The sequence below is a fragment of the Myodes glareolus genome, chromosome 14 (genome assembly GCF_982192425.1).
Source record: "Myodes glareolus chromosome 14, mMyoGla1.1, whole genome shotgun sequence".
In the NCBI taxonomy this organism is placed as follows: domain Eukaryota; kingdom Metazoa; phylum Chordata; class Mammalia; order Rodentia; family Cricetidae; genus Myodes; species Myodes glareolus.
Genome location: NC_142039.1, coordinates 29,479,020 through 29,975,727, shown reverse-complemented (window position 1 = coordinate 29,975,727; position 496,708 = coordinate 29,479,020). Strand labels below are relative to the sequence as shown.

Sequence of the window (496,708 nt, the reverse complement as noted above, 5' to 3'; positions counted from 1 at the left end):
TTGACAATCTAGAAGCACAAATACAGAAATAGATAGTAGGCTCAGATAAGGGTCAAAAATCTGGCTTGAACATAGCAGAAGGCAGTCATGACCACAGTAACAAACAGGTATTGTCACAGCTGTCTCCAGTGTCCCTATATAAATATAACTCTTAATTTAAACTGTTTTAGAACTGTTTGACTATTTAATTTTTAAATATAACTCCAGGGGCTAGACAGAAGACACAAATGTTAAGAACACTAGCTGCTCTTACAAAGGACCTGGATTCTTGTCTCAACATCCACATGGTGACTCACAACTATTTGTAACTCCAGGTCCATGAGATCTGAAACTCTCTTCTGGCCTCCATGGATACCAAGCATGTACATGGTACATAGACATACCTTCAGGCAAAACACCTATAAACATAAATTTAAATAAAAAGTGCATGCAACAATATTAGAAACTGTTATTACCTGAATTATTGCCTATTTGTGATAAATAAAAATTACAGATATCTGAAAAAGTGACCCTAGCTTGGCAGCACATGCCTGTGATATCAGCACATGGGAAGTGGAAGCAGGAGAAGCAGGAGGTCACCTTTGGCTATGAAGCAAGTTTGAAGCCAGGCTGAGCTATGGAAGAACCTGTCTTAAAGCGAGAGAGAGAGAAAGTGTGGACTGCTCACAATGTCACCTTGACTCAGGGACCAAACTCTCAGAGAAGGGAAACACACACTTCGACAAGTCTGGCAGAATGGACACTTTTCCTCTGGGGACGCATGATTTCACAGGTGAACAAGGCATTTTAACATGGTCCACATGATGCAAAGCTGTAAAGGCATTAGCCCATATATTTAATGACATGTAATTAGCTCTTAATGGTAACCATTAATAATTCATCAGGGAAGCAAGAGTAATGTATATGCCTACATGTGGTTGTTTAATTAATTATATAGTATTTTAACAAGGACATGCAATCTCTTTTTCTCTCTCCCTCCCTTCCCTTCTCTCTGTGCATGTGCAAGCATGCCTGCAGGGGCCAGAAAATGGTGCTGGATCACCTGAAACTGAAGTTGGCAATGACTGCTAGCCACCGCACAGGTGTGCTGGGGACTGAAGTCTGGTTCTCTGGATACATGGCAAAGTACTCTACTGCTGTGCCATCTCTCCAGCTCCTCAGCCCTGTTTAACATGGGCACAGGGGGAATCTAAACTCAAGCTTCCTTGTAGGAACATCTGGCGTTCTACCAAACAAGTCATCTCTCCGGCCCCCAATTTCTAAGCTAGCTATGTCCTACTTTGGCTTCTGTTGTGTTCGTTTCATGTGCCTTGCCTCCCCTGTTCGGGGGCATATAAATTTCTAATCTCCTGGGATGTCAAGAAAGCAATTCTAGAATTAAAATTTACACCACAGATAATTCAAGGTAGATGATACACATGCTTAAAAAGTGTTATGACAATAAGATTGATGCAAGGATAATAAAGAGGCTCTTCACTTATTTGGTCACCTAAGAATGACTGTCCCTATTGCTTGGATGGCTTTATTTCTAAGGAGAAATACCCACTATGTGGTTTCTAAGATTATGCAAAACTGAGTATGAATCTGCCCACTGCTGTGTCTTCTTGGCTGCCCATTCAACAAGATGTCCATGTTTTCTGTGGACTAGTTTTATCCCTTACAAGATGAGTTCCTAATGTCAGAGGTTAAAATAAACCTCTTGATGTGGCACAAGGAAGATAGGAAGGAAGGAAGGAAGGAAGGAAGGAAGGAAGGAAGGAAGGAAGGAAGGAGAGGGAAGGAAAGGAGGGAGAGAGGGAGGGAGGGAGTAAGGAAGGAAGGAGTATAATTTTTTTCAAATTTGAGTCATTCAGGACCTCTGAGTCTTCAAAGACAGCCACACCCTGTATTTTTGAGATCATGGGTATACCTGGAATCCCCCAGGTGGTACCTATTATTTAAAAAACTCCAATGAGTACTTTAAAAGGAGTAGATACAGGGCTTGAGATGAGGGCTCAGCACATGAAGCGCTTGCTATGAAAGCATGAGGGCCTGAGTTTAGATCCTTAACACCCGTACAAAACAATATTTGCTGTAGCACAAGCCTGTAATCCTTGTGGAAGATGGAAATGGAGATACCAAGGACTTGAATGGCAAGCCAGTATGGCCTAATAAGCGAGTTCCAGGGTAAGAAAGAGACCTATCTCAAAAAGTAAGGTGGAGAACAATAGCATAGACTTCTGACACTGACCTCTGACCTTGACATACACACACACACACACACACACACACACACACACACACACCATAAATAAAAAACAAATTTTATATAGAGAAGAAAATAAGTAAATACGCAAGAAAAAATGTAGAAAATAAATATATTGCCATTGTTCTGTTTAACTTCTCATCTTAAAGCCTGGCAATCTCACTTAGAAAAAGAGAACATTTTGTTGGGGATGGATATGTAAAAAATCACCTGCTAGAGACTGAAAGATGGCTCAGTGGCTGTGGGCACTGGCTGTTTTCACAGAGGACCTCCATGGTGGCCCACAACCATCTATACCTAGAATTCAGCAGAACACCGTGTTTATTTTGGTAAACACTCACATCAAGATGCATCCCATATGATCATCAATCCACCAGCTAGTTCCTGATGAGTAGTACATTAAACTCTAGACCAATGTGAGAAACATCCCTTGAAACATACCACATCGCATGGTAGGATTTTCACAGCCATTTGCTCAGAATTCTGTGTTTCTACTGAGACTGGACTCCATTCAAATGGTAACTGGTAAGGCACTCCCCTCTCTTGGATCATGTAGCCCAATCTATCATTACTTGATATGTAGCCAAGGATAACCTTCAAATTCTGTTCCTCCTGCTTTACTTCCTGATACACACCATATCCAGTTTGTAGAGTACTGGATTGGGAATGGAGCTCAGTGTTTTGTCTATGCTGGGAAAGATCTCTACCAAGTAAGCTACATCCCTAGTCCATAGCATCTCTTTTTGTCCTTTCAGTGAGCATGTTTATTTAATGTGATTAATAATGTAGCTGGGTTCTAGGTTAACATCTTATTAGTGTTTCCTATTTGCCCCACTTAAGCCTTTGGAGGGGGATTAAACTCAAGACCTCACACATACTAGGTAAACTTTCTCCTTTGGCATTTGATAACCTCCCAGTCCCAATAGGAAGACAGGGTCTCATTAAGTTAGCCAGCTAGGCCTAGAGCTCACTCTATAGCTCAGACTGATCTTGAATTCTCAATGATTCTGCCTGGGCTTCCAGAGCCGCTAGGATTACTGGTCTAGTCTCACGTCTTCTTTGTTCATAGATTCCCTCATTCTTGCCTTCTATGGCCAAGCACAGTTTACAGACATTACCATTTGTCTCTTGAATCTTACTGTACCGTTTGGTGTGATTTTTCCATAGATAATGTAAACAACAAACAAAACCTTAATTCTGCGTGTCTGAAAACATTTCAAATGCAAGGATTTTGTATTTACCCATTTTCACCATGTGACACTGTGGCTCCATATTTGATTCACATGCAAACAGTTCCACAAGCAGGTTGTAACATGTGTTTATGAGTGTGTGCGTGTTTGCAGTGCACGGGTATATGTCCACATGTGTGTGTAAAGGCCCGAGGTTCCATCTCAGCTGTCTTCCTCAATGACTCTTCACTTCATATCTTTAGATGAGGTCTCTCGCTGACCCTAAGATTGCCTATTGAGTTAGACTTCCTGGTCAGGGAGCTCTTGGGGTCTGCTTCCCTGCCAACTATTACTGAGAGATTATAGGTGTGAACCACTTTTAAGGGTGTACTGGGGATCACATTCACGTCTTCACTCTTTGGCCACAAGCACTTTACTAACTGAGTCATCTTCTGAGCCTCCAAGATACCCTTTTTATAGTCTTACATTTAGTTCTTTCTGAACCATCCACTATGGTTTACACTTCCATGGTTCAATCTCAGTCATTTTCTGTGACTTTGAGAAATGCACTTCACTTAATTGTATTGGTAGCTGTCGGCTGACATCACATTTTAGATTACCTCCAGTGGGCATTGGTTCTAGTTTGACAGTTTATGTTTGTTCATTTGATTTAGGACCTGAAATATGTCTGTCATTTTCTGCCTGGTGTGACTTTTTTGTTGAAGTCATTGTTCATTCATGCTGTTCTCTTCAATGCGATGTTTCTTTTGCTTGTGGCTGCTTTAAAACCTTTCTTAACTTTGGCTCTCAGCAATTCAGTTCTCAAGGACTCAGCAGTGATTTTCTTTGATTAAGGTCCACTGATCTTGAATTTTTTGGTTGGTATCTTTCATCAGATATGCGAAGTTCCTGGCCCTTATTTCGTCAAACATTACATCTGGTCCTCTCAATCTGTCCACTCTCTGCTCTCTGGATATTTTTGCATTGACTTTTATTTGAAACCATTAGTTTTATCTGCTATTGTTCCCTAGTATCAATTCAATAATATTTGATCTCTCGGGTTTTTTTTCACTGTAGCAGAAAGTACCCCCAGGATAATGGGCATTCCAGGTAAATATTCTGTCACTTACATGGAGACCGACATTCTCTTCCCCTCATTTCATTTATTTTAACATATCATGGAATGTTTTCTCATTTGCAGAACTATTGAAGTAACTATCAATTAAATTTATTTCAATGTACTTGTTTAGTAGTTCTAAAATGTAAATCATTCTTTGCCTTCATTTTTTACTAACTTTCCTGCATCTGCACACCTGGTAAAATTTTTTTAAGATTTATTTTCATTTATGTGTATGCTCCTGTGTTTGTGTGTTTATACATGAGTGTGGGCACCTATGAAGTCTAGAAGAGGGCATCAGATTCCCTGGAGCTGGAGTTACAGGCAGTTGTGAGGTGGCAAATGTAGGTGATAGAAGCCAATTTTGGATCTTCTGGAAGAGAAGAAAGTGTCCTTAACCTCCAAGCCAGTATAGCGGGCTGTATTTGTAGAGATTCCAGCTTGTAGATTCTTTTTCTTGTGAACTTTCAGAGTTGTAGTCTAGTCAGTGGTGAAATCATTGACAACAACTGTAACCTTCCTAAGACTTCCTAGATACGTCCAGATATCTTTAGACGTATCTCCTTCTTACCCTTTCTCTTTGATAGGCATCCACACATCTAGAAAGTTTCTTTTTCAGGGGCATCTTTAAGTGAATGCTCAAGGTAGTCACCAGGTCTTTTCACATTGGATGAGTCCACATTCTATTGTTCCCTTGAAATGTTTGACTTAAGGGGGCGCCTCACAGATCTCAGCATCTCAACCCTGAGCTCCTTCCACTCTCCAGAAACACATGTGTTGGTCCATGCCAAGAGTACCTCCCAGCTTAGATCTCAGCCACCTTGCCAGGGGCCAGCCCTCTGGTTGTGTGTCTTCTGCCCAGAAAATCTGCTGTTTCTGATGAACTTTCCACCTCTCAGTACTTCTTTTATTTTTTTTAAAAAAATATACTTCATAAAGAAAAATGAATGACATTATGTTGGTTGTGTTTTATGTTTAAAGGTATTATTCTGGAGGTATTGTTTTCCCAGAGTTTATAGTTATTTTTACAGTATGGAGGTAAGTGTACGATTAGCTACTTTTCTTATTTATAAACCAGAGAGCTCCCATTAGTAACTGAATGAATCTTACAGTTTTCTTGTATTGGTTTTGTTTTAGACAACAAATATCTAAGATGTATTTAATGCATGCAGAATATTGAAATGGATTCCAGCCCCATTTTATCTGCCTTGTTTCAGATCAGCATTTAAGGATAAACATTCATGGGAGTCTTGTTTTTGATGGATTGCAAATTAGCATTGACCTTGACTCAATTTATCTTCAAATCCAGTAAATATAACATATTCCTCTGACATGTCACTTGAACAGTGGGTCTCCTGAACAATAAGCAATCAAACTTAGAAACAAATTCCTTACTTTAATCAAATTTAATCTGTTCAGTAAGAAACTCAGGGCATTTCTACCTGAACTGTTAGTCCGTAGTTTGTTCATCACAAATATTAAATTTCCATTTGTCTTCTTCATAGAGACAAATGGGAAGATTGTTTGAATCAGGATAAGACACATGTCACTTATGCATGCATGTAAGCAAGGGTGAGTTTTACACAAACACAGAGACAGACAGACAGAGATGGAGAGACAGAGACAGAGAGACTAAGACAGAAGCACACACACAGGGAGGGCTCAAAATTGAAATTAATCTGGTAAGATATTTTTGCAAAATTATGAATAATTCCTTTCCTCTCCTGACTAGTCACAGCTGGTTTATTTCATGACTTCTTTGGAAAACTACTCAGAATTTCCCTCAAACAAAAAGACACATGTAGATGCTTTTTGAAAACCATGATGGACAGAGCCCTGTCTGTGGATACACCAAATATTATTGAAGGAAGGCACTTGTTCTCCTACCAGCAAATGGGCAATGTGACCATGTGAATCTATGTTCCTCCTCTTACATGTAAAATGCATACATTCCTTATCCTTTTAGCTTAGCTTTCCCTTGCTTTGGATTAAAGGCCTCTGAGGTCAAAAAAAAAAAAATAAGAAGTTCACATCCAACAGTATATAGTATACTCACAAATGTTAGTTTCTATTCTTATGATTAACCAGTTAATATGCCTTCCATCAATATCTTTGGCACACTGGTGTGAGACCTTTGCAGATTCCAAAAACCAAAATGTTCAAGACCGTTCCATAAATGTATCATTTACAAATCTATCCTTAAAACTTCTCTGATTACTTACAATACTAAGCACAGTGTAAATGCTCTATCAATAGCTACTATACTGCTTTGTTCAGGGAATAACAACAAGAGAAAGCCAAGTACATGATCAAAGCAATTCAACTGCTTTTTCCTCAGAGTCTCCTGTATCCTAGGTTGGTCTTTTTCTCCCTGTGCAGTCAAAGATGACCTTGAACACCTGATCCTCCTGACTCCACATCCCGAAGGTGATTATGGTTATGGGCCTCCATGCTTTTGGCAGTACTGGGGATCAAACTTAGGACATCAGGCATGCTCAACAGACACTCCACCAACCAAGCTGCCTCTTCATCCCTGATGTACTTAACACAAATGGTTTCGAAATGCAGTTTGAATTTTTGAAACTTTGAAACACACATGAAGGCAGTAATTGTCAGCAACGTTTAGTTGTATCTCCCCCAAAGACTGCTCCTCCCAGAAAAGATGGACTCAAAGGGAACCTTTGGGCTTACTGCCCTCTCTATTCCTTGGTAACTTTTCCACATCAAGTCTTTATCCTTTCTCTTTCCCTTCTAGCCCTAAATAGAATCAAACATTATTTTGCTTCTTCTAACATTGTGAAGTTTTGTTTCATATTGTGCCCACCTGCCCTCCCTCATCCTGTTTCTCTCTGCTCCTGCTTGGATCCCCCTCCTTATTCTTCCTTTGCCCTACTATTTTCAGCCTTACCCCTCTCCCTTCTTCCCCACTCCCCCACTCTTCAATATTACCTCTTTTCCTCTAGTTTTTCCTTCTTTCCTTTCCCCCTTGCTTCCTTTCTCTAAGAACACTGTTGCATTGGTCCTTTCTTAGGATTTTTTTCTTAATTTGTTTGTTTGTTTATTTTTCGGATAGACTCTATGTATCTATCTATCCCAAGCTAAATTTGAAATCAGGGCTCTCCTATCTCAGACTGCCAAGTTCTGGTGTTATAAAAGGCATGTGCTTTTATAAGAATGTTATATCATCTTTATATGCATTTAGGAAAAGCCACATAGCACTGTGGGGCAGCCTCCTTAGTATCTAGTACCTTGTTATAGCTCTCTATTTTGTCCTTATTTAGTTAGGTGACAGTAGTCTATAGTAAGTAATCCCCTCTCCTCCCAGCTTCACATTCCTCTTGAGTTGTATATGAATTTAAAAGCCTGGCTAGGCTGGCTAGGTGGTTTGCCAGAAATCCCACCACATGGGGGAGAAAGAAAGAACAAGGTGGGAACTCAAGGCTGACCAGGGAAGGGAAGGGCTAGAGAAGGGAGGAAAAGAAAGAGTAAGGGGGAGGGGGGGGAGGGAGGGAGGGAGGGAAGGAGAGACGGAGGGAGAGAGAGAGAGAGAGAGAGAGAGAGAGAGAGAGAGAGAGAGAGAGAGAGAGAGCGCAAGCCTATTTAGCGAGACTATGCGTTTTATTTTTCTGTTTTTTTTTAAGTATGTGCGCATGCGTATATGCACGCGGACGCGTCCTTTACGGTGCTTTGCTAAAGTGCTTTACCGGTGCTTTGCTAATTTCTCCTAAAGTGTAAACTTCTGGGGAGCAAAAAGCTGAGGCGTCCTTGGCTACTTCGCTCTAAACAGACTAAAGAGAGTCTAAACAGATTCTCGCTAAATCTCAAATCCTACACACACCATACTGTCCCCTCGAGAAAGGTTGCCAGCCAGGTCATGTATTTTTGCTCATCTGTAAGTTCAACCCAAGAAATCGCATTCTTCATACCCTTCGAAGCAACTGAAGGAAACCCATTTCAAATTCCAAAGGGAACATGAAACTGATCAAAGCCCGCCCTTTAAGTACCAGGGCTCAAAATTAGGGAGCACGTGAAGCCAACGCTGGGTCGGTGGACGCTCCTTGCCCGGGCTCAATGCCCAGCCTCTAGGAATCCCACCCCAAAGCCCCCAGAATCTCCCTCAACCCAGCTTCCCTCACCCCTGCCAAGCAGTTAAGCCTGCACGCGGGGAGCAGCTAGGCGCCCGCAGGGCCACTGGGCATGCTCAGAAGTAGAGCAGGTTTGGGGCTCCAGCAGGCAGCTAGTGCTTTATACCGAAAGAAGGAGGAGAAGGCGCTGGAGGAGCAGGAAGGGGAGGAGGACAGGGGCAGCAGTAGCCACGATCGCCACCACCAGGCAGAGAAAGAGTTCGTAGGGAGGGACAGATCTCCTCCCACTTGGAGCGCCTTCTGCCTTCTTTTGGAGAAAAAGAATAGAAGATAAAGAAAAGGAGAGAAAAGGAACGAGAAGGGGAAAGTAAGAGAGAGCCAGAGAGTAAAAAAAAAAAATTTTTTTAATAAATAAATAAGGCGAGATCAGAGAGGGCTGTGGCGCGCAGGGGCGCGCAGGACCCGGGGGCGGACCAGCAGAGCCCCAGTGCGGTCGCCCGGGCAGGTGCCACGGCTGCTGCCCGGAGGCGGCATGTGACGCGCGGCCGCAGCTGCCCGCGGGCGGAGCGCGCTCGGACCCGGGAGCGCAACGGCGGGCCAGGTCGGCTGCAGCCGAGAGCCCCGCGCTCTCCACCCGCCCGGAGGAGCCGCAGCTGCGCTTGCACCCAGAAGCCGGGCAATGCAGAGAAGGGCGGCTCCGGTGCGCGAGCGACCCTGAGGACAGTCGCCGTCTCGAAACGCCGTGTTGCGAGACGCCGGGGTTCGGTGGAGCTGACCGGACGGTCCGAGAGATTTCCGGAGGCGCGGAGGACCCGCGTGGGACAGCCACCTGGAACACGGCTGCCAGGTAAGGACACGCGGTGCTCGCCGCGGCTTAGGGCAGAACGGCTGGTGGCGACCGCTGACCCGGTTTCTTGCCTTATCTGGTGGTGAAAGAAGGGGGGAAAAGTTTTCCGTGGCCTTAGGAAATGTGTTTGCTGGCGGAGTTTAAAGGAAGGACTGGGGAGGGACGAAGGTGATTTTGTCTATCTGGGGGGACCGGACCTCGGGATCGATCTGATGAGGAGTTGGAGCGTGGGGACCCTGGGTGGAGAATGCGGAGGTGGCACCTCAGCGCCTGGGAAAGCACGGGTACGGGTGTTCGGACGCCGAGGGAGCGCCCCGGTCGGCCCACCCAGCTCCCTTGGTCTTCTTTTTCTCCCCCTTGAATGAGGAATCCAAATGAGAAGCAGGGGTGGTCCAGAGCGGTGTGAATGTGCGTCTCTGTGCCGCTGGGTTCTGTGTGTGCCTTTTAATGTCGTTTTTTAGGAGAGCTAAATCAGACCCCTGCCAACCTCGCGGCGAGGGACGACTGCTGGGGTTGCGTTTATGGAGCAAAGAGGTGATTTTTGCACTCCTGGTGTCCTGGGAGAGGGTACTGAGCCAGGGTGCGCGTCTACTCTGGCTCATTCGCGGCAACTAAACTACATTCAATATCCTGTGGCGCTCTCTCGCTCCCCGCACAACCTCCTTACAGAGCAGAGCTTGTTCATTTCTACGTGGTTTTAAACCGCTAGGGTTAGGGGGAATGGTTGACTCAAGGGGGTTAAAATTCATTTGTTCACTCCGCTCTGTGCGTGCTGGAATTGTGACCCTGCCCTGCCTGCTGGTTAGATTCTCCTTTGCAAGTAGGGTGGAAGCGAGCATTGGGAACTTGAATCCATATGGACGTATTTTTAAAATGCAGACTTTGATTTTAGTGTAAGTGTTTTGTGAACCTGTCCGAAGTCTGTCAGCATATCCCCCGCTCCCATCCACCGGGCCCCATTGATATTGTTGGCAGGGTTGTGAAAGGGTGGCAGACTCTGCTGTTTAGGGAGAGTGACCATTTCCCTGTGAGCTTTCAACAGATCTTTCCTTTTTCTCTTGGCCTCTGAGATTCAACAAAACAGAGAATGTACCATTCCCTAAGGCACACACACACGCGAACACACACACACACACACACACACACACACACTGCGGGGAGGGGGGAGAGAAAAAGAGAGAGCACTTTGCGCCCCCTTCCCCCACCCCAGCTTTCTGGATTACTGTTTGGAAACAGAACATAGTCTTAAAACCTGCTTAATAATTACAGAGTCCAGAGGGTTTCATATTAGGAAATCTTTCGTTCTGCAGGGACCATTCAACAGTTTCCTGTGTTTAAAACAATGCTAGTGGGTTTGTTGGGAGCTCTCTTACAGGAAGATATACCTTCCAAAAAGGAGCGAGGAGAGCCTGGAATAAATGCATACAGGGCTGCTGGGTGGCAGTGGATGGAGGTGAAAAGGAATGAGGTCTTTCTGCTTCAGTTGCAGTGTGCCTGCAGCTCCCTGCTGTGCCAGGTGTTGGGGAGCACACATGTGCTGCGATCATGCTTGCCTTTTCCATGTGTGTTCTCATGGGCCACAGCAGCGTAGTTTGAATCACACATCCACCACTGGATAACTCTGTCTTTAGGTTTTGTCTAAATCTAAGCGGTTTGTCTCAATTAGCATGCAGTTAGCTACTGTGATGATAGAAGGCATGTCGTTCCTGAAGTGGTTTCCATGGAACATAGACCTGTAACATAGATTTACTAAGTTAAATACAGTGGCTGCAGATCTGATGTGGACTGCTCCCTAGACTGAGGAATGGTGTGAGGTTCAATTAAACATGAAAGGGAGAGTGATGTAAGACTTTTAAAGACAGTAGTGAAGAATGGTTTAAATGAGTTCGATAGTTTAATAAGAAAACGAGGTAAAAGGCAGACCTTTTAAAAGGAACCTTTGAGTGTATGTCTTTTGTCATAGAAAATTATTGTTAGGCAAGAGTCTAATTTGAAGGAATAGACTGTCTGGAACTGGGTGGGATTTAGACAAAGACTACATATTACGATAAGAGTAGTTTTGTCTTAAACAGACACAAAAACTTATATAAGACACTCATAAGCTTTCGGGAAATCTGGAAGGGCCCGCTGCTTTTTCCTGAGAGAGGGATAGACAAATTTTGCTTCAAACGTATTTGTTTCTGGAGTTTACTGAGCAAGGATAAATATACTCTTTAAAATGCATCTTTTTCATCTTTCCTTATAAAAATAAATAGTTTACCTTATACAGAAAAGAAAAACTTGTCATTTTAAGCTATAATATATTAGAAGCAAGCTCTTTTTAATCATAGTTTCGTCTTTAGTAGCAGGCAACCTGTTGAGCATGGATTGTGGGGAGGGGGTAATGGGCATGGCTAGGATTTCTTGGATTCATGTTAATCAATGGGATAGAAACTACAAGGTTATGTTCCAAAGCTTTCAGAAGTAAAATTTTTTAGGTCTTCTTTTCTTCTTCTTCTTCTTCTTTTTTTTTTTTAACCTAAAACATCATCTCCTTTCTTGAGCCAACATACTGTTCTTGCCTAATAATGCTGTTAGCCTTGGCAGATTCAGTTGCTTACACCTACATGGCCTGGACATTGTCACTGTAACGATGAAGAGGCGAGGTCAGGTTTGCAGTGTGGGGACGTTTACGTGCAAAGCAGCTGTGTTGGCCCTTTACACCAGAGATGAATGAGGAGTTCTACAGAGATGGGGACCCAGCTCCTCTTCATGTATGAAACTTAATTTTATATCATGGTATTATTATGACTAATGCCATTACATTCTCAGCATGGTTTTGAAGAATGACTAATTGGAAATATTTTCTTTCACAGGGTATGCTTGTGAATTGAAAATATATCTTCCTCACAGAAAAATATTTTAAAAGGCATGTATAGTTCCAACAAAATAATTAACCAAGCCCCTTTACTATTTTTATATTTTAAGTGAATCAGCATACACAAATATGCCTGGTTGTTAAGAGCCGTGTATACATACTTTCCCAAAATGTGATATTTATGAGAGGCAATGCCAAACGTTTTTGTCTAGACAATTCGTTGAGTCTGGTGGAAGTTCTGTTCTGATTCTTACCCCTTTGGGTTGGACTTTCAAATTCAAAGGCAAGCCTTGGCTTCATGACAGGATCGTCTAATTAGTTTAACAGTAGGCAAATGCCAGTCAAAGTGGAGGTTAGACGTGAGTGTCCGACAGACTCTGCTCTCTGTTAAGAAAACTGCCTGGGCCTTGGATCAAGCACAAAACTGACTCCTGACTCCAGATCATTCAGTGTTCCGTGTGGCTCCTCTGCATGCTCCTTACAGACAGCATGCAAGAGCCAAAGCTATACCTTTTAGGGACCTAGCTGACTATTCTTTCAAGTGCTTTACACTGCTAAGTTCCTGGTCAGTGGAGACCTTCATTAACATTGGAAGTTGTTGGAAATTAGGAGGTACACAAGCCCTACATGAAGATTGCAAGCCCTCCCCGAGCCTGGTGTACGGAAATGGTCATGTTTGCCCATCCACAACTCAAAACTGGCACAAGGATGGAGTCCTACAGGAGCATAATTTTGTTTTGTAATACACATTCATGTAAGTGCAGATGCATGTGTTTGCAGTGTCAATGAAAATATTTGCACGTATTTGCAGCAACCAGAGAACAGCCTCATTCCTCTGGTGCTCTCTATCTGAGCTTTTGATAAAGGGTCTCTCATTGGCCTGGGACTCACCAGGTAGACTATGTTGAATGGCCAGCAAGCCCCAGAAATCCAGTTATCTATTTTTCTCCAGCACTGGCTGAGCTGACAAGTGCACGCTGCCATGCCTGACTTTAACAAACAAAAAACCATGGGTTCCAGGGTTCAACTCCAATTCCTCCTACTTGCAAGGCAAGTACTTTACCAATTGAGCTGTTCCCCAGCCCCACAAGTGTCTTTGAGCAAACTCAGAGGCACTGTGCAGTGGCACAAAATCAGAAACCATGACCCCTCAGTAGTTCCAGAGAGAGAACACGAAAAGCCACTGTGGGGTGGCTGCTAGTTCAGCCTTCAGCCACTGTGTGCCTTTCGCCCAGGAGTTTTGGCAGTGTGCACACTCTTCTGGCTGGCTCTCCCCTGCAGTTTGGCAATTTAAATTCTTCCACCTGTTAGAGCTTCCTGTCCCTACCCTCCTGAGACTGGAGGACTCTGACAGGCAGGCACCTTCTTAACTCTCCTCTACTAAGACTTCAACTTCCACCGACCATGATGACCACCTACAGTACATGCTGAGCTGTTGTCTTCCCCACAAATGTCCCCCAGCTCATCCCGAAACCACCCAAAATATGAAAATCTATAGTAAACCAGCCATACCATCAGACAAGAAGAAGCCAACAGATGCATGGAGGGACCCGAGCCCCTGTGGTTCCCTTGTGTTCTGCAAGTGCCTCCAGGACTAGCCAACTGTGCTTGTTCTTACCCGGTTCTCACTTCAGAAGGATCTTGTCTGAGTTCCATCTTCTTGCTCTAACCCTTGTGGTCTTCAGGGATTACTTGGGCCCCTAACCCTGAGCTCTTGTCTTACTGCTAGCTCATAGGGCTAGGCTTCTTTTGTGTTTTCAGTTCACCTTTTCAGCACTAGGCTTAATGTTTTGCCTGGAATAACTTTTAGCAATGACCTTGACAATCAGTCTTGCTCTTGCCAAGACTTCTCTCCAGGAGCAAGACTCCATTCTATTATTTTCAGTCTTCAATTCACCTCCAGGGTAGACAGAACCCTAGACTTAGGGCACAGTCCGAGTCCTGACAGTGTATCAGTCACTTTTGCCTAGAGACTCGTGTTGCCAAGTTCACTTAACAAATAAAATTGCCTTGTCTGTCATTGTTGGCAGGATCAAATCTCAGTCCTCCACAACGCTCCTGGCCGCTGTAATTTGAGTTGCTGACTAGCCACTGCTGAATTAATCCTCCATTAGGTCATTTGTTCAGGCCCAGCCTCAGCCTGTTTCCTGCCCCCAGTGTTCCCTTGAAATCTGGCACACCAGCTGAGCCGTGACATATTCTACCTTCGGTCACCTCTGACACAGGAAGTGACACCAGCAAAGGCTGCCTGGCTCAGGTCAGATATCTTCCAACCACTGAATTGCAGATACAATTCAGATGAGTCAAACCAGCATCAGATGTCAGTCTGTTTCAAAGACTGTGCCACCATTGGGAGACCACCCTGTACTTAAGGGTACGAAAAGTCTCAGTGATCTTCTACTGAGTCTGGTCATTCATCACAGCAGGATACGACTGTGGGCTTGGGTGCACTTTCCCTCTGACATATACCCTATTCCACAAGCTCAGATGGCAGAAACCTGGTCACCACTGCTCGTTGATACATTCGCTCACGGCTGTATGAAGTTTCATCAAGTCAGGGCTTGCCTCCGAAAGGCTGCCATGCAGCAGTACCTCACAGACCAACAGACTATCTTCCCAAAAACCGCTTGGGTTCTCTGTTTCAAATCAGTAGCAACTGTTGATTCAGTGTGTGTGTGCATGAGAGAGAGAGAGAGAGAGAGAGAGAGAGAGAGAGAGAGAGAGAGAGATCATTAGAAAAATGCTGTTGGATGCAGATACGTGTATGATATTCCATTTTTTTTAGTAGAGAGATAACCGAGAACACTATTTGTGTTCTGTGGACGCCCCTCAAACTGTAGCATTAGAAAAAATTGACCTCATAGATGGTGCCCTGTCCTCTTTGTCTCACAAAGTCACAGTGTAATATGTTTATAGAATGCTGTGGGGAGCATGGGGAGGCTGTGGAATTGCTTTATCTGGAGTTCTCCTTTCTTATCTCCGTGCCCATATGTCCTTCCCATCACACAGGACCACCAACCCTCTACAGCTTTCCCTGAGATCTTATATTATACTTTCCTTGTTATACATTATTATTTATCACTTAATTCATTAAATTATCAAGAGCTGGAAAACCTCTGCATAAGTCACTGCAAGTCATTTCTCTGTCCTCTGCATTCTATTTGGACTTCCTGTCGTTGGTATTACATTTGACATCAAGGATAACTCCAGGGATATTCATGTTGATTTTTTTCAGAGTTGACTGCATAAAGAGTACATAAGTAAAATTTAATGAGTAAAATGAATAAACCTACATACCCACCAGTCATCAATATCTGTTATTTGCCTATCCACTTAAAATTGATACCTGTTTATCATCTTCCATCACCGTCTAGCACCTGTTTATCATTGCTACCTCTTTGTCTTTATCCTTGCTCCCTACACCCCCTCTTATTGATCGGCACATCTCGCATGGCTCCAGGAATGCACCTGACTGGGTGGCAAGGGACAAACTGACACAAAGACAGGAAAACTGGAATCAGGTGGTCTGGTTTCTCTGCTGAACAAACCCCGCACCCCAGAAGCTTACTGTGTTTACTATATAGAATTGAATGGGGAAGCAAGGTTATTTCTTACAAATGAACAGGGAGTCAGAGTCATTCCATACAGATGGACAAGGAAGGAGGCAGAGCTTGTACTATACCGCTGGATCACGGAGACAGGTTTAACTACACCTAGTTATCAGTCTCTGTACGGGAAAGGCTGTCAGGCCATAAGTATCTGGAGAAGAAAGCGATGATGGACATTTTCTGCACACAATGTCAACATTCACACTCACACCAGTAAGGGAAGACTTTGCCATTTTCCCATGGGTCTGAGGATTTAGAGTCCTTGACCCTGTGCCCAAGTCAACAGTACACACTCACTTAGCTCCTCACTCACTCAAGCCTTCTTCTTCCCACAACTCCTACCACATACCCATCGTCAATTTCTATCCTCTGTCTGCCATTGATATCTATTCATATGCACATATATCATTTATCTATATAACTTTATATCACCTGTTTTTCACCATTGTCTATGCCTGTCTAGTGTGTGTATGCATATAATCTATCTTCATCTATTTATAAGTACCTACCTTTCATCTATCAAGCATTGATATATATCAAAGGTATCTATCTCTGCTTATCACTTATGTACATAGGATGCTACCTCTGTTGTAACACTCATGTCATTGTTTCTGATGTACCGGGCAGCACAGTTACCCTATTTTGAATACACAATTAGGGTACCTAACATCATATAATCCATATGAAGTGAGAGCTTTTCATCCCTCTCAGAGATGGAAGACAGTGTTAGATGTTGTACTTCAAGCTTAAAACAAGTGTATATTTCCTCACTTTCTGGAGGCCAGAAGTCTGAAATCAAGGTTATCAGCGGGAACATAATCCCTCTAAGACTCTAGAAAATGCACACCATCTGAATCTAACTTTCAAGCCCCTAACTCCCCCCCCATATGATCACGGTAGCTCCTCCTCTTTGTGTGTAGTCTCCTGCCCATGTGATTACATTAACAGCATACCCAGAAAAGTCCAAGGAAACCTTTTCTCCACAGATTCTTACCTTAACCACGTGTTCTACCGTAACAGGGAATCCCAGCCTCTGGGCATTAGGAAAGGAACGTATGTTTCAGAAAATGTCAGACAGCATCAATGAGTACTGTGTTAGTTGCTTCTGTTGCTGTGGTAAAAGCAACCCAACAAAAGCAACTCAAGGGAGAAGGGACTTACTAGGTTCATAGTCTCAGGGCAAGGAAGTCATGCGGCAGGAGCATGAAGGAACTGGCGCATGGCATCTGCAGTCAGGAAGCAGGGAACAATGAATGCCCATGCTGTTTTATTTCTCCTGCTCATTCAGTCTTGGACTTCAGCCAGTGGAATGGTGCCCTCTGCAGTAGGTCTTTCCACCTCACTTACTCTAATCTAGATAATCCCTCACAGCTATGCCTGTGTTATGCTAACCGAGTTTGCATAATCCCTCATGGGCACACCCAGAATGCTCTTTCACTGGGAGATTCTAGAGGCCATCAAGTTGACAATGAAGATTAACCACCACAAGTACCTTCTATGTGACTCTATAGGCAGACATCTCAAGAGCAACCTATGCCTTGAAAAATTAATTCTCCATGCTGGCTTGCTCTAGAGAGCAAAGAGAGACAGAACCAGACAGCATTCAGTCCTCTCTACATTTCACCATCACTTGACACAAAATTTCTGATGCCTGGCTTCCATCTTTACGAGAGTATAGAAAGTCCTTTTCCAAAAGTCACCTGTAACCCTCTGGGTCACAAACCAGTAGTCTTTCCTTGGCCTCGTAGTAACATTTAAACCCTAACTATCAGGACATTCCATTTCCTGGTCTCTTCTACCCTGGTTCTTCTTCCTCTGAGTGTTCCACTCTCACCTAAGTGTTCCACTCTTCTCCAACGCTGCTTCCTCAGTTTACACCATGTGCTTTCTCAATATAATTCATATTCATTGTTTCCAATACCCATTTAGCATGAATCACTCCTTCTCCCCAGACTGACTTAGCTCCCGAAGGGAGGACTGTCATGGCACACTTGCTCAGAGGCCTCTCTTTCCTCCCCCTCTTGCTTCTCTCCTGGGGCCTCCCATTTCTATGAACAGCGTGATCATCCTACATTTCCACAGAGTCTTGATTTATTTCCTCCCTTTTCCTCCCACATTGTGCCAGATACCGGATCTTAATACTCAACCAAGTCATAGCTCAAACTTCTTGGCTTCTCTCCTTTCCAGCCATCGGCATCTCAATTCACAAGCTCTCTAGCTTTAATGTACATTCAGCTACGTAAGGAACTTAGTAAAATGCAAACCTTGATGCATGAGGTCTGGGTAGAGGCTGAAAACTTGCATTTCCAATAGCTTTTCATGGGCAAGAGGGTCAGATGAGCTCAAATCACATTAAGGGAAAAAACCAGTTTTTAAGTCCAATGAACCTTCCTTTTAAGGTCTGAGTTCTATGAATCATCATTTTGACTACAGTTTTTCTTTCCGATTCGTTTGTGTAGATTTCTCCTACTGAAGTTGAATTTTATCATTTTTTTTGGTCCTGACTCCAATATCATCTTTGACATCCTGGCCAATTATACCAATGTCATAATCACTAAATGTCGTACGTCAGCCATCTTGATCCTGGAATGATTTACATTTTAGGTTCAGTCTCAAGTCTCAAGGCTTCCTTTCTCTTAACCTTCAATAATTACTGTACTTTCTTCTTTGCCATTATGCTCGGAAGGGTACCCTCTCATCCATAACTCCAGGTATCCAGATTTTATCAATTTATCAAGAATTATTTGAAATAACACTTTTTGTTAGCAATTATTTTCCTGGTACTTTGTCAGAATCTCAGTCTTATCATTGATCCAACACACTCTTGGTTTGCTTATGTGCGTCTATAAATTATTTCAGATATCAGGCCATAAAGTCCTTAAGTAAGATGACTCATTTGACATCACCTTTACCATATCCAAATACAGTCTTCCTCTTAGATGATTGATGTGTACATCTACATATAAAATATGTAACTACAGTGCTTTTATGGATGTCTCGTTATATAAATAAAACATAACACATAAAATTTGAATGCCATACTATGTAATTTTGAAAATAGCCATTTTTCTGTATCGCTTTGTCCCATGAGGCCCATCCATTAAAGGTTTAGTCCCTACTTCATGCAATCTAGAAAGGTGGAAACTATTAAAAGATAGATACTAAGGAGAGGATTTTAGGCGACTGCCAGTGTGTGACCACGGAGAATCTTCCCTCTCTCTCCCCTGGCTCTCTCTCCATAAGGTGAATAATTTCTACCACATAGTACCATTACCAGGCTCTGTCTCCAGATAGGCTGTGAGCAATCAGGCCAATAAACCATGAATAGGAACTGTGAGGAAAAAAACCAGAGCTTTTCTGTTCATAAATTGACTTATTTCACATATTTTCCATAGTGATGGAAGGCTGACTAACATCAATATGCTGTAGCGTTTACTCGCTACAAACCTTTGATAATAATAGAGTTTTGCCACTTGATTTGAAATGTAAATCTACATCCCTATTTTTAAAATCTGCAGTTCATTCCAAAACATTGACTGATTTAACTGCATAAAAATCCATCCACTTAAAATGGTCTCGAAGTATAGAAATGTGTTTTCCTCTGAATTTCTTATCAGTTAAGTGTGTCTTTTTTTTTTCCTGCAGTGTGTCTCTCCTCCCAGAATTACATAAGGCAGTTTTGGTTGGTGAAAATAAGGCACAAATACTGCCCTGGAAGGACAAAGCTAGTAGTATGCCTCTAGCAGAGCTGAGTGATGGATTTATGGAGAGAGTGATCGTTCATTTGATAACACATTAAAATCATGCTGTTAGGTGATAAACACACATATCGCTAACTTTATATGGATATGTAAATTTCTATATCTTGCAGATCTATGAAAAATGTAGCACATCCTGAATTATGAATGTGTAGATATTTGTCCAGGTTTTAAGATTTGTTTTTAATTTTTGTGCATGAGCATGCCTACACAAGTACGTATATACACCATATCCATGCAGCTCCCGCAGAGATGAGAGGAGGGTCTTAGTACCAGAGTCAAAGGCAGTTGTGGGTCACTGTGTCGGTGCTAGGAACTGAGCTCAGGTCCTCTGCAAAAGCAGCCAGTGTTCTTAACTTCTGACTCTTCTCTTCAGGCCCACATATTCAGCTATTGATCTAACACACCTGTGTATGTACATTTTTTTGTTTCAGAAATGACTACAAAGTTAAAATAAAACCAGAAAAAAATAACAAATATTTAACTGGGATTTTAACGTATTTAACAAAACCATGCAATTTAGAAAGAAACAAGGGGGAGATTAAAAAAACAACAATTAAAGTTCGGTGTGAGCAGTGTGTTCTGGTGTGATGTGGAAATAGTATTTATGGAAAAGAAAATTTATTGATTGATTGATTGATTGATTGATTCTATTGAGCTATACATTTTTCTCTGCTCCCTTCCCTTCCTCTCCCCTCCCTTTCAACCCTCTCCCATGGTCCTCATGCTCCCAATTTACTCAGGGGATCTAGTCTGGCAAAGAAAATTCTTATAGAACTCAAAAAATAAGTATGAGTGAAGAGAACTCATAATAACGATGAGTGATCCTCATTGCTATGTTAAAATCCGAATTAAAGCCAGGTAAGTGGCCCAAGTCTGTAGACTCCACTAGTCAGTAGCTGAAGCAGGAGCATCACTAGAGTCCCGCAGTTCCAGACCAGTCTATACAACATAGTTAAGACTTGTCTTTTTTAAACTAGCAAATCTGTTTTGTATTAGAGCTATGATAGATCATCTCCTTGGGTAGAGGGTGGCAGATGGATGGCTGAAGGACCTAAAGGTATCAGCAAACTGACGGAGATGACATGAAAGTGCAGACCGTAAATAAGATAATATAATTGGGGTTGCCGTTTTGAAATAGCATGAGATTGCTGCAGTCTGGATTAGCTAAATCATATAAAAACTATCTCTACATCTTTCAAACTCTAAAAGTACTTGGTTCTTTGGTCTCATTGATATCTCTTCCCTAAGACAGCACGTATTTCTTGTAGAACTTAGTACAAGAGAAAAAAATTGAACCTCTTTGGTGATAATGAAAGCTATTTTCTGAAAATGAAATTAAGCTATCTTTGTTTCTATTTTGCACTGACTGCTGGGAAATTCAGACCTAAAAATAACACACAATCATAGTGGCCATTTTTGTCTATTTTTCGATTTATCGCTTCTTATTTTTTTCTCTAATATTTTCAGTTTTCATTTTTAATGTAATCATTCTCATATTTGGGGAAAGTTAACAGGATATAATTTAGAGACATGCAGTGAAATAATGTCTATGGGCATATGACCAGATAGTAAGGATAGAAAAAATAGAGATAAGTAAATGCTTTGTAAGTGAAACAAAATAGAGAAAATGATACAGTGGCTACAAGATCTCTTTGGAATCCTCAAACCCCTGAAAACCACCATGGACAAAGTAACCAATGTCTAGATCAATGCAGAGGGACCAAGTAATGATGGTGCTGACAATGATGACGTCATAGAACCCATTTTATGGGGTTAGAATCTCACCAAGCACTCTTCTAGCACACAGTTAATTAAAGTTGGTGTCTCACATGATGACTTGATATATGCAAATGTTATAAAAACAGATCATGCTAATTATCATATTAGTCACTTGATATATTTAATGTTTTTGTAAGAACATTCACAACCTACTCTCCTGGTAATTTTCAAACTTATAATACATTGTCTATGCCCATTAACCAGACTCACTGTGCTGTGCTGTTGGATACATCCCTGGATATTACTCATTCTGACCACTGGAAATGCCGTACCCTTTGACCAAGATTTCCATCCATTCTTCACAACCCCTATCAACCACCATTCTACACCATGAGTTTGGCTTTCTTAGATTCCAGGTGGTGTTTGTCTTTCTGTGCCTGGCTTATTTCACTCAATCTGACATTCTACAGCTCATTCATGTAGCTGCAAGTGAAGGAATTTCTCCTTTTAAGGCTTTTAATGGCATTGTGCTCTCTCTCTCTCTCTCTCTCTCTCTCTCTCTCTCTCTCTCTCTCTCTCTCTGTGTGTGTGTGTGTGGTGTGTGAATACATTTCTGTGTGCACATGTACATTACAGGTGTGTGTGTGTGCTTGCATGTGTGTGCAAGCACAGCACAGTTTATTCACTGCAGAAAATTAGATTGTTGCAGTAATCTGTCTATTGTCGATCATGCAGTGATGAGCATAGGAGCTCATAAATCTCCTCAGCACGTCGATTTCATTTCCTTTGAATATAGAACTAATGGTTGGACCACTAGATAATGTAATAGTTCTGTTTCATTCTCTAGGACCCCATTTTTCCTTAATGGTTGTCTTAATTTATATTTCCACCAACAGTGTGTGAGGATTCACTTTTCTCTGTCTCCTCACAAACACCTTTCTTTGTTTTTTGGTAGCAACATTTGAACAGGTGTACAGTGAAATCTCACTATGTTTTAATACCCCCACCCCGTGGGTTTATTGTGTAACAATATTGTTCAAATGAAACAATAGCTTCATTTGTTGCATTTGCCATTTGTGTGTCTTCTTTTAAGGAATGCTTAGGTTTTTGAGGCTGATTTTAACTTGTACTGCAACCTTCCCATTGAGTTGCCTACATATTTTGGATATTAACAGATGTGTGGTTCGAAAACCACACATGGATCTGTAGGCTGTTTCTATACTATATGGATGTTTCATTTTCTATGCAGGAGTGTTTTTTCAGTTTGATGTAATCCCACATTTATCACTTAGGCTTTGAAGTCATGGCCCAAATATCAGGGCCAATGTCATAAAGCTTTCCCTTTATATTTTCTTCCAATACTGTGCTATAGGTCTCTTGTGTAAGTTTTTAATATTTTTTGAATTGAGTTTTGGATTTGGTATGGTACAAGGGTCCACTTACCCTCCTTTGTACATAGACATCATTTTTCTTAGACACCATTTACTGAATAAAATAATGCCCTTTCTCTGCTATATTATATTTTGCAAAATCAGTTGACTGTAAATGTTTGGGCTTATTTTTGGGTTTGTATTTTGCCCCAATGGTATCTTAGTTTTATGTCAGTACTATATAATTAATAGCCTTTAATAAAAAATACCTATATAATGTGTGTGTGTGTGTGTGTGTGTGTGTGTGTGTGTGTGTGTGTGTGTGGTTTTGTATTAAAGGTCAATTGTACAGTGTTTTCCTGTACACAAGATCATAATCTTGTTAAATCTCATGAAATTGAATGATGCTTTTGAAATCATAAACTTGTGTTTTATTCATGAATACAGCCCAAAGACTCAACCCTAATGAAGTGTCTGGTGTATTATAAACTTCCACTATGTACTGACTGAATTTCTGTTACTGTTATTTTTGGGTGGGGGAGAAGATGAAATTTGAGATGTGACAGATTTTCTGGTACCCTGGTATTAGCAAAATAGCTTATTTATTAGGAAATGGGAAGCAATCCCCACTGGTCCCAGTGACTTGTGTACAGAACATCCCAGAATTTCTCTAACTGAGCTTCCAAGCTTCACCAGCCTACTGCTTGGTCTGTGTAGTGACATTTTTCACTGGTGTCCCACACATGTTCAAGGTGTGGTTATTTCTGGCAGCATTCCTCAAATGACTCCTCTTGCCGACTGATTCCACTGGCCAGCATTCTTCAAGTCGTCATTTTGTTAATTGATTGTCAGCTGTTGCAAATAGCTGACAGCTGAAGGTCCCAGTAACAATAGAAAAGGTCTCCAACTCAGAGATGTGGGATTGGATGGGTTTCTTCTCTCTTTGCATCATTGGAATACCTGACAAATTCAACTTACGAAATTAAGAGTTGTATTTTGGCTCAGTTGGGGGACATAGTACTGTGTCCGATTGTGTGTAATGGCATTTCAATTGCGTTTTAATAAATAAAGACTGGCTGAAGATCTGAGAGTAAAACAGTCCCACTGGTCAGCCTTACAGACCAGGTTATTTTAACACACACTTTTAATCCCAGTAACCACAATGACACACACCTTTAATCCTAGTAGCCACACTAGTTGTCATAGAAATCGGGTGGTGCATGCCTTTAATCCCAGCCCTAGAGAGGAAAATAAAACAGGGGAAGACAGCTCTCAGACACAGTCTCATTCCAAGATTCTGGGAGGCAGGATTACCATTTTCAGACTAAGGTCAAGGTAAGAGCCAATGGCTGGTTATTTTGCTTTTCGGATCTTCAGGTTGAACCCCAATTTCTGACCCTGAGATTTTATTAATCGTGCTTCAGTTGTGGGTGAGTCGTTCCAATGCAGTCAAACCAATCTAGAAATTGTTTCACTGACATGCCCAGAGGTTTGGCTCCTACGTGATTTTAAATCCTGTGAAGCTGGCAATTAATATTAACTAACACAGGGGTGATGTTTCTAAAACTGGGTAGGCACCATATTTGGTGGCTAAGACTTGGGGGTTGAAGCCAAATTCCCAAAGCAGAATCACAACAGAGATGGGGGTTACACCTCTGAATTCTGCATAAACTTCCAGAATGATCCTCACTTTGCTAGGATCTCAGACTTCTGAGTTGAAGAGAGAGAAATGGTTTAGATTCTTTCATGAGTAGGTTAAGAGCTGGATTGGCAAAGGGTACATTAGCTTAGCGCCTCTCCTTGTTAAGATGAGTCATTCAGCTTAGAATGTGTCTCCGGCTTGTGAAGAGTGGAGAGCTCGCTCACAGAGGAATGTAAGCACAGAAAGCGAAAACGGATCTTAGGTGTAGAAATAAAAGGGAACTTCCTCCATCAGATGCACCCTGCGGTATCTGAAGATGTATATTTTGAGAAATCTGGCTAGTCTTTTTCAAAAGATGTTATAAACAGAAACTGCATTTCAGATGTAGGCGATTTTGACATTTTTATTAGCTTCTTTTGTTATGTCATGCAGCTATCATAAACAGATGGATGTGAGCGGCTGTGTGTTGCGGAGTACTGAACCTAGGGTCTCACATATGCCGGACAAGCACTCTAACTCTGACCCACGTCCCCAGTCCAACAGAACATATTCTTGTTGGCATACATTACTAAATTAGAGGCTTTGTGTTTCTGAGAAGGTATATAAAAATTACTTATGTGAACAGTGAGATTTCAAAAATTCAATGGTAAGATAGTCATTGCCTTATACACACACTAGTTTGGTTGACATGAAAACTCTGAAACATGATCATAGTTTGTTTTTTCTCAATGTTACAAGACATTTTATGTTGCACTGTCTTTTTTAAATCAATAAGTTTTAATAATCATGTACAGTAACTGCTTTCTCACGAATTTAATGTAAAGTTGTATATTGTTAACTTTTTTTTATTAAAAAGCCAATCATCAACCTGCTAAATCTAGCTAAATCAGACATTCATGTGGTAGTAAAGACCCTTGAGACAGGCTATCTACAGTCTGCTCTAATTCCAGTGTTCCTCCTGGCCATGCCTTTGTTCATTAAATTTATTAAGCCCTTGAATTATGTCAGATAGAGTCTTGAATGCGAAAGATGGGAGGCTAAATGAGAAAAAACAAGATGCCGACTTTGTGGGATTTATATTTTCCTGAAAATGCATAGGACCTACTCTAGCATCCACAAAGGATTTCTGAGGAATCCTCCTCTCGTTGGTGTCAAAACCAGAGAAGCATAGATGCACTAGAAAAGTGTGCCCCTTGAATGTGTGACCATCCCTAGCCTGTGTCCTCTTCCACACACCTCTTAACTATAGGGACTAGTTTAAAGTTTTCTGAAAATACGCTTTGACTGGTTTTGAAAAAAAGTTAGACAGACCATACTGATGGCTGCCACTAGATGGCAGACACATGCACTTTCATGTCCAACCAGAGGGCTGTTTTGAAAGGTTCAAAAGGAACTGCTTGACAGGATGAAACCTGAGTTCCACAGGAGTGACAGGTTTGAGTTGCTGCTATGCACCGCCTTCTATGGGTGTCGTGCACTACACGTGGCAGGTCTTCCACTGTGCAGGATTGAGTGACCTGATGCTTCATTGAAGGTAACATGGATTTCTCAAGTTCATAGACCATCTGTGTACTTTCACTTTTATGGTAAAATGGACTTTTCAAATGGTTGCTTTAGAGAGAAGGCTACATTTTCAGTCCCTTGAGAAACAACCATCTTATTCTATGATGACAGAAAATATGAACTAGATGGTGTCAATCTAACACCAGACACCTTCCCTTAATCTCCAACTAGCTACAGAATTCCAAGGAAAACAATGTCTGAACATGATGCTCTCCTAGACAAGACACATGTATGAAGCCAGCTTGGCGCTCAATGACAGAACAGAAAACTGACCCAAATTACAAATAATAAGGATGCCTTTCTTTACCCCAATACTTATTTCAACCAAGAAATAACTCCCTCCCACTACAGTTTGGAAAAGAGGATGCCACAGAATGTATTTCCTAAGCCCAGACCAAATGAATCTGTAGCACTGTATTACCCTGTCTTTTCATTTCTGAAAATTGCAGGCCTATTACAGATGCTGCTGTTCGGCTTCCTGAACAGTGTGGACAAGATGGTGATAAGGCAGCCGGGTTCAGGAGGGGCTAAAACAATTTGTGACAAAGTCTTGACCCTAGATGTGTGTTTATAATCTACAAGTATGTTCACTTGTAAAATGGAGCTGTCTGAGCCAAGTCCTTCATTGGATTCGGGGGTAAGAAGCCAAATCTTTTTGGAAGGATAACAGGAATTTATTCCTTTAAGGCATTTCACTACAGAGAGATTTTTAAAGGACCAGAAAGGTTTAAATAGATGGGGATCCAGAGTAGATAGATGGTTCAAGCAACAATTACCATATAAGAGAAAAGTCTCTGCAGGTTTGTGTCTCTCGCAAGAACAGAGACCGCTCTACCGCAGTGCATTTTCCTTTGGTGTTGTGTCTGTTTGGAGCATTCCCATTGTTCTGTTTTGTTTGAGACAGGGTCTTGTGTAACTCAGCCAAGACTTGAACTTGCTATGTAACTGGACTTGTGATCCTCCTGCCTCCACCTTTTGAATTCTGGAATCACAGGCCTGCATCAGGGCATGCACATCCAGTGTATACAGTACCAAGGATCCAACACAGGGTTTTGTATTTGCTGGGTAAGCAAGCATTCTACCCACTGGACTACACAACCAGCCTCACTTTGGAGCATTCTCTTCCTAGAAACCTGCACAAATTCTCAGATTTGTCCCTAGAAGTCACCTGACCTCACTGTGGGACCAGCTCATCTAAATACCGCACACCTTTCCCTCCCCACAGCATCTTCGTCGTCACCAGACATAAGTTTATTTTTAATTTTTTTTCTGAAACATCCACTGCAGTAGGAGCTCTATTAGAACAGACCTCATAATTTCTTCCTTAGAATACTGGCTGTCCTGGGATGGTATCTCTCTCCTCTTCCCTTCTTCACTCCTAGCCTCCCCTTGATTGAACCCAGGGCCTTGCTTATGCTAAGGAGTGCAATCAAGCAAATGGAGAAGCATGCCTAACTTTGTCTCCAATAATGTTCTGTTTTGTTTTTCTATTAGAAGTAAATAAAAGAAACCCTACTTATTAACTAATTTTTAAGGATTCCAATTTCTATAAACAGTCATTTAATGTGGGCCTGGTAGCCCAGATCTGTAACCCTTTCTACTCGGGAATCTGAGGCAGGAGATCATTTCAAGGTCTGCCTTGTCAATTTTGGTTTTTGTCTCCAAAAAGCAATGTTCTAAAGGGGCTAGAGATACAACTCTTTAGTAGAGAGCTTGTCTAGCATGTAATAGGTCTTAGGGTAAATTTCCAGTACAAAACAAATGAACAGACAGACAAATGCCCATTTTCACAATATGCATGTTGTAAGAAAAGTATGGAACAGGATAGTTCTGTGTTGTGGAATGTTATTTTAAATAGGCAAAGATGTGTTACATTTGTTTATGGTGCAGACTATCACTTTAACTGTGTAAAGGTGTGTTACTTTTGCTTTTTTGCTTTAATGATGTAAGGATGTGTGTTTAATATGTAAAGATATGTTGCATTTGTTTCACCTTATCTACCTAAGGCACCTGATTGGTGCAATAAAGAGCTGAATGTCCAATAGCTAGGCAGGAGACAGATAGGTGTGACTGACAGGCAGAGAGAATAAATAGGAGGAGAATTCTAAAGAGAGGAAAAAGATGTAGGAGGAGAGAATGAGTGAGACACCCAGATCGAGAAGCCAGGCAGCATCAGCCAGCAGACACAAGAAGCAGTAAAAATAAGATATACAGAGAGAAAGTAAAAAGTCCCAAGGCTAAAGGTAGATAAAGAGAAACAGGTTAATTTGAGTTAAAAGAGCTAGCCAGAAAAGAGCTAAGCTAAGACTGAGCATCCAAAACTAATAATAAGTCTCTGTGTCATAATTTGGGAGCTGGTTGGTGGCCTAAAAGAAAAGGCCTGATACAGTCTGATATCGGACATATCTGGGCAACTAGACAGTGTCACAGTAAGCTACTCAGTAGCTGTTGATCTCGTAATGTCATAAAATATCCAATATCAGCAGAAGGAAGCAGGAGCAAGTGTTCAAACTTAACTGACTTTGAGCAGTTCTTCCTTCCTTCCCTCCTTCCTTCCCTCCTTCCTTCCCTCCCTCCCTCCCTCCCTCCCTCCCTCCCTCCTTCCTTCCCTCCTTCCTTCCCTCCCTCCCTCCCTCCCTCCCTACCTCCCTCCCTCCTTCCTTCCTTCCTTCCCTCCTTCCTTATCATCCTATGCTTTCCTTATCTCTCTCACTCTATTCCTCCTTCCTTTCAGCCAGGCCTTTTTATGTAGTCCAGTCCTGTTTGAAACTCAAAATCTTCCTGTCTCAGTCTCTGGAGTCCTGGGATTATAGATGACATTTGGCTGATGAAGTGTGGTTTTTGCTCTTGTCCTTTGCCTCTTTCCCTCCAACTTTGAACCTGTGCTTGCCCCAGCAATTCTGCTGTGGGCTTCCAGGCCCTGGGCACCTGGAGCTGTGTCACTGGTTCATTTTGTTCCAAGCTTTCCAACTTCTTCGACTGAACATCCGTTTTCCACACCTAAACAACCTGAAGGATGCCTTTGTGAGTCCTGTAAATCAATCTAGTGACCCCTCATTTGACAAATGCATGTGCAATATGTATGTTCTGTGCCTCTGGAGAATCTTGAATGCTTAGAACCCCGACTAAGGGAATTTCTAGTGTTTCAGTTATTCTGCAGTACATTAAATTAACTAACTGATAGTTATAAAACAAAATAAGTTTTTCATATTTAAAATCTTGTGTCTTGAGGTTTTTCTAAACACAGTGAAAATAATTTTTGTGCTTGTCACATAGTTATCAAGTAGTTGTCTCTTTCTTGCTGGAAGAAATAGCCTTAAAGAATATGCTAGAATAAGGTTGGCTAAAAGGATGTTGATCTGGTTAAATCATGAACAGAGCAGTTTCGCTCTGATGTTAAGTCGAAACTGACTGGATAGAAGACAGTCTGAGGGCTGCAGTTTCTCTGGAACTTGCGGAATACCAATCCCAAGAGTTATGAGGTCTGTTCTGCCTAGGCATAGGACCTATGCTGGATGTGAGCTATCCCATCTCTCACATCTATAAGAAACTTACCTTGGTCTGGATTCCCAGTCAAACCAGAAACCATTTTTCATACAACTGTGGATTCCGAGCAGGTGATTAGGAAGCTGAAAGATCTTTTACCCAGAAAGCATGGAAGTTCCAGGCTAAATAACGTTTACAATCACCATGACCTCACAGCTCTCCTAAAGTCTGTAGTGTTTGGTGGTTGGTACCGAGGAATACACCAAGAAGAAATATTGAGTTTCTAGACACAGGAGCAATTTAATTTAGAATATTCAGTGCTCTTTTCATCAAAGAACAGTTTGATGTTGAATTTTGTCTGGTATTAATTTTAAAATTGGTTCTCAAAGACAAAATGTTCTGTACGCCTTGAATGTGAAGTCCTCAGTTTTTATCAGTTTACACACCTCAGTTCTCCAACTGGAAATCCCCTCTTATGGATCCCTGAAATCAAGTGTTCCTTGACTGGATTTGTCTCTCTTTTATTTCTATTGATTTTAGTTTTCTAAATACCCCCATCTGCCCCATCAAAAATTAATACCACGTGTACATTTGTATGCTGATATTATGTGGCTACTTAGAGGGTAGGAAGCCGCGGGTTTACTTAAGAAGTCCTTTGTTCACTAATAACCCACATCTACTCCTGAAGTGATGCCATTCCCACAGGACAAGTGCATCAGTCAGTTACTGGGGCTGAAGACACATCCTGGGCTCCAAAATCTTCCAGCCTAGAGGGGAGAGCCGCCTTCCCACAAGGCTCACACCTCATGACACTTCAGTTCCTAGCCCCAGGACATTCTGTGCCCTCCTATCAGTACATGGTGGCTTTTCTCCACCATGTTCCTGCAGTCTTCGTGTCCCTGCTGAGGTCCTCTGATCTTTCTGGACCTGACCCATGAGCGAAAGTACCTGCCATTCCTAAAGAAGGGTTTTCAGTCTGCTTCATTTTTCCCCAACACCTGGTTCTCAGTCATGGAAAACATCAGGACATTTCTCTGAGGCAAAATAAGAGATCTAGGGACAATTTCATTTGTCTTCCAGAGTCTTACTGCTTTCCTCAGTCTCAAGGCAGTGGGTGTCCTAAAGCTTATTTTGTTCCAATTGGGAAACTTGCCTGCAAAATTCATATAAAATATTCCCCAGCTATATCCATTGCAATTTTTCAAATGTGTTTTCAATTGCTCTGTTTTTTTTTTTGTAAACTAGAGAGAGAGAGAGAGAAAGAGAGCACTTGCAGTAGCTTTAGCATGTATATGCATACACATGTGGAAGCCAGTGAACAACCTTTGTGTTGTCATATTTAAGGCACCATCCACCTTGTTTTTTGAGATAAGGACTCTCATAACCTAGAATTTGTCCAAGAGGCTAGGGTAGCTATCTGGTGAGCCTCAGAGATCTTCTTGTCTTTGCTTCCCCAGTGCTGGGTTTTAAATTTCCTACCACCATACCATTATTTTTATGGTGGTTTTGGATATCAAACTCATGTCTTGATGCTTGCATGCCAAGCACTTTACTGACTGAGCTATCTGCCAATGATTTTTAAAAGTGTTTAACACATAAATGTTGGCTCATTACCAGACTTGGAACAAGAAGGAAACAAAATATACTGATCTCTTATACAGGCAAGGTACAAGATGACTTAGATTTTGGAGACTTATGGTAGATTCTTAAGTCCTTCTGGGCATTAGATTTGTGTTTGGCCCCTATCTAGATAGGGAGCCTGGATATAGCCCTTCCAATGTTGTGTGTTTTCTTTTATTATAATGGTTCATTTTAGTTGACATGTAACCGAGACAGCAAAGACCAGCAAGTCAGATGTAGTTTCTAACAAGTAACCTCCACAAAAGAAAAGCCAAAAGCAATGAACTGTATTTGAGCTTAATAATTTTATAGTGTTTATTCTATTAGCTTATTACTTATGTATCTTTTCATATGTAATCTTAATTTTATAAAGCTAATGAGTACAGGACATAATGTACATTACCACATAATTCCCAAGACTTATGATAAAAATATTAGCTGTCCTCTGTGGTCCCACTACTGATGTCCCAAGAGGCATCAGTTTTCCATGCTTTAGGTTGTAGACTTGTCATTGCTGTGTACTTCCATTTTTCTAAATAGCAGACTTGAATGGCTATGTTTCACTTTAGGGTTTTAGAGTTCATTTCCGACTGTAGAACACTGGCCCAATTGTAAATTTCCTTCTTAATACCTGAAGGGAATCATCTTTAAAACTTGGGTTATATCAAAATACAATATTAACATGCCTTGATGACATTAATAGGACTCAATGTTTAGCTTCATTATTTTAATATGGTTCTCTGGTGATCAGTATGTACCCTATGTTCTCCCATCCTTCCTCCTGCCTGGTTCTCCCCTATCTTTCTTTCTCTTTTCCTCTCTCTTGATCCTTTTCATTCCTTCTCTGCAGGATGCCGCCCTCCTCCTGTTCCAGAGACATCTGCTCTTTAGATTTTCCATACAGCTATAGTTTTGGAATTGTCTTCCCTGTAACCTGTTCTGCCATTGTCCATTTTCTTCACAGATTCAATTCCGTTGCTGGATTTTTTTTTTAGAGTGAGAAGTAAAATTATCATATCTGTCTCTGCTGGTTTCCTATATCATCACATATTTAAGCACATACAACTTGACACATAGCAAGCTCACCCCGGACGTTATCACTGTTTTCATTAAGATGTTTGGTTGGTTTTTTTTATAATTTTTATTTATTTTGCCTGCCTCATAGAAGTGGCTCTAGGAGATAATATGATTAGAGTCAATTACTACAGAGTAGAGTAAAAACTTATAGGGTAATTACATAGTCATAATTGCAAGAATTATTGTAAGTGGTCCACCATTCTCCACACTTAACATTTGTCTTCAATATGCACCAACAAGTTTATTAGCCAACTGAGTTATTGAATGCATTGCAAAGGGGTTTTATTTTTCATAGTCTTTACTAACAACTCTAACACACACACACACACGTACACAATTTGAGTGATTACTTAATCCACTAATATTAATTTTGAGAGAGAGTGAGTGAGTGAGTGAGTTCAAGGTATATGGATGCTAGAAAGGAATTAGTTACTGGCTTTCAGGAAGAAAAACAAGTCCTGACTCACAGCCTTTGCTGACAACCATAGTGAAAACTCTCCTGCAGTTGGAATTCTCAAGCTTTGAAAGTCTCTTCACCAGTTTAGAAGATTGAGGGACATAGGCACAAATGGCTCAGCTGAGCAGGAGCGAGCTGCCCAGTGCACTTGCTGTCAATGAAAGACACAGTTGCCACAGCTCAATGCCAGGGCTTACACAGATGTAAGTTGGGAAAGGTATTTTTAAAAATCATTCCATTCCCTGGAAATACTAGTAATAAAAAAGGAAGGGCTTCATCAGGATCTGATGATCATTTGAAGATAATTTTGTTTTAGTAAGTTTATCAACTTTATATTCTTTATCTTATTTTAACTCAACTGGATATCTGTTTTTCCTGTGCCTGTATTTTCTGGGTCTTTGTCTCACTGTGAAAAGTGAAATGAAGCCTTCCATTCAACAATCACCTATTAAGTAAAACCGTGGGTGTCCAGTGAAGGCTGCCCACTATACATGGGAAAGAAGGCTGGTTCTTCTCAAGACAGCTGGTTGGCTGGTTCATTGCTAACATCTGTCTACTCAGTACTCCTGAGAGAATAATCAAATTTCCTGTGAGGCTGTTAAGAGAAACTATGGCCAGACCCAGAAATACCATGAGTTCTCATCAGAGAGAGATGCAAATCCAGGGTGGAGAAGAATGGCCTCCATGGGCAGATAAAAGGTACAGAGTACATACCCGGCTGGTATTGCTAGGGGCTGTGTGATGGTTCCTTTTTCCCACAGACCAAACGACTCTAAGTGTCTTATGACCCAGTAAATTATTGATGCATCCTATGGGGATGACATCACTTCCACACACCCAGGGAGGTGAAAATGGGTTATTAGTAGCCAAAGGACATCTTTAGATAATGTAGTGGTTTCTGATCCTATCAGTGGCCCCATTAGATAAGTATATACAAATAGAATTATGATATTAACATTTGATTTAGAGGAGGGATGGTTAGGAAGCTAGAATCAAAATGGATATTGATGAGGAAATACCAGAAATTCACTCTAGATTTAAGTTGTACATTGATTCTTCCAATAGACTGCACATTTTTTGAGCTTAGTATACTAACTCCTTTAGTGTTGTCTTGAGCACAATTAAAGAACAGAAAGTAATGATTATATAGAGAACACTGTCTAGGTCACTTAGTGAGTTCAGTAGAAAGTTTCAAGGTCAAGTAAATTTAGTTACCATTTGGAAATGAGACTAGTTTGATGGTAGGCAGAACACACACGTGTGTGCATACTCATCTTCTGAGATAAAGAACTGGATGTCGCTTTATCTTTCATTGTCATTGTATGTATTTGTTTTGAATTTTCAAACAATGACAGTCACAATGGCAGGGCTGAAGACATAGCAACGTAGGTATATTGCTTTCCTAGCAAGATCAAAGCCCTGGTTGTTGTGGTAGATCCCTGGAATCCAGCACCCACGTGATAGATGCTTAGAAGTTCAAGGTTATCTTTGACTATATAATGAGTTTGAGACCAACTTGGGCCATGTGTGATAGTAAAACCTGCAAGCAATTAACAGTTGTTGAGGAAGAGAGAACCATTCTTCCCCAAGGATGAGTCCTCTTATTAGTTTTCAATACCAAGTGATCAGCCCTAAAAACATATGCACCAGGTTGTACTCATGTGCTTATTTGTTTCTGTGTATATGTAATAATATTGGTTGAAGAAGAGGAGGCCTTGAGAATTTAGAATGGAGGGAGGTATGTGGGATAGGTAGAATGGAGGGAAGGAAGGTCAAATGATTTAATTGCATTTTAAATTAAAAGACAGAAAATATTAAGTACAGCAAAAAGGAAGAGTAGACTTTATTTCATTTACCTTAAAACAAAATTAAATTGCCAATATGAGAATAACATAAACTCAAATGCAAGGTTGTTATTTAGCATAAACTGAAGTTTTTGATGAGAAAAAAAATGCACCTTAGGGTTTTCCAGGCATCTCCTTTTTTCTACAACTTTAATGGTAGTGTTTGGGACAACTGTGGTGTGTTGTGAAGAGCAGTTGCTTAGAGAGGTCTTGATGGGTAAGAGAGCTGGCTATTTTTCCAGGGGAATCAGGTTCAGTTCCCAGAACCATCTGCAACTTCAGTTCCAGGTGATCCAGTTCGTTTTCTGGCCTCCACAGGCACCAGGCATGTTAGTGATGTACAGACATATGTAGGTAAAATGCTAAGACATATTTAATAATAAGTACATAAGTAGATAAACATGGGACCTCTTTGTAGCTGAAGTATGAATACCCTTGAGGCAGAGCACTGGGGTATAGGCATGCTTCATTGCTGCTCTGTCGCTTGGTCATCTCTGTTTCCTCCCTATTCCCAAGTATCTGTGCTTGGCAAACACATTCTTTGTTGACAGTCTAATCTTTAACACGAGTGAAGAGAAAACTTCCATACTCAATACATACTCAATAACACAATTTGCCTCTGTTTTAGAAGGATGGTTAATCCCTTGCCTCATTCTGATTTCCGCCATTCCATGCTACTTTGAACATTTGAGTGGGCTGTGTGTCTCTGAAGCCAGTGTTTGTAGCAGTGGATGTGGTTTAGAGCCTGCTGTGTTGCAGCCCTCCCAATTTTCTATGTAGTGTGACTATAAACAAATATCAACCTCCTCCTTATGTTTGTTCCAAAGCAGGTACTAAGAAATCTGGAACAAACTGTTTTACACCAGATAAAATACATTTAGAAAAGCTGGTCTAACACAGGCAGTATGTTTAATTTCACACATTGCTTTAAATTAAATACAAGTGAGATTGAAGAGTCATTCAAAGAACATTTTATATATACATAATCTGTATATGTATACAAATATATATATATATGCATATGAAGTATGTTGGTTGATTTCTTGGAATGCTCTGCTAAAAGAATATGAAGCTGTTAGGGAAATATTGAAATATTACTGTTGTATAAAACCATAATTTGATTCTATCACCAAGAAAAATTCACAAGCAGAAACAACAAGGATGTTTACAAAAATATATATAAATCCTCTTTAAAAGCTATTATGTGGTTTTCCATGTCCAGGACAACCGTAAGTTATTTCTCTTGTGATCCCTCATTCAATCCGTACATCGGCACTGCAGGATGTGAGACTTTGGGGAGCCCAAAGGTTGATTATACTCTTTGCTAGTTGAACATCTTGAACCACAAATGGGTGGAATAATTTGTCCAAACCAGTTAACATTTGACTCTGACCCCAGCATTTTGGGGTTATTGGAGAAATATCTAGGCTTTATTTATTTACTTTTTACAGATATGTTTTTTAAGAAAGTTCTCCTCCTTGAGTCACTATACCAACTTACTAATTTAAGAAAAGTTAAGGCCAGAATAAAATGTAGATAATAGAGAATCAAAAGAAACCCAAGGAAAATATATTATAAAAGTTAGACTTAACAATATGATTCTAGTAGATCATTTTTTCTGATGTCAGTGTTCATCTATGAGGACTCACCTGGTGGACTGAGGATATTTGTTTATTCCTTTGTTTTGAAAAAATAATCTTGTTCACTATGAAATTTAGATCTTGATTTAGTGGCATGTAAATACCAAAGCCGGCAGGTAGACCTTAACTTGTCTGAGCTGAACCTTCCAAGCAGAAGGGAACCAAGGAAATTAGCCCTTGTGGGTGAGGGCTTGCTTCCTGCTCTGCTACTTTGCTGATTGGCTGCTGAGAGAGATGAAGGCTGGAATAGAATGAGGACTGTGATGAAACCGGCCTTCGTTTGAATTTCAGTATAAAATATAATTTGAGAGAGTGTATCTGGCAGGCCTCTCACCTTTGTACACTGATTACATTTTACTTAATGGTAACTTTGTTTGCGGATCCATTTCTGTCAGCTTTGACTGGTGACGTCCCTTGGGTTTAAATCCAAACAAATGGCATTACACTATGTTACCAATATAAGTCCTGAATATTACTAAGATGGCAGAGTAGAAATCTTTCTCACCCTGATATGAGAGAGAGAGAGTGCACACACATGCTATTAGCAAAAGAAAACAATAAAACTGTGAATGGAGAAATATGAAATTGTAATTCCTGGACTTCAAACTAGCCTAAAAAATACCCAAGCCTTCATATATTGTACGTGCATATGGAGGACCGAGGTCCAAAGGATGAGATTTGGTGACTTTCTCAGTTGCTGGACACCCTTTGTTTAAGGCAGAGTATCTCAATAAATCTGTAGCCCACCAATTTGGTAAGACTGGTTGGTCAGCAAATCCCAAGGATCTGCTGGTTTCCAACTCCATAATGCTGGGATTACAGGTATGTACCACGGTGTCCATGTTTATCTGAGTGCTGAGGATCAAATGTGTGTTCTCGTGCATACGTGGTAAGCACTTTACCAACTGTGCCATCCGTCCATCTCCATGTGCCTCTTTATGAAGACATAGACAGCTTTTCCTTCTGTCTGGAATCCAAGGTGCTGTGTCAATGAAGTTGTTTGTGTAACCTAATTGACTTTGCTCATTTTCCAGCTTTGACATTGTCTTTTCAATGCAGTCTGCTTCTTACAGTCAAGAAAAACATACCTCTAAGGATAATTGTAAAAGGGAGATGGTAATGTTTATAATTAAAATGTTGAATCTTGAAATCTAGTGGTCTGTTTTGTTCCTATATGCCAGTATTCAATAAAAACGTTAGGCATCATCTTTGTCCATGATGATATAAGAGGGAAACAGTTTATTACCACATAACAATCAAAATCAACACCTTCAGTTTTCTCACTGATATCTGCATTATTCATATTCAGGGTTCGATTGAATGGAATAAGTTCAATGAGTAGGAGGCCAGGGCAAACAATTTTATTGGTATCTCTCTCCCATTGGCTTTTGTGCTGGCTCAGTAATAGACTGATCATTTACATCACGTGTAAAATCTCAGCAGCTCAGTGACCCTCTGGTCCTACTGCTGTCTTTATAGATGTGTACAGTGACAGCAATGGGTTGGCATGCTGCACATGCCGGCCAAGTTCTTATGTGGTTTAAAGCTATAACCCCAAGGAAGTAAGGCTGTTTCTCTGATATGGAGATTTCTTCCTGGATCTCCGTCGTTTATGACTCCCTTCTCTATCACTCCATTGTTTGGTTTCTTTGTCTCTATTTTGACACTTCCAGGCTTTATTGCAACCAACTGTTTCTCTTCCTTAAAGATAAGGCTCTAAGGCTTTCTGCATGCTTCCTTTTTTTTTTCAGTAGTAGGCACCACAGTGTGTGGGAGACCTCTCAGAGCACACAAAGGATAAACACACTCCTCTGTGAGGGTCTCAAGTGTTTCGTGAAGCTTGAGCAAACTCAGGCCTTCTGGCTCAAATTCATATATCATTGAATATATGGGATAATTTGGATTCAAGGTACATGGAAGATCCCAGAAGGGATCTCGATTCAGAAATGATTGCTACTGAGCTGTGTGGGGTTCTGTTTATTTGTTTGTTTTGCTTTTCTTTGTTTATTGAAACCCAATAGTAGCTACACAATTTACTCACTCAAACTGAGAAATGGGTTGAGAGGAAGTATAGGAAAGGCCAGAAGAAGTGAACGAATGAAAGAGACAGGACAAAATTAGGGAAATATAATTTGAAGTTATTTTCAAATATTTAGAAGATGGTTGGGAATTCGTGTGTGAAAAATGAGGAAAGATTGGGGGATGGTAGTTTTAGAGTATTGGCAGGTGGTGGTCATGAATGCTGAGTGGAAAATAAGACAGTGTTGATCGGACCTCAGCAGGAAGTGGAGGCCACAGTCCTCCACTGTGGGATAATGAAAGATAATTTGTTATGAAAACTATTCATAAGTATTGTAGGCAGGATTAAGAAAGGGGACCTGAGTTTGATACCCATAGCACAGAAGTGGAAGAAGATAATTTACTTAAACTAAGTTGTTCTTCGAGCTCTGTATATCACAATATATGCACTGTAGCTGCCCCCTCACACACACACATACACACACATGATAATAAATCTAATGAAATTTTTTTTTTAAAACATAAGCACAAGATAAAGAAATGCACTGGGACTAATGTTGACTGAGGTTTCTGTCCTGTCTGGTTCCCACAGTCGTTAAGTCCCAAAGAAATCGCACAGAGGTCTACATTAGTTACAAATTGATTGGCCTATTAGCTCAGGCTTCTTATTAACTCTTATAACTTATATTAGCCCATTATTCTTGTTTATGCTAGCCATGTGGCTCTGTACCTTATTCAGCAAGGCAGTGACATCTTGCTTCTTCTGTGGCTGGGTCAGGATTGCCAAGACCAACCTTTCCTCTTCCCAGAATTCTCCTGTTCTTTTGCCCTGCCTCTACTTCCTGCCTGGTTGTCCTGCCTCTACTTCCTGCCTGGCTACTGGCCAATCAGCATTTTATTAAAATATAATTGACAGAATACAGACCATTGTCCCACACCAGATTAACACAGCAGAGAGCTGTTTCTGAACCAGAGGACCAAAGGGAAGAGATGTGTATAAGAACACGAAGCATCAGAAACTGAGTATGTGGAACTGGTTGCACTGACTCCATGGAGGAGCCTGGTCATGACTGGTACAAAGTCTGTCAAGAAAGGAGACTGGGTCTAATATCTCATGACTGCCTTCTTTTTCCACCTTCTGATAGCTAGCCTTTCACTGTCCTAAATGATCATGAGGCTGAAGAGCTCCAGAGCATGATCAAGAGGACTGGAGAGCATAATAATGAATTTGGATGGCAGGTGGGAAATAACCAATGGGATTACTGAGGCATGACAGAGTCATCAGCTCTTAGCAGACAAATAGAGGAGGAGCCCACAAAGTTACACCTGGAGAGCCTGGGTGACAACCACAAGGGAGCAGTTTTTCTGAAAGGACAGAAAAAGTTCTAAAAAAACAAGCAAACAAACAAACAAACAAAATACCAGGTGCAAAACTAAAATGTAGTAAGAAAATGGAGCTGGGGCTTAGAGCATTTGAAAACCCTGGTCTTGATGCCCTGAACTGCATTGATAATATTTTTCAGTTCAAATTTTTCCAGAAAATTATCCATTAGGCATGTAGGGTCCTTGGTGGCTATTCCTGATGACATTTTGTGAATTGCACACATAAGGTTATTAAATCTGTACAAGTTACAGGATCTGGTTTGTAAAATACAGTGGCAAGGTTCTGGTTTAGAAATTAAAAGACGACAGATAGTTGACTGCCCTCTGCAATGGATCCTCCTCACTCTCAATACTCCTCCCCCACCCACAATCCAGGCCTTTCCATCAGGTTCCCTGAAAGGTTTATAAGAGGATGTAGCTCTTCACCTTCAGTCCCCTTGCTCTTGAGCTCTAGAAGAATGCAGTGGATGTAGTTCTTTTATGCAACCACTTAGACTCTGTTAATCATAGACGCAAAGGTAATAGTTCAGTATTTTGTGTTTCCAAAATCAAATTATGTCATTGTAAATAAAGGGTCCATAGAACTAGCTTTAGTATGACATAGTTGGAAGCCTAGGTTTGGGATGCAAAACTTGGCTTGGCTATGAATGGACAATGAGACAAGAATCTCCACTCTAGGAACAGTTTAACAGGGGACCATCTTCATGTTTGTAGATGCCAGGAGAACATTGTATTAAGTTAGGAGTTGTATTAAGTTAATGTGTACACAAGGCAGGAGCAGTGCATAGCACATATTCATATGTACAAGTTGATTTAAAACAAGACTAAAGCTAAGAGCCAACAAAGTCAGACATGAGGGTAATTGAGAGAGTAATTGCTTTCACTACATCTTCCTGGCATCTTTTCCAAGGGTTTGTAAAAGTAACAGTTTCCCCATCTTTTCATTAACCAAACAACTTCACCAATGAAACAACAAGAATAAGTAGTTTTAACTTGTCAACATGAAGATTTTTATTTGTTTGATAAATTTTTTTTGCAGATTCTCACACTTTGTGCATTTTTTTCTACAGTGTGTGAGTCTCAGTCTCTCTCTCTCTTTCTCTCTCTCTCTCTCTCTCTCTCTCTCTCTCTCTGTGTGTGTGTGTGTGTGTGTGTGTGTGTGTGTGTGAGAGAGAGAGAGAGAGAGAGAGAGAGATTCCTTGTTAGCTTTCCATAATACCCATTTGTTCTAATTTGATTTCTGTTACTGTAAAAAATACCATGACCAAAGCACAGAACTCAAGCAGGACCTTGAAGAATAAACCATGGAGGAAAACTGCTTTACTGATTTCTGGCTCACTCTGAGTCATCTCACAGATTCATGCTCAGCTGGCACTCTTGTACAACCCAGAACCACCTGTCAAGGGAATGGAGCCACCCATGGTAGGAAGGACCCTTCTATATTGAGTAGTAATCAAGATAATTTTTCACAAGCACACCCACAGCTCATTCTAATGCAGGCAACCCCTCAGTGAAGGTGTTCTCTCAGCTAAATCTGGACTGTGTCAAGTTCAGAACTAAGTTAGTTGAGACATCACTTTTTTCTGTTTGTCTTCACCATTTCGCCTGCAGAATAACAGCCCACCTAGAAGACAGAAGATAGTCTTAGTGGTTGCTCTGTTCCTGGATATTTATCTTGATTTCATGTTTTTTATTCAATACTTCTTTGGATTCCTAATCTTTCTAACCTGAATTTGTAGTTATTTTCTCCAAAAATATTTTTAATTTCTTGCAGTTGAACTCTATACCCAACAGTGAAAGCTTTTGAATGGAACAATGTGTACGTTTGAGGTTGCTGAGTTTTGTGCTTGCTCTTGAGCAAGTGTAATTCTGATTTCTTGACCGTTTTACATGCCTGACCAGTCTTTTGATTAAGTTAACCTGGGGGTTTTGGTCCTCAAGTCTATCTAATGCAGAGTGATAGCCCTGGGTAAAGGGAAATTAATAACAGAACTTCAAAAACATTACTCTGCATGGAGAGATGGTTTTGTGGATAAAATGTTTGCTGTGCAAATATGAGAGCCTTCATTCAAATCTCCAGAACCCACATAACCCAGACGTGGTATCACATGTCTAAACTCCAATGCCTTTACCATGAGATAGGAGTTGGAAACAGGAGAGGCCCTGGAAGCTACAGCCCAGTGAGCAAGAGACCCTGTCTCAAAGAAGGTAGAAAGAGAGGACCAACACACACACACACACACACACACACACACACACACACACACACACACACCAATGCATTTCCCAAGTTCAAGGTTTAAGATGACAAACAATGGGTAACTCTGCCATCATGTTTGTTTTAATACTTGATTGTTAAACTGTCATCTGTGATTGATTTCTATCATATGATGGTTTACATGCTACTACACATCAGCTCAGAAAAGGCCAGCTGTGATTCAGCGGTCAGGCACAGTCTAACACATGCCACAAGACCAGAATGTGACTGTTGCTAAGCCACGTGTATGAGCGTGCTTTACTCTGCCCAGAATTCCACACTCTAGAGCTTGTTGTGCACATCCACTCTCTTTGCTTTGCTCTTTTGCACTGAGGGCAGTGGGTTGGTTTCTCAAATCTGCTAGGCGTATTTGGTTAGCTGGGTAACATGTGCCCTCCCTTCATTCACTCATTTTCTTCCTCGGCCAGGGCTTTCTAGCCATCCTCATTTGGGCCTTTCTGAAGTGTGTAAAATTATTTGACTTAAGAACACTAAGATATCTTAAAAGATTTTTGTACTGTATGAAAAAAGTGAGAGAAATTCACAATGTTATACGTTTTAAAGGTTTTGAATTTCATTCCTGATTAAGTATACACCCAAAATACACCTGTGAGTTTCTGCATTTATCCGAGGTAGGATTAAGTTTACAATTTAAGCCTATATTTTTCAGGCTTAAAGATAAAAATCTCATAGGTCTACATAAGCCAAAGATTAGTTAGACATGCCAAAAATCCAGAAATGAGCACTTCATTTAGTTAAAAGGCAAGCTAGGAGCCAGTAATAGCAAACATGCCTTAAGTATAGACTAGTGCCTGAATTTTGTGTGATCCATGAACACTTTTCCATTCACTACTCAAAGCAATCATACAATCACACCCACACCCAGGTGAATTGTGAGCAAATATTGATATAGATATTTGGCTAAGCCATTAAAACTTTGTACACTCAGTTTTTAAGAGAAGCAATTTTTATGACTGAAATTACAAGTCCCCCCATTGTTTTCACAGTGTGCATATGTGCACACACTCATACCACAGATGTATATCTATATTTCTATAAAAGCGCAATTGACTTTCAGCTTTGTTATTTTTGTTTTCAGTTCATGTTTTTGTTTTGGAATTGTGCCTGGACACTGATTTTTCTACAGTACCTAATCTTACTGTAAGCTAAAAGTTTTCAGAACAGGAAAAGGTAATATTAGGGAGGTCTTGGTTGCTTCAGCTATTCGGTGTTTAACATAGAAACATTTTCAAGATATTGACATTATATTGTAAATCCTAATGTCTTTATTTTTCTCCCACATCTGTGTTTCTTCCAAGTGCATCCTGCCTCTGACTCACATGGCATACTGTTGCGGCAGCAGAGTCTTTCCCCTAGGGATGGCAGAGGGTACCTTTAAAATCCTTATATATTGAAAAGTCTAACGAAATTCATTCACTTATCCACTTGCTTATGAAATATTAATAGGCTCATACTATTCCTTTAAAGTGCTCTGGAGTACACTGGAAGTAAAATTAATTTATAGAATAAATCTATGCAACCTACTTCATTTTCCCCATAAAATAAATTTACGAGGTCGATAAGGATCGCCTCATGGTTTATTCTTCTATCAGTCCCCAACAGAAGATCAAATAGATTTGATTGATTTTCATTTTCAGGAGAAAAGATTTTTTTAAGGGCTATAAAAAAGCAATTAAAATGTCTGTGGATATAACCAGGCATGCCAAATAATGAAATTAGTAAGGGTCAGTAGAGCTACGTGGCGGTGTCCTTTTTCCTAAGAAGGAAATAAGCCTGTCCCTTAAAACTACTGTGTGGACTTAAGTCAGAGCAAAAATAAACTCCAGATTCAAGGTCAGACTCTACTTTCTGATGAAACAGCCCAATGGCTCCTGTGAGCTCTGGGTTCTGTACTTTGCAGTGGGAGAGCAAGGACGAGCTCTGGAGTGTGCAGGGGCTGGTTGATGGCATTCGTTTTGTGGTTGTGAAGTGATAAGGAGAGATTCGAAGTGGTAGGGAATGACTTTCAAAAACCTTTGAAAGAATAGAGTTGACAGGGGTTCCTTTTTTCCTATTTTAGGGATTTTGAAATGTTAGCTAATTAGCTATACCCTAAACATGAGCAAATTTCCATGCTACTAGAGAAACAGGAGGTATCCAGATATCTCCCCCTGTGACTCAGGAATCTTCTGCCTATGACAACTGTTTGTTCAAATATTGGAGAAAGTGCCTGTGACTGGCAGTAAAATCCCAGCTAACACTTCTGTGGCGTTGCCTGGGGACCCTTTGTGGATGCTCAGCATGCTCTTGCCTGTGTACCCATCTCCCTGATCCTGGAAGACGTGCAAGAGAGGAGAGTAGTGACAAAGACCTAGCTTGTCACTCTAGAAAGCTTAAAGATCCTGACTGTCAAGTGGTGGCTAGTTGGGCAAAAGGAAATGGGTGTGGGGCACAGATGCAAAACCCACCCACTCTGCAACTGTGTTCTTACATCCGGGAAAAGTTCTGGGGATGTCTTGCTGTTTGTTGATAACTTCTCAGGGACAGGGACATGAAATCGCCCAGTTTCCATTCCTGCTAATTGATAGGTTTGAAAGTGAGTTCAGATTCTGTATTTATCTGGCGATACATTGGTCCTCATCGACACTCATGGGGCTTCACGTGTGTCAGTTGTACTGCATTAGATGTTGGGGAGCTGTGGCTGGTTTGTCCCTGGTGTAATCCCTGCATGTATAGGTTGTCAGCAGAGAGCTGCCGCAAAGGGACACTTGGGTTCACACTGGCTCCATGGCACATCGTGTGTGGGCTACAAACTGGCACATCCATGTCCTTTCCTTTGGAAAGTTAAGGCTTTCTTTTTATAGCACAAGGGTCTGAACTTTGGACCTGTGCGTGCTGAGCAAGTATTCACCGCACTGAGCTGCATTCCCAGTTCAAAAAGTTAATTTTCATATTCATCAGGCAGAACAGTGATAGGAAAACAGCAAGATAAAGCAATTTATGAAAATCAATTATGGTATCATTTTTAAAAATCTAATTTGAACAGATTGAGTTTTCTTTGGTCATCAAAAGTAAGGGAGAAAGTCAGATTCATTTACATAATATTTAGTACCCTTAGATGGTAATGCTCAACTCTAGCTTCCTAAACCGCTTCCATGGGCTCTTTTATCTGTTTAATAGCAGGGCTTTTCAGGGTCACTTCATTAGTGCGACAGTGATTGAGCTCTGTCTCTTCTTTATTCTTTCTCTTTTCTGTTTCTTTCTTCTTCCTTTAGTATTGGTAGTCTAACTTTTTCATTGTTTCTTCATTTCTTCTTATTTTTTCTTACTTTTCGTGTTTATAATCTAAGTAATGATTAATGAAAATTCTAAAACTCCTTCCATCGTGTGTTTGAAGATCTTCACAGTGCTCACGCCATAACAGTCTGCTGCTCTGATGGTGTCCAGGAATTCAGGAGTTGGCAGCCCTGTAAGCTCTACCTTTTGGTTAAGAGTCTATCACTGAAAGGAGGGAGGGAAAATCTGCCATATGCAAACAAGCAGCCAGATGGCTGTGCTACAACTCAGGAACTATGACTCAGAATATAGCATGGGGGGCCATGGGAAGGATATGCTAGGCAGTCCTAAAAACACAAACCACCTTCTTCTGGTTTTAAGACTCTTGTATTATAGATGTGCATTTCTAAGGCCTAAATCATGTTGCCAATGATTTGTTTGGTGGGTGGCTCTTCTTTACTGGGCTGACAGTTACAGGGAACAGATGACCCTCAGTGGTGACCGCCACATAGAATGAAGACGGATGCTGTAACTATAGTCCTTTAAGTTTGTGAATGATGTCATGTTCACTCTACTTTTCTCAACCACAACCACATTAAATTTTAAAAGATAATGAAAAAGCTAATGTTCTCTAATGAGTGATCGCTTGCCCTTCAAGCTCACCTGATTTATTTCTAACCTAGAGCGTTTTCTTGATGGTTAGGGACTGTTTTCTCCCAGGAACCACACTGAAAGTCCTAAGAGAGAGAGATTTATTTCTTTGCCAGAGTGACAATTCATATGATCAGGTCTAGGCCAGTGTTTGACTTCAAACCCAGGTCCAACTGAAAGTGAGAGCTATCATTCATCAAATAACCAAAAAGATTCTTCCTTGAACAAAGAGGGCTGAACAGGACATGGCTGTCCATCTGACAGTTTTCTGCATGATTTGGCAGGTTGGCCATGGTGGAGTCCATTGGACACACGGAAGCGTCTCTTCTCGTGTAGTGCGGATCATCATTGCACAGTGCTGGCTATTTTGCTCTTCTGCCCGTCAGGTTGAACCTCAATTTCTCTCTCTGAGTTTTTATTAATCGTGCTTCACTTGTGATTTTTGAGGAAGCAAGTGGTCTAAGAAAAGCAATTTATTTTCAGAGTGCCACTTCTCAGCACTGATTGATTTCCCTCCCTCTTTCTGTCTGTCTGTCTCTCTCTCCCCTGGTGCCCCTCGTGTGTGTGTGTGTGTGTGTGTGTGTGTGTGTGTGTGTGTGTGTGTACATGCAAGTTCATGCACACACATAAACCAGAGGTTAACTTTGGATGCAGTTCCTCAGTTGCCACCTACTTTTTTGTTGAGACAGGGTCTGTTACTGGCCCGGGACATGCTGATAAGGCTGGCTACTTGTCCAGGAAACCCTAGGGTTCCACTTGTGCCCATTCTCCCAGCCCTGGGATTATAAATTTGCAGGCCATTTGTGTGAGGGATGGGGGTGAGAAGTTCTAGGCATTTTACTTAGGTCCTTGTCTTTGCAAGGCAAGTGCTTTATCATCTTACTCAACCCTGGTCCTAATATCCTTCTGTAATCAAGTTAGGAATTCTTGTGTTGTTGACCAGGCATTAAAGAATAAAATAAAAACAAATGAAGATATCTTAGATACTGTGGAAGCGAAGATTGTTCTCCAGCAATCAAGTCACTAGACCTAAGGAGTTGGATGACTTGGTCTTGGATCCATGTCTGATTTATGAACATCTTGCTGTAGAATCTCCTCTGCTGTTATAGTACACAGACCTTCAGGCTCAGCTCTCTTAGTGACAGTACTGAAGAGGCAAACTGAGCAGGGTGTTCACTAACAATTCCACTGAAGTCCTCTAGATGAAGGCCTCTACTAACTCAGTTTTGAGTTGTAGTCTGTGTGTGCTGTATCTGTGTTCTCTCTCTGTGTGTCTCTCTCTGTGGTGTGTGTGTGTGTGTATTCTGCTTAGCAGAAATATTAGAATTAATTAGTTAGGACTCACTGTATTTAGACACTCGGTGGCTTCAGAGGGTCACAAGCACATTTATTATTAGAATGACATCTATTAGATGTTTCCTCTTGGTTGAAGTATTCCTGTTTCATAGTACATGCACATCATTTGTTGAATAAATTATGTATCAAACAACAGGTCTCAAATCTCTCTTGCTTCCAGCCCAAACAAATGTGAATCTTTTGTAACTGAGCAATAATTGCCCAACTCTCAATTCTATCAAATTAAATACTTTAACTCTCTGAAAACCTGTAATATTACCTCAAACATCTTGATATTTAAACTCCATAAATAGTTATACAGTGGTTAAATGTTTTGAGGAGATTGAATTTACTCTATGCTTTGAGAGATTGCCCAGTGGTTAGGAACACTACCTGTTCTCCCAAAGTTCCTGAGTTCAATTCCCAGCAACCATATGGTGGCTCACAACCATCTGTAATGAGATCTGGTGCCCTCATTGGGAAGAGATCTGGTCAGTCATCCTTATCAACTTAAACCATGAAATCCAATATGGACAAGTTCAACTGAAGCGCCATATATGGGTTGCCCATGTGTGCTTCAGCATTGCCAGGGCATACATTTCATTTTTTTCCATTTTTTGTTTAAGGTAGACATTATTCCAGTTGGAATCTTGCTTTGCTATGTTTTAATTTTATTTTATCTTGTTTACAGTACTAGGGGTTGAATCTGGGATCTCTTATTTGTCAAGCAAATGCTCTACTGCTCAGCCACTGCCCATTTTGCCAGATTTTGATTGTTGAGTATCTATAGTATTACAGTAAATTCATTAACTAGCAGATCCCCGAAAATCCTCATGGTAGTGATTATTAGTGGAAGGTTATAAAATTTCACATGCTTATTTTAAGTATGCATAATTAATTGCTGATGGATTTAAAGTAATGTGAAGAAACATTGATAATGAGAAAATTTATTTGAACTGCCAGTTGTAGATAAATTCATAAACAATAATACAACACTATTCAGAACAGCTAAGGTATGGAAAGAGCTATCATCAACAAATAAACAGTGCTGGGGATGTAACATAGTGGGACAGCCCTAGGGTATACCAAATTCAGGGATTGTATTTTAAAATATGACAGGTGAATGGATAAAGAATATGTGCATGGACACAATGGAATTTTATTATGCCATAAACAGGAATGTATGATATTCACAGGAAAAAAGATATAATTGGGTCCCACCATGTTAAATGAAATAAACAAGACTGAGAAAGACAGTTATCATATATTTTCTCTCATAGGAAATCTAGGTGTGTGTGTGTGTGTGTGTGTGTGTGTGTGTGTGTGTGTGTGCATTGCAACATGAAAGTAGAAAGGGCTTATGAGAATGGAGAAAGAAGTCTAGCAGAGCGGGGTTAGAGTGATCCTGGCATAGGTGGCAGAGGCTAAGGAAACAGTTGATAGGCAAGCACCATTCCTAAGGGACTGGTGATGGCCTCTGCTGTCCTCGGCCAATGGAAAGGGAGTGGGCTTAGATCCCCAAATCCAGAATGGGATGAGAGTGTTAGCCACGAATAAGCACACACACACACACACACACACACACACACATGCACAGAAGTGGGGTGGCAAGATGACAGCACTGGCTGCGAATAAGGGGGGCAGGTAGTGAAGGGGGCAGGACAGGAAAGTTGGCCATGAATAAGCAGAGAGACAGAGACAGAGAAAGACAGAGAGACAGAAGTTGGGCAGGACAAGAGCACTGGCTGTGAATAAGCAGAGAAAGAGAGAGATGGAAGTGGGGAGACTAAAAGGTGGCCTAAGGGCAATTTGGAATTGGCCTGGAATTGCAAGAAACCCATTTTAAGCGCATGTCTGTGTGACTCAAGCCTGTTGTGATGCGTCCGTCAGTGCCCTTGAGTCAAAAATGGGGGTGCATGAGAAATGAATGGGGGAAGTCTCCTCACACCCAAGTCCCATCTCAGTGAAAACCCCTGGCTTTCGCCATGTAGCTCAGGCTTCCAGCTCAGGCCCATGGCTTCAATGAAAGCCCCCAAAGCGAATGGGTCACCCCAAGACCCTAATGGCAATGCAGTTTAAGAGGAGAACTCACCGAGTAAAGCCGATGGTGCCTGGAGGAGGGTACACAGGAAGGGCATTTTCCAGCAGGCAGCCCTGGGCCCTGGGCCTGCAGGAAAAAACAGACCCTTTTTGGTGGAACCTCCATTAGTTTGGTTTAATCTTAATAAAACCTGCTGCACTGACACAAATGAACTCCAATCAAACCAGATTAGACCGAACTAAAATGCCTGAGTTTAATAAATGCTGCACTCTGATGCATGGTAAGTAAAGGAGCCCATGCAAACCTGAAACCAAGTGTTCCTTTTTCCACTGTGAGCCTAAATAGCCTGTGGGAGTGGTTCTGACCCTCCCTGGGGGAGGGGTCAACGCTTGGCAGGCTGGGAGTTGGAGTCCAGACAGGGGCAACTCCCAGGCCAGGGGCTTCCAATCAATCCTCTCATGATTTATTTTTGTTCTGATTAGAAAAAGGAAAAACCCTCAAGCAAGAGATTCAAAACTTGCATGAAATGCATGGCCCAGGTCGTCTTTAGGCTTGAAAGGGCTCTTGTGAGGGCAGTATTTTAAACATTCTCTGTAGTTCACAGACATGGTCGGATAAGCATGGCTTCTTTCATACTTCCAGCCTATGTTCACTCTGTCCTACAACATCCTCAGCATATCCTTCTCTCCTGGTAGTGGATGGAGCTCTTATTGACCTCTAGGGGCAGAAGGGATGATACCTACCCTTTAATCAAGTCTTAGGTATTAGAAATGGATTTACAATTTAGGATAAAATGGCAATTATGATAAAGCTTCCCACCCTTCAGATCTTTATTTGGTTTGTAAAACCTTAGGCTTGATGTTTGTATTCATTTTTTGTTGCTGTTTTGTTTTTGTTTTTCAATACAGATTTCTCTGTATAACCCTGGCTGTCCTGGAACTCACTCTGTAGACTAGGCTAGCCTTGAATTCACAGAGCTCTCCCTGACTCTGTCTCTCATGTACTGGGATTAAAGGCATGCACCACCACTGCCTGACTGCTTGTATGTATTTTATTGTGAGAAAACCAAGTTTATTTTGTTCTGTTTTATAGAATTGCCAAAGCATGCAGTAACTGTGCTCACATAAAAGCACTTCAAGTAGTTTTACAATATTTTCTCCTCTTATGTATGATTATAATTTTGGGGTGCTTAGAGAGCTTGGTAAGTCATTCATGAGATGCTCATGTGTTTGAGGGGTGCAGTGAGGATTGCATAATTTTTGCCTTTCTTCTCATAGTTTCTGACACAGTCTTACAACAAAACAGGTAGTTCTTATTCAAGGTCTCGACAGTTTGACCAGGAAGACTTTGTAGTGTTATAAATATGAAATTGATAGTGATTTCCTTGAAAAAATAATCATGGACATTGTGTCTGGAGAAAATAATTGCTATTTATGTAAGCACAGACAGAGTTGGGCCTGCAAAGATCATGTTAGAGTGTCTATGGAAGAAAGTGGCTGCGTCCCGGCAGGAGTGGATTTTTCCGACTGTTTGAGGACAATGAGGCAAACAAAGAGGTAAAAAAATAAATTGAGAATACTCAGCAAGAAGGTGCTTACTTTAATTCTGAAACAATGCCAAGAAAATGGACATGTGAGGGAAAGACTCCATGTTTAGCATTAGTCAATACAGAATGTGAACTCCCTCAGGTCCAGTAAAAGCCATAGCTATTTGAGTAGAGCCTCAGTGGTTTGCGAACTCAGCAAGCATTCATGATGGCCTCCCTCGCCTCATTCTTTGCGTTAAATATGGGCGCACTTTTTTTTCCAGATTTCATAGTCCTTCTGAATTTACTGTTAAAAGCTTGCCCTACCCCACCCTCATGGCTTGGGAGGTATCATTTGATTTGTTAACTATCGTCACAGCCTTTGACTGATAAGGCCACTTACCAGGCTGGGGCTGTCAGGGTTCCCTTTGCTTCTTCTCAAACTCTCTGGACTTTTTCTTTCTTTCTTTCTTTTTTTTTAACTTTTGAGACAGAATCTTAGTAGGTTTCCAGGCTAGTCTTGAATTCACTCTGTAGTCCAGGCAGGCCATGTTATTGCCTCAGCCTCCAGAGTAGGCCTGACTTGAAAGTCTATTGTACTTCAATGCCATGCATTTTAATTTACTTTCTTTTTTAAAGAAAGAACAGAAGGTCTAAAACAGTTAAATGACACACAGATATTCTGCTAGGTACAGTGGGTCACCCAAAGATAAACAAGACATTAGGCAAGACAGACATTTCATACACAACTGTAATAGAAGGAATGTTTTGAATAAATTGAGAAGTATATAAAATACTGGGGATTTATAAAAGAGGAAGCAATTAATTTGTGCTGGAACGGCTGGAGGGAACAGGAAAGACCATTTGAGGTCCTGCCGGAGGAACCACAGTTTGAAAGGTGGGTAGGATTTTGCCAAGAAAAAAAGGTCACACATGACAAAAGGAGAAGGATGGAGGGATGGAGGATTGGAAGGACAATTTAAGGGGTAAACTGAGATTGGATGCTGTAATCAGAGTGACCATCGAATGAAGAATATAACACATATGAATGAAGAGAAAAGTGTCCAGGGAAAAGTGTGTGCTCTCCAGTGATTCTGAGGAATGTTCTGAACTAAGAGAACTAGAGAGAAAAGAAGATCTTTCCTAAGCAGAAAGGTTGGGTTGTTGATTGTCATTGGTGGAGATGAAAAGAACAAGGACAATGTTCATGATCTCTGGTGGTGATGACAAGAAGGATGCAAAAGCCTCAACTGTAGGGAGACCCATGACGATTGTCTTTTGCGCTGTTGACCTTTGGGTTTTCCAATGATAACATCCATGATCTTGTAGGAATTATCTTAGTGTGCAATAATACAGTATAAACTAGAAGAATATTGGGAAATTTATCCATGTAGGTTTGGAACAAATTGTTTTCTAAAACATATCTGATTCCACAGAGGATAAATGGTGAATGAAATGATGAATACCTGATCAAGGCTAACTGGTCTAATAAAATGGTGCTGGTGTTAGTGGATAAGAGCTCCTCGAGCCAGCTACCCAGCTCTATCCTATTTACCCCTTGTAGGACCTTCATGAGGAAGGTCATACTTTCTTCCTGATAACAAAGGGAAGTGAACACAGGGAAGAAACTGGACCGTGATCACACAGCAGGACTGCTCAGATCTGGAGTAAGAAATGTCTTTTCACCAAGGTAGGGTTGACTGAGCAGTGTGCACAAATATCTGTCTTATGGTTGTTGGTGGGCAGTGCAGCCTTCATCTACAACATGGGGAGGAGGTAGAAGTTTGACAATTAACTTCTTGTATTTTTTATACTTTATTTTTTAATTTATTATTAATATTGCTTATTAACCACAGTTCTCTCTTATTCCCTCTTCTTCTCCACAATCCGCCCCTATCAACTCTTATCTATCCACCCCTATCAACACCCCTATCTATCAGAAAGTGTAAGGACTCCCATGGGGAGTCAACTAAACCTGGCACATTCAGCTGAAGCAGGACCAAGCCCCTGCCACACACACACACACACACACACACACACACACACACACACACACACACACATCAAGGTTGAACAAGGCATCCCACCATATGGAATGGGCTTCAAAAAGCCGGCTCAGGCACTAAGGATACAGCCTGGTCCCCACTGTCAGAGTGGTCCCACAAACAGACCAAGCTACAAAAACTGTTGCCCACATGCAGAGTGTCTGGTTCAGTCTCATGCAGGGTCCACAACTGTCAGTCCATGAACTCCCACAAATTAGAGTCAACTGTCTCTGTGGGATTCATCATCATGATCTTGCCCTTGCCCCTTGCTTATATAATTCCTCCTCCCTCTCTTTGACTGGATCCCCTTAGCTAGACCTTGTGCTTGGATGTAGATCTCTTCATCTGCTTCCATCAGTTACTGGATAAAGTTTCTGTGATAACAGTTAGGGTAGTCACCAATCTGATTACAAGAGAAGGCACCCTCTCCACTATTGCTAGGGATCTTAGCTGGGGTCATCCTTGTAGATTTCTGGGAATTTCAAAACCTGACACCTCTTATGTCTTAAGAGGTGGATTTCTGACCCTTATAAGTGTATAAATCTGGTTAGAAATAGGAAATGTCATAAATCAGAAAGTTAATATTTATGACAGTGATTGCACAGTACTTAATAAGTCAAATGCCATTAAGCCTGACTAGCAACACCAATGTCCATCCTTCTACTCATGTATCCAATCATCCATCCATTCACCCATTATTCCTTCCTTCCTTCCATCCATCTATCCATGGAGATAAGAATTACAGAATGTACTGCTCATAAAGAAGAGAAATTCAACCTGCCATTGAAGGGTATTCCAGTGGGAAATGAAGACAAAATAACCAATTACAGGGGACACAAGTCGGTTATCAAAAATAATGGGTTAGTTAGCTACCACCCATCTTAATCAAGGTTGGATTTCTAAGAACTCTTGCAGACATAGGAAATAACACAGATCCAAATTTGAATAAGTTATTATGCACAAATCCTGAGCCAAATTAGGGATTAAATTAGGAACTGGATTAAATGAGTATAGCTGGTAACCAAGAAAATGTAACCAATATGAACCGCACAGTTTAATGACCAATGTATTTGACCATTCATTTACTAAGTAGAAATAAAAATGTCTAAGCAAAAATAAAATACTACAATTAATATTAGAGAAGTAGTAGAACCGGCATAGTAAAATTTTGATACATTAATTTTTTAATTTTTTGAGAATTTCATATAATTTCTGTTGCCTCTCTCTTTCTCTCCAACTTCTCTTGTGTCACCACCCCTCTACTGCTATGTATGTATAAATTGTGTATCTAAGCATATATATTGTGTAATATGTACATATATGTATGCACACATACATAGCCTGATGACTGTTTGATGTTGTATTAGTCAGTAGTTGAGTTTATATCTTAACAGTCCCATTCTGCTTCTGGAGTCCAGGTCCTAGAGAGCTACTGGTTATCTGTCATTGTTGGAATCCAGAGAAGTAGGTCCTATCACAAGCAAAAAATGTTGCAGAACTGGCAAAGGAATGTTGCAGAAGCAGGACACATGAACTTGCCAGGAAGAGTGAGGGCAAGCAGGCAAACAGCAAGAACTTTCTTCTGTATCCTTTTATGTGAGTTGCCACAAAAATGTGTAGCCCAGATTTATGGTGGGTCCTCTCACCTCAAATGATCCAGTCAAGGAAATCCCTCACAAGTATGTCCAGCCACATGTGTCTTTGTTGATTACAGACACAGTCAAGTTGAAAACCAAGATGAACCACAACAGCATTGCTCAGATGTATTTCTGTTAGGGCTCATGGATAGAGACTGGAAAACTTGTAGTGAACAATGGACTTGTCCTTAGAGAAGACTAATTCTGCTTCTGTCAGCAACCATTAATTACCTGGAGCTCTTCATCTAGGGGTGGGGCTTTGTTTAAGATTTCTCCCATCCACGTTGACATGTCAACTTATGGTGTCCTTGTGCAGGTGTTGTATAGGTGACCACATAATTTTCATTTTTTGAAATTTCAAGGGTGCAGTTTCCTTGGCATATATATATACTTTATCTTATGAAAATTATTCATATCCTTTGCCCGTTTACTGGTTAGTTTGCTAGATAACTAATTTTAAAAGAAGACAGGATTGTTAGTGTTAGCTATTAACATAAAGTATCCCATCACTTGTATCATATTATGTGTGTATGTGTGTGTGCATGTGTATGTGTGTATTTTTGTAACTTTCTCACAGTGAAAAAAGTAATCCAGATCCAGAATGACATTTCAATGGCAGTCAAAATGCAATAGGAATGACCAGATATGGTGCTACAAAGATCACTACAATTGACAGAATTCCTGGGAAAACAGCTTGGTGATGTGGAAGTCCACCTCCGAGGACCCATCCTACTGAAATATTGCTTAGTGTGATTAAGGCCATGTGCACTTCCAGTATTGAATTATGATAAGTAGGGAAAATTGCAGCAATCACACTATCCATTTAGAAATGGGGAGTGGCTAGGTAAACAGTAGTTTTAAAAGGTGTTTAGCGAATGCCAGTATACTCAATTAGCAGCCTGGAAAGTGAAGAAACACAGTGTAAAGCAATGCTTGCAGCCATAGCTAAAACTACTCACTTTTGTTCTGGTGGTCAGCTGCGGTGAGGTTTCCCCCTTTTGATTACTATACATGCTGCATTTTACCAATGTTATTTAATGGAATGTAATCCGTGAGCCTGTATGCATGCAATCAATTTCATCAGCAACTTAAATTTAATTAACATTTAAAATATTCACAAAATGATTTCACATAATTTATTTATTTATTTTTCAGAATCATTTACAAGTTAAGTTGGAATCACAGGATATTTTTCTCTTAGTGAAAAGGAGAGAAACTCTTAGCAAATTTTTATATGTATGTCAAGTACCATACACAGAGATGATTGAAGAAAGGTAATTTTCTCTTGTTAGTTTTCATATATATTTTTCCTTACACTATCCCAGGAATTTTGGACACAAAGGATGGCAAAGTAAGAAAACTTGCTTTCATTTTTGCACGTTTTTTTTCTTGAAACACTTAAATAAAAGGTCCCCCACACACACACTAAGTAAAATCTTACCAATACTTACCCTGAATCTGAAATTTGGGGTCCAGATTGGAAAACAAGCCTAAAATTTGGACTCTATGAGGAAGATACTAGTGGATTGATAGATATCACAAATTAATGTGTTCTGAGTGTGCCCATCCCTTTTGGTATCTTCTTGAGCTTTGGCTGGGTTGATAGGTACAATAATGATTTAACCCAACCCAGCGTTTAGACCAAAAGTTCCCAACCTGTGGATTATGATCCCTTTGGGGCTCGAATGACCTTGTCACGGGTATTGCATATCAGATATTCTGCATTTCAGTTGTTTGCATTACACTTAATAACTGTAGCAAAATTATAATTATGAGGTAGCAACAAAGTAATTTTATGGTGTGTGGGGGGTGGGGAGTCACCACAATATGAGGAACTATGTTAAAGGGGCCCGGATTAAGAAGGTTGACACTCTCTTAGACCCTGATGAAATATGACTCTCCCATGGCCCTGTCTGTAGTCTGTGAGGAGGAGTCAATCACTCCTAGTGACAGGGCTGTTGTTTTAAACCAACAATTAACAACGCTTTGTGAAAGGATTCGAAGAGGTTAAATGAGACAACCCTGAAACAGAGCTAGCAAAGGGCCTGGCACATAAGAAATACATCTTTTCCACCTCAGACACAAGCACAGTGTCATCTACACCGCTTTGGGCCCAAAAAAGTACATGTGATGATCCTGTATAATTCACCTTTTACATTTGAGATATTAGACAGCTTGGTCATTGCTTAAGTTACCAACTTTAAAATGATAAAATGATGGGTTTTGTTGTAGTTTGTTAATTTTGTTTGTTTTTGTTTATGGAACCTCCATACTAACTTCCGTAGGGGCTGGAAGTTTGCATCCCCTCCAAGGGTGTATAAGGGTTTCTGTTTGTCCACAGCTCTGCCAGCCTTTGCCATTAGGAGTTTTCTTGATGACCAGCTTTTTGACTGGTGTGATCTGGAATTTCGGTGTAGCTTTTATTAACATGTAGCTCGTGGCTGGTATTGTTGGCAACTTTGTTACGTGTGTATTGGCCATCGTGCTTCATCCTATGAAAGCTGTTTATATCCTTGACCCGTTCATTGATTAGGCTGTTGGATAGTTAATTCTTAAAGAAGTCAGGACTATTAGTGTTAATTATTAACACAAAGCTCCCTAGCAGTTTTAGCCCAGCAAAATAGCTATTTCTTTGTGTGTGTGTGTGTGTGTGTGCATGTATGCATGTGTGTTTGTATGTGTGTGTGTGTGTGTGTGTGTGTGTTTCTTGTGTTTGTTCACATGGTATAGGTATGTATCTAAGTGTGGTTGTAAATGCGTGTGCTCGTTTGTAGACAGGATGACGTTGCTGCCCACTTCTGCATATGTCAGGCTAACTGGCCTTCAACCTTCCAGATTCTCCTGTCTCTTCCTCTCATCTCACAGCAGGAGCACTAAGATTGCAGATGTTCATCCTTCTTCATCTAAGTGCTGGGGATCCAAACTCAGGTCCTCATTCTTGCCCATCACTGAGCCATCATCCCAGCATGAAAATACCTTCTCATCCCATGTTGCTTATGATGAGAAAAACACAGAAAGGAGATACTGACAGTGTGGACTAGAGGTGAATTGTGTGGGTCAGAATCGATTCATAAATCAATATTGGGGATTGAGACTCTTTAATCAACAGTGTGGTCTGATAGTATCTAAGTATGGGACGAGAAATATCCTTTTTTTTTTAAACAGGAAGATGAATGCCTAACCTTCTATTTGATTTTAATATGACAGCTCTGCTTATTTTAACTGTTTGTTACCATAAAAGTATAAACTGAAAAGTAGCAATGATGGGCGAGTGTAATGCATTACATTAAATAAACTTGTTCTGCACGCAGCAGCACATGGAAAGACTATTTACATTGCAGTAAGCTGTTTTCTCGTGTGTTTACAATTCTGCTGTTCAAATAAATTTAAGAAACCTCTGACAGACAGCTCAATTTAGTGTACTTAGTCCAATCTCAAAGACAATGATTGCTGTAATTTTGGCATGGTGAACTCTTGGTACTCAAAACATAATAATCAGCTTAGTTTTTTTTTCAGAGAAAGTATGTTTTAATTTAAAAATGAAAAGAGGTATCAAAAAGCATACTAAACAATAAAACATATTAAATTAGCAAGGGAAAGTGACTGTGGAAGTCATTTTATGAGCATAAAAATGTTAAAAATGGAAAGATTGTTAGAATAAAACATTATTTTTCATGTTGCTTTTTATGAACTGGCCTATGTAGCAACTCTCATTGAGACTGAAAAAACATGTGAAGGAAAGGTTGTGGGATTTGCAGGGAGTTCTGAATTCTTTTCTGTATTAAGTCGAATTTGTGCCAGCAAGATAAGGCTTTCTGTTGACAATGTTATTAACTGGATGAGACTCCCCCTCTCATTTCCCTTGCCGCTGTGTGGTGCAGGTGTAGAGTTACTCACAGAGGGCAAGATGACAAAGGGACAGCAGAGTGGAGGGGAACAAGGTATGGCTTTAAGGAGGAAGACAAGTTTGAGTCCCTCCTTAGCCTTCTCTTAGATGGGTTGCTGCCTAAACAGCAAGATAACTGAGGCTTAGTTTCAGCTCCCAAATGCTGTTCTCTAGCTTAGAATCATGCAGGGAACCGGCTATCTTTCACTTGCTGTTGAAACAGGAACTGCATCAAGCTATGTCAGGCTGCAATCAGATGGACTTCACTTATCTTCAACACCTCATGCCTCTGATTTGGGCCTTCCATTTGTCAATATGGTTGTGGCCTCCTCCTCCATGGCCTCCCACCTCCATCTCACATGCTCCCCTCTTTCTTAAACTAATTACTCTTTCTCAATCTCTCTCCATCTTCCTCCTCTCTTTTCTTTCTCTCTCCTTCCCTCTCCAGTTTTTTTATCGTTGTTCAGAGGCCCCCTTTGCAGACCAGGTGGTGGTGGCACATACCTTTAATCCCAGCACTCAGAAGGCAGAGGCAGGAGGATCGCTGAGATTGAGGCCATTCTAGTCTATAGAGTGAGTTCCAGAACTGCACAGAGAAACCCTGTCTCAAAATAACAAAGGAAGAACAACAAAAGACCACTTTGCCTGAAAGTGTCTCTCTTCTTTTCCCACCCTCCACCTATCCTCCACATGCCACCTTTTCTATACCCACAGGCCTAGCTACAGGCCTATTATTCTGGAGCCATTTTTGCCTAGGCCAGTCACAAAACACATACACCCACTTTACCTCGCCTGGATCCAGTCACTGGTTCAATCTTGGGGTAGGTAGGGGGATGAACAGACTCACGTCAGACACACAACAAAAGAAAGAAGTTCACATTACCATGTTATGTCACAAAAACCACACGAATGGCCAAGACAGAATGTCTTCCATCAATCCCAGGAGTCTTGTAGGAATGTTCTCTAGAAGAACCCTAGAACACAGAATTTAAAATAAAAAAATCATGAACTTTATCAAAGAATTCAAAGAGTTTAAAGAAGACACAAAAACTTGATTGACCACTAAGAGGACTGAAAGATAAAGCACAGAAATGAGACAACGCAGGCCAAGAATGTGGGAAGCATTAGAGCACTGGAAAGGAAGATGCAGGCAATGTGGGACACCGTGAAAAGACAAAATCTTCAAATTAAAGACATATAAGAAGATTAGGAATTCTAGGCCAATGGCATAGACCAGGTCTTCCAAAAGATGTAGAAGAAAACTTCCCCCAACTGAGGAAAGGCATACCAATACATATACAAGAGTCACACAGAAACCCAACTGAAGCCCAAAAAAGAAACTCCCCACAGCATATCACTAAATATACAGAACAAAGAAAAAGTACTGAAAACTTCAAGAGAAAAAGCAAGTTACATATATGCAAAAATTCATCAAAATATCACCCTGTTTCTCAATGAATATTTGTAACGCCAGAAGAGCTTGGAGCAATGCACTCCAATCTCTAAAAAACCGTGACCTCCAACCTAGACTACTGTACCACAGCGGAAAGAGAAAGAAACAGTTTCCATGATACAAACAGTGTAAACAAATTAATCTTCACCAAATAGCCCTAAAGACAACACTGGACATAATACTTCAGAGTGAAGAGAGGAATAAGCCCAGATGGGAGAATCTAGAAAGAGATCAAATCAGGCTATAATCAACAAAATGCAGCAAAACTAAAATGCAAACAACAAAGGAACCACAATAACACACACCTAGGCACTCTCTCCAAGACAGTACTTTGTTGTCACCAAATTCTGCTTTCAGATAGTTAATGACATAACATTACAAGTAAACAAACACAAATATTCAATTGCAACAAAGTAATACTATCAACTGCGGAAAGAGGGATAAATATTGTTAGCATTTTTGTATATTTACATTTAATTTTATAGTTTGCAAACCCCCAAGCAAGCATTAACAATAAGAAAACTAATTTAGTAAATGATTTATATGTTTTTATATTTTATTTTCCATTATTTATTAAATGATGTGAATTTTTCATAGCTTTTTATAAACACTATGCACTTGTGTGAAAGTGCGTGTGTGCGTGCATGTGTGTGTGTGTGTGTGTGTGTGTGTGTGTGTAGGCGGATGCACACACATGCATTCACATGCTGTGATGGCTAGAAGAAGATGCCAGACCTCCCGAAACTGGAGTTACAAGCAGTTGCCAGTCACTTAACATGAGCTGCCATCCTCTCTAAGAGCAATGAGTATTCTCAACCCCTGAGTGATCTCTGTATTCTCCTATAGTTTTTAATATTCATAGAAAAGTTTTCAAATTTTTGTAATAATCCATAAAACACGGAGCACAGTCCATATACTAGTTTCTCTCCGGTCGAGAGGAGCTGTTGAAAATATTTAACTCTTATAAGCATGACACAATGACAGTCTCATTAAAAATTCTCATGCTCATTCCATCCTAATTCAGCAGGACCCATTCTTAGAAAAATTCCTGGGTGTATGCATTTTTTAAAGCTCGAAAATAAACTGCCAAATGTTCTCCTGAACAGATTGCATCATTTTGCTCCTCTGCCAGCTCTGGCCAGAGGTACTGTCTTCATTGTGCTCCTCCTGCAAGGGCAAGACTCCTCACACTGAATTTTCCTAATTTGTTTACTTCTCACCATGCTAGCTTCAAATTCCTGGAAAGCAGAGGGTGTGCCCTAGTCCTTTCAGACCCTAGTCTCTAGGACAGAGCCTGCCGTGAAACATGAGAGGGGTATAATTCATAAGATGAATGATACAACAGTTTTCTAGTCTAATTCTCATAAGTTTCCGTTGTTGTTGCTAACTTATTGATGGTTTAAAACTATGGAATCCTGTCTTTCATATCACAACATTGTGGGAGCTTCTGATTTCAACACTGTTTATAGGAATGTCTTGGATCAGTTCTGGCAGGCTTCCTCTTTTACACAGTGATGGTTATAAATGAAATATGGTTATAAAAAGTGAGTCTATGGGGCAGAGAAATGTCTCCATGATAACAGAACTTGCAAAAGACCTGGTTCAGTTCCCAGAATCTATATAGTAGATTACAACCATCTGACCTCCTTACTGCTCATTGGTATACACACACACACACACACACACACACACACACAAATAAAATAAAAGTAATAGTTTGTATTAATTCCACCTTTGATTCTCCATATTGTAGAAAAACGTAGAAAAAAATCTTCCTTCATCATTTTGTACCCTAGGCTCTAGGGCAGAGCCTTCTGTGAAAAACAAAAGGAGATAGAGTGGCTCACAGGATGAAAGATGTACAGTTTCTAGTCTGATGCACACTCATACACATAAATACTTTACATTAATTCTGCCTTTGATTCTGAGTATTGCAGAAAAATTTAAAATGTAAAATATAAATTATATATCAATGTTATATCCTCTGTTGGCAATGAATGAGGCCCAGCACTGGTTAAAGTGCCTGTCTCAAACAACCCAGGCTCATCTGATGAATTCCTATATGCGACCTATCCCATTTGTGTCATGTAGAGTCACATGATACAGATAATTTATAAGTGGTGAGGCATGCCTCCTTAAATCTTCATGTCATTCAAGTCAGTATTGATATATTACTTATGAAATTGGATTTTATAGGTCTGATTCAAATAATGTTGAACAATAAAGCTGGGATTCATATAGCAGGGTCAGTTTTAAATCTGAAAGTTATCTATCGCAGACAAAATCAGTTCCGAGTAGTTCAAGGAAATGCACCACTGTTGTCTGTATTGGAAGCAAAATGAAGCCCCTGCCTGCTGCCCTTCTACAGAATTAACTCTGCAGTGATGTCAGACATGCAGGGTGTTGCCAAGGTTGAGTATTTAGCCCTGAGGAGAAACGGCTCAGGTCAAAAATGTAGAGAGCTGGTGTACTGAGTTCAGGGTGAAGGAGCTGGCAATAAGATTTCAAAACCCTGTCTGATGAAAAGCAGAGCCACTGCATCTGTGTTCCTCAGTTTCTCTATTGGGACTATCACTATGTTACAGAAAAGATAGGACTTACATCATAGATGTTTTAGGGGTGAAACTCATTCACACATGTATAGCACTGGAAAGGGGATCTGGTAATCTATTTTTAATTGAATTTTCTACTGGCTAAAGATTTCAAACTTCAAAAATGTTTATTAATATATTTAACCATAATATAATGGTTAATATATATATTACCATATATATAATGCCATTAATATAATGGTAGCTAATAGAAAACAGCCAACCAAGGAATGTAAAAATATGAGGAAAAATGTTGCATTTTTAATGTATTACTGCATACAAAAATACAGTAATAATAGTTTGAATTATGTGTATACATAAGATATTTAATATTTTCCTAAATGCTTTTACCATATCTAAGTTAAATATTTTAGTATACCTGTTTCATCATGTTTTTCAATAAAGGCACATTTAAATTGTAATAAAATGAAATCAATTAAAATATATGGAATTAAATATATATGGAATGTTGTATCTAGCTTTGTTTTTACCCAGCTTTCATGCTTAAGTAGTCTTTAGAAAAAAATGAATACATTCTCTAAAATGTTTACTGATTTCTTATAAATATGCTTTATAAAAAGATACCCAACTTGTGTGGTGCACATACTCCGTAGTCTGTTTTCCTTTAGGCCACATAAAGGAAAGAAACTCCATATTAAAATAACTGTGAATTTATGTGCTTCAATTATTTGCTAATAATTGGTTTGTTTCCAATAACATAAAGTTCATATATAGAAACAAATTACAAATTGTTTACTTAAAAATCTCATATTGATTATTGGAGAACAATTACCAAATATTCATGCTATCTTCTTATGAAAGAGAAAAGTTCTAGAAAGTTGGGGCCCTAAAACACCCCAAGAAGTCAATATTTCTCCATAAAGACCTTTTAAATGTCATTTCCTGTTTTTAAAAGTTCTCCCTGAAGGATACCAGCTACAAATTATGTTCCAGTCAACCCAGCAGCAATTCTCACTGAAGTCAATTGAGTCCACTAAGATTTAAGCTGAGCATCACACTGTAGCATTCACCAGAGACCACTGCTTGATGTCTGCAAAGAATGGATAAAGGTATCAAACTAATCCATAAAGGAATGTGAATGGAAACAGAATACCAGATTCATATCTGACAGATCTAAAATGAGTCTCATTTAAAAAGAGAGGGGCATGAAATGGATTCTTTATGTATTCAGGCCTGCTTTTAATTAAATACTGGGGAAAGCCAGAAGGAAAAGACCCAGCTCTAAACCCTTAGCACCTCAGGATTTAACGGGCTGTCCTGAAGAGAACGTCCCTTCTATACTGTAGTTCAACCCAACTTCCGTAAAATAACTTGCTTCCCTGGTCATCTTCAATTCCTACTTTGATGCTGATGAATGAGACATTGCAGCTAATTGAGAATAACAAATGGAAATGAATTTATTACTCCCCAGCCCCACCCCAGTGTCCTTCAAGCCAAAGCTAAGCTCAAATACTTATTTTTAGAAATGGGTGGATTTCCTTAATGTGATTTTCTAGATATGCACAAAGCCTGCAATAACATCTAAACTGTTATCTGAAATGACACAGCTACATCTTATATCCGTGACAGAATTGTGTGCACACATTTTATACCTCGCTGTCAACAAGGCATGCTTACTTATATTTCCACCTGACCAACAGGGGTGTTTCCCAAAGAGGCATGAACAAGCTTAGCTGCTAAAAATTAGAAGGATGCGTATAGAAATAAATGATACCTCTTGCTAGATAAGAAAGGAGTTGTGTGTGCTATTAAATAACCTCAGATGCCATGAACACTCTCCAAGAGCTAGCATTCTCCAGGGCCTTCTGACTATGGCAGCCTGATGGGGAGGATGTAGGTTTGTAAGAAAGAGGCAAGCGGGATAATGCCTATGAAGAAAATTGAGGAGTGAATGGTGGCAGGCAGGGGCAGCCTATAACCCAGGGCTCCCCCTTTTCACATACCCCATGCTGGTGAAAGATGGGGAAGGACTGATGGGCTTCCAGAACTGTCAGAGTGCGGTGCACCTCTGAACTGTTCTCAGCTATGCTGTATTAACAGGAAGTGAGAAACTATTTCCTGACTTTACTTCAGGTTATCAATACATGAGGATTTCCTTCATGAACCATGCAGTCCTTTGGAGGATGACACGTGGGTGCCCCACAACTCAGTTAATCTCTTAGAGATTGGATATTACCTGGGAGTCAGGTCCCATAGTGGAGGGTTCCGTGCCACATCCCGGACCCCCATTTCATTGCATACTCAAGCCACCTGAACGTCTGGCTGCTACAAGTCAAGGAACCCCACAGCCCCTCTCAAGAGACTGCTTATTGGCTGAACTGACTCCTAGAACTCTGACAAATACTTTACTTATATTTCCCTTTTGGTTCTAGAAGAAAAGAGATGGGAGTGAAGGGCAGAGAGGAGATAAAAGAGACAATGGGTCAAAGGACTGAACCACAGCACATATTTTATTTGGAAAAGGACCTGCCAAGGACAACTCTAATCCAAGCAAAAGGGTTTGAGGTCTACTTACAGATTAGGGTAATTATAATTCATATACTGGGAGTGTTGGTTCATGGTTGCTGGGGTAAGTTTCTGAGTTATGGGTTACAAAACATGATGTGTCAACTAGACTTTCTTTTGTGCCTCCCCCATTCAGGTAATGCAGCCTATTTATTTTTCTTAATAGAACTCTATTTTAATCATGTTGAATATCTTTGTGATGGTTAATTTTCACTCAACTTTATTAGAGTTGCAATTACTTGAGATACACATCTCTGGTGTAAATGTGAGGGTGCTCCCAAGAGCTTTGTCTGAGGAGGGAAACCCCACCCTGAATATGGGTTGCACCATCGCGTGGGCTGGGGTCTTGGGCTAAATGAAAAAGATGGAAAGGAGAGGAATGAGCTGCGCAGTAGCTTTTGACCCTCCCCAATTCCCTACTGTGGCGTCATGTGACCTGCTGCCTCCTGCTCTTGCTGCCAAGCCTTCTGAACCACAGAGGACTGTACTGTGAGCCAAAGCAAACCTTCCCTTCAGCAAGTTGGTTTTATCAGGAATTTTGTCACGGCAGCAAGAAAGGTCACTAACACAGTGTTTACCCATCATCCTCCGCTTCCTGTTCCCATACGACCAATGGACCAATGAGCTATGAAGTATTGACGATCTTTTCTGAAAAGTGCAAAGTGTATAAACCCTAGGCTTGTTAAATTGGTAAATTAGCTTTAGTGAAACATGTGAAATTTGAAAACTGGGGTTATAGTCATTTTACTTTCCCAAAGCAGTTTTATCTGAGCAGAAATGGTTGTTATAGCAGCTTGGCTGTGAGCGCTAGAACCAGGTGTTTTTAACCTAAAGTTGGTTTGTTTCCAAAGTTACGATTCTGAAATTTCATACTTAACAAAAGAAAAACTTAGTTGTCCTTATGTTCTTGTGCCAAACCATGAATTCTGCCTTTGTTTTATGTAATATGACGCATCTCGGGGATATTAAAGAAGTCAGCATTTCACTTGGTGTGTTCACACCTTCACAGCTGCCGCCAGCGTATGTGTGAAAATAACCTGACTGCAAGGCTGGGGAACGCAATGCTGAATTAGAATGCCTGCCTACAAGCCGCGGTCTGGGGTTCAATCCCCAGCACCACACAAAAACGACAGCAATAATAATATGATTAGAAATTCACTTTCCTGGTAGTTTAAGATATCAGAATTGCTTGAGCATGGTCGTATAAATCTTTAATCCTAGCACTCAGGAGACAGAAGTAGGCAGACCTCTTTGAGTTTGAGACCAGCCCTGTATGTCCAGTAGGTTTCAGGCAAGCCAGGGCTACACAGGGACCCTGTTTCAAAAATTAAAATATCTGTAGGAGCTGGAGATGGCCTAGTGGATATGAGCGCTTGATGCTCTGACAGAGGACTTGTTTTAGCGGTCAGTACTTATATGCTGGCTTATCTCTGTCTGTAACAATAGTTCCAGTAGATTTGACGTCCCCTTCTGGCTGCCAGGGCACCAGACATGCATGTGGTACTCATATACATTAAAAAAGAACACTCATATATTTTTGATAAGAATATATACAATTATGATATATATACATATATCAATTGATAGCTGATTAAACCACTCAGAAATCCTCCAGAAAGATACATTTAATTATAGTTTTTTTAAAGTCAGATGAAATTTTTGTACTTATATAATTCTTCAAGCTATCAATCATTATTTATAATTTAATTTAATTATGTTTTTTTGTTTTCTATACATCCAGACCACAGTTTCCCCTCTATACACTCTTCCCTATCCCCATCCCCTTTTCCCAAGATCCACTTTCCTCCTCTGTGTCCCTTCAGAAGAGAACAGGCCTTCCAGGGATAACTGAACATGGACTATCAAGTTACGGTAAGACTGTGCACAACTCCTCATAGCAAGGCTAGGCACAAGTTAGCATACGCAGTAGCAGCTTTCCACATATATGTGGAAAGTTTTACATATATGTAGTTTCATGCAGAGTTTTTCTTATAGGTTTGGATCTTTGTTTTCTACTTCTCTCCCTACATTACCACTTATACCACCCACCCCAACCTCATTCCTTCCAGTTTTATATCACACGTGTTCTTCCACTTCTTTCTGAAAAACAATAACCTTTGAGATTCTAGATTTGTGCCTCCAGTTGACTGAGAAACAGCCTCATTGTCGCTTACCTCACGTTAGCACTGAGTTCTAAAATCCCACTGTGAAATAGGCATATTCTCGTCTTCCAGTTTAGAAAACTACATTAGAATATTTTGAATGAATTTTTTTACTTCTATTGGACAAAATTAAATTGTTCAGTGACTGTCTAGCTAATTCATGGTGGTAAAATGTGTGTGTGTGTGTGTGTGTGTGTGTGTGTGTGTGTGTGTGCTGTGCAAAAGGCAGTTGACCTTCTGTAACTGAAATCAGATCCACTGTTGAATTTCGCTATTGGTTCATCACAATAAGCACAATAAAAATATCCTTTTACATTTATTTTTTTGTCAAGTGTGCACATGACAAGGCACACATGTGGAGGTCAGAGAACGCCATGTGAGAACATGTAACATGTGTTTCTCCTCTCAACCATATGGGTCCCAGGGACTGAACTCAGGTCACTTGGCAGAAGCACTTTTACCCACTGAGCCACCTGGCTGGCCCACCTATAACAGATTTGAAGAAGCAATGAGAAAATATACAGCTACCACAGAGTTTGACATGTACTAAATACTGATAGTAACTGGGTGACCAAATAACTAAACAATAGCTGATTGCTTTCTGATAATAACAAATTATATCAGTACTGAAATTATATAATGCCTTTATAGGGCATTGTTGTCCAACTAATGTTAGATTAATCTGTGGTTAGACCAGGACTACTTTTGCTGCCCTGTAAGAAAACACCTGATATGAGCAGTGTGAAGGGGGAAAGGCTCATTGCTCACAGTTTGGGGGATCAGTGCGTGTAGAACATCACAGAGGTAAAATATGTAGTAAAAGACATATTTGATTTTTTTTTAGTTATAAACTGATTGGCCTAGTATCTCAAGCTTCTTATTAACTCTTATAACTTATATTAACCCATTATTCTTGTCTATGTTAGCCACGTGGCTCGGTACCTTTTTCAGCGAGGCAGTCCATCTTGCTTGCTCTGTGTCTGGCTCACGACTGCAGACTGTGCTTTCCTCTTCCCGTATTCTCGTTGCCCCACCTCTACTTCCTGTCTGGTTGCCCTCTCTCTACTTCCTGCCTGGCTACTGGTCAATCAGCATTTTATTAAAAATAATACAAGTGACAGGATAAAAGACCATTGTTCCACAGCACCCCTTCCCCCCCTTTTAAACAAGAACTCTAAATCAAATCTCCTTTGTTTAGCTTTTCTACTGACCATTATCCATAACAATTTGTAACCAACATTCTAAAGAAAGGCAAACATTCATAATCCATTCTTTTTTGGGAAGTGGGTGTAGTTTTTTCCAGGCTACTTCCTGCTGATTGGGAGCACTGATAATCTTTTGGGGACCCAAAGAAAATTTTGAGTTATGATTAAGTCCTGACTGGAGTATCCTGTGAGGCTTGATCATCTCAGGCAGCAGTCTTGAATCTGTTCTGGATGTAGAACTCAGATATCTGGGCCATCTGCTCCTATCAGAGATTTCTCGGGGGCCTTCCTTGATCAAATCTGATTTTTCTTACCCCAGAATGAATCCACAGTCTCTCATTTCCTGTGGAAACAAAAACAAAACACATATCTTTAGAAGCTGATATGTCATCCATGCTGGCCCAGTCTAGACTTGATGGAGAGGAATTTTCAAACTTAAACTGGAAAGTCAACAAGACGTAGAGATGTGAATACAATGAAGAGTTAAAGGACATCATTAGGCAAGGTGTGTCAGACAAGCTAGGGAGGAACTGGAGAGAGAAGTGGAAGACTGACTTATACTGTCCCTGGGTAGCATCTTGCTTTGCTTTATCATTGGAGTCATTGTATCTGACTTCCCTTCTCTAGCCATGCCAGGCAGTATATGAGATAAGTCACGAGCCTCTGCAAGAGTGCATTCTCATAGCCACGCTGCCAAGCAGATAGCTGGTTGAGGCAGCATCCTATCTCGCTGCATAATTGCAGCCTTCAAACCGAGTGCTGAAAATATGCTACTGTGAAGGACTCTTCATTTACAATTAATCATGAAGTAGTACTTAATGTTCAAATTACAAATTAAGAATCTATTAAATTTATTTGCATTCATAAAAACCCCATGTTTGAGCAGGAGAAAGATCTTATCTGTACTGCCTGGCTGAGGAGAACTGGCTCAGAATTTTCAGTACATCTCCCATGGATGCTCATCTTGCTACATGGAGAGCTGAGAATAAAGTTCACATCTTTAGACTTTTACCCCTTCACTTTTCTGGTCAATTTTAAAGGAATTTTAAACCTGGAGAAAATAGATGGTATTTTAAAATGTATATTTTATCTATAATCTCCAAGTATTTATTTTTCCATTTACTTTTTAGTTATCATACAAAAGAAAGGTTTCATTGTATTTTATATAGATATATATATCCTTGTATTTTCTTATATTTGCTCCCCACTTCCCTCGACCCTCCCTCACCTCTCTAGCCAATCTCTTTTCTACCCTCAAATAGTGGCATTTCAGCTTTTATACCGTATCCATAAGTCCATGGGTTTCTTTTCCTGATGTTGGGATAAGATATGCTGACAAAAGCAACTTAAAGGAGCTAGGTTTTATTTTATTTGCAGAGAGATACAGTCCACCATGGTAGAGAAGACATGGCACCAGGCAGGAGCCCGGAGCCTGGCTGGTCACGTTGTAACCATACTCAGGAAGTAGAGTAGGATGGAGGTTAAAAATCCTCACCACACAGCCCCAGTGACCCATGTTCTCCAATGAGGCTTCACCCCCTAGAGGTTCCACAACCTTCCCTAACAGAGCTACCAACTGAGGGTCTAATATTCGAACACATGAGTTCAGGGGGAAATTTCATATTCAAACAACAGCAGTATATTTGTAAACTATATTATGCACGTGTGTATGTATATGTGTATGTGTGATTAAATTCAGATTGCCTGTATGAGAGAAACACACAATATTATTACAAAAAAGTAGCATTTTGTTATTGCCTTCTTTGAAAGAGTGATTAAATGCACTGAACTTTCCTCAATGAGTTAAATTTTTTTCTTCATTGTAAGACATAGAAATTAATTACATTAAGGAAATCCTTGTGGGGACTTCAAAGGCACGCACATGTACAACCTCAAAATGATTGATTTATTGGTTTTCCTTTTATTTTTAAATATTATACTTGTTTTAAATTACCTTTGGAGAGCTGGGTTTCACTGTGAATGAATGAGAAAAAAGTGTCTTTACCGCTCTCAGCAGCCATTAGTTGACTATTTGTGGATGAGCCCTCTGACCACGTGATCATCCCTCAACACATACACATGCAAGCAATATTAAATGGTCTCAGTAAGTGTGTGTGTGTGTGTGTAAAACAATAAAAATTAAAGAAGAGATCAATAATTTGAGATGGGATGAAGCAACATAAGAGAAGTTGGAAGGAAAAGGAGGGCTAGAAACGATGTACTGTATTCCTGTATAAAACTTTTAGAAACTCTTAGTAACACAAGCTCTCAGAACTGTCAACAAAATATAACTTCCTTATTTACACTTGGAAAAAATGTCTTTACATCTTAAGTAACAGGTGCACAACATAAAAACCAGATTCACTATTGCGGTGGTCATAAGTCCATCCTGTTAGCTCTGTTTTCTGTCTTTTCAGTACACAGCCCTAGTGTCGGCATGAGGTGGTACATGCATTTTGGACCAGATCTTGTGGACCTCGGGTTAAAGGATTCATAATTAAACCTGTTTCCTTTGGAGGATCACCTTTACTATCCGTATTTCCCAGAGGTTATCCTTTAATAAAACTCATGATTTTCTCCAAGAATTTTTTCTTCCTCCCCCACTTTTCTTCCCAGAGGAACAGATGACAAAATGTGGCCACTTGTCGTCTCAGAGACTGCGGGTGCTCACAGCCCTGAGTGGGAAAACAGATGGGATGTTGCTTCAAGCACATGGCCCCTTGTAATGTTTTCCTTAAAAAGCTCTCAAACCCAGGCTTAGTGATGAAAGGGGCTCGGATATTCTTGCAAAGGGAATAAAGAAATCTCTGCTTCTTTCCGCTGACTCACTCACTGCTCTTGTCCTAAGCTGTAAGATCACACGTGACATCAATATTGAGAAATGCTCAGTTGGTTCCCTGGGCCACTTTTGAGAAAAGTCACCACAGTTCCCAGCTCTATGGAGAAAGATGATGGGCTCTAGGAAGTTATCAAAGGACTTCTTCGAAGTTACCGAAAAGAGAGAAAGATAAAACCCTTCTCTGTTTTCACTCTTGAAATTTCATCACCAGGGGAATGTGTGTGTGTGTGTGTGTGTGTGTGTGTGTGTGTGTGTATTATATATATCTGTGAATAATAACTCAGTATGCATATATTTTAAACTATGATTCTTCTTCTTAGGGATATTAAATCTGCTGAAGTTTGGCTTTATGTTTCTGCTGAAAAAAAAGGGAGGGGGTAAAGTTCACCAGTTCTGTAAGAGCAAAACCAGCTAGTTCAGGAGGAACTTCCTGTTCTCCTAGAAATGACAACTGAGTGTTGTTTTGGTTTGGTTTGGTTTGGTATTTTCCAAGACAGGGTCTCTCTGTAGCATTGAAGCCTGTCCTGGAACTAGCTCTTTTAGACCAGATTGGCCTCAGACTCACAGAGATCCGCCTACCTCTGCCTCCCAAGTGCTAGGATTAAAGGCGTGCACCTCGACCGCTCGACTGACAACTGAGTCTTAATTCAATATTTTAGAGGGTGTGTTCCAGTGTTTAGAACCTTGCCACTGGGCTTTCACATTTTGAAATTAGAAACAGTGAAATCTGGGCATCATTCCAGGGGGTGGGGGGGTTTTGAGTTTCTCCTCCCAGTGTGATCTACATGGTAAGTTTGTAAGTGCTTCTCATCCCCTCATCCAAAACCACACCTGACAAGAGGCAGGATCACCGGAATGGGCCTTAAGGCATGCCTGTGCAGCTTTCCCTTGATTACCAGAAGTGAGCTGAGACGACTCACCATTACCATTGTCACCAACTCCTTGGCTGCGCTCATGGGCTCTATATAAGCAGGAGGCAGGCCGAATCCCGGAATCCATTGCTCTCGCCTTCATTCATGTGTGACTGTGAATGTCACATGACCAGTCATGTCAAGCTCCTGCTGCCATGACTTTTGGCCAATAAAGATTGTACTCTGAGGTCAAAATACATCCTTTTCCCACTAATGGAGCAGGTGGCGGGGCAGGGCTCGGATAATAACTTAGCGATTGAGGATAGAGGTGCCTTAAGCACTAACGCGTAGGTACATTGGTGGCTTGGATGGAGTTCTTCTGGTCAATATCCAAAGTGGTACATTTGGGCCATATGACAGTTCTTGATGGTTTTCTGTTTGTTTACTTATTTTGTTTTGCTTTTGTTTCATTTGGTTTTGCTTTCTGAAGACCACTGATTTCTGCAATGACTGACATCATTTATATCCCCACTAAGCCACCCGGTTTGTGGTAGTTTTCTATGTATCATAGCATTAGTAGACGAAGGCAGAGTCCTCCAGGACTAAGGGTACTAGATCTTGTGATGTAATTATCAGAGAACGCACGGAACTGTGGAGGTGTCAGCACCCTGCGTGTGAACTTTAACAACTGGAAAGAGAACAATGCTCTCCATTCTTCTTCCTTGTACTAGGCATGGTGTGAGCTCCCCTTGAAAGTGTCCCAGGAAAGCCTCAGTCAGAACCCTCCCCCCGTCACCCCCCCCCCCGAGGGAGGGCATTATTTCTTCACAGTGCACTGTGGGGTGGAGAGCAGCAGCATGGCCTTGTTTTGCGTCCTTTCTTTATCTTCCATCGCTGCTGTTGAGTTAGACTCCACAAATAAAGTGTCAGGATTATAGCCCTTGCTTCGGGCTGTGCTTTGTAAAGGACTTGGAAAACACATTAAATTCGAGAATGGGGTGGGGCTTTTAAAACTAAACCCATTTCCTGAAAAATTTCTGGCAAAATAAAATAGTTTCTATGAAAAAAACTATCTTCAGGTTGAGCCTGTTGTCAAATACAACATTTATACAAGATTGGTTATTTTATATACTATAAGTATGGATCATTCTAGTGTCTTAAATGTCTCTAAGAAATGGGCATAAATTTGCTAATTGGTTGAATTCATAATTCAATGAACCATTAATTGTACTTTGAAATTTTTCAGGATAGTGTATCAATTTATGCCAGTAAGTCTTTGTTAAATTGTTTATTATTATTAGGCCTTTTTCTATCTATGCATTAAGAGCTAAGCTAAAAGACAGGGAGAGAGAACAGAGCGAAGCTGGTAGGTGTCCCAGTGGACAGGAATGGCAGAATCACATCCTACTTTCTATAATGTTATAAATAAGAGACTAAAGTCTGAGATGGTGCTTATTCACTCTGGTCCATTTGGGATGATGCATGGGTTCAGAGTGAGCCAATCACAGTAGGTGTAGGACCTTGTCGTGGTTGAGAGAGCTATGAACTGAAGGCTTTGAGGACTCTGAGATCTGCAGCAGGTGAGAGGAAGGAATCGGGAGTGAACACAGGGATATATGCCTTACTGGATCCCGGGGGAAATTATCTTCAAGGCCCTCCACTCCACCTCCTTTAGGACACCTCTAATAAAGAGCCTTATGATTGAAGCTAGGAATGCTCACATAGTAAGAATCTGAGTAGCGAGGAGCAAAGACCTGGCTAGCAGCCCCCTGCAGAGTCAGCTCTGCACACTGGCAGGGCAGCTGGCCTAGATGAAGCAGAGCTTGTCTGGAGAATTTAACCAGAAAGCTCTTCTGTAGTGTCCTATGATTGAACTTCTGAAACCGGGTGTAGGTTTCTAACTAGACTAGAAGCTGAGTTCATCAAATGACATTTTTTTTTTTTGTTTCCAAATAGAAAGGAATCTCTGGGTAGCAGACAAATATTCTCCAATCTATGGATAGTAGACAAATATTTCCTAATCTATTGATAGTAAACAAATATTCAGCCTAAATATTTTTGGAATTCCATACATATATCATGCCATAGACAGGTGGATCAAAATGACTGTGAGCTCATGAAAACTCAGTACAGAGTCACATATGACATCATGCCATAGATGGATGGGCCAAAATGACTGTGAGCTCATGAAACCTCAGGGCTTTCCAGACAGAGGAAAATTTCTTAGGAGTCTCAGTAATTCTGGCTGTTTCTTTCCTGGCCCATCCCCCCGTGAAGACAGTCCTTATCATCTTGTGCTTAAGAATAGACATTGAGGAAAATATTATATAACTTATCTTAATTTATTTATAAACAAGTTTCAATTTCTTTCGAATTTGTTTGTTGTCGCGGTCTATTATGGTGCATTATGGAGTTTCTCTCCTCCCTTAGGCACCCTAGCTCCTCAGGAAGCTCTTTGGAGTAAGAAGCTATAGTATTGTTCTCAATTCTGTGCTCAATCCTAAGTAAATAATTAGTAATGTAGTTGAGTGTTTAAACAACATGTGCAGCCGTAATTGTAGAGACCAGACAGTGGTGTATGTATGTAGACTCGCTCTCTCTCTCTCTCTCTCTGTCTCTCTCTCTGTGGTGTGGGTATGATATATGATATATGTATGATTTCCCTAATTCCTTCATATCACCATGTTATCAGAAGGTGGTGTACACATCCCTGTCCAGTGCAAAGTAAATAATTTCAGGATGTTATATTATGGTAATACTCCCCTAAGAATCAAGATTTAATGTTATATTTGATAAGGGACATAAGTAGTTCTAAGTAAATAAATTCAGTATATTAAAATAAAACAATGTCAACTATTACTTTGGTAAATGAAATTTGCTGTAACTTAAGTGTGGTGCATTCAGAGAATGTAATATTTACATATAAAGGGTATCTCCCCTTCCAAAAATTATCTAAAACCATTTTAATTATATAGTGAACTTTTTGAAAGTCAATCTAATAGAACTTTATAATATTAGTCTGTATTTACTTCAGAGAAATTTGTGGCGCTGTGTGGTATTGGGGTTCTAAGCAAAGCCAGTAGCACTGTCTCTGCACAAGAAAAGAATATTAGGATACGTTTTTATGCCTGTAGTTTTTGAGGACACCAAAGTAGCAGACAGATATATATCTATAGATATATCTATAGATATATATCTATAGATATATATATATCTATAGATATATATTTAAGAGGAAGTTGTAAGAAGAACAAAAAACAATTAAGAACATAAGGTGATTTAATTTCTAAGTAAAATTAAGTTGACAAACTCACATGGAGTCTAGTTAAGAGAAAATTACATAAGGATAACCCTTCATACTTTTTGCATCTGTGGTTGATATAGGCAAATACAAATGGGACCTTCAGGTAAATTTCAAGGAGAAGTGAAATTTCTCTAAAGTGAAATCAAATGATGCCATTATTAGCTGAAAAAAATAAAACCGAAATGTGTAACAATCTAAAAATACTTTTGCAGGAAATGGGTATATAAAAGGCTGCTAAGAAGACAGGGTGAGCAATGTTGGTATTGGGGTGAGTGGGAATTAGATCCACATGCTGTCCAGAGGAGGCACTTGAGCTTCTAGGTACATTCAGAGGTGAAGCATTGTGCCTACTTCACAGAACTCTACAGTTTTGTTTACCTTAAGATAGGATTCCATTGTGTGTGTGCATTACATTTTCTTTGCTCATTCTTCTGTTGAAGAGCATCTAGGCTGTTTCCACTTTGTAGCTATTGTGAACAGAGCGGCACTAAATACACCTATTAGAAATTTGTAGAAAGTGTATAGTAACTAAGGCAACCCACTCACACAAATGAACACAGCATGCTCTTCCTCACATGAGGACCCTCTCTTGCAATGCAAACATGTGTGTATATAAATGGATGGAAATGTGGGTGGAGCCTAAAAGCTAAAAAGGTGACTCAAAGAAGATGGAAGAAGTGCTAAGGAAGGGATTGGAGGGGGCAAAAGAGCACATGTGATGTGAAGGTAAAAAGGAAAAACCCAGGCGTCGGTGCAGATGAAAGGAAGAGGAGAATCAACTAAAACAGCTTTTGTTTGAAGAGCTCATATGATATCTTATACTTCATGTGCTTATTAAAAATGCACAATGATTGCTACAGGCAAAATGACTGTATATTAGCTACGTGGACTGAACAAGTTCATTAATCTTTCTGTACCTCGGTTTGTTTCCTTCTCTAAAATTGAGGAAAAGCCATTGTTCACCCAAAGAAACTCTTTCTGAGTTCTTAGACAAGTGCATGTGGAAACTTCATGTTAAGAATAGGAATGTCTTGAGAGATTGCAGTTGCCGCCCTGGCAAGGAGAACAACCTAGGCATGACATGACATCATCAATTGTTAAATCCTCCCAAGACCAAAGTCAAGAGATATAAATAAAGTAGAAATCTAGAAAGTGAAGTACTCCCTCTACTCCTTTCAGGCTCAGAATAACACAATAAAAGAGGAGGCTCTGACTTTAGTGGAGTAAGAAGGGACCAGCCAAGGCTTAATAAACTTCTGATGTCTGAATAAGAACTCTGGCTAAAAATCCTTAGCACCCTCTCCAAGGACCTTCCCATGAACCTTCACTGTCTATGCAAGATGAGGGTGCAGCTAAAAAAGTGAGACATATCAGAGATAAAGAGAGATGACAGTTTTTTGGACCCTCAGGCCTCTAAGGACTGTAAGGAAAGAGATATACAAGGAGAAGGAAACGAGCCTTGATGTAAACTCACTGGACGGACTCCGGGCTTCCCCAAGTGCTGTGGCAGCTTGAGCAGTTTAACAGAGTGGGTTCTTTACAGCTCTGTTCTTCAGGCCTTAGAGAATGCGCAAGTGATGCCAAAGACATCGGAAGAGAGCCTCCAAGTGCATGAAGCCAGAAGTAGAACTAGAGAGAATGAACTTGGCATAATGAACTGACAGTAGGACCAAACACAAACAGAGAACTCACACCACATGGAATGCAGAGGCCAGAAGTATCTGAAAGCTTGCTAGAGCTGAGTTCCTAGTGCCCTGTAGATCAAAATACTGCTTCTATTCGCAGAGGTCAACAAGTGTGAAATGTTCAACACAGACTGGTGTGTTTTAATGTGCAGTCCGCATTGTGCTGTCTTAGGGGGCTGTGGTGGTTTAGGAGATGGGACTAAGCTAGAGAAAGTAAATTGCAGGCAAGGGACTGCAGTCTAGCACGCTTGCTTACTGATTTATTTCTTGACTGCTATGTGATATAACTAGTCACTCCATGTTCCCACCATCATGGAATCATCTACCACATTTTTCACACTCTGGTAGACTATTGCTTCTCAATCCATGAGCCAACGTAAGACCTTCCTGTCCTAAGTTGTTTTGTAAGGTATTTGGTCACAATGATGAGGAAAGCATATAATAATGTGGTCAACTGAGTCAAATATGTGAAAATCCCAAACAGAGGTCAGGTTTAGATAAGACCTCTGTACTGCATACACCCCAGTAGACAATGGATGGGAAACAAGGGGTATATCTGTTTCTGGGAGAGCATGTGGTTCATCTTTACACACAATATTTAGCAAAATGAGGCAAAAAACTAAAAAAGCAAGGAATGATATCTGATAGTCAAAAAGAGAGTTAGCATATATAAATAAAGAAATGGCACAGGTGTCTGCATTCTTACATGAAGAATTTATAATGCCCAAAGAAAACAAACCTAAAGATCTAGGGAGATACTGCGAGTGAGCACTTTGGAATTTTAGTACAACAGTAGAGACTGTGGACACGAAAGGAATTCTCTTCACTGAGCATAGAAGACATGAAAAATTGTCATGAATCCAACAGAAAGAGTGGACATAGAATAGAAAAAATAAAACCACTAGACTTTTTACCCAAGATCAAATTCATGTAGGAAATAAAAGAGTTGTCAAAAATAGAATAGAATGCCAAAGAACTATGGGAAAGATCATACATTAAGTATTAGTGCATTCTAGAATCGCTTTAGGAAAGAAGAATCATTTGAATTTCACAACGGCTATATTTCCATCGGTTAAGCAAGCGCTGCATCTGCAGCTGTGATACATCCAGGAAACCATAAACAAAGAAGACCATGTATATGTGTATTCCGTTCAAGTGGATTGAAGACGGGTAAGAATATCTTAGCTCTGCTGGGGAAGAGTGGTTAGAATGACAACTAACTTCACTTCTGACACTGTGGAGGCAAACTAATGAGGGAACCGCGTTTTCAGACAGCTGGGCATGTAAGGCAACCTTGATTCCTACATCTAGGAAACACACTCCTTGTAAGTAAATCAAACATTTTCAGAAAGGCCAAATCTCGGGTTTTTTTGGCAACCAGTTTATACTAAATGTAACAGGAAAAGAAATATTTTAGGCTAATGGGAAAGTAATCCTAGTTGTATAAAAAAGAAATTAAAAATGATAAAGAATTAAGAATATAGATAAAACCAAAGGGCTATTTTGGTTTGTATATGTACATGTGTTTTTATATAAAATATAAACATGTATGTTTACTTATATCTTTAATTTTACTGTCAAAACTTAAATATAATAGTGTACTTTAAGATTCAAAGTACATGAATGGTATCTGTCATAGAAAAATAAGAGAGAAATTTATTCAAAATTTGTTGCCAGTGAGCCAGCTAGCAAACTTTACCCATAGTAACAAGCAATCTTACAGTTTCTCAGATTGATTAAGAAAATAAAGATCTTATAAAGGAGGCTACATGCCAAGAGTCACTAAAATGCAAAACCAGAATGAAAGCTCTTGATCCTATGCATTGCACAATGCATGAAGAAGGTGTTCATTTCTTGTACAGAGGGTCTAATAAACTATGCTTGCTGTTTAATAAAATGAATAGGTCTAAGTGTGTTGCACTGAAATAATGTTCATCAGATTATAATTCTGAGTGGAAAGGAATAATAACAGTGTGTTACAATCTGTAGATGGTGACATATGTCTATAACTCTACACACTAATTTCAAATTTCACTCTTCCCTGGGCTACAGAGAGATTTCAAGACTTACCTGGGCAACCTGGTAAGCCCATTTCCCCCCCACACACACAAAAGACTGGGTATTTTGGCCAGGAGTGACGTACTTGCCAGGCATGCATAAGCTTCTAGGTTCAGTTCCCTGTGTCTGAAAATAGCAAACAAGAAAACAGCAAGATTGGTCTGGTGAGGTTTCTCTTTGAAGCAATTGTTGAAAGTAGGTCTGTAGTTCTGTTTCTCATTGCACAGACTGTTTTCATCTTCTGTTCTCAGCCAGCCCCCTTCTCTCTCTTTTTGCATTTCTGTTCCTGCGTGGGTAAGGCAGCATCCACCCAGTGACACCCACATGCTTTATGAGTCTGTCTGGTTACTCACAGGAAAAGCATTTTCTCAATCTACTGTTGAAGGTATCATTTTAGTTCCTTCTCCACTTTTTTTATAAGCCTATCTCCACATGGATGTGGACACCTGTGATGGGAAACTCTGGAATCCAAGAGGAAAAAGAGATGCCCTTAGGATGGACCCTCCCTGCTTTCTAATGTTTTCAAGTTCCTTCTCCATTGTGCTCAGAAGGCACAAACTCCCCCTGAACCACATGTAATTCCTTTAACTAGCAAAACCAAGTTTACCTTATTTCTAGAGCACCCTTCTCTTCTTCACTCTACCCTATCCACAATTCACCTGCTCAACCTGTTAACCTAGTGTGACCTGAGATTACCTGTCATTTTTTAACAAGAATCTCAGACATCATTACTGTGTTGGTTAGGTTTTTTTTTTTTATCAATTTGACACAAATCTAGACATGTCTGGGAAGAGTAAACCTCAACTAAGGCATTGTCTTCATCAGACTGGACTGTGGTCATCTGTGGTGGTATTTTCTTCAGTGCTAAATTGATATAGAAAGGCAAGAGCCAGCCTCCTGTGGGTAGTGCCATAATCCACCAAGTAGTACTGGATTCTATTAAATGATGCTGATCAAAGTATGGAAAACAAGCCGGTAAGCAACATTTCTCCATGATTCTGCTAAACTTCCTGCCTTGGGTCCCTTTGCTGACTTTCCTTGAAAGTGAAAAATAATCAGTAAGGCAAAATAAACCCTTTGATTCTCCAGGTTACTTTTGGTCTTGGCGTTTGTCACAGAAGCTGAAAGAAAACTAAAATATGTTCCTAGTTTCTCTGTGCACTCAGACTCGCTGGTACATCTGTCTATACACCTCTGTAGATTTCCAGTTGGATTATTTTGTCTCCTCCTCATCATTTCCACCTGTGGTGAGCCATGTCCGGCTTAACAGCTAGAAATGAGGGCATGCCCAGGAAATACCCAAGACCAATGAATACTGTGTTATAGGCATTTAAGGAGGGATTTTATGTTTCTTTCAGTGAAACTAAATTCCTCAAACTATTTGATGCCTTTGGCAATTTTTATACTCACAAGCATTCTACTCCTCCCCTCCCCACTGAAGTTCATTGTTGCTGGTTCCACGATCATGTTTTTAAATGACACTATTTGAATCAAATGGGTCTTTTTAGGGAACACTCTTGTTCAGTGCCCTCAGAAACTAAATTTGAGGGAGAAAGAATGATACTCTGAGGAGACTAGGGGTAAAGATGCCTGACTTACAGGTCTGATAAACAGAAAGAAATTGCTTTGGCAACAGGAGGGTATTACTTGCCTTACAGTCGGCTAGTGTCTTTTCTGTGCATTCTAACAGCCCCGACTTTCTCAGTGTCAACAGACAATAAAGATTTGCTGACTCTGTCAAGGCTCAGAAAAGTTACCCAGTAGAGCATTCCTCTCCAGAAGCACTTAAGGAGATGTTCTTAAAATTCTAAATTGCTCTAACAATTCTGCAAATTGGCTAATCCTCCTCTGTTGAGTTCCCATTTGGACTTCCCATTTGCTGTGCCCAGGTCTGAATGGGTCAGACGCGCACAGACTTCCAGCAAGATGGCACTCACCTAGCAGAAAGTACAGGCCCTCAGAAGAGAGGGTTCGTCAGAGCCTTTGGGAGAAGCTTTCCTTTGTGAAGCTTCTTCAACTATGAAATCATTTTGACAAGATACTTTGTCATTTGCTTGACACCTTTTTTTCTTTCTTTAATGAGGAAGTGACTGGAAGATAATTTGAACTGAAAGGCTGCCACCTACGTAGCTGTAGTTAGAGACAAATTGGATAGGGTCTGAAAAATTATTCAAGAACCTTGGTGAGACAAGGACCAAGTAAACAGAAGGTGATTTTAGCAATAAACATGTATTATAACTCTTCTATGCCCACTTAAACAGTAAACTATTACTATTGAGGTGGTTCAGGTTTGGCTAAAATGATAATTTGCTGTCATAACAAGTGTGGCTTATAAACAACTAGGATACTGTTGTCTCCTAACATAGTTACTGATTTATTTACATTCTTTTATTGGATGCTCATTTTCTACAGGAAGGAAACAGCAATTTAACAGCAATGGACTTTACTAAAATTATGTGAAATACATGTTTTTTAAAGTCAAAATATCCATCTTAATATGATCATCACATTTTTAATGGTTCTAATGTATAACTCCAACTTGAAATGCTGTGGTTATTAGCATAGAATAGTCAGATGTGGGGATAGGGCAGCGACAGCATCAGCTACGTGTCTTGAGCTATTATGTTGTGAGAAAGCAGGAGCCAGTGTGGAAATAATCTAGAGTGATACCATTCCCTATGTAACACATGTTACAAAAGTGAACTTTGTTTCCAATCCAGGAATTGCTTCTATACAGCTTTATTAAATAAAGAATATGTGTGTTACAACCATCTCAAAGCTAAATGTGTATGTGCAACTACGTTATATGTGTACATGTGTGTGAACATGTGCCTGCAGTGGCCATGCATGTGTGCACCTGTGGATGGAAGCCAGAAGATAACATCAGTTGTCTTCCTTGATTACTTTCTGCCATTTTTTTTTCAAGATAATCTCCAACTGAGCCCCGAGTTCATCCATTCAGCTAGAGTGGCTGCATAATGAGCTGTAGGAATCCCCCTGTCTCTGCCACTTGAGCAATTGGGTTACAGATGCACCCTGCCACTTGTGGGTGCTGGGGATCCAAAATCACACCTCCAGTCTTGGTCACAGGCATTTTACCTGCTGACCAGCCTCATTTGACTTTTGTAGAACATTTCTCTCATTCATTATCACTCATAGCCAGATGCCAGCCAACTATGCGTATTTTATTAATACTCTGAAAGATAATATTAATAATTTTTCTCTATCAAACTTATATGCTTTATCAAACTGTGAAAACATAACTTCGTAGGCTAATTTTTCTTTCTTTGAATCCCTCGGAATCTATCTGCTATCCATTGCTATAGTTGCATTCATATGACTGAAATGGAGAAACTTACTGAAGAGTTGCAAGTTACTATTCTATAGGTGTTAAGTCTCAAGGGCCTATGTTAACAGTCATTTTTAAAAAACTATATGACAACATATCTTCTCTTTTATCATTTGGTAAGATTCTTGTAAGTCATAAATTACTTCTCGACTAAGACAAAGTAAAGTCCCAGTTCAATGATAACCTGACAAATCACCACTGGCCTCCTTAGTTGGGATGGCATTGAAGAATTCTGGGGTCTATAGAGTGATGAGAACCTTTGCCACCCCAGTGGGGAGCTCCAACTCTGTTTCAGCTTGTCACCATCACATGTGAATAGGGGATAGGATAGCCTAGTCCCTGCCCAGTTCAAGATAAAAACAGGTATCATAATTTTAGATCTTTCATTTTATTTTTTAAAATATTCTCTTATTAATTTTGCACACACACACACACACATGTGTATGTATCCTCTCCAACACAAATACACATCAAAACATACCTATGGATGTCAGATAACAGCTTGGGGATATAGCTCTCCTCTTCCACCATGTGGCTGCTGGGAATCGAACTTGGGTTGTCAGCCTTGGTGACAAGCCCCTTTAGCTATTGACCTATCTTGCAGACCCAAAAGTTTTTCAATTTTAAAGGAGTGTCCCTGAAAACATGTTGTGACTGTCGTGAGAATGCCGTATTTATCCCCAGCTCTGCATTTGCCCCTATGCAACAGGCGTTTTCACTGGGACTTCTTAGCTCTTCCCTGTTGGTTTACTTTCTACCGACTAATTCCTATCACTCAACACTGCTGCTCGTCTCCTGAGTGCGCCCCCCATGGCCGAGACCCTTGTTAGTTCAGTTTATAAAGTTGTTGGCATCCTATCCGAGGTCTAGACTCTTCTCCATCATCCTCTCAAAGCGATCTTTCCCTATCTACCTCTGTGAAGCACCCACCTAGGGATCCTGTGATTAACTTCCTCTTTAAGGAACACATTAGTTCTCACTTAGTCAAAGAGAAATATCCAATGTGTCTACTGGGCACAAAAATCCTGTGGAGTGATTGGGGGCACAAAGGTGAAGGGGCCACGTTCCCAAACAGGCTCCCATTCAGCAATCTCTTTTCTGCACATTCTCCTGTTTGAATATCAGGTTTATTACTCCTGCACTGTATTGACCATGCCACAGCTCCTAATAGCATCTAAAATTGCATCTACTAGCAAATGAAATCTCAACTCTATAACTTGGTTAAGACTGTAGTCAGACTTACTGTGGTCAGCTTTCTATATCAACCCTCATTCCCCCACGGAGCCTACTGCAGCCAAGGCAGACATCACCCTTAGCTACAGCTTACACCTCCACAGATCGTCTATCCACTGCCAGTCCCTTTGGTTTCTACCCATCACCCCATGTCCTCCAGGAATAATAGAAAATTGCTTGTTGTTCTCTGCCTGTGGCGACATGATTTAGACCTGGTTGGAAAACACCTGTAAAGAACCATTTGGTGAATGTTTTCTGCTTTTTGGAAATGTGATCTTTGATGCAACTACTGGCCTATGTAGGAGGCCAGAGAAAACAAGCCAGCAGAAAGGTGTTTTTCTATAATCTCAGCACTCTGGAGACAAAGGCAGAGGATCAGGAGTTCAAGCTACACTGTGAGATATTGGCCACGAGGCGAGCTTGGGCTGCGTGAGACCTTGTCTCAAAATAAATAAATAAAATGAAATAAAGTAAATAATATAAACAGAAAATGAAGAGAAGAAAGTAGGAAGGGAAGGAAGGGAAAGAAAAAGACAGGGGGATTTGAAAGGGGAAAAAGGCAAAGGGAAGGAAAGAAGCTAATAAAGAATAAATTATACGAATGTGGCTGATTCTCAATAAAACTTCTTATACACAACAAGTGGCTCATATCTAGTAGTCCAGCTACCTCTGACCTGGAATACTTTCCCTCCTTGACCCATTTCCCCCTCAGCTTCCTGCTTTCTGCGGCCCCATCACCTAGACAAGCATTGCTTCTGCTTCCCTTCCGCTCCCACGTTTCTGCTGGGAGTGCCATGCAGGGCTGACCTGTAGAACACTAGGGCAGATTTCTGCAGTACAGAGCTAAACACTTCTTCTTCACGCCTGGTGGCATCCAGTGCTTGAAGCTTTGCAGAACGGTTAGCTGGGTGACCTTGAAACCTCTGGGTGTGGATGTTCACCCCATTCCCAATTCCTAGGTGGGACTTACTGAGAGGAACAATGAACACAGATGGTTCTCGCTGAGCTGTGTCCCTCTTTCTTCCTGTTGATTGCGAAAGCTTGTGAGGAAATTCTGAATTTTCTAGAGTCAATAGACTCAAGGCAGATGCGAGGAACAGGCTCTAGGTTATGACATTTAAGTTTGGCAGGAAAGGCAAAGCTGTTTCCTGTGACTTCTGTGCCTGATAGATTGTGGGGGAAAGAGCTAAGCTCAAAATAAGGATGCAGTTGTGTTGTTTTAGATGGTATTATTTTTGTTCAGCCTGAAAACTCCATGAAAAACAGCAGAAGGAAATGTAATAAAAGCATTTACCTAGAAACATATAGTGCCCTATCCTTATTACCTGTGGGAGATGTCACTCAAGACCCCAAGCAGATGCTTAAAAGTGAAAAAAGTATCAAATATAATATCAGTTACCACTTTCCACATATACACAGAACTAATAAAGTATCACTCTTCTTTGGAGATTTTCTTACCCCTCTGTTATGATCCTCTCTTCCCTGTAGAAGGCAGAATTTGGCATTGCAGACTACTTTTGGTGCCTCCATAGTATTTTATCTGAACTCCATGGATTATAGACAGCCATCAGAGAACAGGAAACTGTATGGCTCTCATGCAGAAGACGTCTTTCTTTAATTAGGATGTTACGCAAACATGGCACCTCCTTCCTCTAGTCCTAAAAAGGCAGTAGTTGATTTAATTTGTCAAAGGAAAATGTCTCTTCCCTTTTTATGATTTCTGGAAGGATGTCCTCAAACAATCCTGTCCCCATTTTACCTCCTCGTCCTATCCTTAAAGAAACAACCTTGCAGATAAGGCATATGTGGGAAGTGCTCTGGCCCACTGTGCTTAGCAAAACTCTTTTCTGTCCACAGAAAACAGGACCATTGCTACCGTTGAACGAACAATGAACTTCAAGGGAGACTGAGGGAAAAATAGGACCTAGTCGGTTCCTGGCTGCCCGCAGCAGGTAGAGAGGTCAGCTTCAGTCTGATTGTTCTCTAAGCCGACTTTTGTCAGCATTCAGAGTAGTCAAGACCTCCATAGCTCGGATCTGACTTTATGTCAGTTGTCAAAAATTTATCTGAGGAGTTTGCAGTATTTATTGGATCTCTTCTCAAAACTCCAGTAGTGCACTATTTAAGAAATGGTGTCTCAATAAAGGGGGAAATGTTAATAGAAAAAAAAAAGAGAAGAAAAAACAAAGTCCTAGGAAATTGCAAATTGAAGAAATGGAGGTTCACATTTATTAAGAAATGTGTACATTTGGCAATATCTGTTCTAAAAGTAGAACATGGCTTAGTATTTTTCCAATAAGAAAAGAGACTGCAAAGTAAAACGAATGTTGAAAGCAAAGCTCTATAGAATTGTGTCTTTTCACATAATTAAATAATGGAGGGCTGAGGAGGACATAGCTCTGTTGTTAGATTATCTGGCATGCAAGTTGCCCTGGGTGCTGTCCCCAGCATAAAGCCGGTATGGTGGCTGCACACTTATGATCCCAACATTCAGAAGACAAAGACAGGAAAATCACAAATTCCAGGCCACTCACAGCTACACAGACACTTTGAGGCCACCTGGGGTAGAGATGGTGTTTTTAAAAACGTTAGAAATACGCAATTTTAATGCACATCACTGATCTCTGAATACCTTTTATGTAGTTCACATAAGCAAATAAGTACTATTTCTTGGCCAGGTCTGCAAGAACCATCTGGAAACTTCCTATTGTCCATCTGGGTGGCTAGTGTTCTGATTCTAAAATTCTAAATGACATCTAAAAGGCTGGCTTTGTTGCACTTTTGTTTTTTGTTTGTTTTGTTTTGTTTTGTTTTGTTTTGTTTTTACAAGTTGCTGCCTTTTGTCTCAACTCTATCGGACACATGAGTTTTTAAAACTCTATCCATCTTGTCCTGAAAATATCTCCTCTAAATTAGTCTGTGGGAAATTTCTCTTATTACTTATTTATAAGATAGACATTTATTTATAGTTGAAGTTTCTTGAAAAGTTTGTTGCAAAGGAAAACTAGTTTCAAACCAGGGCCCAAGAGATGCCTCTGTGAGTAAAGTGGTTGAAACATGGAAGCATGAGGGTCAGAGTTCAGATCCCCAGAACTCAAGAAAACCAGACCTAGCAACACATACCTGTAATCTCGGAACTCCTACAGCAAGATAGGAGGTGGAGACAGGAGGATGCCTGGAAGATTGCAGACCAGATTTCCAGACTACCATCCAAGGATGTCCTCTGACCTCCATGTCTTCCCCCACCCCACCCTGTTGCTGCTAACAAAAGCACATGCAGTGTTGCCTGGGACACTCCTCTTTCCCTGTATTCTACAAAATACTTCCTGCCACTTACTTGCCAGAGTCTCTGATTTATTCCTCTTTTCCTTGGGTATACAGATGGAGACACCAGTTAATGGCAAATAAGAGACACAGCCTGAGATGTCATTGGAGGGTATGCTGGCAGGAGCTGACAACAAGATGGATATTGTTGTCTTTATTTTACATTTAAGAATCCTGAGCCTTATGACTCTCTGCAATGAACACTTGCAAGTAAAGATATATGGGCAAAAGGGTTTACTGCGTGACTCACTATGTCACAACACAGTTGCCATGGCGAGATTATTTTCCCCCTTTGTCTTTCTTTTTTCTTTTTTCTCTTAAATTTTATAAAGAGGGGCACAAGGGCAGAGGGCAGATATGCAGGGGCAGGAAATAAATGGGACTGAGATGCATGATGCGAAAGACATAAAGAATAAATAAAAAGAAAGCTTAAAATATTCTGGGCTTTGTAGAAGCTAAAACAATTGCCTGTACCAGATCCACAACACATAAGTGCTAAAGGTATATATAGCTAAGTCCTAAATTCCTCATTTGTTAAATTAACATCATTCCTACCTTGTAAATTAGCAACTGAAAAAGTTTATATATGATAACAAATATTGTAAAATATATAGTTATATTTAATATACCCACCAATATATTTAATATATAATGTTACTAATTTATCTACTATGTATATATATTTATATATTTGGTATATTCAGTTTTTATCATATATATTTTGTATATAAACCAATTTAAAGATGCAATAACTTCTCTGCAATAAATAACAATCCTTACCTTGTCCATTTCCATATATATTTATTTTCAGATATACTAGAAATTAATCGTATTTAGTTCCTCACACTATTATTAAGAAGTCTCCCTGTTTTAACATAACTTTGTGTGAGCTCTACAGTCTGTGCTTATAAATTTTTAACCTTCCTGTTTCCTCTTCTGCTATGTTCCTTGAGCCTTGTGGGGGGTGAGTGTGATATAGATGTCCTACTTAGCACTCCACAGTTAGTTACATAGTCTTAGAGTTTTTATCAGTTGTAGATCTCTGTCAATTGCCATCAACTGTGTAAAGAAGCTTTTCAGATGACGGCTTAGAGCTGCCCTAACCTATGGGTAGATTGATAAATATTTAGAAGGCAGTTTGACATTATATCCATTTAGAAGTAGATTCTCCCCCAGGACCTAGGTCCTCCCTCACCATGGATTCTTGCATACACCCATGCACATATGGGGAAAAACTAACTGAGTCCAACATATTATAAAATGAAAGCAAGGAGTGGGTAGGAGAATGTGGGGCAGTAGGAGACCTGGAAAAAGTCAGAGTGGATATGATCAAAGTACACTATATGCATTATGAAGCTCTCAAAGAATAAACATAAGTATATTAAAAAGTAAAACAATCTCCATGTGTAACCATCATTTCATGAATCTCCCAGCTCTCTGCTCTAGAGAATTTTGTGCTCAGTTCCAATCGCTTTTGAAAATCCCAGCTTTGAACCATCGTCTTATCTATACCCCATTTGCAGACGCCAAATTAGTCCTCTTATACTTTTAGTAAGGAGTATTTTGGGATGAGTGTGTGTTAAAATAACTCAAGAGACCAGAAAATACAGTTGCATGGAACTTCCCAAATATGGTCTATTGAAAACAGTCAGTAGAGTCATGCTTTGGGAGAGTAAATTTAGAGTGAAAGGCAGTCTCAAGGAATGGCAGGAAGGAGCGCATTTCTGGAAGGTTGTTAGTGATGAGGAGGAGAGTTCGCAATCAGTCTTGATTTTGCAATTACTTTCCATTTTGTTCATTGCAATCTAGACTGATTAAAAAGCACTCAAATGCAACTAACTTTTTGAAATATAAATGAATCAATGAATCCATTTGTCAGCAACTTCCTCGGAGGAATGGCAGGTAGACTTGGGTGGTTTGATACAAACAGCCTGGTGGGTGTCACCAAGCTTCACAACCAATTTCATGCCTGTTTGTGTGTCTTTCATTTCTCCTCTCTTGCTTGCACAAGCTATTCCCCCATCGCTTCCCTTCCAAGAAGTAAAAAGACCAGACCATTTCTTCTGAGTTCTTTCTTTCTTTATTTAGAAAGAAAGTGAGAGGCTGAAAAACATGTTAGAAATGGATTTTTTGGGTCTTCTTTTCTCTGTGTCAGGGAGTGGGGAGGCAGATGGAAGTCTGAAACCAGGAGTTTCAAAGCAATGGTGATGGTGATGACCTTTGGCAAGGAGACCATTGTCAATGTGAACCAGGGAGAGAAACAGCTTGAGCAGGAATATAGATTACGGTAAGCAACTAATACGGTACAGGCAACAGCCACTCCGTGCCGGGGTCATTCAGTAGTCTCAGAATAGGAGGAAGCCATCTGGGCAGCCTGGTCTTTGGGCTTCTGGGCTGCTCAAGCGACACAGTAGCTATTTGCTGATATAAAACCTTCATGGTCATTATTATTACTAACTAACTTAATAATTTATTGACTGAAAGGGCTAAACTCATGCATTCTAAATGAACGTCACTTCTAGGGTTATGCACAAAGCCAGACTGAGGTCCCAGCATTACTGATCTGAAGACTTAAGAATTTGACTTTTTTTTTGTTTTACTAGCCATATGCAAATTCTTATCCATGAACTTGCCTGATAAAATGAACAAAGAACCTTTCAGGTACAAATTTCTTTCCTTTCAAGTATTAAAACTCAATTTGTCGAGTTATTCAGTTTTAGAGACTCTAAATTAGTGAGCATTTTACACATACAATTAATCACATGCAGTTTTAGTTTTTATGGTCTTATCTTAAAAATAGAACAATCTAACAAATAATTAAATAATACAAATGTCTAACAAATAATTGTGGGGCTAGGGAGATGGTTCTGTGGATAAAGCCCTCATGGTGCTTTAAGAACTGGTATTCCGAGCCTGGATGAAAAGGTCGACAGGTATGATGCTGTAACCCACTTGGAAATAAAACCACTTGGAAAGCTGCAAGGCAATCTCACAAAGTCAGGCATTTCTGGCTTCAGTAAGAGACATGACCTCAATAGAGGAAGTGGTGAGCAATTGAGAAAGATGCAGTACTTAGACTCACACACACTTAGAGAAAGAGAGATAGATAGATAGATAGATAGATAGATAGATAGATAGATAGATAGATAGACAGATAGACAATAGATAGATGATTGGTAGATAGATAGATGATAGATAGATAGATAGATAGATAGATAGATAGATAGATAGATAGATAGATCGATAGATAGAGGGGGAGGAGAATTTACTCTCTAAAAACCTAAAAACTAATTTGATTTAATGATATTAAATTTTTACCTTATGGATCACATGTCTTTTTCACATAGAATTATAGCTTTCTAAAGGGCATTTGGACTAACAGATGATCACAATTTTTTTTATAAAAAAATAATAAATAGACCACTCTAGGAAACATAAACCACAAGCAAAGATTTTTCAGATTGCTTATGAGCAAACTTTCCGACTGCTTCCTAAATTATTAATCAAGGTGTAATTGATGTCACGTTAACATCAAGAAGTATAATGGCGGTATGTGCCAAAGCCTGATGTATTTTGTGAGCAAACCAGTTTCTTTGGGTTTCATGTAAACTGTGCCACTGCCCTCTTGTCCTTCTCAAGAGCAGACAACTGATAAAACTTTAATGAATGTTTCCAGGTTGTAGACGTTTACAAGCTTTTTTCTCTACGGTTGCACCTTTGGCAGTTTGTTTGATTTTTCCCTCCTCTGGGCTCCACTGCATCCACTTCATTTTTCACACTGTCTTAGATGCAGCTCCTGTATCTAAAGGTACAAAGGTACTTGTAACTCAGACTCTCATTTTGATAATCTCTTCAAGGCTAAGAAACGTGCAATAGGCTCTCTGCACGGCTTGAAAGGTCCAGGAGCAGATTGGAGAAAGACAAGGACATAGTGTTCCCATCCAGTTCAGTGTGCTGCCTCTGATGATCCTATGCAGAAGAAGAGATTTGACTTTTGGATTTAGAAATTCAGTTGGTGGTATGGTATGTCTTTAGAGACGTACAAAGGAAGGACTCCTGTGAATCTTACTGAAAACCTGTTTTCAGTAGGATCAGGATCCTGTCTTTCCATCGGAGATAGTATTCAAAATTGGGTTTTAAAAGTAGACATTTTAGGTAGAGGAAAGAGTTATTCACGCAGCGTGCACGCCTTAAATACATCCGTTAGGCAGAAAAGGAAGTTTGAGATCTGTCCAGATACAATGTGGAGTCTTTAATGGCTGAGAAGGTTGGAATTGCAGAAGTGCAGGTGGTTAGGATTGAATTGCACAGACCTCTATGACAGATTGTCTTTTTAAAGAGGTGTTGCAATGGCGTCACATGTCCTGTGCTCTCTTAGAGACTTGTGTGACTGCTTTGATCAGTCATTAAAGTGAAAACAACTTCTGACGCCACATCAGAGAAATATCACCTGTCTGTATTGAAATAGTCACTCTAGGAATCTAGCTACCTACTGTGCCATCATGGAACTCAAAACAGCGGTTCCTATGCAGACAGGAGCAAAGACCTTCTTTGCTCAGCCCCAGCAGGGCTCCCAGCTGGCGGCCAGACTGGTGCACCATCTTGAAAAGCAGGCTTCCTTTCCCCAGGAGAGCTATCTGAGAACACAGTGACTCCTTCCTGCAGTCCCTGCCCAAACTGCAGACCTATTATAAATAGAAAAGGATTATTAATCTTCACTAACTCTATATTTCGATGGTGCTTCATAACAACTAAGCTCTTTCTCGGCTTTACTATTACCTAATTATCTATATGTAGCCACAAATAGTCTATACAAAATTTTACACATAATTTTGAAATCAAAATATTATTTCTTGCGTATTTTATTACATTCTTTAACATGTTTAACACTCATCCTTCAGCATAACTGATCATGTGAATCATTAAATACTATTGTGATTAGGACTGAAATCATCATTGTATATCACTTGTATATTTTGAAAACAATATTGACCTCGACTAGCTTTGGTTGCTTAGCTTTAAAATTGAGATTATACTGATATTTGCATCATCGCGGTGTATGAAATAAAGGGAATTAGCATGTAGAAGTGTGCCAGAGGTCTGGTAAATAGTAAGCATGGTGGTGCCAGTGATGGCTGAGCTTGTGCTGCTGCTGCTGCTGCTATCCTTGACAATAATGGGGATGACAGAACACAGCTCACTTCTGTATGGGTGATGTCTTTACTGTGTGATATTGCCAATGTTGTATTTGTTTTCTTACTTATATAAATGGACTAACACTCAAGGAATCCAGGAAACTGCTTTCATTCTCTTTGTGTGCCAAGCACTGTTGTACTGATTAGGTGAAGAACAGCCGTTAAAATAAAAAGGGAGATTCTGTGGGGCTTTGTGCTGCATATTAGATATCCTGACAATGTATAAAGACATCCCTGAAGAAATGTGAACTCGCTGCTTATAAGAAATGAAGTAATTTGAGGGAAAACTGAAAGTATAGTTGGGAACAATCTTTGTGGTATATGCCTGCTAGAAATACAAGGGAGAATCCAGCAATTATTTCAAGCAAAATGTTGTGGGGCCCAAGTCGGAAAATATCAATTTTACTTCGTGTAACAAAAGAAGCATTAACAGATAAAGTGACATCCTATCATCAGATAGGCCTCTCTTTCAAATCCTTGTGTCTTAATTGAATTCAAATATATTTTCTAAAGAAAAAGCTCTAATCAAATTTGCAAAGTCAGTATTCAAAGAAAAATGAGAAGTGAGATTATAATTTTTCTATTCAAGAGAAGTTCATAGTTGAGTATGGAAAAGTAATTATGAAGTTGGGTTATTCCATACAATACAAGAGGACCCAAATGATGTGTCAAAAACTTTCCAAGATTTTCTGTGATTTGACTGAATTATCTTAAATGCCAGAAGCGCTCAGTAAGATGCATGTTTGTGCATCATATATAAGCACAGTGTCCTTTTCTTTAAATTACATTAGTAGTTCTATTTGGATCCCATTTCATTGGGTTTTGTTTATGTTGTTAGTAGCATACTACCTGCACTAACTCCTATTATATCTAAGATTTAGGATAGAACTGACTGTACCACTATAATCATTGTTCCCTTCCTTAACTCAGAAAACTCTGGTTTTCACTCTTACTCTTCTACCCAAAAGTCCCGAACTATAAATAGGGGATTTACTAAAATGTTCTATTGACTTGGTGAGCATTCAACATGTATTAATTGATTAATTGACCCAGAATCAGGGATTGAGTGAGTCACATTCTTATCTCATCTTTCTCTCTTCCTGGTTGTGTTGGAATACTGGACAAGTAAATATTCTGCCTCTAGAGTGAGAAAAACAGGCTCTATCTTACACCTTGTCCAGTGTTTCTAGCCCACATATACTCATTGGCAATCTGAACCAGCTATGACAGTGTTAAGGAATTTGTCACTTTGACACCAGAAACGGCATTCTGAGATCCTGACTAGTGAAAAAATTGCACAGGAAAAATGCATGGGAAGGGTAAATAAATTGAAGTAGATGTGTGGGCATGTGTGTGTGTGTGTGTATTTGTGTGTGTTATGTATGTGTGCATAAATGTGTTATTCTGTGTGTTCATGGAAGATAAAGGTCAATAAAAGGTCTTCTGAATAGGTCTCTACTTAATTTTTTGAGGTGGGGTCTCTCACTGAATGTGTAGCTCATCAGTTTGACTGGACTAGCTGACCAGCAAACTCCTGGGACCTTCCTTTCTTCACTTCCCCTATATTGAGATTATCAATGTACATGGGTGCTGAATAACTGAGCTCAAGTCCTCATTCTTACAAAGCAAACACTTTAATCATCTCCACAGCCCCTGGATTCCTGTTATTAGATGGGCAATATTTTTTTTTACCCTTCATTGTGATATGCCAGAAAGCGAGAACATTTTTTTTTGTTTACTCTTGAATAACTACTGATTTTATTATAGTCTTGAAATTACTTGAACCTTCCATCGGGGTGTTCCCCAAGGAAATGCTGTTTTCCTTCTACAAAGAGGAAATTAACCTTGAGTTTTCAACAGCATCCATGCTTCAACTCTGGATAATTGGAATTAAAATGCTTTCGAATTTTTTTTTTCAGGTTTACCTGGAGATGTTTTCTAAGTTCATTCTAGGCAGGAAGCTCATGGCTTCTGGAAGCATGAGGCATCATCCTGGGACATAGTCATGTTTATGCCGTAGGTTCTAGAAGCATGAGAAGCTATCCTGGAGCATAGAAATGTTTATGCCATAGGTGGCAGATAGAACCAAGCTTCCAGAAAGTTATGTTGCCCTGAGCACTACTTATTTATTCTATTATAATATCTATAAGAATAATGGGAATATGTTGTGTGTGAGACAATACTCAGTACATGAAATATTTATGTATCCATTTTACTTAGAAATTGTATGTGTTAGATTTTATTTCCTTCATCAATAATTGAGTAGTTTTAAGAAGTAAAAAACTGTTTATTCTGTAACCATTCTGAACTCTCCATAGGTGATGGAGCTGCCATTGACGCTGACGTTCCTCCTACCCAAATCTTCTAGATTATTAGATTATTAATATAATTAAAGACAACTTCATTTTTCATACCAAGTACTGATCTAGGAAAGAACACATGCATGATTCTAGGCCCATGTGATCGGAGCTGAACCAGCCTGAGACTTCTGCCCAATGTTCTTGACGGGGAGGGGAAATGTGTTAACATTTTTTTTTTTACTTTTCCCTCTTTCTCCTGATGTTGAGCCATGAAAATATCATAACCAGCTCATGACCAGCACAGAAAACCCAAAACCACAGCCAAGAGACCCAGAAAACCTGGATTTTAGTAGTCCCCTTGGATCACAATGTACGTAGAGTCTATGATAACAATGTAGATGTCCTGTAATGTGAAATAATAGGTGACTGCAGGAAAAAAACAGCCATACACACAAACACACACACACACACACACACACACATATATATATATATATATATATATATATATATATATAATAACAATATTTAATTGTTATATAATAACAATTAAAGGAGGAATCAATGATTTTTAAAGTTGGTTGCTGGACAAATGGTTCAAATGGTTGTACAGATGTGAGGACATTATGTGCCCTGTGTTGGCCACTGCCTCCAAACTTCTCTCACTTGTTTTACTTCAACTGTGTTTCAAGTCAAGACACAGAAAGGCTGAGTTAATTTGCTATTGCAGTTTTGTTACCACAGGGCTGAAAGCAAATCTTCCTTCCTTTTGTGGAGATTGCTTTCATGGCACTGGAGAAATGAAAATGTCAAGTTTGATTTTTATGATTATTTTTCTCCCTGAAAAACAGATTTCCAAAAGATTGAATATGTCTATTCCATTTTTGTCATTATTTCATGAAATGATTTCAGTGTTCTGATATTTAATAAATAAATCAGGCTCAATTAGTGCAAGATTGGGATCAAACTATATTAGGAGAAGTTTGGAAGATTTTTTTTTTCCTGGCATGAAACAAATTTAATCTTTAATTAAGTTTAAACCAATGAAGTACAACAAATAGTCTCAAATGTACTTGTGGATTGAAATGAAACATGTTACATGGGAAATAAAGAGGAGCAGGGCAAAAACGTTAGCCACTGCCAGATGAATAGATCCAGAAGGAGAAATAAGCTTTCTTAAAGTAATTGATGGTATAACAAATAAGCACTTCGAGTTTTATTGCATGGACACATTACTTCCACTTAAAGGTGGGAAGACTATAGGGTGCATTAAGCAGTTGGGGTGAATACAGGGATGGGAGAGATGGAGCCAAGAGGAGCAAAGATGTTTTGTTCTAAGGTCTTGGTCACAGGAAGACCCAGCAAGAGAAGTGGATTGACCTCGGGGGAGTGTGAGAGGAGAAATGGAGGGAGACACCAGAGTCCAGAAACAGTGTTTCAAGGGGAACCCACTTCGGTCGAAGCCTACTGCACGCTCAGGTTGCCAAGATTTCTGAAGAAGCAAGGGATAGCAAGCTTGGATTTTATTTCCTTTTAAAAACATTTTTTTCTCTTAAAAAATTGTTTACTTGGGGTTGTTTTGTTGTTGTTATTTTTCCTTCATCCTAATCAACATTTTCCCTCCATTCTCTTTTCCCAGTTCCTCTCCCTCACCTCCTCCCTTCTCTTCTCTTTATCTACTCCTCTTCCTCTTTTTCCCTTCAGAAATGGGAGAGAGCTTCCCATGGATATCAGCCAGCAGTTCATTTATTGTATAGAATTATTTTAGTTATCCTGGGTTTTTTGTTTGGTCTATGGGTATGATTCTCGCTAAGGGTATGAGAAATCCTGGGCTCAAATCCCAGTGAGCCCCACTTTTGAGTAGTAAATTCTGTCTGAAAAAGAAGAATCTGGATGAAAAACAGAATCTTGAAGCATGGGAAATCACTCAAAGTAGGATTAATTAAAAATCTTTTTTGTTCTTTGAGACTTTCACATATATACACACTGTATCTTGATAACATCACATCTGCCTTCTACTCTTCACTGCAAACTCTGCCCAAGTCTCCCCAGCACATCTCCCTGTCAACTCTATGACCTATTGCCCTGCCAATAGCCCCGAAGCTAGGATTGAGGCTTAGGAGCCCCTATCCACTGCCATCTTAACTGCCTTGATCTTGTGCTTAACCACAGCTACCATGAGTTCATGTGTGCAGCCATGTTGTGTCCAGAGGGCAGCATTTCAAAGCACTCCTCTCCATTCTCTGGCTTGTACATTCTTTCTGCTCCCTCTACCGTGATGCTTCCTGAGCCTTGAGGAGGCAGGAGTTACATGGATGTACCACCTAAGGATGAGCATTCATAATCACGTATTCTCAGCACTTTGAACAGTTAGGAACCGTTGCCTTTGCCACTACAAAAGGAACCTTCTCTGACCAAGGTTGAAAGCAACCCAAATCTGGTACCTGAGGTTGTACAAGTCAATATTTTATAGTTGCTGAAAGAATTTGATGGGACATCAGGCAGAGAGTGTGAACTGCCTGAGCTCCGGGGATAGCTCTTGGCTTTAAATTGCCAGCACTGCACCCATGCCTAGATCAGAGGCTTTGGGAAATGGCTGCACTGAAAGAGTCTGAGGAGCATCAAGGAGTCGGAGCTCAGAGCTCATGTTCTCATCTCTTCTGCACACACCAGCTCCATCACTATTTACCAAGAGCTACAGAACTCGACATGATTACGTTATGTGAAAGGCAGTTGTTAGTCCATCCCCACCCCGATCTCTGTGTCTTTCTTCATTCCTGCACCTCTCTCCACCCCTCTGTTGATGGACATTCTGTTTTCAGTGCCCAGTCTTAAAGGTATAACCCTTGAGTACTGCAGAGCCATGCACTATCTTTCAAATCCCTGTCATGCAGATCCAGGTGTGAAGAGCTATTAGAACCAAGCTTCCTGGATGAGCAGACAGATGCCTTAGGGAAGGCAGATTGAGGGGTTCTTAAACAACCTGCTTTTAGCTTCCCCTCCACAGTTAGGTCTGGTAGTCACCAGCAGACAGAAGTTTCTGTCCTGCCCAGTCCCAGAACCATTCAGTCCCAAACAAGTATACAGAAACTTATATTAATTATAAACTATTTGGCCTATTGCTCAGACTTATTACTAACTAGCTCTTATCAATTAAATATACCCATAAATCTTATCTTTGTTTAGTCATGTGGCTTGGTACCTTTTCTCAGGAAGGCATTTTCATCTTGCTTCCCCTGCATCTGGCCAGTGACTGACTCTCTGCCTTCTCTCTTCCACGAATTCTCCTAGTCTGGTTTCCCTGCCTATACTTCCTGCCTGGCTACTGGTAAATTAGCATTTTATTAGAGCAATATGAGTAACAAATCTTTATAGTGTACAAGAGCATTCTGCCCCAGCAGTGACCGTCCTTTACTTTGGGTAGACCTCAGAGGATTTTGGGAGATGAAGAACCTTATGTTCCATACCCATGCCCTCAGCATTAATGGATCTTTTGATATTGGGGGGATTTAACATTTTGAGTCATATTTCTGAAAGTTTTTGCTTTACAAAAAAAGTCAAGATTTGAGGAGCTAATCCAATACCAATGTGTTTTCTAATGATATATTTTTATATGTTTTCATGAAGATAATACAGATGTAAATGATAATGATAAAGGTACTATAAAATGTTTGCTATGATAACCTGATTCTATGCCCTACAGCACTTTATTCTGTAGCTTAATATGTGATTATAATTTAGATCTTTCTTTTTAAATTTTATCTTTTTCAAAATAGCACCTTTTATTGTTAATACTGTCATTTCCTGCTTTTCACCTACTTTCTAAGATTTTGAGCAATAAATATATAACTTTTTAAAGATTTATTTTTATTTAAGTGCATGTATGGGTGGTAGCAAGGAGGTATGCGTCGATGAGTTCAAGTGTCATCAGAGGCAAGAAGCATTGGATATTGGAGTCCTTTGAGATAGAGTTACTGGTAGTTGTGAGGTGACTGATGTTGGGGCTGGGATCTGAAATCAGGTCCTGTGATCGCAGTATGTGCTTTTAATTGCTGGTACATCTCTCTAAAGTGTGTGTGTGTGTGTGTGTGTTTATGATTATTATGAATATATGTTTATACGAATATGTGTGTGTCACTCTTAATAAATTGTTTTATGAAGTTATTTTTCTATGATTTATGATACAAATGAATCCAAGAAGTCATTTGTCACAAACACTGACAGCAGTGAGCAGACATTGTCCCAGGCCCTGGAGAGTCATTGTGAGCAAACTTCCTGTTATCAGAGTTCCAACAGTCCTTGTAGAGCTTTCATGTTATTTCCTCTTTCAACTAGAACTGGTTTGTGAACGGGAATGACACTGGCAACCACCCCTGAAAGAACAGCTCACTTATGACAGAACTTTGCAAAAGTAATCAGTCTTACTGTGGGAAGGAGTTTTAGGAAGGGTGGCAAGCACAGACCATTCCCATGTGGCGCCTGCCCCCGCATGCCCCCAAGCACACCCACCATCACCATCCCAAGCCACAGGGCTGTTTGTTACAACTGACAAGCCTTTGTCAACACACTGTCACTGCTCAAAATCCGTAGCTAACATTAGGGTTTGTTGAGTGTGCAGGGTGTGTGTGTGTGTGTGTGTGTGTGTGTGTGTGTGTGTGTGTGTAAATATGTACATATGCATGTGGAAGCCAGATGATTCAGTGTCATTCCTCAGGTGCTATCCACCTTGTTTGACAGGATTTCTTACTACACTGTGGATCACCAAGTAGGATAGACTGGCTAGCTAGGGACCCACCTATGTCTATCTCCCCAGCTCTGGGATTTCAAATGCTCACCAAGAAGCATGGCTTCCCCGTGCCACTCCCCCATTTGATTGTTACTCATACATACATACATACATCTGTACATACTACATACATACATATACACATATATGCCTGAACATAAATACTGCCTGCTCCCTCTGATTTGTGTTACTTGCATGAATATGAGTTTTGAGCTGACCACTTGGGATTGAATAAGTAATTAGGGGGGCTCATCCCTGAAGATGATCCTTTCACCCTCAGCATTCCTGTAGCTCTTTGTCTCGGGGTGAGGCCCCATAGAGTTCCCTCTTCCCTGTTAGCATGTCTATTGGTGTTGTCTTTGTTCATTCTGGTTTAGGCAGCCATATTGTTCCAGTAGCACAGATGAAGCTTCCCCACCATTCTTGGGAGGTTCATTCTCACAGAAGCTTTCTGTCCTCTGACTCTTATGGCCTTCCCAACTCCTCTTCTGTGATGCTTCTGAGCCCTAGGTGCAGGAGTTGATGACACCTGGATTTTTATATGAGTTTTGGGAGGTCAAACTCAGGTCCTTATATTTGCAAGACAAGCATTTTAACAGATGCTCTATCACTTCAGGCCAAGGCTCATTCTTTTGTTTGTTTGTTTTTGGTTTTGTTTTTCCCAGACAGGATGTCTCTGTGTAGTTCTGGCTGTCCTGGAATTCCCTTTGTAGACAAGGCTGGCGTCAAACTCAGAGATCTACTTGCCTCTGCCTCCCAAGTACTGGGATTAAAGGCCCGTGTCAATACTTCCTGGCTTAGGATTCATTCTTTAAGTTGTGGTCCTAAAGATTTTGGCAAAGGTCCAGTGACACCCAACATCACAGTGTCATACATAGTGGTGTTAGGGACCTAACAATCATATATGCTTTGCTTCCTTACTCCCCTCTCCTTTCCCTTCACCCTGGTTATGATTATCTTCTTACTGTCTCTAGATTCCCTTAGTTTCACCCCTCCCAGAATGCCACACAGGTGGAGTCCTATAACAAGCATCCTTTCAGATAGACACCTTTCACTTAGCAGTATGCATTGCTTTTTTTTTTTTACTTTCCTCAATAGCCATTTAATTTTAGAAAGGAACGAGATTCCATTGTCTAGAAGGTACCACATTCTATTTACCCATTAACCTACTGAAGAACATCTGTTGCTCCCAAGTTTTGGCAGATATGAATAAAACTGTTGTATACATACACACATATATATAAAAACATCTGTGTGCTGCTTCACAGGGACCTAAGTTTTTCCTGATTTGGGTAAGTGCCAAGGAGTCTGATTGCTAGATCATATGGTTAGGCTGTATTTAATTTTGTAAAACATTGTGAAGTTCTGTTCACCGTAAGCTGAGCAATTTGAATTTCCACCAGCAATTCTCCGGTGTTCCAGACTGCAATCGACATTTTGTGATGTTAGTGTTTTAGATGTGGGCTATCCTATTAGGTGTGTCTTCTGTTGTTTAATTTTTAAATTCTTTTTAAAATTTTATCTTATTTGTATATGTACTGGTGCTTGGGCTGAATGTACGTATTTCACCACCTGTGGTCAGAAGGAAGAGTCAAATTCCTCAGAAGTGAGATGTGAATGGTTGTGAGCCACTGTATGGCTGCTGGGAACCAAATCGCAGGCCATCTGTAATAGATAGAAGTGCTTTTAACCAATGAGCTCTCTCTCCAGCGCCTAAGTATTTCTTCCTTAATGTCATGTTATTTTGAATCTGTTTTCCTATTTTCCATTTGCACACCTTCTTGATTCAGGAGTCTTGTCAGCTATTTCTCCTGTTTTAACCAGATAATTTTTCTAAGTGTCTTCTTACAGTTGGGATTTCAGAGTGCTTTGCATAGTTTGAGTGACACCCCTGAATCAGGTATGTGCTCTGCAGCACATCCAGATCTGATCTTTCAACAATACATCGCCTTGATTGGTAGCTTTATAGCGTGGTTTGTGATCAGTTCTATTAATCCTCCAACCCCGTTCTCCAGAAGTTAGATAGTCTTAGTCTTTTACTTTTCCATATGATGAAATCAAGTTTCTCAATACCATAAAATAACCCTCTAAGATTCTGTTTGACATTGCATTGAGTGTATGCATGAAGGTGGTAAAAAAAAAAATAAGATGGCTGAACAATATCAAGTTGTCTCTCCATTCATTAGTTACTTTATTTTCTTTATTCGAATTTGTAGGTATTATATCTATTTTTCTAATTTTACCTTTTGTGATCCAACTGTTGTAAACAGCCATGTGTTTTTTGATGACAAATTCCTCCTGTTTATTGCTGGTGTACAGGAAAATGATTGACTTTGGCATATTCACCTCACACATTGTAACCTTGTTAATGTTCCAGGCGATCCAGGATCATTATTATTTGTATTGTCTACCTTAAATATGAAACTCATTATAAACGAACCCAGTTCCATGCCTCTCTCTCTATCTGTATATCCTTTATATCCTTTTCTCATACTCCCACACTAACTAAGACTTCTGATACAAAGCTGAAAAGGAGCAGTGAGCAGCCAGTCATCTTGCTTCAGCTCTCAGTGATGTAACTTCCTATTTTCATGAGATACCTATTTTGTCTAATTTAACCTTTTATTTATCTTTGTGGATTTTACATCACGTATCTCCATCTCACTCATCTCCCTGTCCCTTCATATTGCCCTTTGTCCTTACAACTGCCTCCTCGCCCCTCAAGATAAAACAAAATAAGATTTAAAAGAAAAGAAAAAGAAAGAAACTCATCCTGGAAGTTGCAGTGTGACACAGTGAGCCACACAGCACACCCTTTAGTCTATACATCTCTACTTGCAAGTATTCACTACAGCGAGTCATTGGTCTGATTTGAGACCTCCATTCCTGCTCCACTAGGGACACTGGGTTCTCACTGGGATGCTTCCTGCATATCCTGCTGCTGTCCTGTATCCTGGAGAGCTCTGAAGTCTTGGGTCTGCAGGATCAGATCCTTCATGTGCTCCAGCAGATCACAGAAATTGTGGATGTTGAGATAGGCCAACATGTCGCCTTGGTTCTGGGCATGGGTAGTTGCTGGGTTGGTCAGCCCACTCCCTCATCCTCACCACCAGGTGAGCTCTCCAGCACTGCCCTGAACTCTGACCTTAACTCTGGCTAGCTCACCCTATGTAGCAAGCAGCTCCTCCATACCTGTGGTACCAGGGCCAGCTTTACTGTGTTGCCCAGGTGAAGTGCAGAAGCCACTCTCCCTAGTGCTAGAGTTGGTGAGAGGCATGGCAGGCTCTTTGGCTCTTGTGACCCCAGGACCAACTCTCCCACATGCCACAGGCAGCAAAGGGTGGGGAGGGAGTCTTCTCTCTGCCTTGCTCTCGCTACCATATGGCAAAAGAGAGGGGTGGGACAAGATCTCCCACTTTCAAGCATTCAGGGCTGGCTCACCCGTGTACCAACAACAGGGTCAGCTCTCTTCTAGAGCCTAGAGGAGGTGCAGTGCATGCTCTTCCAAGCTCTGCAGCTGATGAGGGGTAGCGTTGGCTCTCTTGCCGGCCACAGGTGACAAGGGGCTAGGGAGGAGGACATCTTTCCCTCTTCACCACATTGACAGACAAGTGGTGTAGGGCCAGCTCTCCCACTCTTATGATCTCAGAACAAGCAGGCTCACCCTGTATGAGATACTTTTTTTTAAGGCTACAGACAGAGTGTCAGTGTTTTCCATGCACACAATTTAAGTATCTAATGTGTGTCACTTAATTCAGTTCTTCCACTTTGATTCCTGGCTACTGAACCTTGACCTGAAGTGTTAGAGGAGAGGACCCATTTGTTTGTCCCAGACGCCTGGCTAGCTTACATCCTAAATAATCACACAGAAACTGTATTAATTAAAACACTGCTTGACCCATTATCTCTAGCCTCTTATTGGCTAACTCTCACACCTTGATTTAACCCATTTCTATCAATCTGTTTATTACCACAAGGTCTTGGTCTACAAGAAAAGTTTCAGCATGTCTACCTCTGGCCATGGATCCATGGCGTTTCTCCTCACTCTGCTTTCTTCTTCCCAGAATTCAGTTCTGTCTTCTCTGCCTACCTAAGTTCTGCCCTATCAACTAGGTCAAGACAGGTTCTTTATTCATTAACCAATGAAAGCAACACATAAACAAAATGACCTCCTACACCACTGGAGGAAACAAGGCAAACAGAAATATGTTGTGACTTAGACCAGGCCAAAAATACAATTTTAAAATTTAAAGATTATCTTATTCTTCCATATAATCCCCTGTATGTTCACATGCAATACCCCTCAGAATAGTAAGTATATTGCTAAGTTGTACATTGAAACACTTGGACTTTTCCTTGACAGTATGTGATTCTAAGAGTCATCATGTCTAAAATTAGTATATCTTACTTGACTAGAGTGTATGTATGTATGTATGTATGTATTATTCTGTACCTGAACTAAATATTCAAATATTCATTTAAATATCCTTAAGCTATTCAAAATGATTTATAAGTTTTTAAACATTGTTGAAAATTTCAGGGACATTGATGTGGCTAATAACTAGTATATTGATGCCTTATGATTTTTGAACTTTAATTGAATATCTAAGATAGCAGTTGCTCATAGCTTTTAAAATATTCTGGAAGAATGATAGTGTTGAGATAATATTTTATATTGTAGCTTTGATTAAAGAATTCTGTAGTATTTGGTCTTCAAGAGAGAGATCTATTGAGTCTTGTGTCTCTGCCATAAGCCAAGGGGAAATTATTTCTCTGGACGTTAACTCATTTATTTTTCTAAATGCATGTTTTATATCCTCGAATGTGTTCTAGACAAACAATTACTGTGAAAAATAAAAAGTGACAGGCCTTTAACCATTTTCATCATTCTTTTATGCAGACATAAATCTCCATCTTAAATGAATGAAATTACATAGAAGTTGCTAGACTCTGTTTCTATTTTGCCAAAACCAAACAAAATATAAGTTATTCACTTCACCATAAATAAAAATTTTCTATCCTCAGTAGCATGCTAACTGTCTAAAATTTTACTATAATTTAAATTTATGGTTATTAATATCAAAACAAAGTAAAGACTTCGGAATTCCTTAGAAATATGAGTCATGAAATTCAGGTTCTGACAGCTTTGTTTGGTCTGTTTGTTGATTGGAATGATAAGACTATCACCCTGTTGATCTTACATTTTAAAATGTATTTGTAATGTTTTTCCATCTTTTTGTTTTGTTTTTTAAGACAGAGTTTCTCTTTTTAACAGCCCTGGGTGCCCTGTAACTTGCTTTGTAGACCAGGCTGGCCTCAATCTCACAGAGATCCACCTGCCTCTGCCTCCTGAGTGCTAGGATTAAAGTTGTGTGTCACCACACCTGAGTATTTTTATTTTTTTTAATTATGTGTATGCGTGCATCTGTGGGTAGGTATGTGCACATGAATGCAAGCTCCCGTGGAGTTCAGAAGGCATCTGATCCCCTGAAGCTGGAGTTACCATTGACTATGAGCCCCTTTGCATGAGAACTGGGAATCAAATTCAAGTATTTTTGGTTGTTGTTGTTGTTGTTGTTGTTTTTGAGACAGGGTTTCTCTGTAGCTTTTGGAGCCTGTCCTGGAACTAGCTCTTGTAGACCAGGCTGGCCTCCAACTCACAAAGATCCGCCTGCCTCTGTCTCCTGAGTGCTGGGATTAAAGGTGTGCGCCACATTTACTATTCTTAGCCTCTAAGCTGTCTCTCCAACTTCTTTAAAAGTACTTTTAATAGCTTTTAAGACCCAGATAAGACACTGCTGTCTTACCCCCATCTCCCACACCACTTTGGTCTAGGGTGCCAAAAAGCTGAGAGGCAGTTTCCATACTTATTTACAAGAACCGTGTGTAAACTCAACATGGAAAAGAATTTTCAAGGAAGTTCTGTAACTATGAAAATATGACCTAAAGCCTTAGACCTTCAACCTATTTGTAAAATGAGCATGAAATTACTTCTCAAGGCTATTATGAAAATTGTAGCACTGTTGTCTATGAATGTATCCAGCCCTGACCACATCCTTTGTAAATGCTAATGGCACTGCATAGGGCTTGGGGTACTTTTCAAGGTCTGACTTGCTTATCAAAGGTCCAGGATGCTCTCATATTTAAAAGTCTGGAAAAAAGTCTGATTGTTTTCCACCAGTTGGGTGGCATGGCAGAAGTTCTCTGGCTTCTTGAAACTGTTTTATATATATATATATATATATATATATATATATATATATATATATATAATCTCCAAAATGAAGAAAAAAAAAAACAATTGGCCCCACTCCACAGGACTCCAGGGAGAATTGAAGGAAGCAATACGTATAAACCTCTTCACAAATCAAGTTATTGCCAACTGTTATTTTGTTTTGTTGTCCCTTTTTTAGAACACTGACTCCAGTAATTTCATAAAGGCCACACCCACAGAAACCGGAAGAGACGCAGGTGAAGCATTTGCTAAAGTTTGTCCAGCTGATAAAGAGCTAAGCAAAAGCTAAAGTTCTCCTGGTTCCAGTGCAGAGCGTTCCTGTTTATTTTATATCAGCTGTTATTGCTGATTTTATTCAGACACTAGATGTATTATGGACATGAGCTTCTTAGCAACCTAATATACTTTAAAAATTAAATATGACAAACTAGGGATACATAATTGTGCATTTGAAGAGAAAAAGACAACTTCCACACATTTTAATTGCCTTTGAAAGTGCACAAAGGAAGAATACATAGCTAAATTTTGGAGGCTATCTGTATTAATCAAACATAATTAGTTTATTAAATATTGCATGAGAATAGTAAATACAGGTTGAAGACTTTTGCCCGTTTGTAAAAGAGAAACGGGTGAATGTGTTTAAACCAAAGTGCAATGTTCACATAATTATTTTACCTGATTTCCCCAAGTCATTCTCAACTTCTAAACAGATGGGTGCAAAAGTAAAGGCTCTTTTGATCAGTTATAGATTATTTTACTTTAAGGGCCCCCTTCCTATCCTGTGGCAAAATAAAAACTTGGGCCACAAGATGTTCCTAGAAAGAAATAGAAAATGCAAATGTAGCCTAATGTAGACAACTGGTCAACCAGGTGGAACATTGCTTCTTTCATTTTTTCTGTATATTGGATAAACCCTCTATGCTTACTCCTTCCTGTTTTTCCTTCTTCCTTCCTCTTCTTCCTCATCCTCCTCCTTCTCTATGCTCTTCCTCCTTGTTTTCATAATTCTAAAGTATTTAATTTACTTTGAGATGGAGTCTTGCACTATATCCCAGACTGAAGTAAAACATATCATATAACTTGATCTAGTATTTAATTTATGACAATTCTCCTGCATCAGCCTCCCAGTTGCTTGCCTTGGCTTATAGGTATAGCCCATATGTTCATATAAATTGAAAGTTTTGAGGAAAACCAGCAGAAGTTGTTGCTTGCTTTGATTTTTGATGTCTTAAAAGCAATGAAAGCATTACTACAGTTAGGAAAACAACATTGTGTGGGGTCATTACAGGAAAGCTTCTACATAGAGTTTATCAGGGGTCAGTTGATATGTACTCGTTTCAGGTAGATCTCCTCCCAAAGGCAGATGGTAGTATTTGGGATGCTCATGGACCAAGCACCTGTCTCACCCCATTAATTCTCCTGAATTTACTTCAGTGTTTTCATACAAAGGTGGGTATGACTGCAGAATAATGGACTAAGGGAATTTGCATTATAAAGACTTGCCTTTTAGTTTCAATTGCCACTTTTACTTGAAAGTTTGCAAAGCATCTGATGGTGAGATCAAAGAGAAAATCATCATTTTATTTTCACTTCCCAGGCAGTTATTTACAAGGAAAGTAGACCATTTTTTTCTTGGATTTACTTCTTTGATTGTTTTGAGTATAGCTATCTAACAATTAATAATAAGGCTAGTATTTGTTTACCACTAGACTCGGGATTAGCTGCTGAAAATAATATCCTCATATGCATTTACTTTAAGAATGCAAATGTATCTAACTTGAGCATTATCTGTTCTATATGAATATTATACAATTTAATATGCTATACATGCTTTTTCTATATAAGTAAAAAAAATAAACTATGTAGACTTTTCTCTCTAGGAAGCTAAATTAAAATTTCAAATTTATACTAAGATGCTGAAGTGGCATTAAAGTTGAAATAAAGCATCCTTTAAGAGATAATCATAATAAATATAGCTTCTTTATGTCTACTAAGACATGTCAAAATGAGCTTGCAAAGTTTTACTTCTTTATTTGATATTAGACATATGGCTTTCTTTTTTGACATTTATTTTTCTAATGATTCGTGTATTAAACAGTTCTTTACCTGGGTCAGGGCAGAAGTAAGCATTCTTTCATCGCCAAAAAACAGAACCTATTTTGGAATTAGTCAAACAACAGTGAGCTTGGAGATTTTTAACAGAGAATATTAAACATTGATCAAAATTAATTTGGCTTTCCTAATAGTTGCTGGTAACATACTGTTCTTTCAGTTTTATTGACATTTGAATGTACTTTCTCATTTCATGTGGATAAAACTTATTTTGAGTGATAGGGTACTTCCCTGCTATATGCAAGACACTGCATTCTATCCCCAGAATTAAAAAAAATTCACTTTTCTTACCTCTTGAGGCTCAAAATATATTGTCCCATGTGTAAAAAGCCAATTATTTATATTTGCCTAATGATTGTTGAGAAAATCTGTTTTTCTACAATGTAGTAATACTTTTGTATCAAAAAAAGAGAATACAAAACTTAAAAAACTTAAATAAAATTATATCAGGAATGGTTGGTAATGGAAATTTTTCACAACCCATAAGTAAACCAGTATTTAACAATAATAACAGGTGTGTCATAATTTAAGTCAAGCCAGTAACTCAAAGAGCTTTCACTCCAAGTTCTTCTAACCTTTGTGGCAGGAAGCTCCCTTGAGCAGATCTAATATTGACCTTGTTTTAGAGAGACTTTGATGTATTTGCTGAGGCATTTGTTGACATTCAAAAGGCAACTTCAATCCAAGGCATTTTGTACATATATGACATGCTGTTAGCACCAACTTGGGAAGGGTTTCAAATGGATCCTGTTAAAAAAAAATCCACTCTCTTTGGAGTTGCATAACTATGAAACATAGGAAAGAAAAGGGAAAAAAAGCACATTTGACCCAATATGAACTTAAAAGAGTGAGGATTGACAGAGAATATAAAAATAGACACAAGCAGGAAATCCTTCTGAATGTGTTGTATTATTCAGGGTTGTACTAAAACGAGCTAGATTAGCTGCTCCTCCCACATTTCTGTAGCAGCATCCAGGAGTCCCTTTTCAGGTCTCAGCAGCCAATCTAGATTGCAGCTTTCAGCTAGTGACTGATGATCTTCCTTTGTAGCCATTATCACATGAAACAGTCTTAGTCTCTGCAGCATGAACCAACGATAACTGTCAACCAGCCTTACCTTGTTCAGATCCTGCACTTTCAGAATTCTGGCCCCAGTGAAGTCAAGGGATTTCTTGAGGATAGGGGAAAGCAATAAAGAACTATGGGAATGTCTCAATCAAACCTGCTTGCCATAAAAATTACAAGAATCTGATTTTGGATCTCTAACACCAGTATGTTAAAGTGGCTGAGGGTGGTTGGATACAGGAAAGTCTCTGAAGCTCACCTGATAGTCAAGTAATTGATGAGCTCCAGGTTCAGTGGGAGACCCTGTCCCATAAAACCAAGCTGTAGAGTGGAGTTAGCAAGGAAGATAGATGAAACCAAACTCTGATCTTAACGTGAACATGGTCCAAGTGCATATATACCCACACACATCTACATACCCCCCCTCTCTCTCTCTCTCTCACACACACACACACACACACAAACTCGACGAAAGAGTGGGGAAGAGGAGGAAAATTAAGACAATTGGTTTCTCCACCTTCCAAGGATTCAGCTTCTTTCAGTCATTATTCACTGAAAAATTTCTGTACCAGAAAATTTTCTGCAACCCGCAAGTGTTAGCATGATAATAATAGTTTCCCATAAATAGGGAGAGTATAAATGTACATCTTTGTTATTCACTAAGTGTTTGAAGTGATTTCTGGTGCTGAAATACTATACCATATGAATCCCAGTAAGTTGTCAAAGGATTTCTTCGATGTATGTGTTTTGTAGAAGTTATGAAATTTCAGCCAGGCAGTGGTGGCTCACGCCTTTAATCCCAGCACTCAGGAGGAAGAGGCAGGGGGATCTCTGAGTTTGAAGTCAGCCTGGTCTACAAGAGCTGGTTCTAGGACAGACACCAAAGCTACAAAGAAACCTTGTCTCAAAAAAAAAAAAAAATATTGCGCTGTTGAGAATAGAAGGTACATATGGAAAAGTTGGATGCTGTTATATTCCCCGTAGTTATTTTGTGCATGAGTATATGTGTATGTAGTATGCATGTGTGTATGCACATGGGCACAGAGATGGGGGTAAATGAACATGTGTGCACATGTATGTGGAGGCCAAAGGTTTATATAGGGATCTTCCTTTATTGCTCTACCTTTTTTTCTTCCAAAACGGGGTTTTTCTGTAGAGCATTTGTTGTCCTCGAACTTGCTCTGTAGACTAGGCTGGCCTTGAACTTAGAGAGCTGCTTGCCTCCAGAGTGCTGAGATTCAAGGTGTGTACCACCACTACCCAGTGCTCGTCACCTTTTTATTGAAGCAAAATTTCTTGTTTGAACCCAAAGCTTACTAATTCTACTAGTTTATCTTAGCCAGATAACTCAGGGATCCATTGTCTCCACCAAGTGCTATCCTAAGCAGACCTCCGTGCACACCCAGCATTTACATGGGTGTTGATGATCCAATCTCCAGTCCTTATGATTTTGCAGGAAGAATTTTATCTTCTGAGATTCTCCCCAAAGTCATTATAGCTCTCTTCTCACAGTGACCACAGAAACACTTCTATGAAGAAAATAGACCAATGTTCTGATCCCTTTAACATGAGCACATTGTCTTATCTGAGCATGTATGACTTCAAAGCTGTGTCCCAAAAGGCTTTGCAGCATTTATCTTCCTTCGCTGGATTTCTTAACATTAAGGGAAACAGGCATTTTGTAACAAGACACCCAAAGCTTGAAGAAACTCCACTGAAAGGCAAGGCTATGTAAAAAAAAAGATGAAGCCTTTGGCTACCACCCGATACTCTTTTGCCAGCCTTGTAATTATCCTCTAAACAGCTGATGCAAGCCCCATCACCACCCTGCTAAACCCTTCTAATCTAGGCATGTGTATGCACCTGCTATCTACATTCTACAGGATTTCCTATGGATGTCTCTTTTTGTCCCCATTGTCCCCTCTCATGCCTTCAAGTTCTTATTTGGTCATTGGGACACCTGTCTGAAAGACCCTCAAGCAGCCACACCCCTCCGTCTTAAATTCTTATCCAAATGAACCCGTGAGTGGATAATGAATAACCATGTTTGGGGCTGGTTGTTTTGTGCATCAACAGAGAACAGACACAGACATGAGGAAATAAGAATTCTGGAGTGCTGAAAGCCAAAGTGTAGCGATGCCCCCAAAGAGACATTTAGGCTTTGAATTTCCTGACTTTACAGTGTAGAGAGTGAGCTTGGTTTTAGGGCAAGGGGCTCTCAGTGTTTGTGAGCATCACCGTATGAATCTGTGTAAGTTCTAGAAAGCAGCATTAAGTAATATTGTATATTGACTACTTGTAAAATACAAAGTAGTATTATTTTTAACATGTCTAGTCAGAGATTGCTATGCTGCCTCATGAAATTATCACAAAGATCTTAAGAACTGGAATGTGAGTATCCTGGACATGAAGACACTGAAGCTGAAGGACTTATTTGCACTAAGTCCATGCATGCCTTAACTAACAGCATCAGAGTGCAGGCTGGAAACAAACACGTCTTCACGTTCTTCCCACTGTGTGGAAAAGAAATGAATTATGCAGCATCCAGTGACAACGATGTTCATTAGCTGCTTCCATAGCTCTATAGTGGGATCAGTTTCCAAGGTATAAAAGGCATCCAAAGAACGCTTGCTAAGGGACTGGCCATGGCAAAAGGCTTGCCACATAAATATGAGAAATTCATTTCAGATCCCCAGCACCCCTGTTAAAAGCCAGTAACGGTGGAGTGTGATTGCAGTCTCACTGCAGGAAAGGTGAATCCCTGGGACTCAGCACCCAGCCAGCCAGGCCTCATGGATGAGTCCAAGTCCTAGTGAAAGATTCCGGCTCAAAAAATTAGGCAGCCTGCTCCTGAATGACACCATTTGAGGTTGACCTCTGACCTCTACATGTAAATGAGCCTACAGACACATGCACACACATGAACACACACACACACACACACACACACACACACACAAACACAGACTATATCTATACACTGCTATTCAATACAGTCTGCTGGCTTGCCGCAGCAATCTCCCATGCATTTCTTCTGTGGTGGAAGAAATGAGATGCTGTCAAAGGAAAATGTCAGGCTGGTTTCTGTCTCATGTCACCCTTTCTGGATCCCAGCATGGTGTCAGAACTGCCTTGGGCGCTTTCGGAGCCTGCCTTCCACAGATGTGTTGGAAGTAACTTTTAGAAAAGTCAAGCGCTACACATGACACCTCCATTTGGCACGTCTCGTTGTCTATAAATTCAGGATCTCAAAGCGAGACTAGCCAATTCTGCTAAAAATCTCAGAAAGTTGTCTTTTTTTTTTTTATTGCCTCCGTGTCTGAACCTTTCAGTCAATGGGCTTTTCTGAGAGCTGCTAGCTGGGTGGTGGTGGTAGGAATGGGCCCTTGGAGACGGACACGGGTGTGAGCACCTGTTCATATTCTGAATTCTTGGAGCACTCTGCCGCCACCTCTCCACACTCCGGCTGTCACCCCCTCAGAAAAGCCTTTCCCAGATATCTGCCCATGGCCATTCCACACACCAATGTTTATCAGACTTCCCTGGGTTTTTCTTCCCAGCAGCTGTTACAGTACTCTCACCTGTTGCTGCGCATGCTTGCTGGGTAGTGTCCATGCCATGATGTCTGTCATACAGCCCTAGGGACACATGTCTTATCCCACCCATGGAGTTCTGATTCCTATCATAGAACCCAATACCAAAAAAAAAAAATATTTGATGGATCAATGAGTATGTGATTTGAGTCTCTTTGCTTTATTGACTAATTGTCTTACAACATTCTATAATAAACCAAACATGTGTTGCTCTATATTGGTCCATTCTCTCTCATTAAGGAAGGAGTAACAGAATTAGAATCTAGAAACTGTAACATCCTGACCATGGAAGTAGCTTCCTGGCCACTTTCATCCTGATTTAATGTTAAAAAATCGGGGCAACTGAAGTCTAAAGATAAAATGACTGCCCAAATTAAAATAGCAATAGTAACTGAAGTAAGGTGATCAGTTCATAGACTACTTTATAAATTACCAGTGCAGGAGCAAACAAATTCACGGTAATGTTTTACAAATGAAAACGCAATTTAAATGTTAAAGGTAAATTAATGAATGCAAATAACCAGAGAGACAGTTGTGGTTTAAGGCAAAAATAAGGTCTGAATCCATTATCCTTGGTCTTTGAAAATCTGATATGTGTGTGTGATGTATACACACACACACACACACAGTGCCTATGTATATTCTCAATTCATGTCTCTTATCCTCTTATAAAACTAAAAGTCTTTCAGTCCATTTTCATGTTGGGAGCATGACCAGGAACAAGTAATATTGTATCTGTGAAGCAACTAGGAGCAGCTAATGGACACACACATGTTTGGAAGAACATAGATTTCAAAGAGGATGGAAGAGAAGTAGACAGTCAACACAGGACTCAGCAACGTGAGGATGCCCTACAAAACCCTTTCTTTTACAAGTCGGGACAAGTGAGCTCAGATGGATGTTAAAATGGAAAATGAGCAGTCAGGTGAGAAAACTGAACTTTTAGAAACAATTTAATAAATGAAAAAGAATTTTCTGTGAGACAAAGTTTCTCTTATGCAACATCCCTGAGTGTCTTAGAACTTATGTTATAGACCAGGCTGGCCTCAAACTCACAGAGATCCTTCTGCCTCTATCTCCCATGTGCTGAGATTAAAGTCATGCACCATTTCATCCCATAAATGAAAAATATGTAATGGTGCATGGAGTGTGTCCATCTTATAAAGCTTTGTAGAAAGTAGTTTCTTTGGGTGGGGCTGATAGATGAGATGCCCAGTTCCAGGTTTTCTTGCAAATTTATAGCAGATTGTCTTTTTGTCAGTTTGTTGTTATTTATTTTTACAGTATTTAGTGTGTGTGTGCACGCATGCACACACACACACAGGCACACAGACACACACACACGTACATGTGCACAGAGGACAGCTTGTAGATGTCAAGAAGTTCTCTGTTTCCATCATGTGGGTCATGGGGATAGAACTCTGGTCACCAGCCTTATCAGCAAGCACCTTTGCCCACTGAGCCATCTTGCCCATATATATAAATGTGCGCCAACCATATCCACTCCCACATCTGCCCACCCTCTCTTCTGCCCCTTCCTCACTCTCATTAGTCCACATGGTTCTGCCAGCGTCACTTCTACCTTCACATCATATATACCAATCTGATTTTATGTCTCTGCATGAGAACCAGGGACCACAAATCCAAGGAAACAGGTGTCTTGCTGAGATGGCTTAATTTGCTCCTTGGTTAACTCCAGGATGGTTTGCATCCATCTCCTGGAAATGCCACAACTTCATTTCTCTTTTTTGGATGAAAACGTCTGTTCTTTATATATAACTCATTCTCTTGTTCGTTATTCTGTTGTTGGACACCTAGGTTGGTTCTATAACTTAACTATTTTGAATACTAATATGATAAGTACTTTCTTAAATTCATCCAAACTAATGAACATATGACTCATCTGTTATCCCCTTGAAAGTCCAGTGAGCCCCTCTCTGTGTTCACTCTCGAGTCCTAGAGATTTAAAGGCTACATTTTAGGCATTATATATGCATGCTAAGTTCACATATTCCCCTCCGTCTCTGTCTCTTTAGAAATGAGCCTTCTGTGGTTTTCAAAATAAATATCAGTTTTACTGACAGCTTCTATATTTATCTCCTCCAGAAAACAGATTCCTGCCATTGTGCATTCCTGCAATCTGGCACTTGATTTAAAAAGGTCACCCTCCCCTATTCAGAACTTGAACCCCCCACACTAGAAAAATCGCTCTGCCTCTCCTAAGACTGGGGTATTTTGAACATATTGATAGAGTGTTCAGTGAGTTGTGGCCAAGTGCATTCTCAACCTTCATGAAGTACACACCAAAACTAGATAAATGTGTTTAAGAAAACTGTTATTATAGATGTTCTTTCCCTGAGGAAAGGCAGAGACAAGAACACAGCCCATGACTCTGTGCCCATCCCACTGCTCCTATATCTTGGCTACTTGGTTCCAACATCTCAAGGACTTTTTTCCCATGATTTCTTTTGCTATTTGGTAATTTCATACATGTAAACAAACCCTTCCTTCAGTGATATTGCAGAAGCCCTTGAGGCTCAGGACAGGCCAATTTCAACTGAGTCCCTGGGCTCAGACTTAGTAGGTCTCAAGACCTCTCAGGAGACTTCATTAGCTGGCAGGTTTGGAAACCCTGAGCTGAACTTATCTAAAGTCTTAGCTGGCTTTGAAGTGAAACGAAAAGAGACATGGTCTTTTTTCCAAAATAGGAAGAGGTTGAAATTGAGTTAAATTGCCAACCTTCCTTACAACCATACTAAAATAAATCCTACCCAAACCGATAACCTTTCTTCATCCCAACCTGTCTTTGTCTACATTGAAATAGTCCCTAAGAAAGAGCTGCTGACAAAGGTTACCCTGTAATCAACCTGATTTACATCTCCCCCTAATAGGATGCTTTTGTCCAGTTTTGTACAGCTGAATCTTGCATCTATACCTACAAAATCTGGCTAAGGCACCACACACAAAGCACTGGGTTTTAGTATTAGTATGAGCAATAACTACTTTTCAAATGATGTAACCAGGCATAATTGCACATCTACCCACTGGATGTGACCACTGTGAGTATGAGAGCTGGCCTTTCTAGAGGCTGTTATCTAATGTGATGTCCCTCTACCTTTAGTCAATAAAAACTCAAAACCACACTTGTGCCTTTGATGCTGTTAAATGCAAGTGTATGCTCCTCATGTCATGCCTATGTTGGATGAGACTAATTCCTGAACCAGGGACTGAACACTATCACTTATGAGACTTTTATTGTTACATTTTCTTTGCCACCCACTGTAAACCAAGTCTGTCTCATCCACTGTGAAGATCATAGTGGTGAAAATGGTTTTCACTGGTTTACTTTGAACATCTGTAAGCTGTAGTGAGTCTTTTATGAATGCAATTTCATTCCATGCTAACAACCTACAGAAGAATTCGTGTATTTATCCTGGCTTCTCAAATGAAAAACAAAACAAAAAATCAGTTGGATAAAGTTTGCCTGTCGAGGTAACACAGTTAATCAGTGACAGAACTAGAAGACACAAACCTAGAATGTTGAATTTTAAAATCTAAGCACAAGAGTTGTAGAGACTAGATTTCTTCTTCTTTTTTTTTAAAGCAATGCTTTACACATGAATCAAAGATTAGCATTCTTCTGCATCTCCCCATGTTTCCACTCACTGTATCTTCACCAGCCTTCTCCTCAGCCACCACTGGAACCACCACTTAGACTGCTGACGATCTAAGACAATTGTGTACCATGCCAAGTGCTCCTCTTGACGTCTAGGGTGTTTGCTCTCTACTTTAAGATGGACTGTCACCCTCAAGTTTTAGACTCTGTTCAAATGTCAAACAGTTCTCTGGGAAGCTTGAACTGAGTTCCCGTGTCTGTTAATTGGTCTGACCTCCGAGGTTTTAAAGCCCTTGGCCAGCACTCCATTACAGATCCATCACTTACTAGCTAATGGTTACTGGGGTTTTAATTAACCTATGCTAGCTTCAGTTTTCTCATCTATACACAGGATGACAAAGAACCCATTTTGGAAGTTTATGAGTGTGAAAAGATATAACTCCTCTGTGGTAGTTTGAATGACAATGGTTCCGTAGACTCATATGTGTGAACACTTGGTACCCAGTTTGTGGAACTGTTTGAGAAGAATTAGGAAGTGTTGGAGGAAGTGTGTTACTGGGGGTGGACTTGAGGTTTCAAAAACCTGGGCCATTCCCAGTTAGGTCTCTTTGTCTCCTGATACTGTGTTGAGATATAATCTCCTCACATACTGCTCCAGAACAGCCTGTCTGCTGCAGCGCTCTCTGCCATGATGGTCATGAACTCTAACCCTCTGGAATTATGAACCCCAAATTAAACACTTACTTTTTATAAGTTGCATGGGTCATGGTGTTTCATCATGGCAATAGAAAAGTAACTAATACAGAATACAAGGTACTTAACTTCATATTACAGCTTAAAAATTTATAAAATGTTAACCATGCCATTTTATTTCATCATACTATACTAGAGTTTGTGTGGCTGTAGGTTCACCTCTGAGGCCTGTGACCTTCCCAGCTCTGAGGCCTGGGCCAGTTTTGTGGTACAGACATGTGTTTTTTCCTCCTATGAGCAGATCTTTAATTCCAGCAGGATGTGGCTCATTGTCTGTACCGTTATTGCTTCCATGGCATATCTTGCCATGCATGTCATTACTGTAGCTTGCAGGGTTGATGACTTTTCTCCCTGAGCAGCCAGCCTAGCACCTTCTGGTACTATGAAAGCAAGCCAGCAGAGAAGAAGCTCCCTAGTCATGTTCTCAAACTTTTAAAAATATTTTCTCCTGCTATAAGATTGCTTTGTAGGAGGGTGAGCATGAGGATCTGTAATTTGTATGTCTAGGTTCTGCCAAGTGCTTAGCCCAGAATGGAAGCCCGTGAGCTCATACATGTTGCTCAACTCCTCCATCCCCAAAGCGAGGCCCCACGTAAGCCTGAAATGTGGCTTAAGAGAAAGGTGCCAAAACGGTTGATAAAGAGTCTTTAATAACGTTCATCCCCAGTTGTTATTTACTTTTGGAGATGAGATGGGTCCATTTAGGACACATTCAGGCATTTTAGCATGACATGTTTCTTTCTTTTACACTGAGACTATGGCAAGTCACTCCCACCCACATGCTGACTCATTGACCACAGGTAGCCCTCTGTGTAACGCCCTGATTCCTCCAGCTCTGTAAGAGTCAGACTCTCAGAGAGACCTGGGGATAAGGCCCCTGCCATGCTTCTCCGACAAGGGATGAACACTTCCCTGAGTTGGTTCTGTTCACCCTGGACTTTTGGTTGACCATCTATCTGTTTGAAGGCTCAGGACGTGGTGCTGACAGATGAATGAGGTACCTTCCTATATCAGTGAGCTAACGGCAGCAAATGCCAAAGCATGAGCGACGATGTGTCTTAGTAACCTTCATTACAAATAGAACCCACAGATCCTAGTGCAGCAGAGGTGAAGGAGGGAAATAAAAGAGCATTAATTTAATTTGAAATAGAGGCAAAGTCAAATACCTTATTTTTTTTTCTGGAAGAATCCAAGAACCCAACTTGGCTATTCCTCTGCTGATTCAGGCTTAAGGGGGGAACAATCTATACTTGGTCCACCCCCTCATCACCTCCCATTCACTTCTGAACTAGCTGATGTCTTTTTCGAGTATCTGATGGAATGATTTGGCAAAGGCTGCCTTTCAAGAAAGAAAAAAGATTAAGAAATCATTGCTGGGAAATATATGTAGTCTTACTTTGCCTGAAAAGGCAGTTCACCAGACTACAGCATGCTTTGTACTAAAGACTCACCAGCTACTTACAGATTCAGAAAAGGGGAAATAAAAAGTTCTGTCTTTTGTTTTAGGTGACATAACTCATGTATTTTATATGTCAACAATTATCTTTGACTTTGCTTGGATAATTGTATCTTTTTCTATCTTTCTCTACCAGCATTCATTGTTAGAATGCAACTGTCTGCAGATGTCAACAGATAAAAGTCAAAACTACTTCAGCACTTCCATTTAACATTTAGCTTCAAGGACCTTCATTTATTTGAAATTTTAATTATTTGTATATATGGGGAAGGTGTAAGAGATTTTTTTTAAAGGAGATCTTTAGGAAAATTTTTAAATAAATTAGCAGACAGATGCGAAAATGTATAACGGAATCTACAGCATGCAGAATGATCAACTAGTTGTATAGAAGAAAAGAGGCCTTTTGTTTCTTGATTTTAGAACCTAATGTAAAATGCAGCAGTTAAAGCCATGTGGTATTGGATCAGGGGAGAAGGGCGTGTAAACCAAAGGATGGGGAGTTTGGAGATAGAATTCTTTCAGTAGCTTGTGGTAATTTCATTTTCATAGGTTGAGTAAAGCAAGCCTGGCACAAAAGGATTCAATCTGTATGACGTCATTCTCAAGGCATTCTGGAAAAAAGTGCAAGTCCAGAAATAATCTGCCGGGGCTATGGTAGTGGGAGAGAGTTGACACAAAAGAACCCAGATAGCTTTCTAAGGTGGGGATTTCTTTTATATTTTAACTATATTTTTACACCCCTGTGTTTGTTGATAAGATTCCCATCAAACCTCACACCAAAAAAGACTGTTTCCATAAGTAAATTATTCCTAAAGGAACATTCTGAGTTTAATTATTTGATCAATACTACCAATATATGGAAGAGCCTCAGTTTACACACAGATGACTTGGCCTTTACTGCTGACAGACTGAGAAACATTTACCTGATCGGAAATGTTCTGGTGGATGACTTGATTGCACTCTCAAGTTCCACCTCTCCTAGCCTAATACATTGCATGCTAAATGTGTTGAACTGACTTCTCCGTCTACATGTAGTTCTCCTTGGGCTTATTATTTTATTTTACAACAAAGAGTCATGTATATTCAAGCCTTAATCTACTCACTGACTATGTGGCTATGAACCCCAGTTTCTCTGAAATACAGATAACCCCAAAGACACTAGAATATTGTGAGAATAAGAGCCATAAACATATAAAGCATTCACGCAAGTGCTGGGCATGGGCAGGCATATGAGCAGTATTAACTGTGTTCTTCCTTAGCAGAAGGGAAGGGAACGGAGTGAAGGGGAGGAGGAGACGGGGAGAAGCAGAAAAAGGAAAGGGAAGGAAACGAAAAGCAGAAGCATTCGGTGAAAATAATGAGCTTGTAGCTAAGCCTTTCAGGGTGATTTCCCAAGCATCTTTTCCTTTAATTTACCTAGTTCTTATCCTCAGTGCAATTAATGGCTATGATAGGTCTCAGTCTGAAAGTGACTTTTAATCCTTTCCTCCACCCCAAGGCAAATGCTCCGGAAGCCACTTCCTCTGTTATCTTTGCTGGCCCTTTGCTCAAACTTCTGACCTCTTTTCTGCATTAGCTAAACTCCTCCTCACCCCTTAACGAAAGGGCTTGACTGCCTCTGTACCTCCTCGACAGCTCTGATGCATAGAAGAGAGCCCTTTGTCCTCTGCCTGCCAAATGGATGTTTCAAGCCAATTAGATAATGTTGGAGCTCGATGTAAAATCCAAATAGACTACAGAGATGCTCTGTTTTGAAAGTTCTATATGAAAAATCCCCCTGCTTTTTCTCTAGTTATTTTAACTGTCCTTATTTCAACCCCATAGGCCACTGGAACAGCAGCCCAGAGGGAACAATATACACAGAAGTTACTTTTCAGTGTGGCTGATCTTTTAAAGTTTAAATGCCAATAAACACAAGCACAAAGAGGCAGCTGTGACATTACCAATGTAAACACACCCATAACCCTACCCAGGGGCAATTTTAAACAATCTCAGAAACACCCCCTACTTTCATTGTGCCTGGATCATTCTCGTGAAACTTAACCTTTCACTTGCGTTTAGCATCTCCTGTCTAGCCACCAGGGCCATCCAGGCAAGGTACTGAAACACTTCTTTCAAAAACCAGCAGGATGGCTCAGTGGGTAAATTTGCCTGCTGCCGAGCCTGATGCCTCGAGTTCAATCTCAATGACCCACATGCTGGAAGGAAAGACCTGAAATAGTTATCTCTAGTGAAACATGCTTTTAAAAGTTTAACAAAGAGAAGGAAAATATAACGTCCATATAACTTTCTGTGTAAGACAATCCAGCTCCAGCTAGCATTCTTTCTGTGTGCCATGAATCACCATTTTGCGTGGCCTCCTAAGCCCCAGATATGCTTGAACTATCCAGTGTGAGACTCTGGGCACGGGTAGTCCTGAGAGGAAGAGCCTGCCTCTCCCAGAGAAGAATAATATTCCACTCCCCAATGGTCCATTTCCCTCATCATACAGTCAGGTCACCTTTTGTGTTTTCTTAGTGACGCGGTGCTTTTGATGACATAGACTTCTGTCAGTTTGCTGTGCCTTTGTTCTGTGATAATGAGATAAGAATAAGAGAAGAATCACTTCCCTCATGAGTTAGCACCAGGTGGGCTAGAACTTCCTTCAGAAGAACGTCTGAAGTTCCAGATGAGTGCTGAGTGAGATGTCCTCTGGAAGGCCGACCTTCTGTGTCTCTCTGCTTACAGCACTTCTCTGCTCAAATACCTTTGCCCCCTTTTAGTAGAAACTTCAATATCCCTTCAGTAGGTTGAAATTTTGTTCGTGTGTGTGTGCTAGTGCACATGTTTGTGTGCGTGGACACACATGTGTGCATACCTATGGAGGTTGGAGGTCTACTTCAAGGCTTCATTCTTGAGCCCCAGAGATCTACCTCAAGGGTCCACCCCAGGATCCTTCCCCACCAACTAGGCTCCAATTTCTAAAATATCGACTCTCTTCTTTGTGCTCCATAAGCTGAGGACCAAATGTCACAAACACATGAGCCTGTGGGCACTTACCACATGAGAGCCATAGTGTGAAGTTTGGAGCCTAAGTATCTCTTACAACCCCAGATGCTGAGACTGATTCTGAAGCCTTGCACTACTGCAGGATGCGGGAGCCTTTCGTGGGCAGGACCCAGTGGAACCAGAGTCGCTGAGGGAACACCCTTGAATAGGACAGCAAGGCCGCAGTCGCTTTCTCTTTCTCACTTGACCACAGAAGCAGATTTTCTCTGCTATACCCTCGCACCATGATATGCTCAGAAACAACAAGGAAAACAGATTATCGGTTGATGCCACAGAACTGTGAGCCAGAGTAACCCTTTTTTTCTCTCCATAACTTATTTATCTCAAGTATTTGTTACGGTCAAAGAAATGTGAGCGACACAGAAAATGTTGGCATAATTCAACTTCTGCTTTCAGGAAGTTAGCATCCCAATGTGCTAATTGCTTATGATGATGGGAAGCTGTACGGCGAACTGTGTCTATTTTAAGTAAAGGAGGTGGTTTCATATAAAACTTCACTTCAGTAGTCTCTAAGTCTTTCTCTAAATGTTTCCATTGTGCTTGGTAAAATAGACTAATAAACAGCTCTTACAAAGGCTGGTCTTGCTCTGAGAAGAAATAAGAGTCCATACAGACGGTCTAGGGGGTTACTACTTACTTTCGAACTCTGTACGCATTATCTTCTTTGAAGTGTACATTTGAGCTCCCTCAGATTCTTCTTCTCTCAGAGAAACCGAGGAACTCAAAACAGCTTATCTACAGCCACACAGCCTTCCCACTAATCTATCAGCAAAAGACTGCCTTGCTATTCTAGATTCTGTGCTTTTATACACATCATCTCAATATAGCCTCAATATTTATTATGATATTGGGCCATCGTATACATCTAGCAGTTTAGATTACACAGTGCTAGATCTCTCCCTTATGTTGTTACAAATATCAAGCCCCCCCACCACATTTCAGTGGACGATCACACATCTGAGATTATTTGGGCAGCACAAATTGGTCTTGTTGGATTTTGAAAACAAAAGCAAAAAAAAAACCCCACAAAACTGGGTGTGTAATGGTGGGGACAGGGTCTAGGGAAAGTAGGCGAAGGGATAGTGAATATCATCAAGAATCTCAAAAAACTAATCAAAGTTTTTAATAACAGCTTCCGGTTATTGTTTACCCAGTAAATTATCTGTGCAAAGCAGCTTAGAACGAAAGTGGGAATAAGTTGAGTTTGTTGTCTGGAAGTGTCTAGACTTTAGGATTCCATATACTGTGCAGGTGAGGTGACTCAGTGGGTAAAGGCGCTTGCCAACAAGCCTGACGACTTCAGTTCAGTTCCCAGGATCCACATGGGGGAAGGAGAGAATCTGACTCCCACAGGTTGTCCTATTAGCATGCTATGGGTACATTCAGGTGCTCCCCCCCGCTCCCCCCGCACTCTCTTTCTCTCACCAGAGCTTCTCACTAGCCTGGAATTTACTGAGCAGACTAGCTGTTCAGTGAGCCCCACAAATCTCACCTTATCTGCTTCCCAAATGTTGTAATTACAATTGCATACCACCACACCTGGATTTTAACATATATTCTTGGATTTAACCGAGGTCTCCATGTTAGTCCACCTCTTGAGCTCCCACGTAGACAAAATATTATTGGACATAAAATGAGATGATATGAGATACAGTAATGATTTATGTACCAAGTGGATTTATATTTCCAAAGGAACACAATTTTATCAGCTACCTAAACAAAGCCAAAAATTAAAAGTGGTAGTCTGCTTAGAGAAGACACAAGGTGAAAGTTAGGAATGGGGCCCAGGAGAGGTCTATACGTTGGACAATCAAATCACCCGTAGTATGCAAAGCAGATGCATTAACAGTAGCAAAAGACAAGAAGAGCCTGGGCTAGAGCCAGAGCCAAGAGAGCAGAGCTAATGAAGATCACATGACACAAAGCACACTGTGTTTTTCCCTGCACACTCAGGCTGGAAGCACTCAGAGCAACCCTGTTCTAGAGGTGGTAGACGTTGGCTTTGGCAATGAAGTCAGTTATTCAAGACCCTAAAATAAAAAAAAAATATGCTGGAAATTTTGTTCAGGGTCAGATTTTTTCCACTCAAACCCAGGTTTCCTTTACTTGAAGTTATTATTGGATGGGGAGCCATCGGGTCATCTTCTCCATTATTTGTGCTTAGTTCATTTCTGTGAGTGAAGAAGAATCTTTGGGATTTGTTTTCAGTTTCTCACATTTGCTGAGAGCACAAAGCAGGAGCTCTGGTAACTGTTATCTTTTCGATGCCTTTTAATTGGAAAGACCGCTACACAGAAGACTGCATCCTGAGTCTGCTATACAACCCACCCTTGTGCACTCTCACCTCAGATTTTGTTTGCCTTTCTCTCATCTAGGCATCCCTGTTATGGTCCACTCTTTGCCCTTAAGTAAAGTCATATGGATGGAAATTTGTTCAACCCACTTGAGCACTGGGGGGATTGGGGAAATTCCCTAACGGTACCAAAGGATGTCTGCATGGATAGTTTAGTAAAGCAGACTGCATTTCACAAAGGCACAGTTCTCTCATGGAAGCATAAATGAAGCTAGAGTCTTTATGTGAATAAACATGTTCATGTCCCAGTAAAACTTCACACAGCCTGTTATTTGAAATAAAACAACTTATGCAATTCTTGTGACTTGTTTAAAGATGTAAAGCCATTCTTAATTCACGTGCTGTGCAGAAGCAGACAATGGGCTTGAGTTTTCTCCTCTCCTGCACTGGACCACACAGCACCGAGCTTTTCTCATGGGTGAATCGTTAGAGCTTCCAAGCCAGCTGTTTCCCTATGTTCCAGAATAACTGTTCCTAGCTCCTAATTTCCCAGCTCTCAACTGCCTATAGAAAGTCCTATACACTGTGATAATTTCAATTTTCCTTGCTTTCCTGCAGCCCTTCCCCTGGGCATCCCAGGAAGAGGGAAGGTGTCTCAGTCAATTAACAAGCTAGCGTCTAATCTAGAACAAGAGTGTATTGTTTCCTCTTGGTAAAATTTCATTGTTTAAATGCGTCAGTCTTTGAAGAGATTTGCTAATTAAACTAATTTAAACAACCAACATGTAATTGTTGAATAACGTATTTGAATTTCATTCAAATGATTTTTCAACTACCTTCATTCTATTTTTTCCTTCTTGGGCATGTGTTCAAACAAGAAGATAACATTGACCAGTAAATTACGAGATAGACAAAAGTGTAAATTCAAACCCTGACAGTTACACGCTAGTGCCTAGATTGTGGGTACCACACATTCTTTCTATTCACTCAGCAAATATGTACACATAGTAGGCACTATCCTGAAGTCAGAGCTTTGTTTGCATCTACATTAAGAAACAGCAAGGGATAGAACATTTTAAAGAGTCACAGGGTCAAACAGAGTTGTTTATTCCCTTGTATGTGATATTTTTGACATCTGCTACTTGTGCTTCCTGACCATGGAACACAAGCAAATAGGATGAAATGTGCTTTGCATGTTCTAAATGGTGTGGGATCCAATCTTTGGGATTTATAAAACAAGATGGTGATCCACAATGAAGTTTTGTTATCAAGACTAAATGAAATATCATATATAGGAATTAGCATAATTCCCAGAGCATAAATCCTTATCAGAGGATATGCTTGCTTTTTCTTCAATTCGTTTCTTACTGGTAAGTTTATGCCTCCTCAGAAACATTGTAGCAATTTTCTACTACAACATTTCTTAATCTTACTTAGCATTGCACTAAATTTATTTCTTAGTCATACTTTACACTGACTAAATAAACAGCATGTTCTCATGGCTGTACTTCACACTGTGGGCAAAACAGACGTGTATAAATGAAAGTCCTTCGTGTGACTTCTTTTTGATCAGACATCTTTTACTGCTATTATGATGCAGCTTGAAAAGGCGCTCTTATAAAAATGGTATTGCTGATGCCTGTTGGCTGATTTTGGAATTGTTTTTTGTGTTTAGGTATGACTGGTAATGGCATCTACTTCCGTTCTGCGTTGCTCAGTGGACTGTGGATTGAATGAACCATATCCTTTCCCATCATGATAGACAACATAAAGACTCTCCAGTTGTAGGTATTTTTATTCACCTTTATTTATGTGGCTATGTACTGAGATGTGTTCTTAAAGTATAATTTTATCATGAAAATTGTCCATAGTGTCGCTAATATGAAGTGTGATTAGGATTAGTCTCTCAGTTTCAATCCATTGTCAGATAAAGGCACACCCTAAAACAGACCGGCATTAAATGTGAGTGTCAGTAGGGTGCTGTGCTAACTGTTCGTGGTTATCAACCTGGCACATCTGGGGAGATGAACGCTCAGCTGAGGAACTGCCTCCATCACATTGGCCTGTGAGCATATCTGTGGGGTATTTTCATGATTAATATGATGGTCAGAGAATCTAGCCCACTGTGGGTGGTCCCATCCCTAGGCAGGCAGGATTAGGCTGTATTAAAAAACCAACAATCCAGTAAGCAGCATTCCTCCATGCTCTCTGCTTCAATTCCTGCCTCTAGGTTCCTGCCTTCTCTTCTTGCCCTGGATTCCCTAGATGATAGACTGTAACTTATAAGCCAGGTAAACACCTTTCTTCCTCAAACTGCCTTTAGTCAGCTTTTGTCATATTAACAGAGCCTCACACTAGGAAATTTAGCTCTCTGTTAATTAACTATAAAAAGCCATTGGAAGATTTCAGTGTCTTCTGGTTCTTTAGAACCATGTAACTACAACTTATCAATAGCCTCGGAGGCCTGCTCCACAAGACCATCTCCCAGTGTCTGGGTCAGAAGCCACAGAGCAGCGAAGGAAAATTTAGGATAGTTCTTAATCCGAGGGGAAAGACTCACATATGTGCTGTTCAGTCGTGTCTCTTTATTGTTCCGCTTCTGTTCTGATTCTCCTGCTAATTCCTCCTGGCTTCCTCATAGCCCATAAACTCTCTTCTTCCAGGAGGCTTGAAGCAATGAAAAAATTACAAGAGTTACCTCGCACTGATCAAAAGCACATCCCTAAGGTAAACAATAAGGAACTGAGCCATTTACCATTGCAGCATAAGGTTTCAGGAGTAAGACTGTGATCAGAGCCTGGTGGTGAAGTGCCCAGTGGGAAACTTTGAGACATAGGTTTTTTGTCAGCTAGACTTGGCAAGAAAAGAACTGACATGCTTTTCTTAGGGTGCTTTGGTGCAGTGACCCTGGTTAGACACCTGCAACGCTGACCCTATACACAGCTGTGAAGTTTTGAACTTATGATCTATGTACAAAAAGTCTCTAGTCTAGCTTGAACTTGATCTGAGGTGAAAGTGAGCTAATTGTATTCAGTTAGTCTGAGCAGAAGGAACAAAGCAAGTTTGAAGTCTCTACAGTTCTTGTGGGACAATAGATCTAGTTATGAAGTATATCCTAGTATATTTTCTACATATCAAAATTATACAGCTGAATAAAAAGTCATCTTTCGGATCCACTCACAGGTATCTGTGTCCATAATACTGAGATATAATCATGAGATTACATATTCACATCGCATGAAATTATGCACTACAGTGCATGTGTTAGGGAGACACAAGCTGCTTCAGCAAATGTGAGCAGCAGCCTTCAGTGTCAATAGTCCTGCAGGCTTTGCCTGGACAGGACTAGCTTCATCAGAGAATCATCCCTCTAGTGAGTTGACATCTGAACACTCGTTGTCACCTGCTGGGACTCTCATGGCCTCTGACAACAGCTGAGATAAGTCTGCATTTTAACTAGCTTAATACGTTGGAGGAGTTTGATTTTATTCCAACAAAACATTCATGTGCTTCCACTTACATCCTATTGATGACAGGTAGATTAGATCTATGTTGTATCTATGACTGGCGGACTGTAAATGTTGTGTTATGAGAGGGAAATTGTACCCTGAGGATGGTAATTGTAGCTTTGACTTCATTCATCATTCAATTAGTCTGCTACTTTCCAAGCCTTGGATATCTCTGAAAAGTGAGAGATCATAAAATATTAATTTCTGCTTCATCTACGTTCCTAAGATGACTCTGTCAAATGAAGGAATGAATGTGAAATTTTGATATAGCTGTAAGACTCGTGTTTTAGGGGCTGGAGATGTTGCCTAGTTAGTGGAGCGCTTACCTACAACAAACAAAGCCATGGGTACCATTCCCAGCACTGCCTAGACTGAGCATCACAGGACATGCCTGAAATTCCAGAACTATGGAGGTAGACGCAGAAGAATTATGAATTCAAAGTCATCCTACCCTACATTGTGAGTTCAGGACCACCTAAGACTACATGAGATCCAATCTCAAAAAAAAAAAACTAAGAAAGAGGGAAACATACAAAACAATGAAATGAGTTTTATCTACTGCTAATTTACAACTGGGGAGAGGGAAAGAGTTGTAACCACCATATTTTAAAATACTGGTTAATACAGCCTCACGTTTTACATATTACCCACCTAAAAGATATATTGCTAAAGGCATAATTAATTTATGGTCCATATTCATTTCATGTATATGAGAAAATACAAAAATGTGGGTTAGATTTTCAATGTCAAGGAAATGTCACAGAACTCAAAAAAGCAAAGATTTAGTTTTTCAATAATTTTGAGATTATAATGACATAATTTTCCCTTCCCTTTCTTCCCTCCAAATCCTCCCTGTACCCCCTGGCTCTCTTTCAATTCATGGCCTCTTTCTCTTTAACTGTTGCTATGTACATGTGGTGTGTGTGTGTATGTGTGTGTGTGTGTTCCTAGATATACAAATATCTCCTGCTCAGTTTGTGTTATGTTATTTGTGTGTATATGTTCAGGGATGGCCATTTGACTGAAAATCCGAGACGGCATTTAGCCCCATTGCTGTGAGTCTCTGAGGGGTTAGTCAAGCAAAGCTCCTGACCTTGTAGTGAATGAGAAAGCATCTAGCTTCACCAACCGTTAGTGTCCCTGGGTGTGTGATGGACCTGGTAATAAAATGCTTTAACTTATCACACTGTGAATTGTGGATGTTAATATGAACAAGCAGGTAACTCCCTGGATTCCTTAGAGAATGCTCAGTGCTCTTTCAGGGGAGTATGGTATCATAATGGAGAAGCAGGCCCTAATGTGTCTATTGACTGTAGAACCTAGAATGGTCATTGAATCTTTTGACATCTCCATTTCTGAGAAATAAAATGGAGATGATTACAGTCTACTCCATGCTGCTTTTGTTAAGATGGCTCAAACCAGCTTCTGAGGAATACTCCTAGCTATAACTTTTACTAGAAATTTTAAAGATATAATCAAAATTACAACATAGTAAGATTTTTTTCAAGTACAAATCAAATCTTCTGACTTTGAAAGTGTTCTGGTTATATACTATATTTAGGACATTTTAAGAAAGCTGTGACTGATTACATGATCCCTTCGATATGTAAATCTTAAATTTTATTATTTATTATAAATGTGGGGTCACAGGTACCATAGTGCCCTGTAGTGAAGTCAGTTTTCTCCTTCCGTCTGTGAGTTCACAGATCAAGATCATCATAATCTTGGTGAAATGCACCTTTACCTTCTGAGCCATCTCACCAGTCTGAAGTATTGAGGGTTTTTAAATTTTTTTATTGATTTTATTGAGTTATACATTTTTTTCTGCTCCCCTCCCTGCCTCTTCCCTCTCCTTCTACCTTCTACCATGATCCCCATGCTCCCAATTTACTCAGCGGATCTTGTCTTTTTCTACTTCCCATGTAGATTAGATTCATATATGTCTCTCATAGGGTCCTCATTGCTGTCTAGGTTCTCTGGGATTGTGAATTGTAGGCTAGTTTTATTTGCTTCATGACTAAAAGCCACTTATGAGTGAGTACATATGATATTTGTCTTTCTGAGTCTGAGTTACCTCCCTCAATATGATGTTTTCTCATCCATTTGCCTGCAAATTTAAAGATATCATTATATTTTCTGCTGTGTAGTTCTCCATTGTGCAAATGTACCACATTTTCCTTATTCATTCTTTGGTCAAGGGGCATTTAGGTTATTTCCAGGTTCTGGCTATGGCAAATAATGCTATGAAAATAGTTGGCTATGGCACAATTGAGCATCCTTTGGGTGTATACCCAAAAGTGAAGCTGCTGTGTCTTGAGGAAGGTTATTTCCTAATTTTCTGAGAAATTGTCATACTGACATCCAAAGGGGTGTACCAGCTTGCATTCCAAACAGCAGTGCAGAATTTCCCTTTACCCCACGGCCTCTTCAGCATAAGTTGTCATCAGTGTTTTTGATCTTGGTCATTCTTACATGTGTAAGATGGAATCTCAGAGTTGTTTTGATTTGCATTTTTCTGAAAGCAAAGGATGTTGAGCATTTTGTTAAGTGTCTCTCAGCCATTTTAGTTTCCTCTGTTGAGAGTTCTCTGTTTAGTTCTGTACCCCATTTTTTATTGGATTATTTCTTCTTTTGATGACCAATTTCTTGAGTTCTTTGTATATTTTGGAGATCAGCCCTCTGTCTGATGTGGGGTTGATGAGGTTTTTTAAAAGACAGCAAATAATTCAAATCAAGTTACAAATTACAAGCATACATTGAATATCCATCCTGTATAAAAAATAAAACTGAGCCGGACATGGTAATGCATGCCTGGAACTCCAGCATATTAGGGAGAATGAGATAGGGGGACTCCAGATCAACCTAGATTGCATAGAGAGTATCAGGATATCCAGGACTATATACAAAAATTGTCTCAGAAGACAGATAGATAGGTCTGGTGTGATCACTTATGAAAAGCACTTGTGACCAAATCATTGTGTTCATTCTCCAAAACCTACACACTGTCTTCTGACCTCTGTACACACGTTGAGGAATCTGGGACTGTACACATCTCTGTCTCTCTGTCTCTGTCTCTGTCTTCCCCCCCCCCCTCTCTCTCTCTCTCTCTCTCTCTCTCTCTCTCATGCATACACACACACACACACACACACATACACACACACATACGTTAGATAGACGTATGCCTATCAGAGTTTGTAAGCAGGAGACCCATAGTTTGGGCTGTTACCACACTTCTTTGTTACTTCATTTGCTTTGTTGTTCAGGAAAGGAAACGGGGAAGTAAGGAGGGAAAATATAGAGCACATCACAAAACTAAGGGGAAAGAGGGCTTTAGCTCTCACTCAGCCTTGGATCCTTAACATGTCCTGTTATGAATAAACATCCAAAATTGTCCTCGGGGCCTGTGTTGGATAAAATTCAGTGGTTCATAATGGGTGACATTTTCCAAATGAGTCATGATTTGTTCCCAAGGTGGGTAGTGCTGATAACGAGGGTGGTAACAGAGCCAAGCTCGTGAACCCACGCTTTGTCCATGTCTGTAGTTCAGCAGTTGCCAACCCCAAGGCTCTCGCTCACACCAGAAAGCCATGTCCTGTCCCCCGCACACGTTAATTATAAACCACCTGAAACAGCCAAGCCGTGTTTGGTTTAGCCGCTTCTCCAGCCACCCACGTTAGCAGCCAGAGAGTTTCACATGTAAATTCCATCTGACTTTTCATTCAGGTCATGATATTATCTGTGGCTCCTGTGTGTGCTCTGTCCTTCCTGTTTGTTTTCTCAGTGGGGTTTTCCATGAAGAGAGCTGTGGCGGTTGTGGAGGAGGCTGCTGAGAATAATGGCTCTGGGAGTACAGTTCTTTGTACCATGACCATAGTGTATGGCTACTGCTTCACGGTCCCTGAGGATAGGAACCTTGTAAAGAGATGCCACTGGTCTATTTTCCCTACCTGCTGTCCCTTTCCACACTTACAGTCTCTGAGTGTTCACAGTCTTCACATTTTACTGTCTCATTAGACATTAGGCTAGAATGAAAACATTAGGGTCATTAGCGTGGAATACCAGCCTTACTAAATAGAGCCTCATGGATTCCTACTTATTTGTACTGTTTTATTAGCCATTCTACTTGTGGCATTTTCCCTAAAATTTATTTGTAACTTTAGAAGTTTCCCTCTGTTGGAAGCCAATTAAATTGGGTTTCAATCTAATACTTTTTTTTAAATGCACCTCTAAACACACACAATCAAATCAATGGAGGCATGTACACAGCACAGAGAGGAAACACAGGAGAGAAGAACCAGGTTTAAAAGGAAGAGTAAGGCAGTTTCCCTAGATAACGAAGTATGCCATCTCTAAACACACACAGAAATCAGTGAGATGTGTTATTCAGCATAGAGATGGACAGAGTTCAGTGAAGACATGGGGCATTCAGACTTTGAACTTTTATGTAAATTGGAGACAGAAAATAAGTAATCTTTATCAGTAGGATTTAAATAATTGGTGGGTAAGATGCAGCCATAATTAAGAATAGTGTTATCATGGCAGAGACAAGAGAAGGTAAGAGGTGAGTCTCTTAATATGAGAACCTGCTAAGTGGCTGGGTATGAGGCTTAGATTGTAGAATACTCACCTAGCATATGTTACTCCTTGGGTTCAGTCCCCAGCATGGCATTGGAGCACCTGCAAAGTAGAAGCAGGAGGATAGAAAGGTCAAGATCATCCTCAATTTCTAGGCTGGTTTTCTTTGCTTTATGTTTAAAAACTACTTACGAGTGAGTACATGTGATAATTGTCTTTCTGGGTCAGGGTAACTGCACTCAATATGATGTTTTCTAGCTCCATCCATTTGCCTGCAAATTTCAAGATGTAGTTATTTTTTTCTGCTGTGTAGTACTCCGTTGTGTAAATATGCCACATTTTCCTTACCCATTCTTTGGTCAAAGGCATTTAGGTTGTTTCCAGGTTCTGACTATGACAAACAATGTTGGTATGAACAATCCCAGAGAACCTGGAAAACAATGAGGACCCTAAGAGAGACATACATGGATCTAATCTACATGGGAAGTAGAAAAAGTCAAGATCTCCTGAGTAAATTGGGAGCATGGAGACCATGGGAGAGGGTTGAAGGGGAGGGGAGAGACAGGAAGGGGAGCAGAGAAAAATGTAGAGCTCAATAATAAAATCAATAAAAAAAAAACAAGCTCAACCTCAATTTCATAGTCAGTTCTAGCACAACCTAAATGAACCTCCTGAGAATAGAACTGAGACGCTCTGTGTACCCTGAAAGGTATATGGGAGGCTGAAGTGTGAGCTGTCAATTGTTTCTGCTCCTTTGCTAGCTGAGTTCTGTTAGAGAGCACTCTAACCCATCACTGCACAAGTGGTGTGTCAATCAAACTCCTGTTCTCCCTTGCAAGCTCAGTTTACACTGTGTCATCTATGGAAACTGCCTTAGTCCTCCTCTTAAACCTGGCTCTTCCCTCCCGTGTTTCCCTCTCTGTGATGTGTGCATACCTCTTTTGTAGATCAGGCTCCATTATTTTGCAGTGATTGATCCACAAATCTATATGACCAGTTACACTGTTGGTTTATTGAAGGCAGTCTCCGTCTTAATTATTCTTGTTTCCCAATGTCTTTCAATGTGCATGTATTGATTAAATCCATGATGCCAGTGAACACCCTGTGACCTTAGATTGAACAGAAAATATCTGTGTTTGTTATGGTTCAAATATTTCTAGCAAAGTCTTTGATATGTATATTATATTAAAGATATTATTTATGTAACTCTAAACAGTTATAACCGAGAAATTAAAAAAAAAGCCACCTTCAGCATACTCCATGTTTATATCCTGTCAATTAATTTTAGCAAAAGATTTTAAGTGCCTTAAAAATGTTTAAGTCATCTTGGCTTCGTGATTTATACCTATAATCCTGTAACTTGAGAAGCAAAGGCAAGAGGATGAGTTCATGGGCATCCTTACCTACATAGCCAGTTCCAGGTCAGCCTGAGTGTCATGAGAGCCATCCCAAGAACTCACAAGAAAGGAGTCTGACAGCGATGACTCAGCAGTTATAAGGACAGGTTGCTCCCCTTGAGGATCCAAATTCAGTTCCAGCATCCACATCTCAGAGACTCACAAGCCCCTACACTTCCAGCTCCAGGCAGATGCTCTCTTCTGGCCTCCATGGGTACCTACATTCCCATGCACATGCTCCACATAGGCACATATGCATGATTAAAATAAAATGTTTTTAAAAAAATCAAAAGAAAGGTAAAAGAAAAATGGAGAACTGACTCTGCTACCTTCTCATTTTATCAGTAAGCATATTATTTTGGGGATCAGTCTCTCAGCAGTCATATGGTTTCCAACTTGGCATTAGCTTGGTATAGAATGATTACTTCAATACAAATTTCTAAGAAAATACGTTTAAAGTTTATTCTATCATAATAATTACTGTATTTGTTGTAATTACTTTTGCCCAACATTACTAAACTGAGATCATCATGAAGTAGGATTAGTCATTTAATTTATATGTATACACATGTGTATCTGAGTGTAGGTATGTGCACCATGTGTACAGTGCCCATGCAGATGAGAAGAAGGTACTAATATCCTGGACAGGAATTACAAATGGGTGTGAGCCATCATGTGAGTACTGAGAACTGAGTCCAGGTCCTCTTCAAGAGCTATATATACTCTTAATTGCTGAGCATTCTCTATAGCTACCCATAAAATATGAATACGCATATGAAAGCAGCTATATTTGTGCATATAAACATTCATTTGCTAGAGAGAAAACATGTGTGTGCTTTATATAAATACTTAAAATACATATTTCATATGTCCAAGAAAAAAATAATATTAATCTGACTTTGTAAGTGTAGACAATGTATATGTTAGGGATTTTTAAACATCCGTATATGCTTGAGCTATTTATTTTAAAAATAGAGTGAGATATAACAGAACTAAAACAGAAAGGACCCGACATCAATGAATAAGAAACTAAACACCACATAGCGAAGGACTTAAAATTATTCAATGCACATTTTCAAATTGTACCATTCTACAGTTTTGACAAGAAAGACCACTAATCCCATTAACATGTTTTTTCCTTTAAATGTTGGATAGAGGAGGGGGCATGTATGGATCATGGTGCACCTGTAAAGTTCAAGGGACATTTGGGTATCCATTCACTCCAAAAGATTTCTGGGGCTTGAACTCAGGTCCTTGGCCTAGTACAGTAAAGGTTTCCACATTGTGAGCCACCCCACCTGCCCTAAAACGGTCCTTTCAGGCTCAGGAAGGGCCCTGGCATCAGTCACCACAGTGTGTACACCAGTCACACACAGGGAGGCTCAACTGAGCTGATGGGTTCACATTATGAAGAAGCAAAAGTTATGTCGAGCATCTGAGCCACCATGCATGGCTATAGATGGGTACGTGGAAGCACTAAGTTAACACAGACATCTTTCAAGAAAGGAAATTGGCCTGACAGTGTCGCCAGTATTCAGTGTGTGAGCTATTTTAGATTGACATGCATCCAGTGCAAGGAGGTAATCTTTAAATGAATTATATGTAAAGAACATTCATCTGGTTATGTAAGCAGAAATAGAGCAGAGTCATGTAGTCATTAGCACAGTGCTGCAGCTTTACATGTTCAAGTAGTTTGAGGGGTATAGCAAGGATAAGGCAGTAATAAAAGGAGCTGTTTTTATTATCCCCAGTGGTGATACTTGGCAAGGTGATACTTGGTTGTTCCTAACAGTATTTTCAGTCTCTATTTAATGTGTTTGAAGTTAAGTGTTTTGTTGACTGCTTTTTAACTATATTTTAACTAAAGGACCTACAGATGTGTATTGAAATTGAATGATGTCCACCATCTATCAAGTTTGTGACAATTGGGATGTATGTTTAAAAACTTGTGACAAAGCAACAGTTCGCATGTTGGAGAAACAAGGTTTTAGCCCTGTTGCTCAACCAGGCCAGTTTTCTTACAGGAGGCTTAATCAATCCCTTTTAGTGATCCTGAGATAACTATCTAATAATGTCTTCATTAAGCTCAGCAAGTCAACACTGATTTGGCCCGTTGATCCCAAGGGAAATGGGAAGCATAACTATGCATGTGCTCGCAAGCAGTGTCTCCTCGGGGCTGGGCAGATGGCTCAGTGGGGAAGGGCACTTCCTGTGCAAGCATAAGGACCCGAGTTTGGATCCCCGCACCCATTAAAAGCTGAGTATGGCTCCAAGTGTGTCTGTAATTTCAGTGATGGGGGGGGGGGGGCAAAAATAGGAGGATGGCCGGGACTTGCTGACCTCTAACCTTGCTCAGACTTAATGAGTGACCCTGTCTCAAGGGAATAAGGTGGAGAGTGATGGAGCAGAATACCTGGGTCCTCCACTGACGTCTGAAGATGCACAGGTTCATGCTCCTATACACACATCTGAACATACACTATACTCATACTTCACAACCATACATGCACACACACGTACAACAAAGATTTTAAAGTACATATGATTTTGTCTCTCCATGAAGGATAGATTCACATCTGGAAGCTCAGCTACTTTCTAACTTCTCTGTATATATGATTTCAGTGGCTCTCTCAAATAGAGATTATTTGCCTTTCATGCTATTGATTAAAAAAAAACAAAACCCAATGCTCAATATATAAATAAGCCAGCCCCCCCCAAATTTTCTAAAATTAATAGCAAACCATCTGCTAATTTAACATTTTTTAAAAACTCAAATTTTTAGAATATAGACAAATGATGCTGTTAAGTAGCTTTTTGTCTATTTTGTCTATGGGGTAGTGTAGTGTGGAGGACACACACAAACTCTCCGTGTTAATTCTGCCTTTTCCTCCTGTGCTTCATGGAGGAAGCACATTTTAAATGATTTCTCCCAGAACAAGGATTTTAAAAAGACATTTGGACTCCCTGCCCAGAATGCCAAGCGCCTGCACAACCCAGCACTCAGAAGAGACCAAAGCTCCGTCTCAGGATCTACTAACACTAACAATGAGCCTGTCAGCATTCATTAGCCAGTCTCCTTTGGGAATATGCCTACAGCTTCCACATAGAGGAGGCATCTACTATAACATACAAAAATTAAAATGTTCATGGGGCTGGAAAAATGGCACAGTGGTTCAGAGTGTGTGTGCTGCTCTTCCAGATGACTGAAATTCTATTCCCAGAACCCACACTGAGTGGCTTATACTGTATGTAATTCCAGTTCTCAGGGATGCAACACCTTCCTCTGGCCTCCACAGGCACCCACATATACGCACACACACTAAACAAACAAACAAGCAAGCAAATTATACACACACACACACACACACACACACACAATATGTTGGTCACTTACAGCAAGGAAAACCAATTGCAAATGAAGCATTCGGAGTTGTTTGTTTACTCCAGGTTTGGTCTCACTTTCCTGGAGATGGTGGAAAGCAGAGGGTAGGAAAGGAGCATGAGTATTCAACAGGCTGAGTTGGATTGAATGCCCCTCTGCATTCTCGTCATCAAAAGATTGGTCACCATGCTAGGGTATGCTAATAAGAGATGGTTTTAATTTTAGGAAATAGATACATGATGAACTTTAATCCCATTCATTCTTCACACCTGGGCAAAGACCCCGTAAGACTAGTCAGAAGCCTTCTTTAGCAGAAGAAGCCACCTTTGTCTGTGCTCAGACTTAATTCTCTTCTCACCTGCTTATGTGATAAAGCCAACTGCTTCCTGGTGGATGTGGTTGTCCCCTACAACCCTACAGTGTAGGAGGTGAAGACAGAGCATCTCTAGGGACCAAGATGCCTAGCCAGCTAGCTGAAACACTGAGAAGTGAGCTCTGTGTTCAAGTAAGAGGCATTTCTTCAATATATAAGGTGGGGAATGAGCCAGGAAGACACCAGAGATCAGCCTTTGGTCAACATACATGTGAAAGGACATATATGTGAACGGACACATATGTGAGCCTACATATTCACACACACTATGTATACATGAAAAAAATGTTGCTGGTGCCTATACTCCTGTGTCTAGCTGACTGCTGAGAAAAATGTATCCTTTTATTTGAATTCTCCCATGATTCTATAAACTTCTAAAACTCCCCTCCTCTTTACCTTGTCTATTTGGCGCTGTGGTTTTTTAGCTTGACTATTGCAATGATGTGCTCAATACGACTCCAGCGACCCTTATAGTATTTCATTGCCCTTGACATCAGAGATCCTTTGTAACACATTTAGTCACTTTTTTATTGCTGTGATATGACACCCTGCCTTAGACAATTTACAGTAGAAAGAGTTTAATTTAGGGTTTATAGTTCTAGAAGGTTGGAGGCCATCATGGTAGTAATGTGGCAACAAGCAGTGAGGCTTGGCACTGGAGCAGGAACTGAAGACTTACATTTTGAGACACAGCCATGACGCAGAGAGAGATACACTAAGAATGGTGTGGGTGTTTGAAGCTTCATAGCCTGTCTCCAGTCACAAACCTCCAGCAAGGCCACATATCCTCTTCCTTCCCAAAGAGTTCAACCCACTGGGGACCAAGCATTCAAAGATATAAACTTCTGGGGACATTTATCATTCATCCACCACACAACATCTGATTGTTTTACTGTGTGTATATCTCCAATAGCTAAACCCCCTTTGAATGAAAAATCCTGACACATTTCTAGTGGGGTAAGAAGCCATATAATATGTACTTTCTCAGACCCATAACCAGCTAAACCTTATAGTCACCCAACCTGGGTCCTTGACCAGCACTCCACACAACATCCCAATATTTTCAGCTCTTTTCTGTCAGTAGGTTGTGGACTAACTAGTCCATGTCTCCTGACCTAGAAGACCCTTCCCTTTCTCTTCTGCCTAGATTATGTCTAATCACATTTAACATTCTGACCAAACTGCTTGCTTTGTGAAAGAGTTCCGAGTCTCCCGAGTCAGTTCCTTTGTTTATTTACTAAATGTCTAGAAGATAAAATGGAATAATTCACTTTTTACAAGTTTATCCCGCTGTCCTTGGCAAGCCTGGATAGACCCACTCACAGCGTAGGGCTCCTAGGTGTTCAATAAGGAGGAATTTCGTAGTTTTTCTGTCAAGAAACTTCAAAGACAGCCACCAGTGTTCCTTCACCAACACCACCCTTCTTTCTCCTTATGCTCACTGAACACTGATATAACTCCTCCAAGACTCTTAGTGACTGAATTTTTTTTTGTATAGCATCCATCTCTCATCACTTTTCCTTTAAACTCCTTCCTATAAGTCTATGACATTTATAGCCTGTGAAAATGTCTATTAGCGAATCAATCTAGCTCCATATTCATAGTCTAGTAGAAAATCATTAATAACCAGTCAAAGCTCTGGATCTTGGTTATGATTATAGAGCTTGGTTCTATTAGATGATGTCCATAGGGATCCCAAAGGACTTCCCAACAATCCCTTGAAAACTCCTGTTAATAACCATGATTAATAATGGCTCTCGAGTTTCTGTTAAATTTTACCACATGAAAAACAGACTTCCTAACTGCTTCATTATTAAATCAGAAATGTTTTTGTTGGATGCTGACAATGTACAGTTTAGCATCTGTAGCAGAGTTAACCTTGAGATTTCAGAAGCTGTGTTTAGAGTTTTCAAGAAAGGTTAGAGGTAATTTCAGAGGAGTACAATGGTTTTCCTTCAAAAGTAGAAGTTACTGCTGGTTGTAGGAAGATGACCATCCGTTCTTGATTGACTCAATTGTTAAAATATCATTAGAGAATTGGGAGAGCCTGCACCCATCAGGGTGACTTTTCCTAAAAATATTTCTGCAAGGGCAAAAGTGGGTAAAATCATGAAAACCACACTTGAATCCCTAGTGTCCACATATGAAGCCAGATGTGGTCACATATTTGCCGTGTAGGCTGTAACACCAGGCCTGCAGGTTCTGAGACAGCAAGATTTCTGAGGCTTGCTGGCAGCCAACGTAGCTCCGGGTTCAGTGAGAGAACTGGTCTCGGGGAACAATGTAGAGAGTGACGGAACAGAGCACCCAAAGTCCTCTCTGGCTCTGCCAGTGCACCACAGGATACACATCTGTACACGGGTATAGACAGCACATTTTCACAACACACAAATACACACACACACAACTGTGTTTACAACTTTGGTTAAATAGAGGTTGTAGCAACGTACTGGGGCTCTTTACTTGTGGTAACTAACTCTGTGGAGAACTAAGTAGACATCAGATGAGGCTATTTGTAGAAAGCTAATTTAAAGTAGAAACAAAAAATTGTGAGGAATGAGGAAATCCTGATTTTAAAAAAAGAAAAGGTGCTGCAGGATCCCATCAAATCAAAACGTTTGAGTAATTTACTATTCTGGGCCATTCGGCAGCTGGTTGAACCAAAGCATTCCTCTGCAGCGTGAGCATGGAATTAAGACAGGAAATGGTTCAAACACCATGCTAAGCTTCCTGGAACCCAGCTCTGCAAAGATGGGGGGGGGGCTGTGTTTTATGAGCTCAGTTCTTAGCGATCTTTAATATTTCTCACTTTAGGCACTGAGAAGTTATATTAGGATAAAGAAGTACAAATTGAATACAATTAAATAAGGATGCCAGGAAGTGAATCTCTGCCTGTGTTAGTCATAGCAGATAAAGGAAATTGAAATCAGAGTTTAAAATTAATTTTGCTAAATAATGACTATTTCAGTTAAATATTGAAAAGATAATCCAGAAATCTAATGTAAATAAAATAGGATATAAACCACATTTTATAATAATGCATATGATTGTCCTAAACAAGGAAAGAGTAGAATTGTGTGGACTAGGAGTTGGGAGTCTCCAAAATATGTAAGATGTGCAATGGGCAATATTATACAATGCAGAACTATTTATAGAGAAAGTATTTAATGCAATTACACATGAATGAGATTGCCTAAATCATATGATGCTAGAAGATATAAATGTTATCAAAAAAGATTTAGGTCTAATTCTTGAGAAAATACTTGTATTAATTCTTTGAAGATGTCTCATGTGTGGCGTTGATCATTTGCAGCAGCTAACCCTCTTCCTAACTCCCCCAGATTCACCCTGACCTCACTACTCTCCTCAACTTCATGTCTTCTGTTTAATCTTTAAGAACTACTCCAAAACATGTGGTTCCATGTGGATAACCACCCTCTAGCGCCAATGGGAGGCCCCACACCTGTAGTGATATTTTGTTTGTGTTTTAACAAATAAAACTTGCCTGAAGATCAGAGAAACAGGGCTGCCAGTCACTAGGGAGTTCTTTTTTTGTTTTGTTTTGTTTTGTTTTTTAATTTTTTATTTATCTATTTATTCATTTATTTATAAAAAATTTCCACTTCCTCCCCTCCTCCCAATACCCTCCCATTCCCCCCACTCCCTCTCCTCCTCCCTCTCCAGTCCCAAGAGCAGTCAGGTTTTCCTGCCCTGTGGGAAGTCCAAGTTCCTCCCCGCTACCTCCAGGTCCAGAAAGGTGAGCATCCAAACAGATCAGGATTCCAAAAAGCCAGTACATGCAGGCAAAACGAGACCCAGTGCCATCGTCAATAGCCTCTCAATCAGCCCCCATGTCAGCCACATTCAGAGAATCCGGTTTGATCACATGCTCGTTCAGTCCCAGTCCAGCTGGCCTTGGTGAGCTCTCATTAGATCAGTACCCCAGTATCAGTGGGTGAAGGCGCCCCTTGCGGTCCTGACTTCCTTTTTCATGTTCTCCCTCCTTCTGCTCCTCATTTGGACCTTGGGGGCTCAGTTCAGTGCTCCAATGTGGGTCTCCGTCTCTTTTATCTCTTCCACCAAATCTCAGACTGCACTGAGCTCCTGTCTCCTTCTGCCTTATACTCCTATCTCCACGTCCCTAGTGCTGGGATCACCTTTGTGTGAGCTCTGTTTCCCTTTCAGACAGATTCAATCTTGTGTGGCCCAGGGTGGCCTTGAACTAACAAAAATCCCTTTACCTCTGTCTTCTGAGTCCTGGCATTAAAAGTGTGTGCCACCACCTGCCTGGCCTCTAGTGGCTTAGCTGTACACTCTGATTTTCAGGCAAGTTTTATTTGTTAAAACATAAACAAAATATCCCTACATATACCTAGAAATATGCAAGCAGGAAAAATTGAGTTTCTGGATTATTTGCAATAAATTTTTATTCCATTCAAAATTTCAGATACATATTTAATACAGTTTTCTATTATCAGAGTTATTAACAGCACTATATATCCTAACCACTGCAATTTATCATATGTTTCTAGACAGCAAAATGCACTTTGCACAAAAGCATTTAGCTTTATCTTGCTCCAGTGCTGTTAAGGAGATACAGCTACACACACACACACACACACACACACACACACACACACACAAACACACACACACACGAGAGAGAGAGAGAGAGAGAGAGAGAGAGAGAGAGGCACATAAACGCACACAAGCACACACCCACAAAATTTTGTTAAAGGGTGTACTTCCATTCACATAAGCATCTCCTTAACTATTGCAATTTGAATTTCAAGGAAAAAATAATATAGTGAGTATTTTATTCTCTGTCGTAACTGAAAAGGTTTCCACAAAATTGGTGTCTTCAAATGGTGAAAATGTATTCTGTTTCTGGTTCTGAAGGACAGAATTTCCCAATTATGCCGCTAATATGGCTACGCTGGAGACTACAGGAGGAAAGCACGTACTTGTCTCTTCCAGTTCCTGGGGCTGCCAGCCCCCTCGGACTTAAGGGTGCATCATTTTCATCTATGCCACCATAGTTACATCCTCTGTGGAGGTCCCTGGTAGAACATGTGATTCAGTCTTACGAACCCACCGGGGTAAGAGGACAGTCTTCACATCTGAACACCCTTGGTGAAAGCCCCTTCGCAGATGATCTTTATCCAAATTAGGCAGCATTTCCTGGTGACAAGGGATTTGTACCTCAGAGATGTGCAAATCATTGGAGTCGTTGCTCATCTCAGTCTGTGCTGTGATCTGTAGTATCTTGTTCTCAAACAATTTTAAATCTAGTGCATTTTATAGACTATGTTGGAATGTGGGTGTTAGCTAGGGGTAGATAAAAACCAATCAAAGTCAGCCAAACTATGGTAGAACCAGACAGAAGGAATTTGGGGTTAAAAAAAGTATAGCTCAGATTACTTTTCAGACAAATTATTCATTTAATATCAGTTTCTGAGGCTGTATAAAGTGCTGCTATTTTGTGATAATCAAAAATAGTGGAAGTAAAAAAGGCATTTTGGTAAAATCCAATTTGATGAAAATGTATCTTTTAAGAGTTCTTAACATTTTGTCAAATGCTCCTGCAACATTTGTTGAAAGTAGAGTGGACTCTTTACTCTTTACTTTTAGACGTTTTGCAAGTCCAAGGTTGGGAGAGTAATTCTGTTTTTCTCTGGCAATATTTTCTGTGCATTAAAATAGCTGACTAACTGGGAAAAATATTAACAAGGACAGATAGCATCCTTGATCTGGTTTTGCTCTGGAGCGCTTCCGACTGACTCAATATGTGCGTGCTAAACCACCATGTAGCCCAAACACTGTTTTCATCGCAAGCGTCTTTAATCTTGATTCTGAAGCATCCTTCGTAGAGAGGATCAAGCAAAATACAGATATTATGGGGGCCTGGATGTATGTCACTGAGTCTGTTACTATGTCAGTGAGTTTAAATTCATTTCCCTTGTCCAGCAAGACGCCATTGACGTTGGAATGCGGTGCCCTAGCAGATTATCACAGTATTAGGACTCTCCAGGGCATCTTAGCCCCTCAGCTGGCAGCAATGTACATACTAATGGATGACAAGCTATAGCTATTCAAACACATTACGTCTTTTGTATGGAGTTACTGCTCTTAGACACCTCATTTTGGTTTCTTTTTACTCAAGTTCTTAGGTACATGCATGTTTTGCGTTCAAGAATCACGTATGTTGAGGTTATATTTACTTATTGAGAAATGTTTGCAGCTTGACACTGAGTTTTAGTTCTTCCAGAATGTTCTGATACATAGGTTTCTAGAACGTGCGGTCCAGTGGCAAAGTAATGGCCCCAATGTGATGCCTGGCAAAGTACTATTTTTTTTCTCATTACTAACGGTTCCCTTCATTGGCTACAACTACACAAGACGTGTCTAGTGCCGGTAATAAACTCATAAATTTAATGATAAACTCAACAAATTAAATGGTAAACTAAATGATAAACTCATCAGACCTCTACAGAATTTATAAAGTAAGCATGTAACTAAATAGACTGAATTGGCAGCCTGGCTCCAGAATGGCTGAAAGAGCATATAATCCTAGGAAATTGTCATTATTTTTAAATAACTGTACCAATTCACCAGAGATGTCATGAACTATTTTAAGAATATGAAAATATTAACCCTTTGCTAAAATTGTATGATTGTCCTCAAAACTAGCATGCCTGAACTATTGAAGCTTTCTGAAGCTTAATTGGAGTCAGCGCCTCTCAATACTTGCTTCTCAGCGGGGTAACTAGAACCGTGGCGCTGACTGTACCACGAGGAACAACCATCTGAACCTTGGATTCACTGGTACCTAGAAGATTAATCAACGGAATCACAGACAGCCCCAACCACACCTATTAGAGGAAAAGATGAGTAGAAAAGGGAAGAACACACGCAACACCACAAAGAGCAACACAACACCAGTAAAACCTAAAGACCCTACAAAAGCAATACTTGAACAAACAAATATAGATGAAGCAGAAGAAAATGACCTAAAAAAATAACTTCAGGAGAATGTTTGAAACTCTTAAAGAGGAAATGAGAAATCCCCTCAAAGAAATGGAGGAAAAGACAAAAAAAATTGGAAGACATCAGCAAATCCCTTAAAGAAAACCAAGAAAAAGCAATGAAACACATGAAAGAAGCTTTTCTCATTTTAAAAAGCATCCTGAGGCGGGGGAAAGTGAAGAGGATGAAGACAAGCTGAGTTCAGTTCCCAGCACTGACATGGCAGTTCATAACTGGCCTGAACGCCAGTTCCAGGAGATCTGATGCCCTTTTCTGAACTCTGGATACCTGCAAACACATGATACACACACGATACACACACACATACTTCTATTGCTGGCGTTAAAGGATAACCCTGAATTAGGTTTACTTGACTCTCCCTCTCTTTGCACCTGCTAGTAGGTTCTCGATAGGGCTCCCTGGAAGAGTGTTCATGCTCCCATCAGGGCTGTCTCTGCACCCATGCGCTCCGTTACCCTCTGAGATGGTCTCCTCTAACTGACCTGTAGGCAGCCCCTCAGCCAGGGATAAGCCTCTCACCACCTTCCAGGAACCAGAGGAAACCGAGGAAATATGAGCTGTGAATGTCTCTAATCCTAGTGTGCTACACAGCCAAGTTCTTTATATCTGTGACCCTGTACCCCAGTCTGGTGTGGAAAGCCAGCGTTCAGCATCCTAAATAGAACGGGAGGGCAGAAACTTGGTTTGTTGTTGGTGCCATTGTCTTTTCTCAACCTGTTCTCTTCCATTTCATGGACGGTGCGGACTGATAGAAGCATTCGAATGCATGCAAGGGATTCCTCCTTGCCTTGGCTTCCTCTCTTCCATTCTTGTTTCTCGGCCTCCTTTTTTCCTGTCACTCATTCCGCAAGAATCATAAAAGGTACTTTTCCCTAGATCTTATAATTCTCTGGATGCAACCCTGATATTTAATCCCCGAGTAAAGACCGAGGCAAGATTTCTCCTTGCCAGAAAACACTGAACACTGAGTGCCCTGCCTACTTAGGGCTTAATAAAGTAAACGATACTGACTGAGAAGTGCCAAGTTGTTACTAACAGAAACTTACTGGATCTGAACATCTCCTAATGTAAAAGACAATCAGAATTTTTTTCCCTCTGTTTCTTGCCATTAGGTGGGAAAAGAAAGTTTGCATCGGAAAATAATGATGAAAAAGTAGAATATATTGGATTAATATACACAATCATACTTAGTATTGAAGCATAAGTATAAACATACATATGTAAAAATAATAGTCCTACCACCAATTAACTATATGATAGTAAAGATCCTGCTTACCTAACTCTCTCTAAAGTGTGGATTTAAAAACATACAGCAGGCTGGGCACATAGCTAAGTGGTATATACTTGCCTAGAATGTGTGAAGTTCTAACTTCACTTTCCAGCACACACTTGCTAACAAAAGTAAGGACTTCAAACGACTGCTTTTAAGAGCCTGAACACATTTTACAGGATTGTAATGATGAAATACAGTCTTAAAATCATTGAAGACTAGATATTCTGATGACACTGTTCTGACATTGGGTGACTTGTTTCACAAACTGGCTAATTCATCATAGAAATGACTATTCCAAAGGCAGGCAAGGAAACCTGTTTCCTGCAAATGAGGGAGGCAAAAAACAAGATTTATTTTGAGTACTGGGTCGATGACTCAGGAGTTAAGAGCATTTGTTGCTCTTGCAGAGGATCTGAGTTCAGTTCCTAGCACCCAAGCCAGGCAGTTCACAACCGCCTGTAACTCCAGTTCCCAGGAATCTAATAACCTCTTCTGGTCTCTGCAGACACCAGCGCGCGCGCGCACACACACACACACACACACACACACACACACACACGGAAAATATTTTTTAGTTGTTTTAGTTGGCTACTTGCGCCCTTCTCATAAAACCAAACACAGTATTCATAATTTGGGTTGTAAAAAAATACAAGAAAGAGATTGAGAAAGTAGCTCAGCTGAGAAAGAGCACACAGCATAGACATAAGGATCTGACTTTGATTTCCCAGAACCCTCATAAAAATAATCAAAGTTTTTAAAAGAGAAGAGCAGATGCAGTACTTGTAGTCAGAGCATTGGACAAGTAGAGACAGACAGATCCCTGGAGCTCAACAGTCAGCTGGCCTGGTCTACTTGGGAAGTTCCAGGCCAGTGAGAGACTTTGTCTCAAGAAAACAAAATATGAAAAGTTGGACTGCTCCGCAAGAACACTGAGGGTTGATCTCTGCTCTGTACATTCTTACACACATACCTACAGAGTAGAATATGTATATCCACACAGAGGGAGACACACACAGAGCAACATATCAAGGTCAAGGAGACGATTCTAGACGTACGAGGTCAGGTGCGCCTGTTCTTCCTGGAGGAGGCAGCTGAGCTGTGACAGATTTGGGAAATCTCTTTCTTTTGTATTTTGTGTTTGTTGCCAGCAATGTCGCAGTGTTTTGTGAACTGAACTCCAATCTATTCTGGTGCTTGTGGCTCAGTTGTGTTTGTTTGCAGCTGAGCATATGGTTGATGCTTCAAATAATTGACAGTTGAAGGTGCTTTTCAAATACAACCGACCGTGTGGTACAGGGTGTTCCCTGAATTCACAGTTTGCCTGGGCATGTAAGGTAGGTTAACGTTTAAGTAAACTGCTGAGTGGGGGGAGTGACTTAAAGGTCATTAGAGTGGGCAGTACACATTTAGTAGAAGGTCTGAAACTCTACCTTTGAGGTTGAGTAGAGATGTGCCCATTCTATTCTCTGACCTGGAAAATCAGGTAAACAGAATGAATGTGAAGTCAGCTGAGCTTACACCTTGTGTGATAATGGAGACTGCTGGTCAATCTAGGGATATAAGAAGAGCAGGTGCTGGTTTAAATAAGCGGGTTTGCATAAAAGTCTGCAGAGGACACTTATTACCAAAGCCTTTAGGGTCAGGGCCTGGGTCTTCTCTCAGCCACCCCCCCACTATAGGCCAATTAAGGGGACAAGTAATAGTAAAAATCAGAAGAAAAGGAGGTTTATTCGATGTGGTCACAATGAAAAAAGAGGGAGAAAGTCCATATCCTACTGATCCTTACGTGTCTTCCACAGATGGACATGAAGTTTATATTTAGAGGCAAGAGATATGCATAACTATGTAATCCTGGTTATGATGTGGTCCTGCCCATCACTCACGCATGCTCGCCTTAGCTCCCATCTCTCATGTAAGGCCGTTGGCAAGTTACCAGAACTGAGTGAAATCTCTTTCTAGGAAACAAGCTCCTTTTCGAGCTGGTAGCAGGCTTCAGTCTTTTCTTTCACTTGGTGTAAGATTCTTGGGAAAATTCCAGTTTCTTATGGACCATTATTTTAATAGTCTGCTGGCCACAAGAAAGGCACAAGTTTCTCTTTAGAATATGTTCAGTCTTGTCAGGTTGGTGTAAGGGGTAGTCCACCAGATACAGTTTATAGCCAACTGAAAGTCTTTATTCCAGCTAGCTGGGACCACATCCAGGTATTCAGAGATGTAGGTGTGGCCATGAGAGTCCTTAACATGGGGATTATGAAGGCAGAAAGCATGTTCTGGCATCTTACTTTGCAGCTTTAGGGGGTGGGTCTTTGCAGAAGCAAGCAGTTTAACAGAAGCCAAGATAAGCAGTTAGCTGTGTGAGGTTCTGCACAAACAGACTAAGTGAGATAAGTTAGCTAGGATATCCTGACCTTGGGTTCCTAGAATAGAGTTGGATAATTTTCCATGGAATTCTCCATCAAGGGGTTCCAATTCTAGTAAACCTGAAATGGTCTCAGCAACAATACGAGATGAAGGAATTGGTTACAAATTTAGGGTCCCTGTGCCTGGTCTCATTCCCCACTAAGCACCAAATAACAAAATCTGATGAGATTAGGTAGTCTGGGGGGTAGGAGAAGCTTCTCTTGGTAAACTGAAACTACCCAGAGAACCAATGTGAAATAGGACAGTAAGGAAATACCAGGTGACAAGATAGCCAGGGCCTAAGATCTCTCAACTCAGCACTGAACCCCACCCCTGCACTCTACCTTCTCAGGAGCTCTGAGGACCTTACAAAGAAGTAACAACAGCCAGTCAAGGCACAGCTGCCGTGTGAGCAAAGGGAGCAGAACTGCAAACACTTCTCAGAAATAAGGACAGAGGTCTCCGATGGAAAAGTTCCACTGAGTTGGCAGGATGGCTCAGTGTGTAAAAAGAAAAACTGAATTCCTATTCCCAGCATTCATGTAAAAAGCTGGGTGTGTTTAGAGTTACAGCACTGGGGGCAGAGACAGGGGGGATCCTAGAGACTCATTGCCCAGCTGGTTTAGAGAAATCATCCAGCTCTAAGCTCACTGAGAGAAATGCTGTCTCAAAATGTTAGTTAGGGAAACAGTTGAAGACATCCCACCATCAACCTGTGTCCTTCACATGTGATTTACACACACACACACACACACACACACACACACACACACACACAAGGCTCATTGACTGTCCATAAATGTTATAGATTAAGATCCATATGAAGGTGTTTGCATTGTAGAGCACCCTGAGACCATCCATATGAAGGTGTTTGCATTGTAGAGCACCCTGAGACCAAGGCCCTTAGGGTGGAGCAGTGTTCAAAGTACAGTACATAGGATGCTGGTGGGGGGTCAGGAAAGTGTAGCCCTCAGCTGTTTCTAAGTTCTAATGACTTCTCTAGAGCCCCTGCAAAAGGGCGCCCGCAAAACTCTGCTCTAAACTTCTCTTGTTATATCTACAGATTCTATTCCCTGCCCTTTGTTGTTTTCTGATGCCAATGGCAGTGTTGTCCGCCCATCACAAATATCCCTAGTTGTCTGGCTTCAGATAGAAGCCACCAGAGCTCCACTTCTATTCTCTTATAGTGACCTTTGCACTTAAGTGTAAATGTAGGCAGGCAAGGGATTGATAACTTACTCTCTTCTTTCCATTTTGAGCAGTCCTCTCTGTACTGGTCAAAGCACTGTATGGGACTGGCATCTTTAGCTTCTACCACTGAATTATGAAATTGTCACGTCCCAGATGCTGTGTTAAGTAATTTACATACATCTAAATATCCTGAGCAAGCATCCAATTGTAAAGTTACAGCACTCCTCGTTTTAACTCAGATGGGACCTAAAGCTGTGTTTTTTAAACCAACTTCACACCAAGATCATGTGCAAGCCCTAAGCCAGAATTCACACATGTGGCAGGGGAGTCTAGACGCTGGTACCCAGAAGATACATTTCTCACAGGTCTTTGCTTCCCATGGTGTTTACACAGGAATGAATGGAAAACCTTCAAGTCCCTGTGAGAAGATAGAGAAGAGATTGCAGCGTGAAAGATTTCACAGCTCGGTCCTTTTCTCCAGGCTTTTAGGGGGATGACAGATACTATTTTCTGCCTGAAACAGAACAGCTTGAAACATGATTTCCAGGCTGGATGTCAGTTAGTTTTAGTCTGAGGTATGGTGTCCATGAAGGTCATGTTGAAGGGAGTGTCCTAATTCAGTATAAATTGGCATTAAAATAAAATGCATGTTTTCCAACCAGTATCAACCGGTACTTAAGAACCATCAGGAAGGAGCAAATTAATATTTTTTCAATGCAATTTTAACTCATCTTCCTCTAGTCATAGCTTCTGCTTTCATTCAGTTCTTATAATATCCCATCCTCGGTTCTGGGGATGACTGTTGCTTTTGTATGTCCTTTTGACAGAATAATTTCCCCCTCATCAAAATAATTCAATAGCTAGTGACAGTGGGTGCCTGAGTCTTGATGGCTGTGATCATAAATGCCTGTGATGCACATAAGTCCATTGTGGTTATTTTTATTCCACAGAAAGCTATGACCGTGTTATTAAAATATCCACAAAGCAAAGCAAAAACAAACTTTTTTTCCCTGCAGCCCTTATTTTTTTGCACTTATTTATACATCTCTTAGAATTTAGTCTTTATTTTTTTATTTGTGGAGTGTTTTTTTTAACTTTTTAAAAACATTGTTAACTTATATTCAATATGCAAAATAATGGGGTTCAGTATGATATTTTCCTAGAAGCATGGGATGTTCTTTGACCATATTCACTCACTAATATCCTATTCTGGTTATAACCTTTCATGCCATATATATATAATCTCCCATGCATTCATAGATGGATGAATGGATGGATGGATGGATGGATGGATGGATAGATGAATGGTTGGACAGAAAGATAAATAGACAGACAGACAGACAGTAAATACATATCTTAGTTTGTGTTTTCCACATATGAAAGAAAATATGACATTTCTCTTTCTGAGTCTGGCTTATTTCACTTAATTTGATTATCTCCAGTTCTGGGAAATGACATAATTTGTTCTTCCTTGCAACTGACTAAAATTCCATGTGTACCCTTACACACTGTGTGTATAAGTAACATTTTCTTTATCTGAATATACCAGTCCCGCAGTTTACCTGAAGGAATCTAAGTCAGTACAGGGAGCTTATTCACTGGAGACAAGTCAAGGCATCAGTTGAGATACCTGCCAACCAACAGACAGCTTGATTTTTGACGCTCTCTCTGTAACACCCTCACTGTCTGCTTCACCTGCCTCAGCGGCCTCCATTCCCACAAGCTCCCAGGTGTGCCTGGGCATTTCTAACCTTCACTTTCTTTTGGACACCCATGGCCCAGATGGCCCACATAGTCTCTTCCATTGCACCTTCCCTCTGGTGACACAGCTGCTTTCTTTTCCTTGCTACTATTGGATACCAAATTCTTTTTTTTTCTTTTTTTATTAAGAATTTTTTTTATTAAAAATTTCTACCTCCTCCCATTTCCCTCCCCCTCCCCACTCCCCCTTCCCCTCCTTCTCCAGTGCAAAGAGCAGTCAGGGTTCCCTGCCCTGTGGGAAGTCCAATGTCCTCCCCGCTCCATCCAGGTCTAGGAAAGTGAGCATCCAAACAGACTAGGCTCCCACAAAGCCAGTACATGCAGTAGAATCAAAACTCAGTGCCATTGTCCTTGGCTTCTCAGTCAATCCTCCTTGTCAGCCACGTTCAGAGAGTCCAGTTTGATCACATGCTCCATCAGTCCCAGTCCAGCTGGCCTTGGTGAGCTCCCATTAGATCAGCCCCACCGTCTCCGTGGGTGGGCACACCCCTCGTGGTCCTGACTTCCTTATTCATGTTCTTCCTCTTTCTGCTCCTCATTTGGACCTTAAGAGCTAAGTCCAGTGCTCCAATGTGGGTCTCCATCTCTATCTCCATCCATTGCCAGATGAAGGTTCTATGGTGATATGCAAAATATTCATCAGTGTGGCTATAGGATAGGGTCATTTCAGGCACCCTCTCCTCAGTTGCCCAAGGAACAAACTGGGGACATCTCCTTGGACACCTGGGAACCTCTCTAGAGTCAAATCTCTTGCCAACCCTAAAATGGCTCGCTTAATTAAGATATATACTTCCCTGCCCTCACATTCATCCTTCCTCCATCCCAACCATCCCATTCCCCCAAGCTTTCCCCATCCTCCCCTTCTCACTGCTCTCTCCCCATCTCTTCTTACCCCTACCCCACCCCAACCCCCAATCTCCCAATTTTTGTCTGGCAATCTTGTCTACTTCCAATATCCAGGAGGATAACTATATGTTTTTCTTTGGGTTCACCTTCTTATTTAGCTTCTCTAGGATCACGAATTATAGGCTTAATATCCTTTAATTATGGCTAGAATCCTGTTATGAGTGAGTATACCATATAGTTCAAATGGCCAAAAGACACTTAAGGTCATGCTCAACCTCCTTAGCGATAAGGGAAATGCAAATCAAAACAACTTTGAGATACCATCTTACACCTGTCAGAATGGCTAAAATCAAAAACACCAATGATAGCCTTTGCTGGAGAGGATGTGGAGTAAGGGGAACACTCATCCATTGCTGGTGGGAATGCAAACTTGTGCAACCACTTTGGAAATCAGTGTGGCCATTTCTCAGGAAATTCAGGATCAACCTACCCCAGGATCCAGCAATACCACTATTGGGAATATACACAAGAGATACCCTATCATACTACAAAAGGATTTGTTCAACTATGTTCATAGCAGCATTATTTGTAACAGCCAGAACCTGGAAACAATCTAGATACCCCTCAATGGAAAAATGGATAAAGAAAGTGTGGAATATATACGCATTAGAGTATTACTCAGCGGTAAAAAAACAATGACATCTTGAATTTTGTATGCAAATGGATGGAAATAGAAAACACTATCCTGAGTGAGATAACTCAAACCCAAAAAGATGAATTAAGAATTTTTTAATACAACCTTTTCTCATCTTACATAGCTATCCCTGTCCCTATTTTCTCTCCTCCTCCCGCTTTCACCACCTTCCCACACCCCACTTCCCCATCCACTCCTCAGAAAAAGTAGTCTTCCCAACCTTGGTCCCACTGCCAGTGGCCCCCACAGACTGCCCAAGCTTCACAACTGTCCCCCACATTCAGGGGGCCTAATGCAGGTTCAGAGTCAGAAGTCCAGAGTCAGTGAGCTCTTACTAGCTCAGGTCAGCTGTTTCTTTGGGTATCACCATCATGGTCTTGACCCCTTTGTGCATTTTATCACTCCTCCCTCCCTTGGGCTTCAGTCAACTCAGTCCAGTGCTTTGCTGTGTATCTGTGTATCTGTTTTTATCAGTTGCTTGCTGGTTGAAGATTATCTGATGGCAACTAAGAGAGTCATCAATCTGATTACAGAGGAAGGCCAATTTAGGCATCATCTCTACTGTTGCTTAGAGTCTTAACTGGGGTCATCCTTGAGGATTCTTGGGAAATTTTCTAGTGCTATGTTTCTTAATAGCCCTTTAATGGCTCCCTCAAACAAGATATCTCTTTCCTTTCTTTCCTTCACTGTCCTTTCCCCTTCTTGAGCATTCCATTCCTTCATGTTCTTTTCCTCCCTCCCTTCTCCCCTCCTTTCCCACTTCCACCTTCCCTCACCCCTCCCCAACTTTCTCAGGACGTGTTTCCTGTTTACCCTTGCCAGGGTTCCTCTTTGTATGCCTCTCTTAGGGTTCTCCTTGTTAACTAGCTTCTCTGGGATCATGGACTATAAGCTGGTGATTCTTTGCTTTTCATCTAATATCCACTGATGAGTGAGTACATGCAATATTCGTCTATCTGGGTCTGGGTTACCTCACTCAGAATGTTTTTTTTTCGTACTTCCATCTATTTGCATGCAAATTTCAAGATGTCATTGCTTTTTACTGCTGAGTAGTACTCCATTGTGTAAATGGACCACATTTTCTTTATCCATTCTTCAGTTGAAGAGTATCTAGGTTGCTTCCAGGTTCTGGCTATTACGAATAATGCTGCTATGAACATAGTTGAACAAATGTCCTTATAGTATGAGTGTGCATTCTTTGGGTAGATGCCCAAGAGTGGTACTTCTGGGTCCGGAGGTAGATTGAGTCTCAATTTTCTGAGAAACGCCATACTTATTCCCAAAGTGGCTGTGCAAGTTTTCACTCCCACCAGCAACGAAGGAGTGTTCCCCTTACTCCACATCATCTCCAGCATAAACTATCATTGGTGTTTTTGATCTTATACATTTTGACTGATGTAAGATGATATCTCAGAGGTGTTTTGATTTGCATTTCCCTGATGGCTAAAGATGTTGAGCAAGTCATTAAGTGTCTTTTGGCCATTTGCAGTTCTTCTTTTGAGAATTCTCTGTTTAGATCTGTACTCCATTTTTGATAGAATTATTTGGTAATTTGATGTCTAGTTTCTTGAATTCTTTTATGTTTTGGAGATCAGTCCTTTGTCCGATGTAAGGTTAGTGAAGATCTTTTACCATTCAAAACAAGACTGCCATTTTGTCTTAGTGATTGTGTCCTTTGCCTTGCAGAAGCTTCTCAGTTTCAGGAGGTCTCATTTATTAATTGTTGCTCTCAGTGTCTGTGTTGCTGGTGCTATATTTAGGAAATGGTCGTCTATGCCCATATGTTCAAGGCTACTTCTCACTTTTTCATCAATGAATTTCAATGTGGCTGTGTTTTTGAGGTCTTTGATCCAACCAAATTCTTCTCATTCAGGAATGACACCATCCTTTCCCTGCCTATAATCCCTCTGTCTTTCTAGTGTAAGAACAATTAGTAGTCCAGTTTGGTTCACAGGTTTCTTTGTGGTAACAATAGAAAAGAAGGTGATGCTGAAAATAGTTTTTTGCAAGAACAGCTTCTCTACAAAAAGTTAGTGCTATTGATTTAACACTGATACATTGTGGGACCAACACTCTGACATTGGTCTGGCAACTCCTGGGGAATCCCCTACCCAAACTACTTACTAAAGTCCCAGAATGATTTTTTTCAAGATTATAGTTATTAATCAATAACAAACTTTATTTAATATGTACACCCTATATTCAAAACATTGCATAGTTTCCTAAAAAAAATGACACCCAGGATAGTCACAGGCTAAAATCTTTGTGTGCATTGTTCTCCCATACTTAGGTATGCTGACCCAAGTCTCTGTTAGCAGCCATCTCCAGGTACCAGGGAAAATCTCTTCATTCTTTTCCCATCCTTTTCTCTTTAAATAATGTCATCACTTTTACTCAGGGCACTTTTGAGAATATTATACCTAAAATGATCTCATCCCTTTTAAATTAGTTTCTCTGAACATAAAGCTTTCTTGTAACCTACCCACATGCCAGCTTTACCATTCTAGGATATCTTTTCTCAGAATTTTCTAGCAAGCCTTACAAAGGTTGTTAGTTTGTTACCTGTAGAAATTAGATCAGGTCTGTCACATTCTGGTTTCCTGTTCTTTGCAAGGTGCAAAGGTGCCCTTGATACAGTTTCATCTAAAAGTAAGCTTCCCTGTCACTTATAGAGAGCAAGGGTTAGTCTCCTGCTTAGAACTGGAAAAAAGCAGGTTTTTAGACTTATGGCTAGGCTACCTATTTCTTTATATGAAAATAGTTTCAAGGGAAAAGAAAGCTACAAGCAGTTCACAACTTTTCAGAGCATCCAAAGTCCTTAAGTTAAAAGAGAAATACTGAGAAATTCTTTAATTATGATTGCTACACTTCTCTGAGGGGTGAGATTCCAAAGGCTTTTCTTCTGATTTTCCCTTGCTAATTATTTTCCTCCCTTTCCCCATCTTCTTTACTTTCTGAGCTTATCACTTCTAGTATCACGTGTGACTTTCAATTTTTAAAATGATAAACGCTATGTCTGTTCAAATTTATTTTAACTAGTCTAATGAGGCCGAATTGGAACAATCTATGTTTACATACATGAGGATGACATCCCAAGACCATTAGTCCCTGCTCCACCACGTCCTTAAAGAATCATTTGTGTATATTCTTACCACTGCTAACAGCATGATGGAGGCTTCAGAGAACCAAATATTTGCTGATTTTGCACTGGTACCCATACTGTTACCAACTGTGGCATGAATGATTCTGAACTGAACTGAATGCAATGTCCTAGAAGTTTTTTCTTTTATTAAAATTGGACTTTTCATATAATATATTCTGAATAAGGTTTCCCCTCCCCAACTCCTCCAAGATCCCCAATCTCCCTCCCATCTGAGTCCACTTCCTTTCAGAACTCAGAACGAAAACAGGTATCTAAAGAATAATAATAGGATAAAAGGAAACAAAGAATCAAAATAGGACAAAGCAAACACAAAAATTCCAAAGAAAAAAAGTGTAAGAAACATGTGTAGCTGCAGAGACACACACGTTTGCACACACAGGAATCCCATAAATATACAAAAAATATATACAAATATATGTAAAACAAATATATGCAAAATATCTGTAAGGTAAACAAAAAATGCAAATTAAAAGTAAATAGAATAATTAATATATATATATATATATATATATCCTGATTAAACATTTTGAGACAAAGAATTTGAGTTCATTTTGTGTTGACTCTTCCAAAGGTCCTGACTTCAATTCCCAGCAACCACATGGTGGCTCACAAACATCTGTAATGAAAGCTGGTGTCCTCTTAAGGATGAGACCTGGTCAGTCATCTTCATTGACTTAGACTAAGAAATGCAATATGCACAAGTTCAACAGAACTGCCATATATGGGCTGCCCATGCATGCTCCAGCATTGCCAGGACATAAGTCTCATTCATTCATCTACTGCTGGGCATGGGACCTGTCCTTAAGACATGGTTTGTCAATGACATTAGAAAATTTGAAGACAAATGGATGGAACTAGAAAAACAAATTGTCTGAGTGAGGTAACACTGACCCAGAAAGACAAACATGGTATGTACTCTCTCATAAGTGGATATTAGCTCTAAGGAAAGGATAGCCATGCACAGTCCACAGATCTACAGAGCCTAGGGAACATGGAGAGTCCAAAGGAGAGGCATGGTTCTCCCTGGGAAGGGGAAAAAGCAAAGATCTCCTGAATGTCCTGGCAGTGGGTGGGGATGAGAACTTGAGGGATTGGATTAGGAGGTGGATGGAGAGAGAGAGTTCTACAAGCGTTGGCTAGAGTGGGGGGCATATGGGGGTCAGGTAGAAGCCTAATGTAAAGCAAGAGTTAATGCAAGAGTTACAGTTGTCTTTATTATGGTGGTGGGGGCCGGGGGAATGGGGACTTAAAGGGAAACACAGATTCACAGAATACAGGACAAGGTGGAAGTTACCATGTCCCGCTGCTCTGCCCCAGGGAGATGTGAGCTTGGGCTCCAACCTCCCATGACAATGAGAAAGACCCCTCCTCTCCCTGAGAAGAAATCACATCCACACACAGAAGCCACACCCTAAGGCTGGTACCCAGAAAACTATTGGCGGAAATGAATTCCCACAACACTGATGAAAGAGAAATCCCACAAATCTACAAGAATGACCTCATCTCAGACTCCTAACAATAGTGGATAGGTAGCCACTATTCCCTGGCCATCTCCTGTGATCAGATTGATGACTACCTCAGTTGTAATCAGAGAGTCTTCATCCAATTCTACTGTTCTGCTAAAGGAACATTCTGCTATACTCTTAGATATTTTTGTAAGCCTTCCCTCTTATCATATTTTTGCATAAATTGTCATTTCAAATAATGCCAAACTATCAGTTATCTTAAAGCCACTTTGCAGCACCTTCACATTCCTTGTCAGTAGTGTGTCATCAAGTTCCCCTCCCAGATCTCTGAGTCCTCTGAGAGTTGCTACACTTCTAGCAAAGTATCACTCAAGCAAGGGATGAGATTTGTCAATGTAAAGTCAATAATATCTAAGAAGGAATAGTATGGCGTTGTTACCAAGAACATTAGTATTCTGAAGAGCAGAATACTAATGACTTTATTTTAAATGTCTACGGACTAAGGAAACACGATATTTTTAAATAAGGTATAGGATCATGAGAGTTCTGGAGTCATATCACTAAGGTGGTTGTCTCTACAGAAAACCTGTTAGGACTTTCACTCAATGCAGTGATTTACAGTTCTATCTATAGCTACAATTATAATAAATACATTTGTGAATGGTATCTTGTGCCTTTACAGCTGATTTTCCAAAAAATGTTTTGTGATTTTAATATTTTATATTTTGATATTTAATATTTTACATATTCCTACTTTTTACACTCTCCAGGAATGCCTGCTAGATCTAAGAAGCACCATATTTATGTGAGAATATGTATTTACATATTTATTTATTTCAGTGGCTTGACATGACCAAAACAATCACTACACCTTATTGTTACTATCTTGCTCTGAATAACCAAATTATCAGCAAAAAAAAAATAATAATTACCCTGTGCTGTCAAAAGGAAACTCCTAAAGACACTCTCTATCATATTTGGACCAGACAATGTACATACGTGTGTGTGTGTGTGTGTGTGTGTGTGTCCTATTATATGACTCCTTTGACAATGAGAGCTGCATAATGTGCAAAGTACAATGTGCTTAATTTAAAAATTAATCACAGGCCCGGTGTGGTGGCACACATCTTTAGCCCTAGCACCCAGGATGCTGGAATTCACCGGAAGTGGCTCTTGTACTATGTGATGTCTGCATTCATAGAGCTGGAATCTAGACTCCCCATTATCTGCTCTCTGCCTCACTTAGAATCTCATCCTTCTTAACAAAGGAGACGGTAGAAGTTGGAATATCTCGGTTTTTCCTCTTTCGTTCTACAGCATAACGCCGTAGTTCAGAATCATTAGTGTGGGCTTTCTTGTTCCTAAAAGATATTCTCTTTTGACTACTTAATTCATTTTGGTACTTGACAATTTCATAGAGAAGTTTGTGGAGGAGGGAGCAATCAAGATGCTTTAAATCCTCTTATTTCTAATACTCCCTTGACAAGCATGCCGATTTGTATCTTAGACCTTTCCAGCTACAGTCAAGTCTTAATCCCAGTCACCGCTTTGTGCTTACACTGTACTCACTGCGGAGTGAGCATTGCTCTGGGCATGAGAGCTAATTATAAATGAGTCCACACAAAATCCCCATGAAGTCGACACCATCTGCACATTGCTAAGAGGTAGCTGTTGTTGTCACTAATGTACAGAGAAGGAAATAAAGTCACCGAGAAACCAAGCACTTAAAGTGGAGCAGATATGGCAGCTAACTGTAACCCCAGCACTTGGGACACAAAGACAGGAATGCACAGGGTAAGCTGACCAGCTGCACTAGCCAGAGTTTGTGCGGTCCAGCTCCCCGAGAGACCCTGCCTCAGTAGGTAACATGGAGAGTCAAGAAAGACACCTGCGTCTACCATCAGGCTTCCACATGAGCCTGCACACACGTGTACATTCCTCTGCCTCCTACTTGTTCCTACAGATATACGTGTGTGTACATATACACACAATTTTAAAATGCTGGGTTTTTTTTTCCTTTTTGAAGAAAGGAAGCACTTTGGCTGAGGTCCTGCTGTCCAAAGATATCTGAGTTGAAATTTGAACTTAAGAAGTCCGACTCCTCTGTTCCTAAGCCCCGAGTCTAATGTCTCTTTACCTTTTCATTAGCATGGCACGTGCCCACCTCTTAGTACTAGCTGAGAGTAAGATGCACAGCCGTGTGGACTTCATTAGGTACCACCGTGTCCTCTGTGATGAAGAGTTTGAGACTATAGACAAAGCATTATTTTCCCATCATTCCAGAAGACGCTCAGAGCCAGTGAACACTATGGGAAAACACACATGCATACGCACATGCACACAAGGACACACTTCATCTCCTTTGATGAAGTGGAGAAGATACCATTATCTAACAGGAAAGGAAACTGAACTTCCTCCCTGCTGCTCATGCTTTTTGGCTATTTATATCATCTTATGATTCAGCCAAGAGTCTAAGCAACTGTTTATGCCTTGCTGGAAGGATCACTGTTATTCTCACTCAACAAAAAAGAGAGAGAGAAAGAAATAGCCGTTGTGTGATTGGCTGTGGCCATCTAGGATTTATTAAGACTAATGGAACAATCGAATATTCTGATCTGACATGTAGAACATGTCTGGGCATGTTGTTCAGAGTCACTCCCATTTGCTGTTCTTATGTGATTTCTATATTTGCTACTTTTCTACATACATACATGTGCTCATCAATATATAAATATTGCGTATATGTAAATGGCACATTTAGTACACCGGCTGTTAAGTGTCAATAATCAGATTTCAGAGGCTGTGCTCCTGACTCATTTCCCCAATAGTACATCTCATGACAGCTGCAGTCAGCGCATTCACTGTGTCTCGGGCATCTGACACCCCAAGAGTGGTCTGTGGATCCTATAAGGAGTTCTTGAGAGTGATCCAGAGCTGGCCCTTTACACAGACATCCAAATACTCAAGATGTTCAGTCCTGGAAATGCTCCAGAGTTGTGTGTCATCATTTTTCCCCATTCTGAAAAAGAGGAAGTTGCTTGGTATCTAGCCAAAGGATAGTTTACATGCTCAACCATGAGAATGGCGCTGAGCATTTCAATGTTGCCTTGGGAAAGCTCCAAGATGTCCCTGCCCAATTGTAGGCTACCCAAGGCTTGTCATGTATCGGAAAGGGAAAAGATGCACTGAATGAAGCAGTGAGCTCCCCAGTCCTTTCCAAGACACTCTTAAACGTTCATTTCAGTTTGGATTTCTGCATCGAAATACAGATTGTGAACCATGTAATATCAAAGCAGACTCCAATTTGTACAAACATGACTTTGTCTCCTTACTGTGGATATTAACAATATAAAGGAAGAAAAAGAAGTAAAAACTTTGAATTATAAAAATAAGTTCTATGAAATACTGTCTTCTGAATATGTCATGACTTATGTTATCCTGAACTCACAGCATCATGGCTACCTGCACAGAAAATTAAGCATGAAAGAAGAAGGGGACTAGTGGGAAGAGAGAAAGGAGTCTGTAAGAGTAAAGAGACAAAGAAGAAGAGTAGTGGGAGATAAACATGTTCACAGCACACTGTATACATGTATGAAATTGCCAATAATTACATTTTAAAAAGTTATTTTAAATTTTCACGCATCCTCATGAGGTAGATATTGTTACTATCCTTAAAAGGGGCAAATCTTAGAACCTATTTAAAACTACGAAGCTATTAAGTGGTAAATGTAGCATTCAGGTTTATTTCCTTTTATTCTTAGACAAGTTCTTCTGTCTGTCTATCTCTCTATCTCTTCGTGAGCCTCTCTATGTTTGTGTCTCTGTCTCTCTCCCTGTATATAGGTATGTGTGTCTGCCTCTCTGCCTTTCTCTGCCTACCAAGTGTCTGTCTGTCTGTCTCTGTTTCTGACTCTTTCTCCCCGTATATGTGTGTGTTTGTAAAGTATATACAAGGTTCAGATTGACAAGCTTTTATTACTTGACAGATGCAAAATCCACCCCAATCCCAACCCTCACCTTCTTATTTGGCACCTTTTGGAACTGGCACAATTAAGGCTCAGGCATTCCAGCCATCTGAATGAAAGTTACCAAGAATACTGTGTTCTAAATGGTTTAAAGGCAATGAGCACTGTGTTAATATCTTCGTTACATACTCATTTAATCTCCAAACCATTCTTAAATTAGGTAATATTTTTATTTTAGACGTGATGAAATAGAGGCTTAGAAGATGAAGTCCCAATGTTATCTGTCAGTGGGAAGAGCCTAGATATGCACTGAGGGTACTTACCGGCTTTGTTATTCTGAACTGAAATTAAGAGAAGAGTCACTTTCACAATAGCAAATAAAACGACTTGAGCATCTTCATCTTTGCCATAATCTTGTGCCCATTGCATTGAAGGGAATATAGGAACTGAGGAAGATAGCCTAGTGGGTAAGGCATTTGTCACACATTTATCAGGACCAAAGTTGAGATCCCTAGGGTCCACCTAAATGCTCCATGTGACTGACAGTGTTGCTGCCATCCCAGCACTCTGAAGATAGACAGAAGATCCCCAGCTAGACTAACTGAACCAGAAAATTCTGTTTTTAGGTGAGACAGCAGCCTCGATGTATAAGTTTGATACCTCTCTAACTGAATGTATATGGAAGGAATACACCTGCCTTCAACTCTGGCCTCCATACACACATATATACGTGTACACATGCACCTACATGCACACACACACACACACACACACACATATACTCACATACGCAAGAGTGAACACACACAACATACTTACACATACCACACACATAAAGTACATGGAAACACCCAACATTCATAAAAAATTTTACCCAAACACTTCGCAACCAAATATCATTAAATAGCTACAGCTTTAATTTACTGTGAGAGAGTACAGTGGAGCTGAATTGTGTACTAAGTAAAAACCAGACTTTGTACGCTATAAACTTGGATCCAGTCGGGCAGAGCAAAGTGTGCCAACCTCCTAATTCGTGAAATTTTCACTTGTGACTGTACTCACTGGAGAAATTCAATTTAGATAATACATCTTCTCTGCAAGCTCAGAGACGCAGCAGGCAACTGGCCTGTGAGAATACTTATTTCTACCTGTATCATCACCTCATAAGAAACACCTTTTTTTACAATTATTTTTATTTTTAAGCTACTGAGTCCAGTTAGTGCTGCCCATAGATATGCCTACTGGGGAGTAGGCAACCTGCCAGTGGCCACACTCCTAAGAAAAGTGACTGTCCCTCACCAGCATGTCCAGTAGCTCCTCAACTAAAGGTGAGGCCCCAGTAGCCCTTCCCATTCTATATTGGAATTTTTAGCTGTTTTTTTTTTGTATTGTTTAGGTCTTTAAAAACGTATCAAAGCTGCTGTGAGTTGATATGTGTGTCAGTCATGTTTTCATGGCATCCACCCTATCGTTTGGCACTTATATTCTTTCTGATGCTCTCCCATCGCGTTCCCTGAGCCTTGGTGGGGAGTCAAGTATGCAGTGAACACCTGCCCTTTGAATGCTATTCCACCATTACCTTTATGTCCATCCTGTAGAATAAATATCGCTATCAGGCTGAAAAGTTGTCATAGCATTGTCTCCAGTGTTTGAAGTTCTTTGGAATTTACCTAAAAGTGGGTATGCCATAACCTCAGTTAACACCAAGGGGCTAGTGGCTTTCCAGTGACTTCTCTGGTTGGCAGAGCTTATCAATGCTAGAGAACAGGTCTCCCAGCAACTCAGCACATAGCAACTCTCTTGTCCTGCGCATAAGTTTGATACCTCCCTAACTGAATGTATTATTCTCTCACATTGTCTTGTGTATGTGTGTATGTTCGTGCATGTATGTGCCTGTGCGTGCACACACATGTAGGTGGGTGAACATGCATGTGTGCATGAAAGCCACAGAGCAATCTTGAATGTGGTTCCTCAGGCACTATCCATATTGCTTTTGGCGGGGGACAACGTCTCTCACTAAGGCATGTGAGTCATTGAGTAGACTAGATTGGCTAGCCAGTGATCCTTTCTTCACCTCCCCAGTGCTGGGAATTTAAACACACTACCCTGCTCTCCTTTTCTTATTTGGGTTCCTGAAATCAAAATTATATTTGCATAGCAAGCACTTTTCTGAGTGAGCTGATGCCAAAGCCCTCCTTTTTTTTTGATCTCCTGTATACAAAAAAGTGATTGGTTTATAATGACATTTTGCTCAAAGTATACCATATACTTTGACTATAATTATTGTTTTCTACAACCATCCTAATACAGAGCACCCGTTTTTCTCTCATGTAAATTACTGGGGATCCACACCTTGCTTATATTACTGGCCTCCACAGGCCATACTTCAGCCAAAAGCTGGTGTAACTCACCCAAACAACATGGACTCAAGCTGTGAGCTCACCGTGAATGTATGCTATGAGCATCTTGTGTGGTTACTTTATGGGACACTTTGTGATACAGTCCCTGATGATAGACTTCCTTCTGCTTCTCTTTGAAAAAACACCCACTCATGCTTGCCTTCAACACAAACTCATGACTGACATTTTTTCTGTGACCGACTCGGAATGGCTATCCTGACTCTAGACCCTGAGATGTTCCCTCTTGAATATTCACCATAGTTTAAGGCATGGGTTCTCAACCTGTGGGATCTTCTGAGACGATTGAAAACCATAGATATTTGCATTATAATTCACAACACTAACAAGACTACAGTTATGACATAGCAATAAAAATAATTTTATGTTTAAGGGTCACCACAACATGAGGAACTGTATAAAGGGTCACTGCAATATAAAGGTTGAGATCCACTGCTTTAGAGCAATGAATTATCTAATATCCATTTTCCTTGGAAATGTGACATTATCTGTTTTTTTTCTTTAAAATACGAAATATCTGTTTTCCTTGGAAATGTGAAATTGCCTTTCTGGCAGGCCTCTTGTGTGAATGAATCATATGGGACATGTGTATATAATGTAAATATGAGTTGTGTGTTTCATGTTAAATATCTATATAAATGTCTGCATAATTATATTATGAATGGCTCACTGGAATCGGAAACATGAGAATCATCAGATGCAGACAGTAATAGTTAATCTTCAATGCTTGGCCAACATAGTGCAATCCTGAAATACCAGCAATTGAGAGTTGGAGGCAGGAAGACCAGGAGTTCAAGCTCATCCTTGGCTCCATAATGAATTTCAAGGTAGCACACTCTATTATGAGGCCCTTTATCAAAAAGCAAAGCCCAAAATATTTGTATTGCCAATTTGACTATATTTAGGATCATGTAGAAGTTACTCCTTTGGATTGGGCATTGAGAGAATTTCTGGAGAGGATTAACTAAGCAGAGAAGACCCACTCATGTGTAAGCGGTACCATCACTTAGTCAGTGAACTAAGAAAATTGGAAACAGTACAAAACCAGCTGAATGAGAGAAGTCCCTCTTCTCTACTTCCTGACCCTCAAGATGGGAGGAGTCCCAGCTGTCATCATGGACTCTGCCACACATTTTCCTCCGTGACCAACTGTACTCAAACTGTGACTCAAACCCTTCCTCCGTTAAGTTGCTCTGTCAGGTTCTTTGCCCCAGCAAAGAGAGTAGTAATACAGCTCCCATAGCACAGTGTGTTTCCACAAACTTCCATCTTTATGGTGCTGCGAGGGCAATGTGTATTCAGGCAAGATGATCTATGAGTTCTGACTTTAGTTCTCCTGGCTGCTTACACACTCTACCACACTCTTGTGTACAGGGCCGGGGCTGTTCGCAGTCTATCACAGGATCATGGAGGGAAACCGCTGACACACTGCAGTGCATTGCAATGATAATCTAGGCTGTTCACTGCATTAAGTGTAATCACATGGGTTTTTAATTTGGAATATTTCCAATTTATAGTATATTTATCAAGTGGGCAACCTGCAAATTTAGGAACCCAAATTTATGCCATTGCTCTCAGAAACATCACTGTTGATTAAGTGCTTGCCTCAGCTGACCTGATGATGGCCTGACTGATGTCGTCAGAGTTTTGGGCGTTTGACCAGAGTGTATAGGACATGGATAGAAGAAGCTATATTAATGTAAGTGTTTCTTATTGTGTGTATATGTTATGTGTGATTGCACATGTGTACAGGTGTAGAAGCCCATGTGCACATGAACACCAAGGGAAAACATTGGGTGTCCTCCCCTATCACTCTCTGCCTTGTTTCTTGAAGACAGCATCTCTACTGAACCCAGAGCTCATGGGTTTGCAGTTAGTTTGACTCACAGGAAGCACTAGAGATCTATCTCCACCAGCTCCCCATCCTGAAGTTTCTGGTGACATGCTCAACTTTAAATGAGTATTGGAGATCCAAACTCAGGTCCTCATGCTTTCACTACAAATATTCTGACCCTCTGAGTCATCTCCCCAGCCATGTAATTGTATTTTTTATTGAGACAACAGATCTGATTGACTTATTCTTTAGCTAGGAATCACATTGAAAGTGATTGTTCTGTCTGACTCATTTTTCTCGCCATTTCCTCGATTCCACACTCATGCTGCTGAGCAGAAATTGTAAGATTTATTCACTTTCCCTCATTTGGCTCCACGGCAGCATAAACTCATCAGTGACATCACCATAAGAGGACTTTGTTTTAGTTTTTGTCACCCAGCACATTTTTATTGTCAGGATGGTTACTAATCATTCATTTTATTTACTCTAACTGGGGAAGCTTTGCAAAAGTCTTGTGACTATTTACAAAGAAATGTTTGAAATTATGACTTATCTCCTGTTCTCTTGGTCAGTGAGCTCTCTGGGGCTTTAAACATCATGGCTCTATTCAATGAAGATTTTTATGAGAGCAAAGTTCTCCTCCCCTCAGAACATGTTGTGACCAGGAATGGGAAGACATGGCTATGTTTTTCTCATGTTTGGTTGGAATGATGAATCTGAGAGGCTGATATAGAAAGAGATGTGTGTCTTTTCCAGGTCTTGAGTTTTTGAGATTATTTTTACATTAAGCATGCGGGACTGGAGAGATCTGTGGTTAAGAGCTTCTACAGCTCTGACAGAAGACTGCAGTTCACTTCCCAGCAACCACATAGAGGCTCACAACTGCCTGTAACTCCAGTTCCAGATAATCTGGTGCTTTCGTCTGGTCACCACAGGCTCCTGAATGCACACAGTGCACACAGATTAATTCAGACAAATACACATAAACAGATAAAAAAATGGTAAAGGAACCTTTAAAAAGAAAAGCATTTGAATGGCCCTGCCAAGCTGCCTTCAAATCCATTAGTAATCCAAGAGCACTCACGAAGAGAAAGAAAAGAGAATAAAATTAAATATTAAATAGACTAAAAACAAGGCTTGACACATTGACTCCTTGAGGAGCAGAGGCAAATGTGTGAAAGTCTGTGAGAAAGACAGCTGGGGAAGTGTGAGTGAGAAGGACGCTGTTGGCATCCAGGCACCACTGCTCTTCTGCTTGGCCAAGCACTGCGGTAGCTTCTCTCCATGTGCCTGGATGTGTTTCCCATCACTGCACTCAAAGAGTAGTTTGAACAGTGTCTATTGCCCTAGTGTACAACAGGGATAACGCTGTACTCTAAAAATCATAGTTGCTGATCCTCACTTCAAGTTCTCTGTCATGAAGATGTCAGTATTATAACCCTGAAATTGATTAATTCTTAAGCTTGTGAATTAGGAATCTTCTTAGAGAGATTCCAGTAGATACATCACTCTCAACAGTTGTTCTTCACGCAAGGAACTAAAACATTATAGAAATATATGAAAATATCTTTATATAAATATAGAAATACAAAGATATGAAAAGATATACATATATACTTGAAGCCACATGCTCGCATGTAAAGACAACCAAGGAGCTTTCCATGAAGCAAAGACAATCTGGAAATTTCTTTTGAGTAACAGATGGTTGACCTTCTTTTGTCATGTGATGTAGGCTTCTCCTGCGAGCTGTCATAGGGAAAATGTCCTCTCTCAGTTGCCTTCATGAGAAAAAGCATCATTATTAGAAGTATGTATCACCCGTGTGTAAACTGAGAAGAGTTTAAGCTCATCAGAAAAAAAAAGTTAAGCAGTTATATCTAAAATGAAATGAAATGACTCTCTGTGTGACTAAAGGAAGTAGAGGAGTGATGCCTTCCTAGAACAGGACCTTCTGTTATCACTGGCAGATTGGAGACACAAAGGAGAAGGGCCTGCCCTTTGATCCTCTTCACAGTGAGGGCATCTGTCTGCCTTCCCCTCCCCACAGTACCTGCAATAAACACTGGTGTGAATGAGGCCAGTGTTGCAGTACCTGTTGCTCAGAGTTTGATCTGGGCGTAAACGCTTGGCTAAGATATTACTGCTTGTCTTCTCATAGTGAATGCTATAAAATCAGTAGACATTTGTATTTTCATAAGTCATTGCCTTTTAAGTAGAGAGACAGCACATGAATTCCACATGATCACATCCAGATTAACTTGTTATGCAAAATGTAGTCACTATCTTAACAGGATATTTTGCAAAGCATGAAAGAAGAAAAAGAAAGAGGTTGACATTAATTCGTACTTAGCTTCCATGAAAAACATTCCATCTACAAAACAGGCTGATGGTATAGTCCTGTGGTCCTAGCTACTGCAGAGGCTGAGGCAGGGAGGCAGGAGGACTAAAAGTTCAAGACCAGCCAGACTATAGAGGGATATCAAGGTCAGCCTGGGTAATTAGTGAAATCCTGCCTCAAAATAAAAAGTAAAAAGGTAGCCTGGGGTGGAGGTCAGCAGCACGGTTTGTGCATAGCACACAGGAGAGCCAAGGATTTATCCATAATAGTAAACACAAAGAAAGTGAGAGGAGGGGCAGAGGAAGGGAGGGAGAGAGAAAAGAGAGAGAGAGAGAGAGAGAGAGAGAGAGAGAGAGAGAGAGAGAGAGAGAGAGAGAAGGAAGCAAGGAAGGAAGGAAGGAAGGAAGGAAAAGAGAAAGAGAAAGAGAAAGAGAAAGAGAAAGAAAGAAGAATTCCTTAGAAACAGTAGTTGGCTACTGGGAATATGATCCATTTGGTAGTCCTTGCTATGCAAACAGAGGGACTTGAGTTTGATTCCCCCAGATTCATGTGAAAAAGCTGGGCACAGCAGCATGTGCCTATAAAACGCTCTCTGGGGAGGCAGAAACAGGCAGCTCACTGGGGCTCACTGTCTAACCAATCTAGTAGCCAAATCAATGAGCTTTCAGTCTATTGAAGACCTTATCCCCAAGAATACTTTGGAACATGATTAAAGAAGACAGCAGACATGGACCTGTGGTTTCCAGGAGCACACTCACCTTTACACACTCATATATAACTACACATGCACATTGCTCAAACTTGTACATGCACACACAAAGAAATACTGGTTTATCACTTTCTTTTTTGAGTTAATATTGTTTTGTTCTAGTTGAGTGGCCTAGATCAGTGGAACTCAGTGAACAAGCCTCAGCTAGGAACTCTGGGTCCCAGACTTGATCTGTAGCCTGATGGTCCATCTTCCTTTCTACTCCTTCATCTTTCTTCTCTTGGGCAATAATTTCTTCTTTCTTTAATATTTTTATATTTTATTTTATTTTATTAAAAAGAAAAACTATTATTTTTTATTTTCATACCAAACCCAGTTTCCATTCCCTCTCCTCCTCCCATTCCCTTCGCTTACCCCCTTACCCCACCACCCTCCCATCCAGTCCTGAGAGAGGGAAAGGCACATTGCTTTGGGGAAGGTCCAAGGCCCTCTCTACTATATCTAGGCTGAGCAAGGTATCCATCCAAAGAGAATGTGTTCCCAAGAAGCCAGAACAAGCAGTAGTGCTAAATCTTGGTGTTGCAGCCAGTGGCCCCACAGTTTGCCCCAGCCATACAACTGTCACCTACATTCAGAGGGTCTAGTTTGGTCCTATGCTTCTCCCTTCCTTGTCCGGCTGGAGTTGGTGAGCTCCCATTAGCTCAGGTAAGCCGCGTCAGTGGGTGTCTCCATCATGGTCTTGACCTCTTTGCTCATATTCTCACTCCCCTCACTCTTCAACTGGGCTTTGGGAGCTCAGCCCAGGGCTCTCCTGCAGGTCTCTACCTCTGTTTCCATCAATTGCTGGATGAAGGTTCTATGGTGACATTTAAGATAGTCATCAGTCTGACTGCAGGGCAAGGCCAGTTCAGGCACCCTCTACCCAATTGCTTAGGGTCTTAGCTGGGGTCATCCTTGTGAATTCCTGGGAATTTCTCTAGTGCCAGGTTTCTTGCTAGCCCCATAAAGGCTCCCTCAATTGAATATCTCTTTCCTTGCTCTCATCTCTCTCTTGGGAGAAGGGAGAGTAGAAGAGAAAGAGGAGGGGAGAAGGGGAGGGGAACGACAACTTGAGGGAACAAGATAGACAAGATGGGTAGTAATTTCTGTCTACTCTCTGCACCCAAGGTGAAAAACAGGCAGCTTCAAGGACCCCTGGTGTCTGCGCAGGAGCTTGTTAAGTTAGCCTGTCGTCTATTTTGGAAGATATCTAAGGCCACGTGAGGTAAAAACTGACTGATAGTTATCTAGGTGTTTCCTTGTGGCCGCTGCTGACTTTCTGTGAATTTCATCTCTGGAATTATACCAAAGTCTATTAATATATAACTGTGGCCTGTGTAGCTGGAAGGTCTTTATGTGACTATTGTGGACGTGAGCTTGGACAACAGCCTATTTTTCTTTGAAGCATGGAAGCTTCTCACAGCAAATGTCAGGGCTTTGAACATTCACGAATCTAAACACAGACAAAAATAAAATTTCAGATATCTCCTTGGAACCAAAACAAGAGACCAGAAACTAATCCTTTTTATTATTCCTATTCTTATTATATGCACCACTAATGTGTTTCCAACATATTTATCTGCATTTTTAGAAGTGTTTAAATTTTTTTAATATTTTGACATGCTCTAAAGTACATGAATCTCACACTTCATCCTCATTTCCAGGGAAAATTTTAATCTTGACACTAAAAAATAAAGCCTTAGGAAATTCTTTAAATATTTTGAATGAATATAATCATTTTCTGTTCTTTATTTGATGTCTGCTGGTCTGTTTTGAGAACTGGGGTTCATATTGGACATTTGTGTCAGGTTCTTGACTCCTCTTCCTAGAGTTGGTGGGAGAAAAATCAAGACAAAAGGAAAATAAAAACTTTAGCAATATTTCTTTGGGGTGTTATCCCAAACACATTTTTGCTTGTTTGTTCGTCTGTCTGTCTGTCTGTTTGACTGTTTTTTTTATTTTGATTTTAGTGAAGTTGTCTTTGAAGACCTCACTAGTTGATAAGGGATTTTTCCTGACTCTTCAAGCCTGTCCCTTCATCATCACGAGAGAAGTCCCGCCTGCATGCTCTCTCCTGCCCTGTAGGGGCTAGCCTCAGCTCGGCCTCACACAGACGGTCACAGGTAGACCAAATCAGAGCAGGTGGCAACTTGCTTCTTGCTCTCTGCAAGCTGACTCTTATCCTCACCTCAGTCAGATGAATTCAGCAATGCGATCCAGGTCTTGGCACATTCCTGCAAAGCATTACTAAAGTACTAAAGTACAGATGCCTCTAAAGAGAGGTGGTGTCTTGCGTTCCATGGCCTAGCCCTCTGTGTGCAGGGCCAAGTCGTCAGAGAAGCCAGTCTCTTTCCCATCCGCTAGACTCTGCCTGCCTCGCTGAGGAGGGAAGGAGTACAAGTAGAATGAGAGTCTCTCTCCTTCTCACTTTCCTCCTTCCCCATGCATCTGAAACTATTTTTATTTTCATGGAGAAATCCTGTCACTTAAAAGCCAAGGCTAAAACACGAGGAAACAGTTGTCTCCGAAGACTCGTATGAACTTTAAACCAACTGTGTAGTTGAAGATAGTTCAATTGGCAGCAGTCAGAATGCCCCAAAAACATTTAGTAATCTTTATTTTATTCCTCAGTCTGTCTTTCTGTAGATCATACTTCTTTTCTCAATTCCCATTAACCCCTCTACTGTGAGGCAATGGACTTGTACCCTGTAATGATTTGTGACTTGTATTGGTTTAATAAACACTGACCAGTAGCCAGGGAGGAAGTATAGGTGGGGTGACCAGAATAGGAGAATTCTGGGAAGAGGAAAGGCTCAGCCTGCAGTCGTCACCTAAACACAGAGGAAGCAAGATGAGAATGCCTCACTGATAAAAGGTACCAAGCCACGTGGCTAACACAGACAAGAATTATGGGTTAATTTAAGATATAAGCGTTAGATAAAAATATGCCTAAGCTATTGGCCAAACAATGTTGTAGTTAATATAGTTTCTGTGTTATTATTTGGGTCTAGGCATTCAGGAAACAAACGAACAGTCTCTGCTTACACCCCTATACAGAAACAAGGTAATTTCTTTTTTCATCCCTTAGGGCAGGAATTATGCCACAGTGATAAGGTCTTCCAGTTAAGAGAAACATTCATTAGTTCAGATTTGAATGAATGAATAAAAAAAGTCTCATTTGCAAAGCAATAAAAAAGTTTTATATTTATTTAAATGTTAGGTTTTATTTAACCAATCTAATTTTTTTTCACACAGTCATATTTTTTTCTTAGGCCAGCGAACAAACATTTATTGTCTTTTTTATTTCTTTTGAAGTCACATAAATAGGAACATTCCGGAGATTGGCTTTTTCAACATCTGATTGGACCAATGAATAAGTATGCTTTTCAAACCTCTCCTAATCCAAAGCATGACATGTATTTCCTAACCCCCAAGCAAGCACAGCCTGAAAACTTTTGAATATATTATACTGCCTTCTAATTTTAAACAAACTTGATTTAAGCATGTATGCAAATTGTTTCACTTGCTAGTGAGAACACCTTCCCTTGCGGTTCCCAGCGAGGAGCTGAGGATCAGGACAGGTTTAGGAAACTCTGATTTAGAATATTGATCGGCCTTTATGCTATCCTGTTGAACTGTGTGTTCCATCATGGAGGAGGTCAGGCATCTGAAAATGTTCTCTTCCATATGGAAATATTTTTATTTTGTTAACAAAAACGTGTGGCCCTTCTGTCCACAGAGCCATATATGAGGCCATGTGAATAAACAGTGGCTGCATGCATGCTCATTAATTCTGCATGGCTACACCCAAGCCTCTCCTAGAGGCTTCCACATCAGTGAAGTTATTCAGTGAATAATTATCTAATTTGTGTGAAATAAACATGATTTGAGAAAGAAAGAATAAAAAAGAGCAAGAAAGCATTTAGGAAAAAAAATACTTTGAAACTATTCTGCACAAAGTTTCCCCTTCTGTGCCACAGAATTGAATGCATTCACTCAGTAAAGTAGTACAGCTCACAATCATGACTTAGGTTTTTGTTCAGTTCTATTTGCACAAGAGTACATCAGCTTCCAAGATGCAGGGACCCTAGATGAATATACACACACTCATGACATAGTTCTCGAAGGTCTAGACAAGTGTCATGGGAAGGCAGAATATTGCTATACTGATAAGACGTTATTATAAATGAGACTAAAAAAATAGAACAAACAAAAATTTTTAAAAATTAACCCTCATGAATAGTCAATGCACTACTTACAATGAAGGACCAAAGTTTAAACCTCCTAAATCACCACACGGAGGGGGAAGAGTCTGCCACCTCTGTAGACATCTTTCTGCCCCAGGTGAAATAAGATGCTAATTGAAGGCAGAGTTCATGGAAATAATTACATGTTAGTACATGGAGATTACATAAAACTATTTATCTCTGACTTTCCATCTGAAATACAATGGTAGCCTGCAAAAGAAGTACGACATTAGCAATAGCACCATTCATATTCAAATGCAGAAAGTGCCTTAGTGATAAATATAAAGAGACCTTTAATGTTTTTCAAAAAAAACTCACATCAGTGATTTTAAAGCTCTGTTATTTTGAATTTCTCTCTGAGGCACAGTATAATGTTTGAATGTGCTGAAATCATGGGTGCACTTAGAGTGGAAGTGCATTGGAGTCACTTAGAGTCGAAGTTATCTTCAAGGGCATTTGCTGTGTGTGCGCCTCTCTTTGTCTCCTCACCCTCCAGGAGGCCAGGAGGGTGTCTTTGATCTGTGGGGTTTTAGCTCTGCAAGGAAGAGAGTAGGCAATGCATGGTTGCTAGTGAAGTGACTGCGTCTTTATTTCTCATGCTCTCTCTCAAATCATTCGGTACCTTATCACCCATTCAAACCTTATACAATGTGGAAAAAATGCTGTTATCTTGGGCCTAAAGAATAATTAGAATAGAAATGGGGTGTAGTTTGGTGGTAGAGTACTTCCCATCTATTTATAAGATTGTATTTGAACCCTAACAAAACACACACACACACACACACACACACACACACACACACACACACTTTCAAATACAGTAAAGAGACAGAGATGATTTTAGTCCTGAAGAAGCTATGAATACAGTTCCTCTCACCAAAACCAAGCAGAAGACTTTGGATTCTCAATAAAAGAGTAGCTAGTTCTTCTTGCGGACATAAATGTTTCCTAAAAAACACTGTGTTAACCATTTTTTAAAAAAATGAAACTATAATTTCAAAAGTCTCTACCTGATATGCCACCTCCTCTACCCTTTTAGCTTCTCCCGTTCTCTCTCTTTCTCTCTACAATTTTTTTTTAATTTTATTTATTTGATTTTTTGAGACAAGGTCACACTGTATAGTCCTGGCTGGTCTGGAACTAGATATATAGACCAGACTAGCCTCAAACTGGCAGAGATCCACCTACCTTTTTCTCACAAGTGCTGGGTTTGGAGGTGTGCACCGCTGTTCCAAACCATTCACCTAAATTTTTTATAGTTTTAAACTTGAAGTTCCTTAGTGCCTCCAGAGAAGACAGAAAGTAGCTGATTGGTATCCCTTATTTAGCAGTCTGAATCTTTGGCAGGCGAAATAGCTGGATGCAAGCCAAAAAGATTAAATATAACAGGAATAAACATAAAATTCTATATTTAAATTTAAAACATTGCCCTATAGATAAGTGACAAGACAACAGCTGATTTACACTGAAATAAAATCAAGATCTGAGAATTTTACTTTGCAACAAATTTAAACATAAATCTACCAAGGATATAGCCACCAAATTCTAACTCAATTTCTTGCTCTCAGTTGGTCTCCTCACATCCCAGGAAATAGTAGGCTCATTATACTGGGCACTGGACAGAAAAATGTATCAAAAATAACCAGCTTGCTTCTTACTCACATTGAAGGTTATGGAGAAGCCTGGCATCTCATGAAGACCTTCAAATATGTATCAGTAGACTAGAACTGGCCTAGGTCTTGATGCATCATTGTCAACCAATGGCTGTGTCTTTTCAATGGCTTGGGTGTTAAAGACTTGATTGCTTATGAGGTATGGAAAGTATTGAGTGAGGGCTTGATCCACTTCATGGAGTGACCCAATGATAGATTCCTGACTTGACAGTGTTTATTGGCAGGCGATGGAAGCTAGAGGGAGGCTGGAGTTGAAGGAAGTAGATCTCTAAGATTGTGCCCCAGAAGAGCAAGATCTTGTCACTGGTGTGCTGTGCTCTCCTCTCCACTCTGCCTGCTCCTTCCACTCTTCTTCCTCCTCTTCCTTCTCCTTTTCTTCCTTCTCTTTCCCCTCTCCTATTTTTCATATTCTCTTCTTTCTTCCTTTTCTTCTTCCTCCTTATCCTGCCCCTTTATCTCCAGCGCCCCCATATCTCCTTGCCTCTGTGGGAAGAGTAGATCTTCCTCTTGACTGCCATGCCCCTCCACTATGATGCTTCTAACTCCACCACAGTCCTAAAGTAATGGAACCAACCAACTATGGACCAAAACCTCAGCAACCATGTACAAAAGCTAAACTTTCTTCTTCTAAATTAATCTGCTGGGTAATTTGTCATCACAGGGGAAAGCTAACTGACAAAGTATCATTCTCTTTTTTGCATTTTAAAATTGAAATAGCCTCTTCTCCCAGGAACAACCTGCTTTCCCTATGAGGCACATATCCATAACTAATATGACCATGCTAGTATCTACCAAATTGAAAATTAGTTTTCTTTGATGTGGCAATTTCTGCATTCCCGAGCTCTGCTTATATGAGAGGTTGGGTTCCAAACTCCATGGCCTGGTTATCTTGCCAATAGTTATGTCCTGCATTTTAATTCAATTTGTTCAGTTTGTAGCATACACACAAGAATTTGGTCAAAGTGTCATAACAGTAAAGAAATAATTGAAATTAACTATTAAGGAATAGTTTTATCTTTTTACAGAGACAAGGCTATGGTAAATTGGATGTATGCAATCTTGGGATGGGAAAGAAAATGAAACAAGGTTACTCTGAACTAAAAGTCTGAACTGGAATTTTCATAACCACTAATATATACATATGTGGAATTGCCCTTGTGTTTAGAATAATTGAACCCTCTTCAGGCATGTTATTGAGCCCTGAATCTGGGAATGTACTAGGTAGCACAACTTTAGGTTTTGCCTAAGTAACTGAAATTTGCTATGAATTTTGTGTTTTTATAAATGACATCACTGTCTATTTCTTTTTTTTAAGACAGCAAAGTATCATCCTGTTTCCTTAGGAGAGAATCCAAAGTGGGATAGGAGGCAGTTGCTTCCACTTAGGTCAAAGATCAGGAGTTCAAAGGTGCCAATTGGCAAGGTCTTTTATTGTCTATCACTCAAGCCCAGATTCCTGCTCTAGAGCTGTGAATTGGAGAAGTGGTCCAGAAGCTCTGGAGTTCAGGTCTTTCAGCTTCTCTCCTCTGAAGTGGCTGGGGTTTCGTAAGTGGAGCCCATTCATAGGAGTTAGACTTTCTCATCCTGTCTTCATTAAAAATAGATGGAGTCTCCAATACCACATATCAAAACATTTCCTTAGCTTCCTAGACAAAAATAAATTTTAGTAACAGAAAATTTAATTGCAACAAAGGGACTTTTGCTTTGTCAAAAAAAAAAAGAGAAATAAGCAAACAAACAAAAACAAGCAACTTAGAAGCCTTTGATCTTACCAATTTTTTTAATCAAGAAGTAACCTACTGTGATTGACCCTGAAGCCAAAATTCTATGATAACCTAATGGATTTCTTCTTCTGTTTGTTTGCTTTCTTGGTTTTAACCTCATCAAAAGCTGTCAGGCTTTAGGTGGTTACTTTGCTTGGCTTCTTTGCTTGTTGTCAATGCAATGCCTGAAGTCTTGATTTTTTTTTTCTGTAATTCTCATTGTTTGGGTGTTAGTTCAAAATAATAATGCAACTTACTTGACTTATTTCTTCCTTCAAGTAATTTCTTTAAAAAAGTTTTTGCTTTTTGCTGATTTTTTTTTGCTTTTATTTTTGTTTTTTTAATCCTCTTGTCAAGAAGACAGGCATTCGTAAAGGTGGTTTGCTTAGCAAGTCTGAGGACCCAGGTTTGGTACCAAGAACTCCTGTAAAAGGCCGGATGCTGTGCCAATTCTAGCAGCCTTATGGGAAAGGGGAGGGGAGACAGAAGCTTCTGGGTCAGCCTTCACCACAGCAAAAGTAACAAGACCTGCCTCCAAACAAGGCGAAAACTCAAGCACCAAGTAGAAAAGCTAAGGACCTCCATATGTACCAGCCATGGCGGGTGTGAGCCTGTGTTCATATACATACATACCCAACAAGCTCTGCCCATGCCCTATACACATCCCCAAAACACAAAAATAAAGTAATAAAATTTAAAATTCCCTAATCTTATTTTAGCTTTCTAACATCATGCTTTTTAATCTATTTGTATTTATGTTCCTAGGAAATGTTTACTAAACATGTTTCAAGTTGTAATAAGTGAACAATTTTAAATAGTAGTTCCAAGATTTTCCTTCTGCTTCCAAAAACCAGAAAAAAAATAGCTGTACTTATCTTTTTATCTCCCATTTTCACAGTTTCATCTAAAAATTTATACTCCAGACCAACACATAATCAGAAAAGAACCATTTCAAATCCAGTGCCTATTTGTAGCCTCATCCTGGAGAAATGGACCCTTTCTGCAGAGGTCCAGAAGCAAGGCTTGGAAAATCCAAATGAAAAGATAAGCCGTGGAGCTAAGGAGGCAATTCCATCTGTAAAGTGTCCGCAGTGCAAATCGGAGGACTGGAGTTTAATTCACAGAGCCCACGTTTTGAAAAAGCAAATCCTCCAGAATGGTAGTGTGTGCTTGTGTTATCCCAGGGCTGGGGAGGCAGAGCCGTGCAGATCCCTACAGCCTGGTGGCCAGCCAGCCTAGCCTACGTTGTGAGTTCCGGGACAACAGAGTCCTTGTCACACACAGTGGGTGGCACCTGACAATTAGACCTGTGATTGTCCTCATGCACACACACCCTGAACTGGGATGAATATCAGAAGAATGAGTTAATCAGTAAGGTCTTGTTCTCCTTCAACTGGAGTTCATGGTGTCAGGCTCTCAGAGACCCACCCGGTTAAAGGGAAACACCCTGTTCACGTTCTTCATTTGGGGCTCATGGAAAGAATTCACAGATAAACCCGAAGCGCAATTACAATTGATTACAAGCTTCTTCAGAGCATTCCTCACAACCAATTCCTATCCTGTTGCTTCACAGTTGAAATTAAGTCCGATGTTATATGCAAGTTTGTCACCAACTGTGCCACAGAACCATCTTAAGTGTCTCCAGTATTTTCCATGCTAGTAACATCACTTCCTCCACCTTTTAGCATTAATGGCTATCCTCAGACAATGGTACACCAGAAAACATTGCAAAGGATGTAGTAGAAAACCCTTTTCTCCATTTCAGCATATTAATTATTTTTACTAGTTAACATTCTCTCTGCATTTGCATTACCATGCAATTTAACTTAATTTTAAGAGGTCAAAATTGAAGCACTTTTTATATTACACTTTAATTAGCATATTGTGGGCATGCATAAAAATTCATTTCATTGTCACATTTTCTTATATGTCTATAATGTAATTGATCATATTTCTCCCCCATCACTCTATCTTACCCTATTGTCTGCCTCCTATTCCTGTTGATTCCCCTGCCTCTTCCACATTCATGCATTTTTGTGTGTGCCCATGACCCAATGGTATTTTTTAAGAGCTGATGAGAGGAATTCACAGATGAACCTGAAGTGCAACCACAATTGATTACACGCTTCCACACATGCCCGGGAGTGGGATCCACACAAGAGTGTGGGTGTGTGATTACATACAGAAGTGGGGGCCGTTTACCAACCTACCACTAAAGAAAATCTCTCCCTGACAAGTATACCTGTCTGTAAGTCATCAGGGTGAGGCTCTTGAGGCCCCACACACCTAAGCTTTAACTGCCTGAGTATTTGGTAGAGCCTCCTGAGTTCTCCACTCTATAGTGGAATGCTGAAGAACCCAGTCTCATTCGGGTCGTCCGCAGGTCATTGTGGCTGCTACAATTCTGAGTGACAGACGCACTTCTTAAATGACTCATTTGTTGTACCAGCTTGGGGAGGGGGGGGAAGCTGCATTTCAGAAGTTTCAGGAGTTTGTCAGCTTTTGTTAAAAAGCTAGCAGTGGCAGCAACAAATCTTTCCTCCCAATGGTTGGATTTCTTAATAATGTTGTATATCTATATGTACCGTATATCTCAAATGTGTTGGCAAGCAATGTGCCTTCTCCGATGCCTCTGTCTATGAGAAGCAGTGTTGTGGGACTGGGAAAACGGCTTAGTCAGTAACTGGCTTGACATGCAAAGAAGAGAACTTTAGTAAAATCTCAGTGTGCTGATGAAAACACGTGTGTAGTGGAGAGCAGTTGTAACCCCAACTCTGGGGAGGCCAAGACCAGTGGATCCCTGAGGCTTTCTAGTCAATCTCGTCAAATCAGGAAGCAACAGGGTCAGGGAGAGAGGAATAGTGACGAAGATACCCGACACTGCCTCAGTCCTCCTCAGATGCAGTCACATGCAGGAATGCACACAGGAGCGTGTCTTCCTTGTCGGTGGATCAGTGTTTACCGCTGAGGCCATACGCACGTTTGAGACTAAAACTTGGGGTTTGTTGTTTGAGAATTAATCTGTCATTAGTAAAAAAGGGTTCATCTAAGTTCAAAGGGTGCTGGAAAGCCCTTCTTCAGTATGTGAGACTGTTGGAATACTTTTAAGAAACAGATTTTGTAGTACCTCTGGGACCACTTTACTGTTTAGTCAATCTTTCACCGTTTCATTGTTGATACTCAGTGGTCCAGGGGTATGCAGATTATAGCTGGAGTGTGCAATTAAAGGAATCACACCCAATTAATTTAATTTAGCCAATTAAAGCTTGAGTAGCTTCTGAACAACAGGTCCTCAAAATATTTTCTCTGACTTAAATTATTAACATATGCAACTCCATCTCTCCTTTTGAACATAGCACATCATCATTACTTAAGCATTTGGAAACTATAGATTTTCAAGATGTTTCTTTTGTGACTTCCTTTGTGCTATAATAGTGCTTTATATGTTGCCTCTCCAAACCTGTGAGCATCTCCAGAAGATGTCCTCTTAGTATGTTTTCATAGATGGAAGAGATTAGAATTGGCATCAATCAAATAGGACAGAATAATCCTGAGCAGTCACTCTAAAGTGGCAAAACTGCCCTCAGCGTTGTTCAAAGTCAGCTTGTGTACCAGCCAATATACATTCTGGTTTCAACATCGACGCCAAAATTCATTTATATTTTCTTCTCTATTTTTTCACTGTCTTTCTTTTTATTGATTTTATTGAACTATACATTTTTCTCTGCTCCCCTCCCTGCCTCTCCCCTCCCCTTCAACCCTCTCCCATGGTCCCCATGCTCCCAATTTACTCAGGAGATCTTGTCTTTTTCTACTTCTCATGTAGATTAGATCCATGTAAGTCACTCCTAAGGTCCTCATTGTTGTCTAGATTCTTAGCCTTATCAACAGCTCCATAATTTTGAATGATGATAGCATGGTTCTTCACAACACATTAAATTTAAGGCACAGAACTCAGGATCACTATTATTGTGTCAGTTTTTCACACACTAGAATCACCGGAGAAGGAATCACAGTTGAGAAATTACTTCTATCAGATTGGCCTGTAGGTGTGCCTATGAAGCATTTTCTTGATTAGTGATTGATATGAGAGAGGGCCCAGTCCATGTGGGCAATGCTATCCTTGGGCAATTAGTTCTCGGTTGTATGAGAAAGCAAACAGAACAAGACAAGACAGTAAGCAGGATTCCTCCAGGGATTCTGTCTCTGTTCCTATTTCAGCTCTGCCCTGACTCCCTTAGTGATGACCTATGATCTAGAAATGTAAGACAAATAAACCCTTTCTTCCCCAGTTTTGGTTTTGATCATGCGTTTTTATCAGAGAAACAGAGCACAAAATAGGGTCATTGGTTTTAAAATACCTTTTAAGTATTGTGAACTTAGGGCCTTGTGCGTGCCGGGCAAGGTAAGGCTGAACTGTGTTCACTACCCTTCCTTTTACTTATACAAAATAAAATGCAACCACTGTAAGAACTAGAGGGATGGATCATTCATTAGAGTGAGAACACCTGAACTTGATTGCTAGAAACTGCTTTTAACAGAAATGTTGATCATGGTATTGTGTACCTGTAATCCTATCACTTGGAGACAGGTAAATCCCTGGGGCTTGCCAGCTAGCCAGCCTAGCTTACTTGCTAAGTTCCAGGCCATTGGAAGACTGACTCAAAAAACAAAATGGAGAATCTGGAGCGAGTGCTCAGTGGTGAAGAGTACTGTCTGCTCTTCCAGGAGACCCAGGTTTGAATTCCAGCACCCACACGGTAGTCCACGACTATGTGTAATTACAGTTTCCTGGGCATTTAAAGCCATATTCTGACTTACCAGGGCACCGCACATACACATGGTCCACAGACACGCATGCAGACAAAAAGAGCACACACATAAAAATGTAATAAAATGTTTCAAATTTTAAAACAATGTAAATGGAGACTGTGCTTTAGTTTCTTGGCTGCCCAAACCCTGAATCATCACACAAAAACTTTATTAATTACAACACTATTTGGCTGATGGCTAATTCTTACATCTTAAATTAATTCATTTCTATTATTTTAAATTTTTATCATGAGGCTCGTGATTTGTTACTTCTTGCTTTTTGGGTGGCTACATGGAGTCTTTCTCCTTCGACAGCTACATGGTGTCTCCTTGATTCTGCCCACTTTCTCTATGTGTATGTATATATATATTCAGACTTCCCGCCTTGCTATATTCTGCCCTGCTATAAGTCAAAGTAGATTATCTATTAACCAATAATAATAAAACATATTCACAGCACACAGAGGGCATTCCACATCAAAACAACAACAAACAAACAAACAAACAAAAAAACCCTAAGATGGTATGTGTGCCTGAGAAGTAACACCTCAGGTTGACCTCTTATATCCACATGTATGTACACATTGTGCATGCACACACACATCCATGTACCCAAGACCAATCTTACACACATGTACACACAAATCTTCTCTAAAACTGTACTTCATGTGAATGCATTTATGAAACTTGTCATTTAAATAACTGGACAGCCAGTTTTTCTTCTGCCTCTTATTTTCATGAAAATATTTGAGATCTTGCAGAAATAAGTAGATATAAATCTGAGCTGAGACAAGCCCTCTAAGAATGCCTTCTCTCTCATTCTTTAAATCTAGTGATTTTCCATCTCTGATTCTTAATGTGCAAAACATTTGCAACTCCTGGGATATCTCAGCTGTTGGCACTTTATGGAAACCTCCAGTTCTGTGTAGGTGTTGCCAAGTAAATTTGAAACATGGAGGTGGAAGAAAAGCCATATGTCCTTAAGAGTTCGATTTATTTTTTAAGTCAAAGGGGAGCTTTAAGTGCAACGGAGACTCAGTAAGCAGCTTGCACCAGGAGAGTCGCGGGGCATGGGGTGGTGGCAAGCAGAGCCTCTATTAAAAATTCCTAGCCAGCCATTGCTTTTGTATTTGAAAATGATATGACCCATTTAAAAAATAGCTGTGCTGTTTCTTTTTAATGATTCAAAATTATGCACCATCATAGATACGTCTATCACCTGAGGTATGCCAGTGTTAATTAACGTGTTAACCAGTTTCTTTTTGGTGAGTTCCAACTGCAACATGTTGAGAAAGGTGATTGCTTGCAGCAACATGTAGTGAGATGTTCCAGAGAATACAGTACACCCTCGGGAAGGAACTGTTGCTTCTGAGATCCAGAAGTGTGCATGCATGTGCACGCACGTGTGTGTATGTGTGTGTGTGTGTGTGTGTGTGTGTGTGTGTGTGTGTGTGTGTGTGTAAGCCAGAGGTTGGCACGCCTTGGCATCGTGTGTCTTTTTCAATTGATCTTTATCTTGTTTACTTGCAGAGTCTCTCACTGAACCTGGAGCTCATAAAGTCATATAGACTAGCTTGGCAGCAAGTTCTAAGAACCTTTCTGCCTCTGCCTTCCCAGAACTGGGATTATAGGGGACACTCTCACCCCCAGATCTTTTGCAGGCATGTTGATACTCCAAACCAGTTGAATCCAAATCCAACTTTTTTCTTCAACAATGTGAGATATCCTCCTGTCACCAGGTGATTTTTAAGGGTTAAATCTTAGAGGCTGATATTTTTTTTTCTGAATGTATCTGCACATGTATGAATATAATTGTATAGACATGTAAATTTCTGCATAAATGAGAAAAATTTTTCAGTAAGATCCAGGACCCAGAAAGCGAAATAAGCTTCATGTTCCTTTGTGGGCCTCTAGAAGAGGGGGCAAGGTAAAACTTATAATAAGAACTTTTACAAGGAAAATAACTTTGTGATTTTCCCCAAATAGCCTATAGTTTAAACTGTCAACAGTGTCAGAATACTCATAGCCACACACACACAGACACATGTAAAAATACATATACACATGCACATGTGTACACACACATACATACACACATACACATGTGCGTGCACACATATACATACATATACACATGCATGCACATGTGCACATATACATGTATATACATTCATATACATACATACATGCACATGTGCATGCACACACAGACTCACACACAATTAACCAAATAATAAAACAAAGGATTTTATGAATAAAAACTCTTAAAAATCTTAAAAGTTTACTTTAACTTACACTTGAAAAAATACTCACCCTGCCACCATCAGCCCCAAAGTGACCTTTAACCAAGATGCTGACTTCAGAAGACACAGGATGGGCTCTCAGCCATCTAGTGATCCCAGTCACACTTGTGCTCTGTATTCAAGACTGCACACCTGGCGGTGTTTTCGGTGGCCTTATCCAGAGTGTTCTTTATTTCTGGGTGCTAGCAGGGTGCATGACAGAGGGGCAGCAGCAACCGTTTTCTACCAGAAACTGGGTGACCTTGTCCAGGGGATAAATAGGACCACAGTGAAGAACTCTGACCTCTGAAGTTTCTGATCCTGGATAGATTTGTTGTTAAGAAATGACTGAAGTTAGCTTTTTTCCTCATGAGTTTCATCTAATTATATCTTTTGTCTGGCTCTTTCATATCCTATTACAATTGGGACATTTGACAGAACTAAGTGATTGCAGTAGCAACTTGTATAGATTCTCCCAATTTGCCTTTTCCCTTGCTCACGTTACAAAATTAATACGAAAATATTAGAATGACTAAAATATCAAAAACATGAAAGTGCTTTAATATTTTCCAACCTTGTTTCTGATTTGTGAGTGCGTAAGTGTGAACGTATGTAGGTATAACCATTTTTAACTCGCTAATATTTCCTACGTTAGCAAATGTCTACATTTCAGGCTGGCAGTGGGTAAAAGTACTTGTTGCAAAGACTGAGGACGTGGGTTCACCCTGGGACCCACATGGTGGAAGAAGTGAGCAGACTCCTTGGCATAAATGATCTTCTGGGCTGCATGACTACACCATGGCACATATTTGTGTACACAGACACACACACACACACACACACACACACACAGACACACACACACAAAGACAGAAGGAGGGAGGGAGGGAGGGAGAGAGAGTCGTGGGGGGGAGAGATTTGTTAGAGATTTTAGAGATTTCTTGTACTCTAAAAGCAGCTCTTGTCTGGAAGTCTCTAATAATCAGGATTCCCAAGCTATCCAGTGTTTGAGAAACAAGACTTTGAAGAACTTTCTAGCAAGGCTTGTCTTGGCCTAGCAAGGCTTGTCTTGGCCATCCCATTGTGACTTGTAAAATTAACATACATAAACGGAGTCTCAAGTGTCCATCAGTGAGAGTGGCTGCCAAGTGACCACTCAGTGGGTAAGGCACTACTGTGCGTTGGGACCATGAGAAACTCCAGGACCTCGGGAAAGCCTCAATCTCTGCAGAGATTGTTGTCACTGATGTATTACTGTGACTCGGGTTTCTCTGCCAACCCAGCAGAAGGGCTTACAGGGAAATCTGAGTTGACTGAGACCAAACAAAGAGTGTGTTTTCCTGGGGTGCCGCATCCTGGCAGCGTCCTGAGATGAGTGCAGTCCTAATGTGCTTGTATTCTTGCACAGCTGGTGTGGTGAGAGGGCTACCAGGCAATGACCTTGGGGAATCTGATTCCAAATTTGATTCTGCAACTTTATCTTTGGACACCATGAACTCTAAATCCCTTCACTTTTATATTTTATTAAAGTGACATTACTTTGATTTAGTTTCTTGTGCCTGAGAATTTAAAGGTTGGATTGTTTGATTTAAGGTTATAATGAAAGGTTGGAGTCAGATGGGGTTAAAAAATGGAGCTACAAGAAGATGTCAGAGCAGGTGCAGAACCCCAGAACTTAATTTTGGAAGAATCAACAAAGGTTTCAAGTGTGCAGACTTTGACCATGGCTCTCATGAAATTTCAGTTCATCCAAATGATTTGAAACATCTTTTCTCTGGCTGAGGCTGAGGTTCCTTTGTTGTTGCTTGCTGTGTTGTTCTTGTATCCCATTTTCTTTATCATGTGTGTTGCCCTCTTGCATGCCACTGTGTGGAGATCAAACAACAAAGACTAGTTTTCTCCTTCTACCATCTGAGTCCCGGGGATCAAACTCAGGTCACAGGCTTGGTAGCAAGCACTTTTGACTGCTCTGTCATCTCACAGACTCTGAAGATTAATTTTAAAATTCTTATCTCTGTGGAGGTCTGAGTCCCATCCATACAACCACACACACACACACACACACACACACACACACACACACACACACACCTTTTTCCTTTCCCCATCTTTTATAGTGTCCTATAAACCTTTTCTTCCTTTGCCTTCTCTCCTTTTCATTCTTTCCTCCTCTCCTTTTTTCCCCTTCTTTTCTCTTCCCCTTGTCTCCCATTCTCTCTCCTCCTCTTCCCTCTCCTCTCTTCTCTCCATTCCCTTTTTTTTAATATTTGAGAGTATATTTTGTTTGTGGTTAGTAGAGGCCAGACTGTGAACCCCTGTCATCACAATACCAAGAGTGTGATCATCCACAGATCCTACTGAGCCACCTGCTGGTTCACATAAACGTTCGCACTTGGCCCTTCCTTTTTGTCTTCCAGCTGTTCTTGCTTGCTGCGGGACCTCTATCTGTTTTTTTCCTTGTGTCTTTCTGAACACTCTTACATAGAATGAGCTTGTAAAGCAGAGATCGTCCAACAACCGAGAGCTCTACAGAGACTTCCTTCCCTTGGAGAATAAAGGAGTCAGGCTGTCCAGTTCTAGACTCTTAGCTATTGCTTCCATCCTGGGGTGGAATGGTTCAATAAGATTAAATGCAAACCACAACACCTTGGAGAACAACTGTGCTCTGGTTTTGCCACCTCCATCTTGTAGGCTTTTCCTTGGGCAAACAAATGTGTGAATGGGTGTTTTGTTGTTGTTGTGTTTTGTTTTGTCTTCTCAGACTGTATCACATAAAATTGTCCTGAAACAGAAAGATGACATCACCACATGTAATGTGTTTTTTCTCTTGAAAGGATACGAAAGTGGAAGTAGGTGTGTGTCATCTGCCAGATAGATAAGAAGGGTGCAATGATGAAATGTTCATGGGAACAGAAGGAAGAGAGGTTTTGTCATATTGTCAGTGACCTTCGAATGTGTCCAAGGAGAATCGATTTCCTCGACCTCTCTCTCCCCCCATTTCTCTTCCTTTCTTTCCCTTCTGTCCCTTCTCTGATTTATTTTCCCTCTCTCCCTTCCTTTATTCCTTGCTCCTTTCAGGTAGTCTTGTATTCATTCTTCAAAGCTCTCTAGTTTCTGTCTCATTCAGTATCGACTTCTAAACATAGCTTAAGTTACAAGTTTTCTCACACATACAAGGGAAGTATGTATGAGAATTCCTTAACTGCACTGATTGAAATTATATGGATTGAAGGAATAATTTAAATGCCAACCCCGGGATGTAAAAACCATCTTGCCCATTTGAGATATCACCGGTCACATCGACTTAGCAAACATGGTTACCTGCACAAGATCAAGCCAGTAAAAAATTCCCAGCCTGGACCGGGGAGGGGCTCCAAAGGCCCAACCTATCTGGAAAGCTACTAGCAATTGGTGGTCGTGGGGGAGGGAGAATCATTTTTCTTTATGAAGATGGCCCCTAGGAGGTTGTACATATCATAGTGGATGGCTCCACACCCATGCTCATATGGACAGAATTAATTAGATTCAGTGGGTTAAAAATAGATTCCTCAAAATAGGACAAAATGTTAGGGGGAGATATGCAGGGGTGCCTGCATCAAATGGAGAGTGGGTATTATCAAGATGTGTCATATACACAATATGAAACTTTCAAAGACTAGATGAAAAATTAAATATCAGCTGTAAGAGTGGGTGAAAATAATGGTGTTCTGTTACATCACCATATCAAAGGTCCTAACCCCCTTCCTGAGTGACTTCATGCTCCCCACTCCTTCCCCTTCCGGCCAGACCCTCACCCTCTCCCTCTAGACTCAGTTAATTGGCTGAGGTTTATACTGTTGGTGATGGATGTGAGGTTTTAAAGAGGCCTGGAACCTGACTGATGGAAATGTGAGTCATGCCAGAGGTGGGTAGTTTCCTGATCTATGGAACCAAAAAAAAAAAATCATTTCTTCCTTTGCTTCATATATTTATCCCCTGCAATGGAAGAGGTTTTTAAACTCTGTTTTCCTAAAAGAAGTGCCACTAGCGTGAAATCTAGCTGAGGTTGTAGTTGCAATGAGGTGTGAAGGGGTTGAGAATAAAGTTAGAGTCAAGTAAAAGGAAGGTAAGTCGGAGAAAACTACATATCACAGATGTATAGTTCAAGGCCAGTTATAGTATAGCAGTCCTTTGTGGGACACAACACAAATCACTTGGATTCTTAGTCTTAGAACTAGGAACACTTAAAAAGTCTTTGGATTTTTAAAATGCGGGAAAATACCTAGCTTGTATTCTTCTTGTGATGGTTCTATATACTGATACAGAGGGTACCCAGTAGATAACAAATAATAGATACACACACATACACACAGAGAGGGGAGGGATGGCGGGTAGAGGAAGAGGGTCTCGGACTACTCCTGACTGGCGACGTATACGTTTTTGTGCTTTGTCATGTTTTCTGTTTCCAATTCCTTCTGCGTGTGCAGCAACAGGGGGCTTCCACTCCACATCTGGCTTCAGTGGAAAGCATCTGTGCTCCTTCTTTCTCTTATGCACTGTTACTTGCTGCCTGTCCATCTTGACAGTAAGCTGTTCCTATTTATTTAGGCAGTGTGTGTGTGTGTGTGTGTGTGTGTGTGTGTGTGTACACGTATGTGCTGTGTGTGCACATATGTGTGTGTGCACCCATGTAGAGGATGGTGTTTGCCTTCCATCTTCTTTGAGGCAAGGCCTCTTGTCTGTTACTGTATGTACCAGTATGTCCAACCCACAAGCTCCTGAAGACTCTCCTGTGTCTGCCTTCCGTCTCTCCTGAGGAGTATTGTGATTACAGATGCCTGCTACCATGCTCAGCTTTCAGTATGTTCTCAGCATCTAACTTAGGTCATCTTACTTGTGTAGCCAGTATTTTACCCACTTTCAAACTTTTATTAAAAGGATTTACTTCTAACTAGTAAAACTCCATCTAATAACAAACCTGTACAATGTGGAGCATCATGATAGGTGAGTAATTCATTAAAAGTCATGAATTCTTACATGGAATTAAAGACCCAGAAGTAAGAAATGTCAAGTTAACATAGCATTTTCAATGCTGATACACTTATGTGAAAGAAAACAAACATTGTAGAAGTCCATTCTGAAGTCAGTAAACAGAAGTGCCAGGTTGAGCGGATAGCTCATCAGTGAAGTACTTGCTACACAACCATGTAGAACACACATGAATAGCCAGGTATGGTTGCACTTGTAATCTCAGAGATGTAAAGACAGAGACGGGAGGACTGGCTGGCCAGGTTGCTGCTCAATCTAGAGAAGTTGGTAAGATCACAATTCAATGAGAGACAATATCTCAAAAATCAAGGTGGGGAGCTAGTGAGAGAGACACCCAAGGTTGACCTCTGCACTCCACGGGTATGATGTGTGTTTGTGTGTGTGTGCAAGCTTACACAGAAGCATGATTTCATAAACCAGATGCACACTCATATACACAAAGTAGCATTTTAAATAGCAGGCATATAGTAGGAGCTTAATATATATATATATTATATATATATATGTTTAATTAAGTTCTGTGTGTAAGCAATTATTTACAAAACATGTCAGTAGTATCTGCAGAGACCAGAAGGACTTTAATAAACATCTATAGAAAAATTTTAATCTTTAAAAATTATTTGCAATAATAGTATAAAGAACTGTCATCTGGTATTGAAAAATGAGAATCATGTGGTATTTTCTTTAATAAATTTTCTTTAATAAATTTATATTTATTAGTATTATATAATACTAATATATTTATTAGTATTTTCTTTAATAAATTTATATTTTTTAATTTTAGCAAAAATTACATAATGCAAAATTGGCCATGTTCACTATGTCCTACTGTACAGTTCAATTATTAACACACATGTAGTTCAATCTTATTAACACATATGCACATGTTTTCATCTTAAGTTCTTTTTAGGAACCCTTTTAATGAATAGTGACTAAACAAAGAAATTTCAAGAATAACAAAGTTTTCTGAACAGGTGCATTCACTAATACCATCAGTGGCAGGCAGAATCACAGGCTCCCTGTTGCCTTGGCAACACAGGCTCATGCTTACGATTGGCCTTTCCCACATTCTCACCTGGGAATACAGTTGAGTCTCAACCTTTAGAAGGAAGTCTGTAAGGAAACCTGTCCATCAAAGAAAGAAAATTTAGGTTTTATTATTTTATTCCAAAAGATTTCAATGTCGTCTGTTATCTGTTTTGCATCTGGCTCTATAAAACGATACTCTCTCCTTCACTGGAGCAGATATGCTGGACTCCGTGAAAATTAACCTAATATGAGTGGTCCCTGAAAGGGTCTTGGAGGACTTGAAAAATATTGATAAACTGAGTCATGAGTGCACACTTATTTTATCGGTACATTATGAGCAGTTCATAGAAATGATTGATATATGTTATAATAAAATAATGTTGCCTTCTATTCCATTTAAAGTGAGGATTGCAGATATAAATAATGTCATTTAGTTTAGTGATTTACCTCTCGCGGGAGTCAACTATAGCCTAAATTCTATTTTATTTTCTTTGGTAGTCTGACAAAGCTTTATACATGCAATCAAAGATTAAAATATATAGAAACTACAAAGAGTTTGCTCATGTACTAGGAAAAATGACAATTATTCATAAAATATAAATTTAAAAACCTAAATGCATTCTTTCAAAAGTTACTTTCTTTTTGAAAATTCTTTCTCCTTGACTTGAACAACTTGTGTGTGTATGTGTGTGTTTAGGCATGTACACTCATGTGGGAATATATGCATAATAAGTGAAGGTCAGAGGATAACTTTTGGTGATGGATTCTCTTTCCATCATGGTTTCAGGTCTTGCACTCCGGTGGGCAGGCCTGCACTGCACTTTTCTCTTTGTTCCATCTTCTGGACTTTAAACATCTTCCCCCCATCTTTCTGTTTTTAGAGTTTGACATTCATGCCTACATTTTTGGGTTCTGTAAGAAGTGATGATTATTTTTACCATTTTAAAGTCGTATTTATTAAGCTTCAAGTTTAATTTTAAAAAATGCATGATTTAGAAAACTCTTGAGTTATCTACAAAATTTGAGGCTGGATTATTTTTTCCATCGACACAGGAAGTGTTAAAGGAACAGTTTTCTAAATGTGGCTTGAGCTTTGATTACCACGCTTTTTGTTGTATTCATCCCTTCATCTTATTTCACCTCCTCAGTCCCTGCCCACTCTCCAACTTCCTGGGCAAGATGCATTTGTGAACACATTGTCATTTTTTTTTCAAGTGTCGGGACTGACATGAGAAGAAGACTCTCTGCGGTCACTGGCAGGGCGTCTAACATCACATGTGCTCCTCTAAGACCTAAGTCGAGAGCACTGTGAATCTGTCTTGACTCTGTTTGTATGGGAGCTATCTTCTGAGAAGGTGTAGTACATGTTCTGGGGTGTGCCAATAACCCAAGAGAAATAAGGTCCCTAGGTAGATCACATCTGATCTAACTCACATAAGAACCATTAAACACTCTCATTGTCCCCTTAGTCTCATGATTTAGCCCTGTAGGTCTCTTTATTCTGAAGCACGGGACCACTGATGGGGGAGAACTGTCAGCTGATGTCTTTCAATGTTTGTACTTTCAGAGAGTATTACACTGAAATACAGATATTTTCTTTAAGAGTAAGTTACTTCCATTTTACTTTAGTAATCTAATTATTTGGATTCATTTCAGAGATATTTTCTTCATTTTTAAGCAATATGCATTATTTAATGATTATGATTTTAAGAAAAAAATGAATTATTACTTTTAGGAAGTTATAAGTCATATATCTTACCAAGTTATGTAAATGTTGAATTACTTCTTGGGGGAGAAGGCAGGAAGAACCCCCAAGAATTGCTCAAAATTCAATCACTAACATTTTTAGTATTTGTGTGTGTGATACAGACCAGAAAATGTGTGTGAATTACTGTGAACCTCAAAGCTGTGAGGCCTGATGAACCTCAAAGCTGTAAGGCCTGATGAACTTGCAAATCTTATTTTTGATTTTTTAACAATTTCATGCATATATATATACATATATATATATATATATATATATATATATATATATATTTGGCATTTCACCCCCTTACTCTCTCATCCACCTTCTCTGAAGTCCTTCTTCCTAACATATTCCATTCTGATTCATGTCCTCTGTATTTGTGTTTATGTGTGTGTTTGTGTGTGTATATGTATCTGTGTTTGTGTGTGTGCGTATTTGTATATGTGAGTGTGTGTGTGTGTGTGTGTGTGTGTGTGTGTATGTCCCACTGAGTTTAGAGTCACTTGTATGGCTGAAGGATTCTTTAATGGCGCATAAGGGCCTTACTATTGGCTACCACTAATGACAGTAGCATCCTGTCTCCCAGCAGCCATTAACTGATAGTTCACTGGGGCTGGGGAGGACTCCTGAGCCCTTCTCTGTTGGTGATGAAATAACAAGGGACTGGGTTTGTGTCAGTCTTGTGCAGGTGACCAAAGTCGACATTTGCATATCTTTGTTTGCTTGTGTTTGTTTTTGTTTTTCATTTATTCTTCTCTTATCCATACATCCCAACAGCATCTTCCCCTCCATTCCCTTCTTCCTACCCTATCTCCCCTCTCCCCCAGATCCACTGTTCCTCTCACGTTTACATATCTTAAAAGCTATGTAGATTTGAAATTCAATGAAACCTCTTTTTGAGCTTCTTTAACTGGAAAAAAAAAGAGAGATAAAGCTCATAAATGAGTTCATGATTATGAACCACATAACTTCTTCCCTCTTTCTTCATTGTATTTGTGGTATATTGTTGCAAGGAACTACTTGTTCATCCCAGCCACCCAGAACCCAAATAGTCACACAGAAACTGTGTTAATTAAATCACTGCTTGGCCCATTAGCTCTAGCTTCTTATTGGCTAACTCTTACATAATAATTTAACCCACTTCTATTAATCTGTATATCACCACAAGGCTGCGGCCTACCAGTAAAGTTTCAGCACGTCTATCCCTGGCAGTGAATCCATGGTGTCCCCTAACTCTGCCCTTCTTTCTCCCAGCATTCAGTCCAGTCCTCCCTGCCTACCTAATTTCTGCCCTATCAACAGGCCAAGGCAGTTTCTTTATTCATTGATGGTAATCACAGCACACAGAGGGGACTCCCACATCAGTATGTAGTCATTTAATGGATGCTGTTGTACCTCCTCAGGTCACTGACCAAAACTCCCAAGAGATCTCAAGCCAAAGGAATGGGCCAGAAGAAATTCCAGTCATATATAGAGACATACATATATACATATACACACATATACATATGTGTGTACACATACCTGAGAAAATAACTACCTGTCAACTCTAAAAAGATGTAGAAAAGGCACGCAAAAAAATCTCTAAAGCAATTATATTAGCATTTTTTTCTTTCCAATGAGAATCTTTGCATGTGTGATAACTTATAGATACAATTTTAAAAAAATGTTTCCTAGTGAAAGGGTTTTGATTAATCATTTCATTCAATTAAAGTTGGCACTTCCAGCAGATTTTTACTATTTATATTCTCCATTAGAATACTTGAGACAGCCTAAGGCTGATGGTTTCTTTATAAGCTCAATTTATTACAAGCATGAGAACCACTTGAGAGATTTACTTTTTCATTTAATCATTTATCAAATCTAAAAGTATCATACAGATCAATTAATTGTGAAGGTCATTCAAGGTCACCGTAGTATCAGCTTCCAAGAGTACACCTGGAGCCTTGAGGACATCCCCAGTTCTTTCAGTGTTTCAAATAGGAAAACAAACAAACAAATTAAAACCAATGACATTCATAATATTCCTGAAATACTTCTGTTCAGCCACCTTCTCCCTCTCAGCCTGTACAGTGAACCTTCTCAGAACCCTCATGATGTATCACAATGCAAGAGACAGACCCCCAAATCAAGGAAGAAAACCCAACTATCTCCTGTGAAGCTAACACAGAGAATTCCCAAAGGTGGGAAACATGTTTTCTCCTGGGGCAAATTGTTTTGTTCACTGTGGGTGGGCGCCACCCTCTTTCACATAACGATGATGATGCCGAGGATGACAATCTCTTCCTGAGACTGCCATGAGGAGACAGTACACTCAAGGTGCTCAGAGTTCACCTGGGTTACGGTAACTGAATGAAGCAATTTACTTTTAAAATTAAAAACCTGTTAAACTCCAAATATGTGGGCATCTTCTTACTCAATAAGTTGCCTGTATTCTTAGTTTGTATGTTCCTAGGGAATAAAAGCATATAGAAGACTGAAATTAAAGAAAGAGTATTTCATTTCTTCAAGAATTTGGAATGTTGGGGGAGGGGAACTGGCCCAATTTTTTCCTTCTCAGAGAACTGATAAATCTTTGTACATTTATATTGTTTATCTCCCTGGAATGTCATTAATATAAAGAACTAAACCTTTAAAAAGCCTACTTTAAATCAATCTTTCCATTGCATGTGCAGTACAAACTAATTTTGGAATTTATTTCTTGACCTGAAAACTACCCCAACCTACTACACCATGGATGAATTTTTTTTTTATGTACAAGTCAGCTATACCGTTTTTAAAACCTGGTTTCACTACTGTTTGTGATGTTCAGAAAAGAACAAGACAGAATCCAAAGGTCCGATGTTTTAGCCCTTTCTTCTTGTTTAGAAAATCAAGGAAATGCCTCATAGTGAACTGAGATGTGCATTTCAGAAGCACTTCGGGCTGAGTTGTAGCTCGGTGGTCATCTACTTGCCGGGGTATATGAGGACCTGGGTCAATCCCCAGCACAGGAAGCAAAGGAAGACAGAAAGAAAAGTTACATCTGTGTCTTTATTCTTCACAACAAAGCTAGGAGGAATGAAATACTGTTTACATTTTACAAACCGTAAAAGTAAAGTTCAGAGAAGTTGTATGTCTTTACTCTGCCAGACTGCTGTGTGAATGTAAAACTAAACACGTCTCCACAGAATAAGAGAGATGTTAACATGAAAACGATGCTGTCAGTTGCAGGAGTCTGGAAACACTGAGAAATTATAGAAGATGGAGAGCAGGAAATACCAAGACTCTCCAGTGAAACGGGGTGAAGGACTGGAGCAGGACTGAAGAGCTAAGGGAGACTTTCCTTGGGTTCTTTGAAATATAATAATCCTCTCTCCATCTTAATTTGTTTCCTGCAGTTTCAATTATCCCATAGTCAAGCAGAATCTAAATATGTTAAATGGAAAATTATAGAAATAATGAATAAAGTTTAAGTTGCATGCTGTTTTGAATAGTGGGAGCATCAGTGTGATGATAGTATTCAAACCCGTCCTGCATTTGAATCACTGCTTTATCTAATAGATTCATGTTGGATATTCCTACTCCCATATGTCATTCGGGAGCCATTTTGGTTAACAATCAACCTTGTGGCACTACAGTGCCCATGTTCAAATAATCCTTAGATGGAAGCCTAATGCTGCTTCACAGGGCTCAAAAGTCACTCATCACATAACCTCTATTATTTCACATCCTCACAAGGGTGAGGAGGCACAATAGAGCACATTCCCATAGCCTCTATTATGGTATGTTATAATTGGCTATTGTAGATTATCATTATGTAGATTATTATTTTATTGATATATAAATGTGCTCTAAACACAGTAGTCCCAAGGCTCACTGCTTCATGGCTCAGGCAAGCATAGCTATGATGCTTCTTTATGTAGAAGTGTTCATGCTGCTGACTTTAGACACAGAAAAAATATATGGGAGGAGAACATGCAGTATGTTACTACTGCTAGTGCTTTGGGGTGTCTACTGGGGGCTCTTGGAAGGAATTCCCTGTTGATAAGAGGAAATAAGTGCATTATTTTGCATCTACTCAAAATTTTAAATTGTTCATTCTATATAGTTCTGTATTTTTGCTTGTTGTTTTTTGATTGTTGGATACACATGCATTCATTAGTTTGGGTATAAATGAAGACATGTGTTCACTAGGCTTTTCCTACACGTATCATTTTGATTTGTAGGGCCATGTGTTTGTTTGTATGTTTGTTTGTCTCAGCGTCTCATGTAGCCAAGGCTGACCTCACACTTATTACTCAGTGTATAACTGAGGCTGGACCTGAATTTGTGATGCTTCTTCCTCCAACTCGTACGTACAAAGATTGCAGGTGTGCATCATTACACCCAGCTTCAGTGTATGCATTTTAAAAGAAAGGCCACTCTTCACTAGCAGAAACGCCTAAATATTCACTAGTAAATAAGAATGCACCCATACTTATGAGGGTTTAAATATTTTTATTTTATAGGCTTCTCCCAGAATTGAGATAAATAAAAATAAGTGTACTCATTGCCATTATCAAATATTATATTAAGGACAAAATTTAAGGTTTCTCTCTTAATTTTAAAATCATTTAGCTACAATGGAACTGGGATCCTTTATTGTCATCTAAGCCTTCTTAGCGAGCATCCCTGCACACACAGGATACAACCCAAGTGTTCTGCCATCTGAGACCTTTATTGCTTCACCCATACGCCTCCTCATTGTTCATAGGGGATTCTGATTTTGAAAATGACCCAGGGTACTCATTATCTAACTAGACTTTTGTTGGATTTAATGAATAGAGTTTCTAAAAAGAGCTGTTCAGACAAAAATTCTTGTTTGTGGGTATGTTTCTACCTAGTGTTTCCGTCTATTTAGATTTTCTGTGTCTAAAGTCAGCAGCATGCACACTTTCACATAAAGACACACCATAGCTATGCTTGCCCAAAAAATGAAACAGTAAGCCTTGGGTTAGTATGTTTAGAGCATTTTGTAGCTCAGAACACCATCCTGCAAATGCCACCAAAGGACAATGACAGCAACATGTCCCCAACATATATTAAAAATTAGAAAATCAACAGCTGTAATTTCCTTTGCTTTACTCTAGAGAAGTATGGTGGGTTTTAGCAGGAGAGAGGTTTCAAATGTTAAATTGTTAGGTATAACCTTTGCTCTGAGAATTGTATCTTCACCAAATATGTTAAGCATGTTGCTGCTGTCTAAAATCAATTTTCTTAGAGAATACAACTGAAACACACCAATGATGATTTCTTTTCCAGCTTTAATGGAAATAAGTGAAATGCTATAAAGGCATATAGCAAAGAATGATCAGAAGTTTTGACATTTGCATAGATGTGCCATCCACATAAGCAAGGCAGGCAACTTGCTCTCAGTTTGTAAAGCTTTGTCATCCTCCACAATCCCTGCCATCTGCCTTTTACCTCGTTTCCCATATCAGACATCCACTGATAGGCTTTCTGTAGGCTTCTAGAATTCTCTAGAATGTAATAAAAACGGACTTAGGCCAAATGTTTGTTATCTAGAATTCTCTAGAATGTAATAAAAAATGGACTTAGGCCAAATGTTTGTTTGTAAATTATCCTCTCAAGCATAATTTCCTGGAGACATTCATACTTCTGTAGGTATTGACAGTGTATTCCTTTGTGCTGATTGCTATTAATTCTATTACTACTATATGCTGATTTATTTCCCCATCCACTTTGACAGAAGTTTGACTCATTTCCAGAGTGAGATTGCTGAAGTAAATCTTCTATGGACAAGCATATCCATGTCTTTATATGGGAAAGTGATGTCATGTCTCATATTTGACTTAAAGTCAAGAAGAAGATTGTTTACATCAAGTGTATAGTGTAGTTTAACATTTTAGGAAGCTGCCAAACTGTTTTCCAAAGGCTACAGCATTTTGCATTCCCAACAGTTAAAAGGGGGTTTCTGTTTTCCCCACCCCTGCAGACATTGCTGTGTTTAGTACTTTTTAATTTTCATTTGTTCTAGTGATCAGTTATATCTGCTGTTTTCATTTCATATCTGTAAGAACTGATGGTCTGTGAGCTATCTGCACATATTCTTTGATGATGTCTCAGTTGAAATGCTTTCTCTGTTATTTTTCTTGGACTGTTTGTCATATTTATATATTAACAGTTCTTCATATATATTTGTAGACAAATCAAATACATGTATGAAAAGTACCATACACAGTAGCTTGCATACAATATACCATCATGTGATCATCATACTCATATGTGTGTGTTGGTACATGTTTATGTGTTTTGTACATGTGTGCCCACATATGAAGCCAGAGATTGAAGTCAGGTGTATTTCTCCATCACTCTCCACCTTGTTTTCTGAGGGAAGGACTCTCGCTGATCTGGAGCTTGTCTAATAGACTAAGTCGGACAGCTTCCACTTGCCCCATCTCCCCAGCAGGCACTAGGATTGCAGCTGCATGGCATCATGTCCTGCTTTTTACATGGATGCCGGGGATCCAAGCACAGGTCCTCAAGCTTGCTCAGCAAGCACATTACTGACTGAACTGTCTCTCCAGGCCCTAAGTCACTTTTTAGTCACACATACTTCTAACTAAGTTTTATAGCCTTTAACATTGGTCTTCAAGGAACAATATAAAGCATAAATCAGTTCTAATATCTGTGCTCTGAGAACTATGATGGCATTTTCACTGCATCGCACTACATTTGTCCTGTGTGTATTCCACCATGCTTTCTGCTCAGTGGCTTACTAAAGTCCCTTGGCTTTGGCCATGATTATCAAGTGGCTGCTAAAGTTCCTAATCCACTGTGTGTTTATGAAACAATATAACTCTATGTAGATATTATAATAACTAAGATTAACAAGCACACTGCTTACCAGTCATGGTTGCAGTCCCTTCCCATAGATGGAACAATTGAGAGTCTATAGTAGATTCTGTGTTGTGATTTTATTTTATTAATTTTTAGTGTTTTGCCTGGAAGATCTTTCCATGTCGACCAGATTAGCTTCAAACTTACAGCAATCCTCCTGCATCAGCCTCCCAGATGCCAAGGTCATAAGCATGCTTCTCTTCACTTGGCAGTGATTCTAGTTAAGAATGAAGAAACTGAGGCACACAAACGACAGACACCCTTGGCATGCAGAACTGATAGGGATCCCTGTACACTCTGCCTCTAGTATCTATAGCCCCTGAAAGATGCTCGGATGTTTTCTTCAGATGTTTCTAAAACAAAACTCTACTCACATTTTTTCACTGCAAATCACAGATCAGGCGTTGGTCACCATACCCTCAAATGAATCTTTATCGAAAAAAAAAGAAATGAATTTGAATTCAGCCCTTATTTCCCTTTTCCATCAATGGAATTACCAAAGTCAATGGAATAGAATAAAACAATGATAGTAAGGTTCTTTGAGCAGGGGAAGAAAAAAAGTACAAGTTGTAAACTGACATTTTCATCCATTATGCTTGTTAAATATGAAAACCTCTGTTTTACTGGTTTTCACAACAGACTTTCCATAGTAGCAGCTGCCCCATGGAACACTGGCTCCATCTGAGGCTTGCAGGTGATCATTTAATTGACTGACAGAAAGCTTAATTGGGGTCATTTCTCTCTGAATAATGAAACAATTTCCTGAATTAGCTGGACCTGTGTGCAACATTCTTCACCATAGCATTCTCAGGCACCTCTAACTGAAAACAGATCACCAGTGAGTTATACTGAAGTAAATTGATTGATGCTGAAGGGAGTGAGTAGACATTGTAATGGGTTTTAATTATTCTCAGTACCACATGCAATATTTTAATGTATGTAAACGAATTGTTCTCATGGACCCAGGGAATATGAAGGCTCTTTGGCTCGCTAATGTGACTCTGCCATTATCCCATGAGCCTGGCAACCAGTTTCTCTCTCTCTCTCTCTGCTTGAAGATCTTCAGCAACAGAAGCCCCATGCTTTGTTTCTTAAAAGGTTCTTAGGGAATCAAGTGCCAGTGTTCTAATTTTTATTTCAGTTCATCTGTTTGTTGGTTGGTTTTAATTGTTACTTTGGCCCAATCTAGAATCATCAGGAAAGAAAGTCGTAGTGAGGAAATATCTAGTTCAATTTGACCATGCGCATGTTAGAGGAGGGGAGGGCTGTCTTGATTATTTACAGACATAGGAAGACTCAGCCCATTGTAGGTGGTACCATTCCCTAGGCTGTGTCTTGAGGAGTATAAAAGAGGAGAAATCTAACTGAGATCAGACAAGCAAACAAGGATGCATGCATTTATACTCTCTGCTCTAAGCAGCTTACGTTGCTGCCTTGACTTCCTTGCAATAATTGACTATAGCCTGTAATTGTGAGCCAAAGAAACCTTTTCGTCCATAGGTTGCTTTTTGCCAGGATATTTTGCACCATAACAAAAATAAAACTAGAACAGTCTATCTGAAGAAAAAAATGATAATTTAATTGAGCTGCTGTTGCTGAATCTTCATTAGTTGATTTTATGATTGAAACTGTACCTGATGGTTGAATTATCCTTTATCAGTCAAGGGTTTCTACACTTTCCACATCTGTCAAAGTCCTCTTTAAGACTTCCAAACTCCCTTAAGTGATAAAACCTCTTCTCGTTTGTAAATTGCATGTCCTCCTCTTCAGACAGATAAGGAGAAAGCAATCAGACCCAGTGATAAGCAGCAGACAGCCTATTCCTCACTGCCTGCCAGCTCCACTTTTCCATAAACTCTGAGAAGTGTTGTCCTAGCACTGAGAGAAATGATGAATTTCTAATTCATTTTTCTCCCCATTCCCTTTGTTGTATCCCCCCCTAAAGGCACAGGACCTAAGCACTTCTAACCATCCTCTGGATTCTTATAGGAACTTCCTTGTGGAGTGATGAGAATATAACTTATTGACAATTCCTGTAGATAGTCATAGTGGTTCTGGCTGTAGAGTGAGACCAGCTTCAAATTCCACCAGTGGGGAATCAACCTAACTCCCCCAGGACTCAACTTCCCCTTCTCAATTACAGCAATGAAAACTGACACATACCTCCCCTCTCCATAAAGTCACAGTAAAAAGAATCTCTACATAACTTGTGAAAATTGAATGGAATGAGTAAGCCCATGTTGGATGTAAACTTGAGCTTAAGAGAATGCTGTGGGAACTATGACAAAACGGGCAGATGGGATTCAGGGCACTGTGCCCTCCTTTTCTGTATGGCTCACCCAGTGCTCTTAGGAGAACACTAGCAGTGAAAGTAAAGAGATGATGCGTTCATAAAACTTGATTCTCTTGTTCATCCTCCAGCTCACATCCTCATTGCTGGAGACTAACTATGGACTAGCTTGTGACTTACAGCATCTCCACAGCACCACATTTGCATAGGACACAAGAAAATAAAATCTAGCGTTGTATCTTTATACATATATGAATGTAGGTTTTTGCAGGTACACACACATGTGTAATTTTCTCTCTCTCTCTCTCTCTCTCTCTCTCTCTCTCTCTCTCACACACACACACACACACACACACACACACACACAGCTTATATATTTGAAACGTAACTCTACTTAAAGTATCACATAATGAAGCAGAGTTCATGGTCAGTATGATACACATAGAAAGAAGCCTAAGGGCTTAAGATTCCATATGGAAAACTTTTAGGAAAAGGCCTACCAATGCAAATGGAATAGAAATAAAAGAGCCATAAGGCTCTGAAGAAAAAAATCACGTTACTGTCGTGATGTATATTCATGTCTCTATGACTTTGCGTCTCTCTCTGGTGTGTGACTGTGTTTTATTCCGCCTCTTTCTCACCTCTTTTCAATGTGGCTTCCCTGTGTTTCTCTCTCACAAATTCAGCCCATATCTATGACTTCTGGATCTCATCAGAAGTGCAGCTGACAGTGGTAATTAGGAAAGATGCAGCACCCCGTGCAAGACACAAAGAAAAGAGCATCACTCAATAGTTCTGTAGCTCGTCTGTGCTTTCTTAGAGCCCGTGGCTCAAACTGACTCATGATACTTATCAAAAATTAACCTATGAGCCTGGAATCTGAAGAAATACAAAAGCTGGGAAAGTATCTGCATATATTTATGAGTATATTGATCCTGTAGAATGATGCACATCAAAGCATTTATTGGATAATATTGTCAAGACAAAAATTATAAAGACAGGAAAGAACAATACCATATATAGTACAAAAGTCTAGATAGCACCTGAGCTTAAAGGTTTATGACAACATCACTGTGACATGGATAGGTAACTATGAGGGTGCTATTAGTATATGTCAAAAGAAGTTTTAGAATTGCAATTCTTATTTACAAACAGTTTGATCACTGTTCCATTTTTTTCCTTGTGCCTGGTCCCCGTGTGGTCCATAGTACTCCAAACTGGTTAAAATACTAATTTCTATCGTGTCCAACAAAATGCTTATTTTCTGAGGCTAGAAAGATGACTCAACATGCAAGAGCAATTGCTTCTCTTGCTGAAGACCCCCAGTTCCTTACACCTATGCCAAGTGTCTTACAAACCCCTGTAACTCCAGCTCCAGAGGATCTGGTGCCCCTCCTAACCTCAACAGGCATTGTACTTCACACACAGACACACGATTAAAATAAAAATATTTTAAATTTATGTTCTCTTAATAGAACTAACAGAAGGTGAGACTAAAGGACAAGCATGGGGACTGGCAAGAGGCTCAGCAGGGAAGCCCTTGCTGCACTAGCCTGGTGACCTTGGTTTGACTCTCAGACTCCACAAACTGTCCTCCAGTTCCACGTGTAGTCCACAAACAGTCCACACATATCACATACTAATAATAAATTTAGGAAAAATCAAATCACACGTAAGTAGAAACAAATTTATAGACACTAGGTTTATTTACATTTAAAATATGCTTAAATCCCCAAATCTGAGTGTAATTGTCAACAATTCTAAAAACATCTACCACAGTGATAAATATTCCAGACACTAAAGGTTGAAGGACTTTTTAAACTCAAAGGTATTACATTCAAATAAAAATAACCTATTGTCTGAAAAGTGGTTCACTTCTAGTTTCTAATAAAATGGAAGAATGGCTATATTAATATTTGACTGACATAGTTCTCAATACTTATACTAGTTTAGGTTTGATTTTTAATAACAAGTCATTTAATGAATCTAATTCTTTTCTTCATATCCCAACTCATTCAGAATTTTTTAAAATGTTTTTAGAAATTTGTCATTACAAGAAAGAAACCATTTCTGTATCAATTTCTTATACTCCCCATTTGAGATCAAATATCCAAATCCTACCTTTTCCCTGTTCTCCTTCCTTGACAACTCTCCTAGGAGGTCTTTCCCTGCACCCTGTCTTTATCTGACCTAGCCATCTTGCAATGGAGGCACCATTTCCGCACAGCTCCCATAGACCAGACATGGATCTTACAACTCAGGCAGATCACCAGCAGAAAAAGGAAATAATGGTCGGGCTTTGCAAAGAATGCCATTGCTAAAGTGCTTAAGGATGTACCAGTAAATAGCAATAGTAACTTCTAGCTTCTATAGCACGTTCCACATACCACTTATTTCCTATATGCTTCATGCATATAGCTTTATTTCTTGTGTTCAAAAAGTAAAGTGAGACATCTTTGAAGATACCGGATTTCATTTAAGTCTAAGGCTCAGGTACTTTAGTCCTTTCTAAGAGAAAAGCAACTGCCAGCCGACGGTCAATAAAGCACTCCTTTCCTGGTCTACCCTTGAGGCTCACATAGGTAGAAGTGAATCCCTTTGCTCCACTAACACTAAGGCCTTAGAGAGCCTTCTGAGTCTTGCTGTTTTATAAAGACCAGGCTAATAGAATACATCTGTTGTTTCTGTTGTTTCCATTTGTGTGTGTGTGTGTGTGTGTGTGTGTGTGTGTGTGTGTGTGTGTGTACTAGTGGATTGGTACTCTTGTGTTCAAGATTTTGAATCCTGAGGTGGTTGATGCCAGGCCTCATCTGCATTGCCCTTGCAATGTATATATTGTGGTAGAGGTTCTCAGGCAGGCACAGAGTTTGTAGCTATAGCTTGACCTGCTAGCTAGCTTGCTCTGGTAGTCTTCTGTCTCTACCTCCTGAGACTGGGATTGCAGGTGAGACATCACACTCACCCAGCATTAAGTGGGCTCTGGTGATCTGAACGCTGGTCCTCACACTTGCATGGTAAGCACTGAACAACCATCTCCCCAGCCCTTGCATTCATTGTTCAGACAAACACACAGGCAATATATAACTCCCATGGATATCTCCAGAATGTAGTCTGTACGCTCACCAATCATCTGAAGAGAGATGGTACCTCGTGACTCATACAGGTCTCTCTCCATCACCTTAGTGTTTAATCCCTGACAGAAGTGTTGAACCAATCTGCACCATGAATTGACACCAAAATGAAAGTGAACCATTAACACTGGATGCTAAACACACTTCTGATAGGACTCATATTTCTCATTTTTGCAGTAATCGTCCTGATTGCCTGTCATGGTTTTACCTCTTTATGTTCTTTCACGTGTGTATTTAACACCAATCAATGTGCATCAGGGACAATTTCAGAGATAAAAGTACCCTGAATAAATAAATAGCATTAGCATAACCACCAACTTATAACCACCACTATTAACAGTCCGACCTGCAAGCTGACCATGTGACTTCTTTTAACTTGATTAGTCAACAGATCCACTTGGGTTCAACTAGATCTCCAAGTGTCTCTTAAGATTACTGTTATCAGATTTGACCAGGGTCTGACTCAGTAGCAAAAGCTAACCTAGAACTCAGTATGTAGTCCAGGGTATCCTTGAACTTTAATATATCCTTCTGCCTCAGTCTTCCAAGGAATGTGATTGCAGGTGTAAGCCTTGATGCCCAGCTTATTTCGTGAATTTTTTTATTATAAGACAAGGAAGTTGCCAACAGAACTTTTGATCAGGGTTTTATCATTTTATCTATCCCTCGACATAATACTTGGGTATCTTATGCAACCTTTCTTTAAGATTTTTCCCTTGGGAATCTCTTAAAAGGCTTCTCACTATGTGCATTTGCCTCAAAGGTCCAGGGTGCCCTTGGCTGCTGGTAGTTCATTATCCAAAAGTCTGTGTTAACCATTCACCAATTAAAAGCATTGTTAAAACTAACATGAAAACACTAGACTAATTTAAGACACTTGAATGTTTTCTGAAGGATTGTTTAACAAAAAACTCCAGGGAATCTGATTAAGCATGGTGTTTACATTGACAGTCATGGTATATTTCCTGAAACAGCTGTACAGTTGGAATTGCCAAAATTATAATTCATCATCTTCAAAGTGACCTTTCCAAATATTTAAGAGGTCAAAATGATAGCAAAATATGGTCTCAGGGGGCTCATTAGAATTTTAAGAGTGTATCTCATAATGTCAAGGCTGCATTTCAAAGTGTGGTATTTCTAAATAATATTGTTAGATTCTGTTGCTATTGTTTCTGTGATGTTCAACACGATATTCAGTACTCCCTTTCCAGGGAGGTAAATTTATTTTTCATTACATTATAGAGTCAATCAACTTGGGTAAAATACTTATTCAGACTCGAGAACAAATTTCATTATCATCTAAGATAGACTGAGTTTTATTTTTCCTGTACAGAAATAGAGATGATCATTCCTTAGCTGCTAGGAAAATGTAACAGTTGCCCTGTGTTCGCTAAGAATACTTGAGCCACCCAAACAAGGTTGGGAAAAGCAGATGTTGGGATGGACATGCCTTCAGGAGAGTCACAGTCCATATCTTAGTGTCCACATTTCTGGCTACTTCTGTAATCGTGAAAAAATACAGTATTGAAATAACCCAGTTGCTCTCAATTTTATTTAAGCAACAAATCTCTTTCTAGCATACTACAGAGCTACAGGAACATTGAATACGATCTAGGAAAAGTGAACATCTATGAAACCTGATGTTATTGCCAATTTTGCTTCCGAAACCCTTTCATGCTGGCCAGGTGTCCAAATCAGACAATCCTGGTGGTGTCATACAATTTCTGTTAGAGTTAGTTTTGATAAAGATGACGGAACAATGGGAATATTTTTGAATCAGCATGACTTTAAAATGTCTGTAGTTTTGTGTGTGTGTGTGTGTGTGTGTGTGTGTGTGTGTGTGTGTGTGTGTGTGCTTGGTGGGGGCCATGTGCATGTCCCAGCACACATGTGGAGGTTAAGGACAATCTTGGGTATCAGTCATCACCTCTACTTCTTTTGAGATGGGGCCGCTTCTTCTCTAATTCATATATGAGGCTAGCTGCCCCACCCGTTTTTAGGTATTCTCCTATTTCTGCCTCCATCTTATCTTATGAGTGTTGGGTTTACAGGATTACAGCTGCATGCATTCCTGCATCTATCTTCACTTGGGTGTTAGATTTAGACCCTCATATGTGTGCAGCAAGCAAGTTCCCCACTGAGCCATCTCCCTTGTACATAAGTATAATTATGTGCAACACACTACATGAGAGACAGTTCTGGAACCCCTTGCCCTCACTTTTTTGATACAATGGTAAGATTTTGTGTGTGTGTGACCCTTTATACTAAGCGGACCACTGTAAAGTTTCGTGGAAGTTTCTTTAGTGTCTAGAATACCGTGTGACCATCCCCCTTTTATGTTCCATCATTACTATTGTCTCTCGACAGTATCCCTAAGTATCTTGTTTTATCACATCTTACAGAATCACTCATGAATCGTCTCTGTCCACAGCAGTTTCCTTTCTTTTAATTAACTGTTAGAAGTTTGTCTTAGCCACAGTGTGTCAAACAAGCACTGCGGTGGAAAAGTGCTGGGCTTGACTTTACCATTTCCTCTTGTTGGGGTTGTTTGTCCATCTGGGCAGCAAGGTGCATGAAAAGGCGCATTTTGGGTGCATGGACTCTGAAAGTAAAGCTGCCCAAATATATCAGTAGGTAATGTTCAATTATAAGGAAAATGATAAGCTTCAGACTTAACCCAAAGTGTGGGATGGTGATTGTGGGAATGTATCGCCACCTTTCACTGCCCTCTGACAAAAATGCCTGCAGAAACAAGTTAAAGAGGTACAGCTTTGTTTTGGTTCAGTGAGGGGTGAAGTCAACCGTGGCTCTTGCAGAGAACCCAAGGTCAGCAGTTCTCAGCATCATGTCAGGCAGCTCACAACTGTTTGTAACTCCAGCTCAAGGGGATCTGATGCCTCTTCTGACCTCCATGGGTACTCACCCACATATCACACACACACACACACACACACACACACACACACACACGCACACACTTAATTAAGAATAAAACTGCCTTGCATAGTTGGTGTGAACATGGCCAAGGAACTCAGCCTGTACACCCTCAGAACAGTGTTATCTCATCTCACGGCGACTTTCTTTTTCTGGGACAGAGTAGAAGTAGCTTGGCTTGCTCTGAAAACTAGAATTAAAATAACTGTGATCCTAAATGTTTCGTCCAGGGTCTGGATGCTAGAACTGTAGAGGGATGGCCCCAAACAGTAGATTTCCGAAGCCACTCCTCAAATTAAACCTATTTTTCTCATATATATATATATATATATATATATATATATATATATATATATATATGAAAAATAAGCCTCCACAGGGAGATGTAGTACTTGCCTCTGAGGTTGCCAGTTTTATAGTCATCTATTTTGCATATGAAAGTTTATATTTAACCTTTTGTTATTCAGATTAAAAATCTTATCGATGTGGTTATATGTTTTTAATTTCAGAAAGTTGGTCAGAACATATTTTGAAAGATCTATTGCCTAGTGTTGCTTTTATGATGTAATAAAAGGTTGTCTGGCAGAACCTGAAAAATAATAAAATAAAACCAAAAGACTTTGAAGAATGGAAAAAAAGGAAATATCTCCAAAGAAGTCGGTTGTGGACAGCAAACAGAATAATACCTTCATTTGCTTGCTTAAGAACAAATCTGCCTACAGACTTTAAATTGGAGCAAAGACTATTCATAGTTCCCTGTCTCCTAGTCAACTCCAAAGTACAGGAATTGAGTCTGGCTGTTCTATTGTAGAGCAGTGACCTGGGGGACAGATTTCCCTCTTGATCCTGTAAAATGGCTCTTTAGCTCCTTCTGGGAGTGTTCAAAAGAATGTCCTTTTTATAAGAATCTAAACCCCAGGAACATTTCATCCCTTCAAAACTCCATTCCTTGACCCTTGTAAACACCATGCCTTGGTCAGCCCTGAAAAACCGCTGAAAAGCTGGCATATTTATTTCTGAACTTCATACTCAAGCTAGGACTTAGAGAGACAGGGAAGCGCTGAGCGAGAGAGACACTAAGAGCAGGCTGCGCTTTAAAGACTGTAATTAAAGTCACCTGGATCGGGATTTGAGAAAGGTCACCTGAAGAAAAGGATGACTAACATTTCCAACCCCTGAGCTCACCAGCGTCCACTCGAGAGTAGCATTTTAAAAATATAGCACTGTTTATAAATCTAAGGAGTTTGGGAACTGAACCTTTTCTTTTCTCAAAAAAAAATTAAGCTTTTAAAGATTACAGGAAACCTTTAGTGGGTTAGAAATTTTTTACATTATGGTTTTATGGGAGAAATAATAGCACTGACTTTTAGGCTGGGCTGTCTCTCCTCGTAGGGTGACTCACTAAAGGGAGCATTTTGTAGTTTTCACACTTTAGGATACAAAGCCTTTTAGAATCATTTCTCTGAATTATAGTTAATTTTTTTTTCTTTCTCAGCAAATGTATTTTCTGAAAATTATCTTTTTCTTCTTTTCAGTATAGGAATCTAGACAAATCTTGCTCCCAAATGACTGTCCCCTTTAGCACAAGAGTCCAAGGGATTCCAAGAATACTGAAAGGTATCACTAAGAGCTCACACAAATGGAGAGAGGGGTATATAGCCATAGGCACTGTATAATGGAAATACCTGCACAATATCACTGAGAGCTCACACACATGGAGAGAGGAGTATATAGCCATAGACACTGTATAATGGAAATACCTGCACAATATCACTGAGAGCTCACACACATGGAGAGAGGGGTATATAGACACTGTATAATGGAAACGTTTGCACAAACTGATGAGCATAATGTTGCATATAGATCAGTAGAGATAATATCTAACTGTGGTGAGGAAAGGGGAAATAAAATAGCTACTTTTTGATAAACAGTTCATTGGCATCAACAAAACTTTAAATGTGAATATTCCATAACTTGTGCATCATAAGTGTACAAATGCATGGCTAAAATGAGTATACATAAGTATATGAACATTATTATTACTGTACTGTTTATAATAGGAAGAAACAAGAACCCTCAATTCTATATTTTGCAAAAGGACCAACCAAGTGAGGTAGATCAGTTTCCATACAGATCCCACCTAAGATCCATGTAGATTGATTAAAAAGACTCCTTCTGGGTCCCATGTGAATGACAAACATATAGAAGTCTGAGAGGCGGGCACTGTCACTGTATAGGAGATGGGTATATTTCAGAGGTGGGCACTGTCACTGTATAGGAGATGGGTATATTTCAGAGGTGGGCACTGCCACTGTATAGGAGATGGGTATATTTCAGAGGTGGGCACTGTCACTGTATAGGAGATGGGTATATTTCAGAGGTGAGCACTGTCACTGTATAGGAGATGGGTATATTTCAGAGGTGGGCACAAGGAAAACAATAGGTGTCAAACAGGTAATTGGCACCAAGGAAATTCCCATAGGGAATGGGTCCCAAAAAGACAATTCATGTACTAGAGATAAATCCTGATCCATCTACCAGTGACCACCCAAATTTCCCAAGCCACATAACTGTCACCCACATTCAGAGGGCCTAGTTTGGTTCTATGCAGATTCCCCAGCTGTCAGTTCAGAGTCAGTGAACTCCCAATAGCTTGGGTCAGCTGTTTTTGTGGGTTTCCCCATCATAGTCTTGACCCCTCTTTGCTCATATTATCATTCATCCCTCTCTATGATAGGACTCCAAGAAGCTCAGCCCAGTGCTTAGCTATGGATTAGGTGTATTTCTAGCTAGTTCTTACATCTTAAATTAACCAATATCTATTAATTGATGTAGCACCACGAGGTTCTGGCATCTGTCAACTCTGACAGCTACATGCATCTCTCTGACTCCACCTACTCTTTCTATATATCTCTGTTCAAATTTTCTGCTTGGCTGTACTCTGTTAAGCCATTGGTTGAAACAGCTTTATTCATCAAACAATAAAAACAACACATATACAGAAGGACATCCCATATTATCTCCCATTTTCTGTCTAATTAAAAAATAAAGGTTTTAAGTTTAACATAGTAAAATTACATATACAAAACAGTTATCAAGCAAGAATTATAGTTACAATATTTAGTCCATTTACTGTTTGGCAAACTAGGGAAAAATAGTCTATCACCTATGTTATATTTGTGAGTCTAAAGTTTAGTATCCAAATTATCTTTTATTATAACTAAGGAAAATTATAATTATAACAATTTAGTCTTCACCTCCATCAAAGACCTCAGAAGGATATAATATTACCTAAGTAAATAGTAAATGCATTGTAAGCATTCCAAAACTCTAGAATTGACAGAAATATCTCGCTACCTGGACAGTTACCTCAAGTTCTTCTGTAACATTGGGGCATCCATCTTTAGTTCACAGGCCCATAGTATCTTGTAGACTTTTCTATGAAGTGGGAAATTTGAAAGACTATTTTGCTTATATTGGCAATTTGTCAGTTACTTTATTCTGTGTCCTGCAGAATGTCTGGTGGTTTCTTTCATGAAGCAGGAACCCTGAAGGACCATCCTGTCTTTTGGAAAGTTTAGCAGTCACTTTTCTATGGGTTCTGCTTGTCCAGTTCATACAGAAAACCATCAAGCAGTCCAGACAAAAGCAGTCTTTTGTCCAAATGACTAGTCTTGTCACATTGAAGGCAAATGCCCATCAACCTCTCTGAAGTAATTGGTGCTGCCAGAAACAGACATGTGTGCCTCACTGTCGAGAAAAGTCTAAGCTCTTAAAATTTTTTAAATGACATATTCTATTGGTCTTTGAAGTATTGAAGATTATCTAACTGAAGTATATCTCTGTACGTCTAGAAAACCTAAATAACATAATTAAAAATTTGATTATTATAGATGACTATCTTAACTATACATTACATTTTGAATGAGCTGTGCAAACACAATACCTTAAAGATAAGCAGAAATACATATACATGAGTGTAACAACTCGACCTTAAATTTGTATCAATAGACCAAGATCCATACTAATGGAAAGTATTCATCTCTATATCATATCCCCCTTTACTATGACTATTGTCATTTTAAATTGAGAATAAACATTTATAAACAATAATTTTGTAAATCTGGGTATTGTTTTCTCCAAACTGCTTCCTGCTGTTTATTGGGCAAAGTATTTTTAGAGTACGTGGAAACTTTTCAGGAGGTCTTATTCCATCAAACCATATTAGCCTGGAAGGAATCCTCGGGTTCTTATCCTCTGTGGAAACAAAGTAACATATCCTTAGACTCAAATTTTGAAGTCAAGATACCTTTAAAATATATATGTTGGTTTAGCTTAGCAGCACCCAGAATCAAATGTCTCTCTGCAGTCAAAAAAATTCAAACAAAACACAATAATATATAGAATTCAGACTCTCTCTGTATTTTCCATCTTTCCATGACTTAATAGGCATATATTTTATTACTCTATTTCATTTTAATATTTAATATTTATTATCTCTACTCCTTTAATCTATGGCTGTTTTTACTCTTATTTTTTAAACTATTTACTTCTTTTTATAACTGTCTATCCTCTTTTTCCTCTCTCTCCCAAACCTACATACATTTTTGAAACACATTATGTCTCATTTACAGGTCTTTAATAACTAAACTTGTCCTATTGTGTATCTGAAATCCTTTTTTGACAAGGAGCATTTTAAAATGGTAAACAGTGTGGTTGCAGCAACCCTGGATGCTGGCTCCACCTCTCTTGGCCTTTTAACATGGCAGAGGTACATTCACTGCCAGTTCTAGTACCACCAGGTGGGAGCTGTGCTCACCACCTCAACTCTGGGAAACAGTTGGCCCATGTCAACACCAAGTAACTTTCAGCATGCTGCTCACAAACCCCATTCAAGCAGGACCTCCTGAAGAAGCCAGAGCCATTTATACCACCAGCATAAACCAGGAAGCTGTTTCTTAAAGGAACCTCACAGTTTTTGCTGTTAAGGTTGAATCAGGAATCCTTCTCTTAAAGGAGTTGCATCTTTGCTCACGGCCAGCAAACAAAGCCAATCTGGGGGAAAAATGCGGCTACCAAGAAACTCCAATTGACTTCTGTTTCTGTGGGTCTAGAAAACCTCTTTCTTTTTCTAAAGTTTTTTAAGTTTTTATGTGGATCCATGCCCTAGATTGTGGAGGTCATTTTGTAGGCAGAGACTGTTCTTTCATTCCTGGCCACCCAGACCCTTTATAATCACACAGAAACTGCATTAATGACAACATTGACTAATGACTCAGGCATATTTCTAGCTAGTTCTTACATCTTAAATTAACACATTTCTATTAATCTATGTATCACCTTGAGGCTGAGCCTACTGGTAAGGTTCTGGCATCTGTCTCCTTTGGCAATCTGATTACACAGGGAAGGGCAGTTAAGGCACCATCTCCACTATTCTTTTGAGTCTTAGCTGAGTCTTCTTTGTAGATTTCTGGGAATTTCCTTAGTGCCAGGTGAATCCACAAGGATGACCCTGGCTCTTTTATCCTTATACTGAAGGATGTTAGTAAACAAAGTAAGTTTAAATGTGCTTCGTCTTCAGCCATCGCCTACTTAAAATTCATATTTCATTTTAACCTCAATATAAACAAAAATGGAACTCAGAATCTGTAAGAACTGGGCTAATATAGATTTTTTACTTCAATTTTCTAGGGCTTTATGATTTAAAAGAAAATCAGAACTGAAACTAACCTCCATTTGGTATTTGTGCACAGTAGAATTGAATAAGAAATTGAATGGAAATTAAAGATGGGCATGACAAGATAACAAAATAGTGTTTGTGTACAAGTTTCTCCTTCTTCAGTTTTCCTTGCACCTTTTAAAAGTAAATTAAATAAATTGAAGTAACATTTAATTGCTTGCTGCAGCCAAAGCTTAGTTGATACTTTGATTTTATAAAGTCCTATGCTTCTTTCTTAAGTTACTAATTTTTTTCATATTGCATGAAATCTATATATTTTCCAATTGATGTCCACATTTGAAGTAATAGTCTATTTTGGATTTACCCATGGTGACTCCAGGATTTGCGTGAAGTAGCAACTCTGGGCTTTTAAGATGATAATCTGACAGATTTCATTTTCTCAAAACTTTGCTGAAAAAAAATCTTTGCTGCTTTCCAACTCTTTTAAGGATACACATTTCTTATCTCCATAAAGACACAAAGCCTACCATGGGCAGTACGATCCTTAGGCAAGCTGTCCTGGGTTATCTAAGAAAGATACCTCAAAAAGCCAGTAAGCAGCATTTCTCTATGGTCTCTGCTCCAATTCCTGCCTCCAGTTGCTACATCAAGATCCTGTCTTTAGTTCCCACAATGATGGACTGTAACCTTAAGTCAAGTAAGCCTTTTCCTCCCCAAGTTGCTTGTGGCAATGATGTTTATCACAGCAACAGAAAACATACTAGAACAAAATTTTGGTAAAGATTTGTTATGGTTGTTCCTACTAATATCATATTACATTTAATTTAAAAAGGGGTGTGGCAAGCTTGTCATTTACTTACTAGACTATACTTTGGGACAGTAGTGGACCTATGTATTTCATTTACAAATTGAAAATAATGACCAAACTCTCCTAACTCCTTTTGCTGGCTGCTATTTTAGGTTCTCTTACATGAAGTTGTTTTATTGAAAGAACCATCTTCGGACTTGAGAGTAGTTCAGTTGATAAAGTGCCTTCTGTGTAAGCCTAAGAATCTTATTTCCACCCTTGGTACCCACATGAGAAGCCCCTTTTAATCACAGAGATAGAGAGGTGGAGACAGGAGGATTCCTAGAGATCAATGGCATCATGTGTCAAAAATACAAAATGGGTGACACCTGAGCAACAGCACCCAAAGTTGACCTCTTGCTTTCATATGCACATGCATACATGCACACATATACATACCCAAAAAAATCATTTCATGTTCTAAATTGCTTTGTCTCCCATGCTATGAATGGACTGATGAGAAGGGAGATGATGGACAGATCAGGGAATGGGTGAACTTCTGCATGATCATCACTATGAATGTAATACAAATGGGTTTTATTTAACATCTGAGTTTGGGGGCTTTATTTATCATATACCTGTAGAAAGGTTTTTGGTCTCGATCTCACGAAAGTACTTGTTATTTTGGTCTTCAAATGAAGTAGGCTAGCAAACTTTGAAATTAAAATGGGAATTTTTTGACTATCCCTAAGGGTCTAGTATCTAATTTCAGACAAATTCAAGAGTTAAATTTGTTAATTAAGCCCAGTTATTTCAAGACTGTGAGCAGGTTTAATTCTGTATAAATCAGATGACAAGGGACTCATTTATCATCCACTTAAATTGTAAAAAAAAGAAAAAGAAAAAGAAAGAAAGAACATCTAACTTGATCCTTTGTGTCTTTTTGGAGATAAGAGAAATGTGTATCCTCAAAATAATTAGAAAGTAGCAAAGATTTTTTTTAAACAAAGATTTAAGGAAATGAATCCTGTCAGACAATCATTCTGAAAGTCCAGAGTTGCAACTTCACACAGTTCCTAGAGTCACTATGGGTAAATCCAGAAAAAGACTGTTACTTCAAAAGAGGACAGGACAGCCTAACTCTTACACATTGTCAATCAAAGGAGTAGTTTGTAGTCCCATGGAAAGAAATCTGTCTTCTACCCTTCCGTGGTTATTATTCTGTCCCCAGCTTTGTGGCCTTCTGTATTCAGCTATCTGTATAATTAACACAGCCATCTTGACATCGCCAGTCATACTGTAAGTCTGTAACCTACTGAACCATAGTTACTGAGATTTGCAAAACCCAATCTTCTACAGTCAAAGATTTAAAGCTTACTCATAAGTGAATTCCATGCACAATTAATTGGCAATACAATGAATTTGAAGCCAGGATGGAAGTCAGCACCTTTAGTAGTTTTCAAAATTAATACTTTGCTGTACTGATTCTGGAGAAACTTCAGGTCTTCAGCCCCAGGAATTGCTCCCAAATTCATTTAGCAAACAGACACATCAACAGAAAATGTCATGATTTATTCCTTGTGGGCTATTGTCATATTAATGTGTAAATTTGCATTATTCGTGGCTGCGTCTTGACTTGTTGAAGCTCTCTGCATCCAACATGTCAGCAAGTTAGGAGTCCTGGTTTTAAATTATACAAACATGATGAGGGCGTTGACCAAAGTCTGCTCTGGCAGCCTGAACCAATCTTAGCAATGAAATCCAAATGGTGGGCGCTGGCTCAGTCAGTGCTCTGTGGAAGATGGTAGAGCACCGTGAGATGACTGGCCTGCGTGCTAGTGAAATCACCTAGAGAGATGGCTGGTCTGCGTGTGAAAAGAATCACCTAGCTATGCATTTGCCCTTTGAGTTCAATCTTCAGGACCCACTTGAGAAGTGAAGCGTGGCCCTACATGCGTGTCATACCAGTGCGGGATTCTGTGAGGACATCAGCAGTGGCAGATGAGCTCCACGCTCATCCGTGTGCCACAAAGAAACTGCTGATTAGATGCTGATGAGGAAACAAAATGCTGCCTCCTCCCACCAAAGTGTCATTGGACCACATCTCCAGAAGGGGTGAAAGTGTTTATATGGTTGGGTACACATGTTCATTTCCAAGGATGTGTTGCTGTATAGAAGACACAAAAGGTCTAGTGATTATGTAGCAAGTGCAATAACTCAAAGGTATAACATTCCAACAGAACTAGATTCTAGGTCTAGGCTGTGGTGGCCTAACTGCTACCCCATACCTAAACCTTAGTTTCCCTACATGCAAAATGAGTGGATGTCATAGAATGTTCAGCCCCAACCCTTCCTTTGGTCACACATTCTTCTCACTTAAGGGCACCCAGGAAAGGAAGGAGCCATAGTGCTTTGTTCATTTCAGGTGTGGTTCCCATACTGTGAGCAGTGGTACGGGGGAGGCCCTAGGAAAGGAAGAGCAGGGGTCCAGACGGCAGATATCTAAAGGTGTGAAAAGTGGTTCTCAAGTGTCCATGTGCCTATATCTTCTCACTTTTTTCTCCATCCATCCCTTGCAGACTTAAATGAACATAATGCAGATCTATTCTGGACTCATGAATTACACGTCCCAGTTGCTATAGAATATCCTTAAAGTTTGCTGTCCACCTCTGAGCTTTCGTTGTCACAGGCAACACTTGTAGAGTTTGCTGCTCAGTTCCCTCTTCCTTGCTGAGAAAGTTCATTGCCTGTGACCCTAGGTTCCTGCCGACTTCTCCCTTTGAAGGTCCTCTTTCTCACCTGCTCCTTCCGTGCAGGCCCGGTCCCATTTGCTTCTTTGTGATGCCTGCTTCCTTCACATCATTCACAGAAGCATCCTTCACATCCACGGGCTCCTCTATGCTTTCCCACGGTACCCTTCTCTTTGCCTGATTAACCTTTAAAAGCGGTGCTTCCAGGACTGGGGCCAGGAGGATCGTTCAGTCGATAAAGTACTACTTGCCACATAGGCATGAGTACCTGAGTTTGCTCTCTACTTGAAGATACTTGATGTGCTGGTACACACTTGTAATTCCAGCTCTGGGGAACACAGAGAATTACATATCCCTGGGGCTTATCAGTCAGCTTACCTAGCATAGCTGATGAACTTCAAGCCAAGTAGACAGTGTTCCCAGGGATGACACTCGGTCTCCATATACATAATCATTAAAAATTAGATTAATAAAGAAGTGCTTCATGTGCTGATAGACTTTGTCAAACTGCCACAAATGTTGACATACCTAGGATGAAGGAGTTCCTATTGAGAAATTGCCTCCAGCAGATTTATCTGTCATTATGTCTGCACGGCATTTTCTTTATTTCTGATTGGTATGGGAGGGCCTACCCTCTATGGGCAGAGCCATTCCTGGGCAGGCAAGACTGAGACTTAGAGGAAAGGTAGCTAAGCTAATTGTAGGAACAAGGTAGTAAGCTGTGTTGTTCATGGTCTCTGCTTTAGTTCCTACCGCAACTTCCCTCAATAAATTAGATGAAGTAAAACCCCATGTTGCTTTTGATCACCATGTTTACCATAACAGAAAGTAAACCAGGTCACTTCTCTAAGATTCTGGCCATGTGCTAGACCTTCGATGCAAGTATTACATTCGAATGGAGTGGAAGGATGGCCTTAGTATTTCATTGTTTCCTCGTATGAGAAGGGACTCTTCATGAGGTCATTACTGTTCTGCCCAAATATGTGAAGTCCCCACAAAAGCCGTCAAAGGAGACCGAGTCTCATATGTAAAAGCAAGAGCCTTTATTTTAATCAAGTTTGCAAACTCGGTCTCTCTGTGTGTCCAAAATATTGGAATATCCAGAGAGTCCTGAGCTCAATTAGAATTGGGGGTGAGGGGTCTCTGAGGTTCAGGACCCCTGATTGGCTGACATTTGTCTAGCACAGCACAGTGAGGTGTGCTGGCAGGTGATCTTATCTACAGCAGTTGGAATGTCAGGCGTTTCCTTTGAATGGTCTGCCCTTCGGTGGGGGTCAGGTTATCTCAGCCTGTGGTTCTTTCCTGCTACCAGGTGTTGCTTCAGGGTAAACCACTGTGACTCAGGCCTCTTATTGATGGTCAGAGTCCCAGGTGATATTGGTTGGAAGTAAAGAACTTCCTGTGGGTGACCTGCCCAGACTTAGATTATCATGACTGGCCCCCACAATTACAGGAGTTCATTCTTGAATGTTTCAGGGCATGGTGGAATGCAGGACCTTCTGGGATATTAGGCACATGACTTCCCTCTGAAAATAAGGAGGGCTGAAAAGGGAGGGAGGGCAATGTCATCATTCTCGCTTTCCTTGGTGACCATCTCTGTCAACCTGAGCTTAGGGGGGCTTAAGGGATGAAGCTGCAAAACCAGGATCCAGCTGAGTTCAGTTCTTCCCAGTCCCCACCCCTCTTGTTTTTAATATGTTCTCTCACTGGCCTGAAATTCTGAGACTCTTCCTGTCTCCACCTTCAAGTTTCTGGAATTACAGGTGTGCACCCACCATGCCAGGCTTTTTAATGTAAATTCTCAAGATGGAATTGAGGTTCTCATACATGTATGGCAGGCAATTTACTTACTGAGCCATCTCCCCAGCCCCCAGTGATATATTACTTAGCTTTTCTGAATCCCTGTGCCCTCATTGCTGGTAACTTGGATGTTTAGCCTTGATTGGCTTCTAATTGGACATTCTATAACTCTTTATGTTGCTTCAAAACATTTTTTTCTTAACTGTTTACCTCGCCTTCCCATGGTCCTATTTTCTCGTTAACCACATTTTGTTGTTCTCTAGTGCTGCATTCTGACCAGTGGCCAAGCACGGGACCTTCCGAACTTCAACAAAGGTACAGTAAGGTAAGTGTTTTTTCTAGTTGATTCTTTGCTTGAAAGGGGAATTGATGGCTTGGTCTTTAAGCTGATCAGTGAGAAAAATAAATTATGAGCTGGTTTTGGGGACGACTTAAATTTTCTGCTGTGTGCGTCACTTCTTCCCCGTCAAAATAATAGAGTTCACCGTGGCGTCTTTGAGCATACACGCCGTTACAATGTGTCCCCATTTATTCCCAGACTATGTGCGTCTCAATATGAGTTCTCATTTGCTCAGTTGTGCCTTAGCATAGCACTTCAACTAAATGTTCACATCATAATGGGCATGGTGACTCACATCTGTAACTCTGGTACTCAGGAAACTGAGGCGCGATGATTACCACAAACTTGAAGTCAGTCTAGGCTACATAATGAGTTTCAGGTCAGCCAGGCTGCCTCATAAAATCTTGTCTTGGAGGGGGAAAAAATCAGTGTCCCATCCCATCTCTTCAGCATTCTTTACTTTAGCTGTTTGATCCGGTTCTAGCCAGTGGGCTCTGGGTTAAAGACCTAAAGTCAGCTTCCTTAGGAAGGATTGATTTTGAAAGGTTTTCCTTTTCTTCTGTTTTAGGATCCTAATAGAGAAGCATAGCCTCCTATTTCAATCTCAAAGATAAATGCAGCACAGTCATAGGTGTCAGGTGCAGAAAGAAAAAATGAGTGTAAGCCCTGAAGAAACTGTGGATACACACATGCATACACACTTGTGCACATACGCTCACGAGCACACACACAGGCACACATGCGTACACTCATGCACTGATTTGACAGAGCTTATTGGGTCATCTGACACTCAAATTCAAGCAAGGTCTAAGCTGATTCAGGGACTTCACACTGGGTCTTTATGTTCAACATCTGTCCACACTTGACTTAATCTTCAAACCAATATGACAGGTTGCATACTTCTTTTATCTGCATTTTGCAGCTGACGAAACAGCTCTAAGATATTAATAACTTTGTCCAGTCAGTCAGTGGCATTAGTGACATTTACACTTGGACTATTGGTTGTCCTTCCCCATGTTACACCTGGGCTAGTCCTGATATGGCTGTGTGGTACAAGGAGCCTAGGCTGTTGCTGGTTATATTTTTACAGCTATTAAGTGGGCCTGATCAACTAAGAAACGTTTTGTGAAGTCATGAGGCTTCCATTAGATTATTCCACTAGCGTATTATCAAATTAAGTGAACCAAGTGAATCTATTCCTTTCTGGGAAAAAAATAAAATATATGCAGAAAAATATCAGGTCTTGGAGCAGGGAGATGCATTGGAGTTGCCTATGAATCCTGGGGAATGCAATAAATGCAATACTAATTTCCAGCATCTTCTATTGTGTTTTGTCCTCTTGAGACAACTGTTTAGAAGATGTGGCCTATGTGTGGCCACCAAAATCCATATTTTATCCTATGATTTCAACCTCAAATATGCTTCTTCATGCAACCATTATTTTTAATCATATTTACTTGGTTCCAGGAAAGAAATAATGCAGGTAAAAATTAAGTTATGTAATAAAATTTCTTTCCAAGAAAAAATCATGGCAGGTGCTGAAGAAGACACTGAGCTGTATCTGGGAAGGAAGGGCTGAATAATGGGAAGATCCCTGGGCTGGTAACGAAGAGGACGGGTTGGCAGGCGATGGTTCAGCTTGTATAATTTTGAAAAATCATTTCACCTTCCAAGACCTCTGTTCTTTGTTTGTAAGTGAAGAAGAGTGTAAAGATGTTCTTTCAGGATCATCACAAAATTGTTCCTCATCTCTTTGGGTTTTCTCTATTATTTCTCTGTTAACTCTGTTATTTAGGAAAGACCAAGGGTCTCTTTCTGGCTTGGGTTATCAGCTCCTCCCTTTCTTTTACTTTCCTTCAAATACATCCTGGGGCTCTGGTATCTTTTGCCATATTCCTCAGTACACTGCCTCTCAGACGAGGACATTAGCATCCACTTGACTTCCATTCTGGCCACACAGAAACCTATCTGGTACTCATTAAACTCCACTCTGGGAAAGCTAGTAAGATGTGCTGGAACTCAACTGTTCTTTTCTGTGCATTTGCAGTGAGCCCTAATGTACTGCTGTGACTTACCTTGTCTGATGGGATCTGGATCACTGGTGCTTATTCCGTTTTGCTTCCTCTTCTCTGACTTCACTCTTTCCTTTCCATTTCTTTTTTTTTTTGTACATTTTATTAAATTATAAAAGTTTCCATTTCCGCCCCCCCTCCCAACACCCTCCCACTCCCCCTACTCCCCCTCCTCCTCCCTCTTCGTCCCCCAGGGCAGTCAGGGTTTCCTGCCCTGTGGGAAGTTCCAGTTCCTTCCCCCTCCCTCCAGGTCCAGGAAGGTGAGTGTCCAAACAAACTGGATCCCCAAAATCCATTATATGTAGAGGAAACAGGTCCCAATGTCATAGTCAATGGCTTTTCAGAATTCCTTTCCATTTCTTTGCTTTAATGTGTCTCGTTAGTTTCTCCCCTTGGGGCTTCTAGCACTTGACACCATTTGGCACTTCCATTCTTTCAGTTTTCCCTGTCTGTCTGTCCTCTCCTCTCCTCTCCTCTCCTCTCCTCTCCTCTCCTCTCCTCTCCTCTCCTCTCCTCTCTTCTCCTCACCTCTTCTCTCCTTTCCCCTCCTCTTCTCTCTCTCTCTCTCTCTCTCTCTCTCTCTCTCTCTCTCTTTCTCTCTTTTCTCTTCCGGAACTATGTTCTATACCCTTTAAAACTGAGAGTTTAATTTTTAAAGGCATAATAGAATATCCCCTCGTTAGCAAATACTGATATAGCTTAAGGGCAAGATAGACGTAATTGGGTCGCAGTTGTTTATAATTCGTTGTCTCTCCTTCACTTTGGCAATACCCTCCAAGAGGACAGGGCTCATCTGTTATCCTCGTTCCCAAAAGCACACCTTCCCTTGCAGGAGACTTATAAATATTTATTAAAGGTGTGACTGTAGAGTCAGAAACTGGTGTAGGCTTAGCCACCTTCAGAGAAATTAATCATTGCTCCAATATGTCTGCTGCTTCAATGGGTAAGAGTAGAAAACTATCCTAGGGGAAAATGATAAGAGAAGGGACAAAGGACTAGACAGCGGTGTAAACAGAAAATAACCTAAGTCATTTGGAACGACCACTTGAGAAATCTTGATTTAGTGGTGTCTTTGATCTACAGTGAGGATGGAAGGTCATCTCTATGTGGGTCTACAGAGATATTTTTGGCTAAGCTGAGCACATTCACAATTAGAAAATTGGTTGGATGAAGACTCAGAAAGTAAATCATTGAGTTCTCGAACTGCTAATGGCAAACCTTTATCTTTGTATGGACGTGATAATAATCTGCTGACACCAGTATTCAGTCTATGTCAGGAGCAGACACCATAGACTTCATGAGTTGAAGCAATGTACTGAAAGGCAGGCAGCTACCCTGTGTTGGGTGTTTCCCAGAGAGCACAGCAAAGTTATTTGCTCTTCATCCTGATTGTCACAGTGACTGTGTAAAGAAGCACACAATGTTAATACATTAAAAATGCTGACAGGAACATGGAAACCAGAAGAATGAATTATCTGTCAATTAAGTAATATAGCCTCCTGCCTAGATGATAGCAATTCAGGGGCTTTCTGTTTGCTGCCAATTGAGATTTGACAGCTGTTGATAAAATATTTACATTCTGATTTCAGTCACATTGACAGTACTTTTGGGTCTCTGGTAGATGATAATTATATGTTAGGAAAACATTTAAAAATTGAGACTGATCCTATTGAACAGAATGATCTGCTTTTAAAACTGAACAAAAATGGCTATCCATCTTCTAAAGGACATAAAATGATGGAAGTCAGGCACAGAAGGTGGAGAGGGGAGCTGGTTCAGTCAGTCACATCAGACCCAGGACGTGGGGGAAATGGCTCAGTTGATAGAGTGCTCGTCACCTGAGGATGGGGAACAGAACTCAGACCCCGGGCAGCACTGTCAGAAGCCAGGCATAGAGCAATGCATTTCATTTCAGGGCCATGAGAGAAAGATGGGAAAAAAAGAAGCTCTCTGAGCTTGCTGGGCAGCCAGAGCAGTGAGCCACTCCGTCTCGGGAAACAAGGTGAAGGGCTTTTGAGAAAGACATTCAACATCAGTCTCTGGCCTTCACACACATGTGCTCACACATGCACATGCACACAAACATGTCAGGAAGATGTTCACCATGAAGGAAATGGGCTACGTGTTACAAGCACGTAACAAAAGGGAATACCATTTCCAACCCAGCTGTCTTGTGTCCACAGTCATTCCTACTCATCATGGACCGCGCTCTTCTCTTCCTTTCTCTCAGTCCTATGCACAGAAAACAGAACTTGCTGTTCTCGCAGAGGATTTGGATTCAGTTCTCAGCACCCACGTGGTGACTCACAACCATCTATCACTCCAGTTCCAGGGGATCCAGAACCTTCTTTTGACCTCCACAGTCATGCATGCAGGCAATCAGTCATACGATAAATAAAACAAATATTTAAAAAATAATAAAATCAATCTTTAAGAAAAATTACAGCAACATAGTCATAACAAGCAAGAGAAACTGGGTGATTACTTTCATGAAAATTCAGGTCTGGAGTTTTTAGGTGGTGGTTTTTAACTAAAAGGAGTTTCACAACACAGAGAAATACATTTACAGTCCAGGAGAAGCAAGCGGGTCCTTGTGCTCATGATGAAAAAGTTGCGGAAATGGACTTGAAAATTAAAGGCATGACCTTTGTGCTAAGCAGCGTGCATGCGAAGCCAGAGGTAGCTTTCACAGCACATTGAAGAGAACCTTCAAGGGAGCGTGTGTGTGGGGTGTGTGTGTGTGTGTGTGTGTGTGTGTGTGTGTGTGTGTGTGAACTGCATTTACATTCCAGTGTATCATAGGGAAAAAGAGAAATTTAATTTAGACAATTTCACATTATCCCAAGGCTACAAACCCTATCCATTTTCAACATGTTCTTTCAGCAAGATAATTATTTAATTCTGGCTGCATGTCCCTGGGACTTGAGTGCTAGGTGACCTGTTCCAATGCTTTAATAAGCAGTCTGTTCCTTTGATGAGCTGGAAATCCAGTATGATGATTCAAGCTTCATGATTCATGTGTGTGCGTGTGTGTGTGTGTGTGAAGTGGTGTGAAATGTTCCTTATGGCACCAGGCTGAAGTGATGTGATCAAGCTACCATGATCTGTGTCTTTAGTTTGTTTGGTGTCCCGGAGACTTCACAGAGATAGACTCAGAGATGGCTTGGAGGATATGTTTGTAGAAGGGAGGTGTGGCTGGCATTCAAGTTAGAATAAGAGATAATGTGTGTACAGGACTTCAGGAGCATAGGAATATAACTTTAAGAAAAGAGCAATATAAAATGTGACTCAACTAGATTGATTGATTGATTGATTGACTGATTGATAGACTGATTGATCTTAAGGCCAAATATATTTTTATTTAAGATAAAATTGTAACATGGGCATAAGTCTTTATCCTTTGACAAACAGAAACATTATTATTTGCGTAAATTGGGCTTGATATATTCCATTTTTCTTTATTTTTAAAAGTATTTTTAGTCTGCAAACAAGTATATGTTATGTCAATACACTGGGTATGTTCCCTTAATGCCCCACCCTGTCTCTCCTCACCCCTCCCATTAGTCTCCTTTGTTTCCCCAGACAAATTTACTTATACTTCTATGTCATATTTACATGCAAGATATTGTGTATTTATATAAAATAAGACCCCAGATGATAGAAAACTTACACTATTTGCATTTCTTAGAGGGCAGAGTTTAAGAAGAAAAAGCACAGAGGACAGCAAGAGGTCGTAGATGTGAAGGCAATGCAAGTGACTACTTCTGGACGTGGATGGTCACTCGGAGGATATGTGCGGGAGCAGGGTGTACGAAGGCCGGAGGACGGAATGAGAAGGGGTGTCTGTGCTAAGGGAGCTTGCATTTTATATTTAGTATAAGCAGAAAGAACTGAAATGGCTTGACATGAGCAAGGGATGGGGTAACACTGACAGGCAGGGACATACAGCTTTTAAAGTATATACGTAGAACACATATAATATACATATATATACATATATAATATACATAGTATATACATAGTATATTATATGAGCACTTTCATGTGTTTTGATGATAAGAGTATTGCAATGCTTGTCATAGAAGTGTTAGTAGTCATGGAAGTCAAGATTTAAATGATTCCATGCCCCTTGAATCAGTATGATAAGATCCCGACTTCCAAAGTGATGACATTTGAAGGTGGGATGTCTGGAAGGTGCTTGGGGATAAGGACCATGAATGGAGTTAGAGACCTGACAAACCAATTTAAGGGCCCTCATTAATCCCTTCTATTATATGACTATATGACTTGCATTAGCATCAGCCCCACTTCTGGTAATAGTAACAATATTAGTTGTAATTTCACTTCTCACAGCCTTAGTTTCAAGCTGTAAAAAAGGGGTCACTGAACCGCCTTGCTGCTCAGGATTGCTATGAGAATAATAAAGAAATTGCTCATAAAATTCCTAGTGTAGCACTCAAGTGTAAGGGCTGGGGATGAGAGCACGAGGGATCGTTCCACGCTGGAGGAAAGAAGATTTGGAGAGAGATTTTCTGCGGTCAAAACACAAAGTTTGAAAGCTGATTTGAAGGAGAATCGAAGGCAATTCCAGCCCACCGTTGTGACCGCAGATCTGTATTTCATCCAAGACTGATGGATTTAACAGAAATTGATTCAAGTTCACTTTCCATAAGCTAAGTGGAGATTTTTATGTGTATGTGGGGGAGAGTACATTTTAGAGCAAACATCTTGAGGGGCTAACTGTATATAATGAGGTTTTCTATTCGGAAGTGTCATTAATTACCATATCCTATCACAGCTTCTGAGCCAGTGAACAAAACAAAGACAAAACTTAATAAACTAAATGCAACTGATAAAACAAAATATTGTTTTAATAGTATCCTACAAGTACACATTAAAATCAGTGTCTTAAGATATGGTATGTGTGTAAGTCTATGTAATTATAAAATTATGGATTTTGGTTTCCAAATTGATCATTAGAGATCAGCCCAGCACCTAGTTCCTTAAGGTGGCCAAAAAATGAACTGGATAATCTCCCTCATATGCATATCCTAGCCTATAATACACACACACACACACACACACACACGTGTATGTAATCTATATACATACACACAACTGTACAGATTGGTACATCGTAGTATGCAGAAAGGAGAAAAAGAAAGGGTTTTAGTGTTGAGGAAGGACAGAATGCAGGAGGTAATAGACAGTTGAGTCATGAATGAAGACATAAAGCTAATTGTTTTCTGTTTTTGACTTACATGTGGACTTGTCATTTCTTGGTGGTATATAAGTGCATACGAATGTGTTTGATACTGAAAGTGTAGGATCCTCTATGAAGCTCCACTGTCAAACTCCACAGCTTCAGCAAGCACAGCTCCTCTCAGTACGAAGGGCCCCGACTTCTGCATGGTTGTTCTGTCTGCCTATACAGAAGCTCATCGAGGTGCATATAGACTTTGGGTTCATTTCTAAATGAGATATCTATTGTTTGCTAAGTTCTTAATAATAAAGTTTTGATAGATTAAACATATAGAAGCAAAAATAAGCAATAAGCAAAGCCCATTTTATGAACTCATAATTTTAAAGGGACCGTTCACCTTTAAAAGTTATAGATTGAACTGGAAACATTAGCCTGCAAGCCTAACTACTCAGGAAAGGGAGGCAGGGGGCTGAAGGTTCAAGGCCTGCAAGAGGTATAGAGTGAGTTAAAGTTTAATTCTAGTTGAAACAGAAGACTTGTATATGGCTGATTGGAGGAGCAGTTGGCTTGCATGTACAGGGCCCTAAGTTTTATCCCACTACTATAAAAGGAAGCTAATATATTCTATTAATCTTTATCAGCAAATTTCATTTGAATGGATGCTTAATGACAAGCTGCACGAGCTAAAGTAATTTTATGAACAAATGTGCCTCACTGAAAAACAGAGTTGGGACGCCATGGAACATAAAAACTATATGAAAGACAAGGTTGTGTTCAGATAGAAGAAGAACAATTAAAGTTTGCAATGAACATAATTAAATAATACCAAGAGTCCTTTTGCAAATGCTTCAGACTACAGATATTCTTATGAGAGAACAGACAAGGGGGATTTGCAGCTAGAGGCATGCAGCCATCATGGAGGATGACTCGGTTGCTCTGAACAAAATTGAAGAGCAGACCCAACTCAGAGAGAAAATCAGGGCCCTCCTCTCTTGTCTTCATACTTCCTGGAACTAAAACTCTGGTCACTTGAGTGACTATATTCAGCCCTTTCAGGGACTAATAAAAAGAATCTAATACTTGGGTGTGATCCAAGGAGCATCATCTGGAAGCTTATTGGCAATGAAGAATCTTTGACCCCAACTCAGCTCTACCGAGTCACACACTGCTGTCCACAGTTCTCTAGGTGACTCATGAGCACACTGAAATTTGAACAGCCCAGACATCGAGATTAAAAATGGGTCTTTAAAGTGCATGGGTGTTGATTCAATGCTCACTCCCCCTTGAGCAAACTAATTTCCTAATCTCCTTCGCCCATCTGTACTCTGTAGTCATAAACAGTATCAGGAGAGACAAATGAGGTAGTTACAGGTCAGGTGTTTATAGACAGCGCCTGCCTTTGGCCAGGCACTCAATAAATGTTAGCTGTTTTGATTATTTCCTCTCCGCTGAGCAGGGCCAAAGGGAAATAATGAGGAAGACGAGATCGCCATACTGTGTTTTCCCCCTCATTTTTCAACCCTATGCTGTCTGTGAAACAGAAACAAGTGACGTTTAGCTTCAGGTAAGGAGTTGTATATGCATCTTAAAATGTTCTGAGTTTTCTTCACCCTTAGATATTAGTTCCTTTTGCATCATTATGGTTAAGTCATTTAGTCTCCTTGAACTTCATTTTCTCAAATAGCATAGGATGGTAACTTCAGCCTACTCGACAGTATTGTGAAGATCAAATGAAATGGTCCATATGATGCTCTTTTTTCATTAGAAGTGTTTTGTAGAAGGATAGCATGGTGGAAAGAGGAAAGCTAGCTAACATGAGGCCCTGAGTTCTAACATCTGTAGTAACATTATTTAAATGACCAACAGGACCATTGCCCCTCTTGGACAGTGGGAAATAACAACCCAGACTAGATGATAAAAAATCAGAGCATAATGATTCAGGAACTATTGCAGAAGAGGAAGAAAAAACCTTGGTATACATCTGAGTCAAATTCTGATACAACAAAGACAAGAAAGGATTTAGAGTCAAAGGGTAAGGTGAGGTCAGTAGAGGGGTCAGTATTAAAGGAACCGTCAGAGGCAGAGGAGTGCTGTCCCAGTTCATTAGATCTCTTGTTAAGATTCTTGGCGAAGGCGAGAGGATCAAAAATGGCCAGAGAAATGGGGAAAGACAATGTTGGACTGATTCACAGAGGAATCACATATCAGGTCCATTTAGCAGACCCGAGTTAAAACTGCATGCTGTAGAAATAGATGGGAAAGTATGAAGATGGAAGAGCACTTGGGAGTGAACTGACCAACTCAAGCTCAGTTCAGAATTGTGTCTACAACAAGAGGGAAAGTCAGGCTCTGCTTCCAGACTGGGAGGAGCAGGAGGTGACTGTCCCATCAGAAACAGAGGCCTCTACAGAAGTAGTCGGAAACTGCTTTTTAGAAATGGTCCAGACACCTCAGGACTGCTTAACCATTTCTAATGTATTTAATTGTGGAAAATAGGTCACATACACTCAGAAAGCAAGATAAAAATGAAACAGGCAGAAAGGAAATTTTCTGCTAAATGAGGCAGGAAGAATTGATTACACTGCTTTAACTTGGAGAGACAAAAGATTTTGATGGATGGTGTCGGTGATGGACCGAGTCTGGGAAAGGAGCTACAGTTTTGCTGAAGGAAAAAGCAAATGAAACCGCAGAGTCAGAAAAGAGCTGTGAAGGAAGAACCAAGACACGGCTTTGGGAACGCCAGGTGGGACAGGATTGGAGGAGGAATAGGGAAAGATAAGTCAAGATGAAGCTTATTGTTATGAACTTTATTGTTCCATACCTCATTTACAGGAGCTCGTGGTCACATGGTAGTTCTAAACTGGAAATTTTTTTGTTTGTTTATTAGTACTCATGTGACATCCATCAATGAACTGAAGAAGGAATCAGTAAGAAGACAGAAAAAGTTTTTATCAGTGACCCAAGGAAAAATAATGAAGTTCTGAGCTGTACTTGTAATACAATAGCTTCCTTTATACATGATTTTGCTTTCCAAGTTGCTCTTACCTACAGTAAATTATAGTCTAAAAATATTAAGTGGAAAATTCCATAAGTAAACAACTCATAAGTTGTAAATTGCACATTTTCCTAAGCAGTGTGATGCGGTCTCCTACCATACCGGTCAGTCCTCAGGACATGATCTATCTCTTCCTTTGCAGTATCCATGCTATATATACAACCTGCCAGTTAAAACTTAGTAGCCTTTGGGTTTATATGACCATTATGGTGTGGCAGTGCTTTATTCAAGCAACCCTTACTTTGTTTAATAATAGGTCCAGGGAGCAGAAGTGGTGAAACAAAATAACACCCGGGCACAAAGCATGGGAGGGACGGATTAACTCTGGTACTATGTGAAATGCTTCAGGACATAGAAGAAAATACATGCAGGGTTTTGCATTGTGCTTGTTTATTCACGCACCTATGCAGACTTGGAACACACCACCATGGATAACAGGCAACTGACTATGTGCTGGGCTTGTAAATACAAGACGTTTGGTAACACATTCCTCTCCGACAGGCTCACATTCGCTCCTGCGTGTCAGAAAGTTCAGGTGTCCGAGGAAAATGAGAGTCACCCTCCTCTCGCTGGACATTACTCTTGCCAAGTTCCATCCGTGGTTATATTTTTATTAAAGGTGATGTGAAAGGAAGAGCTAATGTTACTAGTTTCTTGTTCTATTTTTATGCCCTGCCCCTGTAGAAGGGAAGAGAAAAAGGAAGAATTCTATTCATGTGTCACAGTTCTAGACTTATAGTAGTTTGCTAATTATAAGTTCCATTGTCTTGGTCTCAAAAGGACTCCACGAGCTGAACTAAGTATAGTCAAGACTCCCAGACCCCAGTGATTACACAGCTGCAAAATGTGCAGCCGGAATGTCAGCCAGCTTTAGTGTTTTTGCATACCAAAAGGTCAAGCAGAGTCAAGTCAAACTGTTTCTCATTTTTTTTTTTTTACAAAAACAACTTTTTTGCTTTGTTTTGTTTTGCAAGACCTAACAATGGGGCCCAAGACTACTGCAAGAAAAACTCTAGTTTCTTCCTTGACCTCCCAGACTGAACTGGGCTTTTTTTTCCATCTGTTGAATGGGAGATAATCTTAGTTTCAGATACTCCTGCCTTTCTAGTGAATTTTTGAGTTCCATGATTTCAAGATGCTTTCATAGAAACCAGAATTAAACATATTTGTGTGTCTTGTGCACATGGCGAAGGGATGGCTGTCTGAAATGTAATTCTTTAAGCCAGAGACTGACTGTCTTCATCTCATATCCAATCCTGGTGTCCACCTGCTTTTTCTCACCTAAAGCTATTCTATTGACCTGCACAATTAGGCAGGCAAAAACTAGTACTCATTCAATCCTGAAATACCTCTTCTATGTGGGTAGACATTTTAAAGGCTTTATAAATAATATAAAATAAACAATTGACTTGGTGTCAATTACTCTTTGAGAAGAAAATATTATAAAGGGCTAGAAATGCAGCTTGGTGGAAGAGTACTCGCCTGGTTTGTGCAAGCATCTGGATTCCATTCTCAGCACTTCAGGTCAGTAGGGAAGTAGATGGGCGGCTGATGGGTGGATGGATGGATAGATAGATAGATAGATAGATAGATAGATAGATAGATAGATAGATAATAGTAAATAGATACATAATATATAGATAATGATACAGATAGATAAATTAGATAGATAGATAGATACATACATACATAGATAATAGTAAATAGACACATAATATATAGATAATGATACAGATAGATAAATTACATAGATAGATAGATAATAGTAAATAGATACATAATATATAGATGATACAGATAGATAAATTAGATAGATAGATAGATAGATAGATAGATAGATAGATAGATAGATAGATAGATAATAGAATGAAAGGAACTGAAAATGATGTTAGAATTATGGGTAGAATTTTAAATTGCATAATTTTCACATCATCCATGGTGAATTTTAAAAGCTAGCACCAAATTATTTTGCCAGCTTGACTAGTCATACTCTACTTTTAAGACTTGCCTAGATTCTTTCTAAAAGATCCATTTCTTTTAAATATGTTGATATATATACATCAAAGTTTTATTTTCTTATATACCAATGCTTCACAAAATTTATATTTCAAAGTATCTTAGGAGACAGTATAGAATTCTGAATGTTTGACTTTTAAAAGGCAGTCAATTAGCAATAATCTTTGCCGCTAACATTTTTATGAGAAAGCAATATAGTATAAGGTTATACTGGTGCAAGTACCTACTCTTATAACAGAAAAGGGGGGGAGGAGTCGACAGGTGCTTTAAAGAACTGGCTCTCTCTGTCCCATCTCTAGACACATTTCATCACCATTTCCACTGGCACATTTCTGTGCCTTCTTCTTCCATGAGAATTTTTTTATATTTGTTTTAAATATTCTGTATTTATTTTTGTTTAAAATAGGTAGGTCTATGTCTTTTACCAGTGGAAAAAGCTGAGAGAAGATAAATACACTATACCTTGATGTTTCATTTAGTCAAATATGAAGATCAATTTTATTTTTACTGCCCATAATCAAGCACCACAGAGAAAAGTATAGAATAGATGTAATTTGTGGTATTCATTCAGATAACGTATAAAGTCATTAATGATGGAACGCACTCAAGACATGCATTGCAGACTTTTTTTTTTTTACTGAGGGACTTCTTCAGGGTGATGGAAATGTTCTCAGTGCCGAGCAGCAGCTCTGACTGCCTGTGGTTACTGAGCACTTGAAATGGGACCAGGAAGACTTGAAGAAATGGGGTTTTAATTCTCTGGGCTTAATTTCAATTAAAACAGTCACTTGTGGCAATGTCGGTCATAGTCAACCATAGATCAGTTTTCCCATTTGGAAGTTCCTCTTCTGAAGCAAAGGACACAGAAAATTGTTTGAATGTGTCTTCAACATGTTCCTGAGGGTGGGCCAAAGCTACTGCAGGTCCCATAGTCACAAAACTCTGTGTGAGGTCCTGCTTCCATAGCCACCGAAAGAGGAAGCTGAGAAAGTCAGCATTTAAAAAGTGACCTCTAAATGGGACCAACGGGCCGGTTTTCATTCTTCGTTCTTAATTCTCAGATAGATCATAGGAGCCCCTGTCTTCCGAGTGCTGTTTTGAATATTTCTGCTCTTGAATATTATGCTTCCTGTTCGTCCTCTCACACTCTTCTCCCTCCCTACACTTACCAAATCACAGATATTTCAAAGTTTTTGACTTAGCTCTTTTGAAAAGCTTCCATAGATAAATAAGTCCATGAAAGCTGCACTCCTTTAGCTTTCAAAAAACAAAAGAAAACTTACTACACTCCGGACAAGCACAAAGGGCACGTGAAGCGGTGAGGAATAAAAACAACAGCCTCACAGTTGGTGAGGACTTACTATAGGTTGGTGCTCTGTGTAAACTTATGAGTTCATCTACTTCTGGTTACTATGCGCTGAGGTAGGAGGGTGTCAGTGTCAGGAGCCTGCAGGTGCAACGGTCAGTCTTCACCGTCAACTTGACTGGATTTAAAATCACCATGGAAACACACCACTGAGTGTGGTTAAGAGGATTCCAGATAGGTTTAAATAAGCAGAGAAGTCCTGCTCTCAGTTTGGGTAACACCGTGCCACGGGCCTACGGTTCCAGACTGAACCGTTGGCTGAGACGTAGCATTCATCCCTCTGCTTCCTGACTGCAGTGCAATGTGACCAGCTGCCTCCTGCTCCTGCCACTGTCCTTTCCCCGCCATCGTGAACTGTACTTCAAATCATAATCCTTCCTGCCTTGAGCTGTATTTGTCAAAGCAAGGGAAAAAGTACCTAACCCACCGAGGAAAGAAGATCGGACGGGTGGAGCACCGAGGACTTTCAGGGCACCCAGCTGAGCACTAGTGTAAACCCTGACCTCTAGGCAAGAGCAGCCTGCTAACGTTGCTCATTAATTGTGACAAGGAAGCCACATTAATGTGAGGTGTTACTTATAACGAGGAAAAAATGCTAAATGTGATGGGAGCTAGGGAAGAAAGAATTTATGGGAGCTCTTTCTGTTTAATTTTTCTTCAGCTCTAAAACTACCCTAGTGAATGAGAGCTGACTGATAACTATATTAGAATTAAATATAAGAATAGAAGGGAAGGAAAAAGAGTTGAGTAAAAATGAATAGAGTGGGGTAGGGTAGGGTAGGGTAGGGTAGGGTAGGGTAGGGTAGGGTAGGGTGGTGTAGAGTGGGGTAGGGTAGGACAGGATGGTGAATAGAGCAGTCCTGAGTGCACCACGTATCCTGTGACTATCATTGTAGGAAACACGTTTTTGAGATGCCTACATGTGAATGTGTTGACTTTCGTGTATACATCAATAAATTATAACATAGTTATATATGTATGCATATGTGTGTATGAATGTATACATTTAAATATTACAGCAGAAAAAAAGTAAAAAAATACAATCTGGCAAAACCCCATTTTAAGAGATCTCTGCAAATTCCTACCTCCGACTGACTGAAAGCTAGTCAGGAGTCTAGCAATGATAGCAAACCAAGCTCATACACCTAATGCAAGAAGTCTTTCATCTATAGACTAGTATATATGACATGTGGTTGGCATAATATGTCTTATGTCTGTTTCTGAAAATGATTGTGCATCATAGTAGTAAGAAGCTTTATGAAGGCCTCTCACTATGGAATTGCAGAAAGAAGCCTGTAAAACGTAGATGACAAAATGCTTTGTTGGGACAATTCCCAGCCTTCCTGATTGTGTGCACTAGCATTCTTTCGGCAATTTGAGACAAAGCTGGGAGTATCTTGACTGTACTTTTCAGTCTCACATGACTGAATTACAGTTTGTCAATGGCATTGGGACTGCCATGTTAGAGACTCTTAGAAAAGTCCCGAGTGTAGAAACGGTGTTTATCTTGTTCTCACTATGATCCTACAGCCTCGCTCAGGATTGTAAAATGGGACAATACAAGCCTAGTTTTGGATTGGCTCACGTTTAGTAGACTGTCTGCAAAGACCAGGTTTCCTTGAAGGCGATGAAAGCCTATTGCTATTTCGGATGCTAGCTTGGCAAACATGCAGGAGACCTCATCACCCCCAATGTTCTAGCCAGTCAGTGGATAGGGTAGACTCAGAGGAAATGCAGAATATACACTAGGAATTCTTATGCCTCCACGCCTGTGGAGTCCTTTATGTACTAAGATTTTTGTATAGATCAACACGGTGCTCTTGAACCTTTAGTTTTGTTCCTGGTGCCACCGTAACAGGGTTCCATGAGTACACTGCCTCAACCACTCTTGGTGATGAATTGGCTGTCACTCAGCTGTGTGATGGGCCATCAGTGTGAATGTAAACACAGTAATTGAGAGAACTTTCGAAGGATGCTGAAATTCAAGGAAGAAAAACAAATTTCTCAGAGATAAGTTCTTATTCTGTCCCTTGTATATACCATCTCCCATGAGTACACACATGTCAATCAAGCCAACTAGCTGTGTTCTCCTCCAATGCAGGCTTCCACACATTTCTCTGTACTTCTCTGTGCCCAAACTCCCTTGTTTCTAGAACCTTCCTACAGAAACACTACCTAATTCCTTTTTCCTTCCCCTATTTGATGAGAACTTGTCCCTAAGTAACTCTACTGTAATCCCCCGTGTGCCTCCTCAACCTACAAACAATATGCAATAAGTATTTTGTATCCTGTTACATTGAAATTGAGGAATTCATGGAGCTGAAGAGACAACTTAGCAATTAAAAGCATTTGCTATTCTTGCAGAGAACTAGGATTTAGTGCCTAGAAGCCACAGCAAGTGGCTCACAGTTACCTATAACTCTAGCTCCAGGGGACTCTAACTCTTCTGGCCCTCTTGAGCAACTACACACAGAACACACACACACACACACACACACACACACACACGAAAAAAATATTTAAGGTGTTGGGGGGGCAGGAAAAGGATTTGTGCAGAATCTCTTCCATGTAATTTTATTTTAAAATTTAAAAAGCCTTTCACTTGCTCGGCAGTGGTGGTACACACCTTTAATCCCAGTACTCAGGAGGCAGAGGTAGACAGATCTCTGTGAGTTTGAAGTCAGCCTGATCCACACAGAGTTCCATGACAGGGCAGTTTCACAGAGAACCTGCCTCCAAAAACAAAAACAAAAAAGTCTTGCACTTAAGGCCAAGAACATTTTAAAAGTAGACTCCAACTCGTGAGTTCCTGAGGTTTACCCTGCTTTCAGGTACCTAAAGAGCCCCTCTATCTTTGAATCTCCTGCCCAGAGCATTTCAATGAGTCACTGTTGCCCTGGGGTTAAAGCACGAATGTCTGAAGAGTCGCACTGGGGTTTCCCCCAGCCAGGTTCTGAGCGTATTTCTCAGTCTGCTTTTATTCTGCGGTCACACAGTGGGTGTCATCTTCATTTTTTATGCTTAGCCCTTGTTTATGTTCTGCTCCATCCCCGAGGCACTTCCTTCCTCTGTTGTTTTATGAATTATGCTCGTGTATCGAGTTTTGACTTACAGTCCACAGCTTCCTTCCTTCTTGGTCTTCCTATGACTCTGTGCCATTACCACAACCCCATAGTGCCCGCTGCCAACATCATTGCAAGCCACAACACACAGGTAAGGTGGCAGATGGCAAATGTTTCTGTCTGCCTCCAATGTGCATAATATGGCATTCTTAGCTCACTTTGCTTGTAGCGTGATTATCTGTTGTCCAAAAGACAGCATGAATTTCTAAAAAGCAAGCCGGACTCATACTTAGTTATTCAATCAAGACTCCTCAAGACTCTTTCAGTGTGATGAAACATGGATCTCAAAGCATGCGCAGAGATCTGTGCTCGGGATTTCTTGCTCAAAGGAGGTCAGACTCTTGACTCTGTGCTGCTTTTTATCTTTAAGGTGAGAGAGACATTTACAAAAGATAATAGCAAAATGATGAAGGAATGGTGTCTATGGGGAAATTCAAGTTCTACGGCGGTATAACTTCATATTGCTTAGTCTTGGAATCGCTGGTAGGCTTCTGTGAACTAGATTCACATGAAAAACACTTCCTAGCTCATCCACTATGTATTGATTGGTTGCTAGAGAAAAGAATTCTAATTTGTCCCCTCAGAGTGTATCTGCAAAAGCTTGTGTTCTTCCCTGGTCATTAAGACATATTTTTTTGTTCAGCCTTCCTCATCAGAAAAAGTCATTTGGAGGCTTCCTCAAGAAGATAAAAGAAAAGGTAGACCTAGTGATAATGAGGTCAGAAGAAAAATGCATATTTCGTCTTCAGTAACAACCAGAGCTGAAAGGAACCTTCATTTCGCCAACAGGCATCCCCAGCTACAGACTAGATGAGCCCTTCCCCCATGTTTAGTCACTTTCTATCAGGAATCACTGTATTCTGAGCTTCAGCACATCGAGAGGTCATGAACCCTTCAGTATGGAGCCTGTGGGTCAGTTAGTGCCCACTCAGGGAACAGCTCAGATCTTCTAGACCCAAAGCCCTGCTCCGGTACTGTCAGCTCAGAGCCGACTTGCCCCAAACTGAGTAAGGCAAAGTTAGGGTGAGCTTAATTAAGTCCAATTTTCTTTCTTTTTAAGTGTGCTACAGTCTTTCTGTGTCTCTGTTGCGTTGAATTGGGTCCTTTGTTCTGTGTGCAGCTTGTGCCTGTTGAACACAGTCGTCATTCTGTTGACAACGTGTTGTCTCTCTGTCGCTGCTTCATTCTCTCCAATAGAAGCCTTACTTTTGCCAGCCTTGTCTTTCTTGTTTGATGAATGAATTTTTTTATTTTATTACATTTAATTTTCTATCTTATAGGGAGTGGGTGAGTGCTACCACACAGGTGTAAAGGTCAGAAGAAGTGAACTCGTAAGAGTCAATTCTCTCCTTCTACAATGAGTCCTGAAATCAAACTAGGGTGGTAATGCTTTGCAGCAGGTGCCTTTACTGACTGAGCTGTCTTCCCAGCCTGTTGGATGACATTATTTTAAGAAAAATGAACTTCATTCTTGTTAATTTGAATAATAAGATTAGAGGCTAGATTTTCTTTTAATTATACAAATTTTGCCTATTCTTGTCACACACATCTAAACCTAACTAGATTAGAAGTGTCCACTGCATGTGTCCTATAGTGCTTGAAGTGTTTGCATTCCTTCCTGGGTTGTGAGGGAGTTACCCTTTCTAAATACTCTACCGGCATAGGTGTTCTTATTCTATGGGTGCACCCCGCTGGGCTGTGGGGTTATCTTATTGCAGTTTTAGTTTGTGTTTCCTAATGGTTGGATTGGTCCAGTATCCTTCCCATGGGATTACTGTACCCCTCAAAATATGTTCACCATTTCTTCAGTTTGTTGAGGAAGCTCATTCTCCTTCCTCTGGCTACTGGATAGAAATGTCTCCAAAACAGAAAACACAAATGTGAGATTCTCATCTTGGTTCATCGCTGTTCTACCTGTCCGTGGCAACACTTATTTCATAGATTCACATAGTTGGTATGCTTATTAAGAGAGTATATAGATCATATCCTATCTTGTTGCTGCCCTATTGTGATCTTTATTTTATCTTATCAAGTAAAAAAAAAAAAAAAAGCAAAAAACAAGTTAAGAATGTTCTAGGTTTGTGTAATTCATTGAGACCCAAACCCGGACAGCTCAGGTCATGCTGCATGAGAAAAGTTCTGCGACTTACTGCATCCAGGCTCACTCTGTGGCAGAGGAGAAAAGAAAGGCATGCTGCTTCGCAGAGCTTAGGAAATTCTGTAAAATTAGAAAGGCCGTCTCATCTTCATTTATATTTTATTAATTTTAATTGCAACCAATGTAGCTTGTATCATGGCTCCTGAGATAAAATTTAACACAGTGATGACTGTTTGAGAACTGGTACGTAGTCTGATTTGGGAAGAATCACACAAGCTTAGTTCTAAATCAGATTTTTACTTTGTGTGTTCGGTGGATTAGCCTCTCGAAATAATGGTGTCTTAAGTAATGACAGCGCTATCTGTTTTCTATGGCGGTCGGAATGATGCATGGCATGCTAATGACTACATGGGAAACGGTGGCTCTTCTTGTCTTCTGTCTGCCTGTATGACATCACCTACTGCATTAGATGCTCTTCTGACAAGAGTAACTTGAGAGTGGAAGGGTTTAATTATGGCTTACTTTTTTGATACATTTTTGTGTGCTTTATTAGTATCACATCATGAACTTTCTGAAGGCTATTATCCTCATCGCAATCATTTGCTATGACTTGATAAATGTGGAGTCTTTGCTGTAGGCAGGGATTTCTAAGTACACCACCCGAGATTTCAGTCATCCCATAGGGAAGGTTTTAGTGCTCCTTTATGGATGGGGCAGTTCAGATTCAGTGATGTGACAATGCTCCCTGGAAGTGGTTAATAGCGAGAAAGTGGCGCCATTAGCATTTCAATTTGGGGTTTTTTTACGCTACAAAAACTGGGCACTTTGCAATGCTCTGAAGGAAAACAGTGACAGTTCAGTGTGGTGGACTCTGTGCTGAGGACTGTGACAGGATCAGAGAAGGACTGTTCCTTTGTCCCTGGCTTACCCTACAAAGCTTCGAGGAGGGGAGAGAACAGAAGCACTTGGAGGACGATGATGGGGGCAGTTTCTGCAATGACTGGTGGAGAAAGGCATCCAGCCAGGGGTGGTTTGTGTGCAGAAGCCCAGAGACTGGAGGGATGTGTTATTGCAGAAGCATTCTGAAATGTGAGGTGAGAGGGGCAGGGTGCAGGAGGTGAGAAGGAGGGTGGGTGTGGCCCAAGACAGGCACCATCCTCTTCTTAGAGGCTGGCTTTCACTGTAGCTCTTAGGTAACACTTGGCAGATCGTGTCTCCTTTTTGTTGTTCTTACCCACGTCCATCACATGTGTTTCTTGTACAAAAATAATTTTTGTTGCCCTGTTATCACCTCTTTTGACTAGCCAGGCTTCTGTCCTGGCTAATTTTATGTCAACTTGGCACAAGCTAAAGTCATTGGAGAGGAAGGAACCTCAATTGAGAAAATGTCTCTATAGATCCAGTTATAGGCAGGCAAGCCTGTAGGGTATTTTCTTAATTAGTGATTGATGGAGGTCAGTTCATTGTGGGTGGGACACCCCCAGGCTGGTGTTCCAGGATATATGTGTTAGTGGCTTACAATTTGAGGAGAAGTCCATCATGGTAGGGAAGACATGACTGGAGTAGCTTGAGGCTGCTGCTCACATTGTACCTAGAGTCTGGATGGTCTATTCGGCCATGATGCTTTCTGGTTTTGATGCAGTCCATGGCTGAATCTCAGGGAATGAGGTTGCCTTCTTGTAGGTTGTGTTTTCCCACCTCAGTTAACTTAATCAAGATAATGTCTCACAGACATGCCAGGGGGTTGTCTTCTGATGATTCTAAATCAATAGTTCTCAACCTTCCTAATGCTGTGACTCTTTCATACTGTTCCTCATGTTGTGGTGACCCCTCAACCATAAAATTACTTGTTGCTACTTCATAACTGTAATCCTGCTACTGTTATGAATTGTAATATAAATATCTGATGTTCAGCCCCCAAAGTGGTCACGATCCATAGGTTGAGAACCCATAGGTCCTAGATCCTATTAAGTTGATTATCAGTGCTAACCATCACAACTACCACCTTCTCACTGCAGACTGTTTCTTGAATGAATTATCTGTTCTACTTAATTCTGACACAAAGTGTTCTAGGCCCTTAATTTTGTTCCAGAATTTACGTGCAGAGAGACTGCTGTCTACAGGAAAGGCCACCAGTCTGGGAACCAAGATCTGGATTCGTTTTCACAGTACTGAGGTTAGACCTGTTGACCCCAAGAATGTCTTCCAGTGTCCACACAAACAAACAGGAAATCCACTTGAGATAAATATTTTTTTCTACAAGTTAGAGTGTTGTATATAGTTTTCCTTTCTGAAATGCCTTGCCGAGTCTTCTCCCCACAAAACTTAGATTCTCAAGACAAGACACTTCGACTTGTTTTTCTACTTCTTTGATTTGGTTTCAGGTAATGCCTCAGCTTAATCTCCAATCGGTTAAAATCTGCCCAAGAACAACAAGCTTGCTTCCTGTGGTAAAAAGAATAGGCTGTGAAGCAATTGGAGGATTCAGACATTTCAAGCACTGTGTATCCGGGTGTGGTGCCATTTGGACTCGGTCTCATACTGGTATCTGTTTTCTAGGTATAATTGCTTGTAACTGCCTGGAAATTGGTTTCTATCACAAGGGAATTTGTAGCAGGAACTGCCCTTTTAAGCAATCATTCTTCTTTAAAGCCACAATAATCCCTACTATGTTAGAGGGTATCAGAAAGCCTATAACAAGCATAGAGTTTCTTGATTGGAAAAGCATCCACAATATAAATTTATCTCCTCTTTCGTGAGGGCAAGGCAAAACCCAAAGATTTTCTCATCCCTTGCCTTCATGGTGAGAAATTGATCTGTGAAAAATATTCTAGTGAGTTCTACTTGAGGAGTTTGAAAAAATGGTGAGGGGTAAGGAGAAGAAGGAAAAAGATCCTCCGCTCGGTAGCCTCCACAGTTTCATTTCTTATCCTTGGAGACCCTTCAGGGCACCTTAGAGACTTCATTATTCTTATATAAGACAGAGCTGCTTCTTCTTTGTTTTTTAATCACCAAATCTCCATGCCCACTTTCCCCACTGTCACTTGTCACCAGTGTGTAACTGGCCTCTTTTGCTCTCTGATAGGTGTGTCCAACCTTTTGACACTGGAATGTGACATTGCTATCTACAGTGAGCACTGTAGAACTGATTACTCTAGAGATTCGTGTAATCAAGTCACCATAAACAATCAAAGGAAGGTCTCTGTTCTAAGTAAATTCACAATTATGTGCCGGATCACATTCAGGGTTAATTCAGGGTACAGGTCAGCTACAGGAGTCCATACCTGTAACTCTTTGTCCCATAGCCTCTTGTACCAACATGACTTCATGAAAGTCACCGTAGTCCTAAGTCCATCGCTCAGAGATGGAGAGATGGAATATCTATTGAGACTGCTCACTGCTCTTCCAGAGGACCCAAGCTCAATCCCCAGCACCTACATGAGGTGGTTCACAGCAGCCTGTCACTCTAGATCCAGGGGATCTGATGTCCTCTTTTGGACTCCAGGGACATCTGCACTCATACATGCTCTTAACCACATGTACATAGTGAACATAATTGAGAATAAATAATTGGCACATAATTAAGAATAAGCATGTACCTAAATAAAGTAATATACATTATTATAATATTTTATATATTTATTGTAATAGGTTGATTATATTACTAATCATATTTATTATAGTAGAATAAATAGGTAATTTATACAGCTTTAAAGAGGTGGACAATGAAAACTCATGAGAGACAATGCAACTTGCAGTGGGGATGGGGAATTACAGTTGGATTCACAAAACCATTTTCCTACGATCTTTAAACAATACAGTCAGCAGACATGGCTGCCATATGGCTTTCACTGGTACTCCCAGTATCAGATGTGGATCTACTTACCGCCTAGCATGTTCAAGGACATGAAAACAGAAAGGGTTCTAATAGAGACAGGTGGAGCATGCTTTTCAGCACACAGAAGTAAGGCTCTTGTGATAAGACAGCGCCTCTTGTGCATGCTTCATTATGTCACATGCACATGCTAGGATAAATTTCCATACATGAAACCTATCGTTCAATCAGAATTCCATCTCCCAGTGTGGGAATTTCATGATCCTAGCTATTGCTTTATCCTATTCCAGGTTTATTTATCCTTTCTATATTTGTTTGAGTTTCTGCTTTCACAGTTACCTGGTTTTTTTCTACAAGGAGAGTTTAGACACCAAGGTCCCTAATATGGTCAGTTGCTTGGTTGGTCCTGCCTGAAATAGGAAAGCAAAACCTACAGCATGTGCTTACTACCTGTGCAGGAATCTAGGCTTTGACTCCATGGGTGTAATCCATTCCTGTTAATTAGCAACAGTGGAATCTGATTGTTATTGTTATTGCTCTTCAAGGTTGAGATTGAATCAGTGGCTCATTCATGCTAATGAAGGGCAAGCACTCTATCACAGAGCTACATCCCCAGCTTCCCCAAGTACGGGCTTTTTGATTTTGAGACAAGATCTTGGTAAATTGCTTAGGTTGGATTTGAACTAGCTCTGTAAGCTAATTGGAGTTTAAATTTGTGGTCTTCCTGCCATAGCTTCCTAAATACCTGGGATGACAAGTGTGTTTTACCAGATCTAGCTCCCAATATGTTTTAAAGGGTTAAATTCATGTGTCAGTGATGGTCCTGTCTTGTTGATTTAAAAGTATTTCCATTTTGATAGTGTGATTCCTGAGGACCTTTCATTTCCTGTTACACAGTAGAATAGAAAAGAATCTATCAGTTTTAAAAGAGGACAATTCTAAATTCATGGGATAATTCAGATGTGAGATAGCAGTAGTACCTACTGAGTTTGAAAACAAATGGCCTCAGCTTCTTGCCTCTTGAGCACTGTCAAAACTATGTAGGCATACTTAGAGAAAGCTGCGTACATAAGTACTGCAGATTCAGTGAGTACACAGAGAAATTAGTGACTAGTTCCCTGGTGTCAAAGACTTCGCAATAATTTAGACTTGCATGTACAATAATTTAAATATAACACAAAACACTAAAAAAGATATCCCTCTATACATGTGTGTATGTATGTATATAGTGTGTGTGTAGATATATGTGTGTGTGTATGTGTGTGTATGTAATTTGTTGTCCCCTAGTCAGTATGATTGAGGAATAAATGGGAAATGGATGGATAGATGAATGAATAGATAGATATTCATAGATAGATGATGGAGAAACTAGATAATTAGTTTGCTAGAAAATACATAGACTCAGATCTTCCTGCTGCCAAGACAAGCACTTCACTAGCTGAGCCCGCTCTCCAGCCCCAATCATGACTTTTGACGAAGAAATATTTGGTCAATTCTTGTTTAAAACTCTTCCTTAATAGTAAGAGAAACTGCAGTGGGTGGTGTGCACATAAACATTGGCTGAGTAAAGGGTCGGAATTCAGGTTTGGTTGAAGGCCAGTCATTGAGGTATTGACTAAAGGAGAGAAGGACATAAACATGCAAGGAAAGACAGCAAAGCCCTGTTTCTCCATTCCCTGCTGGCCTGCTGTCCACTCTGACAAGACCTCAGTTTGGTCTGCTCCACTGGCTGGGACTCACAGGCTAAAATCTTGGTGACCTGTCACACAAATTGCTACTCAGTCTGCCTCCCAATTTCACTTTACTGTCAGGAGCAAGGAGAAATTAGACAGATTAGATAGAAGCAATGACATTGTATCGTACGGTTTATTTTGTAGCCCTAAATCTCTCCTTTTTGTATTTGCTTGGTTCATCGGGAAAGAATGAGTCAATATGGATGAATTTCCAAGCATAGTATTAGAAGGGTCTGTGCACTCGGAAGGCGTATAGCTGGACATGTCTTCTGTGGTTAGGACATATATAGATGATCTCGCTTCTCAGCAATGAATAGTATAAACGCAAATATCTTTTGGAACTGCAGCAGAAAAGCATTTTCCCCTATTGACTTCATGAAGTATGGTTTTAACAAGTGAGATCTCTATGTTAGATTTTAACCACCCACGTGCAGTAGAGACTGTGTTTCTCCTTGGAAGAAAAGACCATAGAGGTGTATCATAGGAAGGATCTCTTCAAAGAAGGAAATCACCCGTGGGCATATGATGACATTGTCATAGTCATGATTCAAAGTGAAACCGATAAATTCAAAGCACATTAAAGCCCAGTGGAAATGATGGTTCCAAGCAGTGTTCTGGGCAAATGACACATTCAGCTTTTCCTTATAAGATTTATTTTACTTTTTAAATTATGTGCATGTATGTGTCAGTTACGTGCATATGAGTACAGGTGCCTTTGGACAGAAGAGGACATCAGATCCCCCTGGAGTTAGAATTGCAAGCATTCATGAGCTGCCCAGTATCAGTACTGAGACTCAAACTTCCTTAACAAAAGTCCAGCTACCAACTACTCTTCATTATGCTGATCAGGAAGACTGGGGTGTGTTTTGGGATCTATTTTACCCTAATAATAGGTCTATAAAGAGCTATGCCGAACTTAAGATTGACTACTGAGGTTTTCCCTCAAATATTCATTCTGAGACTGAAATGGCAACTGGAATACACACACACACACACACACACACACACACACACACACACACACACACACACAACATCCTCAGAGAAACAGAGTAGCGCTTATTCGTAAGATCCCTTTGTGTTTCCTTTTGAGATCAAGATGGGCTGGCCTTGTGTCTACTTCCTCACCGTGGTGGATGGAACTCTAATGAGGCCACAGATTCTTTTCATACAATTTTAGAATTTTCTCTGAAAGGATTCAGGCAGAGACGGCCCTTGTATTTCGGTATTCTACATTAGGACAGGCAGAGCTTTTCAAATAATGTAAAGCTTTCTTTTTTTTCTAAATTCTTTCTGCTCCTGAGTGTCTGGGCTCAGGATAAAAGAAGATTAAAATCTCTATAAAACTACCCAACAAGCCACCACATGGAATGGCTAGTGGGAGGGAAATTAATGGTGCCGAAAATGAATCTGAGATTGAACATACTTCACCTTGAATCTTCTTCTGCATATTTCATAGTTAAGTTTGTCCTTAACTCCCTTTAATCAGAGAGATTCCTTGAACCTGAAAGACAATGGTTTGGATTCATTATAATAATCTAATGCAAAATGCAAATTAATCTTCTATGTATTATAAAACAGATACAACAGAAACACTTGTTAATACCAAGTTGACTGTGAAGGCTTGCATTATTGAAATTAATACATGCAATGACTCATCAATGCTGTGTTTACTGGTATATATTCACTGCTATATAAAAATTCTTATCCCTACTATTTTTCTCCTATCTTAAGCTTTAACAATAATTTTTTAACAAAAATAGTGTGTGCTTATAGCATCTTCCATGATTAGACCATATTAGACTTCAGTAAATATTTGTGAATGAGAAAATGAATAATTCAGATGCACTTTCTTACTTTAAACACAAGCAAATGAAATTATCCCACAGCTAGGAACTGACTTCACCATTGAATTAGATACATGAAGTAATGAGCAATAAAAATGGTAATTTATCACATTAGAAACATATCTGGTACATCTGTTGAGCCTAAAAGGATAGACATTATTTTTAAATGATTTGGACAAAGTCGAGGGGCCAAAAGAGCTAATAATTTGTTAAGCAGCTCTTCTTGATTCTATTACAGCCTGACTTCTTACTACTTTTTTCTCCTTCACCTAAGCTATAAGATTCAGGGCCCCTTTATGGTATGGAGAGAAGGCTCAGTGGATAAAGTGTTTGCAATGCAAGCATGAGGACCAGAGTTCAGATCCCCGGAACCTGTGTGAAAGCCTATCAGGCATGGTAGCCACCTATAATTCCAGTACTGGAGAGGCAGACACAGGGATCATGGGACAAGCTGGCTGTACTAGCCAGAAGTGGTGAATTTTGGGTTCAGCAAGAGAACGTCCCTTAATAAATGAAAATAACAGAGATTGAGAAAGACACCTGGCATCAGTCCATGTGCACCCAGACACATTTCACACAAACACACACACACACACACACCATAGACTCTTTGTTATTGTTTCTGAAATATTGGGATTTGCTAATAAATGACTCTTTGTGAAGCCTGTTTAACAAAATTGCTGGAGTCAAGTGGACACACCTGAAGGGAAAAGGACACACCATTATTTTATCATAGTCTGGTATCTAATTGGTACACACTGAACAAGCGAATACTTTCCCATGTTGATCGTTTAGTTAATAATCTATCTAGATCTAGCTCTTTCCCATTAATATAAAGGTTTCTCTTTCCCTTAATTTTATCAAACTGGAGTTCAGCAAAAGTTTGCTTTGTCTTCTTTTTAACTTTATTCAAACTGTCACAAATAAATATTTAGTTATTTCATATACTGCATATGATGCTAGAGTTATTCAAGCCTCCTAAACACATTACTCAATGTATTTGTACGCACATTAGTCTTCCTTTAAGGTTAATACTATTGTGAACCCCCACATTTATATTCTAAAAGTTCCTCAATATAGTTACAAGGTATGTAAATGCCATGAGCTTTGTATCCAATAGTCCTGGTTTGAAGTTGGATTAAAATGTACTGTTGAGGGCTGGGGATGTAGCTCAGTTGGTGGAGTGTTTGACTAGCATGCCTGAGGCCCTTGGTTCCATCCCCATAAGCAGGGCAAAGTAATGCATACCTGTAATCTCAGTACTGGAGTAGTAGTGGCAAGAAGATCAGAAACTCGGTGCCATCTTTGCTTTATAGGATTTTACAGGTCAACTTGAACTACATTAAAGACTGTCTTAAAATAAAGAAGGAAATAAAAAGAGAAAGCTATTATGGTGATATTTTGTTTGTGCTCCAACAAAGTTTGTCTGGAGATGAGAGTGCAGAGCTAGCCAGTAGTTAGTCATATAGGCCAGGAAGTGGTGGCACACACCTTTAATCCCAGCATCTGGGAGGAGAAAATGGGAAATTCTAAGACAGGGCAGAGAGAGGAGCTTGGCCCCTTTTCTACTGAGAGGTTGGAGAGCTAAGAAGTGACTGTAGCTTGTTCCTTTGTCTCTCTGATCTTTCAGCACTTACCCTGATATCTGACTCCATGTGTTTATTATTAAGACCAATTAGAATCCACACTACAAGCTACTTTAGGTAGATAAAGTTGGGTAGCTGTATGTCTTGATTCATCTTAGCCTTGATGGTAGAGCTTGCTAGTGAAGCTAGTGGAACTAGCCTTACCAGGAAGATACATGCTAGAGTCTGATGGTGGCAACTCCACATTTCTTCTTCTCAAATAATTCTAGCCTGAGTCCAATTAAGTTGCACTATGATAAAAAACTGTTAAAGTTCCAGGTATTTGTCATCCATTTGTTTGACGATCCTATTTGTTTTATGTGATGATTTGAAAAATTGGTTATATAGTAAAAATAGCATAAAACTCTTAATGATTCAAGTATTCAATAACCTTTCATTTGTTTTGTGGCGTTAGGATTGCTATACTTGTACTGTTCCTCCATTTTCCATTTCGTTGAGAATTTCATACCTGAACACAGATCTTACATCATTTCCATCCCTACACACTTATCCAACTCCTGCGGTGACTCCCACGCTGCCTCTCAACTTCATGGCCTCATTTATGTGTTTGTTTCTTTGTTTGTTCTTCTCTCATATAGTACATCCTGACTACAGTTTTTCCTCCCTCCATTCCTCCCAGTCCCTCCTCTTACCTCCTGTCTCCCCCCAGATCCACTCCTCCTCTGTTTCCCTTCAGAAAGGAACAGGCCTCCTAAAGATATCAACCGAACACTTCAGAACAAGTTACAAAACAACTAGGTACATACTCTCATATCAAGACTGGATGAGGCAAACCAGTAGGAGGGAACTTTTTAAATTACTATTATTACTTTTATTTATACATGTGTGTATATATACACATATAAATGTCCTTCAGAGTCCCCTTATTGTTTCCTATATGTCTATATGTTTAGGGATGGTTACTTAGGATTGGATAACCTTCCCAGAGGACTCATCCCTGGAAAAGAGTGAGTCTCCCTCTTTCTTGGCAGCTATTAATTGTGTCTAACTCTTCATCCATGGATAGGCCTTGTGAGATTCCCAGCATTCACACTGGCATGTCAACTGGTGCTGTCATTGCTCAGGTCTGGTTAGGCAGCCAAATTGTTGTATTTCAGGGGTCATGTAGAGAAAAGCTATATTGAGATGCACTTGTCACCTGGCTTTCCTATGCCTTCTTCCCCCATTCCTCCATGTTCCCCAAGCCTTAGGTGTAGGGCTGATGTTGTAGCTGTATCAATCATTGCTAGGCACCCATGGTCAGTTGTTCTCGGTGTCATTGTCCAGTCACGGATTTCTATGGTGATCTCTGCCGACTGCAGAAAGAAACTTCTTTGATGAGCAGTGAGAGCTACTCCCACCTGCAGATGTGAGGGTAGGTGTTGAGAATGCAGTTGGACATTGTGCTGGCTTAGGAGCATGGCAGGCTCTTCTCCTCTAGGTTCTCACTTAAAAGCCACAGATAGTTGGCTGGGATGTTCAAGAGAAAGAATGTATTACTCTGGTTATATGATAGTATGACAAATTTGCCAATGAATAAGACACAATTAAAGATTCCTATCCAAAAATTAAAGGACTACAAGTTGAAGATAATCGTTAAAAATGAATACTTCCCTATAGATGGAATTCTCTGAATGACGTTCTTATAATAATTAATATCAATTAGAATGACAGTATAGAATGAGGTTTTTCTTGATTGTTGGGTTTGTTGCTTTGTTTCCTGAGATGAATTCTATATTGAACTGTCACAGTTTAAGATAGCAGAGGAATGCTGAGCAATGTAGTATTAATGAACCCTTTATTGCTTTAGCTTTGAGCTTGCCCTTTGTACACTGAGAGATTTACTTTAGAGTTCTGGCTATGCAAATGTTGGCATAATGGGGTGAAGAATATGAAACAGTGAATAAAAATGTAAATTTCTCTAATTAGAGAAAAAAGAGGGAATAGAACTGTAAAATAGCATAGCTTGTGAATTCAATTTTTGATTTCTTGTTTGTGTGTATGGGGCGGGGTGGGGGGTGCGCGCGCACACATGCAAGTATATGGAGGCCAGAGGTTGCTATCTGGTATTATCCTCGATCACCCTTCACCGTACTCCTCGAGACAGGGACTTTCATTAATCCTGGAGCTTGCTGCTTCTGCTAGACTGGCTGGTCAGCAAGCCCCAAGGTTGTTCTTGTCTTCTATGTCAGCTATGTCCCAGGGCTGGCATTATAAGCATAGGCAGCACATGCCGCCATACCCAGCTTTTTATATGAACGCTGGAAATACAAATTCATTCAGGTCCTCATGCTTGTACAACCGCTTTACCGCCTCTCCAATTTGAACTCTATTTTTCATGATCCAAAAACATGAAGTTGTACTTCAAATTTAGTGAGTCCATTTGCAGGAAGGATTGCCTGTTTTCACCAGTAGCCTTTCCATCTCCCAACAATGTGCCTCTTTCTCCCTGGGTGACCTAACTTTGTGGTGCTTACTAATTTCATGTAGCTTGTGTCCAACTTCCTTTTAGACACCAAGGTTTCGATATCAAATGAAGCAGGAGGTTGGAACTGTATAGAGATCACACTCCAATAAGCGGACATAGAAAGTATAGAACGTGTCCTGTAAAAATACAGCATCCAAGAGAAAGATAATCAGGGAAAATTCCAGAATATCCCATGCTGTCATATGCTAGTGAAAAGTGAGCTTGTCCAAGAAGGACATGCGAAAAGAGATGGAAGAACTCTAGGGTCCTCAGCCACCTATACTCCTGAACTCTCAGGACTCCAGGACACACTCAAAGTATCGCCTAAGTCTCAGAAATGGAGTCCTTGGGAAGATGTTCCAACTTCTTTCAGAACCAGTCCACTTGCATCCCTCTACACCACCCTAAATCGAACACAATTGTTTCCTAATCTGTATCTCCAATGCAAGTTTAAGGGACAATATAGTATTTGAAATTCCTAAATTGATTGTAGCTAAGCAAAATAATCACCACAGCGGGGTATATAAGATTTCATACAGAAGTACATTCTCATCTTAAGGGGAAAAATAAAAAGAGATTCTATTTCTAGGGGTAAAAGTAACTATTGCCTGGAAATTTATAAAGAAAAATTTTCTGCAAGCTTTGGGGAGACAGTGTCATTTGAAAGGTTGCTTCTGATATTTCTAAAACTTCAAAACATTTGAGTGACAAGAAACATTATAATATAGATTTACCATGGTGACACACCATACATACATACATACATACATACATACATACATACATATATACATGATTCATATATTTATAACAAAATGCTCAAGTATTCACATTAGTAATCTAAGGAGCTGGGAATTCAGAAGGTGAGAGCACAGTGCAGAACTGGGAAGATCCTGAGCCTGAAGACGTGGTGAAGTGGTGTGTAGACTCCAGTTCCAGGTAGAAGGAAGAACACTGGCTAGCCAGCGTCCTCCAGGCAGAGCCAAAGGAGCCTTATGCTGAGCTATCATCCCGAGGAAGACTCGTGAGACAGGCTTTGTGAGAACTGCCAGCGGATAGGAACACGGCAAAGCACGGATCTGCTGAAGGGACTGCCTCTGAAAATGGAAAAGGTTCAAGGTGACCTCATTGAGGTACCACGTCCACCAGTACCACAGAGGGGGAGTTGAGAAAGGCCCAGTTTAAAGGACAGTCTTGTAATTTCCTGGAAACATTTGGGTTTCCTTTTAAATTAGAGGCCGTCACCCTTGTAAGTGGGGTGATTGATAAGTACCGTAAAGAACTTTCAAAGTTTCGCTTCTAAGATTTGGTTGGTGAAAATATGATGAGTTGTGCTTGTTCTAAGAATTTTCCCTCACATGTTGCTAAAATATCCTCCTAATTCTTACAGAAGAGAAAAGATTGTATTTTAAAGGTCAGAAGCCGCAGGCTCTTCCCCCATTTAACGGAGAGGCATAGATAATAAAGTCCGCACATTCAGTTTGATTTAAACAAAATGTCAGCCTGAGAGCAACTGCTAAGCAATTATCTGAAGATAGATTAGAGTGACATTAAGCTGTGTCCCTTGTGTCTACCTGGGGAATCTCATCACATAATAATTCATCCATTTTTATGCTTTAAATATTCTTCCTCAGGAGAAGATAGCCAATCACAATTTCAAGTAATCTCTAAATGTTTCATGTGAGGCTAACCTTTCTGTTCAGTCCTGCTGGATGAGATGCCGAGCCCATATCTGCTTGGAAATGGGATGTCCACTGTCACCTCGGGATTTCCAGCCCCCTGAGGCACACTATCTAAGGATTCTCCTAATGACCAAGTGTCTGTAGAGATCAACTCTAAAGTGGAGAATTCAAAGAATCCTTATCTCTGTATTTTGACAGGGACCCTGAGACTCCAGGGGATCCAAGGCTCTTAATGAATTAGTGACTTCAAATGCCACCAGTGTCTACTTCAGTTCCCTCTAGATGCCTTTCTTAACATCTCCTGGTCCTACCTTGAATTGGAAAGTTAGTCTCCAGCTGGCAAAATGACAAAATGGCTCAGTCGTGAAAGGGCTCACCACTTGTCACCAAACCTGGTGACCTGAGCTCCACTACTGGAACCCACGTGTTGGAAGCAGAGAACTGACTCCCTTCAGCTGTTCTGTGGAACATGTGAGCACACACAAAAACACACATCCACTCACACACACAAGAACACACACATTCATACATATACAAATAAGTAAATTTTAAAATGTAAAAATAAACTTAAAAGTTAGTCTCAGTTTCAGATATCTTGAGCAAAACAGTGTCTCCTAAGCAGGTATCCGAATGCTAGAATCAGCCCACCAGGGAGAGAAGTTTGGAAGATGAACATGGAAGCTGCTTTTTTCCCCCTGCATTTTGCATGTGTGGACCCGACTTTCTTGTGGGGAAAGGAATACATGGAGTTGAAGGAAATTAAGGTTCGAAGATTAATATCTGGCAACTTAAATCTAGTTAGAGAAGACTGACATCTTCTCTAACAGAAGAATTAGAAATTTCAATTTCTGACAGAAATTGAAGATCTGTGGCTCATTACAACGTAGACAAGTGAGTTCCTTATGAAGAAGCAGCTGGGATGCAGGGAGGGGATGCTTGCTCCCACTGCTGGGAAACTGCATCATCTATTTTGAGTAGGAGCATGGAGGGACCACAAGGGGATCCTGTAGCTGTGCTCCATGCTGATGAGACCCTCATGAGTCTCCCAATTGATGGGTCCAGGAGATATGCAGAAAAACTGTTTTTAAAAGGGAGGTGTTTCCCAAGAGGAAATTCACTGGTCTTTATACTCACAGATGGCTATATGAGAGAAATTGCTGATTCTTCGTACCCAGAGCAGATCAAACGGTGAGCCAGAGCTTGGGAGTTTCACACTAAGGAAGGTGTTTCTCAAAGGTGAAGCCTTGGAAATTGTAGGGAGTGAAAATTAAAATGATTGTGACACTCATAATTCCATGAGCCAGGCTGAGGGTGTCTTTTCATGTTGGATTTGGCTTCTGTCCATCAGAATCTAAGATCGACTCCTTCGTATTCTCAACCGCTTCTATGAGACACACATCTGACGTCCGCCGAGTAAGAAGTCGGGTTGTGCGGTGTCCATTTTCCATCTTCATGCTCACGTGTGCTCCCGAATGCACCCTTCACACAGCTTTGTAGAAAAGTATTATGATTGCTGATTGTTGAGCTCGGTAAAATTTTCTCACAGCTCAAAAATGACCTCTTTTATACTCTTTTTTCTCCTATAACTATGACTGTTCTTTGTCTTGTCCTTGCTGTGGATTAAATAGGAGAAATTTTGACATTTCTGTGCTGAAGCCCTGCCCCCTGCCCCATACTCTCCCCACCCCTGGGCAGTTCTCGGGAGTTAACAATGGTTAAAGATGTCACATGGGTAGTACACTGACATGACTGATAAAACTGGAGGATTTACTTAAAAAGGAGACATTGTTCTCTCTCCACATGTAGTGATAACGTGAGAAGTTAGCATTTTCTGTAAGCCGTGATGGAAGTCTTCCCAGAATCTAGACTAGTCAGAACCTGAATGTGGAGCTTCCCAGACTCTAGAGCTTTGTAGAATAAACACATGTTACTTAAGCTATTAGATTCATTATGTTTGTTATCTCTGTGACCAGATACTTGTCAAAAAGCAACTTAAAGGAGAAATTTGGTTTGGCTTACAGGTTGAGAGGGTATAGTCCATCACTGTAGGGTAGATAGAGTAATCTGTGGCATTAGGTAACAAGACTATGTAGCTGAGTCTCCTCACTTCAGGATGGACCTGGAGGAAGAGACTGAACAAGAGGGGCCAGACATAAAGTTCTAGTGCCTACCCACAGTAACCCACTTCCTCCAGGGAACACTCCTTAAAGTTTCTACAACATTCTGAAATAGCACCACCAGCTGGGGATGATGTGTATAACCAGGTGAGCCTGTGGGGAGACATCTTGTCTACCCGGTGATGTTTTTTTAAGTGAGCTCTTGGGAGGCTAAAGGGGAGAGATAGGCTGTCACAGTCTCTCATTCATCTTTAAATGGGTTAGCTAAAAAAAAAAAACTTAGAAATTAAAGGGGACTTTTCTTATATTTATCTCTGTAGAGTTCAGGAGCAGAAGGACTTAGGACCAAAAGAGGATGGTGAGGAAGATGCAAGGGCAGCCTATACCACCTCCATTTCTCATTACATGAAAATAGAAACTTTGGGTCTTATAAACCATGGAAAATAAATAGCTGTCTCTGGATTTGACAGGTTTTTGGTGACGAGGTTAGGTGAAAACATTCCAGAGTTCCCTTCCTCTCCATACATGATAGGACTTACTTGCTAATGTGAAAGATACGTTAGTATAGGAATGACTGAAAACTGTATTTCAGGAAGATGATTTCCAGTCCCTTTACACATAGCAATAAATATATATGGTCTACAGTACATAGGTATACAGTGAGCTTGACATTGTGTATATGACATGCAGTTCCCAGGTTACGTTGTATTTGTGGAGTTTTTGAAAGTTAAAACCAACATAGCCAGACTTGTTGACTCAGGCCTGTAATCCCATCTGTTCGAAAGTGAGAGACAGAGATTGTGAATTCAAGACCTGCTCCAACTACAGATGAAGTTCAAGGCCCACCTGGGTAATTCAACGAGATCATCCCAAAATAATACATGAAAATAAGAGTTTTAATATGGCTAGAGAGATGTCTCAGCAGTTAAGAGTGTCTACTGTTCCTACAAAGAACCCAAGTTAAGTTCACAACCATGTATGACTTCAGTTCCAGGAGGTCCGACAACTTGGGCTACCATGGATACCTGTACTCACATGCACAAAGTGCATGTGCATGCACATGCGTACACATGTGCACACACACACACACAAAATCAAATATTCTAAAGGGACAGAGTTAGGGACATGGCTCTATATTCAAGCATTTGCCTAGCATGTGTCAGGTACTGGGTTCTACCACCAGTACCATTAAAGGAGAGAAGTTTGAAAACCTTATGAAGTTTATCAACAGCAAACAATAATGCAAGGATGGCCGACAATTCAAGATGTAGCAGTCTAGGCCGGCTTTTGGTGCCTTACAAGGCCAGCCGAAGAAGGCACTGTGGGGATGCAGCTTCCTGAAGATCACTTGAGGACACAGACCTCCCCCAGCCACGCTGTCAGTCTCACCGCTGCTTCAAATGCTTTGTTCATCTGCGCGAGCACAGATCCCAACAGCTGCTCAATCAGCTTCGCTCTTGAACCAGTGAATGCCCCAAATGAAAGACTGAAATAAGGACTAGCCGTCAATCTGGGGGCTGAATCAAAGACCAGTGATTTCTACAGACGCGGCGACAGAATGGAAAAAGAATCTAACAACACAGCCTGGCTCTAGTCTGGAAAACCGGGAGACTCAAGGACCAGGATTTACAAACCCTGGAAATTGTTAGGGATTATGTGCTTTGTTGGTGTCTAAAGATTTATTTTCATTTTGATTTATGCATATTTGCGGGCATGTGTTGATGTGAGTAAATGTCACTAGCGCACAGGTGCCCTTAGAGGCTAGGGGAAGACATTGGACCCCCTAGAACTAAAGTTACAAGTGGTTGTGAGCCACCAGACATGGGTGCTGGGAACCAAATTCAGGTCCTTGACAAGAGTAGCAGGTGCTTTAAATGGATGGCCCCATCCCTCTTTTCCAGCCTCCAGGATTTTTTATGTCTTTTTGTTACATAACAGACCTTAGAGGTAGGCACTCTCAGCATTGTATTTATTATTTAAATATATCTCTTTCTCTCCCTTCCTCTTTCCTCATTATGTGTGTGTGTGTGTGTGTGTGTGTGTGTGTGTGTGTGTGTGTGTTTAAGCACGCACAAGCATGCACACGAATGTAGGTCAGTGCACAAGTATAGAGGTCAAATACCTGACAAGCATGAGTGTTTGTCATCTTCCACCTTTCTCGGGACAGAATCTCATCACCACTGCCCATGTCAGGCTAGATCACCTACATGCTTCCCTTCCAGGCATTCCCCTGTCCCTGACTCATCTCCCCACGGGGGCGCTGGGATTATAGACACACTGCCACTTTCAGCTTTGTGTGGGTTCTGGCGATCCACATGCAGGTCCTCACAGCGCTCAATACACTCTGCTCACTGAGCCATCTCCCCAGCACTCACTCACTTTTAAGATGATCAGGTTAGGGTTGAAAGATACTGTGGAGTAAGTGACAGTAACGGGACTTGAACTCGGGAAGGCAAAGCAGCCTGTTGTCCCTCTCCCTCATTCATGAGATAAATCACTACCTCTCAAATTTATTTACTTAAATTTATGTTTATATAAGCATAAAACTGTGGTTGCGGTGAACACTACCATTACCTTAGGATATGATATCACACAATGAATGCAATCCACTTTCCACCAGGGTACTGCATGCAGCAGGCTCTCCAGGGTGATAAAGAAATAACGTAAATCATTTGCCACAGATTACGGGAAGTCCAGCCAGGCTGGATTAGTGTGTGTGTCTGATTCCTTCTCTTGTATGTTCTGTCTGTCTGTCTGACTGTCTGTCTGTCTGTCTCTCTCTCTGTGTGTGTGTGTGTCTGTGTGTGTGTGTGTGTGTGTGTGTGTGTGTCTGTGTGTGTGTGTGTCTGTGAGAGAGAGAGAGAGAGAGAGAGAGAGAGAGAGAGAGAGAGAGAGAGACTGTAGGCACATACATGCCATGTAATACATGTGGAGGTCAGAGGACAGTCTCAGCTGTGGGATGTGGATCCTCACCTCTGTCTTGCTTGAGACAGGGTCTCTCTGTTGCTCACTTCTGTCTCTCGGGCCAGCAGACTGTTGCGCTCCCAGGATTCTCCTTTCCCCGTTTTCCATCTTTATAAACTATTGGTACTACAGATGTGCATCACAGGACCTGTGGTTCATGGGCCCTGGGTATCTGAACCCGGGTCCTCATGTTTGCACAACAAACACTGTATTCCCTGAATCATCTCTCTAGACCAATTCGTAATCTTTAACATGTGGTCTGGAACAGGAGAAGAACCATTTCATTGCAGGACAAAGAGTACGTATGGAATGTGAATCCAGTCATATCGGGCTGAGTTACTACTGTATTGTTGCGGATTGACGCTAGAATGCTTTCTCCCCCTCCCTCCCTAGCTCCTTCTCTCCTTTCTTCCTCTCCGTCTCTTTTCTTATCCCCTCCCCCGCTCATTCCCTCCTCTGTCTCTATTCCCTCTCTCTTCATCTCCTTCTCCCTCTCCCCCTCCCTCCCTCCCCATCTCTCTCTCCCTCTCTCTATCTCCCTCCCCTGTTCCTGTCTCCCTCCCTCCTTCTACTTCCTCTCTTTTCCTCTCAATCCTTCTCTCTCCCTCTTCCCATTTCTCTCCCTCTCCTCTTTCCCCCTCTTTTCTCTCCCTATCTTCCTTTCCCTCTCTCCCTTCTTCTCCTCTCATCCCCTTCTCTCCCTCCCCCTCCCTCTCTCCTCCCTCTCTCCTTCTGTCCCTCCTCCCTATCTCTGTTTCTGTCTCTCTCCTTATGCAGGCCAGAATGGCCTCAAATTGATAATCCTCTTGCCTCAGACTCCAATAGACTCACATGTCTGCCTTTTTCTTACCTTTCACTTAAAGATATTTTGCTTCTTTTTTACCCTGAGAATTTGGCCTTTAAAATCAAAGGGATTAAAATATTCCCATCTCTTGCACATTAATGAGCATGTGAAATGTAAATGAACTAAAAGTTCTGAGTCACCTTTTTGTGTTTTAACTTAAATGTTAAATTCTAAAATTACCACACTAACCTTGATCTGTTTCTTGAATGCAAAATAACCTCTTTTATATTACATTGTGCACATATATATACATATATATGTGTATATTTTGTCTTCATTTTAACTTTTTAGAAGTATATATTATTTATTATCATTTATGCTACAGAACAGAAGAATAGAAAAGCCAAAGTAGATAGATTTAAAACTGATTTAAAAGATTAATAGATTCAGAGAAGTGAAAAAGCAAACTATGAATGGAGAGGAAAAGGTAAAGGAAAGAGAGGTACAGATCAAGAGAGCATGGGGTACAGAAGAGACAAAATATCATCTTTCCTCTCTCGGGCCATGCATGCACGTGTGCCCGTGTGTGTGTGTGTGTGTGTGTGTGTGTGTGTGAATGAGAGAGAGGGAGAGAGATAGAGAAATAGAGAGAGAGAGAGAGAGAGAGAGAGAGAGAGAGAGAGAGAGAGGCAGAAGAGAGAATATTTGGAAGGAGGAAGAGAACTAGGAACAAGCATGAGGTGAGACATGGAGGGAAGGGGTCCTGTGAGCAGACTGTAGTGAAGTACAGGCATGGAAATGCCATGTTGAAACCTATTGTTTCTACATTAAAGAAATACATTTTATCGTGTGAAGAAAATACTTTTTTTTGTATTTTTTGTTTATTTGTTGTGTTGTGTTTTTAGAAAAAATCTCACTCCATAGCCTACCATCTTCTGGGACTCAGAAATCCTGGTGTTTCAGCCTCTCAGATCCTGGTATTGAAGACTCTCGCTGTTTTATTTACTAGAAATGTCTCTATATAGCATTTCTAGTATCTTACACCCTAGCCTTCACAGTTTTGTGTAGTATCTTATGACAAAACAACATTTTGTAAGATTGAGGAAGACAGTTTTCTCATCTGTCACCCTCATGTCACCTGGGTATTTTGCTTCACGTTCATGAGAAATTTGGTGGCTTCTGAGTTGTGGTAAGCCAAATCACTCTTTTTAAGGCTCTTCTCACTGCAGCTTGCTCGAGTGACAATGGGGGCTGCAGCTGATTTTACAGGCTCTGAAAGTGAGGATGCAAACTTCTGCTGTATGAATCTTTAAAACAGCACATTTATAGGAGCTTGTTCTTTCTCGCAGAGAAAAGTTAGAGGGAAGAGAAGGGGAGAAAACTCACTCTAAATGATTCTTTTAAGAAAAAAATGGACTGAAGAATTGGCTTAGCAGTTATGAACACTTGCTGCTCTTCCAGAGGAACTGAGTTCTATTAGCACCCAGTGGTGACCTGTAACTTTATCTCTGAGAGATCTAGAAAGTGTGCGAGCACACACGCGCGTGTGCACGCACACGCACACACACACACACACACACATGATATACTCACACAGATACACATACATATAACTTTAAAAGTAAATAAGTACTTTTAAAAGATAAAATTTTCATCATCTACAAAATATTTTATTTCTGTTATTCCTTAATTAGATTCTGAATTTGATTCCATAATTTAATTTTTAGAGTGTTATTTAATTTTACCAATCTGCGGAAGATACTAGAGAATCTTTGAAACTCATTTATTCTAACCACTTCAAACTCATTTATCTTTATTTTTATCATCACTTTCCACCTATAGGTTGATTAAACTTGTTCTTTGACAAGCTCATACATGTATGTCCTGATTCTGTTTACTGTCACCGCTGTTCTTTCTAATCTCCCCTAAACCTGTCATCCCTTCCTCCTCCCTACATGTTCCTTTTCCATACCCTTTGGCTTTTGTTGTGTTGTTTTGTGGCCCTCTTATTTTAAGCTGACTGTGTGGCCACAGGTTTGGGCATAGCCATTGGAATTGGACCTGGTGGACTCACCATTTGGTACACAATAAAGGCCATGGTTGCCCCTCTTCCCAGAATCCATCAGTTGTCAAAAGTTCAACAGGGATGGATAAAGCTCCATGAGCCCCTCTTCTATCCATGAGTGGCTGCCGATAGGTCCAGCCTTGTCCAGACCCAAGGCATACTGCTGCGGCTGCTGTGAGGTCATGTTTGCAATGGCCACGTCACATCCTGAAGAGAGAATTTTGTGTCTCTTAACAAAAGTATTGTTTTTGTCTGCATCCTTATACATCGCTGATAAACGTTTCTTTTAATTAAATATCTTGTTTCCCCTTTACATGTGTGCTAGACCAAATTCTCCCTCCGCAGCATTGTTTACAACATAGAGAACACGCAAGCCTTTGTCATGGAAATTACTAGAAAGTACAAGTTTGTCAGGACATGACCTTGGGCAGGATCTTGCCCTACCTAAATTCTAGCTTCTGAGTCATTAAAATAGAGGTGACACCTGCCCTGTGGTATGCAAGGAACCCCCATGTCAAGAACACAAGTTCGCTGACTTTTGTAAACCCTAAGCTGCTCTAAAATGTAAGCTGTCATAGGACTGACAGCTCAGGCGTCTTGGCTGGAGAGCAGACACTGATGTCTCTCCCTGGGATGCATCTTCGCCTGTCATTTTCACCTCCCAGGTTGAAGAGTAAGATACTTCCTATGGGTGCCAGTTTCCTTGCTCTGAAAATGAGAACTACAGAATAGATCGGGGTGACCCACAATTGTAACCTCAGCACCCAAAAGGCTGAAAAAGGGTGATTTTGAGTTCATGGTTAGGATGGGTTATGGGCAAGACCCTATCACAAATTAAAAACCAAAAGACCCAAGAAGAAAGGGAGGGAGGAAGGGAGGAACAGAGCGAGGAAGGAGGTGGGAGAGAGTAAGGGATGAACAAAGGGAGGGAAGAGGGAGGAAGGAGAGATGGTTGGAGGGAAATGAAAGTTATGGAAGCACTGTTTTCCAAAAGGAAAGTGCAATTGACAAAAGAAAATCATGTAAGAGCATATAGATGAACACCAGCAAATGATTACCATTGTCTTCCATGTAAGAGCATACAGAAGAGAACCATCAAATGGTTACCACTGTCTTCAATGCACATATTCAGTGGCAATTGTCTGCTTTCACAACATAGTAATAAATGTAGGAAGAAAATGAAGGCAGCATCTTTAATTCTAACTCATTTTTGTGCTAAAATTTAGTTCTTCTATTCACCGTTAATAATATATATTTGCTGTACAAGTCAATAACATAACAGGAAAAACAAGCCACCAATGATCAGCTATCCAAATGTGAATACCACTTAGTCCATTTCAGAAGGAAAAGTATTTTGAGCCAATGATTGCAGAGAACCTGGACCTAACAAACAATAGTGACCGAAGAGGGATGGGTTTAGATTGTAGAAATAATTCCCTAAGAACAGAGGCTGGCAAAATGGAAATAGAAGGCAGCAGCAGAGTTTGCAGACGATGAGACTTTACACAAGACTGAGGTGAAGTCCCACCACTCTGTGCCTCCAGGGCAGAGCCACACTGACTCCACAGTGACCTTCAAAGGATTTGGCAGTCCTCTGATGGAAGTGTTCATAGAGATATTGTATGAGAGCTTAGTAAAGCCCTTCACTGACTGGCTTATCCTGCTGGACCCCTGTGGTAGCCAGTCACCATCCTAAGGAGGGAGCACTGAGTTCAGCAGGAAGTTACTGGGTGTCAGACTGTTTCCTTTGACCTCTACTGTAGGGGGCCTCACCGTCCAGAAGACCAACTCTTCTTCCCCAGAACCACTTGTATTAAACAGAAGAAGAAACCTAATGAGTTCTTCCTGGCGAGTCAGTGTGTTCGCACAAACCGGAAGCAGTGAACACAATTTTAAAGTTGCGGATGCTCAGTAAAACCTTTGCCTCTGCGCCTAGCTAAACATGGAATTATTTGATCAAGCATAAAAAATGTTTGCTAACTGTATATAAGTTGGCGGTGTCCTACTGTGTCCCTAAAGAGAATTTGGAAAATACCTGGCTTCTATCCAACGACACCAAGCATGAAAATATAGCTCAAACTTTCTAACCATTAGCTAGAAGATAAAAGAATATTTGAGAAGAACCTCAGGAAAGTGCAGGAGAGATGGCTTCGTTTCTGTCGTCTTCCTCTTATTCTATTCCTAACTTCTGTCTAGTCAGAAGAACTGAATTTTCCTTCACTCTAGAAGAAAAATGAATCCTGGATTCCTGTGCCTTCAGACTTTGAATGACTACTTTCCTGTAAAAAGGAGCTGATATCTGGGAGCTGGGGAGCTGGCTGAGTCAGTAAAGTACTTACAACACAGAAGCACCTGAGTTCAGATCCTCAGCTCCCGCGTAAAAGCCAAGTCTGGTGGCGTGAGCCTGTAGTCCCAGTGTGATGGTATAAGCCTGGAGTTCGGGAACTGGAAAGGAGGTTGGAGGATCTCCAGGGCTCGCCGGCCAGGCAGCCTTGCTGAATTTATGAGTTTCACATTCAGTGAGAGTGCCTATCTTGAGAGAAAGACATGAGGGGAGAGAAAAGGAGGAGAAAAGAAGAAAAGCAGAGAGCAATTGAAGAAGACACATATCAGTTTCTGGGTTTCACATGTTCATGCTCACTAATACATATACACTTGCACACATGTGTGCACACAGATGAAAACATCACACACACAGTGGAGTTGATATCTGATAAACAGCCTTTTAAAAGAAGTACTGGATACCAGCTTCTAGGTTCTTTCCTCATTGCCATGTATATCCTTCTAGAATTTCTCTTCCATTCTCCCCTTCTTTTTTCTAATTTATTTTTTTTATTTTTTTAAAAAAGAAAACAAACTATCTTTTTTCATTATACATACCAATCCAAGTTCCCACTCCCTCCCCTCCTTCCATTCCCTCCCACCCCATCCCCATCCACTCCCAGGAAGGGTAAGGCACATTGTTTTGGGGAAGGTGTCCATACAAAGAGAATTGGTTCCAAAAAAGCCAGCACATGCAGAAGGGATAAATCCTGGTGCCACTGTCAGTGGCCCTGCAGTCTGCCCCAGCCATGCAACTGCCAGCCACATTCAGAGGGACTACTTTGGTCCTATACTTTTTTCTTCCCAGTCCAGATAGTGTTGGTGAGATCCAATTAGCTCAGGTAGACTGTTTCAGTAGGTGTACCCATCATGGTCTTGACCTCTTTGCTCATATTCTCATTCCTCCCACTCTTCAACTAGACTTTGGGAGCTCAGTCCAGTGCTCCAATGTGGGTCTCTGCCTCTGTTTCCATCAGTTGCTGGATGAAGGTTCTATGATGATGTTTAAGATAGTCATCAGTCTGACTACAGGGCAAAGCCAATTCAGGCCCCCTTTCCTCTATTGCTTTGGATTTTAGCTGGGGTCATTCTTGTGGATTGCTGGGAATTTCTCTAGAGCCAGGCTTCTTGCTAACCCTATAATGGCTCAAATAACCCAACTTAAAAATGGAGTACAGAACTAAACAGAGAATTCTCATCAGAAGAATCTTAAATGGTCAAAAGACACTTATGGAAATGTTCAGCATCCTTAGTCATCAGGGAAATGCAAATCAAAACAACTCTGAGATACCATCTTACACCTATCAGAAGGACTAAGATCAAAAACACTAATGATAGCTTATGCCAGAGAGGATGTGGGATAAGGGGAACACTCATCCATTGCTGGTGAGAATGCAAATTTGTACAATCACTTTGGAAATCAGTAGGGCAGTTTCTCAGAAAATTGGGAATCAACCTACCTCAGAATCCAGCAATACCACTCTTGGGCATATGCCCAAAAGATGCTTAATCATACTACAAAGACATTGGTTCAACTACATTCGTAGCAGCATCATTTGTAATTGCCAGAACCTGGAAACAACCTAGATGCCCCTCAACCAAAGTATGGATAAAAAAAAAAGTGGCACATTTACACATTAGAGTACTACTCAGCAGTTAAAAAAAAATGACATCTTGAATTTTGCATGCAAATGGATGGAATTAGAAAACACTATCCTGAGTGAGGTAACCGAGACCCAAAAAGATGAATATGGTATGTGCCCATTCAAAAGTGGATACTAGCTATAAACAAAGGATATTGAGCCTATAGTTCATGATACTAGAGAAGCTAAATAATAAGGTGAACCCTAAGAAAAACATATATAGCTCCACCTGGAGAAGTCAAAATAGACAAGATCACCTGACAAAAATTGGGAGCAGGGGGTGGGGAGAGAAGGGTGGAAGGGGAAGAGGAGAGGAGAAGGGGAGGGTTGAGGAGAACTTGAGGGAACGGATAATCAAGATGGAGAAAGGACAGAGATGAGAGCAAGGAAAGATATCTTCATCTTCCCCTTCTTAAGACGTTGACATTACATAATGTTACTATCTCAGATTGGAAAAGACCTCAGGATTATGAGCCTAATATCCTCTCTAGTGTCTATCATTCCCAGCAAGTGCCCATTTAATCTTGACAGGAGCACATTCCGTGATAGGAAGCTCACAGTCTCCCAAGTCAGTCTAATTTACTGATACCCATCTCTGAGTGCTAGAAAACCACTTAACCCTAAAAGCCAGTCCAGCAGTCTGCCTCTTCATCAGTATTAGGACCACTCTCTAGAGGGATCATGAAGGGAACAAGCCTGGTTCCACTTATACCCGATAACCCTTCAGGAACTTGATAAGAACTCTCAAATCTTCTTCTGACTCTGTATTATCAGTTCACCCCTGTCCTTATGTGATACATCTCTGAATTCTATTAATGCCCTGTAACGCTCAAGATGTTGATCGCTGTGTACACATTCCCACTAAAGCAGGAGTCAGGAAGCTATGACGGCATCCCAGGTTTGAGTCCTTGGATATTTGGGAAGAAAATCAAGGAAGATCTAAAGTGTCCTATTCCATTGGTTTTTCAAAGTCTACTTTGAAAGTATATATATAATATATATATTATATAATATATATATTATATAATATTATAAAATATAATATATAATCACACTCTGCTAACTCATTCATTACTCATCTAAATTGCCTGCCTACTTTGCAGAACATTTCGGCCTGTGCCCATTATCCAAGCAGACAGCTTCCTTAGCTGGACATAGTACAGTAGACCTGAGCAGCTTGAAGAAGAGCTGCGATGTGACTCATTATGAGCACCTTTTCCTCATGATTTAAAACCAATTTGACCTATGTGCATATTTGTGCAAGTGCCCATGCTATCCACATGTGTGTGCAGGTATATGGATGTCAGAGGACAGCCTAAGGTTGCCCTTAGAAGCTTTACTTGTTTCTTAAGACAGAGTGTCTGATTGACTGTGAGCTAAGATGTTTATTTGTTTCTTGAGACAGAATCTCTGATTGGCCTTGAGCTTGCCAATTTGACTAGCAAGCCCAAGGAGTCTGCCTGCTTCTGCTTCCCTAGAGAAAGGGTTACAAGCATGCATCACCATGCCTGGCCTTTTTACATGGGTGCTGTGGATTGAACTTGGATTCTTGTGTTTTTGTGGCAAGCATACTACTACTGAGCAATCTCCCCAGACTCCTATTTTATCAGACTTCTCTGAACTTCCCTTTGAGTCATCCCTAACTCTCTTTTTTTATAATGGCTAAATTTGCTAAGATGAAAGATTGTGTTGCCTGCAGGTAAGACCTGGTGCCTTAGAGGAGGTAAAACACTGTATTGAATTTCTATGTCCTTAAAACTGTATCATGGTGAGCAACACTAGACCCAGGAGGTATCCAAATTCATGGGCTATCTTCCCCCTTTTCAAGGCTCCCCATCTTCCTTTCTCTTCCTTTGGTCTTTCCTCCAAGTTCTGCCTTTAAAATGACAGGAATGTCAGAAATTGAAAGAGACTTAGCTCTTCGCTGTGAGTCACCTATCCTGATTAGGTGGCTCTTATCCCTAACTTCTTATAACTTGTTTAATATCACCTTATAGTTTTCCTAAGCTATCAAATTTATTGTGTTTGTTCTGCCCCCAAATCTTAACAGACTCAAAGTCAGATATTCAAATTCTTCTATACAGAGTATGCGGAATTCCTCATGTCCCACCGTCCTCACCTACCCCGTGGCGCAGGAGGATTGCTGGGAGTCTGAGGCCATCCTGGCCTACATTATGAGTTCTTATGCTATACCAGGCTTCAAATGAAGGCCCTGTCTTAAAGAATTTAATTAGTGAATCTACTTGGAGTTTATGTTTCATTTGCTTCTTTCAAGAATTGTTTCTACATTCAAGCTTCCAATATCAAATTTGCCCACTGTGACAAATTCTTAGAGTACGGGCTACTCGACAGAATAATGTCACCTTCACTTTGTTGAAGGCCACCCTTTCAGGTTTGGGAAAAAAATAAAGATAAATTAGAAGCAGATCCTACTGAGGAATCAAAGCTAGTAGAAAGAACAGACATATTATCAGGAATTCCATCTGAAGAACCATGGGAAACCAAGCTTGGTGGTGAGTGTCTATAATCCCAACACTTGGGAGATAGAGGAAGAAGGGTCTAGAATTCAAGGCTATCCCTGGCTAAATGGAGAAGTAGAGACCATGCTGGTCTAACTGAAACTCTGTTCCACAAATAAAACAAAAGATAGAGCATGAGTATTTATTAATTAATGGAAAAACATTTCTTTTCTATTTTTTTCTCCTTTTGGTTTTTCAAGACAGGATTTCCCTGTGTAAGAGCCGTAGCTGTCCTAGAACTCACTCTGTAGACCAGGCTGTACTTGAACTCACAGAGATCCACCTGCCTCTACCTCCCCAGTGCTGAGATTAAAGGCGTGCACCACCACCACCATCACCACCACTACCCCCAGCAGAAAACCATTTCTTCTTAGCATCAGATTTAACATTTCCACCGGACAGCAGCCGAATGACCTTGTGAAGGTCCGGGACATTTGCACATTTGGTTTTTAGGCATTTTATGTTCATTTCAAGGAATCATTGTTTGGGGTAAGTTTTTGAAATTCCCCTTCAGAGCTTTGGGGAAAAATATGCTCGAATGTGACTGTAATTTCTACAAGAATAACTTTAAAGATAATGCTTTTGAAAAGGACAAATATCTACACTGCATCCTGCCCCCGTAGAGACACAGGCAAAAGCAATAAGGAACTTTCTCAGGAAATGGAGACTCAATGAGAAAAACTTTCCTCCATCTAAGGAGAGTTTTGGGGAGGAATTGTGACTTTGATATGACTGGTAAAAGTTTTGATTTCAACTGACAAAAGGAACTGACTATAACATTGCTCACTGCTAAGGAGTACACAGGTGTTTGCATATAACGATATCTTGTGCAATGACCTAGTTTGTCTAATTAGTATACCATTGCAAGTACTTATAATGTCTTTGTATATGAATGTTCAAACTGCAATAACCTGTAGAAATGTGTGTGTCCTTGTTTATTATGGTTGCCATACCAGGTGATGCCCGAACTGTCCTGGTCTGTTGGCTACTATTAGAGTTTCTCTCTCTCTTCCTCTCTTTCTCTCTCTCCCACCCCGTCCCTCCCTTTACCTCTGTCCCCTCTCTCTTTTCTTCTATCTCTTTCCCTCATCTTTTACTGATGACCAAAGAGGAAAAATCTGACAAGCCAGATCCAAACAGAATATAAAACCTGAATGAACCTTGAGCGGGGAGTCGGCAAACAAAAGTACCCTCCCCTCATTATCACAGAAACAGGATTGGTTCCACATCAGTGTTTTCCCAGGAGCCAGGCGCCTCTTGTGCAATTCAAGTCACAAAATAAAGGCTAAGCTTCTTCTTTGTGATGTGCCCCGTGATGTGTAGCCTAAGTGATGGCAGAGAGAGAAGAAATGTTAGCCCTGCCCCCAGGAGGCTCGCCTTGTTTATGGGAAGAAGATAAGATGCATATACAAGGAACAACAATGCAAGGGGAAACATTAATATTTATAACTGATCCAAACAAAAGTGCTTAGAGGGAGCTTGGGGGAAATAAATGTGTCCTAGCTAGGGATACGACACAGAAATTTATATGGGGAAATCATCGCTGGGCTAATCACAAACAATGATCAGAAATTCTCTAGGTGTCTCTGGGAAGACTGGGTACTCTAAAACGAACTGGGGTAACAGAAAAGGTTGGGATGTGGTAATCAGAAGCAAATAGGCCTCTTCTGGAGCATAGGACTCCTACTTTGCTTTTGTTTGGGGTGGTGAAAACTGAGAACATATAAACATGCTATAAAGAAACTTGCTAATTAAAAAACTGTATAACTTTAAAAGAGAAGGAATATTTGAGTGAGAGAACACTTTTACCCTCTTTCTAAGACATAGGAAAAGCCTGATGCCAGGCACTGCTCTCTGTCAGGCAAGCACGATTATCACACCGTCCGCTGGGGTGGAATGCCTGTCTGATCAGGCATGTGCAGAGGTAGAAGCTGCTAGCTAGAGAGCAGAACTTGCAGGAACTTCCAATAACTTCTAGAAACTCAGTATCTAGAGGGGAAATGTGTACCATGTTTACTCACAAGGCACCACATGTATGGTACACACACACACACACACACACACAGGTTTTCACATAACTGCATACACAGTCTTGCAGCCGTGAACCTTCCTGGGGAATCATAAAATCTGTGAGGTGGAATGATGATTTTATCTTTCAAGAAGTCAAGGACAAGTTGTGGTAGCTCATACTTTGGAGTCCAGTGGCAGCTTTTGGATGAGCTCCAGCAAAGGATCGTCTCAGTGGCTGGAGACAAGTGGAATCGTCTTACCCCCTTTGGTTTATGTGCTATGTAAGGCAGGGATGATCTTATGATGGAAGATGGGATGCGTTAAGTCACCTTTAGCACACAATGTAAGATCTGAATCTCTTTCATCATTCTAAATTCTAATTTTAACTGTCAAGAGGATCCCAAGCATTTCATGGATTTAAGCACGTGTTTATGCATGGACTGTCTTGCTGTGTTATTCATATTATCTAGATAATAAACAATAAATCAGAGTCTCTGTGTGGAAAAGCCCATTGCAATGGTGGGTTTTGGAGAACTCCCTCAGTCACACTGATTCCTACTGAGAAGCTGAGGTGTCCTTCAGTATTTCAGACCTGGGGGTTCTGAATGACAAGACCATTGTTTTGGGACGTGAATAAAACCCACGCAATCAAATGACTATACCAGTGTATGCCAGATATGAACTTCAACCATTCTAAACTTCTTATATAGATGCAAGATACTGCTTCAGCAGAGATGAATTTCAACAGCCCAAAAGCATTGATTATGGTGTAGGATATAAATACAGCACCCTCCCTCTCCCTGCTTTGTAGTTTCGTTAGTACTCAATAATTCTAATAGACGTTTTCTGGGCAGCAGAGTTTCTCAGTAATTACTCTGTTGAGGATCTGGAAAAGAAAACAATAATTAAATACCTTTACTTATCCTACTTTATCCCGGACTCTGTCACTGAACTTAAGCGTGGAATGAAAATAAACATACCTTGAGATAACTTAATTTAGAAAAGGACTGCATATCCTTGGCCTTGAAGCAAACTCTCAGACTGCAATAGGCATTGAACTTATTATGAATACCGTTTTATGAATATTTATAATTATTCTTTCTTTCAGTCAAGATGTTCTCTCCATCTTGTTCCAGTCTGGAGGTCCAGGGTGGACGCTGTTGACTCCCAGGTGTTTCCCTGTGTTTCATGACTGGAGAGGGTTTGCTACCTGACCTATATGAAAGGATAAAACAACATTCCTGGCAATGAAAGCTCACCAATAAATGAGGGTCATGGCGAAGCTGGTTAAGTACTAGCTGCACAATCCACAGAACCCACTCAAAAGAACAAGCAAAACTAACAACAAATAGAAAACCTCAGAGGGGAACGGACAGATGGCTGAGCAGTCAAGAGCCCTTCCTGCTCTAGCATAGTATCCAAGGATGGATGGTTCTAAACCTTACATAATGGCTCACAAGCATCTGTCACGCCAGTCCCAGGGTATCCAAAGCCCTCTTCTGGCCTCCACAGGTGTTGCATGCATGTGGTGCACATACATATAAGCAGAAAAACACTCATATACAGAAAATAAAAAGTAAGTCTTTTCAAAAATTGCATGGTGATGCACACTTGTAATATCAGTGCTAAAGAAACAAAACTAGGTGGAATACTGGGTCTCTGTGGCTGTCTGGCCCAACCTAATCAGCAGAGCTTGAGGTGAGATGGCCAAAATTGACCTCTGACCCCCATACAAGCCTTCCACATACATGTATGCTTCTCCACCCCACCCAGGCCATCCAAATGGAAAAATTTCTTTGCTTGTTCTTTTCATCTCAATTACACATTTATTCATCTTAGTTATGAGCATCAAACCAAGAATTCAGTAGATATTGAAAGCACAGACATATCTATTGACTGTCATCAAGTGTTTTCTTGGCTCTTCATCAATTTCAGCTAACTTCAAGTGACTTTTGTTGTGGTTATTCTTGGCTGTTATTTGAAGACTTAATTGATCTGTGAGCTATTTTCATTTTCTCTGTGTCTTTACAGAATTCTCTTTAGGTCAGAACAAAGACTGGGTGAAAGTCATGTCTATCTGAAGAGATATTTCTTATGAAATAAATGAAGTATCTTTCTTAAGCCTGAAAATGGCAAAATTTACATTTGAGTTTTATTAGGACATTGTACTGATAGCACAATAGAGTCAGAAAAGGAGGACGCATGTAGGTCTTTGGAACTTGGGAGATTCTGAATATTAAAACACTGCATTATATAAGGGCTCCTTACCAGCACTTAGGAGACTTGAACACTAAGCCTTCCCCCTCCAGCAACTGCAGCCTGAGAATCTCTTCCCTTAAGAATCTGGTGGCTGTAAAGACTATATCTCCTAAACCCCAAAGTACTAGTGCATAAGAATTCTTCTCTGATGTTTAGGTTGGAGAGTTCATAGTGATACATATGCATACATTCTGTGTGACAGAAATGTTCTGCTGTCCCCAAGGTAGCTTGACCACATCCTGGCTCTTCATCACACCTCCAAAGTAGAATTACACTACATATTAAAAGAATGTATCAGGGGCCTTTTGGTTTACTTGGGATATAAACATGAGTGTAATACAACGACTTGCCAAAATCAGAGATGTGCTTTGCCTTCTAAAGCCCTTTCCAGTACTTGTGACAGGGCCACAAGTCAGTGCCTAAAAAAGAAGTGTGCATAGGCAGAAAAACACCCCCCTTAGAGCTCAAGCACTGTCCACTTCTGCAGCAATTGTATAAATGTGTTCCTTAGGCATTTCAGTGTGGTGGCAGACAGGGCTAATGTAAAGCACATTGGTGTGCTGTTGGGGTGTGGTCTGTCTGGGTGTGCTGCAAATATGTGGCCTGTCTCTGGGTGTGCTGTTGATGTGTGGTCTCTCCCTGGGTGTGCTGCGGGTGTGTAGTCTGTCTGGGTGTGCTACTGGTGTGTGGTCTCTCCCTTGGTGTACTGCTGGTGTGTGGTCTGTCTCCCTATGGGTGTACTGCTGGTGTGCGGTCTGTCTGAGTGTACTGCTGGTGTGCGGTCTGTCTGGGTGTACTGCTGGTGTGTGGTCTGCCCCTGGGTGTACTACTGGTGCGTGGTCTGTCTGGGTGTACTGCTGGTGTGTTGTCTGTCTGGGTGTGCTGTGGGTGTGTTGTCTATTTCCCTTTAGGTATGCTGGCAGGGTGCTGTCTCCTTCTAGGGAATTTGGTAAAATGGACCTAGTTCTGAATTGAAATTGGAAGTCTGCACTGTAGCTCTAGTCAGTCAGATTTTGTCTACACAAGTGGAGTTGAGTCATATCTGAGTCCTAGGTATAAATTTCTTCATCTCTCACGTGGGACGACAATGTGTATCCTGTAATCAACTGCAGCTTTTCTGAAGGTTGATTTCCTGTTCTTTCTTCCCCTCCTGAGTCAGTTACCTTTCTTGTTTCTGGAATCAAATTCCCAACAAGAAGCAGCTTACAGAGAGAAGGCTTATTTTGGCTCACAGTTTGAGGGGAGGCACGTCATGGGAGGGGAGGCATGGTGGCAGGAGCTTGAGGCATCTGGTCATACTGTCATGAAGCAGAGAGAGAACAGGAAGCCCTGCCGGGCTACAAACCTCACGGCTCAACCCCATTTTCCCACATCTTCCCACAGCTGACTACAGGTTCTATAACCTCCCAAAGCAGCATGACCACTAGGCCCAGGTGTTCAAATACATGCTCCCCCAGGATCACACGTTCAAACCTCAATGCCTCCTAGCTGTACTGAGCATATTGCTCAGATATGTACCTCCTGAAATATTAGTATCAGTTTGGTGTGGGGAGTAAAAAAGAAAGGACAAACAAAACTGGAGCTGGCAAAATTCAGAACGACGAATGCCATCACAGCCCTCTTATGCGAGCTGCGCTACGGAAGATGGGTTGCCTGCTTTCTCTCATGGGACCTCAGTAGCACTCTACTCTGTACAGAAAATTCTACATATAGTTATTTCTCCTGTTATGTCAGTCAAAGCAGCTTGTAGTTTTCCTGTATCTCCTGGTATCATTATATCATCCCCTTTCATGGAGAAACTTGCCTCATTTTGCATGGTAGATTGTGTGGACATATTTAAGCACAAATATTGATAGATCATTACATCAGTTGTTCAACCTTCCTAATGCTGCAACCCTTTAATACAGTTCCTCCTATTGTGGTGGTCTGCAACCCATAAAATTATTTTCATTGCTATTTTATAACTATAACTTTTGCTACTGTGGTGAATGATATTGTATATAATTGTAATATCAGATATGCAGGATATCTGATATGCCACCCTGTGAAAGGGTCATTCGACCTCCAGAAGGATCGTGACCCACAGGTTGAGAACCATTGCATTATATGTTTTATGGAAAATAAAGTGTAAAACCACATGATTACATATTACTCTGAAAGATTTTATGCTTCATTATTTAAACTGGAAATCGTGTGAAGATGATAGATCGCTCCTACATCACTGGCGTCACTCATCTCTTCATACCTAATTAGCCATGCAGAGTTTGTAATGAGATTGGAGTGGATAAGGAGTACTCAGGGGCTATCTCTTTTCAGAACCTCCAGGTGAGCCAAGACAGACAGAAAGACGCATCAGAGTTACCTTGGAAAGAAGGAAATAGCAAAGGTCTCAGCAGCCAGTGTGTGCCTAGGTCCTGTGGGAGACAGGAACAAGGACTCGTGACTAGGGATACAGAAATGATGGGCGGATGCATAGAGCATAGCGGATGAAGAAATGAGATCACAGGGACAGCTCGAGACAAAGGGACACTGCGATGTTTTAGGGCAGGGGTCATAGACTGAAAATGCACTCACAAATATCAACTATGTCGTGAAGAAAAACTAAAAGGCACAGGGAAAGAACCAGCAGGGGAAGAATGATTAAACGGGATGCCATTGGGATCTGAGAGGTCTGGTACCTGAACCCTCTAAGTGGACTGTGACCATGGCACCTGAAATACGAAAGACTATTTGGGAGGCGGGGAGCTACGTGAGTGAAGGATGGGGTGCCAATGTTTCAAGCCCTTTACAGTAAGAATTCACTGATTAATGATTAAGTCAGTATAAAAATGGAAAAGGGGGCATGGGGAAAGCCAAGGGAGGAATGCTGGCTAGAACTAGGAAAATAGTAGGAACTAAAAAGCCCTTGAAAAGGAACCAGAGCAGGGCTGGCCAGGACAGTTAGAAGTCTGGGGAAGGGGGCGATAAGACGAGAGAATTGCGAAGAGGAGCAGCCAGCAGTGTGGAACCCCATTGATGCACTCACTAGGCTCCAAACCTGCAGTCCAGAGCAGTCGACCAGCAAGTTACTGATTACCCTGGAAACTGCAGCTGCTGGGGAGGGCTGATAGGCACTGAAGGCAAGTTTAGATTGTTAGGAGAAAATGACGGAGTTGAGTCCACATGACCCTGGCAAACAGCACAGGAAAAGGAGAAGGGGTGGAGCTAGAGTAGGAAAGAGGCTGCATGAAGGGATCTCATTACGGTTTTCATTGTTTGTATCTAGAATACTTATAAGGGGTAGTATTCTGATAAACCAGTCCTAGTGGAGGGGCGGTAGATTAAAACCTTGATTTATAGTTTTTGCAAATGACAATGGTGTGAAGACGGACACCGTGCCTGGAGTCAGGCTGTCTGTGTGCACTCAGGGAATAGTGGAGAACCAACACTTAAATCAGCCCCCAGTCCCAAGGTCCCGCTGTACAAGAGCCAATGGGAGGAAGAAGCCAAAGTTCGACGTGATAAATAAATAAAGAGGGGTAGATAGGACCCAGAATAGAGGTGGGAAGATAGGGGTTGAATAAGAAAAACAAAATAAAGCTGAGCAGTGGCGGCACACACCTTTAATCTCAGCAGTCGGGAGACAGAGGCAGGTGGATCTCTGTGAGTTCAAAGTCAGCCTGATCTACAAGAATTAGTTCCAGGTCAGGCTCCAATGCTGCAGAGAAACCCTGTCTCGAAAAACAAAACAAAAAAGAAGAAAAACAAAATAAGCCTTTTTATGAGTTGAGTGTACAGAAGTCTGGTTGGGATAAATTCATAAATTTATTTCAAATTCTTGAGAGGAGAGATAGATATATAGGTGTTCACTTCCTGGGTTACCTTACCTCTAAGGACCCGAGGACTTTGCTAAGAGTGTGGAGGTAAGGGCTAAACATCCTGTTGGATTAGAAAGACAAATTAGAATCTAAAGGAAAAAGAGACAGGAATCTGGACAGTGTTGGGGTCCCCAGGATGTTGAAGACAAAGGCATTACCCCAGAACTCACCCACATAGTCACACAAATTTATCAGAATGTAACAGCTATGCTCTAAACAGTAGAAATAAAATAGTGACTTTATTTGGAGCTGAAACCTCTCAGGAGACTGTTCATAAGTGACAGGAATTCCTGGGGAGCCGTGGGTATCGGCAGGAGGATATTTGAAGTGATCAGTCATTGTATTTCAGATGAGGGGAAAGGAACAAAGTTGAGCCAGAGGGAGTTTTTCAAAGTAAAGAAAGACATTACTTTATCAGACTAGGGAGCTGAGGCCATTTTTTCGGCAAAACAAAGATTTTTGAGCCTTCCTCAAAAAACCCAGAAAGAGAGCTGAAGACAGCCCTCACTCACAGCCGTGTATGTACTCACACACAGGCACATACATGCCTACGCTGGTACATCAGTCAGCAAAGATGGATGTTGATAGGGATCAATCATTGCTTAGGGGTTACAGTAGCTTTTCTTTAGTCCCGTGCAGGACCCTATGTGGTTTGCTTTCTCAGGGATATTTGACTCTTTTTAGTTACCTGTCACTTCTGGCTCAAACCTTGGTCAGGAAAATCACGCCAAACAAAGAATCAGTTCCCTTCCACGGGTTACATGGTTCCTCCTTGAGAACTGACCTTCCTCAAGGCCTTGTCCCTAAGTGACCTGTCCTGCTTAAGCTGGAGGATCCTAAGCTGTGTTTGTCTCGGGCATTTTATCAAGTTACCTCATTTTATGTCGTTCGGTATATAGAAAGTTGGGTAAGAAAGACCACAAGAGGGAAGTCGAGATTTATACTTCATTGTGTCGCGAAAAAGTAAATGTTATAGGTGTAAGAGAAAGAGTGATAGTCTCTATCACCTTATTTTTGCCAGATTCCTCAAGTTCCAGTTTCAAAAACTGTCAAGGAAGATGGCATTGAAGGTTATAACATCCCTTTCCAATAAAATCAAAGCTTTAATCAGTTGATAGGGAGACACATGAAGGGATGAATGCCACCTCCCAGAGTGAGACCTAACAAGTGGCTCACTGAACACTGCACATAAGGGTAAATGAAGTGTGTCTGTTCCAATCACAAGTGGAATTTTAAGTGAGTGGAATGGAATAAACGCAGTTCAGAATTTGAAGTTAACTCAGCTTGGAATGTGTCTGGAGACCAAGGTTTATATAAGAACTACACAAAGCTCAGAGCATGACACAGGGTGACATGTTCCTGGCATCTTAGAGTGAGACATGGACTCCTGAAGAACCCGGGCACAGACATTTCATCCCGAGTCATTTATTTCTCCTTGGGGAAGAAAATGCAGACGTTTATATAATGTGCTGGAGTGAGAGTAATATTCCACCTGGCACGGGGAGTTGTGTACAATTTCTCAGACGTGGTATTTCAAGTTTAGTGTTACCAATAAAATATTCCTATCAAATCTCCATTCTTCTTTTTCTTGATTCCTGTTGCGATATATCTTCTCGGGAGTCTCTCGTAGATCACACATTCTACAACTGATAGGTGAAAAACAAGAAGTGGTAAGAAAAAAAAAAACCGAGCGAGCTAACTGCAAGGAAGTCAGAAGCAGCAGCTCACAGCAATGGACTTACCCCGTTGCCTAAACACTTTTCTTAAAGTGTAGCTCCTGGTGAGCTAGTGACTGTACAGGGAGACATAGAGAGGAGAAGACTCTCTATGCCAAGCTGAAGAAGCAGCTGGTAACCAACAATGCATCCTTGTTAAGGTAAAAAAGATTCTTCTACCATGGAGTGAAAAAGCATACTTGCTGTAAGTTTTTAACTATTGGATTTAGTTAATGCATTAAAAAGATGTGAGATGCTAGACCCCAAGCAGGAGATCATGTGTAAATTAACAAACTTCCTGGCAGTTGGAGATAAGTCAAGAGAAGGGGAGAAATCAAAAGGGAGTAGGGCTGTGCAGTAGGCATTCAGAACACAGGGTGTTTCTGAAATAATAAAGAAGGAGGTGAGCTCCCAGGATTCAGGCTCTGGGAAATCTGAGATGCGACTCCATGTTCTGAGTGTGTCATTGGGTTTGAGGGGAGGAGCTAGATCTTGGAGTTGTTGGGATATCGATAGATAGATAGATAGATAGATAGATAGATAGATAGATAGATAGATAGATAGATAGATAGATAGATAGATAGAGGAGGTGGTGTTGGAATCAGTGTTTTGTATTCATGTTACACTTCTCCATGTTAAACAGTAGCCAGTGACGGTGTAGCTCACATTTGCATTCATGTGAAACCTAGAAAATTCTGCAAATACTTACTTTTATGGTGGAAAGGTACCTGACTGGGGGCGGGGGGAGTTCGTTCTACAATGTTTGTGTTGTCCACTGCTGAAGGCAGTCCATATATTTATCCACTGGATAGTTCTGACCATTTTATCTGATAATGCTAGTATGGTGTTATTGTTACTGACAAATACAGAAGGAATTGCAAGGTCAACAGCTCACAAAAATGTTTTTTTATTATCAGCACATTTCCGGTATGTTTCCATTGGGGGTAGAAAGTAGAGAAGCATCCAGGAGGTCCATGATTGTCTACTTTAGAGAAATGAGAGTGAGATTCGGGGCATGGCTGGGCTTAGTCTTCTAAAATGCAGTGGACCATCCACCCAGCATGAAAACAAGAGATCTTTTGAAGAACAACTGCACATTCAGATGAAGCAACCATGTCCTTCAAACCACATCCTTCCTGTCGCCTGTGGGAAAGGGGTGGTATTTGTACTGAGCTCTGAGTGCATGCAGAATAGATCTGTGTGTATTTCCATAAATAAAAGGGCATTGTGTGTGTGTTTGGCACCTGGGATGGCCAGAGCAGTTGATTGCCTCAGAGAGCTTTGTTCCAACCCAGGGATCAGCAGGATTTGGAAGCACTGAACTAGGAACTGAGCCCCAAAAACACATATGCAGGAGACCTGCGATAACATTAAGTTTGAAGAACAACAATAGCATTTGCAAACCATTGGCTTTGTGTCAACACTCTTCTTAATATAGCACAGGGAAGGGTTTAAATGCCGTGGGTCCCACCTGCAGACTAATGAGCCACGTTGTAGTAATATTTTGAGACAGCACCTGTTTCTCTGATGAGCAAAACTCAGAATAGATAATATATGGGCATGTGTTTCTGCTGAAACTGAAAACTCGGGTCTACTTTTCCTTTGCTTGTGTTATCCCCACCACATGTATGTTGTCACTAACAGCTAACGATTTGATCACAAATTAAAAGGTGACTCGCATTCTCCCAACCCTCCAAAACTCGAATAAGTTAAGATGAAACTTACAATCCTATTGACATAATCATTATCAAAATACAATATTGAAGTTTTCCTGACATTCATCTCCAACCTGCCATAGACTGGGCAAGAGCTCAGTATGACCGTATCTCAGGTAACCTCGATGTTTTCTTCCTTGAATACCCACTTCCTGTTGAAGGTTGTGTCTCATCTATAGTGATTTGAGTAATCTGAATTCTTTTTCCTGTCTTTTAAAATGCTCTCTGCTAAATTATTCTCCATAGCATATATATAAAATGCGTAAATAGCCATCACTTCACGAGAAGACAAATTATTCAGCACTCCCTGTTGGAGACCATGTTTGTCAATATGTTCATATTCTAATGTAACAAAACAAAAAGAAATCTTTTGATCTTTTGGTTTTATTCAAGGACACTCGCTTTCTACATGAGGGAAACTTCCTTTTATGGAGACTGTAGAGATGGCACAGAGGTTATGAGTAGTAACTGCTCTTCCAGAGAACCAGAGTTCAGTCCCCAGATCCTGTATTCAGCTGACCCTCATAACTGCTTGTAGCTCCAAGATCAGGTTATCTGTCGCCCTCTGCTGACCCCTGCAAGAACCTGCACATGTGGTATACATTCCTGTAGACATATACACATGAATAAAAATGAAATAAATCTTTCTTAAAAACTTTCTCCAATGGTAGAGGAAAGTTTGCCAAGATGCATAATCGCTTTTAAAATTTGCTTTTCCTAATTAATATTTAAATTGATTTTGAACATCTATTTAAGCATATATCAATTATGGCATGAGAATCATGCATTGTGAGATTTTTAAATAATCTCTGCTTCAAGTAACCCAATGAAAGAAGTATTCTGTTGAAGGAATGTTCATGTATCAACAGTCTTCTGTGTCGGCAGCTAAGATATTTCTCAGAAAACACAGTAAGTTTCAGATCTTAAAAACAATGCGGTAGAAGAGCTGCTGCCTGATCCTAAAAGCAAAATCCACTTCTGTAGAAACACGGAAGATAAAGTGAGAGGGGGAGGTGAGATTCGGGCATGGCCCTGTCAGGTTCACACTTCATTAGGGGTCGCCCCTGACTCCGCTCAGACAGATCTGCTGAGATCTGAGCACCAGCTGTTTCAGGATCAAATGAAATAAAAAAACCAATTCAATTTAAAAAAAATAAATGGTTTATTTAAACGATACACAGAACACTAAAGAAATCTTCAATATGGCCATCTCTGGCCATGACACGAACACTTGAGGGGGATGTTCCTAGATACAGGAAATAGCAGAAGATGGTTTTTATCAGCAGACTGTGTAAGGTGTCAAAGTAAAGTTCAAAGTGGAAGTTCATACTTTAATGAGATAGAGAAATACTAAAAGATTTAACTGGGAAGAAAAAAACCAGGATCTTCAATATAGATGAAGTTGACTTCTATGAGCAATTCATTACCACGTGCTCCATCCTGCTACAGCAGAGAGAGCACACAAGAGGAGGCGAGGGTATAATTTGGCTGTGGATTATAGGCTCTCATGTAGTGTACACTCTGGCAAGGGCAGGGTGGACACAAAGAATGTAAAACAACGTAACAGTGTGGAATAATAAGAAAAGTCATAGCTGCAAGAGAGGACCCAGAAACAAACAGGAGATTCCCTGGACAATGGAGTTTGTTGTTGATGATGTTTATGATTGACCCTGAAAATGGGTGAGATTTTTCCCCTCAAAGGACAGAGAAAGGCATTCTGACCATGAACTCTTGGGGAAAAGTGAGACAGTCTAATGGTCAAAATTCACATCTAGCTTCTGGTCCAATAAACATTTAGGCACAATGCTGCTTATGTGGTATTCCCCCAGAATACATCATTCTACCACCTTAAGGCTATAGGCAAAGTCTGTGGAGCAACACGGAGAAATGTACTCTATCAAAAATGCTAAGAGGATGAAGCTGATTCATTTTCCATTTAGACAGGTCTCGTGCAGCCCAAGGTGGCCTCAAACTCACTATGCCGCTGAGGCTGCACTTGAACAGGATCCTCCTGTCCCCACTTTCAGAATGCTGGGATAGCAGAAGTGCACCACCAGGCTCAGCTTATGCAGTACTGAGAATCTAAACTCAGAGCCTCCTGCATGCTAAGCAAGGATTCTACCAGCTAAGCAATGTACCAAGCCTCCACCCACCGGAGCATTTCCCTTTCCCTTTTATGGAATTGGGCTGCTTTTTAAAGCAGCAGATTGGCTCTGTAGTTATGAAATAGGAAAAGCTCCAATAGCCACACTGAGAGGTAGCCACCATCATCTATGCCTGCGCACTCAGGAATGCTCTCTTGGCTGCAGAAATAGATAGTGTTAGCAGATCTTCCTTCTAAATATTATTTGCACCAACTTATATAGTCTTTCTCCTTGCAGTCAGATTGTAAAGGGGCTCAGATAACTTCGCCTACAGATCGCTGTTTTTGTCCTGACACCGCTGCCTAATGGATTGTGACATTAGTTGTTATTAGACATCTCTTAGTTTTCCTTCGTTGTCATTTAAAAACATCAAACAATACAAATGAACGTCCTGCCACTCACATATCTTGCGATCAGCAAACCTTCAGTGGAGGCCAGCAAGATGGTTCAGTACAAGCCTGAGGACTGTAGTTCAAGCCCTGGAACCCACATAAAAGTGGAAGGAAAGAACCAACTCCACAAACTCATCCTCTGACCTTCACACATATGTCAAGGCAATACCCCACACACATGCATCGTATGCACACAAATTATTTCTAAATAAAAATTTGGAAAAAAGAGAATCTTTCCTGAGTTAAGCAGAATTTTGCATAAGTAATACATGTCATCTAAAGCTAACACTCACAAGGGTTGCAGTAATCTTTTGAAGATTCTGTGTAGAAGTATTTTACCTGAAGGTGTGTGTATACGCACCATGTGCATGCCAGCTGCCCCCAGAGACCATAAAGGATCTGTTGGAGCTGCTAGAACTGAAATTACAGATGGTTTGAGCTGTCATGTGGATGTAAAGATATATACCTAGGTTCTCTGAAAGAACACCTGATGCTTTCAACACTAAGCCTTGTCTCCAGCAATTATATGTCACTTGACTGGTTCTTTTTACTTTGGCATGGGAAAGCAATGTGCATGCTATAGGGACATTCAGGAGCGATTGTACTGTATGGAATCCCATACCTCCTCCACCAGGGTGACATAGCTGTGCTATATCCTGATAGCAGAATTAAAGGAATTAAAGTGGGATGGAGGCAAGTCAGTGGGATGCTTGGCTCCCTCTATGTAAATGTGTTTGGATTCCTTCCTACAACCTGCCTGGCATCTGGTTTAACACCTGGAGTCAACAGAGACTTAGCAATCTGTTCAGTGTTCCCTGTTCTCTGTGCCTGATTTTCCTGGTGTAAGGTGGGAATTGATCCTGGGCACGAATTTCAGTGACAACAAAAACCTGTACTTATGATGAAGAGGTCACTATCACCCCAGTTATTTCCCCATGTACTGTGTCAGCAACCTGTTGTGTACCAGGAATGCTAAATACATGAAATAGTTCAACGTGTTAAGCCCAAAGCACAACTAATACCTACAGATACTTTATTATAAGAAACAAAGTGAAAATAAATGCATTCTAAGGGAAAGTGAGTTACAGCTGTCATATTTTTAATTATTGATATTTTGTCAGTGTTCTCTTTGGGAAGGTATTTATTATCCTTAATAGATATCATATGATCAAAGTTTGACTTTTGAGCTATTTTGGACTTGCTATTTTCAACGCTGTTTTAAAATGAATAATGATTCAATAAATAACCTTGACAATTTCAACAACTCAGGAAAATGTTAAGAAAGCTCCCAGATGACTGTTGCTAACTCTATGGCTATCATTGATGAAAGCTATTGCTCTCATAAATTGAATAGTAAACGTACACCAGACAATGCTTAGTGCCTGAGAGCAATCTCACCACACTAATCATTTACAAGACATGAAATGATTCATTATGAGCCTATCTTTTGGGGCAAATTGAGTAATAATCTTCTAGAAATAAAATTAAGAGTTTCCGTGGGTCGTCATGGTAGGATTGGACTTGTTGGAGACTGGGGGCCTTTCTCTTCTCACCCTTTAGCCTACAGAGATTCTAGAACATAAAAATAAAGCCCTGGAGTAGAGGCCCGTTTGCATTCTGGCAACACCAATTCAGCTGAGTGCCAGGTTGGGGTGCCTGCCAAAGTTCTAGAGGCTTTTACCACAAGAAGTCGGGAAACAGCTTCCACTTTACGAATGGGTATCTCTTGGCCCTGAGCTGAGTAGCCGACGCCAAGCTGCATAGCCTCTGTGACTCTCCCGTGCTGGGAAACCTCAACTGATTTGCTCCTCCATCTCTTGTCCAAACCAGTATCCGCCCAAAGCCAGAGGTCTGACCATGCTACGGATGTAGATGCTAAACCAATATCCATTTAGCAAGAATGTGACAAGAGTGTGGTTACATTCTGGTCCCTAGATGCAGCCCTCATTTACACAAGTGCCTCTTGAGCCTTCAAAAAATGAAGTCAGTGGATTTTTTTCCGTATCATTAGGGGATCAAACACTGTTGGTAGAACAGTAAGTTTTTCTACTATTCTTCAAATTGAACTTTTTAATAATTACATAGGAAAGTAATTTAGAGTTGGTTTAGAATTAGGAAGGAATAGATTTGCGCCAAGGGTTTCCCATCTCCTTGTATATGTTTTGGAAAGTAATTGAAGCACCCTAGCCTCTCTTCTGTTTGTAATTTTTATTTCTGTGTACAGGGCTCTCAACAATGGAGTGTTATCTGTTTAAAGTGCTGGACCCAAAGCCTGCTCCACAGAATACACGGAATAATCCTAATGTTAGAAGCAGTCAGGATCATGTCTCCACCACCTGGCATTTCCGCTGTGTGGAATCCTCAGGCAAACCCTGAGAGCTCTTCAATCTTCCCCCCTCCGCCCCGTGCCAAATTTCAGTCTTCCACAAACTCAGTCAAAGCTAGAAATTCCAGGCACTTATTCTTTTTCCGACCCCCATACCCAGTCCGATACCAGGGTCTAAGTTTTGTTGTTATTGCTTTGTTTATTTTCTTCACTGTACCCTATTATCCTCATCCTTCTACCACTACCTTATTTGGGGTCTTCATCTGGAGTGGTCCAGGGTATGGCAGCAACAAAATGCTTATTCATTTGTATGTCTTCTTTGTGTGTTTGGTATTGGGTGGGGGTGAGTGAAGGTTTGTGTGCATTCATGTGTGTTGGCACCTGTGCTTGTGTAGAAGCCCCAAGTCAATGAGTGTGTGTCCCCCTATTGTTTTCCATCATATTTTAGAAACAAGGTCTCTTACTGAAACCGAAGCTCATGGTTCTGCTAGGCTGGCTGACTAGTGAGCCCCTAGAACCTATGACCTCTCTCCGCTTTCCCAGTCCTGGGATTACAGACCCTACACAGCCACACCCAGGTCTTCATTGTTGCACAAAGGGCAACTGACCAGCTGAGCCATCTCCTCGGCCTCTCAGTTACTTATTCTTCTATTTAATCTCCCCCAACACTTCCCAGCTGCAGTGATACCCTCTAACCACACCGTGTTTGCTCCAGCCCACTTCCTGTCACGTGGGCAGTTGTGGCCAAGCATCTCCAGCCGATATCCTCTTTTATCTCCAACTTCCTGCTCCACTCTAAGTTCCTCCAGTCCACCTGCTTTGCACTTTAAAAGATCCTCGGAGGATAATTAATTTTAATCAAAAGACAACAAATTAAATATGGGAGCTTCATCATCATGGTATAGGGAGTCATGGCAGAAAAATGCTTCTAGGGATATACTATAGCAAAGTGACAGAGCCCTTTTCGTGGGGTGGCCTTATACACTCCAAAAATGACCGTTGGCTGTAATGGTATGAAGGTAGTACACTATACCAAATACCTTCTGTTGTTATTAGCATAGGCATTAACTAGGAAGTTTGGGAAATTAGTAGGAGCCTAAAAATCGGTTGCTTATTAGCCGTTTATTATATGATCAATAAGTAATTAGGTGGAAATATACATATGTAAATTAAAACTGAACATACTGCTGAAATGGAGGTCAGACCTGGTTATTTATGCTTTGGAGTGATCCCCATCACTGCAGTATGTGATGCTTTTTACACGAAATATTTTTATGAACAGAGAAAAGATGTCCTCATCTGTTAGATTTTAAGCTTCTTGGTAGAAGGGAGACTTTCTTACAACTGGACATACAACAAAGAAAGGTGTTCAGTTACCCATCTATAAATGCTTGTCCATTGGCTGATGGTGTTTCAACTGTTTGAACAATGGTAATGAGAGTTTTATCATCTGGATAAATATTTTTTATCAATTCCTTGCCCTGAAGTCAGGTCCTGAAAATTTGCAAATTGTTTAAAAGGAGCAAAGATGGAATGAGTGTACTGAACAAAGAGCCTGCTTTTTAGAAGTGTCTTTTATGCTCTCGTTGATAATGATGCGACGGAGAATTATGGGTGTTCCAGAAAGCTATCAAAGCTGTAGTTAGGAAAGAGAAACTGCAGATTTAGCAACCCTGGGGATTGATCCTAGCCCCAAACTCACTGCCTCAATAACTTTACACAAATGATTTGATTTCTAAGCAATGGTTATCGTCAGTATGGAAGTAGTAGTAACAAGTAACAATGCTCATAAAGTTATTGTGAGGGCTGATAGGTAAATCCTAATAAAATACTAATAACGTGTTCCACACTAGAAAATACAATTAAGGATCATATATTAATGTGAATCTCAAATATAGAACCATGGCTTGCTTTGAAAGTCTTCGTCTTCTCTTTAGATATAATGGTTAACCAAAGCCTTCCTTAGCCCCAAAAGAATGAATATTAAAATGTTCTCTCATTACAAAAACGTCAGTTTTATAATGTCTCTGCCCATTGAGTCCTTCATGGTGAGGCATTCTCTCTGACCTTTTTAGGCATCAACCATTGTTTAAAAGTCTCTATACAATTCTAAAAGAGCTTTTATGCTATTTTTCCTGAATGCTTATTATAGGTTCAGAGTCATGTGCTATTAAAAAGAGTATTTGCCTGTGTGCTTTCATAATGAAGGTAATTTAATTGGGCACTCTGCCTCCACAGATTAGCGAGCTAGGGTCAAGTTGACTTTTATTTTAAGAGTACATGGGAGAAATGTTGCAGAAGGGATGGGAGAAATGTCCTCCCTTTGCTTTCTGGATTGAATTATTCATATTTTATTAAGGCCAGTGGTGATCCTGTGTTGCATTTCCAAGGCAGCCTGGCTGACAGACCAGCTCTCTTTGTGGTCTCCTCTCCCTGCAACGGTCTCCAGGAACATGGTGTGACAATTTTTCTGGAATTCCTGGTGCCTTGAAAGGTCCTTAGTTGAACTTCTCCAAGACAATACTTGTCACCTTATAAGAACAGAAGAAAACAAATACCTCTTTAAAAAACAGGGAATGTCCTAGCCACATTAATGCATATGAACATTTCCTTTGTAGACAATGGGAGTAGTAGGATTGTGGGGTGAGTTCACTCTCTGCCTCTTTTTGATAAGGCTGTCTCTTAAGGAGACCAATGACCATGCTTCCCTCTGAGCATGCATATGCTCCACACCCCTGGGAGAAGTTGAATGCTGAGTTTATCCTTACTGTAGGTAAAGTCAAATTCAAATGGGATCTGGATGTGAGGCATTAGGCATTTTGGAAAGCCCTCTGATTTAATTAGCATCAAGATGTACCCCTGCTGTGACCCTTCTCTGATAAAGAGGTCGTGTAGATCTGAGGATGAGACAGGGATACTGCTATCCCTGAAGACACTGTGTACTCCCTGAATGTGCTGCTTTGTGTGGTTGAGTGAGCCTTAAAGTTTTAAATCTCAGTTCATCTTATATTGTATGAGTTCACAATGGTGTTTAAGAATTATACAAAATAAATTGTTCTTTTAAAGTAACAAAAATTAATAAACCTTCACAAAAAGAATCGAAAACCCTAGAGGTCCTCTTGAAGCTGAAGGTTGGGAAGTTCATGAAATGACTTCATGATATCCCAAGCTCAGAATGGAATCTTTGCTATAAAGTCTCGGACGATAATTCTAACTCAAGCTGCCAACCTTTCCGTAAATCAGGTAGCATCCCTACTATGTGTGTTTACATGCACTACACAGGCGCACATGCATGCGAAGAAATACACACACAAAAATACATAAAAGTGAGCATCCAAACAGACTAGGCTTCCACAAAGCCAGTCCATGCAGTAGAATTAAAACCCAGTGCCGTTGTCCTTAGCTTCTCAGTCAGCCCTCATTGACAGCCACATTCAGAGAGTCCGGTTTGATCACATGCTCCATCAGTGCCAGTCCACCTGGCCTTCGTGAGCTCCCATTAAATCAGTCCCACCGTCTCAGTGGGTAGACGCACCCCTCTAAACCTGGATGGGGGGGGGGAGGACCTTGGACTTCCCACAGGGCAGGGAACCTTGACTGCTCTTAGGACTGGAGAGGGAGGAGGAAAGGGAGTAGGGGGCGTGGGAGAGAAATAGGAGGAGGGGAAGAGGTAGAAATTTTTAATAATAAATAAATTTTCAAAATAAATAAATAAATAAAAAGAGAAAAAAAGAAAAAAATACATAAAAGTAACCAACTGTGTTTGGGGTCCAACGTGGTTAGGTATTGGGTGGGATTAGCAGTTTCTCAAGAGCTGCATGTTGAACCTAGGTGTCTCCGAACCCTTTCAAGGAAGGCACAAGCTCCAAATGCTTTTCGCCATAACTGTGATAATACAGACCCAGCAGCTTTGCACTGGTGGTGTAAGAGCAGTAGGGAGTGAAACTGATGGATCTTTATCATAAACCACAATGGGCACAAAACATACTGGCTGCTATGTTTTTTATTTCACACGCTTTCTACATGCCCCAATTTATGACACTAGCTGTGAAAGCATGAAGAAATGATGACATGCAACAAGGACTTTCCTGTCTGTGTTCCGTGTCTCTCCCTCCCCATCACTTCTTCCCGTTCTTCTTCCATCCCCCTCCCCCTCCCTACTCCTTCTCCCTTCTTCTTTCCCTCCCCTCCTCTTTCCCTTTCATCCTCTTCCCCTCTTCTCTCCCGAACTGTGTGTATGCAAGCTCATACACATGTGTGAATGTGCGTACGTGTGTGTGTGTGTGTGTGTGTGTGTGCACGCACGCGCGCATGTGCACTTCAGGGTTGAACCTAAGAGCTTATCACCTCTCTGCGTGTGTTGCACAGCTGAGCCACACCCAAGGCCTTAAATCTTACCCCTTGGAGCATGTCTCTTGAATATTCTTTGTGCACAGCGTGGTATCTGTGGTAAGGTTTTTGTTTTGTGTTGAAACAGTGATATTCTTGAGGGAAGAAAACCGATAAGGCCCTTGTAGAGACTAAACCTGAACGAACTACCCTTTTCACAAGGCACCCTCTGAAGAAAGTGGTTGTGTTTTCAGTCTTGGATGGCTTGCAGAGATTTTCTGCAAGATGAATGAGGTGAGCTGTCACTGCAAGGCAAACACGAATGGTCCTTGTTGCCAACAATACATAATGTACGCTTTCCAACCAAAATTTAAATTTTGTAAAAAATAGTTTCCATTCCTGGCAGCTTCATTATAGTCAAGAAGTTCTCTGATGAGACTGGCAATGATATTAATTAATGTGGCTCTTTTGGATTATGTAGCGGAAAGTGTCAAAATTGTGAAGGTCTGCATAACTTATAAGAGATCAATGTTTAGAGCAAAATAAATTCATCACACTCGGCAACATGCCTGGGTAAAAGATCCATTAAAATACAACAGATTTTTCTATAATATAGAGTGTAACTTTGTGGATGTGGTTTAAGAGTCCACGTTGACTCTCATATTTGACAAAGTGTGTCTATCAACTTTGGGTATATTTTCAAAATAAAATACTCACAGTTATCTGGAGTGACTATAGCTTGTTCCTATCCTTCCAGCTACCATATATAGACACAATCTAGTGTTGCACTACAGCCTGTGTGAAATCCAGTGTTTCTCACAGATCTTATACACCATATAACAGAGTCAGTTCAATAGCAGCCTTAAGATTGTCAGTGTCTTCTATTAAACCAGATAGTAATGCAATTTGCAAAAATGTAACACTTTACATTTTTACAACAGTGCTTATTTTTACAGTTTTACGTTTTACAACAAGATTCAAAATAAACCAACTACAGGATACCTTTCTCACAGAATACCACTTGTCACCACAGTCACCTTTCAACCAAAATGCTTTATGTATTCATTCATTTATTTACTTATTTGCTAGCGTGTAATTGACTTCTTCATTTAAAACTAAGTTTTAAATTCTCAGTCTTAATAGGGTAGATACTTACTTATGGTCAGATGGTCACATCGCCATACTGATATATGATAAAAAACATAATTCTAATATGAAAAATAATTGACATTACCTAAAGTTCTTTTCATATCACATAATTATAGATGTGTAAAAAAGACTCCAGGCCAAAAATTTGTAGACTTGGTGTTTGAGCTGAGGACTGTAGTTCCGGAGTAAGTAGAAAGAACAAGGTAGCCACGGCATTCATGTGATACTATCATAAAGACCAGTAAAAAGACCTTGAGGAAGCAGAAGTAAGGAGCTAGCATATCCCTCCATAGACAGAGAGTCTGTCTAGTATACTCAAAGTCCTGGATTCAGTCCCTAGTATCACATAAACCAGATGTGGTAGTGTATGCCTTTGATCTCAGAAAAAAAGAATCAAGAGGATCAGAAGTTCAAGGTCACCCTAGGCTACATAGCAAGTTCTAGGCTACCCTGGACTACATGAGACCCTGTCTCAAAAAAAAAAAAAGACTATCACTAGATCAGAGGCTGAAGTATATCTTAATCTTCAAGTCCATATCAGCTCATAAGGAGAATGGACAGTCTTGTAGAGGGGACAGTCTATTCAGAGAAACTAGTGACAAATACCATGTTGTGCTCTGGGATCTATAAGATTGGTTTGTACAGCAGCCATGCCTGCTAGAACATGGAGGAGAGACTGAGAACAGGACAATGTGCACGCAAGCCTGACTGGTAGACGGGGTGCAGTTGTAAAGTTCTCATTCTAGAGAATTTCGGTCATAGCCCAGAGACCCGTGTGATCATGGAAAACTGAGGGCAGACCACTCTCTCTTCCATTTTTAAATGCTTTAATTTTTGATAATTTTATACAATATATGTTGATCTTATTTTTTCCTCTCACAATTTCTCCCAGATCTTCTCCTTACTCCCATCTCCCTGCTCATCCAATTTCATCTTCTTTCTCTCTCTTAAAAAAAAAAAAGCAAGAATCTAACAAATAAAAAGCACAAAACAACATCAAATCCAATTTGTGTTGATCAAAGTTGCAGAGGAAGATTGAGTACTTCGTAACCATGCCCTATCCAGCTAGGAATCCAGGGCAAGGGAATTCAAAACATTCTAGAACAATGGATGAGTTACCAACTGTTAAAAACATGACCAGGAAAGTATAGTAAATAAAGATCGTGACTAAAAGATAAAAATGCTCAGGATCAGGCAGTAACTATGAAGTGAGCCAACTGGGTTTCAGTGTATGAGAATTCATCTTCATTAGCTGAATGACAGTTCAGTGCTTGAATGCAGAAATATTCAAAGAACACAACGGCCCCTGGAAGGGTTTAGTCAGGCTTACTACAGAGAAGATGTGGAGGAGGTATGCGTTGGTGTGTTCAAAATCAAACTGGAGCACAAGCAAATTCCTTAAAAAAAATTAATAGAAGGGGCTAGAGAGACAACTCAGTTACAGGCCCTGGATGCTCTTCCAGAGGATCTAGGTTTGGTTCCCAGCACCCAAAGGGCACCGGCAACTGCCTGTAACTCCATTTCCAGGGGATCCAATGCCCTTTTCTGGCTTCCATGGGCATTGCATGCATATGGTACACATTCATACATGCAGGCACTCAACACATGGCATAAATATAGATAGCTCTTCACCTTAGTTTTCAAGTACATGTCAACAGATGAGAAAAAGGCGGGTATTCTTGTAGAGGAAAAGTCCATTCGGATAAACTAATAACACAGTACCATCTCATACAGCCAGAGTCAGAGATGGAGTTATTACATGTAGATTAGCAAGGAGACAGGGCTTCTGGTTCACAACTGGACCAAAGAGGAAGATTTAGCTAAGCTCCATGGGAGCAGTCTCTGTAGAGGAGCAATCTTCAGACCATAAATATCAAGCAGGGAAGAGCTATCGTGGACATTTTCTAAACACACCATCAACACTTGCACTTGGTCCCCAAGGAAGGCTTTTCCAGTTCTCTGAGGCTGGGCCTATGGGGTGCTTGGCAAGGCCACGCCTTGACAGCAATACACATTCTCTAAGGACTTCCTCCATCCCTACAGTGTGGCAGGAGTCCTCACATGCACACAGAATGAACATCTGTTAAGAAAAATGTTAGAAGCTGAAAGCAGAGATGTAGACGTCAGTGGTGGACGGTGTCAGCTTAGAGGATCCTAACAGGTGGTATCCTCCGGAAGCAAGGGAACAGATAGTGGCATCAAAGAAATGAATGAGGGGAGGAGGCCTCCATTGCAAGTCACTCTGGGCGTTATGCTACCCCAGTCCTCAGTTTCCAGTGGGCTCGTCTGTTCAGATACAGGGACTGTTTCTATGGGGTTTTCACAGCCTTCTGAGGACAGCAGTAATCTGTATGCTCCAATATTGCTACCAGAGAGTGAAAGCAAGGGCTGGGAGAACGGAAGCGAGAGAAGTGGGAAAGTCGCCTCAAACTGTGAACAGTTTCTGGTACAAATCTTCTCTTTTTAAATATCTGGCAGCATTTAGATAATTTAAAACATTTTAATTTTGGTTTAGATTCAAATGTGTCTTTTGCCAACCATTTATGGTCTATAAATAGCCATTAAGATTGTTGCAACAGAAGCACTTAGAAATTCTTACTCCTGGCCTCGATGGCCTGGCAGAGAAACAATGAACCCCAACTGGAAAATTAACCATCAATTAGACGTGTGTGCTTGTGATATCTCTTTTTCAGATAAGGTTCCCCTAGGTAGCCCAGGCTGACCCCAAACTGAAAAATCCTGTTTGGCCACCTCCAGAATGTGAATGGTAAGGACATGTTATATTTTAAAATATTTATAAAACTGCCTCATGAGTTCTAAACTATAACGATAGATGTAAATAATTAGATTCAAACACAATTATTTAACAAACCTTTAGATTTTAGTTGCAAGTCAGAGGAACCTCTGAATCTAGAAAACTCTCTGGTGGCAAGTATATTGTACAGAGAACAGAAGGCTTTGCTCCATAGGTTAGCACCTGGCGTGCCTCACACCTACTTGCTAATGAAGCTCAAAGACTCACATGAACTTTTTAAAACTTATGGCATGTGTGGGTAACAGCACAGTCAACAAAACACGTGCCTCAAAAAGCATGGGGACCTGAGCTCAATCCCCCAAAACCCACCTAAAAACCAGGCCCTGTGGCATAAATTTCTAGTCCCAGTACTGGGGAAGCTGACATGTGCAGATCTGCAGGGCTCACTGGTGGAGTAGCCTAGTCTACTCCTGGAGCTTTAGACCAATTGAAGACCTCATATCAAAAAGCAAGTTGGACAGGGACTGAGGACTGACAGGTGACATTATCATCAAGTCTCCACACGCATGCACACCTGCACACATGTAAGCACACACGTACATATACATGAGGGGCTGGGGCAGACATAACATGAAAGTAAGCATATATTATATGATTATATTTTTAATTTTTATTTATTTAATTAGGTCAATTTTGTCTTAGTAGAGGATCAGATGTCATTTCAGCATCGTCAACATTCTTAAACTTGGTACTTGCCCAGCAGATATTACCATTACCTAAATGTCATTGCATTCCACGGAGATGGAATCTTATCCTTTCTCCTCTTGTTTCTTGGCCATTTAATCCTTCTATTGCCCCAAGTGGCCCGTTGCCCAAACAGGCCACGAGCTATGCCTTGAACCAAAGTGGAGACAGGGTCTGGCCATTGCATAGAGACAGCTGCCCAGACTATGTGCAGTAGGAAGAGGCTCCCAGGGCAGGAGAGGTGCAGAGACGTTCCAAAACAAAGACCTCCCAGAGTAAGGAACTAGGGCAAACGGTTGGCAGTAACCATGAGTGCATGACTCTGTAGACACATGTCTGACTTACAGTAAGCCTGAAGTAAGAGTTGCCAGTGATCATTATTGTTCATTTTTAATTTGGAGTCATATAGGAAACTATTGTGTATATTTATATGTTTGTGTATGTACATGTGCACATGTGCATGTGGGAGTCAGAGGAGAGCCTAGTGGGCCATTCTCTCAGGCACCATCTGCCTCTATCTTAAGATGGAGCCTCCTCCCACTATCCTGGAGTTCACTGAGCAGGTGAGCAGGCCAGGCCGCCTGGCTAGTGAGGCCCAACATCCACCTGCCACTGCCCCTCCCCAGTGCCTGGGCTTACAAACACTTTGCAAGAGTCCCAGGGATTCAGCTCAGGTCCCTGTGCTTACAAAGCAAACATTTTACCAACCCCAGCCCCAAAACTGGTAATAAATGTTTATTTTGCTACTAGACCCTGTATTTACATGTTTAAAAATAACTACAATTTTATCACAGAACATTTATATTCATTTTAGAGAAAATGATTTCATAATAAGATTGAAAGAAGAGAATTACACAGAAGAGTGAGTTGAAATAAGCTCAAATATTAGTTTACTATGGCTCCGTTTACAGAGGAAGGAGATGGAAGACAGTAGATCAATATTTACGAAGCATCGATTTCTGTAGATCCTTTACAAACTATACTTCATTTCATTTGGTATAAAATATACCCTCTCTTATGCTTTGTAGTATAATGTGGGAAAGTTGATTCTAGCCGTTCTGTATCTAAATTATTTTCTGCTTTTTTAATTTTTTTTTAGAATGCCACGCATGAGTCCTGTATCAGCATCATGTTTACCCCTTCATTTTTATTTTAAATTAATTTTTTTAAAAAACAATCTTTTCTCATTTTACATACCAATCCTAGCTCCCACTCCCTCTCTTCCTCCTGCTCCCTCCACCTTTCCTCGTATCCCATCTCCCATCCACTCCTCAGAGAGAGTAACTCTTCCCATGAGGAGTTAACACAGTCTAATACATCACTTTAGAGCAGGACTAAAGCCCTCCCTACTGTATCTAGGCTGAGTAAGGTATCCCTCCAACGAGAATGGGCTCCAAAAAGACAGTTCAAACAGTAGGGATAAATCCTGGTTCCATTGGCAGTGGTCACACAAACCGCCCCAGCCAAACAGTTGTCACCTACAATCAGAGGGTCTAGTTTGGTCCTGTGCTCATTCCCCCGCTGTCAATCCAGAGTCAATGAGCTCCCATTAGCTCAGGTAGGCTATTTCAGTGGGCATTCCCATCTTGTTCTTAACCCCTTTGCTCATATTATCGTTCCTCCCTCTCTTCAACTGGTCTTTGGGAACTCAGCCCAGTGCTTTGCTGTGAATTTGTGCATCTGCTTCCATCAGTTGCTGAATGAAGGGTCTATGATAGCAACTAAGGTATTCATCAATCTGATTACAGGGGAAGGCCAGTATTTAGGTATCCCCTCTGCTATTGCTAAGGGTCTTAACTGGAGTCATCATCCTTGTAGATTCCTGGGAAATCCCTAGTTCCAGGTTTCTTGCTAGCCCCATAATGGCTCCCTCAATCAAGATATCTCTTTCCTTGCTCTCCCTCTCTGTCCTTTCTCCATCTTGATCATCCCCTCCCTTCTCCCCCTATCCCCATGCTCCCAATTTTCTCAGGATATCTTGTCTGTTTCCCCTTCCCACATGGATCCATTTATGTTTCTCTTACGATTCTCCTTGATACCTAGCTTCTCTGGGATCATGTGCTATAGGCTGGTTATCCATTGCTTTATGTCTAATATCCACTTATGAGTGAGTCCATACCATGTTTGTCTTTCTGGGTCTGGGTTCTTCTCATGTCCTTCTAAATTTCTCTCAAATTCATGGCCTTTTCTTTAATTATTTTTCACACAGAGAGAGACACAGAGACACACAGGCACACATCCTGAGACTCTTTCACATTGCTCATATTTATATGTGTTTAAGGCTAAGCACTTGGGCTTGGATAATTTACCCAGAAGCTTGTCCTTGGGGAAGACTGATTCTCCTTTTCTGTACAGCAATTGATTTCCTGGAACTCTTCATCTAGGGGTGTGGCCCTGTGATATTTACCCCCTCCCCTTAGACGTGTCCACCAGTGTTGTCATTGTGTAGGTCTTGTTTAGGAGGTCATATTGTTGAAATTTTATGGGTGCAACATTCCATCATGTAGAGAAGACACTACCTAACAGCATGTGCTTGGGTCTGGAGTCAAGTTTACAATATTACTCCAAGCAAATTTTTCTCTTGGGTTCTTGAGAGTTGAAGTCAAACCTTCATGCTTGCAAGGCAAGCATACCAGTGGAGCTCACAATAGGCATTCTGGAAATCAAAATGAATATTCACAGCTAATAAGAACACATAAGATGTGTTGAAGTATCCACGGGTTTATGATAGTGCAAGAAAATTCGTAACTTTTACAGAATGCTGGTGGTGTAAATCTAAAATCTGGCAAATAGAGAAAGATACTTTCCTTAGCAAAGTATACCTAGGGCTCCACAAATAACTGGTGAAAGTTGTCATCATTTAGAAGCCTATTAATGGGTCAGAAATGTTAAACTCAGAATATCACGTGTGTGTGTGTGTGTGTGTGTGTGTGTGTGTGTGTGTGTGTGTGTGTGTTTATGCCAAAATAAGGTATAGGGTATCAGATGCCTGGGAGCTGGAATTGCAGGTAATTGTAAGTTGCCCAACAAGGGTGCTTAGAACCAAACCCTGGTCTTCTGGAAGAGCAGCAATCACTTTTAACCCCTTAGCCACCTCTCCAACTCAGAATGTCATCAGCTTTTAACCCTTAATTGAATTAATGAATCTGACAATTATCATTAATCATTGTCAAAACCATTGGCAGAAACGCCAATAAGAAACTTGTGTGATACATAAGTCAAGATCTTTAATGATGTTAAAATGAAAAAAAAAAGAATTTTCAAATTTAAGACCTACTCTGATGCTGCTTTGAAAAGAACATTAAGTTGCATCTATAGTAAAATCAAAGTAATGTTATTAAGCAAGCAATAGAGAATTTCTGTGATGCTGGTACAGTGGTTTTATATCTCCTGAAGTGCCTTTCAGTGAAAATTACTGATGGGTCTGCAGACACATGGTGAGGTATACAAACTGGCTTCAGAATGAACCAAGATGAAGAGAAATGTCCACAAAACAAGTCTGGCGTAGCATCATAATTCGTGAAACCAGATGATGGGATCCGTTTAATAGATCCCCACGTGGTCTTATGTCAGAAAGCCTTCATCATCTGATCTTTTTAAACTTCTTCCTATTCCAGACAACATGCTCACTGGACATTCATATTGCCATTCATGATGACAGGCTGGTCATGCTAGAACAGAGGGAGAAAGTGATCCAGGTATAGGCCTACAGAGAGAACAGAGACCTTTACAACACGAAAGCTCCACGTGAGCTTATCATCCTGCCTCACCATGGCAGAGATTGTTGTGACCACAGCACAGCTCTGTGCCCTGCTTGGCCTTTCCTTCGAACAGCAAATCAGATGTTTTAGTAGCCCATGTTCTATGGCCCACCCGTTTCCATCTTTCTCTGTGGTGCTCAGGGCCCATGACCTGCATCTGTTTCCTGCCCAGAGCTCACCCCTGAGACTTGCTGACTCAGCTACAGGTGTCTTCTGTAGCTGCAAAGCTACAAATAAGAGGCAGGTGTTTCCCATGCATTTATTATTATTTTAAAATATCAGAAGCCATAACTGGAGAGATGGCTCAGTGATTAGGGTGCATACTGTCATTGCAGAGGACTCAGAGTTGATTCTTGGCACCCACATTGGGTGGCTCAAAACCACCTGTAACTCCAGCTCCAGGGTATCTGACACTCCTTAGGGTCCCCATGGGCACTGGACATCTGTATGTATATGCATGTAGACCCACACACATGCATGTAAATAAAAATGTTTTATTAAGTCAGAAACCAGTGTTAAAATCATCCAATAAATCTAATGTTTTCATCAATGCAGACTGCTGTGAGGGTAGTTTGAGTGAGCTGTCCCTACAGTCCCCCATTTGCATGTTCTGTTCCCCCGTCATTGGCTGCTGAGAGGTTTAGAAAGTGTGTGGCTTTGCCGGAGGAAGTATGTCATCGGAGCAGACTTTGGGGTTTCAAGTTCAGCCTCTGTGTTTCCTGCTTGCGGTGTGAGATGAGACGTTCCAGCTGTTCCTGTCGTCTCGCATGCCCCGGTCACACTTCTCTGCATGATGGGGACAGACTAATCCCTCCAGACCCATAAGTCTGAGATAAACCCACCCTTCTAGAAGTTGCCTTGGTCGTGATGCTTTACCGCAGCAATAGGAAAACTGTCACACTTTTCTTTCGTAGATGTATATTCCTTACACTTGAATCAATAAAAGCGAGGAATAAAAATAATAAAGTTTAAAACTATGGAGTGTTTTATCTAGAAGTATAAATTACTATCACTTTTCTTTAGTGCTAGAGAGTAGAGCTCAGGGCCTTGCAAAAGCTAAGCTAGCACTGGATCTGAGACACATTCCTAGCTCTCCTCTTAGTTTTTGGTTTGTTCTGGGATCTCACTAAACTACTGAGATTGGCCTTAGCTGATTCTGGAGACCAGACAGGCCTGTAATTAACTTGTGATCCTCCTGCCCCAGTTTTAGGAATAGTTAGGTTTGTAGCCACACCCATGTCTCTGCTTGTGCATGCAAGGGTGCACACCTATGTGTGTGTGTGTGTGTGTGTGTGTGTGTGTGTGTGTGTGTGAGAGAGAGAGAGAGAGAGAGAGAGAGAGAGAGAGAGAGAGAGAATTGACTCGTGAAATTTGTAGTTTGGATTCAGTGACTATTTCTCTGCTTAGGGCCTTAAAAACATACAAATACCCTTCAGAAAAATGTTGACAGATTATCATACAGTTCACCATACCACAAACACAACACAAAAGCAGCTATGCTGAAATAACCGTGAGCTAAAAACCACACAGAAAGACTTCATGGATGCATGGATATGTGTCCGCATTCCCTGGTCATGGGTTTCATAACCAAGAAGATCTTCTATAGCCCCTATGAAAATCCCAACCTGATTTCCAACTTCCTTACTCTTCCTGTAGAACTTGAGCCAAGCAGGTAAGGAAATTAAAGCAATACTAATTTTACTCATCTTTTCACTAGGCAGTAGAAAGGGGGGGAGCTAGGAAAACAGATCAGTTGGTAAAGCTCTTGCCTTGTAAAAATGAGAAGCCAAGTTTCATCACTCAGAACCCAATTGAAAATGCTAAGTGTAGTGGCGAGTGTTCCTAAGCCCAGCCCTTGAGAGGCAGAGACAGGAGGATCCCTGGGGCTCACTTACCTGCCAACCTAGGTAACTGGTGAACTGCCGGCCAATGAGAAACCCTGTCTCAATGAAGGTAGATGATGTTCATGAAGATGACAGACTATGTTGTCCTCTGGTCTTCATACACATATGTACCTGTAGACACAGGAGTATGCATGCGTACATACACACATACATACATATATACATACACAAATATACACACACACATAAAAATAATAACAACTAGTATAGATTATGCTCTCCTGTTTGCTTTATTTATGTTAAAGGCTCTCTTCACAGAAGTTGCAGGCTTGGGATAGGCTCCATCATCCTTGAAAAGTAGAGAGAGGTTTGCTCAGTGTGGTCACACGAGAAAAGGAACACGTAAAGGGATCAAGTGACTCTAAGACCATCTTCGAAGAACTGGTGGGAAGTTTTGGTTTATAAAGAGGAGGAATTGGAGCAGGCGCAGGCCAAGAGCATGCATAAGTAAGCAGTCTTGGTCGAAGTATGGTCTGTCCCAAAAAAATGAACTATCCTCAGAGAATCTGAGTATGTAAGGGACCTTATATCTGAGATCAGTCAGGGAAATCTTCCTGTTAAGACGATTGCTATAAATGTCTTAAGGAAGAAAGTACACACCTGTAATTAACTATGATTCAGCGTCGGCTTAAAATTTTTATTTCTGGGATTTTTTATTATTATCAATTATTGGAGAATCTCGTACAATGTGTTTTGATGACTTCATCCCCCACCATCTCCCAGATCTACCTTCCTTTGACAAACGACCTAGATCAGCTTCCTGTTCCTCATCATGTCTGATTTATGCTGCCTGTATCCGTGAATGCATTGCAGGTTGAAGCTCTGAGGTCTGAGGGTCTGTGACAGTGTGTGAGCAGGAATTTGGAGATGCGCTAACTGTTACCAGATTGCTATATTTAAAAACCTACCAAATAGATATTGTTTAAAAGGAATGTAATGAGAAAAGAAAAACCCTGGCCAGGGCAGATCCCCTACTTTCTTTTTCCAGTTTTTGGAATCTGAGATCACAAACTATTATTGGTGATTCTGGCTTTTTTTTTTTTTTTTTTTTTTTTTTTTTGCTACCTTGGAACGTTTGTGTTGTATACTTTCAACATTTAGAAAAGCTTTGCCTAGAAACAGTGGAAATGGCTCAGTAGGGGAAGTTCCTGACTTCTAAGTTCTGGGACCTAAGTTTGGATCGCTAGCATTCAGGTAAAAAGCCAGGAATGACAAGCATGCCAGTGATCCCTGCATTTAAGAGGTGGCCACAGGAGGATCCCTGTGATCCACTGGCCAGCTAAGCAGGCAAAATCAAGGAACTCCAGGTTGAGTGAGAGAAGCCATCTCTAAAGTATGAAGTGGAGAATAATAGAGGAGAAACCCAGAATCAGCTTCTGGCTTCCGTACAGGCATGCAAACATGCATAGATCACATAAATACACACGCACAAATATACACATCAATACATATAAGCACTCATGCATGTGCGCACACACACACGGAGAGACAGAGAGAGAATCAGTGTGTAAATTGCAAGCATCATTCAGGAAGTTGAGAGGCTCTTAAAGGGTGTGAAACATCTCTTCATGCCTTGTCCTAGAAATAACAACTCCCGTGGAAAGTTTGGCAGCCTTGGTCACTTCTAAAGCACTGTATGGGTAATAGCTTTTTTGTTTTGGGAGTTTTCTAAGGAATTTACACACCCTTTCCCACTACCCAGTCCTTACCTGTTTCCAGAGATTTCAATCTTTTGGTTAATGTTCACCGCAGGAAGCACCTAAGAATAGTCCTGCTTCTCTGAGCAAATTCTATCTTGGGATGTGATTGGTGGCGAACAGCCAAGAACATTCTAGCAACTAGGTGCCCAGTTGGGCTTTTCAATATTATGCATTTGACAGGGCAGAGCAACGCCAGCAAGGTTGGCATTGGAAAAATGCACAGCCCGGTTCTGTTTGAAAGCTCCCTGTCATTTCAGAAGCACTTGGACACAGGCACATGCAGGCGGCTGCTGTGCTTGCAGGGGCTATTAATAGGAGTTCAAGTACTTGTAGTGCCCTTTGGCTCCGTGGTGGTGGCGGGGAGCAAAATGCTTTTCTGTTCCTAAACAGAAGCAATCCAAGCCAACAGGAGCAATCCTCAGCCATAGCCGGACATAGCCATTAAAGCTTCTGCAGGACACACTACAGCCCCTTGATTTTCATGCATCACACATCGTGTGTGCACAGATAATCATAATGCTATTGATTACAGTGAACACTGGGTTCCCCACCCACTCGAAGAAACATCCAACTCAACAATAAGACAAAGTTTGTATTGTTTTTGAAGACCTCAGTGTCTTATATATGTCCGAATTGCTGAAAATCACTCATTGGAAACATTTGGTTTTCTTCTAGCTTATAAATTCTGCTGGAGAAATAGGGCACAGCCCAGTCACTTGAGGGGAGGAGTGAAAAGATGGTCAGAAGATATTGCTTTAAGCAGGGTTGAGAGAAGAAGGCTTGGCAGGTAAAATGCTTGCCTATGTAAACATGAGAACCAGAGTTTAGGTTCCCGGCACAGACGCGCAAGCCAGACTTGGTAGAATGCACCCATAACCCAGCACTGCAGAAGCACAAATAGATGGTCCCTGGGACTCAATAGCCTTCTACTTCTTCTCTGGATGCTAATAGAATCGGTATGCTGGTGTTGAAGTACAAGGACAATGAAGATGGGCCTAATCCAAGGGATAAACTACTGTGGAGAAGGAGACAGACACCCCCACGTACAGAGAAGACTTTCAGGATCTCCTACTAAGCCATTTTCAGTCATGCACCTACTTCCTGTCAGAGCTGGAATGACATAATACAATAGGATGCTTTCTAGTCCAAGAATCTTTAGTGGTTAAAACTAAAGTTAAGAAAACTATTGTCTTTTCAGCACGACAACTGGAAATCACCTCAAAAATAAAACCATCAAGTGTTTTACCTCCTATTTAGAGGGAAAATATTTCTTTTTTTCTTTTCCTTCCTCTTGTTTACCAATTTCCAAAGCCAGGAGCTTTGGCGTTTGGCCAGATGTTTGAGTTTTTTCTGCAGTACCACAGCCGCTGTGAACATTGACATTGAGGACATTTTCATAAATATCTCCGAGGTGAAGGTGGAAGTTAAATTTAGTTAAACAAATTATTATTCTCTTTAAAAAAATATTTCTCTGGCTTAATCTTATCATTCCATAACTTTTTTTACCCTGATATGTTCATATGTTTTTCTTCTCAGCTCTTCGTGTTCTGTGAGAGGGGCGGGGAAAGAATTCTTTTCCTCTGCCAAAGTCAGGTTCATAGCTAAGGTCCCCATAACAAGAGACATTAATAAGAAGAAAGCATACACAACTATTCAGTGTGAGTTCTTTTTTATTTTTTAAGCATTCGTTTTATTTTATTTTTATGGTGCTGGAGATTGTGAAGCAGAGTTTTACACATGCTGGGCAATACTTACTGCCCAGCTCTACAACAAGTGCCTGGTATAAGTGCTATGTAGCCTGGCATGCTCAGGATTGGTGAAGGCAGCTAAGAAAAGTGTGACTCGGTGCCAGGAAGTAGTGTCTAACTGTGATGGGCAGCTGAGCATACAGCAATACCGTCTTCATCATCTTCATCTCTGCTCTCTCAGTCCCTAGAGACAAGGGCATGCCTTTCTGCTGCAACCAGAATGGACACTTCCCAGATGACAGTCTTCTTATCTCCTTCAGGAAAATGCCATACATTTTTTCTTTAGCTTTACTGACTTGCTCTGTGGATAAAAGTGGAAGATCGGAGAAGTCTTCTTTTTTTCTGGAATGCCAAGATCAGGTTTGAGAGTAGTGTGTGGGAACCCCATCCTATGTACTTTGAGAGTACATATGTGACTTTGAACAAATAAAGAAAAGGAAGTTCATCACTGAGACCAGTTGAATTCAGTCAACTGATACATTTTTTTGCAATAAGTGACCTCACTCTGTGTAAATGTGCTTTCTCTCCTTTCCACTCCCACCCACACCTCTCTATTTGTTCTTCTTATACAAGCATACATGTCTTGTATTCATCTGAGATCATAGTCACAGACTCGATTTAGCTTCCCAAGGGCAGAATTTATGAACGGTGGAGTGGGCTAGTTAATATAATAAGACTTTGCATTAGAAAAACGAACCGAGTTCCATCTTCTCATCACCCACGTGTATGTCTATCCACCTAAGCCTCTCAGCAGCAGCCAGAAGCAGTCCCAGCCGTGCATCAGAGCAGCCCTTACTTCTGCACAGCTCACAGCCATGTCTCCCCTTCCATCACCATCCTCTCCAGCCACTTTCTAGGGTGATAAAAAACTCCCTCAGGCTGCTTCAGGCTGAACGCTGCTGTTCCTGCCTAACCTTTAGGATATATACACATTTTCTTCTTCTCTGTTCATGAAATTTCAGATAGATTTCATACAAGCGAATATCTTACACTGAAAATAAAATACTAGAATTTGTATTGGAAACTATTTTCTCACTGAATGTATAGCTAACTGAAGAACTAGCGTTCCCATTACTTTTAACTATATTCCAAGATGTACTAACATTTAGTGACCTAAAGCAATAACCATCTATAGACTCCCAGTGTGGACGGGTCGCATTTGTATAGGTCTTCAGTTGGTCAGACTTGTGATGGCATAGTGACTACAGTCATCTATGGGTTTGGTTGAGACCCAGTACTTCATTGTCTTCTATGTTTACAAGAGAGGCAATGGGTCCCTTTTCAGGTGCACGCATCCTCTAAAACGTAGCAAGATCAGCAGGATAGCTAGGTTTCCTATGAGATTTTCCAATTCAGAATACAGAGTTCCCTCAGCAGGACAGATGCTGAGATCCTGGCATTCTGTTTGTCAAGTCAAAGCACAAGACCAGCCCCTTTCAAGGGGGAAGACTACGTGCTTAGGAGGAACAGCTGACAAGTAGCCATCATGATGGATCTATCACAACCATCCTGACTTTTGCCAAATTCATTTAATTAGTAACAGATGTGATAATAAAAGGAATAGAATTGCAAGTTAAATCCTAACTATTAAGCTAAATGTTAGGCTAACAACACTTGGTACTTTTGTTGAAGTACTATCAATATATATTCAGAAACAATGGCCTGAGCTAACTGGAAAATGATCAGAAATATTCTATTTTGATTTATACATACCATCATCTACCTCTACCTAAGGCTCATCTGCTGAATCTTTTATAAACTTCCAGTGTTTGTAAGTAATTAGAAGAAAATGTAAAGATGCAGTCAATACTTTATAGTGTTTAATGTAACCATGAAATGACCCCAGAGTAAAATCAGTGGGAGTAAAAATATGTTCTGTTTAAATGGGAAGTCTAATAATTATTTGGGTAATGAGGATGTCTCCATTCGCCTGCTTATTTTAATTGTAATTTAATCTAAAAGTTTAAATACATTTTAAATAGACTTTTTATATCATCAACAATGTCAGTTAGCATTATTCTTCATTGTGCTTTAGATAATTTTCATCCAGTTTTATTGTGGGCTTCTTTCGTTGTCTGAGATGTGCTCTCGAGAGCCATGCCAGCTCTCACCTGGGTTTTAGCTCTGATTTGCTGAGTCCTCAACTAAGATTCATTCGTGTAGAATGGTTGAGAAGGTAGTGTGAGATTAAAGGGACTGGCCTAAAGATGAAGAGCCCCCGGTGCTGCTTCTGGTAATGATCCAACTGACATAAACTGAGTGCTTGAGATGGGCCAGCCTTCCTATGTCTGCATTTCTTTTGTTCCCCTATCCCAGGGAAGGTGTGAACAAATGACCACTCACCTCACACAGTGAATCAATGACACACCAAAATAAGGACACCACCAAAGTCCAACTTGATGAGCCAGTGAGTTTTATAGGGGTTACTCATAAGAGCCTGGATGAGGGACAAAAATGACAAGCATATCACCAAAACTTCATCTCAGTGTGAATGACAGCTCTCAAAAGTTGGAAACCTGAAGTTCACTGTACAACTTGAAGGCATCTCAACAGATTGATGGAAGCCTCTTCCAGGCATCTCTTCTACAAGGGTATAGTGTAGCAGCTCTTACTGCTTAAATATGCTTGAGGTAGGAGAACTCCAGTGAATCTAGTCAGTTTCTTGGACTTCCTGAAGTTTTTGACTTGTTTACTTCCTGGTTTTGAAAAGCTTCCCTGTAGGAGAATGCTTTCATCTCCCTTTAGAACATCCCAGGTATTAAGGAGATTTTTATCTCCTTATTTTTATCTCATAGACAGAAGATTTTTATCTCATAAGATAATGCTGCACAACAGGAGTAGATATGTGTCCTGAAGAGTCACTCAAATGAAGTGCCTGAATCTTCTCATACCATGTGTGAGCAGTTAAACAAGGGCTTCTCACAGGCCTGGTGTCAGAATGTAGCCCACATGAATTAGAACCAAGATCCAACCAGAACTTACAAACACCAAATTACTCCTTTCAAGGGTGGCCATACTAGTTCCCTGATGTTTCCTTTCTTCTGTAATCTTGATTTTAAAAAGAAAATTAGTACCAACTTCAATATATATTCACAGAGATGCTCCATGAACCAGGTACCAAGGGCCTTAGGATCTGGGTTTCAGTAGTTAACAAAAGAATCCTAGTCCCTGTCATAACTGAGCTCACATACCAGGAAAGGTGCCAGAACAAAGGGCATAACACAAAATATTTTAGTGGGCTGTAAATACTATTGTAAAACACACCAAAAGCAAAAGTGTTCTGTAGGAAGTGGTGGCAAAGGATTGATAGGTTTCAAATTAAGACAGGGAAGTCAATGAAAACCTCCCAGAGAGTACAGTTGGGCAGAAGAATCTGGGGACCAGACCAGTGACTATTGAAGGAAGAAGTTTTATAGGGAAGTCCAAACACAGATGTTCTAGGCCAGAGCATGGATGGCTGGATTTCAAAAGAGCAAGAAGGATGCTGGAGAGATGCCTCAATGATTAAGAGCTCTGACTGCTCTTGCAAAGGACCCAGGTTCAACACTCAGCATCCATATGACAGCTATTTCACAACTATCTGTAACTCAAGTTCCAGTGGAGCCAATGCCTTTTTGACCTCCAAGGTCATTACATGCACATGATGCGCAGACATTTATGAAGGCAAAGCACCAATGCACATAAAAGAAGTTTTTTTGGTTTGTTTGTTTGGGTATTTTTTAAGGGGCAAGAAGGCCACAGAGGTGGATATTCCCAGTGGAAGGAGATTTACTGGGAAGGGAGAGAAGATGGGGTAGAATAAAAGTGTTTTGTATATTTTAACTTTAAGAGGTGAGCTAGATATCAATCTATGTCAAGGAGGTTTGCAGGCAGACTCAAGAATCAGAAGTGGGACTGAAGCTGCAGCTCAATGCCAAAGCACCTGCCTGGTATGTGTGAGACCCTAGGTTCCACATCCAGTGCTGTTTAAAACAATCAGAGAAGCTTGGAAGGCATCTGGCCCAGTAGACACATACAGAGATCATTAGGTCATAGACCGCTTTATTTAATATGGCCTCTTAAGAAGGAAAAGAGTAAGAAACTTTGGGGGATTTATCCGTGAACAGATCATTCATTTGTGCCAAATCCTGAGGATTTGTAAAGAAGTGGAAACTGGGAAGAGGAAGCAGTAAAGAAGGAAGGCTATAGAAGGGAGTGGTGATGGGGCCAGAGAGGCAGGCTGCACATGCCCACTAATGCCCTTAGATGACAAGGAGCCCAGCGTCTGTTCTGCAATCAGAGGAGAGGCATCTGGAGATGCTAAACAATCGTATGACATAACAAGATATGTCGTGAGGAAAATGACTCAACAGTGGAGGTTAAGCTTAGCAAGAGAAGGATTCTAGTCAAGTACATAGTTAACAAGATTGAAAATGATGGTCAGAGAGCATCCTGGTCAAGTGTTCTGCAAAGATCCCATTCCCTCTTCTTCTAGGGAGAAAAAAAGATATTCCCATGTGGGTCAACAGACACCTGGGTTGAATGTTACCTCTTTGTCTATTCAGCTTCTGTTGTGTATGTGCTGCGTGTAGTTGCATGGGGGTGTAACGTGTAACATACTTGTGTGAACCACAACCTGTTCCACATCAGTTTGTTGTTGTTTGTTTGCTTGCTTTTTTATTTGTTTTGAAACAGGGTTTCTCATTAGCCTGCAACTTGCTAAGCAGGCTGGGCAAACTAGGAAGCCCCAAGGAACCTCCCGTCCCTGTAGTTACCCACCAATGACATTATTACAAAAATATACTACTATGCTGGTTTTTTTTTTAAAAAAAACATGGCTTCTGGGTATGGAACTCAGGTCCTTGTGTTTGCTCAACAAGCACTTTACCGATTGAGCTCTCTCTCTCCCCAGCCCAAATTTTGTTTTGTTTTGTTTCGTTTCCAGGGTTTTTTTTTTCCAAGCACAGTGTCACTGACTTCCTTGTCTAGAAAGCTGCTCTTACCTTGAAAGTTCTCCTTTTACAGTCAAAATCTACAAGAAGATGTGAGCGTATTCTAAATGTACATCTTTTGCCCATGCGACTGGACCCAGAGGTGTTTCGTTTAAATCCCCTTTGATGCAATCTATGCGAGAGAAATGTGGCATCCGTTCAGAACCACGCTTCTGTTTTATATCGCAGTCACACTCACTGTGCAATACTGACATCGTTGTGAGGAAGTAGTGGAGCTTTCTGCCCAAACATACGCCGGAGGAGCCACACAGCTTTGTGCAGTTGTGTTCGCTGAAGGTAAATTCTCGGCACGAAGAACGAGAGTATTCTTGGCACGGATGTAAACCCAGTCTAAACAAGTATTTCTTGCGCATCTGTTCTGCACCAAGCACCTCCATATGGTTTTTTCATTTCATTTTTGAAACTGTGGTGCTGACTGGGCTGTGTGCAAGCTTGGTAGTAGATCACTTGCCTAGCATTTGCAAGGGCCTGGGTTTGGTCTCTCGTGTTGGGGTAGAGCGACAGGACTTTGAAATACAAAATACACTGCTGATGAAATGGAACCACAGAGAAGCGACTTGGTTAAGAGCAAGCACTTCCCATCTATAGCGATGTCACTTCTATTTCACCTCCGACTGCATCATTCTGGGGAATCCTGCTTGGCGTTTAAAGCAGGGTACACACTCAGAAGTTCACTTAGCTTCTTTCCCTTTTGCTGGGATTAAATACTTTGACAAAAAAAAAACTATAAGAAGAATGGGTTTATTCTGGCTCACAGTTCAAGACAGGAAAGTCAAGGAAGCAGGTGCTTGAAGCAGCCGGTCATGCTTTACCCACAATCAAGAACAGAGAGCAATGGATGCATGAACTTAGCTCACCTTCTCTGTTTACGTAGTCCAGGATTCCAGCGAGGGAATGGTCCGCTCACAGAGGGCCAGTCCTCTGACCTCAATTAATATAACTGCAGACAGGCCCAGAGGCACTTCTTCCAGGTGATACTTGTCTGACAATTAATACTCACCATCATTGAAGTCTAGGGAGGCTTTGTGAATGTCACTTGTCAGAGGAGGCTTTAAATGTGCTCCTGAACAGTTGTGAGCTCAACAACAGTCATGCTCACAAGCATCAACTGTCGGACTAAATGTTTCATCCCCAGTCAGGATCTTACAATAACTCTGAAAAGTCCAGATATACGTGTGTGTGTGCGTGTGTGTGTGTGTGTGTGTGTGTGTGTGTGTGTGAGAGAGAGAGAGAGAGAGAGAGAGAGAGAGAGAGAGAGAGAATAGAGAGCTCTGTGTGTGTTTGTCTTCATTACCAGCCTTACTAATGCTGGGGATACAGCCCAGTTGATAGTGTGTTTGCCCAGCATACACAAAGCTCTGGGTTCAGTCCCTAGTAATGCATAAAATCAGATGTGATGTTTATGCCTGCAATCCCAGCACTTGGTAAATGAAGGCAGAAATATCAGAAATTTGAGGTTTTTCACTTCTATATGATAAATTACAGCCAGCTTGAGTTATATGAGGTCCTGTCTTGATTTTTTTTTCTTCACTGTTTTAACTGCATCAATCTATTGATAAACTATTGTGTTTTATGTCAACTTGACACAAGCCACAGTTATCTGAAAGGAGTGAACCTCAATTGAGAAAATGCCTCCGTAAGATCCAGCTGTAGGGCATTTTCTTAATTAGTGATTGATGGGGGAGGGCCCAGGCCATTGTGGGTGGTGTCATCCCTAGGCTGGTGGTCCTGGGTTCTATAAGAAAGCAGGCTGAACAAGCCATGAGGAGCAAGTCAATAAGCAGCACTCCTCCATGGCCTCTGAGTCCTCTCCTGTTTCCAGGTTCCAGCTGTGACTTCCTTTGATGATGAAAATGGAAGTTGTTAGCCAAATCAACCCTTTCCTCCCAATTTAATTTTTGTTCATAGTATCTCAGCACAGCATTAGAAGTCCAAACTAAGCCGGGCGGTGGTGGCGTACGCCTTTAATTCCAGCACTTCGGAGGCAGAGGCAAGCAGATCTCTGTGAGTTTGAGACCAGCCTGGTCTACAAGAGCTAGTTCCAGGACAGGCTCCAAAGCTACAGAGAAACCCTGCCTCGAAAAACTCCAAACTAAGACAACTATGTAGTTAGTCCAGGCTAGCCCTGAAGGCATGAAGTAGTTCAGGTTAGGCTGAAACTCTAAACTGTCTTGCCTCATCCCACTGTGTACTGGAAATACAGAGATGTGCACCCTCTCGTGGTCAGTTTAAACTACCTTTATTTGGTGAAGTTTGATAAATGATTTCAAAATTATTAAATGTAAAACCAAACCTCAGATCAAGTGCACTGGTTTGAGTATGACTGCCAAGAAACTGAGAGGACAGCGTTCATTGTGGGCACGCTGACTGATTTCTGTCAGCCAGGCGTTGCTCTGGAACCTGGATAGTGGATAATAAACAAAACCATGTCTCTGCTTCTTGTGAGCCCTCATCAGTTTATGTTCACAATAAGTTCAATAAAATGCATGCATTGTGATTGCTCAAAGAGGACACCCCGTCAGGAGCCTTTGAGCTCCTGAATGGGGTTGTAGTTCAGTGGTAGGGTGCTTACCTGGCCTGCACAGGGCCCTGAGTTTAACCTCAAGTACTAAAAAGAACCTGAAGAGGAACTTCAGGTATGTAGGACCCACTCAAATTACTCTCTATTAAAGCCATTCTTGGGACTGGAGAGATGGTTCAGCAGTTAAGGGCACTTGCATCTCAATCATGAGGCCAGAGCTTGAATCTCAGCACTCACATAAAAAGCCTGACCGCCTTGAGCATGCCTGTAACCACAGTTCTGAGAAGATTTCTGGGGCTGATGGCTTTCAGCCTGCTGCAGTTGCAAGCCTCACGTTCGGGGGAAAGCCTGCCTCCATGGAATAGGAGGCAGAAAGTGATGGAGAGATTTCTCCCACTACCTTCTGATCTCCAAGAATCTGCACACATGTGTACACATGTGCACACACAGACACACACACACACACACACACACACTAATCAATTCATCTTTTTTCTAAAATTTTATGTTTATCCTTTCTAAACCAAATCTATACCTGGTCCCAGGCCTTTGCAGCAATGAAAGAACAAAATTTAAAAATTCTTGATTTGGTGGCTGGAGAGGTGGCTCAGAGGTTAAGAGCACTGACTGCTCTTCCAGAGGTCCTGGATTCAATTCTCAGCAACCACGTGGCAGCTTCCAACCATCTATAATGAGATCTGGTGCCCTCTTTTAGCCTGAAAGCATACATGGAGGCTGAACACTGTGTACATAATAAATAAATAAATCTTTTTTTAAAAAATTCTTGATTTGACCAACTAAAATCTCAACATGGATAGGGGGAGGGTTTGTGAAGTCCCACCCCTACCTGTGGAGCCATTGGCAATTGGTGGCTGATGGGAGAAGGGTTATCCATTTTCTTCAGGGACACAGCCCCTAAGAGGCTACTCAGACTCCAGGAGATCATTGCTCATGTATGTAAAGTCTGCACTAAAGTAGATCCGTGGGTGAAAAACAGTGAGAGGGCGTGAAACTGGGAAGATAAAGGGATAAAGGGATGGGGAGGAATTAGAAAGGAGGAAATGTGGAATGATGGGATCACAGCAACATATATACTCAAATATAAAATTCTCAAACAATAAGAAAAATTTAAAACTTGCTTTGAGGATATATAACTTCCACTGATTTTTTTTTTCAGTTAGACTTGTTTATTCAAGTATCCGAAAACACTCTTTCCACTTCCTCCCCTCTTCCCAATACCCTCCCGCTCCCCCCACTCCCTCTCCTCCTCCCTCTCCATTCCCAAGAGCAGTCAGGGTTTCCTGCCCTGTGGGAAATCCAAGTTCCTCCCCCCTCCCTCCAGGTCCAGGAAGGTGAGCATCCAAACAGGCCAGGATCCCAAAAAGCCAATCCATGCAGACAAAACAAGACCCAGTGCCATTGTCAATGGCTTCTCAGTCTTCATTTGGACCTTAGGGGCTCAGTCAGCCCCCATGTCAGCCACATTCAGAGAATCCAGTTTGATCACATGCTCATTCAGTCCCAGTCCAGCTGGCCTTGGTGAGCTCTCATTCGATCAGTTCCCTTGTATCAGTGGGTGAACGCACCCTTTGCTGTCCTGACTTCCAGTGTTCCAATGTGGGTCTCCGTCTCTATCTCCATCCATCGTCGGATGAAGGCCCCCTCTGATTTTGCTTTCCTTGCTCACGATCTCCCTCCCTCTGCTTCTCATTTGGACCTAGGGAGTTAAGTCCAGTGTTCCAATATGTGTCTCTGTCTCTATCTCCATCCATCGCCATATGAAGGTTCTGTGGTGACATGCAAAATAATCATCAGTATGGTTATGGGCCAAGGCCAGTTCAGGCACCCTCTCCTCTGCTGCCCAGAGTACAATCTGGGGACCTCTCCTTGGGCCTGGAAACCCCTCCAGAATCAAGTCTCTGAATTTTAAATAGATATTATTAACAATGTTTTTTTTCCCATTTCATAGGTAAGTCAATTCTTTTTAAAAAATCTGTGTCTTAGTTAGGGGTTTCTATGGCTATGAAGAAGCCCCATAACCGCAGCAACTCTTATAAAGAAAAAACATTTAACTGGGCTGGTGTACAGTTTCAGAGCTTTAGGGCATCATCATCATGGCAGACAAGCATGGTGGCAGGCAGGCAGACATGGTGCTGGAGAAGGAGCTGAGAGTTCTACATCTTGATCTAAAGGCAGTAGGAAAATATGTGTCACACTGGGCCTAACCTGAGCATATAAGAGACCTCAAAGACTGCTCACAGCGTCACTCTTCCTCCAAGAAGGCCACATCTCCTAAGAGTGCCACTCCCTAGAGGCCAAGCATTCAAACACATGAGTCTATAGGAGCCATACCTGTTCAAACCACAATAATCTGTTAGAGATTGTGACGCTTAAAGGGATACCACGAAAAGAAGAGTTGGGTAAGATTTTATTATTTGAAAATGTGCTTTCATATTTTATTGATTTGCAGAATTCTGCTACTTTATCACCTCTTGGGTTTTGTTTTTTGTTTTTGTTTTTTTTTTTTTTGGAACATAGTTTCTCTATAGTTATCCTAGATTGGCCTAAAAGAAATAGCTCAGGCTGGCATGGATTTTTGTTACTTTTGCTTCAGTCTCTTGAGTGCTGGAATTACAAACTTGGGTCACGTGCCTAGATCCGGGGCTATTTTAAACATCACTAAAACAAACAAACAAACAAACAAAAAATCAGGTACACACATAGTTACCCAGGATCTGAATTAAGAAAGAGACACTCACGCTGTTGGTCACGAATTCTCTGAGAGTCACATTCCTCATTTCCTCTTTGGTTTCCATTTTCTAGGAATTAGCTCTGTTATTTGAAGCTGGAGTTTCATAGAAACGTTTTTCGGGTTCTCAGCAGTCAGTCGCCCACCAGTGTCACCCTCTAGGAAGGACTTCGGCTTAGCATTGTTTTAGGAGGACAATAGCCATCCATGTGTGATGCTCTTATTTCATAGAGTGTTTGAAAATTCACCATGTATTCCTTTCAGCAAAATGTCTGGATAGCTGGATAACAATTTCTATGCGAAAGTCAGTCTCTAGGTTAAAAATGAAACCACTAAGTTGATAATGAGTATCAATTTGCATACATCTTGCTTTATGTTACCTCCGTGATGTCAGGGAGGGGGAAAAATGCCTAGGGAATATGCGATTAGTCCAAAAGAGATGGAGTCAGTTCGTTTGATAAATATAATTAGCCTTTGAACATCACCTTCATTTAACAAGGAATAATTTGTAGAAGACAAAGGAGGCTTATGCAAATTCAGGGAAGCAAATTCACAGAATGTTTTATAAGTTAGCCCTTCTCTGTACTTATTCAGAGCTGAGATAACTTGACCTTCATATTGAGTGAATAGCTTTATTGAGGGAAGATTATTTCTGTGGAATATCAACACTGTGCTGGTGGCTCTGGGAAGGATTATGACTGAAACAGGTACTGACGTGAGCATCCACACAGAAATAACCAGAAACAAAGGTCCCTCATTCCTCCGCGGGCAGATAGAAATCCTGGGAACCAAGCGATTAGCCTCCCAGCACCAAAGGCTGTTTCTCACTAGTTACAAAAGCCAAGTCTGTATTTATTTTTCTTTCTTAAATGTTTGCTTCCTCTTTTAGCAAAATTTAGAAGCCACCAGTTGCTGAAGAAAGAGGAATCATTACTGGTCCTCAGACTTTACCTTTTGACCCTTGACAATTTTACCTTAAATGTGCTGAAAGCCACATCCTTCTGGGGACCAGGGAAATAGCTTAATCAGGAACACACTTATCTCAAGAGCATGAGGAACCTGATTCAAAACCCCACAACCAGGTAAAAACCTGTAATCTTCAGAACCCACCTAAAAAAGCCGAGTGTGATGACACATGCCTGTGCTCCCAGCAGGGGTGAGATCGGGGTAGAGACAATCTTATCCATGAAGCTCACTGGCCAGCTAGCTCTGGCAAGTTCCAGGCCATCGATAGATTCCTCTCAAAGTGTAGAAGGAAGTTGAAGCTCTTGGTTTTCCTCTGACCTGTACACACTCACATGAGCCTACACAATACATGTGCATGCACACACACAAAAACACGTACACACTTGCACATGTGCACTTGTGTCCTTTCTGCCCTTCTGGAAGACTGGTTTTAGTCACTGTACTTTACTGTAACACTATAACACTTCAGAGAATTCCTAAGGTAGGAGAATGAAAGCATTTTCATTGTCATTTCCAACTCTGAAGTATTGGCCAGAAGTTCTGAGCATAGCTTGGTGCATGCTAGACCTCCAGTATTCCAAGTCTCATTTGATCTGTAACCAGAACTGCTATTGTTGGTTAAATGAGAGTTTTAGGGCTGACAGTGTAGTTCAGTGCTTACCTAACATACACAAAGCACTCAGTTCAATCCACAGCACCACGTAAACTGGGCACACTGGTACACATCTGTAATCTTAACACTCAAATGAAGGCAGAAGGATCAAAACCCTAGGTCATCCTAGGCAGCATAATGAGTTCAAGGCCAGCCTTGGGCTGCATAAGATCCTGTCTCAAAAATAATAATGATGGTAATAAAATTTCTGTTGTGTACAAATAAAAACTTGAGGATATTTAATCTCAACTGATAAAATAAAATGGTTCCCTTGGGTCTTAGAGCAATTACTGTGGCTGAATGACTAGAAGATACTTGAGTCATAGGGATCTATTTGAATGTCACAGAATATTATTGTGTGTTTTACTTTCACTTGAGAGATTAGCAAACCTTAGAGCTTTCATTTAAGAACTAGCAGATGTAGCTCAGTAGAACATATATCTAGCATACATGAGGTTCTAGGTTCCTCAGCAACACAGACACACACACACACACACACACCTAGTGATGGCTAGTGGGTGTGTAATTTGTCCTAGTAAGTCAAGTTTTGTCTTAAGTTAACCCTAGTGCAGGACACTTCCTCTTGTCACTCTAGAAAGAGCCCCCACTTGCATTCACTCTGGTCTGCGCATACCACTGTGAGTGTCTCTGGAGGGACTGACTAATAGAAGACCTCGGAAAGCTGTGTGGGATGACAACGGAAAGTGTATAGACAGAGGAGAAGATAGAAAAGAAAGCACATAAACATTTATAATAATAATGAAATGAAGTTTTCGCTTGAGAATGACAATGAGAATGGGAGCTCCAGGAGACCACCCAGGGCATCTACTTATGACATCGGATGTGTGTTGGCAATTTATTTCCATTTCTTTGAAGGGTTCTTCTATAGGCAGCCTCTGCTGCGTCCATTAGTCCATCTGCAAATACCATTTGCATGCAGAACCCATTCCTCCCAAGGAATTTATATTGTTGCCATCCAGAAAACATTTGTAGCAATTATTTCCTTTGATTGTATTCTTGACAATGAATAAGGGACTCCCCTGGGAGTTTCTTACTGACAGTCAATGTGTATGAAGTAACTTGATTAGCCCTGGAAGGAACAACCATTGGAATGCTGTTCCTTCTTCCCAGATTCAACCGCTGTAGGAAAATATGGATCAGGTTTCTGGGCTAAATGTGTCAACAACTCAGGAAATTTGTGCAGCTTAATATTTGCAATGCAAATTTGCAATTTACATATCTCAAACTGGCTTGTCCTGCTGATAGTAAGGCAGACAGACATTGCTCATTTAAATAAAATTAATATTATAGGCCTGGTTTTTATTAAGGTGTTTCCATTCATAACATCTTAGCTACTGGATTTCTGCCTCTGGGAGCTTCTATAACTCCAGAGAAGCAAAGAACACACTCAGGGCAAAGATCCGAGGCAGGGACTCTCAGGTGTCTGGGACTCTCATCCCAGGTGCATTCCATTCAGCTTTCCTTCTGTTTAACAGGGACCACAATAATTCTGCTTCATGATTTACAGTGGATAGGTGACGTGATTCAGGTGAAATGCTTTGCACTGAAAGGAAAGCAGATGAAGCCTTTAACAGGTAGGGACAATTATAATAACACTGTTTTAAAGATAATGACAAAAATTTAATGACTTTGCCACCAAGTTATTGAGGCTGTGCATTAGATATTTAAAAAAATGATAGGAATCTTTTTAAACTAGAAAACAAGGGAAAGAAAGAAAGAAAACCTTAAAACTCAGTAGCTCCTGGAGTACAGACATTTGTGTGGCAATCACTTAATGATTCCAAGTGTTTATTCCAGCTTGGTGAGAGGAGCATCCTGTGGTCGTTTTCAAGGTCATTGAGTAGTACCCTGGTAAAGACAAAGGTCGGACTTCTGGGCCAGGCAGAAGGGCACCTGCCACATTCACTGAGATAGGACTAGGGAAAACGATAGTCTGGTCGCAAAACCATTCAGTTGCAAAGCTGTCTGGGAAAAAGGTCTTTTGGAAGCCCAAGCCCTTCTTTCTCTGTAGAAGAAGGCAAAGACTCTAGATCTGTTAGTCTTCTAAGAGTGATTTCTAAAACCCGAACAGGGCTCAAGGAAATTGCTGACTTTTGAATTTACGAGCCTGTCTACAGTTTATAGTTTGTGGTTTTCCTCTTATTAAAGGAGGTCGTGGGAATAAACAGTTTATAAGATGCTTCCAGTTCTCACAGTTATGAAGTCAGATAGCACCTGTTGACACAATACCACCCTGCTTCAAATCCTCCACAGTTAAACCAAACATCTACAAAAAATAGGCTAAAGGCTATATGAATTTGTTCTTTGTTCTGTTTTTCAAATGTCAATAATATTACATCAGGTTATGACAGACAAGTGCCGAATATATCCATTTGCTCAAATATTTTTTAAAAACTGATACTTTAATTATACCAGCCTATTAGTATTAAATATTAATATTAAATATTACTTTTTCTAATAATCATACTATTTCAAGTATTGTTTTTCACTTGGTTGTATGGAATTCACACCAGAAAACACAAGAGTGAGGGGCTAGCGTAATGGCTCAGCATTAAGACTATTTGTTACCCTTGCAGAAGACCTGGGTTTGGTTCCAGCACCCACCTTGCAGCTCCCAGCCACCTGTATATAGCTCCAGTTCCAGAGGATCTGACGCCCTCACCTGACTTCCACAGGTACTACATGTACATAGTACATGGGCGTACATGCAGGCAAAACATCCATACGCGTAAAAAATAATCTTTAAAAAATATTTTTAATATTAGAGAAAAGAATTAGGGTCAGAATTAAATGTGAGCCCTTTCATAAACTGGTAGCATAAATGTGAAAGAACAGTTGATGCCCTCTTGAGGGACCCAGGTTGGATTCCCAGAACCCAATGATGGCTCATAACAATCCTTATTGCAAGTTGCAAGGGCTCTGATGCCTTCTTCTGGCCTCTATATGCATAAGACATGCAGGTAGTACACATACATACATGCAGCCAGATCACTCATACACATAAAATAAAGAGTAATAAAGTCTTTAAAATAGAACATTAAGCCAATTACCTCATGGCGTTTGGAAAACAAATCGGAAGACAGATCCCAAAGCCCTGTCAAGGGAATAGCTCAGTAATATAATTGCCTCCAACCACATCCCTAAATGTTCCATATGTTCCATGAATTCCTTTAAAAATGTTTCTCTGGCAGAATAAGAAAAGTCACTCAAGTAGTGTAGGAAGAGGGCCCGCTTGTTGTCCCAGCCACCCGGCTAGCTTAGCCCTGAAATAACAACACAGAAATTGTATTAATTAAATCACTGCTCGTCTCATTAGTTCTAACTTCTTATTGGCTAACTCTTACATATTAATTTAACTCATTTCTATTAATCTGTATATGACCACAAGGTTGTGACCTACCAGCAAAGTCTCAGAACTTTGCTATCTATCTCTGGCAGCAGGTTCATGGGGTCCCTCTCTCTGACTCTGCCTCCTTTCTTCAGCATGCCATTTAGTTTTCCTCGCCTACCTAAGTTCTGCCTTATCAACAGGCCCAAAGCAGTTTCTTTATTAACCAATGAAAGCAGCAGAAAGACAGAAGGACCTCCTACACCAGAGCAAACAGTTTGTTCTGTTGACTTTCAAAGCATCATCCTGTGTGGCCCATTCCCATTCGGTCACATGTGTCTTGCATGTGGTGACGACCCCAGAAGGCTCTTCTGTTTCCTCGTTTGCTCTGTCGGTGTTTACTGCCACCATCAGATGCTGTGCTTAGCATTGTGGTGAGAGAAGCACACAAGAGGGACAAGGACAGTAGCCTGGAGAAACTTTAAGCCCAGAGACAAATACAAGTCTTCCATATCACCAGCCTGCAGACATGTAGAGACTGTTTGCCCAAGGGCATCAAGCCACCATCTTGGTATTGTGGTGGCTGAGGAAGAGAAAAGATCTCTGGGGACCATAGTGTGTGTTTCACCTGAATAAATAACTCCAACTCTACCATCTACATGTTGACAAGGAAATTGACTGCTGATGTTTTTGTCAGTGCTTGCAGATTTTTAGCCAGCAGTTTTGTTGAGTGGTGATGGAAGTGATGGTTGTGGTGGTGATGGTGGTGATGGTTATCCATGAACACTTGAATGTAACCACTTCTCTTTTTCAATTTTATTTTTATTTATTCTTTGTATATCTTTTAATTTTTGGATTATTATGTAATTACATCATCCTCCCTTCCCTCCCTTCCCTCTAAACCTTCCTATATGCTCTCCCTTGCTCTCTTTCAAATACATAGCCTCTTTTTCAGTAATTATTGTTAGATGCATATATGTATACATATACCGTCCTAAACATAACCTCCTCAGTCAATATAATTTTACATATATGTATGTTTTCAGGACTGACCATTTAATTTTGGATAACTAATTGGTGTATCCTTTCTCAGGTGAGACTATTTCTCCCACTCTGAGAGTTCCTTAGCTGCCTGTAGTTCCTGGTGCAGGATTAGGGCCTTGGGAGCTTTTCCTCATCCACTTTGGCCTGTCTATTACTTTGTCCTTGTGCAGCTTATGTTTAGGCAGTCCCATTGGTGAGATTTTATGAGTGTAGGTTCTGACATTACTATGAGACACAATCTCACAGCAGATCCCTGATCCTCCATGTGACTCTTACCAGCTTTCTACCCCCCTTTTCTATTCCTATGATTTAGTTTGTGGCTGTAGCAGTTGAGACTGGGCTCCATAACTATGCATTTTGATTGGCTATGATTTTCTGTAAGGGTGTCCATATGTTGCAAAGAGAGTTTCCTTGGTGAGCAGTAAGAACTACAGTAATCTGTTAGTATAAGGACAAATATTTAGACTGTAGTTCGTTAGGGATCACGCTGTTTTAGTAAACTGATGGTTGTGGGTTTTCTTACAAGAGCCATGAATTCACTAGCCCTGGGTAGTTGACTAGGTTTTCAGTACCTCTGGTCAAGTGGGCCTTAGATCCAATTAAAGAGGTGCTGGATACTTTGAAGGTGTGCTTGCCACTAATGTACCCCTAGGGTTATCATGCCGTGGTGGTTGTGGTTTATAGGCATCATAACTGGATAGGACTGATGCTAGTTTTCCTCATTTAGAAGCTTGCAAGTGGCCTTCTGATACCATGAAAGCTAGTCCTGAGGGAGGCTTTAGATGTCAGTTCCAGCTCAGGGGCATCTGGGCCCTATGTCTGAAGTTTATAATGTCTTTAAATAGGGGCTTACCTTCCACCTCTCAGGGGCAACCAAGGGCAAGAGCAGTAGTATATAATGTTTTGGAAGTCTTTTACATAACTGACTAACAACTTAATAGGGGTCTTCTCATTTCTGATGTTGGGGATTTTGTTAGGTGGTCTTTGGCTCTTGGAGGGAACATTGTCAAAGGAGATGTATAAATTTCATCTAAACTATATATGTATATACACCAAATTATATGTATTTCTATACATACACACCAAGTTTATATACCAAATTGTATGTATTATAGGGCTTTTAGGGTAGCTAATTAATATGATTCCTTATGACTTTTCCAGACATCCTTGCTGATATTTTATCCTCCTTCTGTGTCTCTCTCCATCAACTGCCCTAATTAAAGCCCCTGTTTTTTCTATTCCCCTAATCAGATCACTTGTACCCTGCTATTTTCCTCTCTGTTGCTCCCTCATCCCCCTACCCAGGTAATGGTCCTTTCCAGTGGGCAAATAACATAGAAGGAGAGTGAGGATGTTCTTTCATAATTTATCTGTTGGTAGAAAAGAATGCCCAGTCTAATTCCCATGCAAAGATCCTTAATTTCAAACATACAGAGTCAAGGCTGTCCTGTCCTGTCTTAAAAGGATTAGGCATTAGATTAAGGGACTTTTCTGTTCCAGCAAAGCTTACAGGAGCTTTCCTGTTTTATTGAGGGAGAATTCTTTTTAATTTGAACAAGATTTATCCCTCCTTTGTTCTCTTACCATAGAATCCAAGCTATACCTTACCAATACATTGATGACCCGGGTTGAAGATTTCAGAGGTTGTATATGTGTGTGTATGTGTGTGTGGCCGCATGTGTGTGAGAGACTCTCTCTCTCTCTCTCTCTCTCTCTCTCTCTCTCTCTCTGTCTCTCTCTGTCTCTCTCTCTCTCTCTCTCTCTCTCTCTCTGTCTCTCTCTCTCTCTCTCTCTCTCTCTCTCTCTCTGTGTGTGTGTGTGTGTGTGTGTGTGTGTGTGTGTGTGTGTGTATGTATCCTTGCTAATGCATCTATGGAGACCAGAAGTTTACACTGGTGTCTTCGTCAGTCACTCCCCTCCTTATATGTTGCCGCTGGGTCTCTCACTGGACTCAGAGATCACTGTTTCCAGCTGGCCTTGCAAGCTGGCTTGCTCCAGAGACCCCTGTCTTGCCTCAGGAGTGCTGAGCTTACAGGCCAGGCCACCACACCCACCTGGGACCTATAGTCCCTTCCTCATGCTAACATGGCAATCTCTTTACTCAATGAGTCATTCCTTATAGGCCCCTTCCTGTATTTAAGTGAAGTCTGCTTCAAACTCACCGTGGATGTTATGATCAGGGTTTTTAAATGTTTTCTTTAACTTCAATCTACCAGGCAGCCCCCAGGTAAAGAGTGTAAACTATGTATTTTACTTCAATGACACAATAAAACTTCACTTATCAGAAAGCGACTTACTGATGAACCTCAAGTACCTAGGAAAAACTAATGTCAAGCAGTGCCAGATTTTTATGTTAAAAATGAAAAGCCTTCAAATTCTACTTGGAGTTTCTTTGGGTTTTTGTTTTGGTTTGGTTTGGTTTGGCTCGGTTTGGTTTTGGTTTTGGTTTGGTTTGGTTGTTTTATTATTTGCTTGTTGGTTGGTTGGTTGGTTGATTGTTGGTTTTTATTGTTGTTTTTCTTTGTTCAAGACAGGGTTTCTCTGTGTAGCTTTGAAGCCTGTCCTGGAACTCACTCTGTAGATCTGGCTGGTTTCGAACTCATAGAGATCTACCTGCCTCTGACGCCAGCGTGCTGGGATTAAAGTCATGTACCACCACTGCCCGGCAGTTTCTTTGTTCATAATATATATTCACTTCTAAAATGTTTGATTATCTAGCTTTCTGACGCACAATAGAGAAAGGGCATCAGAGACTAGTAACTTAAGTTGACCACAGGGGTAGGAGGAAGTCTCGAGCCTAGCAAGGCGCAGATGAACAAATGAGGAGGAGCTATGAAGTGGTTCACATGCCAAAAGGTGCTTGTTACTAAACCCGTTGACCTGAGTTAATTCCTCAGAAATCAATGAGGAAGGAGAGAATCCACTCTCACAAATTGTCCTCTGACTTGCGTCACGGCTCTCACATGTGAGTACAAACACACAGGATAGACAGACAAACAGACAGACAGATAGCTAGGCAATAGATAGACAGACAGACAGACAGACAGATGTTTTACATATGAATAGAACTGGGGAGATGGTCAATAAAGTATATGCAGCACAAACAAGTAGATCTGAGTTTAACCCACATATAAAAGAGCCAGGTGCAGAGGAAGTGGACTCCAACGGATCTCTTGAGCTCCCTGGTCACCCAGCCTAACTGAATCTGCAAGCTGCAGGACCTAAGAGATCTTGTCTCAAAAAAAAATGAATGGGTATGGAATGACACTTCAGATTGATCTCTTATTTCCACATGTACACACACACACACACACACACACACACACACACACACACTTACTTTAAGTTAAGAAACTATACCATAACAGTCTAGGGCCAGGACACTGAGTTCAGAGGCACCAGCCATTTAGGAAAGTTTTGAGTCTGTGTTTGTTCCCAGCCACAGGGAACAGTTGACAACCATAAAGCTGCAGGAATCCAGGCAAGTGTGTAGCATACTTTGTATGACTGCTGTCACTTGGGGCCATTTTAAGTTGTGCTGATTTAAGACAATAGCGTCTAAAACCAAAAACAGCACTGGTTTTGAAAATCTTCTTCAAAACAAACAATTGGACGAATAAGGCAGTTGCAATTGAAATGTGTCAGAGTGTCACCTTGTAACTTGGGACAACTCAGACCAGGTGGGGTTTTGTCCTCTTTTACAGTAACCTTCTGATCTGCTGACCTAGTGATGCTGTGTCAAATGAGGCAGATCTCTCACTCATGTTTGAATCGACAGTGATTGGTTTTCATAGTCAGGTTGCTTCCTGCCCCAAATCGTGATTGCTCCACACTCATTGCAGTGGGAAGAGAGAACCTGCTCTTGTGTCTCTGCAGAGGGTGGGTGCTGAGGTCTGAGCAAGTGAACTAAAGCCGATGATACCAGGAGGGAAAGTGCCCATTACATAACAGTTAAGGCTCAGACCAAATGTTACCTCTTAGTTAATAACTCTCAATTCAGTTTAATTATGTTTGAATTTATGGAGGCTTGTGCTGGTCAATTGATCTCAGAGAAAAGTGAGGAGTGTTGGCCGCAGAAGACAGAGAACCCTAAGATGTTTGTACAAACTGGACCATTTGTGTGTGGTGATATCCATTGTCGACTAGTGAAGTAGAATGTCATAACTACCAAAATAATGATTCAGGGTGGAGATGACCAGAGGATAACTGGATGCTGTAGATGCAAAAGCCGATGGAAGCGGGAGAGCGGTGGGACCGTTTCTATGTGCAGTTTTGAGCTACATTAAATTCTGACAGCTAGGATTTGCAGCTTAGATGAACCTTTCTCCCTATTTGCTGCTGCCTCTTCTCATCTTACTCATTCCCAATCTTCTTGTATAGTTTTGCATAATAATTCTGTATATTTTTGCATAATCACCTTGCCCAGAAATAAATTTTTGCAGACTATTTATATTTGTTCCATGAGGGAGTTCTGAGATATAGGTTATCGTTTTGGCTTTTCTGCATCAGACCAATGACTTATAATCACCACAGAATGGTTTTATCATTATGCATCGTCTATTTAATGGAATCTAAACAAAGACCACACATCTTGATGAGAAAAGTATTTTTTTACCTTACATGGCAGATAATGCCATGAATATTATTCATAAAGGACTTCGAAAATATGAACACGAAGGTGCTAGAGATTTTTGGTACTGTTTCTCACTTTTATTCATGCCCTTCACCCATGAAGCAGCTTCAAACTACTGCTTATCCCAAATCTCCCAATTCATGCAATGAATGCCATGCTGAAAGACAAACCTGCCTGCTGCTCTTGTGTCATCCTCTCCCACTAATGAATGTATAGTGCATCTCGACATGCTGTGTAGAGCGTATTTTAGAAGAGCTGTAAGGAAGGCATCCGGCTATATTAAAGATGATTGATGTAGGTATGAATGTATTTTCCTGCACCTGCCAGTGACTTCGTGGAACAGAAATTCAATATAAGCAAACCATTTAAATTCAATGCTTTCCCTGTGTTTGTGCTCACTAAGCATTGGGAAGGGGGTGTTCAATGCTAACTCTCTGTTAACCTACCTCATGAACTAGACAAAAAGCAAACATGACTTCGTAAAGTAGCAGAGACCAAAGGGCTTCATCTCAGAGGTGTGAAGATGTGTAAATATGGGCTCTCCTCCCAGGTGACTCCAGGTTAAATGTAGTCCTTCAACAGCAAACATCTTCTGTGTAGTTAAGAAACCCAAGTTATTTGATCAAATTAAATAATCCCCACACTGCCCAGCTAAGTGGCACTAGATCTCAGCCATGTGGTCTAGAAATACCACCTGTGGGTGGCTGCTGATTACACGGTGCCCCACACTCAGCCTGGAGGCCTGGGCTCCCTATGCTAAACTCAAGAAAATGCATTAGATGTGAACCCTTTCTCCTGCCTGTCGCCAGTCTAGCTTTGGGCTCTAACTACATCCCAGAAATACCCAAATTAGAAATATGAAAAGTTACTAAATTGCCTACAAATTTCTCATTTTTTACTCAAATACTACGTGGTAGCTATATAGGAAAAATATGAATTTGTTGTCATTTTAATGTGTTCTTATGATGTAAACTGTCTCTTTGTGGAGCCAAGTATTCAGACTTAACTTCAAGATTGCTATTGAGGGGAAGAAGAGGGAAAAGGCTTGCCTTGCCCCAATAGGTACATTAAAACAACCCTCTATATTCAGTATGTGGTGTGTGTGTGTGTGTGTGTGTGTGTGTGTGTGTGTGTACACATACATACATATGTACATGTATGTGCACACATTCATACTAAGTACATGTATGTGCATGTGTGAACCCAGAGAAGGATGCTTAGTATCTTACTCTATGACTCTCTTCCCTATTTTCTTCAGGCAATGTCTCCGGCTGAGCCTGGGGCTAGGCTGCCAGACAGCAAGTCCAGCGATCCTCCTGTCTCCAGCCCTCTCAGCATTAGGGTCGCTGGTGCTTGAGGGTCCCTGTGTGGCTTTTTACAAGGATTCTAGTGACCAAATTCAGGTCCTCAGGTTTGTGCAAAAAATACTCTTACCCACTGAGCTCTCCCCAGCCTCTATATTCAGCGTGTTTAACAGTTGTGCACTAAGAGGTAGGCAGAAGACATCCTCTGTTCCTCTTCATGCCCAGCAGCACCCTGTTCTGTGCCTATGTACCATACGCCTTCGCAAATGCAGAAGCTTGAGGGAGCCAGAGAGGGGTCAGTTGTGAGCCACCTCCCAGCCCAGACAAAAGCTAGCATAGTATGATTACAGTGAGACTGCAGGAGACACAGTGTGTTTACACAAAAATTGTTGGCAGTAGCTGATTGGACTACACAGATGGAAATAACATATATGTAAATGATTCCAAATTTATCTAACATTTTAGGAGTTGTCTTCATGCTTCATAATTTTTTAGTTAACTGAAATTGTTAAATGTCTCAACATTCGTGTTTTTAAAATTAGCTCTTCTATTAAAAGCAAATCTGCTTTAAATTGACATGTCTATTAAAAGGACTTTTTCAAAGAAAAAAATTACTTTTTACTTTACAGTTCCATGAGATTATTTTATAGGGAAACTTGGTTGACAGGATCTCACGTGTGTTTTGGTAAGTTATTACAGTGACTGGTGAAAGGAAAGGAAATAAAATATACAGCTTAGCATTTTTTGAGGGGGAGACGGCTCGAAGGGAACAGTGATTGCCGTGCATATAGGAGGCTCTGAGTGCTGACCCCCAGGACACGTGTAAAGCCAGTGTGGTAATGATGGTCTGTAGCCCCAGTAACCCAGTGCTTCTACATCCAAACAGGAGGCAAAGACCAGAGAATCCCTAGAAGTCAGGACAGCTAGCCTGGCATGTGGAAGTGAGCTGGAGACCCTCTTTTAAACAAGGTGGAAGGAGGCAAGAGCCAACACCCAAAGTTTCCGACATGTGCACTACGTAAGTCCTAGTCTCACACACAGGAGCGCACACACACACACATACACACAAGCACACCCGTGCACACATACACTCTGACTTTTCTGAAGTGTACAACTTTCTATCATAAGTATTCATGTTAGAGCTTGGATTTCTCAAAATAAAACCAAGATGTATCTCCCAACCCTATGCACTGCCTGTTCAAGAGCGCCTACCAGCAAGTTCAGAGCCTGAAGCATCTTGTCCAAGAAGTCAGGGAATCAACTAAATATAGTGTCTCAGAGTCAAGCACCTCTCCCTCAACTCAAACTTCCTTCACAGTGATTAAAGGAAGTGCTCAGATTTATTAAGCAGTGCCACATCTAAATCATGAAGCTGGAGGGTGAAGGGCCCATCAGAACATAGACAGCTTCATCCGGAGCACCATGTTTTGTCAAAAGGGCTTATCTAGCATACACACACCTTAGCAGAGGCAAAATACATATTTGAAAACATATGCACAGACACCTTGGATTGCATTTTAACTCTGTACAAAGTATGTTATTTTGTAGCAAGCTCTTTAAGATGTCATCCGTGTAATTTTATGTAGGATTTCATTTTAGTGTCGTTTATCAAGTGGGAGGGAAGATGAATATGTATGGTTGAACTCCTTTTAGAAAAAGAGCTGCAGCCGAAGAAGTAACAGGTTTTGAGTTTGCTCAATAAATCCCAGCCACAGATCACAAAACACAAGAGACTAAAGAAAAAAAAAAAGCTGCAGCCTGCTCAGCCTTCTCATTATTCAAGCTAGAGCAGGCCCACCACGTTGTTTGGAAGTCTTGGTTTATTCTTGGTCAGTGTATAAAACTAGTTTACAACAAACAGTAGTATGGTAGTGTACGTTTCATTTTGGAAACAAACATAAAATAAAGAGATTTCTCAAATCGGGAAAAGGATGGCCATGCTGGGATTTTGGCCATTTGTACGCATCCCAATAAGGAGACAAACAGGTATAGCCTCTCTTCTTTGAGCAGAAATAACATTTTGAGTACTGAGTTATTAGAGGGGTGAGCATAGTGTTTTTTAAATCATCCAGACAGGGACCATATAATTATTAATAATTGACTTCAAGTTGTTTCCTTTAATGCCTGCTGATATTTTATATGACATAATTTTTATTATCTTTTATTTTCAAGATTATAATTGCATCATTTCCGTCTTCCCGTTCCTCTCTTCAAATACCCCCATAGACTCCTCCTCGCTCTCTTTCAAATTCATGGCCTCTTTTTTCATTAATTGTTGCTAAATGTACATGAATATATTTATATGATATATTTTATTTAAGATTTTTCAATTATCCCTTTGGCCAAAATTGGTCTCGCTAATGTGATCACCATTCCTTATCCAAAACAAAGCTTCTAAAACACCGTATACCATGTCAACCACTTTATAATTGCCACCAGAACCCCCACTTTGCCTGAAAAATAGTTTTGAGTGTGTGTCCATGTGTGAACATCTGCATGCAGGTGCATATGGAGACCAGAGGCCAACCTCAGGTGTCTTTTTCTGTCGCTCACTTTAGTTTTTGAGACAAAATTCCCTCATTAAACCTGTGGCTTACCCATATGGCTAAGTTAGCTAGCCAACAAGTCCCAGGGAGTCTCCTGTCTCCACCGCCCCAATGCAGGGCTTATAATTACAATTGCACCTGGCTCTTTTATATGGGTTCTAAAGGGTGCTGCTTGGGTCGTAATACTTTACTGGTTGAGCCATCTCCGTGGTTGCAAAGCTAATTCCTTTCCAGCAGCATAGTGACCAGGAGTCTTGCAAGTCTGCCGTTCTTCATTCCCTTCCCTCCCAGAGTGCTTCTCCTGCTTTATCTGCTCTCTGGTTTTGCTGGGCCTTTCCCTGTCTTGCACATTTTCTCCCATACCATCCCCTCTGCCCTGTGACCTCCTCTTAGTCCATCTTCATAGATGCAAGATGCTATGTCTGGCTCTGAACTCTAGTTTAGCTGAGGACTATTCCTTTGACTGAAGACGCTAATCTGTTAATTGTGTGTTTCTGACCAGTGATGCTTGTCACCCTGACCTTTATGTTTCCGTATATAACTTGTGGGTTCACACCCCCAGCTGCCCTAAGATTTTGTCTTTGTCACTGGTTTTAAGCAAGTTGGCTGTGGTATTCCTTGGTGTCACTTCTAACTCTGTCTTGTGCTTGGCGTCCATCAAGCTTCTCGAAGCTACAAAAATTCTGTTTTTTCACCATGCTTGGATAACTATATCGGTTTCTCTCCCCCTTCCCTCGCTCTTCGCTCTTCCCTGGCCTTCTGCTAGCTGATCCTCTCCTCTTACCCAAGTCTTTATCCTCTCTGCTTTTATTTAGATCAGTGATAACTCTATCTTTGTGCATATTTTCTTCAATAGTTCATTTCAAATACACTACTAATCTCAGAGTGTATTTTTTCGCTTCAAAATTGCATATTTCAACTGTATGAGTTTCATTTGATTGTTTGACTATTTTCTATCATGTTCGTGCTTTCCTTTGCCTTTTTTAATGTAGTCCCTGGGAGCACCGGCGCTATCATTAGAAGAGGGAGAGATAACTCCTTGAATGTCTGCATCCTCTGGTGATATTTTATCTATATCGTGGCTGAATCCACTCACAGAGGTTGATTTTCTTCTCATTATGGGTTTTCCTATTCATTTACATGTCTAAATTCTTCTTCCAACTTAATGCTAGATATCTTGAGGTATTGGTTCTATTACCAATACTGGATTTTCTATATTCCTCTAATTCTTTAAAAGAAAATCCAAGGCTCCATTTTCTCCAGGTTTGATTTTAAGGGTTATGGGAAGAAACAAAACATACTTGGTGTATCAGTCTAGACTAGACACAGCGTGTGTCAGGAAGGCCTTCCTTTCTGCCTAGCTCTGGCTGCCCCTTTCTGAAGCCCTGTCTCTGGACTCGGGATTTCCTCATGCAGATGCACTGACCATTTATACCTACAGATTTCTGGAATGCTCCTCAGAGCACCCTCCTCTTTTAGTCTTCTCCGTTAGCTCTGATCACCTTAGCCACCAAGAACTTGGAATTTAGTCGCTTCAGTTCAACAAGAGCCTGTTTAGAGGTCCTTTCTCTAGGTTTATGTGGAAATGCTCTCTAATGTAGACTAAGACAGCCTTAAGAATTACTCTGATTCATTTCTATCGAGCATCACTGTCCTATATTACCCATTGTTCATATTCTGAAAACCATCATTTTATATAGTCAGAAGTCAAGTTTCCCTCCTCTCAGACATGGCTAGATCAGGACCCTACTCACCCTTTTACCTCTTTTGATCCTCTTTCATCCTCATAAGCCAGCCAGACAGTTTGTGAACACCTTCTCTTCAGAAAAATCAGTGATGACCCGCTCCTCAATTATATGTTTTCTCTTCCTCCTACATCACACTAAGTTGGTGTTCTGTGTCATGTTATTCCTTAATGTGTTCAAGGTGCCTCTCACTAAACTAGAAGCTTTTTGGATGAAAATATGTATTGACAGGCTGGGCGGTGGTGGCGCACGCCTTTAATCCCAGGATTAATCAGGATCTTAGTGAGTTCGAGGCCAATTGGGTCTACAAGAGCTAGTTCCAAGAGAGGCTCTAAAGCTAGAGAGAAACCCTGTCTTGAAAAACAAAAAAAAAAGAAAAAAGAAAGAAAGAAAGAAAAAAATAAAAAGAAAATACGTACTGACATGTCCATAATATGCTCTTTCAAAATCCCCCACTGCATAGATCCAAGTGTGAGCCTCATGGATGAGGCCTGAATAAAGGTCGGTTGAGAGAATAAATGAAGCATCTCAGAAGAGATTCATAACATGTTCACATTAATTAATATGTGAGAATTGTTGCCCATGTTTAACATTGAAGATAAATGCATTGCCTGTATTTGCATTTACTTTCCTGTTCCCTTCTAGTCTTTGTAGAATTTTAGCAACAAAGAGACAAGAGAATAACATGGATGCTCATTAAATTTGCAGATGATACCAAAGTCCAAAGAGAGTAAGAATCTCAAAATATAAGATTAGACCTAATTATGTGCTCAGCAAGCAGGATAATCAGTGGCCAACAACATATGTAAAATTAAACAAACCACAGAAGGAAAATCTAGCCCACACGTTGTGGTTTTCAACCATAGAATTTCTATGGTTGTAGGATGCTTTGTAAAAATAGCAAAATAATAGCAAAAAATAGCAAAAATAATTATTCTCTTAAGGACATAATTGTAAAATGCCTTAAAAATTCTGTGACTTTTTGAGAACAATTTTTATTTGTTAAAAACGTTAGAAAACATAGGTTAAAGAGAAAGCTATTAAGATGTTGCAAACAAGGCCTTTGAGGAAGCTTATTTCTTTTGCCTTTGGTTTTCTTGTTTTTCTGCAAGAACAAAGGACATATATGGGAAATTAGTGTGTTGTAACAAAGAAAACATGCAGACAACAAGGAACACCTAGTGCCTTCCACTGAAACAAAGGCATTGCCCTTGGCACTGGGAGTCTGGACATAAACTCCGTGGTGAATGTTCACATTCAGAAAGAGCCTGGTGGGTACTGTACCAACAGCTATTGAGGCTTACAAAACAATGCCTGGCATTTGGATTGCTCTGCTGGCTTTCAGTGAGCCTTGAATATAAAATAAGATTTAAAAGCCATGGTTATCCTGTGAAATATTAATTCCATTTCACAGATGTTAAAATTGAACAGTCCCATATAAATGAGCTCTAAGTGACATAGCTAATTAACAGGATAGCCTGGCTGCTAATCAATGTATCTACTGTTCTGAAATAAATAGAATCCCAACTGGAAGAATATGTGTCAGCGTGGCCTTGACTGTTATTTTGTGTTGCTTTATAATTATTTTTTTTAGAATGTCCTATAGTCCAGGCTGCCTTCAAACTCATTATATAGTTGATGTTGACCTTGAATTTAAGATTCTCCTGTGTCCACCTTCACCAACGAGGCAAACTTTTGTGGTACCAGAGTTTGAACCCAGGCCTTTATGCACACTCAGGAAACACATCGCCAACTACATACATCTCTAGCCCTATAGCAGTGCTTTGCTGGGAAGTGAAAAGAGCTACTCTCTGTGGTCTCCATCCCGGCATATGTACTGCTGTGAATGCCTATAAATCCATTCAGTATACAGAGAAAAAAATGTATTCATGATGCTCAGGTTTTGGGCACCTGAAATAGAAAAGAAAAATAAGCTAAAACTGTTGCCTTCCTTTTGCTTTGTCCCCTTCATCTCTTGAGCATAAGGTAAGCTTCAGGACTGTAAACTGATGCCGCTGCCAGGTTTCTCCCCAGAGTGTAAGGTTCAGTAATTTGTTGTCATGGCTCCTCCATTAATGTGTTGGTTTGTATATCACTTTAAGAATGATTAAGTTTAAAAGCCGTGCAAATGGAAGTAGTTTAAGTGAGCACAATTGGTAAATTGATACTCGTTAGAATCATCCTTAGCCAAATGAAGGGTCTTCTCTCCCACTACAAAAGAAAGCAAATGGGAAAAACTAACAAGAAGATGAGTCTTAAGGAAACTCCCACCCGAATCATCTGTTCTTTCTAAATTCTATTAACGGGTCAACTGTTCTGAATATATGTATTTGGTTTGGGACATAGCCATAGGTAGATATGGTTAAATGGAAGAAGGGCTTGGGGAAATCCAAAGGAAATTTGTACCACTGCTATGAAAATAAATCCTCTTCTGAATCATTGTATTTTTCACAACATCAAACACATATGTAAGTCTCCAAATATAGAAAATGAGTTGATTTAGGCAATATTAGCTCAGTACTTTAATTCTGGCCAAATAAAATAGTCCATTTTCTAGCTACTACTCATCAGGTCTATGCCTTGATAAACTCTAAATAGAGTAACAGGCAAGAATTTGGATCAAAGTACCAGAAAGGGCTTGTAGGCAGAGAACAGCATAATCCTGTAAATGAGTCTGGATGTCCACTAGCTGGCCACCACTGAAGTAATATGACATGACACTTTTTGCATACTTTTTTATATTCCAGGAAAGACCATTCTTTTCCCCCTTGGACAAGGTGTCACTATATAGCCCTGGCTAGCCTGGACCTCACTATGTAGAGAAAGCTGGCCTTGAACTTACAAATACCCACCTGCCTCTGTCTCCCAAGCATGAAGACTGAAATTTTGCATATCCTTGCCTAGCCAGAGCAGGCCATTAAAGAACGGGAATCACAGACGTATGGCAGTCTGGAAATGCTCATCACAGTCCCTTATTTTAGAGATTAGCAGAGTACCATTTAGAGAAATGGATCTCAACCTGTGGGTCTTGACCCCTGTGGCCAACTTCTATCTTCAAAAATGTTTACATTATGATTCATAGTAGTAGCAAAATTACACTTATGAAACAGAAATAAAAATAATTTTATGGTTGGAGGTCACCACAACATGAAGAACTGTATTAAATGATCATGTCATTAGGAAGGCTTTGAGGTTATCTTAAGTAGAAAGTTCCAGAAGCTGTTCTACTAAAAATTGTAGTTCAGCCATCTTGTCTCTATGGAGTAAACATGGATCACACCCTTCAAAAGCTGCCAGACTTCTTGATTTGGGTCTTTCTTTCCAAAAGAGAGCTCCAAGTTCTCAATCATCCTTCATTCTCTCTGATGCTGTACTGGGGACCCTGGTCATTGCCCTATGTTTCACCCACTGCCAGGACCAGCGTCATCACCATGACAGTAAGTGTTATTTCCTGGTCAGGTCTGGTTATTGTGTCATTACTTTCTTGTTATGGCATTTGTAAAGCTAGGACCTTTTACCAACAGACAGGAGCCTGTGAAAAATTTATTTTGAAATCTGTGACATTAGACAAAAAAAAAAAACCTGAACATATATATTGTTGGACAAAGGACAATAACCTGAAACTTTTGATGCTGAGTATGCTGGATGAGTATAAGAGATTAACTCTACTTCTTTCCTTACATGCACAGGCAAAATGACTTTGCAGAGAAAGAACCTACTTTTTGTTCTTATCTATTTGATTTTATGTAAAAATAGAAGGACTTGTAAGAAAAGCCTCAGAGCAAACTTTATATTCAGGACATGTGCTTACAGTCAAGTTTGGAGAAAAAAATGAGACTGCTATTGAAATTAAATTAATAGAATGAGTATTTTCTTTTTTAAGAAATTATTAATTTTACTTTCTTGAGACCTTCATACATTAGCTCTGTACCTATATCACTCCTCCCCTCCATCCCCTTGATTCCTCCTGTGTCCCCCACTCATTTCCAAATCCACAACCCCTTCTTCTTTAGTTATTATTGTTGCATATATGTAACACACACATATATATACATACACATATGAATACAATCTGAGTCTCTTTAGTGTTGTCTATAGGTACATGTGACTATTGATAGGTTCCCCATGCTCAGTCAATTGAACTCAGTTGGTTACAGAACAACAGTAATAATATAAGGACATAAAGTTGAAAAGGAGATGTGATGGGAAGGCCCTGGAAAGAGTTGAAGGGGAGGAGTAGGGAAGTAGATATGATCAATATATATTCTATACGTATATGAGATTTTCAAAGAACAAATTTAAAATACTATGAAAAGCAAAGTCTCTTAGAAAAGACCACAAAATGTGTAGTTCTAACTGTAGGAAATCTGTAGATCTATTAGATTCCAAACATAGTCACTGTGCAAGGACTCCCCCATTGTTTTTACACATTGACATGTGTGTGAGTCCCGTTAAAGCTGAGGTGAAGCCTTGTTCAACAAGGACAGGGTGGTACCAAAACTCTGCATTCTAACAAGTGACCAGGAGAGGTTAGTATTCCTGGTGCAAGAGCCACAGCTTAGCAGCATTTTGAAGGGTGATAATATAGTGTGTCAACATATAGAGTTAGAACAATGCAGTGCCCCAACCCAAGACACCAGGAAAGGTTGGGCACGTGGACTGATAACATCACCTCTTACTTACAGGTCTTCTCAGGACTTTGTATGTTATGATCTTACCAGAAGAGACTATACCCCACCCCCTTTTTGTAATCTACTCAACAGTATAGAATTTTTCGCCTAAACCATATCTCAAGATTCAACTCACTCCTCAACTACAGAAGTCCATGATCTGGTTGCTTAAGGGTAGAACTTTTTGGAAGAAAGCATTAAGATAAGGATCAACAGTGTAAGAATAGAGTTGGATTGCTGTTGTTGGACTCCATGTATATCAGATAGAAACTGAAGTTCGGGAGAGAGAAAGTGAGTCCCTGACACAAAAGTTAATAGAGCAGGATTCAGACCTCAAAGAAATTAGGTCAATATGGCTTCCTCAAACACAGAAATAATGGTTCACAATCATTAATTAGAATTAAATATTAAATAAAGATTAGGAAACGGGCAGTAAGGAATAGAGGCAAAGTATGCTGATTCCAGGCATCTGTGAATTATTTGGAAATGCTTTCTTCATCTGACTCTTCTGACATCCTCAGTCTGTGGTGGCTGTACATGGATAGATGACAAGGTCCAAAGACCCATTCCAGGTTAAATTTTCCCCATAATTTAATTCTGTTCATTGCAATCCATCTCCTTTAGAAGTGAACTAGAGCATCTGGGGGTCACAGCCTTCAGAACATGTTCTATGAGTTGGTGTGTGTGTGTTTTGTATTCTTTGTGTTCAGTTGGTTGATGAGGAAGCAGTGGGGACTGTAGTGGCCGTTCTGTTCTCTCCTGGGATAAGGAGAATGGTAGGCGGTCCTTTAATAAAGACTACTGTGTGTGGCCAGTGCCTGCGGCATCCTGTCTGCCAGCTCCCTAGGTCTAACCTCCAAGGTCTCAGGCACAGGCACTGATGTCTTTGTTATATCAGGCCTGTTCCGTCCAGTCTGGTCTCAGAGTTACCTAAGGACATTCGTATCAAAGTGTTGGACCTCACAGACTGAGAGAGCCCAAGATGTTCTCTGCTTTAAATGTGCATTTTGGTAATGTGATTGCCATCCTATTCAGCATGTAGAACAGTTGCATAAGCGCTGTGTTCCAAAAGGGGTCAGGGCTTTCTGCTATGGACTTTGTTGCTGCTGCCCCTGATCCCCCTAGATCACTCAGTACCTCCATCGCTCTGTCTCTCCAGGGCTCAGAACCATTTCATAATGGCACACCTGCTCCTGTTGAGACTATATGCTCAGACATTTTCCTTTTTTCAAATTCAGGAGCTCTTTCCCTTTTAAAATTAATAGAAAAGTAATGATTTTTTTTCTTTCACAAAATACACTTTAGATTTTGGAGCACACTCATTTTCTACCTACAAAAGCTCTATATTAAAGCATGTTGAGCCCTGCCCAGGGAAAATTCTACCATACTTGGCAAATATAGCAAACTTACAACATTAACAGAATAATTAACTTGCTTCGCCATAGGGTTTTGCTCTAGAAATTCAATGGATGTGTCTTGGTGGGACCAAGATCCAATTGAGCTCCTGAAGAGTGTCTCTGCTGGAAGATTCGTATGACTTGGTGACCCTATGACAACTCTGGTGGACACATCATGCCTAATTTGCGGTGTAACTGATTTCTTCATAAAAATCTTCATTAAATACAAGGCATCATTTTAGTGAAATACAAAAATTTGTGAGCTGAGATTGCACACAAGAAATGTATATTTTCATAGGAAACCATGATCCAGGAGAAAGCTGAGAGCCTGGAGAAACGTAAGAGACAGCTGTCAAGACTTTAAGGATTCAAGGATTATTGACTGAGGGATACAGTCCACCAGTTGTGGGGAATAAGAGAAAGGACAACACACCAGGATGACCAGCAAAGAGTCACAATATCCAAAAAGCAGAGGATTGACAGGTTGATGGTAGAATACACAGGGAACCACTGTACTCAAAATAGTTAGCGTGGAGGGTTGGGACCTAGTTCAGTGGTAGAGCACTGGGTTCAATCCTCAGCTCTGGGGGGGTAGCATGAATAATCTAGGCGTCACCAACCTCTAGTCACTCTGATGCCTGCTGATGACAGAGCAGAAGTGCTCAGAGAAGACTCCCTTCTGTATGCCATGAAAGTCACATTCAGGTAAAATATCCTTCTTGACCTATGTGAGATTACATTAGTAACTTTTCTCATATTCTACCCAACTACCTGACAGGAAGCAATTTAGAGGAAAAGGGGGGTCAGATAAATGGCTCAGTGGTGTGAAGGGGCTGACCATGCAAACTTGGTGATCCTCAAGCTTGAATTTGATCCTCAGAACCCAAGGTAGAAGGAGAAAACTGACTCCACAGCTATCCTCTGACCTCTACACACAAGCTATGTAATGCACCTGTGTGTACACATACGTGCATGTGTGAACATACACACACCATGTATGCGCACAGTAATAAAGGCAAATAGATAGATAGATACATACATACATACATACATACATACGTACGTACAGGAAAAGTTTATTCTGTCTGACAGTTCAGGTGACTCTTTCCTTTATAATAGAGAAGCCCCAGCAGCAGGCAGAAAGAGAAGGTGTGGCCATGCTCTAATAAAACCAGAAATGCATCTGATCTGGCCTGTATGGATAAGAACAATATGTAGGACGCAGAGTATTAAGAGTCATAATATAATCTTAGGTCAAGCAGAAAACTGCAGAAATAGCTAATCTTTAATAGTTTGTCTTTCTTTATAGTTCTGCTTGTGAAAAAGTAAATATACAGAACCTGGCAAACAGCTCTTTTGAAAAGGACTTACTCTGCAAGCATGAGAGTCAGTTCAATCCCTAGGACACATATGGAAAAGAGCCAACTATGGTGGCCCATGTTTGTAATTCTTGTGTTTGGGAGGCAGAGACAAATAGATACTGGGACTTAACGACTCACAAAGCTAGATGGATTGCTTCCTGAAGAGAAACACCAAGGTTTCCTCTGGTCTCTATATGAATACAAATGCATACGTACCTATACACACACATGCGCACACACAAATGATCAATGAACAGACAAAATAAAGGCAAAGAGATATTCCTTTCCCATGTTCAGAATATTCTTCCTAATTATTCAAACTTTCCAAGATTGGGCATTACACTTGTATTTCAGGCAAACGTGAGTAACTCCCCCCAATCCATACTATGTTCTAGTCTTCAGTGATCTCTTGTCATCCATTGCTTATCTGGAGGCTACAACCTTCTCAGGGGCCACTTGAAGCAGTTGAAAAAAACCACAAACTGCCCTGGCTTAGCCTGATGGTACCCTACCCTCTCTGAAAGGTCTCCCATCCCATTTTGTGTTGCTCCCTAGAAGTCCTCTTTCTCTATACCTCCTGTTTCTCTCAATGGCTTTTAGCCTCACTTTTCCTCTCATCAAACCACAGACAGAGAGAGGTCCCCTCCTCTCTCACGTCTTTCCATCCCCTTAATGGAATGCAGATGCATGCCCTCTGGTTGATGAAAGCTTCCACTTGCTATTTTATGTGGCCTGCATTTAGTCAAAATCTGTCTTTGAATTTTGAGTTGTGATATCTTTCTGTGTGATCAGTGACCACGACATCGTGGCACTCAGTGATAAGGGGAAGCAACCCTCATCCGTGGTGCACTCTGGCACTAAACTGTGGCGGGCTGGGATATGAAATGTTGACGTATTGTATCTGCCCCTTGCTCATTTATCAGGATGGGATTCTATTTCAAGTTGAGGAGCACCTGCCCTTGTTGCTATTGCCCATCTGGGTGATCAGACTGAATTTCTTAAGGGAAAGATAAAATCTTGTCCCCTCCAAAGCCCCACATTCAGAACAAATTTAGCATGGAGTCAGTCCAGGAAGACTTTTAGTTGAAAGAAGAATTTGAGATTCCTACTGATACCTTGAAGTATTTTTTTCACTCTGAAATTTAAGATATTTGAGAAAGGCCCATTATACATATGCACATGCACATTTATATACACATACATGTATACACACATATATACACACATATATATGTGTATATAAATATGTATATATTTTAGTGTAAATATAAATATACATATATAGAGAATCCAAAGTAAAGACAACATATTACTGTTTTCAAGAGGGCCAGCTTCACTGCCAGATAGACACAGATGTTCTCAACATTATTCAGTCATCACAATGAACATTCTATTCCATCAGACATCCTATTCTGGTGACTTTCCAGCTAAAATCTTAACAGGAATATTCTGCTGTTTACCAGGACCCAAATAAGTGTCTGCTTATCTCAAATTGAAAGAAATCTAGGAAACAGTTGCTGGTCTCGGATTAACTGCCAGACACTAGTGTCAGGAGCACCAGCTCCTATTTCCCAGGGAATTCCTTGGCACTCATGCCCATGCTATTCCCTCCTGGCTGGGCTGCCAGCAAGCACAGTCACATTCCAAGCAAGATGAAAGCAAGGAAGCAAAAGGTTCTCCCTTGCCAGATGTGGCAGCACAGCCTCAAACCTCAGCACTCTGTGGAGACAGGAGGATCCCAGCGAGTTTGAGAACAGCTTGGTCTACATAGTGGTCTTTAGACCAGCTGGGCAAATGTGATGAAAACCTGTCTCAAAAAACAGAGTAGGAGTGTCTTCATTCCACTTTAATTCAGAAAGTCAAGGGTTCACTAAAAGCCTTACACTGCTGATACCTCACTCATGGCCGTTTAACTGCTACCACTAGTCAAGAGAAGTAAAGTACCATTGCCTAGTTGAAACAGGCTTAACTCCCTAGGCTTTGGGGCATGCTGAAGTGGATCATAACCTCCACATCTCCATTAAAATCGTTCAGTGATGCACAGAGGTATCCTTACAATGAAAGACAAAAGCAGAGTCTTTGATAAATCGAGACTGGTCTGCACCTGTATCACTTAACCATAGTGGGACTGGCAGATGATCAAATCTAGAAAGACTGGCAAAGGAATAATGAAATTTGAGGTTATGTTGGAAGATTCTAAGCCCTTCTGTGCTCTGCTGTTTTACTTGCTGTGGGAATCTTCAATGGCTACTTGACTTCTCTGGACATTTTTTCCATCTTTACAATCTGATAAAAACACTCTATAGCTCATAGGAGAATTGTGACAATTAGCCAGGGTGACAAACAGGAAACTTAGCACCTGTGTGTCTCAGGTCTAGGCACAAGGAGTGAATTCAGGTAGTGGGCTATGTTTCTGTTTAAATTTGTAGTGACATGATTGGTGAGATATAATTAAGGCTGGTTTTATAAATTTTAATATTTAGAAAAGAACACTGTGTTGGCTAGCATTATGCCAACTTGACATAAGCTAGAGTTATCAGAGCAGAGAGAGCCTCATTTGAGAAAACCCCTGCATAAGATTGGGCTGTAGAGAAGTAGGGTTTTTCTTAATTAGGGATTAATAGGGGAAGGGTCAGTCCATTATGCATGAGGCCACCTCTGGGCTGGTAGTCATGGGTGCTATAAAAAGAAGGCTGAGAAAGTCATGGGGAATCAAGAAAATAAGCAGCACCCCTCCATGCTTCTGTATCCGTTTCTGCTCTGTTTGAGTTCCTGTCCTGACTTCCTTCATGGTGGTCTATGATGTGGAAAATGTAAGCTGGATAAGCTCTGGCCTTCCATGTTGCTTTTTGACATGGTGTTTCATCACAGCAACCAGTAGAAACTCTAACTAGGACACCAACCCTAAAGAGTATGCTCACTTAGAGTTCCTATGTTGCCTAGTCAAGAAAAACATTAGTCTCTTCGTGTCTGAAAAAGAAATATTTGAACCATCAAGTTGCAGAACAAGAAATTCAACTTAGGAAGTAACAGAAATGCATTTGCTTTTGAGACTGAAATTGTTGGATTGTGAAGTTTTCATCAAATAGAATATTTTGTCCATCAACAATCATAGACATTCCAGTGAATAAAATGATGTGTATAAATGATGAAGACATGTTTTATAATAATAATAATAATAATAATAATAATAATAATAATAATTGTTCTTGCTTTCCATGAGCTTCCACAAAACCATAGGGTTCCCACAAGTCACAGACAGGGTCCACAAAATCCCGCAAAGTTAACTGACCTGATCTTATCAGATACATCTACTCATAGAAAGAATTAGAAGTTTTCTTTGCACAGGAGATAAAAGAACATACCAACTTTCATCATCAAATATTTCCTAACACTCAGGGATATGGGAAGCAGCGGGAGATCTGGGAAGACGAAACGGCTTCCTCAAATCTCATGATGTGATAGAGTTTGAGCCCTTTCTCTCTTAGGAGAGAGAACCATAATCTGTGAAGAAAAGACTCCCTCAAAGAGCAAACAGCTTACCACAGACTCACGTATTCATTGTTTCTCTTGCTCTTTTTGGTCATCCTACTGAATCAAAATGTTGCAATAAATGCTATTTATTATTCTTCCTAAGATAACCTCCTCTTGTTTGGCAAGTGATATCTTGGTTCCCCCATAAAAATATTCATTGTGTTTCTTTATAATATGTTTTCGTTTTGGAAGTAAAAAGTGCTCAGAAGAATTCTGAGAATGGCCGGAATATTAGTTATTTTTATTTTGACAGCCACATCATCAATAACTACTAATACTTTCATGCTTGTTGCTGAAGAGGTAGTTTGATTCCTGAGTGTTCTCCCACTTCAAGCATATTTGAACTCCAGCCTTGTACAGTCGAGTTTTATTCTGTAAAAAGGACTTATTTGGGAAACTCCAGGTCCCTTCTTGATAAGTTAGATGTTCTGCTTTCTTTTCTTTTCTTATTTAATTTATCTATCTATTTTAGGCTGTGGTCGGGATGTAAGATGTTCTGCTTTTAAAGAGGTGCAAGACTGAAAATGTTCTGCCCAGATGGGAAGATTGTTCAGATTTCAAAACCTTACCTCAAAAAAAAAAAAAAAAGAAAAGAAAAAAGAAAGAAAGAAAAAAGAAAAGAAAAGAAAAGAAAAGAAAAAAAACAAAGTATGCTATAAAAAAAGATTCAAAAACACATACCATCTTTTGTAATATGAATTCAGGCATGTTTTGGTGTCTCTTTAAAAAGAAAGTACAATTCATCTTGTACTGGTACCTTTAGAACTTCCAAAAAATCTCACTGCCAAGTAGCAGTTGCTGTTTTGTTAAGGCAAGGACATAACTATGGCAATGCCTGCAGCAGGTTTGATCAAGATTCCATTTTAGGCTGCCTGGTAGGAAAAAGCATGAGGAGTTCCAAGGCAGAGACAGCAGAGCAGCACCGTGTTAGGAGACAAACTGACATGTGCCATACTGCACATGCCATCCCATAATCTTGGGTGATGGACAGGATTTCAGAAGGATGATCTTGCTCAGGGATGATGCAAAGCCTTCATGAAGGAGCAGAAATGGAGGCATAAATTAAGATTGGGTGAGATAACAAGAAGAGAATTTTCTAGAAAAGGTTGGCTTGACTAGAGTGTGACACCCAGATGAGAGGCTTTTGGGGGGGCGGGTGGTTTATTTTGAGACAGGGTTTCTCTGGGAGAGGCTTTTTTGACTCTTACAGCTATTCCCAGATCTAAGTCCTGAATGTTTTTAAAAGAGAAATCCAATGGATTTTGTGTGTTTGAGCTTTTTTTTTTTTCTCACTTGTCTCTGCATTGTCTTTTTCATTGGAAAGGAGCATGAATGGTACCATGGTCTCTGTAGACATTTCCTGTATTCTTTTCGTGGAAGCTTGGTAAAACGGCTAGACACTTAGACTCTTGCCGCCAGACTCTCTGGATTTGAATACAGCCTCTGCCAGTCACTTTGGACCTCAATATTTTGTCTAAAAGTTGGAGCTAATCAATGTTTCATGAAGTTACCACCAAGAAGGGTCAGATGACTTAATGACTGCAAAATCTTTACAATAATTACCACAGAGAATACATCATATAAATCTGTCTTAATTAAGTATTAAGGATTAATACTTATTTAATTAGTATTATTGAAGAATTATTAAAGATTCATCGTTATTTGGCTTTTAAGAAATGGGATGCTAGTATGGAATGCTACTGAATACCTTCTCATTCTCTCAGCAAGGCTTCTCAGAACCGGATGCTCTGCACCTCTCTTAACCTTGAGCAGAGGGCTATCTCCACCCCCTAAAAACAATTGATGGAGAGGAGGGAAGGAGAGCAAAGGATAGGAGGAAAGTAAAGTTTGGTCTTGGAGAGAAAAAATCTAAAGGATGAAAAGCATGCTGAGAGACTCAACGTAGTAAACTACTGTGTAGCACATCCGTGTGCTAAAGAGCTAATTCTATGAGCTAAAACATTTGAGTGTCTGTGTCTTCTAATATAAGGTGCTACGCTACACAGGGTTGTATTCTTGGAAAAGTTTGTCAAACAAACCTTGTGATCAGTAGAAATCTAGAATACCACCTCCCTAGGAGTAAATAGGAGTCCACCAAAAGAGCAAGCCAATGCAATACATCACCTATGACGTAACAAACTCTCAAAGCAGAACGGTTCGGTAGATTAGCATATCCCAATTCTGGAAAGACATTTAGTAAAGTGTCTCAAGGAACCGTGATTGAAGACATGAGAACTGGTTAGTGATGGAATGAGATTAATGATTAGTTAGCTCAATCGCTATTAAAAAGCAAAAATGTTCATAAACATATCTACTGTAGAAAATTTGGTATTTGGTATGGGAAACTCATCACTGATTGAATTTGGAAATATGAAACAATGAATCTGTCACATTTAAGTAACACCAAAGCCCAAATCTTGAAAAGACATGGGGTTTTGTTTATGGAAGAGAGGAGTGTGGTTGGTATAAAAGCAGAGAAAAAGCAAAGCTTTCTTCTATATTTTGGGCATATTGCTTGCTAATCTCAAAGACTGACTATTGACTCATACTCCTCCAGTGCAAAGCGCAGAAAATAAGAAGTCAACATCTGTGGTAAGTCCACAATAGTCTAGGGTCAGTGTAAATTGTCAGCCCAAAATTTGAATAATTAAACAAGTTGGAAAATTATATTTATGGACACCTATATAGTATATGCCCTTGGCCACTTAATGTTTCTTCAAAGGGATCTGAGAAACAGAACTGTCCAGTTTGATCTTTGACTCTCTTCTCCAGTATCAGTGATATCCTTACAGTATTTCCCTAAACTCAAAAGTCATGTAAGGTATTAATCTTAAAATACTAGAAATACTAGACAGGATTGAGCTTATGAATGACCAAATGTACTATGTTTTATTGGTTAGTCCATCATTGTGATAGAACACCTTACCCAGTCAACTTCAGAGACCAGCAGGAATTTAGTCTAGCTGCTGTCATGGCATGATAGCTGAGCAGCCTGGCCATGAAGGGCCTACAGCTTGGCCTCCTCAAATCTCAAACCATAAAACTCCGTTTTATGGAGCTGGGATTGGAGCGGGGTTCCAATCACAGCAAACCTTTAACCCTTGAGTTCTGCACAAACACACCCCCGCCAGTGACCCTCTTCCTCCCCTTAAGCCCAACCCCCTGAAAGTATTGCTATCTTCTAAAGCAGCACCACCAACTATGGCCCAAGTGCACAGCCTCGTTCCCAAACCCTAGCCCATCTCGCTGTCCTGTGCTGACCCTGCCTATGTCCCACTTCGTTTTATAAGCTTCCTTCAGATCCCTCCTGACATCCATCTTGGCAGACAAGGAGTTATACAAATTTAATACTCCCTCTCACCTCCTCATGTTCATGGCCTTTTCCTGGTCCTTTGCCAGCCACGATATAGGATTCGTAAAGGGCAGGGACAAGGACTGCTAGTCCTTGGCTGACTGTGTGTCCTTCGGTTCACGTAGGATGTTGTCCTGATAGCAGCCAGGAGATTTGGATTTAATTCAGAAATGACTTGGACATTACCCACACACAAGCCTGTAATTCCTCTCTGTAGAGCCGCAATTACAGGGGATGCCAGGTCTTGTTCATTTTGGCCTTTTTTGTCCAACTATTCCTTCTACGATTATAAACACTTACAATGACCATATAAAGCCCCATCTTTAAAAGACGCACATATAGTGTCAGGAAAGGCGCTGTTTCCTATTGCAGTTCCACTTCAGTTCCTATTCAGTGCCTTCAAAGGGCTCAGTCAAAGAATAGTCTCCTATCCCTTGTCGAAACCGTAGAGAGACAGTCTTCTGGCTATATTTGTAGCAATTTCTTAATAATGAACATTCAATCATGATTCACAAGGTTTTTAAATTTAATTTTTTAATAAGTTTTTTCATAAGTTTTATTTTAGAGCAGTCTTAAGTTCACAACAGAACTGAGAGGAAAATACAGAGATTTTCAAAACACCTAACATCTTCACAATGCATAGAACTTCCCAGTTATCAGTGGTATATTGGGTACCCAAGAACATCAATGGGGACCCACCATTATCACCCCAATTTCCCAGAATCCATTAGAGTTTGTCTTGCTGTTGCACACTCTATAGGTTTGATCAGATATAAAAAGATATTTGTGCTAGAATGGAGAAATGGCTCTGTGGCACTCGCTACACAGCCTGAGTGTAGATTCCTGGAATCACGTAAGTCACATGCAGTAGGAAGTCTATAATCCCAGTGTTCCCACGGTGTGACAGGAGATGGAGACAAGAGAATCCCTGGAACTTCTCAGACCACTTAACCTAAATAGACATTAGCAAATGAGACCCTGCCACAAAAAGGTGAAAGGCTAGGATCAACACTCAAGGTTGTCTTCTGACCAACATAAACACAAACACACACACAGAGTTATTTTTCTAAGACTGAGTTCCTTATGATATTTTAAGAGTATTTTCACTACCTGAAAACATTCTTGTTTTGTCTGCTCATACCTCTATCCTCAGCAATCCCTTGCGTTTGCTGTTGGATTGTTTGTTTACTCTTTACTCCTTGGGGGGGGTCTACTGTCCAGCTTTCAAATAAATACACAGAGGTTTATTCTTTCTTATGAATGCCCGGCATTTCCTTGGCTTATTTCTAGGCAGCTTTTCTGAAATTGTCCCATCTACCTTTTGCCTTTGGACTTTCATCTTTCTCTATGCTACATACCTTTCTTCCTTCCTTCTTTCCTTCCTTCCTTCCTTCCTTCGTTTCTTCCTTCCTTCTTTTCTTTATTTCTTTCTTTCTTTTTTTTCTTTCTGTCTCAGTTGCTTGTTGTTTAGGTGGGTGAGTGACCCCTGATGTCCTCCTCTCCTCCTTTTCTCATTCCTTGATCTTCTCTGTCCAGATTTCCCCTCCTATCTATTCTCTCTTTCCGCCAGCTTAGCCTATCCTTTCTCCTGCCTCGCTATTGGCCATTCAGCTCTTTAGTAGACCAATCAGGTGTTTTAGACAGACAAAGTAACACAGCTTCACAGAGTTAAGCAAATACAACATAAAAGAATCCAACACATCTTTGTATCATTAATCAAACATTCCGCAGCACAAACAAATATAACACAGCTTAAAATAATATTCCACCACAGACAACCATAGACTTCTGTTATCGTCTGTGGTTTTGCCTTCTCCAGGGCATCATGTAGTTGATGACTGTACCTTGTGTAGCTTTTCAGGCTGACATCTTTCATTCAGGAATGTGCAATTGCAACTTCTCCATGTCTTCCTTTCAATGACCACATTTCTGTGAGCCCACTCATGACTTCTCTGTTCTGTTCCCATCGGCTCATTTGTGTCTTCACTAGCATTGTGTTGCCGTGATGGTTGTACCTTTCAATGAGCATTCGTCTTCAATCTTGTATCGGCTCTTCTGTGTCTTTTGCTTCTCTATATACCATATGGAATTAGTGGTTTTCCTTACAAATCAAATAACTTTGAGTGATTTTTCATTGGGATTGTTATTAATTCTACAGACGAAGTTAGGACGCAACTCCTGGACATGATGAAAGTTTCTGTACCTGAACATGTCCTGTTTCTCCACCTTCCGCACTCTTCTTTGGTGTCTTTCACTGGGGAGCTGTTGTTTTCTCCATGCAGATCTTGTACATAATTTATTTAATTGGTACCTAAATGTTTCATTTGGGTGGTAGGTCCTAACATAGATGTTACTGTATTTTTATTTTAAGCTCTGCTTATCCATTGCTGATACAGGGAAACTGACTTACTTTTGTATGTTAAATTTACACCCTACAACTTTGATATCATCACATATTAATTCCAGTGGATTAGGGTTTGGCATGTATTGTTTTGTTTTCTTCAGGGTTAGTATTTATTATTGTATGATGATATCTGCATAGATACTACTATCATCTGTAAAGTGTTATATCTCATCCTTCCTAATCACTATCCCTTTTATTTTTTTAAATGTGTTGTCTTAGCCAAAACTTCCAATGCAATATCAAATGAACTGTAGCACCTTTCTGTGCTTCTGTGTTCCTGTGTTCCTATGTGGGAAAGCTCCTGGTTCCTTTAAATCAAGTATATTAGCTACACATACATAAGATACATATATATATTATATACATATGTATATCTTACAAATTAAAGAAGTTCCTTCATTTCTTCCTAGTTTACTAAGATGCTTTAATGTGAAATTATATTACTTGATTGTCAAATGTTGAAGCCACTTTGAATACTTAGTAAAAATAACTTATACTCTGACAAAATATATACTTTTCTTACACATTACTGTATTAGTCTGCTAATATTTTCTTGTACAATTTTGTGCATAATGTCTAAGAGATATTGATCTGTAGGTTTTTTTTAATAAGGGAAATGTTTGTTCATAGGATGAGTTTGTATTCCCTTCCGCTTCTATCCTCTGAAAGACATTTAGAGTACTGGAATAATTTCTTCCTTAAGTGTTTGCTAGAATTCCCATGTGAGTACATCTGACCTGGTACTTTCTGTTTTAAAGGCTCGTTAATTACATTTCTGTTTCTTTCATAGATAAAATCCTATTTAGTTTACCTGTTCTTTTTCCTGTGAATTTTCCCAAATGTGACTTTTGCTAAATATACTCAGTTTGCTATGTTATCAAATGTGTGGGCGCCTAAGGGTTGATAGTATTATTTCACTATCCCTTTGATGTATATGGTATCTATGGCTTTTTCTCCTCATCTACTCCTAAGAGAAGTAAATTCCCCCTTTTATTCACCGATCTACACCCACTTTCAGCTAGCACTCTACCACTGTAACACAGCACAGGTTGTATAAATTCCTTATGAAACATATGCATCAATATATCACTGTCATCCATTTTACTTATGCATTATCTATAACCATCAACATGGTTTTGTTCTTAACATGTTCTACAAACTGTCATCCGCTAATCATTTAAGAAATAAAATGAAAAATTTTCCCCTTTATTTATTTCTTCTCTGAAATTCTTCCTTTCTCTCTGGTTTCTGATCGTTTTTTATTCATTTATGTTTTTTAGCAACTAAATTAATTTAATAGAGAAAAACAGTGATGGGAATCATTGAGTCTCTCTAAATCTTTCTTTCCCTTGATATCTTATAAGAGGAGGTAAATGAAGTGAGTGTGTGTGTGTGTGTGTGCGCGCGCGCGTGTGTGTGTAGTGGTATTTATGTGTATGGAGGTGCTGTGCCAGCATGCATACATGTAGATGTCAAGGGAAGATGGGAGATAGACGTTTCCATCACTCTCTGCCTTAATTTTGAGACAGGATGTCTCACTGGACTGGAAGCTCACTGTTTCGGCAAGGCTGACCAGCCAATGAGCTCCCTGGATCCGCCTGTCACCACTCTACAAAACTGGGATCACAGGCATGTGTGGCCATGCCTGGCTTTTTTTTTTTTTTAATGAATAAGTGCTAGGGATTTGAACTAAGGTCTGCCTGTTTGCCCAGCAAGCATCCTTATATACCGAGTCTCCTCACCCCAATTATGTGATTTCTAATGTCCCTTCCAGTTCTATTTTTTAGTGATTTCAATTTTGTCTTTTCCTCCTGCTTACAGGATTTGCATACCAAATTGTTAATTAAGACTTATCTGCATTACATCCCGCAGTTGCCTGGCATTTCCATTGTCTCTTCGGTCCTTTGCTATCTTTCCAATCTGCCATCTGCCAATTTGCTGACTTGGAGATATTTCCACCACCCAAGCTTGCCAGTTTTGCAACCTCTGAGTAAGACTCGAAGCTCTTGCTGCAAGATTTTGAGGTCTTGGCATAAATAGAGTCAGAGAGACAGTGGGAAACCTTCCATCCTTTACAGTGTGGTGGCTTCCCTGCAAAACCAAGAGGTTCAGGGCCAGCATTCTCTGGCCCATTATTAGACACAAACTCTGACTTAAATTCATATTAATTGTATTTACATGGATCTTTGGAATTTATAGAGATAGTAGACAAAAAATTATTTGACATATTCTTGGGAACAGGGGGGTTGAGTTCTCTTTTTTATTATTAAAAATAGCTTTTTCCCTCTTACATAATGTATCCTGATTGTGGATTGTCCCTTCTCTCTACTCCTCCCAGTTTCTCCACACTTACCCTCCCATCTGGATCCACCCCCTTTTTGTCTCTCACGAGAAAACAAACAGGCTTCTAAGGGGCAATAATAAAGCAAGATACAGTAAAGCAAAAACTAATATATCAGAATAGGACAAAACAAACAAACAGAAGGAAAAGAGCCCAAAAAAGACAGAAGAAACAGATAGAGATGCAGTTTCACTCCTTCTCACATTCAGGAATCCCATAAAAACACCAAATGGAAGCTATAATATATGCACAAAGTACTTGTAAAGTAAAATACACACATATACATACATGCATATATTAAAATAATAAAAGCAAAAATAGGGTAATTTGTTTTAAAAGTCATGACACACCGTTATGAGACAAAGAACCTCCGAAGATGTCGTTGTGTTAGTTTTCTGTTTTCCATCTAACCTACCGCTGGGCATGCAGCCCACTCTCTGCTACAGTATTCAGTGACTTCCTTTAGATCCCTTCATATATGATGGCATCTTAAAGTTAAATTCTGAGTTGTGACAGCTGCAGCACTTGAAATATGCTATGAAATTTAGTTGAGATGAGCATTTGAGAATTTAAAACTAGAAACACAAGTTGTACAGCCCCTGGGTCTCCGCTGAGCGCACACGGATGACTGGTTTCTGGGGGAGCGCCTTGTGATGCCCTCGCTCTATCCTGCTTTCCCTCTTCTTCTTTCTGTGTGGGACCGCTTTCCTGCTTTCCACCCTCTCTTTCAGCTGTTTTCTTTTTTCTTCCCTCCATCTTGTCATTTCCATTTTTATTTTCTTCCTCTTCCCTCCTTTCTTCTCTCCCTCCTTCCTTTCTTCATTTCTCCCTCCTAACCTTCCTGCTTTGTATGTCTACTTTTTGTTAACTCTGTCTGGTTTCTTGTTAACTCTGTCTGCTTTCTTGTTAACTGTCTGGTTTCTTGTTAACTGTCTGGTTTCTTGCTGCCTCTATTTAGCTTCTCGTTCCCTCATGAATGCATCGCATGTTTCTCAGTTTATTTTTTATTCTTGGATAACTCTTTTAAGGCTAGAAATATCTGAGACTGACAAGAGCTAGTTCTCTGATTCAAAAGGGAGAGCGCCGACTGAAATGAGTGTTGGAACTGCTACCAGCAATAGGCTTTGGCTTTTGTTCTCATCTTCATGGGATGGTTTGGTTTAGAAACCTTCCTGCTTTGAGATTTGGGATTCTCCCTTAGAAAAAGAGCAGAAGTCTTTTCTTTGTATATATGGACAGAGAATCATGTTGTGCTCTCTCTCTCTCTCTCTCTCTCTCTCTCTCTCTGTGTGTGTGTGTGTGTGTGTGTGTGTGTGTGTGTGTGTGTGTGTGTGTGTGTGTGGTCCTACTGGCCCAAGTCTTATTGCTTTCACAGCACTGGCCATTATAACACCTCACTCAACCATATCATCCCAGGTTCTCCATTGCAGCTGGTTCTACCTGGAAGTTAACCAGCTCCTTTTCAGGCACTTGGTTCTACTTCCTCTGCAATAGCAAAGGCCTATGGTTTTTTTGACATCCATTTAATTTCAGGAGGAAAGGATATTATTTTAGTCAAGAAAAAAAATCGATTGATTGATTGATTGATTGATTGATTGATTGATTTTTCAAGACAGGGTTTCTCTGTCACTTTGGAGTCTGTCCTGGAACTATTTTTTTTAGACCAGGCTGGCCTTGAACTCACAGAGATCCACCCGCCTCTGCCTCCCAACTGTTGGGATTAAAGGCATGTACCACTACCGCCCAGCTTTGATTTTATTTATTTTTAAAACCAATCGTAAACTCCCTCCTTACCTGTGTATAATATCTGTTCTTACTCTCTTCTCTCCCTGGTACAAAACTCGGGTGAGACGAATGCAAATCCTCACAGTCACTGTCACAGAACGCTATTCGCCAATTCCTACTCTAACTTTATTCATTTTCCACTGGGGGGGGGGCAGAAGTCAGAGTTCACTTTCAGGAGTGAGTTGTCTCCTTCCTTTGCAGTTTTTGGTCAAACTCAGGTCTTTAGGCTAGTGGGGGAGCAAGTGTCTCCCACTGGGTCATTGCATTGCCCACCCCCAGCACCATTCTAGCACATTACCTGTATGTCCTCATTTAACCCCCAGAGTAGGCTGATGAGATGAATGCTGTTAGCATCCCATCCTCTAGGTAGGGAAACTCGGACCCTGACAAGGTTAACAATTTAAACAAGGGCCACACAAAGGGTTTCGGGTCTTCAGACTTATGCATTTCAATGTTTGTCCTTGAAACTGAGTTCATCTGAGTTGAGTCTTGTCACGGTATCTCAAACAGGGAGGACAGTACCTGGGGACAGTTGATTAAAAGGATCTGTGGTCAGGGGATCTTCACAGAAAATCTCTGTTACCGGCCACTGGCGGTCCCAGGCACGTAGGCCTCTGTCTATGTGGTGCAGTTAGAGTGTCACATGTGACGCCGGGGGAAGAGCACTTTCATGGCGGTGTTAGGAAATCGGGCACACATCGGACGGCAGGATGAGAACCCAGAGAGCAGAAGGCTGGAGAGAAGTTTAGGGAAGAACGCCAGGCAGGGAAAAGTCTTCTCACTAAACCGGAGAGGCTGAGCCATTGGAGAGCGTTATGCAAATTAATTCAGTGCTGGGGTTTCTGCTTTTTCAAATCCACTTTGGCTTTCATGTAGAAGTGACTGCAGAGGATACACAGGGGTCCAGATGACTAGCTAGTGGGTGGTAGTAATAGAAAAGCATGGCAGGGGAATCAAAGTGATGATCGACCTGTAGGTGTGGCTTTCATACATCTAAAATTGTCCCCCTGCAGGCTTATGTGTCCAACATTTAGTCTTTACTTAGTGCTACTATTTTGGAAATTTTGGGAACTTTTAAGGTGGAGGCCCTAACTAGCAGACACAGGTTAGTGGCAGGCAACCTTGATATCCATCTCTGGTTCCTCCTAGACCTCTTTGTTCCCTGGACCAACCAAGATTTGAGATACCACAGTCAGAAGCTTCCACCAGCCCAGACCAAGCTGTCCCGCCATGTTCTCCCCATCTCTGTGGACTATATTACGTGAAACCACGAGCCAACACAAATCTGTCATTTCTGTCAGGCATTTTATCATAGCCATGAAAAAAAAGAAACTATTATAAAACACAGGTAAATAGTGGCAACTCCAAGAATTTGGGAAGACAGACTAGAAAGGAGAGAAATAGGATGGGTTTGGCTTTTGGATTTCTGGATCTGAAATGCTAGTCATAAAATCATGGTATCTACCACACTGAAGAGCCCCATCTGGAATTCTAGAGACATCTAATTTTCAGAGAGAATTCTTCCTCGAGGTGGCTGGTGGTGTTGCAGATTCAGACAGTTGGATAAAGCTACCCCGTATGGCGCAAGGACTTTGTGGACTGCAGGTAGAGGCTTGGCAATCAGTACAAATCAGAGGTTGTGTGGAAGACTGGAGGACGCTGGCAAAGGGTGAAGAAACCAGGAAAGTATCCTGTCTCAGGAGTCAGGAAAAGAGTTTCCAGTGGCAAGAAAAAGTCAAATATCTAGATTCTTGAGAAAGCCAAAATAAGAAGACAGAGATGCCAGGAGGCACAGCCATTAACAAGGGCCTTAGGACATTCAAGCACGAGCATGAAAGGGCTTCAGTGTGTCCAGCGGGCCCATGCTCAAAGGACGTAGGAATGACTGCCGCAAAGGACTCGTGATGAACCTGATAATCAGGCCAGAGCGCTTCGCTCTCCAGCTCTGGCTTCACAAGTGGTCTGATCTGAAGGCACGTCTTCACACATCTATCACAGTTTTCTCACATGTAAAGCTAATCCTCCATAACCCAGTGCATAAATGGGGACTGAATGAGACAATATGTAATATAGATAACATATTATTTATAAATATATAATATAGACATAGATGAATACACTATTGATATGAAGAATCTTTTTTTTATAATTCTTAAATCAGCTAATAGGGTTTTTTTTCTTTTACCCTGAATCTTATCTGGAACAAATGGGAAAATTAAAAATCAAGCAGACTTTAGCAATGAAACTTTTATTTTGCATTTTGCAGGATTTTTATACATATGAGTACATGTATGTGCATATACATACACACATGTACCTGTGATCACATCTGTGCAGGTCCACACATGTGAGTGTTCCTATACATTCATGAAGAGGCCAGAGGAAAACCTCAGCTGTCATTCCTTAGATTCCATCTGTCTCGTTTTCTGAGACAGTGTCTCTGTCTGGGCTGGAACTCACCAGTTATGCTAAGCTGACTGGCCAGTGAACCCTGGGGTCATCGTCTCCTCTTCCCCAGTGAACCACCTCACCCAGCTCTTTCTTTTCTAACTTGCGTTCTGTGCGATGACACACAGGTCCTAGAGGTGGCAAAGCAGCACTTTTGGGGCTGAGCTGTCCCTCCAGCCCTGCAGTTCATGTTTTAGCTGCACATACATTTCATGTGGCTAGCAGTTTTCACTCGGATCTTATCTCAGGCCTGCTTTCAAAGTCTTATTGAGCTAATTCACATTTCAAATGATAATCCTGAGTGAAAGGTTCTGTCATACATGTCAGTTCAACAAAGAGAACTTCGTTCTTTGTAATGTGCCTTCTATGGTACTCTAACTCACTGGGAGAGTACCAAATGTTCATCAAGTCTAATGAGTCTTGCTGAGAAAGCTGATATTTAGTAAACCCCCAACACTCAGTGGATTAAGATAGTATTGGTTTATGATTTTCTTATATAAGAGTCTACTTTGAGTCATCCTGGTCAGGCAACTCTTCTCAGAGTGGTGTGTCGACAGTTTATCCTTGGTCAAACTTTCGAGTTTGTCTGCAGGGGTCTCAACTGCAGTCCTAGAGGAGAATAAAGCACGCACAACAGATTGACTAGGAGGGCGTGCTGTGTGTGCTGCGGCCGCATCTTGAAGCTGTACACGTCCCTTCTGCCCATGTCCAACTGGAAAGAGCTTAGACCATGTTCAGTGACAACAAAGGCTCCAAAATGTTGTCTCGGCAGGAAAGAAAAATTAATCTGAGCATAAACTCGTCTTACACCGCACGTAAATAGTGTGAAACGTGTCCCTACCACCACCAATATTCTAGGAACACCAGCTTCCCAGTCTGGTATTAAATGTATAGTTAATTCCATTTTTCAGACTCCTCACTACTATTTTGAGGGTTATTTATGTCTGCATTCTAGGACTAAGGATATACTAGGTAACAGAGCTCTTGCCTTGTATGGATGAGGCCTGGATTTATTCTCACCACTAGGGGTGTGGGATGGTGTCCTTACTCTTCCTAACAAATTTGAAAACCTCAGAACAAACAACCACAAGGCCATTCACACACCTGAGAATAGAAGATAATTTCTCTAATCTTCTGCACAGATAGGAGTTTCCAAGCCCATCCACCCACTAGGGCACAAACACAATACAGCAAAGACCACAAGGCATTATTGTCATCAGAGCTCATGTCAGCATAACAACCCATCTACCTGTCCTCGTAGGGCGAGCAAGTTCCAGTTGGTGAGAACTATTCCAAAGGAAACATTCAGTGAATTACACAGTAGTTAAAAGGTAGAAATTTTGTTTTAGATTGTCTTTTTATTAATAAACTATGACAAAATATATCAGAAACCATCTGCAAGAATCTGCCCCCAAGGAAAAGAACAACATGTCCACAGCTTATCAAGATCAATAGCAATTTCTCTAAAGGGGACCTTAGGGCAAGCACAGTAATATCATTAGCGGATCTGCTGAGCAGGGAACAGGGAAACAGGCATGGATCTGGGTGTCTCTGCATCTTCAGTGGCTGTAGAAATGCTACAGTGAGCAATTTTGGTTTGTTCATCAATTTTCTTTTCTGACCCATGAGGTACAAAGAGCCATTTTTCCTCTTGTCCTAAGACTAACTTCTCCTTGGGAGATCAAAAATTGGGACAGTATGCAGTCCAGTTTCTGCCAGATCATAAACCCTGAGAGGAAAAAAGGCGGAAGGAAGGACAAAAGGAAGGGCAGGAGGGAGGGGGAGGAAAAGCAAGAGGGAGGGAAGGGAAGAGAAAAAAACAAGGACAAAGAGGAGGAGGAATGGGCAGATAAAAAAGAAACGCAGAAAGGAGAAAGGGATTGAGAAGGAAGAAGGGAAGAAAGGGTGGAAAGGAGGAAGTGTGCAGGCAGGATAGCTCAGTGGTAAAAAAGCCTGTGGCTAAGCCTGAAGACCCGAGTCTTGAGCTTAAGCCCCAGAACTCACATGGTTGAAGTAAATAACCAACTTCTTACAAGTTGTCCTTTTATTTTCACAGTAACATCTGAGTACATACATGTACACACATACACACTAACTTCAACTAAATGAATGAGGGAGGGAGGGAGGGAGGGAGGGAGGAAGAACGAGAGGCTAAAAGGCAAGAGAGATGGGAGAGGAAGGGCAGGATTCATTCCATAGATACTAAGATGGTAAGAAAACAGGACAGAAGTTCTGAGTTGTGTAAGAGATAACATGGTAAATCCATAACATCAGCAGCTTCAAGCTTTACAAGAAAATGTTTAATAATACACACATGCATCTGTGAATGCTGGCATGTGGGCTCTTCAAACACGAGTTTAAAAGGACAAAGCAGAGGTCATTGAGAAGCAGAGGCCTTTGGGGAGGTCAGAATGCAAAAGAGGCGCTCTCTCTCTCTCTCTCTCTCTCTCTCTCTCTCTCTCTCTCTCTCCTTTGGGGAGGTCAGAATGCAAAAGAGGCGCTCTCTCTCTCTCTCTCTCTTTTCTCTCTCTCTTTTCTTCCTGTCCCTACAGAGCCCCACAGGTACCACTGCCCACAACTCTGGTGTCACCCAGCCTCTGCTCCCTAAGTCCCATAGAAAATCAAAGCTAATAGGGGAAACATCCAAGTCCTGTGTCCTTTCTCCTTGGACTTTCCCTGCCAGTATAATGGGAAGAGCAGATTGACATTTGTTCCTAGATATTGAGTGTTTTTTGTGTGTCCACCATTGTACAGGGCTGCCAATGATGGACAAGGTAGACACTTGGATTAGTGTTCTTTCTGCTACTTCTCCTGAGACTGGATAAGTTAAGAAGAAAAAAAAAGGTTTTCTTAGCTCACAGTTTTAAAAATTAAAGTCCAAACTTCTTGGCCCTGAGTGTGGTAATGGCTCCCCTTCCTCCACTGATCCACATCACATCATGATAGATAGAATAAAGGAAAAGGAGGAAGAGAAAAAGAAAAGGAGGGAGGGAGAGGTAGAGGAGAACATAAATGAACAACAAAGGCAGAAGAGCAGAAGCTGAGCTTTATTTAATAATTCACTCTCTTGGGGGCTGGTGCTTCTCTCAAGACCAGCATGGACGTCTTCTTAGGACAACATTGCCAATGGCAGAATTACCCGGCTTTAAATCCTGTCCATCCCATTGTCTGCCACGTCATAAATGTGATTCCAGGCTTCCAGCATGTGAGCCCTTGGTGAACACACACGAATCAGATACAAACTACAGCAAGACTACTCTATCTGTCTCTAGAAATATGTAATATTGGAAAGCTTCCCCAAGTGCCAATGTCATACATGAGAATAGGCCATTAGTCCATACTTTATACATGTGAACTAACTATTAAGGTTACAGATATTTACAATACTTTTAATAATACCAAAATTTAATATAATTGTTATAATTATGATTACTATAAAAATTATGTCAATTTTAATTGTATAATTTATAATTATTATTATGATTCTTTATATGAAAAACAACTAATGCATTCTCTGTCACAGTCACCTTTTTTTTAAGACAGGGTCTCACTATGTAGGCCTGAATGACCTCGAACTCACTTTGTAGACCATATAAATCTACTTGCCTCCGATTCCCAGGTACTGAGATTAAAGGCATACCCCAATATACCTGACCCCGTGACCAGTTCATTTTTTTTTTGAAGTTTAGAAAATATTCGTTTCTGTAATGTAAACTTATGACCTTTTAGCTAATTTATTTAAAGGCATTTTAAAAGTGGATTGGTTTGAAACTTAGTGCAGAATAATTGACACTCTCATTGATGATTGCACTTGTAGTTTTATTTTAAAGTATATGTTTAAATAGCATTTTATTGATGATCCTTTAAAAAAAAAAAACCTATTTTCAGATTTGGCAAGAAAATCCAGGTATATAAATCAACTATGTATCACTATGACAAAATGTCTGGGATAAACAAAAGAAAGAGAGGATTAATTAGTTCATGGTTTCAGGAGTTGCAATCCCTGGTCACATGACCCTGTTGCTTTGGGCATTTGTCCTATCACAACAGAAGCTGTCTCTGTAAGAAGCCAAGAAGCTAAATAGAGAGAGGAGAGGCTGCATCACCTTCAAAGGCAAATTCCTGGTGATGTTACCCCTAGATTGCCATAACCCAAGGTGAGGACTGAGCCTTTAACACGATGGATTCTCGAAGGACAGTCCAGACCCACACTATTATTGCTTTATGCCTTTGACGACTGTATCTTGATACTGGGTTCATGATTTGCATTTACACTGGCTGGTGCAATGGCTCTCTGTTTCTCCAGGCCCCCAGTGCTGTGATTCACTTCACTAACTCTGGGAATGCTGCCTAACTAATCTCGGTAGAGCAGATTCCTTCTCAGAATGTGACTTGGGTGTTTTTTCAGCCCTTGTGGGCTGTGCAAATACATGCTGGAGATGGACAGTAGCGAGTCTCAGTTCCAGAATAAAGATGGAAGCACAGAATAAAGATTTCTCTTAATATCTCCATTATATTACCTCCTCCTGTAATTATACTGTAGACTTCAATTGCCTACAATAACATTACACTTCTTAGTGGACTTACTACCAATTGAAAAATTAGATAATGCTGAATGGATTAATTTTCATTGAAAGTTGACCACTTTGTGTTTGCGTAGACAAGAAATTCTCTTTTAAGATTCATGGGTGTAGTATTTTGCAAGTACTTTTTTACTCCTTTGGCACTTAACACGCTCAGCACATAAGGTTTAATCGATTCCCCTTAGTCTGAGCTGGATATATTTAATGTGGCCTCCATAAGGATAAAATGAAGGTGCATTTATTATGACATTTTTGCATTAATTGTGTTTGGTGACTTTGATGGTCTGGCACAGGAAACACATCTCTTGACATTCTTTGGCTAAGCACACTTCCAAATTCATCAAAGAAACTCCAGGGGCTAGGAATTCAATTGCTGCCCTGGGTCACTCTAGGCCCTTCCTGCTGTCTCTGCTTTGATCACATTAGTGTTAAACAACTGAGGTTCATCCTTGTGCAGGAGCAATGTGATTGCCCTTCCTCGGAGAGCTGGGGTTTAGATGCTTTTTCCTCTCCTCTGGACCTCATCATTTCCATGAGAACTGAAGACAGAGACTAAGGGTCATTAATGAAACAAAGTAGAGAGAAGTCACAGAAGCAAAAGGAGGATGTAAGAAACCGGTGCTTACATATTTATCACAGCAGGGAGAAAGACCACACTTAGTAAAGGGTAGAAATCTCATGAAAGTGATCATGACCCACTAAAGGTCATAATGGTAGTCACAGCATAGCCTGTCTGATGTCATTCATAGATAGTGAATGCAAGCTGTGAGTTCCATGTTTATCTCCATGCAGCGAGTTGCACCCCTGCTCTTGTGGATGTGCTTCGGTAGATGCCTTTGGTCCGAACCCTTGGTCCACTCTTTTCTTAGAGGCATCCTCTTGTTGTTGTAGGAAGGCCTGCACCCAGTATCCACCAGATCACCCCTTGGGACACTTTGCCCAGCACTATGTGTAAGTAAAATGAGATGAACCAATCAACTATATAAACTCTTCACTTCTTCTCCTTCCCCTCTTCCCCCCACCCCTCACTGCACTGAAAATGTCTCCAAGAATAAAGCCAATCACCTCTATTGCTATAGAATGCTGACTTAAAACCAATGGCTGGGTTTATTCAAAGGAATGGTTTGACTGAAGTAGAGAATTCATTTCCTGTGATAGGAAGCTGTTTTCTAGCACACAGCAAGCAGGAACGTGACAACAATTTGGGGGGTGTAGGCGGAGACATGCTTATTCATTTTCTGGCTTCCCAGAACAAAATAATCACGTAGAAACTATACTAATTACAACACTGCTGTGCCGATTAGCTCATGCATATTTCTAACTAACTCTTGCATCTTAAATTAACCTAGTCATATTACTTTGTATTTTTCCACGAGGCTCTAGGTTTACCAGTAAGGTGCTGGCTAGCAGCTTGTGTCTTTCTACTTTAGTAGATACATGGTGTCTTTTTGGCTCCACTTTCTTCTCTCCTCTATATCTGCTTGGAATTCTTGCCTTGCTCTACTCTGCCCTTAAGAAGGGCAAAGTAGCTTTATTCATTAACCAATAAAAGGAACACATATACAGAAGGACTTTCCACACCAGAGAGGGGTGTTCCTTTTTGTCCTTGTGGGCCACTGGGAAACTGTGTTCTCAGGTCCTAAGGAGGCAACACGTTACCCATCCAGCTCCTCAGCTGTCTCCTTAGCACACACCTCAGACTTGGGAAGTCTGATTCCTAAGCTCACATACTCCTCTTTCTGTCTGTTGACACTTCTGGGTCTTTTCCAGTTCAGGCTGCATTTGCCACTTTATACTGTGACAAGATACCTGACAGGAGCAACCTGAGGGTGAAGGTTTGCTTTGGCTCATAGTTTGAGTCTGTCATGGTTAGGAAGGCATGCCAGAGTTCATGGTGGCATGGTCGTCTGGTGTGGTCCCTTCAGCCTGCTCTCACCAGGACAACTGCGATGATTCTTGTGGAACACATGCCACCGCACGCCACACAGACACTCCTGATCAAAATGCTGCCGTGGCTTCCCTGTTCACTTCCCATGTGAGATTTCCAGCCATTACAGAGGCCTGGTGCCCTCTCTACCTGTTCCCTCCTGCTTGTCTACCCTCCGCACTATAATCATCCCCTGGCTTCCTGCTTTCCCATGCTGGCTTGTTCACTGTGTCTCTGCTGTGCAACTTTTCCTGGGGAGACATGAACAAATATCTTTTGACTGCAGATAGAACACTGATGACAGGCTAAAGAAATGACCCTACCCAAGTCAGGCTTGGTGAATCAATGAATGAATTTATTGCAGCTACTTCATCAAAAAAATACCACCCCAGCATGCATGACACCTTACAAAGCTGTGTCCCTGGAGGTCCCTGCAGAGCTTGCAAGGCAGCTCAGACATGAGTCTCTGTACTGTACTCTTTCTCTGCTTATCAAATCCAAGAAAGGGATCTTGGGAATCTTGGAAGTTTCTGAACTTTGTAAGGTTGGTGAACTTCCTGAATCTTATGAGTTTCCCTCCTCCTTCCTCTCTCCATGGAGGGAACGTCCCATTTCTTAGAAAACAGCTACCCAATAGTCACATGCCCACCCATAGTGGAGGAGAAGGCTCTTTCTGTGTTTGCCTTTATAGGGTACTTTGAGTCTTCTGCAACTGTATCAGCCTATCAGAGAGACCAAAAGTGAAAGCCCGCCTCTACAAAACCATCCCTACCCCTCTTTTTCCTGTGTTCCTAGCACATAGGATTGTGACTGGCACACATATGATTATATGCTAAAGAAGTGAGTAGTGCGAAGTGGGACTGTCCCTCTGCACTGCATCAAACCATTCCATGCTGCACAGCCTCGGGGCAGATTGTGGCTCCATGAACTACCAAGGTGCAATGAATACTTGGCCAACCCCACTTTACTCATTACACAAAGAAGGACTTGCTCTAAGCTTAGAACACACTGAAGATAAAACTAGCATTCTACACAAAATTATATGGCTGAATGGAAACCTGTCCACCCTATAGAAATACCAGATGGTTGGGGAAGGTATGCGTGTGTATATGTTTCTGGGGATGGGCTCCAGGGCCTCACACATGCTAAGGAAGTCCTCTGCAACTGAACTGAATACTCAGCCCCTGAAAGTTTTGTTAATATTTGATTTACGTGTATGTGCATGTGTGTGAGATTACCCATGAAGCCCCAAAGAAGGTGTTGGTTTCCCCTGGAGGTAGGGTTGCAGGTGAATGCATGAGATCCAAACTCCAGTCCTCTGGAAGAGCAGCAAGCATTCCTGGTCACTGAACTATTTCTCCACCTCCTGGTGCACGTGTTGAGAAGTACATTTGGCGGCGTTTTCATTGAAGGCTGTTAGAAACTGTTAGAGAGTAGAGCTAGTATAAAGAAAGATGGAACCTTAGGAAGCAGACATATTTCAAAGAGATGATGAGGGGTCAAGCCATTGAAGGAAGCACAGAAGAGAAGACCTGGAGTGTTAAAAGACAGAATGATGAAATGTCAAAGGAAGAAGAGTGCTGAATGACAAGCCATCTCAAAGACCGAAACAAAGCATCGAAGACCTTCCCGAAGGCCATTGGTCCTGGAACTTAAGAGGTCAATGGTAGTTCCAAAATACTGTGAGTACAGACATCAAGTCCTGGTGCAGTGGGATTGATTGTGGAAGGGGCAGCTGGGCCAGGCAGTGTGGTATGAATACAAGCCAGGACAAGACTGAAGCACATTGGTGGCATAAAGAAGTGAGAGATCTACAAGAGTGACCAATGGATGCTCCTCCATAAATGGAACATCTGTATCATCCCTTCCAAGTCTTCGGGAACATCAACAGCTAGAAAAGAGCCAGAGGAAGGGGGGGACTGATGTGAAATGCTGCCTCCAGGGCATGGCATGGCAATTGCACGCTTGAGTTCACTTTAGCTGTGACCAACATTCTATATGGAGACAGAAAATTCATGAGACCTTTCCCATTCTTGTGAATCCATAGGCATTTAATTGTTCCTGAGGAAGGGACTCCTAACTCATCTGAGGTTCTATAGGCAGTTTGTGGCTTTTAGGAGAGGGAGAGATATTTTCTTCAGTAGTGTAGACTCCTTTGAGTAAACCCTCATTCATGCAGCTGTGAGTAACTTGAATGAAACTCAATGAGTCACCAAAAGAGAAGAAAGGAGGATGAAAAAGAGGAGGAGGAGGAGGAAGTAAAGAGAAACCTCACTTATAATGAGCAGGATGGAGTTTTCATTCCTCTTTCTCCCCCAGAGACCAGGCACCTACTCATACCACTACTTGGTCACCTCTCAGGGAATCGACTCCTTCTGTATTTTTTTTATTTTTATTGAACTCTACATTTTTCTCTGCCACTCCTTCTGTTCTTACTTACGCTCCTCCACCTCAAGGCGTCCTTGCCTGTTGCAAGGAACTGCTTATTCATTCTGGCCTCCCAGAATGGAAATAACCACACAGAAACTGTGTTTAATTAAATCACTGCTTGGCCCATTAGCTCTAGCTTCTTTTTGGCTAACTCTTACATCTTAATTTAACTCATTTCTTTTCATCAGTATATCACCACAAGGTCGTGGCCTACCAACAAAATTCCAGCACCTCTATCTCTGGCAGCCATAGCTCCATGGCTTCCCCTGGCTTCGCCTTCTTCCTCCCAGCATTCAGTTTCATCTTCCCCGCCTACCTAAGTTCTACCCTATCAACAGGCCCAGGCAGCTTCTTTCTTCATTAATCACAGCACACAGAGGAGACTCCCACATCACTTGCCTCTGTTGTCACTCTGGATAACACAGCTCCAGTGACGTCAGGAAAAGAGATTGCACCTTGACCGACTTCCTGCTTTTTCTGCCTTGTCAGTTTTTCTGTGACAGTGCAGACTAGTCTGTCCTCGTGTGAAGATGTCATCCTGTACAGCATCAAACTTTAACAGCTTCACACAACTCTGACCTCTGGAGAGAAAGGGGTTCTGTAAATACTGTAAAGTCTTCACTCCCTTACAGCTCTCAGAGCCTCAGAGCCTCAGAGCCTCAGAGCCAAATGAGAGTATGCGGGAAGCCTCAAAGGCAAACAGGTTTCTATAGCTCAGAGACTTAACCCAGCATGAGCCCTGGGACTTAGGAAAACTGTTTTTCAAATCAGCCTTGCTAAGATACAGTTTTAATTTCTTCTTCACATCAGGTAGACTTTTCTGTTTTGTTTTTCAATTGTTTTCCCTCCTGTATTAGTAGTACTTACAGGAATGGAGGAGTGCTAGAAATCTGAAAATTTTGTCAACTGAGCTGGAAATGTGAAAAAGAAGATTGAATTGGGGAGATGGCTGTGGTGGTGCTGGGGAGATGGCTGCGGTGATGCTGGGGAGATGACTCTGGTGATGATGGGGAGATGACTCTGGTGATGCTGGGGAGATGGATGTGGTGATGCTGGGGAGATGGCTGCAGTGATGCTGGGGAGATGGATGTGGTGATGCTGGGGAGAAGGCTACGGTGATGCTGGGGTGATGGATGTGGTGATGCTGGGGAGATGGCTGCAGTGATGCTGGGGAGATGGATGTGGTGATGCTAGGGAGATGGATGTGGTGATGCTGGGGAGATGGCTACGGTGATGCTGGGGAGATGGCTGCAGTGATGCTGGGGAGATGACTGTGGTGGTGCTGGGGAGATGGCTGTGGTGATTGATGCTGGAGAGATGGCTGCAGTGAGAAAATGTTCACCTTGTATGATAAGGAACTGAGTTTTTAAAGTCTCAGCACTGGGGCAACAGAAGTGATAGGATCTGTGGTGCTTGCTAGCCTAGCCTGCTTGAGCTAGAGGCCAGTAAGAAAAAGAGACTTTGCCTCAAAAGGAAATAGACAAGATCACCTGACAAATTTGGGAGCATGGGGGTGGAAGGAGAAGTGAGAATTAAAGGGAAGAGGGGGTAAGAGAATTGAGGTAATGGGATAGTTGAGATGGAGGAAGGACAGAGATGAGAGCAAGGAAAGAGATATTTTGATTGAGGGAGCCATTATGGGGTTAATAAGAAACCTGACACTAGGGAAATTCCCAGAAATCCAAAGAATGACCCCAGCTAAAACCCTAAGTAATAGAAGAGAGGGTGCCCAATCTGGCCTTGCCCTGCAGTCCAAGTGATAAATATCTTGTCACCATAAAACCTTCATCCAACAACTTATGGAAACAGAAGCAGAGACCCACAGTGGAGCGCTGGGCTGAGATCCCAAAGTCCAGTTGAAGTGTGGAAGGAGTGAGAATATGAGCAAAGAGATCAAGACCGTGATGGAATCACCCACTGAAACAGTTTACCTGAGCTAATAGGAGTTCACCGACTCCAGCCAGATAGGAAAGAAACCAGCATAGGACCAAAGTAGACCCTCTGAATGTGAATGACAGTATGGCTGGGGCAGACTGCGGGGCCACTGGCAGTGACACCAGGGTTTATCCCTACTGCTTGTACTGGCTTTTGGGGAACCCATTCTCTTTGGATGGATACCTTGCTCAGCCTAGATATAGTAGGGAGGGCCTTGGACCTTTCCCAAAGCAATGTGCCTTACCCTCTCTCAGGAGTGGATGTGGGTGGTGTTGGGGAGGTATGTGGAGGGAATGGGAGGAGGGGAAGGAACTAGGATTGGTATGTAAGATGAAGAAAACAATTGTTTGTTTTCTTTTTAAAAACAATAAAATAAAAAAACTAAGTCTAAAAAAATAAAGGAAAGGTTTCATAAGCTCTAAGCTGGTAGACTAATGAAAGAGAGAAACCCAGGGATGTTCAAAATGCTTGTTAGCCTAATAGTAAAATTAAAGATAACAACTAATATTCATTGGGTTCTTGTTTTAAGTCAGACATGTTGCAAAATAAAATATACTAAATAGTCATAGAAGTCTTCATGTTCCCATGGGTCCCACTTCAGGTCTAAGGAAAATGAGGCTTACAGCCTTTGGTATCTCCTAAAAAACATACACATCTAATGACACCAGAGTTCCTGCCTCCACTGTGATATTTTCAGACCTCTGAAGTGGGTTCAGCCAATGTTGTAAATACATCTCTGGGACTTGGTTACAACAAGAAACCAAGATAAGCACATTGGTACAATTTGGAAGCACTTGGAATTTCCAAAGACAGCCTTGTCAGTTATAGAAATATACCTGGTACGACTGGTATTTAATCCTTATTTCCTTCATGATAAAAAAAAAAGCAGAATCACTTGTTTCTGAGCAGTAACTGGACCATAGCTCCAAGTCCTCCCCACCCCCTTTTTTAACTTGTATGTATTTTTCCTGCCAAGCAGCTATTAGCATTGATGGGAAAAGTGTTTATGGTGAACTTCTGGAAAGGACACTCCTGGGTGGACAGTAAATGATTTCCATCCCTTGTGCAAAAGGAATTCGAAGTGGTAGCATCAGACACAGAAAGAATGAATTCTCTCTGTGCATTTCAACTCCGTTTCCTAAGAATAGATACGCCTTTTGTAGCAACCCCAGCACCAAGGAGGCCAGGCAGGAGGATCCAAGGGGCTGGCTGGCCAGTAAGTCTAGCCAGTGGTGACCTCTAGCTTCCGTGAGAGATACAGTCTCAAAAATAAATAAATAAAAATAAAATAAAATAAATAAGAGGGAGAAGCAATCGGGGAAGACATACAGCATTAACTTCTAGCCTCCACACATGCGCACATCCACACACTCGCGAATGATGTGCACATGCACGCTCTCCCTTCTTGGGAGAGAGTATTGCTGTTAGGCAAGATCTCTGCAAATTGATTTCCTTTTCTCGGTGGAGATAACAAAAGCCTGATTCACTGGGAGGTTTAAGTACAGACTGAATTCTTGACTACTCAACTCTAGTCTGAGAGCCAGAGGGTTTAAGAAGTCACACGATGTTCTTCTTAAGAGGATGTTCATATTGTCAAGCCAAACAGAGCTGCACTCACTAAAGTCCAAAAGCAGGACTCCCACCTGTGCTTTGAGACAACCTTTGAGACCCTGGCAACCACACTGCCAGGGTAGCACCTGTATAATTCCAAGGGGATTCTGTGGAAATAGCTGTTGATACAGCAGTCGACAGACTATCATTTTGTCTCCCTGGGACTTGCAGGAACTGGCAAGCAGACCAATTCATCTTTCACGTTCTAGTTCCCTGAGGATTTATGGCCTTAGAGTGCCTTAGAGAGCAGCAGAGATTCTGGTAATAGGAGAGCGGCAGCTTCCTACCTCTCCAGGAATGTTCGTTTTTCCTTAGTGATGACAGCTTTATGGTTTTATTGTGAAAATTCACAGAAGGTGCCATTACAAAATCGACAGCCTTTTGAGACATTTCCAAGGCCAGCAGCACTGAAGAGAGGAAGCACATTATGAAATAGATGCTGAATAACGCTTAGACGTGAGGAACGAGATGTCGTTACAACGTGGGGAAATTGACTTCTTTCTTAGGATGGACGGTCATTATCCTTGATTGTCATCCATTTCCTCAGATAATGAACCATAATATGGAAGTTGCTTTCTCTGTTTTGAAAAAATAATTCCTGTGCATTTTCTGGTTCACACTTCCTTCTGGGAAATCCTCTAAGGTAGGGACTTTTGAGCTGTCTTGTTCCCACTCTGCATAAATGGAGGTGGTCTCACCTGTTGCTCATCACCACCCATGCTTGTCTACATCTGGATTAGAGCTGCCTTTAGTTTCTGAGGGAGTTTATCTAGCATTTGAGTTTCAAAGGGAAGCAAATGATGAAGTATCGTGACTGACTCACTCTGTAGTCATTTGGCGCATAGAGAAGGGGCAAGCACATCTTCAAATCCTACAGTTCAGCCTGATCCAGATGCAATACCATCCCTCTAGTTGGTGCTAAGGACAACAGCCACAGATAAATGGTAGATAAAGGGTAATTCTTCAAATCCTTTCTTTGCCTCTTGCATTAGTTCCTTTTTCTGTCTTATTTCATACACACATATTTTCCCTTAATTCTCTTTTTGGCTGGGACTTATGCAAGCGCATCTCCATCAGATATTCTTTTTATGATGTCCTCACATTGCCCTTAACACTAGGTAGTTCTTGCTAAGTCCTCTCCAAAGTCATTAACTCTTTTATATCTCTTATTCTTCCACAGTTCCAAAGACTTCTCCTGTCTATTTCCTTAATGTTCAATATTATTTCCTCTTTAGATCTGAAATAAGTGATAGTGCTAAGAATAATCGTTACCTGGATGGGGAGATGACTCAGTTGGTGTAATGCTTGCCATACAAGCATAAAGACCAGAGTCCAGTCATCAGAACACACCTTTAAAAAAAACCGGATGCGATATCACACTAATACCAGCAAAGAAGACATAGAAACAACTGAACCCCTTTGGCTTGCAGGCCATCTAGCCTAGCTTCAGTTGGTGAGTCCCAGGTCTCAGTGAGTTAGGTGAAAGGCTTCTGAGGGACAACAGCTGAGGTTGTTTTCTGATCTATACAATTATGCACACACACATGCACACACACGTGCACACACATGCTGTCTGACACACACACACATACGAGTAAGAACTACTCTACATGGAAGTCTTGTGTTTCATAAAATGCTGGGCTTCTCATTCCAAACTTGCAAGCATGGGGACCGTGAGACACCTTCCGGTAAATGCAGTGCAGTGAGGTCCATGCAGTGCACAGCTAGCAAAGCTGCTAACCCAACTCAGGTCATCTGACCCCTAGTGTGGAAAAGCATGGCTTGCCTAATTGAGAACCATAACTCCTAATTTGAGCAAGGTTTAAAAGTATTACACCATTCTCTCAGGACCATATACTGATTTAACAGCTGAGCAGACTGCTGACCCATCAGTAAGGAACTTGATGCATTTTTCTGAAGAAGCTCATAATCAGGTGTTATAATACATGGAGAATGAGAAGCAGAGGACGGCACTATAGGCTGCCTGTCGAGTGAGCTCCCTAAGCCTGCCTGTCTCTGCTCCCCATAATGCCTGGGTAAGAGTCACGCACACCCAGCATTTTACATGTGTTCTGGGGATTTAAACATAGGTCCTCATGTTTGCACAAGTATTTTTGCCCCTTGAGCAACTTCTCATCCCCTTCCTCCATGTTTTTAAATCCTCTGCTTGAGCAAAAGTCAGGAGCTGTGATGGGAAGAAGGAAACGGTGTGTGTGTGTGTGTGTGTGTGTGTGTGTGTGTGTGTGTGTGTGTGTGCGTGTGTGTATGTGTGGTCTCTTAATTGCATTTTCGGAATAATAGGAATAGAAATGCCATCTGTCTCATCATATTCTTGTAATGACTAAATGAACTTGGGTACTTTTAAGATGCTTCACGGAGTGTAAAACACTCTCCAAGGAAGATTATAATTAGCATCATCATTCTTATTATTATTAACTGTGCAAACTTCAAAGCACTTGATTTCCCTTATTGGTTAATTCTGAAGAGGTTTGCCTCTCTTCTGCTGCTTCCTAGAATCCTAATAATTGCTATTTTGCTATCCCATTTTTAAAGTGGGGAGGGGGAGCTAGAAGATCTCTCTGGGAGTAGAGTCTGTGTTTTAAAAGCTTTTGATTCCCCAAGTTTCAAGGTAACCCAGGCTTCTCAGACACCTTTGCCACAGCCCCGCATAAACTCCCACAGGCTCCTGTCTGCAGAGCTCTGAAAGAGATAGTAAGATGTTGCCCTAAGCCCCCATCTGGCCTAAAATGCACCAGTGACCTTTGCCAAACTTTGAGTCACTGGGAAGTCTTCATCAGAATGTCTGCTGTTCTCATGAGGACCTCCCGCCTTCCATTGCTCTGGCTTCTTTCACTTATAAAATCACTTGTGCATCGAGGTGTTAAGCAGAACAGCCTACCGTGGGCTGGCATCACAGAGTCTGCACATCTATGACCATGCAGAGATTATAGTTGCTGCCTGGGTGCAGCAGCAGCAGATGGGTGTGCCTACCAGGAGAATAGGATTGACTGCAGGGATTAAACAAAGAAAGGTCAGTAGATCAGTCAACCTGCTGCTTTCGGCGTCAGGAACGATGGCTCTCTGCAGGCCTGCAGATCATGTGACTGGGATTGTCTCCAGCACCTAGCCACAGCCGCTGTACTTCCTCTAGAAAAGGGCACAATACTATGGCCACTTTTGAATATAAACCGGTTAGGGCTGGGGCTGGGGCTCAGTTGATAGGACATCTACTTTTCATGCATGAAACCCTGCATGTTTCCCCAATAGCAAATAAATTAGGCATGGTTATAATCCTAGAACTTAGGAAATGGGGGCAGGAGAATCAGAAACTCAAGGTCTTCCTTGGCTACACCGAGACTTAAAGGCTAGTCTAGACTACAAAATTGGTTACGCACACACGCGCATACACACACACAAAGCTTTTGGCAATATCAGTGCCTTCTATTATCTTTAAAGACATAAAAATAATAAACTATTCATGAAAAAAAAACAAAGAAAGCACACATTCTGTTTTGAGTGTAACACCTGCCAAGGCTGCAAAGCTGTTTCCTGGCCTGAGAACATTCCAAAGGACTGTTGGGTTCCTTATATGTTTAGATGGTGATAATGATGAAAATCCTCATTTGTATAATTTTTTTCTCCATTGTGTGTGTCTATGTTTGTGTGTATCTGTGTGTTGTATGTATGCACTTTGGTGTATGTTTAGAGGTCAGAGAACAGTCTCTGGCTTCAGCCCTCGCTTTCCACCTCCTTTGGAACAAGGTCTCTTCATTTTTGCTGCCACAAACAGCACACGAACTGGCCCTCTGGCTTCTGGGTATTCTTCCCTCTCTGACCCCCATCTCCCTGGAAGAGTGCTGGAGCATTGGAAGTACAGGACATGCTAACATGGGGCTCTTTCCTGGGCTTGTAGGGATTCAAGCTGAGGTTCTTATGCGTGCCCAGCAAGTGCCTTACCTGCTGAGACTTCTCCTTGACCTTGACTATGTAATAGTTTCCTCTTTGAGGTCACAGTTGGGTGTTTGTACCCAAAGCAAAAGACAGGATTTGATTATAGATTACAAATGTCAGTCATTAACACAGCAAGCCCTCTCTGACAGGATACAAGCATTTTACTGGATTGGAAAACGGCAAGATCTTCTCACCTTTAAGACGGCAATTCCTCCTCATCTCCTTAGAAAAAAGAAAGTAGCTGGAGCTCCTTAAGACACTCTTATAAATAATTACTCTCTGGCCTCTTTATTAGTGGGTTTTAGTTTTTAATAGGTTTATAGCAAGAATAATGTTTATAGATTCACACAACTTAAGAAAAAGGGCACCCTGTTTAAAAGCAGCGCGGCATTTTACAGAATTATTTTGGCAATGAATGCCTTGTAATCCACCCTCTCTGGAGTGTGGGCATTACGCCCTTAAATAGGAATGCTGCAGGGGACAAGAAAGGGAGCTACTTGTGTGAGGAGAGGAGCCTTGGAGAAGTGAATGGAAAAATTTGCCTCTGTTTACCATGAATGAGTCTGGAATTTCAGCAGTATTCTCGGGCCAGATAAAGAGCGGCTCTTCAGCTTCCAATCAGTTGCATTTGGAGGTTGAAGTGAAATGTTTCCTGTCTTTCCTTACTTTGTCTCTGATCTGATCTGTTGGGTTTCAACTCATAGTTTCCATCTAATAAAAATGTAAATTTATGCCTTTTGGTCCATGTATGAGAGAAGTACATGCAATCCATTATTTTGCTTTACACACACACACACACACACACACACACACACACACACACACACACCAATTGGCTGAAAGTATGAGAATCTTAAAATCAATGGCTATGCCATGACTAAGATGATTTTGCTATTCTTTTTTTTTCAAGAATTTTCTATGAATGCACATGATATTTTTAAATGAAGTTTCTCAAAGACATGCCAGAATCCCTTTGCATTATTTAGCATCCATAATCTACTTTTTTTCCATTTTAAGAAATTATTTTGACCCACATCTGATGAATCCCAAAGTCCACTTGGAGCCAGGCTCTGAAGATGTTTCAATTCTGTTCAAGAAAGACAGCGATGTACTGGGGAGGGGCTCAGTGGTGAAACATTAGCAATAGGACCTGAGTTTGAATCTCCAGTCACGATACAAAGCCAGGCATGTAGAGAATGTCTGTAATTCCAGAGCTCCATTGGTGAGATAGGAGGCAGAGACCAGAGTTTGCAGACATTTGCTGGATATGCACAGCAGGAAGCAACAAAAGAGAGACCTTGTTTCATGTAAGGTAAAAAGTAAGGATCAATGTGCAAGGTTGTCCTATGACCACCACATCAACACTCACATTCAAACATTCAAACACATGCATTCAAACGCACACACATGCACGCACGCAAGCACATGTGTGTGTACACACACACAGAAGGGAGGGAGGGAGGGAGAGAGGGAAGGAGAGAAGGAAGGAAGGGGAAAGGGGAGGAAAGGAAAGGGGAGGAAAGGAAAGGAAAGGAAAGGAAAAGAAAGGAAAGGAAAGGAAGGGCTTTTGAAGTGCTTAGTTTAAGCATGGCCTTATCATTAAGACTGATATTCACATGTGGTAATTCTCCTTCTTGTCCCATGTAACCCAAAATGAATGATGGACAATAACTCAGTCGATCAGGGGGAACCACAACTGTATCCATTCCTGTCTTTGTTACTTAAAATCCATACAATACCCTTCTATGTGTTGCCCAAACGTTTCCATTTTCCAAAGTTACAAACTGTTAGAATGAAGCCCGCATCCTTCCATCAGTCCATCTTAGGTAACTGCTTCCACTGAGGCAGCAGACAGCGAACATTGAGAGGGCTCATGTGTAACATCACTCCTCCCTATTCCTATGTGCTCCACCTTGTCCCTGCTGTTTCCAGGGAAGCTTTGCATGTTGTTCTTCACAAAAGGACAAGCTGGTGTTGCCCTCATCTCAAGATACGTGTCTAGATATGTCTTTGTCCTAAGAATGTGTCTTAGAACTGTCAACTTTTGAACCCATCTTAGTCTCACTCTGAATCTCCCTCGCTTTCTCCTTCAGCTGCCTACTGCATCCTCTTCCCAGGGTTGAGTCTGCACACTGAGAGCTGCTCCCTTCTTGTCACCGCACCAAACGCTCCCTTTCCCTTTCATCTGGGTTGGTTATTCACATATGAGAAAGCACCACACCTGGGTACCTGGGTCTCAAGGCTGGGCAGTCAAGGTGACAAGGGCCTCTGTTCCATCATGGAACATGTTCATGGCCATCCAAGTTTTGATCATGGAGCTGGCAAGCTTCTTCATCTGCCTTAACATTCATCATGTTCCCAGGAGGGAACTTATGAAATGTGGCTCTTGTCCTTATTGTGTGTGTCGACCACTGCCAAGCCACAGCACAGACAACACTGGCTGATCTGGTGCTGAAGATGCCAGCTTGGAATAGCTGTTTTTTTCAGATGTCCTGTCGCAATCGCTGGGGCTGCAGTTAGATGCCAGCGGGAGGTAATCCTCACCACAGAGGAATCTAAGATGCTTTGAATTTCCAGGAGATTAAAGGGACATTGGAGCGCTTGGAGGTGGGCTTTATATCCCACTGTGACTCAGGATTAATGAGGGTGTGCTTTACAGCCTGCTAGGCTCTTGAGTGGAGCCCATAGAAATTTCTCCACAACTGAGGAGATTGTGCTGTGTGCCTGGCAGATGACAAGGATAGCGCGAGGCTCAACAGGGGGACCTGGGGAAAGGATGTGGACACTTTATGCCATTAAGATGAAAGAAAAGACAAATGTGGGGATGTACATCCTAAAGCCCTCAAGAGAACAGTCTGGGGAGTTTCCGAAGTATTTCCTTGGGATTCCAGAACCAATCACCACTTACTCTAATTGTTATTTCAGTGGAATTAGTTGTTTTTAGTTTCTCATGAGCTATCTTGGAGGACTCTGTGACAACTGATACATTTGTGAGAACTTGCAGTCTTTAGGTTGTCTTAGACCAACTTCAAGGGCACCTTGGTTACTTGTCAGTGAGAAATTAACAAATAGCTGTGACCACCTACTTGTAATTAATCTCTGCCACTTGCAGATCAGTCCTTTGGGGCTAAAGAAGGACATTGTTCACATCTGACCATTTGGACACCATATTAGGCCACGGTAGTATGGTGCTCCCTCCTTCCTTCCCTCCCCCCTCCTTCCTGTATCTGTGTATGTGTCTGTGTGTATGGTCCTGTGCACATGCAGAACCTAGAGCAAGACAGAAAGACAGATATCCTGCTTTATCACTCTTCACCTAATTCCCTTAAGATCTCTCACTGAACCTTAATCTAGACTGGCAGCCAGCAAAACCCAGCAAACCACAGCACACCTGTCTCCGTCCTCCATGGCACTCAGATTATAGGCAAATTCCCTCACAGTGCAGGAGTTACAAGTATATGGGGTTTTGCCCTGCTTTTAAGTGTGTGTGTGTGTGTGTGTGTGTACGTGTGTGTGTGTGTGTGTGTATACATATAGGCACACATGTGAAAGCCAGAGGTTCACCTTAGTTGTCTTCCTCAATCACTCTTCACTTTATTTATTTAGCCAGAGTGTCTCACTAAATGTGGAATACTCCAATTCCAGCTAGCCAGCCTAGTTAGTTACTTGACCCAGGGACTCCCTGTCTGTCTCTGCCCTCTGCATACTGGATAACAGGCAAGCTATCACATCTGCCTGGCTTTTATGTGGGTTCACATGATCTGATCTCTGGTCCTCTCTGTCCAGTTAACCATAACCCATCCCCTCTGTAAGTTTGAACTAAGCTGTCAGCACCAGCTCTGGGCCACAATTTCCAAGAGATTCTGAGAATTCCAGTAGGCTTTGTCTCTGGGAGCACACACCACCTTCCTCTTGTGCATAGTGATAGTCAGGCGATATGTGCATACATTGCTTCAAAGTCTCCAGTATGAACTTGCCCATGCGTTTATTTTTGTTGGTTATAGCTGTCTGAATGCCATGGCAAGGTATCACTGACAATATTGTATGAACGGGGAGCCGGCCACACTGCCATGAGGTCCTTGCCTGTTGTGTTTTCTAGGCAGTCTGTGATTACGTTTATTTTAACACTTCGGATGTGACTGTTCTCTTGGCATCAGGTAGCACGCCACCATGCTGACCGCCAGGTCCACTGTATCCTCTGCTGTGAAAATTACCTCTTTGCCAGCCACTTTGATCCTGTCACTCCAGCACCGGAGGCTGTTGCTGGCATGGTTTTAAGCCCTTTACCTTTACCCCAACATTCTCACCGCACCTGCTGCTGCTCCTTCCTGAACTGAAGATCCCCCCACCCCCCACCCCCGAGCTTCTGTCACTTACTTGGCTCCAGCCTGAAAAATCTATTCTCAGATTCAATCTGACACTTTTGAAACCTTGCTTTCCCTGGCAGAGTTTGCCAAGAGAGAGTGGGGACAGTTCTGAACCAATGGCTCTGCCTAGCGCTCGCTGCTTCCATCCGTTGCTAAATCTTTACAAGTCACAGACGGATATATTGCCATAAACCAGGGCCAATGACTGTAATGGTTGTGGGTCTCAGACCCCCCATGTCAAAGACTTCTCCCAGACAAGTTTCTAGGCAGAGAAAGCTTCCAGAGCAACTCACACACACAGTAAGGATACATAAACGCCACTTTGTAGCGAAGTTGTTCTTTTCTGGTTTGAGGGTTTTTTTTTAAGGAATTTATTAGATGGTATCAAAGAAAGGGTGAATTCTGCAAAAAAAAAAAAAAGGAATACAATAAGATATAAGGCATTTAGCACTTAGTAACCATTATGCATTTATTCATGTATAACAAAATATACTAAAAGCTCAGCTGGCTCAGTGGATACGAAGAACTTGCTGCACAAGCATGAGGACCTGAGTTCAAATCCCCAGCACCCGCTTAGAAAGCTGAGCATGATCCCAAGGAGCAACCATCTTTGATTTCAGAGCCATGGGGGACAGAGACAAGAAAACCACTAGGTCTTGCTGGATGCCAGCCTAGCTCCAGGTTCAGAGAGAGATCCTAGCTGAAGAGGGTGACAGTGCTGGACGCCTGATGTCCTTCTCCTGGGCTCTGCATGTGCACATCACACACACACACACACACACACACACACACACACACACACTCGGCAAAGGGGGGGGGACATTTTCAGAAATATTTGATGGATTAATTTTGGAAAATGCTCATTTTCTTGGGTGACTCCTCAAACACTTATGCTCCCAAATTCTGCACAAAATGAAGATGGCGACTTTGACGGGACCCCAGTGAAATGAAGTAATGACAAAGATCAAACATCTGTTGACTGTTTTACTGCTGGCAGCTCCTTCCCTTTAACTTAACACAATACTCACAGTAATTCTGTGAAAGTTCTCAGTTTGTTTTTTAAAAAAAAAAAATAATGGGATAGAAGAGATGGCTCAGCAGTAAAAAGCACTAACTGTTCTTCCAGAGGACCCAGATTTGGTTACTAGCCCCCACAGAGCAGGTCACAACAGTGTGTAATTGCAGGGGACCAGATGCTCTCTTCTGGCCTCTGAAAGCACCAGTCATGTTTCTGATACACAGACATACATGCAGGCAAAAATCCATATATATATAGTTTTTAAATAATTTTTCTCTCTCTTTTTCTCTTTACATAATATTATGTTTATGTAACATATGGTGTGGTGTTATTTTGTGTTTTAACAAATGAAGCTTCCCTGAAGATCAGAGTGCAGAACTAAGCCACTAGAGGCCAGACAGTGGTGTCACACACTTTTAATCCCAGAATGCGGGAGACAGGCCAGATGGTTTTCTGTTAGTTCAAAGACACACTGGGCTACACCAAATCGATCCAGTCTAAAAAAGAAACAGTTTACACCAAGGTGATCCCATCAGTAGGGAGGTGGAGACAGGAGTGATACGGCTGGGCAGAGGTAGGAATATAAGGCGGGAGGAGACAGGAGCTCAGTACAGTCTGAGGATTCAGTCTGAGATGCAGTTTGAGGATGCTGTCTGAGCATGCGATCTGAGGATTTATAGAGACAGGCTCACCCCTTTGGTCTGAACATTGGTAAAGGTAAGAACTCTCTAGTGACTGACTGTTCTGCTTCCCTGATCTTTCATTTTTCATTCCCTAATATCTGACTATGAGTTTTTGCTATTAAGGACAATTAAGATTCTTGCTACAATGTAGTGTTATAGTATCTACAAAGCCACAGGGCAATTTGTTTAGTAAATTTTATCAAAAATAGATTTTAATATAATGTATTCTAACTATGGTTTCCTCTACCTCAGGTCCTCCCCACGTTTCCATCCACCCAAATCCACACCCTTTCTTTCTTTCTATTAGGAGTCAAAGAGGAATATAAAAAAAATAACAATAATAATAAAATAAAAATCAAGCAAACCAGAATAGGTCAAAAGAAACAAGAAACAAAAGAAAAAGTGCCAAAGAAAAGTCTCAAAAATCACACATAGACACAGACACACATACATTCTCAGACACAGAAATTCCATAAAAACACAAAACCAGAAATTATAACGTACATGCAAAAAAAAAATCTATGAGGTAAAAAAAAAAAAACCTGACAAAGCATTACGAGACAAAGAACCTCCAAAAAATACCACAAAGTTTCTTTTGTGTTTGTCATCTACTTACTAGTGGGCATGAGACCTGGTCTTAAGAGTGTTTTGTATCCCCAGTGACAATCTGTTGCAGAAAGCTGCTTCTTCATTTGGGAGCGATTATCAGCTGGAGAGAGCTTCTGGCTTAAGGCTATCATCTGTCCACACTGGGACCTCATCAGGCACACACCTGTGCAGGCCCTGCTGCCACAGGCTCTGTGCGTTCATGTGTGCATTGGTCCTGTGTGTTTAGGTGGGGTGGTTTCCCTAGTATTCTCCATCCTCTCTGGTTCTGGCATCCTTCTGCCTCCTCTTCCTTGGAGTTCTCTGAGCTCTGAGGGGAGGGCTTAGATGAAGACATTTCATTTATGACTGAGTATCCCAAGGTCTCTCACTCTCTGCACATTGCCCAGCACTGGGTCTCTGCATTTGTAGGAGGACGCTTCTCTGGTGATGGGTAAACAAGACACTGATCTGTGAGTGTAGCAGAATATCAGTAAGAGTCATTTTATTGTTCCATTCCTTTAGCAGAACAATAGTGTCTGGATTTCCCCTAGGTCCCTGGCCTATCTAGTCTCTGGTTCTTGGTCACCGAAGTAATGTCAAGGATGGGTTCCATTTCATGGAGTGGGCCTTCAATCCAATCAGATACTGTTTGGTTAGTCCCAAAAGCTTTGAGCTACTATTGCACTAGAACATTTTGCATGCAGATCACCGTTATAGCTGAGTTGGTGTTTACCTGTCTCCTCTAGCAAAATGCAGAGTAGGCACCATGAACACTAGCCAGGAGGGCTGAAGCCTAGCTAGGCTCAGGCTCAACTTCTCCATGTTCAGTGAGTTATGTGGGTGTTGCTTTCAGCACAAAGACCTTACTTAGTTTGTGACAACTAACTAATAGCCTTGGCAATACCCCGGGTTGTTTGGGGTTCCATGGGGCCTCTTTGGCCAAAAACTTGATGAACTATGACCCGTTTCCAGAACTGGAAGCTTCTTTGAGTGATGAGAGATGTCCAGTTGTGACTCCATCTCCTCCATTGCTGTGACCAAGGTGACTCTTAGAAGAGAAAGCATTTAATTTAGGGCTTGCTTACAGTTTCAGAGGTCTAGTGCATTGTTATCATAGCAGGGAGAATAGTACGAAGCAGGCAAGTGTTGGAGCAGTAGCTGAAAGCTACTTACTGATCTCTAGGCAGAGAGAGAGAGAGAGAGAGAGAGAGAGAGAGAGAGAGAGAGAGAGAGGATACTCTGGGCTTGGCATGGCTCTTTGAAATCTTAAAGCCCACCTCCAGAGACACATTTCCTCCAACAAGACCATACTTCCTAATCCTTTCAAACAGTGCCACTTCCTGGTGAGTAAGCATTCAACTATATATGAACCTACAAGGACCAGTCTTATTCAAACTACATATAGATATATATATATATGAAGCTTCTATTGTATTAGGTTTCCACGTGACTTCAATAGCCCTTAGTTTTGTTACCCCTCCCTGTATTCCATCCCACACTCTACTCTTCCCTCACCACCCTGTTTGATTCTCCTGTTCCAGTCCCCAAGTGCAATTCTAACTATTCTATTTCCCCTTCCTCGTGTGATCCAATATTACCCCAATCTCTTACTCTACATCTAACATTTATGGTTATAGGAATTATAGCCTGCTTATCAAAGACTTAACAGTTAGCATCCCCATATAAGCAAATACTTATCATATTTTGGGATGGGGGTCTAGGTTACCTCAATCAGCATGATTTTTTTCTAACTCTATCCATTTACCTACAAATTTCATTTTTTTAACAGCTGAGTAATATTTCATTGTGTAAATGTGCCACATTTTCCTTATACATTTATCCTTTCATCCATTGGTGGACATCTATTCTGCTTCCAATTTCTGCCTATTATAAATAGAGCCACAGTGAACATGATTGAGCAAATGTCTATGATGCAGAGTCCTTTGGATATATTCCCAAGAGTGGTAAAGCTGGACCTCGAGCTAACTCAATTCCCAGCTTCCTGAATGAATAACCAGCACACTGATTTCCATAATGGCTGTGTAAGTTTGCACTCCCAACAATGAAAGAGTGCTCCCCTACCTCCTTATCCTCACCAGCGTGAGCTGTCATTTTTGTCGATCTTGGCCATTCAGGCTGGTGTAAGATGAAATCTCAAAGTAGTTTTGATTTGCATTTCCCCGGTGGCTAAGGATGTTGAGTATTTCTTAGTGTTTCTCAGCCATTTGTGTTTCTTCTTTTGAGAATTCTCTATTTAGATCTGTACTCTATTTTTAATTGGGTTATTTGTTTCCTTGATTTTTTTGTTTTAGTCCTTTATGTTATAGATCTTAACCCTTTGTTGGATGTGGTTAGTAAAAATATTTTCCCCTTCTGTAGCCTGACACTTTTGTCTGAATGATGGTGTCCTTTGCCATACAGAGGCTTTTCAGTTTCATGAGGTTTCCTTCTTCTACATGCAGCCATCCACTTTGACTAGTGTCATTTGTTAAAGTTTCTGTCTTTTTTCCAGTGTATCTTTCTGACTTCTTTATCAAAACTTAGGTGTCCATATATGTGTGGATTTATGTTCATGTCTTCAATTCAATTTCGTTGATCCGTATGTCTGTTTTGTGCCGATACCATGCTGGTTTTATTACTATAGCTCTATAGTACAGCTCAAGTTTGGGGAATGTGATACCTCCAACAGTTCTTCTATTATTCAGGGTTGCTTTAGCTATTCTGGGATTTTATATTTCCATATGAAACTGAAAGCATTCTTTCAAGTTCTGGGAAGAATTGTGTTAGAATTTTTTTGAGGTTTGCCTTGAATCTAGAGATTGCTTTTCATAGGATGGCCATTTTTCACTGTTAGTCCTACCAATCCATGAGCATGGGAGAGCTTTCCATTTTCTGATAGCTTTTTTCAATTTCTTTTTTCTGTGTCTGAAATTTTTATATATGTATGCATATGTGTATATGTGTTTTTCACTCGCATGATTAGAATTACCTCTAAGATTTCTTTTGAGACTATTGTGGAAACTATTTTTTTTTCTGATTTTTTTCTTAGTCTATTTGCTATTTGTACATAGGAAGGCTACTGATTTTTGTTTGTTAATTTTGTATCCTACTACTGCTCTGAAACTCCTATAGGAGTTTCCTGATGGAATTTTTAGTCATTTATATATACAATTATATCATCTGCAAATAAAGATGCTTTGACTTCTCCTTCTATTTGTGTTTCTTTGGTCTTCAGTTATTGCTCTAGCTTACACTTAAAATACTGTATTGAATATGTATGGAGAGAGTAGACAACCTTGTCTTGTTTCCGATTTTAGTGGAAATCTTTTAGTTTCTTTCCATTTAAGTTGATGTTGGCTATAGTTTTACTGTAAATTGCTTTATTGTGTTAAGGTAGGTTCCTTGTATCTCTAATCTTTCCAAAACTTTTATCATAAAGGGGTGTTGGATTTTGTCAAAGGTCTTTTCTGCATCTAGTGAGATGATCATGTGGTTTTTGTCTCTTTCAGTCTGTTTATATGGTGGATTACATTTATTGATTTATGTATGTTGAACCATCCGCTGCATCTCTAGGATGAAACCTACTGGATTATGGTGGATGAACTTTTTGATGTATACTTGGATTTGGTTTGAAAGTATTGTATTGAGAACTTTTGCATATACATTCATAAGGGAGATTGGTCTCTAATTCTTCTTTGTTGGTTCTTTATGTGGTTTGGTATCAGGGTAACTGTGACCTCATAAGATGTATTGGGTAATATTCCTTCTGATTTTATTTTGTGGAAGTGTTTGAGAAGTATTGGCATTAATTATTCAAAGGTCTGGTAGGATTCTGTACTAGAACATTCTTGTCTTGGACTTTTTTGGGGAGAGGTTGATTATGTCATGGTAAATTTCATTTCTGGTCCAGTCTCTTTGTTGTTCTGCATTCTTCTTGTACTTTAATAAGTTCTCCTTCTTTAGGTTAGGAAAAAAATTCATCTAGGATTTTGGTGAGTATATTTTCTGTGCCTTTAATCTGGGTTTCTTCTTCCTCTGTTACTATTATTCAAAGATTTGGTCTGTTCATAGTTTCCCAGATTTCCTGGATATTTTGTGCCTGTACATTTCTTTTTGTTGAGATTTATTGTTCTCCTTGGCTGAGGTATCCCTCTGTTCTCTCACATCCTCATCATGCTTCCCTCTGAGGTTTCTGCTCAAGTCCATAAATTTTTCAGTTTCAATGTTCACTAAAATTTGAGTTTTCTTTAGTGATTTTATTTCTATTTTCACTTCTTGAACAACTTTCTTCATTTAATTTCGCTGTTTGTGATTTCCTGTAAAACTATTTTGAAGTCCTTGTCTTGTGCTTCAACTACCTTGCATTTAGCTTGGTCTACTGCAGTGGGGTTGCTGGACTCTAGTAGTAATATATTTTCCCGGCTGTTATTGATTGGGTTTTTGTGCTGACATCTAGGCATCTGAGTTTGGGGTGATTATAATTTTAGGTTTTGATACACAGTCTTGTCTTTGTTGGGTATTCCATTCCTTGGTTTCTACTGCCCTCTCTGAATCTTAGGAGCATGTAGTGGCTGCGACTTGTCTTGTAGAGAATGTTTCCAGGTCCTTGCCAGTTGTGGGCATGAGGGTCTTGAGTAAACTTTGTTTCTATGTTTTGGAAGTTGATTCATGGGAATGGGGATAGGACAGAAAGGGGGCGAGGGATGTATGCTGCTGATAGGATCCACAGAGGGGAGGAAAGCTGGGTCTTCCAAGAGGATCTGAGGAGTCCACAGGGAATGGAAGAAGAAAGGGAAGACAGGACGCTGGAGACAGGTGGACTGCTGCAGGGCTGGGGATGAGACTGAGGAACTGGAATAGGAGGGTGGATAGGAGTGTAAAGACCACAGTCCTGATTCACTGCCTGGCATATGGCCATCGGGTTTCCAGGGAGAGACTGCCTGGGTGTTTGTGGATTAGACAAAGAGATGTGGTGTGGAGGGAAGGCTGGAGCAGAGGATCTGCTCAATTCCCTGCAGTGGGGGCAGAGAGGAAGGAGAAGTTGCAGCAGGTGCCCTGCTGCAAAGTTAGAGAGAAGACTGGGGAATTGAAATTGGAGGGTAGGAAGGAGAGTAAAAAGCTTCGCTGCTTCGCTGACCGGCATGGCCAGTGAGTTTCCAGGAAGCAATGACAGTATTTAAAAATAAACTAATAAGAAGCAAACTTCAGAAAATCAACTTGGGATATTTGGGGGTAAGTTCAAGTGGAATGGTGCATTATGACCATTTAGATGCTCCTGTAAGAAAAGTCAAACCATTATCTTTTCCTCATTTTTCTCCTGGCCAACCCCTGATTGGCTGCTCTGATGTGTGTAGGCTGTGTTTTTGGAGGGCAGAGATGAAGATGGGGATTTAAGAATAAAATGGAAGGTAGTTGTGCTGACTCATAGATGCTTCATTCTGAACTATCACCATGAATCAGAGCATACCCATTCTCATGACCCATCCACTAAAGAAAATATGTGATTTTTTAATTTAACTATTTTTCCAATAACTGTATGCTGTATTAAGTTTCAACATAGCATTTTCAAATAAAATTTGTTCTTCTTGATTCTTCTCCCACATTCTCCTGAACTGTGGTTGGAATGTAAAATGAAATTTAAAAAAAGTGTGGGGGGCGAGTTGGGCACGATGGCAGCTGGCAGCCTGCTTGTGATCCCAATACTCAGAGGGTAGAGATAGGGCTAATGAGACAGCCTAGCCCACTTGGCTAGTTCCTGGCCAGTGATAGTCTATTTCAAAACAGCAAACCAAAAATGGTGTCGAGAACCGGGAAAATCATAACCAGGGTTGTCTTCAGACCTCCACAAGCATATGAACATACACATACACGAGGGGAACGTGCAGAGCCAAACATATATAATTAACCTAGTCGACAACTACAGGAGAGGTCTAATTCGAACCTCTAGACAATCAAACCAGGTGTATAACAAAATGGTGCTTGAACTCTGAGAAGAAAGGCCATCCCGGTATCTGTATTTGATAATGGTGCCTGGTATACAGGCTAAATGATAAGCCTTGGGTCCAGTTTGATGCATCCTTACCTGTACTCTGAGGAATGCAGAGACTGAATGCATGTGTCAGCAACATCCTCGGAGTCCTTTATCTCAATGATCAATGAGGTAACATCTCTAGATCAGCTCGGTAGACATCAACAGTTACAATCTGATTCGTCCTTTTGGGGGTGTTTTATTATGTTTGTTGGGTTGGTTTTGCTAAAAGTTTCTCATTCGAGGAAAGATTGCCTTTCAGCTTACAAGCTTCATACATCCTCTTGATATCATGCATTCTGAGGGTTTGCCCAGAGCTCACTACATGGTCCTGCAGTCTACAGAGTCACAGGGAAGCACCCAGAACTCGGGAAACATTATGCTTAGTAATTCATGCCTACAACTGCTTTCCTATGAGTCTGATTCAGGCCACGAGAATGTGTTTGTCTTGCTTCAAAGAGACAGGCAACCTTTCCTAATACAGCCTTACTTCACTACTCCAGCCTCCCTGCATCTTTCTTCACTATTTATTTTTAAGCCGTGTAATCCTGTGCTCTGGATAAACTTTATCAATACCCAAAGAGCATTCCTTCACTCAACTCACTGAGTCTATGAGGTCAGTGCCATGCCTCATTGTTTAAGCTGAAATAAACTTAGGAATAGGTGGGTGCAGGCGGAGGAACCTTCAATCTACCCCAGACTTTTAAACGCTAAATTCAAAACTTTGCCCCGGGACTTCTGGGACTCCTGGTCTAGGAAGTGCCCATTACGACAGATTTTTTCAGATATCCCCCAGAGCTGAAAGTGAGTAGTTAATGACAAGAAAAATGTGAGAAAGCCTGAGCTAATAGGCTGCATTTTATAAGCCATTTTCTAAGCTATGTGATCTCAGAAACAACATGCAGCATCTCTGTGCCCTGGTCTTCGTGGTCACCGGATATGATGTTAGCATCTACCTCACAGAGTGTATGAGAGATACCAAGCTGAAGCATGCTGAACACATCTTCCTTGGTACCTATATAGCCCATGCTATGGGATGTCTACTGTGTCAGTCTCTTCTCCATGGATACTAGAACAGTCGTTACCTGGTGCAGCTGCACTACAGGGAGACAGGGACAAGACCCAGAAGGACCTGAGACTTCTCTAGAGTCCCAGATGCCCATAAAGTCTTTCTTACCAGGCACCCTGAAGCTTTCAGTCTTCTCCTGAATGATTTGAAAAAAAACTCCTGCCCATGCTTTCTGAAAAGCATCTTTCAGACACTGTGATAGGAGTCACAGCTCTTGGTTGCCCCAGACCCGAACTGCACAAATCCTCAAGACAGAGGGGGACCCTCACACCTCCTCCCAAGACTGCTGAAGCACTGTCTTTGGCTTACTCTCTTGAGATGCTTCCTCCTTGATGTACAAGAAACCATGGGATACACCCGCCATTCCTACATGAGTACATGCACACACACGTTTATACACATACACACATCCATATAGACAAATGCACATATATATGCATATTTAAATATATATGCATATTTACACACATACATACATTGAACACAGCACACACACACACACACATCTCTAAGCTCAGCTCCTTCAAAAGCAACCGTCCTTCAGAGACTCAGAGAACTGGGCACAGTCCACTTAGGAGCACCCACATTCCTGCCCACTTACTAGTCATGTGATTTCAGAGAAAAGATTTGCCTTTTCTGAGCTTGTTCCTTGCCTATGAGATCACCCTTACACCTACTCTACTAGGAGGTTTAAGCAACTTTATGAGCTAATAATGTGCATGACATTTGGCACATTTTCTTCATCTGTTTGGGCTGTCATAACAAAACACTGTGGCCTAGGTATCTGTCACAGTGGACATTTATTTCCCATAACGTTAGGGGCCGGATGCACAGGAGCAAAGGGCCAGCAGAGGTGGCATTTTGGGAAGGCTCCATGACTGAACTGTAGATGGCTGCCTTCTTCCCATGTCCTCACCCGGCCTTTCTTCTGTGTGCACCCCTTATCTCTTCCTCGTCGTGTAAATGCACTAACCCTTGTGGGTTAGGCCCAGTTCTAGGGTTCCTAGAATGCTATCCTGTAATTTGTGTTTGAACGTCTAAACTGTGGAGGAGAGAGTAAACCGAATGAGGTGGGTTGAAAGAGCTGCCTGTTTGCTTTCTGAGGTAATGTGTTTGTTTCACTGGATTTTACTTTAGGAAAGGACTGATAATGATTTGGCCAGCACAGTCTGTAAGCCAATTAAAGATCAATATTCTTCAGTAGCCAAAACAATACTTCTTCAAGTAGCTTTTACAATGGGAAAAATTACTGACCCGGAATTAAGTATTTAAAATTAGATCCTATCAAAAAATTAAGCACAAAGTTTCTATGCACTATTCCATCTTCACCCTGTCAAGATGAGGCAAAGAATGCAATTAGCTGTGAAACTTGGGTTATAGACACTGGCACTATTTTTAAAAAATGAGACAGAATCAGTGGGTTTAAGTGGTGCTTTGGGGAAACACAAGTGATCTCAAGGTTGGCGTCCCTGCCCAGGTGACAGAAGTATTTGGAGGAGTAATGTTACGGGGGAGAATTAAAGGCATGAGTATGGAGAACCAGTTCAAGAATTACGCCATCCAAGCAGTCATAGAGTATCTAGGACGTGGACCCCGACACCAGCTTTCACAAAAGGCAGTCGTCAGAAGGAATGGCCCAGCCCAGTGCTTGGAAAGGTGAGGCTGAAATATGACACCGTCAAAAACTTACACGGAGGCAAGACAGTATCTTTGTCCTGAAGCCATCAGCTCTAATACAGAGCTAATATTTGTGCTGCCTCTTAAATGGCAGCGTATGGACACTCTCTCAGCCGATTGCCCAGGAGGTTCCATGTGGAGCAGGTAAGCTTCACAGTCCTATTCGACTGGGACTAGAAAGCAGTCTTGTGGAATAGCAGAGCTAGAAGGAGCCTCAGGCTCCATGTTCTACAAGAGAGGAATGCTGGTATCTGATGACCCCAGACAAGTTGGCAAGCTAGCCCTGATTGGTCACTGCAGCCTTGGTCCAGAGAGACCATTTCAAATTTTTCCATTCTAAGCCTTGCTTTGACTTATTCCTGGATGTTGTTTACCCAACATTTTAGTTATAGCTCCCTTTTTCAGTTCCCTCCCCCTCATCCTTAAGCAATATATCAAAATAATATATTATGATAAATCTCCTAAAGCAAACCCAACTGAGGACTGGCGATGTAGTTCAGTTTGTAGAGAGATTGTCTAGCAGGCACAAAGCCCTAGATTTGATCCTTTTCCTACACAAACAGGGTGTGGTGGTTCATGCCTGACATTCTAACACTCAGGAGGTGGAGGCAGGAGGGTCAGGAGTTCAAGGTCATCCTCAGCTTCATAACAATTGTAAGTCTAGCTTGGGACACATGAGAACTTGTTTCAAAAATAAGTAAACCCGAGCTGATAGTTTACTGGTGTGCTAGGGTCATGTTTCAAAAATAACTTGCTCTAGGAAGCTGAGGCTGAGAGATTGATCTGAGTCAATGGAAGTCTGGACTGCATAGTGAACTTTTGTCTCAAAGAGAGAGAGAGAGAGAGAGAGAGAGAGAGAGAGAGAGAGAGAGAGAGAGAGAGAGAGAGAAATCTCAAAAAGGAACTATAAACATTTTAAGAATCAAATACATCTATCATTTTTCCTGTCAATAGATGATGCAGGTGAAATTTTCAAACAGCAAAGGAAATCAAAACAGATACAAATATAAAGAGCCCTTTTGTGAGTCTTTTCTTTTTAAGTAAAATGACAAATTCAGGGGTAAAAAATAGTTTTCCAAAAGGATTGGAAGTGAAAACTGGCAAGAGCTAGAATGTCAGATGACGCGGGGAGAGCGACAGTCACAGAGAAGGAGACCGTGACTGCACGGGTGTGGGCGGATTAGCTCAGACGCTGGCCTTTCACAGGCACCTGACGCCAACAGCTCCTGGAGAACAAGAGTTAAACGCAGCCTTCGAGGTCCCCATGCAGATTTCCCCCACGCTGGAGAACACGCTCTTGGGACCATCTGCTGCCAGACAGAGAACGCCATGGTGCTGCAGGTGGTGCCCTCAGCCCCTCAGAGACCACGCCTCCCTCCACACCGTCATTTCATGCCGTCATATCACTTGTCTTTGGAATCTACTCTAAAATATATCAATTTTAAATGGAGGGTTCTAGAGGAGGAACAAATGTATGTAATTGTATCACCAGAGATGCCATGCCACTGATTAGATACAGTACAGAATGAGGGTTAGGAAATGGGACCAGGAAGATGGCTGTCAGTAAAGTGCTTACTATACAAGCATGAAGACATAAATTCAGTCCCTGGAATCCATTTAAAAAAACCAACAATATAAAAAAAACTAGGGGTGATAAGATGAGCTTGTGGTCCCAGAGCTGGGGACATATCAACAGGCAGATTCCTCAGGCTCATTGGCCAATCAGCCCATACTACTTGGGAAGTTTCAGTTCAGTGAGAGACCCTGCCTCAAAAGGTAAATGGTTCCTGAAAGGTAACACCTGAGATTCTCCTTTGTCTCTAAGCACATGAGTAGCTGTGTTCACACACACACACATACACACACATGCACACACACGAAAAAAGTCAGTGGTAATAGCAATTTGCTTTATACACAAGAGGACCAGAATGTTAATACCTTGCACCCACATTTTTAAAAAGCCAGACATGGCTGTTCATGGCTGTAATCCCACCTAGGATTAGACAGGATGGAGACAGGTGCCTCCCAAGAACTCCCTGTCAAGCCAACCTGGTTAAAATGGTGAGCTTGCAGTTCCGTGAGAGACCTTGTCTCAAGACAAGAAGAGAGTAGCAGAGGTAGATATGTGTCTTTTTCTTACTCTGACCTCTGAATTCAAATGGAAGTGATAGTTGACCAGATGCTTCTAATTCTGACACCTTAACTTCCCACCACAATGGACTGGACCCGAACTGTGAGCTAAAATAAAGCATTCCTCCATGAAGTTGCTTTGTGAAGTCATTTTATCACAGCAACCAAAGAGTAATGAAGAGGCTGGTGGGTGGTGCTTACAAAACAGTATGGATGATCTTAATGGCACTGAACCATATGTTTAAACATTGGGTAATGAGGTTAAAAGCAAATCTTCTATATTTACTGTGTTTTTTATATTTTAATATGTTTTATTATTTGAGAATTTCATACAGTACATTTTGATCATATTCATCCCTCCCCCAATTTCTCCTAGATCTTCTACCCCTACCCAAGTTTATGTTCTCTCTGTCTGTCTGTCTGTCTGTCTGTCTGTCTGTCTGTCTGTCTCTCTCTCTCTCTCTCTCTCTCTCAACACATCAAATCCAGTTCATATTGCTCAATTACTCAGGTAGGGAGATCTGCTCTGGATTATATTAGGTTACTCCAGGTGTCACATCATTAAAAAAAATCTTTGCTTCTCCCACCAGCTGTCAAATGCTGGGGATAGGACTTTGGGCCTACCTCCCTCCTCCATGCTGGGATTGTGTCTGACTTGGGTTTGAAAGAGGTCTTGCACAGGCTGTCATAGTCTCTGTGAGTTCGGATGTCTGTCTGCCTGTGAACCCCAGAAGACACTGCTTCTTTGTAGTCATCCACATCTTTAGCCTTTACAATCTTTCCACTCCCTCCTCAGCAGAAATCCATGAGCCTTGGCATGGGGTGTGGGGGCTGTGACATAGGTGTCTTATGTAGGGCTGTGCACGCCAACGTCTTCTATTCTCTGCATGCTGATCAGTTGCGGTTTTGTGTTAATTGCCATCTACTGCTGATGAACACTGTGCAATACACTGATCTATGGCTCCAACAATAAATCATCAGGAGTCATTTTAATATTCCCACTTAGCCAGCCTACTACTATTTACCACTTTTTAAAATTTTTTTTTAAATTACACATACACAGCCAGGCAGACATAGTAATACATGTTTGCAATCCCAGCACTCAAGGGGCTGAAACATGCAGCTTACAGTAAATTTAAAGCTAGTGTGGGCTAGTAGCAAGACCAAATAAAGCAGAATTTTACTTACTCATATTGCCACCCCATTCAGTCATAAACAATTTGAGGACTTCCGTCTTCTTTCCTGACCTCTACTTTCAGGGTGATGTATGTGGCAGCCATGATCTAAGCTCATCTAAGTCAATAAAGCCTATATTTTTTTTTAAGAAAAGGATTGCATGCAAGACCAAATAAAGCAAAATTACCTCTGTCTGCAGGGTTGGACAAAATGAAAAGAATGAGGAACATGAAAAGCAATCACTAAGAAAATAAGTAAGCAGAGACTTAGAGTATTCCATCGAATAGAATTTGCATTCAGGTGAAAGAGTGTGACCTTGAACAAGAGACCTCGAAACAGTACAGGACGTAGGGATGAAATCAGGTGAGAGGTACTGCACCAGTCTACTGAAAGAAAATCTCGTCTCTGCCAATGAGGGAAAGACAGGAATCAATGGAAATAATGATAAAATATTACTGGAGACCATACCTAGCATGAGCCGCAGTGCTGGTCTGGGGAGGAAGTGACAGCTCTAACTGTAGGAGACAAAAAGCAACATATGGAGAAAGACAAAAATATTCTCCCGAGGGATGCTGCCTCATCAGATGTCAAGATCAGCCTGGATGGAGCGAAGCAAGGTGACTCTGACAGACCTAAGGCCACTGGCGGATCCAAGGGCAAAAGCTGAGGACTGAAACAACCCGTGTCCCTGATGGCTGGAGTAGATGATCCTGAGGGATGAAAGGAAGAGTGTGAATCATTCCCTCATGTCCGCTGTGCCTGCCTTGCCAGTACCGCAGCTCATGTAAAATACCTGAGCACGGTGGTACATGCTTGTAATTCCAGCCCTGGAAGTAATATGGCTAGAGAAACTCTGTTTTATGCTAGACATCCATCTTGATACCCACAAGTGATGTGTCTCTGACTCCAGTCCCTGGAAAATAAGTTCCAGTAACCTTGACTCAGTGGAACCCACCCAAAAATGTACAGCCATGACTATCTACTTGTTACGACGAGACCAAGTACTTTTTGCTTCTGTAACTTGCTCACACAGATACCCAAAGATTGTTTTGTGTTGCTTAACCACTTAGCTTGGCAGAACAGAAGAGTTTTTGCTTTTGTTGATACTGAAGGTCTTTGTGTGGCTTTTTTTTTTGCCCCCTAAAATTCTTTCCTCATACCTCTCCTTCATGGCATTCTCAAACTTGGCTCAGCAGTAGTTCATTCTGCTAGCAGCTCATCAATAAATCTTTTAATTATTATTGGATTGAGTCTATGGACTTTCCCCAGGAGTCACAAACTCTATAACAAGAGATAGAGAGATCTCTGAAAGAATGTTGAGAATTAGAGATGGTATGCTTCGTAATGATGTTTTGTTTAAAGTACATTAAAATATTCTAGTTAATTTATACTTACATGCCTTAAAAGTCTCATAGTTCCATATAGTGCATTGTTACAAATCTATACGCAATTGAGGTTTAGTGGCTTGGTGAATAGTCAGTCTTCCCTACCTCGGAGAGTTATAAAGGGTTCATGATAGAAGGAGACCTATTAGGAGGCTGTGGCAGGCAATGATCCCATTCTGGACCAAGATTCTGGATGCACTGGAAACAGAGTCAAAGGGTTCTGCTGGTGAACAGGGTACACTAAGGTTGGTAGGTGCTTTATCGTTTCTTGTGGGAGGCACATTGGAACTTGCTCTCCTGAAATTCCTTCATGCCAGCCTACCTTTGTAGGCTGTTTTGTGTTTGTTTATGCTGTTCTGTGTTTATTTATGTTCGTCTATGTATGACTAAGGCAGAGTAAAGACCAGGGAGCTGTATACTGAACTGGGTCACTTGGGTGTGTGTAGAACTTGCAGCTCTAAGTCTGATTCCCGTTGGGGAATCTTGGCTCTGAGCCTCTATTTCCTTTATCACCTCGTAAGAACATAACTCTATCTTTGCCGTCCTTGGCACCTCCTGCAGGGGCTTCTCAGAGGGGCTGCGTAGAAGGCTTCCCAGGTGCTCAGTCCAGGTTGGCTGTAGGGAATTGATGATTTTTGAATTTTTAAGTTGATTAGCTTAGCTTTTATTGAAGTCCAGAATTTTTCAGAAACAGAAGTGTCGTTTCTGAACATCTGCTATCTGTTATTGTATTTTACTTTCTGTATTTAGAAAATCACCTTTTCCGATTCATTTCCTCATGACAGTCTTTGGTGTTTTTTCATCATACTGGACTCAAAACCATCTAACTTATGCAGTTTAGGTTGATAAAGGGCAAGGACAGGAGTCACGGCAGAGGGGACAAGCTCTTTCTAGTGTCAGTGTCTCAGAATGTGAAAACAGCTCTAACCCTTGTTCTGTGGCCCTGAGAAAACCATTCAACTTCTCTGTGCTCTGTTTCCCATCTCTGAAGTGATGACAACAAAGTCTCACCTCACCGAATATTAAGCTAATAGCTGATAAGCACCTGTAACATTGTGTAATGCACTGAGTCCCAAGATAGGAGATCCTTGCGATCGGCATTTCTTCTTCCTGTTCAAATGCGGTACTCAACTCTACTTTGAAAGAATTGGGGGCTGGGGAGATGGGACAGTTTGTAAAGTGCTCCCTACACAAACATGAGGACTAGGGTTCAGATAGCAACTTTTCTTGGCACCACCTGTAACCCCAACACTCTCAATGCAGAGACAGGATTCCTGGGACTTCCTGGCTAGCCATGCTAACTGAATTGGCAAGCTCCACATTCAATAAGAGACCTTGCATCAGAAAATATAGTGGAGAATGCCTAGACAGGATAACCAATGTTAATCTCTGACTAGACATACACACACAGAACTTTTAAGATGCTGAGTATTTTAAATCCCTCTGCTACTTTCAAGGAACTCTTTTTAACAGTAGAAAGACATCCATTCCCTGTTTGATATGGTTTAGTGCAGAAGACTTGAGGAATGTACCTTTTACACACCATACCTTTAACTGTCAAATCACAATGAGCTTCCCAAACCAAGGGCCTGCCCATTGGTCAGCAGCCTGTGTTTGAGGAAATGCTTTGTGAGACCATCTTCATATGTCTGTCAGATTCAGATTAGAATATGTATTCTCAGAGTTGTTTTCAGGACTATAAAATAATGTGTTCAAGATGCTGAGAGACAGATGCTGTTTCCTCCAGCCTTGGTTGCCATGGTTGTTGCACACATGAAATTTCTTATGATGCCCCTGGGTTCAGAAGTTAGAGGTTGTGGAGAACGTGCTTGGAGGAGAGTTGCAGAAAGATGATGGGTCACAGAAGGTGATGCTGCTCACGTGGCCCTCTTCCCATCCAAGGGTTTGCTTTCCATGTGAGTTTTATCTGGGAAGAACACATTGGGAAACAGCAGTGCTACTCGGTGCTTCCTCATGCACGTCCTCCTCTACTTATTGAAAAGGAATAAGGGCACGGAGTCAGAGCAGAGCTAGCCCCAACCCTAATCAGTCGCTGGAGGGATCTGCATAAACTGTCACCTCTGCTTTTATTTTCTCCTTTTAAAATTATGCAATATTTTAATAGATGTTTTCACATTGTACCTAAGATTTCAGAAGCACTGGATTTTGCTTCTTTTTTCCTTTATATCCAATATTTCTTTTTCTAAAGAGTTTATTCATTGAACAAAAATGATGGATTTTGCCAGGCATTGGTGGCGCACGCCTTTAATCCCAGCACTCGGGAGGCAGAGGTAGGCGAATCTCTGTGAGTGTGAGACCAGTCTGGTCTACGAGAGCAAGTTGTCATCCTCTCAACTCATTTTCTGTGTGTGCGTTTTAAATCTAGACCCCATCCATGAAGGAAATCTTGTTGCACCAGTCATAGCTAGAAGCTCTTCTCTGTCCCATCTGGTCCCACTGGACCCCACAGCTGCTTATAAAATAATCATTCAGAGGCTTCATATTAATTATAATTGTTTGGTTGATGGCTCAGACTTATTACTGGCTAGCTCTTACCTTTAAATCAACCCATTTCTATTTATTTACTTTTTACCACAAGGCTCATGGCTTGTTACCTCACATCTGGCTTCTCCAACAGCTGCTGGCATCTCTCTACTCCACCTTCTTTCTCCCAGTATCTCTGCTTGGATTTCCCATCTAGCTATATTCTGCCCTGCCATAACCCAAAGCATCTTTGCTCACCAACCAATAAAAACAACACATATTCACAGCATACAGAGGGCATCCCACATCACCAGTCTTTCTGAGCCTAGCCTACTTTACTCCCAATGAGGCTCCATAATGATCCCTTCACATCATCAGTACATCTAAACCAAGGCCGCCAGTATTTTCTCAGCTTCAAATGGAAAGCATCTGCTGAGCCACTTTCTAGGGTCTTCTATGTATCCACAATCCTGCGTTGCCTCATCTATAATCAGCTGATTTAAATGGTGACCACCAGGGGAAGCCCCTTCTAGCTCTCTCCATTGCCTGAAAGGAAATAGATCAGGGAAGCAGGATGAGGAGTAAGAAAGCATCCATGAGGTTCACTTCCTTCCCAAAGCCCTCCTTACTCAGGTTTTATTGATATCTTCTTGCTGGATTAAAAGACAACACAGTCAGAAAAAAGAGAGAAAGAGGGAGTAATTTTCCTTTGTACGTGAACTTCTCAAATATATTTCTGTTCCCTGACCCTAAACTTTGAAGTGTTCTGGGTGATTTTTACAGATGTAAGTAGGAAAAAAAATCATCCACTGTTTTGGGGGCCAACAGGATAGGGGTGGGGAGATGGACAGAAAGGTGATGTCAAGATAAATGTGGCTAAGGACAAGGCAGATGAAATCCATTGTTTTTATTTTTATATTGAATACGTTCTCTCCTTTCTCTCCTTTCTCTCCCTCCCCCTCCTCTTGCTCACTGCATGTGTGTGTACATGTGTAAGTATACGTGTTTGATTTTTGGAGAAAGGGAAAGATTCCTAGTGCTCCCTGAATCCTAGTTATGAAATAATATGAAAGCATTCATATTGTCAAAGAAAGAATTCAGAGACTACAATGATGTGGGAATTAAGGAAAGAGACTGCTGAGAATTTCCAAGTTAGCTCAGCAACACAGTTTCTGCAGATGAAGCCAGAAGTCTGCCTGCAACATAAGACCTAGATTATGTCTGACCCATGCAAATGGCTCTCAAGTTCTGGGGCAGGAAGGGGTAGTATTTGGCCAGCATCGGGGTTCTAGAACAAAATTCATACATCGCTATGGTGGTGAAATCAAGTGCTATATAGACACATGATGGTCTTGTTTTATTTTGTTTCATATTTTTCTCTGAAATTAGCAGTAATCCTTTAAAACCCACTAGAAATGATGCTTTCTCCTAGAAATGTCCCGCCCCCAACGGGAAATTTACATCAGCGTTCCCCGTGGGACGGACTTGCTCTGAGTGTTCACTGAAAGACATTGCGTTTCTCCTCAGCTGTCATGCTCCGGACTCAGTCATGACCTTTATGGAAATGAGAAAAGGAATTAACTCTATCTCTTAGTCAAGGTCAGAATCTGGCTCTGAGGATTTCACAAACAGTGCATGGAGCTCACGAGGTCCCTTCATTGTCCTGTAGCAAGTTGAAGAAATCTTGCTTCTCCTATGTGAGGCCCCAGGAAAAGGCTCATTGCCAGTTTTGTTCTTCACCTAGAATCGTATCAAACTGAAGGAAAAATTTCCATATTGTGCAGGCAGGGTGAAGGCCAGTTCTGCTGTTGGACAGCAACATTTCCAGGGCTGTTTGTTTAACTTTAAGTTACTTCTGTCCCTTTGAAAAAGCCCCAGCACCATTGTCCTGTTTCTCAGAAAAGGCACCTCCCTCCTTTGTATTCCTTCCCCTGTTCTTGAACTTGCCAAGCAGGCCCCTCACCTTGCTTAGCAGCAAGGAAATGGCTGCAGGGCCAGTGTGTCCATTCCGTAATCTGGAAGTCTGTCCGTCCACCGAGAAGTGCTAGTGAAACACTCTGGCTTGTTTTGGCTCAGGTTGGGATCTTGCTCCCCTACAGGAGGGTTGGGCCCAGGAGAATCAAAGGTTAGTAAGCCTTCGTTTTAGATTACTCAAGTTTACCTCAAGTCTGGTCTTCCTGGGGAAGGGATTTTTGTCAGTGTGAGTCAGGACAGATCTTGAAAAGACTCATGGGGAGCAAAATTTGCATAACTTGACAATGAAAGAAGAACAAGTTACTCCATGTTTAAATGCCCAGTGAACACAAATGTCCCTGCCATGACACCTCAGTGTCTTCTCTATTGATATCAACTTATTCCTACACTGCTTATCCCATAAACCTGTATGCAACAAAAACACACATGCAAGCCCTAAAACATCTATTCTTGCCTGCTTCAGGTAACTAAACTCATGTGGTTCTCACTACCCTGAATCCCGAGTGAACTTTGTCTTTCTGTTTTTTAGCATAAAGGAGACAACCTTAATTGTTACATTGCCACACATGATTGTCATTGCATTTTGAGTACGGTCCTTTGATTGGAACAAATGTGTCTTAGGCTCAAGATGGCACCTTACAGTACAGAATTTGACTCCCAGGGACATCAGAAACAGTCCAGCACACAAAAAGCACCAAGTGACAGAAAGTGTTTCACAAACTCCTCTCAGTGACACTTTTGGGAGCCTTTTCCTGTGACCCTCATTCTACAGTTCAGCAGAGGTAGTAACAGGTTGGTCTCTAGAGGCCCTGATAATCCCTGGTCCAGTTGTTTGTGGGAATTGGCCTCAGAAAGGAATCCCTGGATACCAACTGAAGAGCACTTCCTTTTAAAGCCCCAGAAGGAACCACCTCTGCCCTTGTTGGTGGGATGGAGCTGATACAGGGTCAGGGGACAATTATTTGTCATTACTTTCTGCTTCTGTACCAGATCCTTTTGCACTTCGGTGGTGCAAAGCCCTTGGAAGCGTTCCCAGAAGAAGGCACCCTTTCCCCACATTCCTCTGTGCCCTGATAGTGAGATTATCAGGCACACTCACCTGCCCCTGCACTTCCTTCCTGCTCAATTTAAATCAACAGTGAGCTGTTGTTCTTTTGACTAGGAGCCAGTCTGTACAAAGGAGGCAGGAAGATTGCTTCTATCTATATGCAAATAGGCTGAGTATACTCCAACCTCACAGAAGGTTTCCTTTTAACCAAATGACTTATACTTCTATTTCTTCATGTATAAAATTAATGGTGAGGGGATAAATAACCCAAGTGCTCTTCTGGTACTGGTAGCCCACATTATGATCCCTAGGGAGGGTATGATTTGCACACAGTAGACAACAGAAAAAGAAACAAGTCACACCAAGTTTACATGCTCAGTAAACACAGAGGTGCCTGCCATGACACCCAAGCATCTTCTCTACTTGATGTCAGCTATTCCCACTCTGCTTGTATCATAAACCTGTATGCAACAAAAAAATACAAGCCCACTAAGAAATCCCTAAAGCGTCCTGCACTTATCTGTTCCAGCCAGCCAAATTTACATAGTTCTCACCACCCTGAATCTCAAGTGAATTTTGTCATTCTAGTCTCTTTTGTCTGTTTTATCAACTAGTTTTTAGTTAGCATACAAAATATAGGCTCCATTATGGCATTTTCTTACATGTTTATCATTGTGTTTTGGTCATACCCATCTTATTCATTGGCCTCCCTTATCCTACATCACTTCTGTTCACCCACTGCTCCCCCTATATAGCTCTCCTCCTGTTTTCATGATATATATGCAAACATTTCTGAAGATAAAAATGTGATATTTGTCTTTCTTAACCCCTCCTAAGTCTTGCTCCTATTCCCCAATCCCTACCCTTTAGGTTTCCTCTTCTCTCCCATAGTCCCCCTTCCACACTTATGTCATGTCATACATATGTGTGTGCATATATATTAAATCTAGATTCTGAATCATTTCTTAGCCTTTTGACTAAAATCAAATGTAGCATTTATTCTGATCATTTTAATATCTGCTATATCCCCTGTCCTTCTATTTTTAATGACTCCCATTCTGTCTTCAAAGCCCTCCTCCAAAACCTCCCTGTGGGCTATTTCTGAGTGTCTATAGCTCTCTGTATACACATTGCACAGTGCTTTCAGTATTGCTGTGGCTGTGTATATGGAAGCTCCACCCACTACACTGAACGCTATTCAGTCTCCTGCTTTTCTGACCCCAGGATCCAGCACCACACTCCTAGTATATTAAGCTCTCAATGACTTAAGCCCAGGTGGAATACATTCCACTGCTTTTAGCCCTAAATTCAATACACTCAATTGTATATCTACAGTCAGTGCTACAGAATACTCAGGTGAATCTATAGGCAGCTCTGCTTGTGGGGTAATTAGTTTGTTTTCATTACTTAAAGACACTAAAGGGCAGATTTTGCAGAAGACTCGGGGAATAGGCTCAAGGTCAAGGGAGAAATTACATTCTACCTTAAACTGCCTTCTTGATTTAAGCATGCTCCCCGTTAGCACTGTTTCATCTAGCAAGGATAAAATATAAATCACAGAAAATTCTAGCTGGTCCCTGTGATGCTGGGTAGACTTTCAGGCTTCATGAAATCTGGGTGCCAGCACATTCCTACACCTCTTTTGCAGACCAACAGAAACAGCTCTATTCCTCTTCTACCCCACTTTTTTCCTTATTCTTTCCTCCAATAAAGATATGAAAGCACAAATTTTTATAGATTCTGTAGTCCTTTGGCAAGCAGCTCACACTATCCTGCTGTGCTCTCGGCAGCAAGAGGAACACAGTGAGGCAAATCAAAGAGTGGTTTGGGCAATGCTGTTCAAGAGAATATTATTATTATTATTTGAAAAAATTACTTATTTAGTGGCATTTCTTGACTAGATCTTCTATGTGCAAAGAAACTCTAAGAGAAACATGAATGAACAAACTAAAATTCTGGACCTCAGAGCTATTACAATTTCAGGTCATTAAATCAACTTAGCATATGGGAAAGGGAATGTGTATTTACTTATAATAGGATAGGACGGAAAACATCAAAAAGAGGCTGGAAAAGTAGTCTATCAGCTAAGAGTATTCTCTCCTCTAACAGAAGACTGGAGCATCACTTCCTAGCATCACGTGGAGCAACTCACAACCACCTATAACTCCAGCTCCAGGAGATCCAGCGCCCTCTTCTGGCCTCCACAAGCACTGAACTCTTGTGCACATACTCATACACAGACATATACACATCATTTTTAAATGAATTAAAGATATGGAAGAACCTCTCACAGAGTAGGGTATTAGCACATGAAATTTATTCTCAGATTAGTATGTACAAATATGTCTGGGTCAGAATGTGGAGTATATTTCTGTCTATAAGACATATTTGAATATTTAGATGCTCACCGATTCACAAGGATCAGGGAGCATGGATCTAAATCACTCTAATTCAAGTTTCAAGAACTTGAAGAGATCAAGAGAAATGGAAAACTGACTTGGTGTCAATTGGGCTTGAATTACTCAAATGACTGGAGTAGATACTGCTGTGTGTTTTCATCCATTTTTTTTTATTTCGAGTTGATTGAGATACATTCAAAACTGAAACAAAGACGAAGGGTTGAAGATGTAGCTCAGTTGTCAGTGTTTGCCTTGTGTGCATGAGGCCCTGGACTTGATTCCTAGCACTGCAGATGGAGCAAGATGCTAATGTGAATGGATAAGATGCCATGTGTGCTTAGGCAAAGATGGTGTTTCCTAGGCGAAGTGGTCATAGCCTCTGCTCAGTCTCCTGGTGTCACCTCTCCATTGGTATTACATAAAAAAACCCTAGTGACCTGTTCCTCATCCAGCAAGAAGGGAAGCAGTAAGCCATCGAGAAATACTATTGCTTTAATTCTTTTTCTCACAGCTATTTCCAAAACAAAGATATCCTCAGAACAAGAAGGTAGCTCTGGAGAGGATGTGTACTTTTCACTGTTCTGAGGAGCCTGGCACTGTGTTTGCTGAACTATGCCATAGCAAATCTTTCTCTCTTCCTTTTTAAACAGGCAGCATATAAATGAATTTCATTAGATAAAACTACAAGAGATTTTGTTTGTTTGTTTTTCTCCTTGGCTACCAAGATACTATAGAAACACTGCTGTCTTTGGCATCCCATCTCCCACAAGGGAGGGGTCCAGATGCATCCCCACTATCCCTCTACATAACCCTTAAACCTCATTTTCTCTCTATAACAAACCCTAGGATGTCCTGGGGTACTATTAAAATATGCAGGAGACGATGACCAAAGGAGATTTCCTTTGGATGGGAGAGGGCAGTGTGGGAAACCTTTTGATTACAGAGCCACCATGTCTTCCTGGTGTAAGAAGTACATAACAGAGCTAGAGAGACAGCTCAGCTGGTAAAGTGCTTGCCTCACAACTATGAAGATCTGAGTTTGGATCTTTAGCACGCATGTAAAAAAAAACTGTTTATGTGCTCCTGTAACCTCAGGCCTGCATAGGTGAAGACAAAAGGATCTCTGGGACTTGATGACATCCAGTCTAGCTAAATCAGTGATCTCTGAGTTCAGTGAAGAGCATTCCTCAAAAAACAAGGTGAAGAGGGATAGGAGAGAGACACTCAACATTGACCTCTGGCTCCCATGCCCTGTAGAACATGCACATATATCTACATCACACACCACACACACAGGCAAAGAGAGAAATGCATAACAAACCAGGTTGTGAGAGAAAGAAATGGAACATTTGATTTTGTGTTCATAGCTCACCCACAGAAATTCTAGTTATGCCAATTTGAGAATGCTTATTGCCCCCCACAATCTATGAGGCAGGAAAAACATGCTTTAGTTTTCTGATGTTTCTATGTTTGATTTAGGGCCAATGAAATTCTACTCATTGATAGGTCAAGAGACCTGTAGAAATGTTTGTATTAGTTACTGTTCTGTTGCTGTGTTGGAATATCATGACCAAAAGTGACTTAAGAAAAATTTATTTGGGATATGACTCTGGAGGGAAAGGTATGGCATTGCTGTAGAACTCCAGATCAGAGAGATCCCATTTTCATCTGCATTAAGGAAATGGGAGAAGAGAGAGAACAGGAAATGAGAAGAGGCTATAAACCCTCAAAGTCCATCCCCAGTGATGTACTTCCTCTAGCAAATCCTCTACCTCCTAAAGATTCAATAGCCTCCCCAAATAAGGCCACCAATTAGTTACCAAGTGAATCCTAATATATGAGTCTATGAGTGACATCTCTTTCCCATAATATCCAAGTGTCTATAGGCACAAAATTAGAGTGAGGTTGTAGAAATTATGAAATCGAGCCTTTCAACACAGATCTTCCTGTACTTATAGGTTTGATCTTTAAAAGACCCTGGAGACTGTTCTAATGCATTCTCACTCTTTCCTCTCAGCCCTGCTGTTCTGTACAGACTTAAAATCCTTAAGACTTGTCTTTGTTGCTTTTCTATTACTGCGACAAAACACCATGACCAAGACAACTTATAGAAGGAAGCATTTAAATGGGCTTACGGTTTAGAGGTTTAGAGTCCATGATGGGAAATCAAAGACATGGTGATAGGAACAACTGAGAGCTCAAATGTTGACCTGCAGGCAGTAGACAGACAGAGAGAGAGAGAGAGAGAGAGAGAGAGAGAGACGCATACTGGGAATGACAGGAGTCTTTTGAAACCTTAAAACTTGCCTCAGTGACATACCTCCTCCAGCAATATCATGCCTCCTAATCTTTCCCAAACAGTTCCACCAACTGGAGATCAAATATTCAAACATTTGAGTTGGTAGGAACCAATCTCATTCAAACCAACCCAAGACTTCCATAGCCAGGCAACTTTGTAAACAAAATGGTTACAACGTGTTGTATAAATTTTAATCCCAATATCAAGAAACCTAAGGTGAAACTCAGTAGTGAGATCTGTGTGACAGATATGAACATAAATTCCAGGAAAACAGTTTAATTCTTACATTGTCAACAAGACGATGGCAATCCATCCCAGGGCTTTTGTGTATTGTTCAGCCTCAGCTGTTTGGTTTCTTTAGAACAGATCTCTCTTTGTTTCGAGATCATCTCTCCATGCCAGCATCTGATTTTTCAGAGCAACATCACACCATGGCTCTAAAACTAACTAATGGTGTAAAATATTCAAGGACCATGATAAGAAATATCTAGAATCCAGTTATTCAAAGCTGCCCTTTAAACCAGTGTTTCTCAACCTGTGGTACCCAACCCCTTTGGGGACTCAAAAGACCTTTTTTTACAAGGGTCACCTAAGACCATCGGAAACCACAGGTGTTGTATTACAATTCATAACAGTAGCAAAATTACAGTTATGAAGTAGCAACAAAAATAATTTTATGATTGGGGGTTACCACAACATGAGGAACTGTATTAAAGGGTCCCAGCACTACGAAGGTTCAGAACCACTGCTTTAAACAAAAAGAGACAGGGATAGGATATATTCAAAGAAAACTGGCCAGTAGCCCAAACACTTTCAGAAGTTTGATAGTCCATTCCATGGAGATTGGAGATGAGTAGTTCTTTATGTTTAAAAGCTCCACTCAGAGCTGGAGTCTCAACAGAGGGAGAGAGAAGTAAGTAGAGGTAAAAGTAAGCTCAGCTCCTGTTTAAACTATTCGGAAGTGTGTGTGTGTGTGTGTGTGTGTGTGTGTGTGTATACATGTGTGTACATATGTGTACATGTATGTGCATGTGTATGTGGAGGCCAGTGGTTGGCATCAGACGCCCTCCTCAGTCATTCTCTGCCTTATCTTTTGAGACACATTCGTTCACAGAAGCCAGAGTGCGTTGATTCTCTAGACTGGAGTCGGTGATGTCTGAAGACTCACCCATCCCCATTCACTCTGTGCTAGGGCTACAGACGTGGGAGAGTACACCCTGCTTTTTTGCATGAGTCCTGGGCATCTAAACTCAGGTCGTCAAGTTTGCAAAGTAAGCACTTTAACAATTAAGCTATCTCCCTAGCCCCTTACATTTCATCTTCACAGTAATATACTCACATGCAGAAATAATGTGGTTACATGCCTTCTTCCTCTAAAAGCTTCAATCAAGAAGTATGGCTCTGATGTGTCCCTTGACCAGTGCTCAACCATCCCCACTTCCCCCAAGGCAGTCACAGCAATCTGGGATGTAGTCATCCAGAAGTTTGTCTATAAAGGTCCTCACACATTATGTTTGTGTTCAGAAATACATAGGTTTGCATAGACTGTAAGCTGTTTTGACGTCCTATTAGAGACATTAAGAAGTCAATTACCTTAGGACATCTTATAAATTAGAGTACTCACCCCATTAACCTGATTTCTATGCACCATAACTCATTTGAGAGCCAATCACCGGCCTGCAGTACTATAGTCTCCACACTACATTGATTTTGCATCCTTAATCACCCCCAAAGAAGCGCTGAGGTTGCAATTTCAGATTAACTCTTAGTATACTGATGTTTGGAGAGGGGTAATGAGCACTATACACATGGCAATCCCAACTCTGCAAACAAGTAAATAACTGTTAGTGTTGAAACATGGTCTGAAAGAATGACGTGGCAGAAGTGGTAGATGCCATTGCTCTGTGGGAGGTGTTAGAATTAGAATTGATGCTAAACAAAACTCACCCTCATTCTGGAATAAAGAGAAAGGGGTTGAAAGATCTTACCATAGAATGGCCAGCATAGACATACACGTGCTACCTATTTCTTGGTGGTGGGAATACAAAATTTCCTCTCCTAGCTATTTTCAGGTTTACGTTGTCATTAAGTACAGACATTACACAGCTGTACAGTTCAGCAGCTCTCTTGACCATATCCCTTCCCTCTGAATAAAGTTTTAGGACAACATCTCCATAGCCTCCCAAATGTTTTTAACTGAAGCTTGAGTAACATAAAATGTGAGATTCTAGCCCTACATGCAAAATCAAGGGTTAGGGGTTGAATGTTTTCAGCCGACTTGGAATGAGTCATAGATATGTACCTGTTCCTTTTATGGCAGGTGTGAAAAACAAGTACAGCAAAAAAAAATTTATAAACTCTAGAATAAAGGAAGTGGGAATAATTTCCCCCTGCCTCTCTCCGTTCCACATGAGTCAGTCTTGACTTCTTCACTCTGAGATGAGGTAGATGGCGAGGCCTTAAGAAGGAGCACTGGGGCAGGCCATATGGGTTGGGGAGCTGGGGGTGTGACCCAGCTGATGAAGTGCTTGTCTAGAATGCATGAACCCCTGGGTTGAATCCCCAGAACCACAAAAATCAGGAGTGGTGTCTTAGGTAGGGTTACTATTGCTGTGATGAAACACCATGTCCAAAGAGACTTGGGGAGGAAAGGATTCGTCTGGCTTACACATCAACACTGCTATTCATCATGGAGGAAGTCAGGACAGGAACTCAAGAAGGGCAGGAACCTGGAGGCAGGAGCTGATACAAAGGCCATGGAAAGGTGCTGCTTACTGCCCTGTTTCCAGTGACTTTCTCAGCCTGCTTTCTTATAGAACACAGAACTGCCAATTGAGGGTACCCCGCCCACAATGGGTGGGGCCTTCCCACATCCATAACTAGCAAGAAACCTGGCACTAGAGAAATTTCCAGGAATCCACAAGGATGACCCCTACTAAGATCCTAAACAATAGTGGAGAGGGTGCCTGAACTGGCCTTGCCCTGAAGTCAGACTGATGACTATCTTAAATGTCACCATAGAACCTGCATCTACCAACTCATGGAAACAGAGGCAGAGATCCACAGTGGAACACTGGGCTGAGCTCCCAAAGTCCAGTCCAAGAGTGGGAGGAGTGAGAATATGAGCAAAGAGGTCAAGACCATGATAGCAACACCCACTGAAACAGCTTGCCTGAGATTATGGGAGTTCACCAACTCCTGGCAGTACAGGGAAGGAACCAGAATAGGATTAAACTACACCCTCTGAATGTGGGTGACAGTTGTATGGCTGGGGCATGCTGCAGGGCCACTGGCAGTGATACCAGGATTTATCCCTACTGCTTGTACTGGCTTTTTGGAGACCATTCTCTTTGGATGGATATCTTGTTCAGCCTAGATATAGTAGAGAGGACCTTGGTCCTTCCTCAAAGCAATGTCCCTTACCCTCTCTGAGGAGTGGATGGGGGATGGGATGGAGGAAAGGTGGAGGGAATGGGAGGAGGAGAGGGAATGGGAATTGGGATTGGTATGTAAAATGAAAAAGAACCTTTAGCGCTTTGGGGTTTGTTGTTGTTGTTTTGCTTTCTTTTTTCTTCTTTTTTTTCTTTTTCTTTCTTTCTTCTTTTTTTGTTTTTGTTTCTGTTTTTGTTTTTGGAGCCAGGATCTCTGTGTAACAACCCTAGCTGTCCTGGAACTAGCTCTTGTAGACCACTCTGACCTCAAACTCAAAGAGATCTGCCTGACTCTGCCTCCCAAGTGCTGGGATTAAAGGCGTGCACCACCTCCTCTAGGCTACAGCTCTATCTTACAGAGGCATTTTTTTTTCAACTGAGGGCTTCTTCCTGATAACTCTAGCCATTGTCGAGTTGACATAAAACAACTGATCCCTCATCAACTTGACACAGAAACATATCTTGTTCCAATTAGAACCAAACCTTTTCTTTTCATTTATCCCCGGAAATGGTCCAAGTGGCAAGTATATAGATGAGAGATTGGGCTGAGTTTATACCACATCTCTCCTCACACCTCGCTAAGTAACCATATGAAGGGACCGGTGTCAAACCACTTGTCCATACAGTCCATGCAATTTTTTTGTCTCAGAGCTGAGGACTAAATCCAGACCTTGCACATGCTAGGCAAGCAGTCTACCACTGAGGTAGATCCCCAAGCTCAGCATATTTCTTTTAAATAAACACTAATGAAATTGTGCCTGTTGAAGGAAAAAACATATCTTGACATGTTTATCTCAGGCTATGGCTTTAAGTGAATATTGTAAGTTTCTCTGAAAGTTTTAATTTCATAGATAATTTCTGGGCCAGAACTTCTGTAAATCCTATAAACCTTTACCTCATTTCTGTAAATTTTCCTCCTGACATAGATAGCAATGCTAGCATTGTTTTAAAAAAATAAATCTAGAAAATTCTTTCTCTTAAAAGGTCTCTAACAAAAATTACATCCTGGAGACAACTATAGTCACTGGCAATTTGAGGTTTGAACATTTACCTAACACAAAGGAAAATTTATTGCTCCTAGTAGATGTCTGGTGAATTTTTTTGTTGTAAACCCTACCAAAAAAAAATCCAACAGACTGTCTAAATTCAGTAAAATGATTCGACTCGATATCTCAGAGAGAGATGATTTTCAGACTCGTGCACCTGTGGACAAGCCAATGAAAAGCACCACAGAGCTTCCAACTGGGCTGACTTCTGAGAGTAAGCACAGTCTTCCCCAAGAAATAAATGAGCAAAAGGCAGAGTGTGGATAGCTCGTGATGAATGCTAATGCAGGAGAACAGGATTATAGAACTGCATGTCCCTGTGTGACAGGAATGTTGAAGATATGAATGGATGCTGTAGACGCAGATCTAGTTCGGTGGGTAGAGCAGATGCCTAGCGTGCAAGCAGCCCTGGGTTTGATCCTCAGCCCTGCATAAGCCAGGTGTGGTAGGACACCACCTGTAACCTCAGCACTTTAGTAGTTGAAATGGGAAGGTCAGAGTTCAAGATCATACATGGCTACAGGCTGAATTCAATGCCAGCCTTGGCTACATGAAAATATTTTATTTGATGTATAGGTATTTAAATATTTTATAGTAACTTTCACTGCTCAACTCATGTTAGGTGTATTAACTTAAAAGCAGAAAGCAGAAATTAAATTGGCGTGGCTGAGGAAATGGCTCAGTGGATAAAAAACACTTGCAAAGCAAGCATGAGGGTTGGAGTTCAGATTCCCTATGTACCTGAAGGTGGGCAAGGTGGCCCACATAGAAGTCCAATGCTTGGAACGGAGACAGGGTAACCTCATAGCAAACTAACTAGGTAGGTGTGCTGCACTGGTAAGCTCTCTGAACTCAGTTCAGAGACCCTGCCTCAATGAATAAAGTAGAAAGCAATAGAGGAAGATTCCTGAAGTTGACCTTGGGCCTCCATACACAGATGCATGTATGTGTGTGCACGCTCACACCTTCGGGCCCGTACACATGCAAACATTAAGACACACACAACACAGACAGACAGGCACACATGTACAAAAAATAATAAACTAGAAAGACAGAATTGAATGCAAGGAAAAATAAACAAAAGAAAGATAGCAGCATGAATAACAGAAGACGCTGGTCCCGTGAAAGGATGTGTGAAAAAGCAACAACTAAACAGTCTTCCTCTTCATACTTATGGTACCTGTTTGTTAAGGCTCTGATGCATAATCTTGCCTAATTAAAACAGATGTATCCTCCCACCCATAACTAGGGAGACACTGTAAAAATTTAGAGAATTTTATACCATCCAAATACTAAGACAATCCATTCTGATTCAGCTAATCAGTCAATTACTACCTAAATATTTTCAATGAGAAGGAGACATGGAGAAGAATATTTTGTGTCACTCAAAATTATTATTGAAGTCCTTTGACTTCACAGTTTTCTACTATTTGACTTAATTATTTGTTCAAGTACTAACCTATGTCAAAATACAGTCTGATTTACAGATTGAAACTTTGCAAGTATCTGATACTCTGCTTCATTTTATGTAATTTCAGAAGGTGGAAGTGGACACAGTCTCATGCTGTAGCCTAATCTGGCCTAGAACTTGTTATGTAGTCCAGGATGGTCTTAAATTTAAGGTCCTCCTTCAGTCTCCCTAGTGCTGAGATTACAGGAATGTAGCCCTACCTGGTATTACCAGATCATTTATTCCAAACAAATAAAAATAAAGTTACAATTATTTGATTGTTGGAATGTTTTAAGAGATAAATTATAGATGAGAGAGAGAGAGAGAGAGAGAGAGAGAGAGAGAGAGAGAGAGATGAGAGATTATATAAATAGTCATATTATCTTCCTATTCATCCCTATATTTTAAATGGAAGCTGAAGCCTAGAAAAGTTAAGTAATTTGCCTCATGTATAATCTCTCCACTTATTTCTCCAACCTAGTTAGAGCCTCTGTGTCTATTCAGACCTACTTACATCTATTTGACTGTCTTTCCACAGAGGAATTTCAATATTCCTCTGTGTCTCTGTGTGTATGTCACACACACACACACACACACACACACACACACACACACACACACCATCATTTTAAATGACTCCATAGAATACCACTTCAGTCTTTCAGTAACTATGCTATAAATGAGCTGCGGTGTTCCCTCTGCAGGAAAAAGGCATAATCTTGAACATTCTTGGTCTCCAACGATTGAAAATAATTTGATCATCTATGAAGAATTTTGGCAAGTTATGGTTACAGAAGAGTTAAAGTCTTTAAAATAAATGATTCCATTTTCACTAGGAATGTTTGAAGACTTAGACTTGCAGATCCACTTTCAACAATTTTAAGAACGGGAATTGAATGCTAGTTTCAGCTGACGGTATTAGAAAAGTGACGGTAGATAAGCACTCTTTTCAACATCAACATCTGTTCCCGAAGTCTCCTCCAGTCGCGTGTGCTTAGTTTACAACTCAAGCAAAATCGGGGCTGTTTTTAGCAAAGTCCACATAGCAGTGAGGAAGACAGTGAATACCATTCTGATTTTGAGAGTTTGCCTCGTGGTCCCTGGGGTCTGTATTAGTGCTGATGATCTAAGCATCGTGGCAGCTCAGAGGGGAGAGCTATGTACTTCCCTAGCTATGCACTATATACTTCCGTCCACAGACATTTCCTGTTACAGGTGCTATACTTTTGATCTGAAATATCACCCTTAGACCTGTGTTGTGAATGCTCGCTCCCCAGCTGCGGGTGCTATTCAGGGGGACAGCGGAACTTTTAGGAAGTGGAGTTTGTCTGGAGGAAGTAGGTTCATAGGTGCTGGCCTTTGAAGTTTATGCCCCGCCCCAACTTCCGACCTCTGCTTCGTGGTCCACTTGATGTGAACAGTCTCTACCACATCTGCCTCCTCGAACTGAGTTGTTCGGCTATCCCTCCCTTCCAACTGCCCTTACTAATTGACTGCTACCTTACAATACTCTCTTCCCTTGTCTGTGCCAAGCATTCTATCACAGCAACATAAAAGCCGTTAATACATCAATATGGTGCCCACTTGGGACTGAGACCCAAAACAGATCCCAAGTCCTGACTGCATGTATAGCTTGTCAGCTTGAAACTCTTTACCTCTTTAAATTCAAAGTTGCCATGTGACAGGGGATGATACGTTTAGAAACTAAATTTTAAAAATAATAAAAATTCAGATTCCAGGATGGGGGGATGGTTAAGTCAGTAAAGCACCTACCTCATACTCATGGGGACCTGAGTTCTTATCCCAGGACCCAAATAAAAATGCCAGCCATGACGGCATATGCCTGTAAACCTAGAGATAGTGAGATGAGAGTAGAGAGAGGCGGATCCCTGGAAGTGTTGTCCAGCTAGCCTGGCTTACTTGACAATGAATCCGACTGTGAAAAGACCCTATCTTACCTTTCTTAAACAAAAAGTGGAAATCTCTTGAGGATTGACCACCAAGGTGTCCTTCAACCTCCACACATGGGCCATGCACACCTGTAGCCAAAACTATTCACACACACACACACACACACACACAAATGCAATATGAATAGTCAAACTCACATTTACTGTGCAACAAAGAGAAAGAAAACCTATTAAAATATTACATTATCCTCATATGCTGAGGCTACACTGAAAAGCTCATGCTTATAGATTAGGTTGATCTTGGCTTGATCGAGGATCAAGTCTTACATTGTGTGACTCTGATAAAGATGATCAAGTTGAGTGATTGACTCATTTTTGCATCCTTGGCTTCCTCTACTTTCCAATAAGATAATAATGGTACTAACTACATATGGTGTTTGCAAGAAATAAGAGGGTTCACATGGGAAGTGTTTTCAGAACGTGCCAATAAATATTAGCAACTCTTGTTAGGATAGCACCTAGTGAAATTGATAATTTTAATTCAGAAAAACAATTGGTATTGTGTCCTTTTTTTTTTTAGTACTGAGGGTTATAGCCAGGGCCTAGGGTATGGCAGCTAAGCATCCTGTAAATAACTGTATCCTCAACCCTTCTTTATTTTGGGATAGGATGTTGCTAAGTTGCCAAGTCAGGCCTTGAACTTGAAACCCTCCTGCCTCCGCCTCCCAAGTAAATTGATAGTACACGTTTCCTCAGTTTAGTCTATTAAGAGGTATCTATTCCCTTTTGTACTTGGCATTTTGCTATAAATAAACTTACATGCTAGTGAAGAAATACCTAATCAGCAGAGTGTATTCAAGTCTCTCTCTTTCAGTGAGATCTCTTATAGACATTAATTATAGAAATTGGGTTACCAATTAACCCATTTTAAAGATAACCCCAGCTTCTAGGAACGTGATTTGCTGTTTGTTCACAAATGTAGTCAGAGAGTGGCTGCGTACTCCCAGGAGTAGAGCCAAACTGGGCAAGTGCGAACACCTTGCATGAAAGGTTGGTCTCTTAGTTTACAGGGTTCAGTCTGCTCCCTTTATGATCTTCCAATAGCCTGTTCAGCACTGCCTAGAATTTTATCAAGCAGGCAAGAAGTTATTTCTCTGCTTGCCAAATCACAGGTGTCCGTGGCTTGAATACCATCTTTATATCTATTGCCTCAAATTCTGGCTTTATCTCTCAAGGAACAAGCAGCAAGCTCAGGAAAAATAATAATAATGGCCTATTTGGGAGGGGAGTATTTACTTCTGAGAACACTGTTACTGATCCCTACTGGATTACATAAAATCCAGTTGAATAAATTAAAGAATTGTACGTTGGAGAGCTGGAGAGGTAGCTCAGTGGTTAAGAGTGCGTTCTGCACTTCCAGGAGACCCAAATTTGGTTCCTAGCACTCATGCCTAGTGGTTTACAAAGGCCTGTAAATCCAGGGAACCAAACACCCCTGGGTTCATCAAGAATATACATTCAGTTGCATGTATACACGCACAGGCACACATACACATAATTTAAAATAAATCTTTTAAAATGTACTTTATTTTGGAAACTTGGCACTTTAGGAATCAAGCTAATTAAGTCATCTATTAAGAAATTGAGGAAAATCTAAAGAATTTCTAGTAGTTTTAAATTTTCTTATTAAACAAAGTCAGTAATTTTAGTTGGATATTCCATCGTTCCAAAATGTCCTAGAGAATTCTACAAAAAAAAAATCTTCAAAACAACTCTGACATTCCATCTTACACCTGTAAGAATGGTCAAGATTAAAAACACTGATGACAACTTATACTGGAGAGGTTGTGGGGAAAAGGGAACACTCCTGCATTGCTGGTGGGAATGCAAGCTGGTACAGTCCCTTTGGATACCAGTATGTCAATTTCTCAGAAAATTAGGAAACAACCTTCCTCAAGACCCAGCAATACCACTTTTGGGTATATACCCAAAGGATGCTCAATCGTACCACAAGAACATGTGCTCAACTATGTTCGTAGCAGCATTGTTTGTCATAGCTAGAATCTGAAAACAACCTAAATGCCCCTCTACCAAAGAATGGATAAGGAAAATGTGGTACATTTACACAATAGAGTACTACACAACAGAAAAAAAAAATGACATCTTGAAATTTGCAGGCAATGGATGGAGCTAGAAGGCATCATTTTGAATGAGGTAACCTAGATCCAGAAAGACAATTATCATATGTACTCACTCCTAAGTGGTTTTTAGACATAAAGCAAAGAAAACCAGCCTAACCAGCCTACAATTCACAATCTCAGAGAACCTAGACAACAATGAGGACCCTAAGAGAGATATACATGGATCTAATCTACATGGGAAGTAGAAAAAGACAAGATCTCCTGAGTAAATTGAGAGCATGGGAACCTTGGGGGAGGGCTGAAGTGGGGAGGGAGAGGAAAGGAGGGGAGCAGAGAAAAATGTATAGCTCAATAAAATCAATTTTAAAAAAAGAACTTTACCCCTGTGGAACTTTGAGCTAACCCCAAATTAAATTCTTTCTTTGATGAGTTGAAAAAAATAATTTCGGGACTGGAGAGATGGCTCAGAGGTTAAAAGCACTGACTGCTCTTCCAAAGGTCCTCAGTTCAATTCCCAGCAACCACATGGTGGCTCACAACCATCTGTAATGAGGTCTGGTGCCCTCTTCTGGCCTGCAGACATATACACAGACAGAATATTGTATACATTATAAATAAATAAATAAGAAAACTAATTTCTATGTTGTTAATCAAGAAGAATTCTGTTTTATTAAGTTATTATAAATTAAAGTGTTTATGACAGTCAGTTTCCACTACTGAAGCAAGCACCTGAAATAATCTTTCTTCAAGGGACAGGGGCAAGGCAGAGTTTTTCTCTGTAGCTCTTCCTGGCCTGTATGTAACTCATTAGTCAATGAGTTGGCTCCAGATTTAGCCACCACACTCCTGCCTCTGAATTCTAAGTGCTGGAGTCACAGGCATGAGCAGCCACACCTGGCATGTGCAGCAATCTTAAGAGCAAATGTTTCCTTGTTTTTGCTGGTTTTATCTATGACCTGGTGGCCCTCATCCTGGGCCTGTGGTGTTGCAGCATGTCTTGATGGATGCTTGTAGTCAAGCAAGATCATACTCGAAGGAAAGAAAACAAAAAGCAGAGAAGCGTCCTCTCTGTCCTGAAGACTTCCCACAAGGTTCCACTTCCCCCACAGTCCCATAGCCTCTCCTAACTCAGTTTCACAACTAAGTCTTTAACATGTGAGCCTTTGGTGGACACTCAGGTGCAAAGCACAGCAGGGCTCTTTCTTGTTAATTGTTTCCTCCCTGATACTTTCATATAGTGAATTTCTATCTTTATGCCCCACCCCCTGCCTGCTGGCAGAGTCCTATCCACACCCATTTAAAGCTAAGCACCCTACGGTCCCTCATCCTCTGCATGTGAACCAGTTGTGTCTTTATATTAACCCCATCCACTGCTGCAGGGCTTTGCCATACTTTCCAATATTACATGTCAGGTCCAGACGAACCCCTAGAAAGAAAGGTGTAGGGCTCTGATCCCTCACATAGCAAGAAGCTGTTCCACACAGTGCGATTGTCTGACTAATGAAAATGTGGTCTTTTAAGAATCCAACTTCCCTGTGCTCGATTAAAACTTTCTTGAGATACATTCACGGCCCTGTTCAAATAGGACATAAATAGCAACACTTGACACTTTCTAAGAGACCCAGGGTCATTGTACTGTAGTTATGGTGACACATGCTGTTCCCAGCAGTAGCCTTAAGGCCTCAGGTATAGAAAGCATTGCTGCCATCTGTTTGCCTGCTGGCTCTTCACTTCTTTTTATGAAGCTCTCTGGGGAAGAGTGGCAGTTTCCCAACGCTGATATATAAAACTGAGATTCTAAATGAAAGACTTTCTCCTAAATTAATGACTTTCCTATAATCCTATACATTCTCAAAGTCACCAACAGCAGTGGTAGACCTCAGATGGTTCTAGAATGAAAAGTCTCAAAAGCTACCAAAAGTACACTCAATCAGAGTCTGCAGTCTCAATGATGTGTTTTGTTTGTTGTGCGTGGTTGCACTTGGGTGGGCGCATGAGGGGTGGTGTGCATGATTTGGAGTGCCTGTGTTCAGTCTTGCAAGTCATTTTTCAGGTACTACCATCTGAGTTTTTAAGATTGGGATTCTCATTGGCTTGAAACATGTCAATTGGAATCCCCCGGTCTCCACGTTCCCAGCACTGAGATTGTAAGCATTGACTGCCATGCAGGAGGTCTTTATGTGAATTCTGAAGACCAAACTTGGATGCTCAAGCTTGCTCAGCAAGCGCCTGGCTCACTGAGCCGTCTACTAGGCCTCCTTAGTCCACATTTAACCAAACTCCACAGGCGATCACATGCCCGATGAAGTTGGAGATTCCTGACTGAGACAGCTTCTTCCTGCTCAATGTGCTGTCCCTTAATAAGTTCGTAAGTCTGTGAGATACAGCCTCATTGGACTCGCCCCTGCTCCACTGACACTGAATTTGCTGGAAAGCATATGGAAAATTTTTAGTTTAGGAAGTAACTATGTTCATTGTTAAATGTTACATACCGTTGTTGTGTTTTCTTTTCAGTATGTTCTGAGTTCCAACATGATAAAGGGCTACATTTTCTTTGGGACTTAGCCATTTCAAAATTTGAAATGTGGGGGAATGAAGGAAGTGTTTTTCTGAATTCTGTTTAATTCAAAACTGTGTGTGTGCATGTGTGTGGGTGTCTATGTGTAGTCTCTCTGTGTGTATGCATGTGTAGGGGTATTTCTGTGTGTCCCTATGTATATACATGTGTGTGCATGTGTGTCTGTACTTCATGTGGTATATGTATGTGTGATGTATGTGGTGTCTGTGTGTATGTATGTGTTGCTGCACAGGACTTGTGTATATGTGTGATATATGAGTAGTGAAGTGTACAGTGTGCGTGTATGTGTGTTGTCTAAATTGAAAATTCTTTGTCTTCAGGAACATGTCTCATTCATGTATATTTCTGTCCTTTCTTTCAGCAAATGCTCAAAAATCATCATCCAGGCCAGGCTTGGTGGCTCACATCTGCACTCAGCATTTAGGAGGCTAATGATCAAGAATTAGAGGTCATCCTGGTCTATACAGTAAGACTTTGTCTCTTAAAAAGTACAGAACAAAACAACGTATATTAAATTAGATTAAGCTGCAAGGAGAAAGATAGTGGAAGGAATTACCTCTTGCCTCCAAACCAAGAGTCGTAATTTCTTTCCTACCAAAATATGCTGATCCATTCCTTCTTTCCTTCTTTTTAAATTTTATTTATTTAAAACTGCTTTTATACAATATTTGAGCTGACTCGGTTGGCCTAGTTTCAATCCCTGTCTTCCAATAGAGCACCAAGTCTTAGAAGAAAGATCTGGAAAAAAGAAAGAAGAGTTTGCTTAGCATTTAGATTTTTGTCCATCTTCATGAAACTAGGAATAGGAGTGAAATGTTCGTTTTCAACATGTTGGCTGCTCAGACTGTAGATGGTGAACATGCTACTTGGTCATCATTACCACTATTATTATTAATATTATGGTTATTCGAACTCTTCACTTTTTAATTTATAAAAATCAACGAAAGCTTAAGCTCTTTCAATCTTTTTGAAGGGTATTACAGAATACTTTTCGAAAGGCCTTCCTTATGGGTCATTCCAGAACTGTGATGTGTGTCTGGAGCCACCCTCTACAAGCCAATCAGACTTGCTAGTAATTATTGGAAAGGCAAAACAGAGAGCCTCTGCCAACCCAATATGTACCACAAAGTTTCTTACCTGCACCTGAGTAAAATGATCAAATAGAAAATCACTCATTTGCCATTGGTCTCCGATTTTTATCAGAGGAGCCAAGATAATGACAAGCTTCAAAGATAACCTCCAAATTAACTCAATGACTTTTGCTTTTTCTCTCCTTTACATAAGACTGGATGTATTCCTCAAAGTGAAGCCAGGGGAATTCATAAGTAGGCTATTTCATAAGTCTAGAAAGTTTAACTTTCCCAGCTTAATCTCTCCCACAGACACTCAAATCCTCGCAAAGCTATAGAGACTGATTGAAACTTTAGGTCAGCAATGCACTGATAATGGCTGTCAAAACTTCAAGTAAATAGGACAAATCTATATATTTTCAACATCCCAGCAACAATAAGCTTCTGGAATCTGTGCTACCTTCATTAATACTCTCATATACTGTGCCCTTTGTGATTCAACAACTGTTTCCAAACAGTAGCAAGCTACTGCAAGGCCATGCCCCAGGCTTTTTATTTCTCTTCAACTTCACCATAGCACTAAGCAGAGTTGGCCCCTAACGACCTCTCAATTGATCATTCAAAACTCGCGCTGTGTGTGAACTGAGGATTCGGTGATTTACGCAGGCTTAAGTGAGTTGTTTCCCGGCTACCCTTGAGAACCTGCTTTCTTCTATGTCTGAATCTCTTTGTTGATAACAGCCAGAAAAATTCTTGGTCATAACCTACTGGTCCAAACATGCAGAAATGAAAAATAGTTGTTTTATTTGAAGACTTTGGTTTGTGAGAGTCATCTGTTCTCTTGTTAAACAATTTCTGGTATCTCTGTGGTTTGAAAGCATTCAACACCATCTGCCATGGGAGCATGTCCCTATGATGAGGGCAAAGGATACTGAGGCCACAGTCGCATTTAACTAAAGGCTGAATTTGTTCTTTGCCCTTAGACAAAAGCTTCTCCTAGGCAGAATTTTTATTTTAAAAGAATAAGACTAGTAATAAGGTGTTCATGGCTTCTGGGTTCTATTTAACCTGTAGGTAATTTACCAAAGGTATGACTTACAGAGACCTGGGCTCAAAATAGGAAAGTCCAAAGCATGAGTCATTCTAAATCTCTGTTGGCCTTGACTTTCCCAAATAAGGATTTGTGAACATGGACTCGCTACCATTAAAATATCCAAGAAAGAAATACTTAACTGACCTACTCATTCTAAATCTCTGTGCTTATCTTGAATTTCAAAAGTATTTGACTGTGTGAAAATACTGAATATTTACTTCAAGCACAAGTAAGTTTTCTTTATTCGTTTTTATTGGGGTGGGAAATGTATGTGCACATGCGTGTGAGCAAAAGCCTATGTGGAGTTTGACACTTTCACTCTCCATCTTAAAGTTTCTCACTGATCCTGGAACTTAACGACTGTCTAGATAGGAAGGCCCAATTTTCTCCTACCTCCTCCTACCAGTGCTGGGATTGCAGACATGCACAGCTGCACCTAGCTTCTTACGAGGCTGCTGGGGATCTGAACTTGGGTCCTCATGCTTTTTCAGCAACCGCTCTTCCCATCTCCCCAACCCCTCCTTCATTCTTTTAACGCTTAATACTGAATGATTCGTAAGAGCTCAGCTAAGGAAAATACATTCTCAAGTTAATTGCTTCATTTTACAAATTGAACTGCTTCTTATTCAAAAGTGAAAGCCATTTCCTCCTCTTTGTCAGGCATCCCAGTAGATCAGATGTCACTTCATCCACAGCATCCACAGTGAGGCAGCAACCTTCTCACGCCGTTGCCTCTAAAAACACCCTCCCCTCCTGACTTGACAAATTGAAAACTGTTTTATTGATCTAGATGCATCGAGGGTTTCAGGTGACCTCAGCTTGTCTAACCTTTCTGGCAGTGACTTTGGTAATCTCAACCTTTACGTAAATGGTGAGTGTCCCTGGAACAAAGCCTTGTCTTCCAATAAGTACTTGTGGAGCTCAAAATATCCAGGAGTCAGCAAGCATCCCCAAAATTATTTCTTAGCATATGAGGGGCAAAATATCACAGGAATTTTCATGCTTAAAGTTGAACATTTTTGATTAACAGCCCCATTTTGAAACGAATCAATCATTACATGACCCAATTTCACACAGATTTTCATTAAATTGCCAAGGATTGGGATACCCCCTCAAATAGAAAAGAGCTTCTTTCACTACATGTAGACAAGAGACATATTCATCTTAGTTTGACATAGCAATATGTTCTTTGAACCTAGTAAATTTTAACAAGTTTTACTAATAAATTAGTGTGTGTATACATATGTGTTTGTGTATACATGCATATTATGTGTTACTTGTAGGGGGTAACCTGTGTATATGTGTGCATATGCATATAGAGTCATATAGGGTTTACTTTTTTAAGTGCCACCTACTCTTTTTTGTTTGTTTGGTTGGTTGGTTGGCTGGCTGACTGGCTGGCTGGCTGGCTGGCTGGCTGGTTGGTTGGTTTTGGTTTGGTTTGGCTTGGTTTGATTTGGATTTGATTTCTTAAGATAGCATTTCTCTGAGTATTACTGTTTAACCTGAAACTCACTATGTAGACCAGACTGAGTTTGTACTCACAGAGGTCTACCTCCCTTTGCCTGTGTCTCCTGAGTGATGGTATTGAAAGACCCCAGGTATGGGGAGAATCTCACCCAAGTCTCAGGATAACACGAGCCCCCCAGTAACTCACAAGAGAGCGTCCTTGCTGAAATCACACGAGGTTTATTGACAAGACAGGAACCAGTGCACTGGGGCCAAGACTCATAAACCACGCAGGGGAGGAGTTCGACCCCGAGTAACTGGGAGAAGGGGTTTTTAAGGGAAGAAACCACAGCCTGATAATCCGAAGGGGGTAGGGAGGGCATAATAGAAAATTCCGAAAATCCAGTGATGATCACAAGGGGGCAACTCCCTGTTTCTCAGATTATTCTCAAGATTATTCTCAAGATTATAACCAGCTAGTTTCTGAAACAGAGTATTCCAAAAATACTAATGATAATCACAAGGGGGAAACTCCCTGTTTCTCAAGATTATTCTCAAGATTACAATCTAACTTTATCTTCAGCTAGTTCCTGAAACAGTCACTGAACCTGCTAATCCTAGATTTCTGATTCTTCTCTCCCTGCTTAGACTTTTGGCTTTATTTTTTCCTGCTAGGGGCGGGGTCTGGATTTATCCAGGTCCTGTAGCAAGAGGGACCAGATTGTTGGTGTATCTGTCCCACCTGGTACCCCACAACCAGCATACCCCAAAGCAAATCATACAGAGGACTCCATAAGATTATAAAACTGATTGGCCCATTAGCTCAGGTTTCTTGTTAACTCTTGTAGTTTATATTAACCCATTATTCTGATCCATGTTAGCCATATGACTTGGTATCTTTTTCAGCTGTCAGCTCACATGTTGCTTCTTCAGTGATCTGGGCAGGAATGGAGGAATGGGCTTCCTCCTTCCTATCTTTCTCCTGTTCTCATTGCCCCGCCTCTACTTCCTGTCTGGTTGACCCGCCTATACTTCCTGCCTGCCCAATCAGTGTTTTATTAAAATACATGATTGACAGAATACAGACAATTCTCCTGCACCAAGGTCTTTCATCTCCCCACTTCTTCTAGTACCTAGTTCTAATCATAGAACTAGATTTCAGTATCTTCTTAACCTTGTAAAGCACTATATTGATGGCGAAACATCAAAATCTGAACAACACTTATTCTTTCTCTAATGAAGGTAATTAGTTTTAATTCATTAAAGTACTGAGGGGCTTGCATTAAGACAGCTACCCAGAGGCCCAGGATTACTGCTAATGTCAGAGAAATAGGTTCTTGTCAAAAGCGAGTTGGGCGCTTGTCAAACTCATCTTCAAGTGTGTTAGCTGGATGATAAAAGACCCTAGATACCAGTTGTACAAACACACAGTAATCTTTGGTGTCATTAAAAACTGATGTTGACACACAACGTGTCAGGCCTGTATTATAAGCCCATCATGTATCTAAACCAGGAACCAAGTACCTGGTGTCAGGAGTCTTAGGGCTCTTAAGAGTCTCATTTCATAACCTCAGTAAGAGTCAGCCTATGATTAGTCCCCCAAACATAAGCCTCTTGACTGGTAGTGTTATCAAAAGCCCCAGATACTGCAATTTGGGTAGTTCAGGAGCTCGCTTCACGTGGGAGGTGTGGATCCAGGCAGAGATGCATACTTCTTTCAGTTGTTCCCAGATCTGGCATCTCACCATTTCAAGAACCTTTAGGCGGGAAAATAAAGGTCTAGAAAGAATAGCATCAGGATTATACATTCCACCTGATTCAGTGAGCAGTGACGGTTCTCCACATAGGATCTCATGAGGGATGAGTTTAAATCGCCCTAGGATGTTCCAAACCCAGAACAGGGCAAAGGGAAGGAGGGCTGTCCAGTCATTCCCACAGGTCTCCAGTGCCAATTTTGTAAAGGTCTCTTTTAGAATTCTATTCATCCTTTTTACCTGACCTGACTCTGGGGTTGGTAAGCACAATGTAATTTTCAATTGATCCCCTGTTGGGTGGCAAGTCCCTGACTTTCCTGGGCAACAAAGGCAGGTCCATTATCAGACCCGATAACCTTGGATATTCCAAACCTTGGGAAGATTTCTTCTATGATCTTCTTAGCCACCACATTGACTGTCTCAGTCCTGGTAGGAAAAGCTTCTACCCAGCCTGAAAAGGTATCTATAAAAACTAATAAGTACTTGTTACCATATCTGGCTGGCTTAATTTCTGTAAAATCTATTTCCCAGTAGGCCAATCATGGCAAAGCTCCTCAGAGGGGCTGAAAGTTTGTAAAGAAGTTTGATTAAGAATCATCTCAGCAGAAACTTCTCCCCAGGGCCCCTCCCCCCAGTAAACACCTTCTCTTTGGCACATTCACAGGAACCAGTCTTGCAAGAATTAGAAACTGAAAGAACCAGCGAAGGCTTGGACTCCTTGCCACAGAAATTTGACTGGAGTGACTTTCCTGGGAATGAACGGGTAGCATTTCTAAGTCTCCAAATCTTCAGGAGACGGATGATGGGACTTAAAATTCAGGCAGAGGCCGGGGGTGGCAGCTCTGGAGTTGTTAATGAAAAAAAAAAACCCGACATGAACAAATGGCTTTCAGTCACTTGTACCAGTACTAATAAGGAAGATAAGGAAGATGGTGATGTCTCAGCACACCACGTAGGGAAACAGCATGGTAAAAATATGAGAGAGAGACAGAGACAGAGACAGAGATAAGGGAGAGGGAGGGAGAGAGAGAGACAGAGAGACAGAGAGAAGGGGAGGGAGAGAGAGAGAGAAAGAGAGAGAGAGAGAGAATATATGGAGTTTAACAAGTTTGTCTGTCATTTCTCAGATTCCCCCACCTTTTTATGAGATGTAGTCCCTGGCCCAGAAATTGCAAAGCAGGCTAAACTGCCTGGCCCATAAACCCCTGGGATCTGTCTCCACCTCTCCAGTTCTGGGATTAATCCATGGCAGCATTTTGTTAATACTGGTTCTGAGACTAAATTTGGAACCAAAATCTCTCAGATATATCCAACAAATAGGTGCAGTGTCTGTTCCCTAAAAATAAAGATTACTTTATAGGAATGAAAAGTATAAAATGATCATGTGTATTTGTGTATAAAAAAGTAAAAAGAGAATATTATTCTCAAATTTGTCTAATAAACCCAAAGGCACCTGTGTTGGTTAATTTTCATTAACACAAGTCAAAAGTCAACTGGGAAGAGGGAGGCTCGGTTAAGGAACTGCCTCCCTCAGACTGGCCTGCAAGCAAGTCTGGGAAACATTTTCTGATTAATTGTTGCTAAGGGAGAATCCAGCCCAGTGCACACAGTGCCATGCCTGAGAGGGTGGCCCTGAGGTGTACAACAAAAGCAGGCTAAGCAGGCCAGTAAGCAGCCCTCCTCCACAGCCTCTAGTTCAGTTCCTGCCTTGAACTCCTACCCTGGATTCTCTCAATGGTGGTCCCTTTTCCTCCGCAAGCTGCTTTTGATCTGTATTTATTGTAGCCCCAGAAAGCAAACTAGAACAGCACCTGTGGACACTTGACTAGGATGTATCCTTTGTTTTTATTGAAAACATTTTTAAATTATTCTTATTATTATTATTAGCAATCTCCAAGGTTCTTTTAGGGCTTCTTTTAGGGGTAACATCTACTATTATTTAAAGCGCAGATCTCCCGTCGCAGGTGGTCCATGCAGAGACCTGGAAGGCAACTGGACAATGTTAATGAATGAAGATTCAACCAGAGTTTCTAGTTTGGCTATTAGCAAAGGTTAAAACAATGAGCATGTCAGGCAACAGAGAGTTTGTCCAGTGTTCCATGAGGCTCCCATGCTCTGACACTACCCTTGTGAAATTTTAGCTATCTTATTTACCCCAGCTAGAGGACTTGAACTTGCCTTGCAGAATACCTTGTGTATTGCTTCAGAAGAGCTTGAGGTTCACTGTTACATACACTAACTAAAGTATTTATCCTCCTAAGAATGGCGCTCTCATATAAGGAGGACACACTGTATCCCTTCATAATTTGTGTTGTTTATCAAGAGCTAGATGACTTCGAGTTAATGGACTTCATGATTCACTGGGTCATTTTAGTAGACAAACGAGAAAGCCCCACAGTCAAATTCCCTGATCAGTTTTCAGTGGCTGTCACCAACGGGCATACTTGTCATGATTTCACAATATTGCACAACTCACTGATGGTGTTCTTTCACCTGGTACATGAGTGCGTTTGTTCTTAAGTACATATTGGGTCATCCTTTTCCTTCTTCACACTTCCCCCTTTAGAGATAAGACTTGGCTTTTAGAGTCACATGTTAAATCAAAGGCTAGGAGGAAGGAATAACAAAAGGAATGTTAATGTGTGGTTTGTGTGTGCATTCTGGAACCCGAATGTCTAGATTCTTGCTTTGGCTCTGTCTCTAGCGACTCAGAAAATCTGAAACAAATTACTTCAACTTTTGGTACCCTAGTATTTTCATGTGAAAAAAAAACCCTGAAATAGTAATTGTTCTTGACTTCTTCAAGAATAATTGGGATTTTTGTATCCGCTTGTCTGTTTTTGTTTTGTGAGAAAATTAACAAAACGTAGAATAACCATTGGCTGATTTAAAGTGTACAGCTCAGTGGTAGCAAGTACATTTATAATGACAGCCCTTCACCTCTCCCTTGCTTCCTGAAATTTTCATCACCTCCTGAAGAAGCCCTGTACCCATTAAGTTCTCACTCCCACCTCTTCCCCAGCCCTGGATCCATCTACACTGACTGTGTCATATAAATGAAGTAGATACAGAACATGGGTGCTGGAGCCTGGGTTCCTTAACAAAGGCTAATTTTTTAGCTCCATTCATATTATCTATTTCATTTCTTGTTTCTTTCGATTATCCTCGATTTAATTATTCATTCATCAATTGCTGGATTTTCAAGTTGTCTCTACTTACTAGCTAGTGTAATGTAATGACGCTATGAATATTACAGGAAAGGTTTCTACAAATATGTGGTTTCTCATTAATGAATATCTGGGAATGAAATTGTGGGTCACATGATATTACCATGCATAGAATTTGAAGAATTTCTGGACTGTCTTACAAAGCGACCATACCATTTCGTATTCTTGCCTGCAGTGGAGGGGTGGGGGACTCCAGTTTCTTCACAGCCTCATATGCACATTTTTGCTTTCTCATGGGTGGTCTACTGGTCAGGAAGTTGTTACTTATTGTGGTTTTAATTTGCATCTTACTAATAACAAGAGAGGTTAAGTATCTTTCCTTGGGCTTGTTGCTTTTTAGTAAAAATTAACTGAAAAAACTTGCTTATATATTACATAGTACTTACTGGGTAGCAGTCATTGTTCTAATTCTGTACATCTATCAATATTTCAAATTGTATAACTTCAAAATAGGCTTAGTACTACTGGAGAGTTGTATATGTGTGGGTGGGTGGGATATATCTAATTGTTTAACTTCAGAATAGGTTTAGTGTTACTGGGGAGGTGTTTGTGTGTGTGTGTGTGTGTGTGTGTGTGTGTGTGTGTGTGTGTGTATGAGTGCATGTTCATGTGGATGAAGGGAGACGTGTGTGTTCAGGTACAAAGCCTGTGTAAATGGTTTTGAAAGCCAAAGAATAAGCTCAATGTCAGTTCCTTGGGTACCACTCACCTTTATATGATCCAGGGTCTTTGAAAAAACCCAGAACCCAAGAGCAGGCTAGACTGTCTGGCCTGTGAGCCCCAGGGACCCACCTGTGTCTGCCTCCCCCGCACTGGGTTTACAAGCATGCCCATACCACCATGGCCTATTTTTCCTTTTAAATCATAGTTTCTGTAGGTCAGACTCAGTTCCTCCTGTCAACAAAACAAGTACTTTAACAACTGGACCATTTCCCTAGTCCTGGATTCTGGATTGGCATTTTTAAGGCATTGCAAACAATAAGTTACAGACAGTAAATATAAGTTAGATCAGAAGGCACAGCTCATTCTATTGATCAATATCTATAATATGTAAAAATACCATCTTCTGTTTTCCACTTATAACCAGTTACCCAAAAGATCCTAAAGATACTTCTCCTGTCTTCGTCCATCATAACAGAACAGACTACCGGTGGGACACCCACTCTGTGGCCTTAGAGCCAATAGTGAGAACAATCTTCCTACAGCAAATTAGGTGATTTCCAAGGCTTGACAGATGCTCTGTTCTGCCCAGGTCTTCCTTCGGTCATTCATTCATTCAACCACTCATCCATTCAACCAAGAGGTATTATGGTTCCTGTGTGTCAGACAATGTCCTAGGAGTTTTGTACTAGCAGTTGTCAAAGAAAAGAAAGGAGCTGGAGGGGGGCCTCACCCTCACAGGGCACAAAATAAACTGATCAAGTAATCAGCAGCATACAGGGTATCATGTGGTAAGGAGACTGTGGAAAAGAAACAAGGACGGGGAGAATGAAGAAGCATGTGTGAACCTCGAAGCCCAGAAGAAGGATCCCCTCAGCGGAGGACCTGTGTGGCCTACTGAAGTGACATCAGGCTTGTTCCCTCCTTGCCAGTGGAACTTCTCTTCCCTGGCCTTTTTCCCTAGAATTTTCCAGTCTGGGAGGTGGGAGAAGGAAAGAAGAGCGGTTAGAAAAGCAGCTGATGGGAAGACAGCTCGGGCCTCGTGTGCTTAGGTGCAGAAATGGTAGTCTCCCTTTAAACTGCTATGGTGGAAATACCTTTCTCTCTCTCTCTCTCTCTCTCTCTCTCTCTCTCTCTCTCTCTCTCTCTCTCTCTCTCTTTCTCGTGCACACACACACAAACATGCACACACGCCCCAAATCATGTCAGACTGTCAGGTATAAATGGCAGTTGTCTATTTTATTCTTTCTTTGGTATGCGTACATGTTGAAAGATTTCATTGCACCCAGTTTTCTGTTTTCAACAAATTAATACAGCCTAATTGTTCAGAAATGCCCACATCAGCCATGAACAAGCAATAAATTCCAAGGTCATACCTAATGTCTAAAGGAAGAGTACAAATGTCAAATCTATCAACAGGCGTGGTTGGTTCCTAACCAGTGGAACACAGTCTGGCTTGGGCACTGATATGGCTGTGAGGGTGTTTATCTAACCTGGTTAGATAAATTGTCTGCATCCCTCTTTTAAGTCTGTACCTCAGTCTGCTGGCATGAATTAAAGAGGCAGGAATGTACTTGGGAAGCACTTAGACCCATAGAGACTGGCGTTTGGCTCCTGTGTGTGGCATCCTGTGCTCGAGCTTTGGACAAGTCCTTACCTTATCTGAAATGGAGAGAATACACCTATGTGTGTGCTGGTCATTGTTGTGATTCGTGGGTGTCACAGATTTGTAGAACTACTGGTTACTCTTCTCCTGTGGCAGCATCTCCATCTTCTGCTACTGGGAAAGCAGATCTTTGGGGAAGAGGCTTTTGAGTCAGATCCAGCTAAACCCTCCGAGTCCTGTGTCTGAAGTACATGGTGTCTTCTTCAAACGCTGAGGGGCAACCGGGGCAGCAGCAGTAGCCTCCATTGCTGGCGAGTCGCCTGGGCTCCCATGATGAACAACTCCAAAGGGAATCTTTCATGCCTAGTTGTCGGGGGTTTTGTTACTATTGTGGTCCTTGTGAGGGAAGCATTCAGCCCAAGTGGCATAATTTCCTCTAATATATACATACATAAATATATATGTTTATAGATAAATGCATATACTTCTATAAATAAGCATAGTTATATGTATTCTTTGTAATTTTAGGGGAAAAAAGTGATGCCTATTCTGGGTGGTAACGGTGCACAACTTTAATCCCAGCACTTGTGAGGCAAAGACAGATAGATCTCTATGAGTTCAAGGCCAGCCTGGTCTACAGAGCAAGTTCCAGGACAGTTGGGGCTATTACACAGAGGAAACCCTGTCCCGCTCCCTCAAAAAAAAAAAAACAATATATCTATGACTTTTTCAAAAATCCTTACTCTATTTTAAAAGGTAAATATTGTCAGGCAATGGTAACATACTTCTTTAATCCCAGCACTTGTGAGGAGGCAGAGGCAGGTGGATCACTGAGTTCAAGGCCAGCCTGGTCTACAAAGAGAGTTTAAGGACAACCAAGACTACACTACACAGGAAAACCCTGTCTTAAAAAGTGAAGGTAAATATTATTTGTTATACACCTGGGATTAGTAAGCCTTGACTTGGGATATTGTATTTAATGTGTTCTTAGAGTCAACAGTATTACAATGTATAGATGTATACATACCTCGCTGTGTTAGTTACCATTCTCTTCCTTGTGGCAAAATATTTAACATAAAGTAACTAATTTCAAATTCAAAACAGAAAAGCTGCTCACTCGTTTTACACAATTAATGTTAGTGTTCTCCATGAACACAACTTAGTCGATATCCAGCCAGTGACTAATAGTCAAGCCTGCATGTGGCTGACTCATGGCAATGCCCTCAACCTTGGTACAAGGTGTCTCTCCTTCTGCTTCTTCCAAACAGAAGTGCCCAAAGGCCCATCTCTTCTAGCCCAGAGCTCAAATGTCATAGCTCCCATGAGACACCCAAAGCATGGAAGGTCATTGATTAAGACAGAGCGATAGAATGCACAAAGAAATGCAGGGAGGATTATTTTTAGATGAAGGTAGTGCTGAAGACAGCAAACGTGTATATAAAGCAAAGCTCTGCATCTTCCACAAACCTGAATCAGACAGTAAGATTCAGAAATATGTCCATGAGGAGGAAAATATTCTCTAAGGATTGCTGAAAGGGTCACCTGCATGGTCAGGACATGACAGGAAAAAGACCACAGATGGAGAAGGCTCAAGGCCATCATGCATCTCTGTCAGCAGCAAGATGCCAGGACATGAAGACAATGCACAATCCCCTAGTTTAATGTCTTTAAAAGTAACCTTAGATTGATTGGCTAACTGTCAAGACCCAGTGCTCAGAAGCCGTGGGGCACCAGTTTCCTCTCTGACATTTAACACCGCTCTGTAGGAGGCTGACATCCTCCATCTCCTTGGACAAGCTAAGGAGGAAAACAGAGCTCAGCAAGAAACCTGCCCATGGGCTCCAAACATGTAATTACTTTTCCCCGCAGGACTTGAGAATGGTAAAGAAATACAAAATGTGAACCTCTGAAGTTGCTCACAGGAAAGGACGGTTGTGTAGGAAAGATGTTGAGTTATTCACCAACAGCCTTGGGTGCTTTCAGAGAACAAGAGGGCCTATGGCAGCAGCATCTAAGAGGTAGCCTCCCATGACCTTAAACTGGGATGCTACTATTTGGTAGTATGCTAACACAACTGAGCATGCTCAGCTCATGGCGTTCACTAAACAGTGTTTGTGTGTGTGTGTGTGTATGTGTGTGTGTGTGTGCGCGCGCGCATGGTATGGTTGCAATGACCACCAAGGACCACAGCAGGGTGATTCTCTACTGCACTCAACCCCACATTGGGCACCAGATGATGGGGAACGTGTAAGATGAAGTAATTCCACACTAGCTCTGAATAGGGTATGATCAGGGGTTCTTTATTTAAAAGGGAACTCACAGATCACAACAGGGAACAGGAACAGAATCCAGTATCCAGATATGAGAGCAGACAGCAAGAGAGAGTGGGCAGGTCCACACATTTTTGGTATCCAGGGCCACACCCAAACTGGCCCAGCCTCTCAAAGACCATTGGCTGAAGGAGGTTCCCCATCATTTCTGACTGTTCATGAGTTTGCTGACCACTGAGATAGTTACCTGTAAAATAGGCCCCAAAACCTGACATGGTGGCACAGGCCTATAACCCACCACTCAGGAGATGGAGACAAGAGGGCATCCTCAGCTACACAGTGAACTCACACAAAGAGCTTGCCCCTCCCAGTGCACCAAACAAAGCCAATGTCACTAAGAAGTTTAAGCGGTTTTCCTTTTTCCAAAGCTTCAAACACTACCCACCACCCTCTCTGGAAAGTTCTCAAGTCCCAGCAGTCACCCCTACATTCTCCTTTATTTTTATTCCCATACAACCAAATCAGGAAGGCACAAGACTTCTTTTACAAGGCAGACATGTAGTCTTGAAAGCCTGCCTGATTCTGAATATGGTTCTCAGCCTTAAGGGAAAAACAGATAAACTGAGGAAAGTATGAAGTGAGTTGAAACTGGATCTTTGGATTCCAATATACACCATTCTCAGACCTGCTTATGAGTCCATGTGTCAAAATTATGATTTTAGTGTCAAAATTATCATAATTTCAGGGCACTGGTGCCACATACCTTTAATCTCAGCACTCAGGAGGTAGAGGCAGATGGATGTCTATGAGTTAGAGGCCAACCTGGTCTATATAGTGAGTTCCAGGGCAGCCGAGGCTATATGGTAAGGCCTTGCCTGTGTGTGTCTATGTGTGTGTATGCTATATATATTAGATGTCTTTGTTTTGTTTACTGTACTCTGTATCATGTTCTTTTTTAAAGATTTATCTATTTATTATGTATACAGTGTTCTGCCTGCATGTGTGCCTGCAGCCAGAACAAGGCACCAGATCTCATTACTAATAATTTTTGTGAGCCACCATATCGTTGCTGGGAATTGAACTCAGGACCTCTGGAAGAGCAGCCAGTGTTCTTAACCACTCAGCTATCTCTCCAGCATTTCCTATACTCTGACAAAAGCAACTTAATGGATGAAGGGTTTATTTATTTCACAATTCCAGGTTACAGTCCATCATTGCAGGACAGTCAAAGTAGCAGAATTTGAAACAGCTAGCCACATTACTTTCTCAGTCAAGGGCAGAAAGCAATGAATGCACTGAATGGTAGTTCTCCACTTACTCTCTCCATTCTAATACAGTTGGTCCCTTGCCTAAAGAATGGTGTCACCCACAGTAGGCAGATCTTCCCTGCCTTAATTAATATACTCAAGATTATGTCCCATAGACATGCCAGAAAGGCAACCAGTTCTAAAGAATCCATTATTGGAACTTTCTTCCAGGTAACTTGAGGTTGTATAGAGTTGATTGGGAGGGAGAGAAGTAATCGTTTGGTTGGTTTTGTTGTTTGTTAAGACAAAATTTCAGGTATACACGACTTGCCGGGAACTTGATGTGTATCAGAAGATGTCATTGAACTTATGATCCTCCTGCCGCTACCTTCCCCACATGCAAGGATTACAGACATGTGACACCACAGGTCTATTCGGTGATGGGATAGAACCCAGGGCCTCATATATGCTAGGCAAGCAGTCTTATGACTAATCACAATCCCTTGCCTATCTCAGTGTGAAGTAACTTTCCTGAGGTCAAATTTCCTTATAGCCAAGTCTGGGGGAAGGAAGGACTCCTAAGGAAAGGAAAGGATTCAGTAGGCCCACATTCAGAGGTTCTCTCAGGAGCTGAATGAAGCTAAGTGCTGGTTGAGCCTCACTCTGGCCTGACCTGCAGCACAGACCCTGAAACAGGGCTGCAGGGGAACATCTATGAGATACCACCCCATGACATAGCAGAGTGGGAGGGGATGCCCACCAGGGCTGCACATGTGCACGAGAAAGTACAATAGGAGATTAACTGAGAGTGTAGGCAGACCTACAAAGAAGACAGAATAAAGATTTAGAGTCCACAGAGACCCAGGGCCATGTCAGAAAACAAGCCAAGAATTCTCTACCACCCCATACTTTAGCCTCACTACTTTAGAAAAGAATCAGTCTTTCCAGCCTTGAGAACAATGAGGCCCTCCAGTTGCGCACTAAATCCACTTCACCCTGGGTCCGTGGCATCCTTAGTAAGGCTTTTCTTTAAGAGGGCCTGCGGAATCAGCCACTGGAGGAGCCTCAGAGGCTTGGCCTGTACTAGAGTCAAACCTTCCAAAGGAGCACACCTCAGACCCCAGCACCCCACCCCCCAAGTCCCAAAGCTTGTAATCTGAACCTATTTCAGTATTTTGTTACAGTTCATTAACTATTACCTCTTCATTTGCTTATTTCTTCACCAGTTCAGGGACACCTTGTTAGAAGGGTCAGTCTAAATTTCTTTTCTGCATTCCTCTTCTTCCTCCTCCTCTTCTTGGGTGTTTGGTATGTTATTATAAATAGGCCATTTGCTCTTTGATGGTTTTGAGTGCCAGCAGTTTCAAGTAGTGGAAAAGAGAACAGAATCTATGCAGTCAACAAGAACTTGAAGTCATTTCCAACTCTTAGTCTAAGGCCCAGGATACAGGTCTTCTCTTCAGAGCAAACCCTTCTGAGTGTGTGCGTGAGTGGGTGTGGGTGTGTGGGTGTGGGCAGGAGCATGTGGAGGCCCGCAGTCAACAGCTTCCTCAGTTAGATTCATCTTTTTATTGTCTGAGACTGAGACAGGGTCTCTCAATGAACTAGAGTTCACCAATTCAGGTAGACTGCCTAGAAAGAAAACTGTAAGCAATTCTATCCCCGTCCATCAATGGAATTGTCGGCAGTATCCAGCTTTTTGAAGTGGGTTTTTGGGATCCAAACTCAGTGCCTCATGCTTACACACACAGCAAGTGCTTTGCTAGCTGAGCCATCTGTCCAATCCAGGTACTTGGGATTTCTAATAGGTTTCTTTCATTTTTAGGAGCCATTCTTCAGTTAACAGTAGTTTGTTATTCTGGGTATTTAAAAATGTGTAAGTTGAGGTTCATTTTTTGCCATGGCCCTCAAGATCCTAATGGGTAATTGACACAGTCTCAGTGCACAAGGAGTTTATTATCTAAAGAGAAAAGAATGAGTACTTGTGAGCAGACCTGAGGAGGAAACAGATCAAGAAGCTTCATCTCCCCAGGGTCATGTGGCCCCATAGTTATACGTTTGAAAGGTAAGAGGCAAGAAGTTGGTAGCTTTCCAGGTAGGTTATGGTCATTCACCTAAGTCGAAAATACCCTGCAGGCAGGACAGATGAAACCCTGTCTGCTACTTTCTTGTGCAGGCCTTTGTACAGGTCACATGGCAAGGATTAATACTGTTTGTTGAGCGCTAGCCCTGTGCCAGACATACAATACCATCCCTTCCTGAGAGGGCTGGACAGACGAACAATCCAAACACACAAATGGGTCAGCACCCAGGGTGGTGCAGTCTCAGAGGTGAGCAACTTCACATTGTGGCAACTTCTATTGTTTGCTTAATGGTCAGGTGTTTTGCTTTTTTTTTTTTTCAAAACAAAAACAACTAGCATAAAACCCCTCGTTCTGATTCTCTAGGAGGGAAAAGGGCCTCTTCTCTTCCGTCCTGGGCGTTCACTCATCTGTCCTGCGATGGTGCCTCTAGCATAGCTTGCCAGCTTGCCAGCCACCTTCCTCTACGCTCCGAGGCAAAGCTGCCCCCAAGATCCTGCTTCTCATACATTCCCACAGTTGTGTTAAGTAAGAAAGTGATCGCAGGTGCCAGGCTGTTTATCCTCATTTTGCCTCAAATGGCATTCATTCTTTTTCGCCCGAGGCACACCTCAAGCAAGATTTATTTCAAGTGAATGGGGAGTTTAAAAAAAAAAAAAAGCTACAGAGGTGGTTTTGTGTTTCTAGCCCCACAGTTTTGCGGCTGCCTTCTGATTTAGGTCACTCGTGCCTGACCCAGACTAACCCCGTACCCATCTTCAAAAGGGTCCCCTGTGACTTGTGCTAAGTTAAGATTGTGGAATCTCTACAAATTTCCCGTTGAGGAAGACAGCCAAGAAGAGTGACAACTGAGTGTGATGATGGTATTTATTTAAGAATAGAATGTGTCGTATGAAGATGGATTCTTAGACTGAAAGATTGCAGGCTGCCTGGGAGCCACCATAGTTGTGAGGTGACCGTGTTGCCCTTTCGTCTTACAACAAACAGCTCACATGTGGTGCTATAGTGGACTTGAATCCACACCTGTTTCTTCTTCTCTTGACCTTCCCTTTGATCAGATCCTTTGTACTGTGCCCTGTTACCTTGTGACTCAACTACCAAACCTAAATGGGATCCAGGATCACTATTGTTGCCTTTGACCTTGTATCAGTACCTTAACCTACAAAAGGATCTCCTTGCCTCAAAACATAAACATACATTTTCAAAGATTGTCCAGATATGTGAAATGCCCGATTAATGTTAACTAGATCTAAGAATAAAAGAAAGTCTTGGGTCAGACTATGCCCATACCTATACCCACTCTCTCTATTTCTAGCTAATCAATCTAGACCATTGAGCTGACTGAATTCTGAAAATAGATGATAAGATATGAAGCTGGGGAAATGGCTCAGCCTGTGTTTGCTGCACAAGCACAAGGACCTAAGTTAAGATCCCCAGCATCCACATAAAGTCAGGCACAGTGGCATGCGCCTGCAAGCCCAGTGCCCGGGAGGCAGAGACGGGAAGGTCCTTGAGGCTTACTGGCCAGCTACTCTATCTAAATCAGCAAGTTCCAGCTAAATATGAGAGACCTCTGTCTCAAGAAAACAAGGAAGAAGATATCATAAAGAATTTAAGTTGATCTTTCACACCTACATGCATGTGTGGGCACACACAAACACACATGGGGGGGGGGGGACCGTGGGTCGTTGTTCTGATAGAACCTGGTAGAGTGGCCAGAGCTCAGGTCTTCCCCAGCTGCTGGTGACTCTGAGATCCATGGAGGTTTACCATAAAGGTGACGCTAGTGTCTTTGGCGTCCCTGATCTAAAACTGTTCGTTAAATAACAGATCAATATGCATCTTGCGTGTAGCTGCATCTCACGTGTAGCTGCATAGAGCCTTCTAAATAATCATTTTTTGTGTGAGTTCAAAGTTTTAACAAATTTAAATTCTCCCTTGGGTCCCTCAAGGCCCCGTTTTCATTGGCAAACAAGCATGTATCAGTGGTGACCTGAAACTCCGGTGCTCTGTCACCGATCACGACACTGATCATACAAGCAACAGGCATAAGATCATGACAAAGCCAGGAACCGGCACTTTTTCTGCCCCATGAAAAGCGGGACATCTGCTCCCAGTGTGGGTAAGACAGCCCAAAACCAAAATCAGCTCCACAGATGAGCGTCTAAGGCAGGATGACTTATTCAGAGCAGCTGAGGGATGGTGGGACGCAGCGCAAATCCTGTCTTGAGGCAGGCTTCCTCAAGCCTTATTCATCTGCAATCAACTTTCATAAAGAAAAACAGAATAATGGTAAACATTATACTTGTGAAAACGTCCAAATATCAGCAGGCAGTGTAAAAATCAGAATATAACATTCTGACAGCCTGCAGTCAGGCTAGACTGTGGGGTATTTTTAGCATCATGCTTATTTTTTTAAGTAATCTACATGCTGTGATAGATGTCATGAGCAGACCTCAAATACCAGCAGGCTCTGAGTCCCTCGGAGCACAAAGCCACCTGCACAAAACACTGTTTTCCACAAAGTTCCTCTTGTTCCGCTTTCAAGTTTTTAAAGCTTTTAAAGTTTTGCAGAGCAGCTCTCCAGTTCATTTTTTTTTTTTCTTTCTAAAATTTATACACAACCAAAGGCTAGGAGAAGCCTCTCTGCTGAACATAGCTATGGCATGCTCCTATGCAGGAATGACTGGACAGGGACAGCTGTCCATGGGATGCGCAAATCTTGACTGCAGCCGCTGGCACGGTGATGATATGGTGGGAGTTGGAGAGACAGACAGAAAAGCACTTGCTATATGAGCATGGGGGGCTGAGTCTGAACACCAGCAGCCCCTCCAAAGCATGCCAAGCATGTTGATATGTCCTTATAATGCCAGCACCAGGACACAGAGACACGAGGATCCCAGCCGGCCTAGCCTAATCTGTGAGCCTCAGGTCCCAGTGAGAGACACTGAATCAAGCGAAATACAGATGGCTCCTGAGAAATGACCCTTGAAGGTGACCTCTGGACTCTACATGCATGCACGCATATGTACACATACACACACGTACATGTGTACCCATGCATGAGTATGCATACACACACACACACATGAACACACACAAGTTAGAATGGTGCATAAGGTAAGATCCACTTGAAACACAACCATAAAAAGGGAAGTTTCCTAAATACTGCTGGGCAAAAGCACTCCTTCATGGCAGCCCTTTAGCAGATCTGAGTTGTTTTCAGATGACACTGAAGCCCCTGAAGGCAGGAGGGCAGGGGAATGCACAGGTTACTCTCTGTGACTCTCTAGAGTTCTCACTGCCCCACAGAAGAACCTCCAACCCCGTGCACACTCCTGCCAGGCTTGCCTACCTCTCTGCAGATACCCTGAACATCCAGATCCCCAGCTTTCCTCTCAGATCTAGTAATTAGCTACTTCTGATCCCTACTCAGACCCTCCCTCTCCGCCAGCTCTTCTTACAGTGCCTGAGCACAGAATCGGGATCCACACCTCTCCCCTTGGACGTTCTCTGGGAACTGCTTCAGCTCTTCATTCCTGAGGACTGCCATATGTTTAATGCCCCAAGACTAAGCATTTTACAATAATCCTTTCAGTTTATGCTCACAGGAACCGAAAGAGTTGTTTTATCCCATTTTATAGCTGAGGAAACTGAGTCTCAGAAGGCAAGGGGGCTTCCCAAGTTTCCAATACTACACAATGGAATTGGTTTTGAACTTAGTAAGAACTTTACTCTGTGTAAGAGTCATTTGCATAACTGCTTATACTTTTAGTTTATTTTTAAATGCATTTTTGTGTATGCTTTCATTTATACACACACACACACACACACACACACACACACATTTGTGTACATGATGCCCCTGGTTCAGCAAACACCTAAGGGTAAGATCAGTCTGTTCCATCCTCTCATCTTTTGTCTGTATGTGAAGGAAATGCTCAAAAGGTAGTGGTGGACAATTCCATCATTTGACCAATATATTTTCACGACCACTTTGTAAAAAAAGATTGTGTGTCATGAGGCAGTGAGAACACTAATGCCGTGGCTGTGACTCTGGCCCATCAGGACCAGCGTGTCTTATAGCAGAGCACCGCCTCAGAAAACTGAACAGTCTGCAGTGAAGGTCTGGCCAACATTTTCTGCAAAAGGCAAGAGAGGAAGTATTTTAGGATATGCCATCATCTTGTCTTGGCTAGGATTTATCTGTGTTTCAGTGAGAAAACGACCACAGTAAACATCCGAACACATGGGCTTCCTGTGTCCTGAGAAACTCTGTGCACACGCAGTCAAGATGGACTTTCACATATGTGACATGGATCTTCAGATTCTCTTCCTTTTATCTCACACTCAACCACTTAAAGACAGAAAAGTCATTCTCAACTAGCTGGTAGTTGAGAAGCAAAATAAAGTTTCATGCTGGATTTGGTCCATAGCCAACCCCTGTTCTGTAGAAAAGCCTAGACCTGTCCCGGGTCTCTTATTGACCATGATGGCGATGTCTGAAGCAAACTGTATGCAGACATCATCGGCTTGTGTTTGTCATGCCAAAGTGTTGGTCTTGTTGTTTTTCTTTCTGATGTGTGCTGTTGAAAAAGATGAGTGACCCCTGGTCAAAATTACATGGGGTGGTCAACATTCTCTACATTGCTCTTTGATTATGCAGCTTTTTGCTAGACACTGTCAAATGAGTTAAAGGAAAATCATTTAATTGCTCCCTGTCTTCAAATCAAAGCACTTACTATTGCCTCGTCTTTGAGAATGGCTTACGAACTATCACAAAATGAATAAATAATATCCTCAGTATTTGATTTGTCCTTGGATTCTGGGGCTAGGGAAAGTCAAATCTGAGTCCCAAGAACTGGGAAGGTGGTGCAGTCAGTAAAGTGTTTGCTACACAAGCTCAAGAACCTGAGTTTAATTTCTAGCACCCGTGTGAAAAGGCAGGCCCAGTGGCACACAAAAGTACATCCCACAGAAGGAAGGGGCAGAAACAGATCCCTGGAGCTCAGTGGTCACCTAGTCTCACCAAATCTGTGAGTTCCAGGTTCAATGAGAGATTCTGCCTCAAACAATAAGGTGGAGAGTCATGTTGGAAGACACTGACATTAGCCTCTAGCCTCTACATGTATGTACATGTACACACACACCCATTTACACACATGCCTGTGCATGCACACATACACACATAGGAAGACACCTGACATCAGCCTCTAGTCTCCATATTATGTACATGTGCACCTGTGCCCATGTACACACACACACACACACATACACACACACACACACACACACACACACATTCTCGAGCACACACACACACAACAAAGCTGAGTTCTTATCCCTTCAGGGTAACAGACTGAATCCTTTCACTTTTGCTCATTTCATTTGCTTAAAACTGAACTGAAGAACGATGAATCTGCTCAGCTCTTAGCAGTCCTTGCTCCTTTGCTAGAATCGGTTGAATATCCAGCTTCCTTTTCAGTGATATCATCACATGACTAGGAAATGAGGGACACCTATCCTTCATTTTTGTCCTATTCCTAAATGATAAACCATTGTTAGCATGTATCATTGATACACCACCACCCACAGCTCATGTGGGCATCACTTTCAAAAGCCAAGCAGGGTAGTGTGAAGGAACTCTTGGTGTGCTCGCCAGGTAGCTCAGAAAACACAGGGCCAGATTGCTGAGGGGCCTGACTGGAATGTGTGAAGCCATTTGGCCACCAATAGAACTGTGTCTTGGCCAAACCTAGATCTCCTCTCCAGACTAACATGCTCACTCTTTCTCTCTGTCTGTGTCTCTGTCTCTCCCTCCCTCTCCCTGTCTTTGTCTCTCTCTCTCTCTCTCTCTCTCTCTCTCTCTCTCTCTCTTTCTCTCTTCCTCTCTGTCTGTGTGTGTGTGTGTGTCTCCCTCTGTCTCTCTGCCTCCCTTCTGCTCCCCGCCCTGCCCCTTCTATAAGCCCATGGGGCAGATGCCAGGCATCGTCCCATCTCTTCTCTGCATGGGAGGAGTCTCCGCTAAGCCATCTGACCACTACTTCCAATCTCAAATGTGCACCCTGCAAAAGAGAGTGCCGTAGATCAGCACTGAGCAGTTTGTCCAGGTGCCATCAAGATGGGCGTCAACAGTGAGCCCAGAAAGCCAGAGGAAGCTTTGTGGTGGTCAGCATTGTTTAATCATTGTTGGTATACAGTTAGCTCCCTCAGGTCTGTATGGTGCTCACCACGACACCCTGGCTTTTGTCTGCTTTACTTTGAGGCTCTTCAAAGACCTTTCACAAGCAGGAGCATTTGCAAGAAGTCGTCTGCTTATTGAACAGTCCTCAGGAGAAGACATAAATGTCACTTTGTTGTCCCCTTCTGTGAGGCGCAGTTGGCATCTTAACATGGAAAGCAAGTGTAAAATGTCTGGGAATTTTCTGTATTAAAAGGCTTGCTGGAAGCGAAGCACATTTAGTTGAAATTGCCAGGGTTCTCGCTGGCTCTTTCTTCCTCTCTCTGAAACACGAACACCAAAAGCCACTGTCCTAACCTGTAGTCTTAATCTATAAAAGACACTCAACAGATAATTCAGGTCTTAGTTACAGATTCCAGCATGTTCTCTTCTCCCGCACATAATAAACACCTTTAGATTTTGAAATACAAAAAAATATTTTTCTTTTAGATTCTACAGTAAGCTGCAGAGTTCAGGGGTGCCACTGTCCCATTTTCCAGAAGAATACAATTAATTGCTTTAAACTCTATAGTAAATAAACTCTAACTGGTGAATAGAAGCATCCACTCAACTGTTAACACTTGGTATGTGGCAGATCTGCTTCTGACTTCCCAAACTCCTGCAGAATAGTGAAATGTCTCCATTTTACTGATCAATAGATTGGGGCTAAGAAGCACAAACTGAATTTCTTAACACCATACAAAAATTCAAACCCAGAGATCAACTGGCTACTTCATGCCTCCTTTCATGAACAGGAAAAAAAAAACTATAGTGGTATATTATCTGTGTTTTAATAAATAAAGCTTGCCTGAAGGTCAGTGCAAAGCAGCCACACTAGTCAGCCACACGGGCCAGGCAGTGGCTGCACACACCTTTAACCCCAGCAGCCACGCTAGTTAGCTATAGAGGCCGGGCAGTGGTGGTGCATGCCTTTAATCCCAGCATTAAAAAGGAATATAAGGCAGAATGAGACAGGATCTCACTCTCTTTCAGTCTGAAGATTTCGTGGAAGAAAGAGCTCTCTAGTGGCTTGGCTGCTTTGCGTCTCTGATCTTCAGGTTGAAACCCAATAGCTGTCTCTGGGTTTTTAGTAATTGTGCTACAGAAATCCATATTTTTTTCAAGAAAAACTAATAAATGATGTTTCTTTTTGATGTTCAGTAGATACAGATATCTTTGCATTATTAAGTATTTAGAATATATACATATAGTATTTTATATAATACTTCATATATGCACGTATATGCTCATGGATGTGAAAGTACAGATTCATGTGGAGCATATGTGTACAAGTGTGTGCATGTGGAGATTATCTTCAGATGTTATTCCTCAGAAGTTGTCTTCCTTGTCTTGTTGACACAGGGTCTCTATCTGATATCTGAAATTCACTAATTAGGCCACACTGGCTGGCCAGGGAGCCGCACACCTGCCTCTACCTCCCCAGCACCGGGATTCCAAGCATGTGCCACCACACCTAGCTTTTTGGCGTGGGTTCTGAGATTTGTTCTCAGGTCCTCATGCTTGCAGAGAAAACCTTTACCAACTGGCCTGTCTCCCTAGCCCGTCTCCCTAGCAGGACATTTCCTATGGAATGTCTCATGTATGCACATATTTATGTATCTAGATATGCAAGCATGTATATAATTCACTGATATCTATGTCACGACTCTGTCGGAACGCTTGTCAGACAGGAGGGATGGAAGAAGGGGATGCAGAGGACCAGCCTCAGACACAGGAACTCAGAAAGCCGGCAGATTAGTCCGTTCGAGTGCAGATCTGTGCCTCATTGCCACATGAGGGTACCAGTAGCACTGCACGGGCTTGCGCAGAGAGCCATGAAAGATGAGGAGCGAGTGTTTAGATGGAGAGAGTGGAACACGCAGGGAATGAAACCAGATTCCTTTATCCTGAAAGTTCCCAAACACTTGTGCACTGAGAGCACAGGGGAGCTGCTTACAATACCTACGCCCGACAAACACCCTCACATCCTTGGGATGAGCAGGTCCGGGGCACAGAATGCACATCTCTAACTAACCCTCAGGTGGGACAGGTACAGCCAGTCCACCTGGGCAGCACTGCCTGAAAACATCCCAGGGGGAATCACTTCATGAGGGCTCCAGAACAGGCTGCGCTGGGACATCTTAGAAACCACCTTTGCATTGTTTCTATTTGCTAAACTATGTGGGACTCTGCCAGGCTTCTTCATGCGATTTGAAGTTCCCCAGGGCAAGGAAGCCAGGGATTGTTAAATTGTGAATGAAGCTCCTCAGTGAGCCAAGCACAGGACACAGGTCTGTCCTCAGCAGCGAGAAGGCTCAGCTCTGGAGTGCTCTAGGTGAAAAACCCAGGATTAATGAAGGAGCGGAGGAGGAGACCAGTGCCTTCCCTTCTGACCCTCCTGCCCTTTTAAGATGTACCGGTGGGCCCAGAGTAAAGCCAGTTCACCCTATTTCCCTCCACACTAGGTATTGCTCCGTCTTAGTACTCTGTATCTTAGAAAGACCTCCCTCCCCACTTATAGCATCCTTAGGGCTTTATCAATTTTTTAGGACCATGGACAGTTTCAAACATCTGTCTGGTGCTATTTGTCTGCACTGTAGTCTGTTGGGTTCAATGGAAGAGAATGGGGAAATTCTGGCTGATCCCTGAGAAGGGAGAGCCCAAGGCATTCAGCAATAAGGACCAGAGTGAGCACTGAGTGAAAACTTGCTCAATACCCCAGGACCAGAAGAGGCAGTGCCATTGCTAAACTTGCCACTGATCCACCTAAGGAGACGTAAGAGGAAAAAGAAATGGCCAGAGAAATAGAACAAAATGACCAAATAATTGAGGCTTCATCCACTGAAAACCTGGGTCATCAGATAATCCATCATCAGCTCACACATCTCTTCAGTCAAACTTGGACCAGTTTCCCAATCTGAAGCCATCTCCGGCATTTACTTTAAGTTCCTTAGGGTTCCCAGCCCACTAGCTTGGAACTCACACACCACCATCTGCTTCCTTTGCCCTTTGAGTAACTATTTCAAGTGAGCTGTTTAAGGTCAAGTTTTACACTAGAATTCTAACCACTTCTCTTTTTTTAACCTTTATTGTGCGCGCGCATGTGTATGTATGTGCACACATGCCCATGCACACGCTCAGGTGTGCCCATGCCACAGAACACACATGAAGGCGGGAAACGGTTTCCAGGAGTCCATTCTCTCTTTCCATCTTCAGTCTTTGTAACATGTGGGCTGGCTTGTTGGGGTTTTTGTCCTTTCCAGTACCCCAACAGCCGGCAAGCAACAAAGAAAAATTACACACAGGACTCCATAAGGTTATAAACTGATTGGCCCATTAGGTCAGGCTTCTTGTTAACTTTTATAACATATATTACCCCATTATCCTTATCTATTTTAGCCACATGGGCTCAGTACCTTTCTCAGTGTGACAGTTTACATGTTGCCTCTTCGGTGGTCTGGACAGGAATCGCTGAGAGAGAGCTTCTCCTTCCAGAATACTCCCAGTCTCTTTGCTCCACCCCTACTTCCTGTCTGGCTTTCCCGCCTATACTGCCTGCCTGGCCAATCAGCGTTTTATTAAAATATGATTGACAGAATACAGATAATTCTCCCGCACCAAGTCTTTACTTGTCAGGCTTGCACGGCAACCACATTTACCCACCGAGCCATCTCCCCAGCCCCAAAGATTGCTTTTCCTAGAAGGACTAAGAAGAACTGGGTCATTTGTAATGTCCTAGACATGTGGACGTAGGGGACTGAACGGGACTGGCCTCATGCCAACAGGTGATCAGGGAGCTGGAAAATTAAGACAGACAGCCAAGTGCAGTTTGGGAATTCGGAGACTCCCAGTTCTGCCGAATTATGTCCTTCTGTGTCCTCACTTTACCCGCGAGAACACTGCAGCCTACCAGGAACAGATAACTGCTCGCCCCACATCGTATGCTAATGAGCGGCAGCTGCTTCAGCCTGCAAGCGACTGCTATTTGCCGTGTCATTTTTATCTGGCTTTGAATGAAGAGTTCCTCTGGGGGTGACACTGATCATTTGGCACTTGTCGGGGATTCTGTGTGCCTCAGACACTGAGCTGGTCAGTCCTCTGGGTCCCTGGGCTTAGCGCTCTTAGGTTCGACCTACCGCAGACCAGAAACACACAAGATTTTTAAGTTCATTTCTTAGCAAATATTTAATGTTCAAAATAATGGTTTCACCTTCCCACCCTTGTGTGCCCTACACTTCCATTATTTTCACCCCCTCCCGTTTCTCCACCTCTCTTGTGCTACTTCCCTTGCTTTTTCAAATAAGTCCTCCTTTTACTTTCAAATATCTTTCCCCAAAACTCTGGATTCTGCATATGACAGAAAACATGCACTCTGTGGCCCCCAATGCAGAGCATAAAGTAGATGCTCAATAAATCTGTGGAGAACTGAAGTAAACCCCCATATTTGATTGATTTTAGGGACTCCTCAGCTCTGGGACTTCTTTTGCAGTCGGGATTCCCTCCGTCTTAGTCTAGTAGGAAATACATGTGCAAATTGTTCCAATGTGAGGAGTAGTCTCCACGATCAGATTTCCCTGCGTGTTTCCACCTCACACACACGATACACAAAGGGCACCACCAGCCCCTCGGAGTCTCGACAGCATGAGGCCTTTGTTCCTGGATTCGTGCCCGTGAAATACGATGCAATCTAGTTTATTCAGACAAATTTCTCCCCCGGGAGGTCTGATACCACTTCTTTCCCCTTTAATCCTTGAGTTAAATATCGCTTCATTGCAGAGTCATCTTTGTCTAGAATGATATGAAATAGCCCCACATACTATTTACCCACACTTCACCAGCTCTGCGCCTTGACTATTTCCTCAGCAGCATCACAGTTAAGTCCACTTATTTGTGTGGGCTGTTTAACCCTTTTTCTTATCTAACAGAATGCAGTGTGCTATTTGTCTGGATCATCCCAAGTGTTCACAGAGGTCAGCACGTTTTTAATGTATGTTTAAGCCAATGCCATTCGCACGCTGTGAGCTGGGCGTGCTAACAGCCGCCTTAATCCTTTCCATTCCGTCAGTTCCACATTTACATAGCCTTCCTTCTCCTTATTTTATGGGTGAAGGAACTAAAGCAGGCAGAGATGAAATAACTCATCCCAAAGCACAGAACTATCATGTGTATTTGCCCATGCAGCCCAGCTCTGGGTGCGTGTTCAACCATTAGGCTCAACAAATTACGCACAACAAATTAATTCCTGTTTAAGCACATGAATAACTTGACTGATTGCAACCTGTTTTTCTGACACTTACATTTTACATTTGTGTAAGCAGCCCCATCTCAATCTTTTTGTCCTTTAGGAGTTCTGTGGGGGGAGAGTATTGAAAGTGCGTGTCTTTTTAAAACAGTCCTAATTTTAATTGTCTTTTTTTAAACAAAGAAAAAAGCCCTTACCTACAGTTCTGAAGGAAATGTATTTATCACATGAAAAGATAAACTACATCAATAGGCACACACTTATGACAAAGTTCTATTATCCAAAAACCAACACATCTGCATTTTTTGTTATATTTACTGTGGTGGGTTGATATTCCAGCCCTTAATCCTAAAACCATATTGCAAAAAGATTCTGCAGATGTAATCAAATAAAGGAGCTTGAGACCAGATTATCCTGGATTATCCATGATGGCCCTAAACCCAATGGCAAGTGTCTCCATCAGAAACACACAAAGAAGGAAGAGAGGCAGTGTGTTTAGAGAGGCAGGACTGAATTGATGTGGTCAGGCCACTGGAAACAGAATAGCCAGACTGGAAACCCTCCTAAAGTTTTTGGAGGAAGCATGATCCTGGGAATTCTTTGATTTTGAACTTGTTACTGCCATAATCATGAGAAAGTAAATAAATACACATATAACTGTTGCTGGAGAGAGAGATTTTTTTTCAGTGGTATAGGCACTTGTAAGGTTCACACGCTCCTGTAAACAATCCTATTGAAGCTCATGAGTCACACACACATACATACACATGAGCTTGCATATGTACACACACACATGTACACACACACACATACACACACACACATAACATGAATCCAGAAGGAGATTAGTTAAGAAGGGGGAAATCAGCAAGAGTGAGTGGTGGATAGAAGAGAATAATGGGAGCAAATATTACTCCCAAACACATTATATACATGTATGAAAATTTCATAATGAGACCCACTATTATATATGTCAATTTAATATACCCCTCAAAATTTCAGGATTCCAAATTCTAATAGAGGATGCATGGAGCATCCTTAAGTGGTAGATAGAAAAGCAAAGCCAAAGCTGAGTCTCCGATGAACATGGCGTGACTTGCTGAACTCTGCTATTGTTTCTGATTCCTGCCTTCTACTGACCACCTAATATTTTGATTGCCTGTTCGGAATTTGACTGGCAAGAACTGGGCTTGGGGGACGACTCGAGAGAATGCCTGGGGATAACTCGTCGGGAGCATGGGAGAAATTCTAACAGGGACTTTCAAAGAAACACATAATCGATACCCTACAAGCTGCCCAGGATATGAGTGTACCTGGATTCTACTAAAGATGAGATGGATGGAAGGCGTCTTCAAACATAAATGGCCTGTTTCCATCCTCAGAATTTTGAGTTGTCCAAATTCACATATCTGAAAAGTAACCCCTTGATGATAATTGATACTGGGTAGTCCAGACACCACTCTTCTGAGTCAAGGTAAAGTGATTGAGTTAATCTGTTGGCTGTCTGGATCATCCTTCTACCTTGTGAGTGATATCACATCATGGTTTTCTTCCTAAATAAGTATGTATTTTAGTAGCGCATGATAACTCTGGTCCCAAACAATGACTTTCTGAAAAAAGCACTACAACAAGATATTGTGCTTTAATCAAACACGGGCACACTTCCACAGGGCTTCCTGTGTATGGGGAAGAGGCCATTAATCCTCTCTAAACTACACTGGCTTTGCCTTAAGAGCCCCACAGGGAATCATCATCTCCTTCATAGGAGTCATCCTGGGAAGAGGCAAGGACTCTACTAAATAAGTAACTAATCCAAGTTCGCTGAGTTAAATTTCTTCCTAGGACACTCCCCTCATTTGATCTGTCTAACAGCAACACCCCCCTTCCTGATTCTTCCCTAGCTTCTCGAGAGGAGGCTGTTAATGAAGATGTCCCCAATGATATTCCCAACTGTTCTCATCACTGTTTCTTAAGTGACCAACCAAATTCCGTTAGAACATTTAATCGTGGAAGCTGACCCCCTCGTTTTTTTTACAAGGTGCTATCACTATTTCAAGACACTGAACGTCACATGGTGGTGATATGTTTGAGACAACAAAGATGGGAATGATTCCTGGTTCCTGAAGCAGGACCCAAACTTTGAGTTGTAGTCTCAGTCATAGCCAGACCTTGGTGTGACAAGAGAAGAGAAGGCTAAAGTTGTACTCAGCACCAAACCAAATCTGGAACCACAGTTGGCCAGTAGAAAGTATCACCATCTTTGGAAAAAAAGACATATAGAGGCCATATTACTTTGGGGTAGATTCCTCCAGCCCTAGTGGATATGTATTCTAATTTAAAATATCATAGGGAAGAAAAAAATAGATGTTTCCATGGAGATCATTTCCCAGGATTGGCTCTCCTGCCTCATTATCATATCTGACTTAAATATTTTCTGGAATCAGTTTGAATGTCATCTATGCACCTTCTTCCTTCAGTAGTCATAGACTATAACATCCAGCCAGAAGTTTTCTTAAATAAACTGTGTAGCTGTAAGCAGTCTTTTCAATTCCCACCCATCCAATCACATACGCATGACTTGCAGATTGCTTATCACGTGAGAATTCCACTAGCATTTACCACCAGGTCTCTAATAAAGTATTTTAGGTTGGTTGAATCTGTCCTTTCTTTGGGAGTCAACGTAAATCCTGCAGCTGGATATGCTAATGATGTTCCGTGAAACCTGACTAGTGTTGGCTTGAGTTACCTAGTGCCAGATATAAACAACCTTCCAGAAGCACTCTATATTTTCTCAGTTACCTCTTCCTATTCTTTATTATTGTTAGAAAAACTAATCCCGCTCAAGTTACATACCTGTACTGATTTGTCCCTTTGTCCCCATTTAACAACTAGTTATGCGACAGGGTTCATTAACGCTCCCTTAGTTACAACCAGGTTCTTCCCAGTGACGATAGCTAGCTAGCAAAGAGAACCCACTCTCCTTTTTTCTCTTTCCTCTGTCTTGGTTGAATATGACATTTGATGGCATTCAGTTGGAACTGTGGGTTCCCAAACCATTTTAAAAGCTAATGAAGCCTTCAGCAACCTAATCTATAGGAATTCATTACACACCCCTCACAGCATTAGAAGACCCAAAATGCTATTTGCATCTGTCAAGATATTTTGGAAAAGAATTTCAGGACCTCTAGTTCAGGAACTCGAGGACTCTCAGCTTCTTTGTTATACGCACAACTTTTTTCAAACTTTCCATCTCTTAACAATAACTAGATCATCTAGATTTATTTCGGAACTTGAGAGAAAATGCACTGTTCAGGTAATAAAGCTAAAACTTCATGTCCCCTCACAAGGGCTCCTGAGAGAGAAGAGAATGATGACATTTCATATTCGTGATTTTTGTGTGCATTTTCTTAACAGAGCAGACAGCAAAATTACATAAGCGTCAGTCTCCACAAAGTCTGTATCTACCCCTGGTGGGAATATTTTGAAATACAAATTTTATTTAAAAGACTTTTATTTAAAAAAATCTGTGTTTTAGCTGGGCATGGTGGAGAACGCCTGTAATCTGAATATTTAGGAGGTAGAGGCAGAGAGATCAGGAGTTCAAAACTCTTCTGGGCTACATGGTAAGTTTGAGGCTGGCCTGGGATACATGACCAAGGGTTCAGGAGGAACCTAGGAGAGAGAAGAAAAGAAGGGAGACTTTTCATGTTTTATGGTTGAAAAAAATACTTGAAATGAGGCTCTAGATGGTCAATGGAGGCATACTGTGAGGCCAGTACTCCTTTTTCAATGGGAATTACAGGGAGAAATAGACAGGATGTAGCAGACACCTGTAGCCTTCCATTAATTCTGACGCATTTATCAATACCTTCACCAAAAAGCCCGGGGATGTACTACTTCACTTCCCTAAATCTCAATGGTTTCCCATGCTCCAGTTTGCTGATTTGCCAGGACCAATGGAAGGGGAGCCACCATCTTAACACTGCTTTCCTATAAAGTCAGGTCAGAGAATTCTTTTCCATTCAGTCTTGAGTGCTATCAACCAATGGCCTGTGCACAGATTCAACCAGGCTTGGCCAGTGGTGCAGAACAGCGCCCTTTGTCATAGCCACAGTGAACTGCTGGCTCTAATCTGGCCCACTCGTTTGTTCAGTGTTTCGAAGGGTTAGTGTTTTATCCAGTTGGTCTTGAGTGACCACTCCTAGTTGGGATGAGCTGAGCTTATATTCATGGCCACATCAGAAGCATAAGCAGTTTTAATCTGCAAACTGGCCCAAGAGCCAGGAGCACAGAGATGGGGCAGGGTTGCCACGACGGGTAGTGCTTGCTGCCAGGAGTTTAAACTCAAACACCAACAGAAGTCGGAATAGACATGATTGGTGCACAGTACATGTACGCACGAAAATAGTACAAGGCTCATCTGTGCGATTCATCTGTGTTTATAATTATAATCTTTAAAAGAAGAATTAAAGGAAATCAGGAAGGGTCCTGAACTCTGAGTTCTCTCGCGACACCTTTGCTGGTTCTGTCATCAGAAGGAAAAGCCAGATCAGCCGTGAGTTAGAGCGGGGATGGATAGACAAAGGTGAAAGCAATCAGGTGGCTAATGACTACAAGAGGACCCAGGGTCCTGTCAGTTGGAGGGATTTTAAAGTGGTGGAGAGAGGTTTGGAGTCTTGTTTATTTTTAAGTATTCTGTAATTTTATACACAAATGCATTGTGTTTAGATCTTATTGGCCCTCTGCAGTCCCTCCAATTTCTCACAGACCCCTCCACATCCCCTTCCCAACTTCCCATCTTTTTTCTTCCCCCTCCTCCTTTAGGGTCCACTGAGGCCAATTAGTGCTGACCATGTACACATGGGTATAGGGCGCCATCCTCTGGAGCATGGGCAATCTACTATGGGCCACAAGACTAAAACTGCCCTTCCCTCCCCCAGCTGCCGTCAGCTGCCCACAGGGCTGGAGGGAAGTTTGGAGTGGGGGGTCCCAATTAGGGGTGGACCTCCTTAACCCATTCATGGAGAGAGTTTTAGTGAAGTTTCAGAATCCAATATTCACAGCCCCCATCCAACCACTGCTACTTAGCCAGGTAAAGATGTCTTACGCAAGCTTTGTCTTAGGCCTTTAGAGTCTTTTTGTGTCCTCATACATAAAATGCTGCATTCCAGAGATATAAGACTTTAGATCGAAGAATTTAGGTGACATATACCGAGTGGCATATGGAAATGCTTACTATATAGTGGGCAATATCGATTATTATAGCTGGATAATGCTGTAGAGTCAGAAATCTAGCAAGGCAGTAAAGAACATGCCATGTGAAAGTGCAGTCAAAATGTAATATAACGCATTGAATCTGACATCGAAAGGACTTTTAAAACTTGGGGGGGTGGGTGTTGAGACAGAGTATGTATGTGGCCTTGGCTGTCCTGAAACTCACTCTGAAGACCAAGCCGGCCTTGAACTACAAAGATCCACCTGCCTCTGCCTCCCAAGTGCTGGGATTAAAGGTGTGCGCCACCACCTCTTGGTTTTAAAATCATTTCAATCTGCAAGTTACCGTTAGTAAAAAATAAAATTCAGCTTCTCCATAGAAGATTAGCCACTCCCCTGCAGTATGTGAATTGTCTGCAGTATCAAGACATCATCTCTGGGGGCTGGAGAGGTGCATCAGTGACTAAGAGCTTTTGCCGCACCAGCATGAGGACCTGAGTTCAGATCCCCAGTGCTCTTGTTAAAACCAAGCATGGCTGGACACTCCTGCAGCCCTAAAACTGTCCTGTGGCTGGAAGGAACCTGGGGGAATCACTGGAGGCTAGTGGTTAGGCAGTCTAGCTGAAATAGCAAACTGTTTCAGCGAAAGGCACTGGTCTTTAAAAAAAAAATAAAAAGGTAAAGTAAAGATTGATGGACAAAAGCACCTGACATCCTGGCCTCCATATGCACACACGTGGGCAAGCACGCCTGTGAGTGAGCACACACACACGCGCGCGCGCGCACACACACACACACACACACACACACACACGTACACACAAATAATAAAAAAAAAATCAAACAAATAAGATGTAACTTAAAGGGGCTTGGCCCTGCCTCAACTTGATATGCCTGACTTTGTTGACACCCCATGTGAGGCCTTACCCTTTCCAAGGAGTGGATAGGGGGTTGGGTGGGTGGAAAGTAGGAAGCAGGAGGAGAAGAGAGAGGGGGAATTGCGGTTGGTATGTAAAATAAAAAAAAAAAAACTTTTAAATAAGTTGTTTTAAAAAAAGATGTAACTTAAAATAAAAATAATAGTAATGAAGATAAAGTCTATAACAACATTTGACAGAGGTTTTACGACATCTAAGCCACTGAATTCTCTGCTTTACATGGACGGTCCTGGGAGAGTGAAGGGTGAGCCTCAGAAGGTGAAGCTACCCGAGCAGGGAGCCAGCACAGTGCAGGCTTGTAAACCTGTGTGACTAGGTCTGAAGCTCCCCCCCTTCCCTGCCCAGCCCTCTTGTGACATGTAGAGCCACAGGCTGTGTGCCTGGCACTAACGGAACTCAGAGGGGGAAGAAATATATTATACGAACACATTCATCATGGCAGAAAGCTTGTGCGCAGCCCAGGGAGCGAGTCATGTGTCAGTCGGAACATGTGCAGTGTGATGGAGACTTCTGAGGATAATTCTCGGCACCAAACTTCGGCATTCAACGGGGAGTTAGCACTTTCTGTTTCCTTATCTTAGAATCTCTTCTTTTTCAGCCTGAATGAATCTATTTGTATTGATTTCACACCTTGGGTATTTAATTTTCTTCAGTCTTATCCCTCCTGTGTTTTGGTTTTTTATTTGTTTGTTTGGCTGGCTCAGCTTTCTTCCTTGCTGCTTTGCTCTGAGTCCCAGAGGGCCAGAATTCACACTCGCTTGAGCTCTGGTTTCCAGTTGATACAGGAAACTCAAAACAAGAGGTCATTGTTTTCAAATATTTAATGGCACCAGCGCTGCCAAAATATACATTTTATTATTATTTTATTTTGGTTCTCACAAATTTCTCCATTCTCATTTCCACAGAGAGTGTTTTCAGCGGTTAAAAACCCCCATCTTCAATGCTTACATACCAAATTTAAGAAACTTAATTTACGCTTTACACTTTAATCACCGTCTTCACATGCCCTCGGTGTTTAATGAATATGGCTGTAAGCTCCTGGTCCATCATCTGCTTCATCTGAATCCTTTTGTATCCGTTCATCTCTTGGATATGCTGCTCAGTTGTGGAATGTGGAGCGGACGATTGGTGTCTGGTTCACCTAACACGAGAACCTGATACGTGAGGCTTCCATTCCCCACTAACACAGTAAGGAGCTAGTGAGGAGAGATTGTTCTGGAAACCAGCTATTTTATTTTTGGAAGGATTTTTGAGATTTGTGTTGGCCTCACTGATGCTGAGGTCTGCAACATTTCGTTTAGAGGAGTTTTTAGCAAACACAGTATCTCATGCTCTCTACTGCCCTGGAAATTCCATTTGAGGCAAGGACATGGTGTGCCAGCTGCTGGATCCTGGATGGTCCCTTGCGCCTTTCCAAACATGTGTGACACTAAGGCTTATTGGCACCAAATAAGAACAATGTCTGTAACATGCTGTTAAGTGAGAGAAAGAGAAAGTTAGCGAGCGCACGCCCACACCTCAAATCATGTTCCTTAGGAACTCTCTACCTTGCTCTTTGAGGCAGAGTCTCTCACTGGCAAGGAACTTACCAGACAGTCTAGACTGACTGGCCAGAGGGCCCCTGGAAGCCCCCTGTCTCCACTTCCCAGTACTGGGATTAAAGCACACACCATCAAACCCAGATTTTCACACGGATTCTGGGCATGGAACTCAGCTCTTCCTGCTTGCACAGGAAGCCTATGACCAGCTGAGCTATCTCCTCAGTCCTTGAATCAACTCTTAATTCGAGCTTGTGTGACCCGGAGCCGCCACGAGATTTCTCAATACCTCCATCTTCTCCAGTGACAGTTCAGTAACTAACTCCGTTCACAGCAAGGAAGCAAGGACTGGAAGGCTTAATACATATGTGTACAACAGGGCCTGGCATGAACTAAGTGCTTAAAATATGCATGTATAATTCTGCAGAAGGCCACATTTTGGAAGGACACTCCATTCTCCTAACAAATATTTACTTATTAAGTAAACTGCTGCCCGTGGTTACCTCAGGGGGCTGAGAATGAGAGGCAAGGGCAGGAGGCCTGGGTTCCTGCTCTCTGCTTTATAAACACGTATTGTTTGAAATTGTGCTTGCGAGAGCAGAGGTCAGGCCTAGACAGAGGAGCCAGCCTGCCTGTGTCCTGTGTGCTGCCCTGGGTTCTGCATTTGCAGTGAGCTCTTAGAAGGGGTCTTTTAACCACTGGGTGCATCTGGGTTTTTTTGTACTTCAAGCAGAAGTTACAGTGCTCACCTCCTATGACCTAGGTATATGTATGTGTTTAGGTAAACGTGTGTATGCCAGGACTCGTCTTCCATCTTGTTAAAATTATACTATCTTGTCTTGATTCTCATGGCTGCTTATTCTTCCCACAATAATGTTTAATCTCATGGCTGTGTATGAAATTATTTGCTCCACCTTTGCCTATTACAAGTGAGGCTTTACCTCCTCATGTCTCCTCTTCTCCATTTCTTCTCGTTCAGAACGATTTCACTTTGATTTTAAGAGAAGGCTGCCCTCACCTGGTTGGAGTCAGCCCAATTTTTCTGTGTCTTATTGGCTTCTCTAAGAAAATGAGTCATCTTAATGAAACCATATGTCTCTCATGTTGATCCTCTGGAAATTTACTTACTGACATCTACCTCATGTTAACCATAGGCATTCTAAAACTGATTTCTAAAGAATTTTTGAACGTACATATGTATGTGTACCTATGTGTACAGGCATACCTGTCTGATCAAGTGTGTGTGCGTATGCGCACCTGCGCACACACACACACACACACACACACACAAAATACACATTCCAGAGGATAACTTCAAGTATTGTTCCTCAATAACTCTCTACCTTGTTTCTTGAGGCAGGGTCTCTCACTGGCAAGGAACTTACCAGACAGTCTAGTCCAGAGGACCCCTGGAAGCCCCCTGTCTCCACTTCCCCAGTACTGGGATTAAAGCACACACCACCAAGCCTAGATTTTCACACAGATTCTGGGCATGGAACTCAGCTCTTCCTGCTTGCACAGGAAGCCTATGACCAGCTGAGCTATCTCCTCAGTCCTTGAATCAACTCTTAATTCGAGCTGTGTGACCCAGGGCCGCCACGAGATTTCTCAATACCTCCATCTTCTCCAGTGACAGTTCAGTAACTAACTCCGTTCACAGCAAGGAAGCAAGGACTGGAAGGCTTAATACATATGTGTACAACAGGGCCTGGCATGAACTAAGTGCTTAAAATATGCATGCATAATTCTGCAGAAGACCACATTTTGGAAGGACACTCCATTCTCCTAACAAATATTTACTTATTAAGTAAACTGTTGCCTGTGGTTACCTCAGGGGGCTGAGAATGAGAGGCCAGGGCAGGAGGCCTGGGTTCCTGCTCTCTGCTTTATAAACACGTATTGTTTGAAATTGTGCTTGCTAGAGCCGAGGTCAGCCCTAGACAGAGGAGCCAGCTTGCCTTGTGCCATTCCTGGGTTCTGTATGTGTGTGCACAACCTCAGCTATGGTCCGACACGTGCTATCCACCTTGCATTTTGTTTTGTTTCACTGTGTGTGCGTGTGTACCTGTGCAGGAGTGCACCGATGTACCGGCAGAAACCAGAGAAAAACTTTTCAAGGGTTCTTTACTTCCACTTTGGATTTTTTTTTCAATTTTATTATTTTATGTGTATAAGTGGGTGCCAGGTTATTTGTGCCTGGTACCTCCAGTGTCTAGAAGAGTCATTGGATCCCATGGAACTGGAATTTCAGACAGTTATGAGCCACCATGTTGGTATTTGACATTGAACCCAGGTCCCTCAAAAGAGCAGTGAGCTTTCTTAACTCCTGACCCATCTATCCAGTCCCTTTACGTTGTTTTTAAGGCAGGGTCTCTTTTGTTATTTCTGCTATTGCCTTGCATATAATAGCTTGATTATCCTGACTTGTCCACCACAGTTCTCCCCATAAGAGGGCTGGGACCAGGATCAGAGATGTAAACCACTATATCTGACTTTTTTACATGTCTTTCAGGAATCTAACTCAGGTCGCTGAGGTTACACGGCAAGTGCCTTTGCTTGCTGAGCCATATCACCAACCCCACCTTCTTTTTGACACACAGTCTCTCACTAGCCTAGAGTTCACTGAGGTAAGGCAAGCCTGGCTTCCAAGAAGCCCAAGGAATCCACCTCCCCAGAGCTACGGTGACGCGTGTGTGTAACCACAACTACCTTTTCTTACATGCTCCTGGGGAATACATGGCAGCTTTGGATTTGGAAGGCAAACGTATTACGAAGCTGCTCCACCACCACCCCCAGAGCTGATTCTTGATGAGAATTTGCCACATTAATGAGTACCAGGATATTTTCCAGATTTTTCCTGGCAAAACAGAATATTATAACATTTTTCTGAACCTCTTTCATCTCTGTTAGTGCCAGGATTTGTCCATCTCAGTCTTATTGACGCTTGAAACCAGACAGTTCTTTGTCCTGTGTCTGCAGCATCCCTACCATTTACCGGCTAGATGCCAGTAACACATTCTCTTCAAGTCGTTACAGGAGTAACAGCTCCAGACATTGCCAAACGTCCCCCTAGGGGAAGAGCCTCCTGAAGTAAGAAACGTCTCTTTAGACTCATTGAAAAGTGAGCTTTTGTAAATCTTACAAAAGACCATTCCATAACTAGTCAGGGAGGAGCATTCAATTAATCTTTCCATTTCTAAGAAAGTGCTGTGGATCAATCAGGCTGGCTGTGCTGGGTGTTTTGTATCATTTCCATCTGATCCTCAGATAGTATCGTCTGTATTTTCTATAATGCGTAAACATTTTATAATGTGTAAACAAGATCAGAGGGCTTTCTGACCTGCCAGGTGTTAGTGTTCGGGACATCTCCTGACTCTCACATGCTGCAACAGGACTTCCTCTGTCTACCTCACACACTGCTTCTACTTTTTGGGTTGTTTTTTTTTTTCAGACTTGCAGTGTGTGTACAAACATGTATCAGTTGGGGTATGTAAACACATGGAAGCATTCGTGGAAATCAGAAATGTGGGGCATGTGGGGCTATAAGGACAGATAGTCTGAGAAGTATGGACCTTTAAAGAAACATAAGGAATAAAACTTGCTAGTAGCAATAGCATAAACAGTAGTGGGGCAATTGCATGGTCTTCGCTGGGTGACTTTGTAGTATGTGTATTGACATATCCTAAATCTTCAGTCCAAACTGTGGGAACTTTCTCTGCTATTTTTACATATGCACATATATTTTAGTTATGTGGTTGAATATGTGTATGCGTACATGTTCATGTGTGTGAGTGCAGGTACACACATGCCACAGGGCACAGGTGGAGGTCAAAGGACAACCTCAGGTTTCTATCCCCACCTGCCTTGCTTGAGACAGAGTCCCTTGTTGTTCTGCGACTGTATAATAAGCTAGCTGGCCGATAAGCTTCCAGGGATCCTCCTGCCTGCCTCCCATCTCACCATAGGAGAGCTGGAATCATAGGCGTGCTCTGTGGCGCCCACTTTTCCCTTGGACTCTGGGCTATCTAAACTCAGGTCCTCGGGCTCATGCGGCCAGGGCTTTACCCACTGAGCCATCTTCCAGCCCCCTAGGAGATCTTTAAACAAAAATATTTCCAAGGTTGTGTATGATCAAGGAGTGTTTTCTCAAAGTATGACTTCTTTTCCATCCCAAAAGCATAGCAGCCAGAGCAAATGACACTGAATGACCTCCAGAATGTAGAAGGACAGTAAGTCTCAGACTGCCAAAGCTTCCTCTCTTCAAGAACATGTTGGGGGCAGTGCACTAACCCTCTCTGGGTGAAGGGGTCTCCCTCGTGTTTGATTTTGACTTCATTCCATTTCTCTAAAGACTAGTTTTAAAAAATGTTTTCGGCTTGAAAGGTGCTCATGGAGATCCACAGTCATCCAACTTGGATGTTTGTTTTTAAGGTTAAACTATGTTATTTCGTGAGCCGATGCCAGGCCTCGGCGGCACTGATGTGAGGCCTTTTCCAAGCATCTCACATTTTTGTTGTCACGTCGAATAAAAGCTAATAAAAGGCAGCAACCAGGGAGGCAGTCTGATGCGTCGTCTTTTTAAAAACAAGCTTTCTCCTTTTTAAGTGGAATTTATCCCACTTTTGGCATGCGGAAATGTTTTGTTCACAACAAGAACTGCTGTACCATATTAGGCATCGTCTCTCCTCCTCACAGCTTGAAATGAATACGAGGGCTAAGTTCACAAGTTTGATTCCCTTTAAAGACATGTTTGATTGCAAAGCTCTGTCCACTCCGTTTGATGCCCTCCTCCGCTGCATGACTGAGCTAAGCTCAGGGACGGCCTGCTGCTCAGGCAGCTTCTGGCACCGAGGTTGTTCTTTGAGCCAACTTTGCCACCTAGTGGCCTGATGTGATCTTTCTGTCCATTCATGAAGACATAGATGTGGCGTGCTGTAATGAACTCTGACGGAAAACAGACCACTCTGGTCGAAAGCAGAGACCCAAAACAAGCCCTGCGAATGATGTATTCTAAAAAGAAAAGATGCCAGGAAACTGGTCTTTCGAAAACATGGCTGCAGACTGCTAAGGTTCCTCCAGGGCCATGATAAGAAAAAAGAATAATAACTAATTTAGAAGTAGAATTAGGGGGCTGAAGAGATGGCTTGGGGGTTAAGAGCATTTGTTGCTCTTGCACAAGACTTAGGTTTGATCGCCAGCATCTGTTGGCTCCCAACCATCTGTAATTCCAGTTCCAGGGAATTCAATACCCTCTTTTGACCGGCATGGGTACCAAGCACACAGGTGGTACACATACAGTAAGCAAAACACATACATGTAAACAAGTCTAAAAAAAAAACTTTAAAGAAATATAATTAATTTAGACTTTTGGGGAGCGGGAAATCACTTAGAGTTTCTAATTAAAGATTTTTTAAATTGAGAGTTTTGTCTCACTTTTCTAGAATAGATCAGAGGACTGTGGTGCTTTGTGGACTAGTGGAATAAAAGAAACTAAAAGAAAATACCTAGCCTGAGCCTTACTTCTAAATTTCTTACATTCTTTGGTACCTAATTGATCAACTGAACAAATCCAGTTGTTTTGAATTTATATAGTAAGATTTATATGTCCTCTGAACTCCACACATGCATCATGACATATGTACCCACAATACATGTACACACATACAAAAAGCTAAGTAAATAAACAAACACAACAAAAAATTTTTGAACAAATTTCTTCCTGTATAGTTGATATTCACACCATATTAAGGGAGCAAATGGTTTCCGTAGTGACCCAGATTTACATATCTGTTACGGCAGATTATTGCATGTGTGGTAAGAGCAGCTCAAACCCACTTGCTTTAACAAGAAAATTACAATACAACTTTATTAACTATAATCCTCAACTTATAGATTAGATATAGAGACTGATCTAGAATATCCATTTGTTACTTTAACCAAACAGATTAATCAAGAATCGTTCGCTGTGGTAATCAAAGCCTTCCTTCAATCTCCCAAGAAACAAAGGGAACATTTTGGTTATATAACCAAGGTCAAGGGAGTCCTGCTGATTTAGTAATAGCTATGTCTAGTTTTGAAAGGACGGCCCTCAGACTGTCTCTTTCTTAGGACGCCATCCTATCATGCTCCTGCCTCCTATCTTTCTTCTGCCTTCACTTACATCTCGGATTTTGTATATGGACACAAAGGTGGTGAACAGAACCCAGCACCCCCAAAGACAGACTTTCTCTCTTCCCAGCATCCATGTGAATTCATCAAACTGATGACCTTGTGTGTGTGTGTGTGTGTGTGTGTGTGTGTGTGTGTGTGTGTGTGTGAAGTCCATTACTGTGGTCAAGGACTCTAGGTCAGGTGGCAAACGCCTATCTCAAAGCATGCTGGTAAGAGTATCAGGCTGGACATGAGAGAACACTGAAGGAATGACAAGGCACAGACATCTGCTGTGTCACCCTTAGCAAGAAAAATAAAAGATAACAGACAAGAAGCCTTGGGAGTTCTGGGTATTATGTTTCTTTGTAATGAAATCGGCGTGGCTGTCATAAAGCAAGAAAACAAGACACCAGAACATGATCGGTTCCCATGAGTGCAGAGCCCTGGACCAGGCCGCAGTGGAAAGGGGCCCTAAAAGTTGCTGTAGGTATCAATCTGTGATACAGAGTGGGGCTTGGTTGGTGCAAGGTAGCCTCCAAACAGGGCTACTGTGCAGACCCAGAAGAAAAGAAGGAAACGTAGCTACTAACTCCAAGAACCTTTGCAGAGGGCAAGACCTTGGGAAGGTTTAGGCTCTTCAGAAAGTATGTAAGAAATGAGCGTGCTATAAAATGTTATTTTTAGAAAACAGTATATTACATATTTCAATCATGTTTAAAGACACAATGGCATGAGTTAAGGATATAGCTCAGTTAGGAAAGTGCCCTCCTACCATGCAGAAAATCCTGGTAGGCTCCCCAGGCCCATTTATTCTACATGTGGTGAAGCATGCCTTTAATACTTACACTCCAGAATTAGAGACTCAAGGATAAGAATTCAAAGTCATTCTTGGCTATATAATATGTGTAAGGCCAGTTTGAGCTACATGAGACCCTGTTTCTAAATAAATAACAATGGAAATAAAGAGACAGGATTATGTGAAATGGAGGACACAATTTTCTGTCTTGCTTTGGGTTGGCTTGGATCCTTCCAGTAAGGCTTAAATAGCTGGTATCACCTTCATGTTGCTTATGTCTGAAGTCTGAGATGTCTAAATGTTCATCATTTAAATGTTCATCATTTTATCTGGTAGATAAAATGCAAATAACTCACATCCATTTATCAAGCAGGAAGAAGGTAACCTTATGGTCGAATAATTGCCCTATAAGCATTTGCCCTTGTGAAAATGAGAGAAGTAAATAAATCAGAGTCGCTAGGCTCTGTTTTGTCTGATGTCAGTGTTCCATGAAATGTATGTACACATGTGAGGGAAAGCACAAAGATCAATCCCTTTGCTAATTATTCTGCCTTGAACAGATCGATCCCAGCATGCCCTTGACTCCTGCCCTTCATATTAGAGAATTAACTCAATCATATGCAGCTACTTTGAAGTTTGTTGCTTGTAACACACTTCCTAAATGTGGGCCATACAAAACCAAGTACAAAAACCCACCTCGTTCCATCTCTGCAAGTCTGAGACAGAAAGGCCACAAGTTTGAAGGCTCAGGAGTGAGTTCCAGACCTACTTAGGTTACAGATTGAAACCCTCCCTCAAAACAAAAATGTAGACAGTAATGTAAGAAAGATCTGTGGAAAAGAAGCGGCAGGTAGACAGAAAGGGGAGAGAGTTAAGAGAAACTGGGGTTGATAGTGTTTAGTATGAACTGTATGTAATGGTCAAAGATCACACTTAATCTTTATAAGAACATATATATGAAAAAATAAGTAAGTTGCTCCCCCCCCAAAAAAAATGCCAAACAGAACAAAGATCTTTCCTAACTTCGTCTTTTCTTTCTTCCCCAGACTATGTCAGAGAGTCACAATGGCCTTGCAGAGGAACAGCACAACCTTGCCTTTGTTTCCCAACATCAGCTCTTCCTGGGCTCACAGTTCCTCAGAGGCAGGGCTGCCCTTGGGGACAGTCACTCACTTGGGCAGCTACAACATTTCCCAAGCAGCTGGGAACTTCTCCTCAAACGACACCTCCAACGACCCTCTGGGGGGTCACACCGTCTGGCAAGTAGTCTTCATTGCCTTCTTAACAGGCTTCCTGGCATTAGTGACCATCATTGGCAACATCCTTGTCATTGTGGCATTTAAGGTCAACAAGCAGCTGAAGACAGTCAACAACTACTTCCTCTTAAGCCTGGCCTGTGCAGATCTCATCATCGGGGTCATTTCCATGAACCTGTTCACTACCTACATCATTATGAACCGCTGGGCACTGGGGAACTTAGCCTGTGACCTCTGGCTGTCCATTGACTATGTGGCCAGCAATGCTTCTGTCATGAATCTGCTGGTCATCAGCTTTGACAGGTACTTTTCCATCACAAGGCCACTTACCTACCGAGCCAAACGAACAACCAAACGAGCTGGTGTGATGATTGGGCTAGCTTGGGTCATCTCCTTTGTCCTGTGGGCTCCTGCCATCTTGTTCTGGCAGTACTTTGTAGGGAAGAGAACTGTGCCTCCTGGAGAATGTTTCATTCAGTTCCTGAGTGAGCCCACCATCACCTTCGGCACGGCGATTGCTGCCTTTTATATGCCCGTCACCATCATGACTATTTTATATTGGAGGATCTATAAGGAAACTGAAAAACGTACCAAAGAGCTGGCTGGGCTCCAGGCCTCTGGCACAGAAGCTGAGGCAGAAAACTTTGTCCACCCCACAGGCAGTTCTCGAAGCTGCAGCAGCTATGAACTACAACAAAGCATGAAGCGCTCATCCAGGAGAAAGTACGGCCGCTGTCACTTCTGGTTCACGACCAAGAGCTGGAAGCCCAGTGTTGAGCAGATGGACCAAGACCATAGTAGCAGTGACAGCTGGAATAACAATGACGCTGCTGCCTCCCTGGAAAACTCTGCCTCCTCGGATGAAGAGGACATTGGCTCGGAGACCAGAGCCATCTATTCCATTGTGCTCAAGCTGCCGGGTCACAACACCATCCTCAACGCTACCAAGCTACCCTCCTCAGACAACCTGCAGGTGCCGGATGAGGACCTGGGGACTGTGGATGTGGAAAGAAATGCCAATAAGCTCCAGGCCCAGAAAAGCATGGATGACGGTGACAGTTGTCAGAAGGACTTCTCCAAGCTTCCCATCCAGTTAGAGTCCGCCGTGGACACAGTCAAGACCTCTAGAACCAACTCCTCGGTGGACAAGACCACGGCCGCTCTACCTCTGTCCTTCAAGGAAGCCACGCTGGCTAAGAGGTTTGCTCTAAAAACCAGAAGTCAGATCACCAAGCGGAAAAGGATGTCGCTCATCAAGGAGAAGAAGGCAGCCCAGACGCTCAGCGCCATCTTGCTGGCCTTCATCATCACATGGACCCCCTACAACATCATGGTCCTGGTGAATACCTTCTGTGACAGCTGCATACCCAAAACCTATTGGAATCTGGGCTACTGGCTGTGCTATATCAACAGCACCGTGAACCCCGTGTGCTATGCCCTGTGCAACAAAACATTCAGAACCACCTTCAAGATGCTTCTCTTATGCCAGTGTGACAAACGGAAGAGACGCAAACAGCAGTACCAGCAAAGACAGTCGGTCATTTTTCACAAGCAAGTGCCCGAGCAGGCCTTGTAGGAAGAGGGTTTGTCAGTAGCAATGACCACACATGCACATCAGCCCACAAAGCCTAGCAGGAGTCTGGCGCGGGTGGGAGGCCATTCCTGATGGTGATAAAGCGATTTTTATCAACCACACAGGAGAGAAGCTGCCTGTTTACTGATCCATTGAATAAACTGATGTTGGCCAGATGCCAATTCAGCGGGAAAGAGAGAAAAACATATTGCTGAATATAAAGAAATATATTCTGAAGTAGACTTTTAAGTGTTTTTTTTCTTACAGAGAAAAAAAATATATTGTCTTGAAGCAAGTATCCTCTGAAATTGGTTTGCCTAGGTCTTTTCATTCCCACTAGCTCTGAAATCACAGGTGAGCCTCCCTGCACGAGTTGCCATGTGCTCTTCCCAAGGGTCCCAAGGTGTCCCTCCAGACCCCATGTGAAGCACGGCAGGCTTGGAAATCTGTGGTTCCGAGTTATTTTGTACATTGCAGAGCTGGCACCTCTTGTCCCAATCAGCTTCCGTCCCCTCTTGGTGTGTTGTTAAACTCTCTTTGTGGATTTGATTCTTGGTTCTTGTAAAGTACCGTTTTGTGCCGTTCAAATTTCAAACAAAATCGCATATGAATATGTGTATACCTATCTATGTGTGAGTTCAGCACGCACACACATAGTGTACATAACATGATGGGGAACACTGAACTTGCCAAATGTTCCTGCCGTATATGCTTTCAGTACTTCGGTCACTGAAACTCTCTAGGATCCTAATATGAGATTGAAAGTGAATGAAGCCCAGTTTAATGTTGTGTTTGGGTTTGGGTTTTTGACATTGGAGCTGTTTCCCACAAACCACCCTGAAGAAGAATATCCAGCACAGAGAAGCCGGGCCTCCTCGACAAACCTGTGCTAGACGGACAGTCTCGAGGGTCAGTCCACACCTCGTCTTGACTGGACTCTGAGTGCATACCGTCTCCTTGGCTATTAGCTCTGTCAGCAGAGCTACACTAGGGCCCCTCTGAGCTCAAAAGGATGAACTTATGTACGTGTTTGAATTTCGTCGTCTAAATCTGAATGTTTCTAAACAGAATCTGGGATCTAAACTGCTTGAAACTCAATCCTAGAGTCACCTTTGAATGTCACATACAGCAATATATCTACATTTACACAGAAAAGCGAAGGAAATACTGTGCCAGGGGCCTGACAGAAAGTTTTGCATTTCACTTCCTGCTCCTTGGCACCTCCAGGAGGAAAGGAGGCCTTACCTCCTGTTATGTAGCCAGAGCCAGGACTTCCGGTTGTCACTGTATAACCTTCACCCGGGAATCGCTTGTGTCGGGAAGCCACGCATCCTCTGAAGAAAGAATTGCACTCCGAAAAAGTATTGCTTCAAAAGTTCCTTCTTCCCATTGTGACAATTGATTTTTGCATTATCCTTTGACTTGCCCCAAGTGCAACCGTCTTTTCTCTGGGGGAGGGGTCTGCTGCTCTTGTTCTTGTGGCTGCTGTATTTGTTGGGTTCCTTCCTTCTTTTCCTTCTGCTGGGACTGTGTGGGGAGTGGGTGGGGGGATGGGAGGGCTGTGGAGAACCCTTCCCTTGTGCAGGGCATCCATCCGTGTTGTGAGCCCAGAGCTTTTGTATTCAGGGTGAGGTGGTGTTTACAGCCGACTTTGACATCAGTGGATGTGTTCTCAGTGGTGTGTCTGTACCTGAACTATTTAATGTTGTGTCGTGTTTATATAAAGAATATTTATGCATACTTCACCATGTGTTTATTTAGTGTTGATAAATATGACTCCCTCCGCTGTGCCCTTGGATGGTGATTCTTTAAGGGCCACTTAAATCATGACTACTAAAGCTTTTCCCTGTGGCTAAGAAGAAAAAAAAAATCACCTGGTTGACATTCGAGAGCACCTGACTCCTTCCAGGTCATAAGCCCTGTCACTGTCGTTGGTTGTTTTTGCTCTTGTGGCTTTTTGGGGGGCCCACCACCTAGCTCCCAAACAAATCGCACACAGAAACTTAATCTTTTTTTTTCCTGTTGCATTTTTTTATTGATTTTATTGAGCTCTACATTTTTCTCTACTCACCTCCTTGCCTCTCCTCTCCCCTCTTCAGCCCTCCCCCAATGTCCCAATGCCAAAAACTTATTATTACTTATTATTGTCTGACCTTAGCATGGCTTGTTTCCTGACAGCTTTTCTTAGCTTAAATTATCCCGACTACCTTTGTCTCTGGGCTTTTTCCTTTTCTTACAGAAGTGTATCTAACTTTCACTCTTACTCCACAACCCGCTGGCCCCCTGGCGTTCTCTGCCCCTTGCTTTCCAGTTGCTCCCTCTTCCTCATTTCTCCTTTTTGTTGTTGTTGTGTTGTTGTGTTGTTGTTGTTTTGGGTTGGTTTTTGGTTTTGTTGTTGTCATTTTGTTTTGTTTTTTGAGACAGGGTTTCTCTGTATAACTTTGGTGCCCATCCTGGAACTAGCTCTTGTAGACCAGGTTGACCTCAAACTCACAGAGGCCTGTCTCTGCCTCCCGAGCGCTGGGATTAAAGGCGTGTGCCACCACTGCCCAGCTCGGTTCTCTGTCTATTTATCCTCTGTCTGCCAGCCCCACCTATCCTTGCTCCTGCCCTGCTATTGGCCATTCAGCTCTTTATTAGGACCACCAGGTGTTTCAGACAGGCAAAGAATCACAGCTTCACAGAGTTAAACAAATGCAGCATAAACAAAAGTCACACACCTTAAAATAATGTTCTCCAACAGTCACCGAAAGTCCCTGTTTAATTAGCCTGATGTGACTCAATGATATAATGGAGGACCAGCAATCCTCTCCCATGGTGTCTGTAACCACACTGCAAGGAACAAAAGGAAAAGCCACATCATCATAAGAATTCTCTTTTCATTTCTGGTCCTCATTCAAGCAAAGAACAAGAAAAAGCACAGACTATTTTCTCACATGTGTCGTGGTATGCAGCAGGCATGTTCTCCACCTGGGAAGCATCTGGTAAGTTATTGCATCTATATTTTATTGCTCAAGTTAGCCTGGCGGTAATAAGTATTTAAATTCTCATTCAAATCTCCCTGTACATCAATAATTCCAATTTTTCTGGAAACTCCCATTCTGTCACCTTCCCCTAGGGCTCTTCCTTGTCTTAAAAGAATGATAATAAGGGTAGAGAAGCCCTTAGCTTGAGCAGAAATTCAAGGGTAAGTTAGGATTCTAGTTAAACATCATTATCTCCAGATTCTTGCCCAAGATTCCAATAATTACCAAAAAGGGGGTGGGGGTATTACGATGGATAAGTCTTTCATAGGAAAAGCTGCTTCTAATCTCTCTCGGTTGTTTATGGTATGTCCAAGTCCTGGGTCATGTTCAAAGAAGAAAGACAAACAAAATGGATTCTTTTGAAATGAAGAGCTTAGAGATTTAACTGAGATGCAGTGTGATCATTTGTAACTGTGGATGTCACATGGGTATTTCTCAAAAGAGCTCCTCCTAGAGCAGGTGTCCAGCGTGCCCTGAAGATCAAGCTCCTTACCCCCAGCCTTGGAATACAACTACTCCACCCCACGAGAACAAGGCTTGCAGAGCTCTCATGGAGGCAGAGACTGCTCATTTGTTTCTCAGCTACCCAGACCCGAAAAATAACACAGAAACTATGCTAATTGCAACACTGTTTGACCAATAGCTTAGTCATATTTTTAGCTAACTCTTACATCTTAAATTAACCCAATTCTATTAATCTGTGTGTTGCCGTGAGATTGGCAGCTGGCATCTTCCCCATTTGGCAGCTACATGGCATCTCCATAACTCTGCCTACTTTTTCTCTATATCTCTATTTGGATTTCCCTCCTGACTTTACTCTACTAAGCCATTGGCCAAAGCAGCATCTTCAATAATCATTGGTAATAAGACATATTCTTAGTTTACAGAGGGGAATCCCACATCACTTTCAGGTTATCCACTTTAATTGAAAGAGGAAAATAATTGAACCTAAAGTAAGCCGCATTTGGAGACATTGAGAGAATCTAGCCTCTCCCTTTCCTCTGCCCTTCCTGTTCCTCCATCCCTTTCCCCAGTCTCCTCCTTGACCCCTCTTTGTTCTTGTCTCTATGTGTATATATATATATATATATATATATATGTTTCTCTGCCTCTTTATCTGACTCTCAGTGACTCTCTTTCTCTATATCTCCCTATCTTTCTGTCTCTTTGTCTCTGTCTTACTTTTTCTCTCTACCTTTCTTTGTGTCTCTCTGTTTCTTTCTTTGTCTCATGCTCACTTATTCACACACCCCATGCTTGTAGAGACATGTGCACACACACAAACACACACACACACACACACACACACACACACACACACACACTCCAGGCCCTGCCTGTTTCTCCTGGCTTAAGTCTTTCTTACCTATCTTTTGCCCCATGGTCTTACTGGTCTTTCTTGCTATTATTCTGAACCCCTTTTCACCCCAGCCCGATTCTCTGCACAAGTCCCATCTTAGCCACCCTTTAATATATACTACATCCAGACTCTAAGAGGAAGAAAAAGCTCATAAGCACTGGACAAGGAAGTGACTAAAGATCCAGAAGTCACATCAGCTTCCGTTGCCAACATCCCACACTGGAGTGGGTGGACCTTGCTGCCCTACGGAGGATACCGGGTCTCTGCACAGCGGGTGGGAGGAGAGCTTGAGATCAGCTGAAGAGGTGTCTAGGCAGCCCTGTCCTGGGAGGGAAATAGGACTTCCAAACCAGTAGCAAAGACTGGCACACCCTAGAGTGATAGGAAAGAGGTTCTGAGGTGAGACAGGGATTCCAGATTTCTCTGTATGCAGATGATTCAAAGATGAGGACACTGGGCTCAGTTGGTAGAGTAATTGTTTGGCATAAAAAAAGCCCTGGGTTCAATATCCAGCACTGCATAGGTCAGGTATGTTAATACATGCCTGCAATCCCAGCACTCTGGAGACTGAAGCAGGAGGATCAGAGGTTCAAGGTCATCTCCTGCTACATGCAGAATTCAAGGTCAGTCTAGGATACAACAGAGACTAGGATACATCATTCTGTCTCAAGATGAGCAAAATAGAAAAGAAGGGATATATCATCAGGAAGTTAGACAGGTTGCCCTGGGCTGATTTTGAGGACAAATAAAAAAAAAAAACACAGTTTAGTCAATGAGGAACCCTGAGTCCTGCATCTACTTCTGTCATGTCTGGTCACGTGTCCTCAGACACACCTGTCAGTTACGGCAAACTTTCTGGGTTCCCTCCCAGTGCTTAAACTAATACTTCTAGCTCACCTTCTGGTGTCAAACAGTCAAACTGAGGAGCAGCATGAACAACTATGATGATCACATACCTGGTAAACCACTGAGCTTTCTAGGCTTTAAATACCCATAAAGTTACTTGTTCTGATACTTCAGCACAACCGAATCTGAAGAATTCTTTTTGTTTGCATTTGTGTGTGTGTGTGTGTGTGTGTGCGCGCGCGCGGGCGCGCACGCGCACGCATCTTTAACCACTGAGCCACCTCACTGGCCAAAATCAAAAGTGAGGCTTGTTGGAAGACCAGCAACTTCTTTATTTCAAACACCACTCTCACCATGACCACCCTCACCTTAGCTCAGCCAGCCTCACAGCTTCCCCAGGTAGCAGGCGTTGGTTTGGATTTTGTGGTGGTATTTCTCATTCCGGGATTAAAATCATGCAGAGTATAACCATCTAAAGAGTTATCTTTTGGGGGCTGGAGAGATGACTCAGTGGTTAAGAGCATTGCCTGCTCTTCCAAAGGTCCTGAGTTCAATTCCCAGCAACCACATGGTGGCTCACAACCATCTGTAATGAGGTCTGGTGTCCTCTTCTGGCCTGCAGGCATATACACAGACAGAATATTGTTTACATAATAAATAAATAATTTTTTTAAAAAAGAGTTATCTTTTTAAAAATTGAGATTACCCTTTCCTCAACCTAAACTGGGATCTTTGTACCACTTCCCCAGAAAGAATGTATTTATACAATGCAAGCCTGTCTACACAGTATCAGTTCCACTCATCCAAGGATCAAGGGCCAACTGTATTGCTTCACTGGGTTCTTAAGCCACACCTGGAAATGCTGGAGTCTTCTACTGCAGCTGGGCTACACATTCACCAATAGCCTCTCCTAGACTCTTTGATGGTTCAAAGCTTCAAAGTCTCAACTTTTCTCCATGATGCCTTCAATCTCGGGGCTTCCAATGCCACTCTGGCTGCCCCTTCACCAGTGGCCTTTCCTAGCCTCTCACAATGTCAAGACTCAGGTGATCTCCATGGCACCATCATTTCTCCAAAACCAATATCACTTGGGTGTGAGGAGGGCCTGGGGACCGTATAAACATGAGCTTTCTCTTTGTACCAGCTGAAGATCATTGAGTTCACTTAAGATATCCTTGCCTGTCATTTTTTTGTAGCTGGGGAATTACTGGTTGAGAATCTTTTATCCTTTTCAGCAAGCAGCTACATCCATTTACCCTCCAGTCCAGAAGCATCTTTAGCCTCCTGCGCACACATTTGGAGGTCTCCTTCTTGGAATTCAGTGGAGAACACAGTTTGTGCAAGGTCTTAATTCCTTTTTTTCTCTCTTTCTTTGTGTATGTGTGTTCATGCATGTATGTTTGCACATGTGGAGGAGTGCATTTGGAAGCCAAAGGTTGATGTCGGGTATTTCATTCATTCTCCACCTGGATTATTGAGACAGGGTCTCTCACACAGACCTGGTGCTCACTGACTCAGTTGCATGCCTGGCCAACCAGTCCCAGGAATCTTTTTATCCCCAGTACCTCAACCACTTTGATCACAGACACATGCTCCCATCTGGATTTTTATATGGGTACCTGGGATTCCAACTCAGGTCCTCATGCTTACATGGCAAACTCTATACCAACTGAGCCATCTCCCCAGCCCCTTTGTTTCTTTTTACATGTGGGAGACCCACCAGGATTGGTGCAGGCAGAGAAGAGAATGACATGGAAAAGAGCATATCTCACACTGGTTTCTGATGACAGAGCTTGGGGGGACATGCATCTGAATCAGACACCCTCATGCTTCTAAGGCATGCGGATGGATAGAGAAGCCGCCATACAAAAAAGAAAGTGGCTTGGTGAGCAGAAGACATGTGCTGTGTTTGCCTTCCCATCTATGTCAAAGATGCAGCATTTTACCTGTAGCATTGTATTGGTTTTGAGACAGGATCTCACGTAACCCAGGTTGGCCTCAAACTTACTGTGTAACTAAAGATACCTGTTATTCCTGATCCTCCTTCCTCCATTTCCCAAGTGCTGAGATTGCTGGCATGTATCGTCCTGGCCAGGTGAACCTTACCTTTCTTATTCCCTCATGGCCACCATTTCCTCAAGTCGGTATCAAAACCAGCTTCATCCTTTATCTTTTAGCCTGCACCAGGAGATGATGCCTGCAAGTTTGTGGTGAATATGACCCCCAGGGTCACAGAGAGATAAGTAAGTAAATGATTGCTGAACCGAGAATGGTTCACTGTCATTTAAAGATTTTATATTTATTGGCATAACTGAGAAGTAATGAGAACAAGAAGTAATGAGAACGGAGGCATGGTTTGCATTTAATTTTTTGTTTGTTTGTTTTGTTTGTTATTGAGTTTTTTGTTTTGTTTTATTTTGAGGTTTTTTTGTAAAAGAAACAGCAGGCCACTTCCTGCTGCCCACCCGGCTAGCTTTACCAGAAATAACTACATGGAAACTGTATTCTTTTAAACACTGCCTGGCCCATTAGTTTCAGCCTCTTATTGGCTAATTCTCACATCTTGCTTTAACCCATATTTGGTAATCTGTGTAGCACCACGAGGTTGTGGCTTACCGGGAAAGTTCCTAACCTGCACCTGTCTTGGAGAGGAGAGTCATGGTGACTGTCTCACTGCCTTCTTCCTCCCAGCATTCTGTTCTGTTTACTCCGCCTACCTAATTTTCTGTCCTATCAAAGGGCCAAGGCAGTTTCTTTATTAACCAATGAAAGTAACACATAGACAGATGACCCTCCTCCATCATTTCCCCTTTTTCTGTTTAAACAAAAAAGAAAGGCTTTAACTTTAACATAGTAAAATTACATATAACAAAACAGTTATAAAGCAAGAATTACAGTTACAATATCTATATCTATTTTATCTTTTATCATAACTAAGGAAAACTATAACTATAACTAACCATTCTTCAGCTCCATCAAAGACTCCAGAAGGATATAATATTACCTAAGTAAACAAAAAATAAGCAACTTTCAAAACTCTAGAAATGACAGAGACATCTTGCTGTCTGGATAGTCACCCAAAGTTTTTTTTTGTACCGTTGGGGCATCCATCTTCGACCTTCAGGCCCATAGTATCTAGCAGACATTTCCATGAAGCAGGAAATTTCAAAGGCAGTTCAGTCACTATCTGCTGTGTCCTGAAGAATGTCTTGCAGACTCTTTCATGAATCAGGAACCCCGAAAGACCACCTCACCTTTAGACAAGTTCAGCAATCCTCCCTCTGTGGGTTCTTTGTGTCCAGTCTATGTATCAGGCCAGGCAAGAGCTGTTTCTTGCCCAAATTGCTATCAAACTCCATAAGGAGCCTCTTTGATACCCATCTTCCTCTTGAAGTAGTTGGTGCTACCAGGAGCAGACGTGTCTCATTGTCATGAAAAGCCCTAAGTTACATTTAAAATGCCATGTTCTGTAGTCTTTGAAAGATATGAAGAATGCCTATATAACTGAAATATATCTCTATATATCCAGAAAATCTAACTAACATGACTACAAGCTTGATTATTATCGATGATTATCTATTAACAACCTATATTTCCTAATTATACATTACATTTTTAAATGAACTACACAATTACAATATCTTAATCAAGATCAGAAATACGTATACATATAACAAAATTGACCTTAAAATCTATACCAATGTAAATTATCCATATCTATATCATATCCCCCTTTAAATGTAAAAGAACATTTATAAACAATATTTGGAAACATGGGCGCAGTTTTTTTTCTCCAAACTGCTTCCTGCTGTATGGGGGCGCTGTTAATTAGGTCTTTCACAGTAAAACCTGTGTGCTAGGTTCATCTCAGTTGGCAGTTGAATGAAGCAATTTTTTGAGGGTGTTCACAGCAACCTTTCAGGAGGGTGTGGTCTATTATGCGATATTGGGATAGAAGCAATTCACAGGGTCTCATCCTCTGTGAAAACAAAAGAAGAATCTCTTTTCCAAAGTATCATATCCTTAGATCCAAATTCTGAAGTCATAATATCCTTGTATCCATTCTGGGTTAGCTTGACAGCCCATATAATGAAATGTCTCTTTGTACTTAGCTCCTTCACAGTCAAAAATTTTAAAGAAAACACAATATACAGAATCCAAACTCTCTGTGAATTTTCCATTTTTGCGTGACTTATTTTATTTATTTCTTTTAATCTATAACTATCTGTACTCTGTCTCTTTAAAGACTTTATCCTTTTTTAAAGGCATTATCTTTATTCTCTATATCCCTTTTCTTCTCTATCCCAAGCCTACGTACAGTCATCCAACACTGTGACCCATTTAAAGGTCTTTTATGTCTGAATCTGCCCTATTGTGAATCTGTAAAAAATTTTTTATCCAGGAGCATTTCTTAAAATATTAAGCAATTCTTAAAAACTTAAGTTGCGCCATGTAGAGGTAATACGGTACCACCTGTTTATTGCCAGTCTAAACCTTAATTGTGCTGTTATTAGGATAATTATGATAGTTCCTGCCTGAGACCAGCACAGTTCAGCATGGTGGAGCTGAGCAGCTCCTGCCTCAGAGCCATTTGGTGCCCCTGAGCCATGCACAGTTCCAGGCACACAGCAGTCCACATTGCCATCAAGCAAGCCGTAGCACTTTACTCCACATGCTCCATTTAAAAGGTCTGTCTTTTGCAGGAGCCAAACAAAGGTTGCGATGGCAGCACAGCCCAGGAAGCAACGTTTTAAGACCGCAGCTTTTTTCCTGTTGCGGCTGCTGAGTCAAGGAAATTTCTCTACAGCACGTCCTAGCAAACAGCAAAAAGCTGTGTTAAACTCTATTTTTTTGTATTTAAAATTAAACTCTCTCAGGTTTTTAAGTGGATTTAATTGGCCCCACGTTGGGTGCCACTCTGTAAAAGAAACGGCAGGCAACTTCCTGCCGCCCGCCCGGCTAGCTTTACCCGAAATAATTACACGGAAACTGTATTTTTTGAAACACTGCCTGGCCCATTAGTTTCAGCCTCTTATTGGCTAATTCTCACATCGTGCTTTAACCCATATTTAGTAATCTGTGTAGCACCATGAGGTGGTGGCTTACCGGGAAAGATCCTAACCTGCACCTGTCTCGGAGAGGAGAGTCATGGCGACTGCCTCACTGCCTTCTTCCTCCCAGCATTCTGTTTGTTTACTCTGCCTACCTAATTTTCTGTCCTATCAAAGGGCCAAGGCAGTTTCTTTATTAACCAATGAAAGTAACACATAGACAGACGACCCTCCTCCATCAGGTTTTTTTGATTGATTGATTGATTGATTGATTGATTGACTGATTTTTCAAGACATGGTTTCTCTGTGTGTAGCCCTGCCTGTCCTGGAACTCATTTGTAGGCAGGCTGGTCTCAAACTCACAGAGATTTGACTGCCTCTGCCTTCCAAGTGCTGGGACTGAAGGTGCCACCACCACCCAGCTTAAATATTTGCTTTTGGGTTTCTCTTTGTAGCCCTGGCTATCCTAGCTTGGTATTTTTATAAACACATTAGAAGGCTGACATTTGGTTTTTTCTCACTCCCAAGTGATGAGGTTACAAGTTTGTACCACCATGCCTACTTGGCTAGACCAGTGCAACCTTGATACTGTTGTGGCACATTAAATCTTAGATCTGTAGATACAGACAAGTCTCTAAGGGGTGCAGTCCCCTCCTCTGGCTGGCAGAACTCAAGGCACCTGTGGAGGTCTGAGTGCTGTGGCTGGATCTGGCCATAAGACAGAGACCATGAGAACTTGCTGTTTGTATGGGGAGCTGCCTGGAAAAGGAAGGATCAGGAGAGGTGTAGGAGACAGGCAAAGACGGAGGAAAACTAAGACCACTCACCAATGGTGACGTCCGTCAACTGTGACTCCTTAGGTGAGGATTCTCTGCATACAGCTTTAGAACATGCTCAAGAAACCAGACTGGAAGCCATTATTTTCCTAGGCAGCTTTGTTTATAGTCACTCTAGCCCTGGGGATAGGATCAGTGCCATTCATTAGCTTGAATGGCTAGTAAAAGAAGAGAGGAGGCAGGACCGTGTGATGATGGGCTACAAGAAGCACCCTACTTTACCCCAAGCTTCACCCCTGCCAGCTTCGCATTTAGCCTTACTTAGGAATTCACAGAGGCCTGGTAGGAAACTGGTCAAATGACATCTCTTTTCCTGCTACATTAGAAATAAGACCTAATTTGTCATTCTTCATCATGGTGAACAATCTGAATTAGCTGTCAGCATTCCCTCTGCCATCCTTACCCACTCAACCCAACTTTCCTTGTGGACTCTGTATGTCTTGTAACCCAGAAATCAATGTTATTTATTCAGTTGAGACCAGCTACATAAATCTAAATGTACTGATTTAAAACCTTTCTGTTGCTGTCCTTTGGAAGAAATTAATCTGTGTAGTATGAAGCAAATGACTGACATGTCCCTAGTAGCTAGATATTGGCCAACAGTGGATGAGTTCCAAAAACAAAACCAAGTCCAAAAACAGAGAAAACAATAAAACTATTACAAAGGAAATAAACTCTCCTGAGGAGATTATAGACTGGGATGGCAGACCATGCTCATAATCCTTCCACCCAAGAGGAGGAGTCAGAGGCTCAGAAGTCCAAGGCCTGTCAGGGATTTGCTGCCAAGCCTGACAACTTAGCCCAAGTGGTGGAAAGAGATAACAAACTCCCACAAGCTGTCCTCTGACCTCCACAGAAGTGTCAAGGCATGTGGGTACACACACACGTACAAAAAAATAAATGAATATGTACTTTTAATTTTTTGTTTTGTTTTTATTTGTTTGTTTTCCAAGACAGGCTTTCTTTGTGTAGCCCTGGCTGTCCTAGAACCAGCTCTGTTTATCAGATTGGCCACAAACACACAGAGATCCACATATCCTTTGCGTCCTAAGTTCTGGGATTAAAGGTGTGCAACACCACCACCTGGCTTATACTTTTAATTTTTTTAACAAAAACAAGTTCAAGATCACTCTCAGTCAATAGGGAGTTCAAAACCAACCTAGAGTACATGAGATCCTTTCTCATAAAAGAAAGCGAGGAAGTGACAAAAGACAGGGTGAAAGAATGGACTCTTCCCCCTTTGTCCTTTCAGGATTCTAAAATGAGGTTAAGATTTTAGCAAACTTCAGAATTAGTGTAACCCCGAGTAGGATACAGAGGGTCTGGAGTTGGAAGAGTGTCCTTAAATGTTCTCCAGTCACATTTATATTCAAATCTTCTGTGGCAGCTGTTCTCAACCCGTGGGTCATGACCCCATGTCAGGTATCTGCATATCAGGTATTTACACTATGTTTCATAACAGTAGCAAAATTATAGTTATGAAGTAGCAACAAAAGTAATTTCATGGTTAGGGGTTACCACGACATGAAGAACTATATTAAAGGGCCATCATAGGAATTCTGTATTGTGATAATAGGTTTCTCTGCCGACACAGTTAGCCAGATCAAACCAAATTGAAAAAGTAAAAGAACAGGTTTATTTGAACAAAGCAACTCCTAGGTGAGTTCTCCAGCCCCAGAGAGAGAGGCAAGAGTAGTCAAACGCTTATATAGCCCGCAGGTGAGGAGTGATGACAGCCCACCACAAGCTGGGTTTGGGCTCAAGTATGGTCAAAAGCTGGCTGTTTCAGTTGGGGACTTAGGTTGCTGGCAACTTCAGGGGAGGAACTGTTGCAGCCACCAAAAACGCAGAACTGGGCTTTTGGGCATCTTTTCTTTGTTGGAGAGGCTCTGAAAGGGTGGGGTTTGGGGAGAGAGGAATGGAGCTTTCCAGATCAAGCAGGAGTGAGCTGGAAATTCCAGTCAAGCATCCTGACATTTTTAGGTATATGGGAACGAGTTCAAATTTGGCTATTTCCTGTTGGCATGGGACGTTGTGGAAAAGGGGACTCATGCTCAGTGGGAGTTATAGGTAAAGAAACATTTGGTTAACCACCACCCTGGAGAACCCACAAATCTATTCCTGCAGGGAGCACAGAAGGCAAGTTGCTAGGAGAAAAATAAATAAATTATTACCACCGGCCCTATGAATAGGGCTAGCCATAGGAAGAGTGAAGATGTGCCCTGGTTGTATTGGCGAAGTTCCTCAGACAGTTTATGGAGTGACTCTTTATTAGTTTCCACCAGACCAGATTCACTGATACAATAGCAGCACCCTTTCCCCAGAAACATGCAAGTGTCTGCAAAACAGCTGGAATAGATTTACACCTTGGTGTCATAGCAAAGGCCATGGCTTTGCGTTAAAACGCATGAACATTTTGAGGGAAAATATAGCCCAGAGGGCAAAAGAGACAAAGGTGGACAAGTAAGATACAAGAGTAGATAGACTTGACCATCTTGGCCCTTCTTTGGAACATTCTGGAAAACTGGAAGGTAGGGGGGTTCAAGTCACTGGACAGACCATTCATACTGGGTAGTGCCCACTTGAGCCTGGAGAGGTGGTACTAGCACTAATGTCCCAGATCTTGACAGCTTAAGGGATGGTGAGGATCACAGTGCAGGGTCCTGTCCACCACAGCTCTAGAGACTTAGAAGATAGCTACTTGAGGAGTACCCAGTCCCCCAGGGAGACTGGGGTGGGCTCAGGAACAGTTGGGTGCATTGGCATGGGGGCAGGGAGACAGCTGTCAGTCTGTGAAGGGAGAAGAGACCATATGGGAGAAAGATAGGGTAGGTACCCCAACAGTAGAGGGGTCTGAGCCCGGAGGCAGTGGTTGAAGAGAAACAACCTTCCATAAGGAACTCAAAAGAACTTAGGCCTGTAGGAGAGCCCAGAGTGGTATGGAGGCAGGTAAGGGCAATGGGGAGGAGGGTGGGACTAGATAACCTGAGTTCAACAGAGACCTTGGTGAGTTGTTTGATGAGTTCGTTGGCCCTCTCAGCCTTTCCTGAGGATTGTGGGCAGTAGAGGATGTGGAGTTTCCAGGAGATGTTCAGGGTTTCAGACACAAGCTTAATGACTCTGAGCCACCACATCTGCCCTTCCCCTGGAGGTGGGGAATGCCTCTCTCCATCCTGTAAAGGAGTCAACAAAAGTTAGGAGATAGCAGAGCTTTTTATGAGTGAGCATGTAGGTGAAGTCAACCTGCCGGTCCCAGCCCCATCACTGTCCTCGGAGACGATGCAAGGGCTGGCACATCTAGAGGGCCCCCTGTGGGTTGACCTTGGCATGTGTCTGGCAGGAGTAGACCTGTAAAATAGGGGTTCAAAGATGGATGGAATCAAAGAGGGTCTCTAAGAAGTGGAACAAAGCCTTGGGGCCTGTGTAAGATTTGGTGGGTGTCTGAAATGAAGGAGAGTATCCGATCCTGGGGGAGGATGAGGTCGTTGTTCCAGAACCATCCGTCTTTTGTCTGTGTGGCCCCTTTATTCAGGAGCTCATCCCTCTCCTCTGGTTGGTAACAGTGCTGGTAGGAGGGTGTTAAAAACAAGTATGTCCTGTAGACCCAGTGGAGCTTAAGGCTAGTCCCCAGGCTACTGATTCAGCCCTGACATTGCCTAAGGCCACTGGGTCCTTAGAGGGTTGCTGTGCCCAGCAGGGGATTATGGAAACCTCTGCATGGAGCTGGAGAGCCTCCAAGAGTTTAGCTATAAGGGGTCCATGGACGATGGGAGTGACCTTGGTAATGAGGAAGCTGCTTTCCTTACCAAGACAGAACAAGTATGGGCTGCTAAAAAAACATAGTTAGAGTCAGTGTAGATGTTATTCTGTTGACCCCTATATATTATATATATGGTGCATTCTAGTCAAGGTAATTAATTCGCCTTTTATGAAGATGTCCCTACTGGCAGATGAGTTGCTTCAACCATTTTAGTGGAAGTGACCACCACAGAAGCTGCCTGGCCGTTTCCTGATCTGTCTATAAGAGAACTTCCTGCAACAAAGAGGGTCTGTGACAGGTTGGTCTAGGAGACCAGGCTGGAGAGAGCATTAAGGCTATCACAGCCTCCATCCCGCAAGGAGTGGGAAGGGGTATCAGAGGAGAAAGTAGCGGAGAGTGTGGTTGTAGGACCTGTGAGGCAATTACGGGAAGAAAAAGATGGGAGTCAGAAGAGAGCATGGGAACCAAGGAGAGGGTGGCTCCAAAGCAGCTGAGGATATCACAGGAAAGTTAAGGTACCAGACAAATGGGTATGACCAGAAAAGAGTGTGAGAAGAATCATCCTGCAAGAATACAGAGAAGTGTCAGGGTCCTGGGCAGAAAGGAGGGGATGCCCTCAACCCCCACGACAGAAACTGGAGAGGGAACTGTGGGACCTGAGTGAGAAGTCAAGACAGAAAAGGTAGCCCCATGTCCACATGGACTTCCCACTACCTGACGCCTTACTCTGGGCTCAGCGAGGGTGATGGGAGTCTCTGAGTCTGGGTGCCATCGGTCCTCCATCAGCCTAAGGAACTCGAAGGCTGGAACAGTTTCAGATGCCTGTGCTGGTGGGGCTAGACCTCCAAGGCATGACATAGAGGATGAGCCCACATGAGGGCATTTCAACTTCCAGTGGCCAGGCTGGCCTTGTTGATGGCTGAAGATTGGGGCAGCAGCACAACCAAAAGCCTTCCTGGCCAGATTTGGAGCTAGCCCCTGGTGGAGTTGACTTTGACTCCGCTTGGGCAGGATGGAGCCTTGCGGAGGTCCCCTGTTCTCTCTGCAGGAATGCCAATGGCCTTGGGGTAGCTGCCAAGGCGTGAGCTTGGAGCATAACCTTCTGTTGAATTCGAGTCTGCCAGGAAGACTCAGCTGTCTCCTCTCAGGCGTTAAAAATCTGAAAATCCATTTTCACCAATTACCGCACAGGGGCTGGGGACCATCCTCAGCCTTTTTAAAATTTCTTTCTAATATCTGGTGATGACTGAGAAATGAAATGGGGGGCCAGGACTGTGGCTCCCTCTGGGGAGCCAGGGTCAAGGTGGGTAGAGCAGGCAGGCAGGATCCCAGCAAGGCCAGACCAACCGCCAGGAAAGCCTAGTGAGTGAAAAGGGCAAAGTGGGCCCTTCCGGTGGGCCCTGCCAAGGTGTGCCACTGAGGGAACACACCGCAAACAACAGAGCTAGTGTGAGAGGTTTACTGGGGAAGGGGAGAGTGAAAGGCCTTCTTGGACTGGAGACATGAGAGAGTCAGGTAGACAGACAAGCAGAATGGGGAAGAGATGAGGAAGGAAGAGAGGTGGGAGGGTGCCTCTGACTCGGGCAGCCCAGTCAGGGTGCAGGGCTCAGGGTCAGTCCCTGGGAAAAAGGCACCTAGAGCCACCCCAACCCCAGTCAACAAAACCTGGGCTGCTGAGCACTGGCTACAAAGGGAGAGGTGGGAGTACAGAGCTCAAAATCCTGATAAGGGAGCTCAAGCCATTCATTCTGGGTGTTTGTTGTCTTAAGTCAGGTAGAAGGTGGGGATGGGGGCTTTGTCTTTGGTCTCCACTCACTTGCTGGGGTCCATGGGTATATACAATCATACACGCAGACTCATACATCATATTCTCTCTCTCTCTCTCTCTCTCACACACACACACACGAGATAGAAGGGAAGACAAGAAGAAATAAAAACAATAGAGACTAGTGAGTTATTTGATCTAGAGAGCAGCCAAGACTGTTTATTCTCTATCCAAACTTATCTATTCAATCCTCCTTCCATATATTTGTTCATCCATCCATTCAACTATCTACTTACTGTCCATCAATCCATTCATTCATTTCTCCATTCATCCATATCTACATATCTGCTACAAAAGCACATTTGCCAGGCGGCAGTGGCACATGCCTTTAATGCCAGAGCAGGTGGATCTCTGTGAGTTTGAGGCAAGCCTGGTCTACAGAGCTAGTTCCAGGACAGCCAGGGCTACACAAGAAAACTCTGTCTCAAAAAAAAAAGAAAGAAAGAAAGAAAGAAAGAAAGAAAGAAAGAAAGAAAGAAAGAAAAAGAAATTTGAATACATTTTTAAGTTGAAAATTAAGCCAGATTTTTTTTCAACATAAAGTACATGTAATTTAGCTGAATAGACAGACAATGGAGGACTGGTATTGCCAATTGTGATACATGGTGGACATTTTTCATAAGGTTTGCCATAAAATCTGTGCTACAAGATTTATATATACAAATATAATATATATATATATGTACATACACACATACACACACACACATATATGGAGAGAGAGAGAAATGGGGGAGGGAGGGAGGGATGGAGGGAGGAAGGGAGGGAGGGAGGGAGGGAGGGGAAGATTGAGGTTTTTAAAATAGAATCCAAAGCTGAGGGTGAAGGCTAGTGGTAATGGCCTTGTATGGCATATATAAGGCCCTGGCACCATGCACAGCACCGTTAGGGAGCTAGTAAGCCATTAGCAAGATTAGAAGACATTAGGGTTGGACTCCTTCCTCATAATCAACAGTTTAGAAAGCCAAGAACTAGAACTAAAGACTCAATTTACAGCTCAGAGAAAGGGAAACTGGTCCTATCTTTGGCTTTAGGAGGAATTGCCAAGACCATTACCTGGTTCTAGGAAGCCTAAATTTTACAAGATAACCCACAGAAAGCTTTCTGATGAAGAAAAGTTGCCCTTCCTATAAGACCCAATCAGAGGGGTTTGTCTATCATCTGGACAGCGGCTGGACAGATGGCTCATCAGTCAAGAGTTCTACTGCTTTTGCAGAGAATTGGACTGGGTTTTCAGCACCCACATCAGGAGGCTCACAACCCTCTGTAACTCCAGTTGCAAGGGATCTGACATTCTCTTGTGGCCTGCATGGGCACTTTCATGAATGTGGCGCACATAAACTCATGCAAGTATACATGCATATGCGTAAAATAGGTTAGTTTTTAAAAGAAATCACATCTCATCTGGGTATGGTGGTGCATGCCTTTAATCTCAGCACTCAGGATGTGGAGGCAGGAGGTTCCGTGTCAGTTTGAGGTCAGCCTGATCTACAAAGTGAGTTCCAGATCTGTAGGGCTATTATGCAGAGAAACCCTGCCTCAGAAAAAAAAGAGAGAGGAAGGGAGGGAAGAAAGGAGGGAAGGAGGGAGGGAGGGAAGCAATCACCCCTCAGGAATGCTACCTAGTATAGAGACTTTAGAAATCATGTAAGGCCTGCCTACAGTGTAGGTCAGCACCGTGGCCTCTTGGCCACTGTCCACTCTCACTGCTTGAAAGTCTTGTCTTCCAGCACACAGTACACTCTGTCTTCTACACTACACTCTATGTCTCATCTGAATTATTCTGATGGTGATCACAAGGTACAAGAAGCTGAGGGAAAGTCAGAGAAAGATCCTAGTAACAGTGTGAGCCAAAATAAATAATAAATAAATAAATAAATAGCAAAAAATACTTTTTTCAGGCATGGTCATACCCATGATGCCAGCACTAGAGGGTTGAACTTCATAGGAATAATCAGTAAATCAATACCTTCTATCTTTAAAATGTAGTTTATAATTTTTAGCAGCAAAGTTTAAACACTGTATAATTTGTCCTTCTTAACATATCAAAGTCTTTGAGCCTGGTTAACATGTATTGTCTTGTATCAAGACCAAGTATTCGTATTAAATACACTGTAGTTACACTTAATCCAGACCCCAGATAGTAGTTTCCATCAAAAGAACAATAACAACAACAAAAAATTATGTTTCAATACTAGTCTGAGTACATGTAACTCTTGGAAAATCTCAATGCACAGATTACTTAAGTATCTCTAGGTTTTATTATCTTCTTCAGGGTGAAAACCAGCACTGTTGGTCAGCTTTCCAATACTGAGAAAAACAGTTTAGTGGAGGAAAAATTTGTTTGGGCTCATGGCTTTCAGATGTTTCTGTCTATGGCCAATAGTTTCATTGCTTCTGGGTCTGTATGTGGTAATGCAGAATATCATGACAGAACCATAAAAGGGAGCAGAGTGACTCACCTTAGACAGGAGGCAACAAGAGGCAAAGAAAGCATCCTGACCCCAAGGCACACCACTGTGTTAGTAACTTTTCTATTGCTGAGAAAAACGCCACAATTCAGGCTTATTATAATAGAAAGGATTTGATTTGAGGCTTACAGTTCATAGGGTGAGTCCAAGGCTATCATGGCAGAGATTGTGACAGCAGGCAGACAGGTATGATGCAAGAGCAATAGATGAGAGTTTGTGTGGTGGTCCACAAGTGTGAGGAGAGAGGGAGAGAAAGAGAGAGAGAGAGAGAGAGCTAACTGCGAGTGGTGTGGGCTTTTGAAACCTCAAAGCCTGCTCCCAATGACACGCCTCCTCCAACAAGACCATAACTTCCTATTCCTTCCTAAATGATTCTACCAATTCGAAATCAAGTATTCAAACATATGAACTTTCAGGGGTCGTTCTCAGTCAAACCAACACACCCAGTGACTCAGTTTCTCCAAATGGTCCCTCAAACTTTTCATTATCTTCTGTCTTGGTTTCATTGCCCATTGGTATGAAAAAAAAATCTCAGTTTAGTTAAGAAACTGTTTATTCTGGCTCATAATTTAAGGTGGTCCTGCACGGCAGGGATGTCAAGATGCTGGAGTCTGAAGCAGCTGGTTGTGTTACATCCTGAATGAGAGAAAAAGAGCAATGAATGCACGCTGTTCCTCGGTTCACTTCCCCACCTACACAGAGGAGGACCCTAGCTAAAGAATGTTGCCACCCACAGTGGGCATGTCTTCCTGTTCTACTGCCTGGTTTGTGTGTCAGCTTGACACAAGCTGGAGTCATCAGAAGAAGGAGCCTCAGTTGAGGACGTGCCTCCATGAGATCCAGCTATAAGGCATTTTCTCAATTAGTGATCAATGGGGGAGAGCCCATCCCACGGTGGGTGGTACCATCCTGGGCTGGTGGTCCTGGGTTCTATAAGAAAGCAGGCTGAACAAACCATGTGAAGCAAGTCAGTAAGCAGCTCCCCTGCACGGCCTCTGGGTCAACTCCTACATCCAGGCTCCTGCCCTGCTTGAGTTCCTGCTCTGACTTCCTCCCGTGAGGGACTGTGATCTGGAAGTGTAAGCCAAATAAACCCTTTCCTCCCCAACTTGCCTTTGGGTCATGGTGTTTCATTGCAGCAATAGAAACCCTAACTAAGACATGCCCCAGTTAATACAATCAAGATAATCCCCTGGGCAGGCATGCACACCCACCTCCCGGGTGACTCTAGATTCTGTCAAGTTGACAAGGCACACCTTCCAGATATGCCATCAAATAGTGACTCCTCCGGTAGATTAACCCACTGGTTAGTAAGAGTCCTCTTGGTCCAATCACCTCACAATAGTGAATCCTCCTGCTGGAGATCAATCAAGCCTTTCAACCCACAAGCTTTGAGGTAGCTGTGGGCATTTGATATCTAAACTACGGCACACTCCGGTTGTCACCTTTTTTCCTGGTTTTTCTCTGTGTAACAGTCCTGGCTGTCCTGGAACTCACTCTGTAGACCAGGCTGGCCTCAAATTCACAGAGATCTGTTTGCCTCTCCCTCACGAGTGCTGAGGTCAAAGGCTCACCACCCAGCCACCACCCAGCCAGTTGTCACATTCTTTAAAGGACTAGAGAAATGACCCAAGAAGAAAATAGCACACACACAAAGCATCGCTCCTTTAAACAGAATCCCTCTAGCTGGGTAATGCATGAACAAGCCGCGGAGGAGCCTTGCTCACCCAGCAGAATGAAGAATTCCCCATTGAAAGCACGTGGTGGAAATGGGAGCAACATCAGTTTTATGGTTTAAATATGAAATGTCTCCACCAGGCTCATGTATTGAAAACTTGGTGGTGCTGCTGTTTTGAGAGGTTTGGGAAATTTTAGGAGGTGGAGCCTAACTGGAGGAAGTAAGTCACTGGATATGTGTTTTTGAAGGCTGATCCCTTCTCTTCCCCCCTCTCCTCTTCTCTTATTATCCTCTCCCTCTTCCTCCCCTTCCTTCTCTTCTTTCTGTTCCTACTCTTCCTCCTCCTTTCTACCCACCATGCCTCTGCATTCTGCAGCCATCGTGATGTTCTGCTGGAGCAACCAGGCTGAACCCTGTGAAACGGTGGCCACCTTAAATCCTTTGTCATTTAGGTGATCCTCTCAGGAATTTTGGACACAGCTACAGCTAAAACCCATTTCTCCTTATCTGAGCCACATACAGTTCAGAGAATACTGTGGAACACAGACTCCAGAGACAACATGGATGCTGCCAGCTTGAACTCTTAAACTCTTGTGTGATTTTATTGCTTGCGGTTAAATTCATTGGTTCACCAAGCTGGACCTGAATGATGTTGTTTCTTTGGTCTTTTGTTGGTTTTTTATGTGAATAAGTAGACATTTGCTCATCTCCCCAGAGAAAGTTAACAATGATTGATCCAGAAAAAATATCATTTAAGTCACTGACATCAGAGGTATCCGTATCACAGCCACCCCAATGTCTGCACCAACTACATTGACGCTAGTTGTCAAAAACACAGGCCCCCAAGATAGGTTCCCGCCACAGTACAATGCAAGGATAAAAGTTATTCTATTTGCTCCAACTGCAGCCAGCAGAAGGGGAAGAGAGCCTGGGACAGCACAAATGCATCAGGATGTTTTGATAGAAAAGGACATAACACATCCACTCATAGTCCAATGGCTAGAATGCAGTCAGCTGGCCACATCAGGCGCTGTGCCTAGGAAGGAGGGGAAGGTGGTTGTCCTGAGTGGGCTTTGTCTACAAGGGTATGTGTCTCTCTTAGGGAAAATGCTCATATAGATGACTCCCACGCCAATGCCACCTAATTCTTTTTGTCTGGATTATTTTCATTTGGGTGTGTGTCTGTGTGTATGTTGCTGTAAACCAAACCTAGGGTTTTGAACATATTAGGCAAGCACTCTACCACTGAGTTATATCCCAAACCCCATTACCTGGTTCTCAAGGTGACATTAGCACTGTCACCTCTGTGTGACAACTACAGTTACACTGGAATTAGCAGAGGATAGCAATATAAAATCTGGGAGGCGAATCTGAATATCACTCTAAAAAAAAATAAGTCACTTTGAGTAAGAAAAACGTCAGAAGTGGGTACAAGAGAAGAACGAAATTGGCTTTCTTGGTCATCTGGTCTAGGAGGAACAATTCACTAACCATTATAGGAGTCAGTACATTTTGTTTTCCATTCAAAAAATTTGCCCACTTCGTTTAAATTCCAAAATATTTTGACACAACTTAATAGAGAGCCACGGACACTGCAAAGAACTGAGATTTGCGTTCATGCTGGAGCCCTTCTACAGCCAAGCCAGAGAATGGGGAGTGAGGAACAAACGGACTGGATTTTAAGTTCCTGCGTGGTGAGTCGGTATCTGTGACCCCACGGTCAGGATTCTGGGGCAATAAAGGCTTCCTAGGTCCTTTCTCCATGCTCAGCAGCCGGCTCGACCCCATAGGTTATTCTCATAAACATACAGAATCGGAGCTCCAGTGTCTATCTTAATTTTAAATTCTGTACATTGACTTCATCAACATGGCACCCCAAAAGCAATGAATCCAAGAATTGGGGTTTAATCTTACACTCTGACCAATTTGAACCGCGAAGCCGGAAGCGTACTTGCATGCAGTTCTCTTCTATGCACACCAGAGGGCATTGTGTGACCACTTACTGCACCGGTGTGGCCTGGCTTCACCACTTTGAGGAGCTAGCCGTCTTCTGAACGTGTTTTTCAACCTTAGACGATTCTTTAAAGCAAGATCGGCGGTCAATACGAGACTATAAACGGCAAAATAGTTTTATTTAGAGTCTCAGGGACCGCTATTTGGAAGGCTGATTTGAGTAAATCCAAAAGTATATCCAGAAGAAAGAACAAAGGACTTGGTAAAAGAAATCAAAAGCTACAACAGCTGAAGGGTGTGAGAGCTCCAACGTCAGACCTGATTGGCCAGTTACAGCTACAGGCGTGGCTCTGGCTACTGCAGTCCTTGGAGCTAGCTAGCTCAGGTGCAATAGTTTAGTCGGCCCCGAGGCTCCGTTTTAGACACCTTCTTAAATGGAATTTCTAAGGTTCTCAAAAGGGTACTTATTTGCTAATTGCGCTTCTGTTTTATATAGAAATGTTTCAAAATTGCCCTGCAAGTAGCAATGTAAGGTCATTCACACACCGAAAGACTTAGACGGCTGTGTGTGCAGAGACGGAGGGAAAGAAAAAAAGAGAGGGGACCTTGGACTTGGTACTGGTTAGTTTTTATCAACTTGACACCAACTACAGTCTTTTAGGAAGATGGGATCTCAATTGAGAAATTGCCTTCATCAGATTGGCCTATGGATCTTGGTGTTTTATCACAGTAGAAAAGTAACTAATACAACCTCATTCTGTATCCATTGAGTAAACAGGAGCGAGCTTTAGGTAGGAGTGTAGGGCTGTAGAGAACATCGCTGAACCTGGGCTGTGCAGGAGGCTATGTGGGGGGACATGCACCGGCACAGGTACATTAGAGGAGGGAGAAGGATATCATTTGGAAGCAGCCCAGAATCTGGAGAAACCTGGTTTTGCCTACAGCGTTTGTTTCAACACAGTAGTGGCTGGAGAGCCAGAATAGAGTAGTTTTCCTGGAGGTCAGAACTCTCCACCCAGGTATCACTCCTTGGTCTACTGGGGGAGTGCGGGGGTGGGGGGGGGGGTTCAGGGACTGGGGGGCTTGGTCACAGCTGCCTTCTTGCCCTGGGAACTAGAAGCCAAGTAGGTTCTCTCCCTCTTTTCCCCAGTCTTGAGTGGACTTCTCAGCTTGAGATTCCCTCTGTCTGCTTTAACGAAACAGGTGTAGGGGAATGTGTGACAGCTGTAGAGTTGCAGAGATGTTATGACTTATTGGGAAGCCAGGTTATACTTAGAGCCGCAATAGGACAGCTCTGGAGGGGTAGAACTGCACTAGGACAGCTCTGGAAGGGCAGAGCCACAATAGGACAGCTCAGCCCTGGAGGAAAGGTGTCCTATTGTGAAGCCAGGCTCCTTGAAGCTGGAGTGCGGTAGGGGATGACCTCCCTGCAGAATATAGCAATCCTGCTCTTGAGAGTGCTACAGCTGAGCTCTGCTCTGTTCCCTTCAGAAAACATCCTAGGGGAGTTATCTGCTTCTTCCCCAGCCCTAGATGTTCCTTCTTTCGTTAACACTCGGCCAAAGAAGAAGCCCCTGCAGAAATGTAGCAATCTTTTCCAGCTCCAGGGGAAAAACTGTTACTTTTTTTCTGCTCCGCCTTACTCAAGCCCCCTAAGGGAGCAGCTCAGCAAGGTTTTTCAGCTCAGTACCCTAAGGGGCATCCTAGCCAGGTTCTTCTATTCTGCGCTGGCAAAAGAAGATCTTCACCAGACTCTTTTGAGAAAGAGATTTATTTGGGAAGTAGGAGTCCAGGGGAGTGGCCGCCTCTTCCAGGGAGGGATAAATGATGGCCCTCAACTGAATGGGCAGAAAGGCTTATATAGAACTCCTTAGGGGTGGAGTTTTTCCAGGGAGAAGAGGGATTGGTTAGTTTTTCCCTGCTCAGGGATTGATTAGTTTAGCTGGTCAGGAGCAGAGATGGCTGACTTTACCATCAAACTGTTTCTTTCACTGGTCCTTTTTAGCTCTTTGGCTCTAATCTTAGGACCAGGACATATTTCTTTCACTGGCTCTGATTCTAGGTACAAAGTGTGTTTCTTTGACACTAGTTTCAGAGTCAGGGCATGTTTCTTTGGTCCTGGGTTCTGGTATAAAGATGTTTCTTTCCCTGGCCCAGGTCTCAGATTCAGGGTGTGTTTCTTTTACTGGCTCTGGGTTCAGAGTCAGGGTGCACAGTGATTGGTTGGTTTCCTGCTCCAGTTGTCCCTGTTACTCTACAATAGAAATCCTAGAATTAAGCAATAAGATGGATGTGGGCGTCATCTATTCTGATCATAAATACAGGGAAATGAAGGCCTAGAAAGGGAGTAGGCTTTCATACAATGTCAAATAGGGCATTAGTGTTAACCAAGGCCCTGTGTCTCTCCTCTCCCTAGATGTGTAGATGAGAGCAGGATCCCATGCTTGAGCAACTTATGTAGCCCTATTGTCGTTCATCACATGCTGGGTGTCACAAATCTGGGCTTCCACCTGGCTCCGCTGACCGGGGCCAAGTCTGGTACTCACTGGAATTTTCTCTGTGTGTCAGCTGGATGCAAACTGCTTTGCAAGCCTGATAAACTCAATAGTTCCCCACAGTGAACCTCCCTTCATCACTGGGGACTTAGGAGAAGGGGAAGACATTGTTTATCTCCTCCCCAAGAAAGGGATTTTAGCAAAACATGGTCATTCTAATTCCAATCAAATTTCAGTAACCATCACACATGTCAACAGAATTTTCTCCAACAGGGAAAAAAGGAGCTAAGAAGTAATGTTTAAATACCTGGATGGAGGGGGGAGGACCTTGGACTTCCCACAGGGCAGGGAACCCTGACTGCTCTTTGGACTGGAGAGGGAAGAAGAGGGGGATGTGGGGGAGGGGGAGGGAAATGGGAGGAGGTGGAAATTTTTAATAAATAATAAAAAATATAAATAAATAAATAAAAATTGCATTTTAAAAGGCAGAAGTTCAAGACCAGGCTGAGCAATAGTGAGTCCTAGGACACCATGGACTACACAGGGAGACTTTGTTTCAAAACGAAGGGGTTGGAGAGACCAACAACCTGCAGAACCCAGTGTCTGAGGGTCCGGTGCCCTCTCCCCACCTCTACCTGTGCCAACCCGCAGAGCCCAGTGTGCCCATTTATACACATCATGTACTTACACACCTATGCAGGCAAACAGTTGTATACATAAAATAGAAATAAATATTTTTTTAAGTTACATAGTAGGTCAGAGCCATCAGAACCAGTATGCAGACCATAAACGTGTGACACCAGCATGATTGGCTACTCCTGGATAATGCTGTTATGCGTCTAGGATGGCCTGACCCGTTAGGTTAGTCACCTTTATTTTTAAACAAGATAGGCTCCCAAAATTCTTCCCAAAATGTTCTCAGAAACTGGTGTCCGTTAAATAAAAGTTGTTTATTGTTTGTGTTTTTATTTGTATATAGGCAAAGTGCATAGGTCTGTCCCTGGCTCTCTTGTTGTTTGTGATCCTCCTGCCTCAGCCTGCCGAGTGCTGGAGTTAAAGTATACACCACCAATTCCTGGCTGTGTGTGATTTTGAACAAGCCCCAAGTTTCAGGTTTTCTACTTTTCTAACAGAGAGGAACACCTTACCATGCTGTAGGGATTAAGTAAAGTAATATGTATAAAATTAATTAATAAATAAATTTTTTAAACCCCGGGATTAAGAACTACTTAGAGGGGTTGGGGAGATGGTTTTTGATGCACAAACATGAAGAAATGAATTCAATCCCTAATGCCGATATAAAAATCTGGGTGTGGCCCACATTTCCTGCTACACCAGTGCTATGGGGAAGAAACACTGAGAGACACAGACCACTGGGATGCCAGCTGCCAGTCTAGATGCAGCTTCAGGGAGCAACCCTGCCTCAAGGGAATAAGGCAGAGTGTAAAGTTACCTTTAGCAAAACCTAGCTTTGTTTAAAATGTGCAAATCCTAGAGAGAACGAGAGATGTCACTTCCATCATTTGATGGCCTAAGTCAAAGCTTAACACAAAGTTCATACGCGGAAGTATCAGCTGTGCCACAGACTGTTCTATGGACCATTACAAAATAGACCACCTGTTAAACTGTGAGTTTCTCAACAGCAAAGATAAAAAGAAATGCATCTGCTTCCATTAAAAACACAACATACATTTTAACATGCTCTGCTTTTTAAATATGCTCTACTTCTGATGTAATATATTTAAATATATATTTTGGTGTAATATATTAAACCTAGATAATGTTTTGAGTTTTACCATGTCATCTTTTCTATTTTTCTATGCGGTTTCACCTACTTTGACACTGTAAGAAAATGAACCACGAATATACATTGAGAAAAGGTGTATATGTGAGGACACAGTGACTCTTGCTCTTGAGCTCCCGTGGGATGCTCTAAGTAGCGCTTCCCCAGCTTCGGGAGCCATCCTGTTGCCGCCATTTAGAATTCCACTTTTCTCCGTACTGGGATTTCTCTCCAGAAACAAACGAATCGAAAAGTAAATAAATAAATACATAAATAAACTTCAACTCGCTATGATGACTAATGTTCAGGGTCTCTGAAATCAGTTTTAGTAGAACATAACAGAAGAAAACGCCTGCGGTTTTCCCTCCCAGCCCGTGGTTGAGGAGATGAAAGGACTTTCCTCACTCACTCGAACTCATCTTTTCTCATGCAGCCCCCAGGTGTCCTGAAGCATCGGAGGCATCTCCCCAAGTCGTTCATGAGGAGAACAAAGTTTGATCCTCCGGTGGATATGGCCCCAAATCTGTCAATAGTAAGCTGGACTCTGGAAGGCGGGGCAGAGGCAGGGATAGGCTTGCACCTGCGTTGCCAGGCAACCATTGCTGCTGCCTCGACCTCTCAATTTATGGTCACTATGCTCCCTCTCCTGGCAGTGCTGAGCAATCGCTGAAATTCAACAATGGGATTGCACCATTCTGGAAGAGAAATGACCAAAACAGAGCCTTGTAACCCTATGGCTATGGAGGTAATAGTAAAAGCTTAGGAGTTGAACAACAGGTTAAAAAACTATTAATTTCCTACAACCCAGTATTATAGGAATAATTAGAATTCAAAAATAAAGTACTGTCTTCAATAGCATGCCCTTGAATTGAAATCTTAAAAAAAAAAGTTCAGTGAAATTTAGATAGATACATATTCATAAAGCCTTGAAATGAAGTTCCAAGAAGTCAAGAGTTTATAAATTAATGCAGAGCAATTCTTTCATCAGCTTCAGTGAGGTCAGATCACAGTAACCATTCGTTCTAACTGATGTATATATACAGCAAACTAAATCCTCAGCAAAAACCAGCATCGGTTTTTAACCCTACAGTAGATATATAAAACTGAAGACAAATGCCAGGCAGGCACATATACCCAGATCCACCATCTAAGGCCTCGGTAGTATTGATTAGGGAATGGGTGAGTAGATAGACAGAACAGAACAGAGCTTAAATTAAAGCAGAGAACGACAGACCGTTGGTTTTGCCAAAGGGACAGGGGTGAGCCAGTAGAGACAGAAACGTCAGGTCCACAGTGGAAATAATGAAACTGGGTTCTGCAAGAAAACAAACACAGGTAGGAGTTTTGTAGTTTTCCTAAAATCTTAGTTAAAATAATCCACAGACTTGCAAATATTATAGAAATAAAACACACAGGAAAATCTACATGGTCCTGGGTTGGCAGTATTTTTAATGTGATACTAAAAGTTGATCAATGAAAACAAGTTAATGTAGACTTTATTAAAATGTAAAACGTTGGCCAGAGGATATGATGCAGTTCGTAGAGTCATACAAAGTCCTGAGTTCAATCCCCAGCACTTCATAAAGCCAGATGTAGTAGCACGTGAGAGGTAGAGACAGAATGGTCGGAAGTACTAAGGCCATCTTCAGCAATACAGGAAGTCTGAGCCCAACTTGGGCTCAAAAAAAATTAATGAAATGAAATGTAAAGTGTCTACTCTGTAAGAGAGGCTGTTAAGAGAACCAAATAATGAATCACAGACTGGGAGAAAATATTTGAAAAATACTTTCAAAAAGTGTGCAAATTATACAAATAAACCCTAAAACTCAACAAAGGAAGGCACAAAACTGATTAAAGACAAATGAGATCTGAATCAGCTGGTGGCACAGGCATGTGATCTCGGTACTCTAGGAGCTGGGGCAGGGGTAGCAGGCATTCCCAGTCAGTCAGAACTACAAGCTGTGGCTAGGGATATGACTGAGCCATAAGGAGCTTCTTAGTAAGCGCAAGACTCTGGTTCGATCCCCGGCACCCAGAAGTCAGTTAGTAAAGGTGTGAATAGACACTTAAACAATGAAGATGTGCAGATGACTGAAAAAGCATACAAAATGCCTAAAATGTATCCGGCTGAGAGAGGAAAGCAAAGTAAAACACCAGGTAGCAATGTGCATCTAATAAATCGTTAAAAATCCAGACACCGAACTAGAATCACAGCAGGAAAGCTTATCCATTGTAGGTGGGATATATAATGATCTGGCCACTTTGGAAGACGGTTACTAAATATAGTCTTACCGGTGAGGCAACAATTATATACATATCAATTAAATAATTACTAGGCGTTAAGTCCAAACAAAAAACCAGCATGCAAACTGCAAACCGCAGGCAGCAGCATAGAATGTGAGCTTCGCAATGACCAGCATGGCCTTCAGAGGGAAGGACAGACGGGGACCAGCTCCGTGAGTGACGGTTCCTGTGAGCTGAGTGGCGGCACTGAGATGAAAGAGCGGGTAGGACTGTGACGTGTGAGGGAAAGCTCGGCGGATATGGGGCCAGCATGAACAAGAGAGCTCAGCGCTCCGAAAGAGCCTTTCACCACACATGAAACTAGAATGGGACCGCCCTGAACAAGGGCTTTAGGTAAGAAAGCACTACATAGAAGAATTTAACATAAGTCATTTATTATGGTAAATATATATATAAACAAATTTTCTCTTTAATTTTTCTAAAATTTCAGTAAAATTCAATGCACATAAAAGTTATGATTTCAACTATTCTGAGAGTATAGTTCTGTGTGAGTCAGTAAAATATATTGGTACACTTCGGCTTTACAACCCAGCAGCAATGCTTGGAGTTCCAGGTTCTCCACACTCTTGCCAACCCTGGCTGTTTCCTCCTGGTGCCTAACAGTCACACTAGAGAGTGAAACATTCCAGACTGCTGAGGGTTCTGTTTTCAGTTGACTAATGGCTGTCATTGTGGGAGCCCACAGAAGGGGGTCCATTCTGATTGACTGGAGGTCAGAGAGTTCAGGCCTATTCTTGCTCCTTCAAGGTTATTGACAAGAGGTTTGACTCAAGGTGTGGCTACTAACAGAACCTCGGGTGTGGTTACTTGGTGTTTTGGCTGTTCAGACGGCCCACAGTAGTGGGTCCATTCCACCTTGATTAAAGGTCAGAGAGTTCAGGTATATTCTTACTCCTTGAAGGTCAAGGATGTGGCAGAAGGTTTGATCCAGGGTGTGACTGCCTACAAGATACTTGGCCTAAGGTGTGGTCACTGCGTGTCCTGTCTAAACAAACAGAATACTTAACTCAAGGTATTCTACAGCTGTTGAAGAGATGGTTGTTCTGTTTATTCTTTGTATCATGTTAAAGCGGTCTTTTGTCTTCTTCTCCCCCCTCCCCCTTTCAGATTGGGGTGTGTAAGTGTTAGGAATATTTCCTAATGCGAACTCCCTGCCGACCCAAAATTCCCAATCAAGCCAAATCAAAACAAGCCAAATTAAGAAATATTCAGGTCTAATGGGAGTTCTGCGCTCTCAGGTGGCCCCGAGGGGGAACTGGAAAGCCGCACACACAAATGCGACCACCAGGAGGAAGGAAAAGGGACCATGTATTCCACTTTGGGAGTTCATTTAAATACCTTGCTCTGCTGGGATTTAGAGTCCAGACCAGGCCTGGGGACTGGAATAGTTGCGAGGGGCTGGGGCCTATGCTCTCAACAATAAACACATAAAGATATAAACGTGGGCAGATTCACTGGATTGATTTCCCTACTCTATTTTGTTCTCTGTATTGCTGTTCTGTCTGCCTAAAATTTCTTTATATATATATTGATTTATATATATATATATATATATATATATATATATATATATATATATAATTGATTTTTATTGAACTCAACATTTTTCTCTGCTCCCATCCCTGCCTCTCCCCTCCACTTCAACCCTCTCCCAAGGTCCCTATGCTCCCAATTTACTCAGGAGATCTTGTCTTTTTCTACTTCCCATGTAGATTAGATCCAATCCATGTATGTCTTTCTTAGAGTCCTCAGTGTTGTCTAGGTTCTCTGGGATTGTGATTTGTAGGCTGTTTTTTTTTTTTTTTTTGGTTTTTTTGCTTTATGTTTAAAAACCACTTATGAGTGAATACATATGATAATTATCTTTCTGTGTCTGTGGGTTACCTCACTCAAAATGATGTTTTCTAGTTCCATCCATTTGCCTGCAAATTTCAAGATGCCGTTATTCTTTTCTGCTGTGTAGTACTCCATTGTGTAAATGTATCAAATTTTCTTTTATCCATTCTTTGGTCAAGGGGCATTTAGGTTGTTTCCAGGTTCTGGCTATGACAAACAATGCTGCTATAAACATAGTTGAGCACATGTCCTTGTGGCACTATTGAGCATCCTTTGGATATATACCCAAAACTGGTTTTACTGGGTCTTGAGAAAGGTTGTCTCCTAATTTTCTGAGAAATCGCCACACAGACATCCAAAGGATCTGTACCAGCTTGCATTCCCACCAGCAATGCAGAAGTGTTCTCTTTACCCCACATCCTTTCCAGCATAAGCTGTCATCAGTGTTTTTGATCTTGGTCATTCTTACAGGTGTAAGATGGAATCTCAGAGTTTTGATTTGCATTTCTCTGATAACTAAGGATGTTGAGCATTTCTTGAAGTGTCTTTCAGCCATTTTAGATTCCTTTGTTGAGAGTTCTCTGTTTAGGTCTGTACTCCATTTTTTATTGGATTATGTGATCTTTTGGTGTCCAATTTCTTGAGTTCTTTGTATATTTTGGAGATCAGACCTCTGTCTGATGTGAAGTTGGTGAAGATCTTTTCCCATTCTGTAGGCTGTTGTTTTGTCTTGTTGACCATGTCCTTTGTGCTTTACAGAAGCTTTTCAGTATCAGAAGGTCCAGTTTATTAATTGTTTCTCTCAGTGTCTATGCTGCTTGAGTTATATTTAGAAAGTGGAATCCTGTGCCAATGCTTTCAAGTCTACTTCCCACTTTCTCTTCTATGAGGTTCTGTGTGGCTGACTTTATGTTGAGGTCTTTGATCCATTTGGACTTTGATCCATTTGTGCATGGTGATAGATATGGATCTATTTTCATTCTTCAACATGTTGATATCCAGTTATGCCAGCACCATTTGTTAAATATGCTTTCTTTTTTCCATTTGATATCTTTTGCTTTTTTGTCAAAATTAGGTGTTCATAGGTGTGTGGATTAATATCCGGGTCTTCGATTCGGTTCCATTGATTCTCCTGTCTCTTTTTATGACAGTACCAGACTGTTTTCAGTACTGTGACTCTGTAGTAGAGTTTGAAGTCAGGGATTGTGATGCCCCCAGAAGTTCTTTTATTGTACAGGATTGTTTTGGCTATCCTGGGTTTTTTGCTTTTCTATATGAAGTTGAGTACTATTCTTTCAAGGTCTGTTGCAATTGCTGATATCCCAGCGTTGTCTCCAACTGTAATGCCTGTGCCTGCTTTACTCTCGGGGAACAGTTCCCGCTCCACTATACCATAGGAGTCGGGCAAGGGCCTAGAGATTGAAAGAACCCACAAGAGACCTGGGTCATTTGAAAGGAGATCAGCTGAATGTCCCATTTATTCAAATGTAGGAAAAACCTTAAATACCTAGCTGCAGCACAATGGAATACCCCCCCCAGGCAGGTGGGAAATAGCCATGCCCAAGGTAAACAATAGCCAATAGCTAACCACTGGGGGTGGGGCAGAGAGACCACAGGAACAAACAAGAAACACTGGCTGGCCAGAAACTGTCCTCAAAATGAACCTCAGCAGCAGGGGTAGACCCATGGGCCCTACAGTCTGTGAAGAATTTTGCTGGGATTTTGATGGACATTTCTTTGAATCTGTAGATTGCTTTTGGTACGATTCCCATTTTTACTATGTTAATTCTACCTACCCAAGAGCATGAAGGATCTTTCCACTTTCTGGTGTCTTCTTCAATTTCTTTCTTCAAAGGTTTAAAGTTCTTGCCATACAAGTCTTCCACTTGTTTGGTTAGAGTCACTTGGAGATATTTTATGCTGTTTGTGGCTATTGTGAGGGGTGATGTTTCTCTGATTTCTTTCTCAGCCCATTTATCACCTGTGTACAGGAGGGCTACTGATTTTTTGGGTTAATCTTGTATCCTGCTACATTACTGAAAGTGTTTCTGAGTTGTAGAAGTTCCTTGGTAGAATTTTTGGGGATGCTTATGTAAATTATCATATCATCAGCAAATACTGAGAGTTTGACTTCTTCTTTTCTGATTTGTAGCCCCTTGATCTCCTTCTGCTGTCTTATTGCTCTAGCTAGGACCTCAAGAACTAAACTCAATAGATATGGAGAGAGTGACAACCTTGTCTTGTTCCTGATTTCAGTAGGATTGCTGTGAGTTTCTCTCCATTTAGTTTGAAATTCGCTGTTGGCTTGCTGTATATTGCCTTTATTATGTTTAGGTTTGTCCCCAATACCTACACTGAGAGGCTTAAAACTACAACTCCAGACCCGGGGTATTCAGTGCCCTCTTCTGGTCTCCTCAGACACTGTACTCACACGTACAAACACACACTCAGACATACACATATAAACATAATTAAAAATAACAAAGTTGGACATGTAAGACCTTAAATATGTTTACTTTTTTAAATAAATTTCACTGTCTCTATCTAAAGAAGACTAAATGCTATTATAGGATATATGTTATAGATGGTTAGAAGCTGGTGATACTGGAGCAAAAGAACATAGCCATCATCACACATAGACACTTTTCTGCTGCTGCTGAGGCTGCTGCTGCTGCTGATGACAAGAATAGGCAGCATCAGCTCATTTCCCATCAAAACTAAGTGAAGTAGAATTCGAGCGCCTGGATCACTCATGAAGCACTAGGTCTCTAGCCATGTTTATCCTTACATGGCTTTAGCTGTGTGTCCTCTGTGCATCTCCTCAATACCTGCACCTGCCACCCCTGGTGACCATTCCCCTTCTCTCTCTCTCTCTCTCTCTCTCTCTCTCTCTCTCTCTCTCTCTCTCTCTCTGCAATGTGTGTGTGTGTGTGTGTGTGTGAGTGTGTGAGTGTGTGTGTGTGTGTGTGTGTGTTCACACATTCTGGACCTAATCTGGTGCTATTGCAGTCCCCTGGGAAATGTAGCTCTGTAGCTGTTAACTCACCTGTTAACTGTTGATGACTGGAGTTTTATAAAACAACTTTAGGCAGTCAGGAAGTATGATACCTCCAATTTTGTTTTCTTTCTCATGAGTGACTTGGTTATTCCCTACAGATTTTAGAGCTTTTTGGTTCTATTTCTATGAAGAACACCTCTGGGATTTGACAGAGATTGTATTACATCTGTAGATAGGTGTCTTAGGTTTCAATGGTTGTGATAAACACCATGACAAAGCAACATGGGGAGGAAAGGGTCTATTCAGCTTACAGTTCTATTTCACAGTCCATCATCGAGGGAAGTCAGGGCAGGAACTCCAACAGGGCAGCAACCTGCAGACAGGAACTAATGCAGAAGCCATAGAGGAGTGCTGCTTATTGGCTCACTCACCCTTGTTCCTTCCTTCCTTCCTTCCTTCCTTCCTTCCTTCCTTCCTTCCTTCCTTCCTTCCTTCCTCCCTCCCTCCCTTTCTCCCTTTCTCCCTTTCTCCCTCCCTTCCTCCCTCCTTCCTTTCCTCCCTCTCTCCTTCCCTCCCTTTCTTTTTCTTCTCTTCCTCCTCCTCCTTCTTTTTTGAAAGGCAAGAGGAGGCTTTACTTTTAAATGATTACAAGCACAACAAATAACATGCAGCAAGTTCTTGAGTTCTAACACCTAGTAACTTAAGGTCACTAACAGCAACCTGAACAAGGATATTCACTGCTCTAAATTAGCCAGAATGGACCACTGTAGGGCTGGCTGCTGCTTCACACCAGTTACACTGAACTATGTACTACTTGTGCACAGATAAAGCCCCAGACTTTTAACAAAGTGCAAGGGAACAATTTACTCCCTTTCTTTCTCTAAATAATTGTTCTTCCTACTAAAGTAAGAAAGGAAAAGTCGACATTGACACCTTTTGCTTGCACAAACACAAAGGAAAACAGTAGGCATATACTCTTTAAAGATACAGAAGGTTAAAAAAAAAAGATGAAACTTCAGGTAAACACTAACCTATACAAAACACTAGATTTGCTGTTCCGCCCCCCCCCCTCAAGTGAAAGGATCTACAACAGCACAGTGAAATAATTTAATGCCTTCCAGAACAGAGTTCAGCTCTGTGGAGGCTTCCCAGTCCCTACAGGCAACTCCTACATCACCCACAGAGCGGTTGCTCCCACCTTCTATCTATTCCTGCAGTGGTTTTCTTAGCTCTCTGGCTGAGTGTCACACACAAAGGCCAACAGGCTTTTTTAGTTGATATTTATTGAGCTCTACATTTTTCTCTGCTCCCCTCCCTGTCTCTTCCCTCCCCCTTTCCATCCTCCCCCAAGGTCCCCATGCTCCCAATTTACTCAGGAGATCTTGTCTTTTTTTACTTTCTGCTTCCCATGTAGATTAGATCTATGTAAGTCTCTCTTAGTGTCCACATTGTTGTCTAAATTCTCTGGGATTGTGGTTTGTAGGCTGGCTTTCTTTGTTTTATATTTAAAAAACACCTATGAGTGAGTACATGTGATAATTGTCTTTCTGTGTCTGGGTTACCTCACTCAAAATAATGTTTTCTAGTTCCATCCATTTTCCTGCAAAATTCAAGCTGTCATTATTTTTTTCTACTGTGTAGTACTCCATTGTGTAAATGTATCAAATTTTCCTTATCCATTCTTTAGTCAAGGAGCATTTAGACTGTTTCCAGGTCCTGGCTATGACAAACAAAGCTGCTATGAACATAGTTGAGCACATGTCCTTGTGGTACGATTAAGCATCCTTTGGCTATATACCCAAAAGTGGTATTACTGGGTCTTGAGGAAGGTTGTTTCCTAATTTTCTGAGAAATCGCCACACTGACATCCAAAGGGGTTGTTCCAGCTTGCATTCCCACCAGCAATGCAGGAGTGTTCCCTTTACTTCACATCCTCTCCAGCATAAGTTGTCATCAGTGTTTTTGATCTTGGCCATTCTTACAGGTGTAAGATGGAATCTCAGAGTTGTTTTGATTTGTATTTCTCTGATGACTAAGTATGTTGAGCATTTCCTTAAGTGTCTTTCAGCCATTTTAGATTCCTCTTTTGAGATTTCTCTGTCTAGGTCTGTACTCTATTTTTTTTATTGGATTATGTGACCTTTTGGTGTCCAGTTTCTTGATCGTGTCCTTTGCTTTACAGAAGTTTTTCAGTTGCAGGAGGTCCCATTTGTTAATTGTTTCTCTCAGTGTCTGTGCTACTGGGGTTATATTTAGGAAGTGGTTCCCTGTGCCAATACGTTCAAGTGTACTTCCCACTTTCTCTTCTATAAGGTTCAGTATGGCTGACTTTATGTTGAGGTCTTTGATCCATTTGGACTTGAGTTTTGTGCATGACAATAGATATGGATCTATTTTCATTTTTCTACATGTTGATATCCAGTTATGCCAGCACCGTTTGTTAAATGTGCTTTCTTTTTCTATTTGATATTTTTTGCTTCTTTATCAAAGATTAGGTGTTCGAAGATGTGTGGATCGATATCCAGGTCTTCTATTCGGTTCCATTGGTCCTCTTGTCTGTTCTTATGCCAATACCAGGCTGTTTTCAGTACTGTAGCTCTGTAGTAGAGTTTGAAGTCAGGGATTGTGATGCCTCCAGAAATTCTTTTATTGCACAGGATTGTGGGAGTATCTTCCGCTGCCTCAGCCAATAGTCGCTGGAGCAGGAGCCGGGAGCAGGAGCCAGGACCAAGCACCGGAACCAAGAGGGCCTGATCCGGATCTGTGTCTCTTTTTAAAAGAGAAATATACCACGCCCCAGTGGGCTGGTATTTCAGGGGCTATTGGCTGACGGAGCGGAAGTCGCTCCCCGTTGCACTGTGGGCTCGTGCTTCAGCGAATATTGGCTGAGGCAGCAGAAGATACTCCCACAACACAGGATTGTTTTGGCTACACTGGGTTTTTTGCTTTTCCAAATGAAGTTGAGTACCGTTCTTTCGAGGTCTTTGAAGAATTTTGCTGGGATGTTGATGGGTACAAAGGCCAAGAGGTTATCCGTGATTTCATCCCTGCTGTGTTACAAGTAGGTCCTGGAGGACGATCACCTTCCTCTGGGTCTCCACTTCACTGCTACAACTGCCAGGGACCCCAGTGTTACATCTTCCTTGGCCTTGAACTCCTTCTTCTGTACCATTCAATCTCAGCTTGGGCTGCTTCTTTGGCCTCTCTCAGCCTCCACCTTGCAGGCCTCAGACACCCTCTCAGGCTGCTCACTTCAAGGCCTGCAGAAGCTGCGGGGGGCCCTGAAACTGGCTTGCCATCCCTGCAGGGATTCTTTCTTAGCCAGGAGAATCCTTAGCCAGCCTGCTTTCTTGTACCATCCAGGACCATCTACCCCAGGGTGGCACTGATCCCTATGGAATGAGCCCACCCACATCAATCATCCTCATTCCCAAAAGTGAGCCATAGGCTTGCCCACAGGCCACCCTGGTAGAAGGTTCCCTTCTTCCCAGTGACTCTAGCCTGTATCAGGTTGACGTAAAAACTAGCCAGAACACTAGGAGTTGAGTGAGATACCGCAAGGAACATAGTTAGAAACCACTTTGTGTAACTTATGTGACTTGAAATATGATGCCTGCGCTTGCCACCAACCAGCTCTGCTAAGAGCTTGACCTCAGATCAGACAGGAGCCTGGTCAGGACAGGCTTGATATGCTAATGAACTAACTCCAGGGAGGTAGAGATACGCTAGTGAACCAGAATAGATCTGTGAGTCCTAAGAGCTCAAAGCTGCTGCCCAATGTAATGATGCAAAATTAGGAACTGTGGGAATGATCTCTAGGATCCCACTGCCAGGTTCCCAGGACACAGCTTCTCTAGCCTCTGTGTTGACACCCGTTAGTGGGTGACCCTGGCTTCAGTGACTGCTGGTTAACTTCCAGCATTGTACTGGGCTCACTCAGGCCCACCTCTCAGCTAGTCTCTGTACACTCTCAAGCATTTCCTGAACCTTCATTAGCTCCATCCTTCTGTCCAGCCACAGTTAAAAGGCTTCACAGTGCAGGGGGGTTGAACCTGCAAGCTTTCTAAGTATCTTCACCAAAAGGAACCCTGCAGAAGCATTTTCTGCCCAGACAACTGTTTTCTGCTTGTTGAGATGTCTGTTTAACTCTTATATTAGCATAGTATTAGAAGGAATTGTCGTGTGTGGATAAACTGAATTTATTCAAAAAAGAATTCTTCTGTGGGCATGCTAATTGATGAGCACCATGGTCTGTGCTCTCCTCACGCACACACGATTGGACAATATTGGCTCTTCTGACTCACGAGCACACACACCGCTTTCCCATTTATTTGTGTCTCGCTCAATATCGTTCATTAGTGTCTTACAATTTTCAGTGTGTGGATCTTCTGCTCCTTGACTAAATTGCTTCCTAATTATTGTATTGTGTTTGACTAGAAGCTACCATAAATTAGATTCTTGATTTCTTTTTCAATTAGAACATGATTTGTATATAAAATGCAACTGGTTTTGCATAGTGATTTTTGTATCTTAACTTAATGTATTTAACTTGACTTAATTGAATGTATTTCTTTATTTTTGGCTTTTTTCAGACTGGGGGTAACCTGTGTAGCCCATTCCGATCAGGATCTCACTATATAGCCCAGGCTGGTTTTGAACTCATGGCATTAAAGGACTGTCAGTTCTGCAATATTCCTTCCTAGTACATGTGTAGTATTCATGTCTTCCAGGAATAAGAATGCCATGATCCTCAAATAGCTGACCTAGTACCAGTGAAAATCAAATCTGATAGATACTAAAATTCCTTTTGCATGAGAAATCTAAGTCATAGGAGCAGAATGAAGCTTCAGGCCACTGTAGTAACAGCTAAATGCTATAGTTAGCCCGTGGAAAACTGTGGATGATAGATATATATTTTTCCATAGTGGAAAAATGTAGTCTTCTAACCTATTGTAAAACTTTATGGAGTTAATAGGATTTCCATAATGTCTGCCTAGTACCTGGTCACCTTAAATTAGTAGTATATTTATAATAGTCTCATCGAAATGTAAAATGGTCACATGTTCTCCCACTTTAGAATTCATCACATAGATGGATTTAGTAGTAAGCTGTTTTTACATTTTTTATTTTAATTTTACATACTTGATATGTGTGGTTGTTTCTTTTTCCCTGCATATATACCTGTATACCACTTATGTACCTGGTGTCCGCAAGGTCAAAAGATTCCCCTGGAACTGAAGTTACAGACAGCTGTAAACTATTAAGTGGTTGCTGGGTATTGAACCCAGATCCTCTACAAGAACAAGTGCTCTTAACCACTAAGGCATTTCTCCGGTCCCCGTTGTTGTTTATAATGCAGAAGCCCAGGATGCTTGAAACTCATCATGTAGGTGGAGATGACCTTAGCTCCTGGCCCTTCTATCTCTGCCTCTCAAGTGCTGGTACTTGATACCACAGTGATCTAAACCTTTGTACTGATTGTTTTAATTCTCACTGCAGTTTCTCCACTCAATCTTCTCTGCTCCCTCTTCCCATTTTTTCTTACTTTATGCCTAAAACCATGCTTGTACCCCAAGCATTTCACCCCCTGCCCTGGGTACCTGTATCCCTGAGTGTGACTGAAGCCTGGCAGGTAACAGACAGCTCCTTGGAGAACAGTTTGGGGAGCACTCTCTGAGATTCACTCCATCAGTCGGGACCAGCAAGTAGCTTTTCGGTTTCCTCCGCGAAGCACAGAGCAGAGGGGTTGCTGTGCACGGCAGTAAGCAGTGTCCTGGCTGCAGTGTCTTGCCAGCATCATATCATCAATGATGTCAGAGGGTGCCAAGAGTCCGCGCCTGTCTCAGGAGGCCCCTCAAGGAGTAGATACCTGAAACTGCAGAACTCGGGCTGCAGAGCAGATCACTGGGTTCTCCTTAAGAAAGATGAACAAGTACGCACCTTTAATCCCGGCACCTGGGAGGCAGAGGCATGTGGATTTCTCTGATTTGGGGGGCCAGGCTGGTCTACATAGTGGGTTTTAGGACTTCCAGGGCTTCGTAGGAAAAAAAAAAAACCCTGTCTCAAAACAGAACAACAAAAACACTGAGAAGTGAGACGCTGGAAGTTGGTTTGGATAGTTCAGAAGCCTTTCCCCCCAAACCGCTCACACATCCCCACGCTGGAACTTCTTATAAGCCTTTCACTAGTCCCTCTTCTGAAGGATTGAAATTGTTTAAAATGAAAATAAAGCTTAAAATGTGAAGGCAAAGCTATTAAGGCTTGAGTTTACATAGTCGTACAGCTCTCGGATTCACCAGAGAAGCTTCTTCATGCAGAGGACAGAAACCCACCTGGCCAAAGTGCAGAGAGGAGGTGTCAGTGGACTGCCCTGACATGAACGAACCATCCATAGCATTCTTCTGGATCTGGCAGGACCACTCTGCTCAAGACCTTACAGCAGCTGCGGTTGTTGGCACAAGACCCACAAATGACCAAGACAGTCAGCAGTAGTCCAGCACACACCTAGGAGCAGCTCATCAACTCCCACCCTAACTGGGGGAGCTATTGGTGGCTGGTGACTTCTAGGGGACAGAGAGTCAGTTAGGGGAGAGTCAGTTTAAATCAGCCGTTCTTTTTTTTATTATTTATTTATTATGTATACAATATTCTGTCGGTGTGTGTGCCTGCAGGCCAGAAGAGGGCACCAGGCTCTTACAGATGGTTGTGAGCCACCGTGTGGTTGCTGGGAATTGAACTCAGGACCTTTGGAAGAGCAGACAATGCTCTTAACCACTGAGCCATCTCTCCAGCCCTCAGCCGTTCTTTAGACACAGCTTCTGCTGGGAATTCTCTTTCACCCATCCCTAACCAGAAGAGCGTGATGGATGCTTTAGGCTGCCCAGGGCTCTCTCTGCACTCATACAGTCTAGGACTGCCTGCCTGGGGAACGGTCCAGCCCATGATTAAGATGGGGTTTTTGTGGAGGGCCGGACCACATTCTCCATTGCTTCTAGGAACAAAGGTAGAGATTGACCTCTGTGACCTCAAGGTGTGGCGGTACACGCCTTTAGTCCTGATGCCTGGGCGGCAGAGGCAGATTGACCTCTGCAACCTCAAGGCGTGGTAGTACACGCCTTTGGTCCCGATGCCTGGGAGGCAGAGACCTCTGTGAGTTCAAGGTGATGTAGCACACGCCTTTAATCCCAGCGCACGTGCTTGGTAACTCTCTACCGCTGCGTCCCTGCCTACTTCCGAGGCATCACCTGGGATAATGGGCAGCGGACCAATCCAAGAGTGACACGTCAGAAGCGAGGACTGTTTCCTTTATAAGGGCTGGGTTCCCCTCATTCTGGGTCTCCGCTTTGGAAGCTGATGCTCTCCCTCTCAAGACGCATTAAAGCTTTACTGCAGAAGTATCCTAAGTGCCCCGCGTCGTTCTTGCTGGCGAGAAGGTAGCGCGGGGCAGGTTTTCCCATAGCCTTTGACATAATTAAGATAATCCATCATGAGGATGTTCGGTGGCCCATCTTCCAGATAATTCTAGATTCTCTCAAGTTGACAGTTAACACCAAAGCCACCCCCGCTGTCCAGTTGGTAAAATGAAGTCAAAAGACCTCAAACTCTGGACAAAACCTCAGTTGTCTTCATTAATATCCATTTACCCAAACTCTTGGGTTGGTTTTGTTTTTGATAGTAAAGGGAGGTTGGGAGCTCTGGAAAATTCTGATATCTCTATTCCTCAGATGTTCTCACATGGATCCAATCCAGTTATTTCATATGCCTTGAGAAAATGTAAGTGTTCTTAAGAACAGGAGGACAAAAAGTCAACACAAACCTTCCACCTCCTACTCTCTCTGCCTGTGGATTTGCTAACTATGTAACGAATCCCAGGTTAATCTTTCCAGCATAAAAGACACAACTTCCCTGTGTGAACTGAGCCTGAAACTGCGTTTTGCATTCTTCTATAATGATGCTCTGCCAGACCCTTTTCCGTTGTGACGGATTAATGCATAGCATTACTAAACGGACAAGCATGCTGATGTATGGGCTCCTCCATAGGTGCATGAACACCTTTGGAGGAATGCATGAGCGAGCTTAGCACTCGTAATGCGATGTTCCATGTGAATATTTTGTAATTATTGCTTATACTTGTAAATTATAGCCCACACTGCAGTTTTAATTTTCATAATTCCTAGCATTTTCACTTGATTTTGTATTACAATATGAAAAACATGAGTTAAGTTTTGGATTTGAGATGATAGCACCACTCACTTTTAGTGCTTAGGTTAGAAAAGCTAAAGAGTGACATTGACGAAGATGTTCCTTCATTTGTGAAAAAAATAAAAATAAAGGACTCAGATTCAGCTATATACCAAGATTGTGAGACTAGACAAGAGGGCAAGCAAATGAGATTTTCCCAAATTAACTATCCTGCCTGCACAATATGCTAGGGCAGTAGTACACAGAACTTGTGGGAGTCAGCAACCAATGTCTGATTTAATTTAAGACCCACTCCACAAGATGGAACTACTTGGGTAACCAAGAAAGAACCAGAAACTAGATATGCTAGGGACTTAGAGTAAAACCAGAAAAAAGGAAAGAAGGAAAGAAGGAAGGAAGGAAGGAAGAAAGGAAAGAAAGAAGGAAAGAAAGTGAAAAGAAGCCTCATAAAAATGACTCCTAATGATATTCTATTATACTTATTGATCAGTGCCTTATTCAGCCATCAACAGAGAAGCTTCATCCTGCAGAATATGGGAACAAATTCAGAAACTCACAGCCAGATATTATGCAGAGAAAGCGAGGGGGAGGGAGGGAGAGAGGGAGGGAGGGAGAGAGGGAGAGGAGAGAGAGAGAGATAGAGAGAGAGAGACCTTGGAACACAGTTCTAAATGGGATGTCTCCATCAAATCTCTCCCCCTTAGAGCTCAGGGAACCCCAAGGGAAGAAGAGGCAGAAAGGGTGTAAGAACCAGAGGGGAGCGAGGACACCAGGAAAACTAGGTCCTCTAAGTAAATTGAGCAAACCTTTTATGAACTCACAGAGACTGAGCAGCAGCACATGGCATCCACGGGTCTGCACCAGGTCCTCTGTGTATATTACAGCTTTCAGTTTAGTGTTATTAGGGAATACCTGAGCATGTGAGCAAAAAGGAGTCTGATTCTTGTGTCTTTTCTTGGGAATCTTTATTTTAGGTTGGTTTGCCATGCCCAACTTTAATGTTATGGTTTTGTTTTATTTTATTATATTTTAATTTTATCATGTTTGGTTGTTATCTCTTAGAAGCCTGTTCTTTTCTAGTGAGAGACAGAAAGAGAATGGATCTGGATGGGAGAGGAAATGGGGAGCAACTGGGAAGACTAGACAGAGGGGAAACTGTAGTCAAGATATGTTTTATAAGAAAAAATCTACTTCCAATAAAAGAGGGAAATATAGTTTAAAAAAGAATTTTACTGGATCGAAATGTGCTAAAGCATCATGCTCATACCGATGAACAAAAAAGCTTAGCAAACAAATTATCTGAAAATTTTTCACTTTTAAAAATCAACATATACCAACCCCCCCCCCCCATTTCACTCCTTAACCCTCTAAACTCTTTCTAACCTATCCCAAGTTCAAATTTCTATGACATCTACAGAGATCAGGTCTCTGACATCAAGAGATTACACTTTTTTTTTTGGTAGGAGGTGAAAGTTCATTGTTATTCTGGAATAGAAAAATGGTGAAGAATTAATGGAAAGGAACTATGGGCCACTTGGGCTAGGATAGCATCTCTACTTAGCCAGACACGGGCATGCTTTAACATGGATCTCAAGGAGGAAAGAAGCCGGGTCTCTTCAACAGTTTGAAATTACTTCTTCAAACATATGAGCCAGTCTCATTAGCCAGATTCCACAATGCTCCCTTTGTAAATGCACAAAGGCATGTCTGTAGACACTTAACGGTCTGTTCCAGATGAAGCTGAGAAAGAAAACATCGACGTGAAAATGTCCTTTCGTTAAATGTGTAGTAAGCAGGGGTGTTGGTTAGAATCAAGAGTCTAACAGCTTATTGTACTTAAGAGTAAACTCAGATCTTTTTCTTCGAAACATCCTTTTCACCTCTGGTCCTAAAAAAGATGTTAGAATTACAGTGTAAAAAAAAAAAACAAAAAACAAAAAAAAACCACCCACAATTCTAAAAGTCAAGGGCGTGTAAAAGTTCACCACAGAAAGTC

At 41.3% G+C, this 496,708-nt stretch overlaps 1 protein-coding gene across 10 annotated transcripts; it reads left to right on the top strand.

Moving 5' to 3' along the window:
- Window positions 1-9,326: 9,326 nt before the first annotated feature.
- Chrm3 (cholinergic receptor muscarinic 3) lies at window positions 9,327-454,028 on the top strand. 10 transcript variants are annotated; one of them, XM_085699226.2, is made up of 5 exons: window positions 9,327-9,463; window positions 124,870-124,978; window positions 216,675-216,736; window positions 353,061-353,120; window positions 450,506-454,028. In XM_085699226.2, the coding sequence occupies exons 2-5, from the start codon at window positions 124,928-124,930 to the stop codon at window positions 452,289-452,291; spliced, it is 1,959 nt and encodes a 652-aa protein (XP_085555352.1). In that variant the 5' UTR covers window positions 9,327-9,463; window positions 124,870-124,927; the 3' UTR covers window positions 452,292-454,028. The 10 variants fall into 10 exon arrangements, with proteins under 10 accessions (XP_085555352.1, XP_048316981.1, XP_085555353.1 ...); XM_048461024.3 differs by lacking the exon at window positions 353,061-353,120; XM_085699229.2 differs by lacking the exons at window positions 9,327-9,463; window positions 353,061-353,120 and adding an exon at window positions 407,266-407,370 and having other exon boundaries at window positions 124,870-124,982.
- The last annotated feature ends 42,680 nt before the right edge of the window (window positions 454,029-496,708 follow it).

Bases quoted from the DNA above. Each gene is read 5' to 3' on its own strand.
- Chrm3 (XM_085699226.2), top strand. From the start codon at position 124,928: ATGAACCATATCCTTTCCCATCATGATAGACAACATAAAGACTCTCCA. The intron at 124,979-216,674 runs GTAGGTATTTTT...GTTGTTCTCTAG, and splicing joins AACATAAAGACTCTCCAGTT to TGCTGCATTCTGACCAGTGG. The intron at 216,737-353,060 runs GTAAGTGTTTTT...TTGTTGTTGTAG, and splicing joins TTCAACAAAGGTACAGTAAG to GAAGGCCTGCACCCAGTATC.